Here is a 576,716-nt window from a genome sequence, read left to right on the forward strand (position 1 = left end):
GAAGTTGGCCAAATTAGAGTTTCCAGCTTGCTGACTTTGTCTCTCAAACTGTTGAAAAGATAATTCCTTGCAATTGCTTTCCTGCACGAAGTGACATTTGTCAAATTTAGGTAATGTGACAGCATAGTTGCACCAGTCTCCAAGCTGTATTGTTCTTTAGATGCTGTTAAATGTTACAACCCATTCCCACCATGTCCTCCAGCTAGCATTGTTTCTGAGATTTAGTTCACTCCTGGACATTAAATATGGACAGCTGGCTCTGCCCTGAATATATTCTCATGATGATATCCACGTATCTTCTATATGTGCATGTTGACTTGCCAGTTGTTATTCTGATCCATCAAGGTGCATGTTTTTGGCAGAACATATGTCTGAAATACAGAAGTTGACGCCTGCTGAATCAGGCTGACAGCACATCTAGTCCAGCATCCTGTTCTCACAGTGGCCAACCAGATGACTGTGAGAAGCCTGCAAGCAGGACCTGAGCACAAGAGCACTCTGCCCACCTGCCATTCCCAGAAACTGGTATTCAGAGGCATATAGCCATTAAATTATGGTGCTGGAGGAGACTCTTGAGAGTCCCATGGACTGCAAGAAGATCATACCTATCCATTCTGAAGGAAATCAGCCCTGAGTGCTCACTGGAAGGACAGATCGTGAAGCTGGGGCTCCAATACTTTGGTCACCTCATGAGAAGAGAAGACTCCCTTGAAAAGATCCTGATGTTGGGAAAGATGGAGGGCACAAGGAGAAGGGGACGACAGAGGACAAGATGGTTGGACAGTGTTCTCGAAGCTACGAACATGAGTTTGACAAAAACTGAGGGAGGCAGTGGAAGACAGAAGTGCCTGGCGTGCTCTGGTCCATGGGGTCACGAAGAGTCGGACACGACTAAACGACTAAACAACAACAACAGTCATTAACGGTGGAGACAGAACAAAGCCATCATGACCACTAGCCATTGATAGCACTGCCCTCCATGAATTTGTCAAATCCTCTTTTAAAGCCTCCGGGTTGGTGGCCATCATCACTGCCTCCTATGGGAGTGTGTGGAGAAGTAATTTCTCTCTTTTTTTACCCTGAACCTTTCAGCTTCATTGGACGCTCACTTGTGTTGTGAGAGAGGGAGAAAAGCTTTTCTCTATCCACTTTCTCCATGCCATGCATATAATCTTCTATCATGCCACCTCTTACTCACCTTTTCTCTAAGCTAAAAAGTTGCTAACACTGTAGCAATTCATCATAGGAGAGTTGCTCCATCCCTTTGATCATTTTGGCCATCCTTTTCTAGAAGATAATGTAATGAGTTGAAGAAGAAATAAAATGCTTAAGAGAAAACTGGCAAAAGAATGACTGGAGGAGAGCTCCAGTGTTCCCGTGAAAGGGGTGGGGAAGCCACTGCGTAAGGTCGTACACTTGTACACTGGGGCCTCTCTGTGGGAAGCCCATGCAATAGTAATGCAGGGGGGTAGATTGCCTGTGCAAATTGTTTGATAAATATTGTACAGCTCTCAAGCTTTATGGGGGCAAAAGGAAAGGAGCTACAGTTCAAGAGAGCTCAAGATGCCCAGCAGCAAATTTCTGCAGGAGAAGAGCAGATAGACAAATGCTAGCAAAGAAATGCTAGACAAAGATTGTGTCAGAATCAGTTGTGAAAGTAAATGATAACAGGGATTAAAGAGCATCTTATGAAAGCACAATGTGTTGCTGGGGAATTGGAACAGCAGAATGAGAGTCTGCTCAAACAAGTATCTCAGATTGCTGGACTAAAGGAATTAGTTACGGAGTTAACACATGAAAAGCCTGTTCCATCTCCCCCGTGTTCTTGAGAGCAGGGAAGGAGGGAAATGGAACAGCATTGTAAAATTGTAAGATGTTTGTTTAACTGGGATTTTATTAAATATGAACTATTCCTTGAATTTAAGAATTTGAGGGGTTAGAGTGTGTCTTTTTCAGCTTATATGGACACTTCAGTCCAGTTAGAGAAAATGGGTATAATGGAAAAAGTAATATGTCAATATGCATTAACTGAATGGCCTAAAGTAATAGGTTTGTTCAACATAATGGATGTATCAGTTAGCAGTCAAAAGGAATGAGAGTATTGTCCATGCCATAAATCACATTATCTCTAGCCTAAGTAAGAATCTAGAACACTTATTGGTGGCTCTGGAAAATGATCTGTCTCCCACATTTTTGAAATATATCCCAGTTGGATAAAAATAAGTATACTGGATGGAATAATGTATCTGCTTCTCAGTATCAGTCTGCGCATGAAAAAGCCGTGTGACTTCTTTCTTTCTTTCTATTCAGATGCATTAACATTGGCTGGGGCAAAAAGAGCACCCTATTGGCAAAAATCAAAATATTTCCTGGAATACTTTATTCCCCAGTCTCTTTATTGGTTTTCAAAAAATAAAACTCTTTCTTCACACATAGACCTGCACCACTGGAGTTTTTTGTTGGAAAGAAAAATTACCCAGACTCGTTACATTGGCTGGGACAAAAAGCAGGTCCCCACATGTAAAATTCAATTAGTTTACTCCCTCCCTCCGCCATTTTTTTATTTTTTATTTTGGTCCCTGATGATTTTTCTGTACAGAATGAAAACTGAAAACAGTAAGTAGCTGAAATGTAGAGACATTGCTTATTACTGGACAGGACTACACTGTGAATCTACTACTTCTCTGTCAATTCCAAAACAAGAAGTGCACTCGGGTGTAATTTCACCCGCAAAGGTCTGGGCCAGGGTATTAAAGAGCTGAGTTAAATGATAATCAATAATAATAATAATAATAGGAAGTGCAGAAAGGAAATTGATCCTCTGTTGTCTGTCAAATGATCCCAAGTATGCACTCTTGTGGGACACGGGTAGTGCTGTGGTCTAAATCACTGAGCCTAGGACTTGCCAATCAGAAGGTCGGCGGTTCGAATCCCCGTGACGAGGTGAGCTCCCGTTGCTCGGTCCCAGCTCCTGCGCACCTAGCAGTTCAAAAGCACGTCCAAGTGCAAGTAGATAAATAGGTACTGTTCCGGCGGGAAGGTAAACAGCGTTTCCATGAGCTGCTCTGGTTCACCAGAAGCGGCTTAGTCATGCTGGCCACATGACCCGGAAGCTGTACGCTGGCTCCCTCGGCCAGTAAAGTGAGATGAGCGCCACAACCCCAGAGTCGGCCACGACTGGACCTAATGGTCAGGGGTCCCTTTGCCTTTATGCACTCTTGCTTAAGTACATAAGAAGTACCATGCTGTGTCATGCCAAGGACCACCTGGTACATTCTTTGCAAAAGCCCAGAAACCAACAGGTACAAGACTGTCCTTTGGGAACTGGTCTTCTGCTAGAATGCTAGATGATGGTCTGCCTTCTACCCACCCACTCTTTAACTGGCCAACTAAAGACCCCCCAACAGTGCTGTGCCTGTTTTGTATTCGTGCCAATCGGAACCTTCTGGCTAATCATCAGGTTCTTCCAGTGATTCTATATCCTTGTTGGTCCATAACTAAGGACCATTGATTCTGAAAAGAGTGGTCACTAAAAGACTTGCCTCAATTTGGCAATTTTCCATTAAAGCAGGATTTTACCGTTAACTTCCACCCACACAAAAACTGTGTTGAAAACCTTAACTGCTTCTTGGAAGACTGCATCTTTTTGTTTGCTTCTAGCTTCAGTCAGAAGTGAACTGCCAGTTTATCATCTCACGAAGTTAACCCTTGATAACAGTATACTGTTGTTATTGCTTAACCATCCCCTCACAATCTAATTGTTTCTTCAAAGCATGATTCAGAGGTTCAGCCACAAGGAAGGAAAGGAAAAGTTGGATTTTCACCATAATATACAGAGAGAAGTTGAGTGAGGACTTGGTAAGAAAGAGAGAAATCTAAGAAATCTAAGAAATCTCTTCTCTAGTCAGTGAGATATATGGGCATTGTCAATGAAGAAGGTCTTTTTCCACACATAGTGTATAAGAAGGCTGTTTCCCACAGGCATCTGGGTGGCCACTGTGAGAATAGCATACTGGACTAGATGGGCCATTAGCCTGATCCTGCAGACTTGTCTTGTGTTCTTAACCAGAACTTGTGTTCTAGTTTATAGAAGCCAAGGAGATACATCATAGGAACATAGATGCCCAATACTATAAATGCCTATTCAGAACTAAGTCTCATTGTTTTTTCATTGTAACTTACTCCTGGGATTTGACCCTTTCTTAAATTATTATTAGGATGCAAGCACCAAATATTGAGAGCCACAGCCTCTGCTAAGATTGGAAATGGGCAAAATAAAACCAAGTGGCATTTCACATCCTGTCGCAATACAAGTGCAGCTTTAAAATGTAGCTTGATATATAACATTGATGGACATAAGAAAGGTAATATATTCTCAGACCTATCTCTTTCTTTTTCATTTAATAGTAATAAATGGAAGTGAATTTAGTACTACTTAGTTTACAAGTCACATTTAAATGTATCCTCTGAGAACTACTTTCCTATGAAGAATGGAACATTTCATGGTTTTTCCCTTAAAAACCAGGAGATTAATTTTCAGCAGTCGGTGTAGGAAAATGTACAGATGGTTCCTTTCAATTACACACAAAAGCAGTATTTTCCTCTCAACTGCTCTAAACTTTTATACAGGTGTATCTCAGATGAGAAATGACAATTCTATGCATTACTTTCAGTCCACATTTTTGAATTCTGGGCCTGAGTGACCTCAAAAATCAGAAAAAAGGTCAAAAGTCTTGCATGAGGTTTCTATTCTTTTTTTGCTCAAGTCTGCATTCATACATCCTTAAAGAAAAGCTTTTCAGGTATTGTGAAGTCTACAGCAAGGCTTTTCTATGTTTGTAAAGACAGCCATAAAACTGTAGGGGGCAGAGATTGAGGCACTATCGCTTGATTTATAGCTTCATTCTTTTCACACAAAGATCACCTCACTTAAACATAAAAAATGAAATAAAAATCAAGTTATTGTTTAGAGAGCTAGCAAGCAATGGATAATAAGGAAAGCATGTGATAGGACACAAAACAAATTATTGCAGTGTTTCTCCAACTTCAGAGCAATAACAGTTCTGGTTCAGGGACCAACCAATCTGAAATGGGAGCCTTGTAGCAAAGTTTGGGGTTCACAGATGACACCAATGGAAGTTGGTCCATTTGGGCAGGTGCAATACTGTCCCCCTAACCTCAGTCTTCCCTCAGAAATCCCCCCACCCACCTGCCTTCTTTCTTACAACGAGCCCAAGGGGTGACACTGCATGCAAGCTTCCTCCTCCTTAGTCTTGGTGTTGTCATTGTGGAACTCAACAAAGAGGAGGATGGGCCTTGGGGACTAGAACTGGCTCTTTCTGTCATTTTCTCTGACTCTACCTACTGTTGCTGTCCCTTGTGGCCTTCCATCTTAGTTGTTCCAATGGGCACCCGTCACCACTGGAGGACATTTCCCCCCTCCATTTCCAGACTCTTAAAACCTTCCAGTTATGTGCTATGTAGTGGTAAAGGCCTTAGGATTGGAGTCACCAGCTCTAAACCTGACTGCTTTATTGGAACTTAACTGGAGGGGAGTAGTGAAAAGATTTTTTAAACTCATGGTGTGAGGGATTCAGGGCAGTATTATGCTAAATAAAGGCACAAGACTTTGACTTGCACTATGAGACTTTCAACCCTTCTCCTCTGCTTGTGTGCCCCCTGCACCATCTCTGGAGGGCTGAGGAGTTCTCCCTGGTCCAATTCCCCCTGTCAAATTATTGGCTTCATTGCCCTCCACACACTGTGTGCTGAAATTTTGCAGCAAGAAATCTTCTCTGTTTGTATAGATCCTGGCATGATTTAGAACCCTGTTTCCCCTGCCACATGATCAGGAGAGAATACCTGAACCTGCCTAGCTTCTAGTTTCTTTAGAATATTTTTCCTGCAGGGCAGGTGAGCTCTTTCCATTTTTTTAAAAAAACAAGGAAATCCAAGATAGGATAGGATAGTTCCTATCTTTGGCATTCAAGGCAAATCAGTAAGTTGCCTCACCAGACACTGCAGTGATAGCATCAGGTACTGGACTGATTTCACTCATCCAATCAAGTCAAAGCGGAAGAACTGATGTAAAGTCTGAAAGCAATGAGGAAGACACCATTCATTATGAGTGCTGTTATATTCAGCTTGCTCTGAAATTAACATTTCCATGGAGAATAGCATTCTACAGAACCAGTACAGTATAAAGAACCAGTACACAACCCACAGAAGCAAGGAAACAGTATAACTTAAAGGATACAACATTTGGTCCTCAACTGCAGCAAAGTGATCTCCTTCCCAAGGCAACTTGCAATTCAAGAACAGACTGGTATGGTGACAGTTAATGTTGATGCAGCAAAGGAAGCTGGAAGTTGGAAACAAAATCTGTGCCAGGGGTGGGGGGTGAGGAATAGAGTGGAAGTCCATAAAAGAGATTTTGTTTAAGAGAAAACATCAAGCTGTACAAATGATAACTAAACAAATACCAGATGGTGGATGCATACGACTGGATTTGCTTTTTCTTTCCCTAAGATTTGTAGTCATTGTTTCAATAGGAATATTATGAATGTTTTCAGTACAAGCTTTGTGCATATCTGACACCATTATCTGATGAGACTCTGACATCACAAACAAACCAGTGTGCTCATTAGCACCAATAAGTTGTCATTCAGAGGACAATTAACTGTGCTTTAGCTAGACGTGTCTTTCTGCATATAATTGCACAAAGAATGATAATTGCTATGACATGAATGTTATGTAACTTACATGCCAAGAAGATAGAACACTGCACCCCTCTGTCTCTGGCCATTTAAGTCAGTTATTACAGTGCTAGGGTATTCACTCTGGTACTGCCCACTCACTAGGATGTACGGACCAGGACTTCCTGCTTTTTCCATTGCCTGTGCAGCGTCCAGAGTGTGAGCCTTTTCTGCCCTGGCCTCAAGCCTTTGGACTCCCCCCTAGTCCATTGTTCCAGTTCTCTAGTCAATTACATTTTACTTTGATGGTATTTAAGAAAATGTATGATGGCTAAACTTTCTTTTGAGCAAAGGAACCACAATGTTTTCTTACTGTGTCTAGCAAGAAGATTCTTTATAATCAGATGTTATGAGAAATGAGGTGCCTTCAGTAGAGGTTGGTCAATTAGGGAAATGGGGCAGTGCCTTGCCAGCCTCAGTCTGCCCTCAGTGAATCCAAGGGGTAGAACTACCTATCAACTTTCCTTCCTCTTTTAGTCTCAGAGTTGCTCTTGTAGAATCCAGTAGTGAGGAGGTTGGGGACAAAGATAATATTAGTTGGCTCTACCCATCATTGGTGGTGCTTGTCAGTGGCTCTGGCTCCACCTAATTTGGATTTCTTGCTTTACACCCCAACAGTCTCAGTAGGCATCAACCACCACTGGGTGCCTTTAAGGATTTATTAGATCGAACACCAGAGCTTTAGCTGTTTCTAGCCCGTACCAAACACATTTGGTACTCTGCCTCAAAAACACAGTGATAATAAACTCTTACAGTAACAGGGAAACGGGGAATTTTCAAAAGGCAACCAGTGGAGAAACCCACATCAATAGCTATAGATCAGCTGTAGAAATGGGTTGCATCACGTAACAGTGCTAGTGAGTATAAATCTGGATTAAGAACTGCAAAGTATGCAAAACTGGGCCAAGGGATGTATAGGGCTGACATTGCTATTTGCTACTAATTGCTACCATTATGCAGTGTTGAGAAGGGCATAGAAAACAGACGTACTTTGGAAATGAGTCAAGAGACTTGTGAGAGAAAATATGGATCCACCCTTCCTTCCAGCCCCCACCTGCAACAATATTAAGAAGACGAGCATTAAAATAGTTGCCAACCAGCTCACATGCAAATATCCAAATTACTCTAATTGGAATGGCATTCTAGAAGAGTATAATGACTCCCTGAATTGGATGTACTTAGGCCTAATAGTCACAAGCCGCAAACGAGCTGGCAAATTTGTGTCTGCTAGTGGACACTCAATGACTAAACTTAAATAAATAAAAACCCTGCACATGGACAATTAGATACCAAGGAGAAGTGTTCTATCCTAATATAAAAAATAGTCCAGTAGCACCTTAGAGACCAACTAAGTTTGTTATAGGTATAAGCTTTTGTGTGCATGCACACTTCTTCAGATACCTAGTCTTCCCTCAGACATACCAATGTCGGATTTTACCCCACCTTGGAAACATTTAATCATCGCCACACCTTATCTGAAATGGTACAGTCCACATGCAGAGCTCACACTAACATGCACACCACTAGCCCTGTGAGCAGCTTTCAGCAGTATACATTGCAGCCCCTATCCAGCTGAGGGTTATATATGCATGGAAGCAGGCCTTGGTGTATGTGTGGGAGTGCTATTGGCATTCAGTTCCCTGCCATGGTTCAGCAGCTGGAAACAAGTGTTTTTAGCCCTTTTTAAAAAGTGGAATTCTCGCTAATTGGGTGTTCTGGGAAGATGGATTCCATCTCTCTCATTGCTCCTTCTTTACCAAACAGCTAATTGGTGGGATTCTAACCTATAAAAAAATAAGAAAGGCTGCCTGCTCTGGTTTGTGAGTGCTACATTGGATTGAAGTTATAAAGTACAAGTGCATATGTGTGTACTAAATGGAAGAAGATATCATCCTTGGAGAACAGATCACATATCTTTTTTTCTCTTTTTTTTAAGAAAAGCTCCCGGAATCAGAGACACTATTTCTTTTTATTTTTCTATTTTCATATTTTTCCATGATGAACAATTACATTGTTAGTAATATGCCCATCATTGTGATTCATGAGACATGTCTGGAGGCAGGGCTTTTTATTTCAATGATCCCTGTTCTGCTGCTCTAATCCCATTCAGGGGGCAGAGGAAAGCTACTTCTAAGTTAAAATCAAAACCATCAGGAGATCAGAACAAGAATCTCTTACATAACAGATAGTTTGACAGTAACTTGTCCAATTAATGTGAAAGTTACTTGAGAACTATATTTCTTGACTGGGGCCATAGATTATTGGTTATTTCTTTTTGTGTGGCTATGGCACATTTCTGCGGGAAAAAGAAAAGAAAAGGGAAATTGAAGGCTCCAGAGGCAGGTGGAATAAAATAACTTCCTGGGACACTTTTTATCCCAGTCATAGTAATAACATCCCTGACATTTTTCAATGTTCATTTTTCAATTAGTGCTGCATAGCATGGTTGTGTACAGAATTGTACAGAAAGACGAGCCATTTCATATAAAGTTTCAAAGGGTGGCACAAGGTAGGCCAGAAAAAGTTTGCTTACCAGCTTGTTTCGATTCCTTCTGTTACAAAGGCCTTCTAATAACAGAGCAGAGACTATTCACCTTTTAGGTTCATATGCAGAGCGGGGGGGGGGGGGACAATTGCAGCACTGTTTGTTCTTGTTGGTTTGCAGGATTGTATGTGTGTGTGTGTCCATCAACCATGTCAATGCAAAATCCTGTTTATTTTGAAACAAGCTGGTGATTCCCCAGACTGAGAAAGGTCATGTTTTCCTGTGGGAAACAAAAGGGAAATCTCCAAGTTAATTCAAATTACAAAGAATGATATATGTATACTGGGGGGGTGTTAAGAAAAAATGATGCAATGTATATATCTCTATATAATAAAATTGTAAGGATGTTGTCAGAACTAAAGCATGAAGGCAGAAGAACAGGAAGGGACCCCGGGTAAGCAGTGTAGGTGTTGGGTAGCCCAGCTAAGCTGCAGAATGAATCCTTTATTTGTACACACACATTCTCTGGCAGAAAAAGACAGGTAATTTTGAGGTACATATGTATATAGTTTTATTGCTACAAATTGTCTGATCATGAAATGGTAATTAATTAACTGGCAAGGATCATAACATGGATAGTCAAGCTTTAGTGTGGGTGTCATTTTGTAATGGGTCGATAATGATGAGTTATAGGCACAGACTGAAAGAAAACATCCTCTTCTGTGGGAGCACACCTTTCTGTTAAGAAGCTAGATATGTAGCTTGGCACATCTTTTGGAGCATGTTTGTTTGGCCTGAAAAAATACAGGTTTATATAGCTGATTACCTCATAAACACCGGTTGGTTTGTTCCCTTGGGATGTAACAACAGAAAAAGAATACTTAATTCTTCGAACAAGCAATTTAATATGCCAGTTTCAGATAAAAATTCTATATACAATACATTTTCGGCTTTTGAGGGTTTTATTTTGCAGCCACTACTATATTTCCACAGCCCTCTGTTTCCTTTGCTTTTCATGCCAACATGTCTAAATTTCATCAGGATTTAGTATTTTAAAACCGTGCCTTCTAATCATGTCTCATCTTCCTTGTATTGTAATAGATGGTGCATGCTGATCGCCATGCCTTCCGCAAATTAAGATTTCCAGCTTTGGAGCCCTCCAGATTTTGTTTGTGGCATTTTGATTGGCTCATCAGTATTCCTAAGCCTTTTACACTGTCTTTGTTTCTCACTCTTTGTGGCCAAGTTTTCAGTTGCGAGGGACAAAAACAGCGATGGGAAATGGCTCTGGTAATCACAATACTGTTACTTCTTTTTCTTGATTTAGCTCATTGCGAAGTCTATCACAATAGCCGCGTTGCTGAATTCAAAACTAATGGTGGGCTCTCAGCCTCACCTGAAGAGATCCTCATCTCACAGTAATTCACATTCTCCGCACCTGCGTTCAGCATGGTGGCACTACTGGTGTGGTATTCTGGCATATTTATTTATTTTAAACATTTATATCCCACCTGTCCTCACACAGAGTTCCAGGTGGCTAACAAAGGCAAGTTAAATCAAATAGGAGTGAAACAATAAAATGGACAAAAACAACAGAGGAGAAAATGTAAACACAAAATAAAAGGTAAAATCAAATATGGGATGGTAAACTGAAAAGGCCCCCTTCCTAATCCCAAGTATGCATACTTCAGGTATAGACAACAGAACATCCAATGAAGATCTCAATAGACAAGTGGCAGGATCATATTGGAGTTGGGCTTTTGAATTAACCACGCACAGTCCCCTTAATGATAGTCCAGGCTCCAGGCTCCTTGGTCTCTCCTCTGCCTTTGGACTAGGACAAACCTTGTTGCAGGCTCATGTTTTTAAAGTCCTGCCAGGGAGCAACATATATAAAATAAGCCTGTTATGTTGTCAGCTTTGTGCAGAGCTGAAGTTCAGCAGACGACACAATGCTGCACTATAGATACGGATGTTTGTCGTTGCCCTTTTGATGATGTCTGTCAATCCTTTGCAGAATCTTGGAGGAGCAAATGACTAACAGTAAGATCCGAGCCACATATTGTTCTGGGTTAGTGTTAAAATATTATTAGTGCATCACCTAGAGAAGGTAATATATGTGGGGCATCTAATAAATATTAAAGAAATTAGTGTTTAAGGGAACAAATGGACCTTGACTGGCCAAGCAGTGAAGAATAGCATCTACTAAATATTTTTGAAAGTGGTTTGTCTGTTTGTCCATCTGTTCTCAATAGGTTCAGCTGCCTCTCGAGATATCATTCCAAACTCAGGGTTCCTGGGGTGATGGTTTTCATCCATACTGGGCAGTAGGTCACCATTTTGCCTCAAAGCGGTGGACCAAAACCTCTCCTTTACACCTTGGAAATGGACTGGATAAGAGCCAACAAACCGAAGTTCAATCCAGATAAGTCTAAGGCACTGTTAGTGGTTGGTTCCCTTGACTGGATAGATAGGAAGGTGGCCTGCTCTCGATGAGGTTAATAAATAACCTGCCATGGTAGAAATGACTAAAAAAAACCCCAACAACCAGTATATCAGAAAAGTCCTTTGGAAATAGGCACTGATTTATTCTTTTTCTTTTTTTAAGTAAGCATCACATCTTCAAGAGGAGCAATCATAATTTATCCTATCCTACCTACCCAAGGTGCAATGAAATACAGTGAGATACTGGGGAAGATGCTCACAAATGTTAAGTGATGGATGAAAATAATGGGAACAATTTAACAAGACTGACTCAGATAGAAACTGGAAAGGGATGCAATTCAAGTCACAAAAGGACTTGAAAAAATAGGCTGGATTTCTTTAAAAAAACCAAGGGTGGCATTCACCTAACAAACCCCATCAGCAGAATGCCTTCAGGGAACAGATATCAGCCAGTTGATTAGAAAACGGCAGAAATAACTAAACTCAGTGGTTTGCACAGTATGAACAATGGAAAAGATATTATGAGTTCAGTGTCTGACATACGTTAGATCAAAGTGCCTTCAATGAAATTATAAATTAGATTAGTATTATAGTTGTTTAAACTTCTCACTTAAAATACCAGGGGGGGGGGAATACTACTTTTACTTTTATTTATTGTTAGTATTGCTGAAATGTTGGTTAAAGAATGTTTGTTTCACAAATACAATGAACCAAGTAATATCCAACTCATAAACCTTTCCTAAGAAAAGAAACAACAGGTTTGTTTTTAAGAAGTTAGTTCAAATATTAGATTTTCTCAACCAGACAATCATAATTCATGACAAACAAGGAAAGAAAGTGATGTAAATGTACTATTCAAATACTTAAATTTGCTTAATAGTTAATGCAAGACGAATTTTCTTAAGTGTTGCTTAGCAATGGATTAAGATACTTCATTCAGCATATTAAGGCAGGTTTGGGATAATAAAATTGCCTCTGAAAGAAAATACTTTTAAAGGAGTTGTTCTTTAGTACTTGGATATAGGTTTTATTTATTATCCATTGCACTATGCTGAAATGACCAGGACCATAGCTTGTAAGTACTCCTCGATCCAACGCTGTCATGGAAGACTCAAGTAGTCTTGGAGCTAAGTGTCGACTTCCAGCAACAGCCCCTTTTGCACAGAGATGACTTGACCCCTGTAGTCCATGCACAGGTAACCTTCAGACTGAACAGTTACAATGTGCTCACCTTGGGCCTGCCCTTGAAAATGATTTAGAAATCAAAATGCAACAGCTAGATTCTATTTAGAACTGATATAGCTGCACTGGTTGCCATTTTGTTTCTGGGCCCAATCCAATGTACTCATGTTAGTGTTTAAAACCCTAAACAACAAATATCTGAACGACCATATCTATCCCCATCAACCTTCACAGATATTAAGAGTCACAGAGGCTGTTCTCTTGGTAACTCCACCACCCTCAGTGTGGGGAGGGCATCTAGATGATGCATCTAGCATCTTCATGGTACAGCTTCTGCCATATGCTGAAGACACACCTCTTTACTTTGGGCTTTGACATTTCGAGTATTTTGTTCTGTGGGGCTCCCACCCCTTTTGCTGCATTAACATTGTTCTGTTCCATTTGCAATGGTTTTATTTGATTTATAACTTATAATTGTATTTTCTATGCTGTAACTTATTGTGAAAGGTGGGTAAGAAATCTTTAAGCCCTTTTCAAGCTTCTGGGATATTTTACATTCAAGAAGCATATAAATTTTATGAAATAAACAAATAAAATCATAGTGTGTTTTAAAACCTTTTAACAATTGTTCTATGTAAGCTTGTAAGCTGCCTTGTGAGGATTATGCAGTGTCCTAAAAATATGTAAATAAATTAAGTACAGGCTTAATGTAACATATAGTTTGACCCTGGAGGATAGAAGAGGCTTCCACTGACCTCCTACTTCAGAGATTGGGACCCTGGGCCCATCTGAAGTTTGGAGGTCTGGGATGATGGTAGTCATAGCTCAACAACCTCTGGAGGGTCTCGGCTTTCCCATCCCTGTCCTATGGTGACAGCTCTCTCACATGCATGGCTATGCCCGCATGGGGATCGTTTTACATGACTGTGGTTTTAATTGAACCAAAAGCAACTGACCAAAGTGATTAATAGATTGTCTGGCACACACAAGCGTGCACAGACACCACCAACCAAATAAAACTTAGAATCTGCAAGCGTAAATCTATTCAGCAAATTCAAGTCTCTTAAATATTCATTAGAATAGATGCCAAGCTCAACCCGTGAAGGTGATAAGTGCTTTGGGAAACTGTCCAGTGAGGAGTGGGGATGGGTTGCGATGAGTTCTGTTATGTATAGGAATCCCTCAGAAATCAATTAAATAGTCCTAAAAAGGGCACTCAAATGAACCAGAGAGGCAAACCAACAAAGTAAAGTTACAGAGCAAGAGGCTGGTGTGTGGCGAAAGCTAAAGAAAAGGATGATCATATATGGAAGACATTAACTTCTCCTTCCTCTCCTTCTCCTTCAGTAACATGTGCTAGATAAATAGGGGAGAGCTCTTCAGCATCAGTGTTGTTTTTTAATGGTATTGGGGAGACAAACATACTCTGAGAAGAGGAATGAATGGTAGCAGCCCTTCCATATCCTCCACCTGTTTTCTATACCCCTTGCACTGTACAGAAGCTTATTTAGTATGTTGGAAAAGTGCCATCCATCCTAGCACAGCAAAAGGGGTCATGCCACACTGCTCTGGCAAAAGGAGAAGGTGCTACTTTGTCACCGAGGCTGTGTCCCACAAGATGCTCTGCTTGAAACCTTGGCCAGCCACTCACAGTCAATGTAGACAATACTGAGCTACACGTGCCAATAGTGTGACTCAGTAAAAGGCAACCTCCTGTGTGCCTAGGTTTCAGTGTCTATTGAAATCATCTGAACAAATTAATCGGGGCTAACCTAAGAGCCCATTGATTTTAATGGATAAGGGCCAGTATCTTTAAGCCACTGATTTTGCTTGGTTTCTATTTGGGCTGGTTAAAAAAAAGTTAAGTACTGCTCTTGATGTCAACAGGAGGTTTAGGATTACACCATATGGTATGTTGGACCTCTGTGTTTAGAGTTCACATCATATATTCCTTTTTCTTAAAACAGGCACTAGAGGGTCAGTTCAAACCAGCTGAAGCTGACTGAAGGCACTCAGTGCCAGTGAGGCCCCAAGAGCCCCAAGCAACCATTCCCCTACATCAAGGCCCTAATCCAGATGAGTAGGGGAATTTGTGGGTGATTTTACAGAAATGAGATTACTTTGGGAGCTCTAAAGTCAGAACATTGTTACATGTAGTAGTCCATTGAATGCATGCTCTAATGCTAATCAATGGGAATTAATGGTATTTAAGGTTTGGATTTGGAATTATGCAATTTGATCAGTTTTGTCTCATTAATTGCCAAATGGTGATCTGACACTGACCATGCCATGGCAAAAGCTTCATTTGGAAATGCCATATAGTAATAGTCTATATAGACTCTGCTGAAGATAGTTAATTTTAATACAATCATTTAATTCATCTTAATATGCATTATTATGCACAATTCATTTTATCTTGGTTTATGCTATTTCTGATGAATGATGATCAAGTTAAATGACAACACACTTTTTCAGTTCTGCTCAAATTACAACTGTTGCTGGATTGGGATGGCATTGTCAGGATATCACTGTAGGGCTTCCATCGCTACGAGCAAACTATTTCCACATGCCATACATTTCTAAAAGTGGTGTCTCTTGTTGGTACTGATGAGATTCATTAGTAAGCTCATAGGGATCAACCGTGTACTCCCTTAACATCTAGTCTGACTCATATCAATAAGACTTTCACAGATGTTCTTTATTGGTTGTGCCCTGTTGTATCAACAAAAGAGCACTTTTTTGCTTTGAAAACGTTGCACAGAAATTTGGCAACAATTTACATTCATTTATAACAACCTTTGCATAGTTTCCAACTTTTCCTCCCCCATGCCTCCCCCCCACCACATGCACCCAGCCAACACCTGTGTTGACTTCAAGCTTGGCAGCTGCAGTAAAGTCTTAAATTGGATTTTTTTTCTCAGGTTATTATAACCAATTAAGGTTAATGAACTGTTTGCAGAATCTGCTAATTTGGTGGAGTCCAATTTTGCTGCTCCTATTAAAGTCAATGGGATTTCTCCCACTGGGCCATTGGGAGTATGCAATTTCAATACGATAGTATCTCTTACTGCTGAGTACGGGGAAAATCTGCAAAGTCTAATATATGGTCAGTGGTTCTCTGTTCTGTTAGCACGTTACTTTTCATGCCAAGTGCCATTTTTCTTTAGTTCTCCTTTAATTGTGTGGATATGGCAGACTCTTGACAAGATCCATGCCCTTCGACTGTAAAATATCCTTGCACAGCCATATGGGATTGAAAGCATGCCTGTCTTAACATTGTGGAAGCTATGAATTAAGTCCTTTTCACTGCCTGCTGCTTTGTTTAAAATGTGCTTCCAACTTCAGAGCAACAGACAGATAGGGGAAGAATTGCAGCTCAGTGAAATGTGGAAGACCATCTAAGAAACATTTCATTGCCTCATAATCATTTCCAGTAGGGGATAAATGAGCTTTTCTGTATTGCTCTGCATCACAGCTAACAATGCTGAAGTTGCAGTCTTGGAAATTTCAAAGGTGTGGGGTGGAACCATAGTATGTGAATTTGTGCAAATATCACAAATGGAATATCTATGCCATGTAGGCCTGAGAGAGATGTAAATACGGTAAATGATGTGTGCATGTAGGTTAAAGTACTGGGGGACAGGGAGCTAGAACAAATTTTTCTGTGTTATTTCAGAAGTGTTTTCATTGCTAAAGAAACAGCTCACTTTTAAAACCAAATACTAGTGTATCTGTTTCTCTTCTCATGAGTCTTCTCTCATGAGAAGAGAAGACTCCCTGGAAAAGACCCTGATGTTGGGAAAGATTGAGGGCACAAGGAGAAGGGGACGACAGAGGACAAGATGGTTGGACAGTGTTCTCGAAGCTACGAACATGAGTTTGACCAAACTGTGGGAGGCAGTCGAAGACAGGAGTGCCTGGCATGCTCTGGTCCATGGGGTCACAAAGAGTTGGACACGACTAAACGACTAAACAACAGTGTGTCTGTTTAGAAGTGTAAACTACTACAATGAAAACAATTAATGGAACTGTAGCAGAATATGTAGATCTCTCTGCTCTACTTGCAACAATCACTTCTTTGAGTCCTGGTATGGTACCTATTTTTCTTTTTTGTGTTGGTGGTAGATTTGGAAAAAACCAAACATAATTTGGCCCAGAATGCCATATTTATTTGGTTGTGAATCTTAGCCTGGGACAAACAATCCTCTCCTGGCACCAACGAGCAGGAAAAACATGCCTTGCTGTGGTGCATTTCCATGTCCAGAAGGAGTGTGAAGCAGCTTCATGAATTGTGTACATTTCCTACCCATAAATTACATTCCCCATAACAGGAATGCTCCTTGAAGACCTGAAGACATTACAAAAGTCACTACCCATTCCCCCACCCCAGAAAGTGTTATCCTTACTGTCTTTCCTTTTCAACAACTGTATTTCATGGAATTACAGTCATGTCCGACTCCCGAAGAGTCAGATACGACTAAACGACAACAACATTTCATGGAATTGCATTTCATGGAATATTAGTTTCAGCAGCCTGCCACTCTATTATGATATAAGTAAGAATCATGATAGTCCAACAGGAATTAGGTAGGATTAGGGCTGTATTAAGCAGACATTTTATCCCTTTAGGAGGGCATATAAAAGGCCATGGTGATTATCAGCCAGTTGAAGGTGCAAGTGGAAAGATTTTCCAAGGAGGCATTGCTTCCTGGCCTTTCAGTCTTGCAAGTGGCCAAGGCAAAAGAATGAAATGAGGAAGTTCAACCTTCTCCCCATTTAGACTCAGACTTTGGGAACATGCCCTCCTACCAAATCTTTTACTCACTGAACACCCATCCTTGAACATTGCTTTTCATATGTGCCTTTCATATTTGATACTCTGATACAAATCTCTGAGTGGTGCAAGATTCCAAAGGTTCTAGGCACTTACCTAGGATTTGTGTTTCCTTTTGGATTGAGGCCCAGAGGAGATTTTGGCATCTTTGTGATATATGGGTTTTTTTAACATCTATATATACAACCCGAGCCTATGATGGAGGGGTTCACAGCAAGAAGGTCTTGTTTCTTGGATTCAAACAGAAATCAAATGTTGCTCTGAGTCTTTCTCGGAGCTTTACTTCTAGGTCACATCACCCCCACACCCAACTCCAAACTCTGGCTTTGTCTGTTGAGGGAGCAGCCATTTGCCATCTCCCACCACAGTCCCTTTAATCCCCCATCACTACAGAGAAAATGGCACATGCTATTCTAAAAATTGAAACTATCTACAATATACAAGAAGGGAATATACATTGCTCCCCCCCCCCCCGAATTATAATTATGTTTCAGTTAGAGCTTTAGTTGGTGGTAAATATATTATTAAATCTACAGGCAAGGGTTTATATTTTTTTACTGCTACTGTAAGTAATAAACAGCTGTGATATACTGCAGCTGTTGAAGGATATGAAACACTGTCAAAGATTAAACCTAGAATTGCACACTTAGTAGGATCAAAACGGATTAGAAGCATTTGAAATATGGAATTATGGCATAATTAGGCAAATGGGAACACATCTTTCTTGTGCAAACATAATCCATGTTACAATGTTCAGAATATACAAGCGAAGCACAAAACTGTTTGGTAAACTTGATAACTATAGTAGAACAGTAGGGTTTCCAGTACCTTGAAGGTTATGTTTATATGTCACCCCCAGAATTTGCACCCTTTAAAAGTCCCAAGCCGATTATTTTGTTAATTGCCCACATGTGGCTCAGATCTTTTTTTCCACCTCCACAATTCAAATGTGATGTATTGCATTAGGCATGTGCGGATCAATGCCACAGTCCTGCTCATCCCTTCTTTTCTTGAAGTAAATATCCTATTACACAGCTTGTTTAAACTTCAGAGCTTCTGGGGCTGGGTGAGGCCTGGGGCCACTCATGCTGGAGGGCATAACAGCAGGTGTGTAAGCAACTCCCATAGCTGCAGCTGTCATTGCCATGCTTTGCCACAACCCTACGTTGCCTTTGTTGGATCAACAGAATATGTTTGCATGGGTGTGACTGTACAGCACAGGAGAACAGTAGATTGGGATCTACTTGGCATTTTCAAGCTTCAAATTGGGACTATACAGCTTGGGACAAGGATCACCTCTTATAAGCCCAATCAACAGCGTCAATGTGTACGTGAGAGAATCCTGCAGATACCATCTTTGTAGGAGGTCTATTCCTCACAATATAGGAATTGGGTCCTTGGTGTTCTGGCACCTACCTTTTGGAATTCCCTCCTGTTAAATATTAGACAGCAGCCTCCTCTGTTGTCTTTTGACTTCCCTCTTCAGAAGAAATTGTTCCCAGTCTGCACCGGTAATGGAAGTATGTTTAAATGCATTACCATTTGCATATTTGCCACCCTGATCTTCCTTGGGAAGAAGGGTGAGATATAAATTTAACTATAAACAAGGTTTTCAACAATGGATCCAGGTGCACAGCCTGGGAGTCATTTTGGACTCACAGTTGTCCATGGAGGCACAGGTCAATTCTGTGTCCAGGGTAGCTATCTACCAGCTCCATCTGGTATGCCAGATGAAACCCTACCTGCCAGCAGACTGTCTTGCCAGAGTGGTACATGCTCTGATTATCTCCCGCTTGGACTACTGCAATGTGCTCTACATGGGGCTACCTTTGAAGGTGACCCAGAAACTACAATTAATCCAGAATGCATCTGCTAGACGTATGACTGGGAGCGGCCGCCGGGACCATATAACACTTGTCTTAAAGGATCTACATTAACTCCCAGTACATCTCCAAGCACAATTCAAAGTGTTGGTGCGGACCTCTAAAGCCCTAAAAGACCTCGGCCCAGTATACCTGAAGGAGTGTCTCCACCCCCATCGTTCAGCCCGGACACTGAGGTCCAGCGCCGAGGGCCTTTTTGTGGTTCCCTCACTGCGAGAAGTGAGGTTACAGGGAAACAGGCAGAGGGCCTTCTCGGTAGTGGTGCCCGCCCTGTGGAGAACCCTCCCATCAGATGTCAAGGAAATAAACTACTATTTAACTTTTAGAAAACATCTAAAGGCAGCCCTGTTTAGGGAAGTTTTTTTTAAAAAATTGATGTTTTATCATGTTTTTAATATTCTGTTGGGAGCCACCCAGTCAGATGGGCGGCATACAAATAATAACATTATTATGAATTATTATTACCCTTCTCCCAGCTTCATTACTGAAATAAAGGCTTGGGGAGTGTATTTTGTGGGTAGAAAGACACACTCACTTGTGATACTGAAAACCCTGGGCTGAGTATGTACAGAGACACCCTAATCCTCAGTTCTAAATAGATGTTCACTCTACGGCTTGGTGCCTTGCTCCAGTTCATGGAGTTAATACGTCTGTCCCAAAATACATCCCACAAGCCCTAATTCTGCTTATCATTGCTATAGAGCAGTGTTTACCAACCTTGGGTAGCTAGCTTTCTTTGGACTACAACTCCCATCATCCCCAGCTAGCAGGACCAGTGGTCAGGGATGATGGGAATTGTAGTCCAAAAACAGCTGGCGACCCAAGGCTGAGGAAACTCTGCTATAGAGAAACCACACCCACTGCTTTTTTCAGCCCTCAGTTCCTGCACTTCTCAGGTGGGTGCCATTTTGCCATTACAGTAGTACCTCGGGTTAAGTACTTAATTTGTTCCGGAGGTCCGTTCTTAACTGTACTTAACCTGAAGCACCACTTTAGCTAATGGGGCCTCCTGCTGCCACTGCGCCACCGGAGCACGATTTCTGTTCTGATCCTGAAGCAAAGTTCTTAACCTGAAGCACTATTTCTGGGTTAGCGGAGTCTGTAACCTGAAGTGTATGTAACCCGAGGTACCACTGTACTGTACAAGGGAATGAGTGAGTTCTGGCACCTCTTTTTCTAGAACAATGGCACAGACCACACGAATGCAAGTCTCTCATGCAGGTTCTGAGCTCAACCGCTGAGGTCCCCAAAGTATTTTGGGTCCTCGACACAGAGCTTTCGCAAAGCAACTTCGTGGCAACTGGACCTCCGCAACACACACCTGCATTTACAAACCCCAAGCCTTGAGAGTCTGACCCCTGGGCAAGAGTATTGCAAGACGCAGAGATGGTCAAAGAAGCTCTGCTGTTGCACACAGTACTTTTGCGTTGGTGAGGCAGCAAGCAGAGAAAGTGCAACCGCGAAGGCGCTAGCTAGGCCCCGGGATGCAGCCCAGCCGGGAGGAGCCGGCTCCTTTCCTCCTCCGCCAACCGTCGCCGCCATTCCACCGATCGGTCAGCAAGCGGCGCCAGATTTCGATGATTCACGCCGAGCCGGCGAGGAGGCACGCGCGCACACACAGCCCGACACTTACACAAGCGCACACAAAGCGGCTGGGCGAAGCTGGAGCGGGGCTCCGACGCCGAGCCAGCGGGGAACGGCGGCGCAAAGCCAGGCGGAACGGGTGGCAGCGCGCGGAGGACGGCAAAGCCCTCTGGCCGAAGGTGAGTGCGCCTGGAATAGCTCGCCAGGGAAACTTGCAGGCTGCTTCTCGCGCCGCCCTCGAAAGGTACTGGCGCCAGCCGCGTCTCCCTCAGAGCGTCCTTTGATTCCCTCAGCCCGAGGGGCGGCTGCTTTCCTTTGGGGAGGAGGCGCAGGGAGGGGCTCCCAAGGTAGGTCAAGCCCGTGAGGAGAATCCCTACTTCTGCCACTCAAACTTTCCCGGGAACCCGCCGCCCTCCCCTCTCGTTAGGACTGCTGCTGCCTTGGCAGTTTTGGTTCCATCTCGAGGTTCCTCTGACGGAGCGCCCTGTGCGGTGGAGCTGCTCAGGAGACCATCAGCTGCGTCTCCCATCAAATGCGTGGCTCACCCGCCTCCCTTGCCCCTCCTAGAGCTATTAAGCCGCTGTGTTTTGAACGCTTGCCTTTTTCTTTTTCTTGTGGACTGATTGACTGAGACAGGTATTTGTCCCTGTTCTCCCCACCACCACCACCACCACCTCCTCACCTCCTTTCTTCTCTTCCTGCTTTCTCCCTCTCCCAACCACCCCGCACCCCGTTTTGCAGATGCATAGGATATTGGCCATAGTTGTTTGGTGTTTTCTGCAAGTGGAAGGCAGGCATCCAGAAATCATCCCTGGGAGCAGCAACAATGGCAATTTCTTGGACAATGACAAATGGCTGAGCACTGTTTCCCAATACGACAAAGATAAATATTGGAATAAGTTCAGAGATGTAAGTACTCCTGTTTTCCCCCCCTCCAAGGTGGTCCTTAGGGATTCCCCCCCCCCCTTGCTAGGGACTGTCTGATGGTTCAGGTGTGTTGTTTTGGTGGGGTCAGAGGGATGGGTATATCTATCAGTATATGGCAATGCTTGCTGTAGATTTGGAAGAAGATCCTCATCCTTTAAGATCAGTTGTGTTTCAGTCTTCTTACTATTAGTATTCTGTATATGTGTGGTTAAGGAATCATTTTCTTGGTCTTCAGTTTTTCCTTAGGGCATAACTTTCAGAGAACTTTCTGTGTGCCTGTGTTAAGAGATTAGTTGCTGTTAAATGCAACCTTCTGGGGGGGGGGGGTGAGGATACAAAACTATTTACCCACTCAAGCCACAAGGTGGTAAACACTTGAAGCTTTCTTCATGCACATGTGGCAGGAGACCAAAGCAGAAGATTCTATTATCTCAGTTCTGCTCTCAGGGGTATTTGTTATGGTGTCTGTATTTCTCTGCCTTGGCATACTAAACATTCAGGAATGATTTCAGCTAACATTGTTACTCCAGTTTATGGATTGTGCTGAAACTTCATGCATTTGTATGGGCAGGGAAAATGTATTTCATAAGCAAAACTTTAGGGAAAATGAACACTTCGAGAAATAATTCCATTGTGGTTAACCTCCCCAGGATCAGTAAAGGGGGGGAGGGATGTAATGGCTTTGTTACTAAGGCTAGGTATTTGAGAAGCTTCATGTAACCCATTTAGAAATGTCTAAATGAATATTGTGGTAAGCCATTAGCAGATACCATTCCCTTGCAGTTGGTATAAGCAAGGGCATTCTGCCAAGTGGATTGTAGGGAGATGGCTGGGAAGAATTGGTCACCTGGTGTTCTAAAAACAATGAGGCAGATTCACAGCAACATTTATCTGCTTATGTCAGGCCTTATGGGAAAAATAAGACCAGATTCTTAAAAAGATGGCATTTACTTGACTATGACTATTGCAATCTGTTATTTACTGCAAGCAGTTCTCCAATTGAGTAAAGCCTCAGTTCAGTCCCATTGATGCTATTTTCATTTTTATTCAACTTCCTTATATATATTAAACAAAATTCTAAGTATACATTGAACCATCAATGATAAGTGTATCTAAGCTGGAGGAGGTGTTATGATTCAGTTAATGTTTCTGACTGAAGAAGGATTGATCTTTATGGTCAGAAATCAACAGGAATTTTGCTATTGAGTCTACTGAGTTTGACTTGCAACCTTTTAAAGAATTTTATTTAATGAGTGGCCTTCTGCAGTCTCTGAGCGGACTCTCCAGGAGATGGCAAAAGATTCTCCACATCTGCTCATTTCAAACCACCACTCTGCTTGGCCTGTGGTTGCTAACTGACAAGAGGGGGAGTGTGGTCTTTATCTGCCCCCTTAAGAAAGGTTTTATGTGCAGTAAAGAGAAAATTATACTTTCCATGGTATGAAACTAAATATATTTAGCAGTATGGAGGAATCAGCAAGAGATAGCAGTATAGCTAATGGACTAAGTCCAAAAGTTGGCATCCCTTTGCTTAGCACACATCAAGTATACTAGTAAGGAATACAGGTATATTTTGCAGCAAATATGAGGAAGGAGATAAGTAAGGTGTGTAACACATGAATGCTACATTTACCTGTTTACATATTTATTGACCATCCATTAACATCACTCTTGGAGTGGCTTGCAGGTGGTTCAAAACAACCTAACATTTAAAGAAGTTATAACACAAACATCACTACGGAAACCAGCACAAAGTATTTGAAAAATATTCCTTCCACATACTAGAAAAATCAGCCTTGCAAATAAGTCCACAGCAGTTCCTAGTCTATTAACCTACCTGCTCAATAATGCCATATAAGTAATTATTTTATGGCACAACCATAGCCTTCCAGGGTGAGGGGTCGGGTGGGGTTATTCCAATTAAGGGCTTGTCCTGCTCTTCCTCCCACCCTCCAGGGGAAACTGCTCTTTAGTGCTCAGTTGGAGTAAATGGCAATTTGATTTTTCTCTGGATTCAGACTTGTTTGGTTTTAGCACTAAAGAGCTGATTTTTCTCTGGGAAAGGAGTAGGGCAAGGGGAAAACCACTCAGACCTATGCCTAGAAAGTGCGGGTCAAACAGAAAACTGCTTGGACCAGTGCTTTCTAGGCATGGGACAAGCAGAAGTACGACGGAATGAGTAGAAGTGTGAATGAGCCCTTCGCTAACAAAATTATTACCTACTTGATCAACTTGTCGCAATTTTTATTTGCCATAGGTCAGGGGTCTGCAACCCACGGCTCCGGAGCCGCATGTGGCTCTTTTACACCTTTGCCGCGGCTCCGGAGCGGATACTAGCAAGGGGAGGAGGCGCATTGTGCGCCCCGACACTCCCCACTGTGGCGGGCGCTGTACTGGCTGTGATGTCGCATGGGGGCGGTGCGTGCGTTAGTCACGCACCGTCCCGACGTCACCTTCCCGCCCGCTGTCAGATCGCGGCTCCGGAGATATATTTGTTTTAAATGTCGCAAATGTTTTTGCGGCTCCCAGTTTTTTTTCCTTCGGAAACGGGTCCAAGTGGCTCTTTTTGTCTTAAAGGTTGCAGACCCCTGCCATAGGTGAATAGGCAGGTGGGCTAGTCTTGATGAAACTTTCTAGTTACTACATTTTATGTATTCCCACTGTGATTTTTGAAGACCAAAAGATAGTAATTTACATAAGCAGATTTAAGAGTTGGTGCGGTTTAGTGGATGGGAGTGAGCTGGGAAGTTGACCTGATTGGGTTCAACTCGTTGTTTAGATTCGATTTGGATGTTTGAATTTTTCTTTTAAGTAAAATTACAAACTGATTTTTGAAGTTTCTTCTGTTTTCAAAGTGGTTTGTTGTAAGCTGGCCGAGAAACACAAACACAAAATGCATTTTGCTTTGCATCTCATTTTTAAAATATATCTTTCATTATTCTTCTCCACACCTCGTAGAGGAGTATACTGTGGTTTTGGCTGTTTGATTGGTCCAGTATACTGTGCTTGAAGAGAGCTATTTATTTAATATGACCCATTTTCCTCAGAGATGAAAGGAGGTAGCAAAGGCATACTCTACTATGACATTTGGGCCATTGAAATGAGCATTACCCAGAGCATCTCTAACTCATGTCATTGGGCCTAGCACACCAGAAAACAGGTAGATTGTTTCTTAGAATGTCAGGAGAAGATTGCTCACCAGTCATCATCCTTCTTCTTGAAGAGAAGTGCACATTATTCAAATTCTTCATGGCATATATCTTTAAAAGGAGATTTGAGTACCTCAACTCTGGCAGTAGTATTGCTGCCAAAAGATTATTTGTCAAAAGACAGGAAAACATTAGGGTTTAGTATGTAGGTGAATGGCCCTGTGTGTACTAAATCTTAAAACCATATAAGTATTTAACATACATGCTTTTTTCATGACTTGGATATTTGGTGTTTTGAGCTACCATTTGGGGAATGCACTTCGTCAGAATAAGAAACTTAAGTTGCCAAACTAGATGCGATGGGAGGTGTTTTTGCTTCAGTGAATGGCCTTCCATGAAAACATATGTTTTTCCCGATCCTATGAGCCAGCACATTTGCTTACCTCTGCCCTCAAGGCAACGAAATGTACTTTGGTGCAGTAGAAGGGAAAGGAAGAGCAAGCCATCTCAGATCCCTGTGGAACGTTGCTTCCCCCTCAGGAACAGTTAACTAAATTTCATAAGGGATGTTTACACATTGCATTCAGCGAGTGTACAATCTCAGTATGCAGATTGTTGAGCTGTAGGCTTGTTCATGCAGTTATTTGCATGTAATGCTTAACAAGTGCACAGTCTGTGTACCTGGGTAAATAATACCTGAACAAACCAACAGGCTGCACACTCTTTTGCTTAAATGCTTGTGCATGTGTAGAAAAGGCTTGTACCTGGGTTCAGGGTAACATGTGAACAAACCCATGGCTTACCATTATCTGCTTAAAGTCATAGCCATCTCTTTTTACTATCCTTTTAGTCTAGGCCTATGAATTTTAATTATCCTACCACAATTGCAGTACTGTAAATAAAACCACAGTTTGTAAAATAGCACCAGGGTTCCAGTATGAGTTGTAATATATGATGCATTATGCCTGAGCAGGGAACTCCAACAAAAGTAGGGGCCAGGGGTTATGAATGCTGGTCTCTCTCCAAGCATCCCTGTCCCCAACCTTGAGGAGGAAGGTCTGAAGGGTGTTTCTATCATCAGTGATTTTATACACACACACGCGCGCGCACACACACACACACACACACACGCTCACCCCTCTCAGAAATAAAGGGAGGACTCTCTCACCAGATAGCAGGATGTGCATTTGTTTTTCTTATCTTGTGTCTTAAAGACATTTTGTCATTAGATTGGGGAGTCTGGGCTCCACAATACCTCTGTCTTGCCTCAGCATTCTAGGATGAAAACATTGATATCCAGCAAGGAGGATGTTAATAAAAACATATATATCCTGCAAGAGGATATTGGCTAAGAGGGCAGTTTAGCACAACACTACACCTCACCCCCAACCCCCCATTGCCGGCCAGAATCCAGAGCTTTCCACTTCCCCAGATTGGCCCTTTGTGTTAACTTCCCCTGTTTGGATCAGTTGACTTTTCTCCTAGGATATGGAGAAGGAATGGTGTTTGTTACCACTTTTTTTAGTTTAGAGTGAATGTGATCCACTTCCATTGAGTTCCAGACCCTCCAAGTGTCCCTATTTTCCAGGGACAGTCCCGGATTTACAGAAGCCATCCTGGTTTCTTACTTAATCCCAGAATGTCCTGCTTTTCCTTAGGACATCCCTATTTCCATCAGAGAAATGTTGGAGGGTCTGGAGTTCTGGTGGATCAGAATAAAAAAAAAAACAAAACCCTTCCATGCCAAAATGTAGCAGAGTAGAACCCATTCATACTTTCAAGAAAGAGCATCATGTTTTATTTTGAAGGCCACTTCCTTGAATATAATAACTCAGTGGTCAGCAATCCAAATCAGATACATTTGGCTTCAAAATAGGAGAGCAACTCATGGCAGGAAATCTAAATTAATAGCAATGCTTTAGCAGGAGTGATAATAGGCTTCTCCATTTGCTTTGTGCTCATAAATCAGTATTTGATAAATCAATTTGGAATAATGAATTTTAATCCAAGGAACACATATTCTGCAACTTGTGTATGCAAGACCTAAGAAAATATTTAGACAGAGAATATTTCTAGGTTCCAAATATATAAAAATTGGGGAGTCTTAGAGCATGCATTAAGAAAGGTGTCATGGTCAGTGCAAAACTGAAAAGCTTGAGTGATAACAGCAGAAATCTTGCAAATGTGTCAGTTCAGTCACATGTATTCAGATATTTGAAGATGAAATAGTCTGTTTGTATTTGTTTTATAATGCTTATATAGAATAAAGAATATGTTTGGCACAAGTTTTTAACCCAGTAATCATTAGCAGTGAAGATGTAAATGACCTACTGAAATTATTAGGAAATTTTTATTTTTAAAGCAGTTGGATTGCAGCCACAGAGGTCCAAGCAGTCAAATGATTATGTATTATGCCTGCATACAGATATTTTTCATATCTCTATTTCCTGATGCTAGGCTATTGACATGGCAAAAAAAGTGTTTCTTCATATTGCAATGTTTGAAAGTAGAAAATACATTGGGTGCAATGGCTTTCAGGGAGCTTTCTTTTATACAATGAGAAACGTTGAACCGAATTATGAACAATTACAGTTATAGAACTGGACAGGGTTATCTCTGTATTTGCCAGTATGTTTTTAAGATAGTTTTCATCAGCTTGGGCTGCATTTTAAAAAATTATGCCCATGTTTCAAATTTGTCTGTCATCTTAGAAAAAAAGTTATAGTTTGCTTTCTGGATGTTGGTTATAGGTACCAAAAATAGCCAAGCTGCAGGGAACTATAATGATGTTGAGATTGTTCTATCTTCATGTTGAGGATGGAGAAAGAAAAAGAAATATTTCAGCTTTTGGTGAATTGTTGGGTAAAATAAAATGAAGAAACTTGACAACCTTTATATGGAAGATGGATGCCTTCAAGGATGAAAAGGGGCAAATGGGCAAATTAGATCTTAGCCAGATGTGCTTGAGATGTGAATTGTTTTTAGATTGATGAAATCCTAAACCCTTGTTAAATAAGCAGCCTCTGGGCAAAATTCTCTTTTTCAGTAACACTGGCAAAACCTAAACAGAAATGAAACAGTATTGCCAAAAGCACTTCTGTGTATCTCCTCATTAAAAAGTTGGTAAGAGACAAAACAGGTTTGGAAAACAGACCCACATTCTAGTATACAACAGTGTAGCTGTGGGTTTGTATAGCTATAAAAGAGTCAGCTTTTGAAAGTACACTACTCTATTGGGACTTGATGCTGCCCTCCTGCCATGTATTTGTGAAGAGACCATTTGATGTAGCAGCTGCAATACTAGGTTCAAATATGAGAAACTTAAATTCATATCCCTGGAGAGCAATGAAGTTCCAGTGATGGTTATAATAAGTCACTTTCTTATTCTAAGGTCCTTTCTGGTCTTTTAAAGAGGCCCTGATACTGTTTAGTTTTGTGGAAAAGAAGCTTCCAAACAAAAAACAAACACCCCACCCTTCAGGGCCATCTACACTGGCTGCCCTTCTTCTGGATAGATGTTCTGCCTCACTTGCAGTTACATAAAGAATAAATCAGACTGGTAACCTCTTGCTGAACATATAATCCTATGTCATACTGGTTTCTCTTTTCTTCTGCTCCCTTTTCTGACTTTTGTTCTTAATTTAGATTGTAAGTTCCTTGGGGCTGGAACCTGCCATCTTCATTTGTTACTCTGTAATGCTCCATGAAAAAAAAAGGTGGCAAAATATTATAGAACCAAGAAGTAATATGAGGCTGGGGCTTAGTGCAGCTTGGGGACATCCCCAAGCTGTGCTAGTTCCTACTTTGCATGATCCATTGACCCCTAGCTGAGAGGAGAAGTGATGGCATTATTACTTCCTAACGTTGCTGAATGCATTGAAACATATAAAACAGGTATAGTAAAACAAGGGAATGCCTGCAGGCTGAGCTGGTTTCCGCCTTGCATGTGACGGGGCTTGCTTTTTCTGTAGATTATTGGAGGTGGGGTACATTTAGAGATCAGTTCAGAACCCAGATCTAACATCTGGAGGGATTCAAGGAACCAGAGTAGAAATTTCAGTAAATTGGAAAGCAGTACATCATAAAAATTAAGAACCAAACACTGCAAGCATTTATGAGATGTTAGCATCCATCTGTCTTGAGAGACAATGGGGTGTGCCTCCGGGGGTGAACTCCAACTGCTGTGTTAGCAGCACCAAAGTGATCTCCCTGTTGTGCAAGCCTGGGCAGTGTGTATGGAGGTCCTGGGCTGATGTCCAAAGGAAAGCAGAGCACCAACTTGGCTGCAAGAGAAGGAGACATACAAGGTGCCATCCAACAGTCTTAGGGACTCTAGATTTGTGTAGGGTTTGCTCCTTAGCATTTTCTTCTCCTGAAGATATCCAGGAAGGCAGCAGAGGTTTGGGATCAGAATTTTCCTTCTCTTAGAAGGGCTACCTTCCCAGGCTGACAAGCTTCATCTGCCCCTCCCTTCCCTCTACAGTCCATGCAGAAATCCCATCTTCTTGACTGTTGGACCCACTGTTGATCTAAGCTGCTCAATCTTCCAGAGCCTGTTTTCACATTCATGGGAAGTCCATAACTCACTGAGGGTTTGAGATCCATCGGCTACCCTCACCTGGTTTAGCCAACTTGTTTAAGCCCTTTCCTGGGGTGTAGGCGTGTTGAATGGTGATAGCTTCTAGAAGACACAAGTGAGATCGGAGTTCAGGGTGAGTACCAGAGGTGAACAAACTACCCCAGAAGGAGCATGATGTGTCCCCTACCACAAGTACTATCCCTCCCCTAACCATCCCATAAACCCCATAGTTTATGAACATGCCTGATCTCATCTCAACTTGCAAGCTAAGCAGGGTACTTGGATGGGAGAAAACCTGAGAATACTGGGTGCTGTAGGCTTTTATCTCATGAAATGTATGTGTTATATAATCTTGTTAATTAATTTGATCTAGTTTAAAATGACCTAATAACAAAGTTACTGTTTGTCCAGGATGATATAAAGCAAAATTTGGTATGCTACCTATACTTTTCAAGATCTCGTATAGTTAGCATACCAAACACTGCATATCTAATTTATTTTTTATATATACCCCCTCTCTCAATTATTTCCCAGACAATATACTCACCATGTTGTTAACCAGTGTATCTAAACCTTGATTTCAGTTTTACCAAATTACTTGCCCCTTAAATTCCTGAATATTGTCACTTCTTTGTTTTTGCTGAATGTTCATTTGAGCAATGTTGCTATTCCATAGTGGGTTTCAAGGGCCAGTGGCATTTTAAGAGGCAGCTTAGAGTTAAAATAATTCCTAAAGTTGTGCAGCAGAGGCTTTATCAGGGAGGCATTTTGGGTTAGTAGATCAGTCTTTTATCTGTCACCTAAGCTGTTTGGTTTGTAATCCATTGTCGCAGAAAATCAGTCTCATTAAATGGGCACAAGTGACTTAAATTAATTTTGTGGAATCCTATTCATATCTACTCAGAAGTAAGTACTACTGAGTTCAGTTGAACCTACTACTCTTAGGTAAGTGTATAGTATTGCAGCCTTAGTTTACTTAATGATCTACAGTAAGCACCATAAATTCACCCCTCTCCTTCAACTTATTGAGCCCTTCCTCTGTGTTTTCTCAGAATGCACACATGAAAACTTTTTCTTCTGTATTTCTCCCAGGCTAGGACTCTGGAGAGTAAGACAGCAGATGATAGATGTATAAAAATGTCCTTGGTAGTGTAAACACTGAAGTCAGTTCAACTGTCTCCTTGTTCAGTGTGCTTGCTATAAGCTTGTAGCGGGGTAAGAAGAGGACAGCGAAAAACTTTTGAGAGGCATTTGCAATAATATTGTGTTGTATCCAGCTAAACTATTATATGCCCAGAACAACTTTTGCAAGGGCAGTGGAACTTTCCCTCCGTCTCTTTCCCCTTCATTCCCCAAAAAATTCTCTCTGCGGTTTTACCCAACCTATGGAGCAGACTTAGAGTCCAGGGGGAGCAGAGGGAGGGGGTGTTCTTTTGTGCTTGCAGAAGTCATTCTGTGCACAAAATGATTTAGTTTGGATACAAGCCAACATTATCATAGCACTATTGGGCAATATGTATTTATATACAATCTTACATTTTTGGCCTGCTATCTGAAATTGTCCTGTAAATAATTTGAGATTGCGATGAAAACCACAAATCTCTATTTTGTTAGTTTGGGGATATGTTCTTACAGAAGATTCCAAAGCAAACTCTTAGTAGCACCTTTTTTGCTAACAGAAGCACATGAATAATCCCCACACAATCAAGATTTTATAACTTGGATATCCCAAGTGATAGCCAGCTTTCCCAAACCTATTATACTCAGAACATCCTGACCTGTATAAGAATTCTATTACTTTTCTAGTGCTCTCATATGTACCAGGATGCAATATACTGTCTCTTAGATTTCGTTGAAGCTTTGCAAAGCTTATTCATTGTGCTATGCAAACACTTTGGTGTAGCTATGAGTAATAATCATAAAACATAGAAAAGAGATTGCCTTGTAAAGATAAGAAAATGAAAGATAATAACAAAATGAAATTGAGAATAACATTTTCAGTGAAGGTGTGCATTCCGTCTTCCAAATGTAATTGTATTAGACTTGGGAAACCTTGTTTCATGCATGCTTATCCAACTTTCTTCTCTTCCTCAACATAAGAAAAAATAGTTATGGTGAAAACTGGGACCTCCTGTTATAACACCTGGGGGGGAACCTCTGATGAAGCTCATGACCCAGAGTGTATTTGTAAATCCACCTAGGCGTTTTGGAGCTTGGGTTTTAATTCTCATGTAGATAAAGTTCCCATAGTGTGGTTTAGCTATGCTCAGTGGAAACAAAACAATGCCAAACCAAAACTAATGAATCTGGACTGCTTTCACCAACCGTACAGAAGATTAAGCTCAATTTAAAGTTTGGATGACATGCTAAATTGTGTTTCATCTAAATGGAAAGAGAAGCTCTTGAATTCATTGCCACATGGCAGTTGTTCTCCATCACATCACGTTGACGTTTAAGCTTCATTCTGGATAGATGAAATCAGATATAATTACATTTTTGTAATTTTATCACTCTATTATATGTTCATACTTTTTGGAGTGGGTTAAACATGGATTTCATTATTGTGCACATGTTAGTAGTACTTTACATAAGTTTTTTGCTATTTCCAAATTCTAAGTTCAAATGTGGATTTGCAAATCCTTCTTTCTCTTATCAATATGACCCAGGCCTCCGTAGCTTCTGGGTGCTATCCAACTAACATGTCCCATCAGTACAAGAATGTCCCTTTCTGCAATGGAACTCCCCTTTCACTCCTTGCAAGCCCCACACCCTTGCCAAAGCTGTTCTGGAGGGTAAGGGGTAGCAAGCAAAACAAAAGATTGCAAAATTTGAACCTGAGATCTTCTGCATGCAAACCATGTTCTCAGTGGATGAGCTATATGCACCCCCTGCAATGAACTAGTGTCCCAGTTGAAACTGAACTGACAGCTTCTCATTTCTAAGGCACACTTTCTTGATTAGGGACATTCCCATGGAATTCTGTATTAAACCTGAATATTTGCTCAGTATTTTAACAGCAAGGCTTCTTTTTATTATCTGATCATTTGTAAGCTTAATATCACAGATGTATCAACCTGATGCCTTGCTCATCCTCATTGTTCTGTCCTCATCTGCTGCTTTTTATATAATTGGCCACAGAGGACCTTGTTTTAGCTTTCTGCTCTCCATTATGCTTATCATGCTATTATTGAATGACTTTCAAGGTAAATCTTGTACAGGTTTTTCCCCCTTCAAAGAGAACTGTTGGTATCATCATTTAGTTGTTCTAGAGCATATAGAGTTCAGCTTTATATAGTTGGTACATAAAAGTAGTTTTAAAAGCGGCTTAACTTGTCATCCACCAAGGTGAGCATGACTAGCTAGCCCTGTATGACGGCCAATGGTAATCTCAATAAACTGCGCCTGAGGAGTGCAGTTAGTTGTCCCTCAGGTTTCATAAGCCTCACTCATTTAAACTTAGAAGTTTAGAATTGCTGTTTCCATGCTATGGGACACTGTTCCAGTAGACATTCAGCAGGCATCCTCACAGCTGACTTTCAGGTGTTTTTTGATGACCTTTCTTTATGCCAACAGGCCTAATTATTTGTTTACATTTTCTTAAGTCAAGCTTAATGAATTAATGATATTTTGTATTGTATTCATATTTTATGTTCCATTGTATTTGTGATTGCTGTGCATTGCCTTGACATTTTATGAATGGCAAGTTTTAACTATTTCTTGTTTTTGATGCCTGCATGAGACCATGGAAACAGGTCAAACACCCAACAGGTCATGATACACAGCTAGTGGGATGCATTTGGCTTCTTTCCATACTTCAAATTGAAGAATAGGGTACTAGGAATTGCATCCAAGAGAAGGAAAACGTCTGCATAGCATATTCTAAGGCCCAGCTGCTACAAGCTGAATTTTGCATATATAATTAATGCTGATATGCATTAATTCTTTCTGTAATCTGTAGGTGATAATTATAAAGCGCTTTGATCATAAGATGTACCTTTTAAATAATATGTATTGAATCATTAGTTTTAATTTCAGTACATGCTTTTTCAGTACAGTATATTGGCCAATTAAAACTTGTCCTGGAAAACTAGAGCTTTTTCACTTTTTCACTTCTGTAATAAAGTACTGAATGATCACTGGAAAAGCAGTGTGTAGTATTATTATCCCATGTGTCTTTGTAATTATATGTGTGGAAGTAGTTTCCTTTTTTTGTGTGGTGTACAACTTAATCATCAATGAGCAAATACCTGCAAAATAACTAATTTTCTTCAAATATTTTGACAGTTCACATTTCTTTCATTGTACATTGGTTCATTACCCAAATATCAGAGTGTATGTGTATAGCTATTTCAAAATCTTTAACACTTAAACCAGGCATTTCACTTCACACAGCATGAGGATCACCTGATCTAATCCTTAATAGTTTCCCTCCAGTTCTTACGTATTCCATACTGAAGTTCAGTGAAGTGGACACACTGTATTTATTAGTTTTAAACTGCAGTTTAAGATTGCAAACCACAAATAGCTCATTCTGGAATGATCCCAAGGAGTTAATTTGGAATACACCAGAGAAGAAATATATTGTCATTGTGCCTTCCAAGTGACATTTAGTTTGGTCTCCCTTGTGTTTCTGAAAAATGTGAAACCTTACGGGGACTACTCTTCTTATTTCTATCTGTCCCCAAACTGAAACATCAGCAGGAGATGTACAAAACCATGCTAATCAAACCAACCTACTTGCAGATGTAGACTGACTAGTTTCTGCCTAACTCTCCTAACATCTGTGTCTACTGCACAAACTGTTATGTTGGCATTCAGTAAGTCCAGTTGCTTTCATCTGCAGTTTTATTTCTCTACAGATGGAAGCGGATGCTTCACTGCTACCATTTTAGATCCACAGTTGTATATAACTCAGTGCTGAGCTTTCACAATGATGATTATTTCAAATCTTGTAGAAACCACTAAATTTGAAGGAGAGCTGTGTGTGTCATAAATTAGTTTTCTACATTTAATTTTATAGCCTTGTGTAGGAGTCCTGTGCAGTCACTTGGACACATTACTGCATATACAAAACTTAAGAATATACTATTAACAATAACTCATAATTTCCCTTTTTTCAATGATGGGTGCCATAAACATGTTTTAAATAACTAGAAATTATCGAAATTAGAAGTTTTTGAAAACCAAACATTTCTATTAACTGTTGCTACTTCACCACCCTCTTATAAATGACTGTGTTTGTGCCCTTTAAAAATGTACATTGGTCCCTTTACCATATGTTTTCTTTTAAAGAACTTGAATTTTTCAATAATGCACCCTATTTCCTGCCTGGTTTTGATGCCACAAGGAGCTGTCCAGTGCTGAATAATTCTACAAGCACCTCATTGAGTTACTGAAGAAAGCCAGATTGTACAGGGTGAGTCTTTTTAAAAGAGACCCCGTGGAACATGTGTACTCTGTATCCACGGGGCCTCTTTTAAAGGACTCACCCTGTATTACCAGAAGAGTGCTTTAATGTAGGAAAGGTAACCCAGTCACTGACTCCTAGGTATAATTAGCATTGTCCTTGGTATCCCCCACCCCACTACCATGTAGGAGCGCCTTAAGCAATATTTTGCTGAGTGCATGTCAGACATCACATTTTTATCATGTCGTCTCTCCCTAGGAGAGCTGCACAACAGCAAACAACTTTAATATTAGTCCCATCTCATTCTGTTTTGCCTGCCTAGGCTTCACTTTAAATGGAGAACTGCAAGTCCATTTGTGGAAGGAGCACATGTTAAATTACTTAACATTTTTGCTGAGGTAATGGAAAAAGTTTGTTACATTCGTAATCAGAAATGGAACAGATGGCAAAGTCCTAGTTTTACCCACTAAACATTCCAATAATACATACTTAGTTTACGTTGCTTAGGTTTATACAAAGACAAAACAGTGCTTTAAAACAGATACAAAGTACTAAAAGAAATACTTTTGGCTAATTGACTGAGCAAGCCAGATCAATGTGCATAAAATATACTGCCTTGTATAAACCACCGTACTGGCAGGGTGATGAGAATTCACACTGTGAGGGTGGGAGGGGAGAAGTGGTAAGGATATAGATGCTGAGGGCCAGGATCTAAGAAGCATTGGGAGGGACAGAGGTATTCAAAGCAGAATAACTCATCCTTTTTCTGCTTGTCAACTTCCAGCTTATGCCAAGTTTTTCTTCACATTCGTGACAACTAAAACATTGAGCAACCCAAATTTTATTTAGCTGACTTTTGCTGTATTTGCTTATTGGAAAGTGATACAGTGGTGCCTCGCAAGACGAAAAGAATCCGTTCCGCGAGTCTCTTCGTCTTGCGGGTTTTTTCGTCTTGCGAAGCAAGCCCATTAGAGGTTTAGCGGATTAGCGCTACAGTATTAGCAGCTTAGGTTTAAAGATCAGCTAATAAGCGGCTTAACGATCAGCTGATAAGAGGCTTAACGATGAGCTGATAAGCGGCTTAACGATCAGCTGATAAGCGGCTTAGCATCAGCTGTTAAGCGGCTTAAAGATCAGCTGATAAGCGGCTTAGCATCAGCTGTTAAGCGGCTTAAAGATCAGCTGATAAGCGGCTTAGCCAGCAGCTGATAAGCGGTTTAGCGGCTTGGGAAAAAGGAAAAAACCCCCGCAGGAACTGGCAAGACATTTTCGTCTTGCGAAGCAAGCACATAGGAAATTCGTTTTGCGAAGCACCTCCAAAACGGAAAACCCTTTCGTCTAGCGGGTTTTCCGTCTTGCGAGGCATCCGTCTTGCGGGGCACCACTGTACTTTTTTGTCAATTCTGAAATTGTTAACAGATTCAGAGAAATTGGGATTGTATATCTGATGTTGAAAACATTTTAATAGTGCCATTATTTGGCCAACCTCTAGCCAAAAGTTGTTACTTTTGTGTAATGCAGAATAGCAAAAGTTTTTAGTTTGGTCTTGATTTATCAGTGATATATTATAATGTGTTTACTTCCTCCTTTTGGGAAAACAAAAACATTTATTCTCATCTTTCCTCATCTTTCCTAATGTCTTCACATTAGCTCTTCAAAGCCAGGAAATGTGTGAAGGAGTTTTGTAAGCATTTCACAGTGACACTAGTTCTACATAGAAAGCCAGAGGGCAAAACAAAGTGGTTTCTTTTGGTCCATGTAATCTACTTAGAAAGCAGTTGTAGCCTTACGGGCACAATCACAAGGGTCCATGTGAGCTACTGTTCAGGAAGATAAGATTTTAGATGCAAAAGCTGTGTAGTGATTAGTTGTGAGATGGTCCTTTGTACAAATTTCAAATGGGAAAAAATGAGTTTTTCCTCCCTTCTGTGTGAGAAGGAGAACCACTCTAAAGTACTCTATTTCTCTAATCTAACAGATATATTATTTTTATATCCTGAAGAGACTCAATGGATTATTGCATCCTGTCCTATATTGCCAGGATCAGTTGGTTTTATTTTTCCAATTTCTTCTTGGTTCACAATCAGATGGCTTCAAAAAAAGCCAAAGATAAACGACATTTTGGATGCTTATCTTGTAAGATAGCTTATATTTATCTTCAGGCTACAATGAATAGAGCATTCTGATAAACATAGCAGTCATGTTTTATACTGTGCTTTCATTCCTTGGACTTCTAAAGGAGAGAGAGAGAGAGAAATGATTCTGACAAAACAGGGATGGCATCTCCAGGTATATACATTTAGAACTTCTAAGTGTATAGTATATATTTCACTTTCAAAGAAGTAATATTTTGTGATGCATGCCTCTGTTCTGTATGTTGAACTGTAAATTTTGATGCTACATTGCAGACAACATCTTCTGTGTGCCACTAGTAATGTCCTGTATTTCTTCACAACCAGAATCACAAGAAATGCAGAAGCAGAAATATAAGAGTTACAGTGTTGGGCAAGAACAAAGTTATTCTATCTCCTAGGACAAATTGTTGGAAATAGTGGTCAGGGATGGTGAGAGTTGCAGCCAGCAACATCTGGAGAGCATCAGTTGCCCTATCCTCCTTATGAGGAATCAAAGTTAAAAAGAAATACCACATACTTTAGATAGCAGCTGAGAAGTTCTGCTCAGCTTTAAGAGTTTTGTGAAGTCTTTTAAAGTAACAAACAGTCCACGACAAATTGCTCTAGTTTTGCATGGTGTTCATTTTTGTCTTTTATAAACATATCGGTTTATTTTATTGAGCTTGCAGAACTGGTGAATAAGTGAACTGATTCTTGTTAATTGGCTTTTTGTGTAAGCATTAAAAATAAGTTTGAAATAATAAGAAATACCGTATTTTTCGCTCTATAACACGCAGATTTTTTCTCCTGAAAAGGAAGGGGAAATGTCTGTGCGTGTTATGGAGCGAATGTGTGGTCCCTGGAGCCGAAAAATCAGACAAAAATCAAATCGGGCTTCACGATTGCTGAAACGGAACAAAGAGCAGGGAAAGCCCCTCCCCTCCAGGCAAGCAGAGGGGAAAAGAGGAAGTGGTTGCTTTCCTGCATTCTGCCTCAGGGTCTTACTGCCCACCCGCTCTGTTTCGTTGCTGTGTTTGCTGAAACGGAACAAAGAGCAGGGAAAGCCCCTCCCCTCCAGGCAAGCAGAGGGGAAAGCAGAGTGTCTGCTTTCCTCTCTGTGCTTCGGAGGGAACAATGTTTGTGAAGGGAAGAGAGATTACAGGTTCAGCTTAAAATTCTGATTTGACTTCCTGCTTTTTGTTTTTGGGGACACACAGCATTCAAATATGCTTTCTTCAATTTAAAAGGATGAAATCCTTAAACAGTGTTTTGCCTGTAAATTCATGCGATCTGGAAGATTACAGTGTCTGTACCTCTTAAGGGATGGCAAAGCTTAGGTTTCGCTGCTAAATAGTTCTTAATGCAGTTAAAATGCTTTCTTCTGTCAAGGCAATTAAAAAAAATAAATATCAGGCAGCCGGAAAACATGCAGATGGGAGAGAGAGAGAGAGAGAGAGAGAGAGCTGGCTGGCTTGTGTGGGTGGGTGGGGGGGAACTTTTGCCTTCCTTTCCTCACGTTATAGCCCTCTCCTGCATTCTTAGCCTTCTGTGTTTTTCCTTCCCTCCCCACTTAAAATGTGGTTACAAAGCATGGATCCACATGGATCCTCAGGATCTTTGCATTGGGTCACCCCAAATTCACCATCAGAGCACACAGCATGTCCATGGCTACAGCCTGCCCCCCCAAAATCACGCACCCACTGTTGCCTGGGGCTGCAATGGTGCAAAAACGTGGTTACAAAGCATGGATCCACATGGATCCTCAGGATCTTTGCATTGGGTCAGCCAAAATTCACCATCAGAGCACATAGCATGTCCATGGCTACAGCCTGCCCCCCCAAAATCACGCACCCACTGTTGCCTGGGGCTGCAATGGTGCAAAAACATGGTTACAAAGCATGGATCCACAGGGATTCTCAGGATTTTTGCATTGGGTCACCCCAAATTCACCATCAGATCACATGTCTGTGGCCACAGCATGAAGCACAAAAATGATACGTCCACTGTTTCATTCAGAATATTTTTTCCCTTGTTTTCCTCCTCTAAAAACGATGTGCGTGTTATGGTCAGGTGCGTGTTATAGAGCGAAAAATACGGTAGCTGCTTGGATGTTTTATCACACTGGCTAGGCTCTCTATGAACACCAGAACTAAGCCTGTGAGTTAGTGACTTTTTTCATACCCACTCAGTATAGGAATGGGCATATTTCTGCAGTATGGTAAGAGTAGCCCTAGATTGTATCCTTGTATCCTGCTAAATTAGTCGTGTCCATTTATTTCATTGTGTCTACTCTGAGTAGGATTTCTGAATTGCAAGGACTGTGTCTTGGAGTTTTCAATTGTTCTCTCTAGCCTGGGATCCTATGCACAGTAACAGCTAAGAGCAATTTCCAAGTAGGCACGCAAGACTTGTGTTATAGCTACCCTCTTCTCAAACTTTTATTACTTGCTATTTTCTCATGAAGCATGAACTTGTACATGTTGAAATAGGGGTCCAAAGCTAGGGAACTAATACTGGCACAAGTACTATATGAATATATTGTATATATCATATAGTCCTAAGTGAAGCCAATCCCTGCCAAAAGCAGGGTTGGCAGTCAGAGTTGAATTTAAATTTGGTGTCAAATGCAAGCCCTGCTTTAAGCAGGAATCTTAGCAGCCCTACCTTGGTTTCCAGTCATGGCTGCAGTTGAAGAAAGGAAGAATCAGCAGTGCTCTTAGTGTTTGAAATTTGCCACCTGACATCTCATGACATCAGGTGATTAGGTGGCCCTGCCCACCTGTCAAAAGTGGCCTGTGGAGGGTGGGCCAGATCTCCCCTCTGACCTGTACACTGGCACCAAGGATTGATTCAGATATTCTTGAAATCACTTCTCCACATTTCCTTTTCTTACTACACAGATAGGCAACTGTGAAGCACAACATCATCTCTTTCTTTTGGGTTATGTTAGCTAGAAGCGCATTTGGAGCAAAAAAATTGAAAAGCCTTTTCACATCTGAGTGTCCAGCACAGAGTTCCTCTCGGCTATATACAGTCAGTTACAGACCTAGGAATTCCCAGTATCATGACCCTTTTATCGATCACCATACTTCATGTTATTAGTTTAGTCTGTTTGTGAACAAAGAACACTTTGCTAAAGGCTAGAAGGCAGGGTTTGTTTAAGAGTTGCTGAGAATATCAGGTTTTTTAAAAGCTGGCTTCCCCTCTCAGTTCTTTTCTGTGCTTTTACTTTGCTCTCTTCCTTCTTCAGACATTGACAAGGCCATCTGAGCTCATGTATCGCTGTGGGCTAGACTTTAAACTGCTTCATGAGTCAAGTACCTTCAAGTTAATAGTCGTTAACTTAAACGCCTTCTGCACTATTTGGGAAGACAGCATAATCATTTCAACACACTTTTGGTCCTGTGGTAACCCTCAGTTGTACAATTGCATTCTAAATGTTTTCATCGGCTACTTTGCAACTCATCCAGGCTCTGAGCAACCTTAAACTTAGGGGACACATTTTCAAGCAATTTGTTGTCAAGTTGTACTTTAAGAGGACAACCACTGCACTGAAATATTTTGAACTGTCTGCTGTTCTGGAACTTTCTTATACATTTAAATGGTCATTTCCCTTAAATACAAAAATCAAGGTGGGTACTACAAATGGATGTAAATCATGTTGCAGTGTGAGGAGGAAAGAATAGTGCATTCCATATTCAGTCTCTATATTTCTTTTAGCACAGAAACAATCTCTACATGTATGTAACAGTGTACAACATGCTGATGGAGGGAAAGGGCAAGTCTGAAGTGAACTTGAGAATTACGGTAGATTAAAGTTTGCTTCAGATCCATGATCTAGAAAATGGCTGCATGATTTCTGTTCTCATCCTGAAGCAAAGTTCTTAACCCGAGGTACTATTTCTGGGTTAGCGGAGTCTGTAACCTGAAGAGTATATAACCTGAAGCGTATGTAACCTGAGGTACCACTGTAGTTTAATAATGGATGTGTTAATAATGTATAAAAACTTGTAAATCACATATAGCTCCTCTGGAAGGGCATTCCAGAGCCAAGACCCACCATTGAAAAGGATGTATAGAGGACTTAAGGATTTTATTCTTAAAACTAATTTTCCAATATTTAAGCTACTGTTATTGGCTATAAAGATCAAGAGAGACATCTTTAAAAGTGCACTATCCATCAGACTCAGATTAAATTCAGGAAGCTAGAGATCCAACAAATTAAAGTGTAATTTATAAGCATCTGTATCTCCCCTTTAGTTTCACCCAGATCTCCCAGCACACCTGTCCTTCTAAGAGCAAAAGTGCATGTTGTGATCAGTGGTTGACTTTCGTTTCACACCCACTCAATACCCTAAAGCAGGTCTTGCCATTGCATACATTTTTTTCAGGCAAGTTCCTATAAATGTTCAACAAAGGCCTCCAGTTCATATTAGCAAAAAGTTGTGTCCCCTGGAATTCATATTACATTGTCTGGGGAACTCGCAGTGTGTTGTAAAGGACTCTGATGAGGATGACATTCAGGCTGCTTACTCAAAGGGAGAACCATCAGTATCATACTTGGGGACCTCCTGGCCACAATGCCACCTTCCTCTTATTCAGACGATGAAGACTCTGCAACACCTGTCTCCCCCACCCTCGCAGAAGTAAAGTACTGCAGATTAAAGCCCTTGAACCTCTCAACTCCTCTAGCAGGTTGGAGCCCACCACACTCCAGGTCTGGTCAGCCTACACAAAGCTTCAGAATCTGTGTATCAAGCTTCATCTGCCATTTCCAGGCACTACTTGCTATAATGGAACTATCACTCACCTGTCACCGATGCAGTAAGAAGGACATGATTCATTGTGTATCCATTGAACTTTGTTTGATGCTTCCTTTCTGTGGGCATTCTACTAGGTGGTAATGATATGTGTATATTTCAGAATAAAGTTGATAATGAGAGAGAACACAAAGGGAAGCATTTGTTGTTCTAAAAGCATCAATCAAGAAAATATTAGGTTTAGCTTTTTAAAAGCTCTAGGTAGCCTTGAAATAATTTGGAAGTTAATGATATATGCCAAATGCCAATATTATACAAGACCCACTTTTTATTTCTGAAGACAGAGAGGGAGAGTGATTGGCATCCTAATGAGAGCTGAGCTCTCTTATCTCTTGCAGCCCTGTGTACACTGCTGGAACTGGGACATATGCTTTAAAGAGATGTCTCATATTTTGAAGGACATTCCTGTTAACAGAAAAACAGTGCACCATAAAATATTCTAGTTTCCTCTTATTTCAGAAAGCAGCTACTCTGTTGCAGCTCATCAAATATTTGTGCCATAGATATCCATGTTGTAAAATGTTTTGTTCACATTTCAAGCATTTAGCTCAACAATAAATCGTGTCTGTATGAAAGGGAAGTGGCACCTGGTTGAACATTCCACAGGAATACTGGACCAGCAAGGGCTTGAACAAGTAAAATTCCAAAAGTATATTCATAGTGCTGGTGAAGGTGGGTAGTTTTTGCCATCCTAGGTAATATAATCTGATTAGTGCTGGAATTGTTGCTCTGGTAATCATTTTACATTCTTCCACCTGAGCAGAACCCTATTTAGAAGATCTGTTATCAGCACTTTGTTGTTGGGGTGCAGCCTTTAAGAGGATTACCCCATAGCAATTTGGAAATGCCCTTATTGAGCCTTTAGCTTTTGTAAAGTCAGCTGCGGATCTGAAAATCCTAGATGAGGTCTTCCATTTCTATCCTTCTATACTATACTATACTATACTGTGCTGTAGTTTACTATACTATACTAATACTACACTATACTGTACTATACTATACATATGAAAAGACCAAAGCAAAAAAACAGTATAAGTGCAACATGCTTTTATTTTATTATCTCTCTGTTTTCTAAGATACCTTACTTTGTTTCCTAAGTTTCCACTGTTCTTAGAGGCATTTCGGTAGTTGACTTGAAAAACAGAATCCTCTCTCAAAGAAAAACACATTTCAGCTTGTTTACAGTGGGAGTTAATGGTTCTTAAACACACACACACACACACACACACACACACACACTTTTCCTTTTTTGACTTCTTTTAAAATGAGCCAACATTGTAACACCAGTTGAGTCATTCTCTGAGTCACATAACTAATCTTTGTTAAGCAAAGCTATTTACAGTACTTGTTTTACAGTATTTGTCTCACTTGGCAAGAGCAGTAATAGGGCTCTTATTTAATGGTGCATGGCAGTGGTTTTCAACCAGTGTGCTGTGGAACCGTGGGGTTCCTTGAATGATGGTCAGGGGTGCCACGGGCAACACTGACCTCTGTCTCTGGCAGGCGAGGGAGCCCAGCCAGCCAGCCCACCAGCCCTTGCTGTTGGGAATGGACAGACAAGTCCCAGGCCCCTGTGGGGCATTGTGAAGAGGCACCTTTCTTTGGGGTGGGAGGCATTTAAGTTTTTAAAGAATTCAAGAGAGCCCCTCGGAACTCTACAGGCAGTGTTCTAGACACATTGTAAGGTCTATTGCATGGGTAGGCAAACTAAGGCCTGGGAGCCAGATCCAGCCCAATCACCTTCTAAATCTGGCCTGCGGACAGTCCGGGAATCAGCATGTTTTTACATGAGTAGAATGTGTCCTTTTATTTAAAATGCATCTCTGGGTTATTTGTGGGGCCCGCCTGGTGTTTTTACATGAGTAGAATGTGTGCTTTTATTTAAAATGCATCTCTGGGTTATTTGTGAGGCATAGGAATTCGTTCTTTCTTCCCCTTTTCAAAATATAGTCCAGCCCCCCACAAGGTCTGAGGGATAGTGGACCGGCCCCCTGCTGAAAAAGTTTGCTGACCCCTGGTCTATTGGGAAACTTGTAAAGGTCCATTCATTGATAAAAACAACCACCAGAAGGAAAGGCTGGTGTGACTTTTAAAGGAAAAATACAAACAAGAACACACACTACTTGCCCACCTCTTAATTATTTTAAGGGAGGAAAGAAACAAATCTCCTCTCCCCCACCTTAAAGGACCATGGATGAAAATTTATCTGTTTTACTTCCCTGACAAAAAGATTATTGGCCTATTTGTCTGCAATTTGGCAGGCTTAATTGATTGGGGAAGGGTTCCTGTGTCCATAAATTTCACTGACTTTGGTCAAAATGTGGAAATGTATTAGCTACTTTTAGATTCCTCATTATAGTGAATGGAAAAACACAGCTTGCCTTGTACAAAGAGGCTCAGAACTGATGCGGAAAGAGCATGGAGTGACTCAGAACCAGAATGGAATTTTTAAAAAGTACACAGGTGGAGGTCATATTGGGCACACTCCTAGTATATACAGTTTAGCAAAGGTGTGCTTACAAACTCTAATGCAACTGGCACTTTAATTAGTCTTGGGCTGCAATTGATTATTTTGGTTTTTTACTAAGAGCAAAATGTGGATACCTGATTAAGATGCCATATGTACAAGTTTATGCAAATAACACCTCATGTGAACTGTTTTCAAAATTGTATCTCTCTTCACATAAAATTAAGTCAATTTTATAAAACCATTTATTTGAAATATGGCAAACCTTATGTGATACATTTTTAATTCTATGTTCATGTGATCAGAGTGGCTTAACATATAAATACAGTCATTAAGAAGGTGGAGCTAGACTAGTAAATTTCTGATCGGCTACATTGGCCACTGACATCAGAGATGCAGCAGATCTCAGGATTGGGCCAAACACCCATTTTAGGATTTTCTAAGATGAAAGACATGCATCTGAAGATTTTACTGGTTTGAGATGCCCCACCTCCCCTGAATAGGTGAGGCTTTACTCTGTCCTTGTGTTCCTGAAACCATCTGATCAGGAAACCAAGGATACTGTCTCTCAGAATCTCTCTTCTGCAAGGAATTTTGCACATGCACTGAAACCCAAAAGTCAACTGGAAAATGATGCCACCATTCCTTCCTTTTAACTTAAATGGGCTGAGAAGCCCTGTGGGGGACTGGTCAATTCCATTTCACTAAATATATCCCATGATGGCTTTTCTATGGACTGAAGTGTCACATATATTTAGTCTAGCAGCATTTCAGTGCACAAAAATGAGATATGGAGAACAACAAGACTAGATCACAAGGCATCCTAGAATGAACTGAGTGAAAAATATTACTTATTACTGAGTAATTCTAACGGCAGAAAATGAAGCAAGTGGCTATTTTTCTCACTGCAACATATTTCAAAGCAGCACACTGAAATGGTAATACATATTGGCCCTAAATAACCTTTGCTATGGAAGTTTCCACAGTGCATTGCAAAATATATTCGGTCCTTTTGTACGTGCATAGGATGAAGGCATTTTTAATGACTCAAGAAAGAGCTTGCTAGCTTTTTCCACGAACCTTTTTGGGTGGTATATGAACATGCAGAGATCTGCTGCTGCACTGCTTTTGTTTTATTTGAACATATTATATGCAAAGTTATATTTCATCTGGTTGAAAAGTTGTATGGAAAGAATGTGACAAACGGCAAGAACTGAGACATGGCTTTGAAACTGTGCTCTGCAACTTAAATGACAAAGGAGTTGAAGGTGTGCTAAAGGAGGATAGGGAGATTGCTGATAAGCTGAATGAATTCTCTGCACCTATCCTCACAGCAGAAGATATTAAACTGTTCAGGCTGTTAAAACAAAAAAGGGGGAGGGAAAGAAAAAGGAAATTGCAAAAGGAAAGGAACAGAGTGAATAGGTAGTAAAATGGCAAATGCTGTTCATTGTAAACAAGTGTAAAGTGATACATGTGCTTGGGGTTGGGGAGGGTGTTAATTTCACATACAAACTCACAGGGTCTGAACTGATGACAACTAATGAAGAATGAGACCTTGGGGTTGTGGTGGATAGATGGATGAAGATGTTGACCATGTGTGTGCAGCTGCAAAAAGAAAAGGCAAACTCCATGCTAGGAATCATTAGGAAAGTAATTAGAAATAAAACTGCCTGTATCTTAAGGGCCATTATACAAATCCATCGTTCAACTCCATTTGAAATACTGTGTACAGTTCTGATCACTTCTCCTCAAAAAGAATATTGTAGAGTTGGAAAAGGTTCACGAAAGAGTAACCAACAAGGGGATGGAGAAACTTCTCTGTGAGGAAAGTTTGGGGGCTTTGTAGTTTAGAGAAAAGGAGAATAAGAGGAAACAGAAGTGTACAATATTTAGCATGACATGGAGAAAGTAGTAAGAGAAAACACTAGAACTCCTGGACATCCAGTGAAGCTGAGTGTTGGAAGATTCAAGACAGACAAAAGAAAATACTTATTCACACAGTGCCTAGTTAAACTGTAATTTGCTTCCACAAGAGGTAATGATGGTTTCCAAGCTGGATAACTTTAAAATATGATTTGACAAACTGATGGAGGATAAAGCTATCAGTGGCTGCTAGTCATGATACAGCCAGAGGAACATGCTTCTGAATGCAAGTTACTGGAAATGGAAGGATGAAAGAGTACTGTTGTAGTCAGGTTCTGCTTCCAGGCTTCCCTTGGGTTTCTGGTTGGCCACTCTGAGAACAGAATGCTGGACCAGGTGGGCCTCTCACCTGATACAGCAGGGCTATTCATATGTTCTGACTTGCCATGATTCCACTCTGAGCTGACCGATGTCTAAAAGTATATCTGGGTGGGGGAAGGGGAAATGGAAATATGACTATCCTAAATGTCAAATGCAATGTTTCATTTAGAATTCTGTGTATGTTCCGGAGTTAGTATGACCCTGTTTTTAATCTGTATTAAACCCCAGAGCAAGATTTTTGTCTCTATTGTGTGCATGTGCAAAGTCATACATTTTCAATGCAGAGAGCAAATTAATCAGAGCTCTCTCTTTTTTGGAATTGAGGGAGAGAAGCATGTTTAAATAGGTTACTGAAAACATATTTCACTTGTTGTTCTTATTGAAAATATGATCAAATGATGAAAGGCCTTCCAACAAGCTTCATTTCATTTTCTAGTTTTTCTCCAAGGAGCCCATATAATTAGTTCCTTTTTCTGTGTACAGATAGAAAGCTTTCCCCTGGAGCTTAAAATGCACTGTGTGTTATTTTATCCTGGGTAACAAGATACTGTTGCAATTCCTGTAAGCATAACATGAATGTAGCAGCTTATTAAAACAATACATAATATAATTTCATCTATTAAGAAACTCAAGATAATTTATTGTTATTGCTGCCCTAGATGCAGTTAGGACAGCATGGAGCATTTATGGTCTCTGCTGGACAAGTGGGGGAAGTAGAATAAATCTTCACAACTGTTCATTTAATGGTCACAATCAATCATTTAACTGTTCTCCCAGATAAGGCCATTCTGGACCACAGCTGAGACTTGCATCTACAAAGATATAGCTAGAATCTGGCCACCATTAACTGTGAGAAATGTTATGAGCCATACATTGCCACAGAATTTGCTTCCTCTGATTTCTGGGTGCTGGGGGAGTAAAGAAATGCTGTTTATCATTTGACTGGGACTGCCCCTCTCTATATGACAAGAGGGATCACGTGATCAGTTAAATCGGTTCTCTGTTCTTCATTGCCTTTTGATTCAATCCTTGGGACTTCAAGAAATGGTTATTATTTTTTAAATGTAACACTTGCAGACTTTTATCTATGCTTCTGGCTAGCATCTGCTTTAAGCAGAGCCAACATTAATAGTAGACTGGTAGCAGAAGCACAGACTGCCAGACCCTGAAAAGAGACAGAGAAGCCAGCAAACATCGCCACTCATTGCTGTCTTTGTTCTGCATTGTGCACATAATCAGACATATGCATAATGAAGTTGTTCCTCTCCTGCAACCAATAACAAGCAAAAGGGGACAGTGTGGTATGACAATGGCACTTTTAAATATAGGAGCCATCATCCTATGACTTTGCAATACATTCAACCTCCTCTGTCAATTGAGAAGAAGGGAGAGGAGATGCTATGTTGGAAAACATCACTGCTTCCATTCATGGGAGCCAAAGCAATTTTCAGCTGCAGAAATGACAGGGAAAGTAAAATGTGCCACTACTGCCGCCAAAGTCCTGGATGTAGCCCTGGCTGGGAACATAAAATGCAGCTGCTCTGCTCACTTTTCCGCCACATGGATTGCTGGGAAGTTTAAATAATCCCCTGGCTGGGCGTAATGTGTGGCAATCAGAGGTGATGAAACACTGAAGAGCCAGTTTCCAGATTCCTTCTCTGCACACTGAACCTAGAGTGCCAGTTCCTAGAAAGGGACACTTTTTAGAAGTAATAAATACAGGGAAAGAGGCCCCAAAGACCATACAAATCTGGAGCCAGTCCTCCATTTAAAGCTGTACCATTATAGTTTCTTATTTACAGTACCATTTGGGGCACATTATTAAAAAACGAGTACCTATGTTTTCAAGTGTTGGTCGCTGAGTGGCATTAACTAAGAGCACAACTGATGAATGTGCCATTCCCAGCTAGGCTCACATTTCTTCGTTCCCTGCCCCATTACGCTTTGTGTTTTTGTTTGTGGCTGATTTGGTATACAGCTGTCCATGGTCATTCAAGTGTGTGGGGAGCTTCTTCCTCCATGGTGTAAATAGATAACGGCTAAACACAAGGGGACATGAGTGACACTTTCCATTACACAGTCCTGGGGTGTCATTTACACAGAAACAGTTTGCTTCATTTGAAGAAATCCTCTTATGGATTTTTTTCTCTCTGCCTTTTGTCATGAAGAATGCTATGTGGCATTTGCTGATACATTACCCTGCATGACAGTGGAAATAACGTGCTGTCGGGTGTGATTAATAATGTGCTGCTAAGCTCTGTACAATTAAATGTTGCTACTTAATGAAATATAGTTAAAACCTGAAGCCAAAATCTAACTACTTTTGTGAAATGCTTTCATGACTCGGTGTGTATAATGTATAAAGAAAAAGCACATTTCAGCCCTAGAGAAAAGAATTTGCTACTCCATGGCTATGATGTCATCTATATTTTATGTTCCACCTTTGGGGATGCTACCTTTTGCATCAGCTTATAGCTAACTGAACTACAGTGTGTAGTGAGGCTGAAATTGATAGTGGTTGTGGCAGCTGGGTTAGTACCATATTTTGTATAGCAGCATTTCCCCAGCCAATGATGGGTAGAAGTGAGGCTATTGCAGTGTCATGGCTACTACTAACTATGGAAAAGCCTCAGAATAATGGAGCTATAAACTTGGAAAGTGCATCCAGGAGCTTTCTAATTTACTTCTGCCCCCAAGTACAGGGTTGGCATTTACCGGGGTGAACGTCTTTCAATACCCTATGTAAACCTAGTCAGCCCCAATTCAAGGCAGTAATACTGTCTGTTTTCAAGGAGTTCCACCAACACTCATCACATTATAGTAGATTAGAACAAGCTGAGGTAGATGGTAAAGCTAAGATGTTAGCTAGGTATATGTGCCATTAAAGTTCAGGGTTTTTATACAGATTGCTAGTTTGCAGGATTAAGAATCCAGTGGCTGGGGTAGGGGGCATTTTAACCCTCTGCATGCTTCTTGGGCCCCAATTTGGATTGGCCTTCATGGCTGCGATTTGTATTGGGGCTCCCATTACTTAACAGGTTTAAAATGTAACTTCTCTGAAACAGTAGATTTAGTGATGTGCAAATAAGAGTGCCTTTTCTTGCAGAAATGTTAGTATTAGGGATTGAATGGATATCCCCAACTCTCTGGGTTGCAACCATAGTTTTCAAAAGGTGCACAAGCATTTCTGTGATGGTCCCAGGACCCAGTTACTTCTTCCATTGGACCACAATAACTCCTGCCTGCCATGAGGTGCATTGTCTTTCTTGACTTTATTGAGTGCCAAGTGAAAAAGTTTTTATTCTGATAATTTGATGAGGGTTTTTCCTCTGCTGCTACTGCTTTTTGTAAGCCATATTTTTAAAAATGATTTCAGCAGACAGGCAAGGCATAAATATCTTAATAAAAACTAGTATGAATTAAATTTTAAAAACCTATGGAATATTTGGTCACCTGAAGAGTTGTTGTTGGGGAGTTGTTGTTTACAGAAAGTGCATGCGTTATTGGATTGGCACCTACAAATCTATTATATTGCAAGATAGCTCGCTTAGGATGGAGACATGTATGCATGTGAAGTCATGCAATGGTTTTCTGTAGAAAAGAAATTTAAACACTATGAATGACTAGATTGTAGCATTTGAAAGGCCAGTGTCTTTCCTAGTTGAAAACATTATCAAAGGCAAAAAGTGTCAACACTGACCTTGCCATTCCTGTCTATTTTCCTTGGGGCACAAGGGTATGAGCACTTTGGAAGGTGTAAATTAATGCTCCTAGCACATGCTGAAAGTTTAATGTAGGTCCCTGCCTCTGTATTTGGTAGATTCCTGAAAAGGCATAGTTAGTCAGCTTACGGCATGACCTCACTCCTACTGAAGCTAAAGGCAAATCTCCTACTGGCTTCAATGGTGTTGGATAAAGCCTGCAGAATTGATTTCCTATAGTGCCTGTGGTGCTAGGAGTTGTTAAAGAAGCTATAGAGTTTGGCACATTGTTCATGACTGCAATACTAAACATTGCTGAAACTCCCTATAAGAGAATCTCTTGCTTTGTGTTTTATGGCTTTCATGTAGAATTCTACTCTTGATGAAATTGCCTGAAATGGCCAGTAATTTTAATCAAGCAATTTAGTGTCAAATAGGCTGCGGCTTAATCCAGCATTCATTTCTGCGTGCATGCGCAAGCAGTCCATATAGGACTGATTTGGGATTTAACTTTAAAACTGTGGAAATAAAAAACTGCATCTTGCTGTTTAGGTTAACTTAACAGCTGTAGAGTTTGCAAATGAATGATGGAACTGGTCAGGTTCCTGTTGGGAAAAGGCTCAGCTGATATATTAGATGCTCTGGGGGATTATTCATTGGATAATCCTGTCCAGTTGAAGATCCTGCCAGAACCCTGGTGTCACTATGGAATGATGAGATTAAATGTATAGTTGACACAATTGCTCCTGAACATCTTCCCCAGTGCTGTGGTGCCAAAGTGGCTACTTGCCCCAGCCTCCAGTCTCTGCTTCTCAATTTGTATTGTATTATTTTATGTCCCGTGGCCTGCTGTTGTTTTATGGATTATAGTTTAGAAAGTATTTATTGTAACTGTTGAGTGGATTTCTGTTTAACTTTTATATGTTGATATTATTATTTCATACAATTCTAATAATTGTTGAATGTTACTTTTTTGCTGTAGGTTGCTTATTTTAAAGTTTTGTTTAATTATCACATTTTTATATTGCATTAGATTGTTATAAGATGTACATTTTTTGTTTCTTCAGCTTGTAAACGGCCTTGAGTATTGTAAGATAGAAAGACGGTATACAAATTAACGATGGTGATGGCAGTGCAGGCAGTGGAGAAGGCACATTTTGCAGTTTGCATTGCATCTTTTAGTAGCCGGCCAGTGAAGTTATTTCAGACTCTGCAGAGGTTATTGACTTGCAGTGTGGTGGAGGAACCTGTGGAGCATTCAAGGAACTACTGTGACCAACTGATTACAGATTATTAGGATAAAAGTCACTTGACTTCATAGGGGAAAAAGCTACCCTTTCTCGGGAAGATGGTTGAGAGGGTTGTAGTGAGGCAGCTACAGGCATTCTTGGAGGACACAAACCATCTAGACTCATTCCAATCTCAGTTTAGGCTGACGATGCTTAGCTCTCTTTATCCATATCATCTGAATCAGGAGAGGCTGTGCAGTCCCTGGACTAGTGCCTGGATGCAGCAATGAGATGACTGAGGAACAGCAAGCGCAAGCAGAATTCAAGCAATGCTTTAATGATATAAGCACATCTACCAATAGTGGGAATTTGACATAATTCTAGAATTGCTGTTCATATTTTTTAAAATTCTGTTTCATAGTCTAGTGAACTGCATCTCTGGTACTGTTCCTTCTTGCACAAGAAATTATTAACCACCTAGTTAGTTGTCACACTCTAAAATATGACTGAATAGTAAATTATACTCCTGAGATTAAAAGACAACTTGATGTTCCACTTACACCCCTTCATGGGAAGCATTTTTAAAAAATGGTATAATAAGTTTTAAATCAAATACAGATTAACAGACATCTGAAAATGAATCTAGGGAGAGCCTTTAAAGTCACCTTCATTTTTAATGGAGCTTGGCTAACATTCAGCACCTTCTGTATACCATCAGAATAAGCTAGGGAATGAATATTCAATTTAAGATTTATTTACATATAATTCCACTCAGATGGGATTTAGAATTGCTCAACCAGACACTCCTGTCAGCTAGCAGCTAAAACCTGTCAGTCTCAGCTGTTTTGATTTGATGCCTCCATTCCTAATCATGATGTGACTGTGCAGCAGTATGTGGAGTAGGATTTAAATTTTAGTGAGAAGGATTAAAATTTTGATTTTAACTTCAGGCAGCTGAAATCTTGCTTTATATCAAAATATTTGAAGCTGGCTTTCAAGCAAGATTTCTAGGAAGTGCCATGTATATGGAAACGTGATCCAGACCAGAGCTCTACATAGATGATAAAAACCAGGTCAGAGATGTATCCAAATCTAGGCATACTTAATGAACCTGACATAGTACATGAAGGCAGGAATGGAGAACCAGTGAGTCTCCTGATGTTGTTGGACTCCAGCTCCCAGCAACCAAAGCTGCCATGGCCAGTGGTGAGGAATTGTGGGGGTTGTAGTCTGGCAGCATCTGGAGAGTCATAGGCTTCACATCTCTGCACTAGGGTTTCCATAACCAAGAGTGTGCCTGTACTCTAAATGCCCAGGTGTGTTCTGCAATGGCATCTGCTGGCTTGTTACCAGTTCCTCCACATGTTCTTTTTGCATGCATAGTAATCCACGTCAGCTCTTGGTAACAGCTGTCACTTGGTGGAAGAGATCCTTTTACCTCCCTTGTCTCTGATTTTGTGCTGGTGAAGCACAATGTGCCAGCCATCTTATCTTGGTGCATGCATGCCTCCTGTGTCCAAAAATCTCTAGATCAGCCACATGGACTCCATACAGAATGGGGTTAAGTTACAGTATGTAATCGAGAAAATGAAATGAAGGGGACTGAGGAAGGAATGGGTTGTGGGTTTTTTAACCCAAGTTGAAGGAATTATGCAATATGCCCAGGACCCCCTGCTTTTTCGGGTCTTCAGGCACATTCCAGAAATAAGAGAGGGGGCATTGTGTGCTCCATAATGTGCTCAGCCTATTCCTTACCCGTCTTCCATGTCTGAAGGCCTCCCATCATGCAGAGCAATATCAATAGCTGGAAGGCTCTAGAGTGGATGATGTAAAGTGACTTGAGATCTTCCCAGGCTGAGCTGAGACTCCCCAATCCCCACTCTCCAGAGTGCTACAAGGGCGATATCTGCTCAAGCCTGAAAATAGATTGAGGAATTCATTTCAGATGCCCGCATCTAATAAGAGATTCGATAAAACAGAGTGAGTTGAATCCATTCTTCATAAGAGCTTTCTTGCAGCAGAACCTAGTGATTCCACTCATCTGTAAGGTCATAGTAACATCACATACAAAATGGAAAGAAAAAAAAAGTTTATACACTTCTTAATAGTGGTTAATTAACCCTGGAGAAAAAAATAATGTTGCCAATCCTATTGAGGGTACAAAAGCTAATCAAGTGAAATAATTTTCAAGTTGGTGATCTTAAAACTAGAACACAAATGTCCCTTCTCCTCTGGGTGATGATTTTATTTTTCTGCAAAGTTCCTTCTCCTTTTATTTTAGAGGTCATCAAGATTGGGTTTTAAAACCAACACACGGATCAGCAAATTCCCCATTTGGAACCTTCTGTCTGGAAGTGCTATCGGATCTATTTAATTAGGTTTCAGTACAGCATCTGTAGCACCAGTAAATTCCAATAATTAAGCTCCATGATTTCTTCTGTATTATAAATGTCACTAAAATTGCTGTTGCAGAACAGATAATTTCTTTTTATAATTGGAATTTGTCATGAATTGTTTCCTCACTTACCGCTATTACAAGTTACAAATAATTCTATATAATTGGACTCCTTTTATTATTTTAGTTTATTTCCTTTTTGGTTTTGTATTTTAAATATATAATGCTTTTCTGTGTTTCTATTATCTAATGTGCCCCCTTTGCTCTGCTCTGTACAGCATGTTGGTGAGCTGCCATTTTAAGGCCTGCCTTGTAGATGAGCTAGAGGAGAATGGTTACTGCCACCTGGTGGTTGCTCTCTCCCAGTGTCCCAAAATATTTGCAACCTATCAGGAGTGGAATTAAGATCTTGGCTATTAAAATGGGGAAAACCTTTTTTGTGAACCGCCCTGAAACTTCCGGGTATAGGGCAGTATATAAAACAAACTAACAAACAAACAATTAAAACTGTTTATTACAGATATTATGGGGGGGGGGACATGAAAAACATTGGTGCATGGTTGATTTCTCTTTTTGAGATTTACATAATTGGAGCCAACATCTGTCATTCATGGACTAGGAAGCTGCCTTGTCAATAGCTCTCCACAGTTTCAGACATGAGTCTTTCCCCCTGGAAATTGCAGAAATACATCTGGGAGTTTCTTCAAGCAAAGCATGCCCTCTACTGTTAAGCTATGCCCTTCCCCAGTGATTCGTATGATGTTGAAATCACAGTGCAGTCATCTGAGTTATTTCCTTTTGCCAAATGCAAAGAATACAAAGCAATTTCTGATTCTTTTTCTTATTACTCTTGCTGTTTTATGCTGCCCAATGGAACTAGAAGTTCTGCCTGTTTACCAATCCCTTTCCAGAGCCATTTTAGCTCATGGGGTGAGGAATGTATTTAGTGTAACACAGCTGTAGGTACATCTGTGCGTTGAAATCAAATAATAGTAACTCCAGATATGAGTTGAAGTCAACTAATATCATCTCCAGTCAGCATTTCCAGTGGTCAGGAACTGTAGGAGTTGTAGTCCAGCACCATATAAAGCAGCCTTTTTCTAAACAACTGGGTCCCCAGATATTGGTGGACTACAACTCCCATCATCCCTAGCTAGCAGGACCAGTGGTCAGGGATGATGGGAGTTTTAGATGACTGTATTAGGGGACTACAAAAATAAGGAAAAGAAAGGCATACAGGCAGGAAATGTGCAAATGGGTCAAGCAGAGGTTGGAGGCAGATGTAATTTCTAGAAAGATTGCAGCAGAACAAAGTAACAGTAAAGAGTCCAGGGTTCTACCTTCTAATAATGGGCAGAAGCTTTCCAGAGTTTTAGATAAGGAGCCTTTTACCCAACTGTCCAGGGACTGGACTTGGAAGTTTTACAATGTGCTCTATGCTCTATGAGTGAGCTGTGGCCTTTGTTTCTAGATGAGGCACAAATCAAAGAATCTTTAAACAGATGGAGCCAGCCTTGTGATTACTCCCAATGTCTATGTGATATGTCTGCCACAAGTACATGTAAACTTTCTTCTAGGAGACTTTTCAGGACTGAAAAATGTATTGTGAGCATGGGATTTCCCTGGAGGGGCTGAACTCACCACATTAAAACAATAATAGAATAGAACGAGAAATTCCATGGGGAAAGAGAGAGAATTGTAGCTTTTGAAGGGGCCTCAAAGGTCATCTAGTGCAACCCTCTCCTGGTTCTACGGGTCCATGTGATATTGCAACTGGACTCCTTTGTAAGACATTGGAATGCCAATGATGTCCAAAGGCTGAAAAAAGGACTTTTGCTATTTTTATTTGAGCTTTCTCAATTTTGTGAGGATGGGTGTCATGATTAGATGATACAAATATGTAAACTAAATAAATTGAAGCAATTGCTGTGATAGAAACTTAAGGCCGAGTGTATCCAAATCTTAATTTAAGCTCTGTGTCTAGCAGTGCCAAGTCAGTAATACACATTAAAAGAAAATATTGATCAGATCCTTTGATACGATATGTTACATTAAGATTTATGTTGGAATTTTTTTTCCTGGCAGGTTTCTATTAGTTCATTTTGCTGTGATAAGAACTTACACAAGACTGTGGCAAATAAAAAAAAGCCATACAGATCAATAAAAGCATTAGTAATAAATGCAACTCTCCTGGGTGAGCTAATCCATTGCGCTACACCAAAATGAAGTGTTGGTTGGAATATATTGGCCAGAAAAAAGCGCATTATAGACCAATCAATACAGAAGCCCTCCAGATGCATCAGCTTAACATTAAGTGCTATTATTGGCCTTAATAAAATATGTGATACTCTACAGTAAATACTGGGATAATGTGGTAGTAAAGCAGGTCTGAACTCTGGAAATCATTGTGCCTTAAACCTAGAGCTTATGATCTCCAGGAAAGTTAGGAGTGATCACTCCCTACCTACAATGGTGAGTGAAATCAATGAAACGGAGGAAAGTTTGGCTGGAGTGGGTTCTGCTATGGATCTTGCTTTGAAAATCTGGAAGTATACAAAAGCAACAGTGAGTCTGATGCCAACTAGGGATCAGCAGCTTTGAGCTGCTGTGTGCTGAATGCTAAAAGTACTGACATAAGACATAAGACTAAGACATAACACATAATTCTAAGGGAGCCTACGGTGTGTGGTATGCATTCCTAACTTCTGTTAATAAAGTTTGTGATGTTATTAGGTGTTTGTGGTTGGGTTCCAGTTTAGTACCTGCCAGTATATATTTATGGCTTTTGACAGCATGGAGAAGAAGGCTCTTCTTAAGTTATTTCCCAGTTGCCCCTGAATAGCTTTGAAGAGTTAGATAATCTAATAGTTAAGATACCAAGAAGAATCTTTATACGTTCATCATTTGGCTGCTCTGCAATGTGCTGTCAGTTGTATAAGAAAAGACAGGAATAATCCTTTCTGCGTGGTAATTTGCAGTCCTGCTATATTCTAGAACATATTTCTGCTGTGTGTTCCATTAGCAGTATCATTCAAGTATCACCTCAGTGTTTAATTGTGGCTCTTTATTTTAGCAGTCACATGCTGTTATTTGAACACAGTAATTATTTCCCAGTGGAATATTGCTAATATAACAAATGCAATTTCTTACAATATCTAAACAAATACAGTCAATATTTTTCATCTCCTTTACGAATTTTGTCACTGTCTGGATGAGGATAATCAAATTCTTTCAGAAACATCAAGATTACTGCTAGTTTATAATATAACTTCCATACCATGTAATGTTGCAAATCTTGCATTCCTCCAGATGGCATCCTGTTTTAAATTGCATTCAGGAAGCTGCTTCAGTAAACTCACCAGGTTTTGTCAGCAGATCATAATTGTTGCTGTAATGGAAACTGCTCTTGGCTATTTTATAGTATTTTTGAATTTTTAAACTTGGAAATGGCTTTGAGACTTTTTTTCTATGAAAATGATGACTAAAATTTAATAAATAGAAATATAATCAACTCAAACTCTTTATTCTATTATGATTTACTTCTGCTGCAGTTTGCTTTTTGAGTCCAAGTGTATTATGGTAAGGTAAAAGGTAAAGGACCCCTGGATGCTTAAGTCCAGTCAAAGGTGACTATGGGGTTGTGGCATTCCATCTTGCTTTCAGGCCAAGGGAGCCGGTGTCCACAGATAGTTTTCCGGGTCATGTGGCCAGCATGACTAAACCACTTCTGGTGCAAGAGAACACTGTGACGGAAACCAGAGTGCACAGAAACACCATTTACCATCCTGCTGCAGTGGTTCCTATTTATCTACTTGCACTAGTGTGCTTTCAAACTGCTAGGTTGGCAGAAGCTGGGACAGAGCAGTAGGAGCTCACCACCATCAAGCAGATTTGAACCTCTGACCTGCCAATCGGCAAGTCTAAGAGGCTCAAGTGGTTTAGACCACAGCTCTGAGCACAAACATTCCACCCATCATAATGGGAGGCATGTCACTAGAAATAAAAAGTTCTGAAGTGCTTTTAGGCTATTTCAAGTAGACAGCGATGTCTGTTTAATTCAACTAAATGTAGAAATACTTTGCTATCCATGTTTCCTAATCAGACATTTAACAGCAATCTAGTCATGATTGAACTAAATAGTCATATATGATCTTGGCAGGCAATTTTACTTTAACTGATGAATTTTGATGAAAAGAAATTTGAGCCTGTGCTGGAAATGATCTGCAAGTGGTATGTAGTCCAGATTGTACCTTCAATCTTTAAAGAGTCCATCATATTGGGGGGGGGGGGGAGGAGAGAGAAGAGAACAAACATATGAGGTCAAGACTCACTAAACACCGTGGTTTGTAACTGCATCTAAACTGGGCCTAAATGTCCTATTTTGAATCTGATAAGTAGTTAGAAAGGGTAAGCAACTCAAAATCTGACTTAGTATCAGATATAGCTGTTGGTTAATAGCTGCAGTGGATATGTAGCTTGCCATTTTTGGTTTAGACGGACAAGAATGTTTCCCACCTGCCTGATCTTTTGATGTCAAAATGTCATCCAGGAACATTCTTCTCAAGCCTATATGTGGGCTATTGGTTCAGCTTCACCTCCTGCCTTGAGTGTTGCAGTTTGAAATTGTCTGAGATTGTCTCTAAAAATCTTCGGACCCTATTTATATGTATATGGTACCCTTATTGAGAAGTCAATTGCAATGCCATTTCACAAATGCAGGCGCACTGAAGAACAAATTTGAAATGGCTCCTACTTGCACTAACACTTACTTAGTTTCCGTACTGTTTAAACTTGATCTTTGGCAACATATCAGGTCCTGGCCTCATTAGTATCCGACAGTGATGTATGTCGAGACATATTGGTTTCTGTTGTATTTAGTGGGAAATATTCTCACCCATGATCACTGAACTCTTGATATAAGAAGGGTTCTGGTGCAACTCCAGAGTCCACAGGATACACTGCCAGTGTGTTAATACACAGTATATGTTTCTTCAAATTAGAAGATAGCAGCCTCATTTGCAGCATGTCTGTTAACTTACCTAAGCATGAATGTGAAGTCCACATCTTCTTTACTCATAAATAAGCACCACTATGTCTTCTCAAAGCTACCAGCATGAGTTTGACCAAACTGCAGGAGGCAGTGGAAGACAGGAGTGCCTGGCGTGCTCTGGTCCATGGGGTCACGAAGAGTCGGACACGACTAAACAACAACTTGTTTCCTGTATTTCATTTCAGCATGTAAACTAATTGTATTTATTTATGCAAAAAGATGCATCAAAAGAAAGTTTACCCATTTCATCTTTTAGCCCTGATCTGTAACATAGTGTTGTTCATAGCTAAACATTTACCATTGATTCAGTATTTAAAATTAAGATAATATTTGACCTTAGGCGAATAGCTTGCATTTCCATGACATATGTTTATTGTTTTTCATTTTCCACATTATAATGACTACCTTGTCCTTTTCCATAGCTGCTTTGCCTGTTGCTTTTCCTCGGTCATTACAGAGAGAAAAATAAAGGAAAGTGCCAATTTTTTCTCTCTATAAGACGCACCAGACCATGAGACGCATCTAGTTTTTGGAGGAGGAAAACAAGAAAAAAAATATTCTGAATCTCAGAAGCCAGAACAACAAGAGGGATAGCTGCACAGCGAAAGCAGCGATCCCTCTTGCTGTTCTGGCTTCTGGGATAGCTGCACAGCCTGCACTCACTCCATAAGACTCACACACATTTCCCCTTACTTTTTAGGAGGGAAAAAGTGAGTCTTATAGAGCAAAAAATACGGTATATCTTAAAAGTGAGAAATGAATAAAATTTAGGATTTAAAGAGTGATCTCTAGTTTCCTCTGCTTCAGAGGCTTAATTTTTCCCAGTCAAGCTTTTTGGGAGCTGTTACACCTTTATCCATCCTTTGGAGCTTTGCCAGGGAGAATTTTCTATCATGAAAAATCCTGGTGGACCTTTTATGGTCCTGCCAGTTTCTAGCAGGTGCTCCTCCCACTCGGAAATTGCCTCTCCTGGAAGACCAAACTTAGCTTTCCCCCTTCCCTCCCTTTCTAGCCACATTAAACTGGGTTTTCGTCCCCCTCTGCTTCCCAAGTAGCAAATGTTACAACTTGATCTTTCCATTTATTTGATAGCATTGTAGATGCAGACAGATGAAAGTTGGGTACAGCTGAGTATTTCACATTAATTAATGCTAGGCATTGTTGCTAAAATGCTTAGGTATTAGAGAATTTAAATTAGTACAGCTGGTAGACCCAGGAGGCAATCAATAGCATGAAAGAAGCTGCCAACAGGTTAAAGTATCGAGATTTATTATGACTGAAAAGTTCAGTAGTGATACTTGAAGCTTGCAAATTCTGACATTGAGTTTTGAAGTGTTCTGCTTTTTGGGTTGTTGTTTTTTGCCTATTAGGCTGAAATAAGGGAAGTTATAATATGCTGCCCCTTCCCTTAGCATATGGTAAAGATTTTTCATTTTTCTCTGCACTTTTGCCCTGGGAGACCTGTGATATTTCTGAGTGGGAATTCTATGTACTGGTCATCTTTTCTCTGGCAAAGCTTTTTCTCTGGCTTCAGGATACATTAGTTTTTGACACCCACAAAAATATATGATAAGAGAGAGAGAAGCATAAAAGGGTAACAGCTTCTAATTGCATAATAAACCCAATAAATAAATAAATATTAATTAAATAATGTATATAACAAGGCAACAGTAGCATTTAATAAAATTCCCTTAAAACTAGATAAAGCACTGAACAAAATTATATATCACAAATAAAATTGAGCCATATACAAAAATATATAATTAATTATTGAGAGCCATACATTAAATGCAACTTTAAAATAAGCATTTAAAGGCCATGACTATCTTTGCCCCAATAATGACCTGACAGAGGAAACTCTATCATAGAATGGGTGCTGTTGCTGAGAATGCCCTGCTTCTGCATTGTCACCAAGTGGCAAAACCCTTGCGGTTATTTTATTTTTTTTAGGAGAAAATGTGATGTCTGTCTTGCCAGCAGTTGCCTTCAGTACTGGAAGAATCCTTTTGGGGAAAGGGGTAGGGAAAGGAAATTTAGCTCTGAGGACATGAACCTGAACGGAACCTGATTTTATTCTAAACTGTCCCTAAAATGTAGGTGTAAAGTGATAGCAGCAGTGTTCTGTTGGAAGTTCCTGTGCTGCTGTGGCTTAAGTCATTGTCTTTAAACACTGTGACATCCCATGAAAGTGTAAAAAAAGACAGGAAAGCATAGTCTGATTTAAACATATGGTTAGAAGCAATAAATATCAACACCCCATGGAACTTAATGGATGATAAGAGAAGACCCAATTCAATTTAGGAACATAAAAAATGCCTGCTGGATCAGGCCAGTTGCCCATCTAGTCCAGCATTCTGTTCTCACAGTGGTCAACCAGATGCCTGTAAGAAAACCTTAAGCGTTGCTGATGTTGTTGTTGTTGTTTATTAAATTTATATAGCGCTCTTCACCCTGTCTTTCCTTTTCATTCTTTCATTTGTTGTTGTTTTCTCTGCCTGAGAAGCAAATATGTCTGATGTATAATGGTTTTGACTACATATTGTGGTGATGATGATGATGATGATGATGATGATGATGATTACTGGTAATTTTTAACTATCTCAATTGACAAATTTCAAAATGAAAATTTTAGGTCCCTGAAGCTCAGAAAAACTAATTGAATCGCTGTCATGTCTTAGAGACTTCCCCTCCCCATGAGTTGCATTTATCTTTGAGTAGAATCTCCCATAGGAATGTTCTGTGAAATAAACACCATTCATAGTTCTTCTTCTTTTGCATGTTCAGTGAACACATGAAACAATGCGGTGCAGGACAGAAAGGGCTGTCATTGCTGCAGTCATTTAGCCCCTGTCTCTGACTTTTGCATCTAGTGTCAAAGGTCTGAAAAGCAGGAACAACTGAAAATCCAAGTGCCCCTTTGAGGACCTAAGCTCTTGGTGTGAAAGTTGGGGGCAGGACCAGACAGGTTTGCAACACTGGGGGATTTTCACCATACATGTGTTCCCCATAAACATGACTATTCTATGAATGTGACCATAGAATATGTGGTCCTGGTAATAATGACCTGGAATATATGTCCAGGTAATAATGAGATGGTGATAACCACAGATGCCTACTTTTAAAGGTTTCTGCTACACATGTATCTGTCAAGGGTATACTGTACATGGCAACATGTAGACCAGGAATGGCTAAGTTCTGATCCTCAAGATGCTTTTGGTCTACAACTCCCATCCATTTTAGGCAGCATGACCAAAAGTCAGGGAGGATAGGAATTTGCCACTACATTGGCTTCTCTTGATATAGACAGACTGAGAATATGCATTGGGCATGGGTAATAACATTGTTTAAATTATTAAGCCTGTGGAAGTTGTGTTAAATAAATACATATCTTTCCTATGCCGATTTTACATGAGAAGTATTGGAAACATTTTCAAATATGGTGTTCACATCTTTCTTATAGCCTGAAGCACGTCACATAAAGGTGACGTTAAGCAGAAGGCAGTGAGCCTTAGGATGGCTTCGAGATTAAAGAAATTAATTGCTTTTACAGAGGGTCATGACGTTGTTACACTTGATCAAAATATTCATGTACTAGAGTAGTATATTATTTTTATAATCTGGCTTTTGTGCACTGTGGGGAAGCAGGGAAATGAGGGCAGCAGCAACTGATGCAGACTCAACCTATGGTAGAGGACAAAAATAATATTTATGGAAGCATCACTACCATCATTATCATCATCAGATTTATTTATTTTAAAGAAAAACTTCTGAAAGCAGCTCTTAAGAACACTGAGGACGAAAAAGGAGGACCAGTTTCAGGAAGCTGAAGAGTATTTCAATTTTTAATAAATGCAATACACTTTAGATTATTGAGATTGGTTCTCATTTTTTTTGTCTTTCATATGTTTCATTTTTGCAAGCGTTTCTCAAAATATATTGTAGGTACATCAAAAATATAGTCAAAAATACATAATTTCACAAAATTTGTATTATACACCCACATTAGCAAACTGACTAATGTTCATATTAATAGCTAGGCACCTAATAATATAAAAAGAGCCTACTGGATCAGACCAATGACCCATCTAGTGCATCAGTCAGATGCCTGTGGGTATCACCTCTAGCTGCAGTAGCTTCTTTTGTGGCTAGAGAAAGACATGGCTATGCTCTTCTAGTTCAGGTGAAAATGGGCAGGGACAAGGTCTTCAAGGACTCACTACAAGTCACTATTGTGCATAATGTGTTTTGAGTACAGCATGCTCTTAACTGGAGGGAATTGCTGCTACTTTTCTCCAGAATCAGGAGCTGTTTCCCCTTCTGAGATAAATGCTTCCATAAGGCAAGGGGTGCTTCCATAATAGAGTCTTTCAGCTCCGCTGAGACTTTGCTTTTTCATAATTATCTGAAACAAAATTAAAATATACACAGGATTTAATATAATGCCATATTACATATTTCCCCATAGCCAAGATCTTTCTATAATTACTCAAAAGTTTTCCATTCAACAACATTCCTCAAAACTTCAAATAAAAGACCAAGTTCCTCTTGAACAGCCCTTCATCACTTATGTTCAAATGACCATTAATTGTTAGTAGGAAAATATAGTTTATGCTTGCTTTACTGTTCAATGTGTTAACCAAGAACTGGCTTTAGATGACACTTCAGTTTTATTTGAAAAGCTGTGTAGTTCTAGAAATGGTTATTATACCTATTGTCGCCTTTTCCTCATCTCCAAAGTGATGACTCTGTGTATGTGGCATGACTTACTGATTTTTAAAGAAATAAAGTGACAGCTCAGAAGTTCAGGGGTGGATTTCTATTAAAAAAAATGGGTGAGGTATGGGTCAAAACCAAGCATAATTAATAAAATGTACATTTCCGCCTCCCCCCCATGTTGCAATTACTAGTACTGTGCCCAAAACCTGACCTCCAATTTTTTGAAAGTTTTCTCCCATTACCCCACAGTGAAAGAGGCTTTGTTTTTCCATTTCATTTACAGAGGGATTCCCAATCATTAGAATATCAGTGGAGATATACCGTATTTTTCCGTCTATAAGACGCCCCCATATATAAGACGTCCCCTATTTTGGGGGACTCAGGTTTAAGAAAATGGGGGGGAGATGTATCCGTGTATAAGGCACCGCCTAATTTTTGACATTTTTAAGGGAAAAAACCTAATCTTATACACTGAAAAATACAGTACTTTATTACAGTACAAGCAGGTCAGTGGTAGAGTGTGTGCATTTCTTATTCATTTATTTATGTTGCAGGATTATTTTTTGTTCCCAGCAGCATTGTCTCTGAATTTTTTTCCTTTTGGTATTATTGTCAACATCCAACAACCAACCAAGTTGTCAAAGTACTGGTATTTCTCTAATTTAACCGAAGTAACAGCCTGGCCCACACAACCAGGAACTGCATCCATCTGTTCGGGGTATTTTTTATTATTATTAATCTTGTAGAAATATTTTTATGATGCTGGCATAGAAAAGGAACAACAAAAATTTCATGTGGCTTTCCACCGAAACAGGATTTGGAATAATTGTTCATCATTAAAATGTTGGTAGCAAAATGTCTGTTTATGGCGTTTGGCATTCACACTGCGTGTGTGCACGTGCTCGGGAAGATTTCCAAAGCCAGATGCACAGGGCTCTGTGCACAAAGTCCCCTTGCATTCCTTTCTCTGAGTGTGGTGTTTGCGAGTGAATCTCCTTTAAGGAACAAGGAGCAAAGGGGTGTGGAACAGCAGAAGCTGGAAGATTAATCATGATGGAATTCTTTAGTATTAAAACAAAATAAAACATTTCTCATTTGCTTCCAAGTTCCTGGCTTTGTTCTTTAATACAAGGAACAACACAGTGCTGGAAGCTGGGTCATTTTTGCATCAGGGTTGGAATGTGTTTTTCATTTATAAGGGAGAACTGGAAGGGTCATAATCAGAGACCCTCATGAGAGGGGTGCTTAAACGAACTTTATAACCAAGCCTGTTACTATTTGCATAATCATATCCCTTTTTCTAATCCTTGGTGATGCACCAAAACACAGACCATACTTGCATGCATAGATTTCCCGCTGCTTCCCCATTCCATTCAGTACATTACAAGGCAGGGCCTATGTATCTTTACCACTACCCTTTTGAGCTTTCATTACTTGCCTCTGTGTGTTTGTATTTAGAATGTTTTATATAAGAATCTGACTTATAAAATGCAAAAGCATGATTGATTGATTGATTGATTGATTGAAAGTAGTACTTCAGTGGACAGCAGAACAATACTTAAGCTTGACAAAAAAAGTATTACTCTTCTTATATGCTTGGCATAAGCATTGAACTTGTTATGTATTACTTTTGTGCCTTGCATCTCAATGATTACAGTATGAGAGGTATTTTGTACAAGTTCAATGTGACAGCTGTGGCTGTAGCAGACTATGCTCCTTTGCTGACCCTCACAGATTGATGCCAGAAGCTGGTTAACTATGTTCTTGGATGAAGTAACGGCAAATCTTTGACCCACAGCCAAAACAACAGGTACTGTAGAGTCAGAAAAGCAACTTGGGGATGTTGCTTAGAATAAATGGTTGCGTTACATTGGATGTGCCAGTTTAAAAATCAAGGGCTGCTTTAGTTTGTCTTCTCTCAGACTTCTTACTTTGTAGCAAACATCACTGTTATACAGCCCATTTGTGATCTCTCCATTTCATAACCCTAATGTCATCAGGCCTGGCTGCCTGGTAATTTTATATCCCCAAGGGGAAGGATTAGACCAAATGCTCAGTGTTTCATTGAACGTATGCATATGGACTGCTGAAACAACCTTTCTCAACCTAGTTCCTTATAAATGTTTTGGACTGCATGCCCCATCATCCTTGACAATCAACCTTGTTGACCAAGGTGGATGGGAATCTTAGTTCAAAGCATCTGGAAGGCACTAAGTTGTGGAAAGCTGGCCGGAAAGACTGAGTGCACATTTAAGCCTTCTTGATTGAGGAATCAGGAAAGGCTCCTGCTCACATGAAAACCTGTGTTTGATCATCTCCTCATGCATAGGTTTCTTAACTGCAGATGTCTACAACAATGTGGGAATCTGGGCAGGCCAGCAGTGCAGCATTTTCACCAGTGGTTGTGTGGTGCACCCAAGGCTTTTTTTCAGCTGGAACTTGGTTCTGGCACCTCTCAGGTGGGCTCCATTGGCATTATAAGAAAACAAGGGAAGCATTCATTTCTCTAGGAAAAATAGCACTATTATACACACATGGAAGGAACTTGTGACATATGCAATTCTCTGTCAAGAAAAATGTAAGACAACACAGCATTTTGCAAGCTATTTTATGTCAAGCTTTACAGGATTTCAGACAGAAGTGTTTTCTAGTGCTGCCTGGAGGTGCTAGGAATTTAACCTGAGACCATCTGCATGCAAACCCTGTGTTCTACCATTAGGCTAAGGCTCAAAAATTGAGAGCTTTTGCTGGCTCAGAGCTGAGTGCAGCATCCAAGTGGGACTATGCCCATGGTGTGTTTATTTGACAAGTTATGTTCATGTCACTAGGGTAGATTTAAAAGGCATTTGTAAATAGATGCAAAGGAAGTGTGTTACAGCACACATATTTTAATGGCTGTAAAGGAGCTCAAATCAAATCTGCTTGCCATATCTCAAAAGTACACTGATATATTATTTTTATCAAATTTTTATCATAAAATATGAGACAAATAAATGAAAATATATAAGCTATGCAATCTTGTTATATGTATATTTACTTGGAGGGAAGTCCCACAGAGTACAATGGTGTACTCATTTTGCTATGTTGCATTGTGCTATTGAATGTGTCTGATTAAGGCAACTATCATTTTACCCTTGGAGAATCATCAGTCGAAGTTCATCGTATATCCAGTGCTCTTGATAGTTCTTTTTGATATTCTTTGCTTTGGTTTGCCAACATTTCAGGATCAGATGCTTCCATTTGCATAATAGATTGTATAGCTTTTTCCTCTCAATTGGCAGTTACAAGCATCATTATGTCAAATGCCACTTAGTGGAGCTTAAAACTGATTTAGCATGATTGAAAGCCCAATCTTGATATCAAAGATGTGGATGTTTTTGTAAAATGGTATGCTGATATTGCTTAGGAAAATGAATTGAGGCTCAATTTTTCAGTTTCTCAATTTGCTTATGGCAGTAAGTAGCAAATGACAATACTGTGCTTGATTCATTTTACAAAACTAAGTGTCATTTTATTTTCATGTCTCATGTTTATTAAGCTACTGTTAATAAAGCCTGAACCATTCTGCAAACCCATTCATGCACTATTCAGGAAGCAAGCCTTCAAATGAGTCAGTAGAGCGTAAGACAGTCATTTGAAACAATGGTGATGTAAAGGTTTGTGTCTACTGGAATGCTTAAGCTTCGTTTGGTAAATGGAATTGCTAAGCGTAGATTAGCTGCATACATAATAAACAGTAGATAAATTGTGTATGGATATTGAAGCAAGCATATTTAAACTATTCCTTTGTCTTCTCTCTGTGAAATCATACAGCCATTACATAGTAATGTATCTTGAGTCTCAGAACATTCTTCACACAAAATAATATCCATAAAAAGGAGCAGCCTTTTTTTTAAAAAAAGTCTAAGCTTTTAAACTTTTGAATGCTCAGTAAAACATTTTCTAATAGTCTGAGAATTCTCTTTGAGGCAAAGATGAATCTGTATGTTTTAAATCTGTTTTATAGTTTAACAACGTTAGCATTATATTCAAGATAAGAAAATCTTTTCAAATGCTTACTATATCTTTGTTGTGATGAAAAGGTTATATAGGCTCACTACCAACGTCTGGTGTACTCTGTGTTTAATTCTTTTGGGATGAGGCCTGCAACAAAAACATAGTTCTTCTGATTTTAAAGGAATATGCTAGCATTTTGCCCCAGAGAACATGTTGGGTGGTTTTTAAAAAGCTTATGTTTTATAAAATACAATGAATTAGAAGATTTGCTGGTTAGCCAACTAACTAAATGTAGGCAGAGGAATCAATGATGACATGTGAGGAACGTATCCCTCATCCTCCAGGCATGTGAGCTACCAAATTATTTGCCCCCAGCCAAGGATTGGAAGAAGTTTCACCTTGTTAAGTGAAACTTCAATAATTAAAGTCCAACCTGTGTACCTGGGCCCTGCTGTCCATTGTTTACCATGGTGCGCAGGTCAGGCCCTAATGGCACCCCAAAGCTTCAGACTATTGAGTGATGACTGAAGACTTCCCTTTATCCTCATAATGCCTAAGGTTGTCAGTGAATTAAGGTTTAACTGCCTGCACTGAATGCCAAAGAGCCAAATTTTGCCAGATCAACACAAGGTGCTCTACAGTGTGAAGTCTGTGAAAACAGGGAGACCAAATTGCTCATCAGGGGTTCCCCCAAAATTCCTTCTCAGCCCCAGAAAAAAGGCAGCTAGGCAAAGCTCACACTATAGAGGGAGTGTATTGCAAGGCAAAAAGAGAGGGAACAGGGGATGGAGCAGCCTTAAATGTCAGGCAGTTCTGGCCTTTCCCTCTGGGCACTCTGGCTGGCCCATTTAACTCACAACCCTCTCCCCCCGAGAGAGATCAATTTGAGACTCTCTTTGCCCCCACTGAGAGCACTATGACCATACATGTTCTATTTGCCTGTCTGCTGTCGTGTGAATGTTGGCTACTGTGCTACAAATGGGGAAGTAATACATTTGCCAAATCCAAAGGTATAGAAGGTACAGAAAGTGTGTTTTTAGGGCTGTAGCTATGACAAGCTACCTGTGCATTGCTCATTTGTTTCCACAGAGTTCTCCAACTGCATAAATCTCCTGGCTTGCAGAGATGAGCTCTCACCTACTTTGCTTCTCCCTGGTCCTTTTAGCTTAGCAAGCTTCAACTTTGTGTGTCATCCAAACACAGGATAGCGTTTAATCTCTCACCTCATTGCCCATGGTCTATAGCCTGATCATAGTGGTTCCATTGTCATTTGCAGGTGTCCTTATATTCCCACCACATGGTTGTCCTTTGAGATTGGCATTCATAACCTGAGAAGCAATAGATACAGGATTTACAGGGACAAGTAAATAATTGGTTGGTTTTATTGGAGGAAGGGGATGGTTTGGGGGCATAGTGTAGTAAAGCAATTTCTTCTCAAATTGGTAAATCCCATCAGATTATCTGATGGACCTGATAGCAGACTGAGTGCAAAGAACAGCCAAGAGGTCCATACTTTTCTATCTGCAGTTCTTGTCCATCAGTGCCTCCAATCCATTTTGGATGTCATTTGCAAACAAGGAGAAAAGGGAGGGGAAGCAAACTTTACACATTTATTGGAAACCGAACCACATTTATTGGTTCTGCTCCATACTTTCCAGTCATTACAGAAAATTTCAGATGACGCTGTTACCTAGTGATATATTTTACATCACTATCAATCTGTGCCGGGGTGACTAACCTGTGGCCTTTCTGGTGTTCCTGGTCCACAGCTCCCATCATCCTTGACTGTTTGTTGCTCATGCTGGATGGGGCTGTTGTCAGTTTGACTCCAAAAAGTATGAGGGTGGGGGCACAGGTTTGCCACCCTTGATCTATGCAAATGAGACACATAGAGCTGTCTTGTTACTGCACAGTTTCGGAACTCAGTGTTTCAGTTGTGGGTTGACTAGATGTTTTCTGTAACTTTTGAAGTGCTTTCATGTTTCCAAAGACATATATAGTAGATAGATACTATTGCACCCCACCCCAGTCTCTGTGCAGTGCAAGGTTCCAGGAATTCCATACATGCCTTCTCAGGGTTCGTGTTTTCTTTTGGGAATGAGGCACAGCAGAAAATGTAGTGTCTTTATGATATATGGTTTATTTACACATATATACAACCTGAGCTGATGATGGAGACACGTGCAGTATTGATACTCTCAAGGGGGTCTTACTTCTCCCATATCTGCAGCCATGGATTCAGACAGACACCAACCACAGCTGTGACTCTCTGCAGCTGGCTGACTTTTTCAGATTGCAAACACTTTCCCCTGGGTCACCTCACAGCTGACTCTGAAACTAGTTTTAAACTCTGCTTTGTCTTCTTATCTAAACTATGAGTTGAGGGAGGGACCCCTCCCATTTTCTATCTGGCACAGAGTCCTCTCTTTTTGGCTTTCCTAATGGCTCATTAACTTCCCTTGTGTTTCTTAATGGCTTGTCTCCCATGTGATTTCCTGACACAGGGACCTGGCCTGGCTTATCCAGTTTTAACACTCTAAACATAGATTAAAGTCTGGCATTTACTTAATCCAGGAATTTAGGGTGTCTGGCACCCAGAAACTCATATCAATACATACCCTTTAGCCTTGGCCAATCACAGTGCCCCAGCAGCAAGTTTTACCGTAGTTTCACAAATATCCTTAAGATGTTTCAGAAAGTACTCAAGATTTCAGGTACTCCTTTGATACTGCAAACCTTAAAGCAGTGAAATTGTTCATAATCGAACAGCTTTCTGGGAGACAAATTTTCTAACGTGTTAAAGTTATGATTTCCTTTTCAAAAACTATCCTAGTTGGAATTGAAGCAAGAGAGAGAAAATCAATTGCAATGTTATGCCACCTTGTCAGCCTAAATTTCAGTTTATACTAAGTTCCTTATTGCACTTGACTTGATTCATTAGTACTTTATCTATTGCTTCAGAGATATCTATGCATATGTCATCTGTGAAGTTCAGTGTTCTCACGTGATATCTGGCAAGCTTTCATTTTGATAAAGGAAAAGGGCATTATTAAAATACGTTTCAAACTATGATTTGTCCATTTTAAAATGATCAGCTGCAAATCTGGTGATGCAAAGTAATTTGATATTGAACCTTGGACATTGCTTCCCACTATGCAAAAATTAAATGATTCTGTTCCAGGGCAAACTAACATCACCAAGAAAGAGAGATGAATGAGTGCATAATTTATCATCCCTTCCTTTACCAGATATACTACTTACCACCTGTAGGTTAAGAATTCTCATGCTACATTAAATACCTTGGTCACGCAGGACCTTGTTTTGGTGTTGCAGCAAAAACTGCACAATCTCCTCTTAAATTTGCCATTATGTATTTATTATTTACAAATTACAATTTTCAAAATATTAGTGTGTTTCTTTCATTTGCAGTTTCCACAATGCATGGTGGCCTTTAATCTAGTGCACCCTTTCTCAACCTTGGGTCCCCAGCTATTGTTGGACTGCAACTCCCATCATCCCTAACCACTGATATTGCTAGTTTGCAATGATGGGCGCTGTAGTCCAGCAACATATGGGGACCCAAGATTGAGAAATCTGCTCTAGCAACATCAGTAGAACTGAAGCTTACTTCCAAAGTTTCTTTCAAGTTCCTTTTGGCAAGCTGGTGCCAAACATATTGCTCTGCTTTCCTTTGGACCACATCTGTGAGGCCAAGAGGGGAGTTTTGTCTTCTCGGAAGCCCAGGACCTCCAAAGACATTGTCCAGGCTCATGCCCCAGAGTGGTCACTTCAGTGCTGCTAACACAGCAAAAACAATGCAGGAGGCACAGTTCTGAGTTACTGGTCTCTGCAGCCACAGCAGGTGCCGTGATTCTCCAGCGGTTTGACTTCACCCCCAGAGGTCTGTTGAGACAGACAGATGCTAACAATTATTTGCAAAGCATTTCCACTCAAATGCTTTATCACATTTCAGATTAAAATTGTATACGATGAATGTGGCAAATTTGTTGACTCTGAAGTAAGCATTGGTGTAGTGCCATGATTAAAGCAAACAAAATGTTGCAGGGTGACGTGTATGTTTTGGAAGGTTGCTTCCAATCTGCAGACCCTGGCTTACAGATTGGCAGTTTTTACATCTGTCTCTTACCACAAACTATATTTCAGATTTTGCATTTTTTTAACTTCCCTTTTAAATAAGTCTTGTGTAATAAAATAAGAGGCATTTGCAGACACAGGCTCAGTGAGCCCGGGTTCACCAGGGTTTGGAGGTGTGAAGGTATCACACTTGGGAATGAAATGGCCCCAACTTTTATTGATTACAGACAGTGGCGGAGGAACCCTCTCCGACACCCGGGGCAGCGCAGCCCATACGGACTGTGCATGTGGCCTTCACGCTTACCATACAGGCTGCCACGCGAGTAGCAGCCCATATGGCCACTCTACAGCTGTGGGGAGGCAGGGGCCATCTTGTCACCAGAGTGGCACCCGGGGCGGACTGCCCTCCCCGCCCCCCTTCCTACACCACTGATTACAGATGTACGTAGACTTTGGTATAGGCAGCGGGTATGTATCCTGAATCAGTCCTATTCAGTTGTTGGTTGATTGCTTCATTAGGATCAATCCTGCTTTAAAGGATTTCCCCCCTGACATAGATCAAATGGGGCAAACCTGCAAGGCCACCACTTGGAAGAGTGTTATGACCCATTAGCCCCTGTCTGAGCCTTCAGACAGAACTATACCCATGGACCCTTTACTGGGGTACCCTAAACCTTTGTTCCAATTTAACTAAGGCTCCAACTTAGGCCTTTTCCTCCAAAAGCTGTGGCAGTTGATATGAGGTAGGCAAAAACCCCAGATAGGCCCAATTTATCTGCAGGCAAATTCCTCCCTTGCCCCAGTACAGCAACTGATTAATTCCACAGCACGAACATGCAAAGCACTCTCCGCTTACCATCAGAGAGTGCACAGATATACAGAGTGGGCAGGTGGGATATATGGCAGAGAGACATACCTGAGTGGAAACAGGCTCCCACAGGTCTGTCTCCAAACACTATGCCCCCAAACCATCCCCGATTGGCCATCTCGAATTTGAACTTTTGGCGGGAAGCCTCCATGACTAGCCAAGGCTGAAGACGCCTTCAGTCATGCAACAGAGGATCCTCAGTCCTTCTGCAGCTGTGCTGGACTGCAACTGCCCCTGCCAAAGATATGGTAAGCAGTGTTTCTAAGCTGTTTGTTCTCAATGCACTGAGGCTGCCATTATGAAAAGCAAGTCAGTAAAAACCTCCCCATAACTTCTTCGTCTAGATTATCGCTTCTCAAAGATACAGAAATCACTCTTTATTTCTGCTTGCCAGAAAACTTTGAGACATTACATTCTGTTTGCATTTCCAACAGTTGACAAGTGTTTGTGATTATCAGCTTAATCTAAAATGAACCTTCCTATCAAAATAACACAAAGGTAAATGCTCTGACAAAAAATAACTAAAATAGACACACAGCTTTGGCTTGGTGGCTCCAGGGGAATATGCCATGCATTGAAATTACGTTTCAAGAGAAAAGAATGATTATGATAGGAATTTCATTATTATAGAACAGAACCTAATGGGTTTATACATGATGGGGAAATGCAATATCTTTCATCTAAAGGTTCGATCTTAATGCATGGGTGACTTTACCACATCAGCTAAATGTGAAAAAGATGCATGTTGTGAGGTTAAGCATCTTGATTACGGCAGTCTGTTTTGCAGATCTGAGAAAAAGCCAAATAATGAGTCCCTTACATGTGATTTATTTATTTTAAGTAATTCATTCTTGCTTGCTTGCTTTTTCCTCTTTGTTTAGTTCTTGAGCTCTTTCTGAGCTTCTGTATTTCTTAACTTCATGCCTTGTGATAACTCTTAGAAATTTGTTTTTTAAGTCACCCAGTTCATACGTTTACTGAGCTGGCAATAGTCTTTCTGTGGTGAAAGGACACGTACTCTCATTCCTCTCCAGCAGTGCTTCCCAAAAGTTCCTCTTATAGGAACTGCAAGCTAGCTGCTCTTCAGGCCCAAACTAAGCAATTTCTATTTTGCATTTGGCCAATATGCTTTCAAGTCTGAATTCACAATAACCACTGTATGGAATGGCTCATGGTCAATATGTGTGTTATGTTTTACGGTGGTTTGCAGCAGTGTGAAAAAAGCTAGGTCCTGTTTGTGGTAGCATCTGCATATCAACATGGCACCATTGGCTAATGCATCAGGCAGCCACAGAGCAGCTGCAGTTAGAGCTAGATAGCTTATAGTACAATGTATTGTATTTTAAACATACAGTACTTTTTCCTGTATACAAGGTTGGTTGCATTTTTGGAGTTGTTCTTGTGCTCGAAGAACAGCTTGGTTAATAATTGCAAAATATATGACACCCTCAACTTTGGGGTTCAATAAAGGGTCATATTGACCCCCACCCTTATTTTTGGCAAAACGCTTGTGGCTTTTAAGCTTCTAAGTCTGTATATGATCAGTTGAGCTGAGAAATACATATGGTACTTACGACCTTCTGGTTTTGCACTTTAGTGTTCCAGTGGTCAGGCTTCTGAGCTTTTATTAGTATCCACATAACTGAGAAATGTAATCTTTCAGGTTGCTAAATGTAAACAAGTTAATAAATCGAGGAACTGCAGGCTCAAGAACTATTCAGAGGAAGAAACATGTAACTAACTCTGTCTTCCTGCTTTGGAAAAATTGATTTCTCTAAAAAGTAGATGTCAGCAGATGGGCCACACAAATTAAATCCAGTTGAAGCAAATCTACATTGATAATTATACAAATCCCATATAAATTAACCAGTGAATACTTTGTCTGCTTTATTTCCAAAGATATAATGGCATGCTGGATAACATTTTATCCTAATATCTTTTTTTTAAAAAGCATCTGTAAGGCCAGACCATGGAATCTTGCCTCCAAATCCAAGTAATACAAATACAAGTGAGAGATTCAATAGCCTGTTCTTACTGCTGGAACATAAGCGTATACTGGGATATAACATTTGGGAAACTGAACTTTGTACAGTAGATATATTAAAAATTTCAGATGATTAATGCTGCTGTATTTGTTCAAACAAAATGCCATCTAGTCATTTTAATATTGTGAAGTGATTAAACACAGGATTCTGTTTTTTCTTTAACATGCTCTGTCTCCTATGTCTATGAGAGGAAATTAAACAAAGAAAATGAACTTAAAAGAGATTTTTTTAAAAACAGCCCTATGAATATTCAAAGAGGCAGACCAGAGAGAGAAAAATGAGCTGACTTGTTGGAGAAAGTCAGCATGTGGAAAAGGAACAACAGAGAGAAAACTGAAAAGGCAAACATTTCCTTTAAATTTTTCTGTCATCTTACTCTGCCATCTAGGGAACCAGTAAGGCCAGCCTGGACAATTTTGATTTCCATGCCGCTGCTGGCCCTAATTAGAGAGCTCCTTTTGGATCACATTAGATTGGCTCAGAAATGAGACACGCTATTTCCCTGAAAGTTGAGGCATGTTAGTTTCTGAAGAAATCTGAATTCACCAGCTTATCCTGGGGGAAGCCCTTCAAAGGAACCCTTGATGTAAAACAACAAAGATGCTTCTCAGTTGCTTTGCCCAAGGCAGGGGTTCCCAAAGTGTGCTCTGTGGACCACCCATGGTTTGTGAACTTCATTCAGGTGGTCCACAATGCGCTTGTAAAATTGTTGATGATGACAGGAGATGGCATATTCATCATATTCTATGGAATTCAAATTTCCCTAAAATACAATATACAAAAAAATAAAAGCAGCAATATAAATACAGTTTAAAACCATACAGCATCTCGCATACTGCATTACAATTGATATATTGTAACAGGCACAAAAATAATTAAGTGGAGAAAGTTTATGAACGCTGGCCTGAGATTTTTGTATTAATTACTCCACTTCCAGAATAGCTTCCAGATCAGTAAAAAAATAAATCCTCAGACAATCAGACTCACAGTGTAAGAGAGATGGGGGGGGGGGGGGGAGAGAGAGAGAGAAACTTTGTCACTTATTTTAAAAGTTACAATGTACAGCTGTACTTTGGGTCTCAAGCATAATCCGTTCCGGAAGTCTGTTTGAATTCTGAAAACGTTCGAAAACCAAGGCACAGCTTCCGATTGCCTGCAGGACATTCGGGTTACAATGAACATTTGAAAACCGGAATACTCACTTCCAGGTTTTCAGTGTTTAGGAGCCAAAACATACGAGTACCAAGGCATTTGAGAACCAAGTTACAACTGCATATAAGAGTTAGTTGGGGTGGTTGGGAAAGTTGGTGGCTTTGAAACTCACCTTAAAACTTCAGCAGCATGCTCCATGGGGTCCCACCAGGGCTCAGCAGTCCCCAGCAGGGTTTGGGTACTGATACCTCTTCTGCGGTTTGGATTGGGGGCAGCTCTTCAAAGTATTTCGCTAGATAGAACAATGGAATGAGCCCAGGGGTGCCAACTTGAATAAAATATTTGAGGGGGACAAGTAAGCCTCGCCCCTGCATAATCAAACACATGACACAGTGCAGGTAAACCATTGGAATGGCAGTGCCTATCAATTGGGGGGGCCCTCAAGGGGCAAAGGCTCCTCAGCCCCCTAGGAGTTGGCTCTTTTGAATGAGGTTGCCCAGGAATGAAAACTGGAGCTGGAGGGTAAAAGCAAGAGATCATTGGGACATGAGCAGAAGGACAGATTTGAGCCTATTAATTCTCATCTGCATTGCCAAGTCCCCAAACTTAGTTTCATCAGTGTTTCTTGTCATAATAAAGGTATCACCACCACCATATCCCCAAATAAACCAAGTTAGTGCAAGTTTCTGGTCCCATTACCTCCTGGCAAATAGAAGGGGAAGAAATGGAGGCAGTGAGAGATTTTACTTTCTTGGGTTCCATGATCACTGCAGAGGGTGACAGCAGTCACGAAATTAAAAGACGCCAGCTTCTTGGGAGAAAAGCAATGACAAACCTAGACAGTATCTTAAAAAGCAGAGACATCACCTTGCCAACAAAGGCCCGTATAGTTAAAGCTATGGTTTTCCCAGTAGTGAGGTATGGAAGTGAGAGCCGGACCATAAAGAAAGCTGATTGCCGAAGAACTGATGCTTTTGAATTATGGTGCTGGAGGAGACTCTTGAGAGTCCCATGGACTGCAAGAAGATCAAACGCATCCATTTTTAAGGAAATCAGCCTTGAGTGCTCACTGGAAGGACAGATCCTGAAGCTGAGGCTCCAATACTTTGGCTACCTCATGGGAAGAGATGACTCCCTGGAAAAGACCCTGATGTTGGGAAAGATGGAGGGCACAAGGAGAAGGGGACGACAGAGGACGAGATGGTTGGACAGTGTTCTCGAAGCTACCAGCATGAGTTTGACCAAACTGCGGGAGGCAGTGGAAGACAGGAGTGCCTGGCGTGCTCTGGTCCATGGGGTCACGAAGAGTTGGACACGACTAAATGACTAAACAACAACAAGTGCAAGTTTTGCAAGCTCAGGGTGAATCGATTGAATCTTAACAGCATATTAAATTGTGATGGTTAAAAGATACCTTCTGGTAGAGCATTCTTCTTTTATGAACCTAAATATTTGTTCTTTGTATGGAACCCCATTTTGTCCAACTCTGACTAATATTCAGAATATTTTTTGGTGAGTTGGGGAGCTTCTTTCTTATGTGTTTCATAAATACTGGTCATCCAGAGCTCTGGATAGAAATCAGGATAAACTGTGAGAACTGTAGCAAATCACCCTGGCTTGCCCCCACAACTGAGGAGGTTGGCGCTGTGCAACATGCTGATGTGTCATGTGCAACATGCTGATGTGTCATGTGCATGCTGTGCAGTGTGTGTGCATGACATGGGCACATTGCACGGCTTTCAGGTATGTTGTGTGCATGTCACCATGAGCTATCGAGGGGGCCCAGTCCCCTCCTTGAAAATTTCAGGGGGAAAGCCCCTCAGAGTCCCTTAGATACCCCCTCCCTGAGTGTAACACATCTCTTCCAAAAACTCGGTTCTTCTTAATTGATATTGCTAATTTCACTCATACCTCTTTTTGCCAATCTCATTCACACCTTTTTTATTGCTTGTCTTTCTTTGGCTCAAAGAAGTATGAGGCATTTTACAGGCTGTGTTGGATTATGACTTCAGAGAAGAAGTTTAACTTCCCTTCTAATTTGCATGCTTGCAGCTACATCAGTTCTAAGGCTTTCTAGGGCTTTGGATGTGACTTCAGGTCAGACAGAAAATGACTTGAACTGTTTAATTGAAAAAGACTGAAGTGTTCTTGTCTAGTTTTTTCTGGTGCTACTTCCTTTTGTCCATAGCTATAGCCCTTATTGCCCTTGCACCTGTTCCTGGTATCCACATTTTTTATTGTTGTGCAGCTGTATTTTTGGTACTTCATTTGATTTTGATTTTTGCGAGCCACTTTGGGTTTATTTTTGGAGAGAAGAAGGATATGCTATAAAAAATAAAGTAAGTTTTTGTTTTTTTACAGCTATGCATATTCAAAACACGTCAGAGCACAGGAAGTAGCAGTCATTCCTATAGGAATAATTGCAGCAGGAAGAGACCAGGTGTCTGTTTAGGCTTTTTGGAAGTCTAAATATTAGAACACAGAAACAAATATTCCTGAGTTGAAAGCAAGTGCAGATGCTGGTGCTCATGCACAGCCAGCCTTGGATGTAAAACAAATGGGCAGCTACACTGTATTGCTTATGTCTGTACAGCCTACTGATCCATTTTAATGCTGTGACTTGTGCTCAATACATGCAATGTTTGGATAGCTGTCAAGCAGATGACTGTAGTTCAGTTCTCTGCATGGTGAGTTTTCATTGTATCATGTTAACTCTTTGGAATTGTTTGGGTGACTAAGCTTACATCACACCGAGACCTACACAGATGTTTGCTGGAGACCTTTGTCCATGCTGTGGTTTTCTCAGCTGCTAAATATGAAGCAATTAGTACTGATTCATGCTTTTTAAGTACGGCCTGAAAATTCTGTTAAGGGGGATACATTTTGGGGGGAGTATAAATAAGTGGTGCAGCAGCAGTTTTAATAAGGTCAGCTGTAATGTTACATGAATTGATCCAGAGGGGGTGGGAATTGTGTGAGTGACAATAGGCATACTAAAAAGGGGGCTGTATAAATATTGTTGAATTCCAGAAAGGTTTTAACATGAATAAATTTGCATGAAAGAATACCTTGCATCTTCTCTGAATGAGGGTAGTGATTCAGCATCACAAGGCAGAAATAGATTTCTCTCTATATGCAACATTTCCAGTAATCTGGACTTCAGCATTCTGCATACTTACTCTTAAGAAAGTAGACATCCTTAGAATTGTGCTTTAAGACACAACCAGAAGGGCAGGGCAGGGCTATACTGCATTGCATAATTGTAAAGCAGCATGCAGAAATTGAATTTTGAATCAATCTACAACATTCATAGGAGGTGAAAACAATAGCTGGGCCCAGTGATTTTGAATTCAGTGTTGCTCCATTGACTTGAAGGAAATTGACAATATTTGGGGCCATTCATAGCTTGCACTAAAGATTTGTGTCAGCGCACCTAATGGTATTCATATTTTATTGTTGCTGATCAAGAATTATTTCTCACCTTCATTGTATTTCTTCTGATTTACAGCAGCATGCTAGTGTGTTCCATTCAGTATTGATCAGGCTTGTATCTCAGAACCCATAAACAAATTAAAATCCATTTGCAACCCACCAGCTATACTTAAGAAGTGGCATTGTGCAGCCCAGAAGACAGGTGGCTCTGTCTTGCTGTGACACCGGCATTCTTCAAAAAGTTGTGCATTGTTGAGGCCATTGTTGAAGTCTAGGAAAGGTGAAATAGAAGCCTCATTACTATGGGACCCCACTATGTAGTTTTTAACTGGGAAGTTAAAAAGGTCTTAAATATGACCAAGTAAGTTCCTTCTTCAGCTAATGTGCATGTCACTCAATCATTCTCTTTGTCAAGTTGGCTAGATTTGTCACCCCCAAATGCCAGTCATTGTTATGATTCCCTGCCTTTTAATGTTTTTGGCCAATGAATGAAGAGGCTAGTCTCTCCTTCTCCTTCTCCTTCTCCTTCTTCTTCTTCTTCTCCTTCTCCTTCTCCTTCTCCTTCTCCTTCTCCTCCTCCTCCTCCTTCTTCTCCCTCTCTCACCCCCACCTTTGGATACCTATTGTTCCAGTAATGAAATTGTGGTTACCTCTTATATTGAAAGCTAGATTTTCTTTAGCAACTTAAATAAGTATTCTTTGTGGCCACCAAAGAATTTATGGATTTAGTTAGAAATTATCAGCTGGACTATTCTTTTCAAATAGGCTTTTAACCTCCAAGGGTAATGGAATTTACCTGTGTTTATGTTAGATAATGGTGCTGATTTCTCGTTTGTATTTATCTCTGCCTTCATGGTTGCGTTTGTTTTTAATTAATTCCCCACTTTAAGGAAGAATCTGAATCAAAACATAAGTAAAGACAATCCATGAAATAGCATTAACTGTTAAAGCCTTCACGGATATAAATATCTCAGCCAACCTATTTATCAGGAACATTCAAGATTAGGTGGTTGCCCATTGTATGTTCCATATGTGTTCTTTCTTGAATGAACAGAACCTCTGGATAGAGCAGGAACATTTTGCCAGTGTGTATTTTCCCCCAACTCACTTTAGCCTCCAGTTCACAGGCTTTGTGTTTTCACCTCAAACAGCAAATGCCTGAGCAAAAGATCCACCTACATCTGTAATAAATAAAGCTATGGCCATTTTCAATCTAGATTGTACTCACTGCATACGGGGGGGGGGGCACTGTGACTGGTACTGCAACCACCTTGCCCTGATAAGCTACGTTCTACAAGATGTGTCATTTTAACATTATGTTTCCTAACCTAGACTCCTTTGGGAGGAAAGGTGAGATTCAAATTTAATAAATTTGGCACTAGCAAGACTCCCTTTCTCTGTGTCTCTCTGAGATATGGTTTGTTACTTCCAAACTTGTACCTTATCGAATACACAAAACCAAGTTTTGAGTAAACCCGATATGGAAAGTTGCATGCTGAAATGAAAATGTGCAAGCCAAACTGCACCTAAGTTGCAGAGTTTCTGAATGCTTGTCACATGTCTACTTACTATTGGTTCCCAGTGGTCTAAACAGCCCACTGGATTCAGATGAATTGCTTACATTTTATTAAGTCTGGCAGTTCTGTATTTCACCATTGATTAGATGACCTAGGAGCACTGTAGATTGTCGTCCGCGGATTGAAGAAGGATTGGCGCTGCCTGCCAAATTAGGCTGGATTGCTGGGAAATATCAATGTATGCTTCCAAGGATTTGACAGAAATTAATAAAGTCAAAAGTTTCTTCAAGGTAGTCAGTAACATAATGAGAGCTATTTATTTTCTTTCAGTCTAAGCAAAGCAAGGCACTATTTTTATTGGTGTAAAAAGCAGAATTTAAAAGTGACTGTCGCTTATTGTGAGCACAGTGCAATAATAATAATAATAATAATAATAATAATAATAATAATACCCCACCCATCCAGCTTGGTGGCAATAAACTAAGTTAAGCAATATATCCTTCTTTGGATGACCTGATACATTATTCCCATTAAGAATGGAGATCTCAGTACATATATTGAAAAGAGAATAGCCCAAAGTGTGATGCCTCATTCTTCCCCATATAATGTTATGAATACCTGTGATCATGATGGAGCACATTTTTTTTCTAAACAACTGTGCTATATGAAGTTAACATATCCTGGAACTGCTTGGCAACTTTGAAGAATATGAACTGACCTGGCATAGTGATTTCTTTTAAAAATTGAGTCCTCTAACTGCATTAGTTAAGCACAGGATTCTTAACCAAAATGCCATATTTATTTTCCTGTGCTCTGAAAGTAATATTACGGAAACTGCATTTTCCAAAATTTCCAGCTTCACTCATACAGTTAACAGACTCCCGAACCTGTTCCTATGGTAAAGGATCAGGTGTGAAATGCCTCTCTGCTATGCATAGCCTGTTGGCAGTCTTTGAGGTCACCAACCTTGTGGGCCTGTGGGCACATGTAGCATTCTGAGAGAGAGGAATTGTGGGCATCCAACACATTTCACCCCCTCTTTCTCATGCAAGAATTAAGAGGCCCACTTGCCACCTCCACACACATACTGCACACAGGCACATAATATTACACACACATGCAGCACACACCATGCATATACAGATGCAGATACACAAAACATTCATGCATGCATAACTAGACACACAGATATGCTCACTCAGTCCCATTCCCTATGCCCAAACAAGCTTTTAAAAAGTATTTTAGCTTTTTCAAGGCTAATGGGAGGGTGATCTTCCCAGAGGAATGGGTTAAGCTTTCCCTCCTCCCCCCGCCCCCAGCTTTAATCTCCACAACAATCCTCATAACAAATGTGAGCTTAATTGATGCTGGGGGGTTCAGTTTATATGGAGGGGTCTCATCTAAGGAGTCATGACTCCACCCTCCAAAACAACTCCTTTTCAGGGGACCTTTTTTGGGCACAGGTGGGGAGGGCACAGTCTCAGAATGCATCGTTTGCCACATTCTGGCATGAAAGATGCTTTCCGTTGGCTATGATCTTCAAGCCTATTTTCAGCAGGCAGGAAGGCAAGTGGAGAAGCACTAGGTCCTCTCAGTGTATGTGTGTGTGCATGCCAACAATCTCAACTTCACAGGGGTGGTGTGTCCCCTTGCACCACTTGAGACAAAACAGGAAATGCTGCCCAGCTCTGCCCCACCACCACCAGCAATGTAGAAGCAGCTTCAGCATCTCACGAGTCCTTGCTGGAAATCAGCACTGAAGCCAGCACTGCTTCTATGACACAAACAGTCTGCAGGGGCACTGCCTCAGGGACTTCTGCTGCCCAAAATGGCTGCTTCAACCCACCTCATGGGTGGGCCAGGCCTGCAATTTTAATATCTGTCAGTAGGACATGGGAGGTGCATGCATCTCAGGAAGAGACTTGGAAACCTTGTGATGCAAGAGCCAGGTTCTAGGTTTTCATTTCTTTCACTATCATTTCAGGGATCATGGGGTTTGGGGGGGGGTCTGTGGTGTGTGGGGGTGTTAAAGTGAATGTCAGTTTAGAAATGTGCCACCCACACTTTCCTGGGCTGCTTCTGCCCCCTGTTGACATCTGTCTGTCTTGGGAGACAATGGAGGAGTGTGCCTTTGGGGACTAAGCTTCTGCCCCGCAACCTAATCTTACATTGGCCGCACCCTATCTTCCCACTGATGAGCTGAATAGCAAGGGGACAGTGTGGGTTTTCATGAAAACAGCAGTCTATCCTACTTTTCGCCACTGTCAGATATTCCTTTGGCTGATGTGGCCAAGGAGCAGCCTCTGGAACACTCAGCCGTAAGTTGTGAGTGATTTGCACGGCACTTTGGGGATAAAGTTGCTCAGCTCCATAGTGCTTTAGATAGCTTGAGTAAGCAATCAGTGTGTGGTACAGCTTAATGTTTAGGCTGCAACAAACAAACTTTGATGCAGTCTAAATGGGAGAAAGCAGGTCTAAAGTAGTGTTGTTTGGTTTTGTTGTTTTTTGGAGAAACCTAGGCTTACGCATGTTTACTCATAAGTTCCACTAAATTCAGTGGGGCATATTCACAGGTAAAAATTACAGCTTCTTGAAACTTCTTTTTAACTTTAAAAATATCACTTATTCAGTGTCCTTGAAATTACATGACCCATTTATTATTAATTTTATACATTCATTTCACACACACACCCCCTGGGATTTCTTCCAATATAGATCTCATGCCATAGACTCCCCAGCTGACAGGCTGTAAATAGTCTTCCTTTGAGGCTAATTGGCTATGATAGACAATTTTTAACCATCCATTCCCAAAATGGAATCTTAAGAAGTAGTCCTCTATTATCTGTGTTCTGTATGCTTTGTGATAAGTTTGTCATGGGGAGAACTGACAGAGTGCCTATTAAACTGAAGTTCAAAGTATAGAGATCCTTCATCTGATCCTGCAGTTCTTGAACATTTTAGCCAGGAGGTATAGGTACAAACCTTTTGCATTCTTCATATTTTATCTTCCATGGCAAAGTTTCATTAAAGCAACTGGAAAGGTATATCAGAATTTTTCTATATCAAAATATGAAGGGGGAAAAACCCTTACCTCTTACAAAGGCTTGTAGCTTCTGCACAAAAAAATAATGGTATGATAAAAAGTGTCAGAACAGGCTGGCGCTAGAGTTGAAAGAGTGATTAGAAAATAGTAATTCTAATCTGAAGAACATTCAGCGTGTTCTGCAAAAGAGGCTGCACTGTAACGTGTATTACTTTTCATATCTTCAGGAGATATACCTGCATATAAAGTCAAGCTAACTTTATGGTGATCTTAACAGCCAGAATTAAAGCACATTCAGGCCTGTGATATGGAACACTGTGAAACAAGTGGTTCTGTGTTTCTATTCTGATATCCACCTTAATTTTTACACAGTGAGAATGTATTGGGCATGAATAAAAAATATTTGAATCATGCTATAGCGATTATAAAGCGAGAGAAGGGGGTTATTCTCTTATTGCCAGCAGAATAACTTTCAGCCACCACAGAATATCTCTCTCTGTTGGTGTGTAGCGACGTGTATAAATGGAGGGACCCAAGGTGTAAATTGAGAAACCCAAGGGAACATGCTTTGGGACCGCATTGTGGTGAAAAGTGGTTCGTTCATGTGTGTGTGTGTTGAGTCTTTTGGTGCAGTCCTACTGGAAGCATTTTTCTGATTTGCTTATGTGTCAGCTAGATGTGTTCTCTTGTTCCTTCTGTCACAGCAGGAAGAATCAACACTAGTCCTGCATATTATCTGAAGCTTGGTCCTTTTGATTTGTAGGATTGTGTGCTCCAGACATAAAGATTGTAGCTTATGCTCCCTGAGAGTTGCAACACTGCAGTCTTCTGAGACAGGGTGTCTCCTCAGTGATAAACCCATAGACACTGTTGCCAGAAATTGACTGTTTTCTGATCCATAGTTCTTACAGAGATAGTAATCTTGTCTCTGGGCTGAACCACTTCAAGCTGCAGGTGAGACCTCAAGCAGAACTGGGACCATAAAGGGGCTTTAACTATTTGCCTATGCCTTGGTCCCAATCTGAATTGCAGGTGTTTCTGACAGCTTTTTACAATTTGAGGAAAATGTGAGATAAATCCAGCCTCATAAAAACAACATACTTAACTCTAATTAGGGGGGATTGAAACCATAGAGTATGCTGTCCTAAGTAACGCATTTGGGAGGAAGGGCTGCCAAACTTTTTGTTCTCCTACTTTCCACAATTCTTTTTTTCTACCATGTAACCAACCAGTAAGGCTGTCTGAACTGGTTGCTCCAAGCCCAGACCTCATGACTTTGGCAAGCCATCTTTGTATTTCTATGCAAATAATTTAGAAACATTTACTAATTTTGAAACTAATTTACCAATTTTGAAACTAAGTTGTACTGCCTGTCTTTTCTTGCTGCTATATGGAAAAGCACATGAATCTGATCTTTGCTTCATTTGTAAGTACCGGTAAATCATAATTACCGTATTTTTTGCACCATAACACTCACTTTTTTCCTCCTAGAAAGTAAGGGGAAATGTCTTTTCGTGTTATGGAGCGAATGCCTATGGATGACTGGGGGATCTGCTGCAGTCGTGAGCAGAGGATCCATGGTTACAGCCTGCACCAAAAAAATCACACACCCACTGTTGCCTGGGGCCACAATGGTGCAAAAACATGGTTACAAAGCATGGATCCACATGGATCCTCAGGATTTTTGCATTGGGCTACCCCAAACTCACCGTCAGATCACATGTCTGTGGCCGCAGCATGAAGCACAAAAATCATACATCCACTGTTTCGTTTAGAATATTTTTTTTCTTGTTTTCCTCCTCTAAAAACTATGTGCGTGTTATGGTCGGGTGCGTGTTATAGAGCGAAAAATACGGTAACTTACCAAACATGTGGTCTCTTCTGATGCTAAGGGAAAGTGGGAAGCTTTGGAAGAAACTTAGAAGGGGATATTTTAAATGTCTAACAGCCTATATTTCCATGCTTTCCTTTGCTGCATGTTTTGTGATTTTAAATCTTTGCTGGAGTTTCCTCACCAAAGAATACTTGTCTCAAACCTGGATTTAGGCATCCAGGGAATTCCCCTTTTGTTCTTTAACCAAATTTACTACTAAAAACCAACAGAAAGTTTCCACCAATGGAAGCTTTTATTCCATTGCAAATAGCCTAGATGCCACACCACAATGTGGACCATGGATCAGAATCATGGTGTGGGCAAAGGTCTAAAGCCTCATTTTAATAACCGGGGGGGGGGGGGGAAATGCATGTCTTGGCTAAAGATGAGAATAAAGTTTAGCCTAGCATGGCCCTAAATTTCTTCTTCGTTGCCAGTTTTTGTATTTCTTCTCCTGGATTTCTGCAGTGTCCTTATAGAACAACTTATGTAATATACTCTTACGTATTGAAAATAAATTTAAAAATTCTTTGTTTTCTGTGAGCTGGACAGTAGATGTTATTGATCATCAGAACTGATACCTCTATGGTGGATTCCCTGGCTTTTACCCATTTTGTAGCATGAATTAGGGCTGCCCCATCATATTCATGTTCATGTAACAGGAATTGGGACTTGTAAGAGGATGATAATTTCTACACTGGCTCTAGTCTAGACATTCCTGAGTTTGTGATAAATTGGAAAGTTACATGAGACCTGATTAGAATCTCAGCCAATGAGGGTGAAACAAAATGGGTGAACAGAATGCAATGTAATAATCTAGACAGAAATGTTAGATTCTGGGAATTATAGCAAAGCAATGTGATATTTATGTAGTGAGCATTTTACTTGTATCACTGGGCTAGATCAGCAAAATATTCTGGTCACATGATGTCCTTTGCAGCTTAACTTATGGGGGGCATGAGGAAGCTTTTTGTGTCTTCTGGCCAGAGTAAAATTCGGCCCTCTGGGAGCTCTATCTGATCCTTTCCCTCTGAATAAAGGGGTCAAACAGGGCTGCCTCTTGGCCCCTTTTCTATTCAATTTCTACATCAATGACATCGTTACAACCATGAAGGCCCTAAATCAATCTGCCCCCTCTTTACAACAGCTCAAGATCCCCATATTACTCTATGCGGACGACATGGTGATACTGTCTTTAACCAAGCAGGGCTTAAACAACATGCTCAGAGGGCTCATGACATATTGTGACACCAACTCCCTCAAAATCAATTTCGCCAAAACCAAAATTCTTACTTTTGGCATGAAAACTCGGAAGCCTTTCTGGAATTTTGAGGGCCACTCTATTGAATATTGTTTAGCATTCAAGTATTTGGGTATCACTTTTCAGCATGGGCTTAGCTGGTCAGCTCACCTAAATATGACCATCCTGGCTGCCCGTAGAACCATCAAAGCTTTGGAGAAATTCTTCTATGCAAAAGGCGGCCAGTTGGTTCCACCAGTCAGAAAAGCATTTATCAGCAAAGTCCTCCCGATGTTACTGTATGGGGTTGAAATCTGGGGGTGGAATTTAAAAACACTACAACGGCTGGAGATTCTGCAAAACTCTTTTGCACGAAAGATACTGGGCCTTCCCAAGGGCTCAGTTGCTGCACAGTTAAGAACAGAACTGGGCCTCCCCTCCATTGTTGCGAGAGCCCACATTAGAATCATTAGTTTTTATTGTAAATTAATCAATGCCCCAGGTTCCCTACTAGCTAGGCAAGCCTTTTTAACTTGTTCTCATACCAACAAATGGTCCAAGGCCATGGAGACTATTACTGCACGCTACTCCCTCCCAGATCTCGACACGCTGTCATCTTGGGACCAACATAAAATCCGGGCCTGGATTCTTACAAGAGACGAGGCCATGGACCGGGCACAGTCCACTACAGCTCGCCTCTCCATGTAGCTCCCTAAAGTGAAAGTGGTAAGATCACTTGCCAACTACTTGATAGACCTGACGGAGCCCAATTTGAGAAGAGCGTTTACTATGGCCCGTTTCCATTCTATACCCACGGCCTTCCTGCAGGGGATTTACTCTAAGACCCCTATTACTCAGCGTTTATGTCCATGCACAATGAATGAAGTAGAGGACTTCATACATTTCTTTTTCTACTGCCCTATTTATGAGCCAATAAGACCTAAGCTCCTCCTCTTGATCCCGTCCACCATTACATCTAAGGAAGACTGTTTGAAATCGCTTCTTGTGGACGCAAATCCCCAAATTTCACGTGGGGTGGCAATCTTTATAGTGCAGGCTCTGAAACTCAGGGCTACTCTGACTGGGTAGTGAGTCCTAGACCTGGACCTGTTTTAATTCTTTTTATTACTTTTTCAACCCAATGTGCCGAGCCTATTTTGGGGCCATTTTATGTTTTATATACATCCGCATTTTAGATTCTTGGCGCTGGCAACTAAATTTTTACATTATTGTCTTAGGGTAATTTAAATGTCATTACGCCAGTAATATCGCTTTGAATTTTGTTTGGTTGCTTGTCTCTAGTATTTTTGTCTTATTTTGCTATGGCTGTATGCTAATGCAATAAAGGTTTATTATAATTATAAATTGTGTCTTCTGTCTTCTATGAAGCATAAGATATCTGCTTTGAAGCAAAAATTATATTGTATGAAAGTCTCTGTTGAAGATTCATTCAGGGATTTTCATGCAATTCATTAAAAATTCCAAAGGACTGGCTGTAGGTAAAGACAGTAAGAGGCTTTTGTGATAATTATCAGGGAAAAGAATTTTAACATTATAATTAACTATGGTGTGATTTAAAATAATTTACATTTGGGCTGTGAATAAATGGTTCCAGTAGATGTACTTTACTATCCATTCTTTTTATTTGCATTTTCTCCCAAGAAAGAAGAGAGTAGAACATTTCATAATGGACTGAACTTGGAAACTGGAACACAGGTTTCTCCTAAAAGCTGGTAGTTTAACCATTAATTATAAAATTAGAGATTGAACTATCCTTTCTTCCTTTGGTGTTTGCCTTCAGAGCTTTCTCTCCCTTTGCAGAGTGGGTATGCAGAGAAGTAGCAGGTGGGAAAGTTGTCAACCTCTTCTTCACCTACCACTTCCCCCTCTCAAAGCCCATATTTGTGACACTGAAAAAGCTCTGATTTATGTAGGTCAGACCTGGCCTGGATCATTTGTAATCTACCAAGCCAAAGGCAACTCACCAGCCTTGTACTGTGGCCTGTCAGGTGCTGGACCACTCAGTTGCTTGTCACCTGAGAGACCTAGTAAAAACAAGAGGATTGTCAAGCCCCAGCCTGCTTGCCCGGCGGGCTGAATCGGCCTTGGTATGCAAGCTTGTTACTGGTTAACCAAATTCTGAGAGAGTCAAAACACAAAGCAGAGTTGTGCCTAACAAAATTATAATTCGCGAAAAGCCTGGTAGAATAACAGAAAGTCTTAACTGCCCACATAAAATCTAAGTAAAAAGGAGAAGTCTAAATGTCAGTTAAATCTTAAAGCTCGCTTGAGTTTGATGTGAAGATAAAATAGATAGGTGGAAAAACAAATCACCGAGCTCAATAGCAATAAATTTATTTAGTGCCTCTTATACGCCCCTGCCTCCAAGGAATTCAGGGATTGATAAATAATAAGCAAATAAGAATTATGCTGAATCAAGCCAAAGGCTGATCTGATTTGTCAAGTTTCTCACAGGAGACAACAGTAGGCCTTTAACTAGGGGTACAAATAAAGCCCTTCATGGGCAGCAGCATGGTGTTTGCAGGTGCTGGGTTGGTAGCCCCCAGACTACAGCCTCCCCTAAGATTGGCAGTGGGTGAACCCCCTGGGCATCATTGGGGAGGGGTGCATGATTAGTAAAGAAAGAGGGAGATTAGCAGCCTATTCTCTAGACTGAACCAATCGCTTGCTAAACTAAGCCAAGAGCTAATGTTTGAGGACAGAGGGAGAAAGCACTGAGAAAAACCAGCCGTAAACACTGCTGTTGTATAATAATATGTACCACTTCATTACTGTTGGGCTCCTCTTTGAATTTATTTTTAAATTTAATATTGGAGCACCTTGAGTTCCCCCATCTTAAAAACACATATGGGGCCTAAGTATGTTTGAATTTTCCACTATATCAATGACTTTATATTCATTATCTTTAAAGGGGGTGGGGATCATCGGGTTGTCTTTATTTTTCTTATGTATTTTGTGTTTTTTATATTGTGATTTTATGTTGTGAACTCTGAGATCTACGGGTATAGGGTGGTATACAAATTTAATATAAAAAAATAGTAATAACAATAATCTCCTGTAACCATATGGATATGGTTTTAGATTCCAATTCTTGCTTTTTAAAAAATTGAAGTTCAACTCAAGTTTGGGGGGGGGGAATTGTCAGTCTAATACTTTTCCAACTATATTTTCCACATCATTGGCAAAAATGACTGGCTTATTTGCTCTCCCCCTTCCTGTCCACTGATTTAGCAACAAATTATCAATATCTTCTCTGGGTTAACTTTTCAGCTGACTGTGTATTTGCCTAATGTTGCAGTACAACTCAATTTTTTCTATCTGGAATTGTCAAGTTTCTTAGTGATCCTGATACACATTACATAATTAGATTCTTTCATCTTCTTAGACTGGTTAAACTATTAAAGAAAAAAATCACTGGACACAATCCAGCCTACCTTAGTTCTGTGCAAGGAGGGCTGGGTGCAGACGCCTTCAAATGGATGCCTGGTGCTTATCATGAAGGTCTGCATACCATAATAATGGCAGACCCCTCCATCCCACCCAGTGGGAAAGGGTAAGAATGACCTCGAAAGCTGCGTGAATGAGCTATATTGGAATTATTCCTATGAGAGATAGTCACATAAAACTTCATTATAAGATAGCAACAATTTCTAACTTAATATTGGAATACTTTGATTTGAGCATTGCGTAGAGCAAACCAAATTCATATCTCTCCAAAGGGGTTGAATTTCTTTTTATCCTAAACTTTTAAACATTAATTTTAACTTCAAAAGTGTCATTAAGGAAGTTGTAATCAAAACTATGATTAAAGTACAAAAATAAAAGATGGTATCAAATATTGCTATGTTCGCATAGATGTTTCTGTTTTACTTATGGGTATGTTTGATAGTAAATAGGGAACAGGAGGCAGGAGGCTCAGAATCCCTAGATGGGTCCCTAGATGGACATGATTTCAGTTTATGTTTAATGGACTTACATGCACATGGCCCCAGTCATGGGTAGTCCGGCTCTTCTCTTCATAGCAAATATAATTTCCTTTTCACTGAGTAAGAAGATGCTATGGAGAAAGAAATCTGTTTTCCAAGAGTTCCCTCCCAGGTCATAATGATGCTGAAGGTAGTGTCACTGTTATATTGTCACTGATCCTTTGAAATTGTAGTTGGTTTAACTTGCACCAACTATAGCAACTGTAAATTCAGTGCTGACCACACGCCCATCACCATCTGCAAAGAAGAAGCAATTGCAATAAACAATCAGGAGAATTCATTAGCCCAAGTAAAGAAGATACTTGGAAAAATAGTTTGTTTGATCAGGTAGTTCTGGTTGGTATATTACATATCCATAAAAAAGAGTTTCATTCAATGTATGGGGTTGACTTCAACAACTTTTGCACCTGTAAAGCAGCTCACTTGGGGCAGCTGGTCTGCTGAACTTTGTACATCTGTAAATTTTATTTAGGATACATAACACTCAGTAATACAGCTGAACATTATCAAAAAGGAAATTTTGTCCAAGTGTAGTACAGCAGACATTTTATTTGTTGGAGAAAGCTTCCCTTATAGAGATTTGGGTTGCTCAAACTATGTACAAAATAATATTAAGATTTCCCCCTTGATTAACATTGATTACCAAGAAATCATTACAGTCCCAGAGGCAGTTTTCTGTCATTAATAACTATTTTATATTTAATCATTAAATATCTTCCTACAGCACAATGTGCTCACATACACCATTTATATGATGTAACAAACAATAGCTTTGCACAAACATTTAAATCATGATTAGCTTTAAGCAGCTATTTCTATTATGTTCTGCCTTTGCTGGATGATTGTGTAATCTTAGTGGTGCCGTTCAGCAGCTTTACTCTAGATTTTCATTGGTGTAAACAAAGGAAGCAGTTGGTGCTGCTGTTTTGACACAGACGTTTATAAGATTTGATAGGACAGCCCATCACAATTTTTACTTGTGGTCATGTTTAGATGTCTTCCCTAGCTATTTAAAATCTATTGGGTTATATTCAATGCTAGTCCTGCTCATAGTAGACTCATTAATGTTAATCAACATGACTAATTTAGGTTCATTAATTTCAGTGGGTTTAACAAGAATAGAATTTAGTTGACTACAACCCCATTTTGACAACACTGTAGAGAACATTCTTGCCCAAATAAGCATCTAGGGGTGGTAGGAAGCATAAGTATTGTTCGTAATTGTTCATAGATTACCTGGATAATGTTGAGTATGAAAATATCAGCCAGCATTACCAGCCAGGCAGAGGTGATAGGAGTAGTATTCAAGCCATATATCGGATTTCTATGGGTTTTCACTTTCTCGTCCAAGGCCTATCTCCTCTGGCTTAAATGTATTTATCACTAGAAATTATAGTAAGAATGCAACATAGCTGAAAACTATGGAAGGAAATGCTCTCTAAGAGAAAGCTGACAAGGAAAATACTTGATCCTATTGTGTGCCTGATCAGTCATTGGGAACAGAATAAGACCAAATTGGCCTAGGTTTGTTTTAAAATTGGATTAATTTGGGACATTTGTTCTCCATATTAATCTTATTTCAGGGGATCCTTTCTTGCACAGGATGTCTGCCAATCCCCGTGCTGTTTAACGGTATCTAGTAATCATAGTATAAAAGCATGATAGTGGAATTGCTCAGAACCTGGGAATATGTGAGTATACAGATGAGAATTGGGGTTTTTTCCCACATTCCTTAGGAACAACTGTCAAGAAATCAAGCTTCCGCATCTTGGCCACTTGCATGGAGCTCTGTATAGCTAAGAATGCACTCTACGAGATCTCATCCTCAGGATTGTTTTGCAGCCATCAGTGGAATTATATATCCAGTAAACAATGATTTAATAAGATTTGACATTGTCCTTTGTGTTTGTGTAAACACACAGAAGGTCTGGAGATGTTGCACAGCAGGGGAGCTGAGCAAAATAATGCTGCCTGTTCAGGAATTATTATTATTTTTCAATATGAGGAAAACATCTGATTCTGACAGCTTGTCTTCTCATAAAAGGAACAGTCTAGAATGAGGCTACAATGGCAGAGATGAAAAATCTCTTCCCACCTTGTGTGGGCAGAAGGGACATGGATGGACCTTCTACCATGTCAAAAGTGGGATTTCCCTATGAATCTATGCTGGGGCTGATGTTTTTAAACTTGTTCATAAATAAGGTTGCCAAGTTCACAAATCATGCTACAGAATCCAAGGCGGTTAGAATAAAAATAAGAAAAGATTGTTAAGAGCCCCAAAAGTATCTCTCCAAATTGGGTGAATGGCAATAAAATGGCAGGTTTTGGTCAGTGTAGCTGCACATTGAGTATGGTGAGGGGTGGTCTTCAATGCACATAGGCAGTGTAGGGTCTTCAGAATAACTCAGTGAAAACATAAAGCCAGTGTGTGACAGCTGTGAAAAGGCAAATCCAATCCAATGACTCATTAGGGAAGGAATTGAAAATAAAACTACCATTACCCTAATGATGTTATACAACTCTGTGTTGCAATGGCACTTGGAATATTGTCTACCATTCTTGCTCCCTTGTCTCAAAATGTACAGATGGAAAGGGACAATCAAAATGACCAGAGTGACTCCGATATGAGGAAAGCTTATAACTTTTAGGACTTTTTAGTTAGAAAAAGTGAGCGAGAGATGTATAGAACTATGCACAGTATGGATAAAGTGGATAGAGAGATGTTTTTCTCCTTCCCATCCAATGAAGCTGAATCTTGGAATTTTCTTCACACAGAGTATAAATAACTAAAGTTATTCTTGATCACAAAATGTGGTGGTGGAATTATACAGGCTCATGGTAGATAACTTGACATCACACCGTGTGTTTTCTTTTGTCAGATGTTTCTAGGAGTGAGAGGAGGCAATGTGTGCTTGTTGCTTTCAGCGACAGCTGTGCATTCATCTTATTTTACTTCTGTGCATGAAACACAAAGTGCATGTACATCTGTGTGTACCTATCTGATGCTGTACATAGTTGCCAAAATCCTTAGCAGGGATGTTCACCCTTGTTTGAATGATTTCCAGAAAGATTGAGGTGAGTAGGCCTGTGTTGACCTGGCTATAAAGGCTAAGAACTTCCCTTTGGGTCCAGTGAAGGCGGAAATGGCAGCGGAAGCTGTGACGGGCATTTCCAGAGATCTGGTGGATCATGTTTTACCACCAGGAATCTCCAGCAGTAAAACACTATTTACTTTTCTGCTGGGGAAAAGGGCACAGTTTCACCCCCTTTCTTATCACTTCCTCTCATAAGAGGGCCTTCTCCCCAGATGAAATTTTGTGAATAGCAGATTTTTTCTGCCAGGGATTCTGGGACTCGTAGTCCCAGTCCCATGTCTAGTGGTTTAAGCAGACTTTGGGAGTGCACAACTCTACCATTGCTTGGGAACTGGAATACGGCACAGCAGCGAAAAGGTCCTAAATGTTTAACTTACAAAACATGTGCACCAGTGACTCCACAGGTTTCTATCAGACGCAGGGATAAAAGAATCCAATAAACTATTTGGATTCAACATCTTTTGTGTCTCCAGGACTTTAAAAAGATACTATTGATCTTTACCATCAGACACCCAGGCAATCAGTCATGTGCTGACAGTCACACATATGCAAACTAGAAGTTATCATATCTAGCAGTCTGCTCCCCAGAGAGATATTGATTTTGACTTGGTTTGGAGAGTTTTCCAAAGATACCCTAACAACTTTTCTTTTTTCATGCTGTAAATGATCTGTGTGGAAGGGACAAATATGCAGAGCTGGACAGCGCAATGCTTTCAGTGCTATCGACATGCTTGTAAAACCTCAGGCCCGGGAGGCTAGTTTAAAAGTGGTATTGATTTTTTTCAGGAAGGTTATTGAAGTCTTAAATGCTTAACTACATTCTTTCCATTCAATTATATTGAAATCACCAGTCTTAACAATTAGCCAAGTTGGTATTATTAGCTGTTGAGAAAGATTTATACTGAATCCACTGCACTGTCCTTCACAGAACATCAATAGTATGTATATTTTAGCCAAAAGTGTTTCAGAGTATACCATCCAACCAGGGTAATGGTCTTAAAAGCAGCACAAAGAGCTCCCAATGTATTTTATTCTGTAGCGTTCTAAAGCAGTTGCCTTATGCACATTTCTTTCAATTGAACAGAATGCAACTTCTGAGTAAACATGCATAGCACATGGCTTTAAATGGGAGTGTTCTTAAATACAGTGTTTTCAGCATACTTGTGGTAACATGAAAGAAAAGAGAGTGATCTCTTGTTCATTCATCTTTCAGTATCATTAAGTATTCAAATGCATTCAATTTTGGGTAAGGGACTGGAATATGAACTGCGGGTTATATTATATTAATTTAATCAAGCGAAAACGCCAGTGCCGTATTGATTTCAGTGGGCTTTGGGTGGCTCCTATCAAAAGTGACAATAATGAAAATGTGTCACTTTCTACAAGCAAGGATAATTAAGTGCTGTAAATCATTGCCAAGAAAGATTATCAACTCTTTGCATTGATTATTAGATGCCTGTTTATAAAAAATTAATTCAGCATTCAGACAGTACAAAAATTGAGTCTGCAGATATTGGCCGGGATTCAGTGCTCTCTGACCACCAGCACAAGGGCTGTTGCACTAGCATAAGGATGGAAGTAAAGGTTGTACAATATGAAATGCAGTTGCATTAGCAGACGCTTGCTGCACAGCAACTTGAGCAAGTGGAAGTACTTGGGACTACAGCAGGACATCAAGTTGGGCATAAGGTGCAGACCATTCTAGTAGTGCAACTTGAAAGAAACATCATTGGGTGAGGACAGTAGCTCTCAGAACTGGACCGGATTGTCAAGGAATCTCCAGCATCCACACTCCTCCAGCCTGAGAGATAAAATTGCCATTCTCTGATCCTGCTGTTGTGTGGCCCAACTAAACTGCACTAGATTCTGTGCCATTGGGGTCAAATTCAATGACTGTTAAGGCAGTCAGTGTCTCATTAACCAAAGAAGCTTTGCTCATTGTGAGGAGCTGGCTAATCAGATGGAGTTACAGCTTTATCTGAGGCTCAATCTAGGTTTGGTGTTGAAACCACATTCAGTCCTGCTGCCTGATGCTTCAGCCTGTCCTCTGCATTGCTTGCTGCGTCTTTGCTTTGACTGACTCACATCAAACCGGGATTTGGCTTGGCTTGGCTTGCCTCTCTGGAAACTGAACCTTGTCATTCTCTGCCTTGTCATCCAAACCAGTCCATAACCCTCACCACTAGAATCTCAAATGTCCAACCGAACCCCCACCCAATGCTGGTCTGAGGAGTCCCAAATGTTTCTAACCAACTTTGTGCAACCAGCCATTCTCCCGATTTCTGGGAAGTGTGCTGCTTGGGGTGCTTCCTACCTTTGGGGGGGGGGGTTGCTGCTGGTCACCTTTCCAGATGCTAGAAAAGGGTGGGGGAAACACACACAGAGAGAGATTTCAAAAGAAAATAAATCTATGAGAAAAGTATATGAACCATCAAACAGAGACATAATTTTGAGAAAGGCACCCCCTCCAATTCCACATACATATACACCCTGCTTAAAAACATGCAGACAGGCTAACCTGATTTATTTTAAGGGGTGATTAAGCAATTTTTTTTTTTTAAACAATTTATTGGGTTTTACAATAGAAATAAACATAATAAACAATATACCATTTGTCTTAACATAGTTTCACATTTTCTTTGGACTTCCTCACATCTCCCGCTCCCACTTTCATCTTTATAACATTTTGTCAGCAATTTATCATCTTATTTAGATTCTTATATCCCTTCTATGTTTCATAATCTTATAGTTCTCAAAAGGAGTTAAATTTTCACAATCTTACTTATTTTCTTGGAAAAAAAAACTTCTAAGTTTAGTGGTGCTCAGTTATTTTGGTCTAGCATCTTATTTAGCATTCACTCAAATTACAATGTTTTTGTAAATAATTCTTGAATTTCTTCCAGTCCTCCTCAATCCTCTCTTCTCCCAGGTCACGAATTCTGCCAGTCATTTCGGCCAGTTCCATGTAGTCTATCAGTTGCATCTGCCATTCTTCCAGTGTGGGTAGATCTTGAGTTTTCCAGTATTTTGCGAGAAGTATCCTTGCTGCTGTTGTTGCATACATAAAAAATGTCTGGTCCTTCTTTACCACCCCTTGGCCGACAATACCCAAAAGGAAAGCCTCTGGTTTCTTAGTGAAGGTATATTTAAATACCTTTTTCAATTCATTATAAATCATTTCCCAGAACGCCTTCACTTTAGGGCAAGTCCACCAGAGGTGGAAGAATGTTCCCTCACACTCTTTACATTTCCAACACTTATTATCAGACAGGTGGTAAATTTTTGCAAGTTTGACTGGGGTCATATACCATCTATAAATCATTTTCATTACATTTTCTTTCAGAGCATTACATGCAGTAAATTTCAATCCATTACTCCACAACCTTTCCCAGTCCTCAAACATGATATTATACCCAATGTCCTGTGCCCACCTTATCATAGCGGATTTAACCGTTTCATCTTGTGTATTCCATTTCAACAGCAAGTTATACATCCTTGAAAGTAACTTAATCTTTGGTTCTAACAATTCTGTTTCTAGTTTCGATTTCTCCACCTGGAACCCTAGTTTCTTGTCATTTTTAAAAACTTCTTTAATCTGAGCGTAATGTAACCAGTCTCGCACTTTGTCTTTCATTTTCTCCAAACTCTGCAATTTCCAATTATCTCCATCCTTTTCTAGTATTTCCCAATATTTTGGCCATTTAGCCTCCATATTGGGTCTTTTTCGGGCCTTAGCTTCCAAAGGTGAAAGCCACCTTGGTGTTTTATTTTCCAGCAAGTCTTTATATTTTGTCCAGACATTAAACAGTGATTTTCTGACAATATGGTTCTTAAAGGCCTTATTTGCTTTAACCTTGTCATACCATAAATATGCATGCCATCCAAAAGCATTGTTAAACCCTTCCAGATCCAACACGTCAGTGTCTTCAAGAAGTAGCCAGTCTTTTAGCCAGCAGAACGCTGCGGCTTCATAATACAACTTTAAGTCTGGCAGGGCAAAGCCCCCTCTTTGTTTTGCGTCAGTTAATATCTTAAACTTAATTCTGGGCTTTTTGCCCTGCCAGACAAACTTAGAAATATCTCTCTGCCACTTCTGAAAGCACTCCGTTTTGTCCAAAACCTGAAGTGTTTGAAATAAAAACAACATCCTTGGCAATACATTCATCTTAATAGCAGCAATTCGGCCTAACAAAGAAAGTTTCAATTTTGACCAACTATCTAAGTCTCTCTTAATTTCTATCCAGCATTTTTCATAGTTGTCCTTAAATAGACTTAGATTTTTTGCTGTTATGTTTACCCCTAGGTATTTTACTTTTTTAACCACATTAAGTTCCGTCTCATTCTGAAACCGTTCTGACTCTGTATCAGTCAAATTTTTCCCCAAGACCTTAGTTTTCTGTTTATTTAATTTAAATCCAGCCACCCGACCAAAGTCATTAATCAGTTGTAGTACTCTTTTCGTACTAGGCTCTGGCTTCTGCAGGGTCAAAACCAGGTCATCTGCAAAAGCTTTTAATTTGTATTGTTTCTGTCCGACCTGAATTCCTTCCACCAACCGATCCCCTCTAATCATGTTCAATAGCACTTCCAGAACCGAAATGAATAACAAAGGGGAGATAGGGCAACCTTGTCGTGTCCCTTTTTCAATTTTGAACTCTTCAGTAACCACATTATTAACTATCAATTTAGCTTTCTGTTCTGAATATATAGCCTCAATCCCATTCTCAAAACCCCGTCCCACTCCCATCTCTTTTAAATTTCCCATCATAAATTTCCAGGAGATATTGTCAAAGGCCTTCTCCGCATCTATAAAAATTAAAACTGCTTTTGTATTTATATCTGTTTGCAAAAGTTACAAAATGTCAATAATGTTCCTTGTATTAGCAAACAGATGTCTACCTGGGAGAAAGCCGGCCTGGTCCTTATGAATTACTTCATTTAAAACTTTTTTAAATCTACTTGCCAAAATGTCTGCAAATATTTTGTAATCCACATTTAAAAGGGAGATGGGACGGTAGTTCTTAAGTTGTGTCTTTTCAGCTTCCGACTTTGGTATTAATGTGATAAACGCTTCCTTCCACGACTCCGGTGCCCTCTTCCCTTCCATAATTTCATTGCTGACCTCCATCAAAGGTTGTATCAAATAGTCTTTTAATGTCTTATAGTACTTGGAAGTCAGCCCATCTGGCCCTGGAGATTTGCCGAGTTGCATGTTCTGAATGACTTGTTCAATCTCCTGTCGTGTTATTTTAGAATTCAGGATTGTCCGATTTTCTTGTGACAATTTGGATAGTCCATTTTTTGCCAAAAATTGTTTAATCTCGGCTTCGTCCTGCGGCCCTTGGGTGTATAGTTTTTTGAAGTATCTCTGGAAACACTTTCTAATGTCCACTGGATTCTGAATGTTTTTTCCTTCAACCTCTAAGTTTGTAACCGTATTTAATCTTTGTCTTCTCTTCAACTGCCAAGCTAGCAGTTTTCCACATTTATTCGCCGACTCAAACGTTTTTTGCTTCATTAGTTTAACCTTCCATTTGATTTCCTGATTTATCAATTTAGAATATTGTGTTTGATAAAGTTTAATTTCTCTCAGAGTTGGCTGTGACTTCGGGTTCACTCTTAATTTCTTCTCTAATTCTTTTATTTTATCCAAGATCTTATCTTTTTTCTCATTTTGTATTCTTTTCTTTACTGCATTCTGTTGTATCAAGAATCCCCTCATTACAGCTTTGCTTGCGTCCCAGACGATTCTTTTTTCCACCGTAGTATTCATATTTATCTCAAAATAATCCTTCAAAACTTTTTGGGCCTTCTTAGTAATTTCCTGATCTCTGAACAAATTGTCATTCATCTTCCATCTAAAGGATCCAGTTGGTAGTAGTGTCATGTCCATCTTTACTGCATTATGGTCGGAACAGGTCTTTGGGCAGATTTCCACTTTTCTGACCTTAGGTGCCAGGCCTCTAGAAATCCATATTTGGTCGATTCTTGTCCAGGTCAGTTGGGCTTCAGAAAAGAATGTTCCCTCTCTTCCTAGTGGGTTCTTTGTCCTCCAGATGTCAATCAGATCCATATTGTCTGTCATTTCAAAAAAGGTTTTAGGTAGTCTGCCGTCTTTTGTGACATTTTGATTTTGTGACTTGTCCATGTTAGTTGATACGACCCCATTCATATCTCCCATCATTATGATGTTGTTGTAGTCCAGATAGTCCAGCATTGTCTCCTGCAGCTTCTTGTAAAATTCCGATTTCCCTTCATTAGGTGCATAAATTCCTAATATCAACAGTTTCTCTCCTTGATATTGTATCTCAATAGCCAAAATTCTTCCATGTTCATCTTTGAATAAGAATTTAGGTGACAGGCTCTCTTTTGCATATATCACCACGCCTCTCTTCTTGACTTTATCCGACGATACAAATTCCTGGCCCAATCTTTTATTTATTAACACTTTTCTGTGGAGCCTCGTCACATGTGTTTCTTGTAAACAAATAATGTCCAATTGTTCTTTTTTTAATATGTGAAATATTTTCTTCCTTTTTTCCGGAATGTTACAACCATTAATATTCCAACTCAGCAATTGCAGAGACATCCTGAATTAATCTGGTTATTTCTCCAGGGGTGGTATCTTCTCTGAGTCTTCGGGTTCCCCAGGTGCTGGTGTTGATGCTGGCGTTGCCCCAGGCCCAGAGGGTAATTCAATTCCTTTTTGAAGGTCCTCTCCGTGTGTAGCCAAAAATTTGTCTCTCTCTTCCAATGCTCTAATTTTAACCTTTCTCCCTCTAAAGGTAAAAGATATTCCTTGGGGGAATTCCCACCTGAATGGAATTGCGTTGCTCCTTAGTAGTTTAGCAAGTTCAGAGTAGGCGGCTCTAAGATCCAGCAGTTGTCTTGGAATCTCTTTATAAATTTCAATTCTTCTATCCAAAACCTCCAGTGACTTTCCGTAGTGTAGGCCCAAAATCTTATCCCTTTCCTCCTTTGATCTCAATGTTATCAAACAGTCTCTGGGCCTCTCCTTCTTTGTGAATCTTCCAAGTCTGAAAGCTGACACAATTTTAAAGTCCTTTTCTTCCAAATTCCAGAACTTGGAAAATTCTTTGGTCAAAAACTCAGTTAGATTTCCTTCTTCTGCCTCTTGTAGTGATCTAATCCTCAAATTATTCTCACGATTTCGCAGTTCTATCATAGAAAGATAAATCTGATGTTCCCCAACTTGTTTAGTGAGTGGTCTTACCTCTTGCTCTAAATTTTCCAATTTTTGTCTAGTATCCTCAGCCAATTTCCGATTTTCTGCTGAGGCCTCCGTTAACTGTCCAATTGCTTGTGTATTCTGTACCACTTGTATAGTTAATTTATTTAGACATTCTGTATTTTTGTCAATCTTTGCTGATTGCACATCTACTTTCTTGTCCAAAGCTTCCAACTTTTCAAAGATTTTGTCTAGAACAGAAACAGATACTCCTGAGGCCATATCTTCCAATTGTAACTGCTCTGCTTCACCCTCTCCCTCTTTTGCCTGTGACAAGGCAACTTCTTCAACTTCTACTTCTGAGGGCAAAGTAGGTACAGATGATCTGCGTGTCTGCGAGGCTGAGGTTAGAGTTGTTAAAGTTGTTTGTCTAACTCTCCCTCTTTTTCTTGTGCCACTCATTCCAACGTTATCTATCAGTCAAGGTCACACTGAGTTATTCCCCTGGGAATAGAAAGGCCCAGAGCAAGCAAACAACAAGGGAATCGAAAGTAAATGTACATGTAAAGTCACTGTTTTAATCCAATCCTCTAGAGGGAGCTTAAAATGTCTTTCAGAGTCTAATTTAATATCCAAGAACCTTCAGATACAAATGTTTAGCAGAGTTTATAAATGGTCACTTTATTACAGACGGTGCTTATTTGTCTCCAAAAAAAATGTTTCAAATTTAAAAGGTCTCAATACCCTCAGATTGTTGCAAGTTCCAGTATACAGTATCCAAATCTGCAGTACTGACAGCTCAATCTCTCAATGCTCAGGCAGCTCCGGACCCTGGGTTTCACCTTCTAATTTGTAATCCAATAAAAGGAGGAAAGTCAAGTGCAAATAATAATTCCAAATCTTTAACTTAAAGTCTTTACTTTAGGTTGCAAGTTCAGTAGATGCTTAGATCTGTAAAGTTTAAAATCTCTTTCTTTCAGCCTCCACTCCTCCACCTAGTTGCTTTTTTCAAGTTCAATGGCAGCGGAAGACGGACTTCCTGTTTCCACGTCTCTCCGCTTTCAGTCAAGTTCAAGCCAATTAAGATTTTTCATTTAAGGTCTCTAATTTCAAGTGATTCAGTCTTTACTCACGAGTAAGTTGCTTTTCGTCCGAATCCGAATTTTAACAGGAAAAGGGATCAGCGCTCACCGGCAGCAGCAGCGCGGCTTCGCTCCGCAGGCTGTGAAACAGCTCTCAGCGCCGCAACCCCCCTCCACGCTCCGGAGCCCCTTACGGGGTTCCTTTCGCGTTTGGAGGGTCGCTCAAGGCGCCCACCGAGCCTCAAGACCCCAGGCTCTTGCTGCCTGGGGTTTTCCGGAGTGGGTCTCCGCTTCGCCGTAGCGGACGACCCGTTGTCTGCGGAGCCTCCTCTCCCGTTCAGAAGAGGACCGCCATTGCCGTTCGCGCCGCCCCCGGAAGTCCACTGATTAAGCAATTTTTCACATTATTGCTTATGCTTATGAACTGGGATTCTAAAGCAGTATAATTTTTTCTGTGGGATTATTTTTCTTTTCCCCTTGGTATTTGGATATTGTAGATGTAGGTTTACTGTTTATTCTCAAGTTGCTATAAAAAAACTCTTTTTTAATTAAAAAAAATCCATATCAACAGCTATATAATTGCATTTGGCTCAGTTAGCTCAAAGTGAGAGCCAGATACAAACTATTTGAATTGAACTGTGGGTTTTGAAGCTACACTGATAAGGCTGGAGTTGCCTTCTATTAGAGGATGATAAATCATTCAGGAGAAATCTCAAGTTAGTTTAAACTAAGTCACGTAGGCAGTAGATTTGTTGTCAGAGAGAGAAGAGCTTATCACTAAAAGTGGGTTGAGAGCTGAAGTTCTGCCTGCAAGTTGTAAAATGAAGCAGTAGCTCTTACAGTCCAAAACCTTGGAAAGAGAGGAAAATACAAAGTTTTTAAGCATGCCCTCAGTCTTTGAGGTTGTGGTGAAGCGTGTTATTTTCTCCTCTAATATGATATTCTCTGCAGGACAGCCGTAGCCCCAGGGAAACACACCAAACACTTAATAGAACTTAATCCTTGGAGAGTAGTTCAAGGTGGTGACACAATTCATTTTGCATTTTCTCCTCAGTGATACATGGAAGTTTGTAGGCTGCTAAAATTCATACAGAACTGTTTCTTTTTTATTTTTTGCATTGTGACTGAAGGCATGATTCTGCAAAATGCTTGTTTTTCTCAGTAAACCTCTGTCTATAAGTTGTAGTGACATCTATAAAAGTAGTTGTGGGAGCCAAATAACAGGTTTTCCAGTGTGATACACTGCCTAATCCTGTATGGGCTTCTTGCTCTCAGGGGGGGATAGCCTCACATAAGCAGCAGCCTCACATATTCCACTTTAATCTGTTGCTCCTCCCATGATATGTGCTAAAACTCAACATGAGCATTCAATGTTACATTATTTTGTTATAGTTATCCTGTTGTCATACTTATTCACTTAAATTGAAATAAACACAGCACTTCCACCATTTATTTATTTATTTGTATGTTAAATTTCTCACCTCTCTTTCAGCATAAGGTCCAAGGGCAGCTTACAACAATATAAGAATACAATATCATTTTTGTCAAACATGTCTAAAATGTTATGTTTCTTCCACATGATAGCAAATGCTTCCTGTCCCAAATTTCCGTCAGTGTTTTATCATCTCTGTACTTCTGATGGTGATCTTGCAGCTGCCAATGTGAATGTTAATGTCTGGCAGGTATCCTTGCTGTGCTCTGCCAATGATATCACTGAAATAAGGTTTGAGCAGCTCTGGGACTATATGTAAATAGGTTTCCTTGTAAATACTTAAGTTCAGGAATGCTTGTCTGGTGTTGAATTCTTCTTCACTTCACCCCTTCTTCACTTGTTCAGTTGAGAGGATGGAATCATTTTGCTTAATTTGAGAGAAGGTCATTAGTTTCTTGTTAAACTTTGTTAGTCTGTTTTTATTTTGCTTTTTGCTTTTGGGGGGGGTCTGTTTTTGAAAATGATATTTTATTTTTTAATAAATGTTGTATTATAAGTAATTCCAACAATGCAAGACTACAATATAAAAATCAGTTAAAACAATTTATATTAGATGTGTGTGTGTGTGTGTGTGTGTGTGGTGTGTTTCAGTTGTCAAAGACCTGGGTAATGATTCCCCTCCTCACAAATTGTCCTGTGTGTGACTGAGTTCTGTTCTAAGCCAAGTGAAGAGGGCTGGGTGGGTGCTTCAAAGGAAGAGGCCCTGGGCGTAGCCACAGAACAATTTGAGAAGCCCTTATACATGTACCTTTGGAGTCCATATCTCTCTCATATCTAAATGGGCCAAACATTTGTTACTATTTTTACAGCCTGGCATTATTCTCCTCCCAATGGTTAAACAATAAAGCATGGGTTTGCTTGTTACTAGGTCTGAGTTGCTAGGCTATACCTTGAGTGGAAAGCAGGTGTATGTTTTAGTATTGTCACTATAGTATTACCCTAAAAAATCAGGGCTCTAGAATGTGCAAGGAGCCTATACAGATTCAGCAGACTCTGCTGCTGATGATTGCCCTCTAGTTCATGGCTAGGGGATAGCAGTAGAGTCAGCAGGGTGAGTACTTGTCTGCACTTCCTTTTCCATGTAATGTTAATCACATGCATAAAGGGGCTCCAGAACATGGCTATTGTCTTCAGCTCTCAGTGGTTATCCTACTGTTAAAACGAGGAAGATAACTAGAACTGACCTTCTCTATGCCTTGCATTGTTTTAAGCTTATACCATGCCACTTCTTATTCACCTCCTCACAAAATTGTCTTAACCTTTTAGAGCTTTTCTCATGTGGAAGACTTTCCATGCCTCCAGTTATTTTTGTTACCCTTGCCTGAACTTTCTCCAATTTGCCTCTTCCTCTCAGAAATGGTGTGACCAGAATTCAACACAGTACATTAATGTCAAGACTTATTAGTATAATATTTTTTCCTTCCACTCAGTGTAGCAGAACACTATGGCTTGTTTCTGAAATCATTGTCTTTGTTTAAGAACGTATCCTATTAAGGCTATAGGAACCACATATAATCTTATGTAAGTTTTTCTACCTAAGGCTTCCCTGTAAGTCCCGTTGAATTCAAGGGGGCTTGCTTTTGATTATTTGTGTATAGGACTCCACAGTGAATGGATCAGTCTTCCTCTTTCACTAGTAGCAAATTTGCATTTGGTTGTCATTTGTGGGTCATTGTTTCTTCTCTTTTTAAAAAAAAATAATATTTATTGATAATTTCAGGATTACAAAAAAAACAAAAAAACAACAACAACAACACTACAATACAAAAAAAGAAAAAAATAACAAAGAGAAAAGCACAAAATATAAAAACCAATACGACAATACAGTAAAAAAAAGTAAAAAAGAAGAAAAAAGAAGAAAAAAACACAAATCCCAAATTGCATATCCATAATTTCCATTTGCTTGTTTCATTGACCTCCTCACACCTCCCTTTTTGCATTCTAGTTTAATAATTATTTCAGCAAATTCTTTCCATCTTTCTCAATTTTTGTTATAAAATTTATCTTAACAATTTAACCTAATAATTAACTCAACAAATCCTTTCCATCTTTCCCCATATTCTGTTATTCAAATTATCTTAATTTATTTAACCTTATCTTACCCCTAAGTACCTTAAGACTTAAATCTTAGTTTTCAAATATACATAGCTCCTAGTAACATTTCTGCTAGAGTCGTATAGTTTCATTCCCACATTTTCCCTAATATTCATTAAGCTGATTCTAAAATAAAAAATTTCCATTATAAATTCTCTTTCAATCATCATCCAGCGTCTCTTCTTCCTGGTCTCGGGTCGTGTCAGTCCTTACTGTCCATTCCATCTAGTCCATCAACCTGGAAGCCTTATGTCCGAGGCCCTTAAGTCTCTTCCATGTCCCTTCTGCAATTCTTCTTCATCTTGTTTGTGCTTGCCCTTTTCCTTGTCTTTTGTTGGTCTCTGTCTTAGTTTCTTTCCTTTCTCATTGAGGAGTAGGTCTCTGGGGGATTCCAACCCAAAATTGTCTCCATCACCCTTCATCCAGCTCGCCCATTCCCCACAGTCCTCGATATAATCCAAAATGTATTTAAACTCAAATTTCAAGATCTCTCCAAAGCTAGGAACCTCCTCATCTCCAGACTCCCCTGGGCCCACTCCAACTTCAATCTTCAATAACAGCGGCTTATGCTCCTGTAGGGCCTCGGGTCTCTCCATTTGTACTATTTGAGGTGCAGCCGCATCCTCCTCCATTGTCATCTGCACTTGCCCAGTCAGTACAGATTCATAGGTTGGTTCCTGAATGATTTCTATATCAATGTTCCCTGTTTGTCCACAGTTATTAACCACAACAGTCAAATCCATTTTCTCATTCATCAAGTCCATCTTCTCATGCATCTGTTCCAGCAAAGCATTTGTCTTACATAAAGCAAGCACCCAATCTTCCTCCCAGCTCATCTTTGTTCAAGGTCAGAAAAGACTGTTCCCACGGTCTTAATCTCACAGATGTTGGGTCTCAAGTATACTACAGCAACAATTTAGCAAGCTCCCTCTAGAGGAGACAAACTATTTGTATCCATTTTTTTTAAAAGACAAAGGAAAGTTACTTTCATTTTTCAGATATTTCAGATGTTTTTCAGATATTTTGTTTCTTTAAAATGCAAAAGGCAACATTAGAATCAACTTGTTTCTCTTCATTAGCTATCTGTCAAAGTATTACGTTCACAGTCAATGAACCTCTCCAACAGTTTCTGTCTCTGACACCCCGTTCCCAGGTTAGAGACGGTGGAAACTTATCCTTCTTCACTCCCTCTCCTGCTAGGGTTAAACAGAGTCCCCCCCCCTTTTCTCCTGCTTCCAAGGGGGGTTTCAGTAATTCTGAATGAAGGAAATTTAGTCTTTTTTGACAGCTTCCCGGCTTTAGCTTGCAAAATTTTTGCTTTAGTCTATATACAAAAAAGCGGAAGGCAGACTTCCTCTTTGCACCTTCCCGCTTCGATACCAAATTAAACAATTTCTTGATCCAAGTTTCCATTTCTACTCACGGGTACTTGTTTTAAGTCCAATTGCCCACAGGAAAAAGTCAGCGCTCTCTGGCAATGGCTGTGCGGCTTCACTCCGTGAAAGTAGCAGTCAGTTCGTAGCACCGCGCTTCTCACCCCACTTCGCTCCGGAGCCCCTAGATGGGATTCCCCGCGAGTAGGGGGGCACTTCTGGTGCCCTGCCGAACCCCACATTCCCAGGCTTCCTCCGCCTGGGATTTCTAGCGGGTCCCCACCTTCACCGCGGCGGGAAGACCCAGTTTCCACGGAGCCCGTTCCTCCGCTTGGAGGAACTCCGCCATTCACCAATGGCGCTGACCCGGAAGTCTGGTTTCTTCTCACACACTGAATGTGCATTGACGAGTACAAGCCTAGATTTGGCCTTGCAAGTGTCCCATGGCAGACTTTACCAATCTGGTGCCCTCCAGATTTTTGGACTGCAAGTCCCATCAGCCCCAGTTCCATTCGCCGAGCAGCTGGGAATGAGGACAACAATTTGAAGAGTAGATTGAGGAAGTTTGTACTATCTAATGGAACCAGTCTTAATTCAGGTCCCACCAGTTTCATAACAAAGTCCCCTATAATATGCATTTATTTTCTACAATTCAAGCAATTCCATTTCCATGACAGCTCACATAATTTAATCAAAAGAATTAACAACAAAAGATGAAAATATATTAAAGCTCTGAAAGAAACAGCAGTATAAAAAAGCAGATTTTTTTTTAAAAAAACTGCCGAATAGTAAATGGCAAAATTATTTATTTATTTATTTATTTATAAAAGATGTTTATGAATAAATTGTGATGCTTTGAAGAAATAGATAACATTGTGTTCCTAAATTCTGATGTTCTGATGTTTCCTAAAAGCTTCATGTTAAATAGCACTGGCGACAAAATGTGCCCTCTGGAATCCCATAACTCAAGTGCCCCCAATGAAATTCTCTGGACTTGGCCATGCAGATAGGAATGAAACTACTGCAGTACAGTGCTTCCAAAACTCATCCCACACCATCAGTTTAGAAGGAAACCATGGCAGATGATATCAAAAGCTGCTGAGAGAGTAAGAGTAGCACACCTCTCTTGATTAAGGTCATCTATCTGGGCAAGCAAGACTCATTCAGTCCCAAACACAGCCCTGAACATAGGCTGAAGGGGGTCCAGTTGTTGCAAGAGTTGCTGAAAATGTACCATAAGCCTCTAACATTCGATGGTTAGAGATTGGAAGCTATTGGCAGTAGCACAGTTAGCTCTCTCCCCCCCCCCACTCAAGTTGGTGATTATAATTATCACTATCATCATCACTGAAATAAACTTAAGATAGCAGAAGAGTACAGGTTGCCAAATGCATTTATGTGAAAATCAAATTTGGGCACACATTTTCATCCACACAAATGAATCAAAAAAAAATCAAATCTCCACACAAGAGATTGTGTGCCTTTTATGCTCTGGTACCAACTTTGCAATAAGTTTTGAAACAAATAAGCCATGTTTGCAGAATTAAATTTGAGGTTCAGTAGCTTTAAAGCAAGCTCCCAACAGGGAGTGTTATTTGTTTTTTTATAAGCTTTATTAATAAGTAATAATTCTTAGAAACTATACAAAAGTTACAGTAGCACAGTAATCTAAATGAACATTAAAATATTAATTCTCCAAAGTACTTAATGTGAAATTATTAAATATACCATAGCATTACTTTACAGTTATGTATTTATAATATTTATTCTAGCAAATACAAGACCTGGTAATAATAATAAATACTTCAACTGATGACCAGCTTGTTCTTCATTTAATCTCCCTCCTTTTCCTGGATATTTCTTCACTGCAGAACATCATGTGTTGTCTATAGGATACTTGTGCATCCCGTATGTTAATAAGGTTCTTAAAACAATACTTGCAAAGTAGTTTTGATGTTAAGAGATTGTCTTTATTTCTAAACCATAGAGAAGAAGTTAACTTTAGCAGTGAAAAGTTTTTTTCCCAGGCTCTTCCAAATAAAACATTAGTCTTTTATTCTGTGGTGGTGTAGAAGGATAATACTGTGATCATTCTACTAGGTAATAGACTCTATCATTACTGGAAGCCAGTTCTTTATAAATTCATTTATCAACTCCCTGCACCCTCAGAGCTTTCCCCTTCTTATATCTCTGGGAATTAAATTTAGTTATAGCTGTGGTAATATTGCTTTCCTCTGTACATCATTTTCTCATGGTGGGAGAAGATGTTTATTCAGTCAAATAAAAAAGTGGTTTTCTGGCAATACGGTCAAAATGCAATCACCAAATAACTGTGTGATTGATGTGGATTCCAGTTCTAATATCTAAGGGACAATGAAGGCCTGTAGTGAGAACAGACACAAAGCTTATTGTTCCTTCTTTTTGACCTTTATGCTGAGATCCAGCACTCAAATGTCAAAAGGCTTGGAAAAGCCCGTCGCCAGAGATTTTGCTTTATATTTTAGCTACATTTTCTACAGAAACGGTGGCAAGGGTGGATATGGACTTTTATATCCATTGGTATTGGTGCAATCCTTTCAGCTGAGGATGGATCAAGGTTTTATTGATTTGCCCTTGAGAATATGTGTCAGGAGTAGACCAACAGAGTGGAAATTAGTACACACTCTTCTTCATAGTCCTAGTCTTTGATCGCCTCTAAAGAAATCTAGGTTCCATTTCATTTCTTTATTTTTCTTAACATGATTTATATGCAACTTAACCATCAAAGCCCTCTTACATGAAGCAATAAAAATAAATGTTAAAAGTATATGTTAAAAACAAGTTGACACGCCCGCCCCCGCCCCCCCCAAAAAGAATCAGCAGTTGCATCCACGATGTATTTGGGAAAGTTGTTTCTGTCAGTCAATCTTTTCTCCATAGCCTTGGGCACCTTTCGAAATATTGTCATCAAACTTGGTACAAGGTTTCTTGAGCTATAGTGGGAGTCAAGGTCTTGAGCTATGATGTTGGATGCCAGCTGCCATTTTGAATCAAGATGACGGACTAAAATGTCACTTTGGCATGACTTAGCCCATTTTTGGCTTAGGTTCAGCCACCTCTTGTGATATCACCAAACTCATCATGAGGGTTCCTGAGGTGGGGGTAACGGACTATGTTTTTGTTGGAGTGCTGAGCACCGTTTTGAATCAAGATGGCAGACCAAAATGCAACTTTGGTGTGACTTTAGGCATAAGTTTGGCTGCCTCTTGAGATGGCATGAGGATTCCTATGCTGGGGCTGGGGCTGGGGCTCTTCATTGATGTTTGGATACCAGCCACAACTTTGAGACTTTGAGACAAAATGAGACCCTTCACCCATTTTTCGGCATGATGGGTCCAAACTCACAAATTAAACTATGCATTTTTTAACAACAACAACCAGTTGTTTGGCTTTTACAAATTCCTGGGCAATGCTGGGCACTCCCCACTAGTACATAAAAATAAATAAATTGCATGCTAATATATATGTCAAAACTTCATATCTGAGTGGACTTTTAATTGGGTTTTTTAAAAGTTTTATTAAGATTTTAGCTATTGTAATGAATGTCTATCAATAGGTACCTTCTATTAATTTGTGTAATCTTATAAAGCCAAACACGCGACATGAACACATCTATATTTCCTTTTTGTGTGTACTGGCACTTGCTGCCATTCACTTATGCTGAATTTTCAGCTCCCATTTTACTTCTGTTTTTCATGGAATTCTTTCATGGAATACCATTGAGTGCAACACTTTTAAACATGGGACACAGGAAGCTCCCATAAAGATGCACCCTTGAAGTGTTTATAGGAATGAGCAACTTATAGACTCTGCCAAGTGTGCTAATAACCCTTTGTTTGTTGTTATGACACATTTAACAGTTCATTTGATTTCGAGTATTTCCTGAATAAAATGGCTTTTTTGACAGGTGTATAATAGAAATTCTTCTCAAATACCTGAAGACAGGGCAGCTTTAAAATCATACCTCAAATTGACACTAAAGCAAAGAAATTATTTTCATACCTTTTTGACATGGCTTTTCACTTTGAAATTGAGTCAGCTACTTATAAGCATTCAATGAATTGATATATTATTGCCATGCTATTACTGTCAGTCATTGCTTTCTGGTGCAGCTGCATATATAAAGATAAATGAGTGATTAAAACAGACTTGCTACTGCATTTGTGCTCTCGTGAAATATATTGTTTATTACAGCTTTAGGATATCCGGCTTCAAAGTGCATCTCAGATTTTCTTGTTGCTTGCCCGAGTTCTTTATTTGAACTTGCTAGCTAGCCCTTTGTTTTCTACATCTTCCGAGATTGGCATACCAGCTAGGACATGAGTGGCCTTCAAGAAAATATGGCATAGCTTTTAACAAAAGTGCTCTTGTCCAGCACTCCAGCCAGCCATGCTGTCCTTTAGGAAATTCTATTACATGGTTTATGTTTTCTTTTCCATCTAACACTAAACATTCTATAGCTATTGAGCATGCTAGTCATCATGTTTTCGGGCTGTTCTTTGCTACCTAAGGTTTTTTGTTAAAATATTTTTTTTCTGTACTTCTGAAAACACCTGGGTTCACACAAACTCACTGATATATCCCTCCATCCCTAACTAATCCAGTTTTGGATTCATTTTTGTCAGCACTCACTACCTGGTTTCTCTGTTGGAGAGAGTGATATTAAGCTGTTAAACACAAGGTCCCCATTTCAAATCCAGTTGCTGTGTGCAAAGTCTTAGTCAAATCACATACTCTCAAGTTCAACCCTCCCCACATACAATCTGTGAGGTAGGGGCTGTAACATATCTGCAGTACTGTATGTAACTTTGTTGGGTTGAAAATAAACGACAGACGAGTGGTAGGTGTCATACGGGAGGCGTCTCCCCAACATGTGTCAGGGAGTCCCTTTTATTGAATATTACAGCATTGCCACATATGTGCTCGTTGCTGATTGGTTAACACAAGTACAAAGCAAGGGTTGCATATAAGACATTAATCATCGATAGGTTAAAGGTTGGAAAAAGGAACGCAGAGTTTAGACAGGCATGATCTTCTTCTTATATGATTGATATGGTGCTACTAATGGACTGCACATTCCAGGGTGGTACGAAAGGAATGTACACAGAGGGATAAGTACAGATTGATATGGTGTGAACTCAAGGTGAACAGAACGTACCAGGGTGGTACGAAAAGAATGTAAAGATAACTACCCATCATAACTTAGATTAATTAAGTCATATTAAGTGTCATATCAGTCTAACTATTACTTTACCACATAATCAAAGGTGGTAAACTCTGGCCATCAGGATTGGCACATTTTTTCTGACCTTGATTCCATTTAAGCACATTAAGCTATTCTCTAATTTACTTCATACCAGAAAAAGCTTCATCTACTAAATTTCTGTGTGTCATGCTAGTTTTGAAGTCAGGCCAGTGAAATGTGTCTGGCCAGTAAATAAAATACTTTAGAAGCTTTTACACACTCAAGGACTGAGGGGGATAATGTAATGTCCACTGATGCTGTTTAAGCTGACATTGAAACTCCATGGCAGATATTCTCCAAGAGGCTCCATGAGGATTTTCTCAGATACTTGAACCCACTGTGCTGACTGTATACATTCTCTTCAGCACAGGTTGGCAACAGGCCAGGAATACTACTTTAATCATTGGTAAACATCTGCCCAGCATTACATCTGGTACTTAATGTAGTAGATCTCATATTTCAAAATTACTTTGATATCATAAATCTGTGCCACAGTTTTTTCTTCCAGTTTATAAATACCATCTGTGATATTGGCACCTTAATTTGGATTCAGCTTAATTTCCTCACACAACTAATATAATCAGAATGTGATTAATAATAAGGCATTAGGAATGATGATGCTTCCATTATTGCAATTATGTATTTGTCAGCATATATTAGTATCCAAAACTACATTGTTTTGTTTCTTATGTTTTCACCTGGCATTTTAAATAAAAAGGAGCAACTATTTAGAAATGTGCAGAAGAATATAACAGGCAATAACACCATTGTATCAGATGATTAAGTAATGTATGACTCAAAAATATATAAGAACTAAAAGACGGATGCTTTTGCTTGACAGGTTTCAGAAGTGGAATATATTTCTGCTCCAAAATCTGAAGTGAAGCAGTGTGGAATATTGGTATTTTATTAACATACTAACTCATAACTGTCAGGTGTCTTTGCAGTATGAAAAGGGGATGAATGAATAAGCAAACAAAAATGCACAGAAACTTAGAGAGTGGTCCTCGAATCTTGTATAAATCATTGGAACTATTGTGAGGGAGAAATGGACTGTATTATGGTGAATACTTGTTGAAATTGACTGCTTTGAAAGTTAAAGTTATAGAAAGACTAGATTGAAGGCTAAGTTTGACTCATCCAAAATGATCAGCAAACTGAAATATCAGTCCTAGCTTAATCCATGTTCTGTTCTTGGGATTTGTCTGAAACTGAATATTTCCTTTCTCCATGGGTTTTGAGGTGACAGAATTGTTTACCAGAATTATGCCAGGATGTGTTTCATCAACAAAACCTCTGAGCAAGTGTGGTGAAGTGATTAAAGTATTGGACTAAGAGGTGGGAGATCAGGGTTCAAATCCCCACTTAGCCATGAAGCTTGGTGGGTGACTACATCGTTCACAGGGCAGGATTTGCCTAACAACTTCCAGGGCTTTGGCTTCTGCAGTGGTGCTCTCCCCTTTATTCCTGTTCAGGAGAACCCCCAGAACAGTGTGGTGATGGAGGGGGCGTTGCTCCATCTGGCAAGTTGCAATGCTTGTGCTGATGGGAAGTTCATCATAGCATCGCATTGAAATCCACTCAGTCTCGCAAAGTACTGGAAGACACAAGAACTTCCCACGCTGGAGGAATGGCAGATGAAACTTATGGACTATATGGAATTGGTGGAAATGACTGGTAGAATCCGTGACCAGGGAGAAGAGTCGATGGAGGAAGATTGGAAGAAATTCAAAGACTATCTTCAGAAACATTGCAAAATTAAAGAATGTTAGAGTGATGTTGGACTGAAAATAAGCGGTTTCCAGCTGTACAGGTTAATGTTAATGATAGACTAAGATTAAAGATTAGGATTAAAGATGTTTAAAGAAATGGAAATTTGACATTAAGAGGGAAAATTTTAATGTTATATGGTACTAAGACTGAAGATCAGGTTTAAAGAAGTGGAAGTTATATATTTCAATAATTTATTAAAGCTAAAGATTGGGATTAAAAAAGTGGAAAAGAAATTGCTGGACAAACAATTTGGATTGGAATACAAAAGAGGGAGGTATGAGGAAGTCCAGAAAATAAGTAAACTAAAAAAAACGGAAATGGAAAAGAGATATTGTTTTTAATTGTTATGTTTTTTGTTTTTTATTGATGAATTGTGTTTTTTGTGTGTGTGTGTTTGTCATCTTTTTTTTTCTTTTTTTGAGATATGTATTGTGTATGTTTTTCTTTTCTTTATTTGTTGTTTAAAACTTTAATAAAATCATTTATAAAAAAGAAAGAAAGAAAGAAATCCACTCAGTCTCTCAGCCTAACCTTTTCTCACAGGGTTGTTAATGGAGAGGGAGATGAACCATGTTTACCACTTTGAACTCCTCTACAGACCTAAAAGCAGGTTTTGACTCCATTCCCAAGTTTAACCTTATTGTTGATAAAATACTTTTCTCTCTTATTAAGGCTCTGCATAGTAATGTTGTTGTTGTTACAGTTAATGAGCCAGGACTGGTGCTATATGGTCAAACCGCCTTGCCCCAGTGAGCAACCTGACCTCTGAATTCTGCACCAGCTAAAGTTTTCAAATCGTCTTCAGAGGCAGCCCCACGTATAACACATTGCAGTCAAGTAATGTAGAGAGTCCTGGAGTATAGACAACAGAAGTTAGGTTATCCCTGTACAGATAGGGGTGCAACTGGGTTATCAGCCAAAGCTAATAAGAGGCACTCAGTGCCACCAAGGCCACTTTAGTCTGAAGCAGTAGCAATGGATCCAGCAGTACCCCCAAGCTTCTTACCTGTTCATTCAAAAGAAGTATAACCCCATCAAGAACAGGCAACCTCCCATCCATCAGCTCTCAGGAACCACCCAGGAACAGTGCCTCAGTACAGTGGTGCCCCGCAAGACGAATGCCTCGCAAGACGAAAAACTCGCTAGACGAAAGGGTTTTGCGTTTTTTGAGTCGTTCCGCAAGACGAATTTCCCTATGGGCTTGCTTCGCAAGACGAAACGTCTTGCGAGTTCTTGCGAGTTTGTTTCCTTTTTCTTAAAGCCGCTAAGCCACTAAGCCGTTAATAGCCGCTAAGCCGTTAATAGCCGCTAAACCGCTAATAGCCGCTAAGCCGCTAATAGCCGTGCTTCGCAAGATGAAAAAACCGCAAGACGAAGAGACTCGCGGAACGGATTAATTTCGTCTTGCGAGGCACCACTGTATTATCTAGATTGAGCTTTATTTCATTGGCTCTCATCCAGTCTGTTACTGAGGCAAGACAATGGTCCAGCACACCCACTGCCACACTTGCAGATGTAAAGATGCAGAGCTATGTGCCATCAGTGTGTTGCTGACAACATAGTCCAAAATGACCCCATTCAGCGGTTTCGTGTAGATGTTAAACAGCATGGAGAATAAAATCAAACCCCGAGGAACCATATGAACCATTGAAGGCTCCCTGGGGCTGAAGACCACTCCCCAAGTATCACCCTCTGGAAACAACTATCTAAGTAGGATCGGAACCACTGCCAAGCGGTGCCACTAACCCCTAGCTTGGACAGCCACTCCATTTTTTTTTTTAATGATATTTATTAAGGTTTCAAAAACAAAAGATTACATAGATAAAAAGAAAAGAAACAAAAGAAAAAATAAAAAAGAGAAAAAATACAAAATACGGGGGGGGGGGGGACACTTAAAAACAAATCAATCTTTCCGTACCTTACATTTCATTTCCTTGCTTCCCTGACCTCCTCTCACCTCCCTTTTTTGTATTCCAGTTCAATTGGTTAATTCAGCAATTCCTTTCCCTCTTTGTTTTTGTCTTAATCCTTTAACTTAATATATTATAGCTTTGGATTCTCACCTATTAACAATCCATTTTTACATACACCTTTATAACATTGCTGCTAAAACCACTTAACTTCATTCTGACATCATTCTAACATTCATTAATTTAGCAGTATTTCTGTAAATAGTCTTTAAATTTCTTCCAATCTTCTTCCACCGACTCTTCTCCCTGGTCTCGGATTCTGCCAGTCATTTCCGCCAATTCCATATAGTCCATCACCTTCATCTGCCATTCTTCCAGGGTGGGTAAATCTTGTGTCTTCCAATATTTTGCAATAAGTATTCTTGCTGCTGTTGTGGCATACATAAAGAAAGTTCTGTCCTTCTTTGGCACCAATTGGCCGACTATGCCCAGGAGGAAGGCCTCTGGTTTCTTCAAGAAGGTATATTTAAATACCTTTTTCATTTCATTATAAATCATCTCCCAGAAAGCCTTAATCCTTGGGCACATCCACCAAAGGTGAAAGAATGTACCTTCAATTTCTCTACATTTCCAATATTTATTATCGGGCAAATGATAGATTTTTGCAAGCTTGACTGCTGTCATGTACCACCTGTATAGCATTTTCATAATATTCTCTCTTAAGGCATTACATGCCGTAAACTTCATACCTGTGGTCCATAACTGTTCCCAGTCAGCCATCATTATGTTATGTCCAACATTTTGTGCCCATTTAATCATAGCAGATTTCACTGTTTCATCCTGAGTATTCCATTTCAACAGCAAGTTATACATCTTTGACAAAATCTAAGTTTTGGGTTCTAACAGTTCTGTTTCTAATTTTGATTTTTCCACCTGGAAGCCAATTTTCTTGTCCGAATTGTATGCCTCCATTATCTGATAATAATGAAGCCAATCTCGCACTTTGTGTTTTAGTTTCTCAAAACTCTGCAGTTTCAATCTATCTGCTTGGACAGCCACTCCAGAAGGATATCGTGGCTGATGGTATCAAAAGCCACAGAGATGTCAAAGAGAATTAACAAGGACACATTTCCCCTGTCTCTCTCCCAAGAGAAGTCATCATACAGGGCAAACAAAGCAGTTTCTGTGCCCAAACCAAACCTAAACACCAATTGAAATGGATCTAGAAAATCAGTTTTCTCCAAAAGCACCAGGATCTTGTCCACAACCACCCACTCAGAACTTGGCCCAATAAGGTGAGATAGGCAACTGGCTGGTAATTACTTAGATTTTCCAAACCCATGGAGGGTTTATTGAGGAGTGGCTTTACCTCTGCTTCCTTCAAACAGTTCTTATACACCTGGATATAAGAAACACAGATACAGTGGTGCCTCGCAAGACGAAATTAATTCGTTCCGCGAGTTTTTTCGTCTTGCAGTTTTTTTCGTCTTGCGAAGCACGGTGTCGGAAAAGCTTTGGAAAAGCTTCAAAAATCACCAAAGTCTTCAAAAACCTCAATAAAGGCTACCACACCGCGTGCTATGAGTTGCTCCTCGAAGTCAAGTCGCAACTGTATTAACGGTTTTAAGAAAGAGGAAACAAACTTGCAAGACGTTTCCGTCTTGCGAAGCAAGCCCATAGGGAAAATCGTCTTGCGAAGCAACTCTAAAAACCAAAAACCCTTTCGTTTTGCGAGTTTTCCGTCTTGCGAGGCATTCATCTTGCAAGGTACCACTGTAGTTAAGAATTTAGACCAGGGCAGAATCCAACCCAGATCTCAGCACATTTTAAGCCCATAAGATTCAGTTGCCCACATATAAGGGATGAATATATTTATTTACAGGTGGAATAAGTGTCCTGAATCAATCAATAGCTTTTGCAACTGATTGTAGATTCAAAAGTAAAATAAAAAGTAACATTTTTTGTGCAATAAATCAAGCCAATTAAACAGAATGAAAGAACATGAAATAATCTGCTCTTTTGAAAAACAGTTTGGTACAGTGTGAAATAACAAGGTGGATAAAACTGAAGGGGAACTGTGATACATGAAAGCCCATCAGTACATGAAATAGCAGGTCAGTTGATAGCATGTGCACATTATGCTGAAACTAAGTTGTAGTCTAACAGGAACGACATGTTCAGAATATCCTGCCATTACATATCCACTTTTTTGGATTAATGCCCTGAATTTGCAGCATCACACTTTAGCAAGCTGAAAATTTCCATGGAAATAATACTCATCCCTACCATACCTTTATTTGATAACGCCCCATGAGTGAGAGTTACATTGTGGGGTATACAGAAAAGCCAACAGGATATTTAATCGTAGTACCTATTTACACTCAAAACTATAATCGGGATAGCACTTGTTTTTGATGTGTGTTTTCAAATCACATCGTCCCTTAAAATTAATTAATTAATTAATTCCTGGCTAGCACTGCAAAATATGTTCATTTTTATAATAAATTTTATGGGCATATGGTATGTTTAAACAAGCAAATTGACAGCAGGTAGAGCCAGCCTCTTGGGAAATTGACATTCTTAGCACTCTCTTATCTACAAAGCGTGATTGCTTGGATGGTGATGCTGTCTGAAGATAAAATACACTACAGTACTGTGGGTAAACTAGCATGGGGAAATGTCTCAGCAAAAAAGCCTAAAATAAGGAAGTGGGGATCCTTCTGAAATTTTGTTATCTGGTTACCATTATTACCATTGTAACAAATGTTAAATAAATCTGTACTCTGAAAAGGAGAGAGTTCCTCAGAATCACAGAGCTTATTTTTATTTCCTTTTCTTACCCTGCAGCAAAAATGCTTCACCAATAAATTTTAACACGTGAATGAACCAGCATTTTGAGTTGACTCTGGCATGACTGAATTACAAGGGGGAGCAATACTTTATTTTTTGATCAGCACTTAACCCATCACATTAAGTATAGTATGTTCTAAGAATGGTACATTCAAAGTAATGGCAACAGTCTTGCTACTAACAAGCTTCATTCTGAACTCATTCTGAATTCATTCATTTAACCCAGGGGCTGTCAACCTGGTCCCTACCGCTCACTAGTGGGCGTTTCAGGATTCTAGGTGGGCAGCATAGCTGTCAACCTTCCCTTTTTTGCGGGAAATTCCCTTATTCTAGTGCCGTTTCCCGCTGCTTCCCGCTGCTATCTCGGATTATTAGATCTCCCATAGACTGTCCCTGGGACAGGTGAGGCTGCTGATCCCTTATTTTCGAGGCTGCTGATCCCTTATTTTCAAATCTGAAAGTTGACAGCTATGGTGGGCGGTTGGGGGTTCTATGGCACAAGCTGAATCCTCCTTCCATCAAGCACTGGTGGGCGGTAAAGAAATTTTACCATCAAGAAAGATTCATTAGTGATCGGTAGGTATAAAAAGGTTGACTACCCCTGATTTAACCCATTGTTAGACCCAAAGATCCAGGGATTAAAGTAAGGGGTGTATGAGTGGCAGATGTGGCTGGCAAATTCATTTCTTAGGCTCTAGCAGGCCTTATGTTTTCTTCAAATCTTGAAAGAGTAGCTATATGAAGCCTGCTTACATTACTCTCTGTGGTAGACATTCTATTTGATGGTTCTATAGCTCAGTGGCAGAGCTATATTTTGAGGTTATTTTGCATGCATAAGGTCGCATGGTGGCAGTTAAAGGCTGCACAGTACAAGGGCTATGCAAGTGGCAATCCTCCTAAAGAGTCATTATAAGCCGGTTTCATATCTTCGAGCCAAATACTCATCTGGATTTGTGTTCCCAATCTTGTTTGTCTGGAATGACCATCCACACTACATCTTTTGCTAATTTATCATTGGAAACCGTTTCCTTTTAAAGTAGGTATGTGTGGGGAAAATGACCAGGTCCGTGGTTTGAGCCTTTTACCATGAATGAATAGTTATGTGAACAATTTAAAGGAGTTTTCATAGGGCTTCTGATCTATGTGCTGCTTCTGCTGCAACTCTAAGGAAGTATAATATCAACCCTCTCTGAGCATCCTGGCTTATTTATTAATACAATTAGTTTTGTGTTAATAATGACTAACTTGAGATGGATTCAGGTTGATACTAATTTCCAGATCAGGATAGCATAACTTATGCATATTCAGTGTTAGCACTCAGATCCAGATATTTGTATTAATAAATTCTCGCCGTGAGATAATTGGTTTGTAAAACATTTGATTCAACTAACAATTCTGTATTCCAGGGTGAAGAGCTGCAGCCAGTGTGTTTCTTTGCTCAGTACATTGTTTGAACAGGAAACTAAGGAAGATGCTTTTCACACAAAACTGAACTGTTAAATATCTTCATCCTTTTGGACTTGATTCAAAGTATGTAGGGATATTTTTGCATCCAACTATAAAAATGTAGACAAAACAACTTTTGAATGAAATATGTGTTCACGAACATTGAAATTAAGGTTAATAAAAGAGATAGTAAAGGGATTAGGGAATCTATTGAGTAAGATCAACAATTAAAATTAATAGTGATTTGGCAGCCACAATCAAAGAACCCATTCACAGTTCAGTTAAAGTTCTCAATTTGTACTTATCACATCTAATCCTCTCATCCAGGTGTATGAATGACTGGAACTTTGAGACATTAAACCACTTGAGAAAATTACTCCAAAAAGCATAGCTGTCAACTTTTCCCTTTTCTTGCAAGGAATCCTATTCGGAATAAGGGAATTTCCTTTAATTCATTAATTCTTTATATACTAGCATTCTACATGATGAGGTCCATGCTTATTTTCTTTTAGAACTGATGGATATAATTCAAGAAAAAAAGAATATATATATATATATATATATTGTATCAGATTTACTTTCAGATTGGAGGATGGCCATGGGTTCATTTGCCCCCAGTGTGGCAAATTTATTTTTGGCATTTTTGGGAAGATAATGTAATTTGTGTTCCTATTCATAATACCTTCTATGTTAATATTTTATTTTACAAATAGTGTATTGATGTTTTTTCTTTCATTTTTGTAAATCAATAGCTTGCAAGGCTTTTAAAATTGAATCAACACTGTTTTGATTCGGTGTTGATTCAATTTTAAAAGTGTATGAGGTGTACAGACATCATAATCAATTATGAACTTTCATCAAGCCCACAGACAGGAACTCTCTCTTGGATTTCATATACTTCTATTCACTTCAGTGATGCAGAAATTTGCCTTATGGACAATAGCTTTGTCTTAATGTAACTCCTCAAAAGAAAGGGATTTTGCCACATGCACAAAAACAAGATTTAAACCTCCTTCCCTCACTCTGTTGGCCTTAATTCCATTCCATGGCAAACATGCTTCCAAGCCCTCAGCTGTGTCTCCTCTAGAATCAGCAAATGTCTAGGCATTTGTCTGGCTATTTAAATACCAAAAGTTGGTCCACCCTTCGCTTCTCCTTATGTATGCTAAGCTTTACCAACTATATCATCCCTATTCTAGTTTACCACAAAGTGAATCAGTGGCTTTATGCTTGCTCTCTGTCTATGAAATAATGTATCTCCTCTAATTTGTTTATCTTATAACATTTACTAATTCAATATTTATTTTATGAATAATTGTTTAATAGGGATTTAATTGCTCATTTTCTGTATTTCTGTGACTACCACCACCTCAACCAAAGGACATTTCCATTACATGTGCAGGCCTTGGTTAGTTACTATGAGTGAACTATACAAAACACTGAGGGAAAGAAAATTCCAGCACAACAGAGTAAATTACACTGTGCTCCCACCATGCTGGGGCTGAGCTCAGAAATGATTAATGTAGTATAGATTTTGTACAGCAGGCCAGAAGGGGAAAGAAAATAATCCCTTCGTTCTCACCAGGACTCACACCCCTCTGTTCGGTGTGTTCATCCACACTTTGACTGTCCAAAGGATACAAAACAAATGGAGAAAAGGATATTGATCACAATTCTGTTTAACTTCTGTTTAGGGAAGTTGACATTAAAGTTTCATTACGGAAAGTACTAGAACCACAGTTGCAGTCCTGCACATGTTTTTGTGTGCTGAATGTGCAAGTTGTGCATGTGGCCACTGTGTGGTTGATTTACGCCACAGGATGTGTAGATTTCAATCTGTTTTGTTTATATATCACCAGATATATGGAAGATACACATTTCTTTAAGAAATCATTCTGCTCTGATTTTTTTTCTTCCCTTTTAAACTGTCTTCTGTGTTACCAGTAATTCTACAGTCATAAGAGAAATGCGCACTCTCTTCCCTTACCCTAACTACATATTAACTAATACTGTTAGTCTTTGTCTAAACTTAAACCACAGAGCTAGGATGTGGTGAATTTCTAGTACATCTCACGGGACTGGAAAAGCTCATAAGACCCTGGGTATAAAGAAGACTGGGTGAGTGCAGGGGTTCAAAATTAGATTATGAGGTTTGCAATAGTGTTGTCTGAGAACCATTGTGATGTAGTTGTATCTGTATCTAGTATAGTGCCAACTTGAAATGCCTTCCCCGGTTTTGTCGTTCCTATTCAAAAGCTGGGAAGATCAGTATTTGGGCATCTTTTCAGGAATCCTCCAGGCATCTATAAAGTTGGGACAGGAGGTCCTGCATTCACATCAGTTGGATTCAGGATGAAACCATGCTTTTTACCCTCATTCTGTGACTTTCTGAGGGGAAAACTGGGGGAGCTAGACACTACCATTACCAGAAAAAGGTAACACTAGTGGTATCTAAAAAGGGGAACCAGGGGGAGCAGTTGCATGAAATATTTCACCTTGCCTCCATTTTCATCCCTAAAGCTCCACTGTTGTTTAGCTCTAGTAATGATCCTAAGAGAGGACTTCCGGGGTGGCGCCATCGGCAATGGCGGTCTCCCTCTGAACCGGAGGGACCAGCTCCGCGCGAAACGGGTCTTTTCCGCTGCGGCGAAGCGGGGACCCTTTTAGAAATCACAGGCGGATGAAGCCTGTGACTGTGGGACTCGGCGGGCACCCTTAGTGCCCCCCCAACCCGCAAAGGAACCCACTAACGGGCTCCGAAGCGAAGAGGGGGAAGTGGCGCGGTGCTGTGAGTCAATTGCTTTTTCTGTGGAGCGAAGCCACATAGCCGTTGCCGGAGAGCGCTGCCTTTTTCCTGGGACAATTTGGCATCTAAAATAATCACCCGTGAGTACTTAAACATTGAACAATTGGACTTCAAATAAGAACTGGCGATTAGAAAGGAATTGGACTTAAAAATTTACCTTAATTTGGTACTGAAACGGGAAGGTCTAAACAGGAAGTCAGCCTTCCGTTTCCTTGTAGTCAGAAGAAAGCAAAGACAACGTAAACTAGAGCTTAGAAAATCACTTTTAAAGGATTGGTTTTCACCATTTAAAATCGTTGAACCCCCCTTCGGTAGCAGGAGAAGAAGGGGGATCTTTTTTGGACTGTTTAAACCTGCAGAAGTGAGTTTAAAGTAAAGTAACTTTCCACCGTCCTGATCCTGGAGCGGGGTGTCAGAATTGACGTTTGAAGCTCATTGACCAGAGACAAATGTTTTTGACAGACAGTTAAAAGAAGAGTAACATTGTGATTCCGCTGTTTCCTTTCGCATTTTAAAGGAACAAATATTGACAAAATATCTTTAAAAAAGAAACTTTGTTGCTATTGTCCTTAAAAGAAAGAACAACCAGAAGTTTTCCCCCTAGAGGGGGACTGTGAAACTGTAACTAATTCTAGGGAGCTTGCAGCTGCCACAGATTACAACCGTGGGAAAGGACTTGTGACCTTGCAGGACAATGTTTTCAGAAGCACTGTTGGGTGCTTTCTGTAAAATAAATGCCCTATTGGATCAGTTAAGTCAGAAGACGGATTTGATGACTAATGCGGCCAGAACATTTGAACAGGTAGTGGGAAACTATATGGAGCCCACCCAGGAACTTAAACAGGAGTGTGCCATGACAGAACAGTTGAGAGAAGAGGATGTTGCTGAATCTTGGGCGCCAGAGAGGGAGGAACTTTTGGCCCTGCAGGAAAATGAGCCTTCGGATTTGACAAATGAACTTGGAAAAAACCAGATTTGGAAAGATAAAGTTTGGATTGATTTGGAAATGGGGGGTTGGACTGACCCCCCTATGCAGAGATGTTTGGACTTTCCGAGTCTGGCAATGGGCCGTCAGATGTTTGGAGCTGTGGGGGCTCCCAATTTTGGAGGGAATTTGAAACATGTCTTAAAATACCACATGGAGTCTAGTCTGGACTATGGGAAAGGGGCTGATTTGTTGAAAAGGGTCAAAAACACTACCAAGCTGGAGTTCCCACGAGTGAAAGGAATATATGAAGAAGAGCTGCGGAAGGGACATGGAAGAGACTTGAAGGCCTCGGATATAAGATCACCAGGTTAATGTGCCAGACTAATGGGATAAAAAGGACTGACAAACCCGGGACCAGGAGGAAGGGACGCTGGAAGAAGATTGGATTGTTCTTATTTCTTTTTTCTATCATTAGGAATGTTTTATAAAATTGATGAATGTTAGAAAAATGTTGAAATGAAATTACTTGGCTCTTGTAAAAATGTTTAAAGAATTAGGTAAAAAGGTAATGGTTATGAGAAGTTGGTAAAAATAAGATTTAAGTCTTAAGCTTTAAGGTTTTTTATAAGATAAGTGAAAATAGAGTAAGGTAATGTAATGACAGAATACTATGAATTATGGAAAGGATTTGCTGTGACAACTATTAATCAAGATACAAGAAAAGGGAGGAGGAGGAGGTCATAGAAAGAAGGTAATGAAAGTGGAGAATTTGAAAATGATGGTTTTATTTTTTCTTTTTCTTTTTCTGTTTTGTCTTTTTTCTTTGTAATTTTAAAAAAATTCTTTTTTCAATAAATATCATTAAAAAAAAAAGTAATGATCCTAAGAGAAAGCAATGAGCTTTACCCCCCTTTTCTTGATATAATAATATAATAGAATTTATATTTTTCAAATACAATAGAAAGTGGGAAAAGATTAAAAACACTGCCAGCTCACATTAAGAATAAGAATACTCTATGAATTCCAATTCATAGTATAGTAGATTACTATAAGCATCTTATATGTCCAAATAGGTATCTAAATGAGTTTGATTATTATAAGCCATGCTTTTGAACATAGAATTCTTAGCATTGATGTAATTTTAAATATTAAAATATGTGAATAATAGTTTTTTTAAATAATTGTTTGACACTTAAATGTAACTCTTGCCAAACTTTTCCTATCAGATATTTTAGCAATTTTCCTATTTCTAGTAACATATGTGTGTTTTGTCTATCCAATAATGTATGGAACTGAATTATGTAACCTAAGATTATTTTGACAATGATCCACAATTTGTATTCTTTCTGTTTCTTGAGACAAATTGCCAAGTATAAAAAATCATTTCGGCTTTGTTGATTTTTTTATAAAAATTAAATGCACCAGAGTAAACACAACTTAATATAATACTGTTACATATTTCCAGTTCATTGCTTTCATTATTGAGAAATAAGCAACAAAGTAAAGCGTACACTGTAATCCTAATCAAAAGTGAAATCTTGAGTTTATTTTCAGATTCAATATTTCTGTTTAGCTTTCCACACAATGCATCTACATTCTTTGAGGAGTGGGGTGGGGTAAGCTAGAAGGGTCTCCCCCCACTCCCATCCATTGCTGATATCAGATTGCAATTTAAATGAATTGGGTTTATGGATGGCTGCAGAAACTGTCTTTATTCACACTCCATAAACATCCATCAGACACTCTGCAGAATTTTACTGCAGCAGTAGGGGAAGAGCTAATCAGAATCACCCAGTGGAATGTTATGATAGGAAAAAGAGAAGAATAGATTACATATTTATGTAGTCTCCAGAAATGCATTTGGACAGAGAGAGTGCTTATAATGTAGTCGGCACTTCCATTACACGGCCAGCCATCCTAAGCAATAATTTGTGAGCTAACTTCACTGGAGTTAGATGTGGGATATTTTATCTCAGGTGAAACTTCTGTTAAACTTGGGACATGGATTGTCCTGAATGTATTGAAGTTTTAATGAGTTTCCTCCATTACATTAAAAATACAATTTTAAGAAGGTGACATTTTATACTTGTAAAAATAAAGCAAGTTCTCTCCATCTGCTCTGCTGAAAGATCAGCTTCATCAGCCTTCTCCCTCAACTATCATCTACAGTAGTGATTCCATTAGACTGTAGGAAGGGGTGGCGCTGTGGCCTAAACCACTGAGCCTCTTGGGCTTGCTGATCAGAAGGTCAGTGGTTTGAATCCATGTGACAGGATGAGCTCCCATTGCTCTGTCCCAGCTCCTGCCAACCTAGCAGTTTAAAAGCACACCAGTGCAAGTAGATAAATAGGTACCGCTGCAACTGGAACGTAAATGGCATTTCTGTGTGCTCTGGTTTCCGTCAGTGTTCCCTTGCACAAGAAGTGGTTTAGTCATGCTGGCTACATGACCCAGAAAGCTGTCTGTGGACAACCGCTGGCTCCCTCAGCCTGAAAGTGAGATGAGCACCGCAATCCCATAGTCACCTTTGACTGGACTTCACCTTCCAGGGGTCCTTTACCTTTTACCTTTTTAGGAGCGGGAGGGATATATCACTGTAGGACCCCTCCCTCAAATCTGCTGAAACCTTTGGTTGTTCCTCTACTTGAAATACCTTCATTTCAGGGACTTCCATTTCTTTTCTCCCCCCTTCTCAATTCCTTTTCCCATTTGTGTTGTGTCTTTTACATCATAAATCTGAGAGGGGTAACTGCCTTTCTACTAAGATTTCAGAGTTGCTTTGGAAGCCTTTCTTAGATAAATAGCAGAATAAAGATACTTGTTAAATAAAATAGATCAAGGAAGATTGTAGAATTTTATATTCAATTCAAAGAATACTGGGGAGAGATAAATCTTTTCAATATTTTTGAATATCCAAAGGCTTAGGGTTAGTTCACACGTATGGCAATCCTTTCAAAAGTTATTATTTGTTACATTTCTTAGTCGCTTTAAAAAACAACAACAAGGGGACCCCAAATGACTTACAACAATAAAGTTTTCCTTCCCTGAGCTGGTGTTTGAATGAATTTCAGAGGGATGAAAGAATGTTTACACAGGTAGTATATATGCCAGTTTGTATACAGTAAAAGACTGTGGCAATCCTTGCAGTTCTATCACAATAGAGGGAATTAGTGCAATCTTGTATAATTGTGTATAACCACATAAGAGCATAAGAAGAGCCTGCTGGAACCATCCAAAGGTCCACCTAGTCCAGTGCGCTGTTTTTCTCAGTGGCCAACCACATGATTCTTGGGAAGCCCACAAGTAGGACAAGAAGGCAATAGATGTCTCCTGTTCCTGCTCCTCAGCAACAGGTATCAGCTGCTTGATGATTCCAAGTAGCCATCATGGTTAGAAGCCATTGTTAGATTTTCTTCTGAGGATTTATCTAATCCCATTTAAAAACTGTCTCAGGTACACACAAACATATACACGTTGGAGAAATAGCTCTGGTTTTACGAAGGTCCCGGGTTCAATCCATGGCATCTCCGGGTAGGTTTGGAAGAAGCTCCCTGCCTAAAAGCCCGGAGAGGCAGTGCCAGTCAGTGTGGACAGTATTAAGCTGGATGGACCCAATGGTCTGACTCAGTGTAAGGTAGTTTCCTATAAGCTGAAGAACACTTGCATGAAAGAAATTAAGCAGTAGAGTCACATGTGAATTAGCCTTGAAGGAGGTTGGAATGACAGTTTAACAGGTGGCTTAATAATGATCCCCAGTGCTGCAGTCCTGAACTCAGTGAAACTTACTTCCGAGCAGTATATACATTTAAAAATCATTAAAACTTAAAAAATATGGAAACTGAGGACAAATACATTATTTTTAGAATTGAAACAGGGAGTGTAACTTCACATGCGCTGATAAATTATGATCCTCCATCATTTTCAATATTTTGATCAAGAGCTGTTTTTTGTTGAAAAAGGATAATACTTTAGGCATATATAATTTCATAAGTGATGTAGTCAGAAAAATTACCAACTTCCTTCCTTCCTGACATTGGGGGGGGGGGCAGAGCTGGCAGGGTTTTAAGAGAGTTGTGCCTTTTGATAACATAAATTTATCACGGATTTTTCAGTGAGTTTAGACCAAAGTAGTATTGATATTTATTCACACAATTAGCAGTTGCATCATTTTTGCATGTGAATGAAGTAGCATCTGCAAAGGAGGCAGTGGTCCAGATCAGGTTCACAGGATAGGCTTTGACATTTTACCACACTCTCAGTCTTTACTGATCTGGATCTGCCCTCCCCAATCCAAGTTGTGTTAGGGAAACCAATCACATAATCGCTAATTGAGTGAATAATGTCAGGTCTAATTTGCCCCTAAGAAGTTGAGACGTAAACATGTTCAGCAAAGTTTGTCACCCTCAAAGACACAATCTAAACTATTAAGGGCATGTTTTTTAAAGAAGTGTTGAGCTGGTGAATTCTTTTGTACTGCCAAGGAAGTTTTGCCACTGAACTAGATCAAAGTGGTGATATGTCAATGTTGCGTTTGTATTGGAAATCCTACCTTAATGGCATTGTAATTGAGTGCCTCTTGAAATTGCATATGCAGCTATCCAAATGTTACTGTTTACTTTTAGGATGACCCTGAGTAAGAAGACCATTTGCTAATTGGCTGAAAATATTGGCCAAGAGATTGACTTTTCTCAGATCTGAGGCTGCATCAGAGGGTGAGCATTGCTGTGTATAATTACCTCAGCAAGACAACATGCAGCTCAGGACACATGAAAATGAATTTGAGTTCACTTACCAATTTGCCCTTTTGACTGCCACAGAAAATTACATACAATTTGGCATGGCTGGTGGCCTTTTTAACAACATAAAATCAAAGTAGCAAAGACATTACTCTCCAGAATAGGACTTGCACTAACAAATACATAAAAACAAATAACTGCATGGCCAGTAAGGCTCTAATGGGTGCTGCTTTTCTTGGGGAGCCATCTGCAATTTAAGCCCCAGTTCAGGAGACCAGAAGCACACAAAAGCTAACTTGGCTGGCTAGAATTGTTGCAGATAGTCTCCTCAAACAACAATAATCAGCTTGAAATAAAACAACAACAGTAACTCTCATCACTGGTATGGAATGGATAAAGATAATCCACATTCCTTGCATATCACATAACCCCTAAACTTCAAAATTCTCCAGTGGTTCCATACTTCTTGACTGGAAGTGCAATCAGTAGCAGGTGGCATAATGGGATGGTGGTACTTGCCTGAGAGCTGAGTTGCTGCTGCTTACTGGGAAGAAGAATGGGAGGGGAAAGGCAGAGGTTGGCATGGCTGGAAAAGATGACCTGACACACTGGCTAGTATATCTACACCACACTGACCATCCTCCCTCCCCTCTTATCCCCCTCTCCTTCCTAGGAAGCAGCAGCGGTGTTACTATCAGGAGGCCCCTCACAGTCCACTACTGAGTGTAGGTGAATCAGCCAGGTTCTATGGAATAGCATTTAGAGGTCATGGAGGGGAAGGGGAGGGGAACACCCTCTTTGCAATGTTTATGGAACAGCTCAACTAAAGACCTAATTAGCTGATGAGAACTGACTGTTTTCTCTTGGCAAGCCCCTAATATCACCATTTTATTCAGAAAGGCACAGAGTAATTTGACCAAAACAACTGCTGAGTGTCCATCCAGATTTCTCAGCAAATACTAATGATGCCATAATTTACGCTGCCCACTTGCCGCTGCAATAGTTAAAGGCTCTGGTATTCCCATTCATAGTAGTTTATATGAAAACTGCTCCCACATCAAGATGCATTAACAAGTCAATATGCTCTTCAGCTTACTTTAAATTCCAGAAACACAGGTTGTTAGATCCCTGTGCAAACTCAAATCTGACAGTAGTTTTCTACTTTTGCACATTTAATCTTCCATCAATTTCACTGCTCTCTGAATATTTCATCCAAGCTGAAGACTTTATCGCACAAGGAGCTTGAGATAGCTTGATATTATCTCATGGGAACACCTCGCTATTGCCTGGTTTACATCAAAGTGCACTTGATGAGTATTATGCCTTTGACACTGTGGAAGAGCAAGGGACACAGTACAGTCCCTTGTGCAAGTTCAAAGAAGCTGAAGCCTTTGACTCTTCACGCTGAATAATATGTACTAGCAGAACCTAGTTTTTTCTCCATTCCAGTACGCAACGACTTAGTTTCTCAATTTCAGATAAAGCTTTTCCAACCCACCAGTCAGAAATGCTTCAGCTGAGGTTACAGTTATCTCCAATCACAGAGAGCCTCAGACTTTTTTTGTTGTGCTGTCAAGCTAAGATATGTTGTTGTGTGGGGTTGGTGTTTGGCCAAGAGGATTTTGCTTCATTTTGCTCTTCTCTTACCTTCTCACATTCACATTCACAGGCATAGACATTTGCAAAATATACAATAATGTCATGCTTTGAAAGCTCATCTTTTTTATCCAGCTGCTAGGACTATGGCAGCACTTTATATGCTATCTTAACTAACAATGTGCCCACCTTTTGTATGTTGCTATGAAGATATTCTGCAGTGGGTTGTCCAGATCCACAGGCCCAAAGGAGAGCCTGTTTGAGTGGTTTAGTGCAAGGATACCAAAGAAGAATGCCAAAGACACCAAAATGACCAGTTCTAATGCTTCATTAACGAAAAGTGTGAATTTACAACACAGCCTGCAAAGCCCTGCTGCTGTTACAGACTCAGGATGGACACAGAAGCAGTAGGACTCTTTCATGTCTTAACTGTGAAGTGCTAATATATTAAGCATTACTTATACAAAAAGCAAGCTACATAAGCTGCACCAGTAGCCCAGTTAACTCATGCCTGGAATAGAGCCCCTCCCCAATTCTCATCTATCTCTTGGATAAGGGAATAGCTGACAGGCTGGCAGCACGAGAAGCCTCTCCTTTCCCAACTAACCGAAGAAGCTACATCTACATTTACAGCATGAAGAAGCTCATGCTGTAAAGAATTTGTTAGTCTACTGGTACGTCCAGACTGTTGCTGTTTTCAGGTGGAATTCAATCATGTACCAGCAAATTTAGTTTGTGCTATTATAGCTGGTTTGGCAGTCAACTTGCACAATCAATCTGCTTCCCACCATAACTAAAAGGAAAGGGATGGGGAAATATACGGGAAAGCATGGGATAACAATTGCTTGATGCAATGTCATATAACTTCCCCACAAACAAATCAGAACAAATGCTCAAGTAAAAAGTTGATGTCATCTGACTTCCTTGCAAACTATAGGGTTGTTGTTGATTTTGTTGTTGTTGTTGGTTCCTATTTAATGCTCTAGAGTGCCACTTACAAATCATAAAATGGCAGTTCTGCAAATGGTCCCTATATGTGGCCTTAGCCATTTACAACTTACTCGAATAAACAAGTTTAAAATCAGATGGTACCTGACATCATTTGGCTTCTGGATTTTAGTGGTCTAAGGGTGATGGAGAAAATTAACATATATAGCTGAGCTGCAAGTTGAGAATGGAGACTGACTTAGTAGATAGAAAACGCAGAAAAATAAACTTTGTTATGCTGAGAAAGAGACGTCGCCTTTCCTATCCTACTCACATCCTCAGCCTTTACTTATGCCAGCCCACGCAGCCTTATTTGCATTTCAGATATCTGGATGCACTAAAGGCAGCTAGACCTTCCAGCGTCACAAATGATGGGACATTTCAACTAGCAGGTTGCTGACAGCGAGTTCAGAAATTTCCTTTAAGGCTTTATTTACATTTGATTAATGCGCCTCACAGTTCTGACATGACAAGGAGTAGATCTCTTGGATCAGCTTTCAGGCTGTCAAGCTGAAACTGAAGCTTAGTGTTTTTCTTTCAGCATACTGCAGGTTCTTGCAAGTTTGGCTCTGCAATGATACTGTTAAATTTTGGGTCAGCACAGGGAAAAACGTACAGGGGAAAATTGGTGTATCCAAATTGGTCTTTCTTGTACAGTAGTAATATTCCAGGATATAACCCTGCTGCAAGGTTGCTGGCAGCTATCCGTGTTATTGCAAGCTCATGCAGTTACAGAATTAAAACATTTTGCAGGTCAGGAACCTAGGAATGCCTTACTCCTGGTCAGACAACTTTCCTTTGATCCCAGCATTGTCTACTGAGTGGCAGTGGCTCTCCAGGGAATTAAGTAGAGGTTGTTCACACCACCTACCACCCAGTACAGTTACCTGGAGAGCCTAGGGATTGAATGCTGGGATGCTGTGCATGCAAAGTATGTGTTCTGCCTCTGAGCTATAGTCCTTCCTGATTTAATATTACATTTAGAATGCAATTGAATGCTCTCAGATTGTCCAAAGGAAATATCTGGCGTTGTGTAAATTAAAGACAATTTTGTATCATTAGGCTTTTTAAACTAAGAATGCATTGGAGGTTCTTACAATTCTTACTAACAAACGGTAAGATTTTAAAATGCCTGGTTCTTTTTATTATTATTATGGATTGCTTTGGGAGGTCATCTTACATGTACAAGGTGACTGCAGGCTCTTACTATTTTGTGGGAGGGATCTAAGTGCAAACTGGAAAGTTAGTTGCATAAAATTCCAATGGGTTGATGCACTCTGTCACTCTAGAGCACAAATCTACTGGGGGCATGGAAAACTTTGCTGTAAGGAAGGTAATGGGAAAATGCACTGAAAAGTGTGGGATGAATGATTATTGAGAAGACATGCAAACACTCATCCAGCAAATCGGGATGAAGGCTCATTGTTGTATAACCACCCTTTATACAAATAAAAATAAATGCTCCATAAAGACCAGACATAGGCTAGTCATTGCACAAACAAATCAGGATGATTGCTGAATAAACAGGTCATTTGGAACAGCCCACAGATACATGATTAAAAATAAAGTAGCATCACATTTCAGTAGCATCCTGTAATCTGCCAGGTTCAATTTCTAATGTGATCATTGCCTCTCCTTATGATTTAATTTCAGTTGCAGGGGCAGGGGGCTTATCAGCATATTTACATGTACACTCCTGTCATCATGATGGGAAAATGAACAGAAAGCCCACGGCTGCTGCACTGATAGGCGTTGTCATTGAGAAGTTAAAGGGAGGGGAAAGGGTACCTGCTGTCCTCTGTGAAGGTAAATGCACCTGCCGTATCCAAATCAGAGACCCATTTTCCACCACCCCTCTTAGGAGGAAACGAACCCCCACCTCTGTCCACTTTGCTGCAGCCCTACTTTCATCTCTGCTATTCACAATCTTTCAGGTGGCAACTGTGCAATATGCAATCCCTGCTTAAGGCCAGAGAACTGTGTACAAATGTGTACAAATATAAGCCGGGGGGGGGGGGAATCTAGAAATCTTATAGTTACCCTTTCCTGACTTAATAATTTCCAGAAATCTCAGGTACATGAAGTAGCATTTTGGTGTATTTGTTTGAACTTATTCTTGTGAGTAAGTCTTGGTAGAAATATCAAGATAATTGTCCCAATATTCGTTTTCAGATTTGCAGCTCATTAGTCCATTCTTTGAAGGATGTTTGGAGATAACAATATGAATTATATCACTTTGAGTTAATCCCTGTTTTGTTTCTAGTGGGGAGAAAGTTCTTTATGATCATAAAATTGTTGTATTGTGGAGGAGCAGAAATTAGCATATGTACAGATTAGCCTGCAAAATAATCAAGTCTCTCTGGTTTCCATCAAACTTCTATAAACATCTCAAGGGTTTGAAAAGCTTAAGAATATTAAGCCTGCAACTGTAAACTTTTAAACTTATCTGAATAGTATACCACTGAAACTTTTTGAACTCATCCATATGAAATGCAGTGGGGACAATATGATACAAACATTTTCAGTTGTGAAGGACTAGTCGGCTCAAAGTAATTAATAGACACATTGTTACCCTTCATGTAGCTAGTTAAGTGTGTGACAGCCTATTCTCATCTAGATCAAGATGGGCAATTGAAGAAGTTAGGATATAAATCAAGGGCTTACTATCTGCCCCTAGTCACTAGCTAGGCATCACTGTTCTGTCTAACCAAGAGGCAGTTTCCCATTCCCACAATAGCATAGCACTTCCTTATCCTAACATCCATCAAGTAAAGAAGCTGGAACTGGATACAACCAGCACACAGCACATTTGAAGGTTAAAGCAAGAGGTAGCCTAGTAGGTGGTCACTGTTGGGCTACAGGTGGAGGTGGAAATTGTGGGAAGCAACCAGTAATTTATTTCCTATTGCTCAGAAGCCAAAAGAACACCTAATGATTACTAGGCAGCTTGCACTTTACACTTACTTTTCTCTAGATAGCCCCTGTCTGCTTTCTGAAATAAGCCTGCTCCTGGAAAAGAACTGGCTTTCTGATTCTGCCAGCTGTAACCTGCGTTGCAGTCAGGTGGCGGTGGCGGGGGGTGGAGGAGCCTTGCTTAGAAGCTTTGTGGTTGGCACTAGCAATGCACATTGGAATGGGCAGATATGTTTTGGTCTACATTAACCCATACGTTCACTCTGCCGCTTTTCCATATTAATCTGTGATTTTTTTAAACAGCACAGAGACATTTCTGTTAAAATATGTTTCAGCATATTTTCTCTCAAAATACACATCACTAAATGTATTTTGATGCAGTTCCTGGTTAAGAAAATGTGTTGAAACATTTGTGAAGTTGGATGGTGAAGTTCTGTTCTGCACTTCAGTCTGGCCCCTCAGATCATCATGGTTTCCAGAAAGTTCATCAAAGATCTCTAGTTTGCAGTGATACTGTAACAGCTTCATTTGCACATTTATTTCCACCATGTTTGGAAGAATTTATTTATCTATTACATTAATATCTCAGGATAGTGTACGTGAGTCTCCTCCCCCCATTTTTTTTTTTTCATTTTTATCTTCACAACAGCTGTGTGAAGTAGGTCAGAGTGAGAGGCAGTGACTGGACCATGTGTGGTACATTATACCCCTTTAACAAATTGTCTTATTGGTGTGGCATTGACTTCCTCTGTGGTTGGTTTCCTCAACTCCATTCTAGAAAGGAGTTCCTAACTATGGTTACTCGTGACTAAGATATATTGGGAGTAACATGCTGTTTGAAGTAATTGCATGGCAGGAGCTATATACATAGTCCTAGAGTGACGTAAGAGCAACCAGGAAGATTGTATCAACCACCCTGGTGAGAGAACATATGAAGTGTGTTTAATAGGACAACTGCATATTAGTGTTTACTATGTTTTGCTAAAAATAGAAGAATCAATTGTTTCAAGCCCTAAGTGTAAGTTAACAGCTTATTAGAATTCCAGGCTTCTCATGTTTGACAAGTTCTGCTGCTGTTAAATATCACATTCTCACCTTTGGATTTTCAACAGCTGTTTTGGTTTTGTTTGACACACCTCCTGATTTTCAATCTTTTTTGCAGGTAGTAACTATAATGTCTCAAAAACAGGAAGACATTTCTGTCTTTATAACTTCAAGTTGAAAATTGCTTCTTGGTGATTCGGGAGCTCTATATTCTCTTGAGCAATAGCTATCTGGTTAGGAAGCCTTCTGAAATAATATTTTGTTTCATTTGATTTCCTTGTGTCAGAGGTCAGGCTATGCTGAGGAGAAAGGAAACACTGACCTTTTATCACAGAAACACAGAGGAATGTATTCTGGAAAGTTCAACAGAATGACATTTTTTTCTCTGTGATCAGACTTCATTGCTTGTCTGTACTGGATTAAAGAAATGTGCAACTTTTGTACAAGGAATTTGTTTTTAGTTGTTGAAGAGCTAAATCTCCACTTTTGTTGCTCTTTGCTCTGTTTTTTAAGTTTAATAATAATAATAATAATAATAATTTATTATTTATACCCCGCCTATCTGGCTGGGTTTCCCTAGCCACTCTGGGTGGCTCCCAACACAATATTATTATTATTAGTAGTAGTAGTAGTAGTAGTAGTAGTAGTAAATACTACTACTACTACTAATAATAATAATATTAATAATAATGTGATAAAACATCAAACATTAAAAAATTCCCTAAACAGGGCTGAATTCAGATGTCTTCTAAAAGTCAGATGGTTGTTTATTTCCTTGACATCTGATGGGAGGGCATTCCACAGGGTGGGCGCCACTACCGAGAAGGCCCTCCGCCTGGTTCCCTGTAACCTCACTTCTCACAGTGAGGGAACTGCCAGAAGGCCCTCGGCACTGGACCTCAGTGTCCAGGCTGAACGATGTGGGGGGAGACGCTCCTTCTGGTATACTGGGCCAAGAACAATGTAACCATATATCTGTTTATTCAGAATTAAGCACTACTTGTGTATACAAGGTAGGTAAAGGTACAAGACTGCAGCCCTAATGGGTTAAGACTGAGATGGACTATCTGTGGCCCTTCACATGTTGCTAGACTACAAATTACATCATTCCTGACTATGGACTATACTGGCTAGGATTGATGGGAGTTGGAGTCAAACAACATCTGGAGGTTCACAGGTTGTTCACCCTGGTACTGTAATTATTTATTGAGTCATGTAAAGAAACATGACCCTCACAGGGGCAGTAACAGTAAGGGATCTCATTCTCTCCTCTCTTGTGAATTGCATGGGCTTGACTCTCTGAAGAATGGCAGCTGGGCTGGGCTGGGTGATGTTGCCTGTTGGTGCTAGTATGGCCCATGGTGCTTAGTTTTATACTGGGGGTTGGGGAAAGCCTATAGAAAACTTAATCATTGCTAAATGACGCTTCAAACCATATTTCTCATCTTTCAAGAAGGTGTACTCCTTGCTATAGTGATCATTTGTATTCAGACAACTCCTCCAGCATAGACTCCTACAAGAGTACATAGAAAAGAATATTGTCTAATTATCTAGTTGGTAGAGAAACCACACCAACACCAACCCCTTCTTTTTCATATCTTAAATAAATTAATTAGCCTATTTATTCCCCTTGGAGTAGATCTCTCAGTGTGTTTGCATAGTATGTAATACTCTTGAGACAAAGTTTTTTGTCACTATTATTCAAATACTGAATACTTAAGAAAATACATAGTTACATTAGCTATAAATACAATTAAAAAATTACTATATCTGTTCTTGTTTAAAGACTGGCTTGGTTTTTTAAAAAACATTTTTAATTAAAAATATCTTGGTTTACAAAAGTATGTGCAATTTCTCTTTTTTTAAAGTTATATTTTCTACAGATCAGTTTCATTTGTTGAGACATTAGTGTTACATTAGGAAGAAAAGGGGGAAAGAGGTGGAGGGGGCATGGTGAGTGGGGGTGGGGTCGGGTGGCAATGCTTCTATTCTACTTAATGTATGTGTGGGGTTTTGTGTCAGCGTCACTTGTGCGTGTTCTTTTTACTATTCGCTTGTGTTTCTTTGGTGGTGAGAGAGGTTGGGGTTAGCCTAGTGTGTGGTTGTTTGTGATTGGCTGTGGTGAACTTTGTTTTCATATGTGAGTGGGATGGGTGGGTGTTTTTGTATCAGGTTAGCCATTTTGATTCGTATGCTGTTGGTGGATTCTTGTCGTTGTCTTGTTGGGCTGTGTATGTGATAAAGGGGAGCCATACTGGGGTGAAGGTGTCTTCTTCTATTTGTCCCCGTGTCAGTTTCAGTTTATTAGTTAGTATTTCTAATAAGGCTGTTTCCCATACTATTTGATACCAATGGTCCATGTTTACTCCTGACAGGTCTCTCCAGTGTCTGGCTATGTTGTTTCTGGCTGCTGAGAGTAGGTGGGTTATGCGCTCTTTATGATGTGAGTGGACATAATTATCTTGGAAGATGTTTCGTAGGGCCAGTTCTGGGGTGACCTCTAGTACTTGCTTAGTTATTTTGCATATTTCTTGTATGATTGTTGTCCAGAATAGTTGGATTTCGGGGCATTCCCACCACATGTGGAGGTATATCCCTGTGGAGATGCATCCACTCCAGCATTTCGGTGAGGTTCCTGGGCATATTAGCACTAGTTTCCTTGGTGTTAGGTACCATCTGTATGTGAGTTTCAGAGTGAGTCTTTCCTTTTCACTGATATGGATTTAAAGGGAGGTTTAGACCACATTCTGGTCCACTGAGTGGAGTTAAGCTCATAGCGTATGTCATTCTCCCATTGTTTTTTGATTACACATAGAGGGTTTGTGGGATTTTGGAGTAAGTATCTTGTATATTGTGAATACCATCCCTTTCCCGTGTCCCTTTGTTGTTAGAAGGAGGTTTTGAAGGTTGTCAGGGGCCTAGTTGCTCTTGATTTTACTACTGGATTGTTTAAGAGGGCATGTAATTGGTGGTGTGTTAGCCAGGGCATTTGGGTGTCTCCTAGTTTGTCTTTTATTTCTTGCGTTGATAAGGGTTATTTTCGTAGAAGTCTATTAGGCGGTACAAGTCTTTGGTTTGCCAGGTTTTTATCTGGAGGTTTTGTGATGCGTGATGGAATAATGGGTGATGTGCCAGGGGAATTTGTGGGGATGGGGTTGGGGACAGTTTACCTACTTCTGTTTTCCATGCTTTAAGCATGATCTGTGTGAACCTGTTTAGTGTTGTGGGAATTTTCTTTAGTTTGTTTGGGAGGAATGGGTATGCTGTGGTGCAGGTATTTTCAATTGTGTCCCTCTCCAGGTGTACCCATTGTTTTGTCTCGTCTTCTAGTATATACAGGATTATGTGGCGTACTTGGTTGAAGACTGACTCAGTTGTGGATCAATCTCATTGCTATGCCTTATTAACTAGGCTAATATAAAAATAGGTGAAATTCAGGAAGCTTTTTCTTTTTTAAAGAGCAAGAATTTATTATAAGGTTAAGTTAAATATATATATAATTTGTCCATAGACTCTTTATTGGATGAGATAATTTTTGTTGATTTCTCTTCATACCCTTGCACAGTCTGTAATGCTGATTAGGAGGGTTCATTCTTCATCTGGAACTCTTTGGGGCCACTGGGGAAAGAGGAATTGGTGAAAATTGATTTTCCTCCATTGTTGGTGCAAGTCTGCTAAGTGCAACGCTTGCTCCAACTTGATAAGACTCTCTTATGACTTGTTTTTTACCTGGGTAGATAATCTAACTATTCAGTTAAAAAAAAAAAAGATAACAATACAAACAGCATATTGGGCTATACTTCCTATACAATGATGTGAAATCACACATATTTTTAAGTGGTTGATTTATTCCAGCCAACATGGTTCTGGACATTTTTGTCTTTACCCCATTACCCTGACATTTCTGCACATACATTAACTGCATTCTGTTGATGGAATATCTGGGATGCTATTGTATTATTAATGGACGTATATGTGGGCACCCCCATTCCCAGTCTTGAATGAAGAAATTGGGTGTCCTTTTGACCTTGCTAACAATGGTACAAGCATTCTTTCGGTTTTGTCCTAATCGCTAACATGAAAAAGTGAAACTCCCTCCTTTATCTTCTTTCAGGAAGATAACAGGGAACAAAAAAAACCATGTTATGTCTACCACCCAAATGCAATGTTTGTCCATATTCAGAGGCCTAGCTAATCTCCTATCAAAATTGTGGTCTTGAGCATTAACCACTTAGCCAGTCATTTTCACACTGAATACAAATTGAATTGTCATTCAATAGCTGCAGCTCAAAGGATTGGGAATTACCTTTATACTCTGCAACATAGAGCGCTCATGAGGAACAGACTATGATAAAAGTAGGTAGTCATATTCTACTCCCCTCTCCCCGCCCCAATAAAATTGAATCTGTCTCCACGGTAATTCTGCTCTGTGGATACTAACAACCTTGCATTTGAGTCTCACTGCAATCGTTATTGTAGTTTAGTGGTACATCCACTGAACCAGTATATTATGCTTTTTGTCTATTTATCTTATTTTTATTTCCTCTTTATTGACTATTCTAGCAAGCGCTTTCAAATTCAAACACTGTTCAAGCTTACAAAAAGTTTATCTTGGGAATATTATCGCCTCAAGCAGATGACACCATGCAATTTTATGGCTTATAACTTTTTGTCATTCATTATTAGTCTTCCCACACAGGTGCTACAACAGACACTGCTAATACATTTCGGTTATTTTCTGCCTTGCAATTTGAAAGTCCAGATACGTATCAGCAAGTGCGTATAAATATACTTTCGAACATTTGAAGGCCAGTTCACTTAATTCACCTATCTGGAATTACATGTGATAGATATTCAGATCAACTTCACACAGTTGGAACAATCAATTTCTACAAAGAATGATAATTTTTGATAGAGCACAGCCTAAAAATAATAAAAATAATGGTGACATAGATGAAGTCAACAAGCCAGCATTACAGCATTACAATGGCTGCAGTAGGCCAGTACAGTTCCAGGTGATCTAGAGCCAATGGTGATCACCTCTAGCCATTCTTGTTTCTCTTTAGACCTTGAAATATTGACATATTGTTTGTTTGACACAACCGCAAGGTTTTGTGTTAGCCCAAGCTTCATCTATTTGGGTTCATCAATGAAGGGGCAGATTCCTAAGGAGCATGGCTGGAGACTTCCTCAAAGGCCAGGGGTTATGGTACTGCATGAAAAACAAATGTAGCAGTTTAAAAGAACTAGCATATTGATATATACTTTCCTCAATGTGATTGGGAAGCTACTACCAAAAAATATGGGAAAGTGCTTCTCCTGCTTCTCCTAATCACACATATTTATGTGAAGAGAGGCCTCCCTCTATTTTATGACAACTCATTGTGTGTGGGAGAAGAGGAGGAGTAGGGAATTGTGTACATGTGTTCACATGTTAGTTCAGGTGTCAGCTCTAGATGAATGAATATGGCAGGCATTAGTGGTACAACAACAAAGCATGAACTGTGAAGTACTTCATGGAATGAAACAAAAAATAGTGGTTTCACACAATGATTCAAGATATAAAGCTTTGTCCTCACACTCTAGGATAAAGAGGTGTTCCTTCCTGTATGAGTTAAATTGCCTTTTGCCACAAAAGTGAATGTTAAGGAGTGAGGCTCAACTAGCATCCTTAAATAGACCAGCAGGCCACCTTATGATTGGTTCTTCCACAAGCTCCTGGTCTCCCATTGCCACATTCTTTGAGGCTGCTACTTAACTCTTTTGAGGGCATGGAGACAGAACATTCTGTCATGCAGCATGTGAAAGTCTGTGTGGCTGTTAGTGTAAGAACACAAAGACTAAGGAGATGCATAAAAAGAAGGCATAAAGGGAACACATATAGTAGCAGGAGTACCAGGATATTCAATTGGAAAAATAGAAAAATCTAATTAAAGCTTGTGTGTGTGTGTGTGTGTGTGTAAGAAATTAAGGCCACAAATAGAGATGTGGCAGAGTTTGGAAGCAGTGAAGTTTGGAAGAGAATCTGAGCAAAGAAACCAGTTGATATAAAACTACAATAGTCTAAATAAGAATATGGTTTTAATTTACTCTTACTCTTACTCTTACAAATGCTTGCCTATTTCACTGGGCTGACACCTTTAGATCATGGGCCAGTCCACTGAGTCCCCCCTTTCCTATCTCTTATGGCTTCCCTTTATTTCTCCAGCAGGTATCAAACCCAACAGAAAGCAGTGGTCATGGGCTACAAGTGACTATGGTTCAGTCTCTTATCCATTTAGTATGCTAGTCTGATTTCTAATCAGCATCAGGAAGAAGTTTATTAACTGATTAACTTCCTGTCACAGAGCAACCTAAGTATTCAAGTACCTTCATCAGATTTCTAATATCAGTGTTTTCCACTATCAGTGAAGCTCTGTATAATTATAAAATGTGTGGAGTGACCATAGCTAAAGATCCTTGAATCAAATTTGCTTTGTGTACTATTCTACACGCAAAGTTCACATGTGAACCTAATACTAGTTGACTGTCATCTAGAATTCATAATGATGCAGCTATTGTTGGAAGTTTAAGATTGTAGTTTCCTGCTGGATAATTTGTTGCTGTTTATTGATGGAGGAGTTGGGTGGGCTGTCTCTGTGCAAATTCCCATACCTTTTTGTTTAAATTATTGGCTTGGTGTGCATGGTGTGCTCTTGTCTCTGACATGGCTATCAAAAAATAAAATGGATTCCGCTTGTGCTACTTGTATTAATACAGTAACATGGATTCATCTTGACCAATGTTTTACTGCTAAGCTTTCTGCTGAGAAGTTTTCAGGCATACAAGGAATCTAGGCATCTCACCTGCCAGAAGCAATAATTTCTGTGCAGATTTGTGTTAGGGGTGGCACTGTTCTATCTATGAATTTTGAGAAGATGATAAGGTGATAATGACAGAACTTAGCATGATATTAAATTTGTGAATGGATGTAGAGAGGCATTAAAAGCTACCCAGCAAAGTCATCTAGACAGAGCAGTAATAATATTATCAAACTTTAGAGGAAAGTAAGAGGAGGAAAGTTATTTATTAAGTATATTTTCAGCCTTTTTGATGTGTTCCAGTGGTTGGTTACAATATAATTGCACAAGAACCATTCCAGACACTTAAAGATATAGCATTGAAAGTTCAGTCATAAGAACTACCAGAAATGCAGTGATGGCATAAGTGCACAGACAAATGAATAGGTCTTTGCCTGGTGCCAAAATGCCAAAAGCATATATGATTCTAGGAGAGGTTATTCCAGAGTCAAAGTGTTACCACAGAGAAGTCCCATGTGATGAACTGATGTATTTCCCCTCAGGACCTAGGCATGTTGATACAAGGAGAGGCATTCCTTCAGATATCTGGTTCCCAAACTGTTTGGGAACTTCATCCTGGAAGCAAACAGGCAGCCAATGTAGATCTGTCAGGATTGGTGTTATATGATCACAGTTCTGGAAGAACTCAGGAGAAACAATAGGAATTAAGGGTTGGTAGGGACAAGGACAGTAGTGATCATCAGATAGCATCACATGCTGGAAAGGTGCTGGTGAGTAGAATAGCAAACAGTAACTTGGGGAGCTATTCATCTTGGAATAGATTGTTACCTGGCTATTGCATTAAAACCCTTGAAGCATTTTCACACTCACCCTCCTTTCAGAGTACTGCCTTCAACACTTTCTCCTTCCAGAGCTGGCATTTTTTCAGGCTCTTCATCTTTCTTACAGTGTGTTCAGCACTGGCCAAGCTGAAAGCATAGTTCATCACTGCCATTACAGAAGACAGTGAGCCTTGGTATTGTGAGGAAACATGAGTTCACACCTAATAACGGGCTAAAAAAGATTAAATGAGATTTCCATTCCAGGAGATGGAAAGATATAAATTTAATATTAAAAGCAATAAGTTAAGTTGGGAAATAAGATTCAGGAATAATTCAACAGCTACAAAAGTATTGTCTGATTATGTAGTTTTTATGAGCTATCAAAGTTAAGTATTCAAGCGACAGTGGCTATGGTGGTAGGGTTGTTGTTTTTCAAAGGAAAGCATTTCTAATTAAACATACTTGATAATAAGACTAATTCAGTAAGCATGATGAACGAAGCTGGGGAATTGATCATGTATCTATGATAGCCATGGCTGGCAGAATCAAAGTGGATTTGGCAAGCTTATGCAATGAACTCGCTTCCAAAAATAAAAAATAAATATGGATTTTTTTTGCTGTTAGGTCCTGTAAGCTCTTCACAATCAAATCTCAATGAATATTCTATAAACAGTAGCCAGTTTATCACCTCCACACAAGCTTTGTGGAAACAAATCAGAAGGAATGCTGAAAGTGATCTAATTTGCAAAAGTGACAAACTATAGAAAGAAAGCAATGGTAAACTGTTACAGGAAAAACAACAAATAACCCCGTGATACTTTTAAAACAAACAAACAAACATATCATAGCAGTAGCATTAATGGGCCAGAGACAAGAGTGGGGGAGAAATTAGATTCAGTTTGCATTTAAAGGCGAACATACCTAATTCACACTTATGTGAACTGAAACATAGCCATCCTTTGAAATTCACACTTCTCCAAATTTTGCAGTGCAGTTATCCACCCCAAGTAACATGTACAACAATGCATATACTGGGGTAAAGAGTGCATATAAATGCATATATTAGTGAAAGGGATGTGAAGAAATGTGTATAGTAGCAGAAATTTGCAATAAATTGTTGATGATTTTCATAGGACTTTCCTAAAAAAGAAAGAAAACACAAACCAATGTGAAAATGTGGAGAGGTGAACCCAAGACTGGTAAAATGAAAAATTAGAAAGACTGAAATTGACAGATTCACCCATCCCTAGCTGGAGCCTACAATTTAATATGTCATAAGACTGTTGGCTGGTTAAGGAACTATTTTCTAGATCAGAAAAGGTTGCCCGTCTTAGTTAAAGTTTGAAAATATATTGTTATTCAGTGGGGGGAGGGGAACACCCTACTAGTTTAATACAAAAGTTAAGTTTATCTTATGTTGGCTCAAGCTCTACAAGGCCAGGAAAGTGGAAGCTAAGGCTGATGTCTTAACAGCAAACAACAACATTTAACTGCTAACCACATGGCATCTCATTTTCAGACTGGGAGGAAGCCTTTAAATTCCATTATGTTCAGTAGGCTAGCACAGACAAATTTGGTCCAGATCTGGAAGCCACCTTCACAATCTAAAAGCTCAGGCTCATAACTGATAGAGGTATCCTGGCTTCAGGACCACTTAGTCTCTCTTTCTTTCTCGCTGTTTCAAGATCAGTTAAAAATAAAGATTACACTTTAAAAACATGTCATGGCATATTTACACAGTCTCTCATGCAACTAGTTAGTGCTTAGGATCCTTACAAGCACGGATACAGTAGCCCAGAAGTTTTTCAAGTTTATTGAAAGAAACTGGAGGTAGGAGAAGAAAGAGACACCAGCAAGTCATTGCCTGTGTAAATGTGTGCAGGTGACTAGAAATGGCCATCTGCATTCAGAAAGATTTAATTCTGGATAAGTCTGCTTAGGATTGCACTTTGTTCTTCTTATGTGAGATCTTATAGTTAAATTGCACAGTGAGAACAGTAGCTTGTATATCCTTGTGACTGTAAAAAGAAAGTATTGTGTGATCTAGCAATGCATGTGCTCATTCTGCCGCTGTCGCAGATCATATGTGAACACATCCTTCTTGCAAAGAGAACAAAAAGTAGCTTTGCAAAATAACAGTGTGCTTTGTGCTAGGGGAAAATGTCAGAAATCAGACAGAATGCTTGTCATCCTTATTTTGCACCAAAAATGAAACTTACCATTTTGAAATGTCTTCACCTTTTCTGTCTATCCTGGAGAAATATGCTCATTACTGTGTTGTTGTTTTTACTGTGTTGTTCCCTGTTTAGGGAAGTTTTTAATGTTTAATGCTGTATTTTGTTTTTAATATTCGATTGGAAGCCACCCAGAGTGGCTGGGGAAACCCAGCCGGATGGGCGGGGGTATAAATAAATTATTATTATTATTATTATTATTATTATTATTATTATTATTATTCCTTTTAATACCTCATGTAGGAAATACCTCCAAAGGAGAGAAAAAATCTTTTCCCCATTTATACATGGTCTTCATGGCATCCATATTCATATGAGATCACTTTTTGCTACTTTACTTACTGGAGAAGTAAAAAGAGACAGGAAGAGTCTTGCGAGTAATGAATCGATATTCACAAATTTTGGAATCCTGAAGAGTTTTCAGGCAGAAGTGATCTGAGCTCTGTGGTGGACAAGGAGCAGCACATGCTTCGTATGCCAAGTTCAAAAGCCAACATCTCCTATTACAGCAAGCAGAGGTGGGAAAGATCCCTGTCCTGGGACCCTGGAGATATAGACTATAAGCCTGACTCTGCATGTGGCAGCTTCATCTGATTAGATGACCATGAGTCCAATTCCTAAAAATCCCTGCATCAAATAACCATTCATTCCATGGTGTAGGGTCATTACCATTTTTAAGTCTGTTTCATATCATAAAACTGCTCTGATAGAACATAGATAGTGCTATATGTTTAGGTAAAGTACATGACAATGGTACTGTATTGTTCAGAGTGTTGTATGATCTTTGATGAAGGAAAAATTAAGGCCAGATTCAACTAACACGTAGTAACAGAAGTTAATGCAATAGACCTTTCCCCCCCCTCTCCTCCCTTGCACCCCCACAGCTCCCCCACATCTGCTCCAAAGGGTCAGAAGAATCCCAGAACAGCATGCAGGAGAAGGAGAGAGGAGATTGTCTCATTGGGCAAACATAAATGTTTGCACTGATGAGACGATCTCCTTTGCATTAGTCAGCTCCCCCTTTTAGGAGGGGCTGCTTTGCGGGTGGGAATCCGGGTCCTCGCAGCAACCCTGGCGTCTTATGTTGGTCACCTAGTTGTCGGGGCCGGGTATGAATTTTTCCACTTGGCAAAATTGGCTCTAGCCATTTGGTTTTCGCCTACCTAGTAGCAATCGTCTCAACTTTGTAAGGTTAGGTATTAGCTAAGCCTTATTATGGAAGGGGAGGTTGTTCCTCCGTCTGCCCCTCCACGTTAAGGGTATCCCGTTAAAGGGATCTGGGGGTGGTTCCTGTCCAAAGCCTGGGCGTGGGCTAGGGTCATGCCACGACCCCAACGGTGACCCTGGGGGTGCTCTTAATTTATGTACATCATAGGGCTCCCCCTTCCAGTGGTTGACCCTTAAGAGACTTCCTGCAGTCGGGCAGGAGTCAGGATATAGTCTTGCCAATTGCCTAAGCCAAACCGCTCACATTTGTAACCGATAAAGTTGTGGTCTTATTTATCCCATTAACCCATATACTTGTGTTGATGTATTTATTTTGGGGAGAGCTGGGGGGTCCAGGGCCTCGCCACACAATATTGTAGTCCATCCTTAAAGCTGAAATTTGTGTGCATTTTAAAATATTTGTCTATCACAAACAGCAGAAATTAGTTGGTCATTTATACAACTCCTTGAAAAACTTTCCACTTAGTGTTTTCAGTTATCTTTACTGAGGTAGAATACTTGTAACACTAAATGTCAAAATGAGATAAACTGGTTGTACTTGACTGGTATTTGTTTCCCTATAGATTTTAACCAGTGGGGCTTGTAGTTCTTTGTGGAACATAATTACAATTTGATTTATAATTTAACTTGCAGGGAACCATGACTTCTGGAGAGCACTCATTTTATCTGATATTAATTATTCTCAAAATGATTAAGAGTTAAGCCAATAAAAGCAAAACTTTGAGTTGCTTCCATAATACAAAGCAAAAACTATGGACACATATTTCATTACTGGCCATTGTTACCCTTGTTACTTGCTCTAGGTAGCTCAATAGTGAATGAGGTTTTAATTTTATGTTCTTCTTTGACCTCATATATTTAGATATCATTCATGGGGAAACCAAGAAATTACAGGCCTGTTAAAGTCTGTCATTACGTTAGTGAAAGGCATTATTAAATCTCAAATTCTAAGTATATAGGCCTTGCTGAGGACAAATCAACATGGTTTCTGTAAAGAGCAGTTCTTTTCTGTAAAGAGCAGGGTTTTCTTAGAGGAGAAATGGCAGCCAGCCTAGGAGTGCCATGAACAGGTTCTGCAAACAAGCAATGAGCCAATGGTGGTTCCAGGGAGTTCTCATCCAACTAATCCTACAGTTTTAAGCTCCTCTAGAAAATGGCTTTGGAAAGACACAATTTTCAGGGAAGATAGTATAGGTGAGAGGAGGGATACTTAACTCTTGCCCCATATATCACTTCTTCACCACAGCGGCTGTCTATCTAACTAGGGTTCCCAACCCATGTCTTTGTTAGGGATATGTGAACACAGTCTTGCTCACCCCCAAAATCGATGAGAATTTTTAGGGTGTTGCTATTGGATGTTAAAAGAAAAAAATCAATGCAAGAATGCTCAAAAGCATCAAATCTTATAAACCTTTAAAATCACCTTGACATCATAGCCTTAGGCTGTTATGCAACTTGACTGGGCCTGAGAGAGTTTGCATATTGGACTGCAACAGCTGGGATCCCATGCTATCCATAGTTTCTGCTTTGCAGAGGAGAAGTAGCTAGGGTTTGGACTGTCAGTTTCGCCTAGTTAGTGAAGAGACAAACATTTTATCTGCGGGAAGAGTCTATAATTTTAAAAGGCCTCGGAAATGAAGTATGTTAAAAAGGAAGAGGCTTAGAGAAAAAGTCTGGTTAATTATTAGATCCCAAATAAGAGACTCAGTGTCATACTGTGCAGAAGTGTATGATTTTATCTTCATTGTTTAGTAAAGTAAACAAAAATTTATATATTTATAAACTTATGAAAAGCAAACATTTATACATATAGACACATTCAAATGCATACCCAAAACATCTTCAAACTGGTGACTCTACTAAAATTTCGTAAGCAACTGAGGTGCAGCAACCTCAGAGATCTTGATTCCCCCAGATCTGTACGTACTGCTATCCAAAATTGTCCCTGCCATATATATTTTGCATTATCTTTTCATGTGCACAAGTAGTATCACCTGACTTCCAACTGCCTTGGCAAATGTATCAGCATGTCTTCAATTATTCCTTCTGCCAAAGGGTGGATGGAGGGATTACAAGAAATATCCCAATAGTATATGCAATCCATTCACTGTGGAAACCAACCTAATTGAATGAATATTCTCCACCTCCCAAGAGACAGGGCAGAAAATGATAGCTAGGAAAATTACAGTGTGCTTAGAAGGTTGAGAGACTAACCTCTCTTACTAAAGCAGGCTCAACTGGGAAATCTCCATTTGAATTAACAGGGGGAAATGTGTAATTTGCTGGTACTAGAGTTTGCTTTAAATGGGCATTAGACCTTAGGGAGATGTTTATGGTATAGCCTAGGTTGGTTTCAACAAGCAGCTGCTCCAACCTTTCTTTGATGTTGAGATGATTTTCCATATTACAAAGCAAGGACATCAAAAAGCACAGGTGTAACAAACAGCCTCAACGAAGATGGATGCTGGGTATTGTGAATGATATTCTGTGTGTTCTACTAGATAAAGTTTTCACTGCACCCACAGAGCAGAGGTCTACAGTTAACTGTTTGAGGTAGCATTCATGTTTTAACAACAGCAAGGTATAGTATTTCAGTGAAGGCTACCCAGTGACAACTCACTCTTAGCTCGGAGGTTCAAAGCACGAGGCGGCATTTATGGAACAAAACTATTTTTTAATTTAATTATAGTCAATGAATGCTTAACATTTTCTGGTTTCAAAAGTGTGGCACAAAACTTAGTTTAAAATACAAACTCTTTACATAGGAACTTTTAAACAGCAGTCCTTTACAAACCAAGTCACAGGTAGACAACACCCCCCCCCCCAAAGTCTATCAGTGTCCTAACCAGCAACACCCACTCATCCTTTTCTTGGATTTAACTTGCCCTCAGGGAATGAAAACTGGATTGCCCTGCCTAGCTAACTGCACTCAGTTCTGATCCCCAACTGTCTACACTGTTAGTCCCTCTCCCACTGAGAGTCAAATCCCTATCTTTGAGAGCCAATTCACTATCTGTCCCTCCTGAGCCAGTGTGGTGTAGTGGCTAAGAGTGGTAGTTTCCTAATCTGGGAAACTGGGTTCGCGTCTCCGCTCCTCCACATGCAGCTGCTGGGTGACCTTGGGCCAGTCACACTTCTTTGAAGTCTCTCAGCCCCACTCACCTCACAGAGTGTTTGTTGTGGGGGAGGAAGGGGAAGGAGAATGTTAGCCGCTTTGAGACTCCTGAAGGGGAGTGAAAGGCGGGATATCAAATCCAAACTCTTCTTCTTCTTCTTCTGACAGATACATGCTAAGAAGACTGCTCAGAAAGTCCCTATCTGCCTGTTAAACTGTCAGCAGCTCATTTAAATTCCACAGTCACTCTCCTGATTGGCTGATTGCCTCAGCAGCTATCACTGCTTAAGGTCCTATGGTATTATTGATCTACCTAGAAAGTAATGGTCAGCTGGCCTTGGTCTGCCGTTCCAGGACACTGATGCACAAAAGGCCATTTCTTGCCATTTACTTAATGCAAAATTAAGATTAGCATTTCAGTCCCCAAATATGAGAATGTATTGAGAGTAGTACACTCGCTCTAGAGCTCTTTTATTCATCTCATTGCTGCTAGATTAGTGTACAATGGATAACTGCAATTTATCCGACATTTATAGTCCTATTTAGCTAATGTTTTTGCTATTCATAACCTAAGCATTTTATGTAAGCTTCCTTTTTTGACAAGTTTGCAAAACATCTGTGAAATGTGTTGCTATGTAATAAAGAGTTTACTTGCTTCAAGGAGTTTAATTATCAGGTTTATAAAGCAGAAGTTAAAAAAACAAGAATGAGATTCTGGGTGGAGTTGCATAAATTTGGAACTCATAAAAGTTAATCTGAGCAAGTAATTTTTTTGTGATTTGATTTGACTTTACTTCTGTTGTGATCTCTATGTCTAGGATAGTTGCAGGAGAAGTTAAAGCTAATTTCATCTATGATGGTAAGGGGCAAAATACAGGCTGAAATCTTTTTAAGCAATCTATAAGCTGTTCCAGGGGCCTTTTCTTAGATGAAGAGTGGAACAAACATTATTTTAATAAATGCTGATGGTGCTATGCCACTTGGTATGTGTACATTGAACATTATTAATGCTGCTACCCACGCCCACCTTCAAAGCTTTCACTCTGGTGTCTTACATTAGCAAGTATAATGTTCTGAAGACAAGTGTGTGAAATACAGGTGAAACTCAAAAAATTAGAATATCGTGGAAAAGTTCATTTATTTCAGTAATTCAATTTGAAAGGTGAAACAAATATATGAGATAGACTCATGACATGCAAAGCGAGATATGTCAAGCCTTTATTTGTTATAATTGTGATGATCACGGCATACAGCTGATGAAAACCTCAAATTAACAATCTCAGAAAATTAGAATATTAAATGAAATCAGCAAAACAAGGATTTGCAAATAGAGCAATCCTTCCCAGCACCCAAAAGCTGCTGAGAACTTTTGAAAGAAAACATTCACTAATTGATGTGCAAAAGTGGAGAATGGAACTTAAGATTTGAAAAATGAGAAAGTGAAAGAAACAAAAATGGACAGATTGCGTGGCTATTCCCGCCCCCTCCCACAGAATGGAATAAATAAAGACACAGGACACCGAATTTAGGTTAATGGGTGAAAATTGGCCACAACTTTATTGATTACAGGTAAGAGCGGTATTGGCTTTAGGCATTGGCCCTATCAGACTAACCGGTATAACCGGGAAGGGTTAAGCACCAACAGGGGGAGCCCCCGAGATGCACATCCCTAGGCGCTCCCCGAGGGGTTACCGCTCGGGAGCGTGCTTTAGGCCCTAGCCTCCATAGGTTTCGGACGAGGCGACGCCCCCCAGAGTCCTTTAACGAACTACCCTTCAGCATTTGGGGGAGGTGATGGCGTTCCTCTCCCCCATCTCATTTGCATAATAATACCCCTGCCAATGCCTAACCATCAAAACCAAGGTGTTGTGACGTTTTGCTACGAGGTAGGCGAAAAAACCAAGTGGCTTCCAAAATATAGCCAATTAGCCAAATGGAAAAACTCCTACCAGGCCCCTTGTGGCGACCAGCCGAAGCCCATAGCAAAGTCCAGATGAGAACCTAAAGGGCGGGAGGGAGGGAAACCGCAGCTGCTGAAAGGAAAGGAAAGGGGCGAGTATGGGCTGCCCCGACCTTAAATGCCCCTTACTAGTCCCGCCGCCGCCACCAGCCGATTGGCTGGCGCGGTGAATAATGAATACTAATGATCCCGGGGTTCCCTAGGTCCCGCGGGGCTGCAGCCAGCCCCGCGAGGGTGTGAATGGGGCGTGAGCCCGCAACCCCCCCCCTCCGGATGTCGGGAGTGGCATTCTCCTATCCCATACTATGAGCAAGAATGAGTACTGCTGCCATAATACACTTGGACTCAAAAAGCCAACTGCAGTAAAAGTAAGTCAAAATAGAATAAATAAGAAAAGAAGAGCTTAGGAAAGGTAGGCAACAAGAGTTTGGGTGTATTGATTGGAATGAGGAACACAAAACAAACCTCCAGAGAATCCCACCAGACCTCTTCTTGCATCCTGCTCCTTAGAGACAGAACTTTCAAAAGAGAAAGAAACACTGAAGAGCAAAGTTCTTTATTTCATCAGCACCTCTTCTTCCCAAAGCACTGTGATTGAAGAGCACTGATAAAATTATTCCCTCAGATTACAAAATAGATTTGTAATCTGGTTTGGAACCCTCCCTTTCACATTTTCCCCATATAGTAAGCTTAAATACATAGTTTGACTTTTTAGCAGATGCACTGTAATTGTGTCTTTGACACCCACATCCCCAGTGCACCACAGAACGCTTCAGGGGACATTGCTTTGGTTGAGGGCATGTTGGACAGATCCTGCTTCACCTTGAACAACATTATTATCCCTCCAAAGCATTCTGCTTGGGATTCATCTGGATCCCTGCACACCACTAAGATTAACATATTCTTCATATAGCTGATTTATAACTATTGATATACTTAGTAGATACAACTACTAATATTGTTTAAATTAAAGCTTGTTACTGCATTGCAAATGTTTTAAAGAAAATTTTAAACATTTAAAAATTGTATGTTTCAATATATTACAATTTATTTCTTATTCCCAATGGTTTATAATCCTCTCACCTTGCTGCTTTCATTACATAAATGTTACATGTCTAAATAATATGTACTGTTGATGTAAAGGTAAAAAAGGGGAAAGAAAGGTAAAGGTGGTGCTGTGGTCTAAACCACAGAGCCTAGGGCTTGCCAATCAGAAGGTCAGCGGTTCGAATCCCCGCAACGGGGTGAGCTCCTGTTGCTCGGTCCCAGGTCCTGCCAACCTAGCAGTTCGAAAGCACGTCAAAGTGCAAGTAGATAAATAGGTACTGCTCTGGCAGGAAGGCAAACGGTGTTTCCGTGTGCTGCTCTGGTTCACCAGAAGCAGCTTTGTCATGCTTGCCACATGACCCGGAAGCTGTACGCCGGCTCCCTCGACCAATAAAGTGAGATGAGTGCCACAACCCCAGAGTCATCCGCGACTGTACTTAACGGTCAGGAGTCCCTTTACCTTTACTAGTCACTTGTACTAGTGAATTAAGATTCAAAATGCTCAGATGGGCAAAGACCCTACTGAGGCCACTACTGATCAGTTACTTTTAGGGAGTATAGTTCTAATAGTAATTAGCATTGGGGGGTTTTCTCTCCCCCCCCCCCACCCTTTCTAACTTCACAAAACATAGGACTTAAAAAATTCAGGTCCAGGTTTATCCACAACTATGGCAAAATCATTCAACATATAGCATTAAGAGCTCATGAAAGATAAGCTCATTTCTGTTTAGTTTGCCTATACTTGTCAAGCATGACATTTTATTACAGTTTTGTTTTTTTTTAATAGAATTTTATTGCCTACAGAACTGTATATTTATTTAGGTAATGGAAATAGCTAGATGACTTGCATTGGAATTTAGAAAGTATAAATGGATATTCTGATTTTAAATTTTGTCTTGCATCAAATGTATCTTTGAATTGTTGGGGGGGGGGACTGAAAAATGTTTGCATTCTTTCCCAATATTTAAATTCATTCTTTTATGTTTCCTCATTTATTATGCTAACGTCATCAGGAAGTTGAGGTATGTTTGCTTCTTCTTGTTAACAATTGAATACCTAAAAGGTACTGCATGGCATTTTATACACAGTCAACATTTAAAATAATGGTTTAGCCTCTTTGTTCCAAAACTTGTTCATTTTCTGGTCTCTGGTCTATGAAATAGACTGGAAAGTATTGAGCAATAGTTTGTTCTGTTTGGAAACTATATCAGGTGGTATTCAACTAAGCTTTCCTCAGAGTAGACCCACAGAAATGAGCAAAATGTAGCTTAATGCTGCCCATTAAACATTACAGAAGTTTGTCATCCCTGGTTTAACATCTGGGTACAAAATGGCTCTAGGCAAATTGATCCAGTAGGGAGGGAAGATCAAACTGGTACAGGCATTTAATCACACAAACTTCACTAAGTGAGCACCCCTTGGACTTTTCCAGTGCTCAGTTAATAAAGCAGTAATAGCACAATAAACGCCGTTGTTAATCTTTATTTATTTAAAATATTTATAAAGTGTCTCCCATTAACATAGCATCGCCACGTCAGTGTACAAGAAAGCATGTCATTTTCTACATGCTAAAAGTTTATATATCAGAGAAGGTTTCTCTAAAAACAAAAACAAACCCCCCCACAGTTCCCTTATCTATGTATTTCCCCCCCTACACAAACAGGCTTTTATTCCTAAGAGACTTTGAGTTGTATTCAACATAGCATTAAAACTAAGGTTCCATCAGTGTCCCTCCTCCCCCTGTGTGCTCCCTAAATCTGTTGTTGGAGTTTCCCCAACTTTCCAGAGCAGAACTGGGGATAGCATTCTCATCACACTAGATGGAATCATTGTGCTGCCTTCCCCTACAGTGCAGTGGGTTAAATGAATATGTTCCTCTCAATTTATATAATGTAAGTAATGAGTAGCTTGGGGAAGAAAAGACACCTAAGAAATACTAAAGCATTGTATTTTGTATAGGAATAAATTAAAAGCAATTAAGCTTAAAGCGGGGGTCAGGTCTAATAATACTTTTTGTGAGAGGGAAATATGCTCCTGCAAGTCATTTGTTCAGTTGAGCAGTAAAACTTTGTAGTAGTGAATCCACTGCATTAGAAGAAGCCCTGGGATGCAGAAGCTGCTAAAATAAAATGATGCTAGTTTAGAATATGTACATTGAAAAGATCTTCTTATTCTTAACTAGCTGTCATTTCCTGCTTCATGTGATTAGATCTGCATGTGAACAATTTCCCACTCCAGCTCACACTTTTTATATACAGCTCTGCCCTTTTGTAAACTGCTTTGAGGTTTTATTACAATCAGGAGGTATGTAGATCTTATGGAAGGAAAAAACCCCATTAGTATCACCTTCAAAATATGCCTAATGCCATACAAATTAGCAAGTTGCGCACAAATTAAGCAAGCTTTGTCTGTAGGCTTGCAATCTAACAAAAAGGCACGATGATATTAGGGAGGAAATGGAAGAACGGTAAAAAGGGGTTGAAGAGCAGCAGTTGGGAGAAGCAAGAATGTAAAGGAGTTTTTACTTCAATGTAAAAGAGAGTCAGCTGTTAAATGGAAGAGCACTCCAGGGAATGAGAAATGGAAGTAGGTGGGGAATAGAAAAAGTGTACTTAGGTTTAACTAGGAAATTGGTACCTTTAGAGTGAAGGCTTTAGGAAGAAGTGTGTATAGAAATAAGAGATGATAGAGAGGGGAAAAGATAATGCAAAATTATTTAAATACGAGTAGCTTAAAGCACTGATGAGAAGGAAGAGGAACCAAGTGACAGGAGCAGTATAACCAGAGTGGGGATGGGAATTGCATGAGCTGAAAGGCAAGTAGAATATATTAGGTAGGTGGCAGAGTTGAATACAGACTATAGAATTTTGAGAGCAGAAGCAGCAATGCCAACAAGAACAATGCTACAATTTATCTGTGCAGAAAATGGAGAAAATACTGACCATGAATAGGTGCAGTCTACTTCATTTGGTAGTGAATTGTTTACCTTAAATGTTAAGACTTTGAAAGACCATGGACATATGGAGGAAATGAGAATGCCTAGATTTTAAGCTTGAGGAGAAAAACAATATGAACACGTACAAGAGAAAGTTCTGCATAAGGAAGAAAAATCAGAAGCTCAATTTTGACCCAAATTAAGTTTGAGAAACTGGATATTATTCATATGAATCGAAGGGTGAATAATCCCAACAGAAGGGTATCAGAAAACCGTAGGGGGTTGGAACATGAAAAGGAGAAATGGCTTGGGTGTAGGTTAGTACAGTATAGTTGTAACTCAATATAAATGTGGTATGTGAGAGCAAATAAGCAGATGAAAGAGCCAAAAGGGAGAATGTCAGGGGTGAAAAGAAAAGGACCCAGTATTCAGTTCTTTCAGAAAGGAGAAGAGGTGGTTAAGCAGAACCATTGTTAGAAACTCTGAAGTAATGACAAGAAAGTTACTGCTTAACTCCAATACTCAAGCAAGCAATGGAAGTAGGTCAGTCAGCTGGACTGGAGGCTAAAGAACCAGAAGAAGGAATACAGAGAAGAGATATTGCTGCAATAAGATTATACTAGAAATAGAAGTTAGAGAGTGAAAAGAACTAAAACCAATTTGAAAACGAAGACGGCCTATGGAAAGGCTATACTTTCTAGAATTATCTCTGTACTGTCAAACGAGAGCTGTACTCAAAAACATTTGGCTAAGTGAACTGTGAGGAGCAAACCTTTTCTGAGCTGGAAGCAAGTGGGCAGCGTTGCATTCATGTAGCTGTTGCTTACGCTTTCTTTCTCTAAGAGGGTTGGCGGAAGAGAAGATAGGCTGAGCGGCTTAAAAAAACAACAAAAAGTGACAACATTTGGAGGATGGAAAGTAAGACATTGGAAAAGAACAGTATCCTCAAGAAAGAGAAGAACAATGAGAGAGAGTGGGGAATGAGAACCAAACACTTTTTTTGGTGTAACAAGGGTAGACATACAGGAATGAAAGAGAAAACATATAGAGAATAATTGCAAATATGCAAGAAAAAGGAATGCTAGGGCAATGGATGTCAGGAAGCAAGAGAAAATTGAATGAGGGGCGTGAGTAGTAGAGTGGAAAGAGAGAATCATGAAATACAAATATGAGTGAATAATCACAGAAAAAGAAGCAAATAGTGGAACCTCAGCCATACAGGAGAGGAAGAGGAGGAATGTAGATGGGGGTAAAGGGAATGGATTATGTCATTGGGTGTGCAATGATATCCTGAAAAAGTTTGGGATTGCACTCAAAAATAACCAAGCTCTCTGCTGACTTTAAAAGAAAATTGGTTGGGCTAAAAGGTAAAAGTAAAGGGACCCCTGACCATTAGGTCCAGTCGTGACTGACTCTGGGGTTGCACGCTCATCTCGCTCTATAGGCCAAGGGAGCCGACGTTTGCCCTCAGACAGCTTCCGTCTCTCTGCTGACTTTAAAAGAAAATTGGTTGGGCTAGATGAGCCCAATTCCAAATGAAGCCAAGAGGAGTTTTCCCTTCACTGGTTAGGCTTCTTTGAAATTCCCTGGATATATACACAACCCTGGAGCCACTAAGATAGCACAGTATTTTGAGCTGTGAAATATATCTTCATTTTCTGTGTTATATTTTGTGTGTACATGTTTGAAAGCAACATCTTTAATTTTTAAACTTTGTTTTATCGTGGGGCCAAATAGTAAATGGATTACAGAAAAAGAGTTTGCATATTTGTTTAACAAAGAAATAAATAAAAGACTTGCCCAAAAGAATACCTACATTTCATTTTAACGGTTTAACTGTTTTCACTCCTATTTTCTTCCCTTTAGGATGATTATTTCAGAAACTGGAATCCAAACAAGCCTTTTGATCAAGGTAAAAGAAATATTATATTCACTCTATAAAATTGCTTTGTTTTATAAGTATCAGTATCCATAATGCTTGGTTTCTCAACAACATAGCTTCACCTATTGGTTTAAAACAGCTACTGACAGGAGCAGCCAGCCTGGCTTATTTCATAGAAATTGCTTACAAGGATACCTGCACATTTTGCTTCACAACTTCCTTTTTCAGGAGGGCTAGAACCTTAAAAACACTAAAGCAAGCAAATAAATCTTAGCATCTAGATGCTCTGCCCAGGAGCACCAGTGAAGGCCTTCACAGTTATCGTAGTGACAGTGGGCGCTAGGTTGGTGACCCCAGATTAAACCATAAAGTTCCATTCATTCAACTATACGGTAGTCTCACTTAATTCATATTATTACAAAGGGTCAAAGTAGTTACAACATGGAATTAGGATCTTCTATGATATTTCTTTTACTCATTAGCAGCCCAGTGGGAATGCTTTGAAAGCTGAGAAAGTGGTGCTTTGGAAGAGAGTGTCTAATTTACTGTTGTGCCTTTCCCCAAAATAAATTACCATATTTTTTGCTCTATAAGACTCACTTTTTCCCTCCTAAAAAGTAAGGGGAAATGTGTGTGCATCCTATGGAGTGAATGCAGGCTGCACAGCTATCCCAGAAGCCAGAACAGCAAGAGGGATTGCTGCTTTCACTGCGCAGAGATCCCTCTTGCTGTTCTGGCTTCTGAGATTCAGAATATTTTTTTTCTCGTTTTCCTCCTCCAAAAACTAAGTGCGTCTTGTGGTCTGGTGCGTCTTATAGAGCGAAAAATACGGTAGGTACTTTCTCATGAAGACTGGTGCTTTACATGTTCTGTAAAGATCTCATTTTTCACAGTAACCTTTCTATGATCTCTCATCTGTATTGGAATAGTGTTGTGAAAGTAAAAAAAAAAAAATGCATTGCAAAAAACCATGCATATTTGTTATATTTTGTGATTGTTTCGCTTGTAATATATTTAAATACATTTTGTCAAAGTTGCCAGTTTGTGATGAAACAATTGTGCCAAACATGGCTTTAGAATTTCAGCATCATCGTCTGCTGTATTTTCATTTTTCTTGCTACATTTCTGTTCTTTTCCCTTTTTCCTTTTTTGTGTGCTTGTGTGCAAGCAGTATTTTAGCTTGCTTCCTCATCTGAAAATAAAAGGTCACCGTAAAAATAGTGTAATGCTACCCCTGGAAAGACTGCTGTTAAATGCAATTTTTGTTTCATTGTGAGTGCAAAAAAATCTCCCACAGCAAAGAGTACACCCATCAAATGTGCTAAAGGAAAAGGTGTCAGAGCTGTCTTGCTCTCATGTGCAGTATACAGAAATAAAAGAGTCAGTGCTGTGATGCAGTACCATATGTTGGCAAGGAAATACTGGTAAAGCGTTGATGAAATCTATCACTCAAGAAAACAATGTTACCAAATGATGGAATCATTAACCTAGCAGACCAAAACTCACCTGCCTTGAGGAAAGTAAAATGGTAAAAGGAATATCTGGCCTACCATTACTCTATAAATTCATATAGCCCAATAATAACCTGTCTATAACGGTAACATATGCCTGGATTCGTAAAGAATATAGAGCAGCACAGTATATTCACAATCCATTTCTAGTCAGATCAGTTTTGGTAAATCACAGATTCATGGAAGCCACAAGTACTTTAGGAAAGGTATTTAATAAATTCTGATTGGCTGGAGCACATAGAGATTCTACATGTGGGTAGTTTAGAAGTTTATCATAGCATCTAGAATTTCCAGAGACTCTACAGCAGTTTCTCAAACTTTTAAAAAGGTAAAGGTACCCCTGCCCGTACGGGCCAGTCTTGACAGACTCTAGGGTTGTGCGCTCATCTCACTCTAGAGGCCGGGAGCCAGCGCTGTCCGCAGACATTTCCGGGTCACGTGGCCAGCGTGATAAGCTGCATCTGGCGAGCCAGCGCAGCACACGGAAACGCCGTTTACCTTCCCGCTAGTAAGCGGTCCCTATTTATCTACTTGCACCCGGGGGTGCTTTCGAACTGCTAGGTTGGCAGGCGCTGGAACCGAGCAACGGGAGCGCACCCCGCCGCGGGGATTCGAACCGCTGACCTGACGATCGGCAAGTCCTAGGCGCTGAGGTTTTACCCACAGCGCCACCTGCGTCAAACTTTTAGATCATCCTTAATGCCTGACTCTAGCTTCTGACCCTTTTATCTTTGTGCTGTCATCTGTTGTACAGATGAACATGCCAGGATCCTTAGTTATAACCTCATTTATACAGCCTGTTGCTGCTGCTTGTGTTGATCGGTGGGATACTAATCTGAACACTGGCACTATAAGAGGAATAGAACATATCTCTAATCCTATCCATAAACTATAGTCAGCCAGGAAAATACCATTAACCACAAAGTGACTACTCTCTCTAGCTCCCTTCTTTTCAAATCATATTAGGATGTTAGGAAAGTGGGGGTGCTGTCACAGCCCTTGCGTTCAGTCCTCTGTCAGGTATATATAATGCACCCAGGCCTTGGCTGGAGGTCAGGAAGGCATTACTTGCTTAATGAACATACATATCCATGTTCCCTTCAAGGGGGAAACCACCATATTGAGAACCCCATCTATACAGGGTTGTGCAGCAGATTCTTTCCAGATCTCATACGGAGAAGATAATAAGGCACATTAGCAGTCCTGCTGGGGTTGTACATATCAGTTTCTGCCAGTTGAGTAAAAAGCAAAGAATCTGCAACCATTCAACTGGAAAGTAGTTTAAGTGCATATTATAAACTGATGGGTACCACACTAGATTTCTAACAATGTGACGGCCACATTTCTCCCTTAGAACTTAACATTTCTGCTGCACCCAACAGCACGGCAGAAGAATACCATTCTGCACTGGTGTTCTGAAAACCCTTAAATAAGAAAAAAATAAAGCTGCTTGAAATGGTTTTTCATTAAGACTCTGTTACTAGCAAGGAGAACATGTGGGACAATTAACCTTCCCTGGGTCTTGCCTCATTAAAATTTTAGCAGATGCTATTGATCATCTTTACACTGCATGGTGTCTACTGCAAACAAGCACTGCTGGCACTCTGGCATATATAAGAGGACAGCTTCCCAGGCTGGTGACCAGCATTATAAAGCATGCAGTTTTGTAAATTACTGTGCAGTAACCAACCAGTTCCATTACAAATTTTAAAAATCCCTGACATTTCACTGGCGCATTACAGACAAATAGTATTCTCTTCCATATTTATTGCTGTATTATGTGATGTACATCACAGTAGTTACTGACCAATATGTGTCTGATGAAGTGCTAAAAGTATCCTTGAGATCCAATCATTTCTACAAAAACAGCTGGATTGTGCTGTTGTTCTGCCCTGGAATTTATCTCCTGTGTGTTTCTGGATGCAACTTAAGGACAATCCACTCATGCAAGTTTCAGGTTTGCCACTACTGGAATACCAATGAAATACATCTCTGTTTGGATTAGATGTTCAACAGAATGCCTGTAGGCTACCTAAATCCCTCCTTAAGCCTTGTGTTTCCAGGATTTAAATTTGTGGTTTTTTTTGTTTTTCACTGTTGATTGGCACAGGAATTACCTTCCTCTGTGGACATACAATGATTTGAATGTGCAATTCTTAATGCATAGTTAATCACCCATTTTCTAACCGGTACATAATCTCAAGCTTCCCAGCTGTAATATGTGGTGACTGAATGTGCGTGTGTAATGGTGATGTGTGTTGGGATGAGTTCAGGAGGGCTCGGTTTCATTCTTTACTGAAATGTGACCATTTTATATAAGTAAGCCTTATGCTCCTGCATTGCATTGCTGGTTTTTATTGTCTTGTATTTCCTGGGATGCTAATGTATTTGTGCTCTTGGAATTCTAATGATGTCAAGTTCTCTCTCATATTTGTAATTGCCTTACTTTCAAGCTGCTAATCAGTTTGCTGTTATTGTGAACGCCACGTTTCCTCTCCAGGGCTTCTGAAGCTAGTCTGCACATTTTCTCCCCCTCTCTCTAAAAACCCAAAGCACAGCTATTGCACTCTGACATATAATCAGTGACCTGTTTAAAATTATTGATTTAAGCTGTTCAGAAATCAGACTTCATAAAGTAGGCAGTTTTAATACAGATAATTGACTCTTGGCAGTTAGGTCCTGTTACCTTAGGCCAAAATAAAGCGGGGCAGGGAATGATAGTGTTGTTGATACAATGCTACACAACATACATCTCTGTATGTCCTAATTCTTAAGAGTTTCATTTCAAAGCCTCCATTGTTGAATGGGCCAAGTAATCTTTCTTCCATAGTTTCCCATCATCAGAATACCACTCTGTGGTGCCACTCCAAGTACATGTGAAATGAAGTCAGAGAAAAGGGCCCCATGTCATGTGTCTTATAGTCTCCCTATATGGGGTTTTATATTGGTGGTAGTGTGCTGTGAATGGGAGTTGTTATGCCATATCTTATGCTCTGCCACGGCAATATTGGTAGGATGGAAGGTGACCAGAGGTGGCTACTTTGTTTTGTGAGGTAAATTCCTTACACAAGGTTGGCAGCTTGTCTAAAGCTTTGCAGCCATATTCTGGGTGCATAGAAGATTTTGCATAAGTGTGCTCTTACGCTGTCCCGCCTACAGCTCACCCCAGTTTCATCAACATACTTTCTCTGGTGAAATAGCTCTGCAAGCAGAGTATTCTACAGGTATGTAAGAGGAGTTCTACTGGCAGATCTGTCAGGCCAGTAGCATATTTCGAGTTCCACCAACATAATTAGGCTTCTGCCACTTCCCAATGCACCTCTGCTGGTGGATCAGACTGCACCCTGAATGTCTCACATAATTGATCAGTAATCAGCAGAAGTACGTAGTTCTAATTTCAAAGTCTGGGTTCATTTTAATGCTGGGAATGTGTATTCTTGACTGCTCGCTGTGACTAGGAAGTAGGATTGGGGGATAGGAATTGTACAGGTGGCAGGTTTGCCAACTTGAAGTCTTATTCCTGAATTTAAAGTGGAGGGGGGAAAGATATTGGCAGAACATGTTTATAGTCATAAAATGAAAGGGATTTATAGCCAACAATTAAGCTATTAAAATAACCATTAGGATTCTATTCTCCTCTGAGATTACAATATTGACTCACTTTTCTCCCCTTAGAGAATGTGGGAATTCTTTCACTTCATATGTGAGGACTTGACAGAAAATGAGAGAACAGGTACACAGGCAGGAGGATGAAAGGGAGATTTTTCTTCCACTCTTAGCCCCGTAGACTAACAATGGCACCCAGTAGAGATAGAGAAAACTCAAGGGTTGGAAGCTTAGAAGCCGCAACACTCTATGCTCTTTTGCACTTGGACGTAACACATTCAGAATTAAAGATAGCTCCAGGGACTGGAAAAGAAACCAACAATCTGTACTTTGTCCAAAGCAGTTGTGGATTTGAGCCAAAAGAGAAGCGCACAGTGGAGGCTTCTTCTGATATTATGGAACGTAGCACTTACAAACAAATGCAAATGGCCCACACTTTCTCCATGCTTCCAGACCTTTTCCCCTTCATTCAGAATAAAAGGTTCAGATTTATATTGTAAGCCACTCTGTGATCCGTGGTATAGAAATGAAATAAATAAATAACTTTTCCAAATGAGAATATGCCTGTACCTGCCCCTGAGAGTGGAGGGAAGATGCAGAAGTTTGGCTTTGCATGATAAAAGAGAAGTCTAGGGTATTTGCACTTGTCTCTGCCTGCCACCCATGTCCCATGATGACGGAGGTTTATTGCCTGCTAAAATAAGGAAATATGTACATAGGCCACAAATGCACCCCTGATTGCCCATTGGCAGGAGGTGTGACTTCACTGTCTTATTTCTTGTTCCTAGAAGAGCAGCAAATACGGCTTAGTTGAAATCCCACTGCTTGCCCTTCAAGTCATTCCAGAACTTGGGTGTTGTGCAAATGTACCATATATCCCAGTTGTGCAGTCTGAGCCCCCCTGCTTTTTTTGCAAGTAGTGTCCTTCCTGTCATTTTTACTATAGCTGTTCTGCTACTGCTCACTGAACTACATTATAGGGCCGGCTCTCAAACATAAAGAAACCCATTAAACATGCTCTATGGACTTGAACAGTTCACCTTGTTACATTTGAGTCCTGATCCCTGCAATTATTTCCTCTCTTTTTTAATAAGATGGTGTCAGATTTTAAAGAAAGAGGTGGAAAAGTGGTTGTATACCTTTGCTACATACTTCATAAGTACAAGAGAAAAAGTCAACAGTAGGTATAGCCTAACAGCAACATTTCAGTGTAATCACTATGAGCAACAACAATAATATATGTAGATTATAGAGTGTTTGGCTCTATAAATAATAATGCAGGCCTTTGCCCTATTCTTAATTCTCAATGCAGTAGAGGTGATAAAGGAAGAGAAGTTGAAGGTGAAGGTAAACAAGGGAAGGATATGTTTTAGTTCAGTTATAGGTACTTCAGCTTCACTTCACTAGAGGATAAGAACTAAGAAGTTATGCCAACAAAGTTGTTGTTAAGAATAACATTTATATCCTCCCCTTCCTCCTGAAGGAGCTCAATAAACACATCAGTGGTAGAACAATACAATAAAACAAACTGAAAACAATCCTTGATTAAAAACAATTAAATATATCTGTATAAAAATAATTACAATACAGGTGCAAATCAGCATAAAGATCTCCATTTAAAGGGCTAGTTGAAAGAAGAAGGAGATTTTTTATGAAGGATTTGAAGGAAGGATGTGCCATCAGAAATGTGTTCATTCTTATTAATGGTTAACTGTTGAAATGTTAAGTTAAAAGAACATATATCCAGCACAAGAAATCTTACATGCCACTGTAGCAGAGGTTCATTTAAATTCTTAACAGATTTGCAGAATCCTAGATATGCAAGCAGATGCTGTTAATTTTTCTGGTAATGTGCACCAATAAAGAATAAACATTGATAGCCTTAAAATCAGTGAACCAGTTTAGAATGGTTTATAATTTGTTTGCCATATGGCATTTTAAAAAGCATCATTACCCAAAAGGCAGAAACACTGGAAATAATGGGATGCTTTTTGTACTGCAGAAATATGCTTTGAATTAAAAAATACTGGTCTCACTGAATGACCATTATTATTTCTAATAAGCAAGCAGATGGATACACTGAAAGAAGAAAACCTGTCTCATAAATGAGACTATATCCAATTTCTCCAGAATGTTGGGTGCAAGAGATTATAGAACTGCCAGATATAATAGATGTAGGAGGTGCAAGTGTCATTCACCTATTTGGCAGGAGCTTTCGAACTACATTTCCCACATGCTCCACGGCAGTTTCTGAAATTGCTCTAGTGAGGGTATACAAACATTTGTAATTAACCCCAAATAAGCAACCCAACCTCTCAAAGTTCACAATTACATTAAAGCAAAATATCAACTTAAAAATGGCATGGTGCATGAATCTTCATTAATATCTTATTTCTATACTGACTAAATACCAAGGGTAGCATAAATGAAAAGGCTTGATGTCACGATGGGTCTCAGTGGTTCAGCAGAATTGGCTGCTTTCATAAAGAGATCTCTGAGACCCAGGCTAGACATGATACTAATTCTGTGAGCGGTCTTGGGACTGAGGAAGGGGAAGTTTAAGTCTTTCCTTTCTTGCCATAGTCCTGACAGAAATCACTCAGTGACCCAGTTTTGCAAGTAATGCTAATGCTGAGCCAAACCCTGTCTCAGAGTGAATGAACAAATGAGAGGCTTACAGAGTGACATCACAGCTGCAGGACTCCTCCCCACAGTCTGACGGCTACCACATTACCCAAAGTTAAACAATGGGTTGGCTTAGTGTTACTTCACCAACATTAATTGCAGGGTTCCATCCCTTAAAAACAACTTAGGGTCAAACTAGGCATGTCAGTGGCTCAGTTTACATGTAAAGCTAAGGCAGATCTTGTCTTAGTGCATGCATGCTCCCAGAGAGGAGATTATGACGCCTTTGCTGCTCCTCTGGTCCTCCTGCTGCTGTGAGCTAAGTCATAGCCATTCGTGTGTTACCTGAACCCAGGTTTATGGTTTTGTCTTACACAGTCTTTGCTTGCCAGCTTTCTGTTTGATTGAATGTTGAACTCTAGAGCATGGATAGCCAATGTAGCACCCTCCAGATGCTGTTGGACTACAACTCTCACCATCCCTGGCCATTGGTCATGCTGTCTGGGGCTGATGAGACTTACCAACTAACTACAGCATATGAGTGCATCGTTTCTGCTACTCCTGCTCTAGAGCCTGTACCCTTAAGGAAGACCAACCAGCTCCCAATACCAATATTCCAACTGATGAAAATCCTCATCCATTGTGTTTGTGGTATTCTGATTAGATCCACTAAGTTTGTTCTGGTATAAGCTTTCGTGTGCAGGCACACTTCTTCAGATACCTTCAGATGCTACTGGACAATTTTTTATTCTTTTCCCCGACTGCGTCAGACCAACACGGCTACCTACCTGATTACATCCAACATCTTTGTATCCTTTTCATGGTTCTACCTTTTGAACCTTTTCTCATTCTTCCCTAATTTTGAACAGCCACTCCTATTCTTTTTACCAGGCCAACTCGTAACTCCTTATTTCTTGCTATCCGATTTTCCACGCCCTGTCATCAAAAATTATTCATTGCCTTTAAGCTCTGTGTTTTGTGCAGGAAGCAAATTCCATCTATGCATCCAGGTCATTATGTCTTCTTGTTCTCTTGTGTGTGGAAGAGAAGAAGTGGCTGGCAGACACTTTGTGCCCCGTTTGTGGCACCTAGAGCTTTAACCCTCTGTGCCTCTTGACACCCACAGCTGGTACTGCCCAAAAGGCCCAAGAATGCCAAAAGTGTTGCGATATTTAAAAGGCCAGTGAGCATGCAGTGTAGTAGATTATTCTCTCTTCCGGATATTGTCTTTTCCCCGAAAGGGGGGGGGGGACTGTTCTTAGACACAGGTATACACTATAGTAGCTCATCCTTTCTATTTTCACAAGATTCTTTTTTCCAAGAAGGAAGGATAATCATCAGAGATATCCAAGCATCCTTCTGCACAGAAACTCCTTTATGCTTCAGCTGGAAAATATGATTCATTCGTTTGCTCCCTTGTTCCATTGGTATGCTAGCTGGTTTCTGGGCAGCCTAATATAAACTGGTGCATGTGAGACAGCAATATGCCCACTGGTCCAAGGAAGAAATGTTTCCAAGATGCACAATAAGGTATTTAGCATTGTATCAGCTGGGAGCCCCTGGCATCCGTGTACGATCATTAAAGCTTTTATCTACAAACACCTGAATGTATATCAGTTCTTCCACTTTGCCATATGAAGTAAGAATAGGACCCACATCTTCCTAGTGTCTGACAGCTGAATTATGACCCACAAAATGGTTTCTCTCAGTACTGCTGGGGGGTGGGGGAGGGAGAGAAAGAGAAAGATGATGACTGGAGTTAATGAATATCCTTCCAGAAGGAGATAATGAGAGAATTGTGATGCAGGGTAAAATCATGGAACCTGCAATTATTTTTGAAGGCTTCAATTTTCGTTTAGCCCTAGCCAAGATGTGCTTTTTGAGAAGCCACTCATAAATCCATTTTCTGGAATTGTTTATTTCTGTATCTATTTTGCTCCCCATAAATGTGCAGTTTCCTAAAATCTTTCTGTTATTTCTGTTTCACTTGGAAGATTTTCTGTTTGGCCATTTATACCATCCCCCTCCCCCCAATACTCTGGGTTTTGACGTTTATTAATAAGAGTGATTGCCCAATAAATCAGCTTTATTTTAATAGTGCTTGAATATGCAGAGAACAATAACTGAAACTGTGAATGAAATGAAGTACTTAGCATTAAAAAATATAGTTGGAATAGCTGTAGGCTCTGACAAACCACATATGAGCAAAATCTATAAGGATGTCTTCCTGTATTATTTAATTCTTCAGTACACCATATCAGAATGTCTCTGTGTTTGACTTGCCATCAGATTTGTAATTCAGTTTGACATTAACAGAGCAATCCTAACCCCAGCCAGGCAGCAGCAGCCTCTGCTGCATCCACCACTCTGCTGCTTAAACTGGGGCTGGGGTAGAAGACAAGGCAGGCAAACCAGGAGCGGGCACAGCACCTGAGCCCAATGATGGCATGGGTTGGCAGAGGATCCAGCTCTGGAGTCAGGGGATCCCATGTTGCCTTCCAACATGCTCTGTTTGGGGGAATTTCTACAGGTTGCACACTGGGGAACAGAAGACAGCAGAGCTGTTTGGGGCTGGGTAGAGCAGGGATCAGCAAATTTTTTAGCCGCAGGCCGGTCGACTGTCCCTTGTGGTGGGCCGGAGAGCGGCACCAGTGGGGGGGGGAGCTGGAAGAAGAGGTGACGGGGGCAAGTAGTCCTCTCCCCACCCCCCAGCCTCAGCCGCTGCACTTACCTTCCCTGGGGCTGCCACCACTACCACCACCGCTGCTTCTCGTGGGTAGGCAGAGCGAGCTCGGCCGCGCTGCTCTCTGGGCCACAGGAGCACCAGGACGGCAGTGGCGGAGGGAAGATGAGCAGTGCGAAAGGGCTGGATCCGGAGAAGGGCTTCTGAAAATGGCACTCAGTCAGCTTAGCCCAGCCCCCTTCCTCCTCTAGGCAGGGTGGGGAGAAGCCTGGAGGGAGGAGGTGCCACCGTGGTGTGGGGGGAGGAATGGAATGGCGCAAGAAAAAAAATGGCGCAGCCTGAACAAACAGAATCTCCACGCCGATCCACAGAAAGTCCGTGGACCGGGTCCTGAAAGCAATTTTGCCTGATCCGGCCCACGGACCTTAGTTTGCTGACCCCTGGGGTAGAGGGAGATTTCCACCCCATCAAATCCTGTGATAGTAGGAAGCCATGACTTTAATTTCATATGGTGGTGGGATAAAAAGTTGGGGGGAAATCAGGATCTATAGGGTCGGGTTCAAATGATGAACTTCAGCAGCAGAAGTCCACACAGTGACCTCTACTTGTGCAGTGGGGCTCCCCACCCCAGAGGTATAGGATTGCAATGTAAATATGTATTGTATAATAGTGAAAATTGAATTAAAGTTGCAATTAGGAAACATTAAGCACCAGTATTGAAACTGTCAGGCACCAGTATTTTGAGGAGTGTAATAATATTGCAAAGTATTATTGGCATCATCCAACCAAAGTTTATAAACAGCTTATGCTTAACCCTGTCATTGAAATTAATTGAAATTAAAAATGCTTAATTTTGGCTGTCTCAAGATTTATATATTCAGATGAGACACAAGATCTGTATAATTTGTGTTAACTTTCTGCTTTGATTTTTACATTCAATTTTCTGTGTGTGACCTTACTTAACCCAGAGTGTCTGTGTCTCAATTTGCTCATAATTAAAACAGAGGGTAATACTTAGGTTTGCACCCAGAAATAAAACACTGTGAAGTAAAATACTCCTGTTAAGTGGAGGGACATTATTTTAATGCTGTGCATATTTTTAGATTATAGATTCTGAAAATAGATGAAAAGCCTGATTGGAAACACAATGGTAATTTTAAATACCTAAATTGCCTTTGTGTCACGCAGTATGATGATTTATTTAGATTTTTTTAGATTTTTTATTTATTTAGTGCCTACATTTTTAATTAGAACAATAAATGAAGAGGTGAAATGATTTGGATGGTGAGGGAGCCAACATTTCATTTACTATCATAACCTGGCAAAAATCCAGCCTGATCTTGATTGTTGTTGTTGTTTAGTCGTTTAGTCGTGTCCGACTCTTCGTGACCCCATGGACCAGAGCACGCCAGGCACTCCTGTCTTCCACTGCCTCCCGCAGTTTGGTCAGACTCATGTTTGTAGCTTCGAGGACACTGTCCAACCATCTCGTCCTCTGTCGTCCCCTTCTCCTTGTGCCCTCAATCTTTCCCAACGTCAGGGTCTTTTCCAGGGAGTCTTCTCTTCTCATGAGGTGGCCAAAGTATTGGAGCCTCAGCTTCACGATCTGTCCTTCCAGTGAGCACTCAGGGCTAATTTCCTTAAGAATGGATGTGTTTGATCTGCTTGCAGTCCATGGGACTCTCAAGAGTCTCCTCCAGCACCATAATTCAAAAGCATCAATTCTTCGGCGATCAGCCTTCTTTATGGTCCAGCTCTCACTTCCATACATCACTACCGGGAAAACCATGGCTTTAACTATACGGACCTTTGTTGGCAAGGTGATGTCTCTGCTTTTTAAGATGCTGTCTAGGTTTGCCATCGCCTTTCTCCCAAGGAGCAGGCATCTTTTAATTTTGTGACTGCTGTCACCATCTGCAGTGATCATGGAGCCCAAGAAAATAAAATCTCTCACTGCCTCCATTTCTTCCCCTTCTATTTGCCAGGAGGTGATGGATCTTGATAGATTACCTTAGTCATTTAGTATGCCTTTCATTGCAAAATACACCATTACCACTTAAATAAATTTGCATTTTTTTTCTTGAACTAACAATGAGAAAATAGCATTTTTCAAGTGCTTTAAAGTATTTTTGGTGACAACTTCTACAACTTTCATGTTGCAATAATTTGAAGTGTCCAAGGAAAAGAAAGGCAAACCAAGATTACAATAAAAAGCTCGGATAACCCTTTCAACTATTAGACGTCCAGGTGCTATTTTAACACAGTGCAATTTGTTTTAATGCAAGCAGTAATGACGATAACTGCAAATCACTGCATCAAGAAGCTTTTAGAGACTGAGCGCATGAAACAGAGGTCAAATGTTCTATTTCTCGTTGTGAATTTTACATGAGTTTAATACATTGGCATTTTCAGTACTGAAACCTGTGAAATACTGGCCAATACTTCAAAGGCACAATCTAATAGAGGCTCATAAAAATTGGACTTCAAATGTGCAGATAATTTTCCTCTTATATTTTCATTTGCATGGACCACATTGCATGTGAAAATAAAGCGTTTCCCTGCTTTCACATTCATATAGATGTATCCATTGAAGTTTTGTCCTCTAATATGATCAGTGCAGTTAGTGTCTGGAACACAGAGGAGGGAAAGAATTGGTAGCTCCAGCAGCATTAATGGTGACATCCGTCTTGCCCACAAAACAATGGAGACTGCCTGTCCAAACTAGGTGCACATCTGCCCATTTCCCTACTCTCCTCTCATACAGAAGTTGAGTTTGATGCCAGCAAGTAACACTGTGGGTTCCCAGAAAAAGCAGAATCACCGTGTTGGATAGAGGTACCTGGACTGGGAAACCACCACTCCCACCCACCATAACTGGACAAAATACCAACATGATAAATCTACTGTCTCTTTGCTTGATAAATTAAGAGTGTTGTCACAAATGTGTAGCATGGATAGATTGTGTAGTGCATTATAAATGAACTTTTGATAGCGGCAACTCTTTTATATCATATTATTACTTAAGAAAATGCAGTAAGGCACATCAAGTAATGCGCATAGTGGGGTATACAATTAGCTCAAAGTGGAGATTCATGATGTGTTTATCTTGCCATAGTTGCAAATATTTTTATTTTCAAAAAACAAATACACAATGGACTTCATCCTGTTCACAGGATGGATGGCCAGCAGAAGAATTTGTTGCATGGAACTGTCTTCTTCTCATGTAACCCTATCTTCAAGTTATAAAGTAATGTGGATGACAGAGAAATCTGTGTCATATTATATATTTAAGCTGTATTTAGAGCTAAGGGAAAGTTGGCAGTTCTCAGTAGTATATGGATTTTATGTCTTATAATACTGTGGTTCAATACAACTTCAAAACAGACACTGCCTAAAATGTTTGTTTCGAAGCAGTGCATTTCCATTGTCTAGGTAAAGGTGAAGGGACCCCTGACCATTAGGTCCAGTCGTGGCCGACTCTAGGGTTGCGGCACTCATCTCGCTTTATTGGCCGAGGGAGCTGGCATACAGCTTCTGGGTCATGTGGCCAGCATGACTAAGCCGCTTCTGGCGAACCAGAGCAGCGCACAGAAACGCCGTTTACCTTCCCACCAGAGTGGTACCTATTTATCTACTTGCACTTTGATGTGCTTTTGAACTGCTAGGTTGGCAGGAGCAGAGACCGAGCAACGGGAGCTCACCCTGTCATGGGGATTCGAACCACCGACCTTCTGATCGGCAAGCCTTGGCTCTGTGGTTTAACCCACAGCGCCACCCGCGTCCCTCTCAAAAGCAATGCACAAGCTCCTCAGGATCTGATATGCAGTTGGTGACTCTTAAGAATGCTGGCCTGTGATGACAGTTGGAAGACCCTGGTGCATAATATAGAAGGGGCATTGCCCATAAGCTGCCCATCTTCTTTGATGATAGATAGCATCCTTTTAGGTGCATTTTAATTCCATTTTCTCTGGTGGCTGAAGAATCTATTCGAAGATCGGCAAGCCCTGCCACAGTTTTTCCATCTGTGTATTTCATTGGAAAAGCCATGAACAATGCTTTGCTTTCTTGTGCTCACTTCTGTGCTAAAATTGTAGGGGTAATTTCTCATCATAATTTTGAGTGCCAGCCCAGTGCCTGTAATGCCAGATGTTTCTGTTACTCGCCAGACTTTTCCACTCATTGGTGTCAAATTCTTTTAAGTCACTTTTACAAACATCCTTATATCAGTCAGAGCATTGAGGTCTGACTGGCTGGGCATATGGCAGGTGTATAATTGCTTCAGAACATGCACAAAGTAGAGAGTTGTGAAACATCCCAGAGAAATTTCACTAGAAGACCAGCTTGCATTCATCTCTAGAATTGGCATAGTGAGTAGTGTGTCAGATTACAAATCTTATATGGTTCCATTGACCTAAATTTACAGTACACAAATTGGGGCATGTGAATAGAGTTTCATACGTGCTTTATCAGTGAAAGGACTAGCAAGACATAATATTTGAGAAGCTTTGCCAGAAACAACGTTGTACTGTATTTTTAGACCTTAAAAAAATGAAACTGTATCAACAGTTTGGTGCCAGCCTTAATGAATTCCATCTTTCTATATTGTTCTGCAGGCAACCCAACTTCTGAACTGCCAGGGCAAACGCTTGTGTTCTGGTCCACCAGGTGTTCCAAAACCATTGTTTTTCTAGGCAGGCCAGGAAAAGCATACTGGTGAACTATGACTAAAAACATAAGAATCCTGTCAGTTCAGACCAGTGGCCCATCTAGTCCAGCATCCAGTTCTCTCATATGCCAATAGGAAGCTTAGAAGCAGGAAATGAATGCAGTAATACTCTCCTCCACAGTGGAGGTTCATGGTTTTTAGAATATATTCGGTGTGGTGGTCTACAGTTGTGCAGGGTATTCTAAAAGCCCCAAAGTGTTCATCCATTCATGTCACATGTGTGTGCCCTGAAGTCTTGTAATGTGCCCTGAAGTTGCTTTAGGTCAGATTTGTATGATATTTACTGAAGGTTCTTTTCCTCCCTCACAAGTCCTATACACCCTCAATCCCAAAAGAGATTCACATCTCTATATAGGTAATGTACTTTTATGTCATAGCCCATTCCTGCTTGCTAAAAATGCCCACATTAAAATACTTTAGTGTGATTCAGGAAAGGAATGTGAGATTAATTTTGCAACATGCTCCTTTAGTGGACTTGCTCTTATTTTTTAAAGAAGTTTCAAATTAAGTATTAAAATATTTGAATAGGGATGTCACAAGATTTCAAAGAGAGGTGCTCTAATAGGCCATGCTTTTAATGTTCATAAGAAGATTGGGTCAAATGCAGCCTGATTCATGGTCTACTGTTAGCTGGGCTAAATTCACTCCCTAGTACTATGAATCACCACTGAGGACCCGCTTGGTACACACAGGGTTATAACATTCTGCTGTCATTTACCTGTCAGGGATCCTGGGACATAAAAGTTTCATACATGTTCAGTTGAGCATCTTTAGTTTTGAACAGCCTGAAGTGCTCTTGGTGCCTGTACAGTGAAGTGATTTCTTCAAAGCCTAATATAATTCTTTGGGCAGTTTATTTTTTGGCATTAGTTCACGAATGGTTTGTTTTGTTTTTGTTATTTATTTTGATCTTGTATTTTTATGCTGTGAACCACCTTGAGATCTATGGATGAGGTAATAATAATAATTAATTCATGGGTGGATGGGAGATTCCTCATGGATCCAAACAGCCATCTGTAATCTCTGGGTCCAATACATTGTGACTGGTGAATCTTTTTCAGCCCAAAGGTCACATTCCCTTCTCAGCAATCTTCCAAGGTCATCTGCCTGTGGTGGGTGAGGGCCAAAGGCAAAAGTGGGCAGAACAGTTAATGTAAATTTTAGTTTTCTGTAGTCAGTTGGCTTCTACACACACACCCCTTTGTCTTTCAGAGAAGCAAGAGGCATTTTGAGAGTTCAATGATATATTCCATCCAGGCAAAAACAGTCTGTGTCAGTGTGGGATATGGCCTGGAGAGAATTCTGAGGGCCAGAGCTGAAGGTCTGCATTTGGCCCCTGGCCCTGAGGTTTCCCACCATTGAAATATATGCTAAAGTACATGATACATCTGTATTAGTTACATTCAGGCTTTCTCACGTGTCAGTTTCTCAGATCAGATACACACAATCCCATTTTGTCAGTTTTCATTTGTTTGAATTACGAAACATCTAGTGATCTGCTTAAGAAAAATTGGTTAATCTTTAATTCACATTATTTTTCTCTAGTTGTCCAATCCTATTGGCTATTGTACTGGCAAAGCAGCTTATGCTTGAGAGTTATGGGTCGCCAACACAGTGGAATAGCTGGTGTCCTTACAGTGATACTTTTCCCCATATAGCTCCCAGGGCATATATTGAGCAGGTTAACCTTACAAAAAAGGATGCAGGTTGAAAAGAGGTCACTGGAGCACTAAATCTTCATACCATAGTTTCCTAGTCTCCTTCTTGCTCAGCAAAGACAGTACACACACACTGCCATTCCTCAGAGGTTAATATTGTGCTGTATGTTCAAGATGTAAGACACCAGCTTGCTATCTAGACATGGAGGTCATATGCAAGCTTAGTGGCAATGGTATGCATTTAGCTGTACCAGGTCATACGTTTTATCAACATATGTTCACAGTTTAAGTTAAAGGGCAGTCATTTGTGGTCATGACTAATGGTCTCAAAATAATAAGAAGTACAATTTAAGGATGCTCAGTGTAGATCATTATTTTCTATCCACATTCACTGTCATGTTTTAAAGGCAATATTCACTTCAAAAAATGCTATAATTTAATGCACTGATGGTGATGCTGATTCAATTTTCTGCTTGTATAAATATCTTCCAAATCCCTTATTATGAAAGAACATGGTTGGCCCTAGGTATAAGAATTCTTTTTCTAATCACGGAAGCAACCAGAACTAATGATTTGGTAATGACTCTGTCATTTGATAAACTGATCAATCTGACCTCATATACTGTACCGTGCCATTGTGTGTGCATCAATTAGTAGAAGGCATTAAATAAGACAAGATCTGTTAGTACTAAGCAGGATTAAAGGATTATTTAATGGGAGAGAAGCAATGAGGGTGAAATTATTTCAAACAATGAAGAAACCAGCTTGCTGAAAGCTAGAAATTGTAGCAAAACGTTAGTGAAGGCAATGACTTGCTTAGGTTTGAAGATAAACCTAGTTTTGATTCACTCATGTGCAATACCTTTTCTTGCAAGAAAAACATAGCAAATTAATTTTGTTCATTAAAGTTGTAATGAAGAAAATGTATGATCATCCGTGTGTAGCTGTCAGGGTGGTATGTTCCTCTCTTCACCGCAATCACCACTTCCACGAGGTGAGGTTTTATGGTCTTTATACACAAGTATAAAGTATAAATACAAGTATTTACAAAAGTCATTACAAGCTCATCACCATCAGTCTGAGTCCAAGAGATCAGATACCCCCAATGATTTACGATTCTGTTTCCAGCATCTAAAGTGCTGGAACTTTACAACTCTTCTTTGACTCTGCCTCTTTTCCTCCTGCCTGGCTCCAGCAAACTTAAAACTCCCTCCTCCCTCCAACTCAGAGCTTAACCCTTGCGGTGCCTGCGAGACTGCTTGCTCATCTGCCACTTCTTCCTGCTTCTCTGCCTGCACCAACTCCAACCCTTCTCTGCTGGGCCGTGCTTTCCCCCACTGGCGGAGGAGGAGGAGTGCAGGGGGAGCGCACCACCCCCGGCAGTGCGATCCCGGTGGGGTGCTATCGCGGCTGTCCCCCCACCTGTGCTGGGCACCACTCCCCTGCAGGCAGCGCGCCACGCCCCGGGATGCACACCCCGCCCCGCCCCTGCCTGCTCTCCACCCCCAGTGCCAGAGCATAAAGCTCCGCCACTGCTTCCCCCTCCTCTGCAGCCACACTTTCCTCTGCTTCTTCTGGCTCTTGCCAAATGCTCTCTTCCATGTCTCGGGGCTCTGGGCTGACTCAGCCCTGACAGTAGCAAATGAACTATTAACAGGAAAACATACTAACAGTGAATTCACCACTAAATTTACATCGTACAGGTTTGATACATAGGGAAGAGATTATTTAATTTTACATTTGTTTGTGGACCATTGATTCACCTGTGCCAACTTATATTCACATAGTGATAGTACAAGCATAATAAAGTGATATTTCTTAGCTGTGGTTACACACATGTTTTTTCATCCAACTCTGCCCCAGAGCAACTGATCCGCTGCCAAGTTAACCATCATGGGGCAATTGAAATTCAAATTGCCCCTGCTTTGTGCCATGCCTGGCTGCTGGACCTCACTGTTACCAGTACAACAAGGAGGTGCCAGCCTGCATTCTGTGCTTTATTCTGGCTGGACAAGCAGTGGCAGCAATGGAAGTAGCATGGTGAAGCCAGGCTGAGCCAGGCTGTCTGTCTTGGGCAGTCACAAGCCTTCAGCCACTGTCGGGACATCCCAAATAACTGCACTAGTAGTGGCCTTATACTGCTGCTGAAGGGTTGCATCAGAAGGAACAGGTGGAGAAATAATAACATGGCATCCCATTTGAGCAAAGGACTCAATCAACACATCCTTGGCATGGAGAAAGAAGAGGTGCAGGTGTGCATCAGTGTGTTCTATGACCAGGGACCTCAAACTCCCACAAGCGCTTCCTAAAGGTCCCCTCTCATTGATCAGATACTTTAATTTCCCCTGGATTCATTACTTTAATGTGCTGCAAAGCTGGATCTTGTTTTGTATGGCTCATATTTGCTGTGAATAGCAGTTCAGGGGCAGATACTAATTCCTGAATCTCTGAGGAGATTAATGTTATAATATCCCATTGCTTAATCACGATGCATCTTACTGTGAACAGACATAATCCTGCCTATTTGGCAGGCTGGCTTCACATAACCATATTTCTTTCATTTGTTTTTCAGCTAAAGGTAAAAACAACTTCTACCGTTATTTAGGAAAAAGCTTAAGAATGTATTTCTCTCAAGAGTGAGTAGCCTGACATAGGAAGGCCAACAAATAACTGCTTGAATTTTAGGAAGAAGTCTAGAGGTGTGTGTGTGTGTGTGTGTGTGTGTGTGTGTGCGTGCGCGTGTGTGTGTGTGTGTGTGTGTCTATCAGGAATGCTTTAGTTCCAGGTGGTTAACTTGTGGCTCTCTGTATTTTATTGGACTATGAACTACAACTCTCATCGCCCCTGACCATTGGCCATGGGGTTGGAGTTGACATCTGGAGGAACAGAAGTTCCCCACCCACTTAACTATTTACACCTCAAGCCTGAGGTGAGAACCATGTGAATCACATTGTGCCTGGCCATTAGGTTTCTGTGTAGCCATAGCAATAGTAAGCGGGAGCTCCTGGTAGACGACTTCACTAGCAACATCAAAGGCATTATAGAGAAACAGAGCTGGGTGACTGGCAAGTTGTATCTTTTAGAGCCACCTGTGACACACCTTTTGACAGCTCTACCCCAGTTAGGAAAACTAGCTGTGAACCAAGAAACACTTGTTTTAAATCTCATATTCAGTCACAAGCAAGAGCCCTGCCTTTGGAGAAGCAATGTTTCTCAGTTCCCTGTATGTAGTATGGAGACAGTAATATCATACACACGTGGCAACTTATAAGGTTGTTTATAAAAATGACTAGTGCAATATATGTAGAATATGGAGGGTCTAGACAGATTTAGCAACATTATAAAAGGCTGTTGAAGCAACCTAAAAGTGAGGAATAATAAAAACCATGGAAGCTAGAAACACTTAACCTGCATCTTAACACTTACCTTTCCCGCCCCGACCTGGCCACCGTGATCCATGCGACGGTCATCTCCAGGCTTGACTACGGTAATTCGCTCTACACGGGGCTGCCCTTGAAGCTGTCCCAGAAACTCCAGCGGGTACAGAATGCTGCAGCGAGGCTCCTCACGGGGTCTCTGCCATGGGAGCATATTCACCCAGTGCTTTTCAAGCTGCACTGGCTCCCGGTGGAGTACAGGGTCAGATTTAAGGTGCTGCTTTTGACCTTTAAAGCCCTTCACGGCCTAGGACCCTCATACCTACGGGACTGCCTCTCCTGGTATGCCCCACGGGGAGCCTCAAGGTCCATAAATAGCAACACCCTAGTGGTTCCGGGCCCTAAGGAAGTTAGATTGGCTTCAACCAGAGCCAGGGCCTTTTCAACTCTGGCTCTGGCCTGGTGGAACGCTCTGCCTCATGAGACCAGGGCCCTGCAGGATCTGACTTCTTTCCGCAGGGCCTGTAAGACAGAGTTGTTCCGCATGGCCTTTTGGCCAATTTGATTCCCTCCCACTCTTTCTTTCTTCTTTTCCTTTCTTCTCCTGCGATGAGGCTACATTTTAATATTTTAATGTTTCAATAATTTAATGTTGTATTTTAATTTTATTTTTAAGTTGTAATCATTCAACTTGTTTTTATTATTGCTTGTTAGCCGCCCTGAGCCCGGCCTTGGCTGGGGAGGGCGGGGTATAAATAAAAATTATTATTATTATTATTATTATTATTATTATTATTATCTATTTTACAATGATATAAATTAGAGCTGCACAAAATGGTCTGTTTTGATTGTTTGACCCTATGAAGGTGGGGAGCAGTAATATCCTCCCCCCAAAAAAACTTTTTAAATGTGTGAATGTTTACCCCTTTTTTCACCAAAGGTGTTTGCTGCCTTTGTTTCTCTTATCTGATGTTCCTTTTTCTTGGTTAGCATTTATTTCTCCTTATCAGAGTGATCTTGAAAGTCCTGAGGTCATGGAGTAAATGTCCTGGCTTTCAAGAATGCTATTCAGCCAATGAGGTTTGGCTCTGTGCCAGCAACACAGAGGGCAAGTGAAGTTAGCTTAAAGAGAGGGCAAAACTGCCTGCACATGTATGAATCTAAGTAGTCAGGTTACTGACAAAACAAAGAAAGAAAAGAGAGTGAAAACAATGTTCTCTGAATAGTTTTCAGTACATTCCTCAACAATCCCTTCTAAAAAACATTAAAGGGGAGGGCAGGTGTCTTTCAGTCCTGGCTAATTTTTTTCTTCTTCTGAATGCTTCTCCTCCACTTCAGCTCAGCTGTGTATAGAGCAGCTTGGTCATATAAAGAAATCTGGTACTAAAGTACATTGGGACTTGTCATTTTGGAGTAGCTAGTGGTATAAACAAGCACTGGTTCTTCACATATTTAGAAGGCAATATATTTTCTAGGCCACAGAGTACAGTGCTTTGCCAGGAAAAAAAACCAATCTCCCAATGGAACTAATAAAACAAAGTGAAATAGCTTGAATATTATCACGCAGTTATGCTCTACTAGATACCTAGAAAAGCAATTAAAGGGACGCCATCAATGAGAGGACCCATTGGAATGAAAATGAAACCCAATATTACCATTGTTTACCTTAAGCTTCTCTGAACTGAAATTACTTTTTGTTGCTTCTGTATTCAAACACAATGACAAGAGCAATTTAATCTAATTTATGCCTTTTCAGAGGTTCCCGAAGGGAATGTTCTTGTTCCCAATCAGCCTTAGATTTATTCATCCATAATAATGAATAGTACTGTGGTCAAAAATGCATCAATTTTAATACTGTCTTTCATTTCCAAAGCGTGCCACTTAGAATTTTTTCCTCCAAGGCTTTCCTCCCTCTTTCTCACCACCATTTATGGCTTTATTGAAAGTCTTCCTGTAGAACGCAATGTATGTTTTTCATGAAACCGCCATTTAGTCCTGAAGTGAGTGATTTACATTCTATAAAAGGTTGCTGGTGTAAATAGCAGGCTCAATAGAATTAGAGTTGCAACTGAATTTAGCCTAAATGAAATACAGAGCTCCATCAAGACACAATTATTTCCCAAAATGTGAAGTAACATGACCTATATCTGCACTACTTCAGAGGATTCAGACTTGCTTCTTTTGCACCTTTTAATTTGTTGGGGTCATTGTAGTGATAGAAACAAGAGATCTGATACAGCCAACCCAATGAGGAAGAACATTCCTATGCTTTTTATTTTCTTAACTTACTGGGTTTGCCAAAGACGAAGCACAGCAATTAAAGCTTTGGAAGAAGGCATTGACCCAAATGATTTTTTCTGTATATTTTACATGACCATGAAGACTTCAGATAACACAGACACATATTCCCAAGCAAGGATTCCTAGCTGCACGGTGCTTGGAAGCAAAGGTAGCTTTAGTACATTGTTAGCTGGGACTTGTTCCACTGTCACTTTAGAAAATGCAGAATTAGTTTATACATAGTGTAGACAACTGTGGAACTTTAAATACTTAGCCCTAATGCAAAATTGTAGATATAGAACATCTGTTATGATTATGAACATTTAATATAATTCTATTAAGTAGTACTATACTGAAAATGGCTGGTTTATCTCTGAACAATTCGTGAGTCTTGCCTTATCCAGTCATCATCTACTGGGACTTGGTCTTTTTGCCACATCTCAACATCAGGAGTGAATTGCATATTCAAGTCTATTTCAGAGATGCAGCAGGGTTACCTGCCCTCATAGGATATATTTTGCATGCCAAGACTTTCCTCGTCTTGCCTCCTTTCAGTTTGGAGGCATGGTCACAGCCACCCAGAGGCAACTTCCTTTCTGTTTCCACTGCCCAATACAGAAATCTCAAAAGCTCTCTCTCTCTCTTTCTCTTCTTTCATGTGGGGTCTGGGTAGAAGTCAGAACCAGCAGAATGAAAATGGATCATCTTGAATTTGTATGATTTCACACAGAGTCCGCCCTCCCCCAAATCCACCATTAAATTAAAGGGCAGGGTTGTTGAATGGACTGCTTATTGACTTGTTGCTAGTGCCTATTAATTTCCTCACTATTTCAGTTCCCACTTGGGAAGAGATTTAGTCTTTCCCCTCCCCCTTCATTGGAAAAACACACAAAATAGTACCACTCCCCTAGAACGAATGAAAGATAAAACACTTTCAAAATCCTGAGTGAAGTTACATGCAACTTCTTTGAACATGTAATTTGGTCCCAAGGATTTGGACTACTGGACGTTTTGTACCTGTCTTCAGTAGAGAAGGCAATCTTGAATGTTATATCTCAGACACTAGGAATCACAAGTGACTTGTGTATTCTCTCTTCGCTTGTTTGTAGAATCACAAGCAGAACTTGTGCATCTTCCTTCCTCAGAGCACATTTTAATTCAGGTGATGAGCAAGAGCAGCAGCACACATTCCTGCTTGCCCTGCAGGAGACAATGCCCAAAGCTTCTCTGAGAATGAATTCTCTTGCCTGGGTACTAAAATGGAAACTATATTTTATGAAGCAACTTTAAAAGAAATGAATGGTAGTGAAGGAGTAATAATAACACTCCTCAGTTTGCCTGTTGGTAGCTCTGCTGTGAGGGTGAGCCATCGCCACGTGTGATAGAGGTTTCCTCTTGTTTGTTAATTCCTGTAAAGTACTAGTTTGGGAAAGGTATCACTCCATCCTTGAACATGAGTTAAGAATTTGAGGTATGTACCAAATAGTGTGTTGGAGTGTCATTGTTAGTGTCTGTAACATACCTCACAGATCTTTTGTGACGGTGAGCACAATCAAATTTTGTGCTATATAAATAATAAACAGTGGCAGTACAGAAAGGATGCCACTCTTTGAAATGCTCTTATAGAGCAGTCAAGTGTTGACTTGATCATCCTGAATTATTTACATCCTGAAAGCCCGAAAACTGGAATCCAAAATCAGACATAATGAAATTTAGCACAGAACTTGTTGATATAGATACATAGAGACTGCAGCCCCCCTTAGTAAAATAGGGTTGTGTGGTATTTTTCACCTGAGCACGTGCTTCAATATTTATTATTGGTACGCTTTTTGTAATCAGACCTGCCAAATAAGTGTTGACACCCATAGAGTATCTGTTTAGTCCTAAAGGCAGTGCTCTCTCTCTCTCTCTCTCTCTCTCTGTGTGTGTGTGTGAGAGAGAGAGAGAGAGAGAAACACTTTAATTTGTGGCTGCTACATAATGACATTTTGAAATATGCAGTGGCATTTCTGCTTGGTTGCTTCTCATCATTTTGTTTCCTTGACATGAAAAATAAAAGCTTACTAACTCTGGAAAGAATTAGCATGAAACGTGTCCATCAATCTCCATGAAGAAGCATTATGCTGTAGAATTATATTAACTTTGAAGTAAAGGTGGCATAATTGAACAGAAATGTGTGCAATCACTGATACCTGTATAATGAGAAATTCTCTTCAATGCCATATTTGCTCTGTCCAAAATTTAATTAATTATCACCTTGCATCTTTCTGTTGTTATACTTTTATTTTTTATATAAAAATACATCATTCCAATATATAAATGTTATATAAATGTTTTATGTTGTGAATAATTTTACTTTGTAGTATATTACACATTACTTCCTTTTGGATAAAAGGGTCCAAATTTCCATATATTTTGGAAATAGATTTTAGATTATTAGAGTGGGACAAAATTTATTCTCAACCAGTCTTTTATCTGATCTACCTTCCTGTTCTGGGAATCAGATATAGGAAAGGAAATAGAGCAATGGGAAAAGATTTGTGGCTCAGCATTTAAACTGACCATATGCATTATATTCCTTTATTTACTTCATATTTCAACAGAAACCTGTAAACAGTTTTCAAAGTCCAATGAAAGAAATCAGCATAAGAAATACAATTTCCACATTCTAAACCAAACAATTCTACAACTAGTTATAGTAATAACAATAATTATATATTAATAATTGTACATTATTAGGTGCAAACTAGAACTGTGAAGAAATATTGTTTCTACCCAGAATTCATGAAACAGACAAGTAGAAATATTTATGTTGAATTTATCTAATTGAATTCTATTTCATTTAGAGGGCTCTTTGCTGGTTCTCCTTGGGCAAAAAGGGAAGTGCTAAAGATGACTTTCCTGAGGACATCGGCTAATAAGGAAAAGAGTAATAGCTAGGACCTTGCTTTTTCTGGTTGCCTAGGCAACACAAGAGAAGGTTACTCTCTGCAATTCGTGTGCAGTAGAACTGCAGGCTGCAGCAGGAAACTAAGTTTGTCAAAGGCATTTCAGACTCACAACCACAAGTGATTCTGAATCATACTTACTTGGGGGTTAGTGAATTTACATATGAGTAAATATTGTTCCTGTTGTAGATTGTGGTTATTGGACGGATAGCACGGATGACCCATGTGTTGAAATTTTCACTTAGGTACAGTCATTCAACTAGCCAATTTTTTGTTTGGTCGTTTGGTTGACTTGGTTATAAGAAACTCTGAAATAAAAAATAATTGTTGTTAGAAATTCATTTTCTTCTTTTCTGATTCCTTTGCTTACAGTTTAAAATGCAATACTTTCTTGACAACTAAACTTTCAAACAGGAAGAAAGTGGTTTTGAGCACTTCTAGCCATGGTGGTAGTAAAAGAGATGGTTTGATTCCTAGGCACACTATTATTTTGAAACCTAAATAAATAAATAATATTTTCAAGCCATTTGGCTGGCAATGAAGTTGATTACTCTAGAGGCTGTAATCTTGAGGTGGCTGGTGTCCATTGGGACTTATAGGGTGGAAGGCAGGAGCCAATGTCAAGCAGAGCCAACTAATTCTAAACTTCTCCCCATCCTCCTCCCTGACAAGTTCCACAAGGGCAACACTGAAGGACAGAAGCTGAGAGGCAGTGTTGTTACCTGGACTAGTTGCAAGCAGGTAGGCCAAGCAAGGTGGGGCTGACTGGCTGAGGAAGGAGTATATGGGGCAATGCCCCATTTTTCTTAATGGAGCAGCCTCCTGTGGCTGATTTCCTCAGTGAGATGGGAGCTGAGCAACATGATCAAGTCAGGTTGCTGTTTTTTTTGTTTTTGTTTTATTATTATTATTATTATTATTATTATTATTATTATTATTTTATTTATACCCCACCCATCTGGCTGAGTTTCCCCAGCCACTCTGGGCGGCTCCCAATCAAGTGTTGAAAACAATATAGCATTAAATATTAAAAACTTCCCTAAACAGGGCTGCCTTCAGATGTCTTTTAAAAATAGGATAGCTGCTTATTTCCTTTAACCTTTGTCAACTCCTGCCTACCATTCAGGGGTTCTATATATGTGGTTTCGTATCATATAAATCAGCAGCAAAGGTTCTTGATATTGGAGTTCCTTTGACAACTTAGTCTATGATCTAAATGTAAACTAAAGGTGAGGTACAATGGAAACAAAAACTGTATTTTTTATTAACAAATACTCAATGAGGTATAAAGCTTGACATTTTCACTATTAAGGCACAGTGCTTATTTTCTATCGCAAGTTGTGTTTCAGGTTTAAACAAGAACTTTTCTTATAATTCTTCACAACAGAACTGTTGCTGTTAAATCTGTTTCTTCCTAGAATGGCTATCTGCTTTTACTTCCCTAGCCAGGCCCCGTCTGCCAGTTCAACAGTTTTAGCATCTTCACACTCTCCTGATTGGTAGTTTCTCCTCCTTGCCATGATTGGCTAAGGGTCTGCAGGAGGACAACCCAATGGTCTGTTTGTCACCCTTCCATTTCCAGATGCCATATATCCTGCAAGTAATCCTTGTGAGTTGCTTCTAGCTAGCAAGTTTGTTGGTGAGTTGAGATTAGAATTTGGTTCATAGCTCATGTGCTTAACCACTGTGCACTGCCATTTCACAGCTTCAAATTTCACTATAGCTGGATATAGTTCTTTATCCTTTTATTTATTTTGTACAGTCCGTAAATCAGCATTTCTGTGAAATACCAAGGTGATTAATTGTGGCATAATTTATTGTCTACATCCAAATAGCATTACTGTATTGAAGCTTTTTCTGCAAAGGCATCACATTCTTAAGATACCAACTTCCATCTCATTGTCATTGGTTTTGAGAAGTATAGATGAATGGTGCCTTTATCCTAGTGCTGCATGGCCTATTGGAAGAGCTTGGGTGCTTCATCCATTTCAAGATCATGCTTGCAGGCTCATCTTCAGACGCAACTGTGTGTTAAAATTCATGAGAACTGCCTTTTAAGATTGGTTATGCCAAGAATGTGAATGCTGACTACTGTGCAAATAATTTGGAATGAAAGATTACTTAGCTTGACTATTACCAGCCTTGTTCCCATAAAAGGAGTGTATTTTATCTTAACAGATTGCCGGACAAATTGTTAGACTGATGAAAGCTTTTCCTGTAGGCAAGTGTGGAGTTTGTATAAAATTTGTAAGGGCTATGAAATGTGGAGCAGCAAAATACTTTGCAGCAAGCATATTGATGGCATGGCATATATACCTAACAGCGATCCCTAGAATAGAGAGTGAATTTGGGATTATAATTCATTTTAGGTTACTATGGGTTAAAGATTTCCCTCTAAACCCAGTGTAAAGAGAGAGAGCCTACTCTGACTATGAAAGCTATGTTCATAAGGTTAATTAGGGCGCAGTTGAAAGTGTGCTAACCTGCTGTCAACATTTGCAGACTGTCTTCAAATGAATTCACACAAGATTGGCCTAAAATAACCACATGACTCTATCATATTTCTGAATAGAACGAGCTCTTCAGACTCATGCGTTAACCACAGAGTCTATCAGAAGGGCAAGTGGTTTCATCTTATGCCATGAAACTGCTAGCAGGACCATTGGTCAGGGATGATGGGAATTGTAGTCTCAAAACATCTGGAGGGTCGAGGTTGAGGAAGCCTGCTACATATTACATGCATGTTAGTATATAAAGCCCGTGGGCACTTGGGACCAGTTTTCTCATGGGATTGCCTTACCCAATATAAGGGTAACCACTTTGATATGCAGAACTGACACTTGTAAGAAATTGATCCAATGTGACAGGACCTACACTTTGGAGCTCCATTTCTTTTGACACCAGGCAGGTATATTTGCTGTACTCTTTTTGGCACTTGCTTAAAACAACGTAGAAGTAATTTGTGTTTTTGTTTCTTTTTAGCTACTGTTGATTTTAATCATCTTTTGAATATTTTTAATACCATTTTTTCACTGTATTTTTAAGATAATAATAATTACATTTTATTTTATTGTAAACCATTTAGATTGAATTTATTTAGAATGAAACGATATAAAATTTTTGATGAATAAATAAACTGAGAGAGGTAAATCAGGGACAGAGAGGAGAGAATTTTTAAGGGAGCTGCATCCATACAGCTAATAGCTCCCTTCTGGAAAAGCTTGCACATGATAAGTGTTGCATGCAGTATCTGGGAGTCTGCTGAACATATCACACAGAGTAGAGGTCAATAGCCATTTATATTTGTGTTTGAAGCATCTGAGCAAGAAATGAAGATAGTTATAGATTAATGAGATTGGAAGCAGGCAGCCTGCTTGAACTATTCTTGTCTCCTGCATTTACAAGTGTCTTTGTGTATAAAGTTGACTGAGCATGTGAATAGTGGATCAGGCTCTCTCTGGCTTACACGTGTTGGGTGTCATGTTTGCTCTAAGCCTAAGATATACCACTTTGGTTATTACCATTGTTAAAATGCTTATCAGCAGTCATTCAACAATCATGTTTCATTCCAGCCCATGTGTGTCCTGGATGCTAAACAGGGCTGGAACCAGGTTCGAGTCAGCAGTGAGGAGAAGCCTCAACCATTTAAATTTCCCACCATGCCTTGTAGGATCATTAGACTGGATGCTCCGGGACACTGTGGAATTTTTTAATGATGGCTTAGAGACACCTGGCAAAAGGACCCAAGGACAGATTCAGTACCCCTGTTGGGATACCAGGGACCTGTCATCTGCCTGTGGATGCCAGTCTTCAGCAAACCTCCCCTTGGTCACAGCTTATGTTCCTGCTACTACATCACTAAATGTGTATGTACCTTTCTACTTCACAGGGTGCCTTTCAGCTAGAGTTTATATACACCTGTAAAGTACTCTGGATAGCAGGAATTGCTAAATGCAATTTGGGTTTATGTGAGCATTCTGAACACAGCACTGGGAGCAAAATATTTATTTAGATGCTAAAAACAACAACACCTTTTTCAGGCTTTTAGCAGCTGGTGGATGAAGTCATTTCTGTGTTTGGATGCTGCTAATTATGAGCATTGTTTTAATGTTTATGTTTATTGTGTATTACATCTTGTATTGCCTTATTCTGATGTAAACTGCCCTGTGATCATTCTGGTGAAGGGAAAAATAGAGATAAATAATTAGGGAGGAATTCAACATTGTGCTAAGTCAGTTGTTCTGTCGGGGCAAGCTTTTCAGCTTGCCAGACAGAATGATCCCCCCCTCACCCTCTCATACCCCAAGCCAATTTTGGGGGGGTGCGGGGGGCACGAGGGGGAGGACAGGGGAGCCCCCCTGTGCAATCAGAAGTCCTACTGATGGGACTCATTAGTTGAATCTGCCCATAAATAATATATAAATCAATCTATAGCTATGTGACATTCAAATTCCTAGGAATCTCTTCCTATTTTCACACAGATATCTGCATCTGCTCTGACTGACAGTAGCACTAAAGCCTTCAGAAGCATTTTATTTTATACATTATGTACAGTAAATCGGGGGTGTTGTTTTGTTTTGTCAGATTCAATCAAGACTAATGGTATGTTATCTACTTCGCAAAGTGGGAGAAGAGTCTCTTGATACTTGACTAAACAAATTGTTATGAAAATTGTTTGTATTCCCTGCCTGGAGTAATGTTCTTCTTCTCCTACTTGTACTAAGTAAATTTAGAGTGTTTTATAGAAAATGCAGAGGGAGGGGCATTTCTTTATGTTTAAAAATACCATACTATAGTAAGCAATTCATTCACAAATTACACAGTGCTGCTTTCAATATTTCTACCAGGAGGTTTGCGGAGTGTTGTTTTTGTCTTTTGCAAATTTCACTTTCTGCAGTGAATGCCATTTGTGAGCTATTCTTCTGTTATTGTTGGGAGTATGAATTCCTTACTGAATGTATTGAGAAAGCTGCAGCCTTTCCATTTAACCAGGGGTGAACAGAATGTTAATAGAATGATCTCTGGAACCATGTCTATCTATGATGAATCCATTAACCAGCTTATGCTGCAGAAAAAGAACTATAAATGCTATAACCTTGAGGGTTCTCACTGTTGTTGTTTTTTTGTTTTCTTTCATATTTCTTTTCTCATAAAGGCTTAGAATACTATGCTTATTGTTGCCTGTTTGTTAACAGAAGTTAATGTTGCGTACAGTGTCAGTATTGCATGAATTACCTTCTAAAATGAAACATCAGCTGGGTAGATAGTTACCCGGAGAAATAGCAGAGGGGAATTCTCCATCACCACATAAGTGGTGGTAGAAAAGTGAATAGACTTAAGTCCATGGGCTCACCCATGGAGCAATGAGAAAAGCACAATATTGTTTGCCTAGAAGTAGTGCTTAGGAAAGGTTTGTTCCATTAATGTTTGGCAGAATTTCATAGAAGTAACTTAAGGCATTATTGAGAAAGCCTTGTGATTACTGACTTCTTTCCTTTAACCCATATACCATCTTGCCATAGTACAAATATTTTATTATTTTTAAAAAAGAACCTGTTATAGTTTTCATTGTGGTTTGGGAGCAGGGGTAGTTGAGTCAGGCTCTCTTAATTAATTTTATAATGAATGATTTTAGAGTGTTGTTTATGCTGTACTTTTGTATTGTTTTATTGTTGTTAGCCGCCCTGAGCCCGGCTTCGGCTGGGGAGGGCGGGATATAAATAAAATTTTTTATTATTATTATTATTGTCAAAGCTCATGTGTTTGCTTGCTCAGCAAGGCTTCCAAATGCTTAGCTTTAGAAGTAGCAGTTGAAATGAAGGGGGAAAGTACATAATGAATTGCTACAGTCCTGATGTGGTGTAATGGGACTGTACAACACCTGACTGCAGGTAGAAGGATTTTAATGTTTTCCCACATTTCACATTTTTTTTAAAAAAGCCCCCCACACCCCAAAATGGGGGGCATATATTTGTTATAGCACACAGTTGTAATTCTTAGTAGCTATTATAGCAAAGCAGGGGAAGTCCTGGAGATCAGACTATCCTCAGCAGATTAGCCCTATTTTCTGAATCTTGACCCAAATCCACTGGAAATTCCATTGTTGTATTGCTTCAACCACAGACTGTGGAAAGATGAAAGTGTCTAGTGTTCCCTCTACAGCTGCATAGAGGGAAGGAGAACTTTTTTTAAAAAAAACTTTGCAGCGGGGAAACTCCCTCCTATGACCTGTGCAAACTGTGCAGTAGTCCCCCCCCCACACACACACACCCTGTAATCCTTTTGTATTTCACATAGTTTACAGGCCCTCAGCAAAGGGTTTCTGCAGAGGGTACCTTTTCAGGTCTTTACTACAGGCAGATCAGTCATCCATATGTGATAATACAGGTCCATTCTCTGCACAGGAGGGAATTTGAATAGCTAGATCCTCAGACACTTTTAACCAGATGTTAACACTACTTGTTCCTGAGCTTTAATTTTTTTCAAAACGGGGTGAAGAGTATCATAGTCTAGCTTTCCTATGCTACTGCAAGCTGTCAATCACAACTCCTGCACTAATTGTTTTTTTAAAACAAAAACCATCGGGGGGGGGGAGCCCCAGCTTTGGAAGACTAAGTGCTTTATAGATGTAGAAGCCAGTAAAATCTCAGGGACAACCTGAAATCCAGACCAATGTAGAGAGAAAAATCTGTGCTGTAGTTGCTGAAGGAGAATAATATTCCATTGCTATTTTTTTAAAAAAAGTTAGGAGCGAAACAAGGCTTTATTTCACCCGAGTGAAAGCCTCAGTTTGGTACACACACACACCCGGCACATTTGCGTACACACACACACAGAGAGAGGCTGGGAGCCTCAATGGCACCCTTCTGGAGCCTCCACCCAGGGCAAGAAACCTGGGTAGTCCACCACCCCCAGTGATGGCACCATTTAAAGTCATGATATAATGATCCAGCAAACAAACAAAATCTGATCATCTGGCTTTCCCAGGCACTTGACATTCACACTTGGTAATCAAAGTAAGCAAGAGATGAGTCATTGCCCATGTCGTTTTCCAAATAACAAGCATTTACGAATCCCTGTCTTATGGATGAATGGAAGTGTAACAATGATAATCTTTTTTGAGAAAAGTGTGAGGCAATATTCAGATTGCAAAGTCACACATATTCCTTCAGAAGGAAACAAAAACTGGAGAAGGTTAATGTTAAATGTAGCTTTCTTGCCCATGCTTAATCCACAGACTTAAGACTTCCAGTATCTATTCTGCCATCTTATTAAAGAGAGAGAAGAGGGGGAATTTCCTAGTTTCATTGCTAGATTATGGGACATTTGGCTTTTTAACCATTTTACATGTGTAATGGAGGAGAGATATTTCAACTTCCCAAATCTCAAAGCATATAAGAGCATTTACTTTTATCTCAGACTTCATAGTGGTTCTCTAATTGTGTTATGTATAAACAATTGTATTGTGCATGTTACATTATTACTAGTTTCTTGTTGGTACTATATAAGCACACCTAATATTTTGGATAACAGTTTTAAAAAAAAGATTCTTGGTACAATCAGTGTGGGAAGTACTCTTGAAGCACCAATGTATTCTTCAACTGACTGTAGCATGGGGAAGGGGAGAACAAAGCATGGCATGGATGCCTATTCTTCAAGCTAGAGATGAAAAAGTGGGAACCACAGATGGAAGGTGCCAAGAGAGAGCATGGTGACAGCAAAAAGGGGACTGAAAATGAATGACATAGGCTGTTTGGTAGAGAGATACAACTATACTAAATTAGACCAGAGCAGGCAGGGAAGGGAGGTCAGAAGCATATGCAATTCTGAGGAGTGAAACTATTGATCCATTAGTCATTTGAAATGGAAATTTTAGTTATGATCATCCCAGTTACTGTACACATAGAATCAGAAGCTGAATGAAGGTTTGTCTCAAAATAATTTTGAAGGAACTAAAACTCACACAGTTCTGAATGTTTATGACACTGCCTTTTCAGGGGGGAAGTTTCCCAACAAAACAAAACTCTTTTCTATTACTTGGGTTGCACCTATTTCCCCTCTGATCTCCTGTTGTGCAGTTGTGAGGGTGAAGCAAGAAACTAATTCCCATGATCAGAGCAGCAGGATAGTGGTTCCTCATCACATTGGGATATAGATCCCAACACACATCATGTTCTGCACTGCATTGTTCTCAATAGAATCCATATTTGGATTTATTAATTTTATTCATTTCATAAAATTTATATGCTGCTTGATTGTAGAAAACAACAACCCTCAAAGTGAATTACAAAAAAACCATGATGCATGTTCCTGTTTAAGAAGTGTGGATCTAAGCCCCTTGACAACAAGGACACATTTCCCCCCTGGATGCCCATCTTTTTATAGTTTCACAGTTTTCCAAGAGATGCAGAAAATCATCAAAGGGACTTCTTAGAATGTACACAGAATGCTGCCATTCCATTTCTGGTCAAGATTAATTAGAAATCATGTGCCACTCTGAAAGGTCTGACTTCAAAGCTTTAAAAATATATATCAGATTTGTATATTTTACAGTACGAACCTTAGAGAGCAGTGATATTTCCATGCATGCCCCATTTTGCTGACAAATAGCATTAGGTAGCTCTGGTAGAACATTTCAGTTTGCTGCTGGAAGATTTTAAGAAGTAATAGGAATAACAGTGGTTTGTCTTAATCTCTTTGATTTAATCTGATTCTGTTAAAATATGTTGTGCCATCAGTTGAGAATTATATGAGGAGATGAAATCCCAGTGTAAGGTTTGCAGATAGTAGTGTTACCATTGAAACATGAAGGTGACCTTGGTCAAGTAAAAACTGCTGACAGGAGAAAAAATCCTTGATGTTGACAGTGATCTACAGGAACTCTTATTTAGAAGTTTTTATTTTTCCTTTTCTTTGGAGTAGCTGAGAGCAGTATTGCGCAAGAAGTAAATGTATTGGAACAGGTAGCCTTGAAATTTTATATAACCATACAAAGAAAATTAACTGCTCCAAGGGCACTGCAAATTTCAGGCTGGATGTGGAGTTTTTATCCAGTATGGGAGAATGTAAGCAACTCTTTCTTGGGTAAAGGCTTGTTTTAAAAAACAGAAAAAGCTTTTAGGTTCATTCAACTTTTTTATTGTGTAAACATCCTTGTACAAGTATTGGAGTCCAACAATAACTGTAGGGCCACAGGTTCTTTAACCCTCATGCTCATTTAATCAAGCGGCAGGAGACAGAAATACAGTTTTCTAGCTATATGCAGTTCATATCAACAACAACACTCAAGATTATAGAGTTGATAGATCTTCACAGTAAGATGCTAGAAATGTTAGATGGTGCCACAGTAATGGCATTTCCACCCCAGCCTGTCTCTGACAATACAAAATGCTTCTGGGTCTTAAGAACTCAGTATGACTTGCTAAGAAGATCACCCAACCTAACAAGGACCTAACATTTTGAGGAGTGGAAGTTAGCCATTGTGCCTGTCCTTTGCCAGCTAAATGTGTGGGGGTTTGGGGGGGGGCATTTTGAGAGGCAGTAGGAAATCCTAGTGCCTAATCCTAGTTGGGGCTTTCCCTAAAGTTCAGTCAAAATAATGGTGTTTCTTGGAAAACAGAGATATCCAAAGATTTTGCAGTAGTGGACAGTATTTGATAGTAGCAGTAGCAGAGTTGAAATCAGATGGTGTCTAACATGTAGCAGTTAGTAGCATCCTACAGCTGCTGGTGCCTTATATAAAACATGCAGCAGCATTCAGTATTTGACAAATCTGACATCTCAAGAGACTTTAGTAATATTTATATTGACAAAAACGTGACTCTCAAATTTAGATGGCAAAGTTTGATTCTGAAATTCAAATGGAAAGGAAAACTTTGTAATTTGAAAAGCTGCTGCATTTTGAAATTTGGCATGTTTGTTTGTTTGTTTCCAAAATGCCCGTAAAGGTGATGGAAGCACCAGCAGTCTCACAGTTGGCTTTGTAGCTGGGTTGCGAACTATCGCCTGGAAATACATTTCTATAATATATACTGTTTTAAGCATTGGCAGCTGTAACTACATTGTCCTGATTACCTGTTTATGGTTTCTGTAACACCCAGAGCCTGCTGCTCTCTGTGCTGCTGCTTCCTTTCTTGTGTAGCTGGTGTGTGGACTGCGAAGGGAATCAGCATCTAGAACTGTCAGTTCAGTACAGCACTTTTCAGCAGTATTCACTTAATCAAACCCAGTGAAGTCTGGCTTCAGGAGGATGAATATGTCTCTCAAAGTGACAGTGTACTAAAATTCCTTTTCATATCCCGACAGCAGCATACATGATGGAGCAGAATTGAAAGGCACCCCCTGATGTTCTCTCCACTTCTCTCTTTTTCTTTTCTTTTCTTTTTTTGAATTCATTTAATGTGTTCTGTTCTGATATTATAGCAATCATTAATTTGTACCTGGTGTTGTTATAAACATCATTTCTCAGTATTCTTTGAAATGCCACTCAGATGAATCACAGAGGTTGCATATTCTATTAAAGAGCCAAAGGTTTATATTTGCACACACAATATTGTAGCAAATGCTTTAAATGTGGAAACTGTAATGAGTAATCTTTTAGACCCCTGAATTAAGAGCCTGAAGCCCCAACCCTAAAATATTTACAAACTGATATTGAATCATAACTTTCCTGCTGAAATCTTAAAGAGATTGAATCATAATCTTTTCTTCCATCATATAGATTCGCAACAGTCATATTGTGGAAGTTAATCACTGAAGCCCAAATCTTTAATCTAATTCAAATATGTATGTGGATGCCCCATTGCACTGTATTGGGCTCCTCTGTGAATTATTGTTCAGACTCTAGCTCAAGTCCCAATCATATTTCTAATAGGTCATGGTTCTGAATCCATCACACATGCTCAGCATACAATGACTGAAATACATCTGAGCCAAGGAAGAATTCCTGACTTCTTTAGCCCAGCCCTATCCAGCTTCCCCTGCCTCAAATTTCCTGCTAGTTTATCACCACCACAAAATGTGGTGCACAAGAAGAAGGAGTAAGATGACTTTTGGACACACATGTATAGAAAAAAGAAACTCTCCTTAATATAGAAAGTCAACCTTATGCAAATCTCCTTTGAGGGAGATACTGAAAATACAAAGAAATATCAAGTGTACACACACATCAAATGCATGCACGATAGGGCTAAAAATACAGCAAGAGAATAAATGGCTCTATGAATATTGATGAATTGTCAACATTTGAAAGTTGCTGGACAAGTGGTTCAAAAGGAATAAGCCCACTAAACTAGAAATGCTTGTTTTAGGAGTCTCATGCATATTCAATAACTAGATGTTTAATCAACTAATCAAAGCACTTCAGTAATTGAATGTTGATTGCCTGATGCACTAAGAGGGAAAGGCAGCTTTCCAACCATGGCTGAAGGTGGTCTAATAACTAATCATAGAAAGAGTTTTTTTTTAAAAAAAATAGTTCTTACTTGTAATACAAATATTAACCTTCTAAAACACCATCCTCACCTATTGACTATTAATGTATTAATTTCCCCCTGCTTTTTAGAGGTTCAGAAGTCACTCCTGCATTTGTATCATTGGGAAACAACACAGAAGCTACATTACAAATGTAGAAACCCAGAAATAGACATTCACAAAGTTTAAGAATTAATTGGGCAGAGAGACATCCAAAGCGGGATTGGGGGAGAGGGAACTGAAAGTTGATGAGCCCTACTTTGTATGCAGCAGTGGAGCAGAAGGGAGTGTTGGGTATTTTTCTTTCCCCCTTTCCCCGCAGGGTTTTCATTCTGGAATATTGCTTCTTTCATTGGAAACAATCCACCAACTCCTTTGAGTCTATGCCCTTCTCCCAGCCAGAGTTTGCGGGAATAATTTTTCAGGTTCCTGGCACTTGTGTCATGGGATCTCACAGGGTTCCATCTTGCCCCACCCCCATTCCATTTAACCACAGTGTGAAGCCACCAGGAAGAGTTCTCCAAAGCCTTGAAATAAAATATCAACAGTACTCAGACAATACATAGATCTGTTTTTCCGTGTCACCTAATGCAGTTGAGGCAATGAAAGGGTCAAATTGTTGACAGAGCTCAGTAGTGTGCTGGTGTGGGGAGGGCAATAAACAGAAGCTTAAACTTGATAAGCCATGGGCATTGTGAGTAGAAGCCAGGATTCATTTGTCTGGTAAGGAGGTGAGGTTCAGATGGGGCTGGACTTTCCTGTAAGATCAGGTTTACAGCTTAAGAATAATAATTGATCCAGCTCTATCACTAGAGACACAACTGTACTTGGTGGCAGTTTTTGCTTTTTTCCACCTTAGACTGGTAATCTTGCTGCAATTTCTTCTAGACAGGAATAGTCTGGTTAACAGTGTTCTAGTATCATCCCAATCAGACTAGTGCAATGTGTTGTGCCTGCAGTTACCCTTAAATACAGTTCAAAGGCTGCATTTAGTTCAAAATACAACAGCTAGAATTCTAACTGGGATGGCTCACTGGGAACATTCCACTTTATTTCTAAAATTAATTCAAGGTTCTTGAATTAATTTTTTAATTAATTAATTCTAGGCTTGAAACCTAGAAACCTTAAGAGGTGTTCTCTTCCATATCAACCTGCATAAGAGATAAGATCTTCCACTGAGGCCCTTCTCAGGGTGTCACTGCCATAACCAAATAGCAGCAAGAGCCTTTTTTTTTTCCATTATAGAATTTTCTCCTCAGGGAAGTTAATCTGGTTACCTACATGGTGGTCGTTTGGGCACTAATTAAAACTTTTTTTTTCTTTTCCGAAACATTTTAAATGAAATGAAGTTTTTAGATGTGATGGATTAGAAAGCTATATTTTGAACACTAAGGGTAGAATTCAGTATTACTGTCTTATAAATGTTTCTCCAAAAGCAATTGGGGAAGGCACATGGGGTGGGGGTGGGGAGCCCTATTGCAAGGCTTCCACTGACAGGGCTGGTTAGGTGAATCCCACTCTTCATAACTGGATCATAACCGTTGCCAGAATTGATTTGGAAGCTGTAGCGAAGTTGTGAAGTGTTTCAGCTTGGGGTGTGCTGAGCTCAGGCGCCCCAAGCTTCTGGGTGCCGGTAAGGTCTCCGCTAGCCATGCTAGCTCCGCTAGATTTCATGCGGCTCTCCCACGGCTAGCAGAGCGCTGCGCTAATCCCGAAGCTTGGGGCGTGCTGAGCTCAGCGCACCCCAAGCTTCTGGCTGCAGGCAAGCTCTCCGCTAGCCCTGGGAGAGCTGGGTCTCCCATGGCTAGCAGATAGCTTCCTGAAGCCTGGAGAGCGAGAGGAGTCGTGCGCACCGACCCCCTCGCTCTCCAGGCTTCAGCGAAAGCCTGCATTCGCCCCATAGGACGCACACACATTTCCCCTCCATTTTTGGAGGGGGAAAAGTGCGACCTATAGGGCGAAAAATACGCTAATTTCTTCTTTTGAACCAACTTGGGATGTATGGAGGTCTGTTTGTAAAAAGAGTGAGATACAAATATGTTTCATAAATAATTCCTTTTGATCCATATTATGCAGAGGCTTTAAAAGCTCATTTTAACCAAGCTTTTATGAGTGAGCTGGGCTTGCAGCAAACTGTGTGTGTGTGTGTGTGTGTGTGTGTGCAAAATATACATGCATATACAGTAAGTATTTTAACCCAAGGCCAACTTTTCTAACTGTTGTATTAGTTTTGGTATCGCTGGCTGAACTGAGTACACTATTGCGTGCAGAAGTTTTCAATAATGCTTTGCATGCTAACAAGGGAAATATTAAAATTCCCATAAAAACAAATTGAAATATACTAAATTTTTGATAAACATTAGAGCAAGGGAGCATGCAAAGTCAATTCAAAAACAGATCCATGCAGCAGGGGTCCCTTTTAATGTTATATAAGGGTGATGAGTGTGCATGATTTCTGCTGTGAGTACTTCGCTTGTGGGTGTGCTCAGGAAGACCTTAATGTTGTTTCTGTATTAACAAATATTCATCACTGGCATTTGCTGTTCAGGAATAATTATGCTTCTGTTCTTTGGGTGCTTTCTGAAATCTCTGGTGAATCATGCTACATATTCCAGTGATGCTACCATATCTAAGGTGGAGGTTCAGATAGCCTAACAGTCTATCAACATTGGTTTGATTCTTTGACAAAACAAGCATTTAACAATAGGATCACAAGAAATAATCTAGCAATGCAATCATAACTCTGATTACACAGTAATAGGGATCAAGATTTGTCACATGAATTAAAGTCTGCTTTGTGTTAACTATGTTAACAGATGCTATCTTAGCCACTGCTTAGTGACACAAGTTTCAAAAAGCCCCCAGTTAGGAGCAGTAAACCAGTTATATCAAAGTTCCTCTCCAAACAAATTGATTACGATAGAAAATCCCAAAGCCTGTAACTGACTCAGAAACAACATGGCCTCTGCAGGCAGCATGTGCTCTACTTGATAAGGTTCCATAGGAATGCCAGGCTGTCCTAGAATCATAGATTGTAGAGTTGGAAGGCATCCTAAGGGTCATCTAGTCCAGCCCCCATGTAATGCAGGAATCTCAGCTAAAGCATCCATGGCAGATTACCATCCAACTTCTGCTTAGGAACATCCAAGGAAGGAGTCTACAAACTCCCATGGGAGACCATTCCACTGTCTAACAGCTGTCCTGTATGAGGCATCACTGATGTACGAACACACAAGGGCTAGCTGGAAAGTCACTCATGCATGCATAGAGATTTTTGTTTTAAAAAACTGACTATTTATTTTTGAGGAGGGTTGTTTCATAACCCATTGGGATAAACTGTTGACTCAGTGGGAGGTGGTTTAAGATCTGCACCTTCCAGAATCATTCCGTGTTTTAGCATATTTTGACTTTTAAAAAAAAACCTAACCAGTTGTTCAGCATTTCAATATGACATTCAGTTTGTTTACTCCCCTTAGCAGCTTAGTGCACCAAATCTCTTCTGCCTTACATCTTCCTACAACAAAATAACTCCCTTAAGGGAGCAAAAGGGAACAAAATATAAACCAGTCTTATTGTGAACATATATATGCAACACAGAGAGAATTCATCAAAGGCGGTAGGATTCAAAATATTTCTGTGAATATCTAGGTGCCCAAGTCTCAGACACACAATGAAGACCTGTAATCACTCCTCTTAAGGGGGGGCATATTACAATCTGTGAAAATCTTCTGGGTTTTGAGCAAGGAAAGCAATAGTTTCTTTGGTATTTATAATAAGAAAAGAAGTTCATAGTAAGAAGACAATGCTCAAGAGCTTCGTGTGTGTGTGTGTGTGTGTGTGCGCGCACACACACACACACACACACACGTGCTTATTTATATATAGTGCCCTTGGTGCAACTTTACGTAGTTTCTTAAGCAGAAACACAAACAAGTCTCTGCCCTCAACCAAGGTATAATCTGAAACACAGAGACAATGGGGATAGAACCAAGGGTATGGAAGAGACCCAAGGTTTGGAAAGCATTTTGAATACCACTCCTGTGTTTCTCTGTCCTCCTGTAGACAAAAATAGGTATAGATATATCATAGAAGGACCTTTCCAAGTTCTCTCCAATCAGATTAATGCAGTTGGTGACATTTATATAGCACTTGAAAAATAGACAAATGTGCAAAGTTCTGATAGTTATCTTTTAATACAGCTATTTGCCCAAAAGGATCTACAAAACAGGAAGAGAGTCCTCGAAGAGAGGGGGACTTAAAGAAACTTCCTGGTATTCAATTTTCACAGTTTTCTGAATTTTAGAGATAATTCCCTCCCCTGAAATAGCACTCTATGGCAGTAGCCTGTTTATCCCTTTTAAGTCACAGAACTTGCCATCTAATGTAATCATGGAGATATGTCTTGGGGCAGGATTTGTGCACCAAGGCCAAACTTGTGTTGCTGTAGTTTCCACTCCAAAGCCTTAAATTAAACAAGTTTGAGTCATGTTAAAGGATTCCAGTGTAGCGAAATAAAATGAGCCCTGATAGAATGAGGAACATAAGAAAGAAAGACAGGTTTGGAGTGATTCAGGGTGTTTATTGCATAGACAAGAAGGAAAGCATTTCAGCTGGAGTAGAATTACTTGTCTAAAATTGCAGTAATACTGATGAAAAGTTTGAACCGGGCTGCGCTTGCGGTGAGCTGACTGTGTTATCATTTAATCATTGTGGATTAAAACACACATATGTTCTTTTCCCCCCAACTGGTGGTCACAGCCCGGTGGAGATTTCATCAGGAGTCCCAGTTCAAGACAAGAGTTCAGGTTCAAAGTAGCACCATGGACAGCAATGAGTGACACTGAGATTGAATACAAGGGGAGTCAAATGTTGTTTCAGAAGCAGAAAGCTCTAGTTTGGGACTTGAATGTAGCTTGGTCTGGATTTGCCTCATCTGGAAGAAGACTCTTATAGTTAAAGAGGTCTTGTCTGATCTATTGGCCATTGGCTCTGATGGCATGGGAGAGACTGTGGGGAGACTCTAAGGAAGCTGTGGAGAGATGGGATCCTCATGAGCTGGAGCTTCTAGAAAAGTGTGGTCAGCCAGGTCTGGTGCTGAAGCAAATAACCTCTCCATCTCAATCACCTCCTTGTTGAGAATCTTACTCCAGAGCCATGACAGTGTAGAACATACGAACCTTTCTCTGTGCTGCCATGTACCTATGCATTATTATTATTATTATTATTATTATTATTATTATTGTTATTATTTAACAGTCTTTATATATTTTTAGTGATCAAAATCTAATGGGGGTGAAATGTGAGCCTTTCATTAAAGATACTGAAATGACAAATATCTCCACTGTCATTTCCATTCTAGCTGTGGAGTATAAATTCCTTCTGTTCTGAGGAGGAGAGAGGACTATTTATTGAATATGCCACTGCGTGTTTTACAGCACTTCCCCCCCCCCCCAAAATAGTATTCATTTTTCCATGCTTCTCCTCTTCATTCCCACTGTATCTTACCTATTGCCTCCCTCATTATGTTCCAGTAACATGTGGAAATACTAATAATTGTGTTGCTGTGACTCAGTAATATACATTGCCTATCAGCTGTAATTGTTTGTTTGGTGGTGGCATCTAGCATCTGTACAGTACAACGCTATACATGTCTATCTAGAACGACTCACATAAGCAAGTAACTGTAATGAACTGACAGGACAGGGGGGAAGAGGAAGAGGATCCTGGTGAGGGGTGTAGCCAGGACTGGGACACACCAGGGCAAGCTGGAGATGGGGAAGAAGAAGTTGCTGTAGGGTTACCAGATTTTTTTCAATGAATCCGGGGACACTTTTCAACTTCAATTGATTTTGTATGGGGAGTGATTTGTAAATCCGGGGACTGTCCCTGGGAAATGGGGATGTCTGGTAACCTTAAGTTGGTGTAGTAAAGGTACTCATGGGGTGACAGAGGATGATGACAGGATGGGGGTCAGTGCACAGGAACCAGAGCAGCAGGACCCAGCACCAGTCAGAGGGGCCCCTGTCTCCATGAACACTCTGAAGTATAGGAGCAGTGGATAGGACACTTCAGGAAGCTGAGGCAGACAAGGGCCCACAGCCCAGCTCCCTGTAATTCCTCAGCTGGAGTAGGCTTGGACTGGTGAGAGTCACGTGCCTCATCAAGCCCAGATGCTGCCATCAGCATGAAGAGTATAAAAGGGCAGCAGAGCTGAGGTGATGTGTCTGCTCAACTGCCCATGTTGATGGACCTCAGCAGGATGGTGCTTTGGTTTGGACTTTCAGACATGTGGATTGACCTTGGACTGGGCACTTGACTGACTGATTTGCTGTCCAGGATAACAAAAAACTTCAACACTGGACCAGGAATGGTAACTCTCAAGTTCATGTAACTGGCCAGCCCTCCATTAGCCAAGACATTAGTGTGTGTAATGTGTATTTGCCATCAGTTACTGACTGCAAACATTTCAATAATAACACCCTTTGTTGTTCAAGATAGAATAAAATACCCCCCCCCCAAAAAAAAAATTTCCCCAACTGTCCTTTGTAAGAGATGAAATTGTGAAATTTGTGTGGGTGTGGGTGCCTGTGTCTGTCTGCCTTTCAGCATTCCTTATTTTCTGTCTGCCTTTCAGCAATGTATATTCATCTATACATCTAAACAATGCTTCATTAATCATAGATGGTCTAAATGTAGCGCTCAATTTTGTTGTTTCCCTTCTACTATGAGTGTCATTTATTTTCATTAAACTTTTATCTAAATGGGGCATAGCTACCTTTTTCATTTGTGCATAGTTGAGGAACTTATTTGTTTCAGTAAAACTAGCTTAAAAGGGAGAAATTATAACCTGCTATATATTTTTTTATTAATATTTATTAGTATTTGCATAGAGTTCCTATGCAACTGTCCTGCACAGTCACTGACTTGCAAGATAGAGGCCATATTGTATTATATAGTGATTAGCATATAATATGTATGTATGTTTCACAGTCCTATATCTGCTCAGAAATAAGCCCCAATGAGTTCAATGGTATGTGTTAATAGGATTAGCTAGATAAGTGTTAATAGGATTGAAGCCTTCGAGTTTGCACTCAGTGTGCCAGCATCCAAATAAGAGTTGCACATAGACACAAGACTTATTCACAAGCGCATAAGCTGAGGAGGAGCCATCGTGTTGCATGCATTTGTGACTTAATTGGCATTCTGCTTGTGTGAGTAAGCTGCACACGAGAACACTGCTGCCCTCTCTGTGTACCATGGGAACTGAGTCTGGCTTAATTGAATTGATTCTGGCAATTGCAGAATAGTAAACTGTACCAAACCCTTTGAATACAAAAGAGCACTGTGCCTGCCAGAATAGTGAAGACTTATTTTCTGTCGTAGGGTAAAACTTCTATGTTGGTCTTTTTTGTGTCAATGCTCACTGTTTCACACTACCCATCTAATTATTATTATTATTATTATTATTATTATTATTAATAATAATAATAATAATACCCCACCCATCTGGCTGGGCTTCCCCAGCCACTCTGGGCGGCTTCCAAAAAAATATTAAAATACTGTAGTACATTAAACATTAAAAGCTTCCCTAAACAGGGCTACCTTCAGATGTCTTCTAAAAGTCTGGTAGTTGTTGTTCTCTTTGACATCTGGTGGAAGGGCGTTCCACAGGGAAGGCGCCACTACTGAGAAGGCCCCAGCTGAAATGGGAATTGAAGGTTTTATATTTGACCCATTTAGAATGGGTTTATAAGACAGCTGCAATGGAGGAGTGTGTCTTTGGAGGTGAAGTAAAGCTGTTGGAAGGTTACAAGAGAGCCAGTGTGGTGTAGTGGTTAAGAGTGGTGGGCTCGTAATCTAGTGAACCGGGTTCGCGTCCCCACTCCTCCACATGCAGCTGCTGGGTGACCTTGGGCTAGTCACACTTCTCTGAAGTCTCTCAGCCTCACTCACCTCACAGAGTGTTTGTTGTGGGGGAGGAAGGGAAAGGAGATTGTTAGCCACTTTGAGACTCCTTAGGGAAGTGATAAAGCGGGATATCAAATCCAAATTCTTCTTCTACAACACCTGCTGTGGCTGTAGAGACCAATACATCCTGTTGTTCTGCTGCAGATGTACCATGATGTTTCTTCTCTCTGTGCCCCTCCCAGCAGTCATTCCTCCTCTGGTCACTGCTGTGGTTACATGACCTGTCTCCAATCATTGCAGTCGTTTTCTTGACTGTTGGTTCAAAGGCTTTCTTCTTGCCTTCATATATTTTGCAAGTGTTTCCTGTGTCAGCAGTGAGTTGAATGCTCTGGCACAGCTTTAGTCATTGGCACACTGTCTGCAAAACATTATTATTATTATTATTATTATTATTATTATTATTCATTTTAATAATAATGGCCTCATTGCATGTCCAGGGCTTGAAGCAGCAGCAGTACATTAAAAGCATGCATAATAACGACAGTCACCTGAATTTTTTAAAATGAAACCAAAGAAATATGAAAACCCAACTCTACCTGGTCAACTTACCAATCATAGGAACCAAAAGTCAGACACCCTCACCACCACTTTAGGAGAAGGCTAAGACTCTGATGTGGCTACATCGGCAGCAGATGATAATATCAAAGCTGAGGGCACACCACCCTTCACTGAAGTGTCCTAGATCTCCTTACCTACCACACAGTAAGTACGCTCAAGAAGGGGGCTTCTGGCAGAACGGAGATTGTGATGAGGAATTACTGCTCAGTCCTATGCAGTGTTGAGCAGACACTGGTCCATTGTAATACTAGAAATGTGTCTGCAAGTTGGAAGTTATATGGAAACCACTAAGTTCTTAATAGCGGGTCAACTTTATGGTGCTCTGTTTTTCTAGGGTTTAGTTGTTCAAACTCTTGACCCAAGAATTGCAGGCGTACAACATATTTCTTCTTTGTATTTTAAGATTTAAATAAGGAAGTACTCTGTGCACACACAGTGTAGTATAACTTATACACAAGCATACGAGCAGGCTGAAAAAGACAACAACAGACAGTTTAACATTCCTGTTTGCTTCTCTAGTGCAGTATTTTAATCCTGCAACTAGATAATTGAAATTGGAGAGGGGGGAGCACACCAATGCTTGAGCTTTCTTCTTTTTATTTGTGTTACTTGACTGTAGGGCCTAGTGGGAACAAATAGGGACTCATACACACAAAACATAATAGGACTCCAAAGTGCTAGGCAGGCAGCTACCCAACTAGGGTAGACTTCAATTAGCATGCATTATCCAGGGTTGTAAGAACTCTTCACTTTGGCAAGAGCTCAGACATTCTTTCTTTGCACTGGGAATTTGCTCATCTCTTTCAGAGACCGTTTAATGAGCTTTATTCAACACAACAATACAGAAAACAACTGTTCATGCTAGCTCATAAATAGATGGAAAACCAAGATACAACACAATAATTTTTTGGTTTTCATTTCCCCTTAATTGAAATTATATTCCATTTAACTAAAATTACATCAGTAGGTAGAAAATATTTTGGATGAATGCAGGAACTAAGAAAATATGCATTTAGGTAAAATAAGTATTGAATCCAATTTAGAGAAGCAAACTTTCATGATATTTATACAGATTCCTTTCTACTTATTTTGCCTTTCCCCCCATTTCAGTAGCTACAGGGTTAATGTGGTATAGTTTTTAGAATGCCAGAGTAGGCTTGGTGACACCTGGTTTCAAATCCCCACTCAGCTTGGAAGTTCATTGAGAAACTTTGAGCAAATCATTCTTTCTCAGCCAAAACCTCCTTCAGTGCAGTAGTTGTGATGATAAAATGAAGGGGCTGGAGAAGACTCATATAGACCACTTTGAGGTCTGTGAAAGAAAGGTGGGATAAAAAATATAAATAATAAAAACTAAAATAATGAACAGTGGTTCCTCGAGTTACAAACGCCTCAGGTTACAAATGCTTCAGGTTACAAACTCCACTAACCTGGAAGAGTTACCTCAAGTTGAGAACTTTGCCCCAGAATGAGAACGGAAATCTTGTGTCGGCGGCGCAACGGCAGCAAGAGGCCCTATTAGCAAAAGCATGCCTCTAGTTAAGAACAGTTTCAGGTTAAGAACGGACCTCCTCCGGAATGAATTAAGTTCGTAACTAGAGGTACCACTGTATATTATATAAATACATCCATAATCTAGAAGTCTGAGAAATATATTTTATTTATCAACTTATTGAGTAGCCTAAAGTCTTCACGGTACCACGTTATTTTTTGATAAGTCCACTATATGATTTCTTTCCAAATTTTATATGGATGATGAGAAAACACCAGTTTTGTAATCTAATGAGTGCAGTCATGCCGCGGTACTTTTCTGAAAGATTTTGTTAAGTGATTATAATTCCTTGATCTGCCAATCTGCACATCAAAAGAATCTGCTTTGTTTAAATACTGTATCTACCAAGATTAATTTAACAGAACAGGTGAGGAAAGATACTCTACAATCTAGTAATTTTTAAAACTAGTTTGGGGGCCTATGTTAAAATCTCCAACAGCCCCATTTTTATCTAATGCTAGATCAGCAGCTGCTGTGGCAGCAGAATCCCCAGATGAAAGGCAGAAGAGATAAAAGGAAAAAAAGAATGTTTATTAATTAACTTCAGTTATTTAATGGGCTGCTCTTCCAATTCACTCTATATAAAATTACTGGCATGTATTATGGTCTGCAGATGGGTTGACTGAGGGTGTGCATATGGCTGTGAATTTCTAGCACATAGATCATCATTTTGAGCATGTTGAATGACTGGATTCTGGGAATGGAATCGTCCACAGTTGTTTAATACAAAAAGGAACATAACGTGGTGCATTGCATGAATTGTTGCAATAATCCACATAAAGCTCTGTAAAGATTCACCTATATTCTTTGTGTATAGGTGATATGATTTGAAGAAAAAATACTCCCAAGTAGCAGTCATAGCCATAGTAGTAATATAATGCTTAACATTAGATATTGATAAAATAATAAAATAAAAAGCATAATGGTATGACAAAATCAGCCTATGTTCGCCACTCCCCTCTCTCTCTTCATTGCCTATGCAAAAGTTAAAGGAAGGGAACTCTGACACTTTTTTTTTCATTGATTATTCTTGGAAAATGAAAAGGAGACATCGACTCTGCCTCTGTATGCAAAATTGAGCCATTAATTCTTTTTATTATGTTTTATTTAAGATTTGGTGCTACCTTGACCTTGTGTTGGCCTTCTGTGTATGGAATTAATTGTATAAAGATCAAGTGCTTAGTTTACCTCATTTTAATTCAAAAGTAAACCAATATATCCAACCATTGCTATAAATATAGAAGGGCAGTGTAAAAAAATCTGACAAGTATTGAAGAAGCACTTCTTTAGAAGCATTTTCTTCCAGAGAAGGTGTATAACAGGAACACAGGGAGCTGCCTTATATTGGGTTAGACCATTGGTTGTTGCACTCACAGAACGATTTCCATTTGAACAATTTCCTCTCCTGACCCCACCCCACCCTTTCAAATCTGCCCTAGGGGTTCCCCCAACCCCCCAGAGCAGATCTGAGGGTGAGTGGAAGGGGGGAAAGCAGAAGTTCTGTTGTGCAAACAGAAGTTGTTCGCAGTTGCAGTGACTTAGTTGGATACAACTCTTAGTCCAGTGGGAATTTTTAAGTATGTGCAGAATTAGGCACCCCTGCTGCTGAGGGGTCACCAGGTTCATGGTATACATTGTTCACTAAGAGGATACCTTTGAAATGTGACTACAAACAATTAATTGATATTGTTGAATTCGAGTATTTTAATATCATTTATCCTACTCCCAAGTAAAGTCAGTGGAGGCTGCTCAGATAGAGTGGAGATCAGTAGCCTTCACTGGCACCCTGAGATGCCAGACTGAGATACCTTCCCCACTCTACCTTTTTAAAGTAAGTATTTTCCCCTTCTAGAAATAAAGTTGTGATGCACAATGTGCAGGCAACCTAAGCTGGGGGTTGCCAACCCAACTCAAGCAAAGGGATGAGTATAATTATTATTTTTGCTCTGCAGCCAGAGGTTGGAAGGCCCCAGTCACTTCCATCTCCCATTGGCTATGATGTTAACTCCTCCCTTCTTTTCTGGAGGGAAAGATTTCCTTGGGCAATTTTTGCGGGACGAACATGGAGAAGAAAGAATTGACAAATCTTGAGAGTGTGGGGGAGTGCTGAGGTTGGTCCACTTCTGTTTTGGCTACCCATGAAGAGAGAAGCTATGAAGGGTTTTGCCTGTCTTGTCTTCTCTTTGCTTTTCTGCCCATGGAAGTGCTTATTGAAAAGTGGTTGGGGAGGTGGGAAGAGAAGCTTTCTTGTTGATGGAGAGGCTTTTTGAAAATCAGGAAGAAGTGTCAGGGCCTCTTTTCCCTCCTCTTTGCTGCCCACATAATAGGGAATTGCTGGGCTAAATCCTGTATACCTAGTATGTTATCTTGACTTGCACAGTAATTTTTATAGAAATAGAGTAGCATTCAGAACTGATATCATCATGTGAAGTTTAAAACAGTAATCTACTGCTTCTTACCACTGAGTAGCTCACAGCTCAGTCTGTCTCAGAAACCATATACTGTAGCAAATATGGAAGTTCATTTTGCTTATCCCCAGCTTTCCTGCAGTACTAAAAATTAAGCTGACAAGGTAACAGCCAAGTTAGCCCTTTCCTTTGTTGGTTATTGGAATTAATGGCCTCAGTATTTTTTTTCACAGGGTCTTCAGAACTGGCAGTATGCTTTTGCTCTGAGGGATTATCTTGTTCTGAACAGCTTGTTTAGCACTGATAATAGGTATGTGTGTCTACAGAGTTGCCACAGAGTTGGTAACGTGCCTCTTGGTTTTACAGAACCTACAATGACTGGAGAACTTACTGGGAATGAACAACATTGTTGAACTATTGGTTCTGTGATTTCTTTTTGTTTTGGCAGTGTCTCTTGTCTGTGAGTGCAGACTCAAAACTGATGCCTGAGAAATGTACTTCCGCATTGCGGCTAGCAATTAACATTGTGTTGCCATTTAAACACAGCAAAAAAAATCAGAAAGTTGTGAAGTGGCTTCTGATTGCTCCTTTCATTACATGACATGTTAGTGTTGTGCTCACTGTTGCTATCTGATGTTGTTCTACCCAATTGTGATCCTACTTTGCATCTCCAAGAAATTAGAGAGGAACTCCTAAATGTTAAGTAGGAAGCTGTTTGACTGACCCTAAGAAAATGCACGAGGTACTGAGTGAAAAGTGCAACATAAAAGAATGTATGAAGTCAAATCAAATATTTGTTCCCTGCTGGTAGCTAGGTGCTGTACATCACAAGACTTCACCAGTGAAGATCAGTGGTGGTGCTACTAGAATTTATTAAACTTGTTGTGAAGGATCAACTTCATAGCATATGAAGGCTTGTGAAAAACTAGAAGGAAGCAATCCATCAAGCAAAGCTGCTGCTGCTCAGCTTCCACCATGCAAGTTCAATTTAAAATTAATAGGACTTGTATGAAAATTGAAAGTTCAGTCCATCTTCCCCGGGGCTCCTAGTGGTCTCCTGCCCAGAGACTGATCAGGCTGCTGCTGTGGAAATTTAGATGGCAAGCTTTCTGGATAGGAAACAGTTGTTTTGTCTATATTACTTTGTAAACCAAAATTTACAGTGATATAATAAGAACTCAGCATGGTTTGAGCATTTCTCCAAGCTTACCAACTTAGGTGGCTATGAAAAGATTGCCTTAGAAGACCACTTGTACTCAAAAAGGTAAAAATGGTTAGGTTAGACCATAGCACTTAGACTCTTCTACCTCCTGTGAGACATGATAGGCAAGAACTGAAATATATTGCCATACTGCATAAAAGAGTTTGGATTTGATATCCCGCTTTATCACTCCCCTAAGGAGTCTCAAAGCGGCTAACAATCTCCTTTCCCTTCCTCCCCCACAACAAACACTCTGTGAGGTGAGTGAGGCTGAGAGACTTCAGAGAAGTGTGACTAGCCCAAGGTCACCCAGCAGCTGCATGTGGAGGAGCAGGGACGCGAACCCAGTTCACCAGATTATGAGTCTACCGCTCTTAACCACTACATCACACTGGCAGAGGTATTCATCTCTTACACTGACATTTATTTACTTACTTATGCACACATATTTTCTCTTTCACAGATTGTTGTTGTTTAGTCATTTAGTTGTGTCCTACTCTTCATGACCCCATGGACCAGAGCACGCCAGGCAGTCCTGTCTTCCACTGCCTCCCGCAGTTTGGTCAAACTCATGTTAGTAGCTTCAAGAGCACTGTCCAACCATCTTGTCCTCTGTCGTCCCCTTCTCCTTGTGCCCTCCATCTTTCCCAACATCAGGGTCTTTTCCAGGAAGTCTTCTCTTCTCATGAGGTGGCCAAAGTATTAGAGCCTCAGCTTCAGGATCTGTCCTTCCAGTGAGCACTCAGGGCTGATTTACTTAAGAATGGATAGGTTTGATCTTCTTGCAGTCCATGGGACTCTCAAGAGTCTCCTCCAGCACCATAATTCAAAAGCATCAATTCTTCGGCAATCAGCCTTCTTTATGGTCCAGCTCTCACTTCCATACATCACTACTGGGAAAACCATAGCTTTAACAATCCGAACCTTTGTCGACAAGGTGATGTCTCTGCTTTTTAAGATGCTGTCTAGGTTTGTCATTGCTTTTTTCCCAAGAAGCAGGCGTCTTTTAATTTAGTGACTGTTGTCACCATCTGCAGTGATCATGGAGCCCAAGAAAGTAAAATCTCTCACTGCCTCCATTTCTTCCCCTTCTATTTGCCAGGAGGTGATGGGCCCAGTGGCCATGATCTTCGTTTATTTGATGTTGAGCTTCAGACCAAATTTTGCGCTCTCCTCTTCCACCCTCATTAAAAGGTTCCTCCTCGCTTTCTGCCATCAGAAAATTTAGGCAGAGTACAAATCTTCAATGTTGTGCCGTAAATCAGAAACCCAAGCCATTAAAGGAAAGTCCAACTCACCTTGGCTTGTAATAGTTTGGTGTTGGCCTTCTCATCTGCTGTCTCCCCCCCTCCCCTTTCCAAATTACCATACTTTTACTGTACACACGTGCACACACATATGTCTGTATACAAGTACTTCTTTAAAAAAAAAACATTTTTGTGGGTTTTAGATGTGCTTTATCAGTAAGTTTATTCTGTAAACTGCTTAGGGAGTTTTGTGATTAACCAGTATATATATTTTCCTAACTAACATAAATAAATGTCAAGTTGTGAAGAGATGGGAAAAGGGAAATGACAACCAAGGCATAAGCCAAGAATTGCTTCTAAGCTGCTCTTGTGTTGCTGGTATGCATTATGGGAAGCGTAAGGAGGGGGCTTTGTCATGATTTTGAAGATTCAATTGTTTCATATCCATTATAGTTTCCAGTGTCCCTATCCACAGTGAAAGGTCAGAGCTGTTGTGTTTATCACAGAGACATTTCTTGATTCACATCAGGATTTCAGAATGCTCTGACAGACTAGTCCACCACATGACTTAAAGTAGTCTGGCAGTGCAGTGGGTTTTCTGGAAAGAAGAACACCAGTCTGCATGCTGCCTTACACAAGGAAATAAAACTACAATAGAAAATGTAGTCTGAATCCAGATTCTTATTTCTACAATTTCTGTGCCTTGAAATAAACAGGAGCGTGCTCCAAAACCTGCATTACAGAAAGCTGGAGTGAAGCATCCAGGAGCCGGGAAGGCTAAATGATTGAAACCCTGAACAGAAACAATTTGTTGCAGTCCCACTTGCAATTTTGTAAAGTTCAATAATCCCAATTTTCATCACCTTGGCTCCCCAAGCCAAAACAAAACAACCTCATTATTTACTTTCCTCATAAGGAAGGGACTCCAAGCCCTCAGTCATTTTGGTTTCCCTATTCTGAACCCTATATATCTCTTCAAAGATAAATATATTGAATATATAAAGGCAGACATATACAGAGGAGAGAGGGGCAGGCAGACACAAAGTGCTTAGGGCTATGTTGTTGAGGTTGGCTTTTATTTAATGCTGTTAGTAGCCTTGTGAATTTTGTAAAGCAGGACACATGTTTTAGGAGGAAAGTATTTGGAATACATGTTGCTTTATTTTCAACATTACGTTCATCATTTTTCGGTGCCACATCATACTGTGTTGGTGTCTGCAGTGAGCTCTGCTGCTTGGATAGCCACGGCCAGCCCAGATGCAACTGTGTGTATGTGGGAAGTTAGGTTTGTTTGGGGATTTTTGGTCTCAGTATTCTGCACTTAAACATACTGAATCTCATTTGTTTTATCCATTCACCCAATTTGGAAAGGTCATTTTGAAGCTCCTAACGTCCTAATAGCCTGTAGCTCAGCAGGTACAGCATATGCTTTGAATGTAAATGGTCCTAGATTCATTTACTGGCATGTCCAGGTAGGACCAAGGACTGTCTAGAATCAATGGGAGACACATAGACAGTACTGAACTGGAGGGGTCAATGGGTAGGACTCAGGGTAAGGCAGCTTCCCATGTTTTAAATATACTGAGAAAATTGTTGTCATCCACAGACTTGAGTGTCTCACTGCTCACCCCTGACTTGAGACAATTATGAACTGGTTGAACAGCATCTGTCTCAATAAAGATTATTGAAGGACACACTATATCAGCAAAGCAGATGATTCAGGGGTTTAAAAGTCTCTTGAAACTGAATGTCAAAAGCCACATTTAAAAGTTTTCAGGGCTTATATTCTGAAATGTTTGAGTATGTGTGGACTTTCAAAATATTCCCTTTTAATAGTTACTCTGGTGAAATCTGAATGATCTGAGAAAGAAAAAAGGAACTGTGCTACTGGGCAGATCTTTCATATGACAAGTTATTATCTTCTCTCTGCTTATGCAAATAAATAAATAAAAACCTGACATCCTCTGAGAATATGAGAAAGTAAGCAGAAAATTCAGCTCTGATATTGATGGTTAAACCTGGAATCAGAAGCTTAATGAAAACAGAAATGCATTGCACTTCTTTTATGATGAGAGAACAAGACCTTTTCGTAAGTCTAAAATAAATGAAATACTCTTGCAAAATTAGGTATATGCTTTTCATTTGCAAGAAATAATGGAGGGAGATGCTTTGTCTCCTGTTAATAACTTTACTTCAGTCTCCATTGTGGAGAATTAATGGAACACCACAGCAAGTTAGGCGAAAGTACTTGATTGTATACAAGAAAATGACAAGAGCTTTTCATAGGGTCAGTGTTTATTGAATGGAGAGCAGTATGCCTCAGCTTTACATATAGAACCGTTCTTGGAAGCATTTAGAAATATTGTGGTTAATATCAAGCAATGTTGAAATTGTTTATACAACCATTTACCACAGCCATTGTTATCTGTAGCTTTGACATGAATGAGGCGTGTTTAGTTGCCTCGTGTATGTATTTAGAAAAGCATTTATATCCTGCCTATGGCCCTAATAATTGTAACTATAAAAAACAGACAAGTCAAAAAGAGAAAATACCCTGGAGTTGGAGAGATCATTACGAAACAATTTTAAAGAATTGAAATAGGAGGAAAATGGAGCCCACTTTGAAAGGAAGATGCATGGGGACCAGTTTGACCCTGGGAAGCAAATAATTCTTATAGGCCACAGTGTTGGTGTAGCCAGTGTGGTGCCCTACAGGTGTTGCTGCTCTACAGTTCCCATCATCCCTGACCATTTCCCATGCTTGCTGAGGCTGATGAAAGTTGAAATCCAGCAACATATGAAGGGCAGCTAAAAGATAGGCTGCTCCAGTGGAAGAAATCAAGAATCTTGCCATGGGGAAGTAGCAGGCAGGAAAGTATCTCTATATCAGTTTCACACTGTCTTTGTTGGGATGAAGGAGGAAAGGGGGAATTTCTGCCTGTCAGCCTTACAGGCCTGACAGGTTTTATGGCAAGCCTTAGCCTAGGCATTTTTCCAAAGCCAAAGCCATGGTAGGAGTAGCAAGAAGAGGAAGAAATTGGGACTTCTTCCATAACTTGCGGCAGATGCAAAGAGCTTTGTGGGCTTGGCACACAGAAATGTGCAACAGACAAAGGATCACTTCACAGAGAGACACAATTTGATTAGAACTTTGATTTGATCGTCATTGAAATCTGGGTAGAGGTTCTTTGCCAAGCAGCAAGAGTCATATAACAGACATGGAATTCTATTCAGAACAACACAAAGAAGAACACATCTCAAGGGGAATGTGTTGTTGATGTTAGAATTAAGTGGATTGTAACTCGAAGATAAGTTTATATTCAGAAGCAGCAGGGAGGGGAAAATGCAAACCCATCTTAGCTGGTACAGAAAAGAAATGCAAATGAGATGAAACGAATTTCCTTGAGACATCTAGATTCCCCGTCCCCCCTCAAAAAAAAAATAAAAATATTGAATGTAGCTCTGATATGGCAAAGTGAATTTTGTTCCCTCCTCTACCCATGTAAGGGAAACACATTTTTTTCTTTTTTCTTTAAAAAAAATAAACGATCAGATGTAAGAAATGAAAGAGCGAAGCCAAACACTTCCTACATTTTACAGCCACATTTGTGGGAGCAATTTGGAAGCGGGTGGTGGTCAAAATGGTAACAGCAAGAAGTTCTGTTTCCAGGGATTGGCAGCTGATGGAAGACATCTGGACATGATAGTGTGATGATGATGATGCATAGCTCCCAGCAGTTTTGGAGTGAGAAATGACAACCACCTGAAGCAGTACTTCTTACTACCACTGTGCTACAGGCACAGTGTCCCCTTTTCTCCCTTATATCATCTCATTAGACTTCAGCCAATCTGGTATTCCTGCTAGTGCATTTGTGCCAGTGGCGGATCTTGGAGTCTCACATTTCAGTGGCACCCTGTGCGATGGCAAATTCTGCACCCCTCTGCCTCTCACGCTCCATTCTAAAACATGGTTGCGGCATCCCCAATGGCGCCCCCAAAGCTCTGCCCCCAGTGTGAACGACTATGCCTCTCTCCCTGTCCATCCTAGTATGCTGCAGTTACTCAGGTGGATGGAGAGCATGTGTGTGGTGCTGCTGCAGCACACTATCTGCTGCTGTTTGGAAGCCTAAAAGGATGTTTATCTTTGCATACCTGGATGTGGGACAATGGCTTTAGGTAAAAGAGAAAACCTTTCCTTGTGCCTTGCCTCTACTGATGGTCTGACTGGGGATGTTTTTGTCTAAGAAAAAGCACGTTTATTAGTTAATGGAAAAATCATTTAATATGTGTGAATAGCTAATTATCTTTTTGCCTTTTATGTTTTTAATTTTTAATTTTTCTTATTTCCAAGACACTTGCAGCCATTAATAATTTAAAGAGTCTCTGTACAGTTGTGGAGGCTTACCTGGCAGGGGGAATACGTAGGGTTGTGCGTTTGGCCTTCTGATTACTGTGAATGGATCTATCACTTTGTTTTTGCCTGAAGTATCACCTGATTGAGGCCAGCGTTTGACAAAAGAACTTGAATGTTCCATTAAGGGCTGTGGATGTCTCCTGAATGGGTTATTCACCTGCAAGAGCACAGTCTCAGCCCAGCGCTGTTGCAGTGTAGATTTCTGTGAGATCATATAAAAGCAGTTTCAAGTTTGGAGATGGGGGAAATGGTAGTTGATTAAGCCTGAATCATTTTAGGGTTCAGTGTTCCTTGTGCCCTCCCTTTCTCAGTGGAGATCTGTCTACCAAAATCAAATGATTTTTATTTATTTAGAATAATTTTTAATTTAGATCCCTAAGCTGTGTATAGAAAAACAAAACAAAAGAAATCTCACCAGTATACAAGCAAAAAAATTAAAATCATGTATATATCTAATAAAACAAGTATGCTGAATTTAGAAAATTCAGTGGCAGTGGCAGGGCATATGTTTTGTATGTAGAAAGCTCAAGCGCCAGTCCTTAGTATTTCAAGGTCCATTGGTTTTATTCTTCTTAGGTTCATCATATCGGTGCTATTTTCTCCTCATAAACAAGTTTATACACATTTGGTTAATGTACACATTTTTGCAAGCAATTTATCCTAATATAATGCAAATTGTACATTGTTTTCACCAATCTTCATTTTTGTGCATACTTTTAACTAATACATGCATTTTCCTAATCATTGGTTGGTTGGACAACTGCATAGCAAGATTTAGATAAGTGTGAACTTTGAAGGATGGTTATAATTCGGTTTTTGTATTGTTTCAGAAATTGTGAATTTGATAAAATCAGCTTTGAATGCAAACTGAATCAAATTCATCCCCCATCCCTAGCTGGCACCCATGGCACTCTTATCAATATATGAGCAGCAGCACCATTTTTTAAAATCCAAAAATCACTGTCTAGAGGGGTCAGCAAACTTTTTCAGCAGGGGGCCAGTCCACTGTCCCTCAGACCATGTGGGAGGCCGGACTATATTTTTTTTGGGGGGGGGGATGAACAAATTCCTATGCCCCACAAATAACCCAGAGGTGCATTTTAAATAAAAGCACACATTCTACTCATGTAAAAACACGCTGATTCCCGGACAATCTGCAGGCCGGATTTAGAAGGTGATTGGGCTGGATCCAGCCCCTAGGCCTTAGTTTGCCTACCCATGACTTGGTAGAAAAGTCTGGAAAACTAGATCAGGACTCATAATTAGGCCCAGCGTTGGTCCCAATTTGGCCCACAAGACTATTTCCCCCAAACAATGCCCTGTTCCATAGCTGATGTCATTTGTGGTTTCAGGTGTGGTGCAAGTATGGATGCGGCTACAGCGGAAACGTCAAGAGCTTATAATGAGCTCCCAAGTCTTCTCAGCAAGTAGGGCTTGTTCCGGTGTCAATTAGCTGACTGGCACTGACAGTGAGCCCCACTGGGACCAACTGTTCTAGGGAGTGTCCCATTGGGAACTCCTAGTAAAGACAAGGGGACTCAGTGTCGGTACCGAACTACACTGTCAGTGAGTCCCTTTGAAGGCACACTTCCATTATCAATGCTGTGAGTTCTGCTTTGGCTGTTTGTAGGCATGGTTTGCACTTTGAAGGTGTGTGTGAATCCAAGCCATGCCTGCAAATGGACTTCAAAAGGACTCATTGGATGCATAGATCAGCTGAGCAGTGCTTCCAGTGATCTCCTTTGAAGACACACTTCCCAACCCAGTCTAATAGCTAGATATTAGTATTATGCGACACTGATACTGGTATTAGTGACAAATGCTGTTGGGGTTTTTTTTAAGACCCAAAGTGAGTTTGAAAATACTCTCCAGTTACAATGGTACCTCGGGTTAAGTATTTAATTCGTTTCGGAGGTCCGTACTTAACCTGAAACTGTTCTTAACCTGAAGCACCACTTTAGCTAATGGGGCCTCCTGCTGCTGCCATGCCGCCATAGCATGATTTCTGTTCTCATCCTGAAGCAAAGTTCTTAACCTGTAGCACTATTTCAGGGTTAGCGGAGTCTGTAACCTGAAGCGTATGTAACCTGAAGCGTATGTAACCTGAGGTACCACTGTACAATAATAATTACCCCCACCACAACAGATTTGATGCTTAGTTCCTTAAGACTATGTATGGGAGTTGAAGCCTATTTTTCCTAATGTAGATGGGATTAATAATATTTCCCATCTTTTTAATAGATAATGGATAAATTCAGTATTTTTATTTGGCATGCATATTACTGCAACGTGCAAAAATAATTTCCTCAGCAAAATGCCTGTCATAAAGCAACATGTCTGCTTTAATAGCTAGGCCATGTAAAGTTTGTAAGACAGAACATTTCTGAACCAAGGGAAAGAGAAAGATGAATGCTGGAAATCTGAATATAGATGTGAAATGTGAATTTTTCAAATGTAATTTTAAAGTTTTTATTATTATTACCATCCATACTCATCTCTGGCATTAAATATGTGTGTGTCACTGTGTAGTCATAGTAGCATTAATTTTTAAAGCATCAGGTTTTTTAAAAAGCTGCTTTACTGCTGCAGAAGATGTCTATTATACTACAGTGGTACCTATGGTTAAGAACTTAATTCGTTCTGGAGGTCTGTTCTTAACCTGAAACTGTTCTTAACCTGAGGTACCACTTTAGCTAATGGGGCCTCCTGCTGCCGCCACACCACCGCTATGCAATTTCTGTTCTCATCCTGAAGCAAAGTTCTTAACCCGAGGTACCATTTCTGGGTTAGCAGAGTCTGTAACCTGAAGCGTCTGTAACCTGAAGCGTCTGTAACCTGAAGTGTCTGTAATCCAAGGTATCACTGTACTGTTGTACAAGCCCCCATACAAATTAGCAGTTAGTATCTCACTAGTGAGGAATGACACTTTCTCTCCTCAGATGTTTTCCAGTGACTATTTCCTTACTTTGGATGGGGAAGGTACAGACTATATCCACAACTAAACTTTGGCATTGTAGGAAAGATTCTCTCCTGCTTTTCCTTTTAACCTGTGGTCGTTGGCTGACTGGAATTGTAGCATTTGCTGCTTGACTGGCAGAGCAAGACACAAAGTATGATTTGAAATTGCTTCACAGTACATATCTGTAATTAATCAGTGGAGGGCTCTGAGCTCAGGAGTCCAGTCAGCATCTCCTTTAAGATTTACCGTGTCACATTCAGAGTGCTATTCATATCTCTGGAGGAAAACAAAGGTTCATCACACAGTCTCTTACATACCTACACTTCTCTGCACACTATAGCAAAGTAATAGGTTGAAACTGGGAGTACATGGGGTTGGAAGACGGCATCAAATCCTGCTCCGACCTGTATTCGTTACAATCGGGGCTGTTTCCATTCTGCTGAAGTTTAGTTTCTGCCAAATAGTTTGGCAGAATTATTTCTGCCAAATAGTTCCCCTGCACTTTAGTTTTTCATCTCACTTCCCACTGTTAAAAATATATTATGCAACTAGTTACATGATTTGCATTACTTACATTCATTTCATTTAAAATAAAACATGAAAACAATGTTTTTAAAAGCCATTAATTACCTTTCTTGCAGACTTAAAAAAAAATCTGGAAAGTTTGGAATTCTCTGTAATCGCGGGAGCCTGGGCCAGGTAGTTAGAAAAGAAAATTTGAATAATAGATATAAAGCCAAGGACTGAAAAGTTGAAGTAAAGGAACAGAAGACAAAGGGGAAATATGAGCAATCAGGGGCATGGATGAAATTGTACTTCAAGGTCAGAGTCTCACTCAAGGCTAAGAAATGGGAAAGTCAAAAGAGCCTTTTAGTCAAGACATGTTATGCAGCCACCTTGCTCAAACTATGCAAATGTGGGCCTGTTCAGAGCCTGGACACTGAGAAGCTGCCTTGGAACTCTATATATGCTACCTTCATTGTGGAGGAAAGGAAGTTTATACATGTACTAAGTCAGTGAAGAAACCTCCCATGCAATTTAGGTATGTCCTGGGACCATTTTGTGAAGCTGCTTTCCACATGGTGCAGCCATGATTCTAGAGTTGCTTAAGCAGGGCCACAGCTCTAGATGAACTGATCAGCAGGTGACAGGGCAGCGATATCCACCAAAGATCCTGGAAAGGTGGTTTCACATGTTTTAAAACTGTAATGGTTTTATCTGTTTTTATAACGATGTGCTACTGTTGTAGCCTGTCATAGGGCCTTAAGGTGAAGGGCAGGTAAGAAATCATATATATAAATAAATCTAGCTATCAACCATTTTGTGTGCATTTTTCATTCCTTATGACAATGAACCAATCCAAGGGAAGAAACCCCCTTACCAACATTATCTAAACTGCAAGGTAAATGAAATGCCTATAAATTCCTTGTCTCCACCGTAGACAGCCAACCTCTCTATAATTGGATTCACTTCATGGCAGCAGAGATAGCACAGAAATTTTGTTAGTATTTACCTTTGACTTATCAGCTAATGCATATTAATACAGGAACTGACTGAACTCATCCTGATTTTTCTTTTCTCCTTTAGGCCTTATTTCATTATCAGTGAGTTTCACTGGCACTGCTTTAGTAAATGTTCTTCTGATGCCTTTACAGAATATTATATATCAACTCCACTCTGTCAGTTTAGTTTTGGAGTTTGTTTAACAGAGGCTTCCAATAGCTAGGCTCTGATTTGATTTCCACCTTCTAGTTTACCCTGTCATTAATAGGTAATGGAATAAGAAACAATTATCCCTGATGACTGATGATATGATGAATGAAGGTAAGTTCACACAACTAATTATCACGTGTTAGTTTATCAATTATACAATGGTCAATGAACAGTTGCCCTCTCCCTTCCACTCTTTTTTCCCAATATAAATTTGGAAGCGCAGAGAGATTCATACTGGGCAAAAGGAATACATGCAGATAGTACATTCTTCTGGCAAAACAAGTGGGATAATGAAGTCTTCTATTGTATTTCAAGAAATCTAAGCAATTTATTCTTTTCAAGAGAGGGCAAGGATAGAACGAAATATATTGCACCCCTCCTGGTCTCCTTTGCAAATTATCAGTGAGCAATCTGAAAGCTCTTTTTTAAAGGCTAAGATAATTTCATCTAAGTGTGTTATTGAAATGCCAGTTTCCATTACCAGCAGCAGTCCTACCCAGAAACATTGTGAAGGGTATTTTAGCATGTAATAGCACAGGTGTTTTAGCTTCTTAAATTTGCCTTTTAAATTGCATGAAACTGGATAGCATCAAATCTTTAGGGCTGTATCTGCACCCTTCATTTCTGAAATTCAGTACTTCACGTGTTACTACAGCGCACTATTTACTGTGCATTATCAGCATTAAATGCAGCATAGTTTCACTACCATTTTCAAAAAGAGGACCTAGGTGTAAAGAATAACTGATAATTCTAACCTGTAATACAGAAGGCTTGTTGGAGGATAGAAAATTTGCATTGTTGCCCTAAAGCTTATCCCTTCACAAAAACAAACAGCCACCTTTCACTGGAAATGGCATTTCCTTACATCTGAATCCATACACTTCCTAGCCTGGACTTGTATCTTTTTGCAGTCATTGTGTAGAATGTCAAAACCGGCATGGGGAGAAACATGTGCCTGTTGAAAATGCACATGTTTTTCATGCAGAAACTCCCATGTTCGGTTTCTGGCATCTTGACGAAAGGAATCAGGTAAGAGGTGATGGGAATGACCTCTGCCAAAGATCCTGGAGAGAGGCACTACCAGGTAGATGGTCAAGAAATCTGACCTAGCATAAGAGGGTCAGAAAGATTTGAAGGCTGTGATTTGGTGAATACATTCTCAGGCTGGTTATGATTGTGTACATAGCATTTCAACTCCATGGAAGTTGGTAACATTATTGGTAATGAAATGAGTGTACACAGTGGTTGTTCGGCAAGTATCTGGGGTGAGTATCTATTGTGTGAGCAGCTTAAGACACAGAAATGATAACACTGCGTACCCTCAGTTTGCAGGTGCGTAGGACAGCTGCAGATAGGAGAATATTTTTCCAGCATCAACCAAAAAAATTATGATGGAAAGATGCTCTGCGGCCTAGAAATTCTATTAATAAAAACTAATACAACAGCAAGAACATATGGTATAATAAAGTATATTTCTTTCCCCAAATAAAGTTCTAGAGCACAGGTTAATACTTTATAACTTTCACCTTTTAAATATTTAGCTGATACGATTCTTCATATTTCAAATGAATTTATCGCTAGTCAGTATGCTAAGCCCTTTTATGATACATGTGGAATGCAAAAGCCTAAGATGTACGATGTAAAGAAAATGTTAACATGCTGTTAATTAAGGCCGGATCTTGAAGAGGGGCTGAATGTCTCTCCGCTGTTTCAGTGGGAACCAAAGGTGCTCTGGACATTCTCCAGCCTGACACTGAGCTGCCTGGAAATGAAAGTTCAATTTATATTAATGAGGAAAATTGTTCTTTGTGCAGTACATCAAGATGATAATCTGTAATTTATAGAATACACTGTGGGCAGGAGCATACAAATTTGAGGGCTATCAAGATAGCCGCCTGTCTCTCCATAGTAGTGGCTGGAAAGTGCAGGGTGGGGGAAGCTTATTGACAGAAGTTTAAAAAAAATAAAAAAAAAATTATTGAGAATTTTAAAATTACAAAGAAAAACAAAGAAAGAAAGAAGGAAAAAACAACAAGAAGAAAAACAAATAGCAGTTAAACAATACAAATCGATAAAAAGCAAAAAGCAAAAAAAAAATCAAAAAATCAAAAATAAACCACAAAGCTTTAAAAACAGATCCAATATTCCCAAATCCTTAACTGTCATTACCTTATTTCATCGACCTCCTCACACCTCCCTTTTATGTATTCTAGTTATTGATTATCACAGCAAATCCTTTCCATTTTTCATAATATTCTGTCATTAAATTACCTTAATCTATGTTAACCTTATCTTACCATAAAAAACCCTAAAACTTAAAACTTAAATCTTATTTATACCAATTTCTCATAACCATAACATATTCTTACATAGTTCCTTTTAACATTTCTGCTAAAGACAAATAATTTCGTTCCAACATTTTTCTAATACTCATTAATTTCACAAAACATTCCTAAGTAGAATTTTTGAAACTTTCTTCCAATCTTCATCCAACGTCTCTTCCTCCTGGTCTCGGGTTTTGTCAGTCCTTTCTATCCCATCCATCTAGTTCATTAACCTGGTAACCTTATGTCTGAGGCCCTTAAGTCTCTTCCATGTCCCTTCCGCAGATCTTCTTCATATTTATACCTGTACTTTACTTTGTCTTCTGCTCCTTTCATAGAATCATAGAATCATAGAATCATAGAGTTGGAAGAGACCACAAGGGCCATCGAGTCCAACCCCCTGCCAAGCAGGAAACACCATCAGAGCACTCCTGACATATGGTTGTCAAGCCTCTGCTTAAAGACCTCCAAAGAAGGAGACTCCACCACACTCCTTGGCAGCAAATTCCACTGTCGAACAGCTCTTACTGTCAGGAAGTTCTTCCTAATGTTTAGGTGGAATCTTCTTTCACTCGTGGAGACTCCAGCTTGACAATATTTTTGTCCCTTCTCGACAGATCAGCCCCTTTTCCATAGTCCACACTGAACTCCATGTGGTATTTAAAAGCGTGTTTCAAGGTCCCTCCAAAGTTGAGGATCCCCACAACTCCAAACTCCTCCCGGCCCAACGCCAGACTTGAAAAGTCAAAACATCCCTGCATAGGGGGGTCTATCCAGCCCCCCATCTCCAAGCCAAACAAAACTCTATCTCTCCAAATCTGGCTTTTTCCAGGTTCATTCGTCAGATCCAACAACTCATGTTCCTGCTGGGCCACAGTTCCCTCCATCTCTGCCTTCCGAGGTCCAACCACAACCTCCTCCCTCATCTGATCTGTCAGAGCACACTCCTGAATTGATTCCTGAGTGGGTTCTATATAGATACCCACTACCTGTCCAAAATTTCTGATCGCAACAGTCATCAAATCCATCTTCTCATGTAACTGTTCCAATAAAGCACTTGTCTTGCAGAAAGCACGCACCAGAGCCTCCGAGTACATTGTTGTGCAAGGTCAAAGTCTGATCCCACGATCTTAATCTATTGCAGCTGCAAAGCTCCCCAGTTCAGATTAATAACAGTTTCACAAGCTCCCTCTAGGGGAAGAACTTCTATTTGTATCCATCTCTCTCTCTCTTTTTTTTAAAGCAGTTCTAACAACAAAGTTTCCTTTTTCAGATATTTTGTCAATATTTTGTTCCTTTTAGCTGCGAAGGAGAACAATGGAATCACCGTGTTTCTCTTCTTTTAACTGTCTTTCAAAAACGTTTGTCTATAGTCAATGAACTTCCCGAAAACGTCTGTCCTGACACCCCACTCCCAGGTTCGAGACGGTGGAAAATTGCTTTTCTTTACACTCTCTTCTGCAGGTTTAAACAGTCCAGAAAAAATCCCCCCTCTTCTCCTGCTTCCAAGGGGGGTTCAGTAATTTTTAATGATGAAAGTTGATCCTTTACAAACGATTTTCTAAACTCTAGCTTGCCATGTCTTTGCTTTAATCTTTCTACAAAAAGCAGAAGGCTGACTTCCTGTTTAGACCTTCCCGCTTCAGTGCCAAATTAAAAAGAATTTCTTAGTTCAATTTTCCGTTCTACTCACAGGTCGTTGTTTAGAGTCCAATTGTCCAAATTTAACTTACTCACGGGTAGTTGTTTTTGTAGCCAGATTGTCACAGGAAAAAGGTAGCACTCTCCGGTAACGGCTGTGCGGCTTCGCTCCACGGAAGAAGCAGTTGACTCTCAGCACCGCGCCGCTTGCCCCGCTTCGCTCCGGAGCCCGTAATTGGGTTCCTTTACAAATTGGGGGCGCGCGAAAGGTGCCCGTCAAGTCCCACGGTCACAGGCTTCACCCGCCTGTGATTTTTTAAAGGGTCCCCGCTTGCTTATTGACAGAAGTTATATCCCATTAACAACTTCGGCTACGTGCCCGTATCCTTTTATTGCTTTTAATTTTCCTGATGTAGTCTGATAGCATTCAGCAGAATCAGTCCAGGACAATTTCCAAATCACTTTCTCTGGCTTGAAAGCACACGTTGAGAGCTCACTGCACTGTGAAGGACATGTTGGGAGCTCAGCCTTTTTTATATTAATGTCAGCGTACAAACTAATCAAATGTTGATATCAAATCTTGTCTGCGCTGGCTTGCTCACCTGCCCTGTTGCTTCTGCTGCCCATGCTGCCTTCTTTGGCAAGGAAGCAAAGCAGCAGCAGGCCTGCTATTTAGCTACCTTTTTGGTCCGTTGAGGAAACTATGTTTGTGTTCTCAAGTCTGGAAAATGTCTAGCCTGAAGCCTGCAAACAGAAATATGCAAGCAAACTAAGCAAGGCTTCCTCCCATATACAGCACCTTATCATGAGTCGAGGCTAACCAGAGACTTTAATGCAAGTGTTTTGTGGCTTTGTGGAGGAGGACTGCCAATTCTGCACATCAAGGTCTTGCATATTTCAACAATATTGTACCCCTTATCATTATTCCGTTGTCTGTTTTCCCCACACATACTTTGGGTCACAGCAATGGTTATCACTATAGCTGTGGCTGCTGGTAAAGAGGAACAGATTCTATCTAATGCTGTTCCACTTGTGCAACAGACTTCCACCTGTGCAATGTAAGTTTTCCCTTCTCTGCAGCTCCTGTCGGCACCACCATACACCCTCAAAATATGCTTCAGAGTGTTGGGGGACTCTTCTGGGAGATTTGGGGGGTACAGGAGTGTTGGGAAAGCGCTACGGGCTATCCGCAGCCCCCCCCCCCCCCGGATTTCCGCACGTCCTCGGGTGAGCATAGCTCTGGAAAAGGCATCCCCTTCTTTTCCAGGGCACTCCAGTGATTTATGCACACTAGCCTTCTGGCTGAGCACAGCAAGAAGAATGAAGTGTCGTAGTTCTAAACTTCAATTTCTTTACACTATATTGCACCGACAAGAAATCATGGTGCTCTCTCTCATCCAGCTCTGAGAGAGAACAGGAAAAAGTGAAAGTACAACACAAAGTACATACAGATAGGACTATACCCGGTTCTCACGCTTCCTCTCAGACAGACCGTGTGATTTCCACTAATCACAAAATGCAGCCTCGGAGGAGTGAAATTGCTAACATCCTCCCCCATTTCAGGTAACTGATGCTGCATAGGCTAACGCAACAGTAAGTGAAGTTAACATACAGTTGTCATACACATAGTATATCCCTGTAGTACCCATTCCACTTTTGGAACTCCCTGCGACCAGATTGGTCTTGGGTTTGACCTTCTTGCACCTCTGGTTACCTCCCTTCCATGGTACTAGAGCCTTAGCTAACAAGGAGAACAGGGGAGGAAAGAGAAGTCTTGTGTGTGAGTGGAACTCTGTACACATAGCTTTAAATGCAGCCCAAAGATATGAGAAATCCAGATTCAAAACTTTTTCACTCTATAAAGGTTCACAGAATAAACCACTCTGGATCAGTTCATTGTGTTGCAGCCTAAAAAGCCTGCTCTGTGCTTCAAATCGTAGCTAGCATGTGCAGGCAAGTACTAGGCACCATAAACTTTGTGGAGATGTAGAATATAGAAATAGTTGTAACACTATTCATATTAATAGTAGTATGTGACTAATCATTTCCATTTGCTGCATGTACTGGGAGCAGTTAGAAGTCCATATGGGCTAGGTGTATCTATGGCTGCAATGTAACTGAAGTTCCCAAACCTATATTAGTCTTCTACTTCATAAAGTCGTCATGAGCAGCAAATGAGCAAAAGCTATGTTATTGTAACCAACCGTGAGTCCTTGGAATAGTGTGGGAAAGAAATTTAAATATGGTATAAGTAACAGTCAGGTTTACAGACTCTTGATTGTATGTTGGGTCTGTGAAGTGGTTTCAAGTGAATCATAGCTACTTGTGCAACCAGATAGGATGTTTCTTAGCATTCTAAGGTCTTATGTGACTTGGATATATGCAATGAAAACAAAAGGTGTTGACTGCTGTTCACAAAAGTGCAGCGCAATAAGCATACCCCAAGCTTTCAAAGTATTAGAGATAGGGAGTGAAGGTCAATCAACTCACTTTGCATGATCAGTTATGTTCCTCCAATACTCTTCTTCTAACGGTTGAAGCACTTTCAGTTTTCCCCATCTCTGTCTTCCCATTTTGAAATGGTGACTCACCCGCTAGGTTGGTGGAGCACAGTATGTAAGGCCCTAAACCATTTACAAATGACAAGACATATGTTGGTGGCTGTTTAATTATCCCATTTCTGTTTTGCTCATTGGAGATTTGCCTTAGGAATTTTAGTTATTTCTGTTAGATGAACTGATATTTCACCCTTGCCTGAGGGCCTTTATAGGCTGTCATATTGTTTGGTGCTGTCACTTTGCATTGCATTAACTGTCCTGCTCTAATTTCCAGTCCTATCAAATTGCTAACCCCTGTCTCCTCCCCACTGTGCACATCTCCTTGGCAATATCAGTAAGCCTTTTTAAGGCTGGCTATAAACAGCCATGTTTCGGGACTACTTAGCTCTGAATAACATTTCTAGAACTGTACACTGCAGAGGCTGCTGTTTTCTGTTTCAAGTTGCTGCCTGCAACATATAAAACCTTAAAATAGATAACCTGTTGCCCTGAAAAGTAGGGAAGTGAAGGGATTCATTTAATTTTGAAGATCACTAGCATACAAAAGGATTAAGTCTGTGTGGGAGTATACCTGTACAATAGCCATACACAATAGGAAAAAGGTCAAAACCAGCCAGCATAATTGATCAGCGCAGTCAGTGAAATCAGCACATAATTGTTTATTAACATGTTGAGAGTTTAACAAGTACCCACTGGAAAATCTCTCAGAATCTTTCATTTGGTTATACATAGTAGTTGGGGAACGGGGAGGGTAGGAAGAGATCAGACCAGTTCAAAACACTATTATCTGGCTCTGAACACTACTTACATAACATTAAAAAGTAACAAAATAATGTTTTTCTTCTTCCCCATCTTGTTTTAATTCAAAGTCAGTGGTGCCCTCGGGGCAGATGTCAAGGTCCACAGAATGAACAGGAAAGCATCCAGTAGCACCAGGCAAGGCACACCACATTTTGAACTAACATGTATTACCATTTAAAGAGCCCCCGCTTCCCCATAAAACCATAAAATCCAGAGTCTAAAATTACCTAAGTACACCATATTCAAATTGTACTGAAATCTGATATTCCTAGCATTTGCATTCCTTTGGGACTCTCCATACTAAATTGTTCATCATTCCACCCCCCTCAAGTAGCTGCATTCAACTTACATATAACCCTCTTCTGAAGAAACACTTTTAACACTTCACTTTTAAAAACACGGTGTGAAAGTGGATCTCTCCTCTGTGTTCTGTGCTTCGCTTGTCCCTTTTGAGATCATGGTAATACTTGGCATGGATCAGCATTGCATGCACAAGATTTAACATCAAATAAAGAATGCAGAAATATTCTTACACTGGAAATTAAGTAGCTTGTTCTATAACCTCATGCATGCAGAGTTTTCTGCCCACCTACCACAGTATATAATCCTCATCTGAAGAAACACCTCAGGTTTGCACCATGTTCAGCAAGCCTCATGTGAACCATGCACAGACCATGCATCAGCACCCAGCACAGTCAGACAAATGCAGTTGTCTACATGTTCTGGGGCAGACGCACAGTGGCTCCCACCTGGGCTGGTGACAGCCTCTTTTTAATGAACAAAATTTAATTTAGCAAAAGTATTTGGCAAGTCAAGTACAGACTCTGTGGCTATCTTTTCCTTTCCAATGCCTCTAGGTCACACCCCAAATATGTAGCGCGTGGCAGTGATTCTCCACTGCTGACCAGTCTGTGCTGACCATACCCACCAAGAGGCAAAGAAACAACTAAAGATGCCTGTCAGGAAACTGCCATCTCCACCTCCAGTGGGGAAGAGGTGCAAGGACCAGAGGATGCTGGTAGGAGCCTTAACACCGCTTCTGGGCAAGCCGGACAGGAGGGAAACACGCCCTTGCCATCGCCCATCCTGCACAGTAGTTTGGGGCGCAGAGAGGGGAGGAGATGTTTGAGGGTAACGAAACTCTTATGTTGGAGGAGGTCCAAAAAAAGACCACTCCCGGATTCTGCTAGTGATTGAGCCAGACATGAGCTTTGGGGCTCTTCACTGTAAATAGTTAGCACCAAAATAAAGCCTGTAAAACACAGGTCGCAGTCCTGCCTGGTTACTCTCGAGCAATTGCAACAGCCACCTGACAATTCCACAGGGTCCACAATGGTGGCACTCCTGCATCATTGTTGCCAAAAAGCCTCTGCAATGATATTCCATATGGTTGGCCTACCTCCAAATCCCTTCATAAGTGTGACTGTTTTCATGCCACAATACAACAGAAAGCTCTATCAAGCCTGCACTTTTACTCAGCCCACAAACAAGAGTCCCCAAGGAAGTGCATCTTCCTAGGTGATGTGTGAGAAGATATTTTCATAGAAGTTGGAAGATACTCATGGCAGATAAAGTTTGCAATGTTCAATCTCACTTGGAGAAGAAGCATCTGGGGAAATCTTTGTTATAAGAACCATGTTCTTGAAATTCTTAACCCCAAATAATTATCCAGATATTTAGACAGTTTGACAGATTCGTCACAAGCTGTAGGTTGTTTGAAAAGCATTTCACAGTCTTTATGGTAGATAAATACACTCACATGATGTTAACAAAACAAGAAAGGGGTAACAAAGCAGTCCTTTGGTCAGAATGTATGCCTTCTGTCACCTTATTTTTTGGATTGAGAGTGTACCACAGAATCTTCCTAGCTAACACCAGTCTCTTCTTGGAAATAGACAAATGACTCTAAAGTGACTGTGTTGTTGGAGAGTCTATTATACTTGCTAAGAAGTGTGGTTCCCAGGCTGACAATTCACCTTACATTATAGACTATAGGTACTGTCGTAATCTTGTGGATGATGAGAAAAAAACAAAGCATGGAGATTTGTGGCTCATTTTAAAAACTACAGGGCATGAAATTGATACTCTTATGAGGAACAGAGAGAGAAAATCCCTCATTAGCTTCTGTATGTCGGTGCAAAGCTTACAGTGGCTTTATTGTTTACTGATGTGTTGGTGGGGTTTTTTATGCATCTTCACAGTCGCACTCTTAGACATTTGACAAGGAGTAATACTTGTGAAAGATTGACATTTCTCCTTGTTGTGGTTCGCAAATGGTTTAATTTTGTTTTTATGCAAGCAATAAACATGGCGGGAGAGTGATCATTACATAAATAGTTCCATTGAACACTTACCAGGTCAGAACCTCCAGAGACTTGTTTTACAGTGAAAATGTTTACACTACAGACCACAGGCGACTAAAGAGGAGTCCTTGTGTTTCAGATGGCCTAAACATACTGAGGTTAATCAGAATGCCCTGGCTTTACATGCCAATAAAGTGGCATGAACAGTTTGTGGATCAAGTGCTTAAATTCTGAAGCAATGCTTTAAATATATCTTCCGGGTTGTCCACTCAGACATACATTCATAGCTCATATTAAACCCAAGTGCTCATTCTGAAACATAGTAGAAATTGTGACCCAGGATTGGAACCTGTTTTGGATGGGGTTGTGCTCTCTCTGAAATATCAGGTTTGCAGTTTTGGAGTGCTTGTGGATCCCACCTTGCTCCTGAATGGCCCAATGGCTGCTGAGGCTAGGAGTGCCTTTACCAAAGCACAGCCAGTGCGCCAGATGCATCCCTTTCTTGGGAAATCAGATCTGATGCATGGTTACATATGCCTTACTAATATCTAGGTTAGGTTACTGCAACACACTATCCATGGCCCAGCCCCTGAAAAGTTCAAAAAGTGGCAGTCTGCGTAGCCGTTATCACACCAATCTTGTTACAGTTGGACTGGTTGATGGTTCATTTCCATGCTGAATTCAGAGTGCTGCTTATTACCTACAAAGCCTCGAATGGCTTGGGAGTGAGGAGTTTAAAGGACCACCTCTTCCCACATAGACTTTCCCATCATTTGCAATCAGAATTGTAGTCCAGCAATACCTGGAGGGAGCTACCCATGCCCTAATTGCACCTGTTACTACCTTGGATTCAATAGAATCTAGTATTTATTTCTGAACACTCAAGTCATTGCCAGGATTTCCTTTCAAAGATGAGGACAAGAACTATACTTAAAAGTAAACCTGGGATTCTAAAGGTTCAGGCAGAGATCTCAAGGTTTGTTGCTGCTTCTTCATCAAAATGGTTCTTGTAATCACCCTACAATCCTTAGGTGATTTCTGTGCAACAGAAGTGGTGCCTGTATAATGTGTGTGTCCGCACATAAAAGATATACGTAGTTAAAATGTGGACCATGCCAGAAGCGGTGAGAGTGAAATTCTGTTGCACTAAACAAAATTCAAAGACAGTTTGTTGAATTCTATGGACCAATAAGGATTTAAAATGATTGATTGCTCATATGATTCATACGATTCAACTCCAAGACTTGTGAATGTTGATTTTCCCGCTCTCAGTGGCTCAGATTATTGCAAGATAAGATTAATGAACATCTCTATGTTGGGCTCAGAATTTAACGGGTGTTTTCCAAATGTTGCCTTCAAGCTACTTGCAGAAGCTTGACAGATTTTGTGTGGCCTTGGAGAAAATGCTTGCAAAACCCTGATGTGCCTATTGAATTCAATAGAAAGAGACAGTGGTCTCCACTGATTTCAGTAGGCAAATTTATAGAAGTGGCATGGCCACTAATAACGGAGGGGTGTGGTACAGTGAACCACCCCTCTTGCACTTAGAATCTTTAGGAGTAGGATTGCTCCTTGCATTTCACCATCCATTTTCAGCCATGGAGCATGCTTAAACCTGCCTTTTGAAATCTGTATATTGATTTAAACAAACTGGCATGAAGGAATGGGTTTCTGTGTAGCAAGTTTAAAACTGACTCAACCCCCCCCCCACAAAAGGGGGGGGGTTGAGTCAGTTTTAAACTTGCTACACAGAAACCCATTCCTTCACCTGGAAGCAGCTGGTGGGAGGAAAATAGCAAACAGACAAACCCAAAGATGATCATGTCACAAGGCTCTTCATTGTCAGGTCACTGCACCCACCACCAGCCATATTTTTGGAGCTGCAATCTTAAAATCATTTGAGCCTTTGTGTATCTATCAATTTCAATCTGAGAGCACTGCAGCTGCAAAATCAGCTGCTATGGGGTAAAAAGAAATATCCCAAGGGAGTCTTCGGTGGTGGGTTGCTTTTTTCTTTGCGTCTGGTGTTTTTGCAGCTACAGGCTTTGCAGCTCTAGGGCCAAAGGTGCTGGCAGGCATTGTCAGCAGTCTTGATCTTAGGCTGCAAAAGGCAGCCAACCCCAACGCAGCCTTGGGGAAGGGGAGACTGGCCCACAATGGAGTGCAAGCGAAGAATAGATAAGCAGTTTCTCTGCCTCTGATTACAAAATACTTTGAGAGCAGCACCGTTGTTGGAAAATGGAATAGTATTTTTTAAAAATCTTGAGAGGTCCTTCCACACTATCTGTAAAGCTATCTTTACAGCAGAGAACGATGAAATCAAGAAAAATAAAACTATCATATATTATTGCTATTGTTGAAAATACCTGGTCTCAGGAAATAAGCCTAAAGCTCCAAACTGACCACAATGGAGAGTAAAATTGGGCTGCAAGACCAATTGGCATGCTGTCTCAAACCCCTAAATAGAACCCCACCCCATAGGCACATCATGAAGGAGAGGATGCTGAGTTCTTCCTTCTCCTTCAAAATGAGGGATTTCTCCCTTGTATTATATAAGGTGGTTATTCTTGCTGTACACCTATTAGTAGGAATGGTGTACAGACCCAAGTCTGTTCCATCTTATTTCTGCATGTGTTCTAACTCAAGACTGCCTGTTGTATTCTGTTCTATTCTAATAGATAATATCAGCTGTCAAGAGGAATGACTAGCACATGGAGCTCCTCCCATTGTACATTTTGAAAATAGTGTAGCATTTTCCCCTGGGAATTATGGGATCTGATGACATACCATTTCTCCCAAGGAGATTGTACAGAAAACAAGCATGACTACTCACATAGGTTTATGTGGGCTGTTTCCCAGTACAATCTTCCTGGGTATCGTGGGACATCATCAGGACCCATTGCTCCCAGGGGTAATTGTTGCATTATTTTCAACATGCATCCATGGTGGCTGGTGTCTGCTGGGGCTTATAGTGCATAAGACAGGGAGGCATATGAGGCTGCTTGTTCAGGCTAATGAACCATCTGGTCCAGCATCTTGTTCTCACAGTGGCCACCCAGATGCCAATTGGAAGCATGCAAGCAGGACTAAAACACATCAGCACTCTCCCATCCTGCAGTTTGTGGCCAACAATAAGTGGAGCCAGAGCCAGTAATAGGTGCAACCACAGCCAAGGATGAGCTGAGCAGACTAATTCTTATTTTTCCCCATCCTGCTCCTTGCTGAATTCTACAATGGCATAGAGCCCTTTTGGGTGACTGGTTTTATCTGGCGAGAGGTGGCCCTTAGACCACCTCATCATGAAGTCCGTCAGGAGTGTGGATTCTGAGGTGGAGCTACATCCAATCTACATATTGGTCTGGATGGTACAGATGAGATTAGTCTGCTGAGGAAACTGAGCTCACCAATTTCCACCCCTATCCCTACCTATAAGAGTGCTATAATGCAAGATCGGTCTTTGGATGTTTTCTAAATGACTCACAGCATTAGTCTATTTAGCTCAGTACTCTTTACACACTGAATGATAGTGCCTCTGCAGGGTTTCAGATAGGAGTTTCCCACAGCCTGAGCTGGAGATGCTAGAGATGGAACCCAGGGCCTCTTGTGTGCATGTGCTTTGCCACTGAGCTGTGGTTCTTCTCCTTGTTGTGTTTAATAGAACAGAAAACATCAGTTAAAATGTCCATGAGTAACATATACAACCTGTGATTTTTAAAGTCCTCTGTTAAATTGTAAAATATGGGGATATTTATATCAAAATATATATTACCTGTAGAAGTTCATTTGGGGTTCTAGTTCATTTGTTTTAAATGAGTTGATTGTCCTGATCGAATGTTACATTGTTTTCTGTCTGACAGATTTCGGTCTATCAATTATATCACAATGGCATGTTATCTCTACAAGGTCTGTATTTTAGTACACTGATTTCTCTAAAAAGTGAGCAAAAATGAACCTAGAGAAGCAAGTTTCATCCCTGAAGAAAATGGATTTTCTTTACCTAGTATAATTTTTTGAATTATTCCTATATGCATACAAGTCACAAGCATAATAACGGCAGCACTTTGGCCAGGTATAATAGCTGCTTTAGAAAATGTCATTAGAAATGTATGGTGCAAACTATGAGCAGATGTAGTGGGGTGGTGAAGATTCTGTGCTCCATCTATGAAGAGCCATAGCATCCTATCTCCACAAACAGAAACAGTAATGCTTCTGATTACCACTTGCTGGAAACTGCAGGAGAGGAGAGTGCTGTTGTGCTCAGTTGTTGCTCATGGATTTTCCATAGGCACCTCGTTGGCCACTGTGAGAATGGGATACTGGACTAGATGGACCAGTGGGTTGATCCAGCAAGCTCTTCTTATGTTCTTAACCCCTTAGCTGCCACTCAGCCTCACCCCCTGGAAGCATAGGCTTGCTCCCTAAAATATAAGTTCTGTTTAGACAAAGTTCAGATCCACCTTATAGGCCCAGGTTATTAAAAAATGAATCTAGATAAAACAGTGGTGCCTGGGTGATTTAATTTTTTTGTGGGGAAGATCATCCTCTGGCTCAAAGATCAGCATTATTCATTTCACAAAATGTACCTTGGATTCAGATACATTCCTTGGCCGTAAGAGTATTTTTTACATGTCACTGGAATAATTTGACTCATTGTTGGACTTCCAGTTTCGTCCTATGTGGAGTACTGCATATGCCTAAATCCATTGAAATGTATGTGCTTACACTCTGCATGGAATTGAGTGGTATTTCTGCTGCATCATGCTAGAGAGAAAGAGACCAGGATGTGTGAATCATTTCTTCATTCACGAAGATTTCTAAAGGATGCTCTTATTTCCATATAAAAGAAACATGATTAATCTTTGAAATTTCCCCTCTCATTTTTGCATTTGGTTTTCTCAGTGAAGACTAAAATTAACATAATGTGGAAACAAGTCTTTAATTGTTGATAAAGGAAATAAAATGCTTCCCCACATTTCCTTGGTAACAGGCAGAAAGCTAAGATGAATTATCATGGCTCTGAGCTCTGCAGGGGTTTCTCAGCTGTTTTGTATAATTTTTTTATCAGTAACTGGCTCTGGTAACAGAAACTTGGCTTTTAGACGTGGCAGCATGGCAAAAGGTGCTCTGTGAGAACTCAGGTAACCTACAGGTAGGCATTATTGCTCTTATTTTAAATGTGGGGGGAAATGAGAGGCAACAGTCCTAAACCATACAATGGAAGAAGAGAAGCAGAACTTTGAATGGATTTTCTGCCACAGTGAACTAATACTTTATTTCTAACAGTTCTGTCTTATATTCTCTGCCAATGTGGGGGTTGGTAGAGGCAAAGTAGCTTGTGTACATACTGAGATCCAAAGGACAAAAATAAAATCAGATTTGATGCTCACTTAACCTAGCAGTTTGAAAGCACACCAGTGCAAGATAAATAGGTATCGCTGCATCAGGAAGATAAACAGCGTTTCTGTGTGCTCTGGCTTCCATCATGGTGTCCCGTTGCATCAGAAGCAGTTTAGTCATGCTGGCCACATGACCCGGAAAGCTATCTGTGGAGAAATGCCAGCTCACTCAGCCTGAAAGCACTACACCCCATAGTTTGCTTTGATTGGACTTAACCATCGAGGGGTCCTTACCTTTACTAGGGAGGGAATTCAGTGATCTCTAGAGACAAAGGAGAGTGGACTATAAAGTCATTGAACCCACCTCCATATTCAAGAGTGTACTTGGAAATGTAGGTATATAACATTAAAGTGGATTAAAGTGTTTTGTTGCCATAGCGCAAGAAATCCACTTTAAAAAAGAAACAAACCTTTTTGCATTTAGGAAAGTGACAAGGAATTGCTTTGAGAAGCATTGGATGAACAAATGATCAATACAAAGCCATAGAAACACCACACAAGCTAATGAGGATGGATGCTAATTGTCATATACGCGCCCCACAACAAATTGGAACAAAAGCTCAGTAAAGACCAGATATGGTCTAACCTCCTCAAGCAAATCAGGATTAATGTTTAATAAATAAGTCATCGGGAGAAACACACTGAGTCTAGATACATGACTTCCTTCCTAAGTCAACCTCTGTTCTCTTCCCATTTCTTTTCTGGCAAATTGGCTGGATACTTCCCCATTTGAAGCCCCATCCTCTCTTTTGTACTATTTCCTTGCTAGTCAGATTGAGCCGGTTCTTCACTCAGTTTCTGTGTTGGGTTCTCTGGAGATTCCCCACTCCCGGTGAGGCCGCATACGTTACAAGAGACTTGTGCTGCATATTTATGGCATAGACAAAAAGTAACAGTTCAAGATGCTTTCCCTGCCCAGTGAGACTAGAAGCTAAGCTATACTGCTTTCCCAAGAGGACTGAGTAACCACCTCTATTAGATGCTAACAAGGTGAAAACCATGTGAAGACCACCAATTTTCTTCTCACTATTTAGTTGGAAGGAGGGGGCCAGAACCAGAAAAGCACCATTGAAAGAAGGTGAAATATTACAGTTGCCCTGGATGTAGTTGAAAATATAACACAACCTATCATTACACCTAATTGCTTTTGTAATTCTGAGTGTGTTTTGGATGTATAAGATTGATTCCCTGAATGGGAATTACAGGCACAGTAATAACTATACCACATAACTTGTCAACTCCCTATGCAATTCCACTCCGCATATGTGACTCAGCCTTTAGGGATATGAATTTTCAAAAGCTCATAGGGACTGTGGTGTTTACTAGGAAACAGCCTTATTATTCCTGCTGAAGTTCAGATTCATAAGCTTGATAATTTGTTGCTTAATTTTCAGCAAATCATAATGGGCTCAGGTTTATTAATGAGGGCTCTCCCTCCCCCCCCCCGGGAGACATAGTCTGCATGCAAATCTGGAAATTAAACATTCATGTGGTTCATATGTTTTCAGTAGATATAACGATATAAATGGCTACTGCAGAGCTATATTGTAGCTCTGGTTAGGATCTCTTATTTAAGAATGACAAAGAATCTATATAACAAAAGTAATTTATTCCAGTTACAGTGTATTATAACATGAAACTTGCAAGCACCTGAATGCATCTCATTTGAATGCCTGCTAGCACCTCCCACACCTCTCTTATTTAAGAACAATGAAAAAAATGATATAACCCAAGTAATTTGCTCAAGTATTGCAACATGAAACTTGTAAACTCCTGAAAGCGTCTTATTTGAATGTCTGCTACCTCATCCCACACTACATTTTAAAATTTACCAGATATGGATGCAGACATGAACAGCTAAGTAGCAGCAGCAGCAGCCTTTCCCTGCCCTTCCCACCCTTAACCTTTTTAAACATCTAGTGTTATAAAGTATTATCTGCAACTTGAAAGTTTGCACACTGTCTTATGACATTTCTGTTCCTTCCCTGTATGGTGTTGGGGAGGGGGGCATATTTGCCACACCCTCCACCCCTGAAAGGAGGAGAGAGGAACTCTTCCACAGGAGTGACGTGAGCAACCACGTAGGGGTGATTTGCCCTATAGAGAAGAAGTAGAGATCAGACTACAGTGGTACCTTGGGTTAAGAACTTAATTCGTTCTGGAGGTCCATTCTTAACCTGAAACTGTTCTTAACCTGAGGTACCACTTTACTAATGGGGCCTTCCGCTGCTGCCGTGCCGCCGCCATGCAATTTCTGTTCTCATCCTGAAGCAAAGTTCTTAACCCGAGGTACTATTTCTGGGTTAGCGGAGTCTGTAACCTGAAGCGTCTGTAACCTGAGGTACCACTGTATTTAAGCCCGCTCCACCACATGTTCTCCCCTCTTCTCACTGAGTCAGGCTAGGGAGAGTGTGTTAGCGTTTGGCCCAATCTAGGCCAATGCCTAAGCCTTACTCTCCTCTCTCCCTTTTTTGAACATTATCTTATGACATTTTGATTGGCCTAATAAAGGTATGGATCTAATGCTGCTTTGGGGGAGATTTCTTATGGGCCAGGATGACTACCATTGTTCTTAGTATAATATAGCTCAGTCAGGCATTGCAATCTTAGTTGTCTGGTTACATAGGTTCCATCTCACACCAAAGATTGTGGGTGCCCACAACTTCAACTTTGCCCATTGACTTTGAGGGGACCTAGTCCCCACCAGTCCCCACCAGGCTGAAGCACCCATGGCCCCCTGGAGTTGGCTCCAGTGTCCGATTAGGATTGTGTCATGGCTGGGAATCTCAAAAGACAGCTATCTTTTGTTAGCTCATATCTCCTAATAATCATTGTAGTTGCTAATTGAAGAATGGTACCGCAGTCTGACCAAATGTAGGTACGTGTAACTCGTTCAGTTTTCAAAGGAAGCTCAAGCATGTGCTTTAATCTCTAGCATTTATATCAATGGGGTTTAGAAGCACAAAACTTTGGTCAGACCATGCCCTGTGCATCATATTTAATGGAGCATCAGAAGCATATAATTATCATAACTGTCTTCAGCAACATTGTGGGGTGTAGAGGAGTCATCTCAAATGATTTTTATTATGACTGATGAAGTGGAGCCTAGCCCATGGAAGCTTATGCTACAATACAATTGTCTCTTAAATTCCATGGGGTTCTATGTTATTATTAGGGTTGCTTCTCATATTATCCCTAGTCCAGGTATCTGCACATACAGCTATCAATGAAAGTGGTCTGCTCTGAAAGCCCTTGGTATGTAGGGAAAGGTCTGAATTAATATTTGCCAACTTAAACTGATAGCTGTTGCTCAAGGCTACTGTCTTCTAGAACACTGGTCTTCAGCTGGTGGATTGGCACTCGCCATTTTGTGGCCTGATCCAAGGTGGGTTGTAACAAGAGCACTACCAACATGCAGATGTATGGTAAAATATTACAAAATTGGTCTCCAAATGCATGTTTGTTTGTTTGTTTGTTTGTTTATTCAGAAAGTCCTAGTTCCTGGGTGTGAAAAGGTTGAAGATACCTGTTCTAGAGGATGCATATGTGGAGCTCATTTAGCTCAGATGGCAACATGTCAGTCCTGAAATCTGGAGGTAGGGTTAGGGTATTTAGTGTGCTCCACATGGTACCCTGTTGCATGCAAGACACAAAGAAGCAACATGATTCTACACAGAGCCCCCCTTCTGGGCATGAAGTGATATGGCAAGCTTTTAAAGGCATGGATGTACCCTTGAGATACATATCTTAAAATATTTAAATGAAGCTCATTCTTGGATAAATAGACAAACTGGTATGAAAAGGCTCTGACATGAGGAACAGGCTTAAGCTTCAGCCTTTTAAGTAATTCCTCATTTGTATTCTCCATACTTTGCAGAGTTAATAATTGGGTAAACAGCCAACCACTGACCTTGTTTCAAATCTATTTAGTTTCAAACAGAGTTTGGCCTTGAGCTTATCAGGACATGTGGCATAGCTGCCATAGAGGGAGAAGCATCCAAGAACAAATTAACTCTCACAGACAGCAACTGGGACTTAAGGGACCAAGATGCTACAGATGTCAGATTATAGATTATTAGTCTAAAAAGAATGGTCTTTGCATCCATTCGTTAAATGTTTGCATTTCAAACCTCATCCTTGTTGCATCCTTTAGTTTTAAAGCTGAAATATACTGCAATAGATGCTATTGTATTTCTTTGTTACATTTTCAAAAAGTAGCATTTCCAACTAACTTGATAGTTGCAGTACAGTGATTTAATAGTCAAATTAGGCAGCAATTCTGTTCAGCCTTAAATGGGAGTATGACCTATTTGACTTATTTCTTAGTAAACATGAATAGGGTGGGGCTGTATGACTTTATTCTACTGTTTTTGCTCTTTCGTGTAAATCTGTTTTACGTAATATGTTAACCATCTTGGAACACTGAAGGGGCAAGGTTTGTACAATTAAACAACAAGACAGCTGCAGAGAAAGCAGGATCCATCATTTACCCATCAACCTCTGACAAATACAGTGGTACCTCGGGTTACATACGCTTCAGGTTACAGACGCTTCAGGTTACAGACTCCGCTAACCCAGAAATATTACCTCAGGTTAAGAACTTTGCTTCAGGATGAGAACAGAAATCGTACACCGGCGGCACAACAGCAGCGGGAGGCCCCATTAGCTAAAGTGGTGCTTCAGGTTAAGAACAGTTTCAGGTTAAGTACGGAGCTCCGGAACGAATTAAGTACTTAACCTCTGAGGTACCACTGTACATGGGGTTTTAGCCAATGCTGTGTGAACAGAGTTCTGCTTGAGCAATCAGACTTCCTCTCCTTGTGTGTCCCTGAATCCTGCTCTGGAGGGTCTCCCAACCCCCTGAAGCAGTTTTTGAGGGTGCACAGATGAGAAGGAGGAAAGGGGAAGTCCCGTGGCACAAGCAGGTCTGCTGTGCAAGTGAAATAGTAGCATTGGATTGCAACCCACTGAATGTAGATACCTTCAAAGCAGAAATCAGGCCATCCAATTGCTTTCAAAGTTCTGTTCTGAAAGTTGGGCTCTTTTCAATGGCTTGACATCATACGCCACTGGTTTGGTGATTCATGTCTTGTTATTGGAGACAAGGAACTTGTTTCATTTTATCCAGGTGCACTTGCATACGATGTGTTTCCTCTGAGCCTTGTTCGCTACTTCTCTGTTTTGACATGCTGATTAATTTTCAGGTTGTGAGGAAGATATGACTCTTCATGAGATAAACTGAAGTGTGTGCCACACATTGATGTAGGTACTTAGACAAAAAAGGACCACAGTTTTGCAAGGTGCATGTATTCTCAGTAAGTCCATAGATTGCTTGGACATCCTCATAAGGATGTCATTTGCATTCTTGAAAACATTAATATTATTAATGCACATAAATGTTCATATCAGCATGAAATTCAGGAACATATATTTGTCATATTCATTGGTGTTTATCTCAAGCATCCAGCCTGGTGTTTTATAGCCATCACCTTTTATAGCTGCCTCTCGTATACTTTTTATCAAACAGGCTGTTATTACTTAGGTTTCTTATCACAGTTGGGAAGCAAATCTGCCCAGTCCTTTTACAGTATCTTTAGCGTGGATATCCATCAGCACCTTCATACTTCAACAGTGAAAGGTTATTTTGGAAATGCCAATGTAAATAAAATAAGTGCATTTTCCCTCTCTTTCTTACTGTTCATATGCTATCGTTTATATAAAACAAAGCACACTGCAGAAAATGAGTAACCCAACAACTTAGTCTGTCTAGGTTGTATTCAGCATACTGCTGAGTCAGGGTCCCATTAGCCAAAGGATTAGTGCTAGTGCAAAGGGACTTCTCCCTGTCCTCCCTCCACATGCCCCCTAATTCTGTTCTAAGGGTTCCTCCAACCCTCCAGAGCAGATTTGGGGGACATATGAGGTATGTGCAGCAAGAGGGTGGAGTCTCATTGGACTAGCAGTGCTTCTTGTGCTAACAGGACAACTTAGTTGCATACCACCCTCTATTTTATTTTTATTTTTTACAATGTGAAGTTTACTTACTTGACATTAATTCCTTTGTGTGTTGGAAGCATTCATATCCATGATCATACATTAGTTTTAGCTAGATCCATTTCTATATGCAAATGACTATAAGCAATAATGGGCTGGAGAGTGTTAATCAGAGCCTCTCCCTTTACAGTACAGTGGTACCTCGGGTTACATATGCTTCAGGTTACAGATGCTTCAGGTTACAGACTTCGCTAACCCAGAAATATTACCTTGGGTTAAGAACTTTGCTTCAGGATGAGAACAGAAATTGTGCTCCAGCGGCGTGGCAGCAGCAGGAGGCCCCATTAGCTAAAGTGGTGCTTCAGGTTAAGAACAGTTTCAGGTTAAGAACGGACCTCTGGAACAAATTAAGTTCTTAACCCGATGTACCACTGTATATGTGCTGCAGGAGGGGCACTGAGAATTTCTTTTACTAATGAAGCAGGATGGTTTATACCAGGATTTGTAGAAGGAACATACAAAAACTTACTTATATGCAACTTATTTTTTCTTCCAATTGGTGCTACTAAATAGCATTTTGTAAAAAAAAAACAAAAAAACCCCCAATATATACTGTAACATTGCTATTGAGATCTTCAGATTACTTCTTCATCAAGCTCCATGTAAACTGTAATCAAGGCAATGTCTTGACTTACTAAAAGGCATTAAAAACATGTTTTATCTTGAATAACTAACTATTGACTGCATTGCTGAATGCTTGTTAGGACAAAGGATTAATGGTTTGGTCTTAAGGGTTCTGTTCCCTCTTTGTCACTGGCAATGCTATATGTAGGTCTTGCTCCCATGAAGGTTATAACATTGGATTTTAATAGCATTTTAATTGGGCATTTCATCTTTTTTTATCATTGTCCTCCCAAAGATGTCAGGATTCATTTGACTATAAATACAAATAGACTGAGCAGGGGGACATTTTTCTCAAGACCGCCAGTATTCTGATCAGCTTTTATTTTTTCATCAAGGCAATGTAAACTTTTTCCTACATCAGCTTCTGTGAAGGACATACCCAAACAAAGGGGAGTTGTTTAAGAGCTTTTATAGGGACTGGGATCCCATATATCTGGCTAGTTTGGGGTACATGCCTTTTCAACTCTAGTGACTGACATTTTCAGACTCTGCTGATATTATTTGTTTTCAGACTGTATTTTTATTTCACACACAGCTTTTCCTGGCTGCCTGAGTACGTTGGGACACAATAAGCCACACAGATAACTAATATATTGTTCATAGATTCCAGACTAGATTGAGGGGAAAGTTGAGCCAAACAGCCCTTGACAGACATGTGATTCACCATAAGTAAATAATAATAAATAGTGTCTGTTTCTTTCCCATTTTTAGAGACTGTTTCTCAGTGACAGGGATTTTCTCACCTACTTATTCTTGTTAACTCATAAGATGTCCATTTGCATTAGTTGCTCTATGTGAGCAAGATGGCAATATACACAATGCAGAGCTCTCCTGCAGGGCAGGGATGGGAACCTCAAGTCCTGGCGCCAAATGCAGCCCCAAATCCAGCTTTGTGAACCCCCAGGCCACAATCTTCGTTGACCCTGCTCTGTGGCCTCCTTGAGTGCGTTTCTAATCATGCTTCTTGCTTGCCTCAAGAGGGGAGATGTGGGGCAGCTGTAGAAACCTCTTTGCATGGCTGGAAGATAGCCTACTGCACCAAGCTGTAAGTCACACCCCCATTGCCCCATCACCTGCGAGTAAGGGTGTGGTGACAAGGAGGCAATTACATCGTGCATCTGTAGCAGCAACCAGATGAGAAATGACTGCTGGGAGGAGCATGGGGAAGAAACACCGTGGTGCGTCTGCAGCAGCACAACCATCATCTGCCCCAGCTGTAACAAAACATGTCTCTCCCGCATTGGTCTTTACAGCCACAGCAGGTGCTGGAACCATCCAACAGCTTGGCCTCACCCCCAAATGTGCACGCCTCCATTGTCTCTCGAGACCAACAGATGCCAACGAAGGGTGTGTTGCCAAGCCCCACCCGTTCAGACACACCACCTACAACATTCTAAATACATTGGATGTTTCCACAAGTACAGGAGACTCCCACTTCAGACCTTCATCCTTCAGCTTGTGGAGGGCTATGATGTACTGTAGTGTGCATGTGATTTTCAATCCCCAAATAGAACTAGAGTAAAAGCTGAAAGCTAGTTGTGAGCACTGAGACACACTGGTCATGAGCGCTGAGACACACTGGGTATGTGGGTGAACACTGTGGTCTAAACCACTGAGCCTCTTGGGCTTGCTGATCAGAAGGTTGGTGGTTTGAATCCCCGCGATGGAGTGAGCTCCCATTGCTCTGTCCCAGCTCCTGCCAACCTAGCAGTTCAAAAGCACACCAATACAAGTAGATAAATAGATACCGCTGTGGTGGGAAGGTAAATGGCGTTTCTGTGCACTCTGGCTTCTGTCATGGTGTTCCGTTGCACCAGAAGCAGTTTAGTCATGCTGGCCACATGACCTGGAAAGCTGTCTGTGGACAAACGCTGGCTCCCTCAGCCTCAAGCAAGATGAGCGCCGCACTCCATAGTCGCCTTTGACTGGAGTTAACCGTCCACGGGTCCTTTACCTTTACCTTTTTTTTTACCTTGGGGGTCTGATATGAGGTAGCAGGTCTGGTGCCTACTGGGAGTGAGTATGCTGCTTGCTTCCACTTAATTTCTAGTTGTATATTTATTAATAAATCAGTTATTACAAAAAATGCCATAAGCTCCTGATAATATTTTCTCCAAAAAGGAAGCCAAACCCGAGGAGTGTTGCTCCTGGAACGTCTCAGAGCTCAGGGAAATGGGGAGTGTGTAACATTATTTTCCTTCAGTCATTTCTGAACAGATGTTCTTTCTTTGTCTTACACCAAGAACAATTTCAAAGGGATTATTTGAGGCAACTGTTCTTGACATTTCATTATATAAAAGTCCTTTTGCTTTGGAGTGATCATGCTAGTTACAGTAGGGCAATATTGAAAACAGAGAGTGTTTACATAATGCCATATTACCTTTGATTGCCGGCTTTTAAAGAAAAGCTATACTGTATCGTTGTGAGCTGGATGGATTTTCTTAATAAAAGGATGGCTGTGAAGCAAAATCAAGTTCATAAATCATCTTGCAAGTGTGTTATAAAGTTCTGTAGAATTGTGCCTCTATCGCAGAAAGCTTTTGGGAGTATTTATTTGTTATCACCCTCACATGTATGAAGAATAGATTTGCTGTGTTGTGTGTTTAAAACATATCCTAGAGCTACAATATACTCTTAATATGCGAGCCCTCCAAAGGATTTCTACTATCTTGACTTGAAAAAAATTTCTCTCCGGTCTTATGTCTGTCTTTAGAGCAGCTATATATAAGCATGAAATATAATGGGAAAGTAGTTCAAGAGCTGTTGTTAGCTCTTTGTCCAGCAATGATTTGTATTAAGTTACTCATTTTGCAATAGGTAAGGGACTGAGCAGCCTGTATTATTCATAGCAAAATGTTCTGCTCTCTGGATCATAAGAAGGCAAGACAAGTAGTGGTCTGAAATGCAGCTCGCATTGTGTGTGTATGTATGTATGTGTTTCTATTTATTTATTTATTTATATACCTACCTATAACAAATTCTGGTTGGTAGTTTGTTAAGGACCTAGTACAGTTGTTGGCGTTTACTTCCCAATTATTTCGATAGCTCTGAGAACGAGCTGCAGAGGATTTATAGATTTAATAAGGGGCTTAGAAAGCTATGAATAACAAAAGGTCAGCTGGAAAACAGTGAAAGAAGATACTCTCCCTGCATTTCACCCTTTAATACTTGAAGCCAGAAATTTGCTTGGATAGCTTGGCTTTGGACAGGAATTTGAAACACTGTACATAGATGGAAGAATCTTTTAATCTTGCCTTGGGTTTAGCTGACCTTTTGCCTGCCTTTCAGCCAGTGTGGCCTCTCAGCAGGTTTTGGTAGCCATAGAAACTCTGTATCAAGTGAGTTGTTGACCTTGACTTTAAACTTGCTCCCAACCATGACATTCCTGTGAAATGTTCTTAATTCCTCTCATCTGTTGTGAAAATTTGTATTGTTTCATCTTGGTCAGCTTAGTGAAATTTCACAGGCCTGGCAAACTCTTTATGTTCCCACCAAAGAAAAAGAAAGTTCACCTTTTCAGGGGAGGTGTTATTTTTATTCTTTTAATTCCCTTTTCTGCCCTGCCACCAGCACCCTACGCAAATATATTTTATGACCCATTCTATGACCCACTGGTATGTAGGGGGGTGCGCGTGTACACCAGGCATAGGCAAACTCAGCCCTCCAGCTGTTTTGGGACTACAACTCCCATCGTCCCTAGCTAACAGGACCAGTGGTCAGAGATGATGGGAGTTGTAGTCCCAAAATATCTGGAGGGCCGAGTTTGCCTATGCCTGGTCTACACAGACACGAACACATACACCCTGATACCAGCTGAATGACAGCTGTATGGGAAAGATTTGTACAACTGGCACTACCCATATGGTGCCGGTTCTTTAAACATTACCGCAGAGCTTTGGGATGAAGCTATGGAAGGGAGGCTGCTACACAAGTTCTGAATCACAAAAGGGCACCAAAAAGACAATTCCCAAGCCAAGAGAGAATACACATTTTAATATTCTGAGCTCCTTCCATACTGAGCAGAAGAAAAGTATTAAAAAACCATAGTTGTAACAGACGCCTCTTGGCTGAAGAAAATATTAACTGACTCAAGGATGCAGTCAAAACCAGCTCCCCAGGAGAGCAATTTCTGCAAGATTTGGGGGGCGGGACCCCATGAAGGGCTTCATACTACCTCACAATTCATGTTCAGTTTCTTAAACTGTGGGTTGCCCTCTCTCTGCTGGCAGCACTTGCACACATATGTAAGATTGGATCCAATATACAAGCAGAATGGATATTCGCTCATGCAACAGCATTTTGCCTTTCTTGCCTCCTCCTCCCCTGCAGCCTCCCATCTTGGGGAACACTCTGGGCAGATTTCGGGGGCAAGAATGTCTACAGAAGGGAGGAGGATAAGGTGAAATCCCATTGCACAAGCAGAACACTGAATCCAGCCTTTAGTTTACTCCTGGAGCACTTACAGTATTGCTCATGTGAGAGCGCTGCATTAAAAGGAGTCAGTCGCAGGTTAAGGACTCTGTAGACCAGTTGCTTGTTCATGTGACACACAGCACAAGTATTTTGCTTCACTTCATTTTTTTTTTTACTGAAAATGTTGCTGTATTTCACAAGCAAGCAGAAAATAAGCATGTCATCATAGCCAAGCAAACCTGTGTGTTTAAAAATCAGTAGGCACCATTCAAATCTCCTATTGGGGCCTCAGAAAAAACATAAAAACTTTACAAGGTAAATGTCTTTCCAAAACGAGCTGTAGTTTTTAGTAAAAAGTGAGGTGAATACCTTATTTATTTATTTATTTATTTATTTTATTTAAATCAGTGGTTATATTCCCATTAAAGAATCTGCATGAAATGATCAGTCACATGCCTTGACTCCTGGCCTACTTATGCAAGCAAACGAAAATTGGATTGGGAATGACTCTGCTTCTGATGGCAACAGACTGCTCTTCTGAAGAAAACGCCACATCGTATACTGAGTGAATATAGAACAGTCTGTGCATTCCTCCATTTTGTAAACATATGGCCTTATGTTTCTCTGTCAGTTTTAGTGAGAATCACCCACAGAGAGAGAGACAACTTACAATAATTTCTAAACACTCCAGGAATCTTCTGCTCAGATATTAGATTATATATTACACCCTGTTGTCTCTCAAAATTGTTTCTACAAATTATGTATCTTAACGTGGTAGATGCAACTCCAGCATATAGGTATGGTGGCTTCTTTGATACCAGCATACAAATGAAGGGTGGATGGGTGTGGAAACGTTGCCTTGTTTGAATTCTGTGGAAATGAATTAATGAATTCTGAGTCACGGTGGTAAAGGGCGCTTCCTTTGAGTGGCGTGGCAAAATTTTGACTATTCTTTCATAAAACTGAAGCGCAGCAAGGAAACTCCATGTAACATCACCACTGTGAGCTGCTGTACCACCTTATTATAGCACTTATTTGCATTTCTCTTGCCAGGTCTTCATGAATAAATCCTTCATGCTCTTGTCTTCCTTCCTTCTCTTCTTCTTATGTGCCGAGATTTGCAACTGTTCGCTTCAAAGCTTTCACGTTCAACGCTTTAGGACACAAAGAACTGTGATTACAAAATACAGGATTTGTTTCTCTTTAATCTTTTTCCCATGGGTTGCCTTCCCCTACAGATGATGAGCATCTGCTCCTAGAAACTGATTAATGGCGCATGATCCATCATTAACATATTTCAGAAAATGTCTCTTATACTGTGCACAAGGCAGATGGGATTGAGGTGTTGTCTCTTAAAAGTGTGACCTGGCATAGTCCTTTAAGGTGCTAAAGAAGTACTATCAGTCCTAGGAAGTGTTGAATGCTCAAATAATCAGAAAGAAAATACCACCTTTTTGTTTTTGTGCATCCCAAGTTAGTGGAGCTAAGTGCCAAGGTGGTATGACAGGTTTTTATTTCTTATTCTGGCTAAGCAATGGGTAACCCAATGTGGTGCCCTCCATAAATTGTTGAACTGCAATTCCTGTTATCCCTGATCATTGGCTTGGTGGGAGCTGGAGTCTAGCCATATCATTCCTAACAATGAGGAGAATCAGAAGTTCATTTGCTTACCATGATAATGATATGGAAATTATTTATGATTCAAATATATAAATAAGTTCTAGCTCTCCAGTTCATTCTGCATAGGCCCTAGTACTTTGCTGCTTTGAATATAAAGAAATCTATCCTAAACTACAGTGGTACCTCGGGTTACATACGCTTCAGGTTACAGACTCCTCTAACCCAGAAATAGTACCTCGGGTTAAGAACTTTGCTTCATGATGAGAACAGATATCGTGCTCCGGCGGTGTGGCGGCAGCAGGAGGCCCCATTAGCTAAAGTGGTGCTTCAGGTTAAGAGCAGTTCCAGGACCTCCAGAACGAATTAAGTACTTAACCCGAGGTACCACTGTATAGGTGAAGCATTTTTTATTTGGCTAATTTTTAGCTATTGTTCTTTCTATCCATGAGAGGAGACAAGTGATAAATTTGAATGTTGCTATGCAGCAATGAATCTGAAGTGCTGTGATGAGTCAGCAACGGAGGGTTTTGTTTCCAAACTCTTCTTACAGCTAAGCTGAACCTGTGCTTTCAAGTTTCTTCAAATTATACATAAATGTTTCCTTAATGGAAACTAATGGAAGGTTGGCACTTAACCCCATAATGAACTTCTGATCCACGTTCTCATTACCTTCTCCTACAGACTTAATTGTATTAAGGTGCCAAAACTATTGACACTTTTAAAAATGTTTATTTTGAAGACTTCCAGTGACTTGTGCTAAATGTACCATATTCAGTACACTTGCACCAGTTGTGCTCAGTTACCCAGCCTACGTTTCAAAGGGGTGTTAATGCAGAACACTATTGTAGTTCTAAATAGCTGAGCCAACACTGAGCAGCTACAATACTCAGCTCTGGGGGAGGGGACTGAGGAAATTGCTAATTGTGAGACAGTCAACTGCAAAGTTAATATTGGTGATAACTGAGCTGAAATGCGGAACAAGCAAAGGTTCCAGTGATTGGTCTTTAGATAACCATTCCAGAGTAGCTGCAGACTTTGCTAATGTGCATATGAATGTGGAACTTGGGGGCTGCTCTAGTAAGTGCCTTTTCTTATAAAAGCAATGTGTGCATTTGTGCTTATGTATGCATTTCAGATTTTTCACATGTGTATTTATTCATGCACATACTTTCTCCACTATTTTATGTGCCCACTTCAAGTGCCTTGACTCAAATGGTTCCATTTTGCCTTCCTGGGAAGGAAAGCTAATAGAGATGTAGCTAACCAGGCAGATCAAGTTTAAAAATTTCCCACTGAAATGCTCCACTGATGGACAAGTGTGTGGCCCCTGTCACTATTCAGCTAGTATGGGACCTCCTCAGATCATAAATTCCAAGCATGTCTCCTGTTCTAACCAAAGCCTCACTATACTGCCCTTTTGAATTGGCCATTGAGAGTCCTTAAAAATTAAATGACACTATACCATAAGTACCATAAATCCCACTGCAACCTAGGCAGTTGGAAATAGCTCTCCTGTTTCAGAACATCAGGCCTGTTGGATCATGCCATCTAGTTCAGCACCCTGTTCTCACAGTGGTCAGTCAGATGCCCATGGGAAGCACGCAGGCAGCGCCTTTGTTTTCTGTAACTCTTGATTAAACACCAAAACTCACACTTCTCCTGTATTTGTGCAGTCCGTATTCACAGGACTGGAACCCAGACAAAAATGGATGTAGATAACCCCATCTTTTCTAAAATCATCTACAGCTGAGCCACATGATGAGGCACTTTATTCAAATAAATCTTGACAGGACAGTAGTTGGCCATGTCAGAAGAGTCCACTGTTTTAAATGGTTGAACCATTTCTTCCTTCAGAGCTGTCATTTTTTCCATCCACCCATTCTATTCTGTCTTGGCAACTCTGGTTAGCAAAGCTGGGCAAGTATTGAGAATGCAAGTCATCATACTTCCTAAGGACAACACAACAGTTATCTCTGTTTAAAATAGATCCTGAACAACAGGGCAAGCAGACTCTTCCAATAGCAGACATTGGGCCACAGACAGCTGCTCGTGTCCCATCTCTGACACTTCTCCCAATTGAATTATGCAAGCTCTGAAGAGTGATTTGTGTTGAGATGCAGCAACGAGCCTCCTTTGCTGATGGGCAATAATTTTGCTGCACCGCTGCATCAGGAATGATTCAGTGAGATCCAGTCATGCGTGATAGCGAGACAAATTAAAAATTCCCCACCCCAGTGAAGTCTGACATTAAGGACACAAGGTTCAGAGCAGTAAATTATGCAAATGGGTAATGGGTAACCTCCTTTGTGGGTGGTGTATTTTGGGCTCACAGGAGCAATTATTCGGTGCAATCCAGTGCATGTCTACACAGATGTAAGTCCCACTGAGTTAAATTAAGATTATTCCAAAGCAAAAGGGTAAGCCTGCCTTGAACATAGTGGGACTTAATTCTGAGTAAGCATGTTTAGGTTTGCACTGGTAATTACTAGATTTATTCCTTAACAGCACCCTACCTAGTGTATTATTGCTTTGGACTGACAGTTTAAACAGTTCATCCTGATGGGTTCTTCTAGAAAATGGGGGGCGGGGCTTGCATGCGTAAACAGCAACAATATACAAGTCATTTTGACAAAGTAACTGATTATGTACATTTTACACTATCAGCCGATTGTTGGCACTTGATAGCATGCCTTAAGAGTCCATTTGCAGCCACAGTTTGGTCTCCAGCTAACCCTGCAATTGGAAATGAAAAACATCTGTTTGCTGGCATAGTTTGAATTCAAGCCACACCTGAAAATGGAGTACTTTCCTATCTCTTTGCAGATATGGTTTAAATGCAAACCTGCAAACAGACTTCAAAGGGGTCCTGTGCAATCAGTGTTAATCAGCTCCACTGGTGCTGAGAGCAACCTCCTTTGAAGTTGTCACCTGACACCAGGTTTTGACAAATGGGAGGGCCCGCTCTCCTATCAAATTTGCTATTGGGGGAGGTAAGGATCCAGCCCACCAGCCAGATCCAACTCCACTTCTTTATGAGCAAAGTTGTTTGTAATCCAAATTTCTGGTCTTTCACCTTCTATTTTACATTGTCTGTCACGCCTCATTTCCAATACTACCTAAATTTTGAGTATCTGGTGTATTGTGTCAAAATGACTTCAGAACTTTCTGCTGAAACCTGCTTGATGTAGAGATTTACTAAAGGGCTAAAAATGAGGTAGAAAAGAGAAGATATTAGTAAAGGATGGAATGGTAGAATGAAACTTGGCTTGAGAATGGTTACTGCATGAGATTTGGCTCCAGAACATTTCTCACAGGGTCAGATGATCAAAGTCTCAAATGGTTTCATTCCTCTTTCTATCCACTACTAATTTATCCTTGTCAGACATAATTTATCCCTGTGCCTCATAAGCATACATCTGAGAGCATGCAGTTTTCCCCTTAAGAATAGATGAAAGCCAATGTGAGGAACTCATTCACCTCTGTGAAATGCTGTGAATATGTATCATAGGTGGCAAAGTGCAGCTATTCTGCATATTAAATTGACATGTAATTAGATTAATTGGTGTGACTCTTCTGGGATGCCATGCCATGGCTAATATGCATGTGGTGCTTCTTCTGAAATACTATTTGCACAGTTTTAGAGTGACAGAAAAGCATTTCTAAAATTTCTTGGAAGATGGCTCTCAGTTAATCAGAACATGAATTTATGCACTCTTTATGGCTCAGCAGATATATTTACTCAGAAATCTATATAGAATGTCAGAAAGAGTTAAAGATTTCAGTGTAGCACTTAATGTGGGGAAGCACATTCTAAAATGCTTGGAAGTAAGACAAACCATTTCCATGCCATGAACCCCATTTTTCCAAATAATAAATTGTATTGAAAAATGTAGTAGAAACTTAGAAACATTTGTGTATTTACAATAGTTCTCACCTCAACAATGAAGCTTTAGAAGGCCATGGAGGGTGGACTCTCGGGCCCTCTCCTCTTCTACAACAGAGGGATAACAATATTGACCTTTCAAACATTGTTATTCTAAAGATAAATGAAGTAATAAAATGTCAATTGCTTCACGCTGCACAACTTCACTAAATAACATGAATGGGAAGCAGGACCGTACTGCTGTCTCTCATTGAGTGAGCAGCCCAAAGCCTGATAGAACATGCAGCACGTTAAGCCTTCTGTACTAGACAGCAGTTTGGGAGGGTGGCAGAACAACCACCAATGCCTGCTTGCATACCACCCGTCACCCACTTGTCCACTGCCCACCCACAGCTGCAATTCAAAGTGAAAGCCAGGTGCAAGCACATGGACTTCATCCTACATAACTTCATTCAGCAGGTGAGGAGGAAGCAGCAACACGCCTGCTGACATCAGCACACCTGCTGGCTGTGTCTTCCAGTGTCCAGACATTTGTCCAGGAGGGGGTAAGAGTTTCTGAATGCGCTGAGGAGTCTTTCATACATTCAGTCATGGATTCATAGACTCACACTGACAGTGAACACATGGACATTGGAGGCAGAGCATGCAAGAAGGATGCCACCTGGTGCATTCAGTATCCACACAGGATGAGTGTATTTGAAGCAGCTTGGATAGACAACAACAATGCAAAAATTGGTCCAATAATAATACTGCCCTTGAGTTTCAGGCACTTCCCTCCTTCTACCCTTCTGTTATGTTCACATATTCATGCTGCATACACAAAAGGTTTATCATAAGCTAAATGGGACATTTTCATAGGAGCCCCATCTAATTGTTGGCAGAACATCAGTGGACTGCTTACAGTCCCTCGAGATCTTTTTTTGGATGTGAAAAGGTTTTAATCCTTGTGTCCTGGCAAAATTCCAGATTTGTAATTATTTTTCTTTCTGTGGAATTAAAAAGACAGCCTGCAGTTTAACCACGATATGACATTTATTAATTCATTTGAATCTACATCCTGAATCGGTGCTGCCTTGCTCTGCCGAGATGGGTACCCAGGTGTAATTGTATTTAACTGGCAAATGGAGCGTCATCCGCATGTGTGTACAGAGAACTTCAAAGGTTCTTTTGGATTCTTTGTGAGTTAATGTTTAAAGGTGTGATTGCTGCAATAATGATAGTATCTCTATTCTACACTAGTATTTGCATGTCATGCTGGCACTAGCTAGATCTGGCATGCTGTGTTTTTGTTGATTTTAGAATTATGCTGAATACAAGATATCACACATTGTAGTAATACAAGATTGCTTCTATTATATGGGGCTGAGCAATCACTACATGTCCTGCTGCACAGTAGCAATCATTAAGTAGCTGGCTGTACAATTGTTATTTCAATAGATAACTGTGGCATTTTGCTATGGTCCAGAGTTCCATGCATGATAGACTGGTGATATTCTAAGCAGTATTCTTCTTTTAAAAAGTCTTGTGCGATCTATCTAAAAATAGTTTTAAAAATCAATTATGATGTGGATGTTAAAATCAAAGGAAAAATGCATAATGGATACAGAAAATAGTTTTTCATGGCAAATATTTTAGAGTCCAGGGAGAATTGTTATTCGGCACCTAGTTTTTTATGCAACCTGTTTTTGTTTCTGTTCCTCACCCTGAGCAGTAGGGCACCTTCCCTACTTTTGTATTTATTTATTATATCAATTGTTATTGACTCTGTACTTATCTATGATCTAATAATAAATAGTTATGTCCCACTTAAATGGTGGCATGGGGAGGCAAGAGATGGATTCATCCCGCTGTGTACAGTTCTGTGATTCTGCAGATCCAAGCAAAAGTGTATGTAACTAGCAAAAAACCTGTGATGTTGCAGTGGTTAGAACACAGGGCCTGGATAACAGATCTATGTAGCTTTGAATCCTAATTGGATGGCTATAAAGTACATTGGACTGTATCTGAGCATAATCTTTCTTGCGGAGTGGTGAAGATAAATGGGGTAAACATTTTTACACTGAAAAGTGTTTCCTCATGAGATGCTTGGCTCATTATTTTGGCTAATGAGGGAGGAGAGATAATTTTCTAAACTATTTCTTTATATCTTGCTTTTAATAGCTCTTGATCCTTCCAAAGACCCATGCTTGAAGGTAAAGTGCAGCCCACATAAAGTGTGTGTCACTCATGACTACGAGACAGCCATTTGTGTAAGTCGCAAGCAACTGGTACACAGGTAAGAATGTTGTGATTTATAGTTTCAATTAAACAGCTCTGATTGGTTTTCAAAATATTCTGGGAGCTGAACCTATCAGTGTCCTGATGTTATGGCACCACATAGCCAATGTCAGTGAGAGGAAATGAAGCTCCTGATTTGGGAGAGAGAGGAAAGAAGGAAGAAGGGATGCTTCCCCATTATTGAGACAATCAGATGGTTCCAGTCTTGTCATGTTGTGTGGCTGGTTTCATTTTCTTGTAGCAAAACAGGAAGAATTGGCTTGGTTGCTTGAACCACAGGGGCCCAGTCCTTCTCCCCCTCAACACTGTTCACCCTCCACAGTAGGCAAACTATATTTGCAACTCTCAGAAAATTATCATGTTTTTTGTAAGGGTCAAAAGGACCAGTGAAAAGTCTCCTCAGTGCCACCACTGTGGGTTCAGTTCTAATTGCAAGTGTATGAGAAAGAGGCTTCTGTGAATAATATAAAATATAGAATAATATAGAAGATAAAATGTAAGAATGTCCATGTGTTACAAGAACTCGATCCTGACAGTATTAAGTACAGTATCCAGCAATTTGTCTGTTATATTGACTCAATGCTGTTGAAGCCTTTGTTATGGACCAAAGAGGCAAATAGTGCAAACGTGTGTGCGTGTATGCATCTGCGTATGTTTTAAAGATCTGGACAAGTTCCCAGATAAAACATCTGTCCTCCTACATTGCAAATCAAGGCCTTCTGTTGAGTAGAGAGGCAGCAGGCAGCACTGACAACTGCATTTATCCCAAAGAAGTAGAGCTAATCTTTCTTTCTTTCTTAAAAAAAATTAATTCCACTAGTTAGTTAGCTCCCTGTGGCAAATAGAAGCTGCAGAGTCATTTCTCCCTTGCATGCTAAACTATAGTTTCTTCCCTCCTAATCTACAGGGTGTTTCATCCAACTGTGCCTAAAAGGAAAATTTAGGAAGGGAAGATACTAATCATTGCAATAATTTCTTATCCTTGACCACTTTAAAGAGATGAAGTAGGATTTGGGGCATTCTGTCTCCTTTTTAGACTTTCTGGATGGGTTTTAACAGTGTGTTATTGTTAGTTTTTTTCTGCCTCTGTGTGTGTATATATATGTGTGTGTGTGTGTGTACACACACATATATAGACACCATTTGCATTTTCTTTTAAGATTTGTTGAACATAAAGCCTATAAAATTGAATAATGTGTCATTAATCTATTTTTTTAAATCGCCTATACATACCCATGCTTCCCTCTTTTATGTTCATGCTTTACCAGAATGTTAATTAAGAGCTGACTTGCATCCAAGCACTCATTTGGGGGCAGTTTTCCCATGTATTAAATGTCTGACCCTTGTCTTTTTATAGCCAGGACAAGGTGAAATGGTGCATGATTCTTGAGGCATTCCTCATTTAATTCTGAGCAACATACAAATGAGTAGCTATTTATGGTTTTTATATTTATATTTTATTTATTAAATTTATATCCACACTTCATCCGAAACTCTCAGGGCAGTTCACAGCATTAAAATACAAGATAAAAACACAAAACACATAAGAAAAACAAGAAGAAAAACAAAATAAACCCCGCCACCACTACCATCATACACACATATACACACACAAAAGAGACTGGTTGAAAAGGCACTTTTTTGCCTGGCACCTTGAAGGTGTATAATGAAGGGGGCAGGTGAGCCTCCTTCAGGAGAGCATTCCACAAGTAGGGAGCTACTGCAAAAAAGTCCTGTTCTCATGTAGCCACCTTCTAGACCTCTCATGGAGGAGGCACACAAAGAAGGGCCTCCAGTGATGATCCAGGTCAGTTCATAGGGGGAGAGGCAGTCAATCCAGCTGGATGCTTACAGACACCCAGCAGCAGGACTCGTCAATTGTCTTCTCCCACGGTTGTTTCCCAGGAACAGTTATTCAATGGTATAATGAATCTGGAAGTTCCACACAGCTGCCTTGAGCAATAGCTACTGATAGATGCATCCTCCATCAACCTGTCTAATCCACATTTAAAGGCATTTACCACATCTGTGGTAGCAAATTCCTTAAGTTCATAGGCATTGTGTGAAGAAATACTTTAAATGTCCTAAATCTTTGTTTCAATCTATTAAAGCAGTGGTTTTTAACCAGTGTGCCATGGCACCCTGGGGTGCCTTGAATGTTGGTCAGGGGTGCTGCAGGCAACACTGGCCTCTGTCCCTCTTTCCTTCCATCCCTACATTGATGCTGTCTCGCGTATCTGCCTCCCAAAACCTTGCACAGCTGTTCGTTGCAGCAACCCTGGCTACAAACTGTTAGTTTCTGTTTGCCACTGTGCAGTGCTTTGGAGTCACAAGACTCTGTTTACATTCCAGAGACATTCCAGGCTGTTGGAAGTCTCACGGGAGACGGGAGACGGATGTGACGTTACTGGTTTCCTGTTCCTTTGTTTGTACAAGTTGCTCTCTGCCTTTCACAGAGAGAGGATGTGTTTTCTGTCTGCGTAGTAAGAAATAAAGCATAGCGATGTAGCCATAAATCTCATCACTTCCGCATGCTGCTTTGGAAACTCTGCTGAATGGGGAATGTGCCTGGAGCCTTCTCAAAGGCTCAGGTTGTTAATCATTATCGGAGGATGAGCTTCATCAGCTCTGTCAAACGGAGATTCCGACACAAACTCCCCAGGCGAATGGTGCCTCTGGGGCTGGCCAGGGGGTGCTTCCCAGGCCCCTGTGGGGCAGTGTGAGAATGTACCTCTCTTTGTGGTGGGGGGGCAGCTCAGAGACAAGGAGTGGCAGCTGGACTCCCAAGGAGAGGGGAGAAGAGAAGATGCTGAGGGAACACTGCACAAGGAAGGGTTCAAAAAGGGTTGAGGAGCTGCCAGCTCTGCAGACAAGGGGTGACATAACTGGGCTCCTGAGCCCCACAGGGGTGCCACAGAATGTATGTAGTTGGTCAAGGAAACCGTGGACCCAAAAAGGTTGAAAACCTCTGTATTAAAGCACTATTGAAACTACATTCAAACAATCAGGTAGGATGCTGAACCTCCTTCTCTTCCTTTGCATGTTTGGGAAGGAACTTAGAAGCTTCCCCTTCTAATTGTGGTAAATAATACTTGGTTTATTTCTCTTAATGTAGCAAACTATGGCTAGCGCAAACCATAGTTTCCTCTCAATCCAGGATCCCATACCGGGATCAAACCATGATTTGCCATACTGCCTTGAGAGCTAACTATGTTCTGTGCAAACTGCAATTAGTTGTATTTGGACAAAATTGTAAATTTATTGTTCGCTGAGGCATCTAAACTCTCATCACCTGTGAAGGAAGAGTAGGCAAGTGCCTGCGAGCCCAAATCTTACTGCTGCACATTATTATACTGACAAACCATGATTTGTTATTACATCCAAATTGAGCCTCTAACTTCTACACCCCAAGGGAAAACTTGAGAGTGGATCTGTATCCCTTCAGGAGAGCTTTTGAGGCTGAGCAGTACAGGAAGTGATATTCCCAGGGGAGGGCTGGAGTTCAGTGTTACAGCATGTGTCTTGCATACAGAGAGCCCCTTGTTCATTCCCTGATATCTCCACATAGGCCTGAAAAAGTATTTCTGTCTGAAACCCTGGAGAACTGCTGTGAGTAGCTAAGCATAGACAGTCATGAGCTAGATGTATCAATGTTCCTATTCATTTCCGTTAAACCTGTACATACTTCTTTTTCATCCACTGTGTATGGGAATGTTGTAATTCTAGTTACACCAACAAAGACTGGAGCTTCCCTTGCCTGTGGAGACATTCTATAAATTTCAGTGGCTCAAAAGAAAACAATTCTGTAAACTACTGTTATTGGGATGTGTTTGCCAATGTACAGTTTCTCTAGCTACACTCCAAGTTACAAGAAAAACATTTTTATTTATACTGCTATGTTTTGAGATTTAGAGCTCTTTAAACTTTTGTTGCTGTAGAGTTGGTTTTAGAACCCAAAGAGAACATTCAAATATTGGATTCATCCCTTATGGGGGGGAAAGATCATCAGATTTCTTTGTAGCTGGGGAAGAGTGGAGAGAATATATTCTGGTTTCAATAAATGAACATATGAGCAGTAACCAGTAAGCATTCTTTCTCTCCGTTCATCCTATAATACTTCCTAATTTACATGAAATTTGCACGTGTACTGGAAGTGCAATGCGGGCCAGGACTGACTTCAGCATTTTAAAAGTTCTTCTTTTTATATTTATAATATAATGCCTTGCAGTAGGTTACATACTTTACCATTAGCACTCACCAATTGTACATTTAAAAGTATCCGATTATGGTTTATATGATCAGGAGAAAGTTGATCTGGAGGTCAAGGAAAAATGTATTACCAGACATGAAAAGAAAAGAAAAGAAAAGAAACATATTGAAAAGCAGAAAGGTGTATAAAGCACTGAATCTTTTGCCTATTGTACAAGATGGCTAGACAATTTATTACTATGCACTGGAGCTTCAAAGTTTATGACAAAGAAATAATAGCCAGCTAGAAATATCAAATATTTTGGTTCTTTCTCTGCTTACGGAAAATTGCAATAAAATGTCTGTTGGGTAGGTTCTGTTTGGACCTATTTTGCAGCAGTTTTGTTCAGTCAAATGCCCTTGAGAAGTTTATTTTTAAAATACAAGAAATGGTGTCTGCAATTGCCCTTATTTGTAAGTATGTCATTGGTTGAATTTTAACTATGTTACAGATATAGTATGTTAGTTGTTGTACATTTCTGCATTGAGACATGAATGAGTTGAATAGTAGGCAACGTTGAAGTTGTTATTTCAGCCAGATTGTTGATTTCCTTTAGAAAAATACTTCTAGTGGAGACACCTTTTATCAGTTCACTTCCAGAACAGCTGTAGATGTGCTGCTGGTCTGGATTCCTACACACTTTTTGGGGGAAGTGAAATATATTTCTAATTAAAAGTATTTAGATTCCAAATTTAAGAATTTGTTTCAATTTTCTGATATTTCTTAATATTATCTGAGCTGTGCTTCACAATGTTTCCAGCAGGAGTGGGCAGAAGGTAGATCAGAATACGCTTGTAGATTTCTGGGTGATTTGAAGTCACTCCACAAGGATTTCTGACTCCAAAATGTCTAACAATTGAAACATTTTTATTCCAAATTAGAAATGTTTTTATTCCAAACACTTATTCCAAAAGAAATGAAGAAAGCTTTGGGGGAAACCTAGAATGGATTTTTGTGTGAAAGGCCCATGAGCTCAGTTCTGGTACTGAAGACAAATTCTTTAGAGGTGCCCTGTTCCTTACTTCTAAGCCACTGTTTTGTACTTGGCTTCAGCTGGTTTCAGCCTGGGGTCCTAGGGAAAAATAAAGTAGATCCCACAAGCAAGAAGTCCACTCACCCCTGACTTACAGTGTAATTGCCTTTTATTGTCTAAAAGTCCCTTTTCCCCAAGTCTAATGTGTTATCTTTCTATCTGTGTCTGAATGCTTTAGCTTATGCCAGGGCAACTGGGGAGTCCTTTAGGATGTAAGCCTCAAATCTACTTTTCTTTCATCTTAAAAAAAATAAAAATGTCTCTGGCAATTAGGAAGCCATTTCACTGTTGTACTGTGGTACAGTTCTACTGCATTGCAACAATATGATTGAACAAACATCCATGTTTTACAGATTTGGTAGCAAAATGCAGTACATGCCCCAGTATGAATATTTGTGATTTCTAAATAGTTGTAGCAGCTCTGTGGAAAGATGGCACTTCGTTGTGCAAGATGTTTCACTATTAGGGCTGCTTTGTGGAACAATAGCCAGTGTCCTGTGCTGTAGCAAACCAGAACTTTCTATCCTAAGCAGGGTAGGCAAGACTTTGTATGGGGGAACTAGATGAGAAACAGTAAGTTGGTCAATTCTTTAAGTGGGAGGCCATGTGCAATTAAGCCTCACCATTGTGAATAATCCTAATCTTTTCATAAAGGGAGAGATGTATATGTGTATGTTGTTACCAAGTATTCATTTTACATGTGCCTCTTGGCTCTAGAAATCTCAATACTTAACCAGAAAGCTTGCAAAGCAGAAGCACAAACACCCAGGGCAAGAAAGCTTCCCTTGCCATTTAATGACCTTGATGAAATTGACCAATGAAATGCACACAGTGGGTATGCAAGGCAATGACTTTCTCTACTGCCTAATTAAGCCACCCTTGATATTTCCTAGTTTACAGTGTAAGCTTAGCAATGGGGCTTACTTGCATGTAAGTCTTGGTCATCTTCAATTACTGAATGGGGAAATGGCATGCACCAGCGCCACTGGAAGGCACATGAGTGCCAAGTAGCATGTGGGTCATTCCACATCATTACAGCGAGGTCATGTCACCCTCCATCTCAGATGCTGATGAAAACCCTTCCGTTATGGTTGAAAGAAACCCCCTTAAATTTTTTCCCTCTATCTCAAATGGTTTTAATTTTATAGCACTTCAAAGTTTCATTAAATCTGCGTTGTCTGTTACTCTTAAGAACTTCGGCACAAGATACCCTTGTGTACATTTTATTTATTTATTTTCTCCATAACCAATGATGACCAAGTTTCATCAAAATCTGAGATGGTGGGTGACAAAACCCTTGTTTTTTACATTGATTTGATGCAAAAATTACCCATTAAGGATAGGATCCTCCGCTGTAAGTAGGTACACCGAATCATTTCTACACCACAACATTCCTTTGCCCTCAGCAAGAAAGCAAAAACCATTTGGTGTACAGTACAGACGGGGTGAGCTCCCGTTGCTCGGTCCCTGCTCCTGCCAACCTTGCAGTTCAAAAGCACATCAAAGTGCAAGTAGATAAATAGGTACTGCTCCGGCGAGAAGGTAAATGGCGTTTCCATGCGCTGCTCTGGTTCGCCAGAAGCGGCTTAGTCATGCTGGCCACATGACCCAGAAAAACTGTTTGCAGACAAATGTCGGCTCCCTCGGCCAGTAAAGCAGGATGAGCGCTGCAACCCCAGAGTCGGCCATGACTGGACCTAATGGTCAGGGCTCCCTTTACCTTTACATAACTTTAGGGCCTCCCAGTACCCTAGATTCTCCTCTTCCTTTGTTCTGGGTAAATTCCTCTCCTTATGTAGTCTAAGCCTTAATACTTCTGTTCGTTGAATCTTCAGCATAGAGACTTATGAGGAATCTCCACAGATTTTTTCCCCCCAGTCTTAGTCAGCCTGCCTCCCCCTCCTAGTTTTCTCCCCAGTATCTCTTGTTCCTTTTTGTTGCTCTATGTTCTGTTCACTTTGGGCCTGAATTCTTCTCTCTAAGCCTTCATCAAGGGATGGTCTAGTTTTCTTTTCCCTACTGTCTCTTTCCTCCTCTATTCCTCTAAGCAAGTTAAGCCAAGCCTGCTCCCAACCAGCACTGTTTAAGTCTAACCTCTAACTCCAGTTTAACTCCTTGCATGCCTCTCTTGCCCTCCTTCCACTATTTGTTTTAGATCCTTTCCTCTACTGGCTTCTGAAGCTAACCCTGAGATTGCTGCTCTAATTTTAAGCTGCCAGCATATCCATTCTTTTACTTCTGAAATAGTTTGCATACCAATCAATCTTTTTTCTAATGTTGTAAAACATTTCTACATTATTTAATTCTAAACACTGAATTATTGTCTGGCTGATAAATCTCCCTGATGCTAGGGTGTTTGGAAGTGCCAGAAATAAAACTGCTAGCACATTTTGCAAAGCTAAGCAGGATCTGGTATGGTTTCAAATTGGATGGTGGGCCACCGTGTTGAGATTCCTGCATTGCAAGGGGTTGGACCAGATGACCTTCAGGGGTCCTTCCAGCTCTCCAATTCTATGATTCTGTGCTTCTAATGTTAATGTAAGTGTAATTTGCCCTATTGTACATCCAAAGATATATGTATCTATTGAGTGTGGTATGCTTTGGATTCCATGTACATGTGTAGAAAGGACACATGATAACGTCTGTGCATATGCACTTTTGCAAAAAACAAATACCATATTTTTTCGTGTATAAGACGCCCCCATGTATAAGACGACCCCTATTTTTTGAGCCCAAAATTAAGAAATAAATAATTGCAACATTCCATGTATAAGACGACCCCCAATTTTAAACTTTAAAAAATTGGGGGGAAATAAAGGCTTATACATGGAAAAATACAGTACAGTGGTACCTCGGGTAACATACGCTTCAGGTTACAGGCTCGGCTAACCCAGAAATATTACCTCGGGTTAAGAACTTTGCTTCAGGATGAGAACAGTAATTGCGCAGCAGTGGCACGGTGGCAGCAGGAGGCCCCATTAGCTAAAGTGGTGCTTCAGGTTAAGAACAGTTTCAGGTTAAGAACGGACCTCCTGAACAAAATAAGTACTTAACCCGAGGTACCATTGTATGTGCTTTTATGAGGGCAGGTAACAAGGTGCAATAATGATCTGAACTAACCTGTGAACCAACAAATAAGAAAACCCTACCCTCATGAAAATTCCTGACCCCAGAGATGTAGTGTCAGTTTTGACAAGAATAATAAGGAAGATTTTACTCATCATTGCACTTAAACATCTCTGTTGATTATCCCAAAATATCCTAGAAGGAATACAGGTCAGTAGTTGGAGCATTTCAGTGTTTTCCTTCCAATAAGCATTCTTCCTTCTTCTTTATTCAATCTCTTACTTGTCCAGCTATCTTCCATAGCCATTATCTTAATATCTTAATAATTTGCCCATTTCAGAACTCAGTAGATAGTTGTCATGTTAGCAGTGTGTTTTTAACTGTAGCTGAGAAATCCTCAAAACTGGTTCTTTGATTTGAATGCTTTTTGTCTTTTTCCCTGTTTTTGTTTTATTATCATCAGGCTCTTAAGAGCAGAAAGGGGCAATGTGAACTCCTTTCACACTGGGGACATCACTGTAAATTAGTTGTAAGTAGATGGTTGTCATAAGTGTCTTCCTTTGGACAAATCTTGAGAGACCACTACTAAAGAGCAATAAAAAGGTTATGCTAGTAAATATATGCTAAGATTCTTTTAGTGCATCCTTTGTGCTTAGGGAGAGAATTAAGATTACACATGCTGCAATAACTCTGACATTTTCTTGACTGATGAATGCTTCGTTGAGCAACCTTCATGTTTCATTACTGCATGGTTTGACTACATTATTATTATTAATCATTTCAAAATAAACATCACCCATCACACCTATCAGTTTCCAGTATGGGCAAAAAGTGATACAAAGGCAGTCATGACATAATCTTGAAGGTTCTCACCATTTTAAATTGCACCAATTCTCTGTATACCCAACTCTACATTTCTTGGCTGTAAAAACAACAGCTGTCCAGCATGACTCTTGCTTAAACTAGAGACCAGACATGATGCTCTAAGGCAGTGTTCCCCAACCTTGGGCCTCCAGCTGTTTTTGGACTACAACTCCCATCATCCCTCGCTAGCAAGACCAGTGGTCAAGGATGATGGGAATTGTAGTCCAAAAACAGCTGGAGGCCCAAGGTTGGGGAACACTGCTCTAAGGCAACGTTGAAACAAGTATTGTACAAGGCCTAGCAGAAAAGCACCAGGCAAAGGCATTCCTTTCACCCAGCTCTTTGGCAGATTTAACAGTCTATGGCCTTTTTAATGTGTTGTGGGGTGTTATTGTTTTGTCATTGTTGTTGTCTTATGTATTTTGTGTTTTTATACTGTAAACCACCCTGTGAAGGTATTGGAATATTAGGCACCATTATACACTCCAATTATTTGACTCCCACCAGCATTCAAGCCAGTTGCATTTTGTACCAGCTGTGGATTCTGAACCATTTTAGTGACACCCCCACATAAAGTGCATTGTAGTAGTCCAGCATAAAAGTAACCAGGGCATGTATTACTGGGCATGATCCACTTTCTCTAAAGAAAGTCACAATTGGTGAATCAGCATAAGGTTCCGATACAAGGTACCTCTGCCTGACAGTTTCCTAGTTCTTTCCTCAGCTAGACTATCAAGACTTAGCTTGAGGGTCACAAAAGTGTAACTGATTCTACTATGTCAGTCGTCAGCTTTGACCCATTGGGTCAATTGACTAAAATGTTTCCAGCAAGAAGAGGGCTTCCATAATTCCATGGTTCATTGTGATAGGGACATGCTGCCTAAAATTCCCCATAATGTTTTTAACATATTGACAGTTATAACAGTAGTGAGTGGCATGGGGGAGTGTTGTCACTCACCTGCCCTCCTGTTGGCTGCATTGCTGCTGCTGCTGACCAGAAGCAAGGAGTAAGAACAAGGTGGCAGTGAGGTTGGCGTGGTAGTGCAAATGCACCACCACCATGCCAGCCTCCCCACCATCTCACCCTAGCCTCTCTACTTCCCAGTAAGCAACAGCAGCATGAATGTCCAGAGGTCAGGTGAGCATCATGCTATCCGCTACTGAGTTATGATAACTGTGACGTAGCTGGCAGTGATGCTGAACACAACTATTTATTTTTATTGTTTATCCATGACTAAAATTGGCTGAGCAATTCACTCAAAAAGAAATTGTTATTTAATGTTCACAAATGACCACCAATGTTGCTTCAATCATTTTTTTATTTATACAATAATCTACTTACGAGAGTTTCTAAATTTATTGCTTTCCCCCCTGTAAAGCCTCGGGACATGAATGTGTTGAGCAGAAAAGTCTTTTTAGTGCTAATAAAAGGCATGCTTTTATAATATTGAAATTGAAGTTTACAGGGAAGGGATTTTTATTAAAGCCTTTCTTCAATTCCTAACATCCATACTATATTGGTGGGAAAGTGTTAAATGTACAGCCTTTTAAATTACTATCTTTGGGCAGATGATATTACAAACTCCTGTAGCAGTATAAACTATGAACACAAAATATTTCATTCATATGAAATATGCAGATTACCATCTTTAAAATATTGCAGTTCCTTTCAAGGTGGTCAGTATATAAAACCTTTTCTGCAGCTTTTTATCCATTATGAATTAGGAGTTTTCTTCTCATAGTGTTATATCATGTTAAACATAATCAGATGGTAACAGACCTTGATTTCATTTTTTTAAAGTGGAATCTACAGAGGAGTGTTTTTATCTTTTTAACCGCTTTGGAAAGGTCATTCTTCCTTTCTACACACAGGCCTAATTTGCCCAACTGTTTCATAAATTCATTCACAAACCATAACATGTGTGAAGTACCAACAATGGAATCTTGAACATTCTACATACCTATTGTTGGATCATGTTCCATTAATTCCTGGAAGGCTTACTTCTCCTCTGAGGTATGGTTGGTGGTATCTCTCTTTGCTTTTTGACACCAACCGAAAGTATGTTAGTTCAATCAGGGAATTATGGAATTGTTTAGTGTCCAGACTAAAGCACTAAGATGTATTTTAGCGGTTCTTGCTCCTCTGATCTGCCCCCCCCCCCCATTTTATTCTATGATGGTCCTGTTGCTAATATCCCTTTTAACTGAAAGGTGATAGAGGGGGAGGTTCAGCACATGGGAATGGGTGTGCACGTTGTACTCCTTAAAGTTCAAACCTGCACCTAAACAGATGACCAAATCTAACAGGGGCATGGCAAAATTATGTGAGTGTTTTGATATGGGAAAGTCAAATCAATACTCCATTCCTATAGCCATCTTCTCTGGTGCTTAAGCAACAGTCTGCATTTACCAAACAGCTGAACATACCAGTTATGAATTTGCCCTCACTTGAGATCAAGTGTTCAAGCATCCCCAAAGCAGACTAGCTAAGTTGGTAGTGATCCAAATACAAAAAGGAACATAACAAGATCTATGTGTGTCCTGATGTTTCAGATTCCCCACATCCCCAAAGCAGCTGTTGTCATTGCCTGATATACTGCCCCCAAATTCGGGGGGGGGGGGGGGTTAAAAACTGATTCCAACACAATAGACAGAGATTTGTGTTACCAAAGAAAAACAAAGCTGTAGTGAAGTATAACCATGCAAAGGATCATTGACATCAAAGGCTCAAGACATCAACACTGCACATTCAAAGGTCATGAGGCTTTTGACAGGCCAAGCAGGAGTCAATTTAGGCTTCGGTCCTGTAAACACATACCCGAAATGAAGCACTGTCAAACGAAATGGGACTTACTTCTGAGTAGACATATGTAGGACTGTGCTATCAAGAGTTGTGACACTAAATAATTTAGTGCACACCCGGAGCTGTTGGACATGCAGAGATGCAAATGACAGTCTCCTTCTCGGAAGGTGGATAATTGTGCTGCATCTGGAATGATTGAATGATTCAGTTATAGTCTATGCAGAGATGTGGTACAGCTTCCCCTGTCAGTGGGGTCTTCATTATTTTATTTATTTATTGCAGGATACTAGCAGTTTTCTAACAGTAGAGCAGAGGAACAACTGGCTTAAACGTAGGAAAATCCCAAGAATGAATGCTTTATAAAGCATGTGGATTAAGCAGGGGTGGCCCAGCCCTTTTCACCACCTGAGGTGAAATGGGAAGCTGCCATACACATCACCACCACAGCCTTGCTTATCGGGGTTGTGCTGTGGCAACAGTAGCTTCCGGTGAGATCTCACAAGAGAAGATCTCACTGGAAGCCACAGCAGCAGCTGTGCAACCCCAGTGGTAGCAGAGGTGGGCAGGAGCAGTCTTCTATCCAGCTTTGCTTGCCAATTATTTGCTCTTTTAAGTCTTGCTGTGGTCCTGATGCAAATTCCACCCACCTACAATCTTCTACTTACATTACAAGAAAAGCTTCATGTACTGTGACTTCCCTCCTGATGCAAGTAGCAGCTACTAGGGGAATTGTTTTTTCATGGAGACAATAGTATAGAAGTTAAGCTCCCCCTCTCTGTTCCTGATGGTTCTGTTGCTTCTCCTCCAATACCATGCTTTAAAAATCTTTGCCTTAATTGCAGTCAGACTCTTTTTAAAGTGAGTTTTCACAATGTAATCTGATTCCAAGAGAAGTATCATCCAGCAATCACCAAACATTTCTGCTTTTAAGTATGAGGAAAGGATGTGTGTACATTGAGTGGTTAATGTGCATAACAACTGGTCATTGTGCACATTCCCCAGGCTCCTATGCAAAATGACTGGAGAATGTACAGAATATATTCACATTCTGCAAGGCCTGTTGGAGATTCTGTACACAATTCCCTCTTGATGGTCAGACCATGAGTCCTGGTGAATGTGCACAATGACTGGTTGTTATGCATATTAATCGCTCAACTTACAATCCTACTAACACACATATTCCTGTGGGGTTGGCAGTGTGGCACCCTCCAGAAGTTACTGGATTACAGTTCCTGTAAACCCCAGTCAGACTCAGGGAAAATGAAATCCAAAAGCAACTGGGTTGATTGTTTGTTTGTTTGTGCATACACACATTCTACAAAGCTCATGGTAAAATCCTGAGTTGTCAATACTCAAATAAAAGGATTTAATGCAACAACATTTTTCTGTTTGACATACGTGGTCTTACCACATTTATCTTCTAATCTGTTACTTCCTAGTACTTTCATTTTTCAGTTTCCTCTCATCTCCTTTTTCATTAATAAGCCTGCAATTGCCTGCTTAGCATTCTGCCAAAACTCATCACGAGTTCAACCCACAGATTTTCAATTTAGTCATTTTCTATCAGATTAATTTGACCAATGAACCATGAATGACATTATTTATGGGCATCAGCCATATAAGTGCAGTCTCTTTCAGGCTCTGAGCTTATGGGTTATATTAATGCTGGTCTAAGATTAAACCACATGGATTTGCTTGTTTAAAATAGATGCACTGATATGCCATTGTTTTAGTTATAAATTCTTTCCAAAAAGGCCGCTAATCTAGTCTGCACCATGGTGAAAGAAAAGCACCATATTTCACATTTAGGAGAAATAGATAGTTTCATATTGTGAAGTCAAAGAATGTTGAACATAAACATAACAGGATCATCTGTGCCCTTTTTAGCTCCTTAGGGCAATAAGACACTGCTGTCCTGATAATTTTAATGCTACCTTCTTGCCATCTGCAGCAGTGGCCATGAAACAGAGCTAGCCAGAGGGCCGACTCCCCAGCCCCAGTAAGCTACTGAAGCGACAACAGGTAGGGTGCAAGAACCCTCTGTTCTAGAACCTCTGCACCTTGCGGTACAGTTATTCAATATGTATTTTCATGCTTATGTAGTTTGCTGCCGCCGCCTGTTGATCTGTATGCACAAAGCAGCTCACAACATATCAAATGAAGAGCAATAACAATTTCAAAAAACATATTAAGAGCAATTACAATTAATCATAATGCCAATAGTGCATCGATGTGTGTAACATTCTGTAAAGCAATACCTACTTTAACAGGCTGAAATTAAACAGGAGAGAACATAAAACCTAATAGAGGAATAAAAGCAACAGCACAGATGGTCCAAAATAACTTCATACCACTAGGCATTCCACAAAGGTTCACAATTAGCTGACCTGTGTTAGATGGCACTTTTCCGCTCTTTCACCAGCCATCTCTTCTACCAGTTCATTCCCCATTTCTTACTGGGGGAATAAATATTACTCCTTCCCCCCCCCCCCTCAAGCATAGACTCAGTTTTGTTATTGCTCAATTTCTCTTGTTTAGTTTGCTAGTTAATTAGCTGGGTGAGTTCATTGAGAGTCCTTATTCTCTGAGCTTCCAAAGTAGTTTGTAGAAAGAGTAGGTCACAAATTATCATATGTAATCAATGAGTGTGTGCTTGTAAAATATATAGGTGGGTGATGAGCATTTCTGCCTTCTCTCTGTCACCAAATAGCATATCTTTATCTTATCCATACAGGAAACCTACTACTTGCTTATATTTTTTCCCTTTTGCTTCAAACCTAGCCAAAGAAACTTTTAAGATTGTTTTTAACTTTTCTTGCAAGCCTGAATTCATTCTGAGCTTTGGTCTGCCTGACCTTCTCCTTGCAACTGTTGGCTACTCATGTATACTCTTCCTTCATGATTTCCCCTTTCTTCCATTTCTTATACATGCCCTTATTAAAGCTCAGCTCATTTGTGAGCTCCTTATGCAGCCACACTGGTTTTTTTAGATGCCTCCCACTTTTCTTTCTCGCCGGAATTGTCTGTATTTGTGCCTTCAATATTTTGCCTTTAAGAAGTTCCCATCCATCTTGGACTTCCCTTTCTTTGAGTATTTCTGATCAGGGGCTCTCACCTAGAAGTTCCTTAAGCTTGTTGAAATCAGGTTTCTTAAAGTCCAAAGTGCATGTCCGACTATACTTAGCTTTCCATTGCTTCTGTATCGTGAAACACAAGAGGACACAATCACTTCCTCCCAAATTTTATAGTACTTCCAACTCATCAATCAGTTCTTCTCTATTGGTGAGGAGCAGGTCCAAGAGAAATGATACTCTTGTTGCTTCTTTCACCACCTAGGAAATGAGACTGTCAGTGTGGTAATTGAAGAATTTGTTGGACCTTACGTTCCTGGCAGAGTTTGAGTTCTAGTCCCTGACACTGCAGCAGCTCCCTCCCAGGCCATGTCTCTTGGTTCTAAGCACAGCATGAGGCCGCACTCCGGGCCTCCCCCTCAATTTCCCCTGCTAAACACCTTCGCAGATGTCCCTGTTTACAAGTCCTGTTCATGATCTCTCATAGGTTCAAAATCTGTGAGCTACCCTTTCTGATAGTTGCAGCTAAACTATTTTGAAAGCTCAGCAGAGGAGTCTTGATGATTATGAGCTGCTGTTTGGAAGTGGGTGGTAGGGGAGAAGCCTGGTGGATGCCCAAGGAGTTGCTCTGCAGACTGTTTCTTAGTGAAACAGTAATTGGTTCCATGGCATCTAGAAACATGCCTGAGAATGCTTAGTGATGTGCCCATTGGGGCCATTTTGTAGATTGGTTCCCACAGGACACTTCATTGTCTTCACAATAAATACTCTCTGACAGTTCATCTTGGATTCCCTTTGATTTTGTCACCATCTAACCTGCCTAGGAGCTGGGGACTTTGCAAAGAAATGACTGCATCCCTGTAGTGTAGCCTCATATATCTGAGTCAACATGACCCTATACAACCTGCCTTTAAACAAGTCTGTGTGTGTGTGTGTGCGCGCATGCGCGCGCACACACACACACACACACCATTCCTACTGCTAGAGGCTTTTGTAGTCATGTGCAATTTTGTATTGATGCTTTCCTCGTTGAAATGGAAAATAAGCTGCTCCATTACTGTGTTCTTCAGTGGAGTCCAGCTGTTTTCCCTGTGATGAATAGCATGGTTTATATATATTAATTACACATATTCATTTAAAGAAAATACACATTTCTGTGTGATACCTTATTCTACAACTCCCTTGCATTTAAGAAAGTGCTTTTGTCTCCCAACAGCTGCCATCAGAAATCAGTCATTTTGAAACTAATCTGAGCCCAAATAAAACTAGTTTTCTTGTTTCCTAAAGTATTTGCCTTTTCATTTTTTTGTCTTGTTTTGTGTACTCACTATGACTAAGAAAAGTAACAATGATTGGTGTAGTTGTGTGTTTTTCGGGGGGGGGGCACATTTATAAATCAGCCTGAAGACACTTAAGTCTTAAAATTACACTCTTAAAATGCATTTTGTTTTCAGCTTGATGCCTGTGGCTTGGTTGGTAGAAGCCAATGAAAATGCAATAGGATTTTGAGGCATAAAGGGTGATGAGAGTTGCAGAACTGGTTTATCACATATCTATTGAGAACAAGATTTTGAAAAGCAACCATGGCAAAATGACAGCTTGAGGAGAAGCACTGGAAAACCATGATTATTGGTCAAATTACACATAGGTCCTACTATCCAAATGCTCATTATATGAAAATTCACTTATCCAAACACAAGGAATTGGTTCCTAAACCTCACTATACACACAGCAGATTCAGCTATCTAGACAGCCGGACCTGTGTGTAGTGCTGTAAACTAATAAGGAGCCTTAAACAAGCCTTCCTTTTTTGTGTTTTGCTGGTGTGCAGCAGCTGTTTTGCCAGAAACAATAGTGGGAGGGAGGGAAGGAAGAGATCGGACCAATAAGAGAGCATTTTTTTCACCTTATTGCTTGCCTTTTGCAAGGTTTCAGAGCATTTTCCTGTGTTTGCCTGGGCTTTTTCATCATTTTGGGCTCAAAGTTCCATGGTCAGGAACACATTAGAAATTTCTCCATAGGAACCAATGGAAATTCTCAACTCGTTGTGCAAACGCTTGTCTAACAATCACATTCCAGCCAGGCAAAAATACTGAATGAAGGCATTTGTTGTTGTTTAGTCGTGTCCGACTCTTCGTGACCCCATGGACCAGAGCACGCCAGGCACTTCTGTCTTCCACTGCCTCCCTCAGTCTGCTCAAACTCATGCTGGTAGCCTCAAGAACACTATCCAACCATCTCGTCCTCTGTCGTCCCCTTCTCCTTGTGCCCTCCATCTTTCCCAACATCAGGGTCTTTTCCAGGGAGTCTTCTCTTCTCATGAGGTGGCCAAAGTACTGGAGCCTCAGCTTCACGATCAGTCCTTCCAGTGAGCACTCAGGGCTGATTTCCTCAAGAATGGATAGGTTTGATCTTCTTGCAGTCCATGGGACTCTCAAGAGTCTCCTCCAGCACCATAATTCAAAAGCATCAATTCTTCGGCGATCAGCCTTTTTTATGGTCCAGCTTTCACTTCCATACATCACTACTGGGAAAACCATAGTTTTTACTATACGGACCTTTGTTGGCAAGGTGATGTCTCTGCTTTTTAATATGTTGTCTAGGTTTGCCATCGCCTTTCTCCCAAGGAGCAGGCGTCTTTTAATTTCGTGGCTGCTGTCCCCATCTGCAGTGATCATGGAGCCCAAGAAAGTAAAATCTCTCACTGCCTCCATTTCTTCCCCTTCTATAATGAAGGCATAGAGGAGGCCAAAGTAGGATGTGGCCTGGGGAGAATCCTAAGGGCCAGATCGAGGCACTTGGAGGGCCTTATTTGTCTCTTAGGGCTGTCTCCCAGCCCTGTTGTTAACCATTCAAAATCTGTGTGAGTATTTGATATGAATGGTGTTTGAACGATTGCATGTGATGATACAACGAGCTGCATTTAACAGTAATATGCTAATTTGATGCAACTATTTGTAGGAATGTATCCTAAAAGGATGTTTAAAAGTTTATTTTTAAGACACTTTAGTTCATCCATACTGGGGCCAGCCAAACTCAATTGACAATACCCGGCACAACTGAATTCCAGGAGCTTTAGGATAATTAGAGAACTTCCCCAGGAAAAATACAGATCCTAGGGACAACATGTCCTTTGTTCCCAGTTGCAACCCTTTCTTTCCCACTGTACACATAAATGTATGGTACTTGTGTACATTGCAGTGTCTCCTTCCTTTATTTCGTTCACTTGCATAGAAAAGCTCAGCCAAAGAGAAAGAAATATAGTCTCCTGACCCCACAAGATGCAAGGAATTAAGATAGCTGTGAGCTGACCCTGGCTGCTGCAAGCCAGACGGGATGTGCATTAATAGGCTGCTGGTTGATCACTGTGTCCCTGTTTTGCAAGCTAGTCGTGTGTGCACGAATAGCTTGCAGAATGCAGACCATGTTGTAGCATATTGCAATACTACAATGTATTATCAAGAGGCACTCCAAATGAGAATTGCAGTTTTCTTCCAAAACTGAACTTTTAATGATTTGCCATGATACCTTTGTTCTGGTGAGCCTATCATAGTTTACACCATAACAACAAGAAGAAAATCCTAATAAAGACATTACATATCTAGGATGGCAGTTTGGAGTGTTGTCTTGTTAATTTACTTGACCTCTATTCAATCGGCTTTTGATTACCAGGCAACCTATCTTCTTTCATTAACAATCCCCCCCAAAATCCTGAATAATTACCTGTTATCAGTAGTTACCATCAACTACCAGGGACTAATTAATGTCAGGAGTAAGTCAGGAAGTTTAATTCATTCTAGAATTGTATTTTATGCCTATTCACTGGGTGTCAAAAAGATTGCTTAAGAACTTCCAGTACTAAGTTACATTACTCCCACTAGTAGCACAGTAGTGGAACTTCACAATGCCTGGAGATGTCAAATGATGATGCAAGCAACATTTGACTTTCTGAATGATTTCCTATGCCCAATTCTTTTTGCACCTTAATACTTGTTTTGCTTTTGATGCTTGGGTTTTGCGTTTGCAGCCATCTAGTTTTGCAAGAAGTCTAAAAGATGTCTTTTATTTTATATTATTATGCTTCTTACATTGTACATGCTTCATACATTTACCAAGATGCTGCCGTCGCTGAACTTACAGTTGTCCACAGGGATATCTCCAGCAGCTGATTACAGGTGCCCTGTATCAAATGCTTCTGAGCAGAACAAGGTGAACATAGCCCTAGATGCAGCCTGCTGCAATCCATGACAGCAAAGTTGTTTTTACTCTGGTCCTTCTAACTGATGCTTTCCCCTTCCATTGCCCCGAGGTGATAAAACTTACCTTCACCCAGGCAAAGGGGATTGCAGGCATGCCCAGTTTTACTTTCACACTGAGAAAGCGACTGAGACTCCCAAACACCAGCATCCCCACTGGGAAAGAGAATCTGCTTGTGCCCAGGACTACACATGCTGGGAGCTGAAGTTTCAGTTCTCCACCACATCAGTAAGAAACTGATGCACTGCATCTGTTTCCGCCTTCACCTGCCCATATGTACATTTCTTTAGAGAGAGTTGGAAGCAACACAAGTGCTGTTGCTACTTCTTTTGCCTTTGTGTGATTTGGGTTTCTTTTGGATGAATGCAAAGGTGATGGTGCAGTCCTAGTGCTCTAGTCTTTAAAGTTAAGGGTGTGTAGTAAACCAAGAACAAGTGTTACAGATTGTGATCATCAGTAGTTTTGCATTTACATGTGTGGCATGTAATGTGTTTATATATTTATTCCATTTCTCCTTCCCTTTCAATGCAGAAGGATCTCCAAAGCAGCTTAACACGACAATTAGAAATACTGCTATGCTATTCACAGTCACTAAAATCACTTCAAAACACAAATTCCAAAACCTGTAAAATGAAGGTTTTTTTTTAAAAAAGCAGAGGTGTCCAGTAACTGCACCAACCCACTATGCATGAAGTAGAAATGTTGTCATCCTCCACAGCACCTGGATAGCTTCGCGGGTTGTCTTAACCAGGGAGTTTTACAGATAAGGGGGAGCCATTTAAAAAGCTCTGTTGCTTGTAGCTACCTTCTGAGGTACAGAAACCTGACACAAATAAAATAATATATTATTGGTTGGCCATAAATATAGTGGGAGATTTGTATAGAACTTATTTGGCGTTTAAACAATTAAAATTGGTGAATTTCAGAGTCTGTCTGAAAAAGACAAAAGCGCTCTGAAAAGTGGAGGCTCTTTTTGAAAATAAGAAAAATGAAAGCAAAACTAAGCAGATTGTTTTGTCTTGGCTCTAGCGTTAATGCCAAAGATATAATGAGATAATAAATCGCTGCAGAATTTGAGCTATATATAGAACAGAAAGAGCTACTTGAACTTCATCAGTCTGCAAATGGACTAAAATAAAGCTCTGAGGGAACACAGAAGATACAGCAAGTTGTAAGACAGCACATGTTGGAAGAGCTACCTGAGTGACAGGAAGACAAAAACTACAGAGAAGAACAAGACAGGTCCAGGGGGTGACATTTGTATAAAAATGTTCAGTCAAGATAACTACGATATATTTTTGTGCAGCAGAATGGATCAAGTCATGCCTTTTGTGACAACATTCCAACTCATGTCCCTCCTCACTCATCCCCTATTGCCCGTGGTTTCTATTACTGATCAAGGCTAAATACGTGTTGGAGTTCCTTTTTAGTTTACGACTGAAGGGCACTGAACTATACAAGTAAATATAAGAAAGAGAAACCACTTTCCTTCAGACATCAAAGACTTATCCATTGTCTTGGAAGTCCTGGCAAGTTTCAGAGGAATTATTGGCATAGTCTAACCCTTAGGGAGAAGTCTTCACAACATTGGTATTTAGGCTATTCTAACTTGCTCAGGTAATCAGGTGACATTTTGAGAGGACATAAAAGTATTATTTTTCCTAGGAGAAGTTGAGCAAATTATTTCTGAAAAGCAAAATGAACACACAGCAAAGTTTCCCAAAAAGCTAGTCAAAACTCACTACAAATAAAAAAGAGAGATGTTTTCATGGAGCCCAACTTTATCTCAGAACCTGTTCCAGAGAAGAGGGTCAGAGAAAATAGGTTCTAAGCGTTCATTTTACAACCTACCTTCTCTGAGCTTCTTTCTTAAGATGAAAAAAATTCCAGAGGCAGTTTATAGAGATCAGCTCTTTCCCTCAGGCTTACAATCTAAACAGCATGAAACAAAAGAAAAGGACTTTAGAAGGTAGGATAAAATGTTTAATACATGGCATTTGATTGCAAGATCATTATAAAAAACAATGTTTAGAACATAATTTTAGAGAATTTGCAAAATTATATCTTTTATACTAGTATCACATCACAACAAGTTATAATCTGACATCTGTACACACACACACACACACACACACACAATCTAAACACAGTTTCTTTAATGTAAATATACTGAGTGATCTAGCATCAGTCATACTCATTGTAGACCCATTGAGAGCAATGGACTTCATTTCAGTGGGTATTTTCTAAGTATGAGTAGCACTGGATATCACCAATAGTTCATTTTGAAAATTGAATTACATTTTCCTTTTTTTAAAATGGGATAAGTGGGTTGTTCTCAATGTAGTGCTACATTAATGTTCCATCAGCACAAAGATTTTTGCTTGCATAATGTAACATTCCTTTCCTCTCCTTCCCTGCATGCCTCCTAAATCTGTTCCAGGAATCCCTCAACCCCTTGGATCTGATCTGGAGAGGGCATGGGGTGCAGAGAGCAGGGAAATCCCATGGCATAAGCAAAAATTATTGTGCTGATGGGATGGGTTAGTTGAATGACACCCTATGTTTATTTTAAAAAATAAAATATTGCATGCAACTTTCTCAACATTTTTCCAAAACAGCTTACTTGATACACAGGGAGAGAAATGCAGTTGTACCTCTGTGTGGAAATAATATATATTTTTGGTAGTGGACAGAATTTTTTTTCAAATATCCTTATTGTTTAGTGTTCTGTAGCTTCTTGAGAATGCAGTGTTTGCCTCTTTAAGGCAAAGTGTCAGAAAAGGCAAGCATTTTGCTAGGACTTATTTAAGCTCATTATTTGTTTCACAGTGGTCTGAGAGGGTGCCAGATATTATGTAGCACATATGAAATGAAATATTTGGTTTCTTTCTCTTAAGAGCTAAGAGCACTTTTGTTTCCTAATTGTTCTGGGATTCCAAAACCCCTTTCCAGTTTAATTCATGCCAAAATTTATAATTCCTGAAAGTAGCTGGGGGAATTTTTCACATGTGCCCTTTACCTTAATCAGAAAATGTGTTGTGTGAGATTTTTGTAGTTTTATTTCTTTAAAAAAAAAACCACTGCATTGGTGAAATTGTGCAAATGATACGTATCTCCATCTCCATTATTTTGGGTTTTGTATTGCTTTGTTTTAGGGGAGGGAAGAAAAGGCTTTGTTTGGTGGGCTTGGCTTTTATAAAATCTTACTTTGAAACAACTTCTGTAACCATCCTTGATTAAGGATCACCTTGTCAGTCCATTGGAAAGTCTTGAATAGGGATGGAATTTTCTGAAAATCTCAATGTCAAGCTGATTCACACTGATTTATTTATTTTTTAATTCTTTAAATAGGGAAATGGGCATTCTGTAGGCCAAAATTCTAAATGCATTTGTAGATTGCCCAGTATTATTCATATTGATTCTAATGTAAGGGTAAAACAGAATGGCCAAGAATGTATTAGCAACAAAAGCAAGTCTTTGAAAGAGATGCATTCTAGTTGCCTTAAGGTGTTTGGGAGTTCAACTCCTTTCTCCCTGACTATTGGCCCCTCTGGCAAGGGCTGATGGAAGTTGGAATCCAAAACATCTGGATGCCTTATGGGGACAACTGCCTGGTTTTTGGTATGCAGTGGTGGTGTTTTAAGCCAGCAAAACCTCCAAGAAGCAAAGTGCTATCAAAAAACTTTAACAAACTTGTTGCTTATGCTTTTGTGGCAGCAAGAATATGTTTACACTTTGTAATGGTGTACAGTGGTACCTAGGGTTACAGACGCTTTAGGTTACAGACTCTGCTAACCCAGAAATAGTACCTCAGGTTAAGAACTTTGCTTCAGGATGAGAACAGAAATCGTGCAGCGGTGGCATGGCAGCAGCGGGAGGCCCCATTAGCTAAAGTGGTACCTCAGGTTAAGAACAGTTTCAGGTTAAAAATGTACCTCCAGAATGAATACCTGAGGTACCACTGTATATGGTAACTATTCATAAAAATAAGTAACTATAATAACTTACAATTTTATGTGCTGCATTTTGTATATTTGGCTTCATCATGGCTCATAGATTAGACCAGTATTCATTTACAATGGTACCTCAGTTTTTGAACGTCTCCATTGAAGAACATTTCAGTTTTCGAACACCGTGAACCCAGAAGTAAATGCTTCGGTTTTCGAACACACCTTAGAAGTCGAACATGCCACGCAACTTCCGCTGAGTACAAGATCCTGAGGCCTAGCTGTCAGCTATTGAGTTTTCAGTTTTTGAATGTTTCAGAACTCAAATGGTCTTCCAGAACAGATTACATTCAAAAACCAAGGTTGTGGACTTCTTTGGTTCCTGGTGATGGTGGTTGTAAGCGACCACTTAATGATAGCAGCTGGGAAATACAGTGTGCCCATGCACCCCTCCATGGGACATAATGTTCAAATCACACTGTTATGAAATGCCCCTGGTCAAATTATTGCAGACTGGAAGAGTTAAAACAGAGCACTTTGATTTTAAATATTAACATTTCTCCCATCCCGCAGGTTCTTCTGAAATTCTAAGCTCCCTTGCTATTTTTTCTGCATTTTTGTTTTTGAAATTTTCATTAATGTTAGTATAAAAATAGCAAAGAAGGAAAACAGTTTGTATTTTTTAAAATGTATGAAGTCCAGGAAGGTTGTGAAGCTGTGTTGTATATTCAGTAGATTGCAATGGCACAAGACAAAACAACAAGGCTTTTTTCCCCCTGGGGTGGGGGTCTTGGGCCAGTGCCCCTTTAATATTTCAGTTTCTCTGAGTATGCATGATACAGATCAGAAAGAAAGAAGAATAGATATTGCATGGAATGGTAATAATATGATCCTTTGATCAAAGTAACATCCTTTTGAAAAGAAAAAGTTTTTAAAGAGTCCAAAGCCAGCAATATACCAGCTGCTCCCATGACCTTCAAACAGCCTAGTTTCAGTCCAGAAAACAGCACCATTGGCAGGATGCAATAACTAGAAGGGTGTTTACATTAGAAAAATGGGCTCATAACACAGCAAGTCAGCACTGTGATAATAATTACTTGTCAAATGTTTATCTGGATAGCTACTTCCTTAACAATTGTAAAACCTTGAAGATAGATGAATAGCCCCATTTGGCCTTGCTTGCTGAGGAGTGCTGATGCTGAAGGATGATGATACCATGCTTGCTAATACTATCGGAAATGTTTTAGTTCTTCTACGGGGAGGTCTGGGTGGCAGAGCTTCAATGAGCCGCAGGTGGGAGGAGGATGTGGCTGCTAGTTGACTCCACAAGCTGACATAGGTGCTTTTATTGTGCTGTATTTTGAAAGATGTAGAGAGCTGGATGTTGTCCTGACAGGAATGAGATGGAATGGTCCCCCGTGGGGCTGGATGTGCTGATTGACAGCAGTAGGGAGGAAACGATCACCCTTCCTCAAAGAATGCCCAAAGCAGTGCTTAATTCAAAGCGTATATAAATTTAATAAATAAATAAGCATAAATAAAAAGCATAGCAATTTGGTTCTATTTGCACAACCCTGTTAATTTTTTCTTACTTACACTTTGGAAGAACCAAAAGCCTTTTTTTCATAATCTAAACTTAGCATAGTTCTGTTGGACTGAATTACAGTGGTACCTCGGGTTACATATGCTTCAGGTTACAGACGCTTCAGGTTACAGACTCTAACCCAGAAATAGTACCTCGGGTTAAGAACTTTGCTTCAGGATGAGAACAGAAATTGTGCTCCTGAGGCACAACGGCAGCGGGAGGCCCCATTAGCTAAAGTGGTGCTTCAGGTTAAGAACAATTTCAGGTTAAGAATGGACCTCTGGAACAAATTAAGTACTTAACCCAAGGTACCACTGTATATCTAGATTTTAAACATGTGCTTTAGCAGCTGTGCCTGATGCCCTATCACCTATGAAGTAGGAAGCATGAGTAAAGTCCAGTTTAGAAGTGTCTTCTCTAAGTAATCATTATGTGGGCACATGGCTTCTGATGGCTCAGCTCTCCAAGTGGAGGAGCTCAGAAACTGAAAAGGTTCTGCACCCATGCCTTAGGTCCTTAGGGATACACTAGACAAGGGCACAACTCTCTTCCTTCCCTCACTTCAGAAGTCATCTAAAATGCATTTTTTTTCCTGCTGTTCTTCAGTCCTACAAGTCCCATAGCTGAGTCTGGCCTTTACATAACCTTACCTGTTGAGAGAATGCCTGTGTTAAATACTGTTATAGTCCTATTAGACAAACAGGTGTGATTTCACTGCTATTTAAGAGCTTTCAGTAGAAGTGGATTTGGACCATATATTGAGGCACAAACAGAACAACCAGAGCAATAATCAGGGGTCTTCTCTTGTCAAGGCTGTTCTCAGTCATTGTGTATACTCAACAGCAAGCCAACAGGCCTGCAGTTTATTATTTCAGATGCTTCTGGGAGAAAACCAAGAGAGTAAAAGCAATCACTTGCCTGAAAGCGTGTAAAATGGCAAAATCATTAATTTCATTCAAATCACAGAAATACCATTCAAATCTTCTATGCTGATGGTGAAACAGCAAGACAAATCCTCCCATTTTTTGCTATTATTCTTTGCAAATGTATTTAATCCAGGTGGGAAATGACTAATTTGCGCCTTTCACTTTACGGTGTTAAATGAAGGGTTTATGTTTCATTCAAAATCATGCTTTATTGCTCACAAACAGAATACAGGTGGAGATTATTTTTTCCTCATGAAATGATATCTGTGCAGAGGGCTCTTACAGCAGCTGTGGATCTATGCTGCATTTATGGTATTTAAAAATTTAGAATACTATTAGAATGTGCCTTACCCCCACTGCATCGATAAATGTGCAGAACAGTGATGTAAGACGAGAACATAGCTTTGACATTTATCCTGGCAAATTCAGAATCTATCATTTCCTCTGTTGAAATCGCAAGAAACCTCTTACACAAGGTAAAGGCAAAAACAGGCCAGGGACTAGTGGTTCTCCTGTTATAATAATAAGTTCCTTCCCAGGAGAGAAGAACACTGTGTGCACAAGGAGCAGACACTTTTAAAAAAACAAAAACTTTGCTGTTTGTTTAACTATGAATCATTTCACTGGCAGTGAAATATTTGAATTCTACTTTGACTCTCAAAATATTTTAGTAGAAGTAAATATTTAGTGGCAGTTTTGCTCAATTTTTATTTATTTTTTTACAATTCTCTCATTTGCTTTTATACACAAAGGGTGCCATCCTGTCCACACTTGCTTGGGAGTAAGTCCCACTGAACTCAATAGGACTTACTTCTGAGAAGACATTTATTTTCTTTTTTATCAAACCCTGCCCTTTGTTGTAACCTGCCCTGGGGTCTACAAACAAGGAACACAAAATTATTTAATATTAAAAGGAGTTGAAATAAACTTTCCTTGACCAGCAGTCTGTGGCCCAGGCATGTACTGTCTCAAAAGCATGTCAAAAGACCCACCTTTTCAGTTTCTCTCTAAAGCTCAGCCAGGTTTGTACCAACCCAATGTCCCTGGCATATATGTTCCAAAACTGGGGTGCTATAACTAAGAAGGCCCTGTGTTGAGTTATAGCTCATCAAGCGTCTCTCACAGATGGCACTGCCATCATGGCCTTATCATCAAGTTATGGGGTGGTTGATACAGGGAGAAGCTGCCTTATAAGTAACTGGGTCCTAAGCCATGTACCGTATTTTTCGTCCCATAGGACGCACCGGCCCATAGGACGCACCTAGTTTTTTTTGGGGGGGGGGAATAAAGGGGAAATTTTTTTCCTTTATTTCCCCCCCAAAACCAGGTCGGGGAATCCAAACCAGGTCAGGGAACAGCGGGATGGCGGTGCTCCGCCTCCCCACTGTCCCCCAAGCTTGTGGGGCTGGCGCTGGGGAGATGCGCACTTCTCCCTAGCGCCAGCCTCCAAACCAGGTCGGGGAACAGCGGGATGGTGGTGCTGCCCCACTGTCCCCCGAGCTTGTGGGGCTGCCCGATGTCTGCGCTCTGCTTCATCGCGCCCCGCACTCCGGGCAGCAGGCTGCTATTCGCAGCCTAGGGAGCCCTGCGGGAACTCCCGCGGGCTCCCCAGGCTTGCTGATAGCTTCCTGAAGCCTAGAGAGCGAGAGGGGTCGGTGCGCACCGACCCCTCTCGCTCTCCAAGCTTTAGTGAAAGCCTGCATCCGCCCCATAGGACGCACACAGATTTCCCCTTCATTTTTGGAGGGGAAAAAGTGCGTCCTATAGGGCGAAAAATACGGTAATACAGCATTTTATAGACTAAAAGTAGTGTTATGCCACAAAATTTTTTGCTCTGCTTTGTGCTTTTCCTCAATCAAATGAGACAAGGAATTGCATTTGAATTGATAATTCTATGGAGATAGATATATATATATATATATATATATATATATACACACACACACACACACACTGAGTGGAATGCAGAATTTTTTTCTATTTACAGTACCTTACATTCAAGGTTGTCAGGGAGTGTTTGTGACTAATGACCTTTCTTTCATTCTATAAACCTCCACGTGGTAGCCTTCTTGGCTGCTTGCATTTCCTGAGGAAATCCCAGGAAATCCTCAGCTGGGTTTTCACATAAGCACAGGAAAGCAGGAAGGCTGCCAACTGTGCTCCTAACAGTTGTTCTTTATTATTTTTTAAATAAAGCCATTTTACTTTTAAGTGAAGCCTTTTCTTACTAGAAATCAGTGTGGGAAGATAGTTTATAGAGGTTAAAAGAAAATCAATCGGCATACAAAATCAATTGGTATCCAGCATCCCATGCTTCAGTTAAAGCCCAGGGAAAGATACATGAGGTAACCCCTCCCATGAAGCTTTTTCCATTCAGGGATATTGGGCACCTGGGGAGGCTGCAGAATGGTGGGTAATGTTTAATGGAAACATTAAACATTGCCCATGGCCACTTTGCAACAATAAAAGTCAGCTCAACACTGTACCCACCAAAATTCTGAAGAAATTCAAAGGAAATTTGAAAGCATCCTGAGACAGAGGGAGAAAATTTGAAGTCTCTTCCACAGGGGAATTGATGATGATGATGTTGAAGATGGAGAAACTGGACAAGATGTTTCAATACAGCACTAACTATAAAACATTGAATTGGGCTCAATTGGCAGTGAGTGCAAATGTTGTGGCACTGCATGTGTGCTCTTTCAAACCCTTTACCACTATATTCCCGTTGTTTGTACTTTGAGTAAGCATGCATCAATAGGTCACATGTGTCAATATTATTTTCATTGATTTTAGCTTGGATAAAATATTGGAGCAGGTGTAGAATCAACATAGGACATTATTTTTATATTGAGACTTTTCCAGCATTCCAACATTTTTTCAGAGTTGTGGCTATAAAATAGTTTTGATTGTTGAACTGGTTTTGCTACTCTGATTTCCTGCATACTTAAAGTTTTGGCCAACTACAGTACATTGTTCCGCGGGGTTTTCCCCCCATTTTTTATATTCTTTAAGTTCACCATCATTTTAAGTTTAGGAATGCAGCAATAGCCAGTCCTTCAACATTTCACTTTGCTGAAGGCCAGAGAGACCAGACCAGGTTCCCGTCTGTCTCTTGGAACAAAAGAAGCTGATTGCAGAGGTGTCACCAACTGGTGCAACCCTCTGGCCAGACAGGAGTAATTTATAAGCTACTTGATTCACAAAGTTGAATGCCAATGCTAAATGCACTGTCTGTAGTCTGAATCCCCTTTTTAAAAAAGAGAAAGAAATCTTAATAACCATTTTTAGAAATAGATTTGCTTGTCTTCCACAGTAATCCCAAAGTCAAAATAGCTTTGCAGTTTGTTCACTTTGATTCCACATTAATCACTTGTTACGTTTTAAAGGTCAATATGTAACTACTACTATTACATCTCAGAACACTAAAAAAGGCTTTGTTTACACATATTAGAATTAGACTCACTTAATATTTAAGTGTTCCTTTTTAAGGCAGATTGAATTCTTTAAAAAAAAAAGCCAACGTAATTACAATTTTAACCCCCTTAATTGCTGCTTCAATTACTGATTTGGCTATTTTGAATCACCAGCAGCATAATAAAGAAAGTGGAAAGGTTGTCTGTGGATATTGTTTGTCATTTAAAATTATAGTATAATGGCTCAGCTCTTCTGTATCAGAGTCATTATGTTGAGGATGAAATTATTTTGCTTGTTAAAGCTTAATAGGCTCGTGTTACATGATAAGCTGTTTTCTAGAACACATGCACTTGGTTTTGTTTGTTTGTTCATTCCATATTCCATATAAAGGCATTCTATGTAAAAAACTGCAAGTCTCTACTTGTGGGCAGATTTCAAGCCTGCTACTGAATAAATGATAAACATCATACAGAATAGATTGTCTGAAGTGTTGGTCTGGAATTTTAAAGATGTTTTCTTCATCTTTTCTTGAACAAAATCTTAGTCTGGACCTAAGCTGAAGCACAGTCAGTTTCTCCCCTTGTTAGACAAAATGAAAGAACGTATCAAAGAACAGAAAATTGCATATTAAGAGCATGGTTTTATTTTATTACTTTTTCTGCTACCTGCTTAGCTGCTTTGAGCAATTGGAGGAAAGAATACCAATTGCTGGAAATCTTGGGGGAAGTGTTCTTGTGCTCAAATCCTGCTTGTAAGTTTCCTACATGCATCCAGTTGGTGACTGTGAGAACAGTATTTCAGTATTTTGGGGTAGATCTAGAACTGAAATAGATAGTCAGCTATCTAATTTTCCTTACCCATTTACCTCCTGGGTTGCCATGGTAAGGATGAGGGATATGAAAGTCCAAAGGGCTCCTAGAACACCATATATCTGGTCAAATGATGTGCACTATGGAAGAAAAAGGAACCCATACCCACTTGGTCCCTGTCCATTCAATAGGCTGAAATCATTTGCAACTGTGGTGGTCCACTGGGAGTTCAGACGAGGTAGAAGAAGGTCCAGCTCCAGCAGCTGCACATAAATCTGGACATAAAAATAATTATCTGCTTGACTCTTTGTGCATGAATTGAGCAGATAATGTGAATAAATTCTGTGAATGTTGCCATCACGTCTGGCTTGATGATTAAGTCAACATACATGAAAATGCCCTATCATCTTGAATGTGGAGTCATGTAATCTGTCAATCACCACTTCATTTGTGATTGCTGAACTCATTTGAAATTCCTCCAGTGTGAAATGACTTCTCCTTAGTTTTTTTGGTAAATAAATAAAAGACAGGTTAGGAAGCTTCATGGATAGAACAGATGGGAGAAAGAAACTAGAAGTACTGTCTTTGCTGGGGCAAAGCAAGCTGTTAAAACAGTTCCCTTACTCCTTTAAACTGCAAAGGGGGTAGTGTTTCAGCAGCTTGGGTCCTAGGAGTGTGGTAAGCAGGGGTGGACCACCCCGTATGACCACCTGAGGTGTAATGGGAATGTGCTGCCCCTTGCCCACTGCCCACTACCACACACCACCTCACCTGCCACCCTGCTCCACCACTTCTCTACTACTGGAATGCCCCCCTCTTTCTGAACTTGCCAAGAGGGGGGCATTCGGCAAGAGTTTGCTGCTCATCTTCTCCACCCCAGAGGTGGGAAAAATGAGTGGCAAGGCCACATGCTGGAGTGCCTCCCTCTTGCTAAACTCTGTGTGAGGACAGCTGTTCTAGCAGCACTGGAAGTGGTGGAAAGGGCTGGGTACCACCTCCTGCACTTTTGCCACCTGAGGCAACTGCTTCTCCCCACTTCATGGGTGGGCCAGCTCTGATGGGGGAGGATATGGAAGATAGGTGCAATGGGAACTGCCTTGTACCACTTCAAACCATTGACTTTCCAGGGATTGAGGCAAGAGTCTTTCCTAGCTCTACTGTATGTTCCTGGGGGTGAACCTGAGACCTTTTGCATAGTAACCAAATGTTATACCACTGAGCTGCAGCCCTTTAACTCTAGGCTTTGAGCATGTCTGCTTAAAGGCATGCTTTCTCTGTGATCAATTCCTTCTTACACTTTGGTAGAATCACTTCCTTCCATGATTGCCTGCTGAGCTGCCAAGCTAAGATCTGTCTGCCAACTTTTCTCTGCCATTAGTACTCACAGGCCTCTGCACATTTTGTGGATAAAATATATATGCATACCTGGGAGGCCCCATGATATGTATGGATCTCCTTTCTTCTCGTTCCCTCCTTTTTGCAGCCAGCTTATTGTCACATGGTATTTCCTGTTTGAAAACGTGGGGTGTGATTGTGATCTGCATGCAGTATACCTGTTCAACACTATATCCTCTTTCAGAGATACTAGGCACCTCAGAGTCCTTTATCCCATTTCCAGCTGGGTGAAAACAGCCGCAGCAGAAATCTCAGGCACTGCCTTAGTTCTTAACTGCCATACCTTATTATATTCTTTGTTGATTAGTAGGAAGGTGGTAAAGGTATAGCACCCCATCAAAATATTCATGAATTTGAAAATAAATTGCATGGAGATAAAGGTTCACATGTTTCTAGTTGCTCTTGAAACTTCCCCACCTCTTCCCCCCTGCATATTGCAAACATTTCCCCACTGAATAGAAAATGCTTTCCTTCACTGCTGAGCCTGCTGCGGAATTACAGTAGATTCTTTCAACTGTGGATCTTAAAGCAAGGATTACAGGCTGTTAAGTTTTTCAGCAAAATAGAACTTCATTTGCCTTGGCCCAAGATGTTTCAACACATTTATTCATAAGCGGGATGATTGGCATACCAAAGTAGATTCACAGTGTGCATTTGCCCTTCCATTGAGAAGAGATTTGCAGTCTGTCAGTTTAACTGTAGCCGACATTTCAGTCGAGGTTTTAATTTGTTTGTTTGGGATTTTGAATTGCTGTTAGGGGTTATACTCTTGAAAAGCATCCCTCCCCCCCCCCCCCCAAATTATTTTTATTCTTTCTCCATAAAGAAGAGTATTCACTTATTCGGTTCAGCAGCCGGTGTGGTGTACCTTCCATACTCTTCCCATCAGAAATAGATCCCATCATTTCAAAAAACTATGTTAACACAATTAGAGTCAACCACAATGAAGTAAACTGTGTCTAACATACTTTGACTTGTGAGTCGAGGCCCCGTGCCCTGCTTTATGATGAAATAAGACACGTGGACACAAGTATTTTACGTTAATGGGCTAAAAATGGCCACAACTTTATTGGTTGCAGAATGTGAGTAGTATTGGCTTAGGGCACTGGATCTGAACAGACTACATTTGACTCCTGCCCGCTCTATAGGGAGTCACACAACCTGTAGGGGGAGCCTGTTGATGCAAATCAACTGGAAGCTTTCCCCTTGAGTCACCAGAGGGTCGTGCCATGGCCCTAGCCACTACCTGGGCATCAGACAGGAACCATGACCACCAGATTCCTTTAACGGAACACCCATAAAGGGGAGGGGTAGGTGATGGCCACAACCTCCCCTCCAACACACAACATATTTTCCAGTGCCTAACCGCCAAACCTTACAAAGTTGTGACAATTTGCTATGAGGTAGGCAAAAAACCAAATGGCTGGTGCCAATCTGCCAAGTGGGGGAAAAAATTCCTACCAGGCCCCTTCAACAGGTGACCAACCGAGGTCCATAGCAAGGTCAGGTGTGGAATGCACGAGAATAGAGGGAGGGAGGGAGATCCATGTGTGTAGGAAATAAACAGGCTGAGCCACAGTCCCGCACTCGTTTAAGAGCGGCAAACCATGCCCCCCCAGCCAGCCGTATTGGCTGGCTGTGGGCCTGACACAGGCCAGGGACTCTCTGTGACGCAGTGGGCCATCCACGCCCACTGCGAAGCATGGGAAGCAAGACCCGCTCACAACCTCTTCCCTCAGGGAAGAGGAGAGGCTTTGTTGGCTAAAGTTTGCCTAATTGACTTCAGAAAGAGTGGTTTAACTGTCAGAATCAAAAAATGTAAGTTTGTTTTTACTTTGGAAACACAAACTGTTGTGTTACTAAGGGCATTGTTGTTGCGTAATGTAAACCCAGGCTGGATCTGGCCTGCCTAAACCACAGGAAGTGGCCCCACAGCTTTATCTCCAGATCTGATTGGGAGATAACATTTTAGAGTGATCTCTAAGTAGCAAACAGAGTGCTTTATCTCTCAGTTGGATAGGGAGATAAAATATCCCTTTAGAGAGGTGCCTTCTAAGAGTAAATCCCATACACAGCCTTCCTTGTCCTCAGCATCTTCAGTATCCGTATATTTGCCAGACCTCTGAGTCATCACAGAATTGTAGCCCCTCGCTTGCAGCCCCTCGCTTGTGGCAAGTCAACTGGGCACATTGAGACTGCTTCCCCCACGCTGGCCAAATTACAGCGTAGCGCCTGGTCTTTATTAGTTGCCCAAGGACTAGTAAAATTCTACCTTCATTGAGAGAGGATGAAGGTATCAGAATATGCCTTAATTTTTCTTTCAAGAACTAATGTTCGCTTTTGAGGCAGCTGTGAAGAGGGCATCCCAAGTCACAAGCCCTTTGCATTGTTTCTTTATTCGCTGTAAACTGCTGGGGCAGATCTTCAAATTTAGTGAACCACTCAAACCACTCAAAATGACTCTTAAAACTGTATTTCTAAATGACAAGAGGGCCAGAGGAGCAGAAAAATGTTATTAGCACTAAGATTCATCTCCTATTAGAGGCTACTCCTGAAAATGCCTCTCATATGAGTGTGAATGGGAAAGAGCATGAGTTTTCAGCTGTGGTGTGACGAGAACCTATGTAGAGACAGGACTAATTAAACTATCAGTGAAAATAGACCAAATTATTTCAGATAGACTCAAGTCAGATTTTTATTGTTTTGATTAGATTATGATAAATCAAAAATTATGATGGAGGTGCACCCATAATAAATTGAAGAATTAGCATGTAGCATAAGAAAGCTGTCAGGTTCTGGCATATGAATGAGAAGGAATCATCAGAATGCACTACTTCTGGCTTGCCAGTGATGGGGTAGACAACAATGCTATGCTGTTTTAAAAAGAAAATGCCAAAGCTTTACTTGGTTGTATAATGTTGTGTGTGTGTGTGTGTGTGTGAGAGAGAGAGAGAGAGAGAGAGAGAGAGAGAGCGAGAGAGCGCTCCTACCAGTTACCTGCAACTGCATGGCAGAGCTGAAAAGAGGCACACTCCACCCCCTGCCAACAGATTGGTTACATAGGACCACACCCTTGTATTTCAGGAAGAACATCATGGCAAAGGGAAGACCAAACTAGTCCTATCCATTGTGGCTTGAAGCTCCCATGGAAGGAGCAGCCTTGGCCCAGTATACCTGAAGGAGCGTCTCCACCCCCATTGTTCAGCCCAGACATTGAGGTACATCTCCAAGGGCCTCCTGGTGATTCCCTCACTGTGAGAAGTGATGTTACAGGGAACCAGGCAGAGGGCCTTCTTGGTAGTGGGGCCCGCTCTGTCAAATGCCTGCCCATCATATGTCAAGGAAATAAACAACTATCTGACTTTTAGAAGACATATGAAGGCAGCCCTGTTCAGGGAACTTTTTGATGTCTGATGTTTTATCGCTTTATTATCATCATCATCATCATCATCATCATCATTACTTATGTTGGGAGCCTCCCAGAGTGGCTGGGGAAAGCCAGCCAGATGGGCAGGGTATAAATAAATTATTATTATTATTATTATTATTATTATTATTATTATTAATATTATTATTATTAATATTATTGCTGCTGCTGCTGCTGCTGCTGCTGTAAAGCTTGCTTTCCTCTCACCACCTCTCCCCCCCTTTTGTGAAGTATTAGAATCTGAACCTGGGCAAGAACTGTCTCAACTTTTAATACTTACAAAATTTAAGAAACTTTGGACAAAATTGTTAAACCTTTTTTTAAAGAAAAAAACCCTACTGCTACTACTTATTACTATTTTGCTAAACAAGTATTCATAATAGGTTGTATCCATTGTTAGTTCTATGCAGAGTAGACCCATTTCAATTAATGGGCATGACTAATCTCAGCCATTGAATTTCAATGGATATACACTGCATAGGACTTACCGGTAGTTGGAGTCATCATGCCAAATAGAAAATCAAGTTGCTATAGTTATATCCATTGTACAATGAAACTGGCAGCTTTAGCTTTAGGTGTGACTTTAGCCTTGTGCAGATTACATATTCAGAGACAAGGAAAGTGTGCCCTTTGGCCTGTCCTCCAACCTTCACATATTAATTCACCCTTGTGACCAAAGCAAACTCAGTACAGCATGCAGACTCAGAAGGCTACATAAACACAGGGAACTGGGAGGAATAGTACTGGTGGCACAACCCTGACCCTTCCTTTAGTTGTTTTCTCTGGATGTGTTGTCTGCCCAAGGCTACTGAACCAATGGCATGTGCTGCTGAAGCAAAACAGTGAAGAAACTTCTAGGATCAACAAAAGCCATGGGATGCAGTTCAAGCAGGCTGAAAGGAACCGTGCTTCACACCTGATGGAGTGGCACATACTTATTTAAATCTTGGTTTTACAGCACCAGTCATGAAAATTCATAGAGGGGAAAAACAATAAAAACAACATTCAGTAAACCAAAACAAATTACATCAATAAATCAGCGAAAGCAACAGTCCCAGTAAACGGCCACTAAAATAAGCACAACTACCCTGAAAGTACCGGTAAAGGTAAAGGTACCCCTGCCCGTACGGGCCAGTCGTGTCCGACTCTAGGGTTGTGCGCTCATCTCACTTAAGAGGCCGGGGGCCAGCACTGTACGGAGACACTTCCGGGTCACGTGGCCAGCGTGACGAAGCTGCACTGGCGAGCCAGCACCAGCACCGCACACGGAAACGCCGTTTACTCTTCCCGCTATAAAGCGGTACCTATTTATCTACTTGCACTTAGGGGTGCTTTCGAACTGCTAGGTGGGCAGGAGCTGGGACCGAACGGCAGGAGCTCACCCCGCTGCGGGGATTCGAACCGCCGACCATACGATCGGCAAGTCCTAGGCACTGAGGTTTTACCCACAGCGCCACCCCTGAAAGTACCGGTAAATAGTGTTAAAAATGAAAGTTCTTCTGAAAAGTGACAGCCTTCAACTGCCAAAAAAAACAAACAAACTAGCAGGGACAAGACTAAATGAATCTCTTTTGGAGGATAATTCTAGAGCATTGGGGCTGATCCTTGTAGACTCCCCATAAAATGTTGCTAAGTTGATCCCAGAGAACACAAAACAAAGAATAGGTAAGAAAAGCATGCTTGCTTCCTAATGAGGTTTTCACAGCCATAACCACTGCAAGCTTACTCTGAATGTTTATATTGTTTTTATCAATCTGCAATGCCATGGGTACATCCTTGCAATGAGTGTGAAACTAATATGGAGAAGGTTTGGGTGGGAGAAACCTAAGTTAAAATCCTCATCCCTGCTAAATTGCATGTTATAGCAGATCTTGAGCTGTATATATATGGCTGGCCAATACCATGTTCTTCACTTTTGCATTTCAGTGTAGGTTTGCTTACTTATACTGTTATTACATCATCTCAACATTAATTTACCAGCCTCTCATTGGCAGTAGCCAACAAACTGGAGAACTGGGGCAGGGCAAGGCAAGATGTGACAAGGGGAAGACTTGGGGCAAATGTTGGGTTCATTTGTCCCTGTTTGCTGTAATATGCTCACTGAGGTAACTTGGGGCCCAACCCTACATCCCATAGTCATCAAGAAGTAAAAGATGCATCTTAAGTGTTTTAAAAGTGGGTGCGAAGTAAATTGTTTAGTGTGAGTAATTGCACTTATCAATTGGTATTTCCCTAACTAACCTTTGCTTGTTTCTCCTTACACTCATATAGCCATTATTTCCTCCTATTTTTGGCATGCTGCTAGCTGGCTTCTTTTTGTTGTTGTTTGCTTTGGGATTGCAAAAAAGCCTAAGATTCAACAGCACAGGCTTTTCTCACATGCTTTCTTCCCAGATCCATTAACCACTCCCCCACCACAGTTTGACATAATAGGAAATCCAGCTGTGCAGGTGGGAAAGGAGGAAAGACAAAAGAACTCTGGGGAAATGGGCAGGAGAAGACATAGTTGTTGAGTCTCTCCCTTAATCAATAAATGTGAAGATGTAGCAACAATTTCCAGGTTGTAACTGACAACCCTAGTTACACTTTCTGAACTACAGCTAATTAGGTCTTGGTCCAATAAATCATTTTAAAACATACATTTTTGCACAATGTGTCTCTCTGTTTCATGTCCACATAGTAAATTATTATAGGTATGAAAATGTTACAGGCATTAACATTGAAAGACCTGTTTTCCAGCAATCCTACATGAATTCTATTTACTACGAAGAACAGCCATAACTTGAACACTATCTCTTTAGAGAGACGTACAGCAAGAACCCTTCTATGGGTGTTTAAAACCTAGTCTTTTTAAACCTGTGAGATAATATGAATGCTGCATAGGTGATAACATCCCCAGGCAGGCAGAAATAAGATAATAAAAAATATTTTTTTCTGTCTGGGTTCTGAATGCTGGCAGGTCATACTTTTGACTCAAAGCACATACGCTTCTGGAACTGAGCAAGACAGAGAGATAAAGTTAAAACGAACACACGTCTCTGTCAAGCTGAAAAGACAAAATGTTCATAATAGAAGCCACTCTAAAGCTATTTTGTTTCTGACGTATTAGTGGAAATGGCATTAATACAATGCCTTTTCCACTTAAAAGATTTGCAATGTATTTTTTTTTTCTTTTAAAACCCTGTTATTAATAAATTGAAGTTGCTTATCAGACCATTTCTAACAGCTAGAAGAAAGTGAAATCTTGAGAAAAGCCAGTTTAGCTGATAACCATATTTTATACTTTATTTTAAATCTGAAGGTTTTTGGGGTTGAGAGCTGTTTTTCTGCCACCAAGTATAGATTTGGTGGTGGTGGTTTTTTACCTTTTCACTTCAAAATGATCTGATTTGTATATTGAATATTTTATGAACTTGTGGAAGAGGGCTGTGCAGTATTTCTGCTGAGAAGTTCTGGGTGAAATGACTGGTGGGTTGAGTGTGGCAATTAATGCCTCACATTTGCGTTTGCTATATCTTAACATAACCTAAGCCCAACTTATGTTGTCTGTTGGTCTAAAAGCTCAATAGGGAATGCAATCCAGGCTGTTAGAGCATTTGGCAGGCTTCTATGTGATATAAAAGTTAAAACAACGATATATTTTTAGATGATCAATTCAGACTCACATCATAAAACTAGCACCTGCTATGCAAATTGTTCCCCTCGGGAAGTTGGCGCTCTTATTTTTCCTCTTCCATAGCCAGTCCTCATTCAGCAACATTTCCCTCGCATTTTCAACTATAGAGCATGCCATAATAATATCCATCCCTGATTATTCTTTGGCATCTACGGAGCCGCATTAGCAATCACATTGATGGATTAAGTGGAACACATGAATGAAGAAGCAGACAATATTAACTAATTGCAGTTGTTGAGTAGATGGGAAAGAGATGGATGTGGCGTGGTAGGACTCAATCGATCATCAGCTTGAAGGAACAAGTAGAAGGTTATGACCCCTCATGGTTAGACTTTTTGAAACAAAAGCAATGTTGAACACCTCAGGGACTACATGCATCTTTCAACTAGTTTCTAGTTTTAGGGCTCTTCCAGACAAGTTGCTCATTGAGCATTCATTCCGCTTTGGTTGCTTAGAGGTAATATGACATTGCTGTCATCCCACACTTTCCAGTTCATTTTCCTGTCACTTTTCTTACCACAGAAATGTTGTTGTATGCAAGAGGGCCAAATTTGCTTTAATTGCACAAAATTTGCTGGCAGGGTACTGAGTATCATCTACAAAATAGTGTAGTCTGAAAGTAGCCTGAGACTATGTTTGGAAGTTAGCACTTTCACAGCATGTGTTCAACCAAATAGCAACAAACATGTTTCTTAAAAAAAACACACACCATGCAAAGCATGACACTGCTCAGTAGCCATCTAACCAGGCCATTTGGTTAGAGTAGAAGATGAACTTGAATGCCACCTTTTGAAATATAGCAATCAAATGTTCAAGTTAATTAGCAACTTAATAATCTGCAACCACAGCAACTATTTTTTTTTAACCAACCCATAAGATGGAGTTGTTGATTTCTTCTAACAAGATTCTGTACAGAAAAACATATGTGCAAGTTACACAAGGGGACTGTGTGTGGGTTGCACATATGGCTTGCAAACTTTTCTTCCCCCTAATGCTCCTGCTCCTGTGATCTCAGGTCCCTGGTAGTCACAGCTTCTTGTGCTTTTGCCTCCTAGCTATGATTATATGGCATGATTTTTAAGATACTTAAATTTTTGCAGGCATTCTTTCGCGCAAAGATGTAGGCATGTTGTAATATTTGGGTAGCATCACTGTGAGCTTTACGAATTTGGACCCACCTGATTTCACAAATCATTTGCAGAAATTTTAATAAGTATACCTCACCCTTTTTGGTTCAGTCCAGAGCATTTTACTATTCACCTGTCTTAATTAATGAGGAGTTAGTTTGTTAAGGAAAGTGAATGCATTCTAGAAGATTAACACTGTCATATACTGACAGAACTGGTTTTTGATACCAAGGATTTGATTGCAGGCTTCTCTATCTCTCTTTTTGGTTGGCTTTTTTATTTTATGATATCGTGATGGGGTTGCTTCTGTAGATGCAAGCTTCCTAATAGTGCTATTTATCACTGTGACAAAGGCTCAAGCAGAAGAAAGCTTTAACTGAAATGAAAGAATAGCATTTTTATTATTTTAGCAGCTGAATGTGATATTACAAGAGAGTTTGAATTGTGCAGCAAATTGCAAACTGAGGCAAAATTGCTTTAAAGAGCATCCATATGTGTTTTCTAAACCATGATAAAGGCATTCGGTGATGTTTTAAAATGTTTTCCTTGTCTCGGCTAAACTGCTCTGATGTGCTTTCATATTAGGGCAAAGCAGTGGGATTGCTATTTCTTCCAAATGCTTGGGGTAGAATTTATATATTGTTATGAAATCTAGAAAGCCAATATCACATGGAGCTACTTCACACATGATATTTACAGTCCCTCCATCATGGTTAAAGGGGTGGGCCATTAGACCTTGGGAGGCCCTCTGTCCTTACTAGAGCTAATTCCCACCACATGCCCTCCTAGCCTTACCCTTGATTAGGTGTAATGTTAGCCAGGGCTTACTTTTAAGTAGGATTCAGGTCCATTCTTTTTATTCTTTAACACAAAAACAAAGGGCTGATTTTTTACAAAAGGGTATGAGACATACAAATGGACCCTGGATGGGCATGTCATAAAACAAGTTAGTAATTGAAACTACTTGAGAGTTACTTTTCAGTCCACTCTATCCTGGTCACTTTGAATTCAAAATATTGCATTGAGTGCATGGACTATTCCAGTGGCATTGTTGAGGTTCTGCTGTGCAAAGGATGATGAGCATATACCTTTAGTTTGAAGGTGCCCCCCAAAACAAAGGAATTACCAAAACTATGTACATAATCCAGGTGTGCATATTAGGAATGAATCAATCAATCAATCAATCAATCAATCGCAAGAGAGGAGAGGACACAAACTATTTTTTTGAGATCTTTGGTGCCCCAGCAGTATAGGATTTGTCTATATTCATCCTCAACAGATTATGACTACCTATCCCTGGCCTTTTTCTTGATAGCTCAACTTGCTGCTGGATTCAGCAACAAAGTCAACACCATCTTCTGTCACTTGGGTTAGAAAAAGCAACCAGCTACATTAAAGAGGCTTCTAGATCATAACTTGCAAAATTTGTCAAGTCTGACATATTGGGGGTGTTTTTTTTTCACCACTGTCCTTTAGTCTAGAACCTAAAAGAGATCATTGATTTGCTAGGTATTTAGCAATTTTGAATATCCCTAGGTAACAGAAGAACATTTCCATGTGCTGGTTCAGTGCTTTGCTATCAGCATTTAGGGTCAATTTTCCAGGCTGCCCTTGGCACTTGACAGTTTGTCCCTTGCAAAAACAGCTCAAGTGAAACAATAGCTCATGTCCTCCTATACTGTAACTTTTATAGAAAGATACCAATCTGAGCTAAAGCTTTTAGAAGGAATGACTATAGCAGGCACCAAATTGACAATAGACATTATCTCTATTTATAACTCTTTCTGATTATTCATGGATTTTCTTATACTCTCATGTTAAAAGGTGCATGCATGTGTTGTCTTGATAACTGTATGTACTGTATCTGATGTTATGATTTGTAGACCAGATATACTGAAAGCGATCATAGAAAAGCACAACCTAAAACAATATAACATTTAGTAACCTTAATAATACTTAACTAGCACAACTATGCAAAATATAAATGAATCTTTAAAATAGAGTTGGCGTTACCCTTGACAATTATTTAAAAGGCTTCTATCAGGAATGCCAGTCCTATTTTTAAGGAGTTTATATTTAATTTTTAGATATAAATATAATATTTTTAAACAGACATTTATATGGCACTTTGTTCATTGAATGCCCTTTAAATTTAATTTCATAAATCATGCAGTGGTTGATTTTTCTTATTTCTCTTGGGCAGGATCGGTAGCCAGCTTCAGAACAATGGTTTCAAATCCTGGGTATTGCTAAATTCTGCTTGGCACCAAGACATTGTAGATATGTTTGTATGCTAAGAAGGGATACAATTTTATTTAGTTGACCATGATAATTTGATGGACATAGCAAATGTACAAAACTACTCAAACAGAGGAATCTTAGTATTGTGCAACTGCAACAGATTGGAGGGTGGGCACAATGTCAGTGGACATTGGACTACCAAGTGTCAAATTTTATTTTATCCATGGTGTTATTCACTCCTGTATGAAAAAGGAGGCCATAGTTCTCATGCCATTGGTGATTCAGGGGTAGCAGAGGCTTTCAATATCACAATATAGAATCTAACAAGTTAAAAAAGACCCTAGATCTGAAACCCCATAATATAACAGTTAAAGTACTGAAGAGAAGAAGTGAGAACATCAATGACACAGTCAAGATAGCCATTCATTTTTGAAGTTTCAGATATCCAGAGTGGTACATTGCAGGCTTTTCAATAGCTTTAGAAACGTTCATAATCTAAAAATGGGCACATTGCAAAGCACAAGGAAATGTGAACATTGTAGTAGACAAAGTCATAGGAGTGACCTCAGCTGTGCATTGCCCCATTTTAGAATATTTCCTATGAGATTAAAAAATAAAATCAGCTTAACAATATATTCCTTAAATAGCAGGCCACTGGAAACAGAAATATAAAATCATAGTATCTAGCTCACTCATCAACTGAATGAGCTTCTTCGTACTTACCAACTTTAATATTAAGCTAGTTGTCAACATTGGTTATACTGAATGGGGTTTTCTTCTTGTTACTTTTCATTTTAGAAGGATCCCTAAAATAGTTTAAAAGCATATAAAGCTACATTGTAAGGCTGTCCTCCTAGCTGAGTATTAGCAGCCCTGACTGGCAACTGTAATCCAGGGTGTCAGGCAAGAGTCTTTTCTCACCCTACCTGATGATGCCAGAATTCAAATATGGTGCTTTCTGCATGCATGTGCTCGAATAACATGTTAGGGAAAATGCTAGACAAAAAATGCTTCCACTTAAAATTGTAGCTCTCTATGCATAATCTGTTTGGGACGCGGGTGGCGCTGTGGGTTAAACCACAGAGCCTAGGACTTGCCAATCAGAAGGTCGGCGGTTTGAATCCCCGTGACGGGGTGAGCTCCCATTGCTCGGTCCCTGCTCCTGCCAACCTAGCAGTTCAAAGCATGTCAAAGTGCAAGTAGATAAATAGGTACCGCTCTGGCGGGAAGGTAAATGGCATTTCCATGCGCTGCTCTGGTTTGCCAGAAGTGGCTTAGTCATGCTGGCCACATGACTCGGAAGCTGTACGCCGGCTCCCTTGGCCAGTAAAGCGAGATGAGCGTCTCAACCCCAGAGTCAGTCACGACTGGACCTAATGGTCAGGGGTCCCTTTACCTTTACCTATGCATAATCTTAGCTTCACTTTCCCATTCAATACATCAATCTCTTATCTAAAACATATAAAATACATTCTGGATATCCCTATCATCCACATTTCTATTACTGTACCTTAAATTATTATTGTTGTTGCTGCTGGTGGTGCTTTTTTGTTATTATATGCTGTTTTTATGCTATTGCTAGTTTTCATGTTTATGATTTATTTCTGTCTCCTATGGCTTTTATTGTTTTTCTCGTACAACCAATAACAATAATCATTTTGTTATATAACCACTGGAAATAAACAATATTGCTTTGCCAACAATTATAAACTCACTCTTTAGCTGGCCCTGAAATGTGCTTAGGCAGAATTAGATCCAAAAGGATTCCATGCACAAAATTTAGATTGTTTTCAGGCTTCGATTTGGCAGAGACTTGTCTTAGTTGTCTATCACATTCACACAGACCCCCGCCTTCTCTTCCAGCCTTCGGCAAAAGAAAGGAAACCTTCCCCAGAGACACTGGAATGGACCAGCTAATTTAGTAAAATGCAAGCCATGCCCTCTGATGCATGCCAGTGCGGTTTGTGGCTCCGATGGACATACTTACACAACAAAGGTAATGACAAAAGCGTTTCTGTCGTAATTCCGGGCATTTGCAAAAGTACCATTTAGGAATGTGAGTACCAAGCCGTTTAATGAAACATGTAAGACTGTGAGTAAGGAAGGCTGTTACCCTGATGCTCCTCATGTCAACTGAAAGTGCCAGTAGTTCAGGAGAGTTCCTCTACACCCCAGACTGGAAAGTGAAAGGGGGTCCACATTTAGAAGCATTTTTTAACAGTATTGTATGATTGCCAGATTGGATGCCAAACTTCCTGCACAATGGAAATAACGTGGATCTTGTGTTTAGAGTGTGCAGAAAAAGCAGTAACAATTGATTGAAGACACCTGTTATGTGAATCTGTGGCTTTATGTTTCCCTATATTTCCTTTTCTTTATGGTGTAGCATAACACATTAAAATGAACGATGTGCACTGCATTTATATCACTCAATGCATGGTTGTTAGAGAGTAAAAACCTTGGTGGGAAGTGTAACATTTGACTTTATAGTGAAAATATAATTCACTTGGTGTGCTGCATAGGTCATATATATTCTAAACCAGTACACCAAAGGCATAGCTAAAACACTAAAGGATTTCCACATCTGAGAGCAGATAATGCAGTCAGTGGATATTTTTTATTGGCCTGATTATTAACGCCTTAGATATCGATTTGGTAAAAAAAAAAAAATCACCTCCTTAGTCATGTTTAATTCAAGTGTTGATACCTCACTTTTTAAGTGGAATTAAGATTTCCATGTTTTGTTCTTTGCGGTGTACTATGTTGGATTAATCATTTATTCATACATTCATTGTTATAGACATATAATATACCCTATTCACAAAGGTTTTGCTTGGATATGATACTTTATGATAACAAGTCTGAAAACATAAACATAAAGAAGAAAAGATAAAATGCATCAATATATCCCATATAAAAAGTGCCCCAAAGGGCTGTAACTGTGGTGACCTAACTCACTTTAATGTATATTTAGCTCCTACATTGTTTTAGCAAGTATCCAGGTGATAAAAATTACATGATCCATGCACCAAGGATTTATCATCTATATCAAGATAGAGAGGTTTGGCTTCAATTGTGTACAGCAGATGCCGTAACAGAATCAAGCGGATGCAGTAGGTGAGGGTGTGAGAAGAAATGTGGGTTAGAAGGAATATATAGTGATCTTGAGTGGTGGCATAGAGAAAGGAAGACAAATTGCAGGAGGAGGATTGTTCCAGGCACAGGAAACAACAGGTTAGAAGGTATGGAGATAAACCAGAAAGGAAGGAGCATGAAGTTATAAAGGGCCATGAAAAAAGAAATCTGATGCCAATTCAGTCATGCATGTTGAGATCCTCATATGGGAACTGTACACACACACAACACATACACAATTCTATGTATGAGAGAGAGAAGGGGCAATATGAATGCATTTGCTTCTGAATATTCTGAATTTGAAGCAGGGCCAGAGAGGAGCAGAGCTAGGGGGGGGGGAACCTTAGTTTTTGAATTAAATGCAGAACATGACAACTTGTGGAACATGACAAAGAGGCAATGTGACAATTGTGGAGAAGTTGAGTTATCCATAGTGATAAGACAGACTAATTTTGCCAAGATATGCTGAATCAAGCACCAGAGGGCAAGGTGTATATTGGGAAGTTTCATTGGCTGAGCTAGCACTTGGCTGTCCATCTAGGTTAGATGGCAAAATAACATCTGTGAACTGTGTGCACGTGTGTGAATGTTTCCAAAATATTAGAGAATATTTAATCACATATAACTAGATAACCCCATAGTAACAATGAATTATTGCACTTGAATATGTGTTGTACATTTAAGGGAGCAGTCATAGCTTGGTGATATAACACATTCTTTTTATAGGTTCAGTTCCTAATATCCTCAGTGCCGGATTAAACCCTGTGGAGGCCCCTGGGCAGTCAAAATCTCCGGGGGGGGGGGGGGCTTGCAAATTATATCTGAATACTTTTTGAAATTTTCTTTCAAGAGCAAATAAATATTATTTTGATCCATTATTGCAGGGCCCCTAATAGGCTTGGGGCCCATAGGCCAGTGCCTACTCTGCCTGTTTGGTAATCTGGCAATGAATATCCCCAGCCAAAAGTATGTCCAGTATCAGGACTGGAAAATATCTTTTCCAGCAAACCAGGAGAGTTTCTGTCTGTCTGGGGAGGCTGTACTGAGCTCAATGGACCATTGGTGTGAGTAAGACAGCTCCATATGAACCAGCACTTGCTTTCATATGGCACTTATGTATTCACCAACTAGATTCTCTGTTACGGATTCCTTTAAGTCTTCTTTCAAAAATACATTTCCATTCTCTTGTGATTATCTTGCTCTTCCATGCTCTTCTTAGCCACTTAGAATATGCTCAGATAAAACAAAATGGGATTGACTTGATAAATCCATGGTAAATGCCTTTTATTGTATATTCAGTCAATCTGTTCCACTGGCTTATCGTGCCTTTACTGCATGATTTAGGCTGAGCCCCAGATCTTTCCGAAGCCCTTTTGATTATTTATCACTACATCCAAATACTTTTTTGATCCAGAGCCATTGATATTGTTAGTTCACTAACCTTCTCTGGCTCAGTTTTGATTCTGCTAGTTATAATGAAGACGTCTAATGCCTCCTGCTGTTGTCTGGGAAAGGTAGGCTCTTCCACCCCTCATTCCACTTTGAAAGAGATCTAGGTAAAATCAGTGTGTGGAAGGGAGGCCAGCATCTCACCCATTGGCATCATTTCCTCCTTACCTCCTATATTAGGTGCATAGACTTGACAAGGTACATGTGCAATTATACCCAGCATGCTTGCGAGGTAGAGATTTCACAGGGTATAGATTTTTTATGCACCTTGTGCATACATATGCTCTATTTGAAGAAACATATGGAAGGTGGGGTCAAGAAGAAATAATAATTAACAATTAATTAGTGTTTGGTGATTGGTGATTAGTAATAGTAATACCACCACACCCATCTGATTAGGTTGCCCCAGCTATCTCCCAACTCCCCACATATTCATTCTACTGCATTTTTATCTGTACAGGACTTAAGTCTTTTAATAATGTGTTTAAAGAATAATGTCCTATAATTCCCATTTCAGTGGTTTGTGGTCCCCACAAGGATTGTAAGGAAACTTATTTTGACACCAGTTTCTGGAAAATGCGGCATGGATGACTCTGTTTATTTTCCCCCAGTAGTGTACTATACTCCTTCCCATATGCTGGGCAATTATAGTTTCATTGGCTTTCATTTTAATCAAGTCCAGAATTCTTCTGCTATTGTTATTTTTTTTCCTCCTTCTGTTGCATGTTTCTAGCAGGTTTGCTTGAAAATTTGGATTGAAGTTTCTGCAGGTGACAGTTATAATGAATAGCAATTTCTCAAAGGATATGTCAATCACAGCTACCAAACACAGAGTTCTTTTGACCTTTATACTACAAGGAAGTGGTCCATTGTCAGAGTGCTTTCTTGTAATAGTACTTTGTTGCAAATGATGCAAAACAAACGTGTATCAGGTTTCACAGCTTGACTTGGGTAACATTAAAAATCTCTGACTCCAGTTCGTTGTTTCTTTCAATATAAACTTTTCATCACTCACCCAAAATAAGTAGTATTTTTGTGCAGTACTTCTCTTGAAACAAGTTCTTTCACATGTTTATTAGTAAATCATAACAAAGTCTTAGATTCTCAAAAAGAATTGAGCTAAAAGTCAGAATAGAATAATAAAATTTATAAGAAATAATAATGCATACAAAAGTTTGCTTGTTCGAAGATTTCTAAAGCACCTGTCAGGGTGCATCCCTCACAAGGCACTGTACAACATTCCACCACAAAAATATATGATATAAAACCTTCTGAATAAAGCAATGTTTCAGCCGTGTTGTTTAAAACATGATACTACATAAAAACCATTGTTCCATTCCAAGTGACAGCTCAGCAGTATAAGGCAAAAGTTTATGTTCAGGCAAGCCGAACAAAGTAAGGAATAGTAGGGCAAGACTATTCACTGGCACCCTGGTGTCAAGATTCTATCTGATCCAGAACTCACAATTGCCCCTAGGCAGCCTGAAGTGCCTCAAATCATTGATGTCTCACTTGGGCTTTGCATAATACCTACATCCACATGTTGCAGACTGTCTTGATCCCTAATTCTTCTCATATTCCACTGCATTTCTATGGTACAATTTCTAAATTTTGTAAATATGCAGATATATGGGGATGAAAATGTTATATCTACCACCACCTCAAGTAGGAGGGAAATCTTTTGAAGCAGAAGATTTACACTCACAGAGGATTCCCTCACAATTTAAAACCCAGTTTTCCAGTGTTCTAAATGTGTGTGGAGCCTCCATATGCGCAGCAGGTTCTCTGCATCAGAAAATGACCCTCCAACTCATGGAGAGTGATCCGAAAAGTGACAGAGAGGTGGAGCATGTCCCTATGGTGTTTACTGAACTCATTCAAAGGATGCCTGAAGTGTGCTCATGTGTCTCAGAGATTCTGTGCAACAGACAAACTCCAGCACTCTTCCCAGACACAGAGTGGCAGCAGAGGGTGATGAATTGTCCCGGACTTCATACTGAATTTCAGAGACCTGTCCCATGATCCTACCCCATAGGGCAGGCCAGGGTTCTTGCAACCACAACATCTTGATTATCAACCAATGATCTCTGTATGTACATTTTGGTCATTGCACAGATTTTCCATTTTCTTTTTTTTTTTTAAACAATTTATTGGGTTTTACAATAGAAATAAACATAATAAACAATATAACATTTGTCTTAACATAGTTTCACATTTTCTTTGGACTTCCTCACATCTCCCGCTCCCACTTTCATCGTTATAACATTTTGTCAGCAATTTATCATCTTATTTAGATTCTTATATCCCTTCTATGTTTCATAATCTTATAGTTCTCGAAAGGAGTTAAATTTTCACAGTCTTACTTATTTTCTTAAAAAACTTCTAAGTTTAGTGGTGCTCAGTTATTTTAGTCTAGCATCTTATTTAGCATTCACTCAAATTACAATGTTTTTGTAAATAATTCTTAAATTTCTTCCAGTCCTCCTCAATCCTCTCTTCTCCCAGGTCACGAATTCTGCCGGTCATTTCGGCCAGTTCCATGTAGTCTATCAGTTGCATCTGCCATTCTTCCAGTGTGGGTAGATCTTGAGTTTTCCAGTATTTTGCGAGAAGTATCCTTGCTGCTGTTGTTGCATACATAAAAAATGTCTGGTCCTTCTTTACCACCCCTTGGCCGACAATACCCAAAAGGAAAGCCTCTGGTTTCTTAGTGAAGGTATATTTAAATACCTTTTTCAATTCATTATAAATCATTTCCCAGAACGCCTTCACTTTAGGGCAAGTCCACCAGAGGTGGAAGAATGTTCCCTCACACTCTTTACATTTCCAACACTTATTATCAGACAGGTGGTAAATTTTTGCAAGTTTGACTGGGGTCATATACCATCTATAAATCATTTTCATTACATTTTCTTTCAGAGCGTTACATGCAGTAAATTTCAATCCATTACTCCACAACCTTTCCCAGTCCTCAAACATGATATTATACCCAATGTCCTGTGCCCACCTTATCATAGCCGATTTAACCGTTTCATCTTGTGTATTCCATTTCAACAGCAAGTTATACATCCTTGAAAGTACCTTAATCTTTGGTTCTAACAATTCTGTTTCTAGTTTCGATTTCTCCACCTGGAACCCTAGTTTCTTATCATTTTTAAAAACTTCTTTAATCTGAGCGTAATGTAACCAATCTCGCACTTTGTCTTTCATTTTCTCCAAACTCTGCAATTTCCAATTATCTCCATCCTTTTCTAGTATTTCCCAATATTTTGGCCATTTAGCCTCCATATTGGGTCTTTTTCGGGCCTTAGCTTCCAGAGGTGAAAGCCACCTTGGTGTTTTATTTTCCAGCAAGTCTTTATATTTTGTCCAGACATTAAACAGTGATTTTCTGACAATATGGTTCTTGAAGGCCTTATTTGCTTTAACCTTGTCATACCATAAATATGCATGCCATCCAAAAGTATTGTTAAACCCTTCCAGATCTAACACATCAGTGTCTTCAAGAAGTAGCCAGTCTTTTAGCCAGCAGAACGCTGCGGCTTCATAATACAGCTTTAGGTCTGGCAGGGCAAAGCCCCCTCTTTGTTTTGCATCAGTTAGTATCTTAAACTTAATTCTGGGCTTTTTGCCCTGCCAGACAAACTTAGAAATATCTCTCTGCCACTTCTGAAAGCACTCCTTTTTGTCCAAAACCTGAAGTGTTTGAAATAAAAACAACATCCTTGGCAATACATTCATCTTGATAGCAGCAATTCGGCCTAACAAAGAAAGTTTCAATTTTGACCAACTATCTAAGTCTCTCTTAATTTCTGTCCAACATTTTTCATAATTGTCCTTAAATAGACTTAGATTTTTTGCTGTTATGTTTACCCCTAGGTATTTTACTTTCTTAACCACATTAAGTTCCGTCTCATTCTGAAACCGTTCTGACTCTGTATCAGTCAAATTTTTTCCCAAGACCTTAGTTTTCTGTTTATTTAATTTAAACCCAGCCACCCGACCAAAGTCATTAATCAGTTGTAATACTCTTTTCGTACTAGGCTCTGGCTTCTGCAGGGTCAAAACCAGGTCATCTGCAAAGGCTTTTAATTTGTATTGTTTCTGTCCGACCTGAATTCCTTCCACCAACCGATCCCCTCTAATCATGTTCAATAGCACTTCCAGAACCGAAATGAATAACAAAGGGGAGATAGGGCAACCTTGTCGTGTCCCTTTTTCAATTTTGAACTCTTCTGTAACCACATTGTTAACTATCAATTTAGCTTTCTGTTCTGAATATATCGCCTCAATCCCATTCTCAAAACCCCGTCCCACTCCCATCTCTTTTAAATTTCCCATCATAAATTTCCAGGAGATATTGTCAAAGGCCTTCTCCGCATCTATAAAAATTAAAACTGCTTTTGTATTTATATCTGTTTGCAAAAGTTCCAAAATGTCAATAATGTTCCTTGTATTAGCAAACAGATGTCTACCTGGGAGAAAGCCGGCCTGGTCCTTATGAATTACTTCATTTAAAACTTTTTTAAATCTACTTGCCAAAATGTCTGCAAATATTTTGTAATCCACATTTAGAAGGGAGATGGGACGATAGTTCTTAAGTTGTGTCTTTTCAGCTTCCGACTTTGGTATTAATGTGATGAACGCTTCCTTCCACGACTCCGGTGCCCTCTTCCCCTCCATAATTTCATTGCTGACCTCCATCAAAGGTTGTATCAAATAGTCTTTTAATGTCTTATAGTACTTGGAAGTCAGCCCATCTGGCCCTGGAGATTTGCCGAGTTGCATGTTCTGAATGGCTTGTTCAATCTCCTGTCGTGTTATTTTAGAATTCAGGATTGTCCTATTTTCTTGTGACAATTTAGATAGTCCATTTTTTGCCAAAAATTGTTTAATCTCAACTTCGTCTTGCGGCCCTTGGGTGTATAGTTTTTTGAAGTATCTCTGGAAACACTTTCTAATGTCCACTGGATTCTGAATGTTTTTTCCATCAACCTCTAAGTTTGTAACCGTATTTAATCTTTGTCTTCTCTTCAACTGCCAAGCTAGCAGTTTTCCACATTTATTCGCCGACTCAAACGTTTTTTGTTTCATTAATTTAACCTTCCATTCAATTTCCTGATTTATCAGTTTAGAATATTGTGTTTGATAAAGTTTAATTTCTCTCAGAGTTGGCTGTGACTTCGGATTCACTCTTAATTTCTTCTCTAATTCTTTTATTTTATCCAAGATCTTATCTTTTTTCTCATTTTGTGTTCTTTTCTTTACTGCATTCTGTTGTATCAAGAATCCCCTCATTACAGCTTTGCTTGCGTCCCAGACGATTCTTTTTTCCACCGTAGTATTCATATTTATCTCAAAGTAATCCTTCAAAACTTTTTGGGCCTTCTTGGTAATTTCCTGATCTCTGAACAAATTGTCATTCATCTTCCATCTAAAGGATCCAGTTGGTAGTAGTGTCATATCCATCTTTACTGCATTATGGTCGGAACAGGTCTTTGGGCAGATTTCCACTTTTCTGACCTTAGGTGCCAGGCCTCTAGAAATCCATATTTGGTCGATTCTTGTCCAGGTCAGTTGGGCTTCAGAAAAGAATGTTCCCTCTCTTCCTAGTGGGTTCTTTGTCCTCCAGATGTCAATCAAATCCATATTGTCTGTCATTTCAAAAAAGGTTTTAGGTAGTCTGCCGTCTTTTGTAACATTTTGACTTTGTGACTTGTCCATGTTAGTTGATACGACCCCATTCATATCTCCCATCATTATGATGTTGTTGTAGTCCAGATAGTCCAGCATTGTCTCCTGCAGCTTCTTGTAAAATTCCGATTTCCCTTCATTAGGTGCATAGATTCCTAATATCAACAGTTTCTCTCCTTGATATTGTATCTCAATAGCCAAAATTCTTCCATGTTCATCTTTAAATAAGAATTTGGGTGACAGGCTCTCTTTTGCATATATCACCACGCCTCTCTTCTTGACTTTATCCGACGATACAAATTCCTGGCCCAATCTTTTATTTATTAACACTTTTCTGTGGAGCCTCGTCACATGTGTTTCTTGTAGACAGATAATGTCCAATTGTTCTTTTTTTAATATGTGAAATATTTTCTTCCTTTTTTCCGGAATGTTACAACCATTAATATTCCAACTCAGCAATTGCAGAGACATCCTGAATTAATCTGGTTATTTCTCCAGGGGTGGTATCTTCTCTGAATCTTCAGGTTCCCCAGGTGCTGGTGTTGATGCTGGCGTTGCCCCAGGCCCAGAGGGTAATTCAATTCCTTTTTGAAGGTCCTCTCTGTGTGTAGCCAAAAATTTGTCTCTCTCTTCCAATGTTCTAATTTTAACCTTTCTCCCTCTAAAGGTAAAAGATATTCCTTGGGGGAATTCCCACCTGAATGGAATTGCGTTGCTCCTTAGTAGTTTAGCAAGTTCAGAGTAGGCGGCTCTAAGATCCAGATTTTCCATTTTCTGGGGGCATAATTTGGTCCTTTTAGTTTTGTGGAAACGTTAGTACGCCATAGAAGCCAACTTCTACCCTTTGCTGTTTGAAAATTTCTGTGTTTGCAATGAGTAAATGGTTTACCAGGGCCATTCTCTAAGGAGAAATGTAAAACTGACAAGTGTAATGCAGGATCCCCCCCCCCACTCTAATGTTACCCACATGGTTCTCAGCAGTGCCAGCTTTTATGGGCTTGGCATTTATTTCAGCTGTTTGACTTCACACAAGGTTTCATTTCCCAGGCAGTCTAAATTGTTTCAAGCAACTGCTGTGAAACTAACGGTCAAGATTTAATGTCCTAGCAAATAAAATGTTGATGATTGTAAGTAATTATCAGGAAATTCTAATGCCTGCCCAAAATTTCAGGGAATGTTCTAAGCTTCAGCAAGCAAATGCCTAAATGAGCTTTACAAAATTCAGAACAGCAAAAGTGGCATTTGTGGATTATCATTGTTTTGAAATGTAACACAGAAGACACAATGCATCTGACATAATAGAGATAACACTGTCGTATCATATAGCTTCCATGTGTATCTAGAGTGGAGAAAATTAGTTGTCCTCCAGAGGCCAAACTTATCAGAAGAGCTAAGAATTGGTGTCCCTATCTTGGAACATGATTTGCAGCATCCCCTTTGTTGTCTATTTGTTAGTCCCCACACCCCAGGAATATAATGTCAGAATGCATGAATATCCACAAATATAAAGGATTTATCCAAAACAAAGTTAACACAAACAAAAATCAGAAGGAAGACACCATGGGACATCATGCATCTCAAGGGTACGGTTTCAGCATTACATTTATTGCATCTATCTGAACTAGTCAATTATTTCCCATATTTGTGCTGTAAAATCCAGTATACCCAAAACATCATTTTTTTGTGGAATCAGTCTCAGTTTTAAATCTAAGCACTACTTATTCTTCAAAGGACAATAAAACTGTGTGGTCCTTTTCAACTGGAATGCCAGTACATTACATGATGGAGTGGGTTTATGATAACCAAAGCCACTGTCAGATGAATATCAGCTCTTCGGTTGTTTTGGCTGTCCACAGCAGGGCAACCTTTTATAATAAATGGCCACAGTGTTTCTGTTTTCAAGCGCTCCCGTGGCTCCTACTGTGCTGTCAAAATTATTGCACAGACTGCAATCACACAACAAGCCGCCACAGAGACTCTTTCCAGTTTCAGCAAAGGTTGAATCTCACCAGCTGCAATTCTGCTGAAAGTTGTTGGCCAGAGGGGACAATGATATTTGTGAATTACTGTGTTCGTCCTTGTTCAAACACATAGTACCTGAGCAGCTGCATGTAACCCAATTGTCAATAATGACGGCTGCATCCCAGCACATTCCCATTCGTCATTCTCTGGTAATGATGGATGGCGATGTTTGTACCATATTTTGTTGCTGTTGGTTGTTGCAGATTAACACCAGTAATAACATTTTGGCTTGCGGTTCACTCACTGGCAATCCAGCTTTTGTATCTGAAAATTGGATTTTGGATGCTTTCTGTCATGAAGCTGTAGAGCACACAGGTTGAGTACATAATAGCAAAACAAAACAAAATTCTGGTGCCAGAGACTGACTTTATTTTGTACAATAATTATTATTTCAGAACATTTATGATAATTTTATAGAATTCTCCGCATTGAAAGTCTGGCATAAGTGTTAATTACAGTTTCATATAACTAACCAAAATCTGGACCTTGATATGCTACTCACAATAACAGTAGCAAGTCCTCCAAACCATTGGTGGTACCAGAGGGGGCGGAAATGATGGCTGCTCCCTGTGGTTATTTGAAGAACACTCACATTTCACATACAAATTGTAACTGGATCATAAACTTAAAATTAAAAATAAGGCTGCCATTCTAAGCATGCTAAATTCACCTAAGTAAACAAGGCGTATTTCACATTGGGGCAAAGTTTGTTCCATTCGGTTACCTTTTCACTCCCCCTTCTAGTGCCACCATTCTCAATACTGTACCACAGTGTGGATTTCCAGTTCATTTGGATAATAAGGCACTGAGACTCTGCACTGAATGGAAACAATGTCTATTAATGATAATGGCAGTAAAATAGAATTGCCAACTCAATATAGCATTTGCCTGGAACAGCAGGAGATCCAGGGAAAGAGAATTTAGCATACATTCCTGCTGTGTATTGTATGATTCTCAAATCACATCCCATAATGCACGAGCTGGCAGTGTTCTAAATTCTAGAGGAGGAGAAAATTAAGAACTGCACAGTATTCCTGGACTTTGTTTGTGACAATATTGGGTGTACATCTTGGGTATAACCTCTTTACTAAATTAATTTCAAGACGTTTTTATAGTTAAATGACACATTGTGGTTGTAGAGTTCAGTTTAAAGAAAGTAATCTAAAAGATAAAAAATGTAACACAATGCAGTTTGTATTTTGTAGCTCTTTCCAAACTACAACTTCTCCAGTACCCTTACAAACTTATGGCTATTCTTTAAAGAACACATTCCCCTTTCCTCAAAAACAAAACAAAAAAACCCCATAAACATCTGTCGGCAGCAGTTCTATTCCATTCAGTGGAACCTACCCACCTATATCTGATATCACATTCAACATTCATATTCTTGTACTTCTAAACAGACAGTGCACTGATTGTCAATTTGAAGATACCCAGGATCATATTCCTATACATCTTTGAATTGTCAAGTTCTCAGTACACCAAAATCGTAATTAAATTAATTAGACACTGGGGAAAGGCTGGGCGGCTTATTACTTCTCAGCTTGACCTTGAACACATTTTTTGTGGAAACGAAGACCTGGGCAAATGACATTAAAACTAGTGATGGTGAACATATGGAGTGTGAGACCGGGGCTGTGCCTTCTGGCCCTTCTCCGAATCTCATGGTGTGGATCTTCTTTATGGACCAAATACACAAGTTGTATCCTGTCACCTGCCCAGGGCTGATGCTTCAATGGAGCTTGTTTTTAAGGAATTGGATTTAGGTTCAAAGCCTTTCCCTGCTTGTTGAAAGAATCATAAACCATACAACTGATGTTCAGGTAGAACTTTATCTTGTTCTCTGGCATCACACCAAGTACCAATTCATAGCATTTCCATCATACTCTTCACAAATGAATTACGCCAGCAAATATTCCAGACCTCTAAAAGGAATATGTAAGCAATTAGTTAGCACTTTTTCCTGAGCAACACATTAAGCAGAATAACTGCGTAGCTGCCACTTTTACAGGATGTGTAATTAAGCTAGTTAATAAAGCAATTACCTGAACATGACGATGACTGTTCTTCACTAATCAGAAAATGAAAATAAGGGTAATCTTAAATTACCAAATACTTCCTCAGTGACTAACAGCCCTTTCAGTGATTGGAAGGTACACATAGGTATAATTATTGTGCCTCCAAGTATGTACATTGTTGTTTGGCAAATTTAATTAAATGATTGTAAACAAATTAATCCAATTATCAAGCCTCTTGTTTGAAAATAGGAACAAAAAGTGCCTACTGTTGTCATAGCACTCACTAATTCGGCAAGAAATATTGGAGGCAAGCAGTGTTTCCAGAAATTTGGGAGGGGAGAAGATGCAGTATTTGATGCCTTAGTGAACCAGTGAATTTGAATTTCTCTTTGCTTTATTGTATTCACCAATGGTCACCTCTACATTGTCACTGTTTTGTGAGAGGGATTTAGTCACATACCAGACATTTAGGTTTTCACAGTTAAGTGGCTTAGAGTGTTTCTGGTGTTCTAGCACAACAAATCCACTTTTTTAGAAAAAGACTTGTGGTAAAGAAAGCGACAGGAAATGAACTAAAAAGTGTGGAATAACTATTGATGGAAGAGAAGTCACATAACCTCCAAGCAAACAGATCATGTGGAATGTTCAGTAAACAGGTTATCAGGACAAGCTATGCATCTGCATATGTGACTCACTAACAGTGGAGAACCTGCTTAGTCCCCGATAGGCGTTAATGGCCAGAATCAAAGGAAGATTGTGCTCCTGTATTTTTAATGGTGTGTAGAAGAGGGGAATTCCAGTAGTTGCAACTTTGCTATCCCCAGGGGTGGATTTAGGGCTGTATGAACAGTGCACATGCACTGGGCGCTGTCTCAAAGCCAGATATGTGACTCACTGGGCTTTGAGAAGGAGGCGTGAGGCTCTCACAGGGTCCTAGAGTCCTCCCCCTCCTTCCAAAAGCCGTTAGTGTTTTCCTGCCTTTGGGAAGGCAGCACAAGGATGCGGGGAGTGCATCACTGCTTACCCAGTATGGCAGATGCGTTTAGTACCCCTAGGAGTTTAGTGTTAGACAACTATTTGTATCTCTTTCTGCCAAAGTCACAACAGCCAAGTAAAGCTGCTTCTGTTCCTAGACTGTACTATATCACCCAGTTTACAAAAAACACACCCATAAAGCAGACCTGAGAAGCAATGAACTGGTAGAATGCTCATACAGTGGTACCTCAGGTTATGAACTTAATTCGTTCCGGAGGTTTGTTCTTAACCCGAAACCGTTCTTAACCCAAGGTGCGCTTTCGCTAATGGGACCTCCTGCTGCCGCTGCCGCACGATTTCTATTCTCATCCTGGGGCAAAGTTCTCAGTCCAAGGTACTACTTACGAGTTAGCGGAGTTTGTAACCTGAAGTGTTTGTAACCCGAAGTATTTGTAACCTGAGGTACCACTGTATTTATTATTTATAACAGAAGATCTGCAACCTGATTAGGCAAATTCAGAAAGCATGGGCAGGTGAGGTTCTGTGGAAATCTGGTAGGTGTCCTGCTCTGGCTCTAAAACACACAAGCAGAAGCTCTTTCTTATAAGGAAGGAAGGAATATTTACTCAGGCAGGTAACAGTGCAGCTTAGCAACAGACACGTTGCTCAGGAATCATGGTTTAGTAGCTCAGGAGCAGGCAAGAAGTTCTGAACTGAAAGAAAATGACAAAAATATCCTGACAAGTTTCCACACTCCATCTGCCAAGCTTTTAATGATGAGTGCTCACTCACCTTGTGCTAATATCAGGATTGCAAAGATGTACACATGCTCATAAACTTCAACCTTTACTGGCTGGAGGAACACAATGGTACATAAGGGGTGTGACAGTTGCAACCCACAACCAGTGTGGATGGGAAAAACCACACTCACTCCCTAATAACAGTGACATGTGACCAAAGGTGCAGGCAGTCAGTTTCAGATTAAAAACATCAAAGAGCAACTGTACCACTATAGAAGTACAGAAAGGCCCTGAGTCTTCCTAAGTCCCTCAATGACACCAAGCTTTTTTCCTAAGCATGATGTGCCTGCCTTTTTATTCTCTCCACTCAGAACCCCCTATCCAATCACAAGGTTCTCGGAATTCCGATGTCTCATGGGACCATAACTAAAGACCAGTAAGTTTAAATGGAATGGCCACTGAATGATCTATCACACTTTGCCCATTTTGGTTTCTACTGATCTCTTATCAAAATTGGGTTCCACAACTGTTCTAATGGAAAATCTGAAAAGATTCAGCCTCCTCTTTAGTAACTGTATCAGCCTAGCTGTTTCTTGCCAAACTGGCAACTGAAGAACCCCTATACAACATATCTCCTTTATTGACGTAACTTATATGTTAAACAGTTTTTATATCATAATATTGTAACATTGACTTTTCTGCTCAAAATGTCATAGTATTTCACCTCACTAGGCATAGGGAATAAAATTTCCAGTTTAATGTCTATTCCTGATGGATCTCCACAGTGGGTTTAAGGTGGATCTATTAGATCTAAGAGTCCATGAAAGTAAGCGGAACTTCATTATCTTAAAATATGCCAAATATAAGTCCATTTGCCAGTTCAAATGTTTATTGTTTGTAGCAAACCTGCTTTATTTCCTCTTTGCATACTTAGTATTTGTTTGCTTTAGTATGTAATAAAGATTTAAATTGCCCTTTTCTGAGGTCCCAGATGTCTTTCTGATTTTGTTGTTGTTAAGATTGGCGTTAAGGTTGAAATTGCCCAATATTTGAGATCAAGCTTGATCAAGGTAGCTGAAACTAAAGAGGAATCTCACTGGGATGATTAAGTCATGCTAGGCTTCCTTCTGTCAACTCTAGTTGCTCCTGTCTTAATGTAATAATCTAGTGTATGCTTCACATGTCATCCCCCTTCTCTTCAGCTTTCCTGGGCGGCTAACTCACAAAGATCAAAGACAGAGCACACTATTAATCCATTGAAAGATGGTTGAGGAAGTGCTGACACAGACAGTAATAAACTATGCATTGCAACGTTTGACACTGTAAACAAACATCACCATCATCAGTGTAGCTGCTATAGCTTGCAAATAAATCTTGCAGCGTTCCTTCAGGCTGTTTTTCACATCTGGATTATCGTGCTTATGTAGCATGATGAGTATAATGGCACTCAGTAACCCAAATTCTCATTTGAATTGGACCAAATTATTGCTTTTGTTGTAACTGGAGCGGCTCCACCCCCCCTTTAGCATCTCACCAGTTTTTACCAGAAGCATGGAGAAGGCAAGTTCTTTTTCAAGTCATCCTGGAGAGAAGTGCCAGCCTCCCCCATGGCTACCAAACTGAGACCCAATAAGAGGCAGCTAACAGTGACCCAAATGAGGTCCAGCTGGGATGCAAGGTCTAACAACAGGAAGTGCAGGTCCATCCATTCAATTTGAAAGGTTCTACAGCATTATTGAAAATCATTTCACCATATCTATATCTCTATACAGTGGTACCTCGCAAGACGAATGCCTCGCAAAACAAAAAACTCGCTAGATGAAAGGGTTTTTGTTTTTTGAGCTGCTTCGCAAGACGATTTTCCCTATGGGCTTGCTTCGCAAGATGGAAACGTCTTGCAAGTTTGTTTCCTTTTTCTTAACACCGTTAATACAGTTGCGACTTGACTTCGAGGAGCAACTCATAGAACGCGGTGTGGTAGCCTTTTGGGGGGTTTTTAAAGACTTTGGTGATTTTTGAAGCTTTTCCAAAACTTTCCCGACACCGTGCTTTGCAAGACAAAAAAAATTGCAAGACGACAAAACTCGCGGAACGAATTAATTTCGTCTTGCGAGGCACCACTGTATCTATCTATCGATCAATCAATCAATCAATCAATCAATCGACGATAGATAGATGATAGATAGACAGATAGATAGATATAGATAATAATAATAATTTTTTTTTATTTATATCCCGCCCTCCCCAGCTGAAGCCGGGCTCATGGCGGCTAACAACAATAAAATAATACAACATTCTAAAATCATTTCATTATAAAATTAATTCAAATCAAATTAATGGCAACCATTGGGCTAGAGTTCTGTGAAGTTTGCCAAAGGAGGGAGTCAAGCTGTGCCCTGGCCAAAGGCCTGGTGGAACAGCTCTGTCTTGGAGGCCCTGCAGAAAGATGTCAAGTCCCGCAGGGCCCTAGTCTCTTGTGACAGAGCGTTGCACCAGATCGGAGCCACAGCCGAAAAAGCCCTGGCTCTGGTTGAGGCCAGCCTAACCTCTCTGTGGCTTGGGACCTTCAGGATGTTTTTGTTTGAAGACCGTAAGTTCCTCTGTGGGACATACCAGGAGAGGCGGTCCCATAGGTACAGATAGATAGATAGATAGGTAGATAGATGATTGATAGATAGATAGATAGATAGATGATAGATAGATAGATAGATAGATAGATAGATAGATAGATAGATAGATCTACTGAAGTAATAAGCAGTAATATCCAATAAAACAAAGGGTTACTTGAGGATGGGATACGTTGGAAGAAGAAAAATATTACTGGTGAATGAACCAAACTATAAGCTTCTAAATCCTAATGTGATAGTCAAATGGAGAGGATGGAGTAGCCCAGCATTATTAGTGTCCAAAACTGGGCTAAAATGCTTTGTAGCTGTGAGAAGATCTGTAATTGTGATTTTTAAAAATATTTTACTTCCATGTTCGAAAGTTCCTCAAACGTATGCCTCTGGTTATATTAGAGGGCTATTATGTGAATTCTCGCCATTGCATGCTTTCATTGTTTCCTTTCCACTTCCTTTTCACCTGGCTTTTGAGTAATTGCTAAAGTTTGGGAGGATTTTCACCCAAGGAACCAGTAAGATTCAGTGACATTCTTCCAATGTGTTTCCAGAAATTTAAAGAAGTAGCTCACTTTCTCCCTCAGATACTCAGCTTAGATGTGAAAAATTCGGCAAATCCCACAGCCAATTGCAATAATGGAACTCTTCCCTATTTCCAGATATATATTTTAAGCAAAAACTGATATTTTTGAAAAGCAGAAACATTGTTAGAGATGCCTTTGCTTTGTTTGGCATTTAATAAGTGTTTCATTTTAAATGCTGACGAGGGTCTCCCTACTCTCACACTCAACGTGCTGTCTTTGGCAATGGAATTTCTGTTCTCTGTTGTGACTTATGATCCAAATAGTAAAAACTGACTGAGTGCAGACTTTCCCAGACATTTAGCATGATCTAGAAAAAGAATTCCCCATACAGAAGCAGGCTTCTTCTTATGCATCTCTTCCTAACTCAGAATGGGTATAAATAATATGTGTATTCAAATTATTGGAATACACATCTAAGTGTGAATGCCATCTATTCACATTTGCACTGCTTTTACTTGAGTGCACAGTTCAATGCTTATCACCATCATGGCAAAACTAGTTGTGTGTAAAATACCAATACTAAAGAGTGACTAGAGCAGATCAGGTGATCAACCTTTTTATTAAAAAATAAAAAGTATGGAATTATCTAAATTCAGCATCTCCAGCCCCTTTGTATATGCGCCTGGTGCTGATAAATTCAGGAGTTAATATGTGGCTAAGGAGGAAGGAAAATGGTGGGGGGAAAGATGGACTAGCCAACACAGGAAATTGATTAACAGTTCCTTTTGATTAGTAGAGAGCAAAGCTAGACACCTACAAAAACAAGAGATACTGTGGAAATTTTGAACTTTGTGTATTTTAATTGCAAAATAGAACAAAGCCAGAGTCTAGAGATGATTCTAAACCTAAACCTAGGTCCTTTATTTGTTCATATATTGAACCCTGGCAGTAACTTGTCACAGGATAGTTAAAGAGGAAAAGGTGCCTTACGGCCAGTCCTTAGATGAGCCATTCATTTTAGTGCTACCAGAGAGCCCTTGTCCAGATGATGTGTGTAGAAGTCTGGCTTTGCCTGCCATCTCAGTGTCTTCATAAAAAATCTGAAACACTGGAGCAATCTATTTAAAGAAAAACAAAGTTTTTGGAGCTATAGCAGCTACTCCATTTAGTAGAGAGTTTTGACCAATCCATCATCAAGCAGGAGAGCTGTGATCTTTGCCTTCCCTCTGCGCATTTCCTACTATGTCATCCTGCAAGGATTGACAATATTATTAATGTATCATTATTTCATGCCTTGAGTATGGCTGTTGAAATAGTTTTCCTCTGAAGGGAAAAGGATCCCTTCTGTAACACACTGCTCAGCGATGACAGGTACCATTCAGCTCTCTCATCTTCACAACATCCCAATGCTAGCCTTTAAGTCCAACTCTGAATGTGGGTATATGTGATAGTACGAACTAAGCAGCCACCTGATCATTGATTCCTTGTGTTAGAGGAAAGCTTGTTTTCACTGGTTAGATGCTTATTGTCATTTATTTGCCAGGACTCTGCATACTCCTTGCATATGCATTTTGGTGGAATTGGGTACCTTTTAATCATTCCTTTCTTACTCCTTTTCAGGTCCTTTTGTTCGTGCAAAAATGCTTGGAAGTATAAATAAAATGTCTTGTGAGTCTTTATAAAACAAGAAGTGTTTCTAGAGCTTAGCAGATAGCATTTCAGTGTCTTGCTGTACACATGACTAGTATTCTTCCATAACTCTTCCTGTGCTGTCTAACCCCCCAGCTACTTGATTCCCTATCTCTTTCCATTCTCTCCTCCCCAGTATCCCCTTCCATCGCCAAAATATGAACCCTAACAGACTTGTTAACATCACAATTAAAAAATTGTATTTATGCATTATTCATTCATTCATTACTGTATCTTTCCACCTTTCCTACAAGATGCTCAAAGTGGAGTCCATAGTTCTCCTCCTCATTTGATCCCCACAACAACCCTGTGGGGTAGGTTAGGTGACTGAGAGAATGATTGGCCCAGTGAGTTTCATGGATGATATTATCCACAGAGGCAGCCATTACTCAAATAGGTATATCATAAGACAGGCATAGGCAAACTCCGGGCCTCTAAATGTTTGGGACTACAATTCCCATCATCCCTGACCACTGGTCTTGTTAGCTAGGGATGATGGGAATTGTAGTCCCAAGCATCTGGAGGGCCAGAGTTTGCCTATGCCTGTCATAAGACACCAACCCAATTGCACCCTAATATTTAATCAGTGTCACTGATTAAATTCTAGTTAGTTCTGGCTGGGGGGAAAAGTCATGGGTTTTCCATGAAAGACCCATGTGTGGCATACCTAGATTTGGTTGCAGTTTGAAGTTACATTTTCCAGCTGGTTATTTTGGACTTCCCAAAGAAGGATGTAAGACCTAAGAGATCCCCTCATAGAAATTGCTTGCTGGAAGTTTGAAATTGCAATAAATTCAAATCCCCTCTGTGAGCCTATGTTTTCTCCACTTTGTTTTGATGCTATAGCCTGTTTTCACTGCTCCTACTGTACCACTGAATGAGTAGATATGTTGACAAAGGCATGCATGCATGCATAAATGCACCCAGCATTGACATCATCATTGGATTGATGGACCAATATATCTGCAAAGCATTATATTGGAATTGTGGTCTTGTCTGACAGTTTCCCTTTAATTATTTGTCATGAGTTCCACCATCAAACTTTATGTAGCAACATGGGTTAAATTCTAATGACAGCATGTCTGTCAGCAATGTGGAATGTACATAACCTTTTCCTGACCTTGTCTAAGACATTATTTTCATGTTTTCCCCCCCCTTTGTTTTTTGTTTGTTTGTTTTTTGGTGTTAATGTTGCATAGACAAAGCAATTTATAGATTTTTTTCCCCCTAGGGTGTTAAGGAATAGGTTTCTTACAGTTAGTTTTTCTTGTGTGGTTAAGATGTTTTGTCAGTTTATTGATCCCTACTTTTTATTCATAAACCTTTTATTTTCAGAGGCAAGTACTTTTTCACAGTTGCCTGGTTTTAATTGTGATCAGGAAGCCACAGTATTTTGAAGACAGTTTTTCTAGTAAATTGCAAGCCATCATCTTTTTGTATTGAATTAAAAATTAGAGGACTGTAATACAAAAGGAATACCCATTATATTTTATGTGCAGTAACCATTGCTCTGCTTGCTGTGCATGCATTTTAGTATTGTAACTGCCTATCAGAGTATTTGGACATCACAGGTGTGGAATTGAGGACTTCCGCAGGGCTGGAGAGGATCTCTGCCATCATCAGAGACCTCCTACCCTGTTGCAAATGAAAAAATCCCCAAACCAACACTAGCCAAGGATTGTACATCACTGGCAGTAGAGAACAGCTCATATGCACAGCCCTTCACCAAAAAGGGCTGGAAGTTTGGATATCTGAATAGAAGTAAATGAAACTTGGGCACACCTTTGGCACCCCTAGGTTTTCTCTCACCTGGCAATGCCATGGACTGATTGGGCAATGGACTCTGATGCACCTGAGTGCCCCCTTGCCAGTTGGGAGGGGAACTCTGTTCCCATCCTTAGCATCCCTATTAGTTCATTGTGGATACCTACTGACATCTTTAATATATGCCTGTTCTGTCTCGTTAGCATCATATCCGTGGGCAGTGCTATTTTTCTAGAAAAAGAGGTGCCAGAGCTCACCATGAACCCTTGTTCTCTTAGAATGACAATGGCGCCCACCTGAGAGGTGCTGGATCTGAGCTCCAGTGAACTCTTACTGGAAAAAGCCCTGTCCCTGGGTAGCAAAGAAATGGTCATTAGGAAGAGACTTTGCATGGAAGCAGACTTGATCCTCACTGGATGCTTAAATAAAAATGGCTGTAATTGAGGGCACAGGGTTGAATTGAATGCTGTCCTACTCAGAGAAGACTCGTTGAAATTTATAAACATGACTAACATTTCCCACTTCTACAATATCCTTTTTGAGGGGAGACAATCAAAACAGCACACAGTATCAGTGGTGGACTTTGCGCCTTAACATTTCAGCAGCATGCTCTGTGACACTAAAATGTGGTGACACACCCACACCCACCTCTCACCTTCTATTGCTCATCATTGTCTCAGTATCCCCTGCAGCACCATCTCAGCTCAGCACCCAGTGTGGGCAAAAACTGGTCGTGCTCCCCTCAATCCGCCTCTGAAAGTATTCCAAATTTAGTCTCACTATGGATTTGCATAACAGCATTATGATACTGGCAGTTTTGTTTTCAATCCTGTTCCTATTGATCCCTAACATGGAATTTGCCACAGCTGTTGCACACTGGGTCAACATCTTCACCTAGCTATCCATCACAGTGTTAGGGTCTCTTCCCTGGATCCCACTGGCATATATGTGGAGTTTGGAAATTTGGGTGCCTTTGTGCATCATTTTGTATGCTTACATTGAATTGCATTTGCCCTTTTAGTGCCCATTCACCCAGTTTGGGGAGATCCTTTTGGAGCTCTTCACAATCACTTTTTGTTTGTTTGTTTCCCACCCTGAACAATGAGGTGTTAGCAGCAAATGTGGCCATCTATCTGCTCACTTGTAGCACCTGGTTATTTAGGAACAAGTTAAAAAGCACAGGTCCTGATACTGCTCCTTGTTACCTCCCTCCATTGTGAGAAATATTCCTCCTGCACAGTAGGAATAAGCAGTCATCCATCACTTTGTCGGACGGAACCATCCTCCCTCTCCTCCCCTCTTTTGGAGGTTTTCCTGACCTCCCCAGAAACAATTGTGGGGTGTGGGAGGGGAGGGGTGAAAGCCCCATTAGTGGGAGTCCTTGCACTGACTTCCACTAGTAGGGCTCAGTGGTTGAATTCTGCCCTCTGCTTCCAGTTCTTGAACTAGTTACTGATCTATAAGAGACCTTCCTTCTTATCTGCTAAGCTGATGAGTCTTTTGTGATGGAATATATGTAAAATATGAGATAGTGAAGATCATGGCACACTCTTTTGGGAGAAAGATAATATCTCTGATGCTCACATGCTTTGCACAATGAAACCCTGACCTATTACCACTAAATAAGCAGTATTGATAGCAGGAATAATAGTGTTAGCAGTTCTGGAGTTTCTGGCATAGTATCTTCCCAAGCAGTTGTTGTTGTTGTTGTTGTTGTTGTTGTTGTTGTTTTATCCACTTCATTTATACACTGTACAGTATTACAGGCTGTTTCCCATAAACTTCACTCATGATGGCCTCTTTGGGTTTATTTGCCCAGTGGCAGTAAGAAATATTAGATATTTAGTGGGAGAGAAAGCATAATTATAGGATTTGTTTTGAAAGGCATGGAAGAGGTGTGCTCTGAATGACAGCAGGCAACGTGCTTCATAATAACCTTCTGCATTAAAATTACAGTAGTTGCACAGGGAGAAGAGGCATTGAATAGGCTATGCCATGCTTACTTTGAATTAGCATGTCAGTAATGATGGATGGAGCAAACAAAAAAAATTGACCTGTCACGTTATGATTATGAGCCGGAAAGCCTTAAGGCATTTGTAATTGGCTCCAACCAGCAGTGTTAACAAAGAGGAATTGGAAAATGAGATTATTAGGGTGATATGATCTTCTTTACATTTTTAGTATGCAAAAAAGAAAGAAATTGCAAGCTACTTCTTTTTAAATGTAAGCCATAAGGCTCACAATTGCAAACTCTCATTCATTCCCTTGAAAAAATAGAAATAAAGGAATAGTGCCTTTTAAGCTGACAGTTTAGACCATGAAAAATACATGAGCTGCTGGAAACTAAGACGCTGGGCCTCATTCTGAAACTGTATAGGAAGTTGGCCTAAACTTCTCTTTGCCCATACTAGGATTGATATGTGTTCATTTTTTCTATACATTATGCATCGTTCTCCAGAGGGTCTCTGTGGGTTTCAGTGTCAATGGAAATGACTGTTTTTCACTTGGTGAATTTTCAACATACAGCAAAGAAAGTAAATGTGTAATGCAATACATGCCCCCAATGCAAGAAATAAGCATTGATGTTAGAATTAGCATCATCACATTCCCTGCCTAAAATATTTCTTTTAAAAAATAGTCCGTAAATATTGAGGGCTAGATTCAACTCCTCAGTTCCATTAGAGGAAGCCAGTTCAAGGATTCCTAGCAGCATAACAGGGCTTCCCTCCTCCTTCCTCTGAATGTCTCCTATGCCTCCCCCAAATCCACTCTGGAGGGTTGAGAGAACCCCCAGGACAGTACATAGGGGAAAGGAAGAAGAAATTGTTCCATTGAGAAAGCAGAAATCCCTTAGCTCTACACTGAATTGTACCCTGACAGTGTATCATGCAGAAAAGAATAGAAACTAAGCTTTGAGCCACACTTGCGTGAAAGTATCTTGTAGCAGGTGGCATTGAATTGCAGCCAATACTTCATTTGGGTATAGAATACTGTCAGGCAAAGTGCCCCCATGCCAATCATAGCAAATATATGCAGGAAAAAATATGGAACTGAGGTGGGCACCCCACAAGCTAGGCATGATGCCTAGCTTGTGGGGTGCCCACCTCAGTTCCATATTTTGGAACTGCCATGTTTTTCATTCTAAACTAGGTCTTCTGTGCCATCAAAGTGGACATTTCTGTATGACAATTTTGTATGAGTTTCTTACAGAAGCCTGTTACAGGGACTGGACATGGGTGGCTAACCTGTGTCTCTCAAAATGTTGTTGGACTCCCTCACCTATCAGTCCTAGCCAGTATGACCAATGTTCAGGGATCATGGGAGCTGGAGTTCAACAACTTATGGATGGCCACAGGTTGGTTTCACCTGCTTTAAAGTCTTGGTGTGGATTTTGTCTTTTTGTTGTTACAGTCTGCCTTGTTCTGGAATTTCCCTCTAGTTATAGATGTTCCTACAGCTGCTGCAACATTCCATGCAAACCAGCTGGAAGAGATAAATCTCAACACACACACACTTTGTGATTTGCAAACTCCCTATTGCCTAATTTCTGGGTAACTAGAGACTCATTTGATTCAGATTCAGCAGGGAGAAGCTGATCGTAGATGCTACTGGTGCAAGAACAGTGGTCCACACAGCATTGTTACTTTCTGATTAACAAACCATGCTGCTTGGCTGTACTTTCATAGCTTACTTGTAAATAAAAGCTTTACAGATCTTTTTTCTATTTGTAACTGAAGCTGCCCTAACCTCCTGTACTGGAGCTGTTATTCCTCTCTGACAAAGGGGAGCTGCACGCAGGTTGCTTACTCCAGCACTTGATCTCTCTGCCACAGCAGACGTGAACTCAGTATGAGGCCGGTATGAGGAAGGTCATAAAAATGTGTTCTTGCTTCCCCACCTGTTTATCTGATGCAAACAAATGTATTTGTAGGAGCAAATTATTCACAGGGTTTGGAGGAATATGCAGAACAAAGCTCTCTTCCCGCAGCAGCAGAACAATTCTCTCTTAAGAATATGTTCTTTAGAGCATCTTTGAGAGCCTAATCCAGGAAAGATGACATGAGGACTGTAACATACATATGTAGCATGCGCATCATCAAGCACTCTTGGGACTAGGTAGAAAAGCACTTAGGCTTGATTAAGCAGAGGAAAGGAATCTGTGCATTTGTGAGCCACTTAGCCTTACCTTTTCTTCCTATCAAGATAAAGCTCATTACCTCCACAGCATGCTGCCTCTCCATAGGTTTGGAATGATACTAGATAACTCCAGCAGCACAGCCAAGTGTTTTACATCACAAGCAAGTGCTGAAGCGGCATTTTCTGGCTCCTGAAGTTAGCAAATCTAAAAAGAAACACCAATAGGTCTCCCCAAGGGCACCTACTGCCATTTCACACCAAAAGTAGCAATCTTTAAAAAATCAATAGGGTTTTCTTAAACACTGGAACAAAAATTGAATAGAAATATCCTTCAAGTTATTATTAATTTTATCCTTCAGATGTTTTATACTGCTGAACTGGTATTGCTGATGTCTCCTGTAGCCAGATCCGTTTTGGGGGGGGGGGGGGCAAGGAATTCAAGTGGGTTTTATAAAAGGGTTCTTAGCCTAAAAAGGTAAAGGTAAAGGTACCCCTGCCCGTACGGGCCAGTCGTGACCGACTCTAGGGTTGTGCGCTCATATCACTTAAGAGGCCGGGAGCCAGCGCTGTCCAAATACACTTCCTGGTCACGTGGCCAGCGTGACGAAGCTGCTCTGGTGAGCCAGCACAAGCGCAGCGCACGGAAACGCCGTCTACCTTCCCGCTATAAAGCGGTACCTATTTATCTACTTGCACTTAGGGGTGCTTTCGAACTGCTAGGTGGGCAGGAGCTGGGACCAAACAATGGGAGCTCACCCCGCCGCGGGGATTTGAACCGCCGACCATGCGATCGGCAAGTCCTAGGCACTGAGGTTTTACCCACAGCGCCACCCGCATCCCGTTCCTACATTCCCATACATACCCACGTCCCATTCTTAGCCTACATAGCAGCATTAAACTGAACAACGAAGCCAAAGCCAACAGATTTTAAGCAAGTCTTTCTTTAATTTATGGGTACATACTGATCCCTTTGGTGTGATTACTGTTGTAAATTAGATGAAGTGGAGAAAGACAATTTGATGTTGATAATTCAAGTGTAAGCTAAGTTTTCCTATTGTCATGTGCACTGTGTGCTTTGCAATCTTGGGCTGGACGTTGGCTGGCTTAGCAACTCATCAGAAGAAGGTAGGATTCCATTCTCATTTTTCATTAGTTGGGTAATGGAATGCAATTTGGCACAGCTGGCAGCTTCTGCTGAAGAAACGTCCTGTATTAAATGAGAATGGTGTCAAAAGGCTAGAAAGAACTGCAGCACTGTAACAGCTCTCTGCAGAGAAGCTTGCATGTTGTATTTTTCATATATTAATATTTATTACTGACTTCACATTACTCTAGTACCCAAATACTCAGCAAAAAATCACAGAGAGCTTTTCCCTCTCTTAACATCCCAGGAGCAAAGGGAGCAAAACATATGAGCATCACCAGAATAATTAAGAGGTTAAAGGGAGGTCCTTTCAAGAGAATGAGGGCATTCCTCCTTTAATTTGATCATTCCTCAGGAACACCTATATTTATTTCCAACTGAATGATTCTGCTTGGTGAACGAATATTGGTTTAAACAATTAATTGGGTTTGTATGCCAGCAATGCTTACCAAAGCCATAGTTCCAGCAGTAACAGTATCAGGGCTTTAAAAGATAATTAGGTTTTTTTTAGCTATTGATCCCACCCTGGGCCTGCCAAGCTCTGCCTTTGACTGTCATAAAGCTCCAGATTTATACCTGCCTCCAGCTAGGAATGGATGAATCTGTCAATCCGGTAAGCCTTGCAGCCATGATCCATTCCCTTATGGCCTGCTCAAATTCTCCTCAAAGCCATTGCCCAGATCTGCCCCAGGAGACCAACAATGTGCAAAACTGCAGCAGTTTGCTGTGGAATTGCAAAGCAACAAGGGTGGCAATGAGATAGCATGCTGTTCCTATGAGAGCCGCCCCCCGCCAGTTACGGGATGCTCTCCTCAAGGAAGTTTACCTGGTGCTCGCTCTGTCATTTGTCAGCAGCAGGCAAACATATTTTTGTTTCCCCAAACATTTGGGCTGTGTTAATGGTCCAGCTTCTGCTGCCTGCTTCTGGTCCTCACCCATCAGTTGGGTAGCAGTGGCTATTCTATGTTTTAGGTGATTTCAAATGAAAACATTTAGTATACATTTATTGTTTTTAACAGATACTTTATTCTGTAGTATTCTGTTTTACTTCTCATGTAAATCACGACGGGACTCCTTTTGGTTGTGTTAACTAAGCATAATAAACTAAAGTGATGAAGGTGACTCTACTACTTACCTTCTGGTTACTGAAATAGCTAGGAAGGGAAAGAAGTTTTTGGACCTATGTTCTACCTTAGTTCATTATTCATCTATGGAGAGTGATTTCCTCTGGATATTTTGAAGATTCCTGCTGTGCAAAGAGGAACTGACCTTTTGCCATCCACTTCAAGCTTCGCACAGAATCATAGCTTGCAGTATTGCATGCTGGTGCCCTTGGCTAGGGCACAGACAAAGAGATCTTTGAGCAGACCTAAGCAATTTTCATCTCTCTCCCCCCAACCCCACCTCAAACTGAAACAATAGGAAGAGAAGAGACAGGAGACTACTGAGATTATACAGCTTGAAGGTAGGCATGCCATCCAGAACTGCTTTAGTTGTTAATTTCATGCCTGTAGGCAGCAGCATTTTCTAAGTTGGTCTTGGTTGATTTAACCACTTGGATAGCACTCGTTGGCCACAAGCCTGCACCTTTGATGTGTGTGTTCTTTTTCTGACCAAGGGAATATTCACAATGAGTCCTCGTTTGAAGCAAGATCCATCAAGCATGTGAAACAATATTTGAACTGAAACATAGCTCTCCTTCCAAATTTGCCCTCGTCTCAATTTCAGTATGCAGTTTGCCAGTCAATATTTACAAAAACGCATACATCGGAGGAAACTGCTTGCAGAGAAATGTGTACATTAATCAGAACTGCATCTAAAATGTGTTTCTTAACAACAACAAAATGCACTAAAATTATTGTTGGCATCCGTCTGTCTTGAAAGACAATGGAAGAGTACACCTTGGCAGGTGAAGTCAAACTGTTGGAAGGTTGCAGCGCGTACTGCGGCTGTAGAGACATATTTTGTTGCATCTGGGGCAGATGAAGGCTGCTGTTGTTTGCTGTTTGCAAAAAAAAAAAATTGTGTACATAATTCAAAACCGCATCTTAAACCACTGAGAAATGAATTTGAGATCCAAAAAAATGAGAAACTGAAAAAAATGGGATAACTGAAATTGACAGATGCTTCTATCACTAGTCATCACCACAGGAAAAAAATATATTCCTACACACGTGGGATCTGAGCTTCAGTGATGGGCACATATTCCTTTAATACAGCTGTCTAAAACAGCACTCTTATTCTGTTCTCTTCTCTAAAACTCATTTTCTTCCTTTTTGTGTGCAGATAAATCAGAATCCTTCCACAGATAACTTGTTCAGCTCACATTACACCCACTTCACCAGCCATAAAAGAAAATGCCTTCTGTCAATATTTGTGCGTGTGTTTTAAATACGCAGACTTTTATGTAAATGAGTAAGTTTTAAGGCAATGTTGTAACTACATCATACATTCTGCCTATCTACAGCTCTCGTCCTTTTCATTACTTTGCTGAAAGTGCAGAGCATAATGCAAAAATAATTAAAAGAATCTCCTTAAATATCATCATGCAAATGTAGCTTGGCAGCAGCAGCATTTTCTGTAAATGACGGAAATTACTGCAGAAAGCACAGACATTGTTGCACGCAGTGACGGGGTTATTACTGAGACAAAATTGTCGCACACAGAAATGTTGTTCATTTTCATCTTATGTCTCTCTGAAATGTCTTGGAGCTGTACTTATTCTTGGACCTCAATTTAAAACTCAGGTTTACCAAAGGAAAAGGCTACATCTCATCTGTGGAATTTATTTCTACATTGACCTGTGCTATTGACCCTGCCAAATGGGTATCACAAATCCACTTTAACACTTTAGTTTTAGTGGAGCCGAGTGCTTGCTCTTGGTCTGGGGCAAAAGGTTGAAGGACTTTGTACAGTTCTTGAAAAGAGGTGTCCAAGCTGTTTTAAAAGGTTCTTTTATAGTTAAAGAAATGATCCTTCCTCATTTTCAAAGTCCTGCTAACGGTGCAGGTTGTAAGCACATCTGTAACAACAAAAACAACAGTCGTAGTCAGAGCCACAGTAGTAGTCATAGGAAAAAAGAAGCAGCAGCAAATATATACTAGTTTCCCTGCGGATTTCAAATGCTGCACATACATTATCTCACATCAACCCTCTATTGCATACGAAAGAGACAAGGGGTTGAGAAACTGAGGTTCTTGCCAAAGGCAATCTAGTAAGTTTGTGGTTCATGTACGGTTTAAAGCACGGACTTCCTAACTCACAGCCACTGCAAATGCTGTTTGGGTTAGCAACTTTTAAAAGGAGGGGAGGTGGGAGTAGGGAGGTGTATTTGAGATTTCCACTGCACTACATGAAAAGACTGAGGTCTGCACTAATTTGTTTCTCTGTACCTGAACTTTACCTACAAAAATTCATGGTAGCTCCCAAACAAGAGCCTCAGCATATGCTAAAATAAAAGTAACTTATCACAGCAGACCAAGAGTTAAAACAGCAACAATAAAAATCAAGTGTTCGGTTTTTAAAAACAGCATTAGAAAGCCCTCCCAAGACAGCATTGCTGACCAGGGGGTGAAAACAGATCTATAAGGAGGAAAGGCCTTAGTATCATAGAACTGTAGAGTTGGACATGATCCCAGGGTCATCTCATCCAACCCCCTGTGATGCAGGAATCTCCACTAAAGCAGCCATGACAGATGGCCATCCAACCTCTGCTTAAAAACCTCCAAGAAAGGAAGAGTCCACAACTATCAGGAGGCTTGAGGCGACCAGAGTGGGGGAGTCTAAACGCATCCAAATAAGGACTGGTTATGCCCCATAGTAATAGAACATTGTGTTTATTGAAAATGAAAACTGGGAGGCAACAGAAATGGAAGTGGTTGGCTGGAAGTAGCCACAGCAGCAAGGAGGCTGCAAAACTCTTGATCTGCTTGTCAGAGAGGCTGTTTGAGAGAACATGCAAGGAGCTCAGAGCTGGGCAAGGTGGAGAGTAGAAAGCTTTCTATCTCTTCCTGCATTGTCCTTTTTTGCTGTTTTTCTTTGTTTTCCTTCTCCAAAAGCAAGAAGCACAAGTAGGCAGAAGAAGAGACATGTGCATGCAAAAATGTGAGAGAAAACCCATCTCATTTTCTGAATAGGTCATTTCCTGAGAAACTATTGTTTACATGCCCCCAGCTTTAGGAAAAGAGGGTTGCCCATAGAAATGAATGTGAAAATCCAAGATTTTAACATAGCTGAAATTAGACACCGGTGCATCTATTCCCCCACCCCCACCCCCACCCCCCAAAAAACACCTCCCAAGATGTAGCAGGAAAGATACGAGTTCCATGCATTTCTAAATCAGTTCTTATTTAGTGTGATGTGTTTTCCTTACATAGCTTTGCTAATGCAAATTCCAAAGAAAATGCAGTTCAGTGTTTCCATATTGTAGGTTAGGGCATGCAGTGTAGTTCACACTGAATACTGCAGATCATGTGTGGAGTGCTTTATAACCACAATTCAGAATCACCCATCTCTTTATGCTACACCCCGTGTAACATTAAAAAAAATCTGGCGAGTACAAGACAGGGGAAGACTGGGCTATAGTTTTCTGGTTTTCTAATTATGAGTGACCTGGAATGGTTAGAGAAAGGCGAGATTTGTATTGCTGAAAAATTAATTTGCTATTCACCAGAAACTGGCAACCCAACAAACTTGATTAAGACCAAGATTACTAGAGTCAAAAGTATGTGTAACATTCATTAGGCTGCTGCCGTTTCCCCTACTATGAGCCCATGCTAACTTTTATAAAGATTGCTTTGGCTGTGAATTAGTTTTAATGCAGTTGCAAGCAGAAGTTAGTAACTGAATATGATGTGATGTTGTTGCTATTACTCCCTTTAACTGCCTCAGAAACTGCCCTGTTAAAGATAACATATACAGGGAGATAATTGATTGAATTAATTACGTGTAGGAATTACATGATTATGTGAGATAGCAACATCAGTACTATTTATTAGTTTTGAATACAGAATATCTGGAGCCATTAAATGACATATTGCATCAAGTTCTGTATTAATTAATCTCATTTGTAGAGAGAAAGCACATACCTAGGACTGCATTAAATGCCAAATAAAATTCAGTGGAGTACTTAAAGTCTGTGGTAGATCACGGTTTCGTATTGTTAATAGCCTTTACTCTGTAGATGTCAGATGTCCAGTTTTTCTAAGGAAACCTAGTCTCTCATCCGTAAGAGAACTGCTCACTGGAAATTCCAATTTTAAAGTCATCATGTGTAACATGTTTGAGGGAGACATGTCAAGGAGCAACATGGTGCCAAGAGGGGTTAAGCGCAGTTGTTGATGGAAGCATGAAATCTGACGATTGGGCATTTTTGTAGCACACACACACACAACCAATTTTGATTTGAAAGGAGCTGAAGTGAAAAAGCCATTTGAGCCTCTGCAGTGTGTTGGAATGAAACACAATCAGGTCACAATCAGGAGAAAGGATATCAGTTGCAGACTGCATTTTGCCTAGTTCCTATCTATACTATCAAAATATTTCTTGTAAAGCCACACAAATGAAAGGCAAATGGCCAAAATCTAGCATACCAAACCCACTTCAGGAAAGTGCTCAGGTTTTTTTGTTATTATTTCAATAGGTATTGTGCAGGTAACAACAACGAAACAACAAAATAGGTTTCGTAATTCAGTACTAAAGTGTCTTTCGTTTCATTTTTTTTTATTTGTAAGACAAGGGTTATACTCTCCCCTAAATGATGTCACATTTAATTTTTACCACTAATCTGGTACATCTGAGTATTTTGCAAAAGTGCAAGTCATTTTGCGGTATGTAAACCCTTCAGTGCCCCGTCCCCATTGTTACAAGGTTTAGCTGCAGTTTTTCTAAAGTATAAAGAAATAATTATAGTCTAAAAACGTATAGATGAGAAACATATTGTGCTATGTGATCTATAATTATTAGTGACGGAGGCAAAGTTCAAATTGGAAGGGTTTGGAATACAAACTCTCCCAGATCAAAATGCCTCATCTAAACACCCTTTCAGATATTTTGCTTCAGTGTGGTAATCAATGTGTAAGTAGGGCAAGCCACACTTCCTGTGTTGTGGACCATTCTGGCCTCACCCCTAATATCTGAAGGTTAAGGGTGGATGTCTGAATAGGGGAAATGTGCCTTGACATTCCCTCTTCATACACTGATGCTCAGTGTGTGGAGATTGTGATCAGCTAGTTGGGCCCTGCTTGGGAATTGGTTACAAGCTTTTGTCAAAATTTCTGATAATGGCAAATATTTTATTTCCTTTATTGCCTCAAGAAATGTGTATACAATTTGATTTTATAAAATAAAAAAAACACCCCTAAAATATGAGCTGAGCTTAGATTCTTCCAGATCTAGTCCCGGGCACACCAAGCTTTCTGACTGTCAGTCTTCCCCATTCCCCTTCTTTTCTCCCAATCTTACCTGGCAAAATCTTTCCTGATTCTCCTGCCCCTCTTTCTGGCTTTTAGAATGGAAAAAAAGAGTTTTCAGCATTCCTGAACTGATAGAGATATGATGGACATATACAGCTACTAGTGCTATGTATAGAAATCAATAGCATTCTGCCAAAAATACACAAGGTTATAGAATTAGGAGGATGTCCTGGAGAAACCATATACAAGCACAGCAACAGATATACTTTGAGTGAAAGACACCTGGAGGCACTATCAGTGGTGTGTAAGTGCCTTGCTGATGGCTCTTTTGTGTAATATAAGAATATGGTTTTAAAAGATTCTTTTGAATTCTTGGGGCAGGTCCTGCCAGTGGAAGCCTGTGCAATGCCTTCCATTTGCACAGTGGGACTCCCCCCTTCCTCTGTGCACCCCATAAACTGTCTCTGGTGGGTCAGGAGAACCCCTGGAATAGTGTGCTTGTGGGGCAGGGAAAGGGGATCATTCCATCCGGCAAGCTGAAATACTTGTGCTGACAAAAAGGTTACCATACTGTTGCACTGAATTCTTTCCTTGAACCACATGTATCTCAGTAATGGTGTCAATTCTACTATACCTTAATACAAGTTTTAAAACGAATGTGTTTTTTAATGCTTAAAGAGTTCTCTTCCCAACAATTTTGTCACCATTCCAGGAACCCCTGCACGAGACCATGTGTGCCCATGTGCCCCCTGGGTTAAAAGCAAAACAAAACATTATTCTTCTTGAGTGCTGGGTGTGTACGATGTTACTAATATAACAGGAGCAATTTAATTTGCCCCAGATAAAATTCCACAGAATGGCAGAAAGTCTCCTGGAGTTGTTAGAACAATTTATATAGTCTGCAAAAACTTTTGTGCCTAGTTCGCCTTTATGTAAATTCAGCATGTACGCTTTTCAGACTTCGGTTTCAATGGTTTCAAATGACACATTAGCTAGGGTTGCCATATTTCAAAAAGTAAAAACCAGAACACCCTGAAAATGTTTATATATATATATATAAATATATATATATGGACTTGCCTAAGATCCGGGACAAATTCCCCCAGAACCTCAAATCCGCCTTTGAAATCCCGGACGTATGGCAGCCCTAACATTAGTTTGGTAGGACCTACACTCACTTTGTAGCCTTCTGGAAACCAGTTCTGTGTATAAAGAGGCACAGAACTGGCTGGCTAAAACTTCCGAACCTTTGAAAACTATGCGCCTTTAGCTATTTTTATTTTAAAGCTACAAACATCATGGTGTAGTGATACTTTGATCTTTGTCAAAGGCTTGCCAGCAGCTTCCCTTCATGCAGGAATTCTCATTATGTATCATAACGCGGGCTCTGGTTCAGCAAAGTAGTCCTTTCAAAAGCTAGCAGGTGTGCTTCATACATAGTAGTCAAGATTTGGGTGTGTCAGGCAAAATGAGTCAATGCAGGAAAAACAATTAGACCAGAAATAATTAATCAGCACAGCTGTTCAAGAAGTTCATCAGTCACAGATTGCCTTTGGAGCCAACCCTTTCAAAAGTGTATTCAGTGTTAAGGGTGATGTTGTGTGCAATTTTGTGCATCCTTTGATTCACATAGTGCACTTAATCTCCCAAATAATGTAAGCTGCTCCCCCCCCCCCCCGTGTTTTAGTTAAAGGGCATGAGAGTTAAATGAGTAACAGATGACTTACATAAAACATACAGGGTTTTCAGTCATTCTCAGCACAAACAAAGACAAGAGAAGAATACCAAATGAGAGATAAACCGCAGAAAAAGTCAGTCTTGCATTTCAAAATGCATGTGGAATTCAAGCAGGCATTGAGCAAGATTTGGATAAAGAAGGGGGCACCTTTGGGCTGAGTGCCAAACTCAGATGGTTCTCAATCAGGATATCAATTCCATGCAATACTTGTTGTTGGCTCAAGTAGTGGGCAGAATTCGTACACTGAAAAAAAATTCATTCAAATTACGCTTCAATTCTTTTATAACTTTTATGTTGGCAAAGCTTTGTAACAAATTTAAGCCTTACTTAATGTGTTACACATCATCGTCATATGTTTTCTATTTCTATTCCTTTTGTTTGTTTGTTTGCTTCTGCAGGTTAATATAATCATGCACATTTACAGAATGGTGATTTGCATCCCTCCATATCTAATCTGACCTTGGTAATGGTACCTAACAGATATATGGCCATCACCTGACTTCTGTTTGGGTTCAGCCTTATATGAGCACTGAATTGATTTTATGAATAAGGGCTTCTCTTTTATCTATTTCAAAGGTGGATGCATTTTCAAATGTTTACCTGACGTTTTATCTTGCATATGCATAGTCGAAATTGTTTGTTTATGCTGTGTATGTGTGGAGAGCTTGAAACGTGAACCCCTTCTGCCTCCTGAAAAATCTGGCTAGTCAACTTTCTTAATTAATTTTTTTACGCGCATGCTTAAAAAGGATTTATGTTGGTTAACGTTGGTGGCATCAAACTTAAAGAAACAGCGAAGCCAGAGCAGCATAGTTTCACATGAGCAATTCAATACATTTCCCCCCTTGTATGCACCTTGCTGTGCATTATCTAGGCATGCCGGTCATTTAATGAACACTATCTGAACCACAATCATTTTTTACCTAGGTAGATCTTTCAGCTTCTGTGATTTTGTATTTTGTGGGAGGGGTGTGTGAAACATTTGACTATTGAAGTGAATTGACTTTGAATATGTAAATAGGCTCCCCAAACACACATATTGTCAGCATGAAGCATGCAAATGAGACCTGCATGTTCTCTTTCCGAGGCTTCCTAGGAGGTAAATATTTGTAAGAGTTGCCTTGTTTGCTTTATTTCATTCACGTTTAGCAGCACGGTGTTTTATCTATACTAGAAGAACTGGCCTTTTCCACTTCAAGGCATCTATTAATATGTATGAAGTCATTGAACATCTTATTGCAATAAAACATTTTTAAACTTCTGAGCCTTGGAGTTCTTCAGGAGATAACATCTAAGTCCTACTAATAACTTTTTGCTAATTCCCAACTGTTTCTAAAATGTACAGTAAAAGATATCACATTTGCAGACTGATATACAGGAGACTGGAAATATGTGGAGCCCAGAAAGCAGTAATTCTGATACAATGTTAATTTCTGACTAATTTAGACTGTATGTTGTACCACGATTATAATAGCCTCTCATTAGAAATGCCGTTAGGTACAGAGTCTCTGGGCAAATTTAGTGTCTTGACCCACAAGAAGAGAAAGGGTAGCAAAAATGAATTGCAAAAAGGCTTTACGGTGGTACCTAGGGTTACAGACGCTTCGGGTTACAGACTCCGCTAACCCAGAAATAGTACCTGGGGTTAAGAACTTTGCTTCAGGATGAGAACAGAAATTGCGCAGCAGCAGCATGACAGCAGCAGGAGGCCCCATTAGCTAAAGTGGTGCTTCAGGTTAAGAGCAGTTTCAGGTTAAGAACGGACCTCCAGAACGAATTAAGTTCTTAACCCGAGGTACCACTGTAGTTTAGCAAGGATGCATGTTGCAGAATACCTTATAAGAGCAGTAGACGTCATCAAACTTCTGGGAATCAATAATGTGCATTTCCAAACTCCCCAAATAGCTCTGACTCTTTAATCCTCTCCTCTGTGTATTCAGAACCATGCAGACCTTAAAAACTGCTTGCCGTATGGCAGTGCAGAATTTAAGATGAGACCTACAAACAAACACACCAGGCCCTCCAAAAACTACACATATACCGCCACCAACCTTGAGCTATGAAAAAAACCGTTTCGAGGCTTTCAGACTGATAAACAAGAAATGTGTAGTTGTCATTTATGTGTCAAATTGCCCAAAGAACACAAAGGCGTAGAGTGAACTAATGGCATGTCTTGTACAACCTTGACAAAAAGAAGGTTAATGAGAATTCTAAAAATATAATGTAAAAAATAATGTGCAATAATCCAAGTAGAGCCTACAGGGAACCAGAATAAGCCATAGTTCAACTTGCTTACAACTTTCATCACCTTTTGGGAAATATCCTTCAAATGCCACCGTATATCTTCTTTGAATGTATCATTTGGAAATATTCAGCTGTACCACACTGGAATTCTTCACCACAGAGATAAGAACAACAGCAGTAAAAATGAAATATTAAAAATGGAGACACACAAGATTCCTGGTATCTCTGCAAAATGTGGCTGTATGCACATTTAGTATTGTCACCACATAGGACCAACAAAATGAAATTGTGCAATTTCAGTTAACATGAAACACTCCTTTTTTTTGTTTTTTAATCTGATTCTCATAAACCTGTGTAAAAGTAGTGGCTTGTGCCCACTGGAACTGGTAGGTCATAAGGAAGGAGACAAATAGTAGATGGAGTTAGAGTCAATGACAGACAGAACCAACTAATTTTATCCCCATCTTCCTCCGTGCTGATCTCTACAAATGGACTGGATGTAAGTAAGGAAGCAAACAGCAGAGGACCGGCTGCAGTTGGCAAGGCAAAGCCCCATTTGTCCTAATGGACCACCCTCCACAGCTACTAACATAGGAAAGAATGATACCACTGTGGTGAAGGGTCAGGATTAAAAAAAAATCCAAAACCAGGAATTGAGGCTAAACCAACAACAAATAGATTAGTTCATTCATGAAGTGGTAGAAACAGAGAGCAGAAGTGATCAAGGTCTGCATTCCAGAGAGGCCTATAGACCCGGGCACGGGTGGAGCTGTGCTCTAAACCACTGAGCCTCTTGGGCTTGCCAATCAGAAGGTCGGCAGTTCAAATCCCATTGTGCTAGTCCCGGGGGGAAGATTACCATTGTCGTAGTCAAAGTCCAGTACTGAGTCACTAGCCTGGAAACAGTTCACAAGGAGCGAGGCGAGGTCCGAAGCAGGAAGCCGGGCGGGGACAGGAACACTGGAAGGTCAGAAGCTGGAAGCCGGGCGGGGACAGGAACACTGGAAGGTCAGAAGCAGGAAGCCGGGCGGGAACAGGAACACTGGAAGGTCAGGTCTGGGTCCGGGTAGAGCAGGTACTCAGCGATGACGTTGCTCCCGCAACCTGGGACCGGGCTGACTGGCCTTTATCTTCTCTGAGGCCAGGGGCGGTCCCAGCCCCCAGGACACCCGCCTCTCCTGGCCTTAAGGCGAGCACTCCTCCTGGGAGAAACCAGTTCCCTTCGCCTCTCTGCCCTTCGCCTCTGCAGTTCAGGAGAGGCTGAAGGGTTACTGGGCCCAGGGGGAGACTCACCTGTAGGCACTGAGTCCTCAACCACCTCTGGAGCCAGAATGGATTCAACTGGTGCCTGCCCCTGAGGATCCAGCACAGGTGTAGGCACCTCAGAATCAAGGCCCTGCCCCAGTTCAGCCGGCCCTGGAGGCGGGGACTCCTGTGCAGACTGGGATTCCTCTGGTTCACCCTCTGAATCGGATTCCCAGGCCATCACACCCATGACGGGTGAGCTGCAATTGCTTTGTCCCAGCTCCTGCCAAACTAGCAGTTTGAAAGCATACCAGTGCAAGTAGATAAATAGGTACCACTCTAGTGGGAAGGTAAATGGCATTTCCATGTGCTCTGGTTTCCATCACGGTGTTCCGTTGTGCCAGAAGCTGTTTAGTCATGCTGGCCACATGACTTAGAAAGCTGTCTGTGGACAAACGCCGGCTCCCTCAGCCTGAAAGCGAGATGAGCACCGCAACCCCATAGTCACCTTTGACTGGACTTAACCGTCCAGGGGGCCTTTACCTTTTACCTTTAGACCTGGAACAGGGACCCTGTGGCTGTCCAGGAGTTGCTGAACTGCAACTGCCATCATTCTGACCATTGGTCATAATGGCTAGGGCTAATAGTGGGAGTTGGGAGTCCAACCTCATCCGGGAGTTGTGTGGGCAAGGGCTTCCTATCACTGCAGTAGACTTTTTACACATGTAGACTTCACACATGCAGATCCATTACACATACGCATGTGTGCGTTCATCACAAAATGGGTGCATCAACAAGCACTGATTTGCTTCTAATGAAATGAAAGCTTGTGCCATAACCATTTTGTTAGTCTAAGTATTACGTGGCTCTCTCTTGTTTTGCCACAACAGACTAACCCAGCTGTCCTCTTGGAAATATCACAAAGCATCTCTGATCAACCGTGGAGCTTTAACATCACCTCAAACATCACAGTTCTAGACATTTAGCTCATCATATAACATGTGAAAATGATTACCATTTGAATATGATATTCAGCTTATCACATGAAAGTGTGTAGGTGTTTTCAGAGCTGGCCTTATTAAAGGGGTCTGATGAGGGGGGGAGTAGAGGGATAAAGCATGTTTCTCCAGAATTTCCATATTAAGCATATGAAAATATGTTGTAATTTTGGATGAAAAATGAGTTAAGAAGTAAGCATGCTTCTCCTTTATTATATGATTTTGAACCTGCCTCTAATAAAAAACAAAACAAGCTTCTCTAGATCAATTATCTGAAATCATTGTGAGTTATACATCAATTTCATTATAGTACTTTAGAAGTTTTGGAAGTTTTGTGGCAGAGCCATCCATTGTGGCAAAGTTTTGCAAGGCGAGGATGGATCATAAAAAATCACAGAAAGGTGCTTTGCAATATATGGCCCATTTCACACAAGGGACATACGTCTCTTCTTTTGGGAGTTCAGCCGTGAAATAGCAGGAGATGTTCAGCTTGAAAGTATATAAGAAATTGCCATTGAACTATTGGTTAATATTTTAGTTAGCGTGTTCTCAAACTATGAAATAAAGGTTAGCGGTAGCCATTGTGTGGTTGTTCATTTAGAGGAACTCATCAAAAATAAGAAATCATTATGTAAATTACAAAATTGGGGAGATGCTAATATGAACATTTATACCCATATCTTTCTCCAGAATGCCTAAAGAGTAACCAGGGATTAAAGGAATCTCTACTAATTATTATTTTTTCACACCTGTGCCCTGTTTGCCTTTCAAAAAGCTCAGAACACTTTGCATATGCCATCACAGCAGTCCTAGTAGTGCTCAGGGTCAAACTGCCTGCTTCTGAATACTAGTTAATGGTGAACATGAGTGAGGAGGTTCGAATGTGATGCTCACGCCTTGCTTGCAGGCTTCTATAGGCATTTGGTAGGCCACTGTGAGAACAGGATGTTGCACTAAATCAGCTTTTGGTCTGGTCCAGCAGGGCTCTTACTATGTTCTTAAGCATACTTTTACCAATTACACTTGTACTTTGAGAACATTCAGACTCTGTATGCTACTAATTCTTAAAACCAGTGCTTTTTTTCCTTTAAAAAAATGTTTAGGGGTATTTTCATTTTCCTACTCATATTGAAATACTGCCCATCAATGAGGCCAAACTTAGATTCACAAAATGTTTAGGGGTATGCATCCGCTGCGTACCCCCAGAAAAAAGCTTAAGAGATTAGTTGATTTCACCACTCCAATGTTATGACTGGGATCTACGGCCTCCCCGCTTGCTAACAATCTTCTCTGCAACTGGTGTAGTGTTTTGTCTAAGACTCTGATCTTTGGTCAGATAAATTCCTGGTTCAGCTCTTCCTTCCACCAACCAATCTTTGGAAAGTTATTTTCTTTTAGCTTCACATCAGCAATCTGGGGACAACAATATTGATCTACCTTGTAGGATTGTTGTTAGAATTGCTCTGAAGAATCTGAAGTGAGATAGATGATAGATAGATAGTTAATAGATAGATCTAGATAGATGATAGATGATAGATAGATAGATAGATAGATAGATAGATAGATAGATAGATAGATAATAGATAGATCTAGATAGATGGATGATAGATAGATAGATAGATAGATAGATAGATAGATAGATAGATGATAGAGATAATAAGCATAGCCATTCTATTTTCTGTCTACAGAATCTAGTTGCCTGCATATCTTTTCTATGAACCACCCTGAGACCTCCGGGTATAAGGTGGTATATAAATTCAATAAATAATAGTAATAATACCAATGCAACTCCAAACTATGTGTACCCGCAGGGGAAAAATTAAAAAACATATACTGTTGGGAGAATGTTGTTTTATTTTCTCTTCCAGTTGACACCTAAATCACTACTTAAGCAAGATTGGGTTTTCTACTTTTGTAAAATTGGTTTTTAGCAGGCACACAATTAATTTTAAAGATCAATGTATTTTTTAATTACCAGTTGTTTGTTTATGCCTAAAGCCAGTATAATTTAAAAACTGTTGATAAATGGGGGTCATGTAAAAGTGGACAAGGATTGATAACTCTCCCAACATCATTTGTATAGCTAAGACATATACATAAATTTACATGGACAAAGAAGTGTGTAAGTGACATAGCATGGTGTACATAAGTGATAAACCATGACATAGTGATCAGAGGACTAACCACCTTAGGCTGCCCCACTAGCAAAAATTCTGTTATACGTAAGCTCCCATATGGGAGTGAATACAGTAGTCAAGGATGGCAGAAAAGGAATGCACATAGGTGGTCGAACTGTTTCTCGGGTATCTATTGACTAAAAATTAGACATGTAAACTTTTTATGACGTAAACAATCAAGTTCAAACTAATGAACAGTCTATGGAATGAGGTGGCCTTGCATTGCAATTAACAACCCCTGAAAGTGGTACGGTACAACTTGTGTGCTTCCTAAACACTAATTTCATATTGTAAGAAAAGATCAAATGTATTTTCAGACTTGGCTAAAACCAATTTATTAAAGGCAGAGACACATGAATATGGCAAAGGGGATTAGCTGTGGTTGCTTTGTTTTGGAACTAAAACAATTTGTAAAGCATTTCTGTATGGGTTTCAGTCACAACTCATCCATTATTTTCCTCCCAGACATTTAGTGTAGACCCGTAATGTGTTGAACTGCATTTTGCTTGCTCTTGTTCTTTTTGCAGATTTTAATATTGTGCAACATGAAGCAACTGGATGCATAAAAACTGACTCTTAGTGGAATAAAACATTGCCCAGACCCATTAGATATTATTCAAAACTTTACTTGCAGACTTTACTTTCTTCAAATAATACATCCAAATAATACCATACAATATCTTGTGCATGTTCAGCACTGGCTCAGCATCTTATAAACAGACCTAGAAGCAAAGGTCTCTATCCTTACAGCCTCCATTTTGCCTGGAGCTGGATTCACTCTCAGAGAGGCTCATGTACAAAGCCTCGGAACAAAGACTAAAGGCAACTCTCTTGTTTGCCACAAACTTTAATTTTAAAACTGTTCATAGTTAAGTCAGGCTTTTCTGCATATATATTCAGTAGTGGACAGCAGTGTGGAGCAGCAGCACTTGACTGACTCACAGTGGGTGGGTCACTGTTGCTTATCCAGAGGCACAGTGGGAGGAGCAAGGTGGTGGGGGAGGTCAGTGCTGTTAGAATGCAGCAGTAGAGCCAATATGACACTCCTGCTGGTGTGTTTGCACAGCACCAATCTCCCTGTGGCTCCTCCCACTCTCCCAGTAAGTGGCAGCAACTCTGCTGCCAGGAAGTCGAGTAAATGCCATCTGCTTTTGTGTGTGTGTCGTTTCATTGGCTGCCAGTAGTTTTGTTCCATAACTGTTTATTCTGAATTAAATGTTGCTTGTTCAGTTATTTTTGTAAATACAGGGATTTTAAATGCATTGGATTGGCAAATAGATAAACTGACCTTGTTTTTAAACAATCTCTCCTATTAAATAGGCTGTGAAATGGAATACAGTCAGTTTCCAAGAGCATTTTGCACAAAAGATGTTCATTGAATATGCTCAGAAAGTAACTTTTGCATTTCCCCTCGTCCTTAAAAGGGCATATAGCTCAACAGTATTTTGTGTGCTGGCTATTATTTCTCCCTGTGGTGCTTTTTATTAGAGTGGGAGGTTCTACTTGTTTGGCACACCCAGAGTAAATACCTATCGGTGATCTTACAGCAACTGCTACAAGGTTTGTTTGTCTCCTGACATATGACTCCCAAGAGTGTACCCTTTCTATTTCAGCAGTGCATGCTTTACTTCAGGCATGGGGAGAACATCTACAGGTTAGCAAATTATGAAAGGTATTCCTGTTGGCATCCATCTGTCTCAAGAGACGATGGAGTGTGCCTCTGAGGGTGAAGCCAAATTGTTGTGTTAGCAGCACCAAAGTGACCTCCCCAGGGTGCAAGCCTAGGCAGTGTGTATGGAGAACTTGGGCTGCCCAAATGGCCCACTGATGTTGTCCAAATGAAAGCGTATAGGTGTTAACTAAACTATCACCCTTGACTTTATTTGCCTATTATTGGTTCCATCAATGACAGACAATATTGTATGGGAGTGTAGGGCTCAGTAGTACAGTGAATACTTTCCATGCAGAGGAAGGACAGTTCAGTCTAGCATCACAATTTTTAAGAAAGCATATTGTGGTAGCAGGGGTAGCAAACCTTGGTCTGACATCTTGGAGAGTTAGTAGCTGCTAGAATCAACATTGCTTGCTAAGAAACCTGACCTATCTATTCAACCCTTGTACAAAAACATAGCTTACTTTACTAACACCTCTGGGTAAAAAGTTGACCCCTTAGAAATAGCTTGTTCTCACTAATTGGAAAATGATCTCATGACTTGCACCTGTGCTGAGTCTTCAGCAACAATGGCAGTTAACTAATCAAAAGATACCTCAGCTGTGAGACAGAAGGCTCTCTCTAAAGTTTTGGAAGGTTACAGCTTGCTTGTACCTTGATTGGGTAGGAAGGCTTAGCTCAGTACCTAGGCCAAACTTTTTCTTTTCTTGTCTGGTGCCTCACACTTTGATTTCTGACACCTCTGGTTATGTTTCTGTGCGGTCCGTTGCTCTGAATGGTTTATATTAGAGCCAGGTAAGTTATCCTTATTGGTTTTTGCTCAGTTTTGGCATTAACAAATGTACTCCTAACTATTTCTGTTTTCTCACTGGTACACAGTTTCTTTTTATGCTGCTTTTAAAAAATCATTTTAGATCCATATCTTCAACTCTTGTGTATTTTCTCAGTGAAAGCCTTGGCACTGAGTCCAATTATCTTGGCCTCTTTGTCAAACTGCTACTGTGGAGCTTTTGTGGGCCTGAGGCTCCAGGACAGGAAGCCTGGTTTTTAGTTTTGGTAGCTGTGAATCTCAGCTGACATCTGGTAACATCTGGGAGCCTCCTGGCCCAAACTGTGTTTTACCTTGCAGGATTGGTTCTTGATTCTGGTTACCTGGCAAATGAACAAGGGCTGGTTCCCAGGGTTTGGGGACCCCAGTAACCACACACACACACAAACACACACACACACACACACACACACACACACACAGTGATCTATACAGGCTTTTGCCTTGGAGAAACCAAACTGGTAATTAGAAATGTTAAAATAGTCCACAGTCTGATAATAGCAAAGAAGTTTAAAGCAATATTTAAAGGAAAGAATCCCAGAGTACTAGTCACCCATTATATAGTAATCAGTATGTTGGGAAAGAGAATAAGTACTCACATGTGAAAGTAGCAGAAGGCAGATTATTAGTCAGTTACATTATACAACCCACAGGAATCTGGTATGTGTTTTCAAGCAGGAAACATTGGCCCTTGTGTACATTCATTCTGCCTGAAGAAGTACCCACAAAATCATAAATAACAAAAGGGCATTTCTCTTCCTTAGAAATGTGAAAATAAAAAAATCCTTCCAGTAGCACCTTTAAGACCAACTAAGTTAGTTCTTGGTATGAGCTTTCGTGTGCAAGCACACGTCTTCAGAAGACGTGTGCTTGCACACGAAAGCTCATACCAAGAACTAACTTAGTTGGTCTTAAAGGTGCTACTGGAAGGATTTTTTTATTTTGACTATGGCAGACCAACACGGCTACCTATCTGTAATTAGAAATGTGAGTTATGAGGTACAATTGCTGTTCACCTTTCACTGCTTGTTGAAAACTTATCCATTCACTCAAGCCTTTGTGTGGACTGATGCGATACATATTTTAGAAATTGACTGCTGCTGCTTGTTAATGAAATACAGTTGGCTGCCAGTTGTGCAAATATTTAGTTGAGTCCAGCCATTATGTTTTGTGTTTGTAAGGAGTCTTTGCCCTCTTTTGTGTGGTTGCTTTTCAGTTATTTATAGTATGTTATCATGTCCCCCTCAGTCCTTTTCTCTCATAAAAGGACTGTTGCCCACATTAAATGTTTTGTTTGCAGGTCATCCCAATGAAAAAAAAACCCTGCTGAAAACTGAGAGGATGAGGAAAAATGTGATCGAAATGGTGAGCTGTTGCTCTCCTGCACAATGCTTGAGAGTGTGGACAGACATTTGTATTACTGCACTTTTGATCCCTGGCCTTCAAGCTGATAAAATCTAGCAGGAGGAGGTTGATCCAGGATGGGTTCATGCTTTGCTATGGGAGGGAGTTTTGCCTACCACCTTGAAAGAGGTAGTGCAAACTCTCATAAAGTGGTCCTCCATGGACCTGAAGGTTTTAGAAAACTGCCAGCCAGTCTCCAATACTCTATTACTGAGCAAAGTGATTGAGAGGGTGGTGACCAGCCGGCTGCAGGTATGCTAGGAGGAAGTAGAGTATCTGGACCTATTTCAGTCTGGTCTTAGGTCTATTTTTGGCACTGAAACAGCATTGGTTGCCTTGGTTGCCCTTTGTCAGCATAGAGATGGGGAAGTACAACCCAGTTGGTTCTCCTTGATTGCTCCTTGTGTTTTCATACCATTGACCATGGCATCGTTCTGGACCATGCCCAGCTGGGACAGCAGCTGTTCCACTTTGCACGCCTGCCCAGGGACCTGGTCCCTGCAGTACTCTCTGCAGTCCTGTTCGCTTCTGTAGCAGCAGCAGCAGTCCTCCAAGTGGGGGAGACAGCAGTCCCCCCCCCCAAGAGCCACAGGATCAGGCGTCTCTGGGTGGGAAAGTTGGCAGTCGTCACCCCCAACAGCCACCACAGCAGGAGGAGGAGTTGTCTCTAGGTGAGGAAGATGGCAGTCCCCACCGAGGGATTGCAGGGTCAGGTAGATGGAATTCAGGGCAGGCAGGCTTTATAACGCTGCCCCAGCAGCTGGACCATGACCAGCTGGGGCAGCAGCTGCTCCCACTTTGCCTGCCTGCCCAGGGACTTGGTCCCTGCAGTACTCTCTGCAATCCTTTTAACTTCTGTAGCAGCAGGAAGGGTAGCATTTTAACGATGTGAAGAGAGCTGATGTGTGAATTGATTTAACGTTCCCCAAATGTGATGGCAATAGCATGTTAGGCTATATAGCCGCCTCCTGAAGAGGCTGCCTGGCCCTGAATCAGTTTAATGCTTTGGTTAAAAAGCTTTATTAAGTACCTGCTGGATTTTTAAAATCTCCTTTGGACTGGCATATCCTTGCTGTTACTGTGCACACATTTTTATCATAAAACCAATGTGATTAACTGAACTTCTGAACATTTCTGCTTCTCCCAGAATGAGCTGATCCTCCAGCTATTGCTCAGGACAATTTATTTGGCATTAAAATAGCATTTTATGCTTGAGCAATCCATCTGCTGGGCCCAAAATTAGCTGATTCTGCTAGGTATAGATGAGCAGTTTTATAGCACTCCATGATTACATACTTGGTTTTCAGCCCTGCCACTAGAACAACTGGATGTTTCAACCAGTCTGTCAATTGTGGGTCTACATGCCCCCGCAATCACTAATGTAACAAAAGCCTGCAGAAATCCAGGCTTTCTTGTGAAATCAGGAGAGCACTTAAGGACATATATAGGAAACAATAAACAGTGCTCTCTAGGTTAAGATAATGCCAAGCTCACAAAATTCAAATAGATTGCTGTTCAGACTAAAAACTACAGAGGGGAACAACTTAAATCACAACAAAACAACATGTCCTACAGTTCAAAACTCTGTGAGATTGTTTGATTTACTTTTACCCCATCACATGTTAAAACTAGAAAGTGTATTCCCAGAGAGTAAGGGGAAATTTCCATTCGCCACTAAGCCCACAACCTTTGTTTTTGTATCACTACCAAAAAAAGCAGGAAAACAGCAACTTATTGTTGCTTCTGCACATTTCATAGCTGATAACCAGAAGGGTAGACACTTGCAAAAGTGTTTAACCTTCCATTTATAACTGGAGTTGCAAGCATTCTGTTTGGAAACAACCATCATCCATTTCTTTGTGGTAGTTTGCATTATCCTGTGTCAGATTTCTGACCTTAGCCAGAAGTGTAACAGGTTCAAGAGCTGTTGCTCCAGTTTCTCTCTGGGCCATCTTATTGTTACAAATAACAACTTTGGAAGTGGCGCTGGCTTGATTCTAAGAGTTCCTTAGCTCATCCATAAACAGATGGCTAGTGGCAGCACAGGAAAACATGGCATTGGGAAAGGCAAGAGGCAAGAGTGCGCTTGTTCAAGAGCTGCAGTCACAGCCACAGCTTCTCACAGGTGCCATCAAGGCAGCAGCAGTAGAGCAAGTCAGGAGGTGGACTTCTCCAGATTTGTTTCTAGGAAGACTGCCTAGAGCCTTGCTCAGTAGACATTTCCATGGGGAGGATGGTGATAGTCAGGACCATGCACTCTGGCTCTGAACTCTTTGTAGAAGGTATATGCAAATTGGTTCTGTACACAGTGTCAGCCTGTACACACAAAGGCTTTGCGAAGAAGTTCAGTTAAATTTGTAGAGGTCAGATCAGCAGACATGATTCACTAACAGATTTTCATTATCAATTGTCATATGAAAATGTGCTTGGGTCTGTATATAGGTACACACAGATGTGCACCTGTGCACACACACTCACACCCACCGCTGATCTGGTTAGATATGTGCTAGTTGTGATAAGCCACCCCAGAAATTCAAAGCCTGGAAATGCTCTGCTCCAAGGCTTCTCCTGTCTTGCTGAAATCCAGTTCCATAAGTCATTTCCACCATCACCACCCCCTACTTTTCCTCCATCTGCCCTGGAGACAGCATCTGTGAATCTATCAGCAGCCTATTTTAGGCAACAAGAAAGGCCATGACAATATGGTCACCTGCTGCCTCTTATTTGGTAATGACAGCAATGCCTACACAGGTGTCCATGCCTCCAAGGGACCCATTCCTGCAGATACTTTGGTGACCGGGGGGGGGGGGGCAGGGCGGTTAGCGGAATTGTCTTCCCACCTAATAAATGCACTCAGTTCATTGCCAAAGGATGTCTTTTGTCAATATGTACTGAGTCTCCTTTATGTGGAAGCTTTCCTAATGTATACTGTTTTCCTAGCTGCTTAAGAATTGCTAGACTGCAGTGTAAATATGCACTGAGAAGGGAGTTTTTAATGTGTATTCGTTTACACAACAGTCAATAATGGTCTTTCATGTCAATTTACATTTAGATGCTAGTAAAACTGGTATTTCTGACCTAATCAGCTGTAAAATCTGCTTCAAAGAGGCAAATAACATCCACTTTAGAAAGCAAATTTAACACCCGCATTTCCCAGATGGCTAAATACATATTTACACAATAGACTGTGAATGTTAATTAGGGGGGGCTTGGCCAGACCACCATTGCCAGATTTAATGCCTATTAATATTAATGGCAGTAGTGCATATTCACCTAGAGAACAGTGTTCTTAATTAGAACAGTGACAGTTCCAGCCCAATGGAGTTCCCCAGCTGAATGCTGCTTTAGTTACATGGATGTAAATCTAGTTTAATATATTTAATAAATGGGAATAGAATGCAGCATTTGGAAGACTCATGTGCATATTTATTATTCATTGTTTACTCAATAATAAGTCTTTGAAGCTCTTTACATAATATAGTTAAAATACATTAAAATGCTAAAACATATACATTGCAGTTAAAGCAGCATGCTGGCCACCTCAAACCTGAGTTCAGAAATAGCAATAAATAAATAAAGAACTATATAGCATGTGAAACATTTGTCAGTCCTTTAAATAATGCATCATTCTCATGTTTTAAAAAGTAGTCTTCACAAGTTCAAGTAGTAAACTTAACATGGGGAAAAACAGCACAGCAATTATAAAGAAACATTTCCCATTTGCAAGAGAGTGTTAAAAAAAATAAGTTTTTTTAATTTCTGCATTATTTTAAAAAAAAACAAGGAAACCGCATTGTTTCTTGCAGCTATGTATTCCATGGCATCTTCCCCAGCCCCATTTAAGTCAGAAACATCAGAAGAGAAAGATTTATAATGGAAACATCGATAGAACTCTAGCAGACAGTGCTCAAATACATGTAAACAAAATCTCTTTCTAAAAGGGATGTCTGAATTCCAATTGATTCTAATTATCTGCTAAGAGACACAGAAAATAAGGAAAGATTAAGGGAGGATGACAAACATCTCTATCCTGTAGTTTCAAAATTTCACAGCTTTTTCATGTAGCAGATGAGTAAAAGAAAGAATTTTTTAAAAAATCATTTGTGTTGGCTGCTGATAAATTAAGAACACAGAAAGAAGTTAATATATTGAAAGGAAACAGAAAAAACCCGTAAAACAAGTTGCATGTTGACACCATTCTTTTGTGAGATTTAAATAAGACATATGCTATAAAACACAAACATGTTGTAGAACATTTTTAGTTTGAGGTTTGAAGTTGTGTTATTCTTGGCGTGCCATTTAGGGAGAGGATGGGAAACTTAAATAATATTGAATTGAAATCCTACACTTTGGTTTCAAAGGATTGACAGCCTTTATTGATCATGCCCAGCAATCTTCTGGGCAACCCTAAGACATGAAAATGTAGACAAGGGAAAGTATAAAATTGAAATTTGACCCCATGGGCCTAGAGACATTATCAAGAGAGGGAGAGACTAAGCTGAATTCACATTCAAAGGAAGCAGCTACTGGGTTCTTTTGGAGATGATGGCAGTCCGCTGGGGTCCTACAAATGAGAGAAATATAAAATAGCGAGGAATAAATGTTTATGGTGTTACTTTATATTTCCCTTGAAATGTGAATATTTATGCAAAATGCATTGCTGTAGGTTTTCTGAAAATGAAAATTAAATCATCACACATGTAAGGTGGAAAAATCTCAGGGGCCCACTTTAGCCAAAATACACTCTCTAACAACTTGCCACGCAGACTCAACTGTTAAACCTAGCACTAGAATTTGCAAGGGCTGATTTCTGTCATCTTCTCCCACCCCACATGTATTTTATTGTATCAATGTATATCTGGCAGCAAATACAGCTGATGATCTCCGTTTGTAGTAAAATGGTTTTGGGTCTTTGGGAATCACTGTGAACAAATGTAGCTTAAAGCAGTATTGCATTTATCCATTGAAATATGCCATAGGAGAAGTACAGCATCATTATGGAACTTCAGACAAAGACGTGTTTAGCTATCGCACTGGTATGAGGTCTATGGCTTGCTGTTTCTGTTTCTGTTCAAACATTGCCGTGAGTTATATTGGAAAGAACAAGAATTATTCTGCCCGTTTTCTTCTTAAGTTGTAGAACAGGCGTTGTCAACATTTTGGGGCCAATGGGCACATTGAAACCACAGAATCTGTCAACCATGCTCACACAGACTCATTGCAACAAAACTCCCAGACATGCACTTATTGCAACCACTGAAATACGCACTCACTCTGCAACTACACATACACTAACTCCCCCTCCCCCAGCAGTGGTGTGGATATTTTCATTTCCCCCCAAAAAACATAATGGGCATAGGATGATCTTCCTGGAGAGTGCAGGTGCGAAAGGGGGAATTACCGTATTTTTCCATCTATAAGATGCCCCCTATTTTGGGGGACTCAGATTTAAGAAAATGGGGGGAGATATAAAGTATAAGACGCCCCCTAATTTTTGACATTATTTTTAAGGAAAAGAACCTAGTCTTATACACGGAAAAATATGGTAATCCAGCAGCAAGGCCACTCCACTTCCCTGTGGAGTGGTGTTGCAGGCAGGTCACATGCTCTCACCGTGTACAGCGGGGGCGTGGCAGTACCATAGGGGAGTTCCAGCCGTGTCACGCCCCCAGCCAAACAATCTGGTTGGCCAGAGGGGTGTGGTTTACCGTATTTAAGCAGCCGCATGGCCGGGGGATCTCCCTCTTGTTCCTCCTTCCCCGGATCTGCTTAATGCTTCGGTTGCTAAAACCTGGTTCATGGGAGGGGAGGCCACAACCTGCTCCTCCTCTTTAAGGGTATTCCGTTAAAGGCATCCGGGGGCCCTTGATGACCCAGGGGAGCTCTCAGTTGATGTACATCAACAGGGCTCCCCCTACTGGTGGTTGACCCTTACTGGACTACCTACATGGCAGTCAGGAGTGAGATATAGTCAGTTCAATTCCAGTGCCTAAGCCAATACCACTCACATTCTGTAACCAGAAAGCTGTGGCCTTCATTAGCCCATTAACCTAAAATACTGGTGTCCATGTGTTTTATTATTCAACAAATGGGGGAGGGCTCGGGGCCTTGACACACAATTCTCCTCCATGCACACTGCTACAGCAATTGGACTTGAAAAAGGGAAACATCAGTGGCAGACTTTGAGCTCTCAAATTTCAGCAGCACCCTATGCGACACTAAAATTTGTCTCTCTCGCTCCCTTCTACAGAGTTCTTGTGGCACCTCCTGCAGTGAGGTGCTCAGTGCCACTACACCATCCTAAAACTACCTCTGGAACCATTATAATATTTTTCTCAAGTCTAATTACAGAGGGGAGGAGTGAAGGGGGGAATTCAACCAGGGGGGGAGTTCATCCTTCCTCGCTGAAATTTCTCCTTCTTTGATGCAATTAGTCTTGAAATAAGACCGTTGGCTCATGTTTATATCCTTCCCACAAAAGTTTTGTTTTTATCCTGACCTTTTCTATCTTTTTTCTTGTTTTCTTCTCCCCCCCCCCCCGAGAATGTCTTTGTCTTCCTCTTAAAATGCCTTGAGTAGCTTTGCTATTTTTAACATTCAAATACCCTTCCTCTTGTGAGTGGATTCCAGCATACCCCGTGATGTCCACTTTAGGGTAGTTGCGTGTGGTTCTGTTGTAGCCACACTTGTCAGAACCATGCAGGCAAGCAAAATATCACAAAGTATCTCCTGAACAAAGCCTCAAGCAGATAGCTGGCTGTGTCAGTGAATTTTCTAAATCTAAAGGACAGAATATCATAGGGAGTATGCAATCACCAGGGTCTTCTGAAGTTCAGAAAGAGCCCAGGAGATAATGTCATTGGTACAAAACGTTGTCAGAAGATAATGGTCTCCTGCTGCTAGATTAAAGCCTGGGAAGACTGAGCCCTCTTAGCAAAACTACACACAAGCAGAACCAAGCTACTGATGGTATTTTCAAAGTAGGAGGCATTTATCTTGTAACAACATCCTATTCCTTTCACTCTGCTCTTTTGTTGTGGCAGAATAGAAAAGAACTGTGTCATTGTTCAGAATATGCCTTGCTGTTTTCTGATTGGTTCATCTTGCTTTCCAACCTTGCCATGATTCTTGGGCTGCTATCCTAAGCATGCTTAAATGGATGCTTAAACCCCAATTTAAATCAATAAGGCTGCATTCTTAAACACATGTACTAAGGAGTAAGCCTGACTGAACACAATAGGACTGACTTCTGAGTATACCTATATGGGATTGCACTGTTATCACTGTCTTCCAAGCATTTTAATACTCTACCTTTCTATTTGCAAACACAAATTTATTTCATGTGAGGAACTCAATTCCTCTGAATATGATAAAACAAAAGGCATCTCTAAAACATATATCCTCTGCTCAGCTGAATTTTATTATCAAGAATGTGTAAATACAAACAACCAAATACCACTGCTTGAAAGGGAATAGCACTGGTGGTACTTTAGTTATTTGCAGACTAAATAGCCAGGGCATAGTTGAGTTTGGCAAGGGGTGTTTTTTATATCGAATATCTCCACCTTACACCAAATATTTCAGCTCAGTGCTGATCTGTGCTTTAATAAATCAGCCATGCTCAAGAGTAGATTATTGTTATGCTTTATATATCAGTTTAACTTTCAGGAGCATTCAGTACTAAATCTACGGTATGCTGCGTTGAAACACTGGATCACTGATGAGCTCTCTTCCAGTATCACCAGTCTGTAAAAATAAAAGGTTGTAGCCTTTTAAATTTTGCACAAAAAGGAATACCCCATGACTCTCCTCAATGGAACCACCACACCTATTTATGTATTTCATAAGATTTATACTCTGCTTGTGTTCCTTTCTTTTTTTAAAAAAAATAAAACAGTAAAAATCCATAAAAACAACTCTGTAAATCATACAAAACAATTTATAGGATCAGAAATTGACTTCAATCTTTTTTTAAAAAAATCAAACCAGAGCAATAATTAACAGCACAACCCTATGTATATTAGCTTGAGGTAAGCCACACTGAACATTGTGGAACTTATTTCTGAGTAAACATAGGATTCAGTTGTAATAATCTAAGCCTGAAATCCTATGCATACTTGCCTAGGAATAAGTTTCATTTAACTCCTTAGGACTACTTCTGAATGGATATGCATAGGATTGTGTTGTTAGACTCAATTTGCATTATCTTCAAAGTAAGGCAGTATTTTTTATGACCACAAACTTTGAAGATATGGATAGTAGAAAGTACAGTGTTTCTGCTCATGAAGGAGTCCTAATGCTGTTATGTTAGGCTCAGACCAAGTCTTCCTCTACTTTTGTTCTAATCATCATCCTGACTTATTCATTGCCCCCAATCTTCAGTTTTTGTTGTGTTTGTTAGGTCAAGACGATTGGCTAGCATGTGTTTTGTTTTGGTTTTTGCCTAATAGTATAACCTGTTAGTGGCTTTTATTAATTTTTTGCTACATATGTTAATCATGCATATGCTCAGCATGAACCTGTTGTGAGGGAAGATTAAGAGGAGGGGTGTTGAATGGAATGAGTGACAGGCATATCTGGGTCGTTTAAGAAATTATACTTTGTGGGTGTGACTGTGAGAAAGCCAGAAAAGGACTGGAGAAAAGGAGGAGAGAGATATGTAACAGTGTATTTTGTTTCAATTTATTTATTTTATTTTATTTTAGGTTTTGTTGTTAAGGGTAAATGCATTCCATCAGTATAATGAAAAATCAGGGGGCAGTAGGTTCTACAATTTTTTTTAGTTTAAAAAATGTCTCAACAAATAGATTTGAAACTTGCCAGTACAAGAAATTAAGATTTGAAGACTCTCCGTGACAAATTTGGGGTAGAAAAGATAAGAAATTACTTATTCTGAATGAGTTAAAGGATATTATGTGTTTTTCTTCTACAGAATTTGCCGGGGTTGTACTCCATAAAGATTTCTTCCTGTGCACTGTGTGCTTTGGAAAATGGGCTGCTGATTTAGGTCAAAAGGAATGTCTAGTATTTGCTTTCACCTATGAGTTCTGTAATATTAATCATTATTAAAAATGCTTTTTCCTGGCCAATGTTAGTCAATGGACCTGTTATTCCATTGTTGCTAAGCAGCAGTTTTTGGCCAGTCTTAGCCTCTGAAGTACAAGATTCTCATAGAATAGGCCTCACTCTTGAAGAGCTTACAGGTCAGGTCAGTCAAGAGGTGAGATGTTAGGTGTGAAAGGACAGCGAGAAGAAATCACAAGAGATGAGTAAAAATAGTTTGCGAGGCATGGAGGAAGGGGAAATGTCTTTAAGGTGCACAGTGGCTGGATTTCTAACAGGCAGCTTAAAGGCCCTGAGGAGTCTTCACAAAAAATGGGAAAGATTTAGGTGGTAACGCTGTGCTGTATCTGCTGAATTTTTGTTCTCCATTCCAACTTTTAAAGACCAGCCTTACCAGTGCTGGCCACCACCCACCCACCCTGCAAATTCAGGCCTTCTCCTGCACCTTCAATAACTATAGAATGTGCAGAAATTGGCTAGAGTGGTTGTAGGTCACGGACACCAACATTGTACTAATTGCACTTGTAACACAAAGGTAGTGGTGAAGATGGAACTAACTACAGAACTATAGAATACCATACCATATCAATCTTGCCTAAATTACATACCTGCAGCTTAGCAGTTGTAATTTCCTGACATTTTGGAGCTTATGTAAAGATGGAAAGCCCAACATACTAAAGCAAAATATTTATTGAACAAACACTGAAAACTGGAATTCTGCCATACCATGAAGAGGGAGAAGGAATCCCAGTGAAGTACAGTGATACCCTATTGGCCAGGCACATGGGTGCTCTTTGGGAAATAAGCTCTTTAGGAAACAACTGCCACCTCAAAGGTCCTAACTATTTGGCAATGTGTGATTTCTCTCTCTCTCTTCCTCCACCCCCCCCCCTCCAATGAAAGGCCCTTGTTTTGTTTTACCTCAAATGAAAGGCCCTTGTTTTGTTTTTGTTTCAATTACAGTGCAAGTTGGAGTTTCATGCGTGCACATCTGGCAAAAACATTGCAGCTCGCTGTGAAGGGCCTTGCCCATGCCTTCCAGGACAGGAAAGTCTAAAGCACAAGGCCGAGAAAACTGGTGAGTTGATCTGTTGACTTTGATATAAAATGTCTTTCTAATTACTTTTGCTGTTGGTATGCTGTCCAGTCCAATCCATATTTACTCCGAAGAGAGATCCACTAAGTTCAGTGAGACTTACCGTACTTTCAAGCATATGGCTGTTCTATGTGGTGGCAATAGAATTGCAAGTCCTGGGGCTCTTTTGTTATGACTTGTGAAGAACGTGGAAAAGGCCTCTAGCCCAAGCATTCTGGAATCCTAGATGAGTGATTTTCAAATACTGAATGGGTCACTGGAGCCTTGCAGTTGAATTGAAATGCTACTGCAAGTTCATGTGAAGGGTAGTGCATCAGAAGAAGGTGGCAGGAATGTGTGTAACAGCTTTGTCAGTGTGGGAACCAAGGGCTGGGCTGCGGAGAGAAAAAATGCAACTTCCTATTGGTAGAACCCTCTGCAGAAATTTTCTGACTTTTTAGACCATTTGTCTTTGACTGGTGTTTTGGGACACGCTATACAGCAAAATCCTATACATGTGTAGAAGAAAGTCCTGTTAAGTTCAATGTGGAGCTTACTCTCACATAAGTTCTGTAGTATAAGATTGCAGTCTGAAAGTGGGTTGCAGCGCTATCACCATGCAAATAAATGTTTGAAAATTAGGAAGTGGGTCACCAAATGCATGTTTCAGCTAAAGGCAGCCCCTGAGTCTACTAAGAGTTAGGACTACTGTTCTGCATGAGTTCTAAGAACATTTCTTGTTTCTCAAACATTCAGTGTGTCTCAAACTTTGCGAAACGCCATCAACAGGTGTGTTAAAAAATACTAACTGGGCAATCAGCAGAGTGGCTAGCCCAGTGACCATTGCAGCATTCCCAGCTAATGGAATAGAAGAAAACAGAGTATCCATGTCTATCCTAAGCCTTCACTTATTGCCACCTCTACCAATGGCCTCTGGTTTTCCTCTCTCACATCACTAATGAGCCCAATGAGGACACATGCCAGCCCTGTTTAGGTTTCCGAATCATTAACACGATGAGGGTTTGTGAGGATGAGCACACTGGCGAATAACCCATCATTGCCCCTTTGCCCTACATTAGTTCAAAGAATAACTTCTGGGTAGGGAGATTTTTCTACTCATGTAGGTTCCTTGTGTGATTCAGAACCCTGATTTTCCAAGATTCTAAATTGCACACTGAAAATTGTAGAAAAAACAACCTATATGTAAAAGGATATCTTTATTGTATTGTTATTTTTTATTGTTTTTTAGACCCAAGGAAGATGATATTATGCTGCAGCTATTGTTCTAAATAACAGCATTTAATTTGGCTGCTCCTCTTAAAGAATGCATCATTATTTCTCCTGTTCACCACATTTTATCAAATTTTGAGAAAGCATTTTCCATGGTATGGTCACCCAATATTACACATGTGTTTAGCAATCCCTGATGTGGCTGGGATGGTTTTGGAAAAAAACCTCACTGATAAATTGCCACATTTTATTTTCTTTTTTTCTTCTCTTAAACAAATACACATGCACACCCATTGCCTCACATTATCTGCTCTCTCTATGCCCTTTCACATGCCCTTATCAGAGGCTGTATCATATTAATAAATCTCCAGTGACATTTTAAGCTCACAATTTCATTCACATAACAGAATAAATTCTAATAACCGTTAGGTTGATAAATGCAATTTGACAGGATGTACGTATTCAGCAGGGCAAGGTTTTGTTTTGCTTGAATCTCTGATTAGTTAATTCTGCTGTGCAGAGCACATTGTGATGTGTTCACTCTCTTTCTGGAAACACAACTTCTCAAGTGATTGAGACAATAATTATTTTGGAGTTGGTTCTCTTAATGACCATCCTGTATGTTACTCTCACAATTAGTGCATGTGTGTAACTGATCTACCCATTTTTCCAATCACTGTACTGCTCTCTTATGTGGCCTATGGCCAATGCAGGTGTCAAAATCCACACCCATGACGTTTTGGGCTTTAACTGATTGTCCCAAGGACTCAAAAGTGGCATGGGCTGCAAGGCCAGCTCCTGTAGTAAACTGCAGTGGTAGAAATGAGGGCCTTCTTTCCACCCCCACTACAACCAATGTGTTCTGTGGATTCACCGATGCCTGTAAATAATTAAAGTTATGGCCTAGTGATATTCCAAGACTGGGGCCTGCCTCTTTCTTGCCAATCACAATACAAAGGTGTTGCTTATCTCAGCCATCTCACAAAGGTGTCAGGTTTTCTTCTTCTGGCAACCAAGGTAGGCAGCAGTGACCAGAAGCAGATTGGCTAGTGGGACGGAGCTATAGCAATAGCCTCCCAGCAGCACTGTTGTGGCTGCCTACCAGAATGGAGATGGTAAAACAGAGAGTGGCACCAATCCAACGCTCCTACCACTATGCTCACACAGCCCCAACCTCAGTTCTGCCTCGCTCTCCCTTCTTCCAGTAAGCAACAGCAGTGCCACTCCTATGAGGCTTTTTCTCCTGCTACACCCACCTCTTGCAATGGAGGTGCCCACACAGATCAATATTGCTGCCTCTGTTGGCTAGGGAAAGCAGATGGCTGCTTCTTTTGAATAACTAAGAACTGTGGACGGAAGAACTGTAACGAGCATCCTTTTCTTTGAGAAGGGCCAGAGCTCAGTGATGGAGTATCTGCTTTGCATGCAGAATGTCCCAGATTAAATCTATGGCATCCATAGATAAAGCTGAGAAACACAACTGCCTGAAACACTGTAGAACCACTGCCAGTCAATCCAGACAATATTGAGCTTCACATGGACCAATGGTCTGCTCATGGAGGATATATTTCTCTGGCCAAAACTGCTGGGATCAAAAAAAACTTGATGTGGCTTATTGCTGGTGGTTGTGCAATTCCTGCATCTCTAACATTGCCTTTGAGACCTAGCCTCTGCCCACTCGCAGTATCTCCCTGATCACACCCACCCACTTATGCACAGAATATTTTATAATGTCTCTCCCTATAAAGCTAGCAATTTGGTGTCCTGCCTGCAGTTCTGTTATGTAATTAGCATGGTCCAGTTTGTGCTGAGATAATGTAAATAGAAAGTCTCTCAGAGATTAATTTATTTTCTCAATAAGAGTGTCAGGTACAAAATTCCTTTAACTGAAATTTGCTGACAGGTGATGCAGTATTTCCATCACTTATGAGAAGCTGAATTTGTGAAATCTATTCAGACATGACCATATTGCTAAGCAGAAATAAAAGAAGGCAGTGCTGAAACCGGTGCTTCAATAGAGGGATGTTAGTGGGAAACTACTGAACAGAATTACAGTGTCAGGGTTCTGAGCAAAATGGAAGCATGCCTCACCAAACTGCTGCATAAGCTTTCTTAATCCATTTATATGAGTTAAATATATGTAATTTTAAACTTCTAATTTCCAGGCTTCCACCTTGTTCCGCATATGTGCACTTAGTTGAGCACAATTATGATTCTAAGTTAAAGGTATAAAGAAACATTTAATCTCTGGGGTGCTGTTAGATTAGTCTTAAAAAAACAAAACCAAAAAAATGCCATGTGAATGAAAAACAGAGAGAGCAGTATCAGTGTGGCTTACCTGAGGGGGATCTCAGATGATATTATTGGAAAATGTTTGCAATTTAAGCAACCACCATCTTACAGATCTTTCCCTTCTACTCAAAATTCTGTTGTGCAATTTTAGGACTTCCGGGTTAGCGCGATCAGCAAATGGCGGATTCCCTCCGAGCTCCGGAGGGAATCGGCTTTGTAGAAGACGGGTCCTGCCGCGGCGGCGACGCGGGGACCCTCAGAAACCACAGGCGCGGAAGCCTGTGGACCTGGTAACTCGGCGGGCACCATTTGCGCCCTCCCCGACCAGCGAAGAAGCCTTTTTAAAGGCTTCAGAGCCGGTGACGGAGAGTGGCATGGTGCTGTGAGTGGATCGCTTCTTCTACGGAGTGAAGCCGCGAGCCATGGCCGGAGAGCGCTGACTTCTTCTTTGAACATTTGGGCTCTAAAAGTAACAACCCGTGAGTAATACGGAAATTGGACTTAAAAATATCTTTTAATTGAATTCGGTACGACCGGGGGAGGTGCTAAAAGGAAGTCCGCCTCCCCCCCCCTTGCAGGCATTTTTAAAGCAAGAATCGGATAACTAAGGTTGTGAGACTGTTTTTCTCTCGTTGAGATAAAAAATTTTAATTTCACGATTTGGCTATATAAGTTTTGTGCTGGAGGACCAGAATCGACTGTGTGAGCTGAAGTTTAACCCCCCCGGATCTGGGAGCGACCCGAGAGAGAGCCTGTGGAGGATTTAAATAGAGTTTGACAGCTGTCAAATGAGCTGTCAAAGTCAGGAAATTTGGCTTTGTGCTATTTCTACCGGTTATCTTTGTTACATTGGACTTTAAGCTTTTGGAAATAAGAAATAAGAACAAAATAACCTGATTGTTGGATACTGTAACCAGAATCCCTCGAGAGGGGATTCTGAGATACTACAATGGCTGCAGATGGAAAAGTACAGGCAGAGTTGGATAGAGTGTTTCATTTCCTGGGAATATTGCAAGAGTTGAGTGATGTTATGGCTACAAATCTTACAACCTTGAACTCTAAAGTAAACAACTCTGTTGAAATCGTTGAGGATTTGATTCAAGAAGAATCTGCAGCTGGAGAAGAAGAAATTTGTGTTGTTGTAGAGGAGTCGAATAGAGGAGCTGAAATGCGGCAGGTGGAAAAGGACAACCAGAGGCCTGTCAGGATGGAAGTTAAGGAAAACAAGGTCCGGATGATGAAAACTTGGTATGAAATGGAAAATGAAGATTGGGGACTCTCTCCTATGGGGAGTCCGAAAGACCTTTGGATTACAAATTCGATAAAGGTGAAAATTGAAGTATTTGGGACATTTGGGACACTGGTATCTGAAAAGACCAAGAAACAGGATCTGGACTTTTTCTTTGAATATGGAGGCCTGGTTCGAAAAAATACAGATCCTAGTGGGTCAAAGCTGCTCCGAGACTTGATGTGCAACATGAAGGATTGTCAACAAAACCGGCGGAAAGGGACTGAAAGAGACTTAAGGGCCTCGGACGTGATAGACCCAGGCTGAGAATTGATAGACTGAAAGATAATTTTTGGGGAGCAAAACCGGGGAAGGGGGGGGAGAATTTGGGAATCCAAAGGGGTATAATTATATGTTTTTATTGGATAAGTTGTTGGGTAACAATTATAAAAATTGGGAAACTCGTGAAAGGGAACTTGGGTCGACCTTAGAAAAAGGGGTAAATGTTATGTATTAAAATGAGGTTTAGAAGTTTAAATTTGATAAATTAAGATAATTTAAGTAAAATGTTAATAAGGGAAAATTTGGGGGCAAGAACTTGCTGAGTTAATTATTGGAATAGGGATGCAAGAAGGGGAGGTGGGGGAAGTCCGGGAAAGTGGTTAAGAAATTAAGATTTTAAAATTATATGTGTTATGTGTGTGTTGTGTGCTGTATCTGTATGTTTTTGTGTTTGTCTAAAAAACCTTTTGAAAACCCTAATAAAAATTTTAATAAAATAAAAAAAAAACAAAATTCTGTTGTGCAATTTTATCCCGCCCATGTGGCTTCTTAATTCATGTGTTTTTCTAGTGGCAAGAGATCCCACTATAGGAAAGCAGCTAACACAACTCCCACCAAGGTGAATGGGGCTTGACAGGTGTGCTTTGAAATAAAACATTGCTTTTAGTAACTTAGAGCATCTCCATGGAGCCTCAGATAAGAGAATCAGAGCTTCAAACTTAGGGGTGCAAAACAGCCTGATGGCCACCTTCCAATGGCCGCAGGCCAGCGGGGCAGCAACAAAGGCAAAAGTGGGCATAGGAAGGAATGTGAATCTTACAGTAGGCTAGTTTCTATCCACACTCACATACCCTTCTCTGTCCTCCAATCAGGCAAGCACATTCCACTTTCACCTTGATGGGAGGTCAGTGGCTCTGGTGGGAAGTGGCAGCTGGATTTGGCATCCTTATTTAGAATCTGAACGGATCCCCCATCGCAGCTTGTGGTATGGCACCTTGGCCATACCAAGTCTGGTGCTGATGGTGCTGCAGAGCTGGCAAGGACACCATGAACCTGACATGGAACACCTGCGGTCCCCAAATGCTTCCTGTTGCATGCCAAGGGGTGACAGGAATGGAGAAACAGGACCCTGGACAGTACCATTGCAGGCCCTTACTGCTAACATTTGATGTGTGGTGCCGGAAATTTGGTGTAGCTCATTCATTTAGTCTGCAGCTTTCCTGGGAGTAAGGAAACCAGTATGCCCTGCATGAGACAAGATTATATAGCACTGGCCTGATTTAGCTGCAGAGACCCATACTATGAATGATTTGATTGGAGCTAAATTTGTAAAAATTATGCTGCACATCTTTCATGGGTCTCTTTCAGGATCTATTTTACAATTCCCATTGAGTTGACTGGAAGTGTATTAGCTGCAGTGCCTGATTGATTACAGTTCTGGTCTGAAGAAGGGTAAACTGGACTAAGAATTTCTTTAATAATAGCTCCCTGTTAACATCAGCACCCAGTATCACTAAGGCGTTCACATCATAATAATCATTTCATTTGAATTATAAGATGGTAAGAAGGAAAATTAAAGGACGATTTGTCACTGTAATGATATATGCTCTCTGCATTGTCTGGTATTCTGCAGTAAAATCTTTGAAGAGACAAGCAAATTGTATTCTTTGGTCCCTGTGTTTTGAAAATTGGATTTTGCTCAGTTCTCCAAGAAGCAAAACCCTCATAGTGATGCTGTATTACAAATGGCATATTTTTAAAGTGAAAGCAAATGTTTAATCCACATTCTCTGCCTGCCTGCCTGCCTGCCTGCCTGCTTGTGGCACACAAACTTTGAAGTTCATCAAAACATGGGGTCTGTGCTTCATTATTAACAACAGCACCCGGCCTTACAGTCTGTTTTGGTGACCATTTCCAACTCAGCTGTTGAAAGATAAAGTTTTATTTGTAATCAGCTCTTGTTAGCTGCCCTTTCAGACAGTATGCCCCTGCTTCCTGCAACAAATTCAGTACAGGAAATATTTCAGCAAGGCAAGGGAATGAATACTGAAGTTTAAAACAAGAGTCTGTGGTCATTTAATAGTGTTGGAGAGGTTCTAGTTCAAGCCTATGTGCTAAGAGAGAGTTAATCACAGAGCAGTACTTGCCTCCCTATCTACCCACAAATCAGCACCACAGTGTGTTGCGGAGAGAGAAAATGGAATGGGGCAGGGTATCTCATGAATGACAGTAAATATTATGGAGCTGGTCCAAAGTTCCTTGGTTGCTCTGATTTGGTATTCATTCATTTATTAAACTTTTTAAATTGCCCTTCAACCAAATAGATCCCAGGGCAATTAGCAAGATGATAATCAGACACCAACTGGGGGGAAAAAGTTAAACAAATTATTGAAACAACACTGCAAGATATAGCAGCAAACATAAAATGGAGCTTAAAATGCACAACCTTCACAATACTGGACATTCTAACCAGTTTTCCTCAAAAGCCAGATGAACAGATGTGTCTTGATGCATTGTCAGAAGCCCAAGAAGAAGGAATTCCATAGCCAGAGTGCCACTACAGAGAAGGCCCTGTTCTGTGCAACCACATAAGGGACAATCCCTGCTGGTGAGAAGAGAAATGCCCCTTCTGCTGATCTCAGATCCAGATAGGGGAAGGTGTTGCATCAGATCCCAAACTAATGTGAACTTCTTAAATTAATCCCAGTAGCATTTAGCCAGCCAATGCAGATACATCAAAATAAATTTAACATGATTCCACACAGATGTGCTAGTCAGCATCCTTACAGAAGAATTATGCACTACCTGAAGTTTTCGGAATGTCCTCAACCCCACATAGAGCACGTTGGATATCCACAATCTGGATATTAGAGTGTTGAGTAAAGACTCCTCAGGCTTTCCAGACCCAGGGCCCACCTTATCACATTTGTGTCTCTAAGTTTTCTGCCATTATGGAAAAATGAGAGTTCTAGAGAGTTCTTCATGTGCCACTGGAGGGAAGCAGATGAGCAGCACTGAATAAGTCTCTTACTGGCAGTGTTGCAGCTTCTGTTGAACTACTGTAATAGCAATTAAGCAACAGAATAACTTAATTTGCCATTGGTATGTTTGTTTTGTAAGGCTATAAAATTGGCACAATTGTAATTGGCACAAGTACAAAGGGGAACAGAATGTGTATTACAATAAATTTCACAAGCATCTATTGTTATCACAACTTCAGTTTGAGGCACTAGGCAAAACTTTTTTTTTTTTTAAAAGCTCTCTCAAGCTCTTAAATAAGTGACATTTCAATTCCATAAAGTTAGCGTATAATACAAGAAGGGGCAATACTGTAAATTAAGTGATGACCCTTAAAGAAGAAACAGCTGGCAATCCCAAAGGAATATACCTTGGCAAGTGCTGAATTTTAAAATGGCAATCGGTGTACTCGGCAATCTGTTTTTATGCCCTTCTGTAACCTCTGTCACCAGACTAACCTATAACAGTACTTCCTATGTCTTTCTAACTTTGCGTTCTTTAGCTTGTCTAGCTGGTAATATACTATACTTTTTTAAAATACCAGTTTCTGTGTGTATTTCATTTGTCCATGGATATATGCAATAATTCAGCAACAGCAGTCTTTACGACATAACATTTATGTGACTACAGCAACAGCAGTAAGTGGCAATGGGGCAGTTTCCTCCATTGCACCTGAGGGCACCAGTTATGGGGGTGCAGGACAGGCCATGTGATACACACAGCTCTGTCCTCTGACAAAAGAGTACATCCAGGGGGTTCAGGAACAACATTCAGAGGGCAGTGCTTGCCACCTAGCATCTACTGTCTGAGATGGTTCCTTACTCTGCCTAAAGGTAGGCCCAGTCCAGCCCCTTCCTGCTTTAATTCATATCAGGAAAATGGGGAAAAAGAAGCATTTGGGCCATACAGGTATATGGCATACCGATCTTCCAACTTCCTGTCTGAAAGTCCAGTCATTGTAGAAGAATGCAGATACAGCTTATATTGATGACTTCCCCTCTAAATGTTACACACTAAAGTGCACATCCTGTTCACGGTGGAGTGACTGTCCTATTGTTTGTGCTCAACTACCTGTCTTCTCCTCTATTGAGTTGCAAGTCAGCTACATTTTATGAGCTAATCAATGACAGTTAACTCATTTCCATTCAATTTCAATGGAATTTCTTTAATCAGCATTATTTACCTAACATCCATCAGAATATAGTAAGTGGTTGTGCTGTATTTCAGAACCAAGAGAGAAAAAATTTCCCAGACATGAAATCGAAATGTCATGAGCCTGAATACTGCAGGATGACATAAACCTTTAGGACTTCTGCTCAGAAAACTTTGACAGCCCCTAGAACAACAGCTTTATCTTTCTTTTTTTAAGAAGGAATTATAGAAAGGAGGAAGAGGAGCCTCCAAGAATCTATGCATTCAAGTAACCTACACCAACTCAAGCTAAATTATTGGACTAAATCCCCTTTCAATACCATTATTGTAGTGAAGAACTGTAAAGCAAATTTCTGAACAGCCAGTGCTTGGACCACTGTTTTAAATCAAAGGAGCTTTAATAATCAGTATGTTTTGAACATATGACTCAGTAACATGAGTGTTATGGCAGCCACCTGTCTTTCATCTCGAAATGCCACAAAACCTCTTAACTGAAGGTCCCCACCCAACTTTCCTCATGAGTTTGGGAGATTTTGCCCTAAAGCCTCCCTAAAAGCTCCTATTAATAATGTATTTGAGTCATATCTTCAAAGGACACCCTACAGATTTAAACAGCGGCCCTTCTATTATACTGCTTTGGCATATGTGGGCTGTTCATGGCTTTCCAACTTTCTCTTTGCCTCACTTTTTTGGCTCATATTTGAACATAATTGTTAGAGACTATGCAGAGGCATAAGAAAGAAGCTCAAGGTTTTGGAAATTCTTATAGCTTCAGTGGGGTACATTTTATAAAAAATGGTTCCCAATTCCAGCACATTATTAATGCTCTTCATGCAGCTGTAACTTTGTCTATGCCTGATGCGGCACTCACCGATATTATACCAAATTATTGGCAGATCATAATGTTAATTTGAAAACAAATGCTTTAAATGCTCTTTCTCTAAGTATGTGCCATTGTAGGTGTTTTACTCTGGAACGCTGGCTGCCTAATAAGCTTTATTGCGTTTCGAAGCATAAACCTGGAATTGATTCTGCTCTTTGTAATGCTGTTTTTCCCAGAGGGGATATTAATACTTTACAAAAAGAAAATAAATTAAAATAGGTTTGTTTACTTTCAACAGCCCATCAAAGGAGCTGTTTCACTTGGTATGAACGAGATTGTCTTTTACACGAAGATGAAATAGAGAGCCAAAGTGTACTTTTCAGGAGCTATTTTGCATATTGAACTGTCTCAAAAGGTATTCACAGTAAGTTATAAAACACTTATGTAAGACTAGACTAGGGGTGGACAAACCTGTCAGTCTGGGTTTTTCTCCATTCTCTCTCTCTCTCCCCAGTACAGTGGTGCCCCGCAAGACGAATGCCTCGCAAGACGGAAAACCCGCTAGACGAAAGGGTTTTCCATTTTTGAGTTGCTTCGCAGGATGAATTTCCCTATGGGCTTGCTTCGCAAGACGAAAATGTCTTGCGAGTCTTGAGATTTTTTTTCGCTTTCCCCCCCTTTATCTAAGCCGCTAAGCCTTTAATAGCCTTTTAGCAGCTAATCCGCTAAGCCGATAAGCCTTTAATAGCCGCTAAACCGCTAATAGTGCTAATCCGCTAAGCCGCTAATAGGGTTGCTTCGCAAGACGAAAAAACCGCTAGACGAAGACACTCGCGGAACGGATTAATTTCGTCTTGCGAGGCACCACTGTATTTGGGGTAAAAGCCTGTGTACTGCAATTTTGCCTGGTGTATATGTATTTTGTGGGCACTTTTCATTAATACAGTGGTACCTCGGGTTACAGACACTTCAGGTTACAGACTCCACTAACCCAGAAATAGTACCTCGGGTTAAGAACTTTGCTGCAGGATGAGAACAGAAATCGTGTGGCCGTGGCGTGGCGGCAGCAGGAGGCCCCATTAGCTAAAGTGGTACCTCAGGTTAAGAACAGTTTCAGGTTAAGAACGGACCTCCAGAACGAATTAAGTTCTTAACCCGAGGTACCACTCTATACATTTTCAGTATGCATTGTTTGGGTGGGGGACTAGAAAACATGAAATTCAGAGCAATGTGAATTCAGGAACCAAAATAATAATAAATAATAATAATAATAATAATAATAAATGCTCTAGGGGTTCTCCAGACCCCTCTGAACCAATTTCAGGGGGAGTAGATAAATAGGTACTGCTCCGGCGGGAAGGTAAACGGCGTTTCCGCGTGCTGCTCTGGTTCGCCAGAAGCGGCTTAGTCCTGCTGGCCACATGACCCAGAAGCTGTATGCCGGCTCCCTCAGCCAATAAAGCGAGATGAACACCGCAACCCCAGAGTCGCTCACGACTGGACCTAATGGTCAGGGGTCCCTTTACCTTTAAGGCCACTCGGGGAGGAGAGGGGAGAAGTCTTGCTGCACTGGTGGAAATCTGTAAGCAGGTTTTAGATAGCAGGACTAGTTCGTTGATTCCTGCCCATAATATTTAGATTGGGCTCAGAGTATTATTGAAGATTAATTTCAGAGTACAAGCTTTCATAATTAAAAGAAACCTGACTATTAGTATCACTTCACATGTTGCATGTTGCATAAAATGTTTGGAATGTGGCAAATCTGCTCTAGGAAATACATTGTCACACTATAGGTACACACTGCTCAAAGAGCATTGACTGACTCTGACTCCATGTTGACTGTACACTCAGTGGCAAATCTGGGTTCTCCTTTGCTTCTGTGGAAAATGGTCCCTACCATACCTCCCAGAATTGCTTCACAATTGCTTTCTTCAAGGGTACGTTGTAGAAGGTTTTACAAGCAAAAAGTGGGAATGCAAAAACGTAGTGTGTATTAAGTTATGTGTTCCTAGAGATACACTTGCAAAGAGGCAGGGTTGATTGTGTCTCCCTTCCAAAGGAACACTAGGCATTTACTTGACTTATTGGTAAAAGATTGGAGATTGTGTGTTCAAATCCTTCAGATGATCCAGTTTCCTGTAGGCTCCCCTGAACTGTGATTCTGAAAAGGAAAAGGAAAAACACTGCCGGGTTAAACTGCAGGTGACAGTCTTCTCAATGACTCTGCTGATCAATGGAAGTAGTAGCAAGGAGTATTAAGCCTTTTTCTGTTTCAGTTGAGCCTTATTTGAGCAACAAGGTCTTCCTGATCCTTGGTTATTCTTAAGTGATGACTCCTCTTTGATTCTGTCTCCTGATTTTTCCTACGGTTCTGATATGTCTCCTGATTTGTCTGCTGGCTCTGACTTGCTCTTCAGTTCTAACTCTTGGCTGGGCCCATGGCTCTTGGCAGACTGTATATGAAAGACAGTATATATCACATACCTGAGAACAGTGATGTTGCTGCTAGGATGTTATCAAATATTTTGGAAGAATGTGCATGCGTCCTGATAAACAACAACACATAGGTTATATATAAGGACAGCTGAGATTCCCAGTTGTCACAGGTCCTGGAATGTCCTTGGGAAGGTGTCATGGCCTTATGCCCTAGCCAGCGATTATTGTAATCGAACCAGTATGATGGTAGAGACCTGAGCAGAAAGACTATTTAGAACAGATTTTATTAAAGCAAAGCATAACACTGTGATACGATAAATTTTAAAATCGTAAGTTTTGTAACTTTAAAAATAATTTATGCTGCATATACACTTTTTATGGCTCAGCATCTGTTCACATTACAACTGCTTCAACTCACAAAATTGGAGAGAACAAATTCTGTACCGCTTAGGAGTTGACTGATCAGTGAGTTACTCCTATGGTCTCTCATAATGATGATATTTTGATGCCAGCTCATCTCAACACTGGAAGATTTGAATATTAAAATAGTAGAATGCCAGTTTGGGGGCACGATTCAACTACATGAAGATGGAAGCAATTTTGATCCTCCAGCAAACAAAATGCCTTGTTAGGCCTCAGGATTTGACCTCCCCCCAAGAAATTTCTCAAATAACGAGATTGTAATTTACTTAAGCAAAGTTGATAATCATGAAATTTCTCAAAGGCATAACAAAGACAAGATTATCAATTGACTCTTCTTATCTCATTGCCATTCATAGTTTTGTTAACAGTACACATACTGAGTAAGAAACATCATGGCAGCTGGCATGGAGAAGGACTATAAATTATGTCAGCCCACAGTACCACACGAAACAAATGAAGACAAGTGAAACTAAATGATTCCAAGGGTCCATACAAACCTTTACATTTGTCAATAAGTCTGAAGTTGTTATTTCAAGTAGTTTTAGATTTAGATTAGTTATGGTCAGAACAAGATGTCCAAACCATGCTGTTTTCTAGGAGAGGATCACTAACAAAACAATCCTATCGTCAGGAGCCAATCTGACATAGACTCTGAGACCATCTCATCCAAGGAAGAAGCTTGTGACTCCATAAAAGGCCCAGATTGCTCATTAAGCATCTCAGTTCACCTTATGTTATGGATACCTTGTCTGGGACCTGCGATAAGCCCCTACACCATGTCATGGGTCCAGACTTTCCCCATTCATGCATGCACACAGGACCACAGGTGCTAAGATGAAAGTGGGTCTCAGTTCTGGTCCTTATGTAGCCAAAATGATACCATCCGTAGAGAAGAGAGATCAGCATGCTTGAATGAAGTACAAAGATCCCTCCTATGATCAGGGGCCGAGGAAGGGGGGCGGTGGGGGCGGACCACCCGGGTGTCTTCGCTGAGGGGCTTGACATTTGGCACGGGCGGCGCACCAAATGTCTGCCATCGGCGACTCACTCCACCCCCGTGGGTGGCTCACTCCGCCCCTGGCCGCAGGGCGCCCGTGCCTCTCCATGCACCCGAGCCTCTATCCCGCACCTGGGAGGGGCCCCTCCATGGCCTGCCCCCCTCGGGAGCACGCCCACCCTGGGCAGTGCGGGCATATGCTCCGTCGCTGCATATGACCAGAAACAAATCCTAAGGAGGCGAACAACAATGCTGCAAAACAGTCCAGTGAGGACTGTGCATGCTCTGTGGGCACAGAATGTCAATTGAGTATTGCCAGTTTTTTTTTGGGGGGGGGGGGCAGAAAACCATGGGGAGGGGGATGGAATGAAGTGGCTGGAGCCCTTGACAGAACTGAAAGGAAGCATCCCCACAATGCAATTTTTTGTAGCAGCTCCCAGTTGCACTTCCAGATTCCAGTGTGCTAGATAACAAGAGTGTGCACAGCACAACAGATGTGAATAAAACTTAGTTCATATTATCTTAGTGATGTTAACTCATGGATATAGGCACAGGACCAATTTAAGAATAGAAAAGGAGCATACTGGAGCTGACATGCCAGTTGCCTGTTTCCAGGGGAGTAAAGTGGCCCCTTTGTTGTGGAGATTAATACGTACTATTCTAAGACATTGTTTGCATCTATTATTTCTGTTGGCTGGTTTTTGATCCCTAAAGTACTGGGATAAAAAATGCACTCTTCTTTGCTTGCGAGCACTTCCAAGCGCAACTGACAACAACATCCCAGTGAGTCACTTATTTCAATTCTGATATTTTAACTTAACTGAAGGAGTACCACAGCTAATGGAAATATTCCCCAAGCCTTGGATTATTGTACACGCCAACTTAGCAGCCTCAGGCTCTGAAAATATGGTTTGAATAAAAAATAATATTTTAGGAGTTTTAATACAGGCAATGATTAGATGTGCCTTGCCCCAGCAAGCATCTTCATAATTTTCAAGTCAATTTATTTTCCCTGATAGAAGGCTTTGAGTACTGTGTGAGACAGTTCTTCTAGCAATAGAAAAGAGCACAGAAAGATGGAAAACAATATGGACTCTGAAGCTGTGTCTGTAATGTTGCATGGATTATGCATGGAGCTTTGCCCTAGTGGGATATTATTGTAGAGATTTAAAACAATCCTTCATGCCCTTCAAAGAAAACTACTTTAATTCAGATTCTTTGCTCAGTAAGGTTCTCTGATGTTAAACCCAAAAGGAACATGTTTATCAACTGTTTTGGTGGGTGCAGAGGCAGGCCGGGGCCGGGAGGATGGTAGGGAAATGGCTGTTCCGTTTTTCACTGAAAAGCAGTCCCATGTGTGAGAGTTTTTAAACCTTTATTTTGTATCTCTGAACACAATGCTAAAAGTAATGACAGAAAATAGTGCTTTTGGTGACTTATGCAAGTGTGCCTACCCTATGGAATACTAATACATGCAGCATATAAGATATAATTAGCAGGGCTGCCTGGTTAATTAGTTTTAAAATGTATACAGTATATATACATTTTTTAGTTTTGAAAAATGTATATATTGCTAATGTATTCCCCCCTCCCTTTAGTGTTAATGTATCTATGTTGGGGAAATTGCAAGTTGCTTTGGGTTGCCCTAAGCAAGATAAAGCGACTAACAAATTTAATTAATAATAACGCATATATAAAATATTTTAGCAGTGATGAGCGAGTATAAAACCACAGTTAAATCTGAGAAAGATATAAAAGCAAACATCTTGTGGGAGCTCTACAAACCTTTACATCAAACTTGCCCTTTCAGAAGAAAAGAGGGTAGCCATCCCTACTCCCCCAAGCGGTGAAATAAAATATGATAGCCAGTTTTCAAACAGCTTGTCAATCTCTCCTATACATACACAAGTTCGTTCTCTGCTTGAGAGATAACAGAACTAGATATGGTGCAGTCTGTCGTATTCTGAGAAATTGCTGTTCGTCAGGCCCTCACACCTGAGGTGCTATCTCTGTTGTACTATCTAAGAGAAATATTTTTAGCTAACGATTCATCTCTGACTCTGGACTTCAGCTGCAGTAATGTGAGCAGAGGTGCCTGCTATACAAGGAGACCTGGTGTAAGTAGTCTGAGAATCAGAGAGATTGCCAGATCATCACATTCAATCATTATGGCAGAATTGCTAAAGGATAAGACTAGGGAAGCAGACTTCACTTTTCTTCAGCTAGTTCTTCACTCAGTACCATAGTACCGTTTACCTGACATAATGTTTTCCCTCTGCAGAAAAATAAAATAACCATGAAAATAACAGAATGCAAATGAACACGAATTTTAAAGGAGGGATCTGTGATCTAGAGACTAGAGTGCTTTGTGATCTCTCCTTCAAATCCATGTGGATATTGTGCTTCTCCAGTGAAATGGTTTTCCCAAAGAAGAAAAACATTTGAAACAGAATCAGTCCACAGAGAACGATTATATTCCCAGGAGCAATGCCATGTGTTCTTGACAGCATAGCTACAGTGGGTACTTCTCCCTCTGAAAGAATCCCATGTGGCACCAACTCACCTGGGAGATGATGCTATGGAGCAATTGAACTTATAGCCTTGGAAAATAGTTGTTGTTGATTCTCAGAAAACAGTGCTGCAGGTTTAAAGTTGTAGAGCAGGGTTGATGATTGTTGCAATTGTGCACATACATCAGGTTATCCCCTTAAAAGTGTGTATTCGTGAATAGCCTCCAAAAGATAGTTTCAAAAAGAAATAAATAATCTATCAGCTCAGTGTACTTGGTGCAGATGTGTCATGTTTAGCAATTTACATTGAGCACAGCATATTAGACTAATTCTGAGAGAGAGAGAGAGAGAGAGAGAGAGAGAGAGAGAGAGGTCTCTAGGCTCTTCAGAATTGTGGGATAATTGCCATTTGTTTTTCTCCTTCACCTTTCTGCTCTCTTGAAAACAACTAGCATTCCGCAAGGGGATTTCAGTGATGAAAGGTGAAGTGAAGACTCCACTGGCAATTGGATATTTTGGCTTAGTAGAGTCATTGCTGCTTGAAAGAGAAATTGGCTTCCCTAGAGAATATGTGGGCAATAAAGAAATAAAGTCCCAGATGAGTTTGTATAAGAGCACATAAAAACTCACCCCTTTTGTCATAGTCATCTATGTGGGGAAACAGAGAACTAAATGGCTCACTAGTAGCATGACCGTTATATTTGTTTAAGTCATTTTACAAATCCACACCTCTTTTAGAAGTGTTTATTTCCCTGAGGAGACAAGCAAAGGGTTCTGTCTTACAAGTCAAGTATGCCAGCCTGTAACAGGATTAAATGGTGCTTTGCTGTTGGACTGAAGTATGAAAAATGCCCTTAGCATTAGGTCAGGATGTGAGGAAGTACTCTGGAGAAATCAAGCTGACCTGGGGGCTACAATTTTAAGCCTTTCCAGAAGATGTCTGTTTGGGCTTTCGGGACTGCTTAAGGAAGTTATGGATCTAAAAATTCCCTTGGTGATTAGGTTAAATATGCCTTTGATAGTCCAACTGTTAATGTGTTAGTTTGTAGTAGCAAAATAATACTAAATAGTTAACAAGTCACAAAGATGTGACCCTGTCTTAATGATCCACTGGGTTGTCTGTTGGTGCCTACGGCTTTAAATGCCCCAAGGCATTTGTTGGATGCATGCTTCCCTGATCTACTGTGGGCCTCTTTTGCCCACCCCCATGGTCAGCAAGAACGTGTGAATGGGAAAGAGGATAGGCAAGAGCACTTGAACAGCTCTGTCCCGGAAAATCTCAATGTTGAACTAACCCAGGGAAGCGTTTCCGATTCCCATCTTGCTCCTTGATCGGAACAAGAAGTGATTGTACATATTACCGTATTTTTCCGTGTATAAGACAAGTTTTTTTGACCCAAAAATGAGGTTCAAAATTTAGGGTCGTCTTATACACGGGTAGTGCTGAGGGGGAACAGGTGAATGATTTTTTGGCACGAGCCCAAGATTGTAAGTGGCGATTGGCCACTTGATTGTTGGCGGCGGGGAGGCCGAAAATCACTCACCCACCAGAATGCAGCACACAACCGCTCGCTTCGCTTACAATTGCCACTTCCAATCTCGGGCTCGCACTTAAAATCTTGGGCTCGCACTTCGTTCCAGCGGGTGAGCAATTTTCGGCATTTGCCGCCTGATTGTTGGGGGGGGGGGAATTCCGAAAATTGCTCACCCGCCAGAACTCAGCACACAACCACTCACGTCGCAGCTGCCTGATCGCTGCCATTAGCCCTCCCAATTCCGCTGCAGCAACCAATAGACATCTGTCCTTGTCGCAGCAAGCAGGAGCGTGATTGGCAGCTGCTGGCGGCGCTCAGGCAGCTGATAGGTGCTTTCTGCGACACAAGCTCCAAGTGACTGTGGAGGCCAATTCTGGATCCACATGTCCTTTCACAGTGGGGACATTCGTTTCTGGGTGGGAGTTGATCACGGTGTGGATTTGCCAAGTGTGCCTTCCTCCTAGCACGTTTCTCCCTTGTGTCCTGAGTTCGAGTGTCTTCAAAGCCCATGACACCTTTGGTAAAGGCTGTTCTCCAGTTGGAGTGCTCGCAGGCAAGTGTTTCCCAATTGTTGGTGTTTATACTACATTTTTTTAAAAAAATTGCCTTGAGACAGACTTTAAACCTCTTTTGTTGACCACCAGCATTACGCTTTCCATTTTTAAGTTCGGAATAGAGCAGTTGCTTTGGAAGACGATAATCAGGCATCCGCACAACATGACCAGTCCAATGAAGTTGATGTTGAAGAATCATTGCTTCAACACTGGTGATCTTTGCTTCTTCCAGTACAGTACACTGGTATTAGTTTGCCTGTCTTCCCAAGTGATGTGTAAAATTTTTCGGAGACACGGTTGATGGAATCTTTCGAGGAGTTGGAGATGGCATTTATAATGCAATGTTGAACACATTTTATTGTCTGCATGCAACATGCCACCCTCCTCCTCCTGGCCACTTCAGGCTCAGAAATTGTGTTGTTTCATGCAGTTGAACCTGTTTAGGTATTTATCAATCAGGGTAAATAGAACAAGACATTGGCCAGATGTGCTGTGACCTTTACGGAAGCCAGCCTGTTCCGGGTGGAATAGCTTTGTTTCTTCTGCCCACTCGATTAATTTCTCTAGCAAGAATCTAGAGTAAACCTTGTATGATATGTCTAGCAGGCTGATAGGTCGATAGTTACGCGGATCTTGTGGGTCCCCCTTTTTATGTATTGGGATGACTATGCTCTGTTTCCAATTAGGCGGGATCTTAAGAGTGGCATTAATAGTGGTAAAGAGAGATGCAAAAATAGGGGCCCACCACATCTGGTTCAATAAGAATACCTCGGGTGGAATCATATCCTCCCCCGGGGATTTATCCCCTGATAGCATGCTAATTAGTTGTACACATCTCTCTGGGGAGACTGGCTCCCAGGTGGGCAAGGCAGATGCAGGAAGAGTGGAGACTGCGTTTACGTCGGAATCTGGGGCGGAATACAGCTGAGCAAAGTGAGAGTGCCAACTGGCTGCTGTGATGTTATTAACGATGAATGAGGGGGGTCTTAAACCTGCATTAATTAAATTCCAGAATTTCTTGTCGTCACGGGTTTTAATGGCCACTGACAATGCCGTCCAGCGTTCTTTCGCAAAGAGCAATTTCTTATGTTGGAGCAACTTCTTGTAGTAAGAACGGAATTGGGCTAACTCCCTGATTTTGCTCTGGGTGCTGTCTGATTTCATATCAGACTGAAGAAATCTAAGCCTACTTCTGCACTGTTTGCATTCTTGGTCGAACCAAGTTTGATTCTTCCAGGTTAGACTCGCACGGGAGGGTTTCGTAAGTGTTGGGAGCAAGTAGGCTAGAATTTGTTGGAAACTTGAGAAATGATTCACATTCATTGTTACCAGCTGAGCTTTCAGGGCTAGGATCTCAGGGGAATTTAGGAGGACTTTTATGTCTTGCTCCAGATAGATATCCCACTTCTTACGACCGGGGGCTAAGGTCAGTGAATCCTGGAGGTGGGGTGAGCTGGGAAGCCCCAGCTGTGTGTGGTGGAAGGAGATGGCAATAGGAAGGTGGTCACTTTCGGTTCTGTTGAACACATTGAAACAATATGCCTTATCATTAAGTGCCGAGGAGGACCAGATATAATCTATAACGCTTGCCCCTCTAGATCCTAGAAAAGTATAGCATCCCCCGGACCAGTCTTTGGGTGTACCATGCAAGCTGTGCAGCCCGCAGTTAATGGTAAACTCCAGCAGCATGATGCCAGCCCTATTAATGGTCTTGTCATGTGAATTCCACGTAGGAAACCACTCCTCTTCTATGAATAGTTGCGACTTATCGGTGAATGAGCTTATATCTGCTCCGATTCTGGCATTAAAGTCCCCCATTATGAGGATCTCTGACTTTGGGACCTCCGCTTTTGACTCCATTCCCAGAGATAGGCTATGGCAGAAGCTTAGTTACACCAACATAGATAAGAGACTCCTCCTCCTTCTTATGGAAATTCATAATGACATATCGGCCAGAGTAAAATTCGGCCCTCTGGGAGCTCTTTCTGATTCTTTCCCTCTGAATAAAGGGGTCAAACAGGGCTGCCTCTTGGCCCCTTTTCTATTCAATTTCTATATCAACGACATCGTTACAACTATGCAGGCCCTAAATCAATCTGCCCCCTCTTTACAACAGCTCATGATCCCCATATTACTCTATGCGGACGACATGGTGATACTGTCTTTAACCAAGCAGGGCTTAAACAACATGCTCAGAGGGCTCATGACATATTGTGATACCAATTCCCTCAAAATCAATTTCGCCAAAACCAAAATTCTTACTTTTGGCACGAAAACTCGGAAGTCATTCTGGAATTTTGAGGGCCACTCTATTGAATATTGCTCAGCATTCAAGTATTTGGGAATCACTTTTCAGCATGGGCTTAGCTGGTCAGCTCACCTAAATATGACCATCCTGGCTGCCCGTAGAACCATCAAAGCCTTGGAGAAATTCTTCTATGCAAAAGGCGGCCAGTTGGTTCCACCAATCAGAAAAGCATTTATCAGCAAAGTCCTCCCGATGTTACTGTATGGGGTTGAAATCTGGGGGTGGAATTTAAAAACACTACAACGGCTGGAGATTCTACAAAACTCTTTTGCACGAAAGATACTGGGTCTCCCCAAGGGCTCGGTTGCTGCACAGTTAAGAACAGAACTGGGCCTCCCCTCCATTGTTGCGAGAGCCCACATTAGAATTATTAGTTTTTATTGCAAATTAATCAATGCCCCAGGTTCCCTACTAGCCAGGCAAGCCTTTTTAACTTGTTCTCATTCCAACAAATGGTCCAAGGCCATGGAGACTATTACTGCACGCTACTCCCTCCCAGATCTCGACACGCTGTCATCTTGGGACCAACATAAAATCCGGGCCTGGATTCTTATAAGAGATGAGGCCATGGACCGGGCACAGTCCACCTCAGCTCGCCTCTCCATGTGGCTCCCTAAAGTGAAAGTGGTAAGATCACTTGCCAACTACTTGATAGACCTGACGGAGCCCAATCTGAGAAGAGCGTTTACAATGGCCCGTTTCCATTCTATACCCACGGCCTTCCTGCAGGGGATCTACTCTAAGACCCCTATTACTCAGCGTCTATGTCCATGCACAATGAATGAAGTAGAGGACTTCATACATTTCTTTTTCTACTGCCCTATTTATGACCCAATAAGACCTAAGCTCCTCCTCTTGATCCCGTCCTCCATTTCATCTAAGGAAGACTGTTTGAAAGCACTTCTTGTGGACGCAAATCCCCAAATTTCACGTGGGGTGGCAATCTTCATAGTGCAGGCTCTGAAACTCAGGGCTACTCTGACAGGGTAGTGTGTCCTAGTCCTGGACCTGTTTTAATTCTTTTATTACCTTTTTTAACTCAATGTGCTGAGCCTATTTTGGGGCCATTTTATGCTTTATTTATATCCGCATACTAGTTTTTTTTGGCGCTGGCAACTAAATCTCTGTATTATTGTCTTAGGGTATTTTAAATGTCATTACGCCAGCAATATCGCTTTGAATTTTGCTTGGTTGCTTGTCTCCAACATTTTTGTATTGTCTTATTTTGCTATGGCTGTATGCTAATGCAATTAAATTAAATGAGTATGTGTTGTTTCATGCCTGCACCCTACTCCACTCCACTTCCATGCTCCATCTCCCAGTGTTTTTGGTTTTGCAGTCACTCACTGTGTTTTTTATGTACAATATATACATGGTCTTTTGTATGTAATAAATCAGGCTTTTAAAAAAAGGAAGGAAGGAAAAAGAAAGAAAGAGAGAGAGAGAGAGAGACTGGATGTACAGGAGCAGCTGATGAGTAAGTTGTTGCTTGATAAAAAAGAAAACAGCAGTCCAGTGTGAGCAAAGTTTGATCACACCAGAAGCATTTGTGGCAAGAGAATGTGCTTTGAAGTGACAGCAGTGTTACTCAGCCATATTCAGGTGGTCTTGCCAATATTAAATTCATGGGTTTTGAAAGTACAAAATGGCACTATTTCCTTCAACGGGCTTTGTGAAGGAATGTAACTTTTCAGTTATTTCTTAATTCTGTTTTTGTTTGTAAAAATGGTTGTCTTCAGTTAGAGCAGGATTGGGGAACCCCCAGGCCTCACTAGACCACATCTCTTCCCCCAGGCCACACCCCTCACTGGTCCAGATCTGCACCCTCTCAAGTGTTTTTGCCTGGCTAGAATGTGTTCTTGAACTAGATGGATGGTGGAGAAGCTATCGGACATGAAAGTCATGCACAACATGTACTGAAAAGACTAGGTGGCTCCTTTCCTGGGGATCAAGCTAATCTGTCCATCCTCAGTGAATTTAACATGAGAGACTCCTATGCAAGAGTCAGAAGCCCCCCTTCAAATGAGCCCCACCATTTGGTCCCTCTCCAACTTCCCATCCCCACTGGCTCCATCCTTGCACATCGGGTAGAGAGTGTGAAGGGAAGAACATAAGCATATTCAGTTGAATATGCATTGGCTCTTCCATGCAGTTCAGAGCCCACTGTGATCAGGCCTCCCAGTCAGATACAGTGTGATCTGGGTACCTCTTCAGACCTTTTGCCCAATGTATGAAGGTCTGAGGATATTGATGGAGCTCCACTCCTCCTCACATACCTTCTTGGAATACAGGGTGAGGTTAACTTCTGAAATAGCCTGAAGCAGACTGCAGCAACAGTGGTTTATGACCCCAAACTATCAGAATGCACCAGGCGTTTAGAGCTCTTATTAGTTAGCTAACTCTGGCAATGCAATATTGTAATGTGGAAGGTGACCTTAGGAATTGCTATGATGGAGTGTGTCAGGTGCTGTAGTGCTACTATCTAACTAAGCATGGTTTTACCCTTGGGTTACATAGGCCTTCAAACATTGTATAATCAAATAATACACCCATACAAATATCCAGTGACATTTTTATGACTTACGGTTGAGGAAACTGTTTTCTTGTCTATGCATTTATTTGTTATCTTTTTACCCTGCCTTTCCTCCCATTGGAGCCCCAGGTGGCATACATATTGTATAAAATATATAGTATTTGGAGGGTTGGTGCGTGGATACAGATAACTGAGGTGTGTGTGTGTTGAGACAAAGAGACAAAGCAAACTGTATGCATGTCAGTGAGCTAGAGTTATAAAGGCACAATATATGTGGTTGCTCTGCTCTGAATAGTACTTTAGGTTTAGAAACCAAACTCCTACCTTTTTGTTGGAGCTAATTGAGCCTAAACTGTCCCCAAAGGAGCCGAGCAAAAATGGAAATGAGAGAAAGGTGATTAGATGTTACCGTGATGGTGTACAACAAAAGCTGATAGCTATCAGAAGGGAGGATGGATATTCTTCCATCACTACTTTAGTACAACAATAAAGGAAATCACAGTGAGATCATATAATTATGTTGCTAATTATATTGTTTCTCATGTTAGCAACACAGAAATCTGTGCAACATAATGTATCCTGGATAAAGGAATTGACTTGGAAAGGAGCCAAATGCAGACAATCTTATAGTCATGTTTTCTTTTTCCTCCTGCCACTTTTATTCTGTTTCTTTTCTCAGTACTATGAACCAGTTCACACATGAGAAGGCCCAGCCATGGGTGCCTTGGGAGTCTGCAGGTCCCCCACTGGGTTTGAAGCCAGGCCTGCAGAGAGATGCCATTCAAATGAGTTGCTGCCTTCATATCAGATATAGATAGATAGAGATATGTCCTGATTTTTGCAAACCGGGGTTTCTCATCAAGAATAAGTGCAGCTCCATGTATTTCACCAATGGTGTATATTGCTTTGCAAATGTACCACCTTTTAATATAATTTGAAATAAAGAAGACATTCCAGTGTGAGAAATTCTGAAACAATAACAAAACAGTAGTACTGTAATATTGTGTTCTGTGGAGCTGTGTGTTCTCTCTCTCTCTCTCTCTCTCTCTCTCTCTCTGTGTGTGTGTGTGTGTGTGAGAGAGAGAGAGAGAGAGAGAGAGAGAGAGAGAGAGACAGACAGAACCTGACATGTCGACCCAAAAACTCATTTGGTACCACCTCCCTTTTTCCTCAGTAAATGTCTATATAGCCTCCAAAATTCTTAATTATGATATGGATAGTTAGATAGTAAAATTAATAAAGGCAAAGGCAACATGAAAGGAAAGAAGGAATTGCTGTACAGCTGTATTTTTAAACTTCCTGGAAGATCTGAATTTATGATCAGTATACTATCCAGTTAATGTAATTCAACAGGTGTGGGGAACCTTTGTTCCTGAACTACAACGTCGTTGCCGGCCATTGGCCATGTTTTTCTGGGGCTGATGAAAGTTCTTGTTCAACAAATCGATTCCGCTTCCAAGTGGGACCGGGTTGCTCTTGGGCCACCAAGTCCCACCCCCACCTCAGCGTGGTGCAGGGTAGTGTCCCGTGTCACACTGAGGGTGTCCCAGCCATGCCATTGTTTTTGGAGAATGCAGTACAGATCACAAGGCATCACCTGCAGGTCAGCAAATGTCCCCACTTCCCACTATAGTAATACAAATAAGTAGAAGCTTTGTGGTGTGTGCCCATGTTCAGTGCTGCTGCTTAACATATGTATGCTTTTATGTGTGCATGAAGCCACAACAGTCTACACCTAGCATCCTGATTTTTAAGATGATGTGTTGACGTGAATGTGAATGCCCATCATGCAAGTAAAGTTCAGAAAGCTGCAGAGTGAGTAAATAATGATGTGTGCTTAAGTTCCCTGGATGCTTATTATTTATCTATTTAATATGCTTTAAACAGCCTTTTGAATATGTAATCAGGGAAGCCAAAGAGAGATTAAAGGGTGGACCTTTCCCCCTCTTTCTATGCATGTACATCAGGTCATTTTTTTAGCACTTGCTCTGAAGCACTTATACCACCCACACAGCTGTTGACCGTGGCACTGTTCACATTGGCAGTTACCTGGAGGTGATAAGAGAAGCATCCCTAATTATACCTGTCAAAGTGCATGAGGCTAAGAGTAATCTCAAAACACATTTTAAAAGGATGAGGCCTTCCTGTGGCTATAATATGCACTCACCATTCAGTAAATAGCTGCCTTTGTGAATTAGGATGACATTCAAGATCCTCAATCTGCCCCTGAGCTGCCTCTCCCTCTTATTTTCCTTCTAACCCATTAAGGCAGACGTTAAGCAGTTCTGAAATGCTGTGTGTGAAAAAAGGGCACACATTCTAGGAGCAAATTGCAGGGTGTCTATATGACCTCAAAGGTTCACCGCTGTCTTTCTCTTTTCATCTCAGACATGAATGTCATCATCGTAGGGATTATGCTGGATGACAGATTTACCTGCTTAAATACAGAAATGTGGGGGGAAAGAAATAACAGCCTGTTTACCCATCAGTTTAAAAGCAGAGTGTGTGGAAATTTGTACTTTATTTGAGCCAGGTGTGAGGTTCCTACCTGTACATGATTTTTATTGAATGTTTATAATTCAGGAGCAATACCTATAAGTAAGTAGAAAAGAAAACCCAGTTTGAATGAAACTCTTCAGTGATTGTCTTGATTGTGTGACAAGTTTCAATCAATTGCCTTCAGTTCCAAAAATATGCTTTTTAGCTGGGCAGGCAATCAAGAGCAGTGGCAAATATGCTTCAGGGAGGGGGGAGATTGTTTTGCAGGGTAAATAGTTGTGTAGAAAACATAATGTTGCTTTGTTTACCAGCTCTGCTCGAAAAGCTGAAATTGCTGAGTAAGGGGATATCAGTTTATTTAGCATGTGTTCGATTCTCCAACACAGAAGTATTTCCAGGGTAAAAAGAATCTAGGCTTCCCATACGTCAGGAAAATTCCTGATATGTCCCTGTTTTCAGGTGTAAAAATAGTGTCAGAGGGAATTTTGGCGAATGGGCAGATTGTCAGGGGAAACACAGATGTATGGCAACATGATGGAAAAAGCAGCGGAAACAGCCCCAAAAACTTAAAATCACTATTTTGGGGGGAGGTTTCCCAAAAAAAACTCAAAAAATTGGGGGTCTTCCTAAAAAAAACCTCAACTTTTCGGGTGTCAGGAATTTTACTTCTGGAAAAAAATGGCAACTCTATAGAATCAATAACATCAGCATAAAATCTCATGCAACAACATAAACAGGACAGAGTAAGACCAGCAGGTTTAAACACAGATGATGAAATGACTCAGCAACGGTTTTAAGGGCGGGGCAGAAATGACATCAAAGTATATGTCAGGCACACATCCCTGGAGAGAGCATTCCCTTAACAAGGCAGTGAGGATGCTCCTTTCGGTGGTCCCCATCTTTTCCCCTGAAAATGCCCAAGGTATAATGCTGTTCTGAGGAATGCCAAGAGGATGTCCGGCACTGTCATGAATAGTAAGTAAAAAGGACTGCCCCCTGTCACCACAAATGATAAGCCTGTCCCTAAATTTCAAAGAATTTTGCTCCCCAACCAAAAAGTAATCACCAGTTTCAGGGATTCCTGAATTCCCCTGCTTAGAAGTTCTTAAGTGAGAGCTTTTTTTCTGAACCCTAAGCCATATTCACCCCAGGCATTCAAAGTATCATCATACCATTTCAACGAGTCATGGCTTCCCCCAAAGAATTCTGGGAGCTGTATTTTGTCAAGGGTGCTGAGAGTTGATAGGAGACACCTATTCCCCTCACAGAGCTACAGTTCTCAGAGTAGTTTGATGATCAATCCATCTTCCCAGGGAACTCTGACAATTGTAGCTCTGTAAGGAGAATCGGGGCCTCCTAACAATTCTCCACACCTTTAACAAATAACAGTTCCCAGAATTCTTTGAGGAAAGCTGTGACTGTTTAAAATTGGCACCATAAATGTATGGTGTGAATGGGACCTTAATGTATATAATAAAGCCTGTAGCACAAGTGTGGTTAGGGATTGATGTTAGTCTTGTAAAGATTCGGTATTTCGATTGTACACTTTTCCACTTGTTTCCCTCAGACTGCTAAGGCTGGCGGGGGGGAGAGGGGGGAATGACCAGGCAGTCAAACTGCAGAACCGTGAAAAGGTCATATAATGAAATGTATAATGTATTTAGTGCGTATTACGCAGCTGTCTTCCCCTGAATTTATGGAGGGTTTAAAAACCTCTTGCAACAAAGATCATAATGGGAACTGAAAATGCCACAACATAAATTGATTTTGTGCTAATGATTGTGACAAGAATTGAAAATAAATGGATGCAAACATTACCTTTTACACTTAAAACCTGTCTTGAGACATTATGTAAATGTAATTGCATGGCCTGCTTCATATCGTTACTACCCTAGCTTTAGAGATAGAGAGATATGCACACATACACACGTATATGCAAAGAGATAGGGTGGGAAGAGACGGTTTTCTCACAGGTGTCTGTTTGGCCACTGTGAGAATACGATTCTGGACTAGATGGGCCGTTGACCTGATGCAGCAAACTCTTCTTATATTCTTATGTATTTATAACATCAAATCAAACAACTTTAAACTACTCACTCCTATTGACTTTACCAAGAGGATATAACATGCTTTGGTGTATGATGGAAGACTAAATTAAGAAGGCAAACTCAAGTCTCCTGTGGGCTCAAGATCCAAAAATTCGATAATATAGCTTTCCCCCATTCATTGCATGGAGCAAGTAGACTGGTCAGTTGTGAGGATTATGAGATTGTGAGTGTGCATCTCCTTTGTCTATTTATTTTAGCAATTTACTTCCTACTTCTTTCCAGGGTGGCTTACAAAGAGTTAAAATCACAATGTCTCAAGGCATTACTTGGGCTTAAAGCTTAAGTTGCTTGAGCTCATTATTTGAGCTCTGAACTCAATTGCAGAGAGCAAAGGCTGTATGTGTACAAAAGGGGGCTATGCACAACCCACCCACCCCCCATTTCCCAAAATGCCCATGTGCATTGCCTGTATGTGTGTGTGTATAGGTGGGAAGCCCTATGACATTCTCCAAATGTGAATGCTGCACGTCATCTCCTCACAAATAATGGTTAAGCAGTAGTGGGACATAATGGCCTCTTTTTAAAATAATGTTAACCATTGATGAGATATAGATAGAGAGATACTTCAACTGTCTGCTAAGAGACAAACTAGTAAAAAGGTGAATGGTGAAGGTTAAACCTCATGTATGTGTATGTATGTATGTATTTGTGTGTGTGTGTGTGTGTGTGTGTGTGTGTGTGTACAGTGGTACCTCTGGTTACGTACTTAATTTGTTCCGGAGGTCCATTCTTAACCTGAAACTGCTCTTAACCTGAAGCACCACTTTAGCTAATGGGGCCTCCTGCTGCCGCCGCACCGCCGCCACACGATTTCTGTTCTCATCTTGAAGCAAAGTTCTTAACTCGAGGTACTATTTCTGGGTTAGCATAGTCTGTAGCCTGAAGCGTATGTAACCTGAATCATATGTAACCCGAGGTACCACTGTACAGTCATACCTCGGGTTGAAGTAGCTTCGGGATGAATATTTTTGGGTTGTGCTCTGTGGTGACCCAGAAGTAACGGAGTGCGTTACTTCCGGGTTTTGCCGTGCGCACATGCGCAGGCGCTCAAAATGACATCATACACATGCACGGAAGCGGCGAAACGCAAGCCACGCACGCGCAGACGCGTAGTCGCATCTTACATTCACTTCAGGGTGTGAACGGGGCTCCAGAACAGACCCGTTCGTAATCCAGAGGTACCACTATGTGTGTGTGTGTGTGTGTAGATATAGATATAGATATAGATTGTGTAAGATATGCATATGGTCAGAATGAAAGCTTTCAAGCTTCAGCAGTAAGTGCCATATTCAATTTCTTATGTTCAGGGAAGAAATTGTTGCAGGAGTGGTAATGATGGAACGGGAGGTGGGGGAGGGAAATATGACAGTTAGATGAAAATTACCACATTAAGATTTGCCCATATCTGCATTTTCAGCAGAACCCTTTGAAACTGAAACAACTAAATCATATGAAGAGCTATGGGATTTTAAGTTCTCTTGACTGTGCTGTGCTAATTGGAAGGCTTTATGAAAGAGAAAGGGAAATAGACCTATCTGGAAAATGAGCATATTGTTGAATAAATAAAAATGAATAAGGCACTGTTGCAGTAAATTTAAGGCCTTCTGCAAAAAAGAAAAAAAGGGGGGGGAGGAATTGTCTTCTTTAGGCCAAAATGATGAGAAATCTTGTGCAAAGGACAGCTACCACATGAAAACAAGTTCATAAACAATGCAAGCTTGAGTGCATGTGAATTCAGTTGCCTTATACTGCATCAGCCACTGGTCCTTTTAGCCCAATGAAAGGGGTCTTTCCCATCATCTATGTCTTGGTGTAGTGGTTAAGAGCAGTAGTCTCGTAATCTGGGGAACCAGGTTCGCGTCCCCGCTCCTCCACATGCAGCTGCTGGGTGACCTTGGGCCAGTCACACTTCTCTGAAGTCTCTCAGCCCCACTCACCTCACAGAGTGTTTGCTGTGGGGGAGGAAGGGAAAGGAGAATGTTAGCCGCTTTGAGACTCCTTAAAGGGAGTGAAAGGCGGGATATCAAATCCAAACTCTTCTTCTTCTTCTTTAACTGGAGATACCTAGGATCAAATCTGTGAGCTTATGCATGCAAAGCGTGAGCTGCTTCACTGAGCTAGAGCCCCTACTCTTTACTCTTAGAACAGTAGATGAAAACCCTTTCTAAGCATCTCAGTGCTAAGATTGGAGATAAGCATCTATCCGCTTTTTAACAGTAAAAGGTAGCATGTGGAGGCTCATTTCCAATTTTAGGCAGAGACCTATCTATGTGCTGTGGTTCCACAGCACTGCACTCAAGAGATAACTGCCTGCCTGCTCTTTAAAAGGCAGCAGACATGGACTTGGTGCTGTGGGACCACAGTGCTAAGTTCAGAGATAACTCTCTGCTACTACTTTAGTGTCAAAGGCCAGGCAGAAGCTTATCTCCAGTCTTGTCACTATAGTCCAACAGCACTAAGATTAGGGAGAAAAGCAATGCATCCCAGTCTTTGACCATAAAAGGCAGCATTGCCACCCATTCCTAAAGCTAAAAGGTAAAGGTAAAGGACCCCTGACAGTTAAGTCCAGTCACGAACGACTCTGGGGTTGCGGCGCTCATCTCGCTTTACTGGCTGAGGGAGCTGGCGTTTGTCCACAGACAGTTTTTCCAGGTCATGTGACCAGCATGACTAAGCCGTTTATGGCGAAACCAGAGCAGCGCACAGAAACGCCGTTTACCTTCCTGCCAGAGCGGTACCTATTTATCTGCTTGCACTTTGACGTGCTTTCAAACTGCTAGGTTGGCAGGAGCTGGGACAAGCAATGGGAGCTCACCCCGTCGTGGGGATTCGAACTGCCGACCTATCAGCAAGCCCTAGGCTCAGTGGTTTAGACCTAAAGCTAGCAATGGCTAAAAAGCTAGAGAGGTAGCACAGGCCAGCTTTTTGCCACTACTATCAGATGCTGCAAAAGGCCTGTGTGTCAACTTCCTAAGTGTATAAACAACTGAGAGGTTGAGGTGTGCTAAGTGTTATTCTGTTTTAATCCTTAGAGCAACATTGTAAAATAAGACAGTATTGTTATTCTCTGTGATGCCAATAGGAGAACTGAGGCTGGGAGAGAGTGGCTTACCTGAGGCCATATAATGGGTTTGTAGCACAGGTAAGATTTAAACTAGAGACTTCCTGATCTGTAGCTCAGTCTCTTGCAGTGCAATCCTAAGCGTGTCTACTCAGATGTAAGTCCTATTAAATTCAGTGGGACTTACTTGCAGATAAATGGGGTTAGGATTGCAACCTTAACCACTAGATGCTGCACAACACACTACTATATTATTAAATTCTGAAAACATGCATTGCCTGAAAAATCGGTTTCTGTTCATGATAACATTATACTGTCAGAATCATTATGCAATGAGGATGTAACGCATGATGATCCTATGCAACATTCATTTCCAGGTGCACCCAACCTAAATACAGTACTATAATTTTAGTGGTAATTCTACGTGTCAGGCTATGTTAAAAAGACAGTATCACATATGAAGTTTTTCACTGCCTTCATTCTGAAGCTCACAGAGGACCAGTGATCATTAGAGGTTTTTGACTAAGGCCAAGATGAGGACAGCCTTAGATCAGAAACCAAAGAAGCAGAGACCAGAAACAGAATAAGTAAAGTGAAAAACATTTCAAAGTGGTGCCATATTATTCTTTATTTCCTCATTATTTTGCCATCTCCTTGAATTAAATTCATATTTCCCATAGGAATCACACCAATTTAAATAATCATTCCTTAGTTGAAGTCATGCAATTTCATCCTATTATTTTAATCCATTCATCTGATTACCAAAGTAGAGCTGATATTTAGTTTCCTTGTGTTACTACTGCAATCCAGTCACTAATCGGTGACGCCTGTGAAAGTGCTAATATTTTGCTCTATGAGATTGTAGCAGATAATTTGTTGTTCTGATTTTCATAGACAGATGAATATGATAAAAGGGTAACTTTCTCATAAAATGCCAGCATGTTTGATGCGGCAGACACATTTGACAAGTAAACAGGACACCTGATTTATAGTACACCATGTGGAACTTGCTGTGATTAGACTTTTAATGATGATAAAATGTTTGTGACTAAGACACAAGGAGGACAACCACATATTTTATAATAAACAAGAGCAAGCAGCAGAATCTGCCCACATCATGATATCTGTAGCAAGGCTTATTTTCTTCAACTAAGTTTACTCATTCAAGAAATAACATAACATGCTTAAAATAAGACATTTTTATTGACATTTATCTTGCCTAGAAGATACCAGATTTCTCTGTAAAGAATTCATCTCATATTGTGGGCTAGATAAAATAAATTAACATGAAGAGGTTTTAGTCAATGCATTATGCATTGTTCAGATCTGCAGCCAGAATGCCAGTTTATACTTTTGCTACTGGAAGGGAAGCTCTTTGCTTCTTAAGTGACCCACATAAGAGACAGTACCCCAGCAAACAAGCCTCAGCCGTGGTCTACACGTATACAGTTGTACCTTGGTTCTTGAATTTAATCCATTCCAGGAGTCCGTTTTGACTCCCGAAATGGTTCAAAAAACAAGGTGCAGCTTCTGATTGGCTGCAGGAACCGCATCGGACGTTCAGTTTCCAAAAAACATTCGCAAACCGGAACACTCACTTCTGGGTTTGTGACGTTCGGGAGCCGATTTGTTTGACATCTAAGGCATTCAACTACCAAGCCAGTGTTAAAATGGATTGTACCATGAGACTAAAAGTGGGGGCTTTTGTTTCGGAATGCTCTCTTATTCCCTGCAAGAAGATGTAGATATCAGGGGCATCTGTTGTAGCCATTCCCTTGTCCCTGCTGTGGTAGTTTACAATTTACAGAGTGATGTTATTGTTAATTCAGGGGCATATTTAGAAAAGTGATTTCCTGCCTGAAGCCTAAAATTTTGCTTTCCGTTCTACCACCTCAGGACTCTACCACCTCATTCCAGAAATTGAGGGTCCCAATAGAATACATATGCAGTTGACATGCAGCTGCTCCTTCTTTTTCTGAACCAGTGTATAAGGATAGTTCAGAAGTGAATGTGGACAAATTTAGGCTTAATCCAGACAAGATAGAATTGCAGATACCAGGCAGAAGAGTGAGCTGTTGGGTAAGCTCTGTTCTTCCCTGCCTTTGCTCCATTATGAACACACATGCCAGGCTCCAGTTTCAGAACAGATTCTTACTAGGGATTCCTTTCTTTAACATATACTGGTGGTTTTTTTCTGGAGACCTTAACATGTGGGACACAACTTGCCCAACTAGAAATATACTTTGCCCCTTCTGTGCCCTCCTTCCAGAGCTGATCTTTTTTTCCTGATGCCACCACTACCTCCATCACTTTCTCCCTGGCTGTCTGGTATAGTCAAGGGAAGGACACCTATTTCTGCTGAAGGTGATGCCTGCTCTCAACTTAGGATAGGAGGTCCAGAAAAGCAGCCAGGGGAAACTAGCCTTGCCTTGTCTGGTGCCTCATCTCCCATTGCTTAATATAAAGATACAACTGTTCATTGATTTCCCCATAATACTCACTGGGGAGGCATGAAACTTCAGTTTTCTGAACTGGGCTTCTAAATTGGACCTGCAGTGAAGTAGGCAGCGATCAAAGTGGTTCAAGCCAAACTGAGCTGATTTCTGAATTGGGAGTCCTAATCATATTTGGTACACACCCCAAATTCCTACCCCTCCTCTAATAAATCACCCAAGCTTAATTTTTTTAAAAAAAATTAAGGTCCACCCCCAGGACCTAGAATATCTGCTAAGTTACATGTTTGTTTGGCAGTCCCCTATAAAAAAGAAAATCCATTAAAAGAAATATTAAAATATTGCTCTGCTCAGCATGTGGAAATAATGGCTTTCTGCCTGCTACCACAGGCAGCCAGTTGACTTTCTGCACGGCCAGGTAAAGAGGAAGGTAGTTATTTGTTTGTAAAAAACAAAGGCTGGCCAATCCACACTCTGCACATCTGGACAGGAAGCGCTGTTAGTCTAACCACCAGGCAAATCAGGATGAATGCTGAACAAACAGATTGTCTGGATGAACCTTAAGTACTTTGACCATGACAAAGTGGATGTGTAGAGCATTTCCTGACAGACACAGTTCTGTGGATCAGTAATAAACCTCTTATTGCCCAATTATCATGTACCAGTTGATCATTGGTATTTGCCAACTGCAAATACAGGATCTGGAAAAAAGCAAACCAGCTGTTGTCCTGCCAGAGTTTGTGCCAAGGATTGGAATACCATTGGCTTGGAGTCATCCCATGCCCATGTATAAAGCACTACACACTCTGGATTTGTTCCTCTCGCTTTTGGCCACATGAGAGGGGTGAGGGTGAGGGAGGCAAATACAGATGTAACTGGGTAACAGGAATGCCACCTGTCAGAAAAGCTATTTGAATGCATTGCTGCCACTTGTGTAGTTTGTTATTGGTCCAATTCCCTCCACACAAAAGCTTCAAGGGAGCAGGGAGACCTCTGTTTTTATAGTAAAATTTGAGCAGCTGTAGTTAATTTCAGGCTTAGCTTCCCTAGCTTTACGCCAGTGTAGAGGTTCCAAGGAAATGAACTGTCAAATGTAATTTTTGTCTATCTCTTAAAGGAAAAAAAAAGCTTGATAGAATTTTATGCTTATAGGATAAATCTGCCTAGCGGATCAGCCATACAACACAATTTTAATTACACTTACCATCCTTCACTGCATTCTTTCATTCTCTGGCTGAATCGTATCGGAGCGAAGGTCTGTGAGATGTGTTGTGGTCTGCTAAGCACCAAGTCTGAAAGTTTGCTTTGTCATTGTTTTAAATAAATAAAACTCACACTGGTGTTTTAGAGAGCAGTGGCGATTATATAAAAAGATGTTGCATATGTGGCAGACACAAGCTACACAAACTACTACATGCTTTCCTTTCCTGAGGGGGTTGAGGATACTGAAGAATCACTGGCAGAACTTTCAGAAATGAATGACAACAAAGGAAGTGCAGAAGTGCTGAAGCAGACCAGAAGCATGTTATGGAAGATAATTATTGCCAGTTGTTCATTATGTATCATGCTATGGTTAAGTGAGTTTTATTGCCTTTATTTGCATTGTAACTAGAATTTTCCTGGTCGTCGCATGTCACTGCTGTATCTTTCCAGTATCTAAATGTAAATCTGTTGTAGCTGCCTTTATCAATTCAGATTTTTTTAAAAAAAACCCACAAAGGAAACAAATGAAGGCTTGTCACTTAAGATAACTATGAACTGACAAGTTTTTCTACACACATCATTTGCCATGTAAAATATTGAGGTGGCTACATTGCAGATGCCTCACTTAAATGCTGTTGCCTCATAAGCAGATAATTTTGTAACTTCATTTTACAACTGAACACACCCATACAAATACAATGACATTTTTCTTTTTGTTCAAACTGAACTGAGAAAACATAGTCAAGGAGAATATTTATTTCTATGTAGTTGTGGTATTCCTATCCTACAACTTCTGTGCTGTGGTTTTTCCGCAGTCGGTACACCATAGTCACATTCATAACATACATTTAATGCACATATAAAGTACATGAATTTCATCAAAAAAACCTGGAAACTGTAGTTTGTGAAGGGTGCTGGGAATCATAGCTATCTGAGGGGTAGACAACACTTCCCAGGATTCCTTGGGGGAAGCCATCTTTGTTAAGTGTGCTTTAAATGTATTGTGTGGATATGAGGCCAATCCACACTGTTTTTCTCTGATCACATTAAGGCAATGTTGCATGTATGATAAGTTTGTTATTTCTCAATGTCCGTAGTATAGAGTCTTTATGGGACCCCACATAGAAAATTATGTCATCATAATATTTTATACTGCCTTGGTTCGAATATACTGCTAGGATTTGCCTCCATTCTGGGTTTTCCTACATGTAGTGTCTGAGCATGCTGAAAACTTTTGTACATGCTCAGTAGGGATGGTTGAAGCACCTGCCCTTACTCACAGGATAAGCAACCTTAAAAAGAAAATATTTAAGTTCTGCAAGTGGTTCTTCAGTATCCTTAACCCCCTCCAGAAGGAAAAATGTAGTAGTTTGTATTTGCCACATATGCAACGTCTTCATAAATAAGTGCCACTGTTCTCTAAAACACCAGTGTGAAGATTTTGATCACCTGAAACAGGTGTATGCCTTGTCTAAGGTAATGTCTGACTGCAACTCCTAGTGATGCCTCTCCATGTACCAACTTTTCTCCTTGCCTAGTAATTTGAGTTCCCCATTTTTGTGGGACATCTGAGTTCGCATTCTGTGGTTCCCACTTCATGTACAAGAGTGCACTTGTATTTTTATATTAGCTCAGTACTTCTCCAGCTTTGCCCTTTCCCCTTTATTCATCTGCCCCTAGTATCACTACTTATTTTTCCCCATTTTAGCTAAGTCCCCCCCATCAGCAAGCTTGAACTTTGTTCTTCCTAGGCATCTCCCTTTGAAATCCAGTTTGTCCCTCTTGCCAACAGTTAAAAAGAATGTTTAAGATCAGAGTATCAATATATCAAATAAAGCTTTCCAGAACGGGTAGAGGTCTTCATGTCCTACATAGGATTATGAGAACTGAATAAAAGAAGAAATGTGTAGGGCTATAAAAGGTTTTTCTTCTGAATGGAAATCTTGGCATGTCATGTCCGAAACAAACTATACCAGTGCAAAGAAGGTCTAACTCTGTGGCATGCTTTACTGAGAGCTGTTCCATTGCACTCAATGGGATGCACTGTTGAGTACGTGTGCTTAGGACTGCAGCCTTAGTCTACCAATTTTATCTTTTAGGCAATCCTACTGTTTGCTTTTCCTGCTGAAATCCTCTTTCTTATCAGTGTGCCAGTTCTGCTCATTTTGCACACCATCTGGGGATCAATACTGAGTCCTAGTACAGCTTTTTTTGCTGCTTAAAGCCGCCAGGAAGCTAATCTACAGGAACAGTCAAGGATTTCCTGAGACATAGAGGAATTCGTAGATGCCACTAAGGCTGCACAGGCTCGTGCTTATTTTATTTGTCTACAAATCTCTCTGTAGTTCTCAGCCATTGCTTTCAGAGATCATTTTTGACTCGTCATGAGCAGTGGACAGATGGTCTTTTCAAGTGCAGTGCCTAACACTTCATCAGGTCACGTTTCCAGTGATCTCATTGAGCCATGGGTTGCACAGTCTTTATTGCATCTCCCAGCATAGGAATTAAAGGAACTGACTATTCATCCAGCTCTTGGGAAGCAATAGTGGAAATGCTGTAACAGAGAGAAGGGCAAAGAGATCAGGATTGTACAACAACAAGTATCATAATAAGGTTTATGCAGTTTAAAAGAAAGACATGTCATAAATGTGAAAAATAAATTTTGTAGAAGACGTTAAAAGCTTTTGTGAAGGTACACCCATATGTTCAGGTAAAATTACTTTTCCTTTTATTAACTACGCACACTCTCTTGCCACCAGTAGCACCTTGGTTGCTTTGTTCTTTATTTCAGTGTGTACACAGCAGCCAGATGTAACATCTTTTCACATGTGCAATCCTTAGCGCTGTGAGAATTAAGACCCCTGATAAACTGGCCACAGAACTGCAGTGCTATATAAGCGAATTAGCATTTCAGACAGAATTTCATTCAGCCCTGCCAAAGTGGTGAGACCAGCATCCGAAACAAAAATTGGTTTACCGATGTCAGTCTCCAGTGAAGATATTTGACGTTGATCGCTCCTCGCCGTGCTCCCCATAGCCACCTGTCTGCTTCCTGTGTGCCTGGCTTCCCTTCTTTGGGAATCGCCCTTCAGTGACTGCTGAAAGGGGGAAGGCTGGTGAGGTGTAAACGGGAAGGTTGTATAAGCTGTGAGCCAATGGTGGTTAGCAAAGCTTAGGGGGTTCAATAGGGGTGGAAGGTAGAAAGGATTGATGGGCAAAGTGAGCAGGGCCACATACATAAAGTGGCATCAGGTGCTTTATAAAATTGCATTGGCAAGTAATAGATGGGTGCCCAATCTCCCTCTAGGAGCGTGCAATCTAAACAAGACAATGGAAAAAAACAGAAGAGGGAAAAGAGACAAGGGTAATGAAGGGTGACTTGAATCTACTTCCTATACAGCACTCCTATACTCTTCAAAGTCCCATTGAACTGAGTAGTGCTTCTGAGTAGACATGGAGGGGTTAGAAGTGCAGAAATCAAAGACATTTGCAAACAGTTCTACATTCATAGCTTCATTGCTTCCAAATATATCACCATTTCTGAAACCAGTAAAATGTTTTATTCGTAGCTCATTTCTCTGTATCTGTGTGGCTTTTTAGATTTGGGATTGCTGGCTTTTCTAAGAGAAGTGAATTTATAAATGCTGAATGGGAGAAGCCAGCTGCGAGAAGTCACAATTTTGTTTGTTTCTGAATTTTGTCACCCTGAGCAATCTGTCCATTTGGAGAGGGCAGGATAAGGGGTAGATGGGTTATTTCCGTTTTATTCTTTCATAGCAAAAGGTCAGAGGACAACAGTTCTAAATGATAGGATGAGAAATGTCTCAATCTTCAGGCCATTTTTCCAAAGTAATTTAAAAATGCTGCGCTCAAACTTCCATTGACTTTTATGGATTTTGTTTGATTTATGTAGACCTAGCTATTCATCTTCCACTCAGCTACTTTGCCCAGATTCTGACGGTGAACTTTTTTTACACTGGTCCCTTACATAATTAAGGAACAAGCCTGTGGTCTTCAGAACAGTGTGCAAAAAATACATTGTAGATATCAGTACAGTGGTACCTCAGGTTAAGTACTTAATTCGTTCTGGAGGCCTGTTCTTAACCTGAAACTGTTCTTAACCTGAAGCACCACTTTAGCTAATGGGGCCTCCTGCTGCCGCTGCACCGCAGCTGCACGATTTCTGTTCTCATCCTGAAGCAAAGTTCTTAACCTGAGGTACTATTTCTGGGTTAGCGGAGTCTGTAACCTGAAGCGTATGTAACCCGAGGTACCACTGTACAGCCTTCTCTTCCCTACCAAGCTCTGTCTGCAGTGGGCATGACGCAGCATCATGGCTTGACCTCCATTTGAGGTTAGGGCGCACAAGCACCAGCTTATTCCTTTGCAACCGCCACGTGCATTCCCTACCCCCAGCCCTGCTCAGTTGCACATCCCCAAAATTCCTCCCCCCTGCTCCACTCATAGAAGCCTCTCCTGTCGGCCACTGTACAATTAAATGAAAACCCAATGCATAGAAGCAGTATACCTCTAAATACCAGGGACTGTTTCCCTAGTGCCCTGATTGTAGGTCTCCCAGACACCACCAGACACCTTTAGAAATAATTGCAGTAATTTAAATAGAAACACAGCATATCTCACTGTGGTGACTTGTGGGTCTGTTCAGTGTGCTGACCAGGTGTTAACTGTTTGTGGGCAATTTCAAGGGCCCTGCTCACTCTTCTTCTGGCTCTTTATTATTAAACCAGACTTGGACCTGACAACCCTTCAGATGTCAGAGGTGGGAACTACAAAGGTCAGTGGTCATGGATTACAGGTCCCATCACCACTAACCATTGGGTTCCTACATACAAATTGCCATATGGCTGTACCCAGGATGGCCATGTGTCTTTATAGAGGACTGTCCTCTATTATTTGTTCTCTTATTTCAGGTATGATGAACCTGCACCCCCTACAGATGTTGTTAAAATTCCAACCCTAGCCTGTAGGGTCTATTATTAAAAATGATGAGAGCTGTAGAGACACTGGTTTTCCATCCTTGCACTACAGACTTGCCAGAGAAGGGCTGACGAAATATTGAACTATGGAAGAACCCCAAGAAACTGGCCAGTATCTGGATCTAATAGAAAGAATGGTAGACAAAGACTAGTATCATAACAGACTGAGATTGCTTATTGATACTAGTGTGTTTACATTCTGTGCACCACTACATTGTTAAATTTGTCTCCCCCCCCCCCAATAGTCAGCTAAATAACTATTTTGCTTCCACAATGTATACTTTATAGGTGTGTGTGGAGGATGATCCTAATGAGATCCGCTGACTGATTTTTCAGTTTTCTGGCTTTTTCCATGAGTTAAGAATCAGGGGTCTCCAGCCACTGCCCTCCAAGCTGAAACCTTGTCAACATTATCATCACCATTATTGAGTCACTTCTTCTTTCAACCCAGTTCACATAGTTGATGGAGCAAGGAAATGTAGTTGCCTGCCCAGATGGGAATTATAATTATTGAAGATACCACACAGAGCTACTGTTTAGAATTTTCTTAATTTATACCAGTTCCATATGATGAGGCAGCACCTCCCATCTGTGATCATCTGGCATGGCTGTTTGTTTGTTTGTTTTAATTATTGTTGCCTAGATGCCTCCCCCCCCCAATAATTCATTCCAATACTTGAAGTGACAATCAGCTGACAGTTTAAGTTTCATGGAATGCAAACCCCATTATATTTGGTTTAAAGTGACAACTGACAGAAAATTGTATTGACAGGCCATGATAGAGTATGATTTCCAAACAGGAAGCAGTCATCTTGCATTAATTAATTAATGATAATAGAAGTTAATTTGGAAATTTTGGTGGTTCACAGTTCCCTGTCGAAATGCTTATCTGATTTTGCTTGCAGCGGTTGACTTATTCTGAATGAGATGTTTTCTCTTATAATTAAACTAAGAGATGCTGACACTTAAAGAAGTGGTGTGTTAGTTGCTGTATCAGCACTCTAAACACTATAACATTTTCTATTCTAGCCTTGCAAGGATGTGAGCTCTGTATTGAAAAAGTACATACCTCAAGGATTTCCAGTTTTGCCATCAGGTCTAACTTTACAGGTGCCTGTCTTTGCTGGGGGCTTTTAGCATCAGTAAGGCTCTATACATGTGTGGATTTTTGCTTCTTAAAGACCCATTAGAATCAGTGAAGCATCACAAAGCCTTAAAAATCTGTTGGGTTGTTTAAATGTTAAAAGTAAAAAAGAAGGTGTGCAGAGTGTTTGCTGTAGCAAGAAGTGTTAAATGAGAAAAGTGTAGACAGAAAGTATGTATACGCCAAAGAGGACTTTAAATGATCTGTATCATAGTATATAAATAAGACAAGTTAAGATCAGATGTCTCCCTTTCAAGACCTTTTCCCACTATGGTGCTATGTGTTGGTTTACTATAATGGCATTTGCTGTAAGTTTATAGCTGTCTTCAAAATTCTTTTATCATGATTTACATATACACTTCTTTTTCTTTGCTTTTCTTCTACATCCCTCTTGAAAGGGGAATGACCTTTTGAAAGAGGTATGAATCACTGTTTTTTTCCTGATCCAGTGGTTCCTACAGAAGTCTGAGTGGAATCACCGTTTCAAAAAAATAAGCAAGAATGAACTTTGGCAGGCTGCTTAACACTGAGCATGAACTTGTCTTCATCAAAACCCATCTACACTTACTTTATTTTGCTATACAACAAAAGCCCACTCTAGGTTTCCTGACGTACATTAAGAAACTGAGTCAGTCCCTGAGATGTGCTTATTTAGTAGTGCTGAAGTTCATCTGATCAGGTAATGGATAATTTTTTTTATCTCAATTGACAGCCTGCTACAACTGTTCATTAACTAAGGATTTACTGCAGGGATTTTCAACTAGCACAAAGTTCTTCCCATATAGAGGAACCTCCAAGTACCTGGTGTGAAATCCCATGAGCGAATGGAGAGGATTCTGTGCTACATATATCTCAGTTCATGTGGGGTGCTAGCCAAGGTCTGTCCACCCAGGCAAACAGAATGTTCCCTCCTACAACTTGATTGTAGTACTGGGAAAGATGGCGAATGATGAAATTATTGACAAGCTTCCAAAGAACCCTAGTGCTCCCAGGAATACAGTTTGAAAGGCCATTTGCAGAAATGGTTACTTATCTTCTATGAATCCCCATGTAACGATGTTACTCTTGATGATAAATAGCAATAGCCTGAGTCATTTTGCTGCCTTAAGTGAACAAGATAGTTGTGGTGCGCGCCCTGTGGAACGCCCTCCCATCAGATGTCAAGGAAATAAACAACTATCTGACTTTTAGAAGACATCTGAAGGCAGCCCTGTTTAGGGAAGTTTTTAATGATTGATGTTTTAACATATTTTTAATATTTTGTTGGAAGCCACCCAGAGTGGCTGGGGAAACCTAGTCAGATAGGTGGGGTACAAATAATAGATTATTATAATATTATTATTATGCCCTTTCCCTTCCATATACAGAAGCCAGTTCTACTGGCACCGGAATCTGGCAATGGTTCAGCATCCTTCACCACATTTGAAGGCAACAAACACTAGCTTAGGGAGCACAAGTTAAGCCATGTGACACACACAGCTCCAACACCCTGTTGTATTTTTCCCACTGCTTCACAGAGCACCTGCTCACTCAAAATAAATTCTGCAATGCAGTGGTGATAACACCAGCGTGCATCATGTGAACAGAGCAAAGCACGCACATGCACAATGCTTGCTGGAGTGCCTTGGCCTGGAGTGGCTGCCTCTTTGCCTACTAACTGTTGAAATAATGAAAGTAGGCCAAACAGGTAGACAATTCTGGCCAGCAATAAGGAAGCATCATTGCCACCAGGGCAGGAGGGTAGGAACAACCAGGGAGTGTCATGTCCCCAGAGATGGACTCCTTCTTTTCAGAGGATAAGACCATGGCTTCCGAGGAGGTATCAGAGGGGAGGGCAATGTGTGTCACCTTGAGCTCCTTGGAAGAAAGATGGGATGTAAATGTAATATAAAATAAAACTTTGTTCGCCAATCATATTTTCTAAGCGCTCACAATTCAGTTATTGCTACTTTATACTTCCAGACTAAGGGGAATTAATATTTCTAACCTGTCAAGTAGAACAAACATAATTTTACTTTCATAATAAACACAATATGAATAGAGAGAAAAGTCTAAACTCTGTAATAAAGTCCCACTTAAAGCCACAGTGTGTGATTTAGTTCTCACACGCTGAATACAATGAGCAGTGGAAGAGGCAATCTGTGCCATTTAGAGTAAGAAATAACTGAAATGTTTCACCTAGGCATTAAGGTTTTTTAAAAAAATAATAATAATATGAAGCGGATAATTTGGTGTCATTACAAAAAGCAAAAAGGCTTCTTTCATTTAGGAAGACCAGACACCTTAGATTTCCTGTATTGTTCAGTAAATACATAGTGCAAATGTTGTACAACTTCTAATGCATTTCTTTTCTCCCCTTCTCTCCCCCCCCCCCAATAACTGAAATATTATCATTTGGATCAAGGGAAACATTAAAGGCTGCTGGAATTTAGTAAACTGGACAAGCCTTAATTGGTTTAATAGGTAAATGTAATCCACTTTTGCAAGCAGGTTCTCTTTCATTTCTCTTACAGTTCTAGTGCTATTTTGTCTTCCCTAGCGTTTCTTCCGGCTGCTTTTAAAGCAATTTGTTCTTTAGATGGGGAAAAATACAGGGCAGTTTGGCATGCCATATCCACATCAGGACAATGTGCAAGCACCTTTTAAGCAGCAGGGAGAGCATGTGTGAGAGTAGCAGATGCTTCCCTCTTTTTACCTATGAAAAGGTAGAGACTGTATGTGATTGTAAGGATATGCCTCTTGACTCTCTTTTTTATGGTGTTTTGGCACCATTTGAAGACTTGGCTGTTTCTGCTGGTGTTTGACATACTTGGCCGAGACTATATTATCCCCCAAGGTATGTTTTTAGCTATTATGTCACCTCTAATAAATAAAAGAATATGGCTAGCAGGATGTGTGAGTATGGAAGACTCTTGTTTTTCTAAGTGTGTAAATGCAGTGAGATCCCCAGTCAGTCATGGCTAAGCTATCCAGTGTCAGGGGTGTTGTGACATGTTTTGCTCTCATCACAACAATGACACTGACTTTATGGCACTGACTTTATGGCTGCCATTCACTCCTACTGAAAAACGTAAAGGGGTGCTATGGGAGGCATCAATAGTTTGAGAGGTAAAACTGTTCTCTTTTCTTATGTTCTCTCACCTGAGGCAACTGGCGGAGGTGATTTCCCCTCTAATGTATGGCACATCCTATTTGAACAATTAGGATTGCTTTTTCTAATCTTGGAAAAAGAACTGGGACCCATAGGAAGCATGCAGCTACAGCCCTTGAAACTACAGGCCCTCCCAACTGTGGCTAAATGCTCCTTTGATACACTGTGCCTTGTTCCATGTTGTAATGCTGGCTCATGAGAGGCTGCTAGGAAACTGTTTGCATGTATAGTATCATGCCTTGGTGCAGGAGCTGGGCAAATCATGTTCTCTTCACTGAGAGCACGTGTTGCGGTGAGATCACCATAAACTGCCCTTTGGTTGCTGGGGCGGGTATGTTTGAATAGCCACAACTACCCGATTGGTTCCTCTGTTGCTGGGGCAGAATCTGGTCAATGGGATTTCACAAATAGTAGCCAGGGAGCCTCTTTTATACCGCTGCACGTTGCGTTGAGCTTCCTCTTTTTCACACCCACCCACCCTCCCTCCCTATATTTAGGGTATTTCTGACCTTGCTATGTCATTTGGTGTCATCTGTTTTGGAGCAGGGGCATGGTAGGAATTTTGCCATTTGGCGGATTGGCTGTTGCCTCTTGGTTTTTGCCTACCTCGTAGCAAATCGTCACAACTTTGTAAGGTTTGTGGTTAGGCATTGGTTAAAGGTGTTCTTGGAGGGGGTGTGGCTTGGCTGTGGCCTGCCCCTCCAATTGTGGTGGCGTGGGTATTCCGTTAAAGGAATCCAGGGATTCGTCTTGCTTTTGCCTGACCCCTGAAAAGGTGATAGGGCCATGCGAGAGCCCCTGGGAGCATGTTGGGGTGATCTTGGTACTGCTCCCAGACCAATCAATCTCCCAGGGTGTTTACCCTTATTGACCTCTGCGCTGGCCGTTGTCAGTTCTTCTCCTGTCCTGGATATGTTCAGATAGTTTGGAACCAATGCCTAAGCAAACCACTCACAGCCTGTAGTCAATAAAGTTGTGACCAAAATTATGCCAAAAAACCTTAAACTAAAATTTGAGTCCTTTGTGTCTTTATTTGAGGGGGTTTTGGGGGGTCTTAACATGCAATATCACTTCATAGCTCTTTTAGCCCTATAGCTCTATGAATCTGTTCCCAGCTTTATGTTTCTACATCCTTGTGAGTTGTGCAGTGATGTTGTCAGAAAATGAAGACATTCTACCTCAATAGCCCCCTTTCCCACTGGTCCTCTAGTGCATTCTTTTCCCTGCTATTGCTTAAAAGGTACAAATTGCAAACCATGTGGAATCCAAAAGCCAGTCAGTCAAGACTTTGAATTCCTTCAAGAATTCCTGTAATATAGTGTATTGGGTGAATAAATCTGATAAATGGAACTACCCAGGCTTAACATCACTTTAGATATACAGTGAAATCTTAGAAAAATCCACAATTTTATTTAAAAAAAACTGTTAAGTACATACACTGCATGTCACTAAGCTGTTAGCAGTTAAACAGCCTCAGCCGTAATGCTGATGATGTATGCATAATGTAAAAGTTTTATCTAGAGCTCAGAATCCTTCATTATAAAAAAAATGCCTGGCTGGACCTTTTACAAGATTTGTTAATTGCAAACACTTTGGGTGCATTGATCCATAACCACTCTGATGAAATAATTATTCAGAACAGTACCTATGAGGACTGACAGGAGACTGGCTTGAAGAACCACACAAGATCTACATTTAAATGAGGGCTGTTGCCAAGCTCCCAGAACACTGCTCTTTGCTTGCATTTTCTTTCAATAACTACAGTTCCAACTATTTAATTTTCTCTAGAATGACTAACATTTAAAGTGGATTAGTTGCTTTTGCTGAAACTGTATTGAATCCATGGACAGTTCACACACACACACACACCACACACACTGAGAGAGACAGAGAGAGAGAGGGAGGGAGAGGGAGAGAGATATTTCTGGCTGTACACTTATTTATTTGCCCTTCTGTAGATGAAAGCAGTTATGCAAACATCAAAGGAATTGTTTGCTTTGTTGATGGAATGGTGTGGGTTATGCTGGGAAGTAATGAGGTACATGTTTGGGCACCTTACATTTCCTTTCAATGCAGTTGTTCAACCAGTGGGGATAGTGAAGTGCTTGGCTATTAAAGTTAACTTACTATCCTGCTCCTTGACTCGTCAGCTCTGTCAGACTTTAACCACTCTTTACTAGAGGTCAGCTCAAAGTCTTAATAAACACTCCCTTTATTAATGGTGGAAGGCTCAACAGAGAATTTGCTACAAGATGGTGAATACATATGTTGGCATAATAAAAAAATTCCTTCCAGTAGCAACTTAGAGACCAACTAAGTTTATTATTGGCATGAGCTTTCGTGTGCATGTACACTTCTTCAGATACTTCTTCAGATATGTTGGCATGTAAGTGTTCAAAGAACTCTGCACTATTGCAGTCAATAACATTAGCAGCTTAGCTAATTGCATACAATTGTGATTTTAAATTGGCCAGATTGTTGTAAGGAAAAATGGGGTGACTCTGTTCTTCCTCATTCCTGGAACATGGACAATTGGCTAAAATCACCACAGTAATGTTGAGGGTCGGTTGGTTGGTTGGTTGGTTGGTTACATTCAATAGGTATATTATATGAAATAAATAAAATATTTCATATTTCACATTTAGAGAGAGGAGGACAGTTATAAGAACAGAGGTTAATTACCTCTTGCATACAGGCTAGAACAGATAATAAAAACACAACACAGCACTAAGGTGTGTAGAAGGTGCTGTGCTATTCTTCTCAGAGACAACAAGGATTCTTTACCTAGTGTATTTAGCTGTTGTTTGATCTTTAAGTATAGGTGTACCTGAGAGTTCTAGGGAAATTATAGGAATTTAAGTGTCAGCTCAGTGACATTCGGGCATCTCTACATTTCATATAAGTTTACAACTCCCCTCAAATTTGTAACCTGTACTTGGACAAATCAGGTATCCCCTTGTGCATGCACTCTCCCTCTGATAGAATATATGGAATGGACCCTACTGTCTTTTGACTCCTCAAAACTAGCTTCTTTTAAAAAAAACCAGGACTTCTACATAGAAATAATAGGAAATTGAGGGATAGTTTGTGGAAATGTTCTAAGAAAAGAACAAACTATGGCTGGAGAAGACAATGGATTGGATCCAGACTTAGGCTGCAATCCTAACTTTACCTACTCATCTTGTGTTGCACAATGAGCTTCCATTCTATGTGTATGTTGACTAAAATATATTAACAATGACTTCAACTTAGTTTTTTAATGACAAAAGCAATCCATTAAATAAATTAAATCTTGGAATCCAGAAAATCCGTGCTAGGCCCCTTTAATAGTAAGGAAAAAGAATACTGTTATTAAGACTTTTTCAGGATTTACATAACCATTCTTATTGGTGCATGTGGCTGCCCATTTGCAGGATAGATTCACACTTTAGGGAATGCGGCGGCCTAGACATAAAATTATGGTAATGATACGCAAGTAACAGTAGGTACTGCACCAGGTAGGAATTCTGATCTCCTCTGACATTTTGCTTTTTAATCTCCTCACCAGATGTCTACTTTATTATTAGTCCACTAGCTGAGGATCGATTTGCTTGCTCTTGATGCCTGTTTTGTTAGGAATCCTGACAGCCAACCCACCTCCCAGGGCAACACTTCCTGAAGCTGTTTATTTTTAAGTCAGAATAATTTCCATGTCTGTGTGGCTGTAGACATTTAAAAAAAAAAATCAACTGTTTTAAATGAAAACATAGTATCTATGTGGATTCCTAATCAACAAGCTACTAGCCACTTCTCTGGTTCCTGGGAGAGAAAATCATTAGGTGATGATTTCATCATATTAATGTTCTTTGCACTGTGTGCCCTCTGCAGCCAGCATAGGCTTATGTTGTTCTTCCTTACATGATTGTAACATAGACACACCTGCAAGCAAACACAGGGGTCAGGATCCACCTACCTTTGTACAGCACAATTATTATGGATATTTTGGGGCCTCAAAAGCAACTAAACCACTTAAAGGACACTTTCTGCGTCATCTTTCAAAGTCAGAGCAGGCATACCCTTTCAGCACAACCACAAATCTCTGAAGATATATGCAAAAGCATTATCAGAATTGCCACTAATACATTTGTCTCTGAGACAGTGTCCATGCATAGCAGAACATACCTAGACATGAAGTGTGCAGAGAGAGAGGGTTGTTCCATGTGTTTTCAGAAATAATAATATTGTTTTATTATTTGTACCCCACCCATCTGACTGGGTTGCCCCAGAAGTGAGTGATGTGTTGTAGATCACCCCTCTCTTTGAAACGTTTTACGGAAGAGAGTTGTGATTTCAGAAGCTGGAAACCACAAGCTGCAGCCCCCTTCTGCCTTATTTTAATGTGCCTTGATTTGAATACAACCATGTCCCTACTGTTTGCATGTCCTGTCTTTGGGTACAGCGTCAGAATCGTGCTTGCTTAGGAGCTGCTCTTCAAAGTGCCCTGCCAGCAGAAGCTTCATTCATTTCAATTTAGAAGGAACAGCATGGTAGAGAGATTCTTTGTTCTTTCCATGGAGTTCTTTCCATTGCAGCTCACGAGGGAGCTGCGTTTTCTCCTCATTTGCACACACTCATTGCCTTTCTGTCAGGTTTTCAGAAAATTGCAGGGAGGATCCATTGGGACACCTCTAAATGCTGCCATCCCCACAGTGCCCGAGAACACCTCATTTTCCTTTTGAAGTCTGTCTCTGTTTTCACATTTCAGAGTAATTCGCTGTATGACAACATTCTACTTTAATGAAGCCCTGGTGGTAGGAGACATGATAACATTCAGCAGGGAACATACAAATAAAAGCATAGAGAACGCACATAATATAAAATCAAAATCAGCTGGGCATGCAAAAAAGCTAATGGAGGAGAAAAACGGTTTTTGTAAGCATATGCTGACTTGCAACTGCCTCTTTTCATCTTGCTGGAGCCAAGTCGAATTAGATTTATGTCAGTTCAGCAAAGATCCCTTCTGGACAGTAAATTGGGGAGGTGGGAAATACACACGTGTGTTGATTCGCATCTTAGTTGGCCACTTACGTGTTGGATTCTTAAGACCTATTACCAATTACACAGCTTCTGATCTAGAATATACATCTGCCTCCTTTCTAGTTAAGTATGATATCTTTATTCAGACTGTTCCAGGTTCTGAGTGATATTTCAACTAAATCACAAAGCAGGAAATTACTTAAGAATTACAATAATTCAGCATCCATAACCACATAGATCCTGAGACAATTACTAATGAGTCTAAGGAAAGAGAATAAGCATATGTAAAAGGGTGAGACTTTCAGGTTCCTTTAATTACCACATATATTATTAGAAAGAAATGAATCTTTGTATATCTATATGTAATGCTGCATCACAAAAAAAGGGCTTTTATCTTCACTGCATTCTTACTGAGGAATGCACCTGCATTTGGGGGGGGGGGTGTTCAGATAGTTACATATAACATTTGCTTCCAAGTTCTGTTTGCAGTCCTGCACATATTAACAAATAGCTTGAAAGCTGAGCTTTGAACAGTTAATCCTCTGTGATTCCAGTACTTAAATTAAGCCAGCAATGGACAGACAACCTGTGACATTCCAGATACTGTTGGACTCATCCGAGCCCCATCCAGCATGGCCAATAGTTAGAAGTTGCCCACCCCTGCTTTAACCTTTGCTATTTTATCTAGCAGTCCTCTTCCCTAATCCCAGATCTGTGGGAAGTTGGGAGCTGGCTGTCCTAAGGGAATGGTGCTGTGTGTGCTTCAATACATGCTTTCCTGCAGGCATATAGACCAATGCTTGGATCCAAGGCCATCTACTGAGGTCTAGCTGTGTAAATCAAGCCCATCCTTCTGGATGGAAATGCACCTAATAGGATTGGTAAACTCTGCTATATTCCAGTATATCCCTATAAAATTAGTGTCACAGTGTTTAAGGAAATGTTGGGGACTCCAACAGGGTTGCTGGTTGCAGTCTCAAGACAGATGGTTTACTTTATATTCCCTGATGAAGTGGGGAGCTCAACTGATTCAGATTTGTCCATTCCTCTTTCATTTGTCCTTTCCTGAAGCCCATTGTTATTTTGAGCTGAGCAGAGAATAACCAAAAGGCCTGGGACAAATGGCCTTGGCAAGCAAGCAGTTGTATTTGGTGCCTTTTAAATTTGGTGCCTGTGAAAGAACAAAGCTTTGATGAAATGGACTGACTGTATGGGCCTCGTTTTTAGATGGACTATTATTGTGTATGATGTGGAAATGCAAATATTTCTTGCCTGTTCATTTGAGGATTATAGGGCTAACTTGCTATACCTAATTTAACCTGAGACTCAGATGAGAAAACAGTAGAACTTCATTGTGTGAGGGATTGCGGGAACATTTATTGTCTGAGGGGCTCCACGACTTATTGTTGCCCACTGGTGAAACTTATGATTGGCAGGAGGCAGGTGGGCAAATGCTCTATTAACAGGTAGCCAGGGTTAGTTAGTTAGTTAGTTAGTTAGTTACAGGATTAGTTCACTCAAGAGACAAAAAAAGGCTTATGTAGGCTCAGAGATAGTGGAGCAAATTATATGTACCAGGATTGGAGGACAAGATTCTACTCTAGGATATGCAATTATAAAGATGGAGAAATAATCATGCTTAACTCTTGTGTGTTCTTTTTCCCCGTTGGGAAATACTTTCTGTCCCTTTAACACAATTTTTTCATAAGCCGGTTATCTTTTCTTATTTTAATACCTCCATGCGTAGAAACCATAAACTACACCACCTTGAGAGGCCTAAGGGAAGTTTCTAGGTTGATTTAAAAGGGGCAAGAGTGGGCTAACCAGAGAGGTGTACTACCTTTCCTCAGATGGCAGGGGCCCCAGAATGGCTGTGAGGTGGCTGTCACAGTGCCAAATGCAAGTTCTGCTGGAATTGGTTCCACTAGGCAGCTCCCAGTTGGAGCTCCTTTATGTGTGTGTGTGTGTGTGTGTGTGTGTGTGAGAGAGAGAGAGAGAGAGAGAGAGAGAGAGAGAGAGAGAGAGAGAGTCAAGTTCCCAGAGTGGAGATGCTGTTAGATCCATCCCTTACTCTAGATCAGGCATAGGCAAACTCGGCCCTCCAGATGTTTTGGGACTACAACTCCCATCATCCCTAGCTAACAGGACCAGTAGTCAGGGATGATGGGAATTGTAGTCTCAAAACACCTGGAGGGCCAAGTTTGCCTATGGCTGCTCTCCATCATAGGTCTTCAACTAGTGGGTCATGGCCTGATCTATGGTGGGTCACAACTGCAGTGCTGCAACCAAACCAATATATTGCTAAAAACCTTAGTGAGTCCTCAAATGCATGCTTGGGCTGAAAGTTGGTCCTGGGTCTCAGAAGGCTGAATATTACTGCTCTAGATGCCACCTGTGGCACAAAGTGCCTTTTCCCAGCTTACGGTAGTACATCAGCTATGATCACTTTTGAAAAAAGAAAACCTGACCACTGTTATCCGCATCCTGTTCAAATCCAGATTAAACTACTACAGTGCATTCATGCCCTGAGCTGCCTTTGAAATTGGCTCAGAATATGGTAGCTGGATGGTTGGCAGGTGCTGGTAGCCTGTTAGAAACCACACCACCAGTTTTAAAAGAGCTGCGCTGGCTTCCTATCTGAGCACAGCTCAGAATTTTCCTTTTAACCTGAAAAGCCCTATATAGCTTGGAACCCAGATTTCTAAAGGCCCATATGCTCATCTTTGAACAACATTCTCCAGTGCTGCCCCCCCCCCCCGCTTTGTTTGAGGTGACAACTAGGGTGGTGACTTGAATAAAAGGCCTTTTTAGTGGTAGCAACTCAGCTCTACAATGCCCTTTCCAAGTTTTCTATCCAAACACCTAGCTTCATCAATCTGAGGCACCAGGTTAAATTTAAAATAGTATGCAAATGTGGATTTTCATGCCAGTTGTTTTTAAGGCACATTAATGCGGAAATGTAATGGAAGAGATTTATGAATGAACACAGGAGAAAGTGATACAGATTGGAAATAAGATGATTCATCCCTTCCAGCTTGATCCAGTTTTCATGCTAATTTATTTAGATTTATATGTTAAGCATTGTGGTCATGAAATAGAATTACTTTGAAATTAAGTATGTCAATCCTCACATTAAAAAACCAACATTGTGTCTTTTCTATCTCACAGTTTTCCATCTTTCATTTGTTTTCCTTTCTTGGCAAGTTGATTCAGTCTTTGCCTATTATTTTTTCCTGTGGTTTTTAAAATGATGCATGCACACCACATACACATCTTAAAGGATAGGCAGATGACATGGATCTTCTCAATATGCGATGGGCTACAAGCCAATGCAGTTAACCCACGAGTAAAGCATTATAATGCCATACGCATGATTACACATATTATACTAAGTAAACAGCTCAGATTAAAATAAATGATTTGGCTCTGTACAAGTACAGTTGATAATTTCATATTTGCTTACCTTTTCGCTAAGTAAATAAATAAGAAGCACATCACAAGGAGACTTACTTCATTTCCCATGGGTAGGTAATGAAAGAAACAAATTATGAAAACATCTAATTTTTAAAGGAATTAAAATAAAAACAATAACCAGCTGGGATCTAATTAATTTCATGTGTCAAACATATTTCAGTAGAGCTGCATGAGTTTCATTCTGCAGTTTTATTCTTATGAGCTGCCACAGAATTCATCATTAGTTACATTGAATGAAAAACAGCAGTGTGGTTTTCTTCACTAAGCCATACATGCAGAAAGGTCCCACTGAAATTCAGAAGTCTAGCTGAGAGGACAGAAATGAGGGCAGAGAGAGTTTTGTGTGTTTCTCCTTCCTTTTCTGTTTTGTGTTTCCAGTGGAAGGGAAATAAACTGCAACAATTCCTGGGCTGGGTTAGCATAGGTTTCTCCCTGGATTGAGAAGGCTTCGGATCCAAGTCCTCCTCCTTATCCATCCCAGCAGGCCCCCCAATCTACCCCCAGCACCAGACCCTCCAAATTTCCCTATTTTCCAGGGGTGTCCAATTTAGAGAAGCTGTCCTGGTTTCTGATTTGATCCCAGAATGTCCCACTTTTCCTTAGGATGTCCCTATTTTCATTGGAGAAATGTTGGAGGGTATGGCATTATCCAACCCGAGCCGTCTGAAGGCAATCCTGTATTGGGAAGTTTTTTAAATGTTTAACATTATGTTTTTATATGTGTTGGAAGGTGCCCAGAGTGGCTGGGGCAACCCAGTGAGATGTGGGGGGTGGGTTATAAATAGTAAAAAGGGATTGTGGAATGGGATGTCCCTATTTCCATTGGAGACATGTTGGAGGGTATGGAGCACGTCCCTTTTCCAGGCCTACCAACTCTGCTACTCTGATGTCATTGGGGCCGCAAAGGTTTCTGCAGTGGTGTATGGGGGAAATCTGACATGAGTTCCCATTTGGAGAGAGAGATCTGATGCTTCCTATGGAAGTTCATTACTTTCCTAACCAGTGGTGAAAACAAGAAACTAAAAAAATAGGATGTGATGCAGAGAAGCTAATATTGTCAACATTATTATCTCCATAGTCAGCCTGTGCTTACTTTCAACCAGTTCAGACTGTGCCTAGCCATTGTAAGCACCACACTCTTAGGATAATTTTTTCACTGCTTATTCCCAAACAAAGACCATGTCCATTTGCCCTCAATGCAAACTTCACCCATTTCAGGCTAAGCTGGGTGAACTGGCTTTGATTCACAATGAAGAATACTGATTTGCCACAACATCACCTGGCAAGCTACTTGGAAGGCTACAAACAGAACAAAGAATCTCAACCCGTATTTTTCCACTAAATTAGTTCTGTTTCTGTTCTCCTTAATGTACAGGCAGATTGTTTTCATGGTCATTAGAATTACTTCAACTCTCCAAGGAAATCACTCTTATTGTATAGATTGCTGCAGAGTATTCATGTTAAACTTTCGTTTCTTTTAAAGAAACAGCCATTTCCCTGAGATGCCCTACTTATGTGTAAAGCTTAAACTATTTTTTCAGTGAAATGTGACATTTACCACTACCTTAATCTCGGAAAGATTGGGAGGGGAGTTGGGTGGCTTCTCTTGGCCTTGCTTTTCTGTCTATGCATTGATCCAACATTGCATGCAAGTGGGAGAGACTTGCGCCATACGAAGTGGGAATGTGAATTTTGCAGCATCCATGATCACATGTACAGAAACTACATATGATGGTCAGATAAATGTGATAACTGACAGCAGTGAAAGGCACTGGGTTTTGTTATGGCATTATGACGTTCTTCCTGTAATGTTAGATGAACTGCAACAGCCCATGGACACATGCAAGTAATTGCATAATGTTGCAATCATTGAGCGTCACATTTGCCTACTTCCCATTGGCACCAGTTGTATCTGTATACTCGTAACTTCCTTATGGTTTGAATTTTTGTACACCCACAAGCTTTGCCCCAATCTTATGAGGTGCATCTTATTTTTCCTCCCCATGCTGAGGCAAATGGGGCCCTGCTTTGAATGAGAAAAAAGTGGTATTACAAAGCTCAAGAGTACAGTTGATTTGAAAAGGCAGCAGAGAATGAAGGGAGAGAGGGTGGTTGGAATATGTGTGGGATCTGCATTGGCATAAGAATAAAAGGGGTCACTAGTGGAAGGAAAGATGGAGAATAAATTCAGTTCTCCTAGCATTTAAAGGTGACCCTGCAACATTTGCATTTTCCAAAATGGCAAACTGAAGCACAGACTTCCTTCAACGTTTTCGCAATTCTGCAATGTTCTTGCTGCAGCTATCCTGTTTTTGCAGTGAAAATGACTGCTAAAACAAAACAAAAAACCCCAAACACTGCTTTCTTTATCCATTGCCAAAATTACAGGAGTCCTGACAGAATAAAAGGTAACAATTAATTGGCAACAACAACAGCAACAAATAAAAAACCTTGTATTTTCTCACTATAATAAATTTTGCAACTTGTCAGTGAGAACTTCTAGCATCACTACACTACCATGCTAGAGAAAGCTACACAGAATTGCAGCCTGTTGTGCAGCTGTTGAAAGCAGAAGCACCATGCCAGAAAGGGAGAAACATCTGGCAAAGCATTACAGGTGGTGTACAATAGAGAAGTATAATCTTCCTGCCCAGTATGCTAAAATAGTTTGCATCAGTCTCTGATTAGCTTCCAGATTTCTGGGCATCTGAGTAAGCTGAACTGCCAAAACTTTCAAGGTTCTCACAGAATTAATTAACACTTACAGAGAAGCATCTGACATGAACTAGGAAAGTAGGCTATGGCACTGTGCTTCTCTCCGTGCATCTTTGAACGGCAGCCCTCTGTCTTTGTGCTATTTTATCTCTGAGCTTTGTTCTTTAAAAACCCTGTTTTATGTAAGCTCCACATCAGAATGTGTTTCCTCTGTTCTGCTGCTTTGGCAGGTCCTGCATTCATCTCACAGCTATTACTACGCATCTTGTTGTCTCCAGCTTTATTTGCAGCACCAGGTGTAAATAAGTGACAGGAGGATCACAGGTGGTTATCAGGACAGGCACTGTGCTTCTAGAAAGCTGGCCATTAAAACACCCAGAACATTGTGTATGATAACACTGGGGAACCACTTTGACATGAAATGTTTGTATCTAGAAAAATGTAGTTTCCCCAGCATTGAAGAATAACAGCCTTTTTCTTCTTCCCTCTACAGGCAGTGGGGGATGGGGACGGGGACAGGGACAGAGAATGTCAGTGTAAATACGCACATTTATTTTCATAAAAGAGCTACTTGCTTGGTTTTATGAAATGTTAGCAGTGAATATTAGGAAACCTGTTTCTAAAGTGCGTTCCCAGCTTCCCAACTGACTTTAAATGGAATTTCTACTAGTACTAACAGGGGAGAAATATCGGAATGCAATCACATGTGCATGCACACACCCACCCACCACTGTGAGCATAACTCCCCATTTTCCTTTCCCCTCGCCTCAGACTCCTTTCCCAAATCACAGATTCCTAAGGGAAGACATTATTCCACAATTTCAAATGCAAGTCCAATGGATGTCGCTGTAGTTGATGTTCTGTCGAGTATGTGATGCAAGAGTACCATGTATCTATAAAATCACCCCAATCTCTCTTTCCAGCTAAGGCTTTAATTTTCTTGGTCATTTATATTTTTTTTCTGAAGGTAATCCAAACTTTCATTTCCATTGTGACATTTGAAAGTGTTCTAATTTTGGGCAACAAGTTGTCAAACTGCTACTTAAAGAAAAGCAATCAATTATTTGTATCTCAGCTTGACATTTTCATTTTTAAAGATTGTTACCAGTACTAAAGGTGGGGTGCAAATAACATTTGTTTTGTGATCAAACTTATTTCACCAACAGCATTTTTCCAAAATGGCTGTAATTTGCTGCAGGCCCATGGCATATGTCTATGTTCCAATCTCTTTACACCCTCTCCAGCAAAGAGCAGAAATAGCTTCATTAATATGACTGCACCTCAAAGGTGTTAAATGCCACCTGTGTAGCAGCTTAAGAGTATTCTGTTTTATGAGCCTGGGCACTGAATTTAGGGGCTTTTTGCCCCACAGGCTCTGCCAATCTACCTCCTCAATTACTGTATCTAGATCAGATTCCCAAGTATGTTTCATCAAATTTGTTTGTCCTAATCGTATGTCACTAATGATTTTATAAATTATTGATTATGTATGTTTAGATTCTGTGTTAGTACTTAAAGTTAGATTTTCAAATGGTGTTAGAGTTCTGGATGCATGCACGATAACTGTTGGATATGCTGGAAAGTGCACCAGCCTGGGGCTTACAGGCTCCCTCTTCCACTTTCCCTTTCCTTTCACATACCAATATTTCTACACTTCCTGACAATCCATAATTTGCTCTCTCATTGAAACTTGAGAGGGGGAGTTTGAACAAACCAGAGTTTGCCCATGAGAACCAGGAAGTACAAAAATTGTTGTGCATGGGGGGATGGGAGAAATTATGGAAGAAAGTGTTTTCAGCAGCCCAGAGTTTTTCCAAAGGGCTTCAACAAGTAAAACTGATGAGAAATGGGAAGTACTTTTTCATTATCAGCAGTTCAGCTTTTGGGAGGAAAGAATACCTCATGTCCTCAGATAATTCATTAATTAAGGTATTTTGCTCCTACGTGAAAGCCAACCAAGGAAGAGGAAGAATATAATAAATAAAATATAAGGTTGCATATGTTTCTGATAATAAAGAATAGAATGATGAATAATACATAGCCTTTTTGGTAATAAAAACAGCATTCTTGTTAAAATTGCATTTCCCTTCACTATAATTTGCCAATTTTACATGTTTATGTCTTTAGTTAAGAAAAAAAAAACCTTTGCAGAACTTTGAGATCATGTAAGAACAGCAAGTCTTCATTTCTTATTCAATAGATTTTGTAGAGCCCAGTTTATTTGCTGGTGACTTCAGATTCAGTGTGAAAGTTACCATGATCTAGTGAATAGAGCTGACCTAACCAATGTAAGAGCCACCATAACCTGAATGTAGTCCACCAACCATATATAGTGGCCAACCAAGATGCCTGGACTTCCCCCACCAATTGTTTTTGTAGTCCCAGGCAGGTCACAGGTAGCAAGACACAGTTGTTTATTGTACCATGTAAAGAAATTGGTTTTTTGGCTGCTGAGCATGTTTCACAAATGAAGTCTATGTTCTCTTGCCTTCTGATATGATCTTCAGTTGTATTGGTTCATGCAATTGATTTTGCCTTTGCCTTTGATACACTGTCTGTTGGTCATCCCTGTCGTTTGTCATGCTCTTTTTTTCTTCTCACAGTTTTAAACTCTAAGGTCCTTGCAGCAAAAAAAGAACCTGTCTTGTCACTTAGCTTTATAATGCACAGTGACATTCATGTGACTATATCAGAGATAGTTGGAGGGGCTGTATCAAAATATGCAGTGAATAGGGATTCTCTGCTGTGGATTATTCTGTAAAGCATGTCCTATGCTACTAGAGAAAAACCTTCTTTTGTATCTGAAGAAAAGTTCTTTAAATTTTAGAATGAGTTTATGACAAGAATGATAAAATGGCTTCAATCTGTGAATTCAAACACTGAAGATAATGCAAAGCTGGAACATTCTTTGTGTCAGGAAGCACTGTCTAATTCCCCACCCCCACCCCCGCTAATAAATACTGGCTTCTGCTGGGCACTAATCTCTTGGCAGAAATTTATGAGAAAAAAATTAGATGTTTCCCAATAAAAATTTATAATGGAAGCAAGCAGTGTATGCTTTCATCCAGGTAAGATGAAGAAGCAGAGCCACCCTTAAGAGGTTGCAAAGTCTTATTTGTCGTCAAATTGGAGAACATGACAGCTTCCATTAAAAGAAAGATTTCCTATTGCCATGACAATAGCTTTAAACTAAACCAAACAAGGGATATAAATTATTCTCAGGGTCTTGTTCTAATAGCAATGCTAGATGGCTTTCTTTTTTCCTATTGCTGTTTGATTGATGTTCTTTCTCAGAAGACCTAAAAGGTGACAACCAAAAAATTCCCACACATCTTGTGAGATGGATTTTTGTCTGGATTGTAAACCATAAATTGTCCCCCACTTAGGCAATATTCAAGTATAATAATAAATCTTGTCTTGCTGCCTTGAATTTTCTTGATAAACCCTTCGACCTGCTACTCCTTGTCTCTTTGAAATCTAAACGTCTTTGAATCAAAGTTTATTCTTCAAGAAACAGAAGAACAATAATCATCTTCTGTTAGGACATGTGTAGCATGTTCTCACTAATTTAATTATTGTCATTTTCTTAACAGCTTGCACAGACAAGGAGCTGAGGACCCTTGCATCCCGCCTAAAAGACTGGTTTGGTGCTCTTCATGAAGATGCAAATCGTGTCATCAAGCCAACCAGCTCGGATTCAGCACAAGGCAGTAAGATGACAATCTAAAAATAAAGTTGGAGATAAGTTCACGAGTTCAGCAAGTCAACAATAACTGTAATGACAGCTAATGTGGAAACTTTCATTTAATTATGCTGTGGTACATTCTCCTGCTATTTCAAACCACTCATTATTTTGTTTTATTTTCCTTTATTTTTTGCATATAGAAACAGGGTTGGAAATTTAATCACCATTTGCAGTCTGTTGAGTCGGGAAACTGTGAGGCAGCTAATGGACCATCTAGGGAAGAACTGTACCCTGCAATGCATTAAACAAATAGGATAACACTTTGTTTACCCCATTTTTCCTAACCCCGGTTCAATTAGACTCGCAGGGGTCGGCAAGGCTTACCAGGCATGGGCCGAATCACTCCCATGGAGATCATCCGTGGGCCGGGCCAGCGCAGCACAATGCAACACCAGAAATCACTTCTGCACATGCCCAGATGCCAAAAATTGCACCTGTGCAGAAGTGATTTTCAGCGTCTGGGCATGCGTAGAAGTGATTTCCGGTGCCACAGACATGCGCAGACGCAGTTTCTGGTGTCTGGGCATGTGCAGAAGCAATTTGCACATTGCACAATTTGCACAGCCGCGGAAGAGAGTCCCCGCGCTGTGCTGCGCTGGTTTGGTGCAGCACACAGGGACTCGCCAAGCAGGCAGCTCAGTTCGGGGACGGCTTGTGGGCTGCTTCCGGCCCATGGGCCTTAGGTTGCTGACCTCTGGGGTAGAGCAACGGCTGTGACTCCTGCTGGATATCAGACAAAGGCCTAATGGCCTGTTTCCTACAGTGGCCAGCCAAAGGCATATGGGGAACACACAAGCAGGACTGGGGGGAGTAAGGGGGACAGCCCTTGCCTGTTATTGTCCACCAATAAGTATTAGCTTGCTAGCTTGCTACCCACCCTTCAACAGGTCTTAACAATTTAAAATTCAGAAATTAAAACAGTTAAAAGAATATACAGCCGCAAGAACAGGGTGGGTCCTGAAAACATTCCTCTCTGGTGTAAAAGGCTATGATAAAGTTCTGGGTCTTCTATGTTCACAGAAAGCTGTTTAGGGAAGGTGTTAGACATATCACTGCAGGGAGTGAATTCCACAGCTTACAGAACCATCAAGACTTGTAGACATTAATAGCCTCCCCCCCACCATGAATTTGTCTAATAATCCCTCTTTTAAAGACATCTCAACTGGTGAGTGCTGTGATTAAAAAACGTGTTGGTTCTGTGGAGGAAGGGCACATAAGGCGGGCCCAGTACAGTCTCTTGCCTGAGGGCCCACAGAATCTTGCATCCAACAGGCGCTGTGTCAAGGCTTTGTGCAAGAGGAACAGGCCCTCTGCTGCCCTGCTGACTTTCCAGTGACTGACAGCATGCAGTAGGCAAGGAGCAAGGGGCTTTCTGTCAGTCCTGTTACTCCTTCCCTCTAGTGAGGGGCGGCAGAGTTTGCTGAAACTAAGTGAAATGTCAGCAGCCTCCCACCTGCTCTCAACAGAATTTGTCAAACTTGGGCAATTTTTCAATCTGTAGGTTAAAAATTCACAGCAGGCTTTGTGTGCTACAAATATTCCCACGACAGGCACTAGATTGGAAACATAATTTTAACAGAATGCTTTTTTATCCATTTATTATTAAGCATGCAACCGCCTGTCTCTGAGCAAGAAACTGCAAGACCTTTTCTGTGTGAAAGTGCCCTTTTTCTTGGGTTAATGAGTATTTAGGGAGGGAGGGTGCAGATTGTAGGCAGGCCTAAGTGTTACCATGGAACAGCAATCCTGAGTAGAAGCTATTGGTGTGTAACTATATCTGGCTTTCCCTACCATTTATTTTAATTATTTAAAAGGACAAACTGCATTTGTAATCCTTCATGAAAACCAAGAGGACACTAAAGATGTTCTCCTGGATGGCCCAAGCCCCTTGAATAGTACACCTCTACAGTAATCCCACCCAGAAGCCTAGTAAATACTAAGTGCAGACTCCATGTTTGTGGACGGTACCGCGTCAAACTGCTTGTGGCAGAATAACAGAACTGAATGATCCTTAATATAAAACTTCCTGCTCACAAAAAAACTAGATATTGAAAGCACAATTGTGGATCAATCTTTTCCTTGGTCTACCAATTTGTATATGCAGAGGGCCCACCCCCAGGGATAAATTCAGCTGTATGATTTCTTTGTCTGCAGTCTGAACTTGAACAGAATGGACTTCCCACCCCAGTGCTGTTTGTGCGAACCAGGCATAAGTTTCCAATGCTCATGAATCTCCAGCCTTTCACCATTCTGCTTGCATTTTCCTCCACCGACATGTGATCACTTCATTGACATGAGCTGTCAGGTTATGCTTATGGAGCCATAAGAAGCACATGCTTTTTTTACTGCAATCTATTTTGAGTATTCCTCTGTGGTTTTAAAGCAACTTCCAAATGATTGGAAATGATGGCTAAGATTTCTCTGGATACACCGCATCTGGAGAAGGTGTTCCACTGAATTTTTTTTCCTGTGCTGCAGTTTGATAGGATGCTGCTGTAAGTTAACGAAAACCGAGTGGATCAAGTTCATCTGCAGGCAAAAAGTAAAGATTATATTCTTCCTATTCATTCGTGAAATGGAAGTATTGGCACAGTTTTAAGTTTTAACTACTGTAATCTCATTCGCTGTCCACTTTAGGCAAAGCTCTTTTCTTTCTTATTTCCAAGCAACAGAAACAAAGTTCTTCAGAGCACCAGTGGTGTTGTTGTTGTTTTTGCAATTAGTACCTTTTCTAAAGTGAGGTGTTGTTTTTTAAATGTCACTGGAAACTAGTTATTCTGTGCAGTGGAAGCCTATGCATGTTTTCTTGAAAGTAATTCCCACACTGTGTTCAGTGGGTTTAATGCCCTAAAAAGTGTGGTTAGGATCAAAGATGCAGCTAATTTAGCTTCAACAGCCCAATCTTAGAAATTAGAAATCAATTAAGTCTTAGGGATGGAGCCCACAGATCCACCTACATGTATACAAGATAAAGCATTCACATGGCATATAAGCAAGTGTTGAGTACTGCATAGCTTTCTATGAAAAAAATTATCCAGATTTGCCTTTTTGTCTCCCTTTTGGTTTGTTCATTCCACTAGTCCAGCACAAACACAAGGCCCCAATATATATAAATTGATATTTTATTTTACCTGCAAACAATAATGCAGCATATACAATTGTTACAGTAAGGCATAGAGAATGCAAGTGTTCTTATCCATAGTTTTATTCTACTAAATAGTTGTTTCCATATATGTTATAACATCCATATATATCCCATTCATTTAAGAGATCCCATAATTTGCAAATTTTCAAGATTAGATCTGTAGTTATTCTAGTTCAGATGTGTACAATCAGTACACAGGTTCAGCTAAGCTGGTGTGTCGTCAGAAGCACCACTGAACTATGGCCTGTACCCACAAATTTTTGTGTATCTTTTTCTATATTGAATCTGGCTATTCCAAAACTATTTATTTTCATTTTTTGTATTTTCATTAAGTCTGCTTCTGTCTAAACGGTGCATTGTGCCCAGTGTTTCAGTGTACAATTTTCTGTTTATTTTTTACGTGTGAAATGTGTAGGTGAAAAGGTTTTGAGACAATAAGAAGCCTTTTACAAATAGGTCACTTATTTGAATCTGTTCCAGAATCTGAAGTGATTGGAAGCTGGTGTCTCTTGTTACCAGCTGTCCAAGACAATGTTACATGTAATGACTTTAGCCCACTTTTGGTTGAGCAGGTGTTTTGAGTCCAAAGAATCCCCTTCTCAACAGGCACTAATTAATAACCTTTCTAGAATTGCCTGCAAATATATCGAGATACTTGAATGACCTAAAAAGCTAGCGAGACTTCTGATCTTTGGCCTTATTATTTGAGGCTGTGGGATGAAGGGAAAAAGTGAAAAAGACAAAGCTTTCTCGATGCAGGCGTGTTTGAGCTGTAGCATTGAATAGGTTTCTTGCTTACTTCCAGCCAACATTGTAGGAGAGGAGTAGAGAACAGAAAGTCGACATATTTTGAGTGAAAGAAATATATTAAGCTTCCCAACACATATAAAGAAACCTAACATTCAGCACTGTTGTCGTCTTTACCCTACTTATCTTGCACATCCATCTCCTATACTTCTGAAAACTGGCTGAGCACTGCCATGGAAAGGAAATATATCAATATGTAAAAGGGTTCCTCCTTTTACATATACCCCATTAATGTGTATGTGACTGTATGCATTTTGACAGCCTGTATCTTGTTTATCAAATCATGTTTTTTTGTCATGACCCATCATTTGAGCAAACCTTTTTATGATCATTACACCAGTGATGTCAGAGGGATCTGTGTTAACAGTAGCATGCCCTTTAAAAGATATTCTTCACTGAGTATCCTACAGCACTATGATTTAGATTTAAATAGATAGTCCATTCCCTGCAAAAGAGAAGCAACTAACAATAGGCAGGTGCTCAACTTTCTCATTGAAATCAATGGGGAGCTTGGCTGGGTTATGTCCAATGTTTCTTTTGACCACTGTATTATACTGAAAATGTAAAGCTACAGGCATAAAATTCAGAATTACAGTTAATTCATTATGTACATGTCAGTATTTAGGAGCTGGAGCAGGATTTGGGCTGGGTTTTTATCCCTCAGATAGAACAGTGCAGTGCTGCTTGTGATAAAAGCAGTCTGAGTAAGAAACCACTGTAGCAAGACTTTTATAGTGTGGTAGTTTTGGTGAGGTGTTTTCCTTTATCTTAGTTCAGGATAACAATGTCAAGCACAATAGAATTCCTATTATATATATTATTCACACCTTGGAGTTACACATACTCGTTTAAGCATAGGTTGAATGGTCATCTGCCGTGGATGCTTTAGCTGAGATTCCTGCATTGCAGGAGGTTGGACTAGATGACCCTTGGGGTCCCTTCCAACTCTACAATTCTATGATTATTTTTTTATTTCATTACATTTGTATCCCACTGTTCCTCAAAAGAGCGCAAGGTGGCATACGCAGTTCTCCTCCCCATTTTATCAAACCTGTGAGGTAGATTAGGCTGAGAGTGACGTATCAGATGTCTAAGAAAAGGTAATAGATTGATGTGATGATTTTTCTGTAGTTTCTTGAAAGTCACTGCTTTGAATAAATGTACACCTCATTTTTTTCCTTAAAGCTTTACTTGTCTAGAAAGAGACAAGAAAGTGTACATAAGACTTGGCAATCTTGGACTTGATTGTTGACACAGGCATGTCAAGTAGTGATTCAATCAAAGCAACTTTTATTCAAAGGCAGTTTAAAGTAGAAATAAACACTTACTGCCACATCTCAGCACCATAATATACTTCCTTGCTTTAACCTTTTAAACAGCAATAACTAGCTAGCTAAACTTTTCATAAGACTTCTTTAAATGCCTGCATATTAAAGTAACACATTATTATTTTCTAGTAGAAGTCTTGAGGTAATTTTTTTTTTAAAAAAATTATACTAGAACGGTGTATACAAATAAATCTTAGGCAAGTACAATTAACATCTTCTGGTTTTCACATTTGGCCCTTACAAGTGCATCATAATGCAGTTGTTGTATCTATATTAATTACTGTGTCATTCAGTTAAGTGCTTGCATTGAGATTGCATACTGCAATAATGTGATTAGTAGCAAAGCTTCTGCCACTGTTATGGGAAACGCCAGACGTAATAGGTATAAAGCTGTAGAGTTTACCTAGAACCACCTTCACTACGTTTATATGAATGTACCTACTTTTCTTCAGCATAAAGCTCCTCCCATTTTTTTAAAACACAGTTCTGCAACTTTATAGGAGAAGCCAGTGGTACATGGTCCTAATTGGTGTCCACCCCTCCCCTGCTGGATGCAGCAAGAAAACTCCTCCCTCCCCTTTAGAAAGTATTTCTTTGTTTCTTTAAAGGAACAATCAATGAATGGGATAACACAAATTTGTTGCCACTGTTCCCCTGAAACATGAGAATGGATGGATGGATAAACTAGCATTTCGATTTGGTTGTCACGCATGCTGATCATTTCAGATGAAAAACCAGGGTCACCCTGCTGCTGAGGGATGCACTCGGAGCTCTCTTCTGCTCTCTATCATCTGTTTATTATCTGAATTAAAGGCATTTCTAAAATGCTTAATATCTAAACACCTCCAAGTGATATATAAAAATACAACATAAAAACAATGAAACTATCACAGAAACTGGAAACCAGTAAAATGTTATTGTAAAAAGGTGTAAAAACAGGAAAGAGCATCCCTGTGCAGGAACAATGGTAGAAAATGCCCTTTTTCAGGTCACTACCCTGTGATATTCTGTAGGCTGCAGTGCCACAAGTAAAAATTCCCAAGACAATCTAAATGATCTTACAGGTCTATACAGGGGCAGACAGGGTTTTTTTAAAGATATTCTTCAAATATCTAAAGGGCTGTCACCTAGAAGATAGAGCAAGCTTGTTTTCTCCTGCTCTGGAGGGTAGGACTCTAACCAACGGCTTCAAGTTACAAGAAAAGAGATTCTGACTAAACATCTGGAAGAACTTTCTGGTGGTAAGAGCTGTTCAACAGTGCAACCCAACCCCCTTGAAGGTTTTTAAGCAGAGCTTAGATGGCCATTTGTCATGGATGAGATTCCTGCATTGCAGGGAGTTGGACTTGATTACCCTCGGGATCCCTTCCAACTCTACAATTCATATGATTCTATGAAGCCTCATTCCTCATGTATCAATTGTGTAAGAGGAGACCGTGATCACGTAGCCTCCATTCAACACTTCTCAGTTTCTTCCGAAATTAAAGTATCATACATCATAATAATTTGTGATCACCAGGATCATAAGTACTTAATTTCACTCTGGGAACTCAGAGTCAACCAAGGAAATGAATAATGAATAACAATAGTAATTATGGCAATGATCTAAAACATGTGAAAGAAAAGCCCCTAGCCCATCTCTACATAGCAAGGTACTAGAAATCTCAGACACTTGCTCTCAGGCCCCAGTCTCAGTTGTCTTTAGCTTGGAGGGAAATCGATTTATCTTTTTGAAGTAGCGTGTAATAAAATAGCATTAATGTTTATATCACCTGAACACCTCTGATGATTCTTCAGTGTCACATCGGTGTAACATCTGAGTTGCACCTAAAGAGCTTTATTCCAGTATGGTGCCTTTCTGATCCTCCACTTAAAATAGCAGATAGACTTCAGTTCTATTCTAGGCTTTCATGACAATTCAGTCTAAGAAGTCTCCATGCCACCCTCCCACCCCCCCCCCCCGCAGTTATGAAGAAGCTCATATAATGGGGAAATCTTCCTTTTATGCACCATCAGGAAATGACAGCTGTTCAGAAAGAGAAGACAAGTTCTTCAACGGATTGGTTGTAATATGTGGTAACCAATGTAGTATTTGCTACCATCAAACCAGAGATAGGTGCTAAAAAATATGTGTCAGAAGGGGAAATAGATAGAAGACACTGGATATACAATCTTGACTTTCTGAGCATTGCAAACAAATCTTTGACAAATTACGGTATGTGTCTTGCTTAACTCTGGGAGAAGCTATAGCAAGATGAGGTGTGAGTGGGGCATCCAAATGAGAAAGTTGCTTCACACTATGAGTTGGAGGTGGGTTTCCGGGATTACAAGCAGAGATGCCAGGGTTCTTGGAGAAGGAGAAAGTCCTGTAATTGTTTTCCTGAATCAGAAGCTGCAAACAGTTAAAAAAAAAAAAAAAGCTTTGCTATAAAATACATGCAGGCCTGCTAATCGCTGCCATCAAAATGGGTTTGGAGAGCTAGTTGTTAACATGTGGAATGCAGCATTCAGAAGAGTGTATTGCAGAGAATAAACATTTACAGAAATAATTTTATCATTTTAAGGAATGTGAGAGGAGACTATTAAGAAATTTAGTGGAGAAAAATGGGTATCTTTCATGATGTTTTCTGTTCTCTGATTCTAGGAAATTTGAGAATGAAGCAAATGGCTACTCCCAAGTCATTACAGTGCTGCTTCTCTTTAAGGGGGGAGGGTGCTCCCAGACCTTGTTATATATTCCCCCTGCCCCGCACATGTGCAGCACTTTGCATTGTACATTAATATAATTGCTGTGAGTAGCTTTGGGACTAGGTTTTGGCTGAAAAGCAGGATAATATGTGCAGGATAATAAATAAATGTGCAAATGAACAGAGAGGGCAAAATTGAATTCTGAACGAAAACAGGCTTCAGTGAACTGTGAACTACTTACCTTGCCTTTTCATTCACATTTGTGAAACAATAATGAATGACTATGACTCAGAGTATTATCCATCTCTAAGGTTTACCCTGCTGTCTTTTAGCCCATCCATTTCATTCACACTTCGTTCTGAATTGGGATCATCATGTTCCATTTTCTTACAAGTCAAGAAGGAAAGGTTAATCTGAAATCAATTTTGCCCCAGTTATCTGCAAGACTGAAAACAGAGTCAATTAGCAGGGCTTCTTGTTTCCAAGAGAAATCTGTATGTTTTAGCTCAGTCTAGGTTGTTTGCTCCTGCCTTTACAGGATTTGACACTAGCATATTACCAATCTGCAAGGATTCGTTGGGCTGGATGTTCAACAAACTGGATATGAACTATGACCTTCTCCTCGATCACTCAGAGATCAATGCCATTTATCTTGATAAATATGAGCCATGCATTAAACCGCTCTTCAACTCCTGTGACTCCTTCAAAGATGGAAAGCTTTCGAACAACGAATGGTGCTATTGCTTTCAGAAGCCTGGAGGTGAGTTACTAAATTTTGTACTAGAAAATTGACTCTGTGATTGCATGTTGATACTAAAATATTTATACAGGAAAACTAGCTCCCATGTAATATTAAACGGCAATTGCGTTATTAGGATTTGTATAAGGCACATCAACATACCTCATTTCTAATAAAGTTGGCATAGTTTTAAATTGATTAAATGAGGAGACATGCTTGATTTTCATACGGTAAACAACACTGATATTATTACCACTCCACTTACTTGTTATGTATTGAGTGGCATTCAGCTAAGTAGCATTAGATGGCTAGAAAAGCCTGGGTGTGAAAATCCAAGCATCAAATAGACACTGACACCTAAAAGGTTGAACCTAGTGATTAGCACCTGCTTACTGAACACAGCAGGAAGCAAGTTTCTTCTCCCATATTTACAGAACTTGGCCACTGACACTTACTTAGTCCCTGCTTCTCCATACCAGTTAGTTCCCATGGATCCAAAATACTTTCATTACTATGGCTTTCAGTGCTCTCAACCATTTCAAGATAAATTGGAGGTGGGTTAGCAGCAGATCCAGTTGTTGCCATCCCCTTATCTTCTTTAAACCCTTCTAGCACTGGCGGAGGAAGAGGAGTGCAGGGGGAGCCCACTGCCCCTGGCAGCGCGATCCCGATGGGATGCCATCGTGGCTGCCCCCCAGCCTACACTGGGCTTCATGCCCCTGCAGGTGGCGCACCACAACCCCAGGACACGTGCCAGCCCTCACCCCGCCTGCTCTCCGCCCCCTGGTGCCGGAACATGAAGCTCCGCCACTACCTTCTAGGCCAACTGTATCCCATCAGCAGTGGGCCCAGAAGCAGGTGGGCTTTTGCCACCTGTGACTTGGAAATGGCTCTTCTCCAAGTGGATGGATGATGATTAATCATCATTCTATGATTAATTTACTATTATGTACTTTGCTATGGTTTCTGCAAAACGATTGCCCTTCCCATTTCTTCTCTCCCAAAACATAACAAAACAATACCATCAGTCATTCTCCCCTTGTTCTCATTATCTCATAAAAAAATGGAATTAAACAGAAACTGCACAAAGAAAAGAGAAAAACGCATCCGTACACAAAGTTATTTTTAGCAATATCAGCCAGATAGTCCTCACTGCCTAGAAAGACAAGTTCTTCAACATTTACTTTCCGCTTAGATTCCTATTTTTTCTTGCTTCTCTTTTTCTGTTTCTCTCTTCTCTCTTATAATTTGTTCATTCTTCTTTTCTTTCCCAACATTTTAGTTTTCCTTTTAGAATAAATTTCTTTCTGATCCTGGCATCCTTTAGTTTGCTTTTTCCATGTAATTCTCTCCCCTTGTCATTCTTATCTTTCCCATTTTATTATTCTTTGTCCACAATTTTTGTTGTTGCTTCCTTTAAACATCTTCCTTAGACCCAAGCTTCCTTCCTCCTCTATTACTTACAACAGCAGACCATGATTGTGCATAACAGAAGCTATTCAATTAAGTAGGCTTAACTCCCATTAAGATTATGTAAGTACATGATTTTATGTGAAGGCTGCAAACTTCTTGTATTTTTAAATGCACTCTTTCGGGCACTCTCATGCCTCCTCCATATCCATCTTTGGACCTGTTGAGAGGAATAGAGATCTTCCATTGTTATATCCGGTATACATTTTACACACAGTGTAGCAAGGTCTCGGTCTTCCTGCTCTTCTATCCCTTGTGGGTGTGGAGTAGAAGTTGGTGGTGTCATGTACGTGGCATCCATTTAAACACGCCAAAGTCTCTGTGTCCTCTTTTCCATATATAGGCCAAGGAGTCTAGATTAGGTTCATGGCCTCCTACTTGCTGGCTAAAAAATGCCTGTGAGGTTCCTTTCACATGGTGGCCTCCTTGTTCCATTGGCTAAGGAGCAGTACGCCCCATGTGTGCTCTAGGAAATCTAGACTATGATCATGGTTTTCAATCTCAAAATTTGTTCTATTGGTATTAGCTTATTGCTTATGTCATTGCTTATAATGTGAAAATTTGTCTTTTAGTAAGCAGTAAATTAGCATCCTAGCTTTGGATCAGGCTGGAGAAGGAAAGGGAAAACTGTCGTAACAACCAAAATGGCCCCCAAACACACTTTTTAAGCAAAGCATGTTGTGAATTTTTTAATTAGCAAAGCTAATGGCATACATTTGTTCTGCAGTACAGTACAAGCATATGCGGTTCATTCATTCCCAGGTGTGCAATAGACTACCACTGCCTGTCAATTGCAAAGCTAATCATTAGAGAATCTGTCCCTTACCATCTGGAAACTACTCTCATGTATTTTGTTTTAGGTCTCCCTTGCCAGAATGAGATGAACAGAATTCAAAAGCTGGGCAAGGGGAAGAGCCTGATGGGTAAGTTCAGTTACTTGCCACTCACTCATTTAAGCTGCTAATTAAAGCTTCTGTTATTACTGTGACGTTACATGCTGTAATAGGGTCCCAACTGTGTGCTTGTGCCACTTCAGGAACTCATATAAATAACAGAACATCAGCCTGTGCTAAATGTGTTCCATGACTTGGCATACTAGGTAACATTATGCAGAACAGAGACTGTCTGTCTACTAAAATCTCAAATCAGTGCCATTAAATTGACACAACATAGATTCAGTGTAGATTTATTTCTTTATTGTTTGACAAATCCAAAGTAAGAAATAGGCTTATTGGATCTTCCCGTCCCCTAAAGTATAAATTGCACTTTTAAATGTGCTGTAATGATACACATATTAAGGTAATTTTGGTATGTTGAGCACATAATGCCATTGGGAAGTTGAAGAATCCATCTGTTAAACTGTAGGTGTATAATACTAACAGCTTTGGACACTCTATGGACTTAAATCTGTGAATTTCAGCGCATTTCTCTTCCACATTAAATAATTCATAATTGAAATCAAATAATACTTCCAATAATGCACAGTGAAATTAATACAAACATTATTCTAAAGCAGCAATACTGAAATGCATACATAAATTGAAAACCATGCAAGTAGAAAAGGAAAGAAAAATCATTATGACACACAGGGCATGTGCGGAGAGGCAGCATTTGTACTTTTTAATGCCTTGAAGTATCTGCACAAATATACTTTGCCTGGGGATTCTTATTGAAGGTGAGGCAACACAGCGTGGCAGGGCAAGTTCCCCCTCCCTTCAAGAATATTATTTTCAAGTACTCCCCTCCCCCGGACACATTTGGAGGTAGTAATAACCCTGATCTGTGGACAGAAGGTAGTTTTGCTTTTATTCCGTTGTGCTCCTAAGAACAACCCGTTTACCCTTGTACTACATAGCTTAATGGACTCCTTTAAGGACTGAGTTGGTGCCATGTATATGTTCCTGCTTCCTTATATGAAAGTATTCCTCCCACAAAACAGAACTTAACAATGAAAATGGTGTAGAAAGGTATTCCATTGCTGTTACTAGGAAGCTACATTAAGCCCATGAGGCATTCCCATTATTCATGAGATCAAATTTATTAATCCATATAGCCCAGGGGCAAACTTTCTTAATGGTCATTTGCAACAAATTGGTAGATGAGTAACTAATGCATGCATGATGTGATACCTAAATGAACTGCAGTTATAGCTGTCATGACTTCTGCACCTGGGGCCCTCACACTACCATGAGGAAGATAACAATGAGGAGGAAATAATTTTTGCTAAGATACTCATCCCCTTCCCTTGGGCCATCCTAACCTGAGGATGTAGCTCTTCCACATTCCTTAAACCTATTCCTTCCACAGTACAGGTCAGCACCTGCAAAATCAGACAAAATCACCACAGCCAACTCCTCAGAAAGGTGGGCCAATGGCTGTTAATGCCAGTGTACATAACGCCTCAGATATTCTTCATCCATGTGAAATGGAGTAAAATAGCCCTTTTAATGTTATGTGTGCACATTGCAGAGATGCATTGATCTACAGTACTGGTGAAGGAAGCCTTTTATTTATTTTGAGTAGTAAATCAAGTAGTATCTCTCTAACAAAGGTACTAGGTATTTTCTCAGATATAGCCAAACCCAGTAAAAGTCTGCTCTTCTGTGCCTGTAACAGAAGCAAACAGTAGATGATGGAAACTGCTATATGAAACCCATGCTCAATATTCTTCTAACTGATCTTCAAGTAGACGTGGTTTGTTTTAAATTTATGCAAGTACATTTGCACTGAATCCGTTGAAGCTGATGGCAGAAATATCAGCTTTCGTGAGAGAAGAACAGAGAGCCACAATGATAAACAGAACCAGTTGTTGTCACTGCACTTCTTATAAAATGAAGGCACTTTGTTGTTGTTTTTCTTTATTTCAAGATAACAATTTGAATTGCAGCCCTTTTGCACCCTCACAATCTCTTCTAAATGCTATTTGTGTGGAAGAACCTTACTGACAAAAAAACTGATGGTGGTGGGTGGGGGGAGGGAGAGCGAGAAACAGTATGCCTGACCATTTCAACCTGCTGTGCAAACAGTCAAAGAAAGCCCTCCTTGAACGTCAGGGCCAGACAAATGCAAGTTTATCTTCCTGCTTAGCTCTACAAGTATTTGTATTATTGACAAGGGCACCATTTGCTATCCCTAGGAACTTTCATTCCACGGTGCAACGAGGAAGGATATTACAAAGCAACTCAGTGTCATGGAAGTACTGGGCAATGTTGGTGTGTTGATAAGTATGGAAATGAGATAGCTGGCTCAAGGAAGCAAGGGACTGTTAGCTGTGGTGAGTAATGGCATGCTTTTCTCAGATAAAATAAGAATGAGTGTTGTGAGAGCCCTTGCCTGCTGCTGCAAGCCTGACTATGAGTCTACAGAATGGCAAAAAGAGAAACCTATTAGCCATCATGACAAGAATCTTCAGGCCTTCATATTTATAATACAAATGTGCTCATACAAGTAAGCTCTCTTCCTGAATAAATGTGACAATACGAAATTGGCAAAAGCATTTGATGTTTTTTTTCTCACCAGCTTACAAACTGCAGTAGTTTATACTGCTAAAAAAAATATGCTGGTTAGGAAGTTATTGCAGGCTGATCATTTAAAAATCCAAAATTTAAAAATCAACATGTTGCTCCCTGCAACAGAAAGCACAAAATTAAGGAGTCCTGTTCATCAGGGCTGCCTTTTGAAAGAAAGACTTATCTGTGATATAGATTGCATTTTTCCCATGGAGGTTTAATCTGAACAAACAATTGCTGCTGAAATTACCCCACAAGAAGCACATGTACACATAATATAAATGTGTGCCGTATATGGCAATCGCTACAGCTCTTTATACAGCTCTTCTAGTGGAGAAAATGAGTTTATAATGAAACACCTTGGCATAAGAATAATGTCTTTTTGGAACTTTTAAAAGCCAAGTGCTACAAACATGTAGGGATGGAGAATTACATTTGGTCTGCATTTCTAAGTGAACTGACCGAATTTGTACCTCCAGGAGAACTAATACACAGGTCATAATGTAATAAGACTTCAGATTTTGCAGTTCTTTGAATTTTGCAATGCCGTTCTCAGCTCAAAACAACCCAAATGGATTTTTATAATGCATATTTTTAGGTAAGTTTCTTTAGAAATGTGTACATTGAGATAATATACATATTTAAATATGAATATGGATTTTTGTACAATTTAAAAACAACAACAGCAACCCTACAGACAAATGCAGAAGCAGGATAAAATAGAATTAATGGAAACGTGGAATTGATGTGGAGTGGAAATGGGCAGATTCATCCAGTTTTGATAACCCTAATTTTGATAGCTATAGTCTTATTTGAAGCCCTGAAGTTCCTATAAATAAAAGTTTCAGGCGTGACATTTCATCTTCAGAATTCAAGTACTGAAAATTATTCTAGTGGTATGCTCTTCCTTCCCAAAAATGCTAGAGAAAAGAAAGGTAGTAGCATTCTAACTTCCTTTTGAGAACCCTTTACACATCCAATTGTCTACAAGAGAAGGGATATATGTGTATCTGCCATGAGACTCCTTTGTACTTCAAAGAATTATGGGGCTCATTACTGAGGCAGAGCACATTTCAAAGGGCCTGAATAGTTGCTCATGTGCCCCATAGCACATTCAGCACACCTCTACAGGTTCACAATGCTGGAGGAAATCGGCAGTGGTGGGAGCACCAAGAAACCCATTGTTTGAATGCCAAGGATCTACCAAATTTGGAAAAAAACAGTAATCTAGTAGACTCACAGGAGTATATAATGACATCAGAATAGCAAGGTGTCAGTTTCAATAGCCTTATTACGACTTAAGTCAACATTGCACATGAAAATTTGCCACCTAATCGCCTTTGGCTGCCCAGAAAGAACATTTATTGTCGCCTATTAACAACACCAAGCCTTTTATATATTGTATGTGTTTGGATTATTAATGCATTTGGATGACTTTGTATGATTTTATTGTTTAAACTTATACCAATAAAGGTAAACAAACAAAAAAATCAAAACACCGAGTTAAATGAACAAGTAAAGTGACAAGCAAATCAGTTTTGAGGCAATAGAAATGGACCTTTCCAAATGTAACCCCCTTATTTGTCTCAGCTGGCAGGACCACACCGGGCACTATGAGATTTTCTAGGCCAATTTACATTCCAACTTTTTCTGGACAATATCAGGACAGAAACAAAGATATCACTTGGTGATGTTTGTGGTGAGGTTTTTATGAGGTACGCAATTTACTGAGACCACCAACTCATTTCAGATCTCTTCGAACACTCATCAGATGGTGGTGCCTTTCAGTCACCATTGACCTGGAATGGATTTGAACCAACAATTTAGAGATGTAAGGTTCTGTCTTCAGCTATTGCTTCCTCCTGAAAACGTGTGGTTTTGTGGGTGTAGTAGAAGACTGTATATTACTCTGAGCACTTTACTGTGTAAAAATGTTTTACTATTTATTTATTTATTTTATTTTTAGAAAGCAGACATGTTAGGGGGGAGGGATGAATTAAATAGTTTAAATAATGAGAACATTGACATGTTTTGATAGAAAATTGGGCTTAAAGTATAACTGTGAATTCTTCCCGGTTGCAGAAGAGGAGCAAGAAACCTCAGGGGATTTCGGTAGTGGTGGATCAGTGATATTATTGGATGATCTGGAAGAGGAACATGAAGCAGCAAAAAAGGACCAAGAAGGGAAACAGAAGATCCATGTAAGAGCAGCTAATGATGATGATGAAGATGAAGATGACGACAAGGAGGATGAAATTGGCTATATATGGTAGTTCCCATATCTCTGAGGACTCATGTTTTGCACAATATCACAAGTCATTTCGTATCTCTGCAATGGTAACTGAAACATCAGGCATTGCATATGGAGCTCAATTTAAACCCGTTTGGGCATTCCAATATGCACACAGGTATCCCTTACAATTGAGCTTCCCTTTCACTTTACTGCTGGGCGTAACTCCACAAGCACAATGGAGATGAGCATGCAGAGCTGAACCTGACATTGAAGTGAACTGGGAAGACCTTTCACATGTGGGAGCTCCTTGCACATGTGGGACTTGGCACACTCATGTGCACTGGAGCTCTTGTGGCCAGCAAACTGCTGGACGGAAGCAATTATCTCTCCACTCAATTTAATTTAGTACACTGTGTTTAATTTGGAAGACAGCTTTCCCACCTGACTAGCTATTTTTTGGCATAATTGTAAGCATTGTTCTATTTTACTGACATGGTGACTTTCATAGCTTAATCTGCTCATATGAGTCTTTTATAAAAATGGAATATGGAACATAGCAAGAGGGTCAGCACATCCAAGCACTGGGCTCTTCTGATGTTACCAGAACTAAAGTTTTCAATTACTTGATCTTTTTTAATTGTGCCATTTGTTGTTACTACTGTGGTTTTGCTACTTTAATGTTAAAAGCAGGTAGGGTTGGGGTTTTTTCTGTCTCGCCATCTGGAACTTGTTTGAAAATATCAAAATCGCCTTAACATTCTGATTTGGTCACCCACTGGCTTTAAGTCAGAAATAATTCCATTTTAGTTCCTCCTCCTTTTTCTTTAACATGGTTGGCAGAACCACTGTCTTGTTTTAGCAGAACTCAATGAAAGTTCTCCCCCGCACCCGGAGTGCAGGATAAGATCTCAGATGACTGTTTAATCAAAATTAGTTCACTTTAAGTTAAGCATCATGATCTTGATGATTGGTATAGTATGCACACAACTTTTAGCAAAGGAAACAAGCCTGGAATGGCCTTTCAAAACATGTGGAAAAGGAATGCTTTGCAAATGCATTTCTTTACAATCGTTTTTGCAGGCTTGCAAGTCTTGGATTTTGCTTTGATCAAGTTTGCACTAATGCTATGCAAGCTGCCTCTGCTTCCTGGATAGCATACCACTGGTTTTGCTGAAAACGCTTTTTCTTCATTTACTCTAAATGAATCCTCATTTGGAAGTGCTGAAGCTGTCAGAGGCACTAACCATCAGCAGTAATAAGCTGTCTTCCCTTTATTTTAAATTGTTGATATTTATTTGCTCTGTTTTAAAAAAGAAAACATCTTTAGGCAGTTGCGTTTCTGGTTAATATCACTTCTGGTTAATATGACATGTAATACTTACACATATGAACCAGAAGAGAATGTGATTAAAATATTCCACATAGTTATATCTCCATAGCAGCATCTCATTGTTCCCCATTGCCATTCAGTGTGGGGAAATGAATTTGCCATTGCAGACCTTTTATTATGTTAGCTGTCCACGCAAGGACAAAACATGATGAGCATCTATGATTGGTTGGGAAGGAAAAGATGGATTTGTAACAAGCCCCATCTTTTTCTCATTAAATGGAAGGAAATAAATGCCAGATAGGTCTTAAATTCTGCAAACACTAAGGACCATACCACTTTTGTTGATCAGGGCAATTATAGTGCTGTTCTACCAGAACTGAACATGGCCTGTACACTTTAAAGAAAGCTTATATTTCTGTGAGAAAGTGCTAATTTTTTAGTGTGAATTTCTATACAGTTTTCAGGCGGCTGCACAATGGCATCTATCCTCAGACTATTGTTTGCTATGTGTGATACTCTTGTTTGTTTATGCCTTTTGCTTCTGGTGTGATGAAGTCTGGGGTTGCTGTTTTTTAACAATTCATTTTAACACAAGGTCTGGTTTGTTAATGAACCCTTCAAAATGCCAAATGTCATGATGTTAATACTACATTTCAGTTTGTTTTAATATTCCCAACAAGTGCATCCTAAATTTACTGGCTTTGTGAAATTATAATATCCAGCTGAGAAGTTACCTCCCAGATATACAGCCTTAGCCTGAAACCCTGAGCTCAATGGATTCCAGTAATTAAGTAAGCTGGTTGTCCTTTGACTTTTAAAGGTGCCACTGCTACAATCCATAAATGTACATCATACACACTTAAAAACTCTGCAGTTCCACTGAAGAAAATCCACACAATTGCTTTGGCCTTTCTGTCTTCTTTAGCCATAGTGATGCAAATTGTGTCCTGTGCTGTTGTGCTTAAAGTAGGATCCAATGCCTGGTGAATGAAGCCATTGGGCTCTGCCCTAATTGCCAGTTGACCTCTATCCCAATCCTCATTGAGGAATGCACTGTCCATTCCTTGCTATTGTAAAAGGACATAGGCTGTCATGCAAGGAAGCTGTGGATGCCCTGCTCTTCCTCAACTTTGCCCGTCTCCAAGTAAAGCCATGTAGCTATCCTTAATAGGCCAGCTACAACACATTAAGGGGTAGGGAGCAGCTGCCGGTATACGACTACTTACCATGTTCACAAAGCACCTCAGAGTCCAGAGCTCACACTTGAAAGTAAGTTACATGAGATTAATGGGGATTAATGTTTTAAGAATATGGGTTTTCTGGGGTGCACTAGTAAGCTGTATTTGAACACTGGCTGGACTAGTATACGATAAAAGTCACCTACTGTAATACCGTCCAATTAGAAGCTGCAACATAGCTATCATTTTCACCATACTGCTTACCTACTTAAATTAATAAAACCTGTAGAAGTCAAATTCACTGTGGTTGCAGAGAAGTGCTATTATCTTTTATATACTTACGATAAAGTTTCCATTTAGCCTTTGTTCTTGTTATTCACGCAGAGCAGTGTGAATGCAGCTGCTTTCTGGTGAAGTCCATCATTGCTGGGGTGTGTGTGAAGATTGAAATCACATGGGTGAGGCCACTCACATGGGTCTTTCCCAACTGATCTGCCTTCTTCAGCTCCAAAACATAGCCAAGTCCTATTGAAATCAATAAAAAAGACTTAAATTAGCCATACCATACCTAACCTATTCTACCGATTTCAACAGGATACAGGAGACATTTAATTTCTGGAGCAGGGACATTTTATTTATGTGAGTAAAAAACAACAACCCTGCAGATTAAATCTTAAAGTCAGTTGTGGTGTTAATGATGGAATTAATCTCATTACACATAAACACACACAAAACCCCATAATCCCTGCCTCCTCTGATGTTGCTTAATTGCTGGGCTCACTGTCTTAAACACTATGACTTTTGTTTATATGGGGTTTGTATGTATAAAAATTAACCAACACAAAGTTTCTGGTTGTTTTTTCTTTTAAGAACCATTTCAAATTCTTTCCCAACAATTCCCACTCCCAAGCAAACCCATGATAATATAGATAACTTCATACATATTGGTATAGAATTCAATAGCAAAACTGAAAACAGGCAATGTCCTTAGATTCAATAATCTCCCTGAGAGTTAGTACATTTAAAAATAAGCTCTTAAAGACGAATCAAACTGAGCTTTGTCTGCAGACTATAATCATTCTCTAAAATTCTTGCTATTTGATTTCCTGTTTGTCTGGAGAGAAAAATATTAAAATCAGAAAAGGGTGAGGTACAAAAATACCATTTATTATTGTAACTAAAGGTGGAAAACCTGAAGCAGCAGCAATTGGAAACACACCTACAATTTTGTCAGATTCTCAATAGCATTTGAAGGAAAAATGAATCCTTTGTAGTAAAGCCCTTAGAAAAATACTAGAGCCATGCCAGAGAAGCAGAATGAAGTGGTGCCTTCAGAGGCAATGAAAAGTTGCAGTGTCATCTATTTCATGATAACTCAGCTTCACCTCCTGTTGAACCATTTGTGTCCCCGTCCCCCCCATTGCCCATGTAAGATTCAGGAACTAGGAAAAGATGGCAAAGCTACATGAATTTTGACCAAGCAAGTCTCACAAGCTTTTTTGTTCCATTCTGCAACAGTGCAGAACTAACACAATCCAAAGCCACGACAGGTTCTCTTGAGTTCTCTATCAAGACACAGGATAAATGCTGTAATTCATTTCTCATTACATTTTCTGGGGGAGAAATAATAAATGTACCTACAATGTTGGCTGACCAAAACATTAATTAATAGGCCTCCTGTCCTCACCTCTGTGAAAATTACTTTGTTTATAACTTCTAATGGCTTTAAACTCTACCGGATAAAATATAATGATTAATATCTGCTATGCCATATAACAAGAACATACAATAGGTTATTTTATACAATAGTATATATAATTTTGATACAGTGGTATGCGTCAGCAGTAGGCTCAATCAACAACAGTCTGGACCCAGCCTTATTGTGGATTTGTCTCGGAAGGTGCAGCTTTCCATCTCTGTTTCATTTAAATCATTTTTTTTTAAAGATCAGTAAGCTACATACAATTATCTACTAATCTTAGTGGCAGCTCCACATACTAAACTGCAAAGACTGCAGGAATTTTCGTATCAACTGACTTTATCCTTTTAATTCTAGTCAGAGTATATATATTGCAGCCAGCAAAGGTGACCCATGCATAGAATCCAGCTTCCACCTTTTTGGATGTCATTGCATGTATACATAATGATGGTGCATGAGAAAGTAAAAAGCACACAGAAAATCCAATGCCAAATTTGCAAGACACTGTGAAGCACAGAAGTAGCTAATGTAGCCCCCCCCCCCCCAGCTGTTGCTGGACTCCATCTCCCATCAGTCCCAGCCAGCATGGCCAACGGTTGGGAATGATGGGAATTCCACCCAGCATATATATTTCCCAAGCTCATCAGATTCACCAGTTCCCTCACAACAAAAGCAGTAAAATTAAATAGCTATGCACATTTATGAAGGGCTATGCTCTCCTATCCAAACATGAATAACCTTAATGTGACTTCAAGATGTTATTAACGTTTATCTGAACAGAAAACAAGGCACAGCATATCTATTTGAGCTCAGAGGCTGGGGGAATATTGTTTTCCAATATACATTTTTATTAGACACTGTTTAAAAGTAATGCAAGAATCTAGTATAAAGGAAAGTAGAAAAGGTAGTTAACATGGGGGGGGGGGGGTGTTCACTTTCAGTTTGGCAACCCCAGCCTCCTTAATACTTCCCCAGTTCAGTAGCTTGCACTGCTGAACCAAAAATAAAATGTTAAAAACTCAAGTGCAGGCGTGGCTTTCATCTTAACATTATTTGGGAACATGAATTAGGCATGCCATATCACTACCAACTGGTGCTTGAACTGTGGAATACATGCCATGGTTCATCCTTACTACTTCTGGTGAAGTATGCATTTCCACTTCTCAATATTAGTAATATAAAATGTGAATTCAAAGGGTTTACTATTCCACCAGTGAGAAGGGTCATAAGAAACCAAATGTAACATAATCTAATACATTATGGATCAGAGCAGAGATTTACTTCATCTAAATCAGTGGCATTCAGTATGTGCATTTGATTACAGAATGTGGCCATAGTCAGCTCATGCTATATACTGTTGCATGATATTTGCCTTCATCTGATAAGTTACGTTGTGCAAAGCTCTCAGCCTAAGTGAAAAAGCTCAAGTGCTTATTGAAAAAGATTCCTAAAATCAATGCCAAGCAAATGGTTGCATATTTCTACATATCAGAAACATCATTTGGAACAGCATCTTCATTCTTTATGTTAGGGTGGATGGTTTTGACCATTTTCACAAACTACAACTCAAAATAGTGTTGTTGTTTTTCAGTCAATCACCATGCAATAAACTTACTTTGTTAGCTCAACAAAGCATCCAGTCTGCAATTCAGCATACACTAATCACAACAGTGTAATTCAATGTTGTGGGAGCAGGGCCCTGTTCAGACAGCAAGACTTCCCCTTCGTCTCCTCCCACACCCATGTTCCCCCAAAATCTGCTCCAAAGGGAGATGGGAGGTGTGTATGATTTTATGCTGTGAACCTCCCTGAGATCTACAGGGCAGAATACAAATTTAATAAATAATAATAATAATAATAACAGGTGACTATGGAGTGGGAGGAGCAAAAGTTGAAATCCTGTTGTGCAAGTGAACATCTGTTGGAGTCAATCCAGTATCTTTTCAAGGATTAAAAAATGACTTGAGTACTTATTTGAATACATGCTGTATCATTTTCAATTCTTCACAGCTCACTGAAAAGGGACAGGTCTCAGGACTATCCATGATTCAGGGGCATGTCAGGCTTCTTGGAAATCTATGTATTCTTCAGATCGTAAATTCCCTTAATTTGCCCCCAGCACAGCTCCAATTCACCTCTAGCACACACCCTTTTCAGCCCTACGGATCAGTAACATTAGTGGAGCAAGTACCACGGAGGTTTCTGCAATGGCATCCAACATCAGTTCTCCCTCTCTCAGAGAAGAAGGTCTGATGCCTCCCATGGACCATGATATCGCGGGGTTGATCTTGCTATTTAAGAAAACAAACAACCCTCGCCATAATTACGCCTGTTGGTTTTCTGGAAATGCCTATACAATAAAAAGGTTGATTTGAAAACAAATCTTGATAATCCAATGGAACTATTTTATAAACCCGTAAACCAGAATATCAACAACATTGGTAATCAGAATCTTTGTCAAATTCTTGGCCACCATATTTGTTCATATTTAATACAAAAGTCAACATGGTTAATGCAAGTATCATTATATTCATATTTCAGAGTTCTTATTGCTTTCTCCCCACCCCATTTCACAGCATGCCTCAAGAAAAAAAAGTGATACTCCAGATCATTAAAATGTTAAAGAAATAAGGCCTTTAATGCAGTATAGAGTAGAGCCACTGGCTCTTATATCCCACAGCAGAATTACCTATTCTATTTCTCCCTTATGACAATCTAAAGCTTTTAACTTGCCTACAGCTTGACTTAAATTTCAGGTTCCATTGGAAGCTAAAATACTGCATTTCCTTCAAATTACTGACCTTCCAAAAAGTTATGGGCAATGAAAAAAAAAACCCTCCAGCACCAAAAAGAACAAGGTTACTCTGCAGTCTTCAAGCCAATCATTCCCTGTATTTAAATGACTTTCAAGGAAGTAAGCTTTGAGGGATGCATCCTATTCTTTTCATGATACTTTACAAAAATATATATATTTTGGAGCCTTGTTAGGTTTTTGTATTGCGCTTCAGTGTGTTCTTTTTACAGATTTCACAAAAGGTAACATCTGTTCACTTCTAGCCTCCTTTGTGCTTTGAATTCTTTCACACCTGATTTAAAACTACATTGTGTCCGCAATCCAGCACAGAATTAGGTGAGATAAACCCATTGATTTCAGTGGAGTTAAAACATAGCTAAGGGACAATTCTATGCACACTAGAATATGTTGCATTGATTTAGTAGGACTTCCAAGTGAACGTACGTAGGATCAAACCTTCGCCTCTGTGTTGAATTGTTGCCTATGTGTTTATATGTAACAGTACTTCACATGCAACAGTCATATAAGAAGCAACACAATCTGCTAGTCAGTACTTCAATATTAGAAATTTCATACCATTTTCTCCAGGTAGCAAATGACATAGAACACCAGCCAGCCAAAGTTAAGACGTTTAAGTCACACTGATGTTAGTTAATGGCAGTGTCAAGCATGTGGTTAATTTTCTCCCACTAAAATCAATGGGAACTCATTAAATTTGGCCGGATTGTGTCCACTAAATCTAGGGTCATTATTTGCAACAGACCACCAGAACTCCCAGTATTAGACTCTCTTTTTTTCCATAGAAATTTGATGGCTTTCACTGCAGACTCTTCTTTCTGCCATTCAGTTTTCTTTTATTGCACAGACTGCTTTGTACTGTTAATACACATCAAAGAGCCCTTTCTACAGTAGGTGGTATTTGGTCTTTTTATACTTTTCTCAATGCTGCTGATGTCCGTTACTGTTTAATGTGTAGCGTTGTAAGGAGAGATCCAGATATTAAGTGTTTAAGTTTTATGTCCCTACTGTAGATGGAATGTACAATATCATAGTTAATTAGAGTAGCATAGTAAATTATGAATGCTTTTTCCCCCATGAAGATTTAAATGGAATGTGAACATGTTGCTGATTTCCTTGGTTAATTGTAAATGCTGAATTGTAGTACTAAGTAGTTGCATTTTTGTCTGTCTCAATAAATTTTAATTTGTCTGCGAGTCCCCATTGTCTGACTTCTGTTTTGTTAAATTTCTGGAATATAATGAAGTAGCATTCACCACTTTGTCTAGAGTGAAAAATATGCTCTAATGTAGTGGTATGAAGTAAAGATAGGCAAGATCTGGACCAAACTACCCTCCAAGTTATAGCAATCCATGCCTCGCTTAACCTGGAAGACAGATGGAGACCCTTTTACTACCTCTGCTACAATTTGTTGGCACTTTGTGAAATTGAACATATCTACACTGGCCTTTATTTAACTATGCATACCAACATCACTAGAACTGCTCCATGCATGTAGCTCTGGTGAAACAGACTGGGGGAACTCCCTTATACTGAGTCAAACCATTACTTTATCAAGCTCAGTACTGTGTACAGTGGTGCCTCGCAAGACGAAATTAATTCATTCTGCGAGTTTCTTCGTCTTGCGGTTTTTTTCGTCTTGCGAAGCACGGTGTCGGAAAAGTTTTGTAAAAGCTTCAAAAATCACCAAAGTCTTCAAAAACCTCAAAAAAGGCTACCACACCGCGTGCTATGAGTTGCTCCTCGAAGTCAAGTCGCAACTGTATTAACGGTTTTAAGAAAAAGGAAACAAACTTGCAAGACGTTTCCGTCTTGCGAAGCAAGCCCATAGGGAAAATCGTCTTGCGAAGCAACTCAAAAAACCAAAAACCCTTTCGTTTTGCGAGTTTTCCGTCTTGCGAGGCATTCGTCTTGCGAGGTACCACTGTATAATGACTGTTCTGGCAGCTTCTCTACCCACAAATAGGGCTGATAGTTTTCACATCCCTCTAGCTTATACATAAGGCTTTCTTTAGCTGGACTGAAGTTAATGCCTTTTTTAAAAAAAACACTTTAAGAATCCCCCACTAGGAAGATTAGCATTGCAAGGGAAAACCTATGCTGCATTACCAGCTTATAATGAAAATAGTATAACTAAAGTACTGGGTGCACATGAACTGCACAGAATGACTTCACGATCTGTGCTGGAGAAAGCCAATTCCTCTCACCTGGAAATTAATTGCTAGTGGGTAAAACCCACCCACCTTGATTGATAAAAGGCATGTTATTCAAAGCAGGAGGAAAGGGCTCTAGCTCAAGTGTGTGATTTGCATGCAAAAGCTCACAGGTTCAATTCCCTTGGCATATCCAAGTAAAGTTGGGAAAGTGTATGTCTATAACCCTAGAAAGCAATTGCCAAACACTCTGAGGGTTCTCCCGATCCTCCAGAGTGCTGTGCATTCTTGGCTAAAAATTTTAAAGCTTGCTGACATCTTTCACATGGCGGCTTTTTCCCTGTTGCGGGTTGTTAGAAGCCTCCTTTACAGGTTTCTAAGAGGTCTTACAATGTGAAGCTATCTAAAACACTGCCTGCCTGAAGAATTTGGGGAGCAACGTAGGATTAAAAAGAAAAGCTTAAATGAAATTTTGAACTTAAAACACAATGATGGAGGTTTTTGTTTTTTTAACAACGAACAATTTAGATATCCTCTGTGCTCTGCAAGCAACATTTTCAACAGCCTCACTTTTTGCAAAGTCCATGGACGAAAAGGTAATACAGGGAAATACAGAACAGTTTTGACACAGAAAAGTACAGAAACAGAACCATCGCTCTGGTCAAGCCCCAATCTGACCAAAAACTATCCAGTTGTCAATGGGTTTTACATGCATGCTCACCTACATGTACAGAGGAAAAATAGGTAAAACATATTTACCTCCTATTAATAATTACAAAATATAACTGACTATTTTGCTGGCTGTTAGTTTGTTTGAATATTTGAAATCATTTTATAAAATTGAAAAAACAAGTCTCAGCACTAAGCAGTTTAGATCTGTGGTGGACCCAGCAATGGGAAAGACAGGATTTATTGCAGGTCAGGCCAGCTCTGCAGCAACAGCCCCACTGCTTGCCAGCACCCACTTGATTCTGCTCCTCCTCAGAGAAGCCTGGCTTGCTGCCCACAGATCTTAGGTTGGCACAGCAGTGCTAAAAACAAATTCCGGCAACTAATGAAGAGCTACAGTGGCCTGGCTAGTGGTTTTGATAGCAGTGGTGGCAGTTGCAGGTAGGTAACTGGCTATTCGGCAGACCGTTTCATGGGTCCCTTGTGTGTGTTTATGTAGGAGACAAAGACTGAAGCCCTTTCCAAGAATTCTATACTTGCCTCAAACAAAACACATGAGGGAGGAAGTGGAGACATGTGCCTAATTCCACTCCACCATTCTTTTGGTTGCCCTCCAACTCAGGGAGTGCCCTGCTTCTGCCCCTCTTTCATCGTTCTGGAAAACCAGAGTTTTAAAGCATGTGGAGAGCTCTCAGGAGTACAGGAGGCTCCCAACTTCAGAATTTTCTTCACTGTGATTTGGAGAATGACCTAAACAATGATGGAGGCAGACCTAACACACTCATCCCAACATGGTACCTTCCATATGTTTTGAACTACAATTCCTATTAGCCCGACTCAGCATGGCCAATGGTCAAGGATGCTGGGATTCGTAGCCCAAAATATCTGGAGGTCACCACACTGATGACCTCTGCTACAGTCAGTCCTTGTTTCTTTCAGGGGGCTATTTTCTTGATTTCATCACACTGGGATGTATTATAAGCACAAAATTAAAAATAAATATTACCTTCTTGTGAGCTTCATTGATAAAACTTAGTCATAAACTCACCTTCAGTTTTGTTCTTAGCTGTTTTTCAGCTGTTAGTAACAAAATTACATGTCAAATATATGTAAATTGCCAAACTGTAAGAGCATCCAAACTGCTCCCCAAAGCAAAAACCTGTCAAAGCTGTTCAAAATGTTTGTTATATTGTACTAAAGAGATTTGCTACTCTCACATTCTAGAATGATTCCAATGGAGAAGCCCAAACCACAACAATTGTGAGAACCTAATTAGGGATTAAATAAAGGTTCTTTCAAATACATATAGTGAATTTTGTTACAGGCACAGAGCCTTTAGGGGGAATTAAATGTTACACTAAGGCAAATTATTCTGTCAGGGCAAGAATTTGGGCTTGCCAGACAGAGCGATCCCCCCTTCTTCCCTGCCATGCTCTTCCAGCAGTTGTCCTCACCCCAATCCTGGGGGGCACAGGGGCGCACCAGGAGGGGGAGAACTCATTAGTTGAATGCCATCCTTTGTCATGAAAAGTGATGGAAATATTGAGGTTAGTTATGCACACAAAAGCCAGCATCAAATCAGCAGTCTATACTGGTTGTCCATACCACCATACCACTAATTATATACTGGGCAAAAACTACTATGGAATCAATACAAGCCCTCTGTGCTACATGCCGACTAATGTTTGCCGCCTTCCACAGATGTTTTTGTTAAAAGAAAAAAATACTCTTTGGGAGATGGTAACATGCATCTATTGTGTAAGGTCTAGTTTGCCTAATTAGCAATGCACTCATATACATGTCTACTCAGACGTAAGTCTCACTGAGTTCAAGTTAGTAAATATAGGACTGAGGCTTCGTTCACTTAAAGCAGCTGCATTAGAGAGACTAGCCAAAGCGCCAATCAATTCTTTCTCTACCAACTACTTTTCATGCAGAAACTAGCAAAAAGCGGCACTGATTGATTGGACATTGACAGAAGCAAAAGGAACTGACAGCACCTTTGCTTTTATTATGCAAGCTAAGTTATTTAAGGAGAGACGCCAAGGGCTAAATCAGACACTTGCCGGCTCGTGCCTGACATTTAGAAAAGCCCACAAGAAAGTTCCCTCATTCTTATTCTCGTCCTGAATGCTCTTCCAATACTTTTCCAAGCTGGGGTTTCCCTGAAGGAGCAGCATGCCTTAGCTTAACAAAATGCACTGATTATTTCCAGCTTGTCAGTCTGTAATTTGAATTTATTGTTTGTGGGTTTTATTTACAAATGCTCATTACTCTCCCATTTTCCTCATCTATCCTCTAAGTTCCCTTCCAGCTTTTTCAATTATTTCCCCATATTGTCAGTTTATCAATTATATCACTAAGATTCATTCTTGGTGAACACAATTTGTTCCTATTGCATGAATTTTGACAGCATGATTCATTCTGGAGCTCAGTATGGAATTCAAAGACATGGTGCTTTTAGAGCAAAACAAATATGCAGGAAACCTTTTCCCCTTGAATGAAACATGTTGGCAGGATACATCAGGGGGAAAACTGTCTACATTCACACCACACTTTAAAGCAACAGAAATAGAGTAATCTCTGATCATATTCATTTCATTGCCATATCTAGCTCCCTTTAGTGTAGTAGGGTTGTGGTTTGGTATGCAGCATTATGCTAAAGTGCAAGTCCCACAATCTATTTGCCACCCATCTCCAGGTGAAAAAGATAGAGAAAGCATCATCAGGCTCTTCAAGAGTTCAGAACATCTCCCCTTGAAGTATAGGAAAAGCATTTGGTTGGTTGGTTGGTTGGTTGGTTGGTTGGTTGGTTGGTTTTTTAAAATTTTGACAGACTAAGGGAGAACATAAACAGAAGTTTGAAAAATTAAGAACCGTAAAAATAATAGATTTCTTATTTTCTCTCAGACTACTACAACTTAGGGTCACTCAATGAAAATGATTCTCAGTCTTGACCTTACTGTCAACTTGTCAGTCTTATTTCATTTATTTTATAAATATGTGTGTTTTCCCTTCCAAAAGTTTAAAGCAGCTTACAAAATATTTATTTAAAATCTATTGAAGATGAAAATACTCTTGTCATTAAGACGGGTTACCAAAAAGAACCCAAACAGCTGTGGGAATGTGGCGAACTCGATCTACGGTTGGAAAATGAGAAAATTGGGAAAATCAAGACCGGCAGATTTGTCCACCTCTGTTGTTGTTGTTGTTTAGTCGTTTATTCGTGTCCAACTCTTCGTGACCCCATGGACCAGAGCACGCCAGGCACTCCTGTCTTCCACTGCCTCCCGCAGTTTGGTCAGACGCATGTTTGTAGCTTCGAGAACACTGTACAACCATCTCATCCTCTGTCATCCCCTTCTCCTTGTGCCCTCCATCTTTCCCAGCATCAGGGTCTTTTCCAGGGAGTCTTCTCTTCTCATGAGGTGGCCAAAGCATTGGAGCCTCAGCTTCGCAATCTGTCCTTCCAGTGAGCACTCAGGGCTGATTTCCTTAAGAATGGATACGTTTGATCTTCTTGCAGTCCATGGGACTCTCAGCCACCTCTAGGGCAGAGCTAAAGTGCTCCTTCTCATGTGGTCACTTCTCCTGTAGTTTTCACATGAAGAGGGTATATAATACCATGTTCAGTTAACTAATGCAATTCAGTAGCACAAGATGTGAAAATAACCATTAACTTAAATTGCTCTTTAAAAAAAAAAAAATCATTTATAGGAAAAAGGTATATCACTGGCTATTGGTGATTTAACCATTATAACTAAATGGAGCCACCAATGTCTGAATGGTAGATGCTGGGGGCAGCCAAAAGAGTTCAGCTCTTCATCTGAGGATCACAGGATGGTTTACAAAATAAAACCAAAAGTATACATAACATAGTAACAAATAAAAACAATACCCATCCCCAAGTTTAAAAGTCCATAGGTTGTTTAATTAGCTAAATGCCTGGGAGAAGAGGGATGTTTTTGCCTAGCACCTAAAGATAGGCAACCAAGGCACCAGGTGAGCCTCCCTGCAAAGAACATCCCACAAATGGAACCACCACAGAAAAGGCCCATTTTCATATTGCTACCTTCCAGACCTCTCACGGAAGAGGCACATGAAGAAAAGCCTCAAATGGTTATCACAGGGTCCAAGTTGGTTCATATGGGGGGAGGTGGTCCTCTGCTGTTTGACTTCAGTCCCTATTCCCTGACCATGCTGGCTAGGGCTGATGGGAGTTGGAGTCAAACACCACATTGTCCATTCCTGGACTAGATGGACCTTAGCCTATACAAGCAAAACATGCTTCACTGGTTGCTTTGACAAATGCTGTTATGCTTTCTAAGTAAGTTTCTTGCGTTATGACTTCGCTTACAAACTAACCCACACTTCTATAGTTCAGCTTTATTTCAAGTTACCAAAGTAACAGCCCAATAAGGTTTCACAGGGCTGAAAAATTATCCAAGCCTTTGAATTTCTTCAGATCAGATAAAGTTAAGATGAAGTGTGCTCCTTCGTTTAGTTATTCTCAATAAGGAACACCCAAGAGGATCTTTGTGTTTCATAACCAAGTGCTTTCTTTACAAAAGGAACACAAAAATGATGAGCTTCTCCTGCATACACACATTTTTTACATAGCTCTGGGTTTCAAGTGGGCTGACGACCGAAGTGCTTCCTAGCCTTGCATGTAACAATGACAATCGGACTTTTAGAATCTATAATTTCCTTTCCCCATATCATGGGGTGTGTAGAACCTGGTAATTTGCAAGGATCAGGATGTGAAGGACTTTATCTTTCCCTGCTGCATTCATTTCCGCATTTCAAGTGGTTCAAGGCACGTGCTCTCTGCCTTTACGCATTTATTTAGATGGTGTGCATTTCTCTATATAGATCTTTCCCCACAACATTCATCCCAAGGCTGTGCAGTGTATGCAGCTGATCTGGAGCTTGATGAAGCACAATAGGGAAAATCTTCAAAATGACTGTCGTACATGGCATCAGAGAAGCCATTTGTTAAGCTTTACATAAGGCTCTGGTCTCTCATGGCCAACTTTGATTGCTTTCCAGATGGGAATGAAAAAATAACCATTGAAATTCTCAGAGAAAGGGTGGGGAACACTTCAAAGAGCTAGCCAGTTGCATTTTCCTCACTATTTCCTGATTCAAATCTGTCCTCGCCTCAAAGCTTCTCCTCTAGGTATTGCTGAAGAATGCTTTAAAACCTCTCTGTGTGCAAGCCCCTTTTATGTCCACAGAGCCTGAGCCAATGCAAGGCTTTGAAGATCACACTGCTTGGCTATTCAGAGGTAAATTGGGGGGAAATGTTTAAAAAATGAGAAAACAGGTGATCAGCTGCTCTTTGCATTCGCCCGTCTCGAACGACTTGGGAAAAGGAAAGATAGAAATATACGGTTCTTTCCCAATTCTGTGACAGGCACAACCATATACAACCCGAGTGGCTGCTGCTATTGATTTTGTTAACATTTTAAGAGGTAAAAGCTCAGTGTTTGATTGGGATTTAGCATTTGTTACCTTGTTTCTTGGCAAAAAAACCCAAAAAATGCACACTGAACATTCAAATCCTGTTCTCAACGCATCTAAAACAGAACCTGCTTCTGACTGCGCAGCACATGTACACATTAAAAAAAAATCCCTGCCAGCTATCGATATCTGATTTGGTAAATTTAAGTTTCATCTGCAGAGTCTGTAGTTGAAAATACATTGTTCAATCAGCGCACTGTAGTCACCAAAAGCATCAGCCCTGTCATCTCTCCACCATAATGTTTAGTTCGTAGCACTTAGAAGACCCAATGTGACATTACTGCAGCGAGTTTCCCTTTCTCTGCAAGCAGTAGCAATGAATTGGAACAAGGGCAGACAAAGTTGGAGTGTGAGGTTACATCACACCATTTGCCGCTTCCTATATTATAGGGAAAACATGGAACTGGTGCTTACGGCAAGACCCATAACGCGCAGCTGCATTTTTCACAACTACCAACCAACCATGTTCTCAAAACAATATTTTATGATGGCAACAAGCAATGGGGGAGTCATAAAACTCAACCCTGAGATTTATTTTACTTTTATTATGTTGAGTACATTCACTCCTACCTATGAAAATTCTTCTAAGGAAGGCAATATTTCAGAGGAAGAAGAAACAATTTTCTTTTGTGATCCATTCTGCATTCATGGTATGAAAAGTTCATTTTATTCTTGTGGCTGAGGACAGTGTCAAAATATGTTTAAAAAGACATATGGGAATGAATAATAGAGGCAAACACATTTCTGAAAGAATTTTCAGGCAACACTAAGAACATTTTACTATGGAATCAATAAAGGAACTTTATGTCACTCTGAATTTTTGTTCAAAGGTAGAAAATTGAGAGGTGGGTACCATTTGGAATGGGTTTATTATATATCCCAATATAAGCAAATCTCCTTGCAAAATGGACATTTTTTCCAACTAAAAATGCAGTTTTAGAAAATAAAAGTTGAATATATGATATAAAACATTATAGTGTATCATATACTTGGAGGTACCCTGTAAAAACTAGTCTGGTTCATGAATTCCTAAGCTGCATATTGTGTGTGTGTGTGTGTGTGTGTGTGTGTGTGTGTTTATGTTCACCAAATACTTGATTGTTCAGCTACTGCAAATCAAAGCTGCACAAACTACATGGATGCCCAGTTTGCACATAATCCTAAACCATCATTCAGTGTTATGAGGGTGAGCCTAGGCAAGTCTTGAGCTTGCATAATCCTCTATCCCTTATCCTCCTCCAGTGTTTCTGCAAGGAATAGATAGAAGATTCCTAATTCCTTTTTAGCTTAACCCCTGTTTAGCACTATGTCCACTAAACTGTGGTTAATCTTAACTATGGTTAGTGAACACAAAATCTGCTTCCTAAATGTGTTTATGAAGAAGAGGAATGCAGTTTCATGGTTTTATTTTTCCCTACGCAGGAGCAGTGACTACCTGTACACAATTAGAGCAGTTGATGGACCCTCCTTACTCTGGCAAGAAAATGAGGCGATAATGAAGCATCTAAGATTTACTACAGTGTCTGACATATTTACACAAAGGAAGTCAGAAAATGAGGCCTATGGCTATCAGACAAACCTAATATAGAATATAAAATTGATCCAGCAAAATCTTTTAAACTCCATCTCCCTGCCATCCTAGAGGTGGGAGGCATAGAGGAAGAGAGTGCATGAGCTTGAAGCTTACCATAAGTCATCCTCATAATGCTAAGCCATTACATGCTGTAATGCAAACACTCAAGTGTTAGGCTGCACATCTGCATCAAGCATGTCAATCATCTCACAGTATTAAGCATCAGTGAAACAATTCTCATCTGATATTCTACATCTTGATCTTTTCTGTGAGGATTACGCAACCCTACTGAAAGACACCAGGACTTGTTATTTGAAATCATATGAACAAGGATTGTGCAAAGAACTAGTGGGCAAATGTTTGAAGAATGGGCAGGAGGCTCCTAGCACATAGAAAGAATAATCCAAAGCAGTGGTGGCCAAACTCGGCCCTCCAGATGTTTTTGAACTACAATTCCCATCATCCCTGACCACTGGTTCTGTCAGCTAGGGATGATGGGAGTTGTAGTTGTAGTCCCAAAACATCTGGCGGGCCGAGTTTGGCCACCACTGATCCAAAGGGAAGGAAGGTGAAGAATCAAACAAGGCAGAGGTGCCAAATCCCAAAATCTGCTCTAGGGAAGTTGAATTCCCCTCCAAAAAAAAATCCTTCTCAGTGGTTCCAACAGGAGAAAAAATCAGTGTATCAGTTCATTCAGGGTACATGTCAAACATACATCCTGGAACACCTGGTTTTTGCCCTCCACACTATTGGAGCACTGATGGTGGTGAAAGGAGAGCCACAGCAGCAGCAATCAAACCTCCATGGGTGGATTTCCCTTTCTGCCTGTCAAAAAGTATCATAAGATTACCTCAACAATGTGATCCTGTACATGTTCACTCAAAAAAAAAGTCTCACTGTGTTTGCTTCGTAGTAAGCATGTTGGGGAAGAGAGGCCAGGAAAGCCATTTCTTATCTCATGTAATCTTTTTTACATGTCTGTATAGATAGGTTACAACCCAAACACTTAATGATTTTAAATGAAGTCCCATATGAAGAAATACAAAGCTTTCTAAATGCAGCTCTGTGGAGTACAACATTTTAAAATGATCACTGAATATGTTTTACAGAATATCTGTTCAGAAGGACTGCAATCCAAGGATATACTTGGATATTACAAGCAATATTTGCACAGCATCCTAAGGTATTTTCACCCAACCATACTTGTGGTATCTTTCAGTCATCCACTGAATGTCCTAATGAATAGAATATATTTCTTCTGTCTTATGAAAAATAGGTGAAGACCATTTGCTGATTTATCAAAACTAACTAAAAGAAAAATCCTAAATGGTTACTTAAAGGGGCACTTTTTTGTAATTAGCTGAATAAATGGGATGGAAGTTACTATAAACAACGGAAAAGTGTTTACCTAGACATTGGGAAAGTGCATATCAGCTCACTAATTGGCAGTCCCTTAAGACTATGATACAAACTTTGGGTATAAAATAATTTGCTTCATGCATCTCTTAATAAGTGAAGAAAACGCAGATAAAGATCAGTTTTGTGGATATAGTCACACAGGGACTTGAGAAACCTAATTGCTATTTTCACATTCATTCCCCCCACCATTTCTGTTTCTTCCCAGTGACCTACTCCCAAAACAAACAGTTGAGTTTAATAACAGAGCACCAAAGGCTTCTTTCTCAGTCTGTCCCAGGAGGACGGTGTTTAACTTCTCACCTGCTTGAAAATTAGTACTGAAAGCATTATCCTCTAACTATACAAAAATGATTCACAGCCAAACAGCAGCCTTGGAAAAGAAACAGATGAGCTAAATAGACAACAAGTTCACATATAGTGGTGTCATTGAAAGCACTGAGGGTAAAGTAAGACCCTGTTCTCTTAAACTGTTCATATCCCATCACTTCACTCCTTTAGCTCAATTAAAATTGGTGGGATGGTAGACTGAAAAGTCCAACAACATTAGGGAAGGGCTTCCAGGGCAAACCCCAGAAGTGTCACCACCCAGTTAGCCTGCAGGGCCAGTGTTTCCCCTGGCCAGAGGATGTGGCACTGCCTTCCTTGGACTCAAAGGTCTCCATGGAGGACTCAGTGTGACCAGAGACTCCTTTGTTACATCACAGAAAAAACAAATTGAGGATGCTGGGCCCCTTTTAAGCAAGGCACTGTCTTCAAGAATGAGCGGGACGCATTATAAGTGGCAGTTGTGCTGCATATATATATAGTGGCACTGTGGTCTAAACCACTGAGCCTCTTGGGCTTGCCGATCAGAAGGTCGGCGGTTCAAATCCCCGCGACGAGGTGAGTTCCCGTTGCTCGGTCCCTGCTCCTGCCAACCTAGCAGTTCGAAAGCATGTCAAAGTGCAATTAGATAAATAGGTACCACTCTGGCGAGATGGTAAACAGCGTTTCCGTGCGCTACTCTGGTTCACCAAAAGTGGCTTAGACATGCTGGCCACATGACCCGGAAAAACTGTCTGCAGACAAACGTTGGCTCCCTCGGCCAGTAAAGCAAGATGAGCGCCGCAACCCCAGAGTCATTCGCGACTGGACTTAACTGTCAGGGGTCCTTTACCTTTCATATATATATATATATATATATATATATATATATATATACACGACATGACTGAGGAGGTGCAGTTGTTTGCTCCTGAAGCAACATACGAGTTTTGTTTTCATAGACTACAGTCTAAATACCTTCATTCAACTTGAACCTTTCCATACCAAACCCACTCCTGTCTCAGTATGCCCTGTACCCAACTTGAACCTCAGCCTGCACCCAGCCAGAGTTTTGCCTTGCCTCAGCACACAGCACAACAGCTAGCAATGATCCTGACTAAAATCCCCTCCCTCTGTGCTGCTATTAATCTTTGGTAGGTGAGTGGGGGAATGCTCCCATTGTTGCCACTGGGAGTCCCACCTGCCAGGTGCAAAGCAGTGTTTTGTGTCCACAGGGTAGACTTCTGGTTCATGATTGAGCTAGGAGTTCCAGGAGACTCTTATGGGAGGACAGTCAGGGCAGTTCCACTAGGGTGGGATTATTACTTTATCTAAAAACAAATTATGGTTAAAAACATCTTATTTGAATATATTTAACAGAGAGGGATCTTCTCCCCTCCAGCTTCTCAGTCTTCATAATGGTTGGGGTATTTAAATACCACCTGATATTTAGTGACGTATGATTGTAGTCTGGTATACAGGTTTGCTGTTTTGATTTCATTCCGCAACCCTTTTTTTCATTTTCTTTGTTACTTGACTGTTTTCTCCTATGTCTACACATTTTTGTATGCAAAAGTAAAATTCAATAAAAATGTTTTCATTTTTAAATCTAAAAACACTTTAAAACATTGTTTCAATATTAAGCAATTCCCATGAACATTGATCACTGCTAAGTTTGAGAGTTAAATAGAGTTGTGGCCTATTTTAATCCAATTGATGGTGACCATCTGCAAAGAGTCACCTGCCAGTACAGCTCCTGCCTGCACAGCTAAATACTCGCTCCTTAGGCTACAGTTCCAAGTTCCTAAAGAGCAGAACCAAGCTGCTTGCATCCTTGCCAGTGCTGCAAGTAGCCCAGCAGAATGTTTGCAAAGGAATAATTATAGCTAATGTCAATTTCGACCTTTTGTTTGATCGTCCCAAAGGAAAGCTGTGTTAATAGGTGAGAATTGCATCTCAGCAGACATCAGAGTTGCCAGGGGGCTCAGGAGCAACAGGATTGTTTCAGCTGCTGGCTCTCGGTGATAAATGAGAACTGAGACAACTGCTAGGAGATTTGCAGCATATTGGCAACAAGCAGCTGATCAGGAGTGACATCAGTATAGCTGTGGCACGGTGCCAGCACGCTACAAATCAGGCACATTTAGGCCTCTTCCTTTTTCTCAATTTGCCCACTGGGGAATGACAATTATTATGGCTAGCCAGGGTTTAGAATCATCCAACTTGCAATCAATAGTAAGTTATTGTATTGGCAGTTGCCCTGTGTTTGATGACAGCCTGACAACTTTCACAGCACTGACCTTAATGAATGGTCTCCGTGCAATGTCAAGTGGAAGCCAGAGAAGTGCCTTAGCCATGCTTTGCAGCAGGAGGATGATTATCATTTTCAAGTCATTTGAGAGACATAAAGGAGCAGAACAGAAAAGGGTTGTCAGGTAACTTATAAGAAGTCTATGGGGACACACTCAAGAGCATTAAAATAAGGCTTCTTTCACCTTTGCGATCCTGACTTAAATGGGATGGTTATTGGCAAGTGAAAAGGTGGATGTTTCCCTCCCTTTCAGTGAATTTGGGACACACACACACGTCACATAGATATATTTTTGAAACTGGCTAGGAGGAGAGAGGGCTGTTGCTTGTGGGCTTCCCATAGGCATCTAGTTGGCGCTGTGAGAACTAGATGCTGGGCTAGATGAGCCTTTGGACTGATCCAGCAGGGTTCTTTTGTTCTTAGGACTTGAGATTGTTATTATAGAAGGAAAGGAAGTTGGATTATTCTCTTTAATTTTTCTGTACAAAAGTAGCTGTCATGTAGTTTTTGGTGAGAACCAATGAATTTACAGTACCACAAGTTAAGTAGATGAGAGAGTTGTTTTACTGTTTGCAACTTTTGTCTATTTTAATACCTATAAAATACTGAAGCGAACTTCAGTTATAAGGTGGACTATCAACTGTATAAATAAATAAAACACCTTCTAGCTAGCTGATTTTGTAAAGCTGAGCTGGGAGAAGGGAGCCAGGCTCTGATTTTTAGTTCAGGTGTTAAAGTTTAATAATGCATTTTTTTTAATGTAGGCAGGCTATGCTGAAACTAATATTTCTAATTGAAGTTACACCAAAACACTAAAAAAGAAAAGTTTAAATGTTGTATGTAGTAAAGGCATGGGCAACAGCTGATCTCCCGCCCTCTGAGTCTCATTTGTAAGACGAGAGTGAAAAAGGAGTGGATTGTTTTGTGAGCTGCCCAGTGAACTCTTATTATGGGGCACCCACATAAATGCAGAAAAATGAATAGATAAATGTATACCTTGATCAAATCATCTTTCTAAACAACAACCTGGAATTGCTTCTATGGCTTAGGCCTTGGTTGCTTTTGACTCGTTTGCCATGTTACACCCACTTGCTATGCACCTGCTAGCTCCTTGCTACATACTGCCATGTGAATCAAAATTTGTGACCTGTAAAAAGCATTAACCTTTTTTTCTGGCATTCATTCATTTCACTCCTTTGTTAATTAACTGGGGAAGAATGGGAAGGGCATTGTTAAATACCCATAGGAAAAGGAGGGAGGGGATGGGCACAGGAGGGGAGAGGTGTGGCAAAATGGGCATGAGTGAAGGAGGCAGCATGATGGCACTTGAGGGCTGACGTACAGCCTTCTTGATGCACAGCCCACAAAAACCTGGAAGAGAAAAGCCCCAAGGCAAGCTACTAGTTTCATGGTGCAAAATGCTTCTCTAAGCTGTTTTCCTAAGATATACTTCCTCCCAAATGCTAAGAAGTTAAAATCAGCATCTAAAGATAAAGCCAAACTTTATAGAGATGCTCAACCTTGTTTAGAGAAAAATGAACCCGGATTTTGTACTTATCACCATACTCGATAACAGCTTAATCCAAATACATTCAACCTAATCAAATTACTATCTCTGAAGGCTACAGGGATAAATTTACAGTGTTGGAATCCTATTTATACAGTGAAATCCTTTAAACTAAATAGCTGGGATTGGACAGGGTAGCTAATAAATGAAAATATGCTGTACCAAATAAAATATAGAGCCTATTTCATCTGCCTTAACAAAACTTATTTAGCTGGTAGGTTCACTGGAGTATCAAAGGAGGCCTGGAAAGGTGAAATTAATCATGGAAAAGTGAAGTGTAGCAAGAGGCTTATCGAAATCTTGATGCTGTAAAAGTTGCTAGTGGGGTGTGATTTCTCTGATGAAAATTTCATTTGCATCAAGAGCTTAAACATGTTTTTGCACTTGATGTTAATATCACACATAAATGTGACTGGATGACACTGTTACAAAGCAAAGCCCACTCAATGTGCAGGGCAGTAGAAGAGAAGGATGATTAATACTGATGAATGCTGTTTTCCTGACTCTTAGAATCCAATTAAATTGCTGAAGTCCTGAAGGTGAAGAGAGAAGAAATGTCTAGTTTCGACAGCAATAGTTTTATATATCCATTAAAACTGAGGAGAAACAGCAACTTCTAAAGGAGGAAGAAGACACTTCTTTTACTCATCTTATTAAACCCAATCTCCAACGCTTGTGCCCAAGGCTACCTTCAACATGGCATTTTTTGTTGTTTGCAACACAAGGGAGCATAATCTGCACTTCCCTGTTCTTAGCCTTAGCCAATAAGATGCATTTCTTTACCTATTTATCAGATTTGTGTTCTACTCTTTCTCTCCATTCCTCAGGGAACTATATATGGGGAGGCCAGTGTGGTGTAGTGGTTAAGAGCGGTCGACTTGTAATCTGGTGAACCGGGTTTGCTTCTCCACTCCTCCACATGCAGCTACTGGGTGACTCTGGGCTAGTCACAGTTCTCTGAAGTCTCTCAGCCTCACTCACCTCACAGTTTGTTGTGGGGGAGGAAGGGAAAGGAGAATGTTAGCCGCTTTGAGACTCCTCAGGGTAGTGATAAAGCAGGATATCAAATCCAAACTCTTCTTCTTCTTCTTCTTATCCACAGTACCCTCAACCACTCTCTGAAAGTACTCATCTAAGGAAGTTCATGCAGCAGGGCAAACCAGAGTTTTGAACCCTATTCAAAATCTAGCATTCAATCCACTATACTTCACCAGCATTGAGAAACTCATCAGAACCATCTACACAGATATAATCAGAACCAGCCTGTGAGTTGCTATTCTCAGGCTCTGACACGGCTATGATATGGACAATTCCAGCCCCAGCAACATTTCCTACAACAATGTTTGAAGCTGTCATATAAATGGTTGCTCTGGGGTAAGAAGGAATGAAGGAAGTCAGTTGTGCTCTTTGTCCGAAACGTGTTTAATAAAACAAAACCATTTCACATTATCTCTCTCTCTCTCTCCTTAGATTTCTCCTTTCCCGCAATTGACAAGTAAAATTTTCCATATGGGCTACCAACCATATCTGAGAATACCACTCCTCTTTCAAATTAGCGGGTACTCATTTCCAATTTGGGGCTTCCAGTGAAAACTTATCATGCATGCTAGTCCTGCAGAAATCATCCATGAAGCGTACTGAACTACCTGCAGAATTGTGGCCTTCACAAGTTAAGTTTCCTTGCTTAGGCAAGCAGCATCTTAGAACACGAAACCATAAATGCAAATAGTTTAGGGTTGCCATACGTCTGGAATTTCCCAGACACAGCCAGGAATTGGCTGTCGGAAACAGTGTCCAGGCGGAAATCACTGAAATGTCCAGGAAAATCCGGATGTATGGCAATCCATGTCGGCAGTGTCATTTTTGGTGATTTTGGTGATTTTCCTAAAAATACCACTCCTCTATGGGCTAAACCACAGAGCTTGCCGATCAGAAGGTCGGCAGTTCAAATCCCCGTGATGGGGTGAGCTCCTGTTGTTCGGTCCCAGCTCCTGCCCACCTAGCAGTTTGAAAGCACGTCAAGTGCAAGTAGATAAATAGGTACCGCTCCGGAGGGAAGGTAACGGCGTTTTCGTGCGCTGCTCTGGTTCGCCAGAAGCGGCTTAGTCATGCTGGCCACATGACCCAGAAGCTGCTTGCGGACAAACACCGGCTCCCTCGGCCTATAGAGAGAGATGAGCGCACAACCCCAGAGTCATCCGCAACTGGACCTAACAGTCAGGGGTACCTTTACCTTTAAGTGTTCTATATAAGTGAAATAATAAACTCTTTGGTAACATTTTGTACTAAAATAGTTTTACTATAGTTGTCCCAAGTAATTTCCCCCTATTTCTGTTTGACATTACATCCAGCTGAGCATCTGATGACACATTTTATAATTTACCTTTAGAAATCTTTTAATTGCCAGTTTCTCAAAATCCATTAAAGAGGCTCTCCGTGTACCAGACTATATTTTAGTATTTATATAATCACTCCGCTGAAGGTACCTCCTTCCTATATTAGAAGGTCACTCAGTAAGACACTATTTCAGAAACTTCCTCTCTCCAGTATATCAGGTTTGGCTAATAAGAAAACTTAGTTATGACCTTTTAACTGTTTGTTAAATGTAACAAGAGGTCAATAAAAGATATACAAATTTTGAAAACATTTTAAAATGTGTCCCTTACACCAGAAAGAGGGAACCTTCTTCCGGCTGAGGTCTGCACTACTTTGATCAGAACACTGATCAGAACATTGCAGCAAAGTTGGCAAAGCCAGAACAAGTGGCAAAAGTAGAACATAAACATGAATATAGGGACATTTCTCCAGACCCTCTGCCTGTATGCTTTCTCAATCTTACCCAAAGCTAAAAAGAACAGTGAGAAGTGATAAGACGACTGGCCTGGGTTCCTGACTACGGAGTAGAGGGCAAAGGCATTACAGTACTTCTCTATGGTCTCCATATACTGTACTCAGATTTCTGAGCTAGTGTGACTATCTGCCACCATGGTCTCTTGGTGCTAAGGTTTAAGACAGGAAAAGCTGCTCCCAGCAATCCCAGATAGATTCTGACTTCCCAAAGAAATGCCACTATTATTCGTATTTGGACAGCAGTCCGGATTTTGACTTCTGTTATATGACCATGGTGGATGGGGCAGAAACTGTACAAGTGTCTGGAAACCTGCTTCTATTTTATTACCAAGTTAATGGCACACTTGTTGAAAAGTAAGGGTGGCCTGTTTCATCTTTTTCTTCACGTTTCTGCTGCACTGCAAAAGTGAACCTTACTTATGTGATTATTGTGACCATATGAAATTCAGACAAATACATATTTGAATATAGGAACTGAAATTCATTGTTCCTACACTGCCTCCCTGTTTCATGCCATAACCACTTTCTCTTCCCCACCCCCTTTTCATTAAGAAATAAACTTTTCCCATCTACACCTTAAGAAATGCTGATGCAAAGATTGTGATGGGGCAATAAAGCTTCTAAGCTTACAGAATGTTATCCTCTTCTGAATGATATGTATAGCTTGTTAAAAGTTGTTCCACCTCACTAAACATTGCTAATAATCAATTGCTATTTAATTAACCATTGACCAAATACATCTAAATTAAATCTTTATTGGAGACACTTAATTTAAAGTGCAGACAATACTTTTTATTAATTAACTGTGGTTTAAATATCAGAATTTAGTACGCAAACATCCCTGTCTCCATCCCTTAGTATCCAAACATCCCTGTTTGGCTAGCATTGAATTTAGTTTGATTGTACAGTATTATTACTATTCTTTGCAGCTGCTGTGAAGAAATTGGAACCAGAGTAACTGTTTCTCTTGCATAGCACTAAAAAAAAAAAAAAAAAAAAAAAAAAAGTTCATTTGCTCTGTTTGTGGCTTATATTGTTTTTTATCATATCAAATCCTGCTTTAATCATTTTTCACCCTTCTTTCCTAAGGCTGAAATCGGGTCTCCCATGTGACAAGTAGGGACACTTACCACTATACTAACATGAAGTTGTCTGAGTTGGGGGGTTAGAGAAGCAGCAATAACTGTACTCTCTCTAATTTTGTACTATGCAGCACCCCATAGCAGCCATTTTTTGACTGGTGCCCACAACACTCTGTCAAAATTCAAAATATGCCAACTGGTCCAAAAAGGTTGGTGATCCCTGGTCTAATTATCTCATAATTCTGAGTACACACAAAGCCAATGCACACTCTGCCTACAAACCATCAATCTAGGAGTAGGCATAGTAGAGACGTTCTCCTCCAAAATTACAGATCAAATTCACACCCATCAGCAGTTTCCACAATTTAACCCTGCCTGTTCTCTATTACATATAAGCTTTTATATGTTCTACATTACATATAAAATTAGGAGTTCTAATTTAAAAATGATTTGCCCTAAAAAAAAAAAAAAAGACAGTGCTGTGGTTATAATTTAAGCAGACAGTCTGTTGGTCTTTACCTAACCTTTTCTGTTACCTGCGCTGAACTTTAGTTTATTATTTCCAATGCAATGGAATATATAAATAGAAGCTACTGTAAACCATAAGACTGTCTGGTTAGGCTTCAGATGAAGTATCTGGTTTGAAAACTTGTCTGTACCAATTAGAAAAAAGGAAAACAGTACCAGCTGGTGATCATGACCCTGGAACTTTCAAGGGAGACAACAGATGCCAAGTAAATGAAGCAAAACAAGGCAATATTCAGATTCCGCAGAAGGTTCTAGAGGATGAAAAGGTCAAATACAATCACTATTAGGGCTGTTGCACAATTGAAAAAGTCACATAAAGTGACTTGCTTGATTGGTCAATTAAGTGATCATAATTGCCTAAATAGGTATATGAATAAAAAATAATAGTTAATGAAGCAAAATTGTTTTAGGTGCATGTGTATCCTAGTGAGCAATGCTATCATTATCAATATATTTAGGCCAAAAAACCCACTATTTTTTGCCATATCAGATGGCAGCAAAGCTTGGGCAGTTACTGAGCATTGCTGTCCTTTCATATATGGCTAGCAGCACAATCCTATGAATGTTTACTCAATCCTACTGAATTTGGTTAAATTTACTGCTAAGAACCTAAGCTGGGTTGTGTTAAGCTTAGGAGGTCACAAGTTGTACAGGGCTTCACACTTAGAACAGAAAGACAGTTTCGTAAGGCTGTAATGGATTTATGAGAAGCATTAATGATATAGGAAACCAGGTTTCACCGGACATCAATCAATCAATCAATCCATCAATCAGTCAGTTTTGCAGTTTGCCTTTGCACCATTAGTAAAGCATTGCAGATTTCTTTTTCCTTGCTGCCAATATCTATCAGAGACTAGTTTTGATTTTATGGTGCTATGGGGATTTTCTCCATTGTTAGAGGGAAAATCTCATGCTGCTGTTTATGATCATAGTCATAAAATAGTCCTTGATGGTTGTTGGGCAGCAGTAGCTGAAACAGACTCTTTTATAGCTCCCAATGAAATCTCAATATTTAGTCCGTCTGTTAGGTGGTAAAAACAGAAGTTGGTGCATCTTGCCTGAACACTTGCAGCTCTAATTATTGTCTCCACTGCAATCAAGGTTTAACTGCAATCACGGCAGTGTTTGTGACATATTCATTAGATTGTGTGTGCTACATTATGGTTACACTTTTGGCTACATTATGTAATGTCACAGAAAGGTTCTCCAGACTCTACCAATGTCTTGGTCTATCTGCTGTAATGACAACCTTAAACCAGACTACCATCACAAAAAATGACATAAAACGGTGGTGGAGGAAGCCGCTTGGGCACCTGGGGCGGCGCGCCCAGGAGCAGGGCGAGGGTGGGGTGAGCCGCCCATAGGGGCAGGGCACACCGCGGGGCCTCCAGAGTCTCTGCCTGCCTCCTCCCACTCAACCACCCTACAGCTGGGGGGGAGGCAGCAGGTGAACCGTTGGGGCAGCGCGGAGCCTGCATGTGCCGAAGCCACTGCGTCTCTCCCAGGAGAGATGTGTGGCTTGGGTGCGCTGCAGGCCCCACAGTGAGTGCCGCCCGGCATTTTGTCACCCCGCCCCTCAGTGGTGACACCCGGGGCAGCCCGCACCCCCCTTCCTCCGCCCCTGCAGTATATGAAGTACAATTGAAGTATATGTTATTTAACATATATATCACACATATTAACAGGCAACCACTATTATGACTATTTCAAGGCTTGCTTCCTCACTACTCATTTGCTAATTAATTTACATGTAAGTGAATATTCCAATGTCCCAAAAACACTGAACCTAAGTTTGCCAAGAAAGAGTCAATGAGAGGAGAAACTGAAAACTATTTTGATAGCATGCAACCAGGCAGGCAGCAATCTCAATTCTGGTACCATCTATTCCCACTTCTGACAAGCACTGAATTTTACTACCATGACCTTTGAATAAATCCAACTATGCGGCTCAGAAACTGTTAAGCTTTAAATTAGTATTACACTCTGAAATACAGAAGGATATTCATCCACACAACTTTCACATTCACAACCAAAGGTGTTTCTCCCCCCACCCCCATTCTACACTTTCTTTTTTTAAAAAAAGCTGGCCTAACAAACTAGGTTTTTTCCTTTCTTCTCTTTTTTCTTTTCTTTCTTTAAAATTGTTTGGGAACTTTAGTTTATGTTTTTAACCAGGAGTAAAGAGCACTCCAGGGATTCTGGGAAGAGTAGCTTTCAAAAGGAGAGCTGTGGAAAAATCTGGTGAGTGAAGGAACTTCTGTTCATAACCCTCCATATCCTGTTGCACTAATTTAAGACTAATTAAACTCTGTTGCAAAAGAGACCATCTATTAAAAACAGCTATGCACAATGCAGAAGCTCAAGAACCCAATTCTGTCACCTTGGTTCCCGCTCTTGATTAGAGGATAGTAAATAATTGGCTTTCTCCATTGCGAATGGTAAATCTGTAGGCCTGACATTTGGGGAGCAAAATCTAATCCTAGTACACCAGGATCCTTATAAAAGGAGAATCCGGATGAATAAAAAATGAGGGGGGTTATTCCTTTTTCTGGAAGCTAACAAAGGAATAAGCCACCTGCCTTTGCCATGAGGATTAGGACACAGAACACTTTTTTATTCTACAAGTTGATCACTCTCAGAAGCTGAAACCATAATAGCCATTGTGTCATTATAAAAGCACTGCACATTCATGAAAAAGTTATTTGTGCTGGAAAGTAATCCAGAGTAAACTGAATTGAATATTTTATGGAAATTAACTAGGCTTACAATTTTGATACATTTTGACTATGCAATTTTCCCCCTGTGTTGGAATCTCATGTACTTTAAATGATAGTTTAGCAAAAATGACAACCGAAAAGAATGATTTTCAAGAGTTATGACATGCAACAGAGCAGCAGTCATTGCCTACCTGCAAAACAGACCATTGAAGCCAAAGTGCACAGAACCTCCCATTAAAAAATACTATTTCTATGAGTTTATGGGTTAAGGGAACTTGGGAATTTAAATGTTTCTCTTTCTTGAAGTGGGCAATTATTTTGCGCAGGTTGATGTAAGAGAGAACAAGCCACAGTGGAGCTCACTTTTGTATTTTTACAGCTTCAATTTCAAGTTGGTATCAGATGTACTAATCCCTTGGAAACTGCACATAAATCATTGCAATTCAATGAAAAGTAACAAAGTGTTTAAGAAAAAGCTCGAAAATATATTCTCCTAACAGTAGTGAATCGTGAAGGCAATTGAGAGAGAAAAATTGTCACTGGTGATGTGTGCAAAGTAATACAAAATGGTAGGAGGGGAGAACGTTAATTATAATCTATAGTGCAGACTGGGTCCAAAGGTTTCTGACATTCATCTATAAAATGCTTCCTCCAATCTTCAGCCTAGTCCTCCCAACATTATTCTATTCTATTCTGTTTTTTTATTTAAGTTGTATACTGTCCGTCATATGAAGATCACAGGGCAATTCACAAGATAAAAACACTCCTCCTCTCCATTACAGTGTGAATTTCTCCTCTTTCTTTCTCTCTCTCTCTCCCCCTCTCTCACCCCCGCCTCCCAGGATTTTAACAGAGAATTCTACCCAGCACTATGTCCTGCATAACCTGGACTAAGCGAGAAAGTGATGGAATCATCTAAAATGAAGGTAAGACTCTGTTTTAAGAATTCCTTTAAAACAAAAAACAAAACAAAAACCTCAGATTTTGACTCTCTGGTTACCTTTCTGATGCCATCAGAAGCCGATTTGCCTATTGTGTAGAGAACATCCCTGCTTTCCAACTCTACAATTCTATGATTCAAACATCTCACCCAAAATCTTTTTAAAGGTGCCACTTAAAGCAAAGAGTCTTCATCAGAGGAGAGAAATGATTCTCATCTCTCCCTTTGATCTTGAGGATCTGTCAATTTGTTCCCGTCAAGGTGCTGAAGGTGATATGGGTAAGGCATGCTCTATTTGCACAGAGCCATCCTCAGTACCCACCCAATGGTCTGAAAATCTGTTTCCACTGGATGGTGTAGAGAAGCCATCTCCTGCTGCAAGGAACTACAGTGGTAGCTCAGGTTAAGTACTTAATTCGTTCCAGAGGTCTGTACTTAACCTGAAACTGTTCTTAACCTGAAGCACCACTTTAGCTAATGGGGCCTCCTGCTGCTGCGCCGCCGGAGCACGATTTCTGTTCTCATCCTGAAGCAAAGTGCTTAACCTGAAGCACTATTTCTGGGTTAATAGAGTCTGTAACCTGAAGCATATGTAACCTGAAGCGTATGTAACCCGAGGTACCACTGTATTATATTGCCAACAGAGACACTGGTGGCGCTGTGGTCTAAACCACTGAGCCTTCTGGGCTGCTGATCAGAAGGTCGGCAGTTCGAATCCCCGCGACGGGGTGAGCTCCCGTTGCTCTGTCTCAGCTTGCCAACCTAGCAGTTCGAAAGCACACCAGTGCAAGTAGATAAATAGTTAACGCTGCGGCGGGAAGGTAAACACCATTTCTATGCGCTCTGGCTTCCATCATGTTATACCATTGTGCAAGAAGAGGTTTAGTCATGCTAGCCACATGAGCCAGAAAGCTGTCTGCAGACAAACGCCTGCTCCCTCGGCCTGAAAAGTAAGATGAGTGCCGCAACCCCATAGTCGCCTTTGACCAGACTTAACCATCCAGGGGTCCTCTATCTTTACCTTTTTTACCAACACCCATCCCGGTTTTTGCTAAGTACACAAGATCCAACTGTGAGATCCCTAACCCCTGGCAATATTCAGATCAGCTTTCCTTCATATCAGATTCACCAAATACTTGGTAAAATCAGATAGAGTGCAATTTTGAAAAATATTTCATTCGCATGCCTGAACCCTGCATACCTTAACCATAACGTACCCTCTGAATCTCATAGGTACCAGGTTCCACCTTAGTTGGCCATTCAGAATCCCTGACTGGTCATGCACTGAAACATTTTATACAATCCTCTCAAAGAAGACAAATCTGCACATGGATCTTTCTTCAAACTCCAGCTGTGCTGGAAACCATTGTCCCTCAATTCTTTGGGGAAGGGCCATAGTTCCATGATAAAGCATCTGCTTTGATTCAGAAAGTCCCCCATTTGCCCTCTGCCAGGTATAGCTGGAAAAAGACTTCTGCCTGCAACCCTAGAGAGCTACTACCAGTCAGTGTAGCCAATATTCAGCTAAGTATAATATTGGCCTAAGTATAAGGTAGCTTCCTATGTTTGTCTGTTTAGACCACTCCCCTTCCATGGGGGGTGGAGTTGTGGGCGGGTATCCAAGACCTCACTGTGACCTGGCAGGGGACAGAGTGATGCCGCCCTCATCATCGGGACTCCCAGCCGCGTCATGTCCCCCGCTGACCAATCGGGTTAGTCGGGGGGGCATAGCCTGACAAAGTAGCTTCCTATGTTTGTTTGTTTACTTCAATTGACTTTCTACTCTGCTCCCTCTGCTAATGGTCTTCTCTACTTTCTTCTTTCTCTTATACAGTGGTACCTCGGGTTAAGTACTTAATTCGTTCCGGAGGTCCGTTCTTAACCTGAAACTGTTCTTAACCTGAAGCACCATTTTAGTTAATGGGGCTTCCTGCTGCCGCTGTGCCGCCGAAGCCCGATTTCTGTTCTTATCCTGAAGCAAAGTTCTTAACCTGAAGCACTATTTCTAGGTTAGTGGAGTGTGTAATCTGAAGCATATGTAACCTGAAGCGTAAGTAACCCGAGGTATCACTGTATGTAGGTCAGCAATGAAGGGTTTCTTTCAACATCTCCAACAGAGCATGTCAAGGGAAGAGAGGCATGCTCTCTCTTTTCCCTATTTGGCCACAGGCCTACAACTATGGATCTCAAGAAAAATAAACTCCCTGTTGTTTTGTTCATGTAGACATTGAACCTGCATTGTAGCAGGAAGCTTAGGGAAGTATGGTGGTGACATTCTAGAGAGCAGCAGAGAGGCATATTCTAGGCAACTGTAATAGGTTATCTTTAGGACATGCAATGCATGAGCTGCTGCTGGGCGATACTGAGACAGAGAGCTTCTTGGGGAAAGTACCAACATTAGATGGCGGCTGAGGATAGAAAATTGGACCTCCAAGTCAATGAGCTTCAGTAACAAAGACAACTTCCTCATATTTCATATTTGAATGAAAATTACTCCACAGGTGGCTTCAGTGTTTTATTTTTCCATCCTAATTGGTCAGATTCTTGTATCTTGGCACTTCAGTCTTTACTGCAGATAATTTTCTACTAAATGAGGTTCTTGAATCTGAAACAAATACACCTCACAAAGCAAATGCATCTCTTGTCGGTCTGCATGATAAATATTAAAATAAGCTTTGTAACGGTTCATGCAGGGAATATTTATACAAGAATGCTGCAGATGTTGTAAAGCAATGGTAATTGCCAAATCAATCATTCTTAACCTTTTGTCTCAGACATTACATAACGCTTATGTTAAAGCTTGGCTTAATTTTTCAGGGTATAAGTGGTGCTGTAATCATAGCTATAACGTACAGGTTCACTGGAGCCTTCGTTTTAAATGTACCGTTGTCAGTTTACACAGAAATCTGACTATAAGCCATCTGTTGCTGAAACTGGTCATTATCAATTTTGACAGTCTGTTACTAAGTTCTGCAGATGCTAACCAGTTGGAACCATCTGTTTGTGTCAAAAAGTAACAGTTCATTTTGAAGGAGAGAAAACTGGCATTATTGGAGAATACTTGCAATGTGCTCTTGACCTCAGCAGAGGTAGAGCAAACCAAGATATCAGAGTAACAGTCATTTGTGAAATAAGTATGCTAAAAGAAATGACTATTTGCATCTCACTTCCCTGCAAGGTCAACTTGAAGCTACTGAGTAACAATATTCTAGAAATTGACTTAATATTCGTTTTCTATTTCTGTAGATTGTGGCCTGCATTTCTGCACTGGATATAAGGGTTCCAAATTTGCGTTATGTTCTGAAGTCAGACTTGGTAATTCTAGCTGAATTTTTTGCCCTATACTTCCTCCCTTCACTGTGATTAGTTCACTCCCTCCCTTCCTCACATCTCACACACACACACACACACACACACACACACACCTTCCACAACCCACTGGTGCAATATGATCTACCACCTTTGGGGAATCATTATTTTAACGTGTAGCATGTTGAAGGGGTAATATTTTAGTTTGCCATGAGCTAGCTCAATTTTATGGGAACATAAATGAAATAATGAATTTATTTGATGGATCTCACAGCAAATGTCAAAATTCAACAACTTACCCAGGAATCTATCTTCCTAAAGAATGGGTTCTAGTGCACTAACGGCGCATGCAGGTAAAGTATTTAAAATAATAAAGCAGAATGGGGCCTATTATCACTGAAGGCTCATTCTTTTCCTTGAGTCTCTGTCATGCCATTATTTATTATTTTCCTAGTTCACGTACAGCTGCTCAAATTCACAGGAATAAAAGCCCTGTGCTCAAAGAACTGGTGAGACTGAAAGATATTCCCATGAACGTTCACTGAAAACAGAACAAAGAAATGAACATGATAATGATCAAATTTCAAATCGGATACACTGTTCAAACCACAGGAGCTAGATACACTTCCATGACAACACTAACATGACAACAATAATATTTACTGCATGTAGCTCATGCATTCAGGATTGCTTTCATAAATATCACAGCAACTAGTGAGCAGATTTTATCATCTAGTACTGTGGTAGAGGATGAGGCTATTCAGTTTTCCTGTTTAGTCATGCTCATGCACTCCATTTTGTATAGTACTGGTAAACTTTTTCAGTTTTTTAATTATTTTTAATGGTACAACAGTGCTTTCATAGACTACTGTCATGATTATGTAGATATTGTATAGCCTGTTTCCTGCAAAAATGTAACTAAACTGGAATATTTATTATTTAAAAAATAATATTCAAGATTGCAGTTGGAATAATAATAATAATAATAATAATAATAATAATAATAATAATAATTTATTTATACCCCATCCATCTGGCTGGGTTTCCCCAGTCACTCTGGGTGGCTTCCAACAAAATATTAAAAATACAATAAAACATCAGACATTAAAAACTTCCCTAAACAGGGCTGCCTTCAGATGTCTTCTAAAAGTTGTTTATTTCCTTGACATCTGATGGGAGGGCATTCCACAGGGTGGGTGCCACTACCAAGAAGGCCCTCTGCCTGGTTCCCTGTAACTTCACTTTTCGCAGTAAGGGAACCGCCAGAAGGGCCTCAGAGCTGGACCTCGGTGTCCGGGCTGATGGGGGTGGAAGGTAAGGAAATGGCCCCGACTATGAAATTTGCCACTTGAAGGAACTGCTTCACAGTGCATCATGGCATGGCTGGCCTTGGAGATAGAACCATCATTGCCCATACACTCTGAAAGCATCCTTAGAGATTATACAAATATATTCCAATCCCATCCAAAAGCAATCCCTGGAAGTTCAAATGGAATTAGTCTAACACCACTGCTGTTTAACTTTTATTATGTGCAAGTACTTATTGTTAACTTTGAGCTCCACATTTCTTTGTTCCTGCAAATATCGTAAAAATGAAAAGGAACAGTGTTACATAAAAGTACAAATCTGATCATATAAGCATTAACTCGGGGCATTTGGTGCACTGAGGAGAGATCCCAAGTGCTTCCTGGTTTAGTTTTCCAGAAACACAATTAGGCCTTCAAGGCTGGAACTTAAAAGATGTATAAGACCTGTGTGGGGCAAACTAATCATTGCTGGCTTCCCTCTCTCAATCTCTGCTTAGGAGTGGCAGGAGTGCAGTGCATTGTGCGCTTATTAAAGTACAAGGCCTTTGAAAAGATACAGGTCCCTTACCAAAGGCAGCAGCCTGAGAATTCTAGCCACAATACTGGCACACAGGAGAGTTCCCCACACCCAGGGGTGGCATTCAAGGCGGGGCCCCTATGTGGTTTTTATTACTTTGGGTTCCCATTTGACATACTGTGTTGGTTGCTTCATATCACCTGTAGGACCCTAAGCTTCTTCATGAAATAGTATTCTTCCTCTGCCACTATACACTCTGCCGCAGAATATTTTAGAGATCAGGTCTGCATGAAGCCAATATGCTAATGTCATTTTGTTTCGGCCAACATTACCAGCAACAGAGGGTGAGGCAGCCTTTGCCAGTCTGGTGCAGTCTATGTATTTTGGGCTAAAGTTCCCATCAGCACCAGCCAGCACAGCTGCAGCAGATGGGAGTTGTATACTTAACTATCTGGGATGCACCAGGCTGGCAACGACTGTGCTAACGGCCTCAGGAAATGGGGATAGAGGTTGAAATAGCATAAGAACAAGGCATGGAATTCAGCTTGCACACCAGATCCAAAGACTCTAGTCACTGCAGAGAATACCCATAGTTTTGTGCTGTTATAAAGGGTTGCCAAGTCCCAAAGATTTTCTTTGACTCATTCTGATGCTTCCCTTCTTCCCTGGGTATCTGATATGTGCTCTGCACACCTAACTGGCAACCACAAATAAAGGTTGTCTGTCCAGAACTATCCAATTTTTTTCAAGGTTGGTTTGCTTCTTAGTTTTTGGTTTTTTTTGTTCCAAAGCAATTTGAAAGTGACTGTACTAAAAACAGTAAGTTAACTATAGCCCTTAGGTTTACCCTAGCAAACCACAGATATCCCCCCCCCCCATGACATTGGAAAGGACATGTCTTAAAGCTGTAACTTCACCATAAATAACAGCTGGAACAAAACCACCCTAAACTGCTATGTATATACTACACACAGGAGCTAAATTCATCTGCAGTAGAGCAGCCAAAATGAATGACAGATTTGATTCATACGCTCAGCGTGAAAGATGCACAATTAGATGTACAATGATGTTTCTAGCCAGGAGTAACGCAAATTCATATATATCTAGTGATGATGTCAATATATGCTTAGCAGGAGAGCAGGATGAACAACAAACATATGAATGTTCATATACATCCAAGTGGATACTCTACTTGAACTAGATCTTATAAATCATAAAAACAATCTTTAAAATTTGTTTAGGGAGGAAATACAATAGAATCAGGAACCATCAACTCAATATTCATAACATTGTGCATGATTATCTGCATGGGAAATAGTTACAGATGGTTTTGTCTGCATTTGGGGACTGCATAATCTAAGGACGGTAAATCCTTCCCAATTATGGTTTAACTTTGACATATGCCACGTATGTAGCCTGCAAGCATGACTGATCCAGTCAAATTTTAATTACGGTACAACCTCATTTATTCCCCTTCCCTGAGGGACATTCAAGTCATTCAGATAACTAATAGCTCAGGTACGTGGGGCAGCTACTTTTGTAAGGCAACACTGGGATATGGTGCCTAAGGAAAACACAATGAATTTGGGCAAAACTGTTTCGGGTATATTTTGCATGTCAAAATTTACCTTTAATGTCATCACCCCAAATTTCTGTCTATTATTTCCTTAGTGGAAGACCAGTTCTGAAAAATGTCACACTCCCAACAAATCTCAGTTGTACAGCAAAGTTTATCTTATGCATGCTTTTACTTGCAAGTCCCACTAAGTTCAAGTGTGCATGCACAGGTGTCCAGGCCACTTAAAATACTGCATTTGTAGGTGTAAGCTTAAGATATGTTTACACTTAAAAACAAAGTGCAATTGCAACAGGTATCATACACTAGTCAGGGGGTTACGACTGGCTGCGGGTCTCTGATTAATGCACAGTCGGGGGCAAACCCCAAGTTTACGTTCATATGGTTCATATGGTTATGGTTAGAATCAAAGCACGACAAAGCTCCAAGGAACTACCCACTTCCTATTAAGGCAGAAAACAACCCTTTTGAGAGGGTGCAGATAACATCTGTAAATAACTACTTACATAAGCAATCTAAAATTCATCTAAAATGGGGGTGCCCTGCTTTGGATACCTCATCTTAGATTGGATACGTTTCTGCTAGCAGCAGGGCTGTTTTGCTCTTGACACCTTCATACATAGTGCAAAACTTCCTCCACACATGAACCCTGAACATTTAGTTATTTCCTTGCCTTTGAAAGACAGGTGAAGTTCTTAAATTCTACTAGCACAAAGTAACTAGGAATTTCAAATCTGAAGGCTGGAGATTTTTTTAGTGTTTCTCTTATTCTTTTGCTATAATTGGGTTGTTGGTCCTTAGCATTATTAATGTGTTTTAACATTCTTAATGCCTGATCAATTCTTTGTGCATTTTATACTTTTTGGCTTTCTGCAAGTCAAAAAGAAACAATGACACACTTTTGGAGCCAGTAAGTGTTTCCATTTTGTTCCATTGGATCAGAATATGTCTCCGATTTCATTTGTGTGTCAAGGCAATTGCGTATTCTAAATAGGGCAACAGTAGACAGAAAACTCAGTGCATCTTCCCAAATGTGAGCAACGAAGAAAGCTAGTTAGCCTTGCTCCGTTACTCATCCTAATTAAAATATGTGTCAAGAGTCTCAATTGACTTTTCTGCTCTTTTCTCTAGATACGTCACACTCGTTCCCACAAGAACAGCACAGAATGTTGATGCTTTTCTATTCTGCTTAATTTCTGAAATAAAGGGCTGGAGGACAAAGGACGAAATAGTAGCTTTTAAACACACAGCCTTTCACATGGACAGCCTTTCACCCAGTTGATACTCTCTCTAATACCAGGTGTATGGAGGTTACTATATTAATGATTGACAAAAGATGCTCTGTTCTTCTGGCGGGGGCTCAAATCCAGGAATTCCCAAATAACACAGATTACCTTAACCCATTTCAATCTGATATTTAACCTGGTTTCGGAACTAAATCTGCCTTGGTTGCCCTGGCTGAGAACCTTTGCGAGAAATAGGTGAATGCATACCTGCTGATTCTCCTAGGGTTGCTATATCCCAAAAGTGAAAATCCAGACAAAGCTGTTGACTTTTGGGGAGGGGATGAAGATTTTCTGAGAACATCTCCCCCCCCAAAAAATAAAGTCTTTGGGATTTGGGGGGATTTTTAAAGCATTTTTATTACAAAAATCACCCTAGTCGCTATATGTTCACCCAGACGCCATTTTGACAGTCTGATTCCCGGACATGTCCAAGAAAACCCAGACGTATGGCAGCCCTAGATTCTCCTAGACATTTTAGCAGCATTTGATACTATCCATCATGGAATCCTTCTAGATTACCAGTCAGGAATGGTAGGAGGAGGCACCATGCTCCAATGGTTTTGCTCTTATCTAACAGGTCACTTCTAGAAATTGGGGCAGAAGAGGGGTTGTTTTGTACCATGATATTTATGCTGCAACGTTCAGAGTTCTATTTTGTTTCCATGTTGTTTAACATTCATATGAATCTGCTGATGGAGGGAGGTGTCATTAGTATACAAGTGGCACCCAATTCAATTTCTCCTTCTCACCTCATGCATACCAATCTCGATTCAAAAGGCATCGATCCCCCTCATTCCTTTATAGATCTATAAAGCTTTCAAATAGAGAAAGATAAGGAGGTAGGATCCAGTTTGACTTCTGATCACCAGCAATGTTAGACGAGCACAATAAATTCATTAATCTAAAGGTGATGCTGCAAACAGTAATGATTTTAATAAAGCTAAATAAAAATCATGATTGTGGCATCATGATAACTGGAGAAAATGAGAACTGTAAGAGGTCTGCACTCTTGGCTGACAAACCTGCTTTGTTTCTTGTATTCTTTTCTGCTGGTGACCACGATAAATACTCTTTCCTGAGTGCCAATTAATTCAAGTCACAAACATCTGCCCTGGATTCTTGTAGGTAATTAGAATTGCAGGTTATCAACAGGAAGCTGGTACCCACTGGCACTTCATATAATTGTCTTTCAATATTAGCACATCTCTGTCTCCCACTAAAGGTCACTGTGCATTCAATCAAGCTACCTCCATTCTCCTGTTTCATTTGCTAAAGCAGCGGCAAAAGTCACTACCATTGTCACAGATATTCCAAAGAGTCAGTGGAAAAAGGCTATGGGCATTGTAAGTCAGACACATGAGCAATGTACGCTTTACAGCAAGTTGCTGTACTAGTTTTCTGAAATGGCTCACTAGTTAATGAGAAAAACACTGAAGCCTAGTTAAATGCCCATACACTTGAATTTAATTGGGGGAAAACCATATGGAGAAAATATATAATTATGATGGAGCAAAGCTATTGGTCATGCTCACCAGCATGTGGAATATTGGTAAAGCTGTTATTTCCCAGTGGACAAATTCTAAACATTCTTTTGCCTACTCTGTAAAGAGTAACTGCTTACCGTTACACTGAAGTTCATTTTTAAAACCGAACTAGAAACTGTTTGCATAAGAGCTTCAAAATTACGTTTCCTCCATCCGACGTTTTAAAGAAAAAAAATTAAAAATTATCTACACAAAATACCAATCTTCTTTATAATAAAGCATAACCACATATTGGGAGGATGCAAAAATGGCCAAAGATCATGCTTCAAATGAATGTTTAGTATTCATATACCATATCAAAGTGTTCTATGTGCTGAACATACATTTACTTACTCATTTAAAAATAATAAGCTGTATACCCCATCTTTCTAAGCAAATACCAGCTCAATGTAGGTTACAAGAATTTCCGAATAAAAACCACCAATTTTTTTTTAAAAAACACAAATTAAAAACCACAAAACAAATTAAAAAGCAAAAAACAATGAGTGTAAAGTGCAGAAAAACAAAACCCACACTGTATAAAAATGCAGTATAACATGCTTTAAAGCAAGCAATGAAGAGCTAGATGCGCCTTTCTGGGTGTGGCATCTCCTTCCAACTCTATGGAGTACACTAGTATTATCCCCATAATACAGATGGGGCAAGGCTCAGAGAGGTGCAAGCCCAGTGTCACCACCTGCTACCTCCAGGCACATGTTGCAGCCCCAGTGCCCAACAAGTGCCTTAGGCAGTTATGAACCACAAATTTAAATATTCCACAATACTCCAGAGCTTGAAGTCATCCACCATTGCCATGAAGGAAAGCTATGGGAGAAGGGCACCAAAAAGTTACTGAGAACCCCCTAAGACCTGAGAGAGTGCCTTATCTAAAACCACCTAGTGAGTTCTTTATAGAGGCAACATTTAAACCAGGGACTTGGGGCTTATACCTCACACTCTCGGGACCAATTGCATTTAACATTAATTGAATTCATGCCATTAACATGCACAGGTTTTGTTGTGAAAATAGCAGTACAGTGGTACCTCGGTTTACTTATGCTTCAGGTTACATAAGCTTCAGGTTACAGACTCCACTAACCCAGAAATAGTGCTTCAGGTTAAGAACAGTTTCAGGTTAAGTACGGACTTCCGGAACGAATTACGTACTTAACCCGAGGTACCACTGTAATGGAGAAGCCAAGCAGCAGTGGCCTGAAGAGGGTGGGAGAGTTTGCCCCTTCCCCCCCCCCCCCCACTTATATGATGCTGACTAAAAATCTCCCCCATGCCATGGTTGTTTGCATAAGGAGAGAAGCCTTCATTGGTGCCAATAGATGCAAACAATTGTTGGGAGAAGGGGAGGCTTCTGATGCATACAGCAACTATGGATGCCATTTTCACTAAGATCATGTCAGGAGAAAAAGGGTTAAACTTAATCTCCTTGTTACCTGGTTCCCAATGCTACTATCTGCATAATGAAAAAGTTAATCACCTTCACCCAATTTAATGGTATGTCTTGCTTAGCTCTTAGCCACTTCACATACAACAACACCAGCTCTCATCTGCAACTTAACATCTGTCCTTTGCAAAGCCTTAGACTTAGAATGCCCAGTCTTCAAAAACGGTGTTGCACTTCAAGGCAAGAGATTCCTACCAAAAAGGGATACAGGAATTACTGCTGTATCAGGTCAAAGCAGAATTACTGCTATATCAGGTCAAAAAGTCAGCTGTGGGGCAGGACAGACTCTGAGCTTTCACTTCAACAACAACCACAACCACCACAACATCTGTAGCCACTGTAGAACAATAATTAAGAAGCAAAATGTGCAGGCACCATTATAACCCATTGCATTGTGAAAAATGAATCTGCTTCTACCTTTCAGTGTTTTAGCCAATGAGTGAAGTCAGAACAGTGATTGATTAGAAGCACACACCCTAAGAAAAACTGCTTTGATTTTTCTGTACAATCAAGCAGTGAATAAATTTTATGATAAATTTAAAATAAAAGTTTTACTATGAACCAGGAAATCTGCAGACAATAGAAAAGAAACAGGTGAAAAATTACAAATTAACAGCTATGCTACCAACAGCATTCATAGACATCAGTTGTCTCATGGCAACAGCCTCCTCCCCTCACCCACCCCGCTAACTGACTACGAAAAATCCAACCACTTTTTAAAAAAACCCTCTATGGAGCTCCTGGAAGGAGGGGGGAATCACCACCTACTGAATGAGAGATACTGTGAGCAACATTTGCTTTCAAGAAAAAAAATCAATATTAACTTCATAGAGTTCAAAACTTTTAACCCCTCTCAGGTGCAGTCTTATAATCAATGGACTATTTGGGCCGCAGTGACCTTCACTAGGAACATGCTCAGTAGTCAGCACACTGTGCAAACTATTACCTTGCTGCCTAATTAAAGCTTATGCCTTGTAATGTCACTGGATTTTCCCTCTGGCTGAGCAATATAGTACACAGTCCCCCTTTGGCAAAACGTTGTCTTGTTAGATGTTAGGTCAGGAGTCCAGGGCAGAATGTACACACTTGAACAAAGAGCAGATTTAAATTGTTACTAGAATTCAAAAGACACAAACTGTAGCCATAGGTTAATGCCCTCAATAGGAAATGGCAACTGTTTTGCCAGCTAACGAGAGACCTTTGTTTTATTTTGCAGTTTATACTATCATTCAAACTTATTGCCACTATTATGCTTTTAATGGCATCCTCCCATTTGCCTCTCCCACGATATAGTAAGTCTTTACCACCTTCGGACTATCTGTCAGCTCAGCCTTGGGTCAACGTCCACTGGCCAGGTTCAGTGCCAAAGGGTTATCTTCCTTCATTTTGTACTGCACTCAATTCTGGCTGGAGCTCCCACTCAGAAACTCTCAGACCTCAATTTCGAGGTCTGGGTAGCAGACTCACACACACTGCTGTTATGGCTAATCAACATTATTTATTCAAGTCAATAAACAGCAGCAGCATCAACAACAGGAGACTGATAACTAGGACAAAAGCATAAAGCTGAAGAAAACTCACCTCATTCCAGTGTCCAAGTGTGCCAATGAAACTTTATGACCTCTGGCCTTACAGTTGATTCAAGAAGACAGCTAGTGAAGCAAGGCCCCTTGCATGTTCCCTGAAAATGCAAAAACTTGAGTGTTGCAATATAAGTTCTCCAACAGGTGACAGCAATGAGTTTGAGTGTGCTGCAAATACTTCATCCAATCAAAGGCAGGTGGCTACAGAGAGCCTCCTGCAGCTCCTTATGTTCTTTGCCACTTCAGCCTTTAGGAAGTGCAAGCAAGACCCCAGATACTAGGGTGGATTACAAACCTCTCCATCCGGTAGTGATTTCGGTCAAAAAGGATGAGTCCATTTACTAGTGACTTCAGCCAATAGAAACTGCAGCATAAGCTCTATGTGGGTTAACAAATCCCTGCTTTTAGCATCCACCATAGCAATAGCTCAGCTCTTACACACCTGGTTATAACGAGGTCTAACAACAATCAACTAGCTCTTCAGCTTTTACTCTACCATGGAAAAGAGTAGTTCCCAACAGAGGTTGTTTTAGGGTAGCACGAATGGTTCGGCTGCACTGGACACCAGCACTGCAGGGGGTGCTGCAGCAATGATGTAGAAAGGAGCATGAGAGGTGAGGGGGCATGAATTTAAGCATCACACAGGGTGCTGCTGAAATTTGAGAGCCTAAAGTCCACCACTGTTCCCAATTTTAATTTACTTCTGTCCTCTCAGAGATACTTCCCTGACCACAGCTATACACCTGTATTCCTAGTGACATTGTGTTCAAGGTGAACCGGTCTGACACTTCTTACTTTGTGAGGGTGGTTGTGGAGGAGCCCCCTACCAGCATTGGTTGGTTAACATATACATACTGCAGCACCACTCAGCATCCAAGTCAGGTTGCCATATGTCCTCTTTTTCCAGGACACATCCTCTTTTTCATGGGTAGAGTCGTCATAGCGATCCATAGTTAAAAGTAGAAGTTGGCAAATGTGTCCTCTTTTTTGCTCTTCAAAATATGGCAACCCTTTCAACGATGCCTCTGGGATTCCTTACAACAAGCATGCACTACCAGGCTTCACCACTGGGCAGCTGCACATATGCTACCTGCTCCTTCAGGCCAGAGGAAAGTTGCCTGGTGCTTCCTGGAGGAAGAGTGTTTCATTATTCAGTGCTCCCCCATGAAACAAAGCAAAACAAGACACTCCCTAAGATACTAAATCTCCCCGGTCTTGGCCGGGGAGGGCGGGGTATAAATAAAATTATTATTATTATTATTATTATTATTAGGGTTCTAGCCTAGCCCTTTATGCAACATACTATTGTGTAGCCATTGTTTATAATACATAGAGTGGTAATGTGTCTTATTGTGACCTAGTCCAAGTCTGACATGTCCTGGATGTATGCCAACGTGATGGAAAAAGCACAACAATTTGGGTTTGTTCCCAAAAAAAAAGCTCAACATTTTGGGGGTCTCCTCAACAACTTCGCAGGTGTCAGTAATTTTACTTTATGAAATGTGGCAACCCAAGTTTAAATAAAAAGGGGAAGCAGGGGCTTGAAATTGCCCATGAACTCTTAGTGCCTGGATGAAAACTGAGCAAGTACACAGGTTCTGGTATTCCCCATTATGGTGAGATGTATTTTATTTCTTCTTAAATTATAGAAAGTGTAAAATTGCATCTATACATATAAATTAGCATATGCAAGCTTTATATAAACCCATGTCTTTTTTGTCCTCTTTTTTGCATTTCCTGTATTCTGAGGTGCAAGTAACCACCCTATACCAATACCACCTGCAGTCTGAAACATGAATATTTTCCCCATGTCATCTCATCTGCTGATTGCATAGACCAGGCCACACCCTTTCCTGTTGCTATCCTCTTTAAAACACCTATACCTAACATTGTTATTGCATCACAGAGTCACATAATTTCTGCAGGCATTGCAAAAGGATACAGTATGTATTTCTTGTGATCATATTATGAAAAATATATGTGGACTCGTATCACAAACGAAGGGCAAATTTGGGGAAATGAAAAGCTGTGTGTGGAACTCAAGGCAGTCAGGAAAGAAAAGCTGGCAATAGGCCTGGCTCTCGCATCAAAGCAGTTGTGTCATCAATGTCAAGGAAAGGCAGGGGAAACATTGGCACATGAATTACCTGGCACAGCCATATGTGATTTCTAATGTTTGCAGAAAGCTTTTGCTTTTGAATGTGTGGAACCACCACCACTATAAAGAAAAGTAAGAACACTACTAGTGGACAGGGCTAAGTAGAGCGACCATTTGAAGTCAACCAGATCCAGTGTGCTGAATTTGACTTGTATCTCTTGCTTTGGAAAGCAGTTCAATCTGTTTCAAAGTCACTCTGCATCTTTCAAATTTGACACATTATTTGGGACTGACTTAGATCTATTAAAAGTGAAGCTCTGTCTTTCGCCCTTTCACTTCAATAGGGAATGCAATAACGGCAATAACTTTTTGCCTTTTCAAAGCGGATGAAATCTGGAGGCATAGCAGCCCCCAAAGAGTGAATTACGGTAAGTCTGCCAAACTGTAGGCAGAGATGTACTAGGTTTCCATGCAGGACACATTTAGAGTGTAGTTTAAAATAAAATAAAATAAAGATAAATGAAAAGTTGATAGCTTTTCTATTTTTTGCCAGAATTTGATGCAGTGGTTATCCCACAAGGCAGGTTTTACCATTTTGGGGTTGGTATAATGGGAATCAAAGTGGGTAGCAAAGACCAGGGATTCCCATCAAAGATTGGGATGGGGAAACTATCACTCCCCCCAAAATACCCTATTAGCCCAAGAGTCGGGGGGGTGTTCTGCTCCTCCCCATGGATATTTTAGGATACAATTGTGATCTATTGTCTTGCACAGAAGAAAGGAGTGGTGGAAAAATAACACCTGCCCTCAACCCTCAAGTGTCATGCTATCCCAATGGTCACTAGTAGTGGGTGGACTTTGGCACCCAACCCACTGATTTTTGGGGGTGCATTATAGATCTCCCCACTGTCTAGTATAGGGAATCTCAGTTTTTAATCCCTCCACAAAACACTGTGAGTGGAGTGCCATGGGAAAATAATTCAATGTGATTAAAATCTAGATCTTTCCACCAAAACAATAGATCTCCTCCCCCACCCCTTCTCCTCTGAAGTTCTGGGTGTTTCCCAAAGCAGCTTGGTTGAGTTTCTCAGGGGGAAAAGAAAAGGCATTGAGGTTTCTGGACAGCTTGGACAAAAAACTATCCTAGTTTTGCATATTGCCTTTCAGAACGACACATAGTATTTCAGTGTCTCCTTTTTGCTCTGTCACCATTTTGCACCTGGTATATAGCCCTTCGGTTTTGCATTTATATTCTTCACGTGAAGATTTTCATCTTCTTCTTCTCCCTCTCATATCAACATAGTCATGGAGGGCAGGAGAAGAGAGAATCCGACATAGGTCTGTGCTTTCCAAATTGTGAAAAGCAAAAAAGGACTTCAATTTTCTTATTTGGTTTCCTTCTGCCTCCCAAAATTGGTTCAAATGCATGTATCTAAAACAGTTGCCATGGAAACCAATGGACAAGACTTTGATTGTCTGGGGTGGCATTTCATGCATTGCACCATGTCAAGAAGGAGAAAAACATTATCATTTGAGAGATGAAAGTGATTGGATGGGTAAAGAGGGAGAACACTTATGTCTTGCAGTAAAGCAGCCTGATGTGAAACCGTCATTTTACTCAAATCAGGGTATGCCACAGATTTTCATGCTGCTTACAAAATGACCATTCTGTGTCACCAGATGTAGAGAGGCAAAAATAATAATCATGTTAACCCTCACTTGATCACAATGACCTGGATTCCTGGCACTTGGAGGAGTGGTTCGAACCAAGTATTTATGTGGTTGGTGGCATAAACAGTAGGGCGGTTCATTAAAAACTTTTTTTTTGAAAATGCCTGCTCCAAAGGTCTTATCTTACTACACTAGGGATTATATAGCTATATGTGAAATTTCATGCATATCAGTTAATATTTTGACCCTGCTCCACTAAACTGAAATTTCAGCCTTTACGACATAGGAAAACGGCCAAGTAAACAGCTATTTTCGTGGAGGAGGGTCAAGATATTAACTGATAGGCATGAAATTTCAGATATAGCTTTATAATCCCTAATAAACAGCGGCTTGTGTCACCATGGGGAAAGTAGAATTCAATGCATGGCATCTGTGAATTCAATACTCCTTTTTATCTTAAAGCTGTGAAATGGTTGCACCACACTTCCCCTGTTCCTATCCACAGCTCCTCTACTACAGAGCCAGTGTAGCCTAGCTTTTCTGCCTTCTACCAATGCTGAGCACATTTATGCCAGAACAGGGGGGAGGCACCAACATACTTGCCAAATACTGTCCTTACATTGGGGCTGGAATTAGGCCTCCAAATGACCAAAAAAAACCAAACTTCTTTTGTGCCCAAGATCCATAAGTTGAGTCACAATAAGTAATCATCTATTTTTAAATAAAATTGTGTGTGCAGGCACATGCATACACATGCAATACAAATTGCTAAGAGTCTGCTAATGACATTGGAAAGGCAGTGGTTAAGCTCAGTTGTATTTTAATAATAAGCACAGCTGTGTTAATTTCAAGCTCTGTTGGAAACACAAGAAAATCAATGTCTGACAGATAGTAAGGGGCATAGATAGGTCAGGAAAGATCCTTGCTTCTGGGAAGATTCTAGCAACAATGTGGAGCTAAAAATACAGTATGATAATCAAAAGAAGCTATTTTGTAATGTTTTCTTCCCTCAAACTACTTTAAAAGAGGACACTGCAGATGTCACGACGCACTCACAGAAAGAGAGGTGAATAAATAAAATAGGTGCTAGCAATGTGCAAGACCTTGTAAAATGGGTTTAATAGTTGGCTATCTCATATAGCTATCGTGAAAGTGAATACAATAAAGCACTTTGCTAATGGAAATCATAATGTTGCTCTAAACTTGGAGGGTGTTTTCCACTCACATCTACTCTTCTACCCTATGGAAGGAATACAGGAAGAGGACAAAGGAGAGATTTAACTTCCAAGAACAAAAACCTGTTTCCACAAAGAAACTACATGATGGTGTGTCAAGGCCTAGATAAACTTTATATGACAAACCATCATTTGCATCAGTACATACTTTGCATCAAAATGCTTCACATACGCTTTCTTAGTAAAATGTACAACAGCTCTGAAATGTGGGGTCAGTACCACAGATGAGAAGCTGAGAATGAGAAACGGCTGAACAAATGAAAACATTTTGCTCTTAGCCAGAGTAGCACTGCTTCTTTAAAACTTTCAAACATTCCTACTCACTCCAGAGAAGATTTAAACCTCTTCTTTCCCTTCTTGCAGAAGTCTAGCAGCAAGTTCTCTCTGCGAAAGCCAAAGGGAATAGGTTTGCTGTATTTGACAGGCATTACAATGAACAGGCCACGCTGGGCATATTCCTAAAGGGGGGGCTGTTGCATATTGCCATGCTATCAACCAAAGATGAGGGAAGGGAATACAATTCAGTTCAGATTTTTATGCAACTCTACATAATTTGCATTTCCTGAAACAATGCAGGAACTGAAATCCAGCTATCCTTTGAAATCTGCATTCTCCACACTCAGTAATACAGCTCTCCAATCAAATGTGTACAAAAATCTCTATATTCAGAGTAATAAAAATATATAAAGTGAAAACAGCATACAAAAATCCATGTTTACCTAGTCTTTCCCTGCATGTGGCCAATTCCAGAAAGTGTTGACGGAGGGAAAGCAATGCAAGTAATGATAAAATGGAAGTTGCCTCAATTTCATAGACCTCCTAAGGATGAATGTGGGATCCTAGGAAAAGGCAGAAGTGATCTCTTTTGTTTCATAAAATTTGCAGTCATGATAGGACTTTATCAACACATTGGAAATTTAATTCAAAGTCCACTGTAGCAGAAAAGAAGAACTGCAAGTCTTTTGAAAAGACAGGTTGAAACATCTGTACTTTACTGTACTGTGCTTTATCACACCTGTTGCACATTCAAAAATGTGCCTGCTTATGTAACATTAAGTGGAATTCTCTATAAACCTTGATTTGCTTAATACTACAACTGTGCACAATATGGCACAGAAGAATGGGGGGGGGGATCAAGCTTGAAGAAATGTCCAAGTTAACTATCAGATCTGACAGGTACACAAGTAGTTATTGCATTCCTGTAGTGTACATTTTAATGCACTCTGAGGCATAAATTATTTATTTCGAAATGTAAGTTTACTTTGGTATTGCAGCATCCATGTTCAGCATTTTAGACCAAGGCTAACTAGAGACAGAAGAATGCAGACATAGGCATAACTAATGCAATGAATGACGGGCAGCTAATTTACACCAATATAGATAAAAATGGAAGCTACACCAACTACCAGTGTTTGAAACTCATACTGTGAAGGCTTGTGGGCGCATAGCCTTTTAAATCCTGCTTCCATACCAAGAAGCATCTGCTATATGTGCTTTAATGCAGCTGCCAGCCCCTCTCTAATGAAGGGGAAATAGTAATTTTCTTATTCTCCCCCTGTCAGTCCCTGTTGCTATGCCAGGTGGCTGTGCAGCCATTGTCAGCTTGAGTCTTTAGTTCTTATGGCTTCTATCTCCAACTAGTCTTAGACTGGTAGACGTGACTGCACACATTGTGAATTGAATTACTGGCGTTAGCAAGAGACACTGAGTTCAGAACACTGGCTTTACACTTATGCTGCAAAGAATGATATATATAAAGTCTTATGGTATAGAGTTCCATCTAATTCTGCCCAATATAGCAAACTCTTAGTCAGGGTGGTCCAACCTTCAGCCCGCAGGGCTTTTCCTGCGGCCCTTAGAAACATTCAACAAAAAAATCTTAAAGTCTTAAAAATCTAAGCCTGCTTATTGGTAACATTTTACATAAAATTTTATTAGAAGTTTTGATCTTGCTTCATACGTACACGCTCATTTATGGGGGAAAATACCAACCACAACAATTAGAAAATATATATAACTATGATCATCTTTAGGATATGGAAGTTTAATTCAGTGCATGGCCTACAGGTTCTGTGTCAAAGTACTCTTGTGGCCCACTTGGTATGAAAAGTTGGACCGCCCTGTCCTAAGTGTTTATCTGTCCTTCATCCTTATCTGTCCTTGGAAGTTAATCTTCAAAGCTTTGTGTAACAATGGTTTGTAATACATTGGTACCTCGGGCTAAGAACTTAATTCGTTCTGGAGGTCCGTTCTTAGCCTGAAACTGAGGTACCTTAACCTGAAGCACCACTTTAGCTAATGGAGCCTCCTGCTGCTGCCATGCCGCCGGAGCACAATTTCTGTTCTCATCCTGAAGCAAAGTTCTTAACCCGAGGTACTATTTCTGGGTTAGCGGAGTCTGTAACCTGAAGCGTCTGTAACCCGAGGTACCACTGTATAGTCCTATGCTCATATTAGATACACAACCTATTGTAGATGAGTTTGGGTTGCTCTCCCCCTGAAAGAGGTGGTATGTATGTCTGGGGATTCTCTCGGATCCAACACTGTCTCTTGAGGGTGTAATTGGCCTCATTGCCAAGGAGCACTTTCCTCCAGCTACAGCTGGTCCATTAGCTGTGATCATTCCTGGTTGTATTACTGTAATGCACTCCATGTGGGCCTGCCCTTGTAGATAGACTAGTACAAAGTGCACTTGTTAGGCTATAGAGTGGTGCAGCCTACTGGGATCATGTAACACCAATTCTGAAAGAGCTGCACTGGCTGCCAATATGCTAATGTAAGAACTGCTGGTAATGACCTACAAAGCCCTGTACAACTTAGGACCTATGCACCTTAAGGAGTGCATTTCCTTGTATCTACCCACCAATGTGTTGAGAAAGTTGGAGAAGACCCTTTTGGTTTTGCCACAACCAGCTGAAATTCATTATGTAGTTACCCTCACTTCTGAGTTGGAGCCTAGCGCCAAATCTTTGTTGCCAGCTGAAGACCTACTTATTCCTTTGTCAGGTTATTAATGCCTTGTGTGGTTTATTTTTTTTCTGTTGTTATATGTATTGGCTTCTGTTCTGATTATCCGTTCTTTTATTATTTATTTATTTATTTGCTACATTTATTTATTTATTTGCTACATTTGTGTCCCGCTCCAAGAGTAGTTCACATACAACCAATTTAAAACAAGGTGGCTCCCTGTCCACAAGCTTGGAAACTAAACATGGCATAAAGAGAGAAAGGGAACAGGAAGAAAAGAGGGGAGTGTGGAGACAACTAAGGAACCAGTTCTTAAAGTTAAATATTGATCAGCTGGAAAGAGTTCAGGGGCAGGAGCTGTCTGACAGTGCTGGCCTTTCAGCAGAGCTGATGAAATAAGCCCTATTTCTCACCTCTCCTGCTGAGGCGGTCATATTATTGCTCATATACAGCTCCTCTTCATGTATCATCTTTTAGGATAACTGTTAGCAGTTTGCTTTGTGATAGGAGGTGAGCTAAAATTAGTTGCAGCCAGGCTAAAGTTCAATACGGGTAAGTGCATCCTATCTCTAGGTAATCATGATAACAAGACATCAGCTCCCCTGTGGGAAATGTTAACTTAATTCTTTTAATCCCAATTAGCATGTCTACTGAAATATACTCCGAGTCGCAAAGTGATTTCATGCTCTTTATTCAGCTCATAGTGGTGAGGAGGAATGCATAAATGTCCCCTCACAGTATCTGCTTTATATACATTATTTACACAATGGGCTGCACATGATTGGCTAATTCTGGAATTCTACTGTAAGCCAATCAGGTTGTGGATTCACTTCTATCTGGAGCAGGATTGGGTGGTTCCTGCCAACCAATCATACTGCTGCATTGTTCTAGGACCAATCAGACTGCTGCGTTCTGAATCCTATTGTTCTAGGACCAATCAGACTGCTGCCTTTTGGATCCTATTGTTCTAGGACCAATCAGACTGCTACAGTTTGGATCCTATTCAACTCAGTACATAACACCCCTCCCCTCTAAGTTCCAGTCCTGCCCGGGAGGTCGCATTCATAGTCCTCAAGGTATGCCGGCGGCCTACGTGTGCGTTGTGGCCTGGGGTGTTCCCTGGTCCGGGCTCCGGGTTCTGGCTCGTGTTCCAAGGATGCTGGCTGTGATGCGGCTGTTTGGTCTGGTGCAACCGGCTCGCTCAGTCGTGGTTCTGGTTCCGGTGTCCTTTCGGCCTCACGGGTCCTCTCTGTATTTACTGATTCTGCCTCTCCTGCTGGCCCCTCCTGCTCTATGGGCCTCACTGCCCCGCTGTTCCCTTGGGACTCCTCTGACCTGTCCTCCTCCTGGTTTTCTCCCGGGAATCGTCGCCGTATCTGGTTGCAGTGGCGGCGCCAGCATTGCCCCCCATCCGTTAGCACCTCGTACGACACGGGGCCAGTGACCCTGGTGATTGTGGCGGGTACCCATGCTGGGCCTGCCCCAAAATTCTTTGCGTACACTGGGTCCTGGGCCTCGAAGGTCCGGGGGTTCCTGCCTTCCCCCACCACTACCTCATCCTGAGCTCTATCGGGGTGAAGGCGGTCCAATCTGATTGCAAGGCGCCGACCCATTAGTAGTTCAGCGGGGCTCCGGCCAGTCGTTGAGCTGGGGGTGCTGTGCTGTGCTAGAAGGAATGTGGCAAGGCGGTACTCCCAGTCCCCTTGCGTCATGCGGCGAAGGGTGTCCTTGGTGGTCCGCACCATGCGTTCTGCTTGGCCATTGGTGGCAGGGTGGAACGGCGCCGAACGGATGTGGCGGATGGCGTTCTGCGCTGTGAAGGTTTGGAATTCTCCTGACGTAAATGCAGTCCCGTTGTCTGAGACGAGAGTGTCAGGGAGCCCGTGGGTTGCAAACAGCCTGCGTAGTACCCGGATGGCTGCGGACGTGGAAGTGGACGGTACCAGTGCGACTTCCAGCCATTTGGTGTAGGAGTCCACCACTATGAAGAATGTTTTCCCCTGAAAGGGGCCAGCGAAATCCACATGCAGGCGTGACCATGGTGCTCGGGCGGACTCCCAGGACTGGACTGGGGCCCTTGGGGGATCTGGGCGGGATTCTTGGCAGGCCTGGCAGTGTTTGACCCAGGCCTCTATCTCTCCATCGATCCCCGGCCACCACACATAACTCCTGGCAAGGGCCTTCATTCTTACTACCCCTGGATGTGTCTCGTGTAGGGCTGTGAGGACCCTTTTGCAGAGGGGCTGGGGAACAACGACTCTGCTTCCCCATAACAGGCACCCCTTGTGGGCCGACAGTTCATGTTTGCGGGTTGTGTAGCCGGCGAATTCTGGCCCGGGGCTGCTGCTGGGCCATCCCCTCCACACCCAGTCCAGGACCCGGGAGATGACCCTATCTTTCTTGGAATGGTGTGCAACTTCTTGTGCCTGAATGGGGCGGTCGGGAAGCAGCTCCAGGCTCATAACCTCTTGTGCAGGTGCTGGGTCAGGGCCTGTTTCCGGTAGTGGTAGCCTGCTGAGGGCGTCCGCATGGCCCATCGCCTTCCCAGGTCGGTGAATCAGTGCATACTGGTAGCTGGCAAGGAAAATTGACCACCTGAGGACGCGAGGAGACAGCACTTGGGGGGTCTGCTTTTCGGGGGCAAACAAGCCAAGCAACGGCTTGTGGTCAGTCACCACGGTGAAGGGCCGCCCGTACAAGAAATCATGGAATTTTTTTACTCCCTTTACGATTGCCAGACCCTCCTTGTCGATTTGCGAGTAGTTCCGCTCGGTTGTGTTGAGTGTCTGGGAAAAGTACGCCACCGGTACCTCTCTTCCATCCGGGAGTTGGTGCCCCAGGACAGCTCCAATGCCATAGGGTGAGGCGTCGCATGCTAGCACCACCGGCAGCCTCTCGTCGAAGTGTGCCAAGACCGAGTTTGAGACAAGCAAGTCCTTGACTGCCTGGAATGCGGCCTCCTGGCGCTGGCCCCACACCCAAGGGGCCCGCTTGTCCAGGAGTCTGTGTAGGGGCTCCGCTACCGCCGCCTTGTGGGGAAGGAAGGAATGGTAAAAGTTCAATAGTCCCAAGAAGGCCTGAAGTTCAGTCTTGCTCTTGGGCGCTGGGGCATCACAAATGGCCCGTACCTTGTCCCCAGTCGGGTGGACCCCTTCTGCGTCCACCATAAATCCCAGAAAGTCCACCTGAGGCACTCCTAGTAGACATTTTTCCCGCTTCACCTTGAGACCCGCCATCTGGAAACGGTGCAGAACGGTGCGGAGGCGGTCCTCAAACTCCTCTGGTGTGGGGCCGGCAATCAACACATCATCGAAGAAGGGGGTGACGCCAGGAATCCCTTTAAGGAGAGAGTCCATTATATTCTGGAATATGCCTGGTGCCACGCTGACACCGAATTGCAGCCGCTTTACCCTGAACGCTCCTCTGTGCGTCACAATCGTCTGTGCCTCTGCTGTGGCCTCATCTACTGGCAGCTGTTGATATGCTTGGGCCAAGTCCAGCTTGCCAAAAATTTTCGACCCAGCCAGGGTGGCAAGGACATGGCTGACCACTGGCACTGGGTATGCGTGGGCCGTGAGGGCCTTGTTTATGGTACATTTGTAGTCTGCGCAGATGCGGACCGAACCATTAGGCTTGACGGGTGTGACGATTGGGGTTTCCCAGGGAGCATTAGGCACCGGCTCCAGCACTCCTTGCTCTACGAGTCGGTCCAATTCCTCGTCTATACGGGGTTTCAAGGCGAACGGGACCCGGCGGGCCCTGAGCCTGACCGGTCGTACTGCGGGGTCAAGCTGTAGCGCAATGGGGGGGCCCGTATACTGTCCCAATTTCCCATCGAAAACCCCTGGAAATTCCTTGCATATGGCGTCCACGTCCACTTGTAAGCTAGTGTGGTTCACCCCGGTGACAGCTAGCCCCAGTGGTCCAAACCATGCCAATCCCAGTAAGCTAATGTAGGGGCCCTTGACCACAAGCAAGTCCAGTTGCCGCGTCCGCCCTCGGTATTGCACCCTGAAGGTCCCCACCCCCATTGTGGGGACCTTACGTTTCTGGAAGTCCCGGAGGGTGAATGGGGCCGGCCTGAGTTTGGGACCCCCAGTGGGACACAGTTTCCTTAAGGTCCTTGCCGAGATTATGGATAGAGTTGAACCCGTGTCAAGCTCCATGAGGCATGGGGCCCCCTCTATCTGTACCTCTACATAAATTTTCTCTACGTTGGGGTGGGGCAACTGGTATACCTGGAAGTCCGTGAGCTCCGTTGAGTTGCCTTGGTGCGTTGGGCCCCGGGACCTGGGGCTCTTGGATTGGTCATCTGATGCCTGGTGTCGGGTGGGCCGAGCCCGACACACCCGGGCGATGTGTCCCGATTTTCTGCACTGCCTGCACTCTGCGTTGCGGAAACGGCAGGTCCTCCTCTCGTGACTCTCCCCGCAGCTTGCGCAGTTCCCTCCTTCTCGTCGAGGCAGCTGTGGTCTGTGCGCTGCTTGAGTGCGCTGCTGTACTCGGTGCACCTCCTCCCTGTCGGATCCTGAGTCGTCGGTGAGGTCTTCATGGTGGACCCTCGGTTGGGATGGCAGGCTCGGCCGTGCCTCTTGGGTCGACCTCTCGGCAGCTTCTGTTGCCAGGGCCTCCTCCAGAGCGACCTGGAACGTTAGGTCCTTCTTAGCGTAGAGGCGCCGTTGCAGCTTCTCATCCTTCAGGCCACCGACGAGGCGGTCACGAAGCATGTTCTCCAGCTCTGAGAAGTTGCAGAACCGGGCGGCTTGGCGGAGAGAGGTCACAAACCCAGTTATGGTTTCCCCAGGGGCTTGCCGCTTTGCGTAGAAGGCATTTCGACGAGCCACCACTGAGGGCTGCGGCGAAAAGTGCCCCTTCAGCTGTTCCATTATTGTTTTGTATGGAACAGTAGCGACGTCTTCAGGCGCAAGGAGAGCCCGGGCGATTTCAAACGTCTCCTCTCCGCAGACGCTGAAGAATATCGCCCTCTTCTTGGCGTCTTCTTCGTCGGTGACCCCTTTGGCTTCTAGGAGGAAGGTGAAACGGGAGGCGTACGCTTCCCAGTCTCCAGATGCTGGGTTGAATGGCGAGAAGCTGCTGTTGGCTGCCATTCTGAGTTCCTTGTGCCCCGGAGCTGAAGCCTGGATACACGGTGCGAGGCAGCGGTGCGGCAGTTGGCGGTGCTGCGGTGCTGTGTGTGGCAGTCAGCTCAGCGGGATCCCACCTTCGTCGCCAGTGAAATATACTCCGAGTCGCAAAGTGATTTCATGCTCTTTATTCAGCTCATAGTGGTGAGGAGGAATGCATAAATGTCCCCTCACAGTATCTGCTTTATATACATTATTTACACAATGGGCTGCACATGATTGGCTAATTCTGGAATTCTACTGTAAGCCAATCAGGTTGTGGATTCACTTCTATCTGGAGCAGGATTGGGTGGTTCCTGCCAACCAATCATACTGCTGCATTGTTCTAGGACCAATCAGACTGCTGCGTTCTGAATCCTATTGTTCTAGGACCAATCAGACTGCTGCCTTTTGGATCCTATTGTTCTAGGACCAATCAGACTGCTACAGTTTGGATCCTATTCAACTCAGTACATAACACCTACTCTCAAACCTGTCAACATGTCTAGAACTTGCTTCTCCAACTTATTCATTTTTAAAGGATAACCTGTGGCACTCTGGCTCCCAGCTGAAGGCTGCTTTCATCCTAACAGTTCACTTGCTTTTTACATGGAATTTCCTGTTGTAAATTATTGTCACAGTAGCATATACATTCATAGTTTTTTGGATAAATTGAGTTTATTTAATGACCAGATTTACTTAAACTGCTTACGTAAGCCTAGGCATTAAATTGCCTTTGTTTTTCAGGGAATTCAGATTTACTGTAGCCAAATGGTTTTTATGTATATAGGATCAATGGCCTCTGCTTAACCCACACTGGCTACAACATGGCTGATGGGACTAGCTTCAGATCAAAGTGTGCAGAGCAGTCTATAATTAAGCTCCTTGGCAGATCAATTAAAGACTAAAATACTGTTACACTCCACTCCAATATCCAAGCGGTGCAAGGTTCCAAGGTACAAGGCACACTTAGCCAGGGTCTGTGTTTCCTTCTGGACACCAAGCACAGCAAAGACGGGTGTCTTTATGATATACGGTTAATTTACACATATATACAACCTGAGCCTGTTGTGGGGAGGTTCCCAGAATTACAGGTCTCTTTCTTCTCTCATAGGTGAATGGCTGCCACACTGTATCCAAAAACTGCCAACACACATACCTACTTTGCCTGTTTTTTCTTCTGCCTACCTCATCGCCTACTGCAATTCTGCCACTCTGATAATTGTTTCACATCTCAAGGAAGGGCTTTCCCTAATTGCTGTCCAGCCCAGAGAGTCTCTGTTGTTGTTGGCATCCGTCTGTCTTGAGAGACAATGGCGTGCACCTCCCAGGTGAAGTCAAACAGCTGCATTAGCAGCACAGAAGTGACCTCCTAAGGGCACAAAGCTGGACAGTCCAGGCATCAAGATGATGATGATGATGATGATGAAGATGATGATTTATTGTTCATACCCTGCCCATCTGGCTGTGTTTCCCCAGCCACTCTGGGCAACTTCCAACAAAAGATTAAAATACATTAAAACATCAGTTATTAAAAACTTCCCTAAACAGGGCTGCCCTCAGATGTCTTCTAAACGTCAGATAGTTGTTTATTTCCTTGACATCTGATGAGAGGGCGTTCCACAGGGAGGGCGCCACTACCGAGAAGGCCCTCTGCCTGGTTCCCTGTAACTTTGCTTCTCGCAATGAGGGAACCGCCAGAAGCCAGTCTGGCATATTTTTTAGCATGGCTTATATTTTAACATTATAAATTCAGTGTCTGACACCCAGGAATTTAAGGGGGATCCAGAATTAGAACAGGAGTCCAGCCACCTCAGAAACTTATAACAATATGACTGACTGATTAAACTCCAGTTATTGAGAGATTCCAATGAGTTTAATGGGACTTACTCCCTAAAAGGGTCATGTAGGTTTGCCATCTCAAGCACACTTTAACATTTGTTGAATCTGAAAGACTTGCTTTTGGCTGGAATTGTGCCCGTTCACAGGAAACCACAAAGGTAAATACAGTGTTAAAAACTAAGGGAAAATGTCAGTTACAGCTAGTGCTTTGCCCAAAAATCTTTTTTTACAATTCTCCATCAAATAATGATGAAAGTGCATTAGAAAAGAATTAAAGGCGAGATTAATTTTCGTTGATATTCCTTCCCATGGGTGAGGGGAAGGGTCTTTGGGATGCTTATCTTGCTTTTAAGCTGGCTTTTATATTTTGTCTCAGTCTTGGGTGGTTAGGAATTATTCTACTTAAAAAAAAATGAACTTGATTTCAGACCCAGCATTCCAACCACCCTAACATCTCCACTACTGCCACTAAGTCATTTGAATTGTGTGGCCTTCAAAGATGTTAAGCATCTCTCTACCAGTTACCTTTCCAAGTTACCATCAGCAAGTGAATTGAAGAGGTTTTTATCTTTGGAGCAAAAAGTTCTTACACTCATAGCTCAGAGTTGAGACTAATTGGATCATCTAACTGGTCTGTGCTCTTTAATGAAACTACAGTATAATTACAGAATAGGGTAAAGCCATCAAATAAACTAATTAGGGGATCCATGAGCCAAGCAGCCCAAATAGATGGAGCTGACGAAGCAAATTCCTGTTTGCAAAATCAAACCAAGAAGTAGCAATTACTCATCCTGTTTTTCCTCAGCTGTGCAAAGGGCACTTTGAGTTAAAGATAGATAAATTCATTACTCCTATTAGTAAAATGAGAAAGAAAGCCAATATCATTGAAGAGAATTTGTTTGGGGCTTAGCCATATAGGAAGCTTTCATTATAATCACTATCAGTGAAAGGCTCCCAGCTGCTTCAACATCAAACCAGTTGAAATAGAGAGCGGCCAGCTTTCTCAAGCCAAAAACCGGGTCCAGATCCCAGTTGCATTGTTGGGTTCCAAGTGAGAACAATTTCAAACAACATTAATTTCCTACATGGCAAACACCTGTGTATAGAAAAAGGAATGGTCACATTCAATGTTCCCACATGTCTATTGTTCTGTCTGTACACACAGTGAAATGGATGCATGTCTGATCCATAAATAACAATGAATATGTGTTACTCCTGCACAGAAGTGCTATTCATATAAAATAAACTTATAAAGATGTTTGCATGTACCTCAGATAGCTCAAAGGCCTTACAGTGTTCTCTGTTTTGCCGAGAGTGCCACTTGCTCATAAGACTGTGTCCAAGAATGAAGCCTAATTATCAGAATCCACAGAAAGGTGAAGGGCGAGAATACATAAAATAACATAACACAGTGTTGTTTAATTCAACACAAACAGGAAAAATACATGAACTATACTTTTTTCCAGATGTTCAAGTTTCAGAAACAATAATGGTGCAGTTGTTACTTATTTGTTATGCAGAGTCTAGAAACCTTCCCGCCCCCTCCAGCCTGCTAATCCAGGGAACGGGTGATGCTGTGGTCTAAACCACTGAGCCTCTTGGGCTTGCTGATCAGAAGGTTGGTAGTTTGAATCTACACGAACTGGGTGAGCTCCCATTGCTCTGCCCCAGCTTCTGCCAACCTAGCAGTTCGAAAGCACACCAGTGCAAGTAGATAAATAGATACCACTGCAGCGGGAAAGTAAATGTTTCTGTGCGCTCTGGCTTCCGTTATGACATTTTGTTGTGCCAGAAGTAGTTTAGTCATGCTGGCCACATGACCCGGAAAGCTGTCTGTGGACAAACGCCGGCTCCCTCGGCCTGAAGCGAGATGAGCGCTGTACTCCATAGTCGCCTTTGAATGTACTTAACCGTCTAGAGGTCCTTTACCTTCACCTTGACTCCTCTAGTAGAGTCATTGCATTTTTTCGCACTGGTTGCCTTATATGGTGTACCTTGAGGAAATGCACTTTTCCTCTAAGCTGTGAAATCCATGCTCTATGAAATGAGATTGTGTAAGTTAACACAGGCAAATATTTGCCATTGGCTCCTTGTATCACCCCCACCTGAATCATTTCAAGAGCAACCTTCTGTATGTTTTGGAAGGCAAGTTATGATTGTCATACAAGCTAAAAAAAAAAAGGTAAAGTTAAGTCCAGTCGCAAACGACTCTGGGTTTGCGGTGCTCATCTCACTTTACTGGCTGAGGGAACTGGCATTTGTCCACAGACAGTTTTTCTGGGTCATGTGGCCAGCATGACTAAGCCGCTTCTGGCGAAACCAGAGTAGCGCACGGAAACGCCGTTTACCTTCCCGCCAGAGCAGTACCTATTTATCTACTTGCACTTTGATGTGCTTTCAAACTGCTAGGTAAAGGTAAAGGAGACCCCTGGCTATTAGGGCCAGTTGTGGCCGACTCTGGGGTTGCGGCGCTCATCTCGCTTTATTGGCCGAGGGAGCCGGCGTACAGCTTCCGGGTCATGTGGCCAGCATGACTAAGCCGCTTCTGGCGAACCAGAGCAGCGCAAGGAAACGCCATTTTCCTTTCCGCCGGAGCGGTACCTGTTTATCCACTTGCACTCTGATGTGCTTTCAAACTGCTAGGTTGGCAGGAGCAGGGACCGAGCAACAGGAGCTCACCCCATCGTGGGGATTCGAACCGCCGACCATCTGACTGCTAGGTACACCTACACAATTAAAGATGCAGGAGCCCTGCCCTGTTTTTCATCTGGCCACTACGAAGTAAGTCCTACTGTGTTCAATGGCGCTTACTGCCAAAGAAAGTGTTCAACAGAGTGCTTTATGTTCCTCAGGTTGGAATGCAACATAGCACCAAGCAGGGCATGTGTGCTCAGAACAAGGTCTGCTCATGCAACAAGACTTTTCACTTCCCCCCCCACCCCCCCGCACACATACACCCTAAAACCTGTTATGGAGGTTCCCCCGACCCTTCAGAGCAGATTTAGAAAGTGGGGTGGGGGGAGTTCTTTTGTACGAGTGGATTTCATTCAATGCATACAAAAACTTAGTTGAACCCTGCCCTAAGTGACTGTCCATTTCCCTCCGTAGTCGATGTCCACTATCCTAGAGTGCTATCATAGAAATGGGTCATTTAGCCAGCATTGTTTCTTTGTTTTTTATAATGTTCAAAAAGCTAGAAGCTTTCTCACTCCACCAAATTAGTCCACCATTTCATCAAACTTTGGTGTACTTGCAAAATTCATTGTTATGTGGTAGTTCCTGCTATACAAAGCTAACTTCAGAGTGATGGCCTCTGCAACTCAACACATGTGCAAGAAGAAGCTGTCCAGAGTGTTATAATTTAAGAGGCAAAATATTATAGTGATAGTGTTTTTATATTGTAAACTGCCCTGTGATCCCCAGATGAATGGCAGTATAGAAATTTAATAACTAATTATTATTTTTATTGCTAGGTGATGGATAATTAACTGGAAGATTAATACGAACTTTCGATGATCATGCCGTTTTCATCTCAGATCCAGGAGTTCCCACCTTCCCTCTGTGTGTGATTTACACAGATTACCAACACTTCTGGCTCCTCTATAAACCCAAACATTAAAAATTACACTATCAGTTTTGTCATGAAAGAAGGCCTGCCCTATGGTATTGGCTTTCATGACTTGGCAAGGACACAACTTTGTTTTGATCTATTTATTGGTTGCATTTAGGCAGTATCCAAAGGGTAGCCTTTGTTTTCTGCTACCCTCCAGGCACTTACATTTGAAGTTTCTTTCATCAGTGATCCAAACTTTGTGCAGCAATACTTTTTTGCCTCCCAGTCATAAAATGCCTTTCAGAAGAAGGCAGCAGCTCCTAATGGATTTTCACACTGACTTCAGTATCTACAATGGCCACAATCCAATGCAACCTGTTGATTTCAAAGGGCTTAAGCATGCCTAACCCAGCACTGGATTGAAGCCAATACTCCTTTGGCAGATGTTATGGCATAACTATTATCCATTCTAACTCTTCATTTCTGGACAAGAAGCAAAATCCTACATGCAGATTCTCTTCACCTAAAACTTGCAAGCATTTGTAATACTAGAAAAGAGCTCCTGTAACAATGTAGCCATTGTAGCAATTTATAATCGTTAGATAATAAATGTCATCACGTGCCGAGACGCTGCAAATTCCTGTCCCCACTGCCTATCAATTAGACTTTTGCTGCAAGGCTTTGTTAATCATGAGTACTGGCTCCCTTCTCCTACACTATCAGAAATGTTGGATGGGTTTTTTTTTGGCTAAGGACATAAAAACGTACAAGGACTGATGGGTGCCTAAGGACCTTCTGTTGATTTGCTTCTGTCATATACCCTATGCCTAATTTTTATGTAACTTATCTCATTATATCAGATGGCTCTGTAATCATGTTTAATTTTGGTTTACCCATGGTAGTTCAGTCTGGCTCCAGGCTTTTAATTACATTTTACCCTCTAAAGCCATTGATTCAGTCTAGACTTCAAAATATAATTTTCCTCAGCCCAATTCTTTTTGCTCAACATAACCTTTGATTTAGAAATCTGCACAGCAGAATTTTGCATGGCACTTTCAAGAGCCTGTCCTCTGTTAGATCAGAGGGTTGGTCCTTTGTAGAGCATGAATAGAAAGATGTAGAGATTAAAAATATGCTGGTAAGTAGCGAGCGGGATAAAAAGCAGAGAGGAACCCTGCACTTTATTACTGAAAGAGAGGGGCAATATAAAAGCTTGCTGCACACTCTAATCCCCAAGAAAAAGCAGAGGCCTTGTTCAAATGTTACCAGAGTGCTTTGATTATAACTTGAACTTTCTAGTAGTATGCACACAGTACAGATGCACAGTATTCTAATCTCACATAAAGTAACCATGGTGCACACATGCCTGTTACATCACTTAACTCCATCTTATACTTGATGATTGGCAGCTGAAGGTGTGGACTGACTTTTACTATAGTAAATATGGTATTTCAGATTACCTAGACCAGCCTTCCTTCATCTGATGTCCTCCTGATGTTTTGGACTATAACTCTCATAGGCTCCAACCAGCATGACCAGTGGACAGGGATGATGGGAGTTGTAGTCCAACAGTATCTGGGGAAGGCTGACCGAGGCTGATTTTAAAATTTCTCATTTTGATCTATGATGGCTCAATCACACATCAAAGTTTTTATCTAATGATGCCAAAGTAAGTGATAAACTTGCATGTGTGAACCTGCCTGGAGTAGAAACAACCATTCTCCAACCAGAACACTACCAAAAAAATAAATAAATCCTGAGTGTTCAAAAACTGCACAGTATCATCTGAACATTACTTTCTGTTTGTAGTGCTTCACACTTTGCTTTCTCTTGCTCTTTATGTGGAGCATGCAGTGGTAAAAGTGAACACAGATTGCAAGAGTTTTACTACTGCTACTACTACAATAAGCATTCCATGATATACAGAGAGATGCATACCTAGGAGTTGGTCAGGTTGGCCCTATCAACGACACAGGCTAGGGGGAGGCACAAAAATTGCACCTCTCTTGGTGCTTTGGCAGAGCAATCTGGACATTGACGTGAGCTGTTGCAGCAGCCCTGCAGAGCCACCTCCACAGTTTGCCGGAAGCACTGGTGGCTAGTTTGTGCAGTGGGACTCTCCATGAAGACCCCGCTACTTGGCCCTCCATTCTAGCGCGGCCACTGCTTCCTGCCCTCCGCTCCCCCTGCTTGCCCCGAGAGCGGCCTTTCAGCATATGTGGTGATGGAGAAACATCAGATGAGGCTCTTAATTTACCACAGCCAAGTTGCTTTTCCCTGGCTTCTTTCCTGCCTTAACCAATTTCCGGTGTGCGCACCGCTGCATGCTTACCCCAGAGAGTCAAGGCCGTTGTCTTAAGTGGAGCTTCCTTCCAAGTAAAGTATGCACTGGAACGCAACCTCCAAGTTGCCGGCACCTTGTTGGAACCAATGGAAAGACAAGCGAGGTATTGTCAGAAGTTCTTGCCTGTGGCTTGCCATTGAACTCGATGAGATTTAGTTTTGCGTAGACATTTTATAGGATTGTGTTGCTAAACATCTAGTTTAAGAGTCATTTGTGATGACTGAATTTCTGGAGATGGGGGGGCGCCGCCGGTACAGCTCCTTGCCAACAGCGCAAAGAAGCCTAAGTACACCTCTGTATACAGATTACGTGTAAGGGTAAGACATGGGAAATGTAAATGACAGTGTAGTGCCAGAGCATGTCACAGTAACCCAGGAGGATGACTCCACTCATCATTATGGGCTTCTTCTGATCAGAGATGGGGGAGAAATTAAATCCAGTCTGCATTTAAAGGTGCACCTACTTAATTCACAATTTCCAAAACAATATGAGAAGGGAAATACAGTAATCTTTTGAAATTTGCACTTCTCCAGATTTTGCAGTGACGTTCTCTAGACGAGTAGCATGTAAACAAAATGCATGTACTGGAGTACCCATATATTGGTGTAAATAACATAGCAAGATACCTTATTTTAGGGAACATTGTTTTGCAAAAATGTGTCTATTGGACAACATTGCCTACTCAGAAGTACATATTATAAGAAATTTACATTAAACAGCTGATGAATTTTCATAAAGACTTTAAAAATAAATTGCAAACTGGTGGGGAAATGAGAAGAACTGAACTTAAGACTGGAAAAAGAGAAACTGAAAGAAAAGGAGAAACTGAAAGAATCCAAAATTGGCAGATTCACTCTATCACTTCCTCTTTATATACCCAAGCCCAACTTCCTGGGTAGTTCTCTTCAGCACCTATCCCTGTTTTATTGTCTACAATCCAGGCATTGTTTGCTAGCCCCTTTTGCCACCTTTTCCCACAGTAAGAGAATTATTATCACAGCCACAAACCAACAAAATGAGCGATGTGTTCCATCAGTGGCTGGCATGGCTTCTGTGACATGTTTGGTAATGTTTCTGAAGCATAAACATACATGGGACAAGTTAAAAACCAATAAATGCTTGATCTCAGGTTGGAGCCCACTGCCAAGCAACAAATTGCTTTCCCTTCCTACTCTTCCATCTGCTCTTTAATGCCTTCCTCCTCACTTTCTCCTTTGCCACTCTCTCACTTTCTTTTGAAAACTGTCATATGGTTTAGAATCCTAAGGATTTGGGGAGTTAAAATCCTAAGCCACTTATGTGTTTCCAGAAACTTCACCCCCATTGCCACTACATGAAAAGTTATCTCCTTTCCTTGAGCGCTCACCTATTCCTGCTGATTATTAGAATTTTTCATCCCTTTTCTGCTTGTACTGACAAATTGCTGTCTTTCAGAAAACTCATTTTCAACATTTTCCTTTGGTGCTACAATTTTCTTTCTCCTATTCTTCAAACTTTAATCAAACCCCTCTCAATCTTGCACACATCTTCTTCTCTAGCCCATATCCACGCGTTTCCTCCTAATTTTGAATCTTGCCACTCAATCAACTTCTATTTCATCTGCCCAGACAGACCATGAATCTGTAATTGTCACATTGCTGTGCACATTTTGTTTTATCATATAGTTCCCTCCACTTTTGGGTAAGCCTGTCAGTTCTCTTCTTTTCAGCCTCATCTTATATGGGCCTTAGCTGATTGATAACGCTTTGCGGTGATGGATAGCTCAATCATAATTCCATGCTTAAACCCTACTAATATACTTTAATTTTCAGCTCCAAAATATGGTGTAGTGCAAGTAAAATTCCATCTTGTTAAAGCTCCTGAGGCTGCATTAATCACAAGTGTGGCCCAATCATAGCAGTCTACTTTAGTTATAGCCTTGCTTTGTTCTGTTGCAATTAAAGTGGTCTACTATACTCGACAAGAAAGGGTCAGAGCAATGCAGTTATATCTCATTTGCCGTTACACTATTTCCTCCCCTAAAAAAAAAAAAAAAAAAAAAAGCACATTGGCTTGGATCCAAAACTGGCAAAGAAAGGGAAGTAGGGAGCATTAGCACAGTTCCATGAATTCTTAAGGAAGATCTAGTAAAAGACTTCTCATGATACAATACCATAATCTAATCAAGGGTTGCATTACAGTACACAGTGTCAATGCTGGCTCTAGTGTGTGACTGCTAATGGACCAAAGATGTTGAGGATTAGTTTGTGCAAAGTCTTACACAAGACCTTGTTTTTTTGTGCAACTGGAGGAATTCCTCCAGATTTGGGGTCACTTGTCTCTCAGCCCAGTTCTTCCACGAGTAGAAGAGTATTATGGTCTTATGTATCAACTTAAATCTAAAACTAAATCACTAAAACTGTTGCAATGATTCTTGGGGTAGTCATTCCCTTCTTGTCCTTGCCATGCCTCTGTCAGAGGTTTCTCAGATGCCTCGATTGCACATCAAACTGAAAAGGAACAACTGAGAATATTTGCCATAGCAGCACTGAATACATTGAAAATAAGACAGGGTCGCAGTTCACCACATTTCATCCTAATTTCCTCAATTTTGTGGGAATGTTCAGGATGGCAGGAGAGGATATATTGTTTATTAATATCCTTCCTAACTTGCACTAGCAAGTTCCTTTACTTAGCAGAGTGCATTCCCCTTTACACAGCAGAAAACTAGTTGCAAACTCGTGTGAGTTTCTTAAGACAATACGCAGTTCAATCTGGCTTGTCTGGATTGAAATGTATTCTAATATTTTCCTGGTAAGACCCCTTGAATCCCTCCTAAAATAATAAAGACACCACAGTCTTATTCATAAGCAATAAAAATTAAGTTTACTCACGATCAGGCAGAGCGAAGGCAGGCTTAAGGCTTAAAGTTACAAACATATACAAACAGGTTTACCCCGTATGTGGGTTGACCTAATGACTGCAGTTAGCAGTCCAGAAAGTTCACAGGACGAAAAGAAGATGAAAAAGAGAGAGAGTGGCAGCATGCCTTGGCCTTTTACTAGGTCTGGAAAGATCACGCCCACCCACTAGTCACATGCAAGGAAAGATGCTCCAGGCCAGGAGGAACAGGAAGTTTCAACTGGCTGGACCAAACATTCCCTTGGATGTCCACTCTAGCAAAACAAGGAATGTTGTATTTGACTGCTCCCAGTGGCTTACAACCCAAAAATTCTGCAAAAACAAAAACAAAAAACCCTCCCCTTTCAAAAGTCAAATAACACAAGTTCATTTTTAGTTTGAACATGAAATCCACTGCCTAGCTTTCTGAATGACAGTCCCCAAGCCCAGCAGAGTGATTAAAAATTAAAATTTGTTCATCAAATATACTTTCAAATTATGCCTGTTGGAAGCAGATCTAGTGTCATTTCATTACTTGAAAAAGAAAAGGCAGTATTTAAAAATATATAATTGGGAATTATATTTGATTGCAACTCAGTTCTATCTCAGCTGGTTAACTGGGGGGTGTTCCTGCCTGGTGTTGCTATGCAAAATACCAGGAGGCTGGTGGAAATCCTATAGCGCTCTAATTTTTAAAGCATGTGAAAAATACATTTTTTTATTAGAATTTTGTTTGAATAATGCTTGTGATCAGAAACCATTGTGGATGTAGTGTATATTGATTTCAGTAAGGCTTTTGACAAAGTCCCCCATGATGCAGAGAAACTGGTGAAATGTGGACTGGACAATGTAACTGTTAGTGGATTTGTAGCTGGTGGACTGATCATACCCAAAGAGTGCACACTAATGATTTCTTGTCATCATGGGGGAAAGTGACAAATGGGGTGGCAAAGGGTTCTGTCCTGGGCCCATTGTTGTTCAACATTTTTATAAATTACTTAGATGAAGCTGTTGAGGGGGTGCTCATCAAATTTGCAGATGACACAAAAATGGGAGGGGTAGCCAATGTTGCAAAGATAGACTCAGTTTTCAAGTTGACCTAAACAGATTGGAGAACTGGGCCCAAACTAACAAAATGATTTTCATTAGGGACAAGCGTAAGGTTCTACACTTAGGCAGGAAGAACCAGCTGCACAAATATAAGATGGGGAACACATAAATTCAATTAACAACAACAACACTGGGTTTACCAGTAGTACATGTGAAAAAGATCTAGAGCTCTTAGTAGACCACAAACTTAATGCAAGTCAAAAGATAGATGCAGCAGTGCAAAAAAATCTAATGCTATTCTAGGCTGCATCAACAGAAGTATAGTGTCCAGGTCAAAGGAAGGGCATAGAACTGCTCTATTCTGCCACAATTTAAGAAGGATATGGACAAGCTGGAATGTGTGCATAGAAGACAAGATGATCAATGGTCTGGGAAACAAGCCTTATGAGGAATGGTTGAATGAGTTGGGTATGTTTTGCCTGGTAAAGAGGAGACTGAGAGGACATATGATAGCCTAATAATAATAATAATAATAATTTATTTGTACCCCGCCTTCTAGGCATGTTACTTTCACTTGGGCTAATGTGAAAGGAGAACTGGTAGGTTATTATAAATGTGTTTACAGAATCTGCATGGATTCTACCAACTAGTATTTATACAGTTCTGAATTTTAATCTATAACTGATGGTAGGCTTTTGTAGTGTTTACGCATGAGTCATTCACTTCCCACATAAGATGTTTAAATGCAGCACTCTGTTCTCTGCATTACCAGAAGTTATTTTTTCATATATTAACTTAACACGGCCCACTTACTGATATTTCTTTACTTATCTGAAAGTTTTCAAGGCTGTGATTTAATCTTTTTTCTTTCAAATATTTATTTTAAAGAGCCACCTTGCTAATAACCCCAAAACAAATCTACCGGGGGGGGGGGACCTTACATGTTGATTACTGCAAGGCCATTCTCTGACAGGCAGAACTTTATTTTTCATTTTTAACAATTCATCTTATGTCAGTTGCTTAATATTGACTTTTTCTAGTTCCTTTGAGAATGATGACCTTGTTGCAGCCTGACAATGCCTGATTTGCAGCCTGATTTGTTATAAACCCTTTCTCTCTTGCATAAATTGTGCTAAAGGGGAAAAAATGTATTTCCAATTTTAGTGCCAAATCCCCTCCCTTACACCCCCCCCCCCACTTTTCCTCTCTATTTTAAACAGGCTTTCATTACAAGGGTAAATTCAATCATGTTTGCTTCAAAAAGAAGGGGTCAGATCTCAGTAGTGGCTGTAACTTTGCATGCATTAATTTATTTTAAAAAATATTCCAGACTGCAAAGAGAAATTTTGTGAACATAAATATAAAGCTAGACATGAACTAATAAGCATTATTGTAATACCTTTGTACACTTGTTGGACTGTGGGGAACAATGCAACAAAACTAAGTTGCAACTAAGTCAAATTGAAACAAATTAAAAACAATGGAATGGAATTCAGTAGTAACTGACTTGTGTTGTGTTCAACTGAATTCAATAATAGTTATAAATACAGTGGTACCTCAGGTTACATACGCTTCAGGTTACATATGCTTCAGGTTACAGACTCTGCTAACCCAGAAATAGTGCTTCAGGTTAAGAACTTTGCTTCAGGATGAGAACAGAAATTGTGCTCCGGCGGCGCAGCAGCAGCAGGAGGCCCCATTAGCTAAAATGGTGCTAAAGGTTAAGAACAGTTTCAGGTTAAGAACGGACCTCCGGAACGAATTAAGTACTTAACCCGAGGTACCACTGTATTTTTTGGGGGGGATGTGTCCGTGGTTTTCAACTTAGCTTTCACTTTCCTACACCTTTATAGCCTTTTCCACTTGTGAGTCCTTTAAACATACATACAACAGATTGTGTACTTAGAGATAGGCATTAGATGAAAAATTTCTCAAAGGGTTATAGTCAAAGTTAGTTCTACTCAGAGTAATCCCATTAAAGTTAATGGAAATAAATAACTTGTATCAATTGATTTCAATAGGTCTACTCTGAGTAAAATTTAATTGGGGAGGTGCATAGCACCAGACATCCCCCTGGCCCCCACTTTGCTACAGGAAAGGATGTGAGGGCCATACAATGTGGAAGGGAAATGCAGGAACCTCTCCCCACCCTACTCCTCCTCTATGCAGAGAGTATTAACTTGCATAATGGGCTTGCATAACAGAAAATGTAGTATGAATATTGGGAAGTAAATCGCTGGCATATTTTCTGCTTCAAAAGAAAAAAGGATTTTAAGGATACAGTGAATGAAGGGATACCAAAAGGTGTAAAACAAACAAAACAGTTTATGCTGTAACCAATAAGTTAAAAACTAGTGTGGAGCTAGAGATCCTCAGTCATATCAGACTTAAAAGTTTCACTTTGCCTACAGTTAAAGTCATCTTTCATCTGTAATCCTTCCCTGTGTTCTGAAATGAGCTACTTTGGGAAAGACAGTGAGCTCCTGAGCTTGCACTAGATATCTATGTTTTAGATTTCACACACAAACACACACACACACACACACACACACACACACACACAAAAACACTGCAAAAAAATGTCCACATTACAACTTTAGGAAAGGGCAAAGAGAAATTAAATACTTTAGGGTGTGTTTAACTCCATTCTACTCTTGTTCCTGACCTTTAGATTTCCCTTGCTGCTGGGCACTCAAGAGAAAACATTTTAACTGGTTGTTATATAAATGACTAAATGACTGGAAACTAATTGTGGAAAGAAATTTTATTATATTTTTATTTATTTATTGCTGGTTGGTGGGTTGATTTTTCTGCCCAGAAACCCATAACACAAAGTTTAACTCTTCAAGGTTTGTTTGTTTTTCAAGGGGAAAAACAGGCTGTCTACCCACAGGATCACTACAGTAATTATAGGGTGATTTCTTTCATGAAAAACCACCTTCAGACAGAGAAAGTCTTCAGCAAACAGACTTTGGGGGGCTCCTCCAGATGAGACTTTTGTTGTGCAGTCACCCTTCCAAATTCACTGAATTTTTCAGAGGGTCCTATTCTTAAATCACTCCTGTTTTTAAAACAAGCTGTCATTCCTTAAATGTAGGTTTCTGTTGTCACAAATTAAAAAGACAATTTTAAAAATAAAATCCTGGTGGATGGAGAGCACAGCCCAGGGAAGGCAGTACACCCATTTGCCCCACCCTGGCTACAGGGCTGAGACTAGATGGTAGGGATCACTAAGGGAGAAGTATGAAGAGAAGTAGGGTGTGAAAGTTAAAATGAAAAGGAATGTCTTATGATGAACTGAGCTCCCAACCTTCCTAAATTGGAAACATTTTTTTTCTGCAGTAAGAGATAAAGTTGGGGCTCGGGGGGGGGGGGATCCTAAGCTCCAGCCACCACAAGCTTAGAGTAGAGGAATAGTATAACCAATAAAATTGACTAGCAGCAGAAGCTTGACAGATGAAAGAAAGCACTTATTCACATATTGCCCAATTAATTTGTGGAATTCATTCCAACAAGGATCTGGTGATGGTGCCTTGCTGAGATGGAGATTAATGCATGGGATAATAGGTTTATCAATGGTTGTTATCCATGACAACAAAATGGAGGATTCAGTTTACCTCTGAATACTAGTGAGAACCAAGGGTTAGTGCCTTCATACCTGCTTGCGGGCTTTCTAGAGGCACTGTGGGAAACAAGGCCTTTCTCCGATCCAGCAGGGCTCTTCCCATCTTGCAATGTGGTATTAAGCTACCTATCTCAAGTTCATATTCCATCAGCATTAATAAGTGTTCCTTCAGAAATACTATTCATACATACTCTCTCAAGCCATTACATAAAATCATCTTGTGCTATGTAAGAACACATAAATTCTAATCGCAGTCACAATTCCCCCTCAGTATTTGCTCAGCACTAAATCAACTCTTTATCTTTTCCCTTATTATTTTTCAGAATTGGCTCAAGTCAGAAAGCAAGAGAGAGAAAGGAAGGCACAGAATATTTTGAAATAAGCTCCAGCAATATATATTTTTTCTGAATTAACATGATTTAAGTTCTGCCTCTGGGCATTTAATTTCTACATAGAAATTAACTTCGTCAAAACTGTAGGGTGATTCAGACATAACACCACACCATGGTTTGATATTAGTTGAACCAACAGTCAGGCATCTCAGGCTTACTTGCACACTTGCCCTATCCCCCTGTGGGGAGGCCAAGAGAACCCTGGGAACAGCAAATGGGAGGAAGAGAGGGGAAATCATTCTGTCTTACAAGCTAGAATGCTCTCCCCAATGGAATGATGGCCTTAGGCTTAGCGCAACAGTGAATTTCTCTCAGACTTTGCACAATTTTCTTTGCACACATTATTTTGAATGTATTTTGGAACAATTCACTCTACTCCACCCCAGAACTCCATGAGCAGAAAGAACATATCTTAGTATCTGAACAGCAAACAGTGATGGGAAAAGTTATTTGAAAACAACTGAAAGCCAATTGAAATCTGAATTGCTTTTCTAGAGAAGACACTAAAAAGAAACACGTACACACGCTTCCCTATACACATTCCATTTTGGCACTCAGTGTTATCTCTACAGGGACACATTATCACACAGACAAAGCTCCCTCTTTCCCAGAGATACCTTAGATTACCAAGATCATTTTATTTTCTGATAAAGCTTGACTCTAACAAGTAAAGCATATTTAATCTAGATTCCCAAACATGTTGCTATAAATAACCTGCAGTGCTGCTGTTTACAAAGAGATGTGATACTTCTACCACTTGTTCACTTTAATCTGAGCTGCTCTTTGCGGTTTAAATGGCTTTCCTAATTGAATTCTACTGACAGTCTACTTTTCATCATGATTCATATTGTAACAGTGCTCGAAAACATCCAGTGTTGAAAGAGTTTCCATCAATTCACACAACTGCACGGAGGGGAAAGAAAAAAGAGGGGTGGTTCAGGTGTCTCAGAAATGTTTGCTAGTTAATGATATCGGAAATTAAATTAAATACAGAGCGTCTCATGCAAAGCAGCTCATCTGAAAAAGTTCTCAAGGCCAATTCACAGATCCCTCACCAGTTCTAAGTACACACAGTTGGTGCTTTTGCAGGAATCCATAACTAATTGGATTTATTTATGTATTGGGGAGACAGTTCGGGAAATTGGGAGGCTTGAAATCTGTAGTAGAGCTACTTAGCTATTTCCCTCGTCCTAATCAGTTTTAAACGTCACATAGGTGCCATGAATCATGGTAAGAACTGCAGCAGTTATTTCAGTAGGGCACGCCATCTCTATGGTCACAAAATGAAGCCCTTTGTAGAGGTAGGTTCATTTTGCTAACAAATCTGAAGTCATTTTGGCTGTACTTGTTCCTGGTCAGCAGAAATGATTTGATTCAGAAACAATACACAGAAGAGGCACTACATTTTCGCTTTAGTACCCTATCTAGTGAAGCATCACACCTATCTCCATTTGTTGTATCAATAGCAGTGGTGCCCTCTGGATAAAAAGCCGATGTTAGATCTCAGATGTGCTTTTATTATTGTGGGGATGCCACAGGAAACATATTGCTCAGCATGAATTTGGCATGTTAATGAAATCAGGCATACCCAGGCATATTACATAGTGCTCTTCTGTTCCACACAAAGATGCACATGATCAAGAAGCAGCCATGAATCGCAGAAAGCACAACTTTAAGACTAACACCCTAAGAAGTTAGCCCAGCGGCTTTAGTTTTGCTTGGACCCCATTGTTGCTTTCCCTTGCATGTGCATTTTCTCCTAAGTCTTGTTCATTTTAGTAGTGTCTCCTGAGAGGCAAACGAGGATCCCATGGGTCGAATTCCTTCCCTACAAAGAAAATGTAGACAGATGGAAGAGGTCCCATGGGAATGTAATTAGGTCATTTAAGCAGTAAGTAAGAGTGGGGTGGCGGGGCTGTGAAAGAGAGAGAGAGAAATATAAAACAAATACAGTAAGCGTCAGAGACATTTCACAGCTTAATAAGAAAATGAATTCATTTTCATCTTTGCTTCACTCGGGTGATGCCCAACCACTGAATAGAAACATGAGGGTAAACCATCCGAGGCCACTAGATTTGAACGATGATAATGGATGCAAAGAAATTTGCTTAAAACAGGGTTACCCTGGCTAGTTCTGGAAAAGCCTCCTCTACCTATCTGATTTGAAGCTGAAACATATTTTCAGCGAGTAGATTTACAGCTGCACTGTATGCCTCAGACTGCAAGTAGGGCATTCCACCTGCATTGTACAACAGTGCAGCATAACAACAGGTGAGGCTGCTGGTAGTGTGGTGTGGCTCTTGTTAGAATACCTGCTCTGTGACTGCAGTCATAAGATTGTTGTCTATCACATGACGGTGTATGTTTTGACTCCACAGAGTAGGAAGTGACGAAGACAGGATGTTTGTGTTACTGTGTTCCGTGAAGTGGGACTATTGTCCTTTGTTTTTTTGCTCTTTGCTGTCTGATACTAGAGAGAGAGGGAGCCATGTTGCAGTGCTCCATATGTGTTTATATGTAAATAAAGTAGATTAGCCAAAATGCTGAGTTGCTGAGGTCTGTCACGCAAGCTGCAAAGACTCTGCGGATCCCTAAGTGTGCCGATGTCTGTTGGCATCGGTCGCTGTGATGTTTGGGCTGAAGAAAGCTAATGATCAGTCGGGCATGTGTCTCTGCCAAGGTCCTACTAGAGTGTAGGACAAGCTCCTGACAGCTCTCAGATCTGTTGATGGTGGCCTAGCAGCACCCATAACCACCACCATGTGAAGTATAATGAGCACCAGACATTTCCTGAGATGAAGGGATGGCAAAATGTTTAACACTTGAAGAAATAATATTGTTGTTGGTTATGGTCTGCATTGCTGACCTGATTATCCTGATATCTGGGATATGTGTGTAATTGGTTTTGATGCAGCACTCATACAGTTCCCTATTGTTTATATTTTTTTCCAAAATATGGCTAAATTATTGAAATGGGTGGAATGTTACCAAGGTGAGATCCCATTTCCCCTGCTATTTTAGGGAGAACTCTACTGCACACATGCAACTCTTGCTATAACAATTCCTATAATACAGTGGTACCTCAGGTTACATACGCTTCAGGTTACATACGCAAACCCAGAAATAGTACCTCGGGCTAAGAACTTTGCTTCAGGATGAGAACAGAAATTGTGCTCCGGCGGCATGGCAGCAGCAGGAGGCCCCATTAGCTAAAGTGGTGCTTCAGGTTAAGAACAGTTTCAGGTTAAGAACGGACCTCCAAAACGAATTAAGTTCTCAACCCGAGGTACCACTGTACTTGAAGTCTAAATACAATCATGAATGTTTCCCACTATGAATCACAAGGATCTTCAGATACCCAAGAGTTTTCTTGCCTTCAGAAAACACTTTGTGAGCTCTTCACTCAGATGAGTTTAAAACCCTTCTAAACCTTAAGAAACCTTCTGAGGTCTGCTTCCCATTAATCCTCTACCATCAGTTGTGTAGGTAGCCTCTCCCTTTTGTCAGTTAACCCTTTCCCTCCTTGACTTGCCAGGCTAGCCCCAGAGCTGCTGCCTTTTCTTTCCACCCAGGCTGTGTCCTAAGTCACTGTGGCAAGGCTTGCTCATGGCTTTGCTCTCTTTCCTTTTTCTGCTACTCCTTCTCGGTCCTTGCTTCCTTCTTGCAACCCCATCTAAATGTGTCACCTATAATGACTTTATCCTCTATGTTGGACCAGAGGAGGAATGACTGCTGGGAGGAGCACAGAAAAAAATAAATGCCACGGTGCACCTGCAGCAGCAAAACCTGGAACCTTCACCTGCCCCACCTACCATAAAACATGTGTCTCCCATATTGGTCTCTACAGCCGCAGCAGACACTGTAACTCTCCAATAGTTTGACTTTATCCCCAAACACATACTCTTCCATTGTCTCCCAAGACAGTCAGATGCCAACAACCACCTAGTCTAGAATAGATGCAGATCACTACCAGTTCCTTTGCAATGCTAAACTTTTTTTTAAAGGCAAAATCTCTTTGCTTTCCCCAATATAAAACTCCTATTTCCTTATGTTTTTGGTTTTGGCTCCTGATGATCCTAGGGTTAGTGCAGATCTCAGTTATGACTATGACTCACCTGCTCCTCTCTCCTGATCACTCCCAAGCAACCAACAATTGCCTGCCAGGGTAGATTCACACCTTAAGCGACAGCTGTGGCTTGTCTCCCTTGTGAAGGGAAGGTTCATGTATCTAACCTTGTACTGAACACATTATGGAGCTGCTTGTATTCTTGAGAATTTGGTGTGTTCTGCAAACGCCAGTCTATAGGAAGCAAGCACAATTGCCACCTGAAGTGTGAAATGGCCTTTGGTGAGAATGATTTCCTTAAAAGAATTTATGCCTTACAGAAGCAGCATGGAGCTACACAGGATGAAGGAGTAGTTGAAGATACACATAATTATTGTCAGAATCTTCCCTTGTCCTTTTTCTCTCCTTAAGCTGAAGAATGCAGCTGTGACCACAACAGCTAAAGAAACACAGCTGCAGATTCTTTTAGAGAGGCAGCAAACATAAGATAGGAAAGTGGGGGGGGGGTTGTAAGATGTTAAATGCTATCTTTTAAAAAATCAATTAAAAAACTTAGTGCATGTAGTAAGATAAAATCAGATTTAAAGATGCTCCATGAGCGTCCTAGAGCAGACATGAACAACTTATGAGCCCAGTTGTGATTCACAAAGTCAAATCCACTGGACGTTTGATAGATCTATTTTTAGCTGCTTGCCTAGAACTCTGAAAAACAGAGGGGTTGTCAAGTACCTTTAAGGGAAAATATAAAAGTAGTGAGCTTTATTCAGCTTTGTGAGTCCCAAGTTGTGCAGAAGAGTGGCCATGTGTCCTATGTTACAGAGGGTCGTGTTCTATTTGAAGGGCTACCATTTAAAAAAAGCAGGGATCTTGAAGTTGCCCATCAACTGCTAGGATGTGGACACCATACTGTGCAGGTTTCAGATTCCTTGGTCTGTCTTCCCCAACATGGTGACATATACTGTATTTCCAGTTTCTAAATTTGCTTCTACAGTATACATATAAATTTGCGTGAGCACATTTTAAACAAATCAGTGTCCCTTTTTGGTGATATATTTTCTCTTTTTAAGCAACGTTGAAGTAACCAAACTATTGTGTAGTCCTACAAAGATTACTGTGAAACTGCTCTTAACAAATCACAAATAATATCTGGTGTTAGCAAGTAAGGTCTCATGCGTACTGTGATGATTCAGTGTTTTGTATCGAATGCATGCCACACAACCCAGGCTTGTGCCCCAGAGAGGCCAATTTGCTGCTGCTAATGCACCAAAAACAATGCAGGAGGCAGCAGTTGCAAGTTACCGGTCTCCGAGGTCACAGCAGGCACTGTAATTCTCCAGTGGTTTGACTTGACCCCTGGAGGCACACTCCATTGACTCTTGAGACAGACAGATGTCAACAACAATGTATTAGGGTCTCAGTAACCAGAGTCAATGTTTTTATTTCTTCTTCTCCTGGATGGTTTAGGTTAGTTCAGTTTCAATGCTATTTTCAAGTAAGAACGGCTTTGCTAATGCAAACTTTTTTTAAAAAAAAAAGATATACAGTGGTGCCTCGCAAGACGAAATTAATTCGTTCCGCGAGTTTTTCCGTCTAGTGAATTTTTCGTCTTGCGAAGCACGAAATCCCATAGGAATGCATTGAAATTCAATTAATGCGTTCCTATGGTCAAAAAAAGTCCAAACAAAGCCAAATTTGGTACAACAAGAGTTTATTAAGTGCTCTTTAAAGTCACACATACTGTAAAGAGCATTTCAAAAATTGAAGGAACAATAAATTAAGTTTCTAAACATGACAGAAAAACATTTAAAAATCAACAAAGTGTACAGTACATTTTCTAAGACTCTGGGGGACAATTCGAAGAAGGTTCCTCTTCCACTCTTTGCTTCTTGCTGAAGAACCCCCTCTTCAACTGTTCCCCCAGCCACCCACCACACAGAAATTCAAATCCAGAATTTTTTTTAAAAAACAGCAGAGTGGCCCAATGGTCACAGAAAATCATAAAAATGCAGGAAAAAAACACACAAGCTTCCAGATTCTTGCAAACCCCTCCTCAACTGTTCTCCCAGCCACCCACCACACAGAAATTCAAATCCAGATGTTTTTTTAAAAAACAGCAGAGTGGCCCAATGGTCACAGAAAATCATTAAAATGCAGGGGGGAAAACACAAGCTTCCAGATTCTTGCAAACCCCTCCCCAACACCAAGTCCTTGAATTCCAAACACCCCAACCCAAAATCCAAAAACCCCAAAAAAAGTTTTAAAAGTTTAAAAGAAGTTTTGGAAAAGCTTCAAAAATCACCAAAGTCTTCAAAAACCTCAAAAAAGGCTACCACACCGCGTTCTATGAGTTGCTCCTCAAAGTCAAGTCGCAACTGTATTAACGGTGTTAAGAAAAAGGAAACAAACTTGCAAGACGTTTTCGTTTTTCGTCTTGCGAAGCAAGCCCATAGGGAAATTCGTCTTGCGAAGCAGCTCAAAAAACGGAAAACCCTTTCGTCTAGCAAGTTTTCCGTCTTGCGAGGCATTCGTCTTGCGGGGCACCACTGTATATATTTCTCCCACCCACTCTAGGCAGAGCCTGGAAGATCTCAAAAGCTATTCTCTTCCCATAACCATTATGTTTCAACAGGAGGCAGCAGCTGATTGTTGAATAAGGAAGTCTGGAATGGAACTGTGCAAACATAAAAGCAGTCAGTTCTTCCAAAAAAATAAACTTCTGCCACCTTATTTCAAAGGCCTGAACTCTAATGTGCCTTCACAGACTACTGAGGGAATTATATAAAAATGATACAGAACTAAGAAAGTCAAATTATTTTCCATGCTTTGATGTTTATGTGTTTTTTGCACTGCAGGGCACTTGTGAAATGTACAGGGAAAAGCTAGGAGAATGAGTGAATACTGCTCAAATAATTTGGGAGGATGGAACAGCAGAAAAGCCGCTTTGAACTCAGCCTGATGACATATCTTTTTAATCTTTCTGCTGTCACCTACCTATGCCATGAAAAAGTTGCTTTTACAGTGAACCTGGTTGTAAACACACAAATAAAACTCTGTAACACTTCTTCCTGCGAAATTAGAGGTGGGATACCTGTTCTCTTTCAAGGGTTTTGCAATCTCTCAGATTGGGGGGGCTGCACAAAAGTGGATGCCCGCTGGGCTCCTCTGAGAGGAGGGGCAAGGTATCAATTTAAATAAATTATCTAGTTAGAATAAAGGCTACCATGGCGAACCCAGATTGAAACTCCAAATCCTATGTAGGTCAAATTCAGAAATAGGCTTCACTGGGCTTCATGAGACTTCTCTCAAAGAGGTATAACAAAGGATTTTTAAAATTATAATTATTTAGTATAATCAGCTAATACAGCAACTACTGCTCTAGAAAGCAAGTATAAGTAATTCCTTTTTGGGCTTTAGTGCAATACACACACTTTCTTTAATGACGCAACTTCTGTATCTGTGAATTATAAGTTTGCACACCTGTGTGGTCTACTTTGAATTTTCTCATTTTCTTCTGTAACAATCTATAAAGAAGCATGGAATCGAGATAACATTCCTCCAAGGTATTCTGTTGTGGTGAAATTGCATTTTCCCAGCAATAAACTACATAATGCTGCTTGGAAAATGTTATTTTCCTCAGCACTCAGTACTAGGGTTTCTGTTTCAATAACAGGTGCTATGTGAATGGTGCCTGCATAAATATCACACACACATTCTGGATAGTGCCCAGGATGAAACTAACATCAAACAGCACAGAGCCTTCAACCATACAATTTTTTAAAAAAATCTTCAGTGGCTTATTGTTCTTGTTGTATATTATTCACATCTGAGGACATTCATTTAGACCTTTAATTATAGCCCTTTTAAAGGCCTTAGCTTTAGCAAAACTATTTACTCACTCACTGCACATAAATATGCCTGTCACATTTACTGCATTGTTTCCTGTTATCTCTTGATTTTTGAAGGCTGTACATACCCGTCACCTGTTCTTATGTACATGTCTGTCCTGATGAAAAGAACAGCATTACAGGATGCTGTTCAAAGTACTTGTCTGGCTCCATTCTCCCCCTCCATTAATATCAAATAGACCATTACCTGGTGCAATGATGTGACATTCTACATTTCCCCACCCCATACATATACGTGTGTGTGTGTGTGTTGCAACAAATTGTTTCTCCCATCTATATCCTGTCTTATAGAGACTGATTGATCTAGTACTATGAGCTACCTGAAAGTGGATTGTGCAAATGAAAGCAATGAAGGTGTGCTTTGCAAACCATGTAGATAGAATCATAAGCTCCATCAGGCACCTGGAAATATTTCAAAGAGCTTTGAGGACATTATTCTCACAAATATTAAGAGGAAGCAATTACTCCAGTAAGATCTGATCATTTTCAGCCGCAAGAGTGAAAGGTACACAGTATTGTAGGCTTCGGAATATAGATGGCACTGTAGCCATCCAAATAGTCACTGCTGAAGGCCAATGGTATTTTTTCCCCTATGTGACTGATGGTCAAGTTATTTTTAAAAGAATAAAATATTAAGACATTCAAGGCTTTTATCTCTGAGCCTTGGAGACGGAAAGAAGGAATGCGAAAATAGGACGGTGACATGAGTTAGTCCCCAAATGTTCCTTGCCTGTAGCATAAGAAACATGTCTTAAGAACACCAGTAGCACTTCTGCTGAGAAAAGTGTCAGGACCCTCAGAGAGAGGCACAGGAAGGTCACATTGCACCTCACAAAGTCTTCACTAAGCACAATGTGCTATTTCCACCCCCACATGATCATCACCCACAATCTTCACTATGCTTTCAAATTGCATTATAAACATCTTGCTCTATGAGCCAATAGCTTCACGTAATACTGAAATTTTTTTAATAGCCTTATATGTTGTATTTCTTAAATTATTGGTATTATTATTAAAAATAAAAAGATTACAATAGATTGTAAACCTTATCCCTTTTTATAATTATATAAGATGTAACTAGTCCAAAACTTTGCATATTCTTTCTAAATGTTTGTTTTGTTTCAATATATTATGAAGGATTAACAAGAGGAAATACCCCTGGTAGAAAGCATATATTTATGTGGAAATTGTTCACTTTCATTGTGTACTTTTTGATGTGTTTTATTGTTTGTTTAGGAATAGTTTTGATATATTTCTAATTATGTAATTCTTTTCATGGCGTATGCACCTTGAGCATTGTTTTAACTAACGAAAGGCGGAATACAAAAAAAATAATGTAATGTAACATAATGTAATATGTTTCCTCCATATCACCCTCTTGCAAAACAGTGGAAGCAGTGTGAAGATTACATATCTGTCCATCTTTTTCATTATTCACTAATAGATGGGAAAACACAGAATCTCCTGTTGCGGAGGGGGGACAGACCGCCTTTGATCCTCCAGACATTGCTGAACTACAACTCCCAACATCCCTAACCATTGGTCATGTTGGCTGTGGCTGCTGGGAACTTGAGTCCACCAGTCTACAGGGCCATAGATCCCCACTAGTGCCCTCTGACTCACATAACATTATAGGATGTAGCACTGATATCCACAGACGTTACAGCTTTGGCAAGCCTGAGGCATGCAAAAGATCATGTGATTGCACTGCCCTGTTCTTTCGAAAAACACTGCTGTGACCAGGAGAACAATTCATACAGCCCTAACCAGGAGCAGCAAAGTGCAGCTGAGTAAGCTGTTGTTTATCTTATTAAGGGCAAACTATTATTTGGTAAACCTCTGGAAGAAGGTCAGGCTTATATTAAACTGTTCTGAGCCTTCTGCTTACAAAGTATAGAGAGAGCTTGTTCTTTTGTTGCAGGTGTTTTATGGACAATTGCTCATTTTCTGAATTGTTTGTGCACCTTTGTGTATGTTATGAATTCCTGGGTTGTTTTTCGTTTGTTCATTTGTTAATAAAATGAAATATAAAAATAACCTGCACCCTCCACCTCTGTAATTGCAACACAGCACCGCACAACGCTCTGCAGTGTAGTGTGTGCCTTAGGAAAAGTGTGGTGATATTATCAAATTGTTTTCCCAAGTGGTCAGACGATGGGTGTGATTCAACTAAGTTGTTGCGTGTGCAGAACGATTTCGTGCCCCCCTCACTTGCACCCCTAAATCTGCTTTGGGGGGTTAGGAAACCCCCAGGACAAGTTTAGGGGTGCATAGGACAGGAGAGGGTCAAAACTCCTACTGCATGAGCAGACCTCACTCCCCACACGCCTATTCAATATTGAATAGTTTTGCCTGGAACAGCGAAGCCTGTGAACGTACGATGCATCTCAAGCGAGCCAGACACTTATATGTGCACATAACAATCCCTGTTCCTCCTTTGAAATGTAGCAGATCCTAAATATGACTGATGGAACAGAACAGCCATTCATTGAGTTGTTCCAGCGTTTAAATGAAGTTACAGTACCTGTTCAAAAACTACCTCCAGAATTCCAAATGCTTCTGCAGATGAAAGGCATGTGGGGAATTGTCAGGACAAAAGAACACATCAGATCAGTTCAGAGGGTAGCATTCTTGCCTCTGGGCTATAAAGATTGTAGGTTTCAAACACACACAAGTATTTAGATATCAGTCTATCACTAGGGCAAGTGGGGTGGGGGTAGGCAGGTGCCAGACGGAAAGAAGCAAAGTATTTCATACAGAGCTCTACAGACGGGCTTGCCCACTTTGTTCCTTTCTGAAGGAAAGCTGTAGTCTTCAACATTCAATTCAAAATCCACTTCAGATTCTGAAACTTAAATGTGTTTTGTTCCTTAACCCTGCTAAATAGCAAAGGATTTTAAGCAAGGAGAGAGATAAAATCTCCTTTATCTCTCTTCTGACCTCAAGCAACAGTAGCTTCCCTGCCCTCCAGGCTCTGAAGCTACTACATGAATAAAATACTGAATGAGATGAATTAATGTATTAGTGCCCATTCTCCTCAATGAGCATGCATGCACATACCACCTTGTCTATTGAGAATAATGAGACCATACTTCCTGAGCTTTCACTGTCCGAATTAAGGCTGGTTATTTCATTGGACAGGACCTTTTCAGTACCTTGATTATAAAATCATTTCTGAGTTAGGGACACTGTCCCCCTCCCCACCCTGATCCAGGTCAGTTCCTTGAGACTACAAAGTATTTTGTTCTGCCAAGATTATGGGCAGAGCTGATTGACTTTGTTCATGTTGTTTCTGAAATTGGCTTTATTAATGTCAGTGTACATATTTTATAGTGCTATATTTTCCAGCATAAACAGTCTTCAATTGTCTCATTAAGTAGAAACAGGAAGTGTGGTTTTTTTAAAAAAAGAAACACACAAAAAGCATATGGTTTGCCTACAACTGCTATTCACTAGCCTTTAATTGTGGCCTCGTCCCAGTATACCTGAAGGAGCGTCTCCACCCCCATCATTCAGCCTGGACACTGAGGTTCACCTCCAAAGGTTTTCTGGAGGTTCCCGCACTGCAAGAAGTAAAGTTACAGGGAACGAGGCAGAGGTGGTCACTACCTCCCTGTGGAACGCCCTCCCATCAAATGTCAAGGTGATAAATAACTACATAATTTTTAGAAGACATCTGAAGGCAGCTCTGTATCTGGATGTCTTTAACGTTTGATGTTTTGTTATGTTTTTATATTCCGCTGGAAGCCACTCAGAGCGGTTGTGGAAATCCAGCCAGATGGATGGGGTATAAATAATAAAATAATTATTATTATAATTATTCCAAGTTTATGCTGGATCAGACTAAATGCTGGGTGATTCTAGGATGACAAAATTAACTTACCTCATTGCTGCATCTTCAGTTTCCCTCATGGAACTAATGCACCAGTCCACTCACTTAAACTAAATCTCATAGAGGAATATTCATCAATGTTTATTCATGTAGAATGTGCACACCACATTAGCCACAGTCCTATAAATAAACACACTTTTTCATGCACATCACATTAATCTTGATCCCATAAACAAATAGCCAGAGATTTCTATGAAGCCCCCTGTAGAAAAGATACTGTAGCAGAGGAAACATCTAGTCCATCTAACACATCTGGTGATAGAAGATGAAATCATATTATTTCACTTATTAGTTTATGATAGTAGGTTTATTGAGGGGAAACAAGAGTGGTTTCGTTTAAGGAGGATGCATACATTTAAGTACAATGATATTGATTTTTAGCGTTGTTATGTTTTAATAGTTTGTGTTCCTGCCAAGAGCTTGGAACACAGCTTTTAAAAACAAATCCAAGTAAATAAAATTCACAATCACATGAGCAGAATCTGAATTCCTAGTTCACGCTGCAAAACAGTCCTTTACAAGATTAGGGGAAAAGTAGCATCATCTTGGAGTCACAAAGCATTACATCTGTTTACAGGTCACCCTGGAACACCCAAAATGCTTTAACTAATCAAATACAAAATAGGAATCAACTTGCCAGCAGCAGCTGAAAAGCTTTGGAATCGGCCTGAGTAGAAATTAGAAAATTATGAATAAACACATAAATTCTTCAAACACAGCAAACATTTCAAGACTGCATTTGCAGATATTTTGATGTTAATGCTGGGAATTATCAGCACTGAAGAGAAATGCTCTCTTCAGTGCTGATAATTCTACCCAGAATGTTAAAAGGGTATTGTAGGAGATGCACAGAAGATGTAGCATTCAAAAGCAGGCACAGTCCTTCCCTCAAATATTCAATAAGAAATGTGGTGTATATAATGGGGGGGGGGGGGGGGAGAAGCTTTGAAGGTCCACAGCAATTTCTTTCCACATGAGCACAGCCACCATGGAAGGGCTTTGATATCATTGTGACAATTTTGTTTCCAGGTCAGCTACAGAGCTATTTGTAGGGTTGAAGGGGACACCGCTACCTTTACACTGTTCATAGATGTAAGAGCAGGTTATTTGAGAGAGAGGGGACTCGTAAGGGAAGCAGCTGGCCATCTCACATCATCAGAAAGTACAGAAAGGGAGGAATAAAGCACTGATGTTATGATAGCCCAAACAGTTCTGTTGAACTGAAGCAAGGTTACTTTGCAAATAAAGGCCTGCTCACCAGCAAGGCAGGGAAGCTAGGAAATGGGCTTGAATGAAGAGCCATGTTTAATGACAAAGGAATAGACCATGGGACTCTCAAGAGTCTCCTCCAGCACCATAATTCAAAAGCATCAATTCTTCAGTGATCAGCCTTCTTTATGGTCCAGCTCTCACTTCCATACATCACTACTGGGAAAACCATAGCTTTAACTATACGGACCTTTATCGGCAAGGTGAGGTCTCTGCTTTTTAAGATGCTGTCCAGGTTTGTCATCGCTCTTCTCCCAAGAAGCAGGCGTCTTTTTATTTCATGACTGCTGCAGTGATCGTGGAGCCCAAGAAAGTAAAATCTCTCACTGCCTCCATTTCTTCCCCTTCTATTTGCCAGGAGGTGATGGGACCAGTGGCTATGATCTTTGTTTTTTTGATGTTGAGCTTCAGACCATATTTTGTGCTCTCCTCTTTCACCCTCATTAAGGGGTTCCTTAATTCCTCCTCACTTTCTGCCATCAAAGTTGTGTCATCTGCATATCTGAGGTTGTTAATATTTCTTCCCGCAATCTTAATTCCGGCTTGGGATTCATCCAGTCCAGCCCAGTCTTTCGCAGGATCACCAACAAAATGGTGTACCCAAAAAGTGCATATAAGGCAAAAATATGCATAAAAATACTTGTATTAGTGAAAATAATATGTTATAAAGCATTGTATTACAGAAACATGCTTTCAGGAATGTGGATATTAGGCAAAATTACATACCAAACATTGTGTAGTAGGAGAAATTCGCTCTAAAATGCTGCTGAATTTTCATGAGAATTTATTTTAAATGCAAAAATATGGAAAGCTGAACTTGAGATTGGAAAACAGAGAAACTAACATTGACAGACTCATCCATCTCATCTACAGAGGAAGCCAGGAGTCTCAGAGACAAAGGAATAGAAACAGGGACAAACAGTATATTCCCAAGTGGTTGAGCTACTTCCAGATCACTTAGGAAACTGACATTTAGCACTGATTACTTGAAAAGTCTGAAAATTGCACATGTTCCACTTTACTGTTAAAACTATGGATATTGTTTAGCTCATAACAGGGCCAATATTCCTACTCTGGGCAAGCTAAGATGCGTATAGAAAGTTGCTGCCCCTTCAGGGCTGGATTTGGGAGGAGAGGATGCTCCCAGGAATATGTGTCTATGCTTGCAGAATGTAATCTTCATTTACCAGTAGAGTCTCAACTCCCTACAGTGCAAGGCCATATGTGTTACTTACAGAGCATGACATCTTTCTTCTTAATAATGAATAATGACTGTAGCACAAGCATCACCTCACAAGTATCAATAGCTGTTTATTCCTGCCTCTGTGCATGCTGCCATTTAAGATTAATGTGTGTATTGTAGATTACTGCTCAGAGCTAACAGATAACTGAGGCCCGCTGAAGGTACTGGCCATCTCAAATCACATTTACAGCTAAGAAGAGATGGTTCAAATGAAACTACACAGGCAAAGCTTGTGAATACCTTGAAGTACAATAAAGTAAATGCGGGGGCAGGCTTCCTGTTGCTGGCATTTACAATATCTTACGGAATCCTGACTTCTACAGTGGAAACCATAACACTTTTGCAAGACATAAAGCCAGACTATATAAATTATTTGTGAACACTTCAAATTGCATGCATAGACCTGGCATGCTTGGAATGTAGGATGGTGGACCTATTGGCAGGACTGGGGCATCAAGGATCAGATATGATTATTTCTCCTTTATATGTTCCAACAAAATAATTCTTGTTTCTCTTTTGCTGATACCTTGTCTTACAAACTGACACTTGTAAAGCTACATATAAATTGGTTCATTAACAAAATTGACCTGCTAGTCCCTATTTCTTACCTACTTTTCTCAGGAGGATAGAATTAAACCAAAATTAATTGTTCCATTAAAAACAACATGCGGAAACGTGAACCTGTATAACATTTCATCTTTCACAGGTTCCCCTTGGGTTTATTTTTTATTAAATAGGTTGTCTTTAACTTTTCCATTAATTGGCATGACTTTTTGGTTACAACACTAAGCAATTGAGGCTGTTTTTTGTATTTTTACTTGGTGGAACTGCAGTTCTAAAAAGTTACTCCCTTCTAATGCCAGGACTTCTGCAATACTTCTAAATTAAAAGGTGATTTTAAATATTTTCACTGCACCATGGTCTTATATTGAGAAACATCAATTTATTCACTGTGTACCCAGAGTTGAGTCCCAAAATTTTAAAACCTTTTAAAAAATCTTGGATTTGGTTGCATGCAGAATCTGAGTAAAGGCCCAGCAAAACGTATCAAAATCTATTTAATTCATTGATTTGTGAAATAGTAGCCTCCTCTCCAGCCAGGAAGTTGAATCCAAGCCTGCCCGCCAAATTGGCCAATGGCAGGCAGGCTTAGTGGGGGGCACCTAATAAGAGTGGGGTACAGATCATATCAGTTCATTTCAATTTAACATCCCTATAACTAGGTCAACTGGAGTGAAACAAAGGAGCACTTACAATTAGAAAATGCATCTTACTGTTCTTTAGCCATGGGAAGGGAAGAAGAATTCCAAAACTTAGCCAGGCTGAGAGGAAGCATAAGTAGGTTTGTAATCATTCACCAAATTATACTTTGTATTCATGAAAAACACTTCAGGTAACCTGTCTGTCACATGCCCAGTAGAATCTGGGCTCAGAAAAACAGAGTCACACAAGTTACTGTGTAAATTCATCTTCATACAGTATAGTATCATAAACCACCATTAGTGTGAGAATCAATTTCATAATGACCAGGAAAATATTGTAGACCAAATCATAAGAAGTTTCTGAAATGACATCAGGAGTCTTTGGAAACATAAAAGTTTCAGCTCTGCCCCAAACTACCAATTACTTTTGCTTTTTGAACTCTGTCAAAAAGATTGACCTCGAATATTCTACACAGCTTCAGTTAACTATGGATGGATTTATCACAGTTCTGCCGAGTGCATACAATCATGCCTTCTATGCACTCAGATGGAGCTCTGAAAAGCCACACAAAGTTTCTATGAAAGACATCTAGCCATTAGTAAACACTTCATGTCCCCTACATTGATTTCTTTCTGAATCCATGACTTTAAAAAGCTAACCTATGCAACACATTTCAAAAACAAGACTGGCAGCTAAATGTTATAGCCATACTATACCAGCGAAAAACAAGTAAATTAATTTGTTTTCCCCCCAACAAGAAGATCCTTGCAGCTTTCAAAAATCTGTATCTAGGAAACAAATCTAGTGAAAGTTATCACTATGCTTACTTTCTCTCTACTTCAGACAGGAAGAAAAAATGCCCTGACCACTATGACTGCAGAAGCCCAAAGCTATTTGGATCCTTTCCAGTCTGGGACATAAGTGGTTTTGGTCACCTTTGTGGACAACTGAGCCAGAATCTAGACAGAGGATTATGCTGTGGAACCTTGTTGAGATGTGATTTGGAGGTAATCATGGTAGCTCTGCTCCTCAGCAAAAGGTGGGCTGTATGAGGTACTATTCAGTGGATTTGTAGCTGGTTGACTGACCGAACCCAAAGAGTGCTCACTAATGGTTCTTTGATAACACTGGGGAAAAGTGAGAAATGGGGTGACAATGTCATGTCATACCCCTATTTCAAATTTCCCACCCTATCCAGAATGTGCAACAAAATGGTGTTGCTAAGTATATAGTATGCTATTACAAAAGCATCTGCTCATTCAGAAGCCACAGCAAAAGAAAAGTGCATCAAGCCCCTGTTAAAAGTCAGCCTGATACATTTTCTACAAAACTGCCTCAAAAGCCAGTTTATCTTCTTCTGGCATTTGCTAAATCTAGCTCTTTAAAGTCTACATGCTTCATGTTTGCTAAACGAAACAACTCAGAATTCCATGCCTGCAACAAATGCCAACATTTTCAGCTGGAAAGTGATGAGGAACAGCCAATGCCATGATGTAAGGAAATACTACATGCTCAGTTAGTACCAATTAAGGAACACTCTGATACACAGAAAGATCTTTGTCTGTGTCCCTCTGGTCAAGGAGGGTCAACATTTACATCTTAGGGCTGTACTGAAGGAAAACAAAACAAATAGGTTCCACCACTTAAAATCCAACACAGGTTATCACAGCAATCCAGAAATCTGTGTTTTCCGTGCCTGAGGGACTGCTCTGGGCTTAATTAGGTTTTGGTTTTACAAAAGCATCTGTTGCCTGTTGCACACTCTGCAAATCTGAGGGGACCACTACAGGCTTGGTATATGTTTTGTTTTTACAGAAAACAAAAACTTTATCAAGCCTTGAACAGCCCTATTGTCCCTGAGGCCTCAATGCTGCATGTGCATGCAAATATAAAAGTAGTCGGAGAAAGCTGCACAACGGACAACAACAAAGTGAGCAATCTGAGGGAGCCCGAACAGTCTATATATTCCTTGGCAAGCATTCATCTTTCCCTTTTACTGCAGCCAATTAAACATCAGAAGTTTGGTTCCCAAGCAAAAATGGGGTGGGGGTGGGGAGTGGGAAAAACAACCTTTGGAAAAGAGAGAAAGAACTGCTGAACGTTACCAAGAACGATAAAGTCTATCTAGGCATGAAATACATCCAAACAATGACACCATCCTTATCTCTGACTGAGTTGTAAAGGAAAGAAATTAGGTATACTAAAGACCTTCATTCGTAACATAAAAACCTTCTCTGTAAGCTAAAGCCTCTCAGCATTATCATTAGTCAAGATTCAGAATATAGTACTAACTTGATACAAATCAATAGTGCTTTCTGCTATTCCAGCATTCACGGAGAGGGCTTTCTTCCACTTTGTCCAATATAGTAAGGTACGCCAGAATATTTGTAGATATGCCAATTTCACAAAGTGGGACCATATCTAGGCTTTCTGCATGCTTACTTTGATAATCTAGCAGTGTAATGAACTGAGAGGCACTCCCAGCAGAGATGCAGTGCACCCCCTTAATAAAAGCAGCTACCACCTGCTCCTTTGATTTCCATTACTTCCCAGGCAGAAGGGACTTAAAAGCTATGATAATTTATCTGAGGGGGGGGGGAGTACTTTTAGCAAGCTCTCTTGTATGCTTAGGTGAGAACCCAATCCATACCTTTCCTCCTGTGTCTCCTTTCAGCATGGTCGAGTAGCTCAAGCATTGAGTGAAATCAATCCAAGCTAGGCAGATTCATAAACTCAAGGCTTCTCATTCAGGTAATTGCATTCAATGTTAAAATGTAAACAAATAAAGACATGGTAGTTACATAAAAGAAAGTAAAAAGTTGTTTATCCAACAAAGGCAATTTATTACAATCCTATTGTAGCTTGTTGTTGTTGTTGTTGTTGTTTAGTCGTGTCCAACTCTTCGTGACCCCATGGACCAGAGCACGCCAGGCACTCCTGTCTTCCACTGCCTCCCGCAGTTTGGTCAAACTCATGCTGGTAGCTTCAAGAACACTGTCCAACCATCTCGTCCTCTGTCGCCCCCTTCTCCTTGTGCCCTCAATCTTTCCCAACATCAGGATCTTTTCCAGGGAGTCTTCTCTTCTCATGAGGTGGCCAAAGTATTGGAGCCTCAGCTTCATGATCTGTCCTTCCAGTGAGCACTCAGGGCTGATTTCCTTAAGAATGGATACGTTTGATCTTCTTGCAGTCCATGGGACTCTCAAGAGTCTCCTCCAGCACCATAATTCAAAAGCATCAATTCTTCGGCGATCAGCCTTCTTTATGGTCCAGCTCTCACTTCCATACATCACTACTGGGAAAACCATAGCTTTAACTATACGGACCTTTGTCGGCAAGGTAAGGTCTCTGCTTTTTAAGTTGCTGTCTAGGTTTTTCATCGCTTTTCTCCCAAGAAACAGGCATCTTTTAATTTCGTGACTGCTGTCACCATCTAAATCCTAACTTAAAGCCTCCACTGAACAAGGGAGGGGCTCAGGTCCTGTTCCTGAGACAAGATCTAGACTAGGAGTGGAGAACCTTTGGCTCTCCAGGTGTTGCTGAAATGCAACTTCCATCATCCCTGGTCATTGGCCATGCTTACTGGAACTGATGGGAGTTGCAGTTTAGCAACATCAGGAGGGTGGAAGGTTTCCCACAACTGCTCAAGACAGTGAACAGAAATAGAGACAAAAAAAAAAAAAAAAGCATGGTGTGGTATCTAACATTTAATAATAATAATAATAATTTTTTATTTATACCCCGCCCTCCCCGACCAGGGCCGGGCTCAGGGCGGCTAGCACCAAATATGAATTACAATAAAACGTACAATAAAACAACAACAAACAAACAGTTAATTAAAATGCGGCTTAAAATACAGCTTAAAATACACCCTCATTTTAGTAGTAGCCCATAAATCAAGACCATAAAGGGAGGAAACATCAGATATTCACCCAAGCCAGCTATTCAATGCTGGTCCTACATGGGCCAGCAAAAAAGCCAAGGGAAAATTTATATACCAAATCCCATAAAAGGGATCAGAGTGAGTCTAAGCCGAAGGCCAGGGGGAACAGCTCAGTCTTGCAGGCCCTGCAGAAAGATGTCAAATCCTGCAGGGCCATACAGTGGTACCTCTGCCTCTAGCAATATCGCAAACCAGCACCATTCCATTGTGACCTGTGTGCAAAATCCCCGTCCACAGCTATTACAAAACTAGTTCTGAAAGTTTGAGGAGCAATTTCCTTCTCTGTTACTAATAGATGGTTTGTTTTGTTTTGCATACAGCAATTTCAGGATTTTGGACTAAATTACCAAAACAGTGGATGCTTTGGATAGCAGCAAAAATTGTATATAGATAAACCCACCCACACACTGCTGCATACCTTAAATTAAAGAGTACAGTAAATCTATATTGTGCACTCTGATAACTCAGTAATCTCAAATACTTTCCCAAAAGCACACAGTTTATTATAATAACATCACTTCTGAAAGCTAAAGGTATTTTAAATGAAGCAAATAATGTTGGAACATGGCTGGCTCCAATCAGTAATGGCTGAAGATGAAAGTGGTGGTATGAAAGGTGCTGCAGAATAGGAGGCTATGATGGCTTCATAGCTGGGCAGGTAAAAGGGGTCTACAGTTTTATTTTTCTAGAAAAAGAGGTGCTGGAACTCACCATGAATGCCTCCCTTATTCTCTTACAATGGCAATGGTGCCCACTTGAGAGGTGCCAGAAATGAGTTCCAGTGAGTTCCAGCTTTGGATGTCTAGTAGCTTCAACGTCTGGGGAGGAGGAAGATTTAGGAGGTCACCATGGGGTGGTCTGTGTGTGAGGGGTGCTGCAGAAAAGAAGGCGGATCAGAGGCATGGATGTGAAGTTGAAAATGTGTGTAGAACAGGGCTGTAGAACAGAAGGGAGGTGTAGCTTCAGAAATGCAGCTAGAAAGGGGAAAAGGCAGCTTAGTAGTTGCATGGGTGGGAATGGGAGACTCTAGGGGATGGATGTGGAGTAGGGAGTGGCAAGAAGAGTGAGCAGGGGCACAGCCAAGAGTCATGTATATGAATGATATACATCATGTATGCCCTCATATCTAGATTTACATAATCACCATGCTGCAACATGGTTGAAGTGAATTCCAAATAATGAAATGCTAATAAAAGTTTCCCAAGTTCAACCTCAATTATCAAATGAAGAGGCAAGAAAATATACTGCTTAAAACAACTACTGGAAACCTAATTTGCTTTCTCTAACAGAGCAAGAAATATCTCAAGAAGAGAAACTTTCCAACCAGAGGAAGGACAAGACAACCACATGCAGAATTGAGAATATATGCAGATTGGAAAAAAAACTCAGGCCAGGAATAAGTGGGAGGGTTGAGAATCTTAATTCCTTCTTGACAAATCAAAGTGGAACTATTAACTTTCCAGGAAATAACAGCACACTGTATTCTGAAACTTTCAGCTCACACAACGAACATCTGCTCCAAACACTGATAGGAACAGGTGGGCAAATAACGTTGATGTGAATTATTCAAAACCAATTCAACCTGTGCTACTCTTGCAAATATCATGTGGGAGTGCTATAGAGGCAAGAACATTCATTTTCTATCAATGTAATTTATTTTACTGATTCACCTGGGACCACTTGATATGGAATGAGTGTCCTGCACAGATAGCACTTGCAGATTGAAAAACAGCACAAGCCGCATATAGACTGTGGCGTGTGTGTTGTATGTCTATCTGATTACACTGCCACTCCCTGAAAAACTGACAAATGACTTCCCTGCGCATGTGCAGACAGCAAAATCAGTGTGCACACAACTGCTGTGCAGGATGGTTACAGGTGACGTACAAAGTCTTAAAACTTAGAACTGCTATCCCAGTAGGAAATTAAACATGTTTGAAGTGGCACTTATCTTCCCAGAGGAAACAAGATAAATAGACAAAAGTTATAGAAGTAAGGGCTTTAGGTAACTAAAGAGCCAAACAAATAGTTCCATGAGGCCATGGGCCCTTTAGACTTGTCCCCCTGCCCGTAAAAGTCAATGTGGAAAGTTGCTTTTGAAACTGAGGTTTCAAGAACAGTTTACAACAGTCTCCTGTTCAAAGAAGGGAAAAGTCATATCTACCATTAGATATGCACACACTTCTGGTTGACTCTGAAGTAGCTCTTTAGACACTGGTTTAAAAACATTCCCTAGAAATGACTTGCTTGTCCACTATAGACCAGTGTTTCCTTTTTGTTTCTTTGGCGTGTGTTTTTTCTTATCCATTTTCTTTCTCTTCCGACTCTTTCCAATTTCGCCACACACACTACCCCTGTGTGCTCCTGTGGTGGGCCTACCTACCCACCTAAAACAAAATTAATCTATTACAATGGTTGAAGGCTGAAGTTGGAATTTTATTCACCATATTAACATTCAGAGCTATTACAGATGCTAAAACAGAAAACTCTGCTTGTTTAATTTTCCCACTTCAAACTAATTAAAATTGTAACCCAGAATCAGTTTAATTAATTTTAGCGTATCTGGCAACATTACTGCAGTGGCCTGGGGGAGTGGTACATCTCTTTTGCCCCAAACTGAGCTAACAAATATTCCAAACAAAAGCAAAACCTTAATAATTTTGACTTCATTACTGACATCTCAATCCAAATGTCAATGGAATTTGCAAAGCTTAAAATCCTAATGGTAGTAAAGCTGAATAATTAGACTTAGGTCATAAGGACATCATGTTAGAACGGTAGATTCTAAATAATTAAGAACTAGTAAATAGAAAAACTGGAACATAGTTTAAAATGCAGTTGTGTGCACATCTACTCAGAAACATGCCCTGAGTTCAGTTAGATTTACTCCTAGGTTGGATCTAGACACATCAAAAAAAAACGATTCAGTTAAACGTGTTGTAAACTTCATGCAGAGAAATCCTGTTGGCGAAAGACAGGAACCCAGAGCACCATCTGGTGTCACAATGTTATAACGCATATAGAGCGCTTTATCTTTACGAATGTAGCTGAGTCCCTAGGTAAGTGTGCTGGAATGCAGTTTCAGGCTAAAGTCACTGCTATCCAAAAGCATAAACTATTACAGTTTTATTGCAGATGCTGAGCATCAGCTTGTGCACCAACACAGTGTTGCCTAAACAATACTGAAGTTTGCTTTTTAAGCCTTACTTTATAGATAATTGATTAAGACCACCATTAGTAAAAAAATAAAAAATGTTTTATATTAGTGCAGGGAAGGCAAATATAAAGGGTGGTTTCAATATTAGCCATACCCACAGTAGACCCATTGAAGTCAATGTCTGTTGGTTTTAATGGACTGACTCTGAGTATGACTCAGTTGGCTATGTCCAGCAATGTTGCTTGTTGTATTTATATCTGATAATCCTGACTTTAAGACTTCAAAAGCACAAAGTTTTTAAAATTAATTTCCACATAATAATGTATTCTCATATATTGATATTAAAATAAGATTTAAAGGGGGGGACCTCGCCTGTTTGAATAGTTTCAAATTTGAGAAACATGGTTGGTATTTGTTTATGAACTATGTTCATATAAAAATGTTCCAGATTTTGAAATTTAAAAAAATAAAGCATGACAAATGTATTATTTCTAATATATATATTTCATTGCTTCAATATGAAGCAGAGTTAGAAGAGGTGAACGAGTTTATAGTGTGATGGGCCCAAGATGTTAGCATCAATATTCATATGCATCTATGGGAATATTTATGAAACCTAGAACATAGTTACTCATTAAATATGAATATTAGAGAAAATTACTTCAAAATGGTATTTAAATGGTATGTTACTCCAGCCAAGAAAAGCAAAATCAATTGCAGACATAGCACCTTTGCTGAAAACTTTAAAATGGGCAGATATTTTCCATATGTGGTACATCCAGGGGCGTAGGAAGGGGAGGCGGTGGGGGCGGACTACCCTGGGTGCCCCCACTGAGGGGGTGACATTTGGCATGCCGCCCACGACTCCCAAGCCTACCCCGAGCCATTGTGGTAAGGAGGGAGCTGTGCCACTTTGCTGGCAGCATTCCCCCCTTCCCCATATGTTTTGACAGCTTGGGGGAGGCTTGGGAGTCACGGGCGGGCGACACACCGAATGTCCGCCATGGGCGGCTCGCTCTGCCCCCGTGGGCAGCTTGCTCCGTCCCCGGCTGCAGGGCCTGCACGCCACTCTGGGCACCTGAGCGGCTATCCCGTGCCTGGGAGGGCACCCTCCATGCCATCCCCCCCTCAGGAGTGTGCCCGCCTTGGGCAGCGCAGGCATATGCACCGCCGCTGGGTACATCTATTCTTTAGCAAAAGCATATTGGAGGGAAATTATATATGTCACTAGAAAATATTTTAGGTTGTGTGATACCCTTGGACCCACTGTAATAATGTGACATAGACTGCAAAACCAGAGAACTAAGTTCGTATACAATACCTGTTGCAGTGATATATCCAATATTAGTGTGTTAAGAAAATGTAAGATCAATATTAAAATGAAAATAGAAGAGGAGGAGGAGTTTGGATTTGATATCCCGCCTTTCACTCCCCTTCAGGAGTCTCAAAGCGGCTAACATTCTCCTTTCCCTTCCTCCCCCACAACAAACACTCTGTGAGGTGAGTGGGGCTGAGAGACTGCAAAGAAGTGTGACTGGCCCAAGGTCACCCAGCAGCTGCATGTGGAGGAGCAGGGACACGAACCCGGTTCCCCAGATTACGAGACTACCACTCTTAACCACTACACCACACTGGCTCTAGGTACCAAACAAGGATGTCCTTTCTCACCGTTGTTTTTTACTCATGCAATGGAGCCTCTAGCAACAGCAGTGAGGGAGGATTCAGAAACGGAGGGTTATGAAGTTTCTGGTGCACAACATAAAAATCAGTTTATTTGCAGATAATAGAGTTCTTTTGATTTCAGATCCAATCTCATCTATCACTAAGATTAAAACATTATTAACTCAGTACGAACATCTCTCTCTGGTTTCTCAGTCAGCTACTTTAAATCTGAATCCCTTTTTATAAATGTAGGGAAATGATATGTCTAAACTTATGATATGTGCCAAATCAATTAAATATTTAGCAATTCACATTTCCAATTTTTTCATACATTATATCACATGAATTATAATCCAAGTATACAGAAATTATGACCATACTTTTTATTATTAATTTTTATTGAGAATATTTCAATTGAACAGAATATAGGGGGGGAAAGAATACAGTAAAGAAAAAGAAAAGAAAAGGCATATTACATCACTATATAGGCAAACAACAACAATTCCATATGTTTGTCTGGTATGTAAGTATGTAAATGTTATTATTATTCAAATAGATAGATGGTTACAGTGCTACCTCGGGTTACATACGCTTCAGGTTACAGGCGCTTCAGGTTACAAACTCCACTAACCCAGAAATAGTACCTCAGGTTAAGAACTTTGCTTCAGGATGAGAACAGAAATCGTGCTCCGGCGGCGCGGCAGCAGCAGGAGGCCCCATTAGCTAAAATGGTACCGCAGGTTAAGAACAGTTTCAGGTTAAGAACAGACCTCCGGAACAAATTAAGTACTTAACCCGAGGTACCACTGTATTTATAACCTACTATATTTTTTATAAACGTTTTCCAAATATCGTTATACTTGTCCAGACAAAGTTTATGTAAAATAAACTCCACTGTCTATTTTATGTAGTAATCTGCAACAAATGTTTGAGCCCCATGCTGAAGGAGTGGTCAAATTGTTCTGATTCCCAAAGGCTTTCCTTTTCATTGAATAGCTGCAGGCATGATAGCATGGAGGAAGTAGCAGACTGAAACTACGTTGTCATAAGACTGGCTCTTCTTCATCCTGCTAGGCCTGTATGGTTTTCTCCCATAGTATCTCCTCCTATGAACAGATGCCAAACTTTGTTTGTTGACTTTTATACAGTTTTCTCTATATGCTAATAAAGGTTGATTGACTGATGTAAAATAAAAAATAAAATTTCAGAGTGGTTTCAAAATGAAATGTACATGCATTTTAAAAAAATCTTCAGTTGAAGGGGCTAGCAGAAGTCTCAAGCAATGTCCATTTCAACTGAATGTAACAGCAAGTCACATCTTCACTTAATCACTGGGAAATGAGGATGCTATCACCTAAACCATGAATAACTTGAAATAAAAACCCCATGAACACAAGCCTTAGCTCACGGAGGAGGAGTGGACGATAAAATTATCAACTTCCTAATCATTAATGCTGTTAATTGCATTGGATGTCGACTGGGTGCTTCTTGATATGTGTGTTTATTTTCTCCCTAATCTTTAGTCCCATTCTCATACCCGAAAGTTGTTCGCATTGTAACAGCAGGTGGTAATAAGGATCTTAGATTCAGCTGGCAAAAAGCATAATGTGTGATGGCATAACTGCGTCACTTTCCGTATAAACTGGCAGCACAATCCTGGACTGTGCAGCTGTAACCAGCTCTAGTGTGACTTGCCCAGTTTCCAAGCATAAAAAGTTACCTGATTTAAGCTGTTATAGCTAGTGTATGCTATACAGTAATGTCCAATTGGCCACATGCCTCTGCCTCTACAGCATGGCAGTGTGTATACCAAAGCAGCCCCCTGGCTCTTTAGCAGAATGGATTGGAAAGCATGTCTCAGTAAATGCATTGGGTACTTGGAGATGTCACTCTTCAAATTCAGTCACTAAAATTACAGACGGCACATTCCAAGGCTGAAGAGATGGTGGGGCAATGCCAGACTTAAGACAGCTGGCCCCTCATCATCCCTCCTGTTTCGGAAGGGGAGACAATCAATCAAATAATAGCTTCTGAGTGACTATTGTGACATCAGCCTTGTACGAAATTGCCTTGAAGTAATCTAAATAGAGAAAGTTCTGAAATACAACAGTATAAGGACAAGTTGACAGATATGAAGGAAGCAGGAACACAAGTCCCCACTGGGAAGTGGAAGAGTGGTAAAGACTGCAGACAGGGATAGGAGCAGGATGCGCACCTGAAAGCAGCCCCTTTCTTCCCCATGTCCAAACCCTTCATCAGGCTGCTTCTGGGGAGTCAGAAGCTGTGAGCAAATCCTGCTTCTGTTACTGGGCTCAGGCAGCAAGCATTCCCTCAGGAACTGCCTCATTGCTCTCCCTGGCCTTCCTGATCTTCATCAACCAGCATTCAGTTTCTCTGTCTGCTTCCACACACAGAATCTTATTGACTTTACAAGGAGAACAGAGCATTACGTACTTCCCATGCTCAGAAGAAACTGCAAACAATAACCAAGAAAGTCTAACTGAAACCCAAATTGACTTTCCCAAGTCCCAGATCTATTTAATTTCTGTGTAACATAAATTTATCACACATTTTTGTTTAAACCTAGAGTTTCCAGTGAACCAATTTTTTTAAGCATGGCAGGATCCAGTCCACCTTCTCTTTGACATTCATTCCGTTGCATTTGGGGATGAAAGTTGCTCTCTTGGAAAATGTTATAAAGATTACTATCGAGGCTGGTTTTATTCACTTTTTGTGTCAGTGGTCTGGAAAAAAAATATGTAGCAAGGTGATAAAGAAAAGGATAATGGCACAAAGTGGAGGGGCGAATCATTGTCAATTTAAGAGGCAATGGTAATAAACTTCAAAATGATTTGGGCCATGCAGGAGTAGGCTGGTAAATGATTTATGTGGTTCACTGGAGAAAAATGGAAGGTGATGATTTAGGATATAGTGTTTGTCACAGGATTGGTTTAGCAAAAGTTTGCTGGTGAAAAGGACAAAAGTCACTGCACACAGTTCTCAAAATGCATAGAAATAACCACTGCTTTGCTTTAAAACAATGCCTCCCTCTTTTGATTTTTGGTGCATGCAGTAAGTTATGCAAAAGCTTGATCCATAAAACAGTTGAGCCATCATGTTGCACTTAAGGAACTTTGGGGCTACAACAAAAAGTGGAACTTCTCAGAATAAAAATATGTATATTATATTGTTTGCAATTCAGGATAAATATGCCTTTCTACTGTGTGTATCCATGGGCTGGGTAGCACCTGTGTATATCATTTGCCAAGTCTAATATTCAAGACAAAGGAACTACCCTATCCTAATATGCACACATTTTCCTCTATGGAGATGACATCCATGAAGGGAAGTTAATGAAAAAAACAGCTCTTAATCTCTGGATACAACCAGTTCAACTATAAGTATACCAACCCAAGTAGATCACAGCATCACTCTGTATTCATTGGATAAACTATACATAAGCACAAGAGTCTAATATGAAGCCTTATAAATCAATTAAACCATCTGACCTTACTCAAATACAAAGAAATTTGGGTCCCATACCAGCAGTTAAGTGGCACATATAAAGATACTGTATTGTTGAACTTATGAACTGGTTTCTGAATGAAATTTGCTGCTGTTCAATATAATACTTCACAAGAAAGCACTTATTTCTGTGCTGAATCTGGCCATTTCTGCAACTGCAGATAAAACTAGAGATATCCTGGGAGGAAAACCACTGAGGGCTCAAAAAGTCCACTACTGCAAAACCACTTCAGTTTATTTGGAGAAAATATGTTTTATTGGTGGTGGTAAAGGAAGTGACTTTTTGGAGAAGACAGCTAAATCATTGTGCTAAACCTGGCATAAAACATTTTATAGACAAGGGGCGTCCTGCCAGCCATGTACATAGTTACAAATGCTTGTTTTATTGCTTTTCATTTAGATATGTTATCCTTTCCTACAACAAAATGGTGCTTATTTCCAAGTCAATGTCTTTAGCATTAAGGCAGCAGAACCAAACTCCATTTTATTCCTGAAGTCATGCTACTGCTTTGCTTAGGTGAGCATAAAATATCTAAACATGCTCATAATATTTCTATTTTTATCAGGGTTGGTCAACTGTTTCTTTTGGCTTTTTGTTGTTACATAATTTACAACTGCTTGTGATATGTAAGAAGAGAAATGTTAATTACATGTTTCACAAGTTAATCAATGCTGTCTAAAAAAAGAGCCCACTTTGATGGGGTTTTTTTTTTTTAAAAAACAACCATTAAGTGCAAGGTCCAAGGTGTAGGTGCATCTGCCACAGGGTCATTAAGTTGGCCTACAATCAGTTTTAAGCTAATACATTAATTCAGTTGGGCTGAAAAGACAAGGAACATGATTCTGTGATTCACAACTATTTAAATCAGCATCCTTGAACTGAAGCAAGTTAACAACAACCAGCTAAATTCAAAGGGACTAGAACAGTTTAAATGTGTATAAGGCAACTGTAGGTGATTTGTGAATCACACTGTAAAACCCTACCAGCCACACACAAACAAAAAATACAAAAATGGGAGGAAGACCTGTGAGTGATGCGTAAATCAATCTCCAGATCCACTGACATGATAATTAATCCCACCCTGTCAAGGGTCAAATTCCCACAGCATGACATTTTTGATCACTCAGACTTCAAAGCATATCTTTTTGAGGCTAAACATCAAACCAAAAGCAGGACTTTAAATCATTAACAGCATTGATTGGCTGGGGGGGGGCATTTTGAACCACTGAGTAAAACAAATTGAGCAATTGCAGGGGCTCAAGAACCAATGAAACTATGCAAAAACGTACTGAATTAGGATGGATGTCGGAAGACTTGTCGTATGTTTCACCTGAGCCACAGACCTCCAACTATATCCCCAACAATATGCATGGAAATAAGAAACCCACTTTACATGCAGATCTGCCAGCTCTCCTTATTTTTATACTTATCTCCAGAATTTATATATATCACCTTTTTGTCACGCAGTGTATCTGGCAGAACACCATGGGAGAAATACTAAATTTGAGAACTAACCTCTCATGCTCCCACTTGAAAAACTGATTTCTCAGCTTCATCTTCATTCTGGACAATTTCACCGTCACCAGAGTATCCAAATCCATCCGTTTATCAATTAGAGCAGAACTAAACTGAGCTCGTTAGATCAAAGTGAAGACTTTTGAAATGCTGTTCAGCTTGCTGGTATTGCTGCACCTTGATATGACCACACTACAACTTTCCCTGACCTACGTACCTTTCTACTGACTGTCATTTGCCTGGATCAGTGGATATGAAATTTGGTCACATCACACATTTTGTATTAAGAAACCGTACCAGGGGAGAGAAGAAGTGATATAGAGCTTCTGTTTTAGATAGTTAGCGTGCATCTCCAGTGATTTCTGGTTCTTAGTGTTGCCCTCATATTTGGAGGAGGACCTTTCTGAGACCCCCATATGCTGCTGTTGTGGGGTGCCTCAGATGCTGAAAGCCTAATGCTTCTCAGCTCTGCAGTGGGGCTAGGCTACCCAGTTCTATCCCATGCCAATTGTGGTATTTCATAGTATTTCACCTTTTGTCACTGGGAGCAGTATCTTGGTATATTCCAAGCATGGCCTGTTGTATGGCCCCCCGACAGAATTTCTAAATAGCTGGTCAATTTGTATTTGGTGGGGTTGGTAAAAGGGAGACCCCTAAGGACATATTTCAGTCTGGGTAAGATATTAATTTTAATGCTGTGAATCCCACACAGTCCTGAAGAAGCTCTGCAAAAAGGAGACTATTAGCATTTAACTACTGTAACATATTTTGACCCTAAATTTATTCTTGACCATGTTCAAGATTTATCACAGAAAAGGAAACATCCTAAAAACGTTGATCTGATAGCAAATAAAAAAGGCCTGTCACATGCACAGTATTCAAGATGCAGCTTTGTTCAGACATATTAAGCAAGCACAGCATGCACATGAAAGTACCTTCTCCCTATGATGTACATACACTTATGAATAAACATTTTTATTCTTGGCATGGGCACAATGATGCCAAAACATTTGAAGGCACGATTAAGTATCTGCAGGCATGCATCGTGGATTTGCAGCATCTGCAGAATTAATCACGGGGAGCACAAATAAGGCTGAGAAGCTTACTGCCTCAAACAGATTTTTAAGAAGACTTCTTTATGCTTACTCTCCTACCGTGCTACATCAGGTTGGGGAATGGTGGGATGACCTAGGAATAGAGATTAAAGAACCAGCTTTTAGCTGTTCCTTGTCAGTTTCACTAATGCTCACAGTTCTGCCCCATTTTTTTTTTATTTTGTGTGTGTGTGTGTGTGTGTGTGTGTATTTTCTAAAAGAGCATGCACAAAAATATACACACAAATTGTATGCATTTTGAACACATTTTTCACATAAAATACATGGTTTTGTGTACACTTTTGGGGACTGAAACTGCATCGTGAAATGAGGAACAGTGCATAATGTGACTGACAGCAAGCCTGCGCATGTCATATTGGGTCCGCAAAAAAGTGGACCAAATGACCTGTCCATGCTGATCCCTACCCAGGAAGCCAAAGTGGAATGGAGCTGGGAACAAATCTGAAGCCAATACACGTGAGTTTTAAAAGGACTAAGCAATAGGAAATTTGAGTGGGGACACTGAAAAAGGGTTCAGACAGAAGCTGTAGAATGACTGCTTCTATGATTACTGTCTTGTAAAGAATAAAAATGAAGATCTGCCATTTTAGCATCACAACTCTAGATGTAGGGGACTTCAGTTTTCCTTACGCTTTGATCTTTGGCATGTCCTCATGATTTGTGATGTGCGCCAAATAGGTCTTAGAGACAAGCCCATAGTTAGTCCCAACAATGTAAACTATAGAAATAACACTGCCGCACAGCTTTTTAGGCCCTCTTCTTCCCTTTGGCAAATGTTGAAATGGCGACAAGATCGCACTGGCCTATTTATTCTGAATGTTTGTAAGTGATGCCAATAAAGGTTTGATGATGATGATGATGATGATTTTAGGCTCTAATTAGTGTCACTTAGCTGTTCATTATGCATTTCCAGAGTAGTCTTTGATGCAGAGCAATGTGGCATGCGCTAGCAGGACAATATTCACCCAGCTGGTTTTGCCATCAGCTATCATGTTATGAAATAATAATAATAGTAATCCTATTATTCATAAATACAAAAACAACAGACTGAAAAACAGCTCTACATAGACGCTAGAGTGATAAATTGACCATTTACTTTAAAAAAAAAAATCTATCCAGCAGGTATAGCTATTGTGTACTGGTGCCATCTTGTGGTGGAGAGACAAGAGACTAACAATTTTATACATACCTGTTCAGAAGTAAGTTCCAATAGACTTACTGTGTGTGTATGGACTTCAGCCTAAAGGCTCTACTGCCATCAAACATGAAAGAAAGAACTGAAGTCCTGTTCTTACTCTCTAGTTTTTAGGGGATGTTCATATCACTTGACCACTGGTTTCTAATGTCAAGTATTCCACAAATGCCATGTATAGTCATGGTCCTTTTTAAATGCATCACAATGGGAAAGAGATGTGGGCCTTTAATTGTCACAGTGATAGCAAATGTGCTCACTAGGCCTACAACATATGCATTCTCCACTTGGCACCTCCTGTACTGCTGTGCAGTCAAAGTCACATTGACACACATTTACTATTCTCTTTTATGTATGGCGTATTTTAGTTGTTGTTTGATCTCATTTTCAGCTATCTCAGTTAAGGCTTAAAGCCAGTAACTGTTCATTTTAATGTTTACTACTCACATATGAGCGCTGTTCGCTGTAACTGCTTGCTTATGTTGGTCTGACTCCATTCTCAGTTGATTAACTTTAATTAGCATAACTCTCTATTTAATGTACAAAATTAATTCTTTAAATAATATATATTTTAATCACACAGCTGATCATGTATATTTTGATTGGTCCAGGGGCTAGTGCTAGTTACTGGCAGTGCCACATGTTCAGGGTGTGCTGGCACCAACATGTTCAGGGTGTGCTTGCACCAACATTTTGAAATTCTGCCCCTTTGGCAATTAGACAGGTGTCTTCTACTCTGTGTTGTAGACACATGTTGAAAAACCTCTCCTTTTAATCAGGTCCCCAGCAGAATTGTTGCTTTTAGTTTGCAACCATTACTATCTATAACACAATATTTCTATGATTTCTTTATATCTTATGTATTTTTATATGATCCAGTTCACTGCTTAGATGTATATTGAGTAGTTTATAATTTTTTTAAAATAAATACATAAGAGTTTATCTCTGAAAAACATGTTTATGTGTTGTTCTTATGTATGTCTTACTTAACAACTAAAAAGGATTAACCACTCCCATATCTTGAAGGATGTTGCTCTGTTGAAACAGACTGGTGTTTACTCTTGCCTACAAAGAGCGGCACAGAGTATTTTTCCTTTTCTGTGTAATATGTGCTATAATTAGTGATAAGCATAAAAAGGAGAGGGGGAGAAAATTCAACTAATGACATGTGACAGAACTTCCTTTCCCACCCCATTCCAGTACACCCTACTTGTCCACTGCAGCCAAGGTGCCCATAATGATCCACTGACAGTTCTGTGCTTGGTTGCCTTGCTTCCACCTGAGCTGAATTTCTGATTCACGTCAGAGGCACTTTTTCCAGTGCAACTAAAATCTGCACATTACTAGCCAAGCAGAACCACCAGCAACATGGTGCATCTTGCCTTTGGCTCCTACATGGCAGCTATTGTGACAGTTGCTTCATTCATAGGAGAAGACATGACAAAGATAAATTTGGAAAACTCACCCACTGTAGCACCAGCCTGTCCTTCTCATCTGCTACTCCAGAAGGCTTTTAACAGTAATTCAGAGCGAGGCAAAAAGGTCAGGTTTCTGTATATATAGATATAATGCCTTTCAGAAATAGGCTAGTTTGCTACACACACACAAACCATATATATCTATTCTGGTTAATATTTTCTTCCTGAGGATTTAAATTGGCAATGGTTTTTATTAATTGCTTGTGGGTACCTTTTATTGCATATAAATTTTAAAATGCCAGTATGGGAATCTGTCATACAACAGACTAGCTATAGCCACACTTGAAATTCTTGATGAACAGCCTCCAGGCACACCACTCATTTTGCTACTTATACCTTCATTATCAGTTGACTCATTAATCATAACCTTCACTTGTAAGGCAGAGTGAATGGCCAGAGGCAGCACTTAAGAAGCTAGAAATCTCATGCTTATTTTGTTCAAACACAGAATTATAAAGAAACATCCATCCCATCACTACAATATATTGATTTCTTTAAATAGGATCACCACCAATTTTAAATATATATATTAAGACCAACTGATCCATTAATTTTATGGTTATTAAATCCCAATTCCATTTAGTTCAAGTGTTAAGAGTAGGAGACATCATAAGCAAGCTACTCAAAAGAAGGAGGGAAGGTGCCTTATTTATAAATGATATACTCCGAATTCAAAATAGATGCTGTGAAAAGGCATATGCAATAATATCACTCCTGCAACCCTGACAGACCTATACTGAGGCAGTCTCAAAATAATAGCAATTGCCAGTCAATATGAATAAGTACCTTAGAGCTAAAGCAAGCACATAGATTCTACTCCTGTCAGTTTAAACTTTATTCACATTCATGTAGTGCAAAGCCCTAAAACTTGAATAGGTGATAGCACATAAATTACTAGGTGTCTGCTTAGAGAAAGCTTCTTCCAGCCCATTTCTACATATGTTTATCCAGAAATAAGTTGCACTGACTTCCACTAAGATTCCTCCCTAATACATCTGCATAGAATAAAGAGTTCTAGCACATAAAACATATGTCTGGATCACTTTTATCAAATTTTGACTCCTATGTTTACAAAAGCTCTGGAATGACTAACAATTGTGCCATTTAACCTGTTAGTCCCAGATCCATGGAAGGAAGTTCTTTACAGTCTGCAAGTTCATACATATTCAGTGTCACTCTCTTTGTGATGTTTTCTCTCAACTTCCAATGCTGTACCCTTAACAAAAAAGAATTCCAAGGTCAAGCCTCGATGCCAATTAAGGTTTGTTCATAGGATTTTTCTAAATTTTGGGGATTTTTATTGAGAGTTCTTTCAAGGAAGCCAGTGGACAGCTGGTTAACCAACAATAACACAAAATGAGGAAATGGACATTGGTTTCTAGATTGATTGCTAAATATTTAATTGTCTTATCTCTGTTCTGCACAAACTGCAAACATTTATATTGCAGCCACAAGTTTCCCCAGGAGAAGTCATAGCCAGAGACTTGTGGTTTTCATATTTATCCATGACATGCAATGCAAGTTCACAATGTCTGCATACATACTTCACAGCTTCAAAACCATGGCTTTAGGAAGCTGTGCACATCGCGAATCTAGCAAACAGTGCAGAATTTTAGTATCTTGAGAAACTCACACATTTCTAACCCCTACAGGAAAAAAGCTTGAGAGTACGTAGGCTTTAAAAATAACAATAATAACCCTCCCTTCCCGTTCAACACAAATGATTTTCTAAACTGGACCCACTCTGGAGCTTTCTTCCATCTTTTAAAAAGCTGCTGGGATGATTGATGCTGAGCTGTACACAAACACTTAGGATTGCTGCCTTTTTTCTGACACCTGCCTCCCAGGATTTCGCTCATAGCCTGTGGCCAAAGTGCTCCGTGGAGGAACAGAGTGAGAGGCATAGCAACTGCTTTCTCACTTGGTGCTTCAGGGGCATTTAAACTTTAAAGCGTAAAAGCAGAGGAACATTCTCCGGATAAAGACTGGGTTGCCTCCTAGTTGCCTCCCGTTTTCCTGACAAACTAGCTGTGTGCCATTAACTGGTGAGTGTGAGGCAGAAAAGCAGCTGTGCCTCCTCCTGGCATGGATGCCATGGGGAAGTAGCTGGCCGATCCCCTCCTGCAAGGATCCTAACTGCCCTCAAGGCAGCTGTGGATGCCCTGCCCTCCTGGCCTGGCCCTTTTCACTTGCTCCGCTCCCAGATCAGATTGACGCGGACCACTGCTGAGGCTGGCTGTTAACTTTGAAAACTTGTGCCTGGGCTTGCTTTTCTCTTCTCATAACATGTATTTTTAGGTTGCGAAGCACACTACTTCCCTCAACAAATTCTAGGCACTGCAGTTTTCCCCTAACAGGGTGACAATTTGCTGCAACCCTTAACAAACTACAGTGCCCAGATTCTTTTGAGGGAAGTAATATACAGTGGTACCTCAGGTTACATACGCTTAAGGTTACAGACTCCACTAACCCAGAAATATTACCTCGGGTTAAGAACTTTGCTTCAGGATGAGAACAGAAATTGTGCTCTGGCAGCATGGCAGCAGCAGGAGGCCCCATTAGCTAAAGTGGTGCTTCAGGTTAAGAACAGTTTCAGGTTAAGAACAGACCTCTGGAACGAATTAAGTACTTAACCTGAGGTACCACTGTACTTCAGGCATTCTTTAAAGATATAGTATATATGGTCTGCCTCACTGCAGACCAACAAAACTAAGCCTGCGAGAATCAACAGGCTTCAATTCTTGCCACACCTGAAGTTTACCTGACTCATTGCTATTTTTCTAGAAAATGAGATGCCAGAACTCACCATGAGCACCTCCTTTGTTCTCTTAGAATAGCAATGGTGCCCACTGAGAGGTGCAGGAACTGAGTTCTGGCGAGTTCCTGCTGGAAAAAAATCCCTGACCTGACTCAATTTACAAAACAATAAACTTGATTTGTCTATGCATCCACTCCAAACTTCCATGCCTGTTAAATAATACTGGCTGCTACAGGAGCTATGCCACAGGAGACAGAAACGTGGAGCACAAACATACTTCTCACTGCAATTCTTACAACTGATCTCAAAATGGCCGCTGTCCCATGAGCTACCTTGCTGCACATACCCACTCACATAACATGTTGGTTTCTACTGTCATTACACCAGTTATCAAGGAAATAAATAAAATATTTACCAATATTTAGCCTGCATAGAGAAGAAGATCATGCAGGGCCCACTATAGTGCTATACTCACCAACTAGTCAAGGCAACCATTACTTCCTGTTTCCAGCAAAATGTGCCTGTGCAGCTGATTGGTTGTCCCTTGTGCCTATCACAAAGTCAAATGTCACCTCTCAAAATTATGCCACATCTGCCAATTTTCAGCTCCTGAAATTAGTGTCTCCCTCCCTTCCCTTCCCTTCCCTTCCCTTCCCTTCCCTGTCCTGCATCTACATGTGTCGCCTGCAATTTGCAAATTAACAGTCCCACAGGTGGAGATGTCTGAATTTAATAGAGGTTGCTGCCCCTTGCCACAGAGCAGAATAAAAGAACACACATCAGCACGTCAAAAGCCACATAATGGAAGGACTGGCCCCACTACAGCAAATAGTTCATTCTGCAAAAGCTGCATTAGTGGCACTCAGCAGGCTAAGCAGTTATTTAAAAGATTAATATTCACATCTGCAGACTATGAAGTTGTCATTATCACACAGTTTTTTCCTATGGAGTTACAAGTTCTGTTGAGTCTAAGCAGTTCTCCATTCCTCAGCTGTTATGCATTTTTATTGTTCTGTGGGAACAAGCACACATACACACATTTCTCTGTAAATCACCACTTCATATAAATTGAGGCCATTAAGCTAATCTCCTGCTCATCATGAAACCTTTTCCTGTTTGATGGCCTATATTATTTTTATATGATATCATCAAGCAAATTATGTATTTTTAATCAGCTTGGTGGGTTTTTTTTTCTTTTTTTGATAGAATTTGATATTCCAGACTTGAAAGCAGGAGCAAACCCTGTGTTACAATGATGCTACAGTACCCAATTTCCTCAGGAATCGTGTGTTCTAATGACAAGACTGTGTTTATACATAACCACTTGGTTTGACAATACCTTTTTGCAGTCTCCTTTTCTCTCCTCAGTTGTCTTGAGCATGTGCAACAGGTATAGCTCCTGCTCATTTTAACTCCAATGCAGCCCCTCCAGATGTTGCTGAACTACAACTCCCATCATGCCTGACCATTAGCCATATTGGCTGGGGCTGACAAAAAAAATAGTCCAACATCTGGAGGGCCACAGGTTCTGCCCCACCCCCATTTTCGATGGCAAAGCAGAAATTGCAACAGTTTAAGTTTTGGAAGCCTCATCTGTTGAACCTCTGGGTTCAGAGGAGAAGATGGTGAAATGCAAACAGGGGACACAGAAAGGGCTGAACTCCTCAATGCCTTCTTTGCCTCAGTCTTCTCCGATAAAGAAAATAATGCCCGACCTGAAGAATCTGGAGCAAATGATTCAGCAGAGGAAACACAGCCCAGAATAACTAAGGAGATAGTACAAGAATACTTGGCTAGCTTAGATGTATTCAAGTCTCCAGGGCCAGATGAACTGCATCCAAGAGTATTAAAAGAACTGGCAGATGTGATCTCAGAACCACTGGCAGTCATCTTTGAAAATTCCTGGAGAACAGGCGAAGTCCTGGCAGACTGGAGGAGGGCAAATGTTGTCCCTATTTTCAAAAAGGGGAAAAGAGAGGACCCAAATAATTACCACCCAGTCAGTCTGACATCAATACCAGGGAAGATTCTGGAGCAGATCATTAAGCAAACAGTCTGTGAGCACCTAGAAAGGAATGCTGTGATCACCAATAGTCAGCATGGATTTCTGAAAAATAAGTCATGTCAGACTAACCTGATCTCGTTTTTTGACAGAATTACAAGCCTGGTAGATGAAGGGAACGCAGTGGATGTAGCCTACCTTGATTTCAGCAAGGCATTTGACAAGGTACACCATGATATTCTTGTAAAGAAGCTGGTAAAATGCGGTCTTGACTATGCTACCACTCAGTGGATTTGTAACTGGCTGACTGACCGAACCCAAAGGGTGCTCATCAATGGTTCCTCTTCATCCTGGAGAAGAGTGACTAGTGGGGCGCCACAGGGTTCTGTCTTGGGCCCGGTCTTATTCAACATCTTTATCAACGACTTGGATGATGGACTCAAGGGCATCCTGATAAAATTTGCAGATGACACCAAACTGGGAGGGGTGGCTAACACCCCAGAGGACAGGATCACACTTCAAAACGACCTTGACAGATTAGAGAACTGGGCCAAAACAAACAAGATGAATTTTAACAGGGAGAAATGTAAAGTATTGCACTTGGGCAAAAAAAATGAGAGGCACAAATACAAGATGGGGGACACCTGGCTTGAGAGCAGTACATGTGAAAAGGATCTAGGAGTCTTGGTTGACCACAAACTTGACATGAGCCAACAGTGTGACGCGGCAGCTAAAAAAGCCAATGCAATTCTGGGCTGCATCAATAGGAGTACAGTATCTAGATCAAGGGAAGTAATAGTGCCACTGTATTCTGCTCTGGTCAGACCTCACCTGGAGTACTGTGTCCAGTTCTGGGCACCACAGTTCAAGAAGGACACTGACAAACTGGAACGTGTCCAGAGGAGGGCAACCAAAATGGTCAAAGGCCTGGAAACGATGCCTTATGAGGAACGGCTAAGGGAGCTGGGCATGTTTAGCCTGGAGAAGAGGAGGTTAAGGGGTGATATGATAGCCATGTTCAAATATATAAAAGGATGTCACATAGAGGAGGGAGAAAGGTTGTTTTCTGCTGCTCCAGAGAAGCGGACACGGAGCAATGGATCCAAACTACAACAAAGAAGATTCCACCTAAACATTAGGAAGAACTTCCTGACAGTAAGAGCTGTTCGACAGTGGAATTTGCTGCCAAGGAGTGTGGTGGAGTCTCCTTCTTTGGAGGTCTTTAAGCAGAGGCTTGACAACCATATGTCAGGAGTGCTCTGATGGTGTTTCCTGCTTGGCAGGGGGTTGGACTCGATGGCCCTTGTGGTCTCTTCCAACTCTATGATTCTATGATTCTATGGGTTATCATAAAGCTATTTAAGGTTACAGAAGCCTGACCAGAAAAAGGCAGCGACACTAATCCATACTTATCTTTTGCCTCACACTTTCTAGGCACAAGTCTGCACTTTAAAGCTTCATGTCTGAGCACTTAATGTTATTTTTGGTCTGCCACTCGCCCCAGGAAAACTCACTCTTTACTGTCAAATTGGAACAAATGACAATTTGGGTTTTCTGTGGATCACCATTTGCTCCAGTTCAACGGTAAAGAGTGGGGTTGCTGTTTTTTACTTTTGGCAGGGAAAACACTAGGGGCAGGGGGAGCACTCAGACATGGTCAATGCTTTTTTTTCTGGGGGGGACGCAGGGGGATGCATACCCCTAAACATTTTGTGAATCTAAGTTTGGCCTTATTGAGGGGCAGTATTTCAATATGAGTAGGAAAACGAGAGTACCCCTAAACATTTTTTTAGAAAAAAAGCACTGGACATGGTGCTTTAAATTAAGTTTGGATGAGCCCTAACTCTGCCTCCTAGGAACACCAAGGCCATAGCAATATGATTAGAGTGATGGAAAACTATACTGTTGCTTCAAAGCTTTTAAAGAGGCAGAAGGCCCACCCATCTTCTGTAATGCAGCCATTTTCTGTCAAGAGCTTGCATAAAATCAGTTCCTAACAGAGGGATAACTAGCTCTGTCATGGCTGGTTCCAAATTTTATGGGAATTCCTCATTTATTAGAGGGCTTAGAGCAGTCTATCTGCTCTAAGCCATCTGGGGTTGATGAGAGACATAGCCCAAAACATCTGGAGGACTCCATGCTGAGGAAAGAAGCAGCTCTTAAACTGAGTTTGCCCATCACTCTTTAAAAATCCCATTCAACGACACAGAATCATTTAGGAAGTCACTTTCCACTGCTAAGGTGCTTTTCATTATGTTGAGTGTTCAATGCTGGTCAACAAATATTATGCACTGTAGTGTATTTGGAACAGAGAATGGCAATGCAGAGGTATGATATTGCTCCTGGCAACAGAAAACATTTCCAGGACACTGAGATTGCAATGAAATGTTATCAAATGATTGCTGCAATTGCCCTTGTTCATGGATGAGCAATGGGTCGAGACCAATACCCAAGAGGCCAACAGCCTGAGGGAGTAGAACAAAAGCATGTGGAAGTCAGTTCTTAATGCCTCAGAGTTGAAGAACAAAAGGAGTAGATAGAGCACTTGCAGCCAGTCCTTAGCTTTGAATGCCAGGATGGAAAGCCTTCCTAGGTCACATCAGCTATCAAATGCAAGCTATATTAAAAGAAAAAGAGTGGTAACCCCAAAGAACATTTGAGGTTTCCCTGGCTGGAAATGGGTCCCCAAGGAGGTGACAAATGCTCAAAAGGAATCTGACACAAGGCAGAAAACAACCTTTTTTTAATGGCAAGGGATACTCTGATTGTCCAGGGATTTGCTCTAATGACAGTTTACTTTCCTTTAGCAAAAACAAACATGTCAAGCAACTCCAATGAAGTAAAAGGCTGCAGTGCAGAAAGAATTCAGCTACCAGAAATGGAAGGCACAAAAATTCCTCAAACCAGAAGGCAGCCTAAAGTCACTTCCAGAAAAAGAATATACAGTATTGTCCTGGTTTGATTTCAGACAATTTTCATTATATGTTACCATCAAGTGATTGTTACCCCAATCATTCCTGTAGTTTTCCATCACTTTTCTCACTGCAGAAGGTCCAGGTGATTTGTTGCCATTTGCTCCATTTAGCCGGTGTTGTTCTTCACAACAGCGCAACTGTCTGGAAGGGCCCTAACTTTTTAATACTTTGTTCTCCCTCCACTACATCAGGCTTGATAAGTGTTTTCTTATGGTCTTACAGGTGTGTTTGTATTCTTTTAAAAAGCCCTGCCTGTTCTTCCAACTCTAGGAGATAATGAATTAAAATTTACCTTTGGAGTTGGTGGAGTGAACAGTGCTGTGGAGAATAGCTGCAACAATATTCAACTTCCAAAGGGAATTACCCACTCATTTAGGTTGCAAGCCTAGACACTTACCTGGGAGCAAGTCTCATTGAACAAAATAGGGTTTACTTTCAAGTAAACATGCGTGAGATTGCTGTGTTACTGTGTTGGTGCTAACTGGGAAATATGGCACTGTGGTCTGTGTTGTAAGTACTGTAGAATGAATAGTTTTCAAATTGTAGAACAAGTAATGTTTGAGTAAACACTTAAAAAAACAACCACACACATACATACATTATTCTGATAAAAAGAGCCCTGCTGGATCAGGCCAGCAGCCCATCTAGCCCAGCATCCTGTTCTCACAATTGCCAACCAGATGCCAACAAGAACCCCGCAAGCAGAAAAACAGCATTCTCCCTATCTGTGATTCCCAGCAACTGTTTTTTTAAAAAACAGAGATTGTGGTGAGGAAGAGTACCAAGCGGCAACTTGGCTCCCTCAGCTGCCATGGCAGCTATAAAAAAAGACAAGTAGCATGCCAGGGATAATTACAGTTCTGGTCAGCTCACCTCATAAAGAATATTGTAGAATTAGAAAATGTTCAGAAACGGGCAGCCAAAATAAGCAAGGGACTTTTTAGTTTAGAGAAAAGGCAGGTGACACAATAGTTTATAAAATTCTGTACGGGCTGGAGAAAGTGGAGAGAGTATTTCTTTCTCTCAGCACTAGAACTTGTGAACATCCAATGAAGCTGAATGCTGGAAGATTTGGGAAAAATAAAAATAAAGTACTTCTTCACACAGCACGTAGTTAAACTATGGAAATTGCTCCCACAGGAGGCAGTGAATGCAATTTGGATACCTTAAAGGGGACTGGACAAATTTATGGATACGGCAGTCAATGGCTACTAACCAGAATGGCTTGATTCTGCCCCCACTGTAGGGCCAATATGCTTCTGAATACCAGCTGCTGATAATCACAGGTGAGCAGAGCCGTTTGGCATCTGGTGAGAACTGGATTTGGGACTGGGTGGGCCTTTAGCCTCATCTGGCATTCTCCTCTTGGTGGTATACTGTAGTATAAACTCCACTCTTTATAGGCTTTACAGGAAAGGTGGTTACAAAGGTTATATGTGTGTTGATATTACTATTAATAGTTTTATCATAATGCATAGGGCAACCACAATGAAGTGCACCATCTGCTATGGTGATGACTTAGTCTGACAATAGCAGGCATCCATTATTTTTAACATCTTGGTCGCCAGTCAAGGAATGAAATGGACTTTGGTCCCAACTTAGCCTATGGGACGTGTAGGTAATAAATTGATATTGTACATATATCTGTGCAACTCTACTAAGTGCTTCTCATATAATTCATGCTTTAAGTTAACTATGTGGCATTAACACCAACTGGGGAAAACATAGCAAAAAAAAATAGTCTACTTGAACATGATAATTCTAGTGCACACCACTATTATTATGCTAACCCACAATTAGGAGAAAGATTCAAATTTGTGCAACTATTAGAAAGGTATTTTAAGAAAGAGAATTTTAGTTACAGCAGCTGCTCTACACATTCTTCTTCTTTGGGCTACAGTGACCTCCAGTGTCTGATTTTAGATGGCACTTTCTAAGGCCAAAGGCTTTCATCATTATTTTAGCACCCATTTTTTCCAACTGCCACTTATATACAAGAAAATGAAAGGATTCTCACTGGAGATGCTATACCCTTGGAATTTTAGACTGATTGCTTTCTAATTGAGGGTTCTGGAGCATTCATTAATCAGCTGTTGGTTCTAATTGCTACATGCCCTCAAAACCAGAAAATTAATTAGACACAAATACACAGATGTAAAAAAGTACCTGAAGTGACAGGTGGGAGAAATCAAGGGAGAATACTTTAGGAACTGCACTGTGCAGCACCTCGTTTGTTCAGATGTGCACAAAAATTATATCAAGCAACTTATCTGCCACTCTGTACTATAAGTGACAGGAAAGTCAATCAAAAAGCAAAGGTAGCCATGTGGGCTGATAGGGGAAAAATCCAAAATCCGTATTACCTTTATTAGGCCAACCAAAATGTCACAAAATAGCATCCAAAGTTTCCAAGACTAGATGGTAAACAAAGCAACCAAGGAGAAGAGGACAGAGTTTGAGTAGTGGTAAAACCATTAAATCTGCACCTTATAAATGTCTTGATAGAATGTGGGACATTGTGGTAGACATCAAAAATGTTATGTTTATAACCTACAGAATTTTAGGTCTAATGTTCCTGTGGGAATTTCAGTATCAGTGATGCATAGAAGAGCTTAGTACAAGAATTGCATTTTTTCCCCAAAATGTGTGATACTTCCCTTCCATCCCCTTCAGACATAATGATGTTGCTAAAGGAGTGGAGCACTGGCCTCTGAAACATATGGGAAAGAATCAGATCCTTCTCCACATGGAAGAGAATGTTTTCTGGAAAATAATACCAGTCTTTTGTAATTCTCTACGTTCCCTTAAAAAAAATCCCAACTTTGTGACAGAATCCTTACGCCCATCCTGCTAAGTCCTAACCCAGCAACAATAAATCATTGGGACAGCAAAGCTCATATTGTCCATTCCCCTGCCAGTCCCAGGATTAGTGGGACACAGAACTATTTTCATCACTGAAAGAGAAAGAGGCTGCATTAGGATGCAACACCACACCATGCTTTAGCATTCCAAAAATGGGCCTTCTCCTGAATTGGGGATGGGGTGGGGATACAGCCAAGTAAACATGCCCAGGATTGAATTGTAGGTGGTGGCATTTTCACATTAGGGAAACTTAAGTAAAGTCACTTGCAGCTTAGTTGACCTGCAGCCCTAACTAAAACAGGTTTACTGGGAAGTCAGCCCATTAAACCTGGAAGGAATTGCTTCCAAATAAACTCACAAAGGATCAAAGTATTGGGTGATTTATATCCACCCTGGATATTTGTCTAACAGAGGTGCAGGACCTTTGGCCCTCCAGATGTTACTAGACTGCAAGGATGATACTGCTATGCCATCATCCCTGTCCAGGGCCAACGAAAGTTGGCTTTTCAGATTTCAGGCTGCAGCAAATCCTTTTATGAAAGAGAAACACACAATGGCCAATTCCTCATCTCTGGCATTACATAAATCTGCTCAAATCTGTCTTCCAGCTACAAAGAATGCTGTGTTTTGCCTAAGGATGAAGAAAAACCTGGGTTGTGCTGTGGAGTACACAACAGGTTCATGCACACCAGCATTTTAGCTAACTAAAATTGGAACCATAGGACAGTACTGAGAAAAAATGCATTTTGGTAACCAATTTACATGACAAGCTACCACTTTTATACAGCTTGTGTGATACTTCATATTAGTGACCACATACATCCAGTTCACCATCTGAGCACCATTTGATGGGAAAGCGAGACACAAATTTAACAAAGAGGGGTACAGCAGGCCTGTGATTGTCAACTACAGCAAAAATCTTCAACAGATTTTTCTTTCCAAGTAAAATAATTTGCCCATATCATGTGATAAGCAGTGCATCAATAATCTCAGGATTTTTTTCAAGTGACTATCCATTGCCTGCTTAGATACATGCAGGTTTTGACCTCTTGGTGTACACATGCAGAAAATAATTAGGATTATTGACAATGAATCATTAATAATTCTATAGTTCTATTATTTTGGTCCTACGTTTCCATTCACTGTAACTCCAAAACATTGGCAGAATCAGAATAAACACAAGATCAATTTCATTTGCTCAACTTTATTCCACCAAAATTCAATGTCCTTGAGAACAGATTTGACCTTTTGTTGTTAACATTTTTGTGGAGTTTAAATTCTAGGTTTTGCTTCTGAAAAGAAACAGAATTGCATCACAAACCAGTTGGTCCCATGGCAGTAACCAGCAATTATAAGGTACTAACCAATGGATGTAATGTGCAGTATGATCTTAACTAAGGCTGCAATCCTACATACATTTACTTTCAAATAAGTTCCAATGAACAATGTGGGACTTGCTTTTGAGTAAGCGTGCACAGGAGTGGGCTGTAAAACCTAAGAAATATTAGCATGTTGAATTAATTTGTATATGGATCACAGCTACATTTTCTCAGTCTATTTTATTTTTTTTTTTAAAAAAATCTGTGCATTCAAGGTGAACGCTGTTACAATCTTCTGTTAGCCTTAAAACATATTTTATACAATATATTTACAAATTAAACTTCTTAGCATTATCACTACTGTACAAGAAAATAAAATAATTTAGGATCTCATGAAAAAAGGTTTACTGTATTCTTATGCCCACAATATATTAATCAAACAATGAGCTCATTCCACCGTAGTTTGGTATTGCGTGCATGAGCAAAACCATCCCTGGGGCTTGCAGGGTCCCTCTTCCCCTTGCATGGTCAGCCCCAGTATGTAGAGGGAGTGCCAGAACACCAAGCCTGCCAGAACCAAGTGCCTTGGACAAGATCTCCAGCCAGTCTTACTAGCGCTGGCTAGCCAGCTGTCAGAAAAGCATCACCCAATGGGATTTCACCCTTACCGGCTTCCAGTTGTCATAGTATCCAAACATGGCAAACTAGGATATGCTTCAAACCTAAGTCTTGCTCAACCCTGAACAGGATATCATCATCCATGTAGGAGACACAGGGCTGTGCATGCCCCACACTCCCCAATGTCCCTGTGTGCATCTTCTCCACACTCCCTGTTACTGATCTTCCTGTTTATCTGAACCCTTTTACCACTACTGACTTGAGCAGAAGTAGAAACCTCTGTGCAATCAGGAACCACGAGGGGGTTTCTATTTGTATTCAAAGAAATGCTGGTAAAAGCCCCTTTCAGACCTTTCCTGATAAACACAGGAAGGCTGAAGACTGAGCAAGGAGGACCAGGACAGCATGTGACCTTGTGTCTCCTACATGAGTGGACGTTTCCTGTTTAGGCATAACACCTGAGCAGGGCTACAGTTTGCCCATAAACCGGGATCAAGCTGTGTCTTGAGACTGGGAAGTCAGTTTATGGAAGTCAGTTTAGAAACTATGCCAAACAAGGAGAGAAATACATGTACATATCTTGAAGCTAAGCTTGCTCATACACATGACACCAAACCATGGTTTCACACTGCATATAAAATGTCACCACTATATTTTTCAGCAATGGAACATTTTGGCAAAGCTACCATTCTTATAGGGTTGACAGGCTATTCCCTTTTACTATTAAATAAAACCTATGAATGGCATGGCAATGTAACAGAATGGCTATATTTAAACAGTGCCATTTAAGAAAATTCAAAATTTCATATCATTCCAGATGCTTCAAATGTGAATCAACTTTAATTACACTGTATTATTCTATCTATTTGTCCTATGAGTTAATAGGGAGAATGAGCTAATAAGCTTTTGGACAAATATAGCTGCTCGGTTGATAAGCTTCCTAAAACAGAGTATTTTAAGTCATTGGTGTACAAATAGTGCAAAAAGTAAAACTTCAGTTTTTGTGGCTTAGTTGTGCAATGCTAGCCACAGTCACAGTTAAATATAAAATAGGATCCAGTTGAAATGAATTACTCGGGCAAACTTCCACACAAAATTCAAACAGTGCTAAAAGACGGGGGCAATAAAAATAGCTTCATTTCAGATTTTTGTAGAAACAGTGCAGTGCTGAATACCCCTGAAGATAATGCTTTTGGCTATATCCAAAAGCTGACTGTCTGGAAAACTCCTTTAATTTTTGAGACTGAAGATATGCTACAAAAGCAATTTAAATGAGAAAGATGGGGAGGGGGTACCACAGGCATACTAGCAGTTTCCCTTTGATGTCATGCCAAATTACTTCTTAAGAATTTAAGTGCATGTGGGAGTTCTGTGATGGGAGTTTCTGGGAAAGGATGTCTGCAAAGCATTTGTCGTCACATGCAGAGCATGGATGCCCCCAGGTTTTGGGCCTACACACAACTCTTATGGAAGGTCATCATCTTACTTCATCACAACCTGATAAGCCAGCTTCTGGATAAAAGATTGCCCAACAATTTAATCAAAGACTATTTGTAGAAACAGATTTATGAATTTTGGGTATCTCCAAACAGTGTCCGAGGAAAACCTGTAAAAGGAGTTAGAGGACAACCAAACCTATTACCATTATTCTGACTTTTAACATTTAGCTTCAGAACATTATGTTCAGGTATGAGCAAGACACACACACAGAGAGAGAAATACAGCAGTACTTTGTGAACTGTTTGTCCAGCCCAACAGTACAGAAAGTGAATCACAACTCAAAGTTCAAAAAAATAAATTCAATTGTTTTCTTATAAATCCAGCAATTTATGATGTTACTAATCATGGAATAAACAATACACTGTTAATTAACATGAAGTCCAGAAGTGTCCTTTTCATAAAATAAAGAGAAGCCAAAGGATTTTCCCTTTTTCAAGCAAAAATATACAAGACACCATACACAAATGGCTGATGAGAACTGGGCCCATGGTGTAAGGATTAGACACTAATCATAATGCCACCAAAATCAAAGGAGATCCAAGAACTCTTCAGAATTATCTTACAAAAATAGCTGCATTAAAATTTGCAAGCTCTAAAGCTATTATTTTCAAGCCCTATAAAAAGGCAACCTTTGAAAGGATCTGGCTCAGATTATCGGCACAGTACAAATATTAAAAATGCACACACAATGCGAGATATTTCAAATGCGCTTTAAAGGGACTATTGCAGCTGGTTTATTATGTAGCAATAATATTGCATAGCTGGAAAATGAGGTCACTTGACTTGCACTAACTGCAAGTTTACACACAGAAGTGACATATACCATTTGCTAGTGGGTAAGTGACTGAGAGCAAGGCCATTTATGGTCCTGACTATTTATGAACACTCAGTACACCATTATTATTATTATTTTGTAATTTTTCCAGATGTTATATGGACATAGGTGCCATTTCGGAATGAATCATAGATCAGGTTAACTCAAAAATTCACTGCCTGTCAAGGGATATATATGACTGGCATACAGTTTTGGTGGTGAATGGAACAGAAAAATCCATTCATGTTCAGTACATGTATATCTGTGTCTGACAACTGATTCATCACATGAGGTAAGGGTGTATTCTTAGTGTTTAAATGATCCTTCAACCAATATGAGAGGGCAAGATTTCATAGTATTTAAATGGCCTTAAGTGGTTTACACATTGCATTTCTTCATGTGGAGGTTGACGGAATAATCTTCTGCCTATTGAATGATTCACATCTGCTATTGTGATTGAACAATGCAATCCTTTACATGTCTATTCAGAAGTAAGTTCCACTGAATTCAATGGAGATTAATCCCAGGTAAGTAGATATAGGGTTGTGGGGCCCTAAAGACTGCTGCTATCCTGTGGAGAATCTCCACAGTGCTCTCAAGACATTCAAAGCAACAAAATGGAGATTCTCCACACTAGAGAAGTATAAACAATGCAAAGCATTAGAGCTGCAGCCCAGAACTCATAGAGAGAGAGACCAGGGGCTATATGTAGCAGACTAATATCCTCCACACAGAAAGAATAATGCATAAACAGGTCCTGAAAAGAGATTTCCTACCCCAACCCTGGAAGCAATTCATTGGCTGCTGGCTGCATTCTCGGAAATACAAAGGGTGAAACACATGTAGAAACTGCCATGTTCCTCTTTAAAATACTCAAGTGTTGAGCAAGCAACAACCAGGCTCACTTGTGTTTTGAAGAGCGATTAGGCACCCTGTATGTGCATTCTTCAGGTGTATTTTGTACTACAGTTTCTGTGCCAGAGTACAAAAGGTATCATAAGATGTAGCACTAAGACTCTTTTAAGGAAATTGTTTTGTTTTTATATCCAATTAAGGGATGAAAGCCCTTGTCAAAAATAATAGAATCTTACCTTATTAACGCTTGTTCAAAGCAAGTTCAGTTATATATTCTACTTCACTCTTGATATTTGGCAAGTGATAAAAAAGCTGTCTATCTACATAAGAAATAAGTTAAGTGCTCTTGGGGAAACACACACACACACACACACACCCCACCTTTAAAATGCACGTAGTAAGGGGTTGGAAGAGAAAGGAAGGATATACTTCCTTGTTAATCTTTTGTGGCTGCTTTCCTTAGCATTACACATCTCAGAAGAGCTGGAAGTTACAAGAACACAAACTTTCTAGGAACAAAATAATTCTCAGTTGGATGATGACAGTGAATATAACAGAAGCTTGGAGGTTTTTAGATTTGAGTTGAGCCAATTAGCTAGACCCAGCTTTCCTTATTTCCCCCAAATCACTTCTCTCTCCCTTTTGGACTAAATGCTTAAAAGTTTGAGTAACTTCAGTACACAGCTATAATAAGGAAAACATAGTGAATATTTGAAAGGTCAGCAGTTAGGAAAAATGGCTGGAAGAATTACCGTGCAATCCTATACATGTCTACTCAAAAGTAAGCTCCACTAAGTTCAACAGAGCTTACTCCAAGGTGATTATGCACAGCACTGCAGCCTTAACCAACTACATGATGGAAGCATTAAGACACTTAAAGGTTTTTAAATCTTGGGCAACTTGTGGTATTTGGCCAAATGCAAGAGGTATATAGGGATGGGTGAAGTTCTAATCTAAACTTGGCTAGCATTTACTAGATTATTATCCTGGATAGAAGGCTGACCACCCAGTTTGTTATTCAGAAGTCCCATTTGCTCAGATGGGCTTCCCTGGTACTCTCAGCCCTTGCTCATGACAATATCATCCATGTACAGTATCATCCTACAAGTCACAGTGCTGGATGCAGCTCTACAAACCTGGCTGTAACCCTGGAATCCACTACTGAATCCCACCACCACCCTGGAAATCTGGTGACAACCATAGTTGATGAATTTAAAATACTCTTCCATGGTACCCAGATGCCCTTTAAAAAGCAGGTGCAGTTTGGGTTTTCTGAATTGTTGGCAATAGTCAAGGCGACACCATGTTATGACTCCCCACCCCTTTCAATGTCAACTGTGGTCAGAATTAATTTTGAAATAGCAATACCTTCCCCACCACCAGCAGCCCGCCTCTAGAACCTTACATTTTAGTGCGGTTACTAGTCTTTGGGTAGTTCACGTATGCTTTTACCCTAGAGAAAGACGCTGCTTGGCTCATCCGACCACATATACAAAATAGGTTTGAAAATTGCAGTTCTACATCTAGGATAAAATTCATACAATGTACACATCCAGTGTCCTAAATAACACATTTACAGTAGTCAACTAGTGTATGTACATATGATGGGGGCAATATACCATATGAGCTAGAGCTCCCAGTCTTATTTATTCAGGTCTGGTTTCCTTTCGAGGGTTGTTTCAAAAATTCCAGTCTCAGTAGTAGATTTGTCTAAAAGGTTTGGTAAGTAAATAGAACATATTATAGTGTATATGCTACTTCAGTAGTGAAGTATTCCAAAATACCCTTTCTCCTGGTTACATGCCATAGAGATACATTTCCTTGCTCTTGAGAAATTCAGTTCAAACTCAAGTCTTGGCTGTACATAAAACAGCAGATTGCACCAAGAAAAACAAGCAACATCTCATTTCTGGAACATGTTCACAGCAAGACTTTTCACGTTGCTGCACTGCCCATTGCTGAGCAGAGGTTGATGGTTTTAGCACATACTTGTCATGCTAGGAGTGCAATATTAGTGTGGCAGTTAAGAGTCAGATTTCAGTATCTTCCAAAACCCACCAAGCAAGATGGTCATTATTTCTTGTCTTTGCAGTCACTTGAACATGTGTCACAATGGTTTATGGATCACAGCTACACCTACAAGGGAAGAAGGTACACATGCATTAAATTTATATACCGCCCTTGATCCACAGATCTCACGGTGGTTCACAACATAAAATTACACAAAACCACAATACATAGTAAAAATAAGAAAAAGAAACCAATAATCCCCCCTCCCACAGCACATTTAAAAGGGAACTGTATGTAAATCAGCCCAAGGCTCGGTTGAAGAGAAACATTTTTACCTGCCACCTATAGGTATATAATGAAGGCATCAGGCGAGCCTCCCTGGGCAGAACATTCCACAAATGGGGAGCCACTGATGAAAAGGCCTGTTCTCTTGTTGCCACTCTCCAGACCTCTTGTGAAGGAGGCACACAAAGAAGGGCCTCAGAGGATGATCTTAGAGTCTGGGAGGTTCATAAGGAGAGAGGCAGTCCTTGAGGTATTTTGGTACTGTGCCATTTAAGGCTTTAAAGGTCAAATTCAGCAAAACTAGGCCTGGAAACCAATTGGCAGCCAGTGGAGTCAGGCCAGAATTGGTGTAATATGCTGAAACTGTCTTGCCCCTGTGAGCAACCTGGTCGCCAAATCCTGTGCTAGTTAAAGTTTCCAAACCATCTTCAGAGCCAGTCCTATGTATAACATGTTGCAATAATATAACCTAGAGGTTACCAGAGCATACACAACAGCAGTTAGGCTGTTCCTGTCCAGATAGGGGTGTAGCTGGGCCACCATACAGATGATTTTTGGAGTAACCTTTTACCTGCCCTGGGACTTATAGAAAGCTCAAGATACACTTGGGGTACTGACTCTTTTCTGACCAGAGACTCTCTTGCCTGTAATGGCCACACAGCAGGTAGAATTTAAACAGATGCATCTTTGCCAGATGAACATCAGAAATGGGGAAATACCATCTGTTGGATTTCTACATGCCAAGCAGTAGCACGTTAAAGGCCCAGGTTCCTTTTAGGAGTGAAATTTCTCTACCAGGAAAAAGTGTTGCTAACCCTGCCAAGAATCACAGCAGAGATTTGAGAAATGCAGATTCATCCAGCCAATCCTTCTGCTTCCACCTGGTTCAATGTACTGCTTACCTGCATAACTTCTTCCAGTGCTCATGTTTGTTGGTAATAATGTCCATTTATCAGTGACAGGATTATAGTATTCTACAGATGCCAAATTGCAAGAGCCATCATCTCCCCCAACCACATAGAGAAGACCGTTCACTGAACACACACCTATGGAGGGGAAAAATGTGTTATTTTAAGTTTACATGGCTGTGGCATGGAGGGGGAAGGAACTCTAGCATTCAGGCTGGATTCACTCCAGATCCTTCAGGGAGCCCCAAAGTATGAACCATCAACACTGAAATTGTGCACTCTGATTGTACTCAGAAATAATATATCATTAATTTTCATAAGCTGTTCTTGTAGCAAGGTGAGAGGTACACCATTTTGAAACAAGATGGCAGAATGAACCTTTTTAAAACAGCACTCATTTTAACCACTGATTTAAGAACTACACTGATTTTTCTTGTTTCACAGAACTCCTAAGCAATGCCAGTTACAAAGCAGCTAGCGACTGGCATATAGATAACAAAGACCTTTTCCTGTTGGAATTTGTTTTGTAACAAATGAAAAATGAACCAAATTGGCTCCATTTGCAACCCTGTTTAAAGCACTGGGCACAATTCAAGGACTGGGCAGCAGGAACAGCAAGGATAGGGGATTAGGAGCTGTGCAGGGTATAAAAGGCTCAGCCTTCTGACCACTGGAGGTTGTATAAAATAAATGAATTACCCTTTTATTTCTATGCTTTCTGATGACAAAATCTGTTCCATACTTGAATGTTCTCTGTGAAGTCACGAGAGCAAGGAAAATGTTCTTGTAAAGAAAACAGAGGTTCTGGAATTCATAAACTCCCTCTGCTAAATTCCATATTCCTTGTTACTCACTACAGACACAGATGCATAAAACACACACACCTTCAGGACTTCCTGTCTTATAAAGTATGGAGATTTAATTTTAAATACCTAGAAAAGCAAGATACAGCTTATAAAATTGATGTTTTTGTTTCAGTATTACTGTAAGCTTCTTTGAAAGGTTGCTTATACTGGAAGGGCAATATATATAAGTGTGCTGTGGTTGCTTGGAGGAAATTACAAAATAAATACCTGCATTTCTTCTACACATATTCATATCTGCCACTTGTTTCCACGTATTTGTTCCAGGATCATATACTTCCACACTTTTCCTCACCAAAGGGCCATCATGTCCCCCAGTAGCATACAGCTGTCCACTAAGTACACCAACACCTGCAAAACAAGAGGACAAAAACTCTGAGAGCTTCAGAGCATAAGCTACTCCTAAGCGGCTGTTTCATTCAACAACCCCATCATAAAAGTGAGCTAAATATTCAATGCAGGAGTTTTCCTCACATGTCCAAACACTGGGATCCCTCGCAGAAAGACAATTCATACCCTTATAAAGGCCTTTGCAGAGAATGCCTAAGACCTGGGGCAGAAGTCTTGTTAGAATAAAGTTATAAACACAAACAGAAAAGTAGCCGGTCCCTGGTGGGCCCCCACAGCCAGCTTAGCCCTCTGAGGCCTGGAGCAAGTGTACCTGGCCTGCCCCCAAACTGCACAGGCCTGCCCTTATACTACAATTGCAGGCCTAGCATTTGAGAACAGTATGACAATACCGTATCATTAGTCTTATCACACATTGCCAGGAAAGGGGCAACATACATGGTACTATTTTCAAGAGCTCTTGTAACAAACTTGGGTACTGTTCAGAGATTTAGCTGTGACAACTAAACAAGGAGGAAAAACAGCACAGTAAGATACCTGCACCACTGCGGCGAGTACTCATATCCGACACATATGCCCACTCATTTGTAGCTGGATTATACTGTTCTACAGTACTAAGGCACTGACGTGATGCTCCATCGTAACCACCAACAGCATAGAGTTTACCTAGAAAAAATGAATATGCAGCACTGAACATCAACAGGAGCAGTTGGGAATATTCACACTTCAGAACATTTCATCACTGATCATTTGTACCATGTCAATTACACAATCCTTTTGTGATAGCCGCCTACTAGCTTGATAAATATCTGTACATATAACATGTTTCAGTTGACCTTCATCATGTATACCAAATGCTCAGATCAACAAACACTCGCTAAGTGAGATGTTCTCAAGGATAGTTCGCTGCAGAAGGTTGTTCCATTATTTGCCATGTTACAAAACGGGTGAAAATGTACTTCTCCTTGATCAAGTGCAAATCCCTTTAAAACCCTGCTCTTTCTACCAAAGTTTCATTTGGGGAGAAGACCTTTTCGGCCATCCGTATTTAAAAATCCAACAAAAAACCTCCGGAAATAGGAAAAACGTCATACCAAGCTTCCACAGTGAAATATAGAGAACCATTTAGCAGGGAAAATACTTAGGTAAGGATAGTTGGGATGACTTCTCTGAGGGCACAGAAAAAAGGTTTAAAATCATTGTCAGAACTTATAGAGTATGAAAAAATCCCCAAATTCCTGACAAACCTTGCACATCTCCCAGCTTCAGAAGATGTGAAACATCCATTTCCCACAAGATGGAGACACAGAGCCACGGAAAAAAGCCATTGATAGTCCTTCCAGCTCTCTTCACATTGAGCGTAACGAAGTAGCTCTCACTCAGTTCATTCAATTTTATATTGTGAATAATAATAATTTTATTATTTATACCCCACCCATCTGGGTTTCCACAGCCACTCTGGTTGGCGGATCATATCGAGTGGCACATGGAAAACCAGTGTAAGGAAGGGGGGAATCTGGGGTCCAGGGCCTCAAGGACCCTAAATGGCCCTCAGGACTCTTCCTGGGTCACATCTGCTGCTAGCCCTACTCTGCACCCACTTAAAATGCATTTGTCAAGGTGGAATTTTTCCTTAAACTGTGACAATGCCTCTTGCTTGCCTGGATGGAGAGATATGGGGGTGTAAGAAGAAAAATCTGGAAAGGTAAGGGTCACATCTATTGCCCAACCTACCAGTAGCATACAGCCCCGCCCCCCCAAAAAAAGATAGTCCATAAGAATGTGGTGCTTGGCATTGGGCTGAAAAATATTCCTGACTCCTGGTTTAGGACCTAGGCAGAACTGTGAGATTGACATTGCTGAAACTTACAGAATTCAGTGATTTTATGGGTGAGGCATACTCGGCATCAGTGCAGACTAGACAGACTAGGTTTTGTCCCTCCTCCCAGTGCCTTGATACCTGCCAGGCCAGATGGCAAAACACTAAGATAAACTTCCCAACGCAGTAGAGAAGGGGGGGGACCCCACAACTTAACAACTAAGCGTGTCTCAATCACTATTGTACTCAGCCTGTTCCCATTCAAGATGGGATAATGATTTTTGGAACACGCAGTGTAGTCCGACAATGTTAACTGCCTTAATTTTTTGTCTTTAAAAAAGTGCTTGCTGCTAGGCTATCACACTTAACTGTGCTGCTGCGGCCAATACAGCAGTTTGCTGTCTTTACCTTCCACGACCCCAACTCCAACGCTGCTTCTTCTTGTGTTCATAGGTGCCACAAAAAACCACTCATTGGTCTTATAGTTATATGCTTCCACAGATGCAAGACCTATTTTTGAAAATAATATTAAGGCAAGTTTTCTACATCCTTAATTTAGCAGAGTATAACCCCTCCTTTGTCACAGGTACCATTCTGACTTAATTTTTCCAGGCAATACTCTTGTCTTAATCTTTCCAAGACAAAAAGGGGAAAGGAAGCAGGTTGAGACTACTTCAGGATCAGGAACTGGACACCTAAACCCAATACTAAAAATTTTGCACTGAGAATCTGTATCTCAAAATACCACCCCAGTTCTCATCACTTGTGATTACTCAACAACCATGCACTGAAAAAAATGACTGGGAAGTGCAACCCACCCAAGAATTTCTTCCATCCACTGCAGAAAACTACACCAGACATAATAAAACAGGTTGTAACAAAGGTTTTTGTTTCGTTGTTTTATAAAGAAGAAGATTTGAAATGTAGCATCAGGAGCACTGAATTCAAAGGAAGTTCTACAGTTCTTGTAAAGTGTTTAAGAGCGAAGATATGAACAGCATTCACCCAGTTTTGTTTGTTTAGCAACCTACCTGTGCTTCCATCAAACCCACCAACAGCATAGAGGAGTTCATTTAGCACAGCTGCCCCTAAAGTGCTTCGTCTTTCTTGCATGCTGGCTATTGACGTCCACAAGTCTTTCACTCCATCATATACATCTACTGTTCGGACTCGTAAAGAGCCATTAAAACCTCCCACAGCATAGACTTTGCCTGCCATGAATACCACCCCTGTTAAAAACAAATTGGGAGACAGAAAAATGGAAGGCAGGTCATGCCTATAGGACAATTATTTTCTTTCTCTTTTTCCTACCAGAACTTCAGGAAGGTCACCAAGCAATATCTGGAATATGGTGACAACTACATATGGAACCTGTAAAGTTTGAATGCTGCTTGTTTCATGAATCAAGTCTATGAGAGGGTAAGCCTGGCATTGGCATGGAATCTCTCCATTCAATAGGTCTGATCCATGGGAAAAGCAAGCTTTCAAATGTTATGGCCTCATATAGCACCATTACCATAGTGGAGCATTTCACTATTTCATACATTACATAAAAAAGGCTGGGTTTGCCAACAAATGTACGCTCAAACAAGGGGAATAGAGCACAATATCTGAAATCACGTTTGTTGCACTCATGCTATGTATGTTCAGCTTGCACAAAAGTATTGATATGTGAAATGGCTTTTGCTGGCTGCTGAAGTCCATGAGACTGTTATTACTGGGTGGAATTCAACAGAGCGCTGAGGAGATTGTTCTATCAAAACAAGTATAACTGCCTGCCAGACACAACTAACATAGCAAAAGCTGCCAAGAGACCAAGCAGAATCAATGGGGTTGCACTCCCCCTGTCTCTCTCCCAACAAAGGCCATCATACAGGGTGACAGAGATATGTTCCATGCCAAAACCAGGCCTAAAAACCAACTGAAATGGATCTAGAAAATCAGTCTCATCCAAGAGAGCCTGGCTCTGTTAACAGAGAAGGGCTAACTCTAATGTTTTACTTTAGCCTAAAATTCAACTGAATATATAAAATCCGTCCTAAATAATTTTTGTGATTATGACTGAGGCTATTTTTTTTTTAATAGGGAAAATATTTACCTGCTCTACATCTCCGAGAAGGAAGTTCAGCAACTTGATCCCATCGCTCCTCCTCAAAATCATAACACTCTACACTCCGAATGGCTTTAGGTGCTTGCCCACCAACCACCATCATTACCTTGGTAGGAAGGGAGAAAAGTTACCATGAGAGCATTTTCAACAGCAAACACAAATCCTTGATCTTATTTGGGGCCTTAAATGGCAATAGGACACCATCAGCTATGTGAGAACTCACCCAAGAAAAAAAAGCAAAGTTTACTTCAGATGCATGAGAAGTTGGCATTTGAATGATATTGAACTTGGAAGTACAGTCAATACATTACTGGATAAAATACTGATTGAAGCCTTTGGGCAAAGCCTATGTACTCTAGCTTTCACAGATTATCTAGCTTCCTTTGCAAAAGGTAATTAGTTCAGATCCCAGAAGAGCTACATTTTAATAAAAGCATTTGATAACAGCCTAGCAATGATATGAAAATTCTAAGAACAATAGAAACGCTGATGGTGCTTAGTATCAAGAGAGACTAGTTTTAACAAAGGGAGATTATAATTCCCACGATAATGGGAAGGGGAGGGGGAATTACTTGAACAAGCATTTAATGGCTCTGTGTTTGCTTAAATTATATATACATACACAGTGCTTCTTTTCTTAAAAAATGTATGCACACACTGTGTATGTGTGCATAAACCTAGCTGCATTCAAAATGGCAAAGTTTTCAAAACACATGCACATACTAAAACCATAGTGCTCCTTTACTGGCTATTTGCTTTGAGAACCACTTTAACCCAACATCCCAACACCATCTGGGATATAACAACACACAACAACAGAGCAACCTTTCCCTTTTTGCCTCTGACTGGTATTTCTCCATGCAGTAGTGTGGCAGAGCCAAGTTTATGGAACAGTGGCTGATTGCAATGGGTTTTGAATCAGCTTTAATAGAAAAACTAGAATACGAGTAGCAGTAGTTGTCAAAACAAGAAACCGCAACGTTTCTCTGTTTGGTAAGAAATTATTCTAGTAATGGTGTAAGATGACTGTTGATTTGCTAATAAACATTTTCCATGGGTTGAGTCACATATGCCCTAGTCAAAAAACAAAAACAAAACATGTACCACCATTACCACCTATAGGAACTTCAGCAAAGTTGAACCATTTACCCAGGTCAAAGTGGGAAGTCTCTTTCCAACATGCTGACAATTTAATGGACATTCATGTGTGCAAAAGGGCAATGAACACTGTGTGCAGATATGTCTGCATGCACCCAATCCTCCTTCAAGGGGGAATGATCACGCAATTCTAACCACTGTGCATATCCATGTAAAGGGGGCATGTGACCATCATCTTGGGTATTTCAGCAAGAAAAAAATAGCTTACCTTTGGCAGACTGACTGGGGTCCTTGGTTTTGTTCTAGGATTCTTTATCAACTGCCGTTGATCCAGAGGAAGCAAGTGGTATTTCATGGCCTCAATAAGGAAATCTTTACATGTGTTATTGTTCTTGATTAAAGCTTCTTCTTCAACTGTCTGAAGACACCAACAAAGATATTAGTACAATGGCTATTATCAGTATTATCAGTCACTAGCAGGCCGCTGTAATGCTCATTCATGATTTCCGTGTAGCAGTAGAAATAAAACCCCAAACTGCTTCTTCCACATCATTATCCCATTCCCCTATTTCACTCACTACAATATTATCTACTTCAACTGTGCAGTAATGCTTGTGTTGTGTTAAACTGTGCAAGCTTAGTATAAATGTTTTGATTAGTGCATAACTACAGCAATCCCATCTTAAAATATTTACAACACTACTTAATACAAGCTCCAGAAGACAAGGAACTATGAGATCTTATAACCTGGGAGACAAAAGCTTTGAGATATAACACACATACACACCCACAGACACACACACCCCACAGTGGCAGCAATCCAAAACCTCACATGCTTGGGGCTCAAGTCACAATTCAGAAAAGACAGAGCTCCACAAATGCATAGGGCTCCTTCTCCTTTAGAAGTCAACAATGCAAAAGGTTGTGTTTTGAATGTTCAGCTGCATAATTGAACTGTGACTAAGATTAATTTGCACTAGCAGTTCCAGACATGGTATTTTAAGGAATTAAAACATTCACACAACTTCAGAAACCGGCAGTAATGAAACAACAAGGAGATATGCATGCTTGTGTGTCAGCAGCTCCAATCCCCAGGTTCTTTTTTAAAAATTTGGAATCTTTTTTTAAAAGAAAAAAAAACACAGTTCTGTGAAAAGAAAAGCTTGGAAATAACTATAGTGTGCATGTAGATACTAAACAAAGAGAATGGCCATCTTCGCATAAACTGGCAGTAATTTTCTCCAGTGCTTCCCCACTTGATCTATCAGTGAAGCAAGCTCAACAATGTATCTGCTAAAGACAAATATCCCAAATTTCTATATTATCAGGACACAAAAGTGACAGCTTTATACTGCACCAGTTTTTATGGACAAGGTTAGCTCTCATTCTCTGCCCAGCAGAACCTTCAAGTGAAAAGGAGATTCAGAATATGTTTATCTGCTAGGATGGCACACACATAATTATGAAGGCTATCCAAGGTTCTTTTGATTGATGGCAAGCCACAAACAAGCAGCCCAAGCGTATATTATTAAACTTTTAGTGCTGTAGATACTAGATGAACACTAACCTGTACAAGGTAATCTCTGGGCAAGAGAGGGAGGCGGACATGTTCCATCAACTTAGCCATGTGTTCCAAACGAGACTCTTTCTCATAATTTATCCAAGAAATGACAGCTTCAAACACCTGGAAAGAGCAATAAAACACCTGTCTTTTAAAAGGGACATAAACCGTTAAATCCAACCTCAAGCAGAGGTTGAGTAAGTAATGAAATAGGTTTGGAAAAACCAACTAAAGGTATTTTCAAAAGCAAGAAGATATGATAAAAAGATGGATTTAAAAAGAATCAAAACCGGATTATTTTATTGTGATTGTATGATTTTCTGCATTCTGAAGGGTCCAACAAACTTTGTATTAAATGTCTACTGTACAATCCTGACCACAAAGACTATCTAATGCCATGAATATAAGTACTGCACAACTTAAATGCTGTTTTTTGTTGAGCTCAGTCCAATGCCCGACAACTTAAAATATGTGTTTCAATAGGAGTCTTTCATGACATGAACCTTCCAACTGAAAACATTTATGATACTCATGGGCATGTGAAGGAACATTCAAGAGAAAGGATGTTCTGATGACTTACTATGTAATGGAACGCATAGGCCAGCTGGGACTTTTGGACTTAAGTGGTGATGGCATTTGTGCACATAAATGCGTTGGCACTTTTTAAAAACCGTATCGTCTGGCCAATGTAAATTAGGGATGGGACATTAAATTTAAAGTGGCGCTAATTGCATTCTATTCTGCTTGCTGTACTATCTACAGAAGGTTAATTAATTGCTCATTTAACTCTGTTTTAGAATTGGGAACTTTGACCTGTGTGTCTTCTCACCCCTTCAACTTAATTAGTGGCTGCTGAAGAACTGTCCTTCCTTTCCCCACTGCACAAGATACTTAGCTGCATTTAGGTGCTCTGTGATTTCATCTACATCAAATCTTTCCTTAGTGTACAACAGTCATAACCTTGCTGGGTTACCAGATATCACATTCCTTTAATTTGCACGTTTTACCCTTTCCAGAATTCCACCTTTGCTCTTGACCACAAGAAGCAGAGGCTTTTAATCACAAATATGTACAAATTAAAGCTAATATGGGGCAAATTTACTTTGGAACAAGCTATTAAAGGGACAGATTTTTATTTTATTTTTAAGAAGTACCATACTCACTTTATTTTAAACTACTGCTCAGTTTGCTGTTTTGCACTTGCACCAGAGTTATACTAAAGGCAGGTGATTCAGTCCTGCTGAACTGTAACCTGCCTGGAAACCATATGCAAGCTCTTTGAAAAAAGATCAATGTGCAAGTGAAATAATAAAATAAACATTTAAAACTATTTCCGAAATCATTAAAAATAGACTGGAAGGAAAGAGACTTTTATTTTTATTTTACTTCTGACACTGAAGCTTTTATCTGTCTGTATAGTAGCATGCTAATACAACACAGTTCACTGTAAGACATCTTGTGTGTCTATACAAGACTTGTTCCCTGCACAGTAACCAATATAAATGACTGTGGTTTATTAGAAATAAAACAAAACACAGTCTGTGGCTGGGATGTAAAACTAAGCCACTAAACATTCTTATGTGGGATAGGACTAAGCCATTTAGCATGTGGGAAGGGGCCAATGTATACAGCAGCCCTCATTGCTTACCTCCAAATAAGAGTGATCAATACAGTGGTACCTCTGGTTACGAACTTAATTCGTTCTGGAGGTCTGTTCTTAACCTGAAACCGTTCTTAGCCTGAGGTACCACTTTAGCTAATGGGGCCTCCTGCTGCTGCCGCCGCTGTGCGATTTCTGTTCTCATTCTGAGGTAAAGTCCTTAACCCGAGGTACTATTTCCGGGTTAGCGGAATCTGTAACCTGAACTGTTTGTAACATGAGGTGTTTGGAGCCCGAGGTACCACTGTATCAGAAAGTTTAAGTAATCACATAAAGCTTATTTAACTGTGCTTAAAATGCTTTTTCCTGAGTGACAGGTGGCTCAGCATGCTTGTTTAACTGTCTTGATCCAAGACAGCAGTTTCTAAACCAGGAACCCTCCAGATACTGCTGGATTCCCATCAGCCCCAGCCAGCACAGCCGATGGTCAATGGGAGACATAGTCCAACAACATCTGGAGGCCACAGGTTCTCCACTGTTGCTCTAGATACACACGGTTCCCCCAATGAAGCGCCACCTTAAATGTTTTTGAAAAAATGTGTCTATTTCTGGAAATATTGGGGACGATCTGCTTCTAGTGCCCATATATTTTGTCATTCTTTTGCTGAAAACACTGCAATATTGTTATATTTCTGCATTACAGACTGTGCAGCAGGCCAAACCTTTTCTTCTGATGAAACGGTTAGCTTGTCACTTGATATCAAACTGCAAACTTGGTCTAGGCTAAGGCTAAGGAATTCTTCACCAAGCATCACCTCAGGAAAATGCTGCTCTGTTCAAAACAACCAAAAGTTGAGAAAATGAAGGTTACAATGAGTCTAAAGAAGGGACTAGTAGAAGCAGTAAATTATATTGCAATTTTATGTTGTGAAATAATAATAAGAAGAAGAAGAATGACATAGCCTGCACAGAATTACCACAAGCAAGGAAAGAGGGACAACTCCACAGCCACAGTGCCAAGCACAGTCTGCTGTTGTGCACATGAATCTCCGTATTCAAAAACAACAAGCCCATACCTTGGGGTAGCGCACATACATTGCTTGCCAAAGGTCACTCCTGTCTGAAACACTGCTGTCATAAGTGTTTGCAATTCTGTTATATGGACCAGCAGCCCTGGCTCAGTATAAAGCAGCTTTCCTATGGGCAGAAGCAATCAGAGTTGCCTGTAATAGCCTGGGAAGCTGCCTGCTACAGAGGTGGAGTTCTCTATTAGCTATTGAAATGTCATCCCTGTATTTGCCAGCAGGTGGCCCTTGCAGAAACAAATCTCAGCCGAACTATGCACAATACACTGGTCTACAGGCCACCCTTTAGGGTAGAAATGTAGGAGTGCGATAATAATTTTGCAAAGGCAGAAACTTACACTTAGCAGGCCCATGTCATTTGCTTTAAGTCACTTTTTCAAAGGCGATTTTTTTTTCTAGTAAGTGACCTCATCTGCTCCCTCTTACTCACTTTTAACATGCAGATATTTTGTTTGACCCAGTTAATGTATAGCCAAAGAACTTGGATAGCATTTTTTGAATGACTTTTCATTAACATTACATAGGATTCTGAAGTAAAAGGGTTCATGAAGGCCAATAAAACAACAAAAGCAGCTCTTATAATTACCTAACAGCCAGATCTAAACTGAACGCAATACTTGCCTGGTTAAAGATTAAACAATTCTAAAAATCAAACCTTGAAAAGTGAGCCATTTGTCCCAGACACCAGTTTTTCCTTTGCTTATTATGCTGCAAGCAAGTGACTGAAAAGGTTTCATCTGCATTTGCAAGTAATTTGATTCTAGGATGGCCATATTTGTACTACTTCCTAGAGGCCTGTCCTATATCTGAAGGGTTGTCAGAGGACAGTCCTTTATTTGAAGGAAAGTCTGGTCCAAGTCTGATTTAAATAAAAGAGAATGGCGAGACCTTGAAGTCGCCCATCAATTGTTGGTGCCTGGATGCATTTGTCACCATCTTCCTCGTTATGAAGAAATACACTGTATTTCTATTTAAATTATAGTAATTATTTCTAAATCTGCATCTGTACATATACATTAGCATATGAAAATTTTAAATGACTGTGTTCTCCTGTGCCCTCTTTTGCAGTTACTCATTTCATCTATTTCTGGTGCTGAATTAAGTGGCTATCTTATTTAACACCTGCCATTTTCTAATCACTGTGTTTCTAAGCACAACTGCAAATGTCACTGTGAAGGCGGCTAACTGAAAGTAGGTCTAACGTCTCAGAGAGCAAGAGCCTGCTTCACTGTAAGGAATTTTAAGCCTATGTGTTGGAAACACTTTATCTGAAGACTATCAAAAATTTAACAGACAGCCAAAAGATGTTCCTGGGCTCTGTATTTCTGTCCTGCCCACTGGGCATAGATCCGATTCATATTTTGAAAATCAGTAACATTTCCAAATAATAGAGGGTAGGGGACACATAACATTGCTGGTGCAGTCCTCCTGTATCTATCATGGATGCTACCAAAGGCAGTATAAAGTCCAGGATGAGCAGGTACATCAAACTATGGCTTTAGTAACATAGAAAATGTCATTGCATCTCAGTACAAAACTGGAACCAGCAGCTGATTTTGAAAATGACAAAAATTCTAAGTATTTCTACCCTTTTAAGTAGATTCAATCATCTGCTTCTCTGCCTCCTCCCTCATTCTTTGCTTATGAGGAAGCAAGCAGGAAATTGTCCTCCAGGCATCAATATTTCAAAACAAGAGACAACTTGGAGGCGTGTTTGATCACCTGCATAGGCGTTGGCCTGTTGCAACAGTTCAGTGCAAGTATGCACATCTGCAAAGGCGCGAATACCAAGGCAATTCGTGGGATGGAGCTGAGATTGAAGAAAGTCACAACAGTTTTGTCGAACATCCATTAGCTGCAATAGGCTAGCTGCTGGTAACAAAACCTGAAAGGCAGAGGAAAAAATGGCAGAGAATGAGCAACTATACTTCGCCTTCTTGGATAAATCTTGAATACAAAGAATGTGGTCCTCAAGGTCAAAGAGGCCAGTCATCATAGAAACTTTACATCTCCACAAAAAAACACACTTCTTTATGAACGGCACTGGTACATCAGCACCTGCTGTCCAACTTCACCGTGAATCATTTTCCATTACAGGCAGCAAACTGTTAGTATATCCAAAGGGCTCATACTGCTGAAAGAATCATATCTGTATGTGACATTCTGGTGATGTCAATGATATCTACAGTACTGAATGAAGGCAGATTGAGAAGATGGCCTGGGGCACTTACATTTGTTTATCTGCCAGGAAGACTCCTCACCAGCTCTAGCAATGAAAAAGCCGTTTTTTAAAATGCAAGGCCCTTTTAAAAGCTAAACAGTATTAATGTCACTCTTTCCCTCACTGCTAAATATGCATTTACTCTGTTGGAATCAAGCAAACTCATAAGCAGGTCTCCAAGGAATGATCTAGAAAAGCATGACAAATATCGTTAAAGACTTACCTTGCCATTACACTGTGTTGGCAAGAAGAAAACTGTGTTCATCCACTGCCTCAACTCACTTCATCCCAAAAGAACAGTAGTAAAACTGCAACGTGCCCTGGGGTGCATTCACTGTACTATTCCAGCAAGAAAAATCCAACCCAGCTGGATCACACAGGAATATTACAAATCAGTAACTTTTTCAGAGAATGCTAACCCCCAACAGGCAACAATAAAACACAGAAATTAATTAAGCTATGTTCTCTGGCTCTCAAACACTTTTGATTCCTGGCACAGATTAACTTAAATTAGCAAAAGGAAACTAATAACAACTGTTTCTTTTTTCCAGCAATTTCCTAGAACTGCTTCGGTGTATTGGAATTCCACTAATATGATAAAAGTTTCAAGTTTCAGTGTAGTTTTAGAACAACAGTTCCAAGTAAAGGGCAAATTCACATCTATGCTAATTATCTGTGAACCACATAACCCCGTTTCTTGCTACAAAGATGGCCTAGATCAGGCTTCCTCAACCTCGGCCCTCCAGATGTTTTGAGACTACAATTCCCATCATCCCTGACCACTGGTCCTACTAGCTAGGGATCGTGTGAGTTGTAGGCCAAAAACATCTGGAGGACCGAGGTTGAGGAAGCCTGGCCTAGATAGCCTACCAGGGCAGCAGTTCCGGCTCATACTTACCCTCCTCTTCTTGTGCATTCCAATTCCCTTCCTCACTTCCCAGTTTGTGAGAACTATGTCTCAAACCAGGTCTTCCCTGTCCACAACACTGGACCCTGTTATTACTGAACACCTGTTTTTATCTGTTTTTATCATATAGTGTTATTGTTTTTATATTGCAGGCCACTTTGAGACCTTTAAACACTAAACGGCCTGCCTTGCAGGGGGTTGGAACAGATAGAATTGTAGAGCCGGAAGCGACCCTATGATTTAAAGGGCTTTCAAACAAGCATATAACAACTATAATATTCCATGGCATACAAATCAGATAAACTATGGTTAACTACAAACCACAGTTTGCATCCAAACAAGAACTGGAAACCAAAGATCAGACTGGGATTCTGGTTTGTATTAAAACTATGGCATACTACGATAACCATAGTTTGCCTTATATTCTGATAAAATGGCAAACTACTTACTGAGAACCAAACAAAGAGAAGGAATGTGTGAGCGCACAAGGAATGGTGCCAACATCCTTGGTTGTGATGTCTGAACAAGACCATTGCCCTTCGGCTTTGCCATTCCCCACCCCCCACCCCATGTAAGAACAGTAATAATTAACTTTTAAAATTCCACAGATTGCTTATATACTGAATGTGAAATTCTTCAAACATTCTAAATTGTTACATAAATGTCTGGAGCCAAATGACTGCTGCTCTACAGCACTTGATACAATTATTCAGCCATGACAGAAATTAAACTGGGTTGTGAATACTTGTATTAAATAGCAGAGCAGGGACCCACTGGGACAATATGGCGCTGGCCTGCAATGCTTCCACTAAAAATACTCAAAGACAGGAACCAGCATTATCCTATGGTGCGAATATCTAAGCGCATTACTTGTGAATCCACATGATCTTTCAGCAGCAGGCCTGTCCATTAAAACAGAGTTCAGGACCTTCAACAATTATATCAGTAAAGCATTCAGCCATATCACTTTTCAAGGGCCAAATCCAAATTATCAAAACACAGAAGACTGGCATTGATTTAAGTTAAAGTGCTTTGACCCAGGGTGCTTAACTTGTACCTAAGTGATTGTCATGATCTACATGATCTTCTTATAACCCACCAAGGAACATGAGAAGCTGCCTTGCCCCAAGTCAGTAATGTCTACACTGACCAGCAGTGGATGCATCTCCAAGGTTTCACGCAAGGGTCTCTCCCAGCTCTCCCTGAGATGCCATGGATTGCATCTGGAATCTTCTGCATGCAAAGCACATGCTCTCTTACTAAGCTTTGGTTAATATGTTCCAAAAACTCAAAGGCTCTGAGGGTTAAGTGTGTGAGGATATTTCCGTTCCACCTTAAAAGGGAGCAGGCTTTATGAGTCAGAGTCTGCGTATTTCCTGTTCACAGGATGTTTATGTTTTCTGTTGCTTTCGTTTTCTCTCTGTGTCGCAGACACTAAAGCAGTCAGTCATGTTTTTCTGTGTTCTGATCAACGCTGAATAAACTTGTAAATAATGCTCTCCTGACTGCAACTTTTGGCTGTGCATTATCTGCTGAGAGAGTGTGCCTGAGCTCTAGAATGTGGCAAGATATTTTCTAGAAACTCATGTCGCTGCGTGCCTACGGGAGGTCGATGGATCGTCCGGCAGACGGCTTGGGGGCCTTGATGGACTTTATCTCCCTGGCAGTATCCCAACAAAGTGAAGATAGGGCAGCCAACATGGTGCTTCTCAAATGCTTCAGACTACAACTCCTACCACCCCGACTACTGGCTAAGCTGGCTGCTGGGAATTGTAGACCACAGCATCTGTAGGGCAACAAATTGGCTACCCCAATGTAAAATCTTCTGATAAAGGTACCCCTGACCATTAGGTCCAGTCGCGGACGACTCTGGGGTTGTGGCGCTCATCTCGCTCTATAGGCCGAGGGAGCCGGCGTTTGTCTGCAGACAGCTTCCAGGTCATGTGGCCAGAATGACCAAGCCACTTTTGGCGAACCAGAGCAGCGCACGGAAATGCCGTTTACCGCCGAAGCGGTACCTATCTACTTGCACTTGACTTGACGTGCTTTCGAACTGCTAGGTGGGCAGGAGCTGGGACCGAACAACAAGAGCTCACCCTGTCGCAGGGATTCGAACCGCCGACCTTCCGATCGGCAAGCCCAATGCTCAGTGGTTTATACCACAGCGCCACCCACATCCCAAACCATGAATATAAGCTCTTAAATTCTCTCTCACTCTACAATTGCAGTAGTGTAACATTACCGATTCCTGATTTTACACCAATGCTGTACAAAATCTTTTAAATGCACAATACTTTTGCCCCTAGAATACTAAATCTAAGCAGACAGCTGGAGAATGGAGAAAAAATTATTACCAGTGTAATCACAGTATTTCCCACATAGACTTACTCCTTATAGACTTACTCCTAAATGTGTGTAGAAAGCTACCTTAAACATCAAATTTGCCATTCAGTTACAATGTGACTGCCCAGAAGATGCCCTCTTTAGGGAAGATGTGTAGAACTTAATTTAATTTTATAAAGAAACATTGCAGAATTCTATTGCTGAACATAATGGTTGTAATGATGCTGATATGACCTGATTTCCAGGCACATCCTGAAAGATCTCTAACTTCAATTCCTAGGTAATCTTTTATTATTGGAATCATTTTAATCTCAGCTTTAAAAATGAAAAATTATGAAGGCAACTTACATAAGTAAAACACTAAAGCAAGTTCATCATAAAAACTATGTACAAGAAAAGGCAGAAAATCACTCATGGTAAGCCTTGGAAAATAATTTTTTTTAATTCAATTTATCGATCTCCCCAGGAAGGGAGCCACCACTAAAAAGACACCTTTAAGATCTCCTCACCTGAACATTTTCTTCTGTGACTTCTATCTCAGCGGTGTAGATGTAATCAATCAGCTTACTTAAGGTTAGTCCATCAACATCTTTGATCTCGATCTTCTTTGCTTTGCTTTCAGTCATATCTCCTGAAATTCAATTTTAAAAATAATTCCCCCCAAAAAATGTGGTTTGTGTTTCTATTTCCCCCACCCCACCCCCTTAGGTTCAACTGAGCACATGGAGAAATTTCTACCTATCCGTCTTAACAAAAACAAAAAGACTTTTAGCACATTCTAAACAGTGATCCCATTTCTAGATATCTAAGAAATACTACCAAGTTTATGATTCCCACTTTCAAAATTACTTTTAAATATCTGATTTGCAAGTTAAGGCATCTCTGCTGCACAGCTTTGAGAACAGATAGCTACAGTTCATACAATTGAAAAGCCAATATTCTTTTCTTTTTTTAACAATATGTTTTAAAGCAGCTGGCCCTGTTTGATACTCTTCCATGAAGAAAGACAGAAATATTCTTTGTTCCCTTTTCTACATTCTTAAAAGGAACAGAAGCCAACAGGCTACTATCGTTATACTCACTCAATAGGATTGCTCTTCCTTTGAAGTAAACCTGTCTACAAAAGAAAGGAATTGGTAACTTGCATGTATCTTAAGATTCCATGCATTTATTTTGCAGCAGTACGTTCCATTGGAAAGTACGTCCATGTCTGTACTCAGTGACATAGCCTTCAAATGGGAGGTCTGTATAAGGGACAGGCCAGAATATCTGGTGTCCATTGCAAGTTGTACCAAATGTATGTACTTTTGAATTGCTTTTCTCTTTGTCATGTGTGCGAAACAATAGAAGTTATTATGATGGAAGTTGCAAATTCAATTAATAGCTTTCTATTACAAGTTCTACTAGCATGATATTGTCAAGCTTCACAATTCTACTCCTGTCTTAACCAAGTGGTAAGGATTCCCTACATTTGCCGACATGGTCGGATGGTCACCTGCACTAGTGATCCAGGGCAATTGACATTTGAGGAGGGAAGGCACTCCTCAAACCTGCAGTGTTCCATGGCTGGAGTCATCTTCTGAGGTAGTGATGGGGAAACTGTGGCCCTCCAGATGTTGTTGCACTACAATTTCCATCACTGACCCCTGGCCATGCTGGCTGGGTATGATGGGAGCTGAAGTCCAACAAGCTCCGGAGGTCCAAAGGTTTGCCATGTCTGTTTTAAGAAATACCATCCCCTGCTTTTTCATGTTGCAAAATACCAAGTGTTTTTGTTTGTTTGTTTTTTATTGAAAGATTGAAATACCCGTATCTCTCGTGGAGGAGGCACACATAGAAAGACCTCACATGATTATCACAGGGTCTGGATTGATTTATGAGGGGTTTGGCGGTCCTTGAAGTATTGCGGTCCTGAGCCATTTGAGGCTTTATAGGTCAAAACTATCACTTTGAATTGGGCCCAGAAACTAATTGGCAGCCAGTGTAGTCCAGCCAGGATCGGTGTAATATGCAAGCCAACTCAATGTATACGGTGTGATTGCTTAGTTGTGAAATATATACAGTCCTAGATGTAGGTAGCTGTTTGGGGCTGTAACAGAGGAGCTGCAATTGGTCCTCTTACCAAGAAGAAAAATTTGCAATCTCTTATTATTTGCACAAGCTGCAACCCCATCCATGGAGGGAGCAGCTTGAGGGTGGGCGTTTGAGCTCATACTGCATTTATTTTTGCTGGCTCTTCTTTATAAGTGCTATAGAAAGAGAGAGCGATGATGTCAGGCAAGGCTCTTTTGAGCTATTTGTGTATTTCACGTATTCGTACAATAGCTGACTACCTCTCTAACTTTAGATCAGTTGTGCTTGAAAGCTTGAGACTAGGTTTTATTAAATTGTTGTGTAATTTCCCCTCTTTTCTGTCATTTTATGCAGCTGAAGTCAGCAACTGAACTGGCCTGTGGGCCAAACACTGAACTGAGGGGGTCACAGTTTTCCTCAATCTCATTCACTGGTGGAAGAAGTATGGTAATTGGAAAGGAACTGTTAGGGTGGCAGGCCCTGCCCTGTGGAACTGCCTACCAGTAGAGATTCAGCAGGAACCATTCCTCCTTGCCTTTAGATGTCTTTCGTTTAGACAGGCCTCTACAACATGAATTTCTTTTATTTTAACCAGTTAGAATTTATTTATGCCTTTTCATTGATATTTCTGTTGATTTTGTTTTTATATGCAGTATTCCCCTTTGCTATTTTGGTTATGGAAGTACAGATTATGAATTCATAAATAAATGAACCCATAATAAAGCTCTTTCATACATGGTCTGAAAATTTGCCCATCTGGCCCACTGCATTCTTCTCTGACTAGCAGTGGCTCTTCAGGGTCTCAGGCAAGGAGGAAGGCCTTTTCCTTCATTTGTTTAATTTAACTAGAGATCCCAGGGATGGAACCTTCTGGCTACAAAGTACATGCATTACTAGAATCTTTCCTCTGTTCCTGCCATCTTAGGCCAAGAAAGACCGTGAAGAGGCTGCTGTTACAAGTTCATATTGGCTTCCGTAATGAGTATTAAAAGGGAGAAGGGATGAACTAGGGGCAATCACATGTGTCACTGCTTGGCAACCACATAAGCATCTTTTAACTTAGTTTATTGTTAATCAAGAAGCAGAAAGGGATAATGGCATGGTAGCATGGCAACCACATGACTTTCACCTCCCCTGTCCTGCTGTTTTGAATTAAGATTAGTACAGAAGTGGTTGCCACTGGTGCACCTTAATTTAAAGTGACCCAGTGATGATTAGGATTAGGTCCCAAACTCTTCCATCTTCACTCTGGGGCCAGAAGGCATCCTTAAAGAGCCAGATCCACCAACTGCTCACTAATTTAGGTCCTCACCTACATTCCACCTTTGCAAGAGTCAACCTGAACAAGCAGTATCAGCACAGCTATTAAAATGCACTTTAAACAAGCACCTTGCTACTTCTAAGGGCCAATTCTCACAAGACAAGCATCTTACATGGAAGTGTTCTGATTTTTTTAAAAATCAAAACCCTACATGGACCCCACATGTTGCATGTCACATGAGATGAGTACACAGATGTCTATTTTGCCACTCGCCACTTAAACAAGGAGGAAAGTAACTATGGTTTGCAACTGCAATAGTTATTGCGAAAGCAGAAAATCCACACCTTACCTCAATAGCAAGCTATCAGATGTAAAATATATTAATGGTGCTATATACTTCCACAATTAAATTAATTACCAAACCATTTTCTGTAAAACAGTCATTCAGAAATCTGTGTTATTCCCCATGCAGTGTCTTTTGTTCTCTTGTAGCAAAATTCCTAAGAACTAGTTCACATGTTAAAGCTGCTACATACAGAGGGTGAGACAAAGCAAAGAAAGGGAGGCAAAGTAAACGTGGTGGTGGTGTTTTTGCAGGAATCAGTGGCAGCACAAAGGCTGAATCCCCACAAAATATCCCTCAAATCTCAGCCTCAGGCTCACCTACAAACTTGAGCCCGGTACCATGGCAGCCTTAACATGAAAATGGTCTCTATTATGGAGCTTACTCCGATCTTTGACATGCCTCACCAGTAAAATCAAGTCTGGGATGAATGCTCCTAATGCAAGATACGTTATCTGGAAACGCACACAAATGGCTGTTCACATAGTAAATTATAAACCTCATGTTTCCTTCCCCCCGCCCCACATACAAAACACCTTTAAAAACAGTCACAGGCCTATACTCAAACCCTAATGGATACCAAACAAAACTAATCTGCATCTTAGAATCTGCACCCTACACTAGCACCCAACACATAGCTTGACTCCAAATATATTTTAATCAGCAAATAACAGTTATTTGCTCAAACGCCCAAAGATACCTGTAAACATTGCACAGAAATACGGACTGCAGGCTGCCAGGACAATACGATGGGCTTCGATCTCAACATCTTCAGCAACAATCACCACATCACAGAGAAGCCGCTTGCTGTGAAGACACCAAAAAATCATGGTTTCAGAACGTGCTTCCAAACTGCGCTTTCTATATGCAGACTTGAAATGGTCTAGTTTCCTTGAATGACTCTTCTGCTATACAGCACTATTAAGGGGGATGGGGAGGGGCTTGCTGTAGCCTCTATAGGCAGCCCTCTGGAATATTCAGTTCATTTTTAATTAACAAACATGACAATTTAGCTAGATTTCAAGGTTATAGTCTCGCAAATTTATTTCAATATGTGGGTGAATTCAAGATCCAAGTGTTCAAACATACAAAGAACTGTTAAAAAAAACCTCATCCATTTTGATGAATACTGAGCTGAATATATTTATATCTACAGCTTATGCAAAAGGTTTTTTTTCCTCTGTAATTATGTGTGGGTGTCTTAAGACCAGTAATCCATTATTGGATGTCAAGTAATTTTTAAATAAATGGGAATAGCACGAAGAAACATCTTTGGAGGGGCTTTGTCTTTTATTCAAAGCAGTTGGTAACACAGCAGTAGCCTCATCAGTCTTGCATTGAGTCTCCTCCCTCTTCAAGCCCTTCCAAAAAAAATTACCCCCAAAGAGAACATACACTTAACTCAAACCTCCTGCATTGTCCTCAAAACAGAGGCTAGACCACACACGAATGGTAGAGAACCAGTGCCCCCCCACCAGATGATTCCCAACACTGCCATGCCTGCTACCAATATGCCTGCTAGGAGGAAGAGACCATTTGTGATGGCTACCAAGAAGCAGATGTTGGCAACTTATTTTCCCTCCCAGCCTTTCTAGTTTGCACATGTTCCCTGTACAAGGGGTTTGCAAAGGGACTTAGTGGGCAGCAGCAGCAAAGGCCACTGTAGCTCAAATTGTGCATTATCTGCTTGGGGATGCCACACACAAAAAGGACTTGCCACTGGGATATCCCAGGTGGAGAGGCAGCAGATACGGAGAATGAATAGTAAGAGAAGGCAACACAATAGAAAGGGGTAAGGAAACTCTCCTCCCTCCCATGCCCCATACACCCCCCACTGATCCCCTAAAATAGCATCCTAGCCACATAGCGCACGCTAGCCTCCAGCCACTAGGGTTCTTGCAGCACACAAGTGTAGCACACTACACAACAGCTAGGGAAAGGAGGGGACTCCACAGGTTAAGCCAAGAAGGAGGCCTCTTGCTGGCTTTCCGCTACCAAGGTCACCATGTCTGGACAAGGGCCACCTGTTCTCAGTCCATCCTCAGTGACAGTGAAGGCTGAAAGCACAGCTGCTATCACTGACACTAGCCAGTCCAGGAACTCCAAGCTAAATGGAAAGGTGGAAGCACCTGTTATTGACATAATACCTACCCACTATATACTTTACAGTGTGGGAAGGAGAGGAATGCAAGGGACTCTGCCTGAAATCGATGCATTTGTGGCCGCTTGACCTCCTACAGAAATGGCCACTGGCTGACCCAGCAGAGATACGTATGGAGTAAAGTGCAGCCCCCCCCCCCCCCGCTCGCCTGTCCCCAGTCATCATTAAGTTCTCACTGGTCCAGACTTGCCATGTGCGTAATATTGCCATGGAAATCAGCCTTTGCTAAAAACAACAGATTTAAGGCATTCAAGCAAATGCCACAATTTAGTTCTACTACAGCTCAGCAGCAGCAGGGAGCCAAAAGCATAAATCGGTAATAAGCACACAAGGAAAGAGACAACAGAGGCTTAAGGGCAGCTGTAGTCTTACATGTTCAAAAGGGCATCATGCACAAGAGAAGCCATTAGTTTCCACAAAGAGCAGCACTGTCATACACTCCCCCATTATCCCCCACTGCACTCAAGTTACAAAAGGAATAAGCTAATATTATATCACTCCAAGTACATATTATTCCACATAACTTAGGCAGCCAAGTGCTCAGGCACATAAGCAACTTTACTCCAGTCCCCTCCTGTTCTGTGACAGCAGACTAGAAGTAGAAGCTATCAGCTCCAAGATAACGGGGGGGGGGGGGGTTAGGACTCTTCACATAATGCTGATGCCCCTTTTGACATTACAGACATGATGTGGAGAGCTGCTGTTCCATGTGTTCATCTGATAGCATTGCCATAATGCTTAAAAGCACACCACCATTTGGATCATTATCAAGGAATTTTTGCCCAGCAATTTGGTGGCAAGCCTTTATGCATTATAGAATCTGCAGCAATTCCACAGCCACCTCTGAAGAGTGCTATAGTCCTGTCATGGTCAGAATGTGTTGCAATTCAAGAACAGTCGTACCACTGAAGTCAAACGGAATCCATTCTGGAAGTCCATTCAACTTCCAAAATGTCCGGAAACCAAGGCGCAGCTTCCAATTGGCTGCAGGAAGGCAGCCAAAATGGCTGCCTTGAATTTATGTTTCCTAGGGGATCTGCATATAGTATACACCATATCATAGGCAATACAGTAAGATTTTGCTGCACACGTTGATATGCACAAATCTGTTATGAGCCAATCAAAGTCAAGCACTTTTATGTATGAGAAACTAAATCTCATCGGATAGCAGGGAATAAATATCTGACCCACAAATAACTCTTTAATCTATCCTGGGCACAACAGAGACATTTTGGATTTATTTACTGCATCTCTAAATAATGTATGGCAGGCAGATATGTAATCAGATTAAGCTCAAGAAAAGATGACAAACTCAGACACACAGACCCCTATCTTAATTACATACATGATTATTGTTTACCCTAGAGCCAATTTTTATAGACAAATGTGAACAAGGAATTGTGGTATTTAAAACAAAATAGACTTAACAGTAGAATAACATAGGAACCTAAACAGGCTCTTTTAGCCAACATGAAATTTCTAACTGGTGTGCAAGGATTGGTAGCCAAACAGAAATCAATTTGCACTAACCATTTTTCTCTGCAATTAGGCGTAGGTGTTGTAATACGTGTAACACTAGATTATCACTTTTTAAATAGCTTTGATCTTCTGGAGATCTTGATTATGTGGTGATTTGCACCAAATGAAAAAGCACACCAAGCATTCTTTTTATTTAAAGAGAGATTATTTTACGGTGGGAACATTTGAAAATGTTTAAGTGGGTTTATAAAAAAATATTTTGTTTTCAGCAAAGCAGCAACAAGCATGTTTGTGTAAAGGGAAGCAGCAGCAAAGGCCTCCAAACATATAATACTATGCTTGCTTCTTTCTACTGAATAACCTGTCAGCTATCTTGATTTGTACTGAAAGTAGAATAATTCCAAGCCATTTCAAATATCATACTTATAATATGCTTGATAGCCTCCTGTGGCTGACTTCAATATCACAACACTCGCACCAATAACGTCACATCAGTAACACTGGAGGCAGCAATGCTTATGAATACCAGTTGCTAGAAACCACAAGAGAGGAGAATGTTCTTGTGTTCAAATCCTGCTTGATGGTTTCCCCCACAAGGATCTGGTTGGCCACTGTGAGAACAGGATGCTGAACTATAGATGGCCACTGGCCTGATCCAGCAGGCTCTTCATGTTCCTATGAAGTTTTGCATCAAGCGACTGAGCTGAATAACGTAAGAACTTTCCACACTAGCATAAAAGCACCATCCTTGTGTGAGAACTACCTGTGTGATCTGGGAGACCGACATGACACAGAACTTTGTATTTTGAGACACAACCCTGCTTCAAAGCAATGCTTGAACGGAACCTCTTTTTTACAAAGTAAATATGTAGCTTAGATGCCTCCTGTTCAAACTAACAAGCGGCAAGTGCATGACAATGCAAATTGAGCACAAGTACCTCCTTAGTTCATTCATGACTTTGAATGCCTTTCCCATGTGACAAGGATTGATGGTCACTGTTCGCTGGTCCTTATCTTCATCTTCCTCAAGTGGTTGGGGGGATCTCTTGACGCTAAAGACAAGGGGGGAAAGGAAGTTGAATTTTTTTTAATTCTCAAGAAATAAGGGAAAATATGACCCAATAACAATTCATGCAAAACTACTGGCATGCTCACTGACTGTGGTATCACAGTTTCATGGTTTTATCTGGCATTGGCAGCTGTCTCCACTATATTCTGAAGTGTAACTAGAGCACCCTTTTAAGATCTCAGCTATGCTGTACATGCCTTCTACACAACTATGTGAAATATGTGCTAGAGAGGCATGCATAAGTTTTTTTTTCTGAACTGATACAAATATTTGTGGATCCTAGACTTGGGCATTTCACATTTCAAGTAAGACATATGCATACCTACCCACTTCTGAAAAAATTAAGAAAGGCAAACGGAAATTGATCATTTGGGTTTCAAAACTACAACAGTCAGATTACAGTGGTTTTATCTACTGAACACACACACACAAAAACCACAGCCCAATACTTTTTATTAAACCTAGAATAGGCAAGTGTATAAACTATTCTGCACATTACCAAGACGCAGGAATAGTGTGAGTCACACATCCTTTTTCCATGCATCCAAGCACTGTGCAAAGGGGAACTTGCACATTTTCTCTGCAGGAGTCACTTATACATCCTCTATAGTTAACATGCAAAACAACCCAATTAATCCTTCTGCCCAAGACTGAAGGTCAGTTCATATTACCTTAAAAGGAATGAATGTAGGTGTACAGAATGAGTCTTTTTCACTACATGTCCAGTTCCTAATGTTTCAATAGATGTACATCTATTATGTGGGCACAAACAACTGTCAATGCGCAATGGAAATCAGGACTTAGTTAAGCAGTAAAACAAAATGCACAGCCACCTCACTATATGCCATAAAAATTAGTCCATGTGTCCTTTCTGTGTAATTTCATGGTCTTATGAACTGGGCCTTACATAAAAGACCCAAAACTCTTGTTTAATTTAAAATGCATAAAGTTACTCAGAGTTAATGTATTTCCTTAATGTAAAAAAGGCAGGTTATAGATCTAAAGGCAATGGAAACAAACAAAATAATCTTGCCAAACCAGTTTCCCCTCTAAACAAAAAGACAAAACAAAACACAGCACTGCCAATACAGCTGTATGCAAATACTTTCGCAAAGGGCCCGAGCCATTTCCTAAAGAGAGAGGCCCAATTTAAACATAACACTGGGCAAGACAGAATTCAGCCATGGAGTGTTCCATACACCAGCTTCACATTTAAACTAGGCCATCAGGCCCTGCACATGCAAGCCACAGACCTCTGGTGTGGTAGCAGTGTATGCACAAGGAAAGGCAACACAGTTCACAAAAAGTGCTGGTGAACAGAATGCTGCAGTAAAGTTTGCCTTACACACCCAACATATAGGTTAAATCGAGCTCGAGATTCCTTTGAAAACATTTTGTAGAATCCTTCTTGCTGTTCCAGATATATTTCTGCAAACCTTACTGTAGCTCTGTTTTTATCACCACCAGTATATATTGTTGGGGGGGGGGGGAAGGCCCATGAAATACCAGGAAGGAGGCTGAGGTGAAAGGAAGGTTCCAGTATCTTGCCTCATCCCTTTCTAGTACTCTCTATCCCTTTCAGGCACCTCTTCATTCTAGCTTTCCTAGCCTCCTCTTCATTCACTCACACACACACACACACACACACACACACACACAAAACATATTTTTCAGTGTATAAGACTAGTTTTTACCAAAAAATTATGTTTAAAATTGGGGCTCGTCTTATACACAGGTCGTGCTGAGGGGTGTTTTCTTAATTTGGAGTCCCCCAAAATAGGGGGTGTCTTATACACAGAAAAATACAGTGTGTGTATATACACACAAACACAGAGAGAAATATTCCTGTGGCACTCGCCTCCATCCACCCATCCAAATAAGCCTCTGGTTCTTTCCCAAAATACAGTACTTTAGTCTTCTGTATAGGAATGATGACAGTTACCTACTTATGTAGGGGGGAAAGGAGATGTATCGCTGGGCCAGTTATTACAGCAGAGGCTAAACCCTTTCTTAGCCCCTCATGTTCTGAGGCATTAAGAATCCATATTGCTCCTAACTGCACAGCTGTCTTCCTCAGTAATTCTAAAGGAGGCCTGAGGCCTGTGTCCTTACTTGGGATCTCCAGGATAGCCCATGACAGTTAACAGACTTCACACCATCACGGCTTCTCCTTAGCTGGGGAAAGAG

General features: G+C 40.5%; 2 protein-coding genes and 3 long non-coding RNA genes across 13 annotated transcripts in view; 3 read left to right on the forward strand and 2 right to left on the reverse strand.

Annotated features, from left to right (window-relative positions):
- Positions 1-21,049: 21,049 nt before the first annotated feature.
- SPOCK1 (SPARC (osteonectin), cwcv and kazal like domains proteoglycan 1) lies at positions 21,050-434,337 on the forward strand. 2 transcript variants are annotated; one of them, XM_080996316.1, is made up of 12 exons: positions 21,050-21,347; positions 21,910-22,077; positions 157,841-157,886; positions 252,540-252,654; positions 296,410-296,542; positions 351,205-351,319; positions 410,052-410,168; positions 418,710-418,931; positions 421,241-421,303; positions 423,517-423,654; positions 425,640-425,720; positions 425,972-426,107. In XM_080996316.1, exons 1-11 carry the CDS (start codon positions 21,069-21,071, stop codon positions 425,714-425,716), a joined length of 1,473 nt encoding a protein of 490 aa, XP_080852442.1. In that variant the 5' UTR covers positions 21,050-21,068; the 3' UTR covers positions 425,717-425,720; positions 425,972-426,107. The 2 variants fall into 2 exon arrangements, with proteins under 2 accessions (XP_080852442.1, XP_080852441.1); XM_080996315.1 differs by lacking the exon at positions 425,640-425,720 and having other exon boundaries at positions 425,972-434,337.
- LOC308470350 lies at positions 38,110-39,187 on the forward strand. The gene is made up of 2 exons (XR_013982383.1): positions 38,110-38,608; positions 38,808-39,187. It is a non-coding gene; the product is annotated as an uncharacterized lncRNA (long non-coding RNA).
- A 20,942-nt stretch (positions 434,338-455,279) lies between the features above and the next one.
- LOC308471984 lies at positions 455,280-464,707 on the forward strand. The gene is made up of 4 exons (XR_013983226.1): positions 455,280-455,360; positions 456,679-456,762; positions 460,023-460,091; positions 464,617-464,707. It is a non-coding gene; the product is annotated as an uncharacterized lncRNA (long non-coding RNA).
- A 3,193-nt stretch (positions 464,708-467,900) lies between these two features.
- On the reverse strand, positions 467,901-534,513 carry LOC308471983. Of its 2 annotated transcripts, XR_013983225.1 has the most exons (5): positions 534,456-534,513; positions 531,270-531,355; positions 490,158-490,242; positions 469,335-469,434; positions 467,901-467,944 (listed from the first exon to the last, which is right to left on the reverse strand). It is a non-coding gene; the product is annotated as an uncharacterized lncRNA (long non-coding RNA). The 2 variants fall into 2 exon arrangements; XR_013983224.1 differs by lacking the exon at positions 490,158-490,242.
- Positions 534,514-543,067: 8,554 nt separating this feature from the next.
- KLHL3 (kelch like family member 3) overlaps positions 543,068-576,716 on the reverse strand; it is a 49,948-nt gene continuing 16,299 nt past the window's right edge. For 5 of the 7 annotated variants that reach the window (XM_080996306.1, XM_080996307.1, XM_080996308.1 and 2 more), the window contains 14 exons: positions 574,399-574,512; positions 570,521-570,627; positions 566,653-566,774; positions 562,395-562,557; positions 560,310-560,419; positions 557,994-558,110; positions 556,695-556,844; positions 555,317-555,434; positions 554,250-554,447; positions 553,588-553,728; positions 551,937-552,065; positions 551,262-551,402; positions 550,183-550,326; positions 543,068-549,121 (listed from right to left, as the gene is read on the reverse strand). In XM_080996306.1, coding sequence (XP_080852432.1) covers positions 549,093-549,121; positions 550,183-550,326; positions 551,262-551,402; positions 551,937-552,065; positions 553,588-553,728; positions 554,250-554,447; positions 555,317-555,434; positions 556,695-556,844; positions 557,994-558,110; positions 560,310-560,419; positions 562,395-562,557; positions 566,653-566,774; positions 570,521-570,627; positions 574,399-574,512 — 1,783 coding nt within the window. In that variant the 3' untranslated portion in view covers positions 543,068-549,092. Of the gene's footprint in view, positions 549,122-550,182; positions 550,327-551,261; positions 551,403-551,936; positions 552,066-553,587; positions 553,729-554,249; positions 554,448-555,316; positions 555,435-556,694; positions 556,845-557,993; positions 558,111-560,309; positions 560,420-562,394; positions 562,558-566,652; positions 566,775-570,520; positions 570,628-574,398; positions 574,513-575,200; positions 575,468-576,716 lie in introns of those variants that run through there. The other 2 variants (XM_080996310.1, XM_080996305.1) reach the window with 2 other exon arrangements.

The sequence above is a fragment of the Podarcis pityusensis genome (assembly GCF_964106645.2).
Source record: "Podarcis pityusensis genome assembly, chromosome: 2".
NCBI classification, from domain to species: domain Eukaryota; kingdom Metazoa; phylum Chordata; class Lepidosauria; order Squamata; family Lacertidae; genus Podarcis; species Podarcis pityusensis.

Bases quoted from the DNA above. Each gene is read 5' to 3' on its own strand.
- SPOCK1 (XM_080996315.1), top strand. From the start codon at position 21,069: ATGCAGCCCAGCCGGGAGGAGCCGGCTCCTTTCCTCCTCCGCCAACCG. The intron at 410,169-418,709 runs GTAAGATGACAA...CTGCCTTTACAG, and splicing joins CTCGGATTCAGCACAAGGCA to GATTTGACACTAGCATATTA. The intron at 421,304-423,516 runs GTAAGTTCAGTT...TGCTATCCCTAG, and splicing joins CAAGGGGAAGAGCCTGATGG to GAACTTTCATTCCACGGTGC.